At 46.8% G+C, this 576,716-nt stretch overlaps 1 protein-coding gene and 1 pseudogene across 3 annotated transcripts; both read right to left on the reverse strand.

Moving 5' to 3' along the window:
* Positions 1-1,845: 1,845 nt before the first annotated feature.
* LOC147706831 (zinc finger protein 318-like) lies at positions 1,846-458,178 on the reverse strand. 3 transcript variants are annotated; one of them, XM_086925966.1, is made up of 7 exons: positions 457,080-458,178; positions 406,220-406,356; positions 393,894-394,173; positions 368,383-370,104; positions 230,193-230,292; positions 150,845-151,125; positions 1,846-2,396 (listed from the first exon to the last, which is right to left on the reverse strand). In XM_086925966.1, exons 1-7 carry the CDS (start codon positions 458,097-458,099, stop codon positions 2,313-2,315), a joined length of 3,624 nt encoding a protein of 1,207 aa, XP_086782092.1. In that variant the 5' UTR covers positions 458,100-458,178; the 3' UTR covers positions 1,846-2,312. The 3 variants fall into 3 exon arrangements, with proteins under 3 accessions (XP_086782092.1, XP_086782094.1, XP_086782093.1); XM_086925968.1 differs by lacking the exon at positions 1,846-2,396 and adding an exon at positions 149,690-150,520; XM_086925967.1 differs by lacking the exon at positions 1,846-2,396 and having other exon boundaries at positions 150,676-151,125.
* Positions 77,387-79,361, reverse strand: LOC147706832 (replication protein A 14 kDa subunit pseudogene; annotated as a pseudogene).
* Positions 458,179-576,716: the final 118,538 nt, after the last annotated feature.

The following is a 576,716-nucleotide window of genomic DNA, read 5'->3' on the forward strand; positions in this document are numbered from 1 at the left end:
GCTGTACCTGCTGTGGGCGATGCGCTTGCGTCTTCATCTTTGTCTTAAATTTGATGCTGCCTCTTTCATTCCAGGTTCGGTGGCTGGTCCCCGGTCAACGGCCCTGACTATTTGGATTGTGGGCCATTCATTCGTAAAGCGGGCACAGATTCAAGCACTGGATAGTTATTTTGGATCATTGCTTGGTTTTAATGAACTTTTTTTCAATGTTGTTTGGAGGGGGAGAGGGGGCATGTGTTGGAAGGAATTTGTTCCTGCTCTTAATTCTTGGTTGGTTGGGGGCTCCTGTCCTGATGTTTTAGTTATTCATCTGGGTGAAAACGATCTGTCTAAGGTGAAGGGTGTTACGGGCAATAAAGAAGGACCTTTCTCTATTGAAGCAACAGTGGGCGGGTTGCCATGTTTTTTGGACGGAGTTGGTTCCGAGGAGATCCTGGAGAGGGGCTCTCAAGCCCAAGACAATTGATAAGGCTCGGAAAAAGATTAATTCAGATGTTGCTAAGTTTTGCAGGGACCTGGATTTTGGTTGTGTGTCGCATGGTGACATACGGTATGATGCAGTGGAATTCTTTCGGGATGATGGTGTGCACCTTTCTCGGTTAGGTATGGACCTTTATCTATTGGAGTTGCGAGAAGTTTTGTCTCGCTGTTTGAAGATTCAGGAGTTTGCTTGGTAATCTCGTCTTTTTTCGTTTCTTGGTCATCTGCAAAGTTTTTTGGGGGGCAGAAAGCGGGGTGTATTTCTCCCCCCCTCCCCCCGCTTTCTGGGTGGCGGGGTTTAGTTGTTTTTTGTCAGGCTTGGTAAGTTTGTGGTTGTTTTTTATTTGGTTGGCACATTCGGCAGGGGGAATTGGGAATGACGACTGTTTGGGATGGTTGCATAGGTTGGGGGACCAAGAGGTGTTTGAGGGCAAACAGTGGAGTTTGTTTTATGCTTTGAGGGTTTGTAAAGTTGAAATGTTTATGCGGGGTTTTGCATTGTTAGATTTGTAATGATGTAATGTTCGGGTGGGGGCGGGCTGGGGGAAATTAAGGAAGTCATTATTTAGTGAGGTTTAGTTTTGTAAGGCATTGGCCGAGGTTTTAAATTTGTTAATGTGCACCTGTTTCAATAAAAGCGGCCTTTTTTACACACATATGTGCTCCGAAGTCAGCTGCCCTGGCCGCTGCACCACACCACTCCACAACGTGTCAGCCCACTTCAGTCTTTGGCCCTGTTACACTGTGACAGTTGTCATTTTGCCTGATCATGTACACATTTGCCTGAAAATGGGTGCGCTTCAGTGCCAGGAGTGTTGCGCCAATCCTTCAGTTTTCCTTTTCTCCTTTTTTTAGGCCCCTTTTCATTTCTTTCCTTCTACTTTAACTTCTTTTTGTATAGCGTCCTGCAGCTCCCCAGACGTCACTTCTGTGCTTCGCATTCTGTGTGGCCACGGTTTCTAAACTGGATGGGCTTCTTGGAATGAACTGTTCACAGTGTATCACTGTTTTAACCTTACAATATGGCCACCATGTTTAAGAAGCACTAGGTCAGCCATCTTCAATCTATACAACAGTTATACAGCATGCACAATACTATTCCAAGATGGCATTCAGTGTGATGTTTACTGAGTGGTCATCTTGGGTTGGTATTGTGCATAGTGTATCATTGTTTTACTACTGCTCAAAAGTAGTCAATACATTATTTGCAGCCATTTTGGTGCTGAAACAAAAATACACTGTATACAATACTGTTGCAAGACAACCTCACACTGCTAATTATTTTTTTTATTTTATATTGCAATTATAGACTTGCCATATTTAGGTGGCGACACGTTTTCTTTTTATCTACTTTTATGCTTTTAATTTTTCTTGGAAATGCTTGTCAAGTCTGCATCTGTTTTATTGTGGGTAAATAGACGAATGCAAGAATTAGTGGGCAGATGAATTGATGCATGAGGGCGAGAATGATTGACAGAGGGCACGTATGAAGATGAATTATTGGGTACCTAAACTCACCTGTCACTGAACATTGTTGCCAACTTTTTACTTATTGTGTTGTCAGTGAAATAAAGGTTATCACTCACCAACAATGCACAGATATGAAGAAAGAGCGACAAGAAAGTGCAAGTCTTTGAACAGAGACAGAGAGACATGGAGGTGGAGATGTTTTTTCAAATAATAAAGAGATATTTACCATACAGGTGTGTGCTACACCCGTGCAAGCACCTCAGATATGTTCCTATGAAGGAAAAAAGAGAGTCTTTTAAAGAACCAAGTCTTATTAACTAACCAGTAACTTAGTATGCACGCTTGCTTAGCTGAGAACACACTTATCTGATGACAATTGTTCGGTGTCTTCCACTATTAGATCCTTCTTTCGTTGAGTCCACAGCATCAGGTTTGCGTAACAAGCCCTAAGAAAAACAGTAAAAACAGAAGTATTAGCAGACTGCAGACCGCCTGGACCTAGTGATACAGATCATGCACTTGGTGGAGTATCTCATCCCAGTTTTTGTTGGTATTTTTGAGAGTCAAAGGCAGTGCCGCTCTTCATTCGCCAGATCAATGCACTCCAGTACCACATACAGTGCCTGAGAGGGTCAGTGGAACAGCTGCCTGGCCAGGTTGATCACCCACAGGCACATGCGTGTGGTGTTCAGCAAGGCAACAAAGGCCTGTGGTGGACAGTAGGTAGCACAAGTCTATGTACTTAGAGCTCCCTACTGGAAGTCTCCATGTCGAGACGTGCTTAATATATCGCTGGCCACCTGCAGGCGTGTCCTCCAAGACTACCCACTCCTACAAGAATTGCAACAATGACCAGCCAACGAATATACACCCTCAGATTCTGTTGAGTAAATAGGTGTGAATAATAAATGTATGCACTATCTGGTTATTGTTAGGTTACTATCTGCCAAACCTACACCTTTCTCGGTTTCCATCAAACATTACGGTGACCTGGGACAGTTTCTTTATGCCATGTACAGTGTTCCTTGTCTAAAGGCTGTTGCTGCTCAACAAATGCATGTGCCCAAGAACCATTTCTTTGCCAGGCCCTGGTACCGAATGGGTACAATTGTAAAAAAAAAAAAAAAAAAAAACGCTGTCTGTACTCCAAGGAAGTAATAAAGGTAATAAAATCCTGGAGTCCTTTCCCCTATTGGTGCCATGGTGCCACACGATCGTGAGTTTGTTCCTTGATAGGCAATGTGATAACAGAACTCCCTTGAAGAGGGACTTAGAACCATTTTTATCTTTTACAGATTCTTCTGACGTCAAAAGTAGGTGGCTTGTAATAACTTATCGACATGGTTTCCCAGTGTGAATCTGTAGTGTGTAAAGAACCTAACCACACCTACTGACTTTAAAGAACATAAATTAATGTCCACAATACAAGTTAATCCAATCACTGACTGCTCAATTGTTCAATATGTGGTACTTTTGTATGAGTGGTTTACTAATTTCAAAGTGGTGACAGCAGTTACCAGGCCCAGAGAATTTATGATATGAGAGGGAACACCACAGACCAATTGTGCTTCACCTGGATAGTTTGGATACTGAAACTACCAAGCTCTCAACTAAAACTCAAAGGCAAACCAAGTAATTATGGAGGAACGGATTCTGAAATGACTAGCTATCCTGGTCGTTTCTCACTTCTAAGGTGACCTTCAGTATAACTTGTAATCTTTGGTAACTCTTCCTTAAATGTTACCATTACCCAGTATTGGCAACTCTGGGGATACGGTGTGACGGAGAGTTCATCTAGAATAAGAACCTTGGCGTTACCCAAAAAACACTCTAAGGTCTTTTCCAGTTACTCCTGGAAGAATAGTTCTGGCAAACATTAGATTCTTACAGGAGGTAAATTCTTTCTGAATCCAAACACATTGGGATACTAAATCCATCTGTTGTAGAAGCCTTTTAAATTAATCCAGTATGGGCTATATAAAGGAATAATCTCAGGCAAGTGTAAACATAATCTTCCCAAACGGCTTTCAAGCAGTTATTGATGAACAATACATGAACAATAAGATTCCTTTCGGACAGTGAATGCTCTGTACCACAGTGGTTTCATTATGTTTCTGTTTGTATGCACATTCAAAATACGCTCCTGTCGGGTTATGCATCTTAATCTAAACATCCTCAATACCATATAAATATAGACATTATAATCTACTTAAACATGTTGTAAAAATCATTAATATTAAAAGTTCGTAAGTTAATGAAGGCACCCCACAGGAAGATTGCCAAGTTTTTTGCAGTCACTTATGTAGTTCGACACAAGCATTCGAGTGGAAGTTGAGGCGTACACCCAAAGAGCCAATAACATTGAATGAGAGATAAATACCTCATTGAGCTGAGCCAAGATGTGATTGACTAAGTCTCAAGCCAATGGTTGCAAGAGGTGGGACCAAGAATGCCATTGGTTGAAAGGGGTGAACCCAAAGACCACTCTATATATTGTTAGCAATAGCTGTATTTGACAAAAGCCAGGCCGAAAAAAGAGTTATTTCTCTGCCTGCTCCTCCTTACATGAAAGTGCAGGGAGGAGGGGTTGGCAGGAGAGAAGGCATGACCAGGGACCTTAGCCCTGTATCTTTAGAATGCAAAGACTACCTATGCAACCTGAACAGGAAAGTGATTTGAGGACTAGTTTCAAACACCAGTCAGTTGTAGATATGCTGTGCATATGACCCCCACAGCAGGTACAGAAGGAGACAGACATACATCCATTTTTGCTCTTCACACACTAAAATATTCAAGAGTGGGTCTTGAACGCCATTTTCTGTTTAGGGGGCCATGAGGGAGAGAGGAGTCAGAGATGTGAGCAGGGCACTGGGGAAGGGATGCAGACACATCCATGTCTATGGCCCTTCTAAGTATGTTACATAGTAACATACAGTTATAGAGCATTGGGCGCACAGCAAGTCTAGTCGATTGGACAACTTTAGCTTTTTGCAAGCAGCTAAACAAAAGACAACCCCTTCACACATGAAGCGGGATAGGATGGTGGGAAGTCGCCACAAGGGTGTATGTGTGACACTCGCTGACCTCTACCCAGAGAAAGCAAGTGCAGGTGCAATTTGGGATAGGAAAAAGACAACTGTTGCAATATGCCAGAATATCTCGCATTGCTAGAGAGATCTCACCTACATTCCCTGAGGCACCAGAGTCTACACAGAGGATTATAGTATTGCTATTAAGTGTGCGGCGGCAACAAACACATGAAAAGGGCTAGGAAGGACCTGGTGCGTTGGACGATGATCAACAGCTCGTTGATCCATTACGAGCAGCTTCCAGGAAAACAAGACTGAATGAAAAGAGACTGTATCCCACATGAATTAGGCATGCTGGATTCTTTCAAAACAGTCAGAGGGGACACGAGGGAGCTCACTGCCACGTGGCACCATAGCATGATCCTGGTAACACTACAACTGAACAGGTAATGCCAGACTGTTGACTCAGGGCACTGAAGCAGAGGGAGCTTAAAGAAGCGCTGCCCTAAGCATGTGAGATGGGCTGAGGCGGAGGGGTGGCAATGCAGTGCTCGCCCACAGAACACATCTTGTCTTTAGCATTAGACTTTCCTTGTTCTTGGTACTTCAAACTGATTGCTATTTAACTGAACATACAATGTATATACTTCCAATCAATAAACCCAACAATCTCAAAAGATTAAATACAATAGATTGGCAGCATACTGAAACAGATCACTAATACCAATATCACTCCAGAGTCAGTAAAGATTCCCAACATCCCACCCTAAAAGGAATCCCTCTGCTACACTTCCTCTAGACCTCCGATGTCTGGCCACAGTTTCAGCAGGTGGGTGGTTACGGAAAGGCAGTTTCTCATTTCCACTAGTGGGTGCAGTGGTGTAGAAACGCTGAACACGAAGGAATAAAATACAGCTCAGAAGTGCTGGATCCTTAAGGAACTGGCTAATCCAGCAAGTCTTACAACGCCTCCCCATACAAGATATCCACTTAGATCAGGGCTGTCCATGTAGGCCCGTGGGGGGCTCGTGTCAGATTTTCAGGATCGCCACGAACTAGAACTTTATATACAAGTAATCTAAAGTGAAGTTCCCTTGCATCATGATGATCATGAAATGCCTGCACGGATACAGCCAATCTGAAACGAAATAGAATGTCTGTCTATACCTATACACTATGCCTCAAAGTTTAAAGTCATATAAACAATATGTTACAGTGTAATCACTGCAAGCACAGAATACTTTCAACACATGAAAAATTCAATGTACAGAACTCAACTCGATATCTAACAAAATATATTACATTTTTGACCATAAATTAGAAAATGTATCTTACAAACGCCCCCAAAAGATTTTTGCACATACAAATTACATGATGAATAATGGCATATGTATTATCACTCTGAAATGTTATCATTTAGGCATATAAATGTTCCTGTTCACCAAAGAAAAGTCCAAGCGTACAAAAAAGGAATTTGCTTGAATATATGCTTCTGATGTTTATTACACAGTGGACAAATAAAATGTGGGACTAAAGCATGTGTTCATATGGGATTTCTATAGTGCAAACCTAGCCAAAAGGCAGCAGAGGGCTGTACAGGATCAAAGACGAGCATTAAGACAATGAGTGATAGGAGAGGTAGCTCGTTTGTGGACAGTTAGGACATTGTGATGTAGTGTTGTGTAAAGAGGTGAACCTCCAACTCTTGCCAAATTGAAGCAGTGTCGGGTTAAGTCTGATGGTTAAGGGGATTTTGTTCCAGAGCCTGGGTGGATAGATGGAAAAGCCTGCTCCACGGTTCTTCTTTTTTACACTTCTTAGTCTGCAGTCTGATGGTGTCCATGCTGTGGCTGTTTTGAGAAGCCCGAGAGATGGTGACCTTGTTTGCAAGGTAAGTGGGGATGTTGATCGTGATGGCTTTGTAAATGATGAAGCTCGTTTCAAAGATGGTGTGGGCCAGCAAGGGGAGCCAATAGAGTTTCATCAGGAGGGGGTGATGCGATCATACTAGGACAGTGTGGAGTCTGGGAGTCCAAGGGGAAGGGTGTTAACCGCAGTTCTGAAGTCACTTTTTGGAAGAAATGGTTTCACATGTGTTAGAAGAGAGAGCTGGTACTAGGCTGGCTTTGTTGTTTTGGGCAGTGTATTGCAAGAGGATGAGGTTGGTGTCCAAGGTGAAACCAAGTGACTTGGCATACTCTGAAAGGTGGGTTCAAAGTCATCAAGATTCATTTTACTGAGCTAGGTATGCACTATTTCTTGCTGGCCGTTCTTGGCAAATAGCAGGAATTCTGTCTTGGGTTGAATTTTAGAATCCAGGTTTGGATGATCTGGCTGCAGTGCTTCAGTTGTTGCCTGTCTGAAGCAGAAGAGACTTTAAAGTAGAGTTGTGTATCATTTATATATTTGCAAATCTGATGCTGTTGTCTGTGAGTGCAGCACCAAGAAGCTTAACATAGATGGTGAAGATGATAGGAGAAGGTATGGAACCCAGGGGGACTCCACAAGTGATAAGGAGCTGTTGTGACCTGGAGGTGCCGATGGGAAGAAGTTAATAAACACAGAAAAGCATTTAGTACCCAATAACATTAAAACACATGAAACAAGAAAGTTGTCAGCTAGAACAAAAAAGGTGTGAATACTGTTTAAATAATGTAAAGAGGCATATGAGCCAGCTTAAACTTAACTACTTGTAAAGAAACCGTTTGGCAGGAAACAATCCATCCCAAGAGTCCTCCAAAACCTTGGATGACTTTGACATACCTTCCGACTCTCCTGCCAACACATCCCCGTTCATACCGCCTAGGTTTTGTGATCTAGCCTCGCATTTCCAGGTATAAAATAATCTTACTGGTGACCTTTTCAAAGGAAACTGATGAACCTCAAGCCTGTTCGTCTGTTTCTCAGAGCAAAATGTTTAAATGTCAGCCTTGACTCCATTGTTGAAATGGATAGGACTTATGCAAATGGTAAGAAAACATAACTTTTGGTTCAGGAAATGTATGCAAATCATAATATATTTTAAGATGCCTTTGGGTTTGGTACTGTTTGAGGGGAAAGGGTACATTACTGAATACTGAGCAGTATTATGTATGGTATTGTAGGCTTGTTTACCTTGTTTCCATGGCAACACTGATGAAGTTCTAAGGAAACATTTACCTTCTACTGAATTCTTTGTATTCAATTTCTTATATTGTACAATCTTTGCTCACTATAGTAATTCAAAGGCCCTGCAAATGTCAATAACAGGATTTGGGACCTTGAAGTACCAATGACAACAAACCTGAGCCAGATGCGAACGAGGATATGCATCCAATGAGCCTAGGTGGAGGCAGGACCTTTAATGGTATCCATCCCCTACAACCTACCCTGAGAGGGGAAGCAAGTGTGCACTCAGGCTTACCCGGACACCTTCACGAAACGCTGTTAACATAGTGTCCTCCTGCAGCCCGCACAAAGTCCTCAGTACGTGAAAAGCTGGTGAGGCCACACCGGTCAAAGCTGTCCAGAGGAAGCTGGTACAAAAGAGGAAGCTGGTACAAAAGAGGAAGAGGAAGCTGGTACAAAAGAGGAAGAGGAAGCTGGTTCCTAACCAGTCTGAGGAGGTGAGAAGGTAGAGTCTCTCTCTCTGCTCTTCTCATGGTGTGGAGTTATGAGGAAAAAGACAAGCGAGCCATGGGTGACGGCAAAGATACACTGGTGCAGCATCTACACCCACACCAATATCACCTGGAGACCGGCTCCTGCAGGTACAACATTGCCTATAAAAAACGGGCCTTTATAATTATGGAGATGAAACAAAAGGCAGAAGGACACGAAAAGGTGATAAAATGAGAGAAGTAAATAAGGTTGGAAGGAGATAAGAATGAGCAAAGTGGGAAAGGGAAGAGAAAAGCAGCTGAAAGGAGATGAGGGTGGGAGAGAAAGAGAAGAGGTGGTCAGAGACTGAAGGGGAAAGATAGAAGAGCATTAAATCCCTGAAGGAGATGGGAGAGATAGGTGGAGCTGGGTGGCGAGAATGAAAGGCGAGAAGAATGAGGAACTTAGAGGCAGAAAATTGGTTGATTCCAGGGTCCGGGGTGCGATGGGTGCACTGCAACTCATTTATAACAGTATTTTAATACCAGCTGGGGCGGGGCTAGTTTAATTGCTATCACTAGGGGCCATGACCCCCAGATTGTGCCACTGACCCCACAGGTGTGATCCTGTGGCTACTAAGAAGTGGCAGCTCGCATAGGGCGTGCTGCAAGGTGGGGCAGGGGAGGGGCCAGGGTGGGGGGGGGGGGGTGGTAGTAAACTCGGACATACGACGGAACGGAGGACCGTAACGTTCCTCCGTATGTCCGAGTTTAGTTTACTACCCTCCACCCTGCCCCTCCCCCGCCCCAAGCCCTATGCGTGCTGCCACTGAAAGAGGCTCATCGTCACCAGGTGTCGAGCCCAGATGGTATGAGTTCCCTCTCACTCAATCCCTAAGTATGTGTGCAGGGCCAGGGGTCAAAGTGCATCCCACTACTCTGCCCAGTCTTCTAGTGATATCCTTTCTTAGAGTTTTAAGCATAATGTAAAGGGTTGAAATTATGTCTTAGGTCGTAGGGAGGGGTTTTAAGTCACGGGTCATGGTGGCAAAAGTGGGTTGGAAGGTATAGGCCATGAATGCTGGTGGAAGTGATAACATTCATCTGAGGGTAGAGGCTTAGACTGCTTTTAGACGTGTGTAAAACTGAAGCTGCCCCAACCATCTTGCTCGGAGAGATAGAGGATCTCAAAGCACGTTCCCTGTAGGAAAGGTCACTAAGGGTGAGGAGGGTCTATATATGCAGCAGAAACTAGAAAGGAGTATCCATGCCAAGGGTATGGAAAGAAAAGGAGGTAGCTAAGACAAGAAACAAGCAAGAGCATCATAGGGGTAATTCCGATGTGACGGGTGGTTGGAGGAGGGGCAGATTCAGAAAATTGGGCCTAACTAAACATCTGTGTTCTTTCCTGCAGAAAAATCTCCATTTGGGTGGGGCGTTTAGGCTGAATCCTCATCTGGGTTTATATATGGAGAGATTTCAGAAGCAAATGTAGTCAATTTCTGGCAAGAGATTTTGGGGCAGTTGCAAGCCCATGGCAAGAAGTATATTCTTAGGGGGTATGGACCTCAGCTATGACCAAACATTAAAGCTCTGCCCTTTAGGTGCATTCTTCCCCAAATACGTGTAGGGAAAAAGGTACAGTGGGCAAGGATTTAACACACACAATGATTTTTGGTGCTTTTCTTTATTATTATTGTGATCGATTGTACCAATAAATATCAACCCTTAAAATATCGTGGTATAAGAATATTGAAGACAGAATATCAGAAATAAGTGCATACAGGAAAGTATAGATTTACTAATCCGAACTCCAAATCTACCTACCTTGAAGATATATATACATATTGCGTAGGTATATGTATGTGGAGTAATGTATAGAAAATATATACATCCCAGTCAATATTTTGGATTCAAAGTTCTGTGCAATCGATATTCTAGTTTCGACATTCAGGGTACCCATTGTGCGACTGTATGTGATGGAATATGTGAATTTTTGTAGGTACATATTATAGCACATTTAATCAAACTTTCCACAATTCCAATTAAAATCCTATAAGCTTAATGGAATTTACACTAGAGCTGTGTAAAGTTGCAGTCACTTTGTGCATTTTCTAAACCATTCAAGCTCTGTGAAATTCAAAGCGTATGAAGTTCTTTCTTTAAAAAATATAAGCTGGCCTGAGCTCACAGTCTTGCTCGGACACCTCTTAACTGAGGTGGTGAATGCACAGCCTTCACACTCAACATTTTTTTCTGGAGGATGTCCTCCTTGGGAGATTCTGCACCAATAAATGATCAAACTAGGAAGACACTAAGGGATAAATCTTACCTCAGGTAAAGTTAGGAAACTTAATCTGCTTTTTAAAGTGTGGTGTTTCTAATTCCACGCAACTTCGTAAGTGACGTTTTAATTTAACTTGCCCCTAATTTAAAAAAATACTTTACAGAGAGGTTGGAGCATATCCACCAAGGACAAGTTGGGAAATATTTTTAATATTTTAGAGTTTCAATAATTGTGAAAACAAAATAGAATTTATATATTTTACAGGGGAAGTTGGGAAGGTCACACAATGAATTTCACTATAAGACTGTGGAAAAGATGGATAGTTCAATTACATTTGATCAAAAGCATCAGTCAAAACTACATGGACCTGAAGCAGGCTTCGACATTGGCATACACCCCTCATTGTTACAAGCATGTTGTGCAAACGGTGTTGTACAAAAAGAGACCTTCGTCAGACATTGATCAGCAAAACAGACAGGCAAAGCTAAAGTGAGTGTGTGAGCCTTTGATGGGTCCATGTGAGGCATGTGGAAGGGTTGAAGACACTAAGTGCATCTCTAGTTAGAAGAGCCGTGGATGGGAAAGCAGGAGCACCGCCTTTAAGGTTCTGAGGGGTGGTTTCACAGTTTGCATCTAGAATCCTTTTCTGTGATGTCCTCTTTTTGATGCTGCTTGCATGGTACCTCCCATTTTGCTGCTACAGAATCCTCCAGTTCCAGACTTCTCCTCTCTTTCACATAAAGTAGGCTCCTTGCATAGAATCCTCAAGGCGGCACCATCAATGTGACTAACATTGCTTGGACAAGCATGCACTTTTATGCATGGTGCATCTACAAAGGATAGAAGCCTGCCATGTGTACTAGAAATGGAAAACAAATACTTGCAGAGGGATTGTTCAACATTACTACAGTTGCAGATCAACATGTCAAGATTCATGTGTATGCAACAGTTAAGAGACTGCAATTTTTTCACAAGTGCTAGAAAGCCAAATGTCAGCAAGGAGGTTGCACTTTCCAGCGGCTATACCAGGAAATATAGACATGGCTGGTATGCATTAAAAGGAAAGGCCTCATCACATCTCACCAAGAGCATGTAGTAACAAATAAGCAGTTGCCATTGTTAATCAATTTGTAAGAAGCAAAGTGGATCAAGTAACAATGGTTAGGCCTTAATAGGACTTCAAAGATCACTATGCAAGGTGATTTTTCGATCTTAAAATAAGATTATTTTTTTATTTTTAGAAAATACGTGTAAAATGATGCATTGAAATTACATTAGGACAGCTATAGTGGGAAAATCATGATAAGATAAATTCCATTCTCTATTATCAGATGTAGCTCTCATTGTGCTCCTTGAGGCTCTATTTTATGTTCCCTCTTCTATCCTCCTCTCCTAATCTCTATCCTTACTGACACTCTCACTCTATGCCCTAGCACCCCTTTGTTTGCTGCTGAATCTATCTTCCCCTTCTCGTCTCTTATGCCCTCTTGCTTTTAATATTTACTCTCCTTCTTCTTTACCTTCTCCTCTTTCGTTTTCGTCTCCTCTCTTTCTAGAACCTCTTCTTGCTATCTTCCCTGTACTTATCAATATTTTTTATTCTCTCCCTAGCCCTCTTTCCCACAAACCATAGAACGCAACAGAAACTTCCTGCAACTTTCTCTTGGCTGTGCATGGCCATGAGCAGCAGCTGAAACCTTTCTTTGGCCACAGTGCTTTTCGCTGTTCTATAGTCCCAGAAACCTACCATCCTGGGGGCATTCTGAAGACGTCCTCTACGACCATGGAACAAATAAGTTAGTGTAATACCGCCATCATATCCCTGCAGCTTGTTGTCCATTCTTGTTGGACAGGACATCAGGCTGCATAGATGTGGGGGATTTTAACAGTAGAGTGGACTTAAGTGGGTCCTACACAGTACAATAAAAGAAAAGCTTTCTGGTAAAAATGCCAGAAACATTTTCTGTTTCGAAATCAAAGTTTGGTTGCAAGGGAAATGCTTCCCTAGAGACCAATTTGTTTTTGCTACTGTGAGTAGCATGCTGTGCGTGCAGATGCCACAGAAAAATTAAACTGAAAGCAGACATCGCTAATGGAATCTGGGGGTATCCACAAATGTTCTACCACACTTTGTTCCTACACTTCTCCCACTAACAATAGTACTCTCCCGAGTGACTGGGCTATCACCCGTGAAAGGAAAGGCCTCAAACACAACAAGGTAACATCACAATTTGTAAATTGACCCATTCAAGCGATATGGATGATTGCAGTATTTAGACCACAGCTCAACTGGCACCCAGGGAAACCTGGCAGGCCCAGACATTTCTGAAAACAAAAGCACCTAGAGTTGTCAAGGATTGTTTGGCTTGAGTGGATTCCAATATCTTTTCCTACCCTGAATGCCCTGCAACCACCAAACTTTGGCTACATTATGGATTGTCATCAGATTTTTGTGATGGAAAGTTTCAGAACCAGTGAGGATCCATAAAGTTCCTACCACTCCTCATTCCCACACTGCTCCCAAATAAAAACAGTTGTCAAAATATTCATCAACTATATTTACTACAATAATACAATACATAGGGCCGCATAACAGCTGTTTAATTGCAATGTACATAAAATAAATGAACATAAAGCAGAATTTCAAAGCAGTCAATATATTTTAAAAAGCAGATTCATACTACACAGGTCTGAGATTACAATATATAAAAATCTGAAAATGTTTGTTGAGTATGTACAGAAACTTTTGGAAAGGTCATTTATGATACAAATGCTTTCAGCCCCAGATGCCCGGATTATAGTTGCCACAATATTTGGTTCAAGGAGATGAATCCTCAGCATGTTGATTCCGGCAGGATTATTTAGATATGAAACCCATTTTGAAAGATAGTCTGTTATTTTATTTTATTTGTATTTATTTTATTTGAAGAGTTTTATATTGCGCTGGCTAGACCCGGAGGTATCAGATAGCTTTACATGAGGATTAGCGTTAGAAAAAAAGAGTGTTACTTCATTTATTGCAGCATAGCATTACTTAGACAAAAAAACAGTCTTACATAGTTCCATCAGTTATTAGAGCATAGCTTAACAAGTCCTATGGAGCATAGAAGTAAGTGGGGGAATAGTAAGGGGTTGGAATGTTGATGGGGTCAGGCAGACCAGCCATGGAGATAGTACTTCCTTCAGGGGAACATCAACAAAGTCAGAGTAAACAAGTCAACAAACTCGGAGCTGCTTTGTCAGGGGAGCAAGTCTTTGTGCGTTCCAGCCGCCATTCCGGAAAGGGGTAGCGGGAAACCAGGCAACTGTTGTCAAGTCCGGAAGGCAGGTGACGGCCAGAGGGATGATCCCCAGCCCATCTCCTCAGCAGCTACCTGGGCAGCTCAACCGGGCATCAGCCATGTTGGAAATGGATCTGCAATCAGCAGATTTCCGTTGAATCATCGGAAGGTGAGGGAGGAAGGAGACGAAGCGGGGTGGGCGGGGGTATTGGGGGGTTGAGAAACAGTGCCCATCTCCAGAGGGTAGGTGACAGCCGAGGGGGTGATCCACAGTCAATCTCCTCTACAGCTACTTCGGTAGCTCCACCGGGTATCGGCCATGTTGCTAGGACTTCGTCCGCAGTCGATATGGCATCTCTTTGTGGAATTACAGGCTATATTGGGTAATTTTAGATTCATTGCAAGTTAGGGTATTTGGATCCTGCAAACAAAATAATGATCTCTAGAGCAGATACATTATCTTACCAGGCTATATTTCACAACACGCGTGTAGTTTGGGAAAATATATAATAGACCTATTTAAATTTCTCTCACTTTCTTTTTGTGGTATACAGCGTATACGTGAAGTATCACACCAAAACCTAACCACAAACCAATGGAAAAGAGGATTATTCAGCTCGATGAAGAGATGAGAGGAAACTAGAAATAAGACCGGTAGAGTCAGGCCAGGGGGAACTGGAACTGGGAAGGAAGCGGAGAATGATGTATTTAGAAGTTGAGTTCTTACAATCAAGGCTGGTAGGTGCCACATAATTATCCACACCTATTGGAGTAACACAAAATAATGCCCACTCCCCTGCAGAATGAGATGAGGGCCCACTAAATATGCCCCATCTCATACCTCACATGTATCAACATGCCTTTAGCTGAATGTGGGCCCCTCAGGGGTATGGGGCTCCTTAAGGGGCTTGCTCCCCTGTCCACACCGCTGGAGAACCACCCTTGCAGCAAACACAAAGTCCATGTTACACAGGCCATATCCCGTGTCGGTTTCTACTATGTTCAGGAGCTGCGAGCATTGCTGAGGTATGTCACGCTGCTTTCATTTATGTCACGCACATGCGAACACCGTCTAGCTAATATTTCTCTATCCAGGAGTGCTCTGAATTATGTATATTACAAAGGAACTCAGACATTCGAGGAAATATTAACTGAAAGAATTGCTCTTTCTTTGTTCACGCCATAATGAAAGTTTTTTTACTACACTTTTTTATTAAAGGACAGATTTTATAGTACCTAAAGGAGGAAAACCACATAGGGGCAAGATATTGTTTAAAAACCCTTATTTTCAAAGTAACTTACACAGAGAATTTTCATCAATCTTCACAGTTTTTAGACGCAATGGCTGGATGTTCTGATATCTTTAAACCTTTATTCTGACTCATTTAAGGCCAGTGTTTGTTGACATTTTTTCTGGCTTCTCGACAGCTCGCGTTATACCATAGTATCAAAGGTTTTTTCTGGGGCTCAATTTTATTTTTTTAACGTAAATCAGTGCGATGTAACCCTCATTAGACTTGCTTTTAAATTCTGCCAAGAGTATTGCTATTTGCCGTAGTTTCTTCTGGAAAATCAGTTTCAAGATTGCAAACTCTCCTGGCCCTTCGATCTTCACCATGGGGGATGTTTTCATTTAGTCTATTAGGGTGTGAAGAGAATGTATACAATATTGAATTTGAGGCAGCATCTTTTCGATGAGTAGGAGTAGTCATTTTCCCATTAATGATTTTAACTTCAGTGTCTAAGAACACAAATCTCTTGCTACATTTAGTTAGGATCAGTCTGATGTTGCTGGTACTATTGTTTTAACAACTCAAAATAGTCATCAGGTGCTGACTCCGCTCTATTTCAAATGAGGAACATATCAACAGCATTAGGTCCAGATATCACTCACATAATTGGGATTATCTTCTCGCAGGCGTGAATGTCTTCACACCATTCCATTGTTAAGATTTGCCCGGGACAGCATGGATTGCAGCTAATTGCAACTCCATGAATTTGGTGGAACATTCTTTAGAGAAGGCTAAGTAGTTGTAAGTAAGAACATTTATCATCATCAAAATGATCTTCAAATGTTGTGAATAACTCAGACGTCATGGCCTGGTGCCACAATTGTGAAATGCCTTGCCGGTCTCTCTGAGGAAGAACGTCAACCTGTTAGCCTTTAGGAAAGAGCTTTTGTCCTGGCTTTTTGTTCAGTAGAGTCGGTTATCCTCCACCTGCCTGGTACCGCCTAGGGTTTGTTGTGCCGGGACACTCTTCGGAGTAGCTGAGCGCTAAATAAAGCACACAATAACATAACATAACAAACCAGTGACATCCATGATTACCAGGCACATGTATGACTCCCATTCACTTCCTGTAGTTCCTTTAGGAAGTCAGCTATGTCTTTAAGGAAAGAAGGTAAGTGAATAAAATGTGGTATGAGAAATTGGTCAATGAAGATCATTAGATTCTCAGTTAGGTTCTCAATGCCTGCTAGAATTGGTCTCTCAGAAGGGAGCCTCATTTCTTTTGGTATTTTTGGCAACAAATAAAAAGCTGAATGTCTGTTTTTAATTTACTAAGTACCCAAATTCATTTTTTTAAGAGAATATGTGCTTCAAGCCATGGCTCTAAAAATTCTATTACCAATATTAGAAAATGAATTGTGGGATCCTCTGATATTTATGATTCCCCATCACTTAGGTGTTTATATACCTCACTCAAATAGTCTGCAGTATCCGCAAATACCAAGGTACCCTCTTTGTCAGTGTCGTCTGCATTGCTGGGTTTACCACCGGCCAACCGCTGACCGCCATCTTGCAGTGACCTTTGGCGGCAACAACCTTCGGCGGAGGATCTTTCGGTGAGCGGGGAGAGCGTGTAGCAGGGGAAAAAACGGGAGAGAACAGCTGCCTCACGGTCCCTGCTCTCTGCTCCCGGCTTCCGCCCCAACGCTTGGTACTTGGCAACACATCTCGTGGCTCTCAGTCCACAGCCCCTTACCTTGCCCAGAGTATCTGGAGCGCCCAGAGGAGTTTAGAGTTTTCAGAAGAAGCTGCAGCGATGGCAGTGGGGGCCGTACAAGCCGAGGGAACAGAGGGGGAGTCTGTGATCTGCAGCCAGCAGTCTGACAGCCCAGCGGACCCACCTGCCTCCATTCTCCTCTTCCTCCTCCCACCTCTTGGATGGTGTTGAGCTGAGCCAGGCAGCAAGAGGTGAGCGTGAGCGCGCCCCCTCAGCACCCACAAACCTCACAGCCCTCCTGCTGTCAGGCACTGACACTGTGTGCACTTAAGGCGGCAAAGGGAAGGGTAACAAAGGGGGCATCAAAGGTGCAAAGGAAATTCAACCTGAAAACCTCCTCACCTTAAGCTCCCACCTCAAGCTTCCGCCTTACTTCAAGTCCCTTAATCTACCTACCCTTACGCTTCAGCATCAGCAAAATAGAGCCAGAGCAAGAGAAGCTAGAGGGGTTTGAGGACTAGAGGTTCAAGAGGCTTAGAGTTTGAGTCAGAAGCTGGCCGGAACTTTGTAGAGGCAGCAGCAGCCTGCAAAGAGCCAGCAGCCTCCAAAGAGGCATACAAAGATATAAGGAGACATAAGGAGACCCCAGGACAGAAAGGGCAGAAGGGATAAAGGGAAACACCAGAAATACTAGAAATGAGGTCTGGGACGCAAAGGGACAACACTGCAACCACAAACCCCCCGAAAAGGTTAAGGAAAACAAAAAAGAAGCTCAAGAAGGACTTAATTGACGTGAGTGATGAAGGCAATGGAGGCTCCAAAGCTTATGAACACCCACGCAGTTCCACCAGCAATAAATATTGTTTTCAACCAAAGATTTACACAAAATTCACATTCATTAAAGACCCTAGCACAGCCCTCTATTTAAATAACGCCAACACAGTTGACCTACCATCACCACTTAACCCAACCAAAGTACACGGAATAACCTCAGCAGAGCAGGAGTCAGAACGAGTGGGGATGGAGGAAAGGAACCAAGCTAATTCCCAAAAGGGGGACCTTATTTCTGAGCACAAGGCCCAATCTTCAATCAGCGACGAAGCGAGCATAGGACCCCCGGGGGAGCAATCAGTACTATTTGACGGACAAAGACAAGAGGGGGCGACTCAAATACAGGATTAACAGCGAAGGGCATCGCGTAAGATCACTCAAATGAAATAACGGCGGATCAAGGGCGATTCCAACCACAAACTACGTATCAGAAGCGATTACGGGGAGGCATCACACAACCCCCACAAGCCCAATAAGACAAAACAAACTATACAATGGCAAAGAAGAGGACAGCCATGAATACCGAGCACCCCAGAAGAGAAACCAAGGTCCACCAGGAGCCACTGAAGGTCACGGTGGACCAGATATGGCAACAAAATGGGGGCTCCAGGACCTGCCCCCTCAGTCGACCCGAGTAAACTTTCTCCCAATACATACCAAACAACCCAAAAGGAAACAACACCCTGCAAACACACAAGGAAAACAACAGTGGTTAGACAAGTAACGTTTGCCTCCAGGGACATGAACAAACCTTCCGCTTGGGCGGATTTTGATGAGGCTGGGCAATCAACTAATACAACAGAACAGGAGACAAGGGAACACGGCCAGCGCCCACTTCAAACTAACGACCAAGCACACGTGAAACGTGATAAAACTGAGCCACAAAAGGACGGAGTAGATCGAAGTCTCGAAACGATCTTGAAACCTCGTACCTTACTCCGGAAGAGTGTGAAGAACTGGTTGCATGCTACCCAGCAGAATCGGAGCGAGAACTGCCAGGAGAGGGTAGCTGCGATAATCCAGGAAAAGAAAGACCGAATCCCAAGGTAGACATTTGGGCGTCCCTCCTGCAGACATTGCAACTATCAGTAAATGCCATTCAATACCAATCTGACAAGATGGACTTGCAGCTCTCTGTCCTCAACTCCCTGGCAATATTTGTTTCTAACATTGACGGCAAGCTAGCCGAGATGAATGGCATGATAAAAAGAGCACAAGCCAAGACTCAATTATTAGCATCAAACTGCTCTTGTATTACCATAGTGGACAAACTGGTAACGCTTCCAACAGCACTGGACAACCTCCTTCATGATATAAGGACGGCAGTCAAAAACAACCATCCATGCAATCACACGGAGAGAAGGCAAGAAATTACATCATCTGTGCAAGAAGAAATACAGATTATAAAGCAGGAGAACTCAAAGACATCCATAGATCCACTCACGCTCAGGGAACAATCAAACAACAAGTTTACACCGGCCACTAACAAAAAACAACTTGAAAAAATTCAAACTCCCGCCACAGAGAGTACAGCGCTCCCTGTCAAAAAGACGGAGCACTAACCCCTCCTCAAAAAGGAAAAGTGGGAAGAAAACAGAAAAGAAAGGGAAGAAACCAAAGGAAACTGACAGGGCTCAATGCATGGTGCAAGGACCGGAGCAGCGATCAACCAGCAGCAAACTCACTACAAGCCAGGCAGACGGAGAAGGGCGACGTATCAGTGCACGAGCACACCACCACGGAAAAAAAGAGAAGTTCCATCAACAGCACCTCGACTGAAAGCAAGAAAGACACCTCGAGCCCGCCACAATCAGCCAAGAAGACTGGCAAAGACAAGACCGAAAAGAGGCACAACTCACAAACAGTCACAGACTCACCTGACAGAGAAAATCAAGAAAAAAAACACACCAAACATACCAAAAAGAAAAGGGACGAAAAACAACCTCAAGCAACTCCAGAGCAGACTGCAACAATGAGGGAAAACACTCCTAAACAAGAACTGCAGGAAACCAACAAAACTAACGCCCAACACAATGTAGCAGGACCCGAGGAACCTTCCAACCAAAGCGAAACCCTAATCAACACCACTGAAAACACCCAGCCACACGATAGAGGAATCAGTAGAATTTATGGAAACCTTGAGGCATCCCGGAGTAGAATCAACAAAAACAGTTTGGGTCACAGGAGAACTCCCTAAGAGAATACTAAAAGAAAAAGAAAAGTTTGACTCTTGGGGAATAAAACTAGAACTTTCTTCTCAAACAAGATAACCAGACCCCTTACTATATAACAGTCAACAAAACAAAAGAAAACAAAAGAGCTATCTATCAACAAAACTGTCCTAAGAGGAGCACGCAGCAAAACGCCAGAGAATCTAGTGTATTTAGACCAGTCCGACATCAGAACACTGGCCAATGGCAGCTGGCCCTTACCTAACTGGAGCTGGCTCGCAAGGACCATAAACGAGAAAGAGACAAATCAATGTCAAAACAACACAAAATTAACAAATTCCATCAGTACCCTAAGCTTATGTTCATGGAATATCAACGGCCTAAGCGACAAGCTCTCGGACACGGACTTAAATTCCTACCTGAAAAAATTTGCTATCATCTGTCGGCAAGAAACTTGGTCCGACTTCCCACCAGCGCTGTCAGGATACAATCTGATCTCTCAACCGCCTACTCAGAGCGCACTGTTCGGCCACAAGAAAGGCAGTCCTGCCACATACAGCGCGCTTTCAGTGATAACGAAGGCAGTCCCATTAGACTACAACATAGCTGCCCCAAACGCACTGCAAGGCAATACGACTGTCATTCCGCGCGCAAGATACAAATGAGGACATAATTTTAGTAAACCTCTACTTGCACCCCAGGGAGAAAAAGAAGGGAGCAAAACAAATGAAGGACGAACTCGTAAAACTAGTGAAAACCGAGAACACGAATAGCCTAATTATCACAGGGGACTTCAATCTAAATATGCTTAGCACCTTGGACCCTGAAACCAAAGACGACGAGGACCCGTTCGCCTGGGAACACAACCATCAAGATTGTACCTCGGGAGGCAGGAGCACAAAAACATCAAGGAGCCTGCTGGCCAAACTAAAAGAGCTGGGCCTTAGGGCACTCAACGGCAGATATTCAGGTGAACGACCGCAGTCTGCAACATTTCACAGTCCACAGGCAAGCTCTACAATTGACTTTACATTCTTCTCCCGCAGCCTGTACTACAGGGTAAGAGATTTCACATCTGCCCAATGGACTACAGCGACCACCTGCCCCAGGAAACAACAAACATACCGACAATACCAAACCTGCCAGGCGCCAACAACCTGGGTACGGACTTTACAACAAACGAAAGACGGGTAAAATGTAAAGTTACCAACCCACAAAATCTGTTAGAGCAAGCGAAGCACGCTCTCGACGAAGCGCAGTCCGAATCATCAAACCTGATAATACGTTGGGAGCTATTCACAAAAAAATGAAAGACATAGCTGAAAGAAAAGTGCACATAAAGCGAGTAAGAAAGCCCAGCAATGCAATACACAAGAGCCACCACAATTTCTGAAATGACACCAGTCTAAAAAGACTGAAGTCGCAGATAAACCACACTCTGCGAAGAGTAAAAATAGACCCCTCCGCCTACCAGGCGCTGAGACAGTTAAAAGGCGATCAAAGGAAATTAATATGGCAACTAAAAAAGGACGCAGATGAGTCATTGTGGGGAAAACTCCTATACAATGCCAAGACAAACAACAGCGCACAGTTCTGGCAAAAGATCAATGGACTGATCAGCCAGCAAAGCCAGGCGATGGAATCCCATGTGACGGAAGATGCCTGGACAACCCATATTAGCACACACTTCAGCGACACCAACGAAACATGGAACGAACCTGGCAAAGCCAACACCAGGAGCAAAGAATACTTGTCTCCACTCACAGAATCCTCTACAACCAACGAAGCACTATCAATCACGACTCTACAAATAACTAATAGGATTTCGAAAGCGAGAACAGAGGGAGCTCCTGGCCCTAACGGCATACCCCCAATAATATTCAAGCAGGCACCAGAATACTGGGCAACTACCCTAAAACCAATGTTTGAAAAAATATGGCAGACTGCGACAATTCCACGATCATGGAGGGGGGCAATAATCTCACGATACACAAAAAAGGCGATAGACAAGATCCACGAAGCTATCGGTTAATTGCCTTATTAGATAACGAAGCAAAATCTACGAGGGCCTCTTACTTCAGGAATTAACATTATGGGCGGAAGAAACATCAGCAGTTCCACTTAAACAGGCTTTAGGAAAAACATGGGGACGATCACAAACATCCTTGCCTTGTCACTCCTGATCGACTCAGCTCTAGAAGGAAAACAACCTTTGTACCTATGTTTTATTGACTACAGCTCCGCCTTTGACCGCGTAAACAGAAATCTGCTGTGGCAAAAACTGCAGAGAATGAAAATTCCAGCAACACTACTGAACCAACTAATCCTCCTGCACAGTGATACATGGGTCCAGGTTAAACTAGGTACCGGTGACTTTTTAAATAAGAAAATTCCAACTAACACAGGAGTAAAGCAAGGATGTGTGCTAGCGCCAACTTCATTTAATCTTTTTATGGCCGACCTATCTACCACACTCAACGAAAACAACTCACATGTGCCAAAACTAGGGGGCATTCAATTGTCTAACCTTTTTATGCTGAGGACTTGGTGCTAATCAGCCGGACTCCGATCGGCCTACAGCGGCTCCTCAACATCACCGCGCAATACTCCAAAACAAACAAGCTCAGTATTAATTATAGTAAAACAAAAGTCATGCGCCTCAACTATCGCAAGAAGAAACCAACATTCAGTTGGAACTTGGACAAAAATAAATTGGAAGTCACAAATAAATATCATTACTTGGGAGTGACTATTGACCACAGGGGGAGCTTCAAACCGCAATGTGAGGAGATAAAAAAGAGAAGCTTAATGACCTAAGGAACCTGAAAATTAAGATCGGCCCAAGCTTCACCCCACTCCTAAAACTGATCAAAGCCAAACTGATACCATCCATTACATACGGTAGCGAAGCACTCAGAGGCAGGGACACAGGAACCTTAGAAGGAGTAATTACAAGAGCAATGCGGATGATGTTTGGCCTCCCGAGATACACTTCTCTGGCGCAGATCCGACTCGAATTTAGGCAGGTTAAGGAAGAGCTTGCTCGCAAGGGAGTATACCTTAAGACCTGGTACAAAATAAGCAGAGGGGAAGCAAACACCCTTAACGCACTCCTCTGGAAAGATCTACAAAGCAAAGACAACTGCCCAGCAAGACTCTTTCTGGAGGATGCAATAAAACAACTGGGGGTGAGTCAACTATGGGATCTGCAAGGGAGCCTGGCAGGTTTCAAAAAAGCTGTAAACCATACTGTTAGGAAAGAATCCCTCCTACAAGACAAAGCCTCACTAACTGAGCGATCACATGGCTGACTGACAGTACAAACTTACAACAAACTCACACCACAGGCATATCTTCTGACCAGCTTCACCAAAAAAAACAAAAGAATCATTCCTAAAATTACGATTAGGAGTATTACCTTCAGCGGACCATATGGCCCCTTGGCTGCGACCCCCAAAACCAGCAAACTGTCGCCTGTGTGGAACCCATGAGGAAAACATTGTACATCTCATTACAATCTGTAAAGAGCTGCAGCAAGAACGCAGGAATCTACTGAGACCCCTATTCATAAAAAAAGGAATCAGGACGTGCAGACAAGCAACCCCGGCTTGCTTTAGAGGCAACGAAGTTCAAATGGCTTGCCGACTGGTAAAATACCTCAGAGCTGTAGAAAGTAGAATCAACACAAAGAAAGAACAAATGGACACGGACAGCACACCCTTAATACTGTGAGTGCCAAAACATCAAGACTGCTCAGGGACTTAAATTGAATTAAAACACTGACATACTATCACTAAAAGCTATGAACATTTAGGGTAAAGGTCAGCCAGCCTTCCAAAAATGAATAGGCACTGTAACATCTAACTTTGTATAGGAAAGAGGGCCAGGATTGACAAAAGATACCCTCTCCGTAGAAAGACACGAGCACCTAACGGTAGACGGGCACTCCGTTCTTTTTAACATTTTTTAACTGCACTTTGTAACATAGTTTAAATCGAATAACTCCATCATCTATGCTGCTATAAATATTTATGATCTTTTCCTTTTTTATTGCTGATGGTTTTTGTAATGGTTTTTATTAACTGCACAATAAAGTATTACTTACTCTTTGTCAGTGTCTGTTGTCAGTGCTAATTTCTCAACATGAATCTCTGAAAGAATTTGCTGCTCCATTCCATTTAGCGACTCCTTAATATTATGTTTCTTATCAAATCCGAATCTCTTCTCCATATACATATCAAGCTCTTCTCAAGTGACTCCATTAAGCCAAAATCATCTTTCTGGGGAATAAATCTTGTTTTCTCTAATTGTGCTCCCATTTGTCAGTGTTACATCTATGTCTAATTCTCTTGATACATTTGTTCTTAGAGTCTCAGATTTATCTGTAATCAATAACATAGTTACCATCTACTCAAATATATGTCGCAACATATCACTTGGAATTTTTGTTTCTGTGCATTTAAATTCCGAGATGATCTGGTTTCTATTCCTCGTTTTGGTTCTCCGCCCGTCTGTGCTTTATGTTTGAGCTCCCCTCTTGACATTTCTCGGGTTTTGCTGACCAGAGCTCTCCCCCCTATGTTTCTTCATCTCCTCATGTGACGCTCTCCTAAAAAATATATGTTTTAGATCAAAAGACCCCTTTGATGGGTTCACCACCCACTTCACAATAGTCTGCCTGAATTGAATCTGTTGCAGAGTTCTCATCCCAAAATGCACTACTAACTTTGCTTTTGCAATTGTGTATGTTGTTGCCAAAACTATTATCATTAAACCTTGTAAAGGTATAGACACGGTTGTTCTCATAGTCCCTTTGGTGTTGTAAGAATTTTGTTTGTGTTAATTTTCTTTTGAAGCTCATTTGGATTCTGCTTTCAGTCTCTTAACCCCTTCGCTGCGGCCGCGATTTTACCGCTGTGCGGTTAACAAAAGAACAGGGCGGGCCGTGACGAACCCCAGCCGTCATCAGCACACGCCCACCGCGGGGCGTGACGGCTGGGGTTCGTCACCAGCATGGGAGGGGTTAAAGATTGTGTTAAGTCTTTATCCACATCACTGAACAACCATAATTTCAGCAACAGAGCCTATGCCGTACTGGAGTATACCACAACTAGATGGTTCCGTACCAAGACACTTGAAATAAACATTCTTTTTCAACAGTATCCCAAAAATATGTATGCTAAATTTACATTTTTCTCATATAAAAACAGTCCAGCATTACAGCAGTGTTGTGGATAATGATTTCCAATGGTTGTTGGTAGACGTTGTTCTATGTCTGCACCACAGACTGGACTTGTCTGTGTTTCATAAAATAAATTGGGCTGTGCAAAGTATTATCAGTGATGGTTTTTAGGTGCTTAAGCTGCTTAGAAAACTCCTGTATGTGTACACGAGCCCCATCTACTGATCAGCACAAGTTCCGTAGTAGGCTCATTATTCAGCCGGTTGTTAGCTTTTCTTGAGCAAGAAATGCTGCCAAATTTAGTCAATAAAACAGGGAAAGATTCATAATCTCAAGGAACAATTCAGAAGATTTAAAGGATGGTCAGTAGGATAACAAATATGGGCATACACATCCATTACTAATCTACATGTACTCTTCTTTGTTAGCTTATGTTGATGGCTAGGTATGCTAAAGGCGAGGATTTACGCAGTGGTAACTTCAAACTGTGTCTGGACGGATCCTGAGCTAGATCAGGAGCAGAAGCTTCAGATACCAGTCAGTCTGTAACAGGCTTGCAAATCGCTGAGAGTTAAGGATCTCTAAAAAAAACTACATATTGGGCAAATGATTTACATTTGAACGTCCACTGCACCACTAGGTCAGATTCTGAGAACACAAATAGTTCCAACTTAGATTAAATTGTCTTTGCCCAAAGAAGGACAAGTACATGGGATCTGGAAGCTACGCTGCTACACGCTGGATAATCCAGTGGCATTTGGAAATTAGGAAATAAATTGCAGAGCATTTATAACTCAGAAGAAATACAGATTGCATTGCGGAGCATTTAACTGGGCTGCCTTAATGGCAGAGGTCGCACCACTTACATCAAACCCGGAGAGACTCACAGCCAAAGTAAACAAATATTTAACTGAGCCTCCCTGCCTTAGGAAATGGCCATCAGGGGCAAGGAAACATTGGGTCTGCGCCAGGAGCCCATAGCAACACATTGGGTTGCTCTTTTAATCGAGCTGCAGCAGAATGAGAGGGGGGGCCTGGGAGACCTTCCGGCTGAGTGACACGGGGCCAGGTGGCATAAAACAGGCATGTTACTTGAGTGTAAACCGAGGTATTCCATGGGCAAATACGTGTCAATCATGAGACTGCGCAGGCGCGTACGCCACAGACAGGAGAGACCGAGGCAACACTACACAAGCATATGCAGGGAAGCGGGGAAAGGCATTACAGGCGAGGTCAATGTTGTTTTTTGTTGTATCTTGTTTTCCTATGTTAAATGTGTTAGAACTAAACGAACTCTTGCAAAACTTCACATCTACCTTACTTGCACTGAATTGTACCCAACTGTAAGCCATACACAATGTGAAACGAGGACTAAAAGATAAATAATGTAGTTGCTCCTACATTCGAAAATGCTGTTAAGATACACCAGATATCATTGTTAAGCACTGCGCCGTCAGTATTATACTCTGAACCTTATCGACAGTATGCTAATGAGTACACATTGTAGCAAATGCACCTGTTATAGAAAAAGCGTCATATATGTATGTAAATTCACGTAAGAATGCATACATTCAATACAAGAGATTTAAACAAAAAAAACACTGCCTTTGGAAGTCCCCAAAAGCAAAGCTTAACCTCCTATTGTTGGACACAGCTACAAAAGCACAGCTCTGTGATGTCAAGACCAAGGCCAGAGAAGGCCACAAAACACATCTGTATGCCATTAAAGCATCTGGAGGTTGAAGCATGCAGAGCGAGCAATAGGGGCGTAGCCTACAGTGACCCATCAGCAGAAGTAGTTCACAGTAACTAGCCTGAGCAGAACTTCTCAAACTCTTCAACTTAAATTTAACAAGGATACACTAGTGGGTGGTTTCCTGTAGACTCTTATATATGCTCTCTACTAAGCTCATGAAATCAGACGCCCTTGTTTCCACTATCACAGGATTTCGTAAATGTAATATCGAATTGAAAGGTTCTCCGATACGGAACTGTGCGCATCATGCAAGTCAATCGTCCCGATTGTCATTACCGTCTTTACAGTGAAGATGTCTACGTTTCATCCTTCAACTTACTGACTCTGGACCAGTCTGGTATATTAGGTGAAAAGATGGACCTCATGAGCTTTGACACTGAAAAGTCTAATTTGTTCAGCTGAAGATGGACGAGACTTGATCATCATTAATATTATTTGCGTTTATTATGTTAGGTCAGTGGTTAAAGCAAATTGTTACTTGTTCCCAAAAGAATTTAAGTCTGTTTGGAAGTTCTGCTACTACGCTCTCCGATCCCCGTCGCAGGAAACCATTTGCGCAAGTCAGGGATGAAGAAAGTGTCATGGCTCAAGGTGTGAAGACATCATGTAAACACTGTTCAAGGGAATTTGTGTGAACTCTCCGACATGTTCACTATCTCCCGGCCTGAGCTCCAGAGCTCACCCAGTGTAAGTAGACCTCTAGCTTTAAGAATGAAGTTAGATATGGGTGGGAAGGGTGTAGTGGGACTGTTTAAGGTGTGGAAGACTCAAGACAGTGGTATGGGTAAGAAGCACAAGGCCTGCAATTGGCAATCACCAGGAACGTTTCCCCATCAATTCAAAGGGCAACATCTAAAAATAATACAACAAAGGAAAAAAGTATCGACTGGGCTCAAAAGGAAAGAATGTTCAAACAAGGCTTCTGAAACACACACAAGTACTGCAGCAGGGACACCCCATGTGTACCAACAGGGATACTTCTTTCTGGCATGGCTCCTCTTGCGAGTCCTCCTCAAGCAAAGGACAATCCCAGATCAACGATATTGGTTAGCTTCTAGCAGGATTCTCCAGGGTTTAATCACATCCAGTGATACAAAAGCATGCACCGGTGTTTGCATGGGCTGAATACAGCCTAGGTGGAGACTGAATCCTTCCAGAATGAAACGGTTTCTACAACTGACCGCAGCAACTCTCCTGCCCTTCAGTGGACAAAGATTAAGACCGGTGCACCCTCATCTCAACTTCTTCCCGGCCCACCTGATCATACAAGGTTATTTGAACGGGACAGGACAGCGCTGTTATGTGCCTCGATTCTGATGTAGGTTTATGTACATCTTAAAAAAGGATTACTTTGTGAAGCAAAAGAATTTGGTTAAGGTCAGCAACAGGCCAAATCCCACTTAAGGCTACGTAGGAGTTTAGTAAGAATTACTAACTGTACGTGGATGCAGTCCTAATTGGCCACTTTATGAAAGAGACATCTATGGGTTTGTAATAAAACACTTTTTTTTATAGCAATTGAATCATTTGGAATGGCTGCTTAAGACCCAAATGGATCAACTTAAACCTACCCATATGTATGTATATGGTATTACTCAAACCAAGCGAAAAGACAGGGGAGCTCTGTGTGGAAGAGACGGCTTCACCTACTTTAGTAAAGAGAGCTGGTCCCAGGCCATCTTTGTTTTTTTGGCAACGTGTTCCTTGAGTGTGAGGTTGTGTCCAGGGGAGTTTGAAGCTGTCAATTCAAAAAGATGCTGGACATTGATGTCTGGATGATGTGCAGTCCGTGTTTGAGGCGTTGGCTGTCTAAAGATGAGGAGGCTTTAAAATAGAATTGTGTATCACTGGCACTCTCTATGGCTGTACAACATTACCCTTGACAAAATCATACATCTGTCTCTATGCATTGACATATTGGGAATGGGCCCCTTTAAAATGATTACCTCCTGCAAAATTCATAAATACCCTTGTGTACCATTTTGGATACTGATGTATATGCATGCAGTCTTGCTAAGCTATGGGACGTGGTGAGTGGCTCAATTACTAATCTATTATGCGTCTTCGGTTTGAGGTGGTTTCTATTGCTCTCAAGGATGAGGCCATCATCCTGGTGTCTACAAAGCATGGCTAAAGGGATGCTGGTTATAACGGAGGCCGTATGCTTCTGGTTCTGGCAGTGAACGAGAAATCTTAGCAAAATGGTAATCAAGAAACACATTTATTCGAGAGGAATTTTGTCAAGTATTTTAACCCTACCTGCAATGGTCTTCAAATATGAAAGCAGTCAAAATGATACCCAGCTTCAAACTATATAGCTGTAAAGAAGACAGACTTTGAGTCACCCCTCCACCATCACTAATTATATCTGACCATGTGATGTTTAAAAGATTTATAGCACGCAAGGCTGCCTCAAAGGGGTTTTCTGCGTGCCTCATTCAAAGCTGTCAGATACTGCAGGCAGACCCTAGCACATAAAAAAAAATGACACGTCTTAAGGTGTTTAAAAAGAGTCAGTCGATCGGAGATAGAACATCAAGAGCGACAACCCTGTCTCGTCAGATTGATAAGCGGAGTCATAGCCAGATTGCGGGCAGATGATCTATCAGAAGTGGTAAGGAGGTAGGTTGGTTTGAGAATATGAGGGCCGGTGTTATTTTGGGCTCAAGGAGTCATCGAAAGTGCCTTACAGGAACACGTCTGTCAATGGGAAGCCAGTGGAGGCAACACAGCTGAGTAGAGGTTAAGTGAAATTTTGGGAGGTGTGCAAGCAATCTGGTTGTGGCATTCCTGATAAAATGAAGTCTCTGCCTTGAGGCTTTAGTAATGCGGAAATATAAGATTCTCCTTATATCAGGTGTGACCTGAATAATTGTCCTTTGGATGAAGGAGAATTTCTAAAGAATATTCTCAAGTCTTCTTAGCATAGGAAAGTAACAGGCCATCACTGGTATGACTTGCTGGTTGGAACATAATTTAGTATCTATCCTAACGCCTAGGCTTTTCACCACTCGTTTGGGGGTCGGAGGATTCCTTAGTATATAAGGGCCACCAGTGAGAGTCCCAGAAATGCAGTTGTGTTCCTACTATTAGCTCAGTTTGGCTTACATTTGGCTTCAGGCAGTTTAGGATCATACACTCTCCTACCACCATGGCCATCCCGTTCCTACACGGGCAGGGGCTCCTCTCATTCGCGTGAGTCAAGATATAATCAAGTGTGTTATCAGCATAAGAGATGAATTAACAACTCGAAAGGTTCGACAATATCCGCTAACATTTTCAAATGTTGGAAATTGTGGAGCTCAAGGAGGACCCAAGGCCCCCTGTGAACTAGCAGACGTTTTATAGATGATCATTAAGGACCTTATTTAGAATGTGGCCGATAGGATGTTCCATCATAATTTGCCACTGATTATGTAATACAACATTTTTGACAGAGTACCCTGACTGCTAAACTCTAAATAAGGACCGAAGAAAGGATGTTCTTGCCGCCAAGGCCTTGAGATGCTCACAAAGACCCAATGCAGCAGGGTGGGTCATAGCTTGAATGTACCAGAGGCCACTGAAACAGGAAATGGACACAATGAAGGTAAGGTACATGCTGCTCTTAAAGAAATAGAGTGGAAAGCTGTGAATTGGGAGCCACTTTATTTGTATGAACTATGAAAACATGGTGAAAGGATGTTCTGATGTCAATGAAAACAGGTGCTGAAGAGAAGTCTGATAACGAGGAGAGGGAACCTTCACATCACACCGTCTCCAGAATACCCTTGTGAGATTCCCATTGCACGAGCAAGCAATCCACCCTATTGTTAAGCTATCTTATTTACTTTGCGAAGCAAGAGAAAACCTATTCTACCTGCTTCAGCAGAACTGGGGGAAAGCTTTGAGGACATTCTAATTTTCAGTTAGGAACCACCCACCCAACACGGAGATGGAATGAGACCAAACTCAATTTACATATGAGCAGAGGAGAGAGGCTCATGACCGCTTCACTTCGTGGTGACCAACTGTTTGTTGCGCAATGTACCTTCTGGGCAAGTGTTTCTAAGCAAAGAGAGCTCGTTATCAATCCTCTAGCTGAGACAGACATTTGTTAAACAGAGATTACAGTGTAAAAATACAATGCCTGCCCAAACAGTATCATCTAATCAGTGCAGTTGGACATTTCCGTACATACAAGCAATTGAAGACCTTTAGCCCACTGTCCATACATTAAATCCAGTCTGCACGGCTTACTTACCCATCTGCAGTCACAAATGCACTATAAGATTTGCATAAAGGTGAGGAATTCTTGCTCTTAAAAACTAAAAGTTAAAGGGAGAAATCCTTATACCCCAGAACGTTACACTGGCACACTGGGTGCTGAAGGAACAACACCGCCTTAGAATATGAATGCCACCACTATGTCCAGGTCTTTCAGTTCCCAAACATTTCAGCTGTAGAGGAGCAATACAGTACTCTAAGGAACATTGGAAGCAGGATCTGTGAAGAAAACCTCACTTACAGAACCAACAATACAAAGCTTTGTACATTTTCTTATAATGGATTCTACGTCTAGTATCTTTTTAAAGAGACGTCCCATCAAAACCTACTGAACTTGGATAAATGAATATTAGAAACTACAAACAAACCACTACAAACGAGAAAATACAACAAGATATGCAAGGCCACACATTTTCCAAACAAAGCATTTGCATCACAGCAAACACAATCTTTCACAAAGACATGTAGAAAAAAAAAACAAGTACCCGCCTTTCAAGTCTCCTGCAAAGGCACCCACTGAGAAAAGTTATTGTAGCTGTCTTACTAGAGCAATGCTCAAAGACGCCTTCAGTAACAATTTTGCTGGCTGACCGGTAACGCTTCCTGGTACAAGTAAATATCCAATGTGACACTATCTACTCTGAAAGTGCTACATCTTCAGAATATCACCCACAGACCAAGTCCATGTGATACTTGTTTGGCCCCGAATTCGAATGCCCAGAATCTGTTAGGATCCAGACCTTTTAGGTGCGAGGCAAGATGGTGTCCGTGGCGTGGGCTGTGTGAGCAGCTCTTTCCTCCCCTCCCGTCCTCGGACCAAACGCTGGATGAACAGCGGCGCAGAACGATTAGCGTTAGGCGACACACCGGAGGTGAATTGTCGGGGTGGCGAATGCTGACTGACGGAGCCTGAGGAAAGCCGCTGGCAGTGCAAAGCGGAGCTGATCGAGGCGGTTAGAGGAGGCGGATTGACGGATCGACGTGGCTGACCCAGAGGTCGCGTTCAGAGCCCGGGGAGAATTGGAAAGCTCGATTCAGGTGCAGTGCAGAGCGGAGCGAGCTATGCGTGCTGAACGGCGCTCTGATGCAGTTTGAGGAGGTGAATTGTTTTGGAGAAATCTGCGGTCGTGTTTGGAGGTCCGGTGGGCTAGAGACTTGAGCCGGATACTGGGAGAGTTACCCCCTGCTCCAGAAATACAAAAGTGGATACAAAGTGGATACAAGCGGATAAAGTGAGTAGACTCTGTATCAATTGTATCAAGTGGGTAATTCACGAATGCCGAGTGACTTAATTACGTTTCGGCGCAGGGCGCCACTTTGGAGGTCTCCCCTTTTGCTTCTGTTTGGTGGACTTCAAAGCCGGGTAGTCCGCGACCAAGGAGGCAGGGCCATAAAAAATAAGAAAATGCTGGCAAAGGGAGCAGGGAAAAGTGAGCCCGCGAAAGCAACAACACGTGGAGATAAAAATAAGGAGCCAGGCACAGGGGCTAATATGGAAAATTCAAACAGTGCTGTTGAAAGGACTGTGAAGGTGACCACACAGAGTGATAAAACTAAAGACTCATGTACAATGTGAAATAGTGAACGGGAAAACAAGGGGGGTGCAAGAGAATCTGAGGATATCTTAGAGCCATTTACTGGTTTAGTCAATTGCAGCACTGTTAATGCGGCGGGAGCGCGGGGAAAAAAATAGGGGAAAAAGGAAAGGGCTCTGTGGCTCCACGCTCTTTGAAGAAAGGGACTCAAAACCTGACTCTCCCTGCCATGTTTGAGCGGCAAAGTGCTCGGAATAATGATTGTTTAATGGAAAGAACAGCAATAGTAGAAAGTGGGGCAGCAGTTATAAACTTAATAACAATACCAGGCTCCCTGGTGCAGCAGGAGGAGATGCCCTTGGAGAGTTTAGACATTTCTGATACAATACAAATCAAGTGTGGCTCAATGGTTAGAGTGGCAGACCCTGATGCAGAGGTCTAGCTCGGGACCAGGGTTCAATTCCCCGCCTCGGCGGGTCTTGGGCTCAAAATTCCACGGACCTGATAATTCTCGCCTCGGTGCCTATTCTAATCATAGAGTCCCACTCTGCAACTCTGGGCAATAGCTAGCTTAATCTCCACAACGGCCCCCACAACGCTAAGGATGCCTGGCCTTCACCCTGGGGGTGCCCAGGAGTGAACGCCTCACAGGGAAAGCCAGGACGGGTTCCACAGCGGTATTCGTACAAGCGCCTTGAGACCCTTGCGGGTGAGTAGTGCGCTATACAAGTATCAATTTACAATGTACAATCTCAAGAGCCTCAGGAATAGGAGCAGGGACAGGATATTGTTGAAGGTAATGCCTTGGGAAACATTGATGTTGTAGTGACTCACTTTAATCCATTGGAAAATGAGCTTGGCTCACAAGGAACCCTGTAAGTACCAGAATCCGGCGAAAACCTCTACTCACTCTCTGAAAAATCTTCTGATGAGGATTGGGTGGATGACGTGAGCGAAGCTAGTAGCGGCTATGAGTCAACGGGGGAAAGCAGGATATCGCCTAATTGTAGCGCCTCTACTATAAAGAAGAGAACTAAGAGGAAAAAAGAAAAACAACAACATAAACCAGATCACCTTCAAGCATCTGGCTCGATAGTAGGGGAAACGCTAGAGGAGAGGCAACCGTCGAGTGAAGTGAGAAGGGTAGATCCAAGCGCTTCTGAGACATCACCTTCGCAGGAAATTACCCTTGTGACGATATATGAAACTATGATGGGCCATAGAGCCGAGAGTAAAGTAGAAATCACACGCGTACAGGCCACATGTAGTAAAGTGAAAAATGCAGTAAGGCGGGCGATACAACTGGGAGCAGAAACTGCAGACAGAGTTACAGAAACAGAAGCGCGTATATCTATACCCGAAGACTATGCCGCAGCGCAGAAAGAAGAGTAGGAGAGTATTAAGGCACACCGCGATGATTTGACTAATAAGCTGAGTGAACTTGAAAATCATGCCCGCAGACATAACCTACGCTTTCTTGGGATACCGGAGGGATTGGAAGGTACAAATCTGCGTAAGTTTATTGCAGAACTGTTGAAAGAAGCCTTCCCGGAATTGACTACGTGGGAATGGACACGAGAAGTACAGAGGGCACATAGGTTTCCTTTCAATGTGAGGAAACCTCGTCAAGGACAAGAGAATTTTCCAAGGGCGATACTAGTATCCTTCAATAACTTTTTAGCGCGTGAAGACATTTATGACCTGGCTAGACCAGATAAGAAAGCAAAAGCTAAGGGAAGTAATTTCTTCGTTAGGCCGGATTTCTGCCAGGCAACAGTCTCTAAGAGGTGGCATTTAAGGCAGCTAATTCCGGATTTTCAGAAGAGAGGGGCTGTTGTATACCAGCAGAATCCGGTGAAACTCAAGGTTATGTTCAAAGGTCAATCCAGGTTTTTTCAGTCAGAAATTCAGGCGAAAGAGTTTTTGGAAACCTTGTAGAACGTAGAGATAGAATAATAATGATGATATAATTTACATATTCATGTAGCTAACCCTAGAGATTGGCTGCTGATTATATGGTCCTTCTGTATTTTCTTCTTGTTTGTTTGCGATTCTATTTTTTTCTTTAGGCAAGATAAAGTTCTGGTCTTTGGGGTATGTGGGGGGGGGACACGGTACTCCATCACTGCAGGGACTTATGGTCCTTGGGCCTCATGTGATGAGAATGTTGGGAGGGGGGAGGGAAGGGCAGGATAGAAGGGGCGGGGGAAAAGGGGAGGACACGGGGTTTAGGTGATGGGGGGTGAAAATGGCACCAGCAGAGGACTTATTTTTGTCTTTGTTAATATGCAAAACACATGCTGAGAGATTTTTTTCTGAAAGTAAGAGGTATAAGAATGACAAGAGAAATTAAACTTTGATGGCCAGAAAGATTAAGATTTGCACACTAAATGTATGTGGTTTAAATGATACCCGAAAACGACAAGTGTTAGCCAAGATCATACAGATATTGGGTATAGATATACTTTGCTTACAGGAAATCCACATAGCGTGGGCTAATAGAGAATATTTAAAGAACATGGCTGCAGATAAATGGGGAAGATGGGTAATGGCGGAATTCAAGGGGGGACGGCAAGGATTCACACTTTGCAACATATACGGTTCAAATCTACATGATCCAGAAGTATTTAACTTTATTAATTTAGAACTGGCACAATGGATTACCCCAGTTTTATTGTGTGGAGATTGTAATGTTAATGTGGGGGCAGAGGCTGATATAAGATCTAACTCAGTATACCTTGGCAAGAAAAAATCTGTATACACTGCTCTACGGGGGTTACTTCTGGATCATGGCCTCTATGATGTTTGGCATGAGAAGAACCCGAATGACCCAGGGTTTACGTACTTTTCGGCTCCCCAACTAAAATTTGTTAGATTGGATTATTTTTTTATTTCACGTGTCTTTCTGATACAAGCCAAAATCCAGATCCATCCTAAACTAATCTCTGATCACAACCCGGTAGTATTGGAATTAAAAGTTGAAATGGAGGGTAAAAAAGAATCCCCACGATGGTCTTGAGCGCAAATTATTATTGCATGTCCAGTATTGTCAATATAGGTCTAAAGTAATAGAGGAATTTTTCACTTTTAATAAAGGCACGGCAACCCAGGAAATAGTTTGGGATACATTTAAAGCTGTGGTCCGTGGGGAGACTCTTAGCTACTCTGGGTTTAAACGTAAGCAACTTCTAATTGAGCAACAGAAGGACTTTGAGAAAATCACAAGAGCCGAGGAGAAGCTGGCAGAGGTGTTAAGGCAAGGAGTGTAATCTGATTTGAGTAAATTGGCAAAAAAGGATCTTTCGATTAAAAGAGCTAATGCTTACTCTAAAATAGCCGATCTAATAGCCATTAATTATACCCAATACAAGGAAAGAGCATATGAGTTTGGGGAATCCACATTGAATTGACTGTTTGGAAGTTCTGCTACTACGCTCTCCGATCCCCGTCGCAGGAAACCATTTGCGCAAGTCAGGGATGAAGAAAGTGTCATGGCTCAAGGTGTGAAGACATCATGTAAACACTGTTCAAGGGAATTTGTGTGAACTCTCCGACATGTTCACTATCTCCCGGCCTGAGCTCCAGAGCTCACCCAGTGTAAGTAGACCTCTAGCTTTAAGAATGAAGTTAGATATGGGTGGGAAGGGTGTAGTGGGACTGTTTAAGGTGTGGAAGACTCAAGACAGTGGTATGGGTAAGAAGCACAAGGCCTGCAATTGGCAATCACCAGGAACGTTTCCCCATCAATTCAAAGGGCAACATCTAAAAATAATACAACAAAGGAAAAAAGTATCGACTGGGCTCAAAAGGAAAGAATGTTCAAACAAGGCTTCTGAAACACACACAAGTACTGCAGCAGGGACACCCCATGTGTACCAACAGGGATACTTCTTTCTGGCATGGCTCCTCTTGCGAGTCCTCCTCAAGCAAAGGACAATCCCAGATCAACGATATTGGTTAGCTTCTAGCAGGATTCTCCAGGGTTTAATCACATCCAGTGATACAAAAGCATGCACCGGTGTTTGCATGGGCTGAATACAGCCTAGGTGGAGACTGAATCCTTCCAGAATGAAACGGTTTCTACAACTGACCGCAGCAACTCTCCTGCCCTTCAGTGGACAAAGATTAAGACCGGTGCACCCTCATCTCAACTTCTTCCCGGCCCACCTGATCATACAAGGTTATTTGAACGGGACAGGACAGCGCTGTTATGTGCCTCGATTCTGATGTAGGTTTATGTACATCTTAAAAAAGGATTACTTTGTGAAGCAAAAGAATTTGGTTAAGGTCAGCAACAGGCCAAATCCCACTTAAGGCTACGTAGGAGTTTAGTAAGAATTACTAACTGTACGTGGATGCAGTCCTAATTGGCCACTTTATGAAAGAGACATCTATGGGTTTGTAATAAAACACTTTTTTTTATAGCAATTGAATCATTTGGAATGGCTGCTTAAGACCCAAATGGATCAACTTAAACCTACCCATATGTATGTATATGGTATTACTCAAACCAAGCGAAAAGACAGGGGAGCTCTGTGTGGAAGAGACGGCTTCACCTACTTTAGTAAAGAGAGCTGGTCCCAGGCCATCTTTGTTTTTTTGGCAACGTGTTCCTTGAGTGTGAGGTTGTGTCCAGGGGAGTTTGAAGCTGTCAATTCAAAAAGATGCTGGACATTGATGTCTGGATGATGTGCAGTCCGTGTTTGAGGCGTTGGCTGTCTAAAGATGAGGAGGCTTTAAAATAGAATTGTGTATCACTGGCACTCTCTATGGCTGTACAACATTACCCTTGACAAAATCATACATCTGTCTCTATGCATTGACATATTGGGAATGGGCCCCTTTAAAATGATTACCTCCTGCAAAATTCATAAATACCCTTGTGTACCATTTTGGATACTGATGTATATGCATGCAGTCTTGCTAAGCTATGGGACGTGGTGAGTGACTCAATTACTAATCTATTATGCGTCTTCGGTTTGAGGTGGTTTCTATTGCTCTCAAGGATGAGGCCATCATCCTGGTGTCTACAAAGCATGGCTAAAGGGATGCTGGTTATAACGGAGGCCGTATGCTTCTGGTTCTGGCAGTGAACGAGAAATCTTAGCAAAATGGTAATCAAGAAACACATTTATTCGAGAGGAATTTTGTCAAGTATTTTAACCCTACCTGCAATGGTCTTCAAATATGAAAGCAGTCAAAATGATACCCAGCTTCAAACTATATAGCTGTAAAGAAGACAGACTTTGAGTCACCCCTCCACCATCACTAATTATATCTGACCATGTGATGTTTAAAAGATTTATAGCACGCAAGGCTGCCTCAAAGGGGTTTTCTGCGTGCCTCATTCAAAGCTGTCAGATACTGCAGGCAGACCCTAGCACATAAAAAAAAATGACACGTCTTAAGGTGTTTAAAAAGAGTCAGTCGATCGGAGATAGAACATCAAGAGCGACAACCCTGTCTCGTCAGATTGATAAGCGGAGTCATAGCCAGATTGCGGGCAGATGATCTATCAGAAGTGGTAAGGAGGTAGGTTGGTTTGAGAATATGAGGGCCGGTGTTATTTTGGGCTCAAGGAGTCATCGAAAGTGCCTTACAGGAACACGTCTGTCAATGGGAAGCCAGTGGAGGCAACACAGCTGAGTAGAGGTTAAGTGAAATTTTGGGAGGTGTGCAAGCAATCTGGTTGTGGCATTCCTGATAAAATGAAGTCTCTGCCTTGAGGCTTTAGTAATGCGGAAATATAAGATTCTCCTTATATCAGGTGTGACCTGAATAATTGTCCTTTGGATGAAGGAGAATTTCTAAAGAATATTCTCAAGTCTTCTTAGCATAGGAAAGTAACAGGCCATCACTGGTATGACTTGCTGGTTGGAACATAATTTAGTATCTATCCTAACGCCTAGGCTTTTCACCACTCGTTTGGGGGTCGGAGGATTCCTTAGTATATAAGGGCCACCAGTGAGAGTCCCAGAAATGCAGTTGTGTTCCTACTATTAGCTCAGTTTGGCTTACATTTGGCTTCAGGCAGTTTAGGATCATACACTCTCCTACCACCATGGCCATCCCGTTCCTACACGGGCAGGGGCTCCTCTCATTCGCGTGAGTCAAGATATAATCAAGTGTGTTATCAGCATAAGAGATGAATTAACAACTCGAAAGGTTCGACAATATCCGCTAACATTTTCAAATGTTGGAAATTGTGGAGCTCAAGGAGGACCCAAGGCCCCCTGTGAACTAGCAGACGTTTTATAGATGATCATTAAGGACCTTATTTAGAATGTGGCCGATAGGATGTTCCATCATAATTTGCCACTGATTATGTAATACAACATTTTTGACAGAGTACCCTGACTGCTAAACTCTAAATAAGGACCGAAGAAAGGATGTTCTTGCCGCCAAGGCCTTGAGATGCTCACAAAGACCCAATGCAGCAGGGTGGGTCATAGCTTGAATGTACCAGAGGCCACTGAAACAGGAAATGGACACAATGAAGGTAAGGTACATGCTGCTCTTAAAGAAATAGAGTGGAAAGCTGTGAATTGGGAGCCACTTTATTTGTATGAACTATGAAAACATGGTGAAAGGATGTTCTGATGTCAATGAAAACAGGTGCTGAAGAGAAGTCTGATAACGAGGAGAGGGAACCTTCACATCACACCGTCTCCAGAATACCCTTGTGAGATTCCCATTGCACGAGCAAGCAATCCACCCTATTGTTAAGCTATCTTATTTACTTTGCGAAGCAAGAGAAAACCTATTCTACCTGCTTCAGCAGAACTGGGGGAAAGCTTTGAGGACATTCTAATTTTCAGTTAGGAACCACCCACCCAACACGGAGATGGAATGAGACCAAACTCAATTTACATATGAGCAGAGGAGAGAGGCTCATGACCGCTTCACTTCGTGGTGACCAACTGTTTGTTGCGCAATGTACCTTCTGGGCAAGTGTTTCTAAGCAAAGAGAGCTCGTTATCAATCCTCTAGCTGAGACAGACATTTGTTAAACAGAGATTACAGTGTAAAAATACAATGCCTGCCCAAACAGTATCATCTAATCAGTGCAGTTGGACATTTCCGTACATACAAGCAATTGAAGACCTTTAGCCCACTGTCCATACATTAAATCCAGTCTGCACGGCTTACTTACCCATCTGCAGTCACAAATGCACTATAAGATTTGCATAAAGGTGAGGAATTCTTGCTCTTAAAAACTAAAAGTTAAAGGGAGAAATCCTTATACCCCAGAACGTTACACTGGCACACTGGGTGCTGAAGGAACAACACCGCCTTAGAATATGAATGCCACCACTATGTCCAGGTCTTTCAGTTCCCAAACATTTCAGCTGTAGAGGAGCAATACAGTACTCTAAGGAACATTGGAAGCAGGATCTGTGAAGAAAACCTCACTTACAGAACCAACAATACAAAGCTTTGTACATTTTCTTATAATGGATTCTACGTCTAGTATCTTTTTAAAGAGACGTCCCATCAAAACCTACTGAACTTGGATAAATGAATATTAGAAACTACAAACAAACCACTACAAACGAGAAAATACAACAAGATATGCAAGGCCACACATTTTCCAAACAAAGCATTTGCATCACAGCAAACACAATCTTTCACAAAGACATGTAGAAAAAAAAAACAAGTACCCGCCTTTCAAGTCTCCTGCAAAGGCACCCACTGAGAAAAGTTATTGTAGCTGTCTTACTAGAGCAATGCTCAAAGACGCCTTCAGTAACAATTTTGCTGGCTGACCGGTAACGCTTCCTGGTACAAGTAAATATCCAATGTGACACTATCTACTCTGAAAGTGCTACATCTTCAGAATATCACCCACAGACCAAGTCCATGTGATACTTGTTTGGCCCCGAATTCGAATGCCCAGAATCTGTTAGGATCCAGACCTTTTAGGTGCGAGGCAAGATGGTGTCCGTGGCGTGGGCTGTGTGAGCAGCTCTTTCCTCCCCTCCCGTCCTCGGACCAAACGCTGGATGAACAGCGGCGCAGAACGATTAGCGTTAGGCGACACACCGGAGGTGAATTGTCGGGGTGGCGAATGCTGACTGACGGAGCCTGAGGAAAGCCGCTGGCAGTGCAAAGCGGAGCTGATCGAGGCGGTTAGAGGAGGCGGATTGACGGATCGACGTGGCTGACCCAGAGGTCGCGTTCAGAGCCCGGGGAGAATTGGAAAGCTCGATTCAGGTGCAGTGCAGAGCGGAGCGAGCTATGCGTGCTGAACGGCGCTCTGATGCAGTTTGAGGAGGTGAATTGTTTTGGAGAAATCTGCGGTCGTGTTTGGAGGTCCGGTGGGCTAGAGACTTGAGCCGGATACTGGGAGAGTTACCCCCTGCTCCAGAAATACAAAAGTGGATACAAAGTGGATACAAGCGGATAAAGTGAGTAGACTCTGTATCAATTGTATCAAGTGGGTAATTCACGAATGCCGAGTGACTTAATTACGTTTCGGCGCAGGGCGCCACTTTGGAGGTCTCCCCTTTTGCTTCTGTTTGGTGGACTTCAAAGCCGGGTAGTCCGCGACCAAGGAGGCAGGGCCATAAAAAATAAGAAAATGCTGGCAAAGGGAGCAGGGAAAAGTGAGCCCGCGAAAGCAACAACACGTGGAGATAAAAATAAGGAGCCAGGCACAGGGGCTAATATGGAAAATTCAAACAGTGCTGTTGAAAGGACTGTGAAGGTGACCACACAGAGTGATAAAACTAAAGACTCATGTACAATGTGAAATAGTGAACGGGAAAACAAGGGGGGTGCAAGAGAATCTGAGGATATCTTAGAGCCATTTACTGGTTTAGTCAATTGCAGCACTGTTAATGCGGCGGGAGCGCGGGGAAAAAAATAGGGGAAAAAGGAAAGGGCTCTGTGGCTCCACGCTCTTTGAAGAAAGGGACTCAAAACCTGACTCTCCCTGCCATGTTTGAGCGGCAAAGTGCTCGGAATAATGATTGTTTAATGGAAAGAACAGCAATAGTAGAAAGTGGGGCAGCAGTTATAAACTTAATAACAATACCAGGCTCCCTGGTGCAGCAGGAGGAGATGCCCTTGGAGAGTTTAGACATTTCTGATACAATACAAATCAAGTGTGGCTCAATGGTTAGAGTGGCAGACCCTGATGCAGAGGTCTAGCTCGGGACCAGGGTTCAATTCCCCGCCTCGGCGGGTCTTGGGCTCAAAATTCCACGGACCTGATAATTCTCGCCTCGGTGCCTATTCTAATCATAGAGTCCCACTCTGCAACTCTGGGCAATAGCTAGCTTAATCTCCACAACGGCCCCCACAACGCTAAGGATGCCTGGCCTTCACCCTGGGGGTGCCCAGGAGTGAACGCCTCACAGGGAAAGCCAGGACGGGTTCCACAGCGGTATTCGTACAAGCGCCTTGAGACCCTTGCGGGTGAGTAGTGCGCTATACAAGTATCAATTTACAATGTACAATCTCAAGAGCCTCAGGAATAGGAGCAGGGACAGGATATTGTTGAAGGTAATGCCTTGGGAAACATTGATGTTGTAGTGACTCACTTTAATCCATTGGAAAATGAGCTTGGCTCACAAGGAACCCTGTAAGTACCAGAATCCGGCGAAAACCTCTACTCACTCTCTGAAAAATCTTCTGATGAGGATTGGGTGGATGACGTGAGCGAAGCTAGTAGCGGCTATGAGTCAACGGGGGAAAGCAGGATATCGCCTAATTGTAGCGCCTCTACTATAAAGAAGAGAACTAAGAGGAAAAAAGAAAAACAACAACATAAACCAGATCACCTTCAAGCATCTGGCTCGATAGTAGGGGAAACGCTAGAGGAGAGGCAACCGTCGAGTGAAGTGAGAAGGGTAGATCCAAGCGCTTCTGAGACATCACCTTCGCAGGAAATTACCCTTGTGACGATATATGAAACTATGATGGGCCATAGAGCCGAGAGTAAAGTAGAAATCACACGCGTACAGGCCACATGTAGTAAAGTGAAAAATGCAGTAAGGCGGGCGATACAACTGGGAGCAGAAACTGCAGACAGAGTTACAGAAACAGAAGCGCGTATATCTATACCCGAAGACTATGCCGCAGCGCAGAAAGAAGAGTAGGAGAGTATTAAGGCACACCGCGATGATTTGACTAATAAGCTGAGTGAACTTGAAAATCATGCCCGCAGACATAACCTACGCTTTCTTGGGATACCGGAGGGATTGGAAGGTACAAATCTGCGTAAGTTTATTGCAGAACTGTTGAAAGAAGCCTTCCCGGAATTGACTACGTGGGAATGGACACGAGAAGTACAGAGGGCACATAGGTTTCCTTTCAATGTGAGGAAACCTCGTCAAGGACAAGAGAATTTTCCAAGGGCGATACTAGTATCCTTCAATAACTTTTTAGCGCGTGAAGACATTTATGACCTGGCTAGACCAGATAAGAAAGCAAAAGCTAAGGGAAGTAATTTCTTCGTTAGGCCGGATTTCTGCCAGGCAACAGTCTCTAAGAGGTGGCATTTAAGGCAGCTAATTCCGGATTTTCAGAAGAGAGGGGCTGTTGTATACCAGCAGAATCCGGTGAAACTCAAGGTTATGTTCAAAGGTCAATCCAGGTTTTTTCAGTCAGAAATTCAGGCGAAAGAGTTTTTGGAAACCTTGTAGAACGTAGAGATAGAATAATAATGATGATATAATTTACATATTCATGTAGCTAACCCTAGAGATTGGCTGCTGATTATATGGTCCTTCTGTATTTTCTTCTTGTTTGTTTGCGATTCTATTTTTTTCTTTAGGCAAGATAAAGTTCTGGTCTTTGGGGTATGTGGGGGGGGGACACGGTACTCCATCACTGCAGGGACTTATGGTCCTTGGGCCTCATGTGATGAGAATGTTGGGAGGGGGGAGGGAAGGGCAGGATAGAAGGGGCGGGGGAAAAGGGGAGGACACGGGGTTTAGGTGATGGGGGGTGAAAATGGCACCAGCAGAGGACTTATTTTTGTCTTTGTTAATATGCAAAACACATGCTGAGAGATTTTTTTCTGAAAGTAAGAGGTATAAGAATGACAAGAGAAATTAAACTTTGATGGCCAGAAAGATTAAGATTTGCACACTAAATGTATGTGGTTTAAATGATACCCGAAAACGACAAGTGTTAGCCAAGATCATACAGATATTGGGTATAGATATACTTTGCTTACAGGAAATCCACATAGCGTGGGCTAATAGAGAATATTTAAAGAACATGGCTGCAGATAAATGGGGAAGATGGGTAATGGCGGAATTCAAGGGGGGACGGCAAGGATTCACACTTTGCAACATATACGGTTCAAATCTACATGATCCAGAAGTATTTAACTTTATTAATTTAGAACTGGCACAATGGATTACCCCAGTTTTATTGTGTGGAGATTGTAATGTTAATGTGGGGGCAGAGGCTGATATAAGATCTAACTCAGTATACCTTGGCAAGAAAAAATCTGTATACACTGCTCTACGGGGGTTACTTCTGGATCATGGCCTCTATGATGTTTGGCATGAGAAGAACCCGAATGACCCAGGGTTTACGTACTTTTCGGCTCCCCAACTAAAATTTGTTAGATTGGATTATTTTTTTATTTCACGTGTCTTTCTGATACAAGCCAAAATCCAGATCCATCCTAAACTAATCTCTGATCACAACCCGGTAGTATTGGAATTAAAAGTTGAAATGGAGGGTAAAAAAGAATCCCCACGATGGTCTTGAGCGCAAATTATTATTGCATGTCCAGTATTGTCAATATAGGTCTAAAGTAATAGAGGAATTTTTCACTTTTAATAAAGGCACGGCAACCCAGGAAATAGTTTGGGATACATTTAAAGCTGTGGTCCGTGGGGAGACTCTTAGCTACTCTGGGTTTAAACGTAAGCAACTTCTAATTGAGCAACAGAAGGACTTTGAGAAAATCACAAGAGCCGAGGAGAAGCTGGCAGAGGTGTTAAGGCAAGGAGTGTAATCTGATTTGAGTAAATTGGCAAAAAAGGATCTTTCGATTAAAAGAGCTAATGCTTACTCTAAAATAGCCGATCTAATAGCCATTAATTATACCCAATACAAGGAAAGAGCATATGAGTTTGGGGAAAAAACTGGCAGACTGCTAGCAAAGAGAGCAAGGGAGAAACAGGTATATAATGACATTCTGAAAATTAGGGATTTAAAGGGGGTTATACAGGAGACTAAAGGAGGGGTTTTGGCTGCCTATCAAGAGTTTTATCAACGACTCTATAGTGAGGAGGGGGACCCGCTGAACCGAGTGAATATTTAAAGGAAACGAGTTCACTAACTTTATCGGAGGCTCAGCTATTGAATCTCTTGGCACCTCCTGAATGGGAAGAGATAGAGACAGCGATTTTAGGGCTAGCCCTGGGTAAGGCCACAGGGCCAGACAATATTCCACTGGAATTTTATAGAACATTTAGAATCCAACTTAAAAAAGAATTGGTAGAAGTATGTCATCAAGCTTTTGAGGGGAGAGCTCCACGGTCATGGGCGGAAGCAATAATTGTCATCTTTAAGAAGAAAGGAAAAAATCCAGAAGAGGCCAATCTCTTTACTGAATACCGATAGTAAAATCTATTCGAAGCTTATAGCGAACCAATTAAACGATCTAATGACAGGGATCGTCTCGATAAGACAGGGCATACAGGGCAGAGGTACCACAGACCATATCAGGCGAATAATATATTTCCTGGATTGGGCGCAGGGAACCAGCGCTTCGGTCGGGGTGGCCCTGTTGGACGCCGAAAAATCGTTCAACAGGGTCACCTGGGCTTTTTTGTGGGCGGCGGTGGAGAAGATGGGGATTCCCGGGGAGTTTATTAAGGCAATAAGAACACTTTATTCTCAACCGACTGCGGTTGTTCGGATTTCAGGTTCTCTGTCTGGGTTGGTGCGGATAGTAAGGGGGACGAGACAGGGTTGCCCCATCTCCCCCTTGCTGTTCGCTTTATATATTGATCATTTTATCAGAAATCTGGAAAGGAATCCCGCAATTAAACCAGTACAGCTAAATGGCTGGGAATTAAAAGTCTGCGCTTACGCCGACGATATTGCCGTGGTAACAGCGGAACTTAATACGGCAATACCTAATATTGTAAAATTAGCTGAGGAATTTGGTCGCTTTTCTGGTTATAAGTTGAATATTGATAAAACTCAGCTTATACACTCTGTGGTAGGACGTCCAGAGAATATGAAGATAGATAAAGAGGCCATATACCTTGGGATTAAAATCACCGCCAACATGGAGGATGTTATTCCTGTTCATTTAGATCCTATAATAGCATCCTCCAATAGAATCTTAGAAAGGGTTAATAATTTGAAGCTTTCGCTACTAGGTCGAAGCAATTTGATAAAAATGCTCATCTTCCCAAAATTTTTATATATATTTCGAGCTATACCGCTGTTAATATTTTGCCCGTTTGGAGAGAATGTGCTCTAGATTTTTATGGGGTACCGCCAGGCCAGGAGAGCGCCGAAAAGCTGTGAGTTCTCGAGATAGAGGGGGATGGGGTTATCCAAGATTTCAATGGTATCATTGGATGGCAATAATGCAATACATGGGTGTACTTTTATTGCAGGAAAATTATATAGAGGATTTTTTGACCCCATCGATCTATGAAATGCTCCTGGGTACGGAGGCGGAGCAGTGCTTAAACCGGATTATAGAGCCGAGCTATTATAAAAAGACTAAATTTAAGATATTTGATACAGCCTTTTTTATTTGGCGATCTATTAAAAGAAAATTTCGGCTTAGCATTAACTTAACGAAGTATACACCTTTGCAGAATTGCTCTTTTTTCTTTCTGGGGAATATTGAAATTTTAGAAGCGATTAAGCAGCGGCAAAGAATCAGGCCTCTGTATCAGCTAATCTTGGAAAAGAGGGAAGATGATCTAGAGGCTGTAGCGATCAAATGGCAGAATAAATTGAACATTCAATGTGTAAATATAGAGAGAAGTTTAACAATAGCTAGAAATGTTTTGATGAATGGATCACTCATTAGTCAGCATTTTATGTCTGTCTTCGGGCTTTACTATACACCAGGGAAGATAGCTAAATGGAGTGCAGGGCGTGGGACAAGTTGTAGCCGTTGTAATCTATATGGGGCCGATATTTTTGACTGTCCGAAACTGGCAAGATTTATTGTTGATGTAGAGCATTTTCTTATAACTGAGCTGTCCATCTCAGTCTAATTAACAGCATCTTTGCTTGCGAAGAAAATGCGGCTAACTTGACCTCGGATACAGACATTGGATTTGTGTTTCATATGCATGTCTGCTTTTCGCTTTTGTATAACATCAGGCTAGCTTGATGAAGAACCACCGAATTTCATTTTGTGGCGAAATAAGCTTTTATCTATGTACTATCTTGAAACCGCATTATAGAAACTGAAGGGTATAAGTAAGAAGACATTTGGGCGCAACTTATGGTCTCCAATTGCTAATTGGATAGGAAATTGAGATGTATTTTGCTTTTAGCTTTCATTTGTGTTGTGCTCTTTTCTTCGCTTTTTTTTTCTTTTTCATGATTTACAGCAATTGATCTACTGTTTTGTCAACTTTGTGATATTATGGATCTGAAATGTATTACTGCTTTTTTTTGTCTCTTAATGCTGTTCTGTTTTTTTTCTCATCTCTGCTGATGCCCAAAAAAAAAAAACCGTAATAAAAATAATTTTAAAAAAAGGGATCCAGACCTTGTAGCCGCTCTCGGTCAAACAAATGACGTGGTAGAAAGAAGCGCGGAACTGCAGACAATGGTGTACGAGAAAATGTACAACAATCATTGGCAAGAAAGGGCTTCTCCCGTCACGTATTCACACTAAAAGGTAAGTCAATTTACCGAACCGAGCTAACTCATTCTTATAGGTAAGGTCTCAAGAACATCTGCATTAAGGATGAAATATTATAGCCATTGTTAATTGAAAAACTGGAGGAATCATTTGTAGCACTAAATAGGAATACCAGTGAAATTGCATGTGTAAAGTTGGAGGATGTTTATTTACTCAGCAAATGTTTGAAGAAACTATTAATGACTCAAGGTCTCCAGGTTTCTTAAGAATGCATAAGGACTTGACATTGCCAAGTGACCTGGAAATGCACGCAGTCAGATGTAAAGCAAAACCTATCACTTCCTACCAACAAGAAGCTGGAGGGTCCCCATGATTAATCTACTTTATATACTTTATAGTATCCACTCATTATAAACACTTACAAGCTCTTTAGAGATCATGTTTCTGAAATCGCAGTCTTTTCCGAAGGAAGCATACAAATATAACTTGCTCAGACCTGAATGGAAAAGAGAGAAACAAGGGAATTCTTCAAAACTGCCTTCAATTGAGATGCTTGTCTGTGTACCATAGTCTCCTTGTTCAATTTGGTTGCAGCCTGAATCTTCAACATTTGAAGAAAACCTTGGTAAAAATGACTGACCTCTTTATAAACTGAGATTTAGCTGGAGGTTCAAATGAAAGAGTAGCTGCAAAAGGCTTCACAGCAATGTCAGCATCTGTGACATCCACATCAGTTCAATATCCAGGACTGGTACCATAGTAAGCGGGATATTAAGGGTTCTGGCCTCCATAGGGAAAACCTTTTTGTTCAACGCAGTTGCAGAGTGCAACATGCAAAATGTCCAAACCCGATGGCGGTAAAAAACAATCTATCAATTGAGTCGATGACCATGCGCACTAACACCGAAAGGAGTCGTCGCCTTACCTCATGACTAGCAAAGATTTCTTCGAAGAAAAATAACTTGCAAACATCCAGACCCAACACTAGATGGCAGGAGTATGCAAAGTATGTGTATCTACAGCACACATGCCTCAAACTAACTAATGTGACTATTCCTATAGCCACTCTTGAATGCAACTGTTCTATTCAGCTCTCAATATGTGAAAAAATGAATTTAGATAACAAGCAGCTAACCATTCACATCTGAAAGAAACACGTTAGTGTTAGATTCCTTACCTTAGAATATCCCCAGGCGTCAGTCTGGATCCGGAAACTTTTGCGTAGCAGTACCCTTGCGCGTCGGTAGGCGTCGTCTGCAGGCGTCTCCTGCGGCTCCGCGTCCGTCGTTGGCGTCGTGCGCCGTGATGACGTCGCTGGAGTATATAGACGCCGCCTCCGCGCGCTGACGTCAGTTCTTCTTTTTTCCGCGCCAGTGGACGCAGATCTGAAGAGCAGTACCCGGTCTTTTGACCAAGTTATTACTAGTTATTTCTATCTTTGTGCCTGGTAAGGATGCCCGGTTTCAAAAATTGTGACGGTTGTGACCGCACGATGTCGGTCACGGACCATCACCGACTCTGTCTCCGGTGCCTGGGCCCCGACCACGACGTCGACGCCTGCGTCGATTGCCGGGCTCTGACTAACAAAGCTAGGCGGGAGCGGTCCCGCAAGCTACTCGAGCTCCGGGTGTCGGCCCCGCGTCGAGAGCGGTCTCGGTCCGGCCGGAGGTCCAGGGAGCGTTCGAGGGAGCGGTCGCGGAGCCGCGCCGGGCGCTCCGGAAGTCGACATCACTCGTCGAGTTCGTCAGGTAAGAGACACAAGAAGTCGGGGCGTCGTCATCGTACCCCCGACTCCCCCGACGCTCGCGCGATGGGTTCGGGTGATCCCGGCTCCGCGAGAGTCGCCGGCGCGGCCTGCCCCATACCCTCAGGTCCCTGGGCAAGGTGCGACGCCTGAGGAGATAGAGGCGTTCCTCATGGCCAGGAGGGCCCTATCTTCTCCGGCGGGTTCCACGGCACCTACGGGCCCAGTGAACCCGTCCGGGGGCCCTAGCGGTTCAGCTGACCCTACCTCGACGCCGTCGGATGCTCCGACACCGGCGCCGCCGAACCCGGCGCCGCTAGGGCCTTCGGGGTCGACGCCGGATGGACGTCCATCCAATCCGGCGCCGATTCCATCGGGGTTACCCCCGACGCCGCCTCCGCGCGACGCCGGTTCCTCGGTGCCGGCTTCGGGCGGCACCGGGGCTCCGGCGCCGGCTCCGGGCGGCGCCGTCCCCATACCCTCATCGAATCCGGACGCGGAGTCGGACCGGCGTCGCTCGACGCCGATGGGGCCTGTCGACCCCGTGGAGCCGGTCTACATGGTTGACACCGACTATGGTGATGATGTGGAGTACGGTGAGGGCTGGGAGGGGTCTGAGGACCCTCTGTCACGCGAGTGTCAGTATGACATGGACTGGACAGGTGATTTGGGGGACGCCAGTGGTTTGGATGACTCTCCTAACCCTGGTTTTGTCTCTCCTCCTTCCGTGGCATCGGAGGAGGGAGCTGCCTATTCAGTGGTGTTGATGAGGGCTGCCAAGGCCTTAAACCTTGAGCTCCCCGTCGCGGCCGTGAGGCCTAACATCCTCACTGAGGTCTTCAAACCGCGGTCATGCCCACAGGAGCCTCTGCTGCCGTTTAACAAAGCCTTATCAGACGTTCTGTTGGGCACGTGGTCCAGGCCCTCTTCAGGTGCGCCTGTTGATCGGAACGTGGCCAGACGCCACCGTCCTTGTCCGGACGACCCAAAGTTCCTATCCACCCACCCCACCCCTGAGAGTCTGGTGATCCAGGCCTCTACCTCCCAGTCCGCATTCCCGTCGGCCCCGCCCGATCGGGAATCCAAGAGGTATGACCAATACGGCAAGAAGGTCTTCTCGTCCCTGAGTTTAGGACTGCGGTCTTGCAACACCGCTTGCCTCTTGGGCCGCTACACCCACTCTGTGTGGGATACGGTCGCGGAGCTGCTGCCAGAATGCCCCATGGAGGTGCGGGCAAAACTCGGCAAAGCTGTAGCTGAGGGCCGAGATGCAGCTAGATATTCTATTCGATGTGGTCTTGATACGACCGACTCGCTGGGCAGAGCGATGTCCACGACGGTGGCGATTCGTCGCCACGCCTGGTTGAGATCCGCCAACTTCTCGGCAGATGTCCAGAATACTTTGATGGACATGCCGTTCGATGGCTGTCATCTGTTTGGTGACAAGGCGGACCACGCGCTGGAACGCTTCAAGGACTCCAGGGTCACGGCGAAGTCCTTGGGTCTCTCGACCCAGCGCCAGCAAACGGGTTCGTTTCGCTCCTTTCGTGGCCACGGAAGGGGCGCCCCCACACGTGCTGCCAGCCACGCACCGCAACAATCACTTCAACGCGGTGGCGGCCGTGGAAACCGCCGTGGAGGCTGTCGGGGTCAACGGCGGGGTCAGGCCACATCTCCCCCCGCAGCATCTGCCTCAAAATCCTCCTAGTCCGTGCTTTCAGGCCCACGTGACGCCAGTGGGTGGCAGGGTTCGCCATCACCACGCCCGCTGGCGCACGATCACATCGGACAGGTGGGTGCTGCAAATCGTCCGAAGGGGCTACTCCCTCCCCTTCGAGACCACTCCTCCAGCCATGCCACCGCAGAACCACCGTGTGTCGGGGGACCACTTGCAACTTCTGCAGGAGGAAGTTACGGCCCTCTTGGCCAAGGGGGCCATCGAGCACGTTCCTGGGCCAGAAGTAGGACGTGGTTGCTATTCCCACTACTTTCTGGTACCCAAGAAGGACAAAGGGGGCCTACGTCCTATCTTGGATCTAAGGAACGTCAACGGCTTCCCCCGGAAGGAGAAGTTCAAGATGTTGACTTTGGCTCAGGTCTTGGCTGCCCTAGACCCGCAAGACTGGATGGTAGCGTTGGACTTGCAGGATGCGTATTTTCACATCCCCGTCCTGCCGGCCCACCGGCGTTACCTGCGGTTCACGGTAGGCCAGGAGCACTTTCAGTTTATCGTGCTCCCCTTCGGCCTTACCAGCGCCCCACGGGTGTTCACAAAGGTGTTGGCGGTGGTCGCAGCCCATCTGCGCAGGTTAGGGGTTTCAGTCTTCCCCTACCTAGACGACTGGTTGTTGAAGGCGGGCTCGCCCCAGACAGTCGTCCACCACCTCCAGATGACGGCAGACCTCTTGCACGGCCTGGGGTTCTCCATCAATGTGCCGAAATCACACCCGTGTCCCTCTCAAAAGCTCCTTTTCATCGGAGCGGTTCTGGACTCGGCGCAGTTTCGGGTTTATCCTCCGGAACGGCGGATCCGGGATATTCAGGCGTTGATTCCCATCTTTCAGCCGCTATCCCGGGTTTCGGTCAGGTTGACGCTGCGGCTGCTGGGGCTGATGGCTTCCTGCATCCTTCTGGTGCATCACGCCCGGTGGCGGATGCGGGCTCTGCAGTGGGACCTGAAGTTTCAGTGGGCCCAGCATCAGGGCAACTTGTCCGACCACGTCTTGATCTCGGAGGGCACTGCGAGACAACTGCAGTGGTGGCTTACGGACCGCGATTGGGTCAGGGGCAAGTCCCTCTCCCTTCCCCAACCGGAGCACGTTGTCGTGACGGACGCGTCCCTCCAGGGCTGGGGAGGCCACTTGGGAGAGGCGGAGATCAGAGGCATCTGGTCTCCGGCGGAGTCCCGGCTCCATATAAACCTGTTGGAGCTGCGGGCGATTCGTCTAGCACTGAAGGCATTCCTCCCCTTTGTCAACGGGAGTGTAGTGCAGGTGTTCACGGACAACACCACCGCCATGTGGTACTGCAACAAACAAGGCGGGGTGGGGTCGTGGACCCTTTGCCAGGAGGCTCTGCGCCTCTGGCAGTGGCTGGAACGTCAGGGCGTGACTCTGACGGTTCAACACCTGGCAGGTTCTCTGAACGCTAGGGCGGACGAACTCAGCCGTCGGTGCTCGATGGATCACGAATGGCGTCTGAACTCGGACGTGGCGCAAGGCCTCTTTCGGCAATGGGGAGAGCCTTGGTTAGATCTATTCGCCACAGAAGAGAACGCGCAATGTCATCAGTTCTGCGCGTTGGAGTTTCCAAGACGGCACTCGCACGGCGACGCCTTTCTGCGCGAGTGGAGTTGCGGTCTGTTATACGCCTTTCCGCCTATACCACTTCTGCCCAGAGTGCTGAAGAAGATCAGGCGCGACCGGGCCCAAGTTATTCTTGTGGCTCCGGACTGGGCTCGAAGGTACTGGTATCCCGAGCTACTCCGCATGTCAGTCGGTCCCCCGATCCGCCTGCCCCTTCAGGAGGACCTTCTGTCGCAGCAACAGGGGACGGTCCTCCACCCGAACCTGTCCAGTCTCCACCTCCATGCTTGGAGATTGAGCGGCGGCAGTTGAGGCCATTTGACTTGCCTCCTGAAGTCTGTAATGTAATTCTGGCAGCCAGGCGTCCCTCCACGAAATCGGTATACGCCTGTCGGTGGAACAAGTTTGTGGCATGGTGCACAGCAAAGGCTGTGGATCCTCTTTCTGCCCCTCTCTCCGAGGTTCTTCTGTTCCTTCTCTCTCTTGCCCAGCAGGGCTCTGCTCTGGGCACTATCAAGGGCTACCTTTCTGCCCTTTCAGCCTTTCTTAGGCTTCCTGATCAGCCTTCTTTGTTCAAGTCCCCAATTGTAACGAGATTCTTGAAGGGCATCACATACATGTATCCACCTGTTCCGTTTGTGATGCCTCAGTGGGACTTGAACCTGGTTCTAACCTTTTTAATGTGTGCTCCCTTTGAGCCCCTTCATTCTTGCCCTCTCCGTCTCCTGACTTTAAAGACGGCTTTCCTGGTTGCCATCACCTCTGCCAGGAGGGTGAGTGAGCTCCAGGCTCTTTCTGTCAAACCTCCTTTCTTGTCCATCCATCCTGACAAGGTGGTTCTGAGGACTAGACCTTCTTTCCTGCCCAAAGTAGTTTCTGCTTTCCATATCGGGCAGTCCATCACCCTCCCTTCCTTCTTCCCGCCTCCGCATCCTTCAAAGGATGAAGAGCGGCTCCATCGTCTGGACCCAAAACGTGCGCTTTCATTTTACATGGATCGCACACGCCAGTTCCGGGTGGATGACCAACTGTTTGTTGGCTACGTGGGTGCGAAGAAGGGACGGGCGGTACACAAACGGACCATCTCACGGTGGGTCGTTCTCTGCATCAAAGCGTGCTACTCTTTGGCTCGGAAGGAGCCTCCTGTTGGGCCGAGGGCCCATTCCACTCGGGCCACGGCGGCTACTACTGCCCTGGGCCGGGGAGTCCCCTTGCAGGACATTTGCCAAGCGGCTACGTGGGCCTCGCTGCACACCTTTGCGAGGCACTACTGCCTGGACAGTCAAGTCCGGAGGGATGGCTTCTTTGGCCGTTCTGTCCTCCAGGACTTTCTGGTGTAGGAATGTATTGGTTCGCAGACCCACCACCGGGGTTGGTATTGCTGGGGTATCTATTCTAAGGTAAGGAATCTAACACTAACGTGTTTCTTTCAGATGAACAAGTTACTTACCTTCGGTAACGATATATCTGTAAGAAACATTAGTTAGTGTTAGATTCCTTACCGAACCCACCCATCCTCCCCGTTCTGCGAACTGATACCTAGGGTTAAGGACATCCCTTTTAGGGCCCTAGTTTCAAATGGCACCAGTGTTGGTTCTCTCATGGCTCTGCGTCTTCTGGCGCGGAAAAGCTGTGTACAAAGAACTGACGTCAGCGCGCGGAGGCGGCGTCTATATACTCCAGCGACGTCATCATGGCGCACGACGCCAACGACGGACGCGGAGCCGCAGGGGACGCCTGCAGACGACGCCTACCGACGCGCAAGGGTACTGCTACGCAAAAGTTTCCGGATCCAGACTGACGCCTGGGGATAATCTAAGGTAAGGAATCTAACACTAACTAATGTTTCTTACAGATATATCGTTACCGAAGGTAAGTAACTTGTTCTTCATGCGAACTAAAAACATGTGTTGATTTCCCTTGTTTCCCAGCCATAACACACGACTAGCTGAGATAGGTTTAATCGCGAATGTAAACATATTGGCTAGACTCCGGGCACCTAAACAAAGACTCTTTTATCACTCAAGATATTGAGGGAGAGAAAGCGAACTGCAGTCAGAATTCCAGGACATTTCAAGTTTTAAAAAATATATATTTTTTAAAAACTTTGAATGTAAATTCAAAAATAATGATAGCAGCAAAAAGAAAACATGATTACGAAGGGCACTCAAACAGCACTCTGCAGTAGACAACTAGATGGCTTGAAGTCTGTTTGCTCACTGAGCTAAAGTGCAAAACGAGGCTCGGGCTGAGTACCATTCTGCCGAGTCAGTCTTCCAGGTTGCGGCGCGATGGATTCTCCATGAATCGGTATAGTCACCCGCCCTTGAGGAAAGCCTGCAGGAACTGAACACCACAGCTTATGAGAAGGTGAAGGCAGTTATGCAGCAGCTGCCCAGGGCTGCAATTAGTTTGCACGTGGAAGAGGAGTTCAAAAGTAATAAGCACAAGCCATGGAAAGGCAAGATTTTATTGTAGGGTATTCACTCCAACAAACAAAAACAGGGAAATGGTACACGCAGAAGTAGAGACTACTTATCCCCTAGATATAAGGAATAAACAAGCGCTGGCAAAGCCAATTGTACTCAGCAGTGAAACCTAGTAACCTTGGTGATCCTTTCTTGTGTTTGGCAGCCACCGCAGATGCGTCCATCTCTGTGGTGGCCATCTTTGAATTAGTGTGTTAAAACAGGACAAATACATTCAAAAATAGCTGCCATGGATACATGCACGTCCATGGCAGCCATCTCTCCATGCATTAGTAATGTTTTAACAAACTCACTCAAAGATGGCCGCCATGGATGCTCACATCTTTGAAAGCAGTTTCACTATTTAACCGTCATATTCATAAATGGCCTTGCATAGTTCATCTGTGTTGACATCATTGAATGGGTTTGTTAAAATCATACAAACCAATTTCTTATTGCCCACTAAAATGGGTAAAAAGCATTTAAAGGCAGATGCCCACTGATAGTGCAGTGGCCACAGGGAAGTTTAAAAATAGAAAAATCAAGTCTGGGACTGGCAGAAGATGGGGCCAACAACTGGGGAGGAACAAGAAATCAGGGGTGGACATCATTTTTTTTCTTTCTAATTCTAATTTAAAATGCTTGTAAAGCGCAGCATACACCTTGCGGTTTCTTGGCGCTGAGGTTCAGTGGCTGAGGGGAAGGAAGACCGGGGAGAAAATTTAGGCGGGGAAAGCCTGGCTAAATAGGAAAGTTTTCAAGTCTCCACGGAAAGAAAGGTACTGAGTTGCGGAGCGGAGGTTATCAGGGAGAGAGTTCCAAAAGGAAGGGGCCAGAGTAGAGAAATTGGATCCACCCCATTTTTTGCGCGAGAAACGGGGGATCAGGAGAAGGGACTTGGAGGAGGACCGGAGATTTCTTGCGGGGACGTAGGGTTTGATAAGTGAAGTGATGAAAGCAGGGGCAGTGCCCTGACGGGCCTGGAAAACCATGCACCCGATTTTGAAGAGGGAACGTTGTTTCACGGGGAGCCAGTGGAGTTTCTTTAGGAGGGGGGTGGAGTGGTGATAACGTGGGAGGCCAAATATTAGTCTGGCCGCCTGGTTCTGGATGGCTTGGAGTCTACGCAAACTATAGGCAGGGATGCCATGGAAAAGAGCGTTGGCGTAGTCCAAACGCGAGATTACCAGGGCGGCCATGATGGTCTTGAGGGCCTGAGGGGTGAAGAAGCGGGAGACAGAGCGGATAGTTCGAAGAGTGAGGAAACAGGAGGAGACCACGGAGCTGATGTGAGAGTGAAGAGTGAGCTGATTGTTCATTTTTACACCCAGTGTTTTGACAGTGGTGGAGGGGGAGGGTGCAGGGCCAAGAGAGGGGGGCCAGAAAAGAGAGTTCCAGGGACTGGACGAACCACCAGTGAGAACCAGCTCAGTTTTATCAGGGTTCAGTTTAAGGTGGTTGTGATTCATCCAGTCCCTGATGAATGTCATAGTAGACTGGAAATTGGAGACCGAGAGAGAAGAGGGGGACAGATCAAAGATGAGCTGGAGGTCATCCGCGTAATTAAAGACGGTGACCTCCAACTGCTGGAGAGCAAAGATGAGAGGAAAGATATAAAGGTTGAAGAGAAGGGGGGAGAGAGAGGAACCCTGGGGAACACCACAAGTGACAGGGAGGGGAGTGGAGGTGAAGTCGCCTAGACGGACCGCCTGGGTGCGGTCCCTCAGAAAGGAGGAGAGCCAGACAAGGGCTGATCCCCCGATGCCAGCCGCCTTGACACGGGTGAGTAGGATGGTATGGTCCACCGTGTCAAAGGCGGCGGAAAGATCGAGGAGGACCAGTGCCTGGTGGTTGTTGTCATCCATGCCCTTTCTGAGGTTGTCTAGGACGGCGACTACGACCGATTCTGTTGAGTGCCTGGGGCGGAATCCTGCCTGACGAGAAGCCAGCCCCCCATTCGCCTCAATGTGGGTGCTCAGAGCCGCGGTAACATGGCGTTCCATCACCTTGCCCAGAAAGGGCAGCAGGGAGATGGGGCGAAAGTTGGACGAGATAGAAGGGTCCGAGCCGGGTTTCTTCAGCAGGGGTACTATGGTGGCTGCTTTTAGTACCGGGGGCACCACACCCTGTGCCAAGGCGCTGTTGAGGAAGGCAATCGGGGGATCAGGGCAGCTAGAATAGATTTGCTGTAGGATGCGGGCAGGGCAGACATCCGCCGGTGACCCAGATTTAACTTTGGGAAGAATCGACAGAAAGGATTCCTGAGTGAGGGGAGGGATGACAGTGAGATGATTTTGTACTGGGGGGGGGGAGGGATCGACGAAGGAAGGCGAGGGTAAAGGGATATTGGCCTTGATATTGGTGATCTTATCCACGAAGTAGTTGTTTAATTGGTCGCAGAGAAGCTGGGAAGGCGGGATTTGGGGCGAGGCTCGATCTGAGAACGCCAGGTCGTTTACGATGTCAAAAATAGCCCTGGGTTTGTTGGCGGCCGACATTATTCTCGTAGAGAAGTAGTCGGTCTTAGCAGCTAGAATTGCTGATTTGTAATCAGCCAACAGTGTCAGAAAGTGGGTTTTTAATAACGGGCAGTTTCTTTCTTCTTTTTAACTGTGGTGGGGAAAGGAGGGTGAAGCAATGGACGAGCTGGTAAGAAGGAAAGCAACATGTAGACCTAGGGGAGTATAGGCAAAGTGAAGGGAAAGACAGGACAAGGGGAGCAAAGGCAAGAGAATACATGTACTCACATGTACTGCTTTCACAAAAAGAAAAGAGAATGTAAGCAGCATCAGCAGTGAAAGGATAAAAGACAACCAAGGAAAAGGCATCAAATCAAGAGGAGACAACTCAGATAGAAAACAGGCCTCCAATCCAGCAAGCGTCTGACCCAAAGCCCACTCTATGTATACAAGAAACAATACGTCTAAAATGGGACACAGGGGACGGGATCTACATCTGGATAAGAAATACAAAAATGAAATAGGCAGTATTGCTAAATTTTTGCCAGCAAACTTTATATTAGTGTTTCAAATAATAAGACAACCAAAAAACAATGGGTTTGCAAATTTTCTAGTCTACATTTAAATTCCGAAATCTTTATTCGAAACATAATTCCAATGTAGTAGGTGAAAGCGGAGTTCCAGCGGTCGAAGGCCTTGGACTCGTTTTGTGCCTGCTAGCCTAATAATCTAGTTTGGAGATTGAGCTGGAGAATCCTTCAGAGGCCTGCATGGATGATGGTCCAGCCAGAGTAAAATGACGGAGACAAAGATTGGGTCTTACTTAGAGGTTTCATCAGAATGGTTGAACACTGTCTTGATCTAGCAGTGGTTAACGTCCTCATCTTGATGGGGAGAAGAGCACGCGCTTCCTCCTGTGACTACTGTGCAAGGAAGGAGTAGGAACTGACCTCTGCATACCAGCTTCTAATCCCCAGGACCACATGTTTGGCTGCAGTGTCTTTGCGGTAACCGATAACACTCAGAATACAGGTCTTCTTACACACAGATGAAGAAATCACGGGCAACAGGCAATAGTACGCCAGGTTGGTGGATAACATAGCATGAATTCATAACTGTTCTGGCTAAACGTTTTGTCTTAGCCTGTTGGAAGAAGGGAAGACTTTTCGTAAAAATATTCCCTGTCCGGCACAGGTCCACACCGCTGACAGCTATTTCTTCATAAGCTGCCTGTCTGTGTGATGGTTTAGATTCCTTCAGTAATCCGGTTCTACATAGAAAGATGAAAAATGTATGCTATGCAACAACTCATCAGTCTTGACCTGGGAAGATGCAAAAAGACTGGGTGTGGATATTGAGTGGCCTCTGCCTCAATCATGCACCTCATGCTTATCCTTGCTAGCAAGAGATTGATTTCCATGAAAGCAGCGTCACGTCCCAGGATACCATCAGTTAAAAAAGGTTATGCATTAGCTGAGAAAAACATTGGTCAGGAGTACACCCATAACTTATAATGCTCAATTCTGCACTTTCGCGGCTTCTAAACAGTATCAAGCACATATGTCCTATTACCAAATATAATAGTAATCAATTGAAGAAGTGTGAAGGAAGGCTAAATCTACCTTTACAGAATTTGAACTCCTGATCTTCAGATTGCCTCAGATATCTGCACTGGGTCACCTAGAAGTAAGCAAGGCAGTCAGTCGAAAGCAAACCAGTTCTTATTTTGTGAAAGAACAAGTGCAGAGGCCCAGAATGTTTGTTATGAATTCCCTGCTAGCACGGCGGAATGTCTTGGTTGTTGAATACCAAGACTATCTTGTCTTGATTGAATCTTATAGCTTTTCTTCCACCACACTGCACTTCCTGCCACTTTTTGTCACTCCTGGAGGTTCTTTTTTATCCCTGCTTTCTCCCTTTGTCAATGTGTTTCTACCTTTCTATTCCTTCTTCTGTCTCCCTTTCCTGTTTTGCTCTTTCTTTCTCTGGGTCATAGTCTGATGATGAAAAAAGTCCTAGTCCCCAAAAACGAGAGCTGATGCCCTACCACCAAACTAAGCACCGTGAGTAACACTTCATGACCCACTTGAGGATGGTCCAATCCTGAAGGTTCAATGACTGACAAATAGGTTTGGTATTGCCCATGTGCATCCAGAATCGACCAGGTAATTAGAGAAGGAAATGGCACCCAGAGAGTCAGTGAGATGGCTGATGCCTTAGGGGACGGACCAGTCATAAAAGTGCAGCCAGTTGCCCCTGCAAAGTGACCCGATTGTGAAAGCCATAGCAGCTGCCAGAGCAGCCAACGAGATTGAGAGAGCAAACGCTGCCTTCTCAGGAATGAGTCGCTGACGCACAGTGTTTGCAGGGAACTGAGATGTTGCCTTAGGAGGAGACAAAGATCACAACCTTGAAGATTGGGAAAGGTTTTTTGGGAACTGGACCTGCAGCCAGGCTGTAGCCATCTAGATAAGCATATATTGCAACCTCTCTTATTAAGGTTCCTGTCTGAGTGCTAAGAGCTGCATTGTTGAATTAAGAATTGATAAAGCCGACATCATTATACCTTGTCTTTAGATTATTTATGACACTACCCTATTTTCTGCTCACCCATCTAAATTATGCGAAGCATCAATGTCTCATGCCACTTGCTTTTGTTTTCTTCTGCTTACTTATGGAAAACGCTCTATCACCAATCAAATCTAATCTGAGCTACAGAAAAGTGCTAATAGATATCCGTGATCTTAAAAAGGCCACTCTGGAAAAGGTTAACTAGGACAGAGATGACAGGAATTTCCATGATCAATGCAGCATGAGGCCATTTCCCAGAGATCCTAACCTAGTCAACATCAAGTCTCAAGCCCTTGCTGATTCAACTTTCCATTCACTGGTCGATTGTAGCTGCCTGAAGAAGCTTTTCTGTTCTAAGAATGAACACCCTGGGATAGGAAAAGGAACAGTCCTGGGGAAGTGGCCACTCGTACAGATCCAATGGCAGTAGCCGAGTGGTTGGGGAAGGAGGACATGGCAAACTAAACTTGAGGGTGCTCATTCACAAAGTGGTGTCATCCTTCGGGGCCTGTTGCATATTATCCAGACTTTGAAATGGAGGGCTCAGAAATTGGTGCCTCCAGAAATTCCTCCAGTGCTTTAAGATGATTTCTCCTTCAAGAGCAATGGCTGTGGTGGTGGACCTGAAGACGGTAAAAAAGCCTGTATGCCCTCATTCTTCGGAAGGAGAGCCAGCAGCTCTATAGGAAGTGCCTAAAACAATTTGGTCAGACAAACATGTTTCTTAACTTCAGTAACGCTCTTTATGGTAGATACTCTATTTAGTATTAGATCACTCACCTTTATAACACTCCTCCAGTAATAAGACAATGCGAACATTTTCATGCTGTACCTTTGCACGCCAGTAGGTGATGTCCTTCTGCTCCACAACTACGTCATTCTGCTCTGGCAGTGATGTGTGCAGCCAGAAATAAGTGCCACCAAAAGTTTGTTGTTTTGGAAGCGGTCCACGCCCCCAGGCGCAGAGCTCAAAAGCAGATTGCTGTTGATCAATGTACTGATATGTAGACCTTGAATTAGACCTTTTAGATTAAAAAGAGCCCAGTTAACAGATTGTTGAGGAAGGAGGGTCAGTGAGGAACCTGCAGTTAGATAGAATATCCATCAGAAAGAGCGGTACTGAAGGTAAGTAACTTATTTATATACATACTTCAAACTGTAGATTTCTCACACTTGAATAGACACCAGAGCAGTACCACCCAGGAGGTGGTTCAGTCAACTGGCTCACGTCAAGTCTTACAGGACCAAGTGGGCAAAATGCCCTTTTTGTCAATCCTGGCTGTCCAGACAGTAGCGCTTTTTGAACATGTAGAGAGGCGCACATGTAGCAGCCTGGCAAATGGAGTGAACAGACTCTCTGCATGTTAACACAATGCTAGCAGGATGTCCTCTGGTGGAATGTGCCAGTAGGCCTTCTGATGTTGTGTCATAGCTAGTGGGTACCAGATTTTGATGCAAAGAATGATTTAACATGAAATGGTCTTTTTCTGCACTGCTCTACCCTTCTTCGCTCCTACAAATTCAATAGACAATCAGCCATACAATGTTCTCTGGTAAGATCAATAGAAGCAGAGAGATCTTTTGGGATCTAGCTGATGTAATCTCTCCTCCCTCTTCGAGGTGTGAGATGGAGCAAACAAAGCTAGGAGGGGGATGTTTTCAGGAGGAGGAGGCCCACGTCCTTGGCACCAACTTGCCAAGAAAGAATGTGGAGTACTGCAGGTTGAGAGAGAGGTCTGGGAACTCACTCAACCACTGATGTTATGGAAGTGAGGAAAACAGCCTTCAAGGTGAGCTGCGGCAGTGGAAAGCTCTGCAAAGTCAAAGGGAGTACACATTCAGAATGTGAGGACATAGGCAGGGCTTGGCCCAAAGGAAGTTGGCTGCCTCTTAAAAAAGGCCTGGCCAACCTGCCATGTGAAGTTAATTTTCAGATACCCTACCCTGCTTTAGATTGTTTAGTTAGGGTGCATACCCTCATAACTCACCCATGGGTCAGATGATGTGATAACCACCCTGAAATTAGAACTTGGAGAGAATACTGGAAAGAAGCACACTGTAGGGATGGCTCAAGCACTACTAGAGCAGCCCAAGTCTGCCGTGCGCGCAGCTTCTAATAGCACCCAGACAGTGCCCCCAAAGGTAAAAGGACCAACATAGAGCCTAATATAGGACGTGCTGGTGGCACCAGTGCAAAATGGTAGGCCACTGCCAAAGAAGTGATCGAGCAACACAATCTATTCTGAACCTGCCTCTATAAAAAGAGAGAGAACAACCATCCGTAACGGACCAACTAAAGTTGCAAGCGCAAATGGCGGCCATGCAATGCATCAAGAGGTCTGTTATTTTTTTATAATTTGATCCAGATCTTTTATCAAGCAGTGCCAATAACTGACAACTTGGATCTGTCTGCAAGTAAGTGCCAGTGCCTAATGTTAATGCCCCCTGAAAAAACCTGCCATCTTATAGCAGGGGAGATGTATTTACAACAGGCAAGAGAAGCACTATACACAATCCTGTAACATTATTACATTTCCCCATGCATCTGTATCCCCCCTAGAGTAAGAGAACATTGGGAGCCGTAAAAGACGACGGACATATGAACAAGCAATGAATTTACAATTTATTTGCAACCGGTCATAATAGCTTGCAATGCGGTTTAATAGTAGGAATCAAGTTGCCATTTAGGGGCTGGGCTCCTATCATCTCTCTGGACTAAACAGTGTTTTCCAAGCCCCGGTAAATGCTTGTTACCCACTAGCAGAGAACCACACAGGACAACTGAAGTGCTCCCATTGCCCTTGCTACACAAGTGTCTCACATGCAATCAGAACCTTTTATGTTAATATTGGGCTTATAAATGACAAGTTGGGGCATCTTAGCCTGCCTCAAACTAACTCTGAATTCCTACCTGCATCGTTCTCGAGTTCAATATCCAAAAAGGAGGCCTCTCTGCAATTTGCGTGTTCAGAAGACGCTGAATAGTCGCCCCCAATGGAGCCATTCTCCTTTGACCCCCCTATTGAAACAGCTGAAAGAGATGAAGCTTACAATAGGTTCATTAGAACGGTTTTCTACAGAAACCGCTATCATGCTTAAATCACTGCGCTTGGACATGGTTGTGATTCACTCCTATTGAGCCAATTTGGAACAGAGGCTCAAAGCTGTAGAGCCAAAATCAATGTAGACTCCAGATTGGGGTGCATAATTATGGACACTGCACAATAAAATCACAGATCTAAAAGACAGCAGTAGACTTAATATTCGCATCCATGGCATATCGGAATCTAAGGAAGGAAAGGACGCGAGTCACTGCTTAGTGTATTTTAAATCTGTGCCTTCAAATCCTATCCTTTAGTCCAAAACTAGGATTTGATAGAACCCAGGCACTTAGAATAGCTAACTTTCTCCAAATTTGGCATCTAGGCCTATACTTGCATGCCTCCAGTGTTATCAACATGTACAGCTCATACTACAAGAAGCCCGGCCCACATGAATACAAAGAAACACAAATTGTGTCTTCAAAAGAAGTTTCACATGACATAAATATACTGTGATAGCAGTGCCTGGACTTAAGACCAATGTCTAAACAAAATAGCATTTGCTATGGTCCATTCCATACAGATGTAATAATCTTCAGCATTAATGGAAAGACAGAAGAATTTCTTCACCCTCGAGATGCTGAAGATTACATTCACACAACCTGCACTACAGACATGGAAACAAATACATTAAACACAGGTGTATCCCCTAAGTAAGGACCATTGCAGCACTGCTGCAGAAAAAGCCATGGTTGACGCTACTGGTAAACATCCGAAGGTCTTGAAAACTGGGAGAAACAAAGAAAAATATACTTTCCCAGGGATAGAGATAAATCCCACTCACCCATCGAACCATTAAAAAAAGAGCTCCCAGCCACACCCCTGCTATTCTACCTTTGAATGGCATTTTACGGGAACATTTCAGTTTGCAGAGCATGTGGCTTACGGAGAAACCCACCAGTATAAAGCACTTTCTACAGATCATGGTCATATCCATATGGTTGGTATGTCTTCGTCAAGCTATCAATATATGCTCAGTTACAGTGGGCTCGATGTATTAAACCGAATATGATGAAAACTCCTTTCTTTGCTCAGCTGAAGAGAACACAAGTGAACTTCCAATCATCAGCAGCAATAATAAGAGGAGCTTGAAATCTCATGATCGATTCCATTCCAGAGGACTCCAATAGACCAGACTTTGAGAATAATAATGAAAGGGGCCTCTTAAAAGACAATTTCAGATCACCTCAGTGGTCAATCCTTGGCGTTCACAGCATCCAACGAAGAGACTATATATACATTTTTGTCATGCCTGCAGGGTGCAGAGACCTGGATGGACTGTATCCTGCCTAAAATTGTAAACTGTAGCACTGGAGAAGGCTCATTTCCAGATCACACTCAGATTCCATTAACAATGAGTTGCAGATCTACCACACGATGATCATGTAGAATTAATAGCGAGTACTATCAGCAGCTGGATAAAAAAGAAGGAATTGAAGGCCACACTATTAATCCTTGAACGAAGATTCTGTCATGTCATGTCAAAACAAACTTCATGGGCAACAAGGAAGGTGTACATATGAGGCCTCAAGATACACAAAGCTGGCTGACATGATCTGAAAAAATTAAAACAGAGAGACAATTGGAAAGAGATATAAACAGCGCACAACCGCTTTACAGCTCACCCAAAAGCCTCCCTTTAAAACATTTGGCTCACAAGAAATATGAACTTAATGTCCTCCTCTCACAGAAAACCAAGAAAGCCCTCAACCGAAACAAAACTAATAACTATGAGCAAATCAAAAAAGCAGGGAGGCTTTTCGCCTGGCATCAATACAGGTGCTGTTCAACCAAGTGGGCAATATAATTAGGAAGCCTCATGAAAACACATGCCTACCTGTAAAGCCCCTGATGAAGTCGGCTTCCCACTACAATTATAAAAACTTTTGGTGGAACAATCAGTTCCTTCAAAGTCAGAAGGAGTTCTAAAAGCAGAGAGGTGATTCCAAAACCTGGAAAAGACCAAACACACAACACCAACTATTGACCAATGTCACTGATCAACTGAAACATAAAAATCTTCTCTAAAGTGTTCGCAAATAGGCTTAAAAAAGCGATACCTCACATAGTGCATTAAAACCAGGTGGGTGTCATCCCCGGTTAGTCTTCACAAAACCACCTACAAACCCTCCTGCACCAACTATGGATTTCCAGGACAGACTATAACAAGAGAGTGGCCCTCTCCGTTGATGAAGAGAAAGACTTGGATTGCGTGCAGTGGGGCTACTTATTTAGGACTAAGGAAAGAAAGGATATTGGACAACAGCCCAACAACTAAAATGATTAGTGATGGAGTTCACTTCAAAAACATGCCGATTGGCCGCAGAACCAGCCATTGGTGTTCTTTGTTCCCTCTCTTCTTTTTGCTTGTGCTGGAACTGCTGGCAACTGCAATATTCAACTCTGAACATATAAAAGGCATAACAGCTGCAGGAACCCTGAAATTAATGTTGTATAAAGATGACATTCTATTGATCCTTTCCTTTCCAGAATCTTCTGCACCGACTCTAAATTGGGATCATCAACATTTTCTCATCTTTTTCTGGCTATAAAGTTAATTGGGCTGAAAGTGAGACTACGTCCACAATGAAAAGTACTACAGTGGTATCCTTAAGAAGTCTACCCTTTTAGTGTAACCAAACCAAATGAAATACTTAGGAGTCTTGCAAAGCTCTTCGATTCAAACAGTGGTTACGGTCAATATATCGGCCTTGATTGAACAAATGCAATGAGACTTTGCAAAATAGATCACAATGCAACGGTCATTCTAGGACATGTACAGACAAAATAGTGTGGTACCGTTACATCTAGGTACTAGGTATGCTACCTCCAACAATCCTGAGTCAGCAAATGTGTCATATAGACCTAATGGTCAAATTGTATTTTTGGCTTGTAGAAAAAGCCAGACAATCAATGCTAAAGTTGTACAATGACAACTTCGGAAAGCCTCCAATTACCAAATATACCACATACTACTAGGACCAACACCTGCTGCACATGGCCTATTACCTTAGCACAGAGCTGGAAACGCCAGACTTTGTGATATTTGAAAAGGACATTTGGAATTGCATAGAGGAGTGCAAATGCTTCATCTTAGGAACAGAAGCCAAGAAAAACTTTCTCTTTTTGAATACGCTCCAGATAAGGAAGAAAACAAATACACTTCTTTGACAAGATAACCTCTTCCACTTTCAAGCACCCATGTAGAATGAAGATGATCTGTAGGTAGGAGGCTGACCTCTCCTTTGGCTGAGATGAAAACTGCAAGGCACATGGGGCCTTCCATGTCACATGGAAGGCTGAGGCCTTTTCGGGAACCAAGAGCTGAATACCACCTAGATAATAGCTTAGTCTTACTATATCACCAATTACAGATGTGCTTAAATGCTGTTTTCATCAGGAGTGAGATGAGAGTCTGTAATATATATGCACCTCCCGAAATTGGGGGCTCATTAGAAGCTGATTTTGCAACTCAATGGTTTGCTGATTAAAAAACTGTACTCTAAACTGACATACACAAAACTCTTTCTGTGCGGGGCGCACACATGCAAACAGCCCTAACACACAAAGCGTGGCCATGCACCATAAACGCCTCCAGTAGGAGAGAAAGAAATTCAACTATTACAACATTCTGCCAGATTGGCATTGGTCACCCCACAAATAGTTTCAAGCCCACTTCGCAGCAACCAATGCCCACTGGAGATGGAAAGTGCCTGGAGAAGACATGGTGCATGTCCTAAGGTCTTAAGGGAATTCTGGGCAATGATCTGGGAAAAACTGACCCACGCCAGTGAACTCACCTACCAACGTTTGATGGAGTTGGCTATACTCCATTACACTCAAATGATTGTTGGATTCTGCCCTGGGAACAGTAAAAATGTGCATGCCCTGCTGAAGCAAGATTTCTGCGCCCCCTGCACTGAAAGAGTATTGTGATGATAATGGCCTCCAACGAAACACTAATTTTTAAACAAAATGACTCACTTGATGAAATTTGGGGACGAAACCCAGCTTGTTACTTTCTTGACATTAAACATGTACGACATTTGATGCCCAGCTTTCTTTTCTATCGTGAGTGGAGAGACTGTTCTAGACTTAGTGTCGCAAAACCCTACTCTAACTCAGCAGGAACCCACTTTTTTGGGAATAACAGAGCCAGGATCTGTATACTATATGTTTTTCAAATGAGCTTTAACATCTGGCTTCTATTGTCGGTCAGTTTCTTTAGGGGTGATGCCTTCACTCAATTTAGGTTTCATACTACTATAGTCATTCCAACAATGCTGCACACCAGTATTATAGATTTATTAGGAAAATGAGTTTCAATAAGATCAGATGGTCTTTTGCAGGTGCATAGCGATTATCTGAACTGTACCAAGGAGGACAACCAGCCATGATGTATGAGGGGTCCAGCTAAAGAAGGACGAACGCACAAGTTACTACTTGTATAACAATATTTCTAGAAGAGACATTAGTTTTGATAGATTCCTTACCTTAGAATATCCCCAGGCGTCCGACTGGATCCAGAAAGTTTTGCTTCGCTTTACCCCTGTGCGCCAGTAGGTGGCGTCCTGCGGCTCCGCGTCAGTCACTGGTGTCGTAAGCGCAGAGAGGACGTCACGGAGAATACTTAGACGCCACCATGCGCGCTGACGTCAGTTCTGTACACGACTTTCCGCACCAGGAACATAGAGCCATGCAAGATACTGACAATGGTGCAAAAAACAAGGGCCCTGAAAGGGATGACCTTAACCCTAGTAATCAGTCCGCAGAACGGGGAGGATTGGTGGGGCGGTAAGGCATCTATCACTAATGTCTCTTACAGTTATGTCGTTACACAAGTAGTAACTTGTGCATCTGAAAGAGACACGTTACCTCAGATACCCCAGCAATACCAACCCCAGTGGTGGGTCTGCGAACAAAATGACACCAGAAAGTCACAGAGCACAGAGCGGCCAAAGAAGCTGCCCATCCGGACTTGACTGTCAAGGCTGTAGTGCTTGGTAAACTTGTGCAGCGAGGCCCACATAGCTGCCCGACAAATGTCCTGCAAGGGAATGCCGCGTCCCAAGGCAGTAGTGGCTGCCGTTGCCCTGATGGAATGGGCACGCAACCCCACAGGAGGCTCCTTCTTAACCAACAAATAACAGGCCTTTGACCAGAGAATAACCCACCGAGAGATGGTCCGTTTGTGCACAGCCCAACCTTTTTTGGCACCTACGTAGCCAACAAAGAGCTGGTCATCCACCTGGAACTGTTGTGTGCGGCTCAGGTAGAAGGAAAGCGCATGTTTTGGATCCAGACGGTGGAGCCTCTCTTCCTCTCTGGAAGGAGGCGGAATGAAGGTGGGCAAAGTGATGGTCTTCCCGATGTGGAAGGGTGTGACAAACTTGGCAAGAAAGAAGGTTGGGTCCTCAGAACCACTTTGTCCGGATGACTAGAAAGGAAAGTAGGTTTAAAAGAAAGAGCCTGGAGCTCACTCACTCTTCTGGCATAGGTGATAGCTACCAGGAAAGCAGCCTTAAGAGTGAGAAGATGTAAAGGACAGTTATGAAGGGGCTCGAAGGGAGCGCACATCAGAACCGTCAAGACAAGGTTTAAGTCCCACTGAGGCATGATAAACGGCACCGGAGGGAACGTGTGACTAATGCCTTTTAGAAAACGGTTCACAAACGAGGACTTAAAAAGAGAAGGCTGATCAGGAAGCCGTAGAAAAGCGGAAATGGCCGAAAGATAACCTTTGATAGTGCCCAGAGCAGAGCCCAGCTGGGCTAAAGAAAGAAGGAACAAAAGAACCTTGGAAAGAGGGGCAGAAAGGGGATCCACAGCCTTCGCTGTGCCCCATGCCACAAACTTGTTCCACCTGCAGGCGTAAACCATTTTAGTGGAGGGACGCCTGGCTGCCAGAATGACATCACAGACTTCGAGAGGAAGATTGAAAGGTGTCAACTGTCGCTGCTCAATCTCCACGCATGGAGGTGGAGGCTGGACAGGTTCGGGTGGAGAACCGTCCCCTGCTGCTGCGACAGAAGATCCTCCCGGAGAGGCAGTCGGATTGGGGGATTGATCGCCATGCTGAGTAGCTTGGGATACCAGTATCTTCATGCCCAATCCGGAGCCACAAGGATGATTTGGGCCCAGTCGCGCCTGATCTTCTTCAGCACTCTGGGCAGAAGTTGTGTAGGCGGAAAGGCGTACAACAGCCGCAACTCCACTCATGACAAAAAGCGTCGCCGAGCGAGTGCGGCCTTGGAAATTCCAACGCGCAGAATTTATGACATTGCGCGTTCTCTTCGGTGGTGAATAGATCTAACCAAGGCTCTTCCCACTGCTGAAAGGGACCTTGCGCCATGTCCGAGTTCAGATGCCATTCGTGATCCATCAAGCACCAGCGGCTGAGTTAGTCTGCCCTGGCATTCAGAGAACCTGCCAGGTGTTGAACCACCAAGGTAATGCCTTGATGTTCCAGCCATGTCTAGAGGCGCTGAGCCTCCTGACATAGGGTCCAGGACCCCACCCACCCGGTTTGTTGCAATACCACATGGTGGTGGTGTTGTCCGTGAACACCTGCACTACACTTCCCCGGACAGAGGGAAGGAATGCCTTCAATGCAAGCCTGATTGCCCGCAGCTCCAAAAGGTTGATATGGAGCTGGGACTCTGCCAGGGACCAGAGGCCTCTGATCCGCCTCTCCCAAGTGGCCACCCCATCCCAGAAGGGACCAGGGCTAGACAAATCCACTTGACCGAAAGCATTTGCGAGGTAAATTTTCAGAGGTTGAGCTATTTTTAGGTCCTACTCGCCCTTTCTGGCGAGTAGGAAAATATACTAACTTTTGTCCTCTGTTTTTGAAAACGGAGCAAATGTGACAAGATAACAAGATTTAAAGGCCTTTTTATTGCTCACAAAGCAAATGAGCAATAAATATGCCTTTAAATCTTGTTATCTTGTCACATTTGCTTCACTTTCGGAGACGGAGGTCAAGTTAGTTACTGTTAGGTCGAGGAGATTTTTCAAGGTACTAGAACTGCAGGACTAATACCATTTTTCAGATTTGTGGAGCCCTGAGGAAGCACCCGTCACCACTTGTGCTCCGGCTGAGGAAGGGAGAGGGATCTGCCCTTGACCCAATCTCGATTTGTGAGCCACCACTGCAATTGTTGAGCAGTGCCCTGCGAGATCTGGACATGATTGGACAGTTTGCCCTGATGCTGCGCCCACTGGAACTTCAGGTCCCACTGCAGAGCCTGCATATGCCATCTGCCATGTGTCACCAGCAGGATGCAGGAGGCCATCAGGCCCAGGAGCCTTAAGGTCATCCTTAAGGTCATCCTGACTGAGACACAGGATAAGAGGCCGAAAGATCGGAGTCATAGTCTGTATATTTTGGACTCGCTGCTCGGGAGGATAAACCCGAAACAGCGTTGAATCCAGAACCGCTCAGATGAAGGGGAGCTTCTGAGAGGGACTCAGATGCGACTTCGGCATGTTGATGGAGAACCCCAGCAACTGTAGGAGGTCGGCCGTAGTCTGAAGGTGGTTGACGACTGCATGGGGCAAGCCCACCTTCAACAACCAGTCGTCGAGGCAGGGGAAGACTGACACCCCGACCTGCGCAGGTGAGCCGTGACCACCATCACCTTCGTGAACACCCAAGGGGCGCTGGAAAGGCTGAAGGGGAGCACAGCAAACTGAAAATACTCCTGGCCTACCGAGAACCGCATGTATCGCCGGTGGGCCGGCAGAACGGGGATGTTAAAATAAGCGTTCTGCAAGTCCAATGCTACCATCCAGTCTCCAGGGCTGAGGGCAGCCAGGACCTGAGCCAGAGTCAGCATTTTGAATTTCTCCTTCCGAAGGAAGCGATTGACGTCCCGGAGATCCAAGATGGGGCGCAGGCCTCCCTTGTCCTTCTTGGGGACCAGAAAGTAGTGGGAATAACAACCACTCCCTGCTTCCTACACAGGAACGCACTCAATGGCCCCCTTGGCCAAAAGGACTGTGACTTCCTGTTGGAGAAGAACCAAATGATCCCCCGACATGCGGTGGCACAGAGGCGGCATGGCTGGAGGAAGAGGACTGAAAAGGAAGGGAATAACCCTTGCAGACTATCTGCAGCACTCACCTGTCCAATGTAATTTTGCGCCAGTGGTGGAGGTGGTGGCGGACCCTGCCACCTACCGGCGTGGGGTGCTCCCTGAAGCTCGGATTAGGAAGGCTTGGAGGTGGAAACAGCGGGGGTATAGAGGTGGACTGACCCGCACGCTGGTTCCCAGACCCGCCCCTGCGGAAGCCAGGGCCACAGCCAAGCTGAGGCTGGCTCTGCGCAGGCTTGTTAGAGGAGTGTGCCTGGGTGCCTCTGCCCTGATCACGTAAGGAACGAAACCCAGCAGTGGTAGGGTTCTTCGTAGAAAGACCCAAGGACTTGGCCGTGGCTCCAATGCACTGTTGACCTTATCGCCAAAGAGGCGGGAACCACCAAAGGGCATGTCCATGAGCGAGCCCTGGACATCGGGCGAGAACCAGTCGAACGCAACCAGGCGCGGCGCTGCAACGCCTCAGTCATGGAAATTGCCCTGCCCAACGAATCAGTGGTGTCCAAACCACACCTGATGGGAAACTTATCCGCATCCTTACCTTCAAGCAATCGCTTGGGAAAGGACAGCATGGACCTCCTCAGAACACTGAAGCAAGACCTGAGCAACGGAATCCCACACTGCGTGGGAGTAACGGCCCAAGAAGCAGGCGGTGTTAACAGACAGCAGCCCTAAGCTGGCCGAGGAGAACAACCTCTTACCAAATTGTTCCAGCCTTTTAGAGTCCTTATCTGGCAGAGCTGTGGGAAAGGCACTCTGCGACGTCGAGGCCTGAATGACCAGGCTCTCAGGCGTAGGGTGAGTGGTCAGGAAGGCAGGATCACCAGGCGCCGGGCGGGGACGCCTAGCAATGTTTTTATCCACCCACGCCCCCATGGCCGGCCACAACAAAGTGCCCAAGAGGACTTCGGTAAGCAGCGGCTCCAACGATGTAGACGCCGTCTAGAGCACCTCTGTAAGGAGGTTGGTTTTGAGGGCCACTGTAGGGAGGTTGAGACAGAGCCTCCGCAGCCCAGCGGAGCACCATGGTGTAGGAAGCACCCTCCTCCATAGTAGGTGGAGGAGAGGCAAACCCCCGGTCAGAAGAAACAGAGTTTGCCCGCGTCTTCCAGGTCGTCCACCCAATCTTGCTCGGAATCACATTGCCGGGCAAGAGGGTCCTCGGACCCGTCCCAGTCGTTGTCCGCCACTGAGGTAGAGGGAGTCGGTCGCGGCGGCAGAGCTGGAGGAGGGACGAATGGCACCGAGAACGGCGCCGGCCGGGGCCAGGCCGGAGCCGCTGCCCAATGCGGATCCTAGGCTGGAACAAAATGGTCCTGGAACCGGGGCAGGGTTGGGATAAACGGCACCCAGTGCGGCGCCGGGGTGGAGCTGAAGGCGGCGCCTGGGTCGGAGCCGGCAGTGCTGCAACTCGTGGTGCCGGAGCTAGCGGTGCAGGATGCTGTGGCGCCAGGGCCGAAACCGGTGGCGGAGCCACCGGGCCAGCAGGATCGTGACTCGTGACCGCGGGCCTAATGGCACGCCGGCGGGAGCCCAGGGACTAAAAAGGCGGTCCATGGCAGCACGAAACTCTTGCACCTGTTCGGGAGTCGCCAACGGATCTGGGTAGGCCGCTGGACTCCCAGGCTCCAGAGGAGCCACAGAGGCGGAGCCCCTGTCCCCCTAGCTCGCCTCTGAGGAGCGACGGGGGGACTTCGGAGAGTGAACAAGCTTCTTCGACTTTTTTATGGTGTCGCTTACCGGAATCCGAAGGCAAAGACTTGGAGCCCGAGGAGCGACGGCTCCGGTCCCACGAGCGGTCACGGGAACGACCTCTGGACCCAGAGCGGCGGTGTGACGAATACCGAACCTCCAGTCCCGGGAGTCGTGATCTGTCTGCAGGCAGTAGAGGCACACATCGTGGGAGTCCGCAACTCACATATTAGGGTGGCATGTCCCACAAGACTTAAAGCCGGGCATCCCTACGTACACCAGGAGAAAAAAGGAGGGAGACAAAAGTCTCAACAGAGTAGTCAAAAAGTGACTAAGGTACCTCCTCAATCCGGATCTGCACTTGCTGGCGCGGAAAGAGAAGGAACTGACGTCAGCGCTCATGTTGGCGCCTAAGTACTCTCCGTGACGTCATCTCGACGCTTAGGACCTCAGTGACGGACGCGGACCCGCAGGACGCTACCTACTGATGCGCAGGGGTACTGCTAAGCAAAGGTTTCCGGATCCAGGCTGACGCCTGGGGATATTCGAAGGTAAGGAATCTATCACCAACGTGTCTTTTTCAGATACAGACGGTCTTTGAATTAATTTAAACTTCAGTACACCTCTAACAGAGGAACCGTTACAACACTTTCAGACGAAAGCATCGGAACATATTATAATTGAAATAGAATCCACCATAACCACCAGATTCATGACAAGTGTATAAAGAGTACCACCTTTCCCTGTGAAAAAGTCTAGGACATCTATGTATAGAAAACTACAGAACTAGGAAACACCTTTACTAGAAGACAATACCACTGGGAAGTCAGTCTCCAGTGAACAGGCACTTTTTCTTCAAAGCCTGTTCTGAAGAGGTGCTGTAATGCACAGTCAGTTCTGAGCTGGATCACCAGTGGTTCAGACTTTGTTACAGAAGTAGAAAAAATGAGCAAGAGTAAAAAGAATTGTTGCTTTGCCGCTTGAGTAGACAAAAGAAAAACATGTCTGGCAAGGCTTTCTAAGTAGCAGTTACAAAAGTCAGCTCATATACCTGTTTCGCCTTGCTAATTAGAGGTGGCACTGGTGTTACTGTACTTAGCAGGCAGTAGATGTTAGCCATTGCTCAGTTTCAAGCTAGATACTGTGAATTTAGCGTAATTAAAGCACAATAACGCACAATTCTGACAAATGGATATATCTCAAAGTTTAAACCACATTAAAACTAAATACTTATCAGGTAAACGTAATATAGGGATAGTCCCCACCAGCAAAAGTTATTTAGGGCATACAACATTCCTGTAAATGGAGCACTCACTCTGGTTCTTTACATGTACCACAATTATTTTTCAAACATAAGGATCGACATTTACAAGTTGGGGATTCTATTGTATCCATGACATTGATCTCGTTCCCTGATGTCCACACCCCAAGATTCTCAACAGCAGCAGAAGTCTGACATGCACCCCGTCTCTCTACTTCCCAACACCATTGATGTCTACCACACTTGTCTACCACACTTGTAGATAGATGCTGGGTTATTCCTGACTAATATCCTTGCTAAGAAAATGAGCTACTTACCTGTAACTTCAGTTATCCAGTATTGGTATCTTTTATAGGTTCACATGCTTAGAATCATCCCCGCCAACGAGGTGGGAGTCTCGCGCTACAATAAAACATACATTATAGTCCTAACAATATTACACAATAGGCTACTATGGACAGCAAAGTCACTACATTAGCCTATCTTAGTCCTTTTGCAAAAATAACCAAATTTGGACCACAGCCAATCAGGCTGCAGCAACCTCTTAGAACCTTCCACAGAGAGGCAAATCCTCAGATTTTCGTAGCACAAGTGACAGTAAGTATGCCATAGAGATAAGGTAAGCCACTCGGGGGCGGAGGGTGGGTATCATGTGAATCTATGAAAGATACCAATACTGGATAACTGAAGTTACAGGTAAGTAACTCGTTTTCTTATCCAGTATTGGGGTATCTTTCATAGATTCACATACTTAGAATCAGAATAGCTAGTAGTAAATAAAAACTAAGTTGTATAGTGGATGGTGGGTATCATAAAAAAACACAATAGGTACCTCATAAAACCAATACAGTAATGCAGTACACATTTGAACCCTAATAAGGGAAAACATCATATACATATGCATAAAACAAACATATCTATATATTAAATATGTCAACCTGTAAGGATATAATCACTTCCTTACAGAGGCTTACCTTATTTAAAAAGGTTTCGCAACACTGCTTGACCCACTGCCGATTAAGCTTCTGTTGCCAGATCAAGACAGTAATGCCGTGTAAATGTGTGCACATTCTTCCAGGTTGCAGCATGGCAAATCTTCTCCAAAGAGCAGTAGATGAGGACACTGCCCTAGTAGAGTAAGCCTTGGGTTTTTACGGATAAAGGATGTCCAGCCTTATCATGCCTGAATTGGATAGTAGATGCAATTCATCTTGCGATAGGGGACTTCGTCACAGCTGTTCCTGGCTTTTGACCACCATAGGAAATAAATAATTGATCGGATTTTCTGATGGACACAATACATAAAATGTAGAATTTTAGGCACCTTTTGACATCCAAGGTATGCAAAGATTTCGCCGCAGAGGAAGATGGATTGGGAAAGAAAGAATACAATATAACAGGCTCATTAAGATAGAATGTAGAGGGAACTTAAGGAATAAACGTAGGATTAGTCCTGAGAAAGACACAGCCGTTGGTGAATTTCAAATAAGCGTGCATGATAGTGAAAGCATGGATTTCACAAACTCTCCGAGCAGATGTGAGTGCCACTAAAAGCGCCGTTTTCCAGGAGAGGTACTTTAACTCAGCTTTGTGAACAGGCTCAAATGGAGGTTTCATGAGCTGCTGCAACACCAAACTAAGCCTCCATTCTGGAGGAGGAGGTCTGATGGGTGGAAATGTCCTGAAAAGTCCCTTTATTAATTGTTTAATCAAGCGATTAGAGCAAAGGGATGCCACTCTTGTAGAACGCCTGTAGGTAGAGATGGCGGCTAGATGTAACTTAACCGATTTAAACAAAAGACCAGACTTAGATAACGATAGAAGATAAGGCAGAATCTTGTCTGGAGAACATCTTAAAGGATGTATATTATTGTTACTGCACCAAGAACAGAATTGCTTCCATTTTAGAGCATACGTTTTTAAGGTAGACTGAGCCCTTGCTTTAGCAAAAATGTCTCTGCAATCTTTAGGTAAATTTATCTCCTTAAATTCCGTGAATTCAGAAGCCATGCATGAAAATGCAATTGGACTGGACGAGGATGAAGAATCTGGGCCTTGCTCATTGATAATAGGGTCGGAACTGCAGGAAGACGGTAAGGTCTGCGTTTGGACAGTAGGAGAAGCTCTGTGAACCAATGTTGACGCGGCCATCTCGGTGCGATGCGAATCATGCCGCATGGTTCCATCTTGAGCTTGCACAGAAGCCCTGGGATCAACGGAAAAGGGGGAAATGCGTAAGCAAAGATCCCAGTCCATCTCATCATGAAGGCGTTCCCCCACAAGCCCTTCTCCGGTTCCCAACTTGCAAAGAATGGGCACTGTCGATTGTTCCTGGAGGCAAAGAGATCCAGATTTGGATTGACCCACCTCTGAAATATAGTCTCCACAGCGGTTTGATTCAGTTCCCATTCGTGATAGGACTTTGAGGTCCTGCTCAGAGTGTCTGCTAAAGTGTTGTGGATCCCTGGTAAATGCTTCACCTTGATTTTGATATTGTGAGAAAGCAGCCATTCCCAAACGCTTTTTATTTAAAAAACAAAAACACACACGCAATATGCTGATCCACATTTCTTTATATGAACAAAAGTAACAAAATCTACTTCTTAATAAGGTGTAGCTTAAACTCTAAAACACAAGGACTGAAGTAAGGAAAAGACAATCCCTATTCAGCTTGCACTTCCAATAACCTAACTGATAATGTCCTTGATGAAAACGAAGTTCCTGAAGTGCATGAAATGAGAGTAAAGATGTTAGGTGGGGATATTTGCAAAACACCATTATGCCAGAGCCTCTCACGCAAGCAAGCACTGAACATCGTAAAGTACTTTAACAGAGGTCTACTTTTGCAGCAGCTGGAGCAAAAAACTGGGGGTATGTATAAATTCCTACAAAACAGTTCACCAATCTGGTGAGCGGTATTATTGAAATAGGCAATTGTACACAAGGAATGCGTGAATGCAATCCACTAAACAAACCTAATATTTCTGCCACTTTGGAATGGCATGCAAAGGCTCTCTTTGTGAAAAACGTAATTAGATCAGAATCTTCTCAGGACAAAAAGAAAGACAGACGCAATCCCATTATTCGGCAGCCTCTACAGTTTAAGATATTTTTAGGACTACTGCTGCAACACACAAATCATTCACTTCACACGACCCCAAATGGAAAGTACTGAGGAAACTTGTGGGTCATTTTTAGTGCTTCATCGTAAAGTGCAAGATCAAAAGCTGCTGTTTCTTCCCGGAAAGGAATATAAGACATGCCCATGACGGTTGCTTTGGGGGTAACTCTTCCGACTACTTCAATGACCCGAGAGAGCTCTTCATCTAGCGGTTCTGCCAGCTCAACTGTTTTATTTTTTCCTTGTCCATCTGATAGGACAAATGAAGATCCACTGGGGTGAACCTTCTGCACACGTCCCACGAAACAGACTGGCTTGCCGATGTACTGAACTAACATACTAGCGTTGATGCACGTTCTCTGTACCTCGTGGATGTCACCTATTGTCGATGGCACTCCTCAAACCTCCGGGCCAGAAGAGCTACAAACTCTCGATGTTTAGTGAGCTTCTTGAGACGGAATGTGAAAAAGGGTACCTCCTTGCTTGTTTAGATAATGCATGCAAGTGGTGTTTTCGGTTCTGATCAGAACCCTCCACCCTTGAAGCCTTGGGAGAAAAGACTGCAACGCTAGGAAAATGGCTCGAAGCTCCAGAAAGTTGATATGCATCTTCGCCATCTCCCACTTATGCAAAAATCTTGAAGGTGTGCACCCCACCCTTCTAGGGAGGCATCTGTTGTGAGGAAGAAGTCTGGCACGGAAGGCTGAAAAGTGAGCCCGACTGAGGCATTCTTGGAGTGCATCCACCAGGTCAGTGCTTCCCGCATAACTGGAGTTATTTGTACCAGGTCATCGAATGACCCCGAAATTTGTAGCCACTGACTGTCCAGTTCCTCTTGAATCTGCTGAATCCTTAGACGGGTATGAGGTACTAATAGAATTGCTGATAGTATTCCCAGGAAAGATTTGATAATCCTCACAGAAGCGACCTTTCTTTTTAGGAGGTCTGATGCCAGAGAAATGAGGCATGAATGTCTTTCTTTGGATAAGAATGCTTTGTTTCGGATAGTATCCAACATTGCTCCCAGGAACTGAATTCTTTGAGAAGGACAAAACTGATTTTTGAGTGTTCAGTGAGAGTCCTAGGGATTGAAAAACTTGTAGGCATGTGGACGTTGCGTGAGAAGCCTGTCGAAAGGAAGAAGCCTTTATTAGCCAATCGTCCAGATACAGCAATAATTGTATGCCCTGAAGTCTGAGATGAGCCGCCACCGGAGCTAGGAATTTTGTGAATACTCTTGGGGCTGAGCGTAAACTCAATGGGAGGACTTTGAACTGAAAATGTGCACCTGCCACAGTGAAATGAAGGAATTTCAGATGCTTTGGGTGAATTGGAATGTGGAAGTAAGCATCCTGGAGAGCCAATGTTGTCATAAAATCTGCATGGTCCAGAAGTTGAAAGATGTCCTGAAGTGTGACCATGCGAAAAGATTTCTTTTGAAGATATTTGTTCAGCTTTCATAAATCTAGGATAGGCCTCCATTCCCCTGACTTTTTCTTTATTAGATAAAAGCGGGAATAAAATCCTTTCTCCACCTGAGAGCAAGGCACTTTTTTTATCGCTCCTTTTGAAAGCATGGTTTTTACTTCCTTTCTGAGAAGGGCAAGATGCGGAGGCTGCTTCTTCAAAGGTGGATGAGGAGGTGGGGGATTGACAAATTCTAGGATCTGCCCAAATTTGAGAATATCCAAAACCCACTTGTCTGTAGTTATTCTTTTCCAATTTTTGAGATGTCAGGATACCTTTGGAATCTTGTGAACCAGGTGTGGCAGATCTGGTGCAGGTGCTAAAAGATTGTCACTGTTTCCTAGCAGAGTCTCTGCCTTGAGGTTGGCGTCTTCTGTTCTGTTGTCTATAAGTTGCAGCAGGGGGATTTCTATAGGACTGCTGCTGTTGCTGCTGTTGATAACCATATCGTCCTTGATTTCCTTGGTTTTGGTATCTTTAATATCCACCTGCCTCTAGCTCCTCGAAAAGGAGTCTTTCTATATTGTAAAGTGCCAAGAGCTCTGGCAATGTCAGTATCCTTCTTGATTTCTTGGACCCCGAAGATGAAGCATGACACCAACCAGATTGGTGTGTGAGGGGTCTTTTAATAACACAGAATGGGTCCAGTATCTAAGCCACAACTTATAGTGACTAAAGAAAAACGCATACACATAGTGGGCTAGTCCACATTGTTCCTTCATAATATTCCTCATCATCATCATCATCATCCTCCTCCTGAAATTGAATTCAGAGTTGAGAAGGATTACGAGCTGGGCTAAAAAGTCCATCATCATCTGATTCCTCCAGATAATGGCTAGGAGGTAAAGGTGAGATATGAGAAACATCCTGGTAATAGTATCTTGAAGATGGGAATGAAGATGATAATTTCGAAGACAAAACTGGCATAATCTGCAAAGATGCAGGTCTTTTCCACTTCAGTGCCGACGAGATGTACATGGATGGTGAGCCAGAATCAGTGGAAATAGCCATAATAGAAGATACTGTCGACGTTGTAATCATAGAGGCCATTGACGGAAAACAATAGTCAACGATGTTGTCGTCGACATCGAAGTCGCTGCAGTCGTCGACGGAAGTAAAATCGCTGTCGACGGAGGACTCATCGACGAGACATGTGTCGTCGGCGACGGTGGGCCCGTCGACGGAAGCTATATTGTCGCCGACGTCGAAAGGGTTGAGGGCATGGGCCCAATCCACGACGAAGTAGGCGTCAACGAGATTGGCATCATCGACAGCGATGACATAATCGTCAACGGTGCCGTCGTCGACTATGAGATTTTCTTTGTCGACGAATCACTCACCCTCTGAGGAGATTTCATCGTCGACTGAGCTTTTTTCTATGTCGACGAGATCTTGACAGGCTCAGAAAAAGATTTGTTGTTTTGAGGCAGTTTTCAGTGGAATCTTCGATTTTTCTCCAGTTTTGACCTCTGAAGAGAATGAAAGCTTTTCTTTTTTAGAGGAAGATTGACCAGTCTAAGAATGAGATTTCTTCAGGGTCTTACTCTGTCTCTCGGGGGGATCATCAGATCGAACTCTCTTCTTGGCCTGAGAGGTGGACGCCTGAGGACTTACACTGCCATCATCTCCAGAAACAACATCCGATGTAGCTTTCAATTTTTATAGCCAAACCAACAGTCTTCCTTCTCTGTCCTTCAAAGTCTTGGCAGGAAAGGTTCTACAAATCCTGCAGTCTTTAACCTTGTGTGCTGGATAAAGACAATAAATACATTCTTTATGTGGACCCTCAAAATATAATCTTTTCTTCCCACATGAAGAGCAAGGCAAAAATAAGCTTTTCTTTGAAGTCAGACATATCTACTCACAAAGGTCAGCCAAAGGTAAAGAAAACTGAGGAGAGCTCAGGTAGACTCCATGTCACATGACGTGCGGTACAAAATCTGAGGGGTTGCCTCTTTGTGGAAGGTTCTAAGAGGGTGCTGCAGCCTCATTGGCTGTGTTCCAAATGTGGTTCTTTTTGCAAAAGGAGTAAGATAGCCTAATGTAGTGACTTTGCTGTCCATAGTAGCCTATTGTGTAATATTTTTAGGACTATAATGTATACGTTTTATTGTACCGTGAGACTCCCACCTCGTCAACGGGGATGATTCTACGCATGTGAATCTATGAAAGATACCCCATTACTGGATACGTTTCTATAATCCTTTCCTGCATTCCCAGCTCCTCTCGTCCTTCCCATGTCAATGTTCTCTGAAGGCTGAGGCGACTCCTAAATCTTCCTGCTTTTGTGAGTCTAGAAAAGACTGGTGTTTTGCTGAAGGCTGTGCAATCAAATGCACAAAACACCAATAACTCACAAGGGGCCAAGCTAGGCAGATGCCATGTGTAGGATATCTGACTATATGGTTACCCCAACTTTTTGCCTAGTGTTTAGCTGTTTTTTCACTTAGTTGGTCTGGTATCCTGCTATGCAAGGCCCCAGGCTATCTGCTCTCTCTGTAAAATGGACTGCATGTACTTTAGGTATATATCTAATTGGATATTGGGTTACCTTGTGAGCCCCTGTATAGTGTACCATAGGTACCTAGGGCATAGGTGTATCCATGGCCTACCAGGGGCTGCAGCATGAATTATGCCACCCTTGGCTGGCCATCCAAACTGACACCACAGGCTGATCACTCAGCTTGGGCAAGGTGGTGTAACCACCCCTTGCTTAGATATAGTATTCCTATATCTACCCTTATATATAGACACATATATGCCTATAAGTCACTCCTATGGCAGGCCTTGACAATCCTGAAGGCAGAGTGCTTGGTTTTATGTGAGATGGTGCTCTAGCATGAGCTGAGCCCGTCTGTAGCTTTCAGAACCATGTCCTTATAGCTGGTCTATGATACCACTATACCATATACTCTTAAGTGCATTATAATCCTCGTGGTTAATAACTTTGGTTTGGCTTTATCAAAACATGTTGTGTAAGGTGTCAAACACTTTGGAATACTACCCCCTCTCCCGAGCCAGTTCTGGCGGCGGGGGTAGCATTCCACCCTTCTAGAGGGAGAAGACATGAAGTTACTGCTTTACCCAGTTAAAGTTAAACAGAGCCTCAGCATCACAAAATGGATGCTGCTGCCACAGACACGAGTCTGACCTCCTGCTGCTGGACGTAACTCCGGCAGGGGAGGCCTGGACAATAGGTTTCCTGTCCAGGAAGGTGCTAGCACCTCCCCAGACAGCCTGTAGTGGATTGGGGCAGGGTGGGTTCAATGGAAAGATGCTTTTCCAGACACTGCCTGGGGCACACAAGGTGCTCCATGCATAGCCCGGTTCAAACCAGTTGCTGGGGCACTCCAGCCCCAGCGCGAAACTGGACAAAGAGAAAGGGGTGTAACCATGCCCTTCTCAGGTGCCATAGGAGGGACCTAGCAGGTAATTCAGCCCCTTAGTTTAGTATAAAGATCGGAACTGTGTCTAGAGACATTAGATTATCCTAGAAAAACTCTGAAACTAAACTCTTGGACCTTCGACGTTCCATATCGACTGGAAGACTGAAGACATCTCCCTTGTGGTCAAGGAGTGACCACCCTGTGCAAACAGGCACCACCAGTAACTTGCCGGTTTGCTTTGTCGACGCTCCCGCCGGAACACGAAGACTTCTCCGACTCCGAACCACATCCACAGCAAAGTTGAGACCCGTGGTGGACACGAGAGACGTGGGACCAGAAATCTTGGACTACTTGCTTTTTGCTACCTGGGCAGCTTCTGAGATACCCTCGAAGTTGTGCATTGGGGTTTGAGAAGCCCAAGACCCGAGCAGCATTTGCACTGAAGCTCAGCCCTCCACACTCCACGAGTGACGCGTGGGGCCCGCTCCTGCATTTCAGCTTGACGCGTCTTCCCGGTTGCTAGCCTGTGGCTAGTAAGCCCTATGAAGACGAACCTTTGAATGAACAACACTTGCCTGGTTGCTCCAGTCTTGCTCCACCTTCCCTGTAAAGGAGAAGCGCCCCAGACCTTGCTGGTCTGAACAGAAACCCGTTTTCACTTCCTGCGTGGGTTGCGGTTACCAAGGCTTGTTGGGTCCAATCCGGATACCGACACCGCAGTCACCTAGATCCTTCATGGGACAGCTCGTATCCAGCGCCTGGTCGTCGTCGACGCCTCCTGGTCCACGTGGTTGCAGAGACAAGCTTCACCACTTCACCTGATTGCATCTCGACATCGCCTGGTTCCTTCCTGGTCACTGGCTAGTGACCCTACACTTTGCTTTCAGGCTCTTCTCGACTCCGATCCACCCGGACACTTTCCTCCTGGTCGCCTGCAGCACTTTCTTGCAGCTCTCCATAGGATTCAGCGACGAAACCCGACACGAAAGAACACCTATGCACCCGGCTTCCATGGGTGAGGTAACTCGAGTACTCCGGTGCTCCCGTGGGTATTGACTAACCAAGTGTCCTAGTTTAACAAGGTTTTCCCGTAGTCCATCTATAGTGTTAAAGCCACCCTGCATGCAGCAGGCCATCTAATCTTGGGGATCGCCCGCTATTGAACACATCACTAGTGTAACTAGTCGACTACAGTCCCTACTCAAGGGAAATGTGCAACTGAACTGGCATACATAAGACAAACTTATTCACAGATCACTAACTATTTAGCCAAGAAATTGATGATTTCAGGAGGTCCTCACCAGCTACGCAGCTCTGATACACTTTCTTGAAAGCCTGTTTTACCCCAAAAAATAAAACCTGTCTGGGGACCCGTGGTGTTTCGCAAAGCTTACTAAGGGGGTCTGCAACTGCTTGGAAAAGTACATAATGTTAAGAGATTATTAAAGAGGTTATAAATAAAGAAGAAATGTGTACCTGTAAATGTTAAAAACATTCTGTAAATGTGAAGTAATTTGAAATTCGAGATTGAAAATTAAATTAGTATCTTCAGATTGATTTGTGGGAGCAGTACGAGTGTATCAAACAGAATACAGTATAGATAACGAGTAGTCCCTGTATATTGTTTTGCAGTTAAAATCATAAAAAATGTTTAGACCGGGCCCTGTGCTTCCAGAAATAACCTACCCCCACATGCATCATTGTTTCATTTTGCACTTCCTAATTTGCGATTTTTAGGGAATCGCAAATTAGGAAATGCAAAATGGGATGCATGTACATTTGTGCAAAATATTTGAGAATCGGTAAAAATCGCAATTTTTACCGATTCTCAAATATTATGCGAATTCCAAAGTGCGAATTCGCACTTCCCATTGTTTCCTATGGGCCAAAAGGCCCATAGGGATCAATGGGAAGGCTTTAACAAATTGCGATTTTCATTTTAAAAATCGCAATTTGTTAATGCATTTCATGGGTGCAGGGGGGGGTCCAAAGGACCCCCCCCTGCACCCCTGAAATGTATTTTTCGCATCATGTTACACACACACATGTCCTAAGGACATGTGTGTCCGTAACATGACTGCTTAAAAAAAGCATTTTTAAGCATTTTTACACCTTTTCCCAAATTTACCGAGTGGTTCAACCACTCGGTAAATTTAACCCCCTAATTGCGAATTCGCAATTTGAAAAATATTCATGCATTGCTTTTAAGAAATCGCATATTTGCGATTTCTTAAAAGCAAATGCAATTTTAGAAATCGCAAAAATGATGCAAATTCTAAAATTTAATGATGCATTCCAAAAAGCTATTTTGGAGTTGCAAACGGCCGATTTTAAGGAATCGCACCGTTTGCGATTCCAAAATACTTTGATGCATGTGGGGGTAAGTGAGGTGTCCCTGGATTCCAATAACGATTTAGTGGGGGTCTCCGGGTTCCTGTAATGATTAAGTGGGAGTCCACAGAAGTCAAAAGATTAAGAACCATTGGAGTAGTAGATTGTGCTGCTTAACTTGAAACCTGAGGACCTATGTTCGAATATGGTCCTCAACTTATACCATGTGATTCTGCGCAAATTCATTAGCATCAGTGTCCCTAAAAGAAAGTGAAATGTAATTTTGTAAATCCCACTCGATATACGTGAACTGTCAGTGTCTTATCATACCCTATAAATAACAGTGATCTACCACTCTCCAGCTAGGAGCAACGCATAATGCCCGGTTACTCACCCATAATCTTCATTACTCCGAGTCCTGGTCTTACTTTTCCATTCTTTAACAAAGAGCAGCTGGTCTGCTCTGCAGAAGCCGATTACCTAGCAGAGGTCAAACACTTCCCCCAGTATACGGTTGCCTACCGGACATGCATAAAGGGGGAAGTGCATCACCACCACGACCTGAGAATACCAAAGAATCCCAAGAAAAGGAAAAACACAAAACAATCACCAGAAACAGGGAGTGAGGGACCGTCTCAGGAATGGAATGGGAAGACCAGGCCTCATAGTAATGAAAATGACCAGTCAGTAACTGGGCATTACCTCCTTGTCCGTCCACCCGTTCCGTTCCTTAACAATGAGCCCAAACCCAAGCTCATGGTGATTGAAACACAATGACCATAAGGATGCAGCAAAATTCAACAGGTCAGCTTAATGACAAAACCCAGAACAAATCACAAATCATGTACAGCAGAGAACACATGAGCGCAAAAGCAGCAGAAGCTGCCAACCTCAACTGAAGACGGTGATGGGAAACAAAAGTGTGGGGAGAGGCCCATGTAGCAGCATTACAAATATCACGTAAGGAGGCACCGTAAACATGGCCCAAGAAGAGGAAAAAACAACCCATCGAGTTAGAAGGGACAAAGAAAGCAGAAGACCCCACCCAGAGACCATAGGCAACACACAAGGATGCCACTCCCCAAATGCACCCGATTGGTCCAGGCAGATGCGAAAGGGCCACAACACATTCGAAAATGGAGAACCTCTACCTATGGAGAAGACTTCTTCGCAGGAGAAAACACCGGAAGGACAAAACCCTCAAAACCAACAGAAACCAGGGGTGCAAAGTACGACCAGGCAATGCCAGTAGCTCCAAAGGAAGACCCCGGGCGGGGACCACAGAGCAGGGGACAGGACTCCAAAGCAAGAAAACTCAGTAAAAAGCAAGCCAATTAATGGAGAGAAAGAAGACAAAACCAGCCCCTGAAGGCGACAATGGAGGCCCACTGGGCAGAGAGAGAGGAGATCGGCAAACCCAAAAGAAAAACATCCTTCCCCCCCCAAAAGCAACGCCCTGACTGAAAGACCAGGAAATAGACCAGTGCCCCTACACTAAGAGCCAAAGCTCCAAGCTCCACCAATGACGACTGCCAGACGCCAGGGTCGAAGGTCACTGAGAGACCCGAATGGCCTAAATCGTTGCAAGCAAACAACCCCAAGCCAACAGGGACAACGTCACAAGTGCCAAACTCCCAGCCGGGGGCACAGGAGAGAGGCCGGGCTGAAAGGATGAGCAAGCAGCGGAGATGGGTGTACGGGAACCCACTAATGCAGACAAGCAGTCAAACCCTCAAGAAGTGGAAACCGCTGTCTCAAGACTAGTACGGAACAATTAGAAGAACTGTCGTCGGAGACTCTCCAAGGACCACAAATCTGCCAATCCCCCAGAGAAAAGAGAAACCGGCTCATTCTCCCCTCCTCCCCGGCCGGTCGACCGAGGCATGAACGACCTGGTCGGCTGTCTGACCACAAACCGCATGGGACCTGGGACCGAAGGAGAGGTGCAAAACAAAGACAGTGCCAGCGAGAATGCCATTAACACCTACCAGTACGAAGACTAGAGAGTCCAGAAATGGGACCATCAGCCCAGGGTGCAGGAATACTCCAACTGCGCCTTGCCCCCTGGCGCACGCATCACTAAACAAAATCACTGGCCGCCGGAGGCCCAGGAATGAAAGCCACTGATACATGTGAAGCTCGAAAGCAGGGAACAAATGGAGACAGGCCCCAGAGAGCACAGGCAGTGCGAGGACAGGCAGACACCCAAGGTTGGGAAAGAACCCAGGACATATGGTGGGATGGAAGAGAGCCCAATGAACATCAGAGCCAGTGGTGCCAAGAGGGTCGGAAAAACCCATGACGTCGATGAAAAGCCGGAAAAGAAGCACCTGGATACGGCTGGAATCGTTAGCCCACAGAAAAATGAAGGAGACCATCCAGATGGATGGGAACACGCAGGCAGGCGTCCATCAATACGAGGAATGTGAGGAAGAACTCCTCAGGAGCGAGTACAGTGTCCTTTAAGACTGAGCTGAACCGCAGGCCAATGCTCCGTATCCAGGATCGAACAAAAAGGAAGGAAACCAACATCCCCCACCCTTTACGACAAACACAAAGAACCATGTCACTTGGGCTGTTGCCTGAATACACACCTCTTGACCCTTGACAGACGGGAGGAAACTTAAGCTGGAACTGGAGCCAATGCCCACCAGACGGAAAAAGGAGAGACTCCCTCCTGTGTCAAACCCCTTGCAGGAGGAGCAGACCCAACTGAGGACCCTTGGGGAGGACGTCTGGGTACAGCCACCACTACACAGCATGCCAAACCTGGCGAGTGAGTGGAACCCATGTCCCGAAACCGGAGCCACAGGACGCCACCGATGGAAAAGCATCTACAGACACGTCCATAGGAGAGTGAAAAATGATTTGTACCCCACCTGCCATAAATACGACAGCACCCATACAACATAACGTGTAATTGCAAATCGCACAGACAGCCAGAAGTGTACCATGGCTTGAAATAAAAGAAGAATAAAAAGATGAGGGAACCCCCGGGACATGAACCTGTGACCCTAAGGCCAAACACAAGCCCCAACACAGGTCGTATAAGATCACTAAGCCACCAGATTCGACCAGAATAGCAGAATGGAAGGGTACACACTCGGGCCCAATCTGGTAGAAATGAGGCAACAAACAACCACAGCAGACTGAGAGGGGCCCAGGAAGGACTACCAGTGGGGAGAAGAAACTAAACAGTCTAGAAGATGACAGTACCCACACACCACCTCTGTATAGAAACAGAAGGAGAGAAACAGCCAGGCAACAAGGCAAGGGCCAAGGCGCAAGATGAGAGGAGACCAGAGGTCACCAAGACGCCTCAGTAGGTCTGCCAGAGCAGAACCCTGAACATAAAGAACCATCCGGCCCCAGACCCCTATCAGGCCAAACACACCCACCTGGGAACCTAAAGAGACCAAGAGAGGTGGATACACGGGCCTAAAAAGCGGTTACCTCCGCTCAAATAAAATGCACATACATCCCTCAGGGCAAGTGGGCACTGAATGACAAGAGTTCATAGTAACACAGCACAAAGGAACTTGTTTCATCAAACCCCTAAAGGATGACACGCTAAGTGGGCTTGAAGATATTCGAACATGTGGCCATAAGGAGAAATGATAGGAACAGGAGTGGATGTATTAGTCCACAGAACCACCAGAACCAGCCTCCAATGGCTCCATCATAGCAACAGCCACAAACCCCATGACACCAAGGTACCCGTATGCCAAAAATACGAGGTAGCAAAGGCTACCTCCGCTGCTATACCATATGATAGCAACCATTATCGGGGGGGAAGCAAATCAGGCCACAGCATGCCCAGTCCTCTCGCCCTAAAGACCGCTGTGCGAGTCCTGGGAAACAACTAACATGCGCACAACAGCAGGGCAAACAGTATGTGGCTTTCCCCAAGCCCCGCCCACTAATGCCTAGCGCATCCGGCAAGGGACTCGAACCAGGTTGCCTTGTGCAGGAGTGATTAGGCAGAAGCATCGCGCAAAAAACACGTGCCCACAGAGAACTCCACCAAGCAAGCCGGCCTGCTACAGCAGGGTGAAGGGGATAACAGTGCTAATGCTCCTGCAGAGAGGCAAGCAGCTTCTGTGGAGCTAAAAAACGCCCAGCAAACCAGGAGCCTTAGCAGGAAAGGAGCCACAAACCCCCATCAGCGGCAGCACCATAAGGAAAATGGAACTGCCCTCCTGTGGGGGCGAGAGAGAGCATTAGGACGCTCAGTGCAATGCCCGCTGAGCAGGGTGGGCAGGCCATAGAAAACAGCGTGACCGCTGAAGCAAGTCACAATGGAAAACAAGTATTTACAATGCAATGGTCTCGGCATTATTAAAGGTAGAGCTATTGGCATTGCTCATGACATTTTTTTTCATTTTATTTAAAACATAAATAAATGGTATTGTCATTTACAATGGCAATAGGTGAGCATTAGAGAGTAGTAGAGCGTATTCGCGGACACAGAGCCACACACACACAGAGCCGCGCACACACACACACAGACAGAGCCACGCACACATACAGACAGAGCCGCGCACACACACACACACAGAGCCCCACACACACACACACACACACACAGAGCCACGCACACACACACACACACACACAGACAGAGCCACGCACACACACAGACAGCCACGCGCGCACACAGAGACAGAGCCACACACAGAGCCACACACACACACACACACGGACAGAGCCACGCACACACACACAGACAGAGCCACGTACACACACAGACAGAGCCACGTACACACACAGACAAAGCCACGTACACACACAGACAAAGCCACGCACACACACAGACAAAGCCACGTACACACACACAGACAGAGCCACGCACACACACACACACACACACACACAGAGCCACACACACACACACACACAGAGCCACGCACACACACACACAGACAGAGCCACGCACACACACACACACACACACACACAGCCACGTACACACACACAGACAGAGCCACGCACACACACACACACACACACACACACAGAGCCACACACACACACACACAGAGCCACGCACACACACACAGACAGAGCCACGCACACACACACAGACAGAGCCGCACACACACACACACACACACACAGAGCCACACACACACACACACAGAGCCACGCACACACACACACAGACAGAGCCACGCACACACACACACACACACACACACACACACACACACACACACACACACACACACACACACACACACACACACACACACACACACACACACACACACACACACAGACAGAGCCACGCACACACACAGACAGAGCTATACACACAGAGGCACAGAAAACCTGGGATGACAAGTAGGGAACAGAGGCACAGAAAAACCAGGGGAACAGAGGCACAGAAAAACCGGGATGACAAGCAGGGAAAAGGAGAAAGAAGCAGACTAGAGAACTTCATGGAAGGAGTAAGACAAAGGCAGTGGGCACAACAGGAGTAAGATGCAGACTAGAGAGCTTTGAGAGCTCCTCCTGTCACTGTTACTTAAGAGTTCAGGAGGCTTCAGGAAGAACAGCGCTACAGGATGATTAAATATCTGTGGGCTTCTCTTTGCTGGGGCTTTGTGTTGCTGACCTGACTGGGCGCTCTCATCAGCGGAACTTTGGAAGGACTCTGCCTTGCTGTTTCCCGGTCGCGGCTCCCGCTCCACGGCAGCTGCTTGACCCCGGACCCCGCCCACACCGCTGCGGGACTGCGAGGCGAACCAACACACCTGCAGCGGCAACGCCCCCCCCCGCCTGGCTCCAGAATTTAATCTCGCAGCACACGCTGCGCTAGTGCTTCTCTTTGCTGGGGCTTTGTGTTGCTGACCTGACTGGGCGCTCTCATCAGTGGAACTTTGGAAGGACTCTGCCTTGCTGTTTCCCGGTCACGGCTCCCGTTCCACGGCAGCTGCTTGACCCCGGACCCCGCCCACACCGCTGCGGGACTGCGAGGCAAACAACACACCTGCAGCCTCTTCCCGCAGCGGCAACGGCCACCCGTCTGGGAGGATAAAAATAGTGCAATCGTCACGCGCAGCGGGACGAAGCTCGAGGCGAAGCCCGGGCAAAGGGCGGGCCCTCTGAGGCCCTCAGAGGCTTAAGAAGGCTGGAGCTTGGCTTACTTACTAACTGGACTTATAGTTTCCTATAATAATATAGGATTTGTTAATAGTTGTATCAGGTCTGCACTATATTCTATAGCACTTAGATAATTGTACCAGGATGACTGCTAAAAAGTTGAGGTCTGGGAGAGTCCTGGTGGGTAGAGCATGCTCTAAAACTAAATCTAACCCACTTAGAAATAAGGTAGGTCCTACTACACAGTTAAAGGGGAATTGTCAACTGTTTAGCCTCTGGGAACGTGGTTCGAACAAAATTACAATGGCGTCACCCAAATCCAAAGATAAGGTAGACATTAGTAAAGGTACGCCAGCCCAATTTGCTCCAAAGGACTTTGCTTCTCCTGAAAAAACCCTGGGGGAAAATAAAAAAGAAGAGGTTACTGGTCGGACTAAGGTCGCAACAGTGAGCGATTCTTGTCCATCAAATCTCAATTACATCCGAGAGAATAATTTCAAAAGTGAGAATGTGTTAATCCATAATTTACCCTCTAATTCTAAGGAGCATCCTTCTAAAGATTGCTCTAAAATGTCTTGTCGTAAATCCTCCTTAAGATCTTCTACTCCTGAAAGAGAGGGCAGTAATAAATCATTATCTTTTGAAATAGATATGGAGCTTTGTGAGCGGTATGTTGCCGATGAGTCCTGTAGAAATTCTAATTTGGTAAAAACTCTGGCGGCTTTTGTCCCCTCTGGACTCCAATTGTATAGCAGCATGCCCTCCAATAAATCTATTTCCAATAGTGTATCAATGAGCCCTGATCTTAACATAATAGACCCAGATATGTTGAACCTTGCAAATTCTGTTAAACCAGTTTCTGATTCCCTGATCTCATTGGATCGCCTACTCTCTTCTATATTGTCTTTACTTGAAAAGTTTGTTGGGGGGTCGGATTGTGTTTTAGAAACGGTTACGAAAATCCTAAAAGTATTGTTGGATAATTGCGCAGAGAAGGTTTCTCCCCTTAATATAGTAACAAGCTCTATGGAGGGGGAAGGGCTGAATGATTAAATTCTATCCGAATGTACAGATGCTGTTACTGATGTTCACCCGATGTCTACAGTGGTGGAAAAGATAACTTCCTGCACAACTAATTTTACTTCCAACTGTGCGGTGGTGCTCGATAGTCCTATAGTTGTACTGTCCCCCGACATGAATGTGGTGGAGCCTGATAGTCCCATTGTTGTACTGTCCCCTGATAGGAATGTGAAACCAGTGAAAGAGTGTTTTGCAATCTTCCACCAACAGAGTGGTAAGGAAGATAAGGCGGGCTTGAAAGTAGCTGCTAGATCAAAAGTTGAGAAATTAAATAAGAAGGGAAGAAATAAAAGGAAGTTAATCCGCAGGATTGAAAAAAATAGGCGGAGGAAATTCCTTTTTGAATCCCAACAAGATATATCGCCCACAGAAGAGGCCCATATGGAGCCTTCAATCAGCCCAACAAATACATTAAGGGATATAAAAGTAGTTGATGTTCCCTCCCCTCTTCCCCCTCTGGTCTCAATGACAATACCACCAATATTTGACTCTTCTTTACCAGTATCTAAGTTAGCCTCTGTTGTTTGTAATGGCATAACAGGAGAATTACAAGTCGAAAAGGGGGAATGTAAGTCGAGACATCTGGGGGTATTGTCTAATAACCTCCCAGTCTCAAGTTTGGCTGTCCTCAACCCTTTGGCCAAATCCTTTCCAGGTAAGGCGGTAGGTGTAGAGGTTATAAACAATTCTTCTGATTCTAGAAAAGAGGAAAATGTAAATACATTTATACTCAATTTCCTTCCACTGTTTGAAGCAGATTGTATCTTGAATAGAACCGCCCTTCTTAAATGTTTTCAGGATTCCGGAAAATTGGAATTAATTCAATCATCAGACATGGATCTAATTTTCATATTGGAAATAAAGGGAGGTTTCTTAACGAGGGCTAAGTTCCATTCTAAACTCATTGTTAATTTAATCCTCCAGCATTCTGAGATTTTTCAGGGTAGGATGTTACACCATTTTGGGGAAATTTTTTGTCAGATAGACCTTCTAAATCCCCTAAGGGAGCATGCCATTCTGCTCCGCTCTTTCCATCTGCCTTGGGTAGGAAAGAACGATTTGAGGCCTACAATGACTTAAAAATATTCTTTTCAAAAAATATACGCTGCGTATCTGAAATTACTTCCCTTCCTTCCACAACACGCAGCAAGAATGATGATGAGTGCTCCCGTTGGAATTGGCTTCCAGGCGTTCTCACGAGGAAACACACAGTTAGTCAGGAAATGCAACCTGACGTTTAGCAGTAATTTTAAAATTCTGTCTTGGAACGCTGCAGGACTAAAGAATAATTCTGATAAAATCGCGTTCCTCTTGTCCTCTGAAGCTGCTTTGATTTGTCTACAAGAGACATGGAGCACCGAGAATCTTGTTGTGGGTAGTGATTACATTATCCTGGAGGGGAAAGCCTCTCCCTCCCCTAGAGGACACGCAAGAGGGAGTATTGCTTGCTGTCTCTTAAATCGGATTAAATGGTCCTTTTCTCATTTTCTGGATCCTAGCAATTTATTTCAGGCTGTAACATTATTCAGCCTGGGTAATACGGAATTTCCCAGCCCGATTGTTCTGATTAATGTGTATATACCTCCTGATGTATGTTTTAATCCTATTCTAAAGAAAGTTTTCTCCTATGCCAAAAAAGCTAGAGAGGAAATGCCGTCTTCAAATATAATCTTGGTAGGGGATTTTAATTGCAAAATTTCCAACTTAAGTTTATCCCTATTTAGGAATAAATATAGGGAAGAATCTCTGCACATCCCCCAAGCCGTGTTTCCTGCGAACATTAAAACCAACAAAAGAGGGAAAATAATTTTGGAAGAGTTATTTGAGATGGATGGAATCGTGGCGAATGGAAGGCTTCCTTCCGATTCGCCGGCGAAATATACACACGACTCATACCAGGGAGAATCTATTTTGGATTATGTATTGGTGGATAATTCCGCCTTTATGTTACTAAATGACCTTGAGATCTCGAAAACTCCATTATGTGACCATTCCCTTCTGGCTATTGCACTAAAGATTTGCCCCCCTATGTCTGACCGATGGTCGCTAAGCAGGGATTTGGTAAGCTTTGGTGGTTCATTGGGGAGATGTTTTTGGGATAAAAAGTCTCTTAGTGGGCTGGATAGTATCCTTGATGCGACAATAGCTGATCTTCCGAATTGGGATGGTTCTGAAATTGATCATTTCTTAGATTTATTGCTGAATGTGACCTCTACAGCAAGACACCCTAAAAGAACTAGGCTCCCAGCCCCCCTTCCCAGTTCCATCCGTTTATTAAATAAAGATATAAATAAATTGGTAAGGGACCAATATTTAAAAATCATACCTGAAAGATCTCGCAGAATAGCTGTATTAAAAAGGAGAAGGAAAAGGCTAAAGCTTAGAATGTGTAAGGAGAAGGAAGACCAAATCTGGATGCAATTGAGAGAGGCAGCCTTTCATGGCCGAGTAAGAACATTTTGGTCTTTAATTGGTAAGGGCTGTGGGGCAAGGTTGAGTCCCTCTCCAATTCCAATAGAGGAACGAATCTGGGTTGAGCATATTAAACATCTGTATGCAAGCAATGGGGATTATTCACTTCAGGGAAGTTACAACGTGGTGCATTTAGCTCATGTGGAACCTCCTTCGGGAAAAATCCATTGAGTTGGCCATCCGTGAAATGCGTACATCTGGGTCCATGGGCCCAGATGAGTTGCCTATTTCTGTCTTAAAGCAGAGTAGCACAAAGTGGAGTAAAATCTTATTCCCTGTATTTGCTCGTTGCTTTTTGAATAGGGCTGTTCTCCCATCTTGGAAGGGGAGTATTTTGGTTCCCCTCTTCAAGAAGGGTTATCGACTTCTGCCTCAAAATTACCGCCAGATTGCCCTCCTGGATGCCGTCGGCAAGGTCTTTGCCAAATGCCTTTTGAAATTATTATCTGAATGGGTAGACCAGAACAATATTCTCCCCTTTGAGCAAACGGGTTTCCGTAAAGGACATGGAACTATGGATAATTCAACAGCTTTACAAGTGATTATGGACAAATACATCAGAGTACGGGGTGGAAAGGTATATGCTGCCTTTATAGATTTTTCCACAGCCTTTGATAAGGTTGACCGGCATCTGCTGTGGAGGAAACTATTATTTTTAGGTATCCCCCCCTTACTGTTAGATTTAATTCGGGATCTCCATACGGATACCTGGTGCAGAATATTGTTGGGAGGAGAAAGACGTTTGTCAGATCCTATTCCCTCGGCCAATGGACTTAAACAGGGCTGTTTGCTGGCACCATTATTGTTCTCTCTTTATGTTCATGATCTTCCTCAAGCTGTAACTTTGAGTGGCGGAATTGCTCCTGTATTGGGGGATAATGCTATTGTGTGTTTAATGTATGCCGATGACATATTATTGTTAGATTTGACACCCAAAGGATTGAACAAGCGTCTACAGGCATTACATACTTTCGCAGAGGCGCACTTTCTTCAGATAAACATCTCTAAAAGTAAAGTTATGTGCATGTCGGGGAAGAGAAAACCTGCTCATGGGAGTTTCATATGGACATTAGGTGGCCAAAAGCTGGAAATCGTAAATTCTTACCTATTTTTGGGGAAAATAATTTGCGGTAATATGAGTGATAAGGCCCATATTGAGAACAATATGCGTAAAGCTCTGATACAGGGCAAGGGTCTAAACGCTCTTTATAAAGCCACAGGAAAACGTCATTTTCCCTTCCTGTTAGAAGCTTTCCGAGCAAAAATCCCCGCCTCATTATTGTACGGAACTGAACTCATTGATGTGAGTAACTGGGGTTTTCTCCATATTATTGAAGGTAGACTCTGGCGACAATTATCCTCTGTTAATTCCGCTTGTTCTGTGGCCTCTCTTAGGCTTGAGTTTGGCTTAAGAAGTAGCTGGGTCCAAAGACTAGCTGGGATAGTCAGATGGGTCTTCTACCTAGCTAAATGCGAACCCTCCACGCTAAGACATTTCATTCAAAAAGAATTATTGGGCCCTTTAAAAGAACTTTCTCCAATCGTAAAAAACTTTAGAAAGGCGGTCCCTTTGTTGCGACTGGAAGAATCTTCTTTGTTTTCACTCTCTTCATGCCAATTAAAGGCATTATTAAAAACAGCATCATGGAGGTTAAGTTTAATGCTGGATAGAGACTCTATTGTATCAAGGAAAAGTAGTCTGCCGGTGATTAATTCCTATGTTTTTAAATCTATGCAATGTTATGCATCTTGGAATCTTCCACACGGCATTCGGCGCTTTTGGTACTTGTTAAGACAAGATATGTTACCCTTGAATAATTTTCTATCCAAATGGTATGGTTCTTCCAACATATGTACCTTGTGTAACCATTCGATTCAAGACCTCTCTCATGTTCTGTTTATTTGCCCAGCTCTGTTATATTTGCGGCGTAAGTGGATAAGACCAATTTGTTTGAAACTAGGTATCTTATCTGTTAATGCATTTTCTGAAGCGATTCAAAGCCCCCCTAATGAAATGTTTTGTTCTAGAATATTTAACTTTTTTAAATGTTTTTTGAATTTATATTAATTTCAGGTCTGTTATTTTTTACCTTGTCACAACTGCATGATTTTATATACTTGTACTGTTTTGTAGCTGTACTTTTTATGTGGACCTTTCACGAGTTCCAAATCATAAAATAAAAACTTGAACTTGAACTAGAGAGCTTTGCGCAGCCACACACACAGACAGCCACACACAGTGAACAGAGGCCAGAAAAACCTTTCAGAACGAGGGAACAGGGGGCAGGAAAGCAAGCACAGCGAGGGGGCAGGGGAGCAAGCACAGCCAGGGGGCAGGGGAGCAAGCACAGCCAGGGGGCAGGGGAGCAAGCACATGGAAGGTTAGTTTAGCAGAGCTTCACTTTGCAAATCGGATCACAGCCAAATACCTCTTTCCAACTCAAGTTGATGAGAAAGGAAGAATCCTTTACTCTGGCAGAAGAACCACTTTATTAAACTCACTGTGACTTTAACCTTTCCAGACTAGATTACTACAGTTTCTAAGTCAGGGCACCTCTGGGATAACAGGCTCAAGAGGTTACAGATTCAAGCAGCTAAACTGTATGATTTAAAGAAACCAGCCACACCACCAGCACTTTAAATGTGATCCACTCACTTTGGAGAAGAAAATTCAAAAAGCTTTAGTCTGTGCAGAGATTCACCATTGGCGATAAAGCACCCTACTTATCGCGAGTTGGTAGTTGACTTTTTTACACCTCCATGCTCCAAATGTTATAGCTGCCAAAAATCCCAATTAGCACAATCAATAGCATCAGCCCTGTTAAATACCCGTAGAGACAAATAACATCAAAGTAAGTGTAGCCTCACAAAATACAATAACGTACATTAAATGGAAAAGGAGTGTCCAAATGAAGGGTAAACTATCAAACATTAACAACGGTTACATTGCAATAAATCACACTGGGTCGATAACCAAGTCAAAATAAATATCCTAACGATCACCTCAATGCCATGGGCAAGAATTCTACATTAGTTAATATAAAATGACTGCTGGAGCTAATGGTTAACATGTATATAGCTGTATATGTGTGTATGTAATTTTTATATAGTACAAACTTATCCAAAAGACAGTGAACACTGTAGAGAGGCCAAGGTAAAGATGCAGTCAACATGTGATTTTAGTGTAGCTGGTTTTTGAACTCTTAGTGCAGCATTATGTCGTGATCTTTAAAAGAAATATATTGACAACTTTTTCCTAAATTACGTCAGGATTTGGGCATCTTGGATGGCTACAGAGATGTAGTTCAAGATTCTTTACGAATAGATACAGAAGGCCGGTAACATTTTTTGCTTTTCTTCATAAACAGTCTGATGGTGTCCTGGCTTCGGTATGCCGAGAGTCACCAGAGATGAAGCTGGTTTTAGAGCTGGTTCAGGGTGGCACGGGCATACAAGGTGGTGTGCTGCTGCATGTGTGGAGTCTACAAGGATGCAGAGTCGTGCACTACCCCCATCCAAATACATACATATCAAACATACCTGTGGCTTAATAAAAAGCGCTTAAAATGCTGCTCCACAACGGTGATACTTAAACACCAAAGTATTAATGTTCTATTACCGTTATCGCTACACTAAAATGTTTATTTTGCCAATACAACAAGGATGAGGCAAGTGCATCTGCCTGTTTAATGGGTGCTCTTGATACTATATCTGCCTTCACTGGGATCAGGCGTGTTGCGTTACCCATAACTTCAGGAAGCCCTGCTTAATAAGAACTATAGAAACATTACGACGCCACTCAATAGAGTCCTCCAGAAACATTAGGTGTTGTTCAATGTGTGTTTTTAGAAATATAAAGGCTAAGTAGGTTTACCGGGAAACATCGGGGTGCTGTCAAAAACATTAGATGGTTGGGGCTGCCTGATAAGGGCTCCCAGAACCATTTCGGGGCTGCAGTATTATGGTGTTTCTGCTCAGTGAGTAGAGTTATCAAGCCAATGTTGCTCGATGAGTGCTACCACGGACAGTGGATGCTATAAGTACAACTACACCAAGATGGGGAATTTGATCTATCACTTTACAAAGTGCAGCTGCCGTCTGGGTAATGTCCCAAAAATTAGCTGCTAGCAATGAGTGATGCGCTTCTGTGGTGTTGCGACTAAAACAGACAACCTCCCAACGTCAGCGCATTGCTCTATGGGTGCTAGTAATATGTTCTAGGAGCATTTTTTTCGGGTCAGGTCAGCGCTGTAAAAAAAACGCATAAAAACGTCCCACGCCCACAGCACTGCATATGCCTCCCAGTGTGTACTTCATATCACCCGCCCCCGATGGCCCTCTGCATAGCGCAAAGGCTTTGCTCCCTGTATAGCGCCTCTTCCTCCTCCTCCCCCACAGACAGCTCTTCACTCCCAGTCACCCGGGGCCCACCCGTGGGTGCAGCGCTCACCAGTGCCTGGGACTGCAACCCTTCACGCTCCTCCACATTCTCTCGCAAGCACAACTTGTAACTTTCTCCTCCTGTATCATTACGGTTCCTATTGCAAAGCGCTACCTTTGGCTAAAGTCCTCGCTATATAAAAACGCCCAGGCCCCCCCCGCGGAACCTTCCACCGTAAGGCCCCTTTCCTCACTGCGCTCTTCCGCCCCCCGAATTCCTTTACTACCCTTTAACCCCCAATCCCCACCCACCCTCCCCCGCCGCCCGGGACACAATCCCCCCCACTTTTGCCTCTTGTAACTTTTCCCTCCTGTATTGTATCGTTTGCTACTTCTTGTATTTGCTGACAATTGTCCCTCTTGCCACGTGTAACTGAACGTTGTCCTTTTGTAACCTGTTCATTTGTAATTTTATCCTCCTGTATCCTTACTGCTCCTATTGCTAAGCACTCCGACACTTTCCGGTAAAGTCCGCGCCACACAAATATGCATAAATAAATAAATAATTGCAGCGCGTCTAGTAGGGTGCCGTGCAACACCTAACCGTCCATCCCTCGCACTGAAGCTGGGCGCCCGTGGAATCCCCCCTGCTGACCCGCTCATCGGCCAGGCCGTCCTAGAGCTAGACATGCTGCGCAGCTGCCGCCCATCGCTTCCAGCCCCGGCCTGTCTCACCCAAAGGAGGCCCCCAACTCGAAACCGGCCCCCACCTCCTGAGCGCCCTTCCCTCGTCAAAACGTTCACGTGTACGCCCACCTCCAAAGCTTCGCGCCCACCCTTCCTTTGATCCCCTCTGCCGCTCTTTATGCTGGCAGTTGGCACATCATCGACACTTGCAACCCGTAAGCGTAGGTCCTTGCACTAATCACGCTGAAGCGGCCCAAAGAAGTCTTCCCTGCTTTTTCTCAGACGCCCAAACCTAATGATATGTTCCCCTCTAAACCCCTTGTTGCGCGCCTAACAGGACTAAATTTACGATCCATGTTTCTTGTGAAACTCTTATCGATCCCGCTTCCCAACAGAATTCTCCATCTGGAATGTAATAGGCTCATGTCAGCGTATATTCCTTCCTTAATTATCCCTCCTCCTGACTCCAACCGGTATATTCTATATCTGTGTAGGGATCCCAGGCTTTAATATGTGCATTTGTATCCCCCCGCTCGCTTTGCTGTCGCCTCAGCCTACCGGTGCTGAGCCCGTAATCTTGTATTTTTGTACCCATTCCCCTTTGTAACGTCCCTTGTTCTATGGTACAGCGTTCTAACCCCTTTAATTAGTCCTTACGCTCCCTAAAATGCATCACTAAATAAATACATGAAATTACCCCGGGGCAATTCGTACTATTCTCTGTGACGCTCCGCCATGTGCAGAAGCATTCCTATGGCAGGCCTTGATACTGTCGGCTCATAAAGGCTGTACCGTAACACTTTTTTTTTATTTTATACACCTGGCATTACCGAATCGCAAAACCCAACTTTGGGTGGGTGTAGGGGGGGGGGGGGCAGTACATTATGTGACGCCCCCATTATTAGCCAGCATTGGACGGCCCACCCTGTAATGTCTTATCCCCGTAGCTGGCGTTCCCCTACAACCCCATTCTCGCTACTTTACCATCTCCTGCCCCTTATGAAATGAAGGCATTATAGGGGGCTCTTACGGGATGAAAAGAGAGAACTACAAAGACCCGTCTAGTGTGAAGAAGCGTTGCGGCCGCCGTGGCCATGCAAAACTTGTCTCCCCCTTTCCCTACCCCTATTGCGCTACGTGACATTGCCTCCCAGTACCTCTATACCCCCATGAGCAAACCACTCCCGCCATTGTAAGCAATGCCGCCCTCGCCACTCCAGCCTTCCTGAATCCCACGCGTCCGACTAAACTTTGTTCTTATGCTCCTGCTGCCTATACACACCGTCGAGAGGCAGAGGCCGGTCGAGAAATACTCACCAACTGAACTCTGCTACTCCCATCCCGCCCCTCCTGTCTAACTGAAACACCCCTCCTCTTTGCCCGTATCCCCCCATCCCACGCAGTTATTCGGCTCTACCTGCCATGCCTGGTGGGTCTGCCCCGCACGCACCCACTTCACCAGCCCGCCCCCCTGGGCCATAGTCTGACAACCTTGATCCCCTATCTCCTACATTCCTTTCCTCGAACGGCCCCCTGTCCTGAAACTAACCCCCCCTGCTCGATGTCTTCCCTGGCTGCCCTGTGTTGGTGCACCCTGCCCTGCCCCACCAATAGCCCTGCGCCCCCCCTGCAGCAGCCCTATGACTCTCCTAGAGTCGCCCCGTCCGTCTCCTCTCTTAATTCCGATATCCGCCCCACCCCATCCCAGCACAGCATGTAACCCGCCTGTCCCGCCATACGGAAGAAACTTTATTTAATTATTTTTTTTTTCACTCCCCCACGGATGCCTGCAGCCACCCCCCACGTCCTGCACAAGAGGGCACTCTGAGCCAAACGCCATCGCCCTCCCTCTGCTATTGCTAGCGCCCAAACCGCAATCGGTCAGCATTCGTTCCTTGCCCCTACTTACCTGCCTACACCATCAACGCACCATATTCTGCACCCGCAGTGACCCTGCCCGCACCCGATCCCCTAGCCTCCAGTCTGCCACCTACCCCAGGGGCGCGCTAACCCTCTCTGGACCAAGGAACTCCCTCCCGTCAGCTAATCAACCCCTCTACCCTCCACTTTGCACTTAGCCCCCTTGCGGCCTTTATCCTACTTGTTCCCTACTGCTGCCAAAACCACTTGCGCGGGTGTAACCTGGGCTAGACCACGGGTGCAGGACGGGCACTTCCCCACACATCTCCTGTCTAGGGGGGGAGCAGGCACACTGTCCTGCACCGCCTCACTTCTGCAGCCCTCTAAGCCCCGAGAGAATCCTGCTCCCTCCAGCGCCATACAACCCCCACAAAGCACTACATCCCCAGTACTCAGAGTATAGTCGGGAGGGGGACGCTGCGTTCACCATCCAGCACAACCTGGAGCATTTGCACACCTGTCTTCCCCGGAGCCCGGCCACCGCTAATAGGCAGTGCCTCACTTCACCACCATCATCATCCCTGGGAACGAGGACAGCGGGAGCAGCGAACAGCGGGAAGGGGCGGGAACGATGACAGTGGGAGCAGCAAGCAGCAGGAGGGGGCAGGAACGAGGACAGCGGGAGCCACGAACAGCGGGAGGGGGCGGGAACGAGGACAGCGGGAGCAGGTAACAGCGGGAGGGGGCGGGAACGAGGACAGCGGGAGCAGGCGACCTACCTCATCTTTAACGAACAGCAAAATGGCGGCCTCAAGCTTCCGAAATTGTTCGGATTCGGGGCGTGTTTCGCTGTCCTGAGTGACGGACAACGAACAGCCAAACTTAGGCCCCCGAATCCGAAAGACACAGGGCTTGTTTAGAGTGACTCCCTTCTCTTCCAATGGCTGGCCTCCGTTTAGGAAGCCAGCTAATGGAAGCGAACGGAGCATAGAGGCGGGTTTAAACTGCCCTCCTCCAAAACATAAGATCTCCGGACCGGAAGCTGCGCTTTGCGCAGCTTATAGGTCCCTCGACCTAAAAAACAAGTAAGAAAGATGCCAACTTAGCCGACCTCGTTAGGTAATCCGGACAGCACTGCAGTAAAAATTAAAAGAATAGACTGGTGTGGTGACACATTTACCCCTTTATGGATGCCGTGTAGGTAGCGCCATATTGAGGAAAGTGTTTAACCCCTGCTAGGTAATAGGTTTCTGCAGAGCAGAAGAGCTGCTCATTGTTGAGGAATGAGACTGGAAGACGGACAAGAAGGTAATTAATGGTGCCATTTATTGAATTACTTTCCTTCATCCCTCTAGGCACTTTCTTTTTTTCTCTAAAGTCTGAAGATGAATTCTACTAGGATTGTGAGGTTTTTGCTTGTAATTTCATGCATTTCACTCTTTACTTGTGTACAACGTTTGTGCTATGTATTATGTTAGATGAAACCTTTATCATGGAGTAAAATGACATCCTGCATCCCAACCAGGCGGGGTTCAGGGCCAAACACTCCACGGAGTCAGCACTACTACACATGTTGGAGACCCTGAAGACAGCTATGGACCAAGGAAAAAAGGCTGTTCTGGTGCTGCTCGATCTATCGGCGGCCTTTGATTCGGTCTCACACTCCGTATTAATTGGTCGCCTAGCGGAATCAGGAATAGCAGGAGTTGCTCTTGAATGGCTAAAAAAACTTTCTCAGCCACAGGAAGCAAGTCACGGTACTAGGGAAATACTGCTCAGAGGAGAAAGCATTAAAAACAGGAGTACCACAGGGCTCCAGTTTAAGCCCAGTACTATTTAACCTGTACATGACCCCCCTGATAGAGCTTATCACTTCGTTTCACATCAGCACTATATCTTATGCTGATGATACTCAGCTCATCCTCGTATTAGACAGCAATACAACTAAGGCAGAGGAAAATCTGAGAGATTGTCTTACCGCCACATTCGACTGGATGAGAAAACACCATCTCAAATGCAATTCGGGCAAGACCGAAATTCTACCTTTCGGACAACAAAACCTTTTCTCACCCAAATCATGGTGGCCACAAGATGCAGAAGTCCCCCCAAACACCATTACTACGGCCCGCAACATTGGGATTAGGTTTGACGAGGCCCTGTCATTTAGGCAACAAGCAGGTGCTGGGGTAGGGTCCTGCTTTAGCATAATCAAAGGCCTCAGAAGATTCTTCGACCTTCTCCCGCTGACAGGCGGTGGCGGTGGCTCTTATTACATCCCGCCTGGACTACTGCAACAGTCTATATGCAGGCTCCAGCAAAGCAGTACTGAATAGACTGCAGATGGTCCAGAATGCCACCGCCCGCCTTGTGCTGAGATAGCCCAGGAAGTCGTCTGCATCAGCAGCACTCAAGACCCTGCACCGGCTGCCCATCCACAAAAGGGTACTATTCAAAATCTTAGTAATCACCTTTAGGTCCTATTACCAGCTGGGTCCTACCTACCTGTCAAAAAGGTTTGGAAGATATGTGCCTTCTCGCTCACTCAGATCTTCCAACCTGAACCTGCTGGTTACTCCCAAATTTAGACTAGCTACGAAAGGAGGAAAATCTCTTACAGTGCTGGGTGCTAGGGCCTGGAATAAACTACCACTCCAACTACACCAGATCCCGTCAGAGAACCTTTTCCGAAAGGCTCTAAAGACATGGATTTTTAAACTTACAGACACAGCATGTTTAGCCCTAGTCTAAACCCATTCCCCAGAAACACCAGATGCTGGCCTACCGGTGTCTCACTAGCTCCCTGGCCAAACACCTCCTAGACACGAATGGTCAGCGCCAAGATGCTCCGTGGAGTGTAAGCCGCGCTTTACAAAAATAAAATTACATAACATTACATCATCTATGTAATTGGTCTGTGTCTAGTTCTAAAGATTGCATGGTTGCTCCTTGCTTGCACTTGAACGTGTTCCGGTGTTTCTGCTGTTTGATGCAACCTGATTCTTTTATGTAATTGGTGTAACTCAATCAGATTGTGGGTATGTTTTGCACCATGATTTAAATAAAGCGCCCTATTTGTCTTCAGCCTTGTACGCATGTGTATGTGTGTGTATATATATATATATATATATATATATATATATATTCCTCCAATCTCGCCCAAATTGTGAACGAGCCGACACATGCTAGGTTTGCCCAACTCAAATTTATTTAACACCAGGTCACAGCATTTCAATAGCGCGCAGCTCACACTTTCACAGCCCTTGGCAGACACGTTTCGGCGGTTGCCTCATCAGTGCCGGCTGTCTGCTGTGTGATCAGTTACCAGTTTTCGCGGGGCTTTACTTCATAAGTCCTGCCAGCGAACCCCATTGGCTGGATGTTTGTGGCCATAGAAAGCAGACAAGCGAGGTGTTTACCGGCTGTTGCTTGCCGCTTTCACAGTATGGGGTGCCTGGATGCCGTTGTCAAATCCCAATGTATGAAAGCAGCCTGTTCAGAGTTCAACACAAGGTAAAGTTTCCCATAGTTGGCATTGAAATAATGCTCTCCTTCCTGCCACTCCCATTACGTTGCGGGTCTCTGGCGAAATCACTTCTTTGCTGGGCAAACCTGTTAGCAGAAAATCTGCTCCCTCTCCCCGATACCTATACCGATATATATATATTCACTGAAAAAACCATAGGTTATAGACCATATATAGTTAGGAATTAGCATTTACAAAACCTTATTTTACTCACACAAAACCATTGAAATTCGCATATATAGTTAGTTGCACTACCTATATATCGCGCACCCGCAATCCACTGCTGATCATGTCACATATTACATCATTCATGACATGGTCAGTGACATCACTGATGACATCACTGATGACATCTGAAATGACATCACTGATGACATCTGAAATGACATCATTCATGTGATAATACGATGAACCTCTTCAGACTCTAATATGACCTTAGATACACTCAGTGTAAACAGACACTCACAGACGGTCACTCATCCATGGAGTTACTCACACACCTAGTCAGTCATGCAAAGAATCAATCACACCTCCATTTCCTCAACTATACAGTTATACACACCTTACTTATTCAAACATATACTAACACATATTTACTCTCTTCTACAATCCCTGATACAAGTTCACAGTGATCCATACAGCCACTCACACATTCACTGGCTCTTATGCACAATTATTCATATATGTCAACTCTCACATGTACTGTGTTTTACATATGTACTTACTTTGACATGTAGCACTGAGATATCCATTCACTCACCAATACACTCATGCACACAGTCAACCGCCCATACAGCTGTTTCCACATGCACTTTTGAACCCATACATCTAGTGAATCAACTGCTCACACATCTATGCACAGAGTCATACACCTCCCAGCCACCCACACACAGACTCAGTCTCCCATACAAATACTTGGGCAACCAATCAATAACCCATATAGTTACTCATATAGCTACTGATCAACACATGCAGCAGTTTACAGAACAACAGACATAATGATGCACAAATTAAGACAGTTTAGTCACTAACCCATGCACTCAGTGAGACACATTTAATCACTCACTCATACAGTCAGTCATGCACCTACTAAATCCTTCATCCAGACACTTATTTATCCACTCATTCTTCAATATGTAAGACATATTTTAACTTTACAGAAACATACAGTCACTGGATGTTGTCATCAGTGATGTCATCAGTGATGTCATTTGAGATGTCATCAGTGATGTCACTGACCATGTCATGAATGATGTAATATGTGACATGATCAGCAGTGGATTGCGGGTGCGCGATATATAGTTAGTGCAACTAACTATATATGTGAATTTCAATGGTTTTGTGTGAGTAAAATAAGGTTTTGTAAATGCTAATTCCTAACTATATATGGTCTATAACCTATGGTTTTTTCAGTGAATTTTCAAGGTTTTGTAAATGCTAATTCCTAACTATGTATGGTCTATAACCTATGGTTTTTTTCAGTGAATTTCAAAGGTTTTTTAATAGCAAATATCAAAAGCTGTAAAATGTATTCTTCTTTTAAAGGAAAAATATATTTTATGAATATTTAATATAATTTCTTTATGTATATAAATTTTTGGAGGGAACAAATTTATCAACTATCATCCTGAAGAAGAGTGTTGGGGGAAAAAAACAAAGAGGAAGACTAAGAGGAAAGAAAAATCAGTTCAAAAATACAATTGCTTTAAAGCACGAAGTGCTTTTACACACATTTACATTTAAATAACCCATATTAGAACATACAAAATATCTACAGAGGAGACGGTGTACATTGAATTTTAGACTCTTCATTGGTACCTACATGTTGGTACTTACATCACCCACACAACACAACAGCTCTATTCAGAGCTACCCTACCTCAAAGCACTCTAAAATATTATTTTACTATTTCCCTTGGTTTTCCCCTTGTTACGCTTTCCGGAACGCTACCCGGTGCGCGGACCGGGCGCTAACCGTGCCATTTTCCTGAAAATTTCAGCCAATTCCGTCCATCAACGCCAAAGTTATTCAACATAGAATTTTCAGAAATCCCTATTCAAAAAAATCCTAACTATATATACCTACTGGCGACCGCCAGTAGGTTTATATATATATATATATATATATATATATATATATATATATATATATATATATATATATATATATATATATATATATATATATATATATATATATAAAAGCTTCCACTTCCCAACGATTCACAGGGAAAAGAACAGCACTCAACTGGGAGTAGCTTATTCCACCAGAATCGGTAAAAGCATCTATGCGTTTCGGCACAGAGCCTTTGTCACATACATATACACACACATTCAATAAATATTAGCATTGTGCACGTTCCGTTGCAAGACATCTTAGACGTGTTCTCCAAGAGGGCATCCGCCATGCCGACAGCTGGGACTGGCAATTATACATCTTATTCGAACCAAGGCAATGAAACACTTCAAGGGCGTTTTTTTAATGTTAATTACTAATCTAACATGAATAATAAACACAATGACCCACTTATAATAACCTAATAAATGGTTAAGTAATTGATATGAGTGAATTAATTGGAAAAGATACATTGACAGATAGGAATGCAAACATCTGGAGGTGAGCAGAAGTAATCTGTAAATATATTTTATTATGCCCCCGGCACATACTGGAGAGTAAGCTGCATGCAGAAACATAAAGTGCGCACGGGGAGAGTGGCCGGAATCACTAACTGCGAACCAAGAGTCTCCTGACCAGGTACGGCCAGCTCAAAGGCTCCTTTGAGTACTGCACTGCTGTGAAATTTACTTTTTGTTTCAACTTCCACAAGGTGTGCCTCTTCTCAATATTTTGTAAGAATCCTAGGATTCTCTTACACCTCTATGCCGGCAACACCCAAATATACATGAAATCTCATCCCCAGAAGATGTTGCCCTACTTTCAATCACGCTCTTAAAGATTCCAAAGAACAAGTTAGTTACCTTCGGTATTGCCTTATCTGGCAGAGACCTGATCTAGCCGCAGATTCCTTACCTTTGATTTTCCCAGGCATCAGACTGGATCAGAAAGTTTTTTCTCCAAGCAATATCCCTACGCACGGTGGATGGCACCGGAAGTGACATCTGTGTTACCTATACACGCTGACGTCAGTTACTTTTTCACGGCTTTCCACGCCAAGAGCACGGGGCCAGGAAGTTTAATGACATTGGTGTGTTTGAAAACTACAGCCCTGAAAGGGATAACCTCTTACCCTAGAAAGCTGTCTGCAGTGCAGGAAGGATGGGTGGGTCGGTAAGGAATTTGCTCATCTGATAGAGACATCCAGTCACAAATTCCTTTCCTTTGAATACCAAGCAATAACATACCCGGAGGAGGAACTGCGGGCAAGTTTGCAGTAGAAATCCTGCAGGACTGAGCACCTAAAATGACCGTCCCTGCGGACTTGACTGTCTAGGCAGTAATGCCCACGTTTCTACCTGACAGATGTCCAGGACTGGGACTCCATGTTGCAACGCCATGGTAGCAGCCTTAGCTCTGGTGAAATGAGGCTGTAAGCCTACATGAGGCTACTTCTTTGCCAGAGCGTAGCAAATCTTGATGCAGAGGACAACCCACTGTGAGAAGGTCCTCTTCTGCACCGCTGGACCTTTATTTCGCTCCAACATACCCCATGAAGAGTTGGTCGTTCACCCGGAACTCTTTGGTGAGGTCAAGGATGAACGACAAAGCTCTTTTTGTGTCCAGATGGTGGAGTCGCTCCTCTTCTTTAGAGGGATGCAGAGGAACGTAGAATGTAGGCATGGTGACTAATGTCCCACATTGAATGGGGTTACCATTTTTGGATGGCAAGAGGACTTGGGGCGAAGCACCAACTTGTCAGGGCATATTGTCAAGAAGGGAAGCTTAGATGATAAAACCTGCAGCTCACTGACCCTTCTGGCATAATTAATTGCCACAAAAAAGGCTGTTTTGATGGTGAGCAAATGGAGGGGACAATTATTTAAGGGTTCAAAAGGAGCGCACGAGGAAGGTGAGAACCAAATTATGGTCCACTGAGGCATAATGAAGGGGGGAGGTGGAAACATATGTACAAGGCCTTTCAGGAACAGAATCTATGTACAATGGGTGACTTAAATAAAGAGGTTTGGTCTGGCAGCCTCAGAAAAGCAGACAGATACCCCTTTAGGTTGCCCAAACTAGAGCTGTGCTCGGTTAGAGCCAAAATACAAAGCAAAACATCAGATGGGCAAGCAGAAAGAGGGTTAATAGACTTCTCTGTACAATATATTACAAATTTGTTCCATCGGCAGGGGTATACAGTCTTGGTAGAGGGACACCCGGCTGTCAAAATAACACTGAAAATTTCGGGAGGGAGATTTAATGTTATCTAATGCCACCACTCAATCTCCACACAAGACGTAGAGTTGACAGGTTCAGGTGGAAGACCCACCCCTACTGCTGCGACAAGAGATCTTCCCAAATGGGCAGCCTGATCGGAGGATCGATACTCATTTGCAGAAGGTTGAGATACCAGACTCTCCATGCGCAATATGGAGCCACAAGGATGATTGGGCCCAGTCACCTTCCTCTTCTTGAGAACCCTGGGCAGGAGTGATATCGGTGTACAAGAGGCCTGAGCTTCACACAAAATGAAAAGCATCTCAGAGCGAGAGTCACCTTGGAAACTCCAGCAAGCAAACCTGCTGACATTGCGCATTCTTGGCAGACGCTAACAGATATTACCAATGCTCTTGCCACTGCTGAAAGAGACCTTGGGCCATCTCCAGATGGAGACACCACTAGTGATCTGCTAGGCATCGACGGCTGAGTTTGTCCGCCCTGGCGTTCAGGGAGCCTGCCAGTTGCAGAACCACCAGACAAATGCCCTTCTGCTCCAGCCATGTCCAAAGACACAGGGCTTCTTGACAAAGGGTCAACGACCCTACTCCACCCTGTTTGTTCCGGTACCACATGAAGGTGGTGTTGTCTGCGAATACTAGCCTTTACTTGATGGATGGTAGAAAGGCTTTTAATGTCAATCAGATTGCTCAGAGATACAGCATGTTTGCATTCCGCCAGAGACCAAAATCTTCTGCTATCCACCTCTCCCAGAGATGGTCGTCCCATTCCGGAAGTGGTGAATCTGTCACTACTGTGAGATCTGGTTGGGTAAGGGAGAGGTGTCTGCCTCCGACCCAATTGCGGTTCGTTAGCCATCACTGCAGGTCTCGTGCAGTTCCCTCTGAAATCTGGATCATGTCTGAGGGATTTCCCTGATGCTGTGCTCACTGGTACTTCAGGTCCCACTCCAGAACCCGCATATGCCATCTGGTATGTGCCACTAGCAGGATGCAAGAGGCCAAGAGTCCTAGCAGCTTCAGAGTCATTTTCACTGAAATCCAGAACATCAATATCATAGACTGAATATCCTGAACTCACCGCTCCGGTCGATAGGCCCAAAACTGCACTGTGTTCCGATGAAAAGGAGCATCTGAGAGGGAGTCTAGTGTGACTTCAGCACGTTGATAGTTAACCCCAACGAATGCAGAAGATTTGCCATAGTTTAGAGGTGGGTGATAGTCTGGGGCAAGCCCCCCATCAGTATCCTTTTGTCGAGATAGGGGAAGACTGACGCCCCTGATCTGCACAGATGAGCTGCGACCACTGCCATCTCCTTGGCGAACAACCGAGGCCAAAGGAGAGCATGATGGATTGAAAGTGCTCGTAAACTACCGTTAACCACAGATAGCGTCCATAGGAAGGCAGAACGGATATGTGAAAATAGGTGTCCTGCAAGTCCAACGCTGACACCCAGTCTCCCAGGTTCAGGGAAGAAAGTTCGTCAGCTTATGTGAGCAACCTGGATTTTTCCTTTTTGAGGAAGTAGTTGAGTGCTCGTAGGACTAGGATAGAATAAAGGCCCTTATTCTTTTTCGGAAACAGAAAGTAGCAGGAATAATAATCACAGGCTACTTATGCCATCAGGACCCTTTATATAGCTCGCTTTGGAAAGATGAAAAGAGAGTCATGACTTCCACCTGGAGGAAAAGTAAATGATCCTCCGTCAGCTGGTTGTATGATGGAGGCATAGAGGGAGGGTTGGTCTCGAAGGGAAGGGAGTAGTCCCTTCGGACTGTCTGGAGGTCCCACCTGTCCGATGTAATGGTTTGCCAGTGGTGGAGTTGATGGCTGATCCTGCCACTGGAAGGGCAGGACTAGGAGAGTTTGGAGGCTGAATCTGCTGGCGCTTAGGAGGGGGAGTGCAGGGGGACGGGGGAGCTGGATGTTTGTACCAGACCTCTGGCCACCCGATCTGCTTGGTCCGGATGGACAACACCCTCGCAGGGGCTGTGCCACTTGCACGGCTTGATGGCTGAGATAAGCCTAGCACGGCTGAAAGCCCCTTCCGTAGCCATGAAAGGTGCGAAAGGCAGACTTTGGACATGTTGCCACTGAGCGGCCCAAGAACTTGGTCGTAGCCCGTTGGTCATTAAATCGCTCCAGCTCCATGCCTGCCTTGTCTTCGAAGAGATAGGTGCCATTAAAGGGCATGTCCATGAGCGAGGCCTGGACATTCCCCAAAATACAATGTTCTCAGCAAGGCCTGTCGTCTTAGTCACCGTCGAGGAAATCGCTGTGCCCAGCCAGTCGGTCGTGTTTAAACCACACCTAATCTAGAACTTTGCTGCATCTCTCTCATCGGATATTGCTTGGGAAAGGACAGCCAAGACCTCCTCCGTGACCTGTGGCAAAATTTGTGCAACCATTTGCTCCAGAGAGTGGGAATACCAGCCCAATAAACATGCAATGCTTATGGACCGCAATGCAAGGCTGGCGGAAGAAAATATTTTCTTGCCCCAACTGTCCAGCTTCTTGGATTCTCTGTCCTGGGGAGCAGAAAGGAATGCACCATAGGAATTAGAAGTTTAGACCAGCAAGCTCTCTGGGGTAGGGTGGGTAGCGAGGCTGTTTCGGGTGCATGAAACAGGGGGTAGTGGTGGGCAATCGTCCTGTTCACAGGAGCCCCTGTGCTGTGCTTGGACCAGGTTCCCAGTATGATGTCCATGAGGGCCTCATTAAATGGGAGCAAGAGTTCCAAGGAGGAAGCTCCTGGCTGCAGTACCTCTATCAAGATGTTCGACTTGATGGCCACTAAAGAAAGCTGAGGGTCAAGGTTCTCAGCCGCCCTTAGCACCCCCACAGCATAAGACGCTCCCTCCTCTGTAGCCAATGTAGGGGGAGAAAGCATGCCGGTATCTGGAGAAGTATCCAGTCCGCTGGTTGCACCCAATTCCTCATACCAGTGCATAAGGCTGGTCTTCTAAATGGTCCAGCGAACCCCCAATCTTCTACCACTCACAGTCTCTCAGAATAAGGCTTAGTAGGTGACCTAGGACCAGTAGGCCCCGTTGGGGCCAGCCCAGCTCAGGGTCATCTGGAATCAGAATGGGGCTGATGATGCCGGTGGGCACCGGCGACGCTAGGAGCATTGGTGTCGTGCCCGGCGCCAGAGAAGGTCGCATTGGCATGACAGGCACCAGTCCGGACCTATATCCTGATCGGTGGGGGGGCCTTCGGGCCGGAGTTGCTGGTGCGGAACCAGATGGGACCCCTTCTGACCACGCGGGCCCAAATGCATGCTGGAGGGGTTGGGCTGCTAAACAATTAGGCAGAGGGTTTCATAATTTTTTCTTAATTTGACCTGGGGTTACTCTAGCTCCCAAAAAAGCAGGCGCAGGTTCTGGAGAACGAGGATTTGAGCGCCGATGTTCCTCTGTTGCATCAGCCGACAGATGGGGAGAAGTTGCAGCATGCATAAGGAATCTGCGGCTAGATGTCTCTAGCTGATCTGGATGTCTAACTACCATTTAAAACCCAACCAAATTAAAACCGAATTTCTTTTAATTTTGCCTTTGAAAGCAATCACTCTAGTATAGCAATGGAGGGGCTAATTTTTGCCCCCTGGAGGGTTGCCCTGACATTGTCCAGATTGCCGGATCACTTGGTGTCACCCTTGACAATTATCTCGATTGTCACTGCCACATCGCAGCCATGGCCAAAAGTGCACAACAGAAACTTTGGCAGCTTTGGGGCGTCAGACAATTGATCACGGAACAAGACTTCAAAACAGTGGTGTAGGCTCTCCAGACTAGATTATGGAATTGCCCTTCTATAAGACATTCCCAAAGTTCACCTAGTTCCTTAGAGAGCAACACTACATGCAGCAGCGTGCTTCGTGTTAGGGCTCATGATATTTGACATTTTCTGTGCCCTGCTAACCCTCCAATGGCTTTCAATTGAAGCGTGGGCCCAATTCAAAACTGCCTTCATTACCCACAGGGTGCTGCAATCCTCTCCACCCTCCTATCTAAAGAAGAAACTGAAAATTTCTGGATCAAATTGGGGGTCCAGAAATGGCCAGTCCCTGCTTCTGGCCCCCCCACACCCTCACCTTCAGTTGAGAATGATATAAGAGCCATTCTCTGGTAGTGGCACAAGAATGTGAAACTCTCTTCCTACCTCTGCTTAACCTGCCTAGTCACCTTCAAAAAAGGACCTCAAGCTCCTCCTATTTGACGGACACCTTGGTTAATCACCCTTGACCATACTTAAGTACTGACCCCACCAGGATCTGGATTACCTTAGTTATATGACCCCCATCATCTAAAATCGATGTTTTACCTGTGTAGGATCTTTGACCAACTATTGTAATTGTCTCATGTGGTAACTCCTGCACACATCTTCCGATATAATAGTCTAAATCTAATAACTGGAACTCACCGTAACTCAAGCATCCTGCCACTGTTGTAAAGCGATCTGATGTCTTCGGGCCATGTACACGCTATATAAAAATTGTAAAAATAAATAAGGAGCAGAGATCATCACAGGATGACCCTTGAGTGTCAGTCCTTGCTTTTCTCATAGTCCACAATCACAAGTGTATGGACACACATGCCAGGATCATGGTCTCCTACCAGTTCTTGGGAACTAGGCTTTCTAGCTAAGCATTTCTAGACAACTCTAAGACGTCTCTGCCATTCAATTATTATTATTTTTATTATTATTAAAGGGGCTTGTAAAGCGCCTGGTGACGCCTCCCGGCGTGTCCCCGCGCTGTGGAGAGAGAGCCTTAGGAGGGCGGAGATCGAAAAAAACAAAAAACAGGCAGCTAGAGAGTGAAAAGATATGTTTTCAACAATTTTCTGAATGAAGCCTCATTTTTATCAAGTCTGATGTTCATGGGGAGGGTATTCCACTTCTTAGCAGCAGGAGTGCGAAAGGACCTACCTCCCATTCTAGCTTTTTTTGGGAGCGATGTTTTAAGCAGACCCATTCCCTTGGAGCGAAGGGATCTGTTAGGCTCGTACGGTAAAGCTAGATCGGACATGTAGGAGGGGGCTTTTTGGTGGGTAATCCTGTGGCACCAGAGGAGTGCTTTGAATAGTATCCTCTTACTGATAGGCAACCAGTGGAGGGAAGCCAGGGAAGGTCTGGAAGGAGCTCTGCGGGGGAGTCTTAGCACTAGGCGTGCGGCTGAGTTTTGCAGAACTTGTAATCTTCTGATGTTTTTTTCAGACGTGCCCAGCAGCAGCACGTTGCCATAGTCTATTCGGGAGGTAATAAGTGCCTGAGTCATGGTGCACCTGGAGTTCAAAGGGAGCAAGTCCAGGGTACGATTAAGAGTTTTCATGACTCCAAAGCACTTACCTACTGTTTTTTTGACATGGCTGTCATAGGGGAGCTTGTTGTCTATCCAGACACCCAAGTTCTTGGCTTCCTGACTGGGAGTTGGTAAGGGTCCTAGACAGGTAGGTCACCAGTCTTTAGTCCATTTTGTGTCTTTTCCTCCTATTATGAGTACCTCAGTTTTTGTGCCATTTAATTTGAGGCAGTGTTCGGTCATCCAAGCTGCAAGCTTGCTCATGCAGCCCTGAAAACCAACCTTTTCAGAACAGCATACAACTCAGCGTAATTCCTGTCCTTTCCTCTACCCTCTCAGTCCCTTGGTTGTTATGACATGTGGTATAAGCGCCCTGAGACCTGCAGGTGACTTGGCGCTATATAAACCCGCAATAACAAATAACAAACAAATTTAAAGTTGTCGGCCTCAGAGGAGGGAGCTTGAGATAGGGAGATCAGAAGTTGAGTATCGTCGGCGTAAGAGACAAGCTCTACGCCGAACGATTGGACCACCTCTGCCAACGGAGCCATGTACAGGTTGAACAGAGTGGGACTCAGGGCAGAGCCCTGAGGTACCCCCTGTTCCAATGTCATGCTATCCGAGAGGAAAGTCCCTCTCTGGACCTGAAAACTCCTGTTGGTAAGGAAGGCCTTCAACCATCCCAGAGCCTCTTTGGTGACCCCCGCTCGGTTTAGACACTGTAGCAAGATGGAGTGTGCTACAGTGTCAAACGCGGCGCTGAGGTCCAGCATGATGAGAGCCATGGTCTTGCCCTCGTCGGCTCCTTCCCGCAGAGTTTCAGTTGCTCTCAGGAGTGCTGTCTCTGTGGAGAAGCTCGATCTGAAGCCTGACTGCGATGTGTGAAAGGCATTTTGGGCTTCAAGATGGGCCATAAGTTGGACATTGGCTACTTTCTCTGCTAGTTTTGCTAAATAGGGTAGCAGGGAGATTGGACGTAGGTTCTCCAATATGTCCTGACTCATGTTGTTTTTTTTTTTGATGGGGAGCACTATGGCTTTCTTCCATTCTGCAGGTAAACAGGCAGTGGAAAAAGATATTTGAAGCATATGTCTGAAGTGGGGCTCTAAGACCGAAAGGCTGGCTGCTAAAATTTTAGGTGGAGCGGGATCTCGTGGAGAGCCGGATTTGATGCTTTTGCAAGTTGTCACTAGGATATCAGCGGGAGGAACGGAAAAAGTACAAAGACAGGATTGTGTGCGTATATGGTCTTCACTCTCTGCAAAGTCAGAACCAGGTTTTATGTTGCTAGAAAAATTAGCATATATATTCGTGATTTTGCCAGAGAAATACTTAGCAATTTTATTACAGGTTTCCACTGAGTCATTATGGAAAGTAGGATTGGAGTCGATTATTGAGATTTCCTTGAAAATCTGGAAGAGCTCCTTCGAGGAGTTTTCAGCTTCCAAGATCCGGTTATTATAGTGAGATGCTTTGGACGCGCGTATCTTTTTATTATATTCTTTTTGCGCTACTTTATACCGGGCTTTGATTTCAGGGCAGAAGTTGTGACGCCATTCTCTTTCAAGCTTTTTACAAGCAGTTTTGGCAAGCTGGAGCTCCTGACTGAACCACGGGACCGTTTTTTTTCTCCTCGTGGCGTTAGTTACAGTGCGATTAGGGGCAGTAATGTCCAGAGCTTTCGTGATGCATTCTTGTAGGTGTTCATATGCTGTCTCACAGTCGGATCCTCTAGGATGCCCTGCGTCTTGGAGAATTTTAGTGAAAGAGTCTATAGAGAAGTTTTTCCATTTCCTGCGTTTATATCGCTGTGAACTTTGTTTGTGATGCTCAGTTCCATCTAGTTGGAGTTGTATAGGGATAATGAAGTGGTCAGACCAGGGTACTGGCTGGGGAGATAGGGTCTGGACTCCCTTCCAGTTTCCAAATATAGGGTCCAATAAATGTCCTTGTTGGTGTGACGGATCGTTATTTTTTAACTCTAGTTGTAGGGAGAGTAACTCGGATTTAATGTATACCGCCTCCTTATCGAGGGGGTCGTCAAAATGGACATTTAAATCACCTAGTACTAATATTCGTGTTTTTCTAAGTGCTAGATGGGTTAAGGCTTCCATAAGAGTAGGAGTAAAATCATAGAGCCTTCCAGGGAGACGGTACACGAGGATACCGGAGAGAGAGTGGTTAGGTCCAGTAGTGATGGTAAAAGAGCCAGCTTCACTATCGTCAACCGAAATAGGAGCGAGGGTGCATTCTAGAGGAGCTTTAGTAGCAATGGCAATACCCCCGCCTCTGCCATCCTTCCTATCTAGTCTGGAGAGGGAGTAGCTGGGAGGTAGGGCCTGAAGGATGTCGGGGTCTGAGTACTCGTCCAGCCATGTTTCCGTGAGAAACAGGATATTAATATTGTCATCTTCAAGTAGATGAAAGATTTCTGTACGGTGTTTTCGCAGGGATCTGCAGTTAAGCAGGGCTGCTTTTACTGTGTTTATCGCACTATTAGTTATTATATTATTATCTGGGGCAAATGTGCATATGGTACAGTTCTTTATCGATAGAGCATTCATAGAGTGTTTGCAGCATGAGGGAGTATTGGGCTGGATATCTAACAGTTCTTGTCTGCCATACCTTATGGTGGTGGGTTTAGGAGAGCCAGGGTTTAAGGCCCCGCGCCCCGTCCGGCCGCGGACGGGCGCAGACGAGCTTGACTTTGGCTCGACTTCGGCGCGCTTCCTGCGCACCCGCTGCACGGTCGCTGACCAAAGCACATTTATAGCGTAGGGAGGGGTCGCTAGAGCGCTGACCTGTGATCCCTGAGCCCGGAAGTGCAAGGCTCCTCCTCACCCTCCGCATCAAACGCCCATGATTGGACGCGGCGGACCGGGGCGGGAGTGGGCGGAATACAAACAGCCTGAAAGTGTGGTGCAGTGATACAAGCGTAATCAGGTAAACATACACTGAGCGTTTTTAAAAATAGCCTTAGTCGCTAAATAAAAACAAACCGCTATGAGAACAGCGCGAGCAGTGTAGCTGACAGCAGTTAAGCGCTAAGTGGATAGAGCCCGCCTCTGCCACCGGCAACACCCTTCTCCACAGCGCGAGATAACACAGCTGACCTTAAGTAGACTTTCCACTCACAGCGTCGCTAGAGCGCTGACCTGTAATCCCTGAGCCCGGAAGTGCAAGGCTCCTCCTCACCCTCCGCATCAAACGCCCACGATTGGACGCGGCGGACCGGGGCGGGAGTGGGAGGAATTCAAACAGCCTGAAAGTGTGGTGCAGTGATACAAGCGTAATCAGGTAAACATACACTGAACGTTTTTAAAAATAGCCTTAGTCGCTAAATAAAAACAAACCGCTATCAGAACAGCGCGAGCAGTGTAGCTGACAGCAGTTAAGCGCTAAGTGGATAGAGCCCGCCTCTGCCACCGGCAACACCCTTCTCCACAGCGCGAGATAACACAGCTGACCTTAAGTAGACTTTCCACTCACAGCGTCGCTAGAGCGCTGACCTGTGATCCCTGAGCCCGGAAGTGCAAGGCTCTTCCTCACCCTCCGCATCAAACGCCCATGATTGGACGCGGCGGACCGGAGCGGGAGTGGGCGGAATACAAACAGCCTGAAAGTGTGGTGCAGTGATACAAGCGTAATCAGGTAAACATACACTGAACGTTTTTAAAAATAGCCTTAGTCGCTAAATAAAAACAAACCGCTATGAGAACAGCGCGAGCAGTGTAGCTGACAGCAGTTAAGCGCTAAGTGGATAGAGCCCGCCTCTGCCACCGGCAACACCCTTCTCCACTATTCTTAATGTGACACTCTGCCAGACGCAGTAAGTCGAACAACCAAGTCAGGGCTAGATCGGTACTAGTGATGCTGGAAATTTACTCCTGAAAGTCTGTAGTGCTTCGTGAACCACAGAAATGAAATATTTAAAGATGTCCTTGACGTAGGGAGGTACACTGACATGCCATCTGGCTGTGGATAATAAAGAGATTGATAAAGGAGAATGAAAAAGGTTTGTCGTACAATTTGAGCCACAGATGAAGCATTGTGTCCCTAAACGTAAGATACCGTCAGGAGGCAAGTGGATGTTGCTATCAAGAAGGATGGGACGTAATAGCCGCAAAGGTGGATACAAGAAGCTCAACATCCTGTAAAGGAGGAGCAGTTTTCCATAATCCTTCTATAAATCCACAGGAAGCCAGCTACACTTCGCCTACTGTCAGCCTCGTGAAGTGGTAGCAAGCCAACATTCTGTACTCCACAACCATTACAAAGAGAAAAGCAATGATGCCCTCAACAAGTAAATAGTGCTTTCAAAACATTTAGAGATGCAATGGAAATGCCACTAAAATGAAAATGACCAGTAAATTGCACACCTATGTGCACATAAAGTATTCCCATCAATCTACTTCAGGTAGGCTCCCCAAAACTAGGATTACCATTAACTCTGAAACGACTGCTGGCAATAATGGGTATTGCCCAACCACTCAGCATTGGTATCAGCAGTGATGCTTTACTCATTCCCCCCTCACACAGCCTCGTTCCTAAGCATTCCTCTCATTTCTCAGACATCTCCCTCAAGTACCAATCAAAAAGGGCTTCAATTGTCGCGAACTTCAGGCCACTTATTTCATGTCTCTTAGCTGTGTTTTGACTCACGACACTGAAGCTGGTTCTGCTGCTGTTACACCGGTTACCCTTCTCAAAACCCCGTTTTTTATATCCACTGGCCCAAGCATCATAATCCTGCCATGTGCCCCTGAAAACCATTGAATGTCTTGGCTCTGTCCCTAACTCACATCCCATCCCTTTGGCATTCACTTGAGTCCCTTGCTCCAGGTCTCATGGTACTTATTCAGAAATGTGTTGTCTGCCCCGCTTCACCATGCACTAATCCAGTCACAGGAGACTTTGGATACATGAACCTGGCCTCATTGCATAAGCTCTCAGTATATAATATGTGCTGATCTACCTTCTTCTGAAATATATGCTGTCCTGTATAGAACAATGTCCAAACCTTTCCCTCGCCCACTTTGTGTAAATGGTCTACAAAACTGAACTGAGCAGCATTAAAGAGGCTGCTTTGGTCTAAAGGCCGCAGGCCACATCACAATGAGCTTGGATGACCTCGAACAGAATGGGAGCAAGTAGACCCTCTATTGTTTAGGAGAAAAGCGCCCCGGATTCAAAGCTTACAAGGAACATTTCAATTTTCCAGACTGTGATAAAGGATTTAGAAGCAAGCGATTTACCTTCTGCTTAGGAATTGCCGGTGCGCATCATATAACTAAGCCTCCTCTCTAGGGAACCATAACTAACCATCAAAGAAGACTAAGGAGTTTGTGGCACTAATGGTTTAAGGAGGCGGCTCCGAAATGAGCATCATTTCAAAGGGTTCACCAATATACATTTGACTCTCATATCCTAGGACTGTACTCCGACCCCACCGAGTCCGACAGAACATCCTCAGAGCATGAACGGGATTGGTAAAATACTGAGATTTCTCTGGAATCACCAAGACACCTGCTTGGCTGAAAATGACAATACTATTTTAAAGCAAATGCCTTCCTAAAGAGAGATAATAACATCCTACGGGAATATATATCACAGCACAGTGAAACACTACTCGTGATGGGCAAGTATTTCACTTGAGCTCAATTCCACAAATTAAAACGGAGTGATAATTAGAAATATTACAAGTTGTGAGACTGGCAAGGGCCAATTGTGACCAGTGGGTTTGAGGAGCTAGCCATTCAAGTAAGGGCACTAATAAATGTGCTGGTGATGCAGTCGTGATTCCTATATGGACCCTATTGACTCTCCAATTGATATATCTCTGAGGAAGCCCCTGCACGTAGCTCAGGCCAAAGTTGGAGATTAAATGACAATCAAGAATTAACACACCCAACTTGAAATTCAAGGTTTGATCCAATGCTTCCTGCAAGACAATGATAATATACTAGCACAATTAGCCTTCCCATGCGACACCCTTCATGCCATATTATGGTGCGAGTTTATCGTCCTAGCCACAAAAAGTAATAAAGTAGGGAAAGAAAAAGGGTGGAACTTGAAGGGAAAGGGAGAGATATAGAGGTTGGTCATAAACAAACAGGGGCAGTGAAGGTCTGGTGACAATGTCGATTGAGGTTCTACACACAGACAGGCCAGAGTACACTCTACTCCACACGCATCAGTTCTATTATAAAGATGGAAACAAGGTAGCTAAAGTGCTCACCTGCAAATTAAGGGCTAAAATACACAATCACATAAATCACCAAATCAAAGGGAGAGCAATTAAGAGCAGACAAAGAAATGTCTCAGACCTTCAGACACCTCTATGAGGAACTATACACAGCAGACACATAGGTGCCGTATGCAGGGGTATGGGAGGTGCTGTAGTGCCCCCAAAACAACCATGCTGGAGTTCCGAATGTGAATGAGCAAAAAGCGGCTGTTAAATTTAGCTTTTACCTAGTTATATTTGCTGTGGGTTCAAAGACAGGTCAAATGCGAGGCTATGTTTTGAGACAAATTACTGCTGCCTTTCGCATGGAGATTTGTGTTTATTTTTCTTTCACTTACTGCAAACTGAGAGGATTTTGTAAAGTGAACTGTATGACAAGTGACAATGTTGCTGGTACAGGAGTGAGCAATTTAAGGTTCTAGGATGTCTTTTTGTTTTTCTAACAAAGACCCGTTTATTGCCCAGCCCACTTCTGAACTCTTGATTGTTGCTTTGGGGGATGCTTCAGCTTCTCCAACATCCAGGGGCTATGCCTTGGGCATGAAACTGAGGAAGAGAATCGTTTTAGTTATGCTACTTGAAAAGAGCACATACTAAAATAAACAAGCTCGTAGACACAGCGCTTGGGGAACTTGTAGTGCCAGAGAGAAGTAGTCAGTCGTGCAGAAAGATAGGAGGCAGGAAACCGTTTCACCAAAATACAGCATGTTTCTTTTGTGCAGCAGCTTCTTTGTGAACTTGCATGTAAGGGAGATAGCTGACAACTGCATGCATTCTCAATGAGGACAACACAAAAAGGGGGGGGGGGCATCAATTGTTGAAGACTCCAAGGACCCATATGAGAAGTATTAAAACAAGCTATGTCCACAGGAGGGACAAAGAAATACTGGACCATCTAAAATAACTAAAGCCAGCGAATAAAAAGTATGCAAATGTGTGTTACAAAGCACAAAGCCATAGGTGAAAGGCATTCCTAAGTCAGCTTTCAGTATGTCTGTCTTTGCAACGAGACAGCTCTCCTGTCTGGAAGGCTTGTACCAAAAATAAGGGAGTCAAGAGTCTCACCATGACACAAAGGGACACTGGACATTTTCAAAAGTGTGCCACTGAATCCATAATACATATGCAGAACAGGTTTGATATTATGGAGAATACTCAAAGGGAGTCAATGTCGCTTGGTTGGCATGGTACAAAGTGGAGAATGAGACTCATTTATGCTCTTCTATTGACACGTTTGTGTGGGGCCATGGGATTTAAAGATGATTTAGAACCTATAAAACTGCATAAGTCCACACGATTCTCACGAGGACGTAGCAGCTGTAGATGACAACAAAACTGGTAAAACATCGAATTGCAGGAATCGTTGGGACGACATCTGCTGCTTAGAAACATCCTGCCGAGGAATGCGGCTCTGCATAATATATAGTATCGGCCAAATGGTGTAACCTGACATGTTCAATCGAAATGAAGTGATTCTCCTTCCGACCAGGCAGTAGAGGTAAAATCACAGTACAAGCACCCTTCAAGCCAAGAACTGGGACCGGTGCACAATTGAAGGGACCAAATTCTGTTTTGTTCTCCAACTTCTCCCAGACCAAATTTACAACTTTAGGAAGACAGCCTATTACCAGAATCAGCACCTCTGCATCTGTGGACGAGGGCAAATGATCCTTTGCAAGGGCATCTCGGGTGTTCTGTAGACCTTGTAACATAGCACAATGGTTATCTACGACAAATGTTGCGGCAGCCACCGCAGCATCTAGACCATCAAGGTCTGGCACAAACATTTTAATGCCAAAGAGCATTTCGTATCGGGTACTCCCACCTATAGATCTTCTAAGGAGATTATTTAGTGCACGTTAGACATCATACAAATGAGTCAGCCAACTCTGACCAGTACCTGAAACCCTAGCTGTCAAAGACTGCTTTTAGTCATGGTTCATTCGCTCCACTATGGAACTGCCCTCAGGCCTGTATGGAGACAAAAATTGCAGCAGCACCACCAATGGCCTCATTGCATCTTTGTACGCCTTAGAGGCAAATGCTGGACCTTGCCGCAAGCAAATGTTCTGACAAAGACACGCAAGTCTCTAGTGACATTTCGAGCATCAGCAGAATGTAGCGGACAAACCCAAAGGGATCTCGTGCTTGAATCCACTGCAACCAAAATATACTTATAGGCAGTGTCTGACGACAAAGGACTGCAGTGATCAAGGTAAATGCACCAAATGGATGATTCAAAATGTATAGGTGTGTATGTGGTGGACGTGCAACTGTGGACGGCTTAATCTGTTGACAAATGTCACAAGATAGCAAATAATTACAAGTCTGTCTATACAAGCCACGCCACTAATATCGCTCCTGCAAGAGGGACACTGTCGCTGAAACTCCAGCATGAGCAGATGCAATGCCCTCATGAGCGGCTATGATCAAAGGAAGCATGCAGTCCGCTTTGGGAATCAGCCTATCTCCAACGGGCGGTATTGTTGCAAACGGGACTTGCTCCTGCGACAGATGATAAGAATATTTGGGAGGAAAATCTTGCTGGAATGTCGTCCCATCTTTCGTTACAGCTATAGCAGCAAGTATATCATTGTATTTTAGTCATGGACCTTGATACGGCTGCTACTGAACAAATGGCTCTTGCAGATTTGGCTGCCTCATCTGCCATAGAATTACCAAGAGCATGTGCTACCACACGCTAATGGCCAAGAATATGGATAACGTGTGAGCGGCAGACTCTCCTAAAGAGCTGCCACTCGAACCCTAAGTGTTTTATGCTTTAGTGTGCTGCCTTTAGAATCGCTATAATCATTTTAAGACCAAAAGAACAAATTGTCATTAAATGACTGCACACAGTAAAATGAATCGCACACAATAAGAGTGGGCACTGCGGGATCAGCTAATTCTACAGCCAACAACAAAGCATGCAGTTCAGCCAATTGAGCTGTACAGTCTCCTAAAGTTTGCGTATGCACCAAGGAAGACTTAAAATTACAGTCAACCATGCAGCACTTCACTGTAGTGCAGGCAGCTGAATAGGCATGTTTAGAGCCCACGGCCGGTTGAGCAGATCGGTCGGTATAAATGATACATTTGTACCGATCCAGAGGAAGGGAGACAGCAGAGGAGGATGAACCGGTTCGTATTATAAAAATTCCTGCATCTGTAATGATGGGTCAAAGATAAAAGTGACATCAGCCTACGTCAACAAACTTGCCCATTGAATCCAACTAGGATGCAAAGCCTTAGAATTCGGAACACTCGCTTACTGACCGCCTCAAGAGCTGGCACAGGCGAGCCCATAAGAATGCGTTTACCTTGAACAAGAGAGTGTTCTTTAAGAATCCCCATCTGAACTGCAGTAGGAATTTTTTCTATCGAAGAGAAATGCATCTCTGCTTAAGTGTACAAGTGCGATTTGTAAGCTATGGGTACTGCATCACCTTCATTAAATGTCAAGTATGTGAAACCCACTGAACCCGGTACACACCTTATGTCCAAATTCGTAGTATTGTCTCTTGTTTAGAGGAAGTTGGTCGCAAGCATATCAGAGTGCAAAGACAGTAGAATTGCAGTGTGTTCTGGAAGCCAGCTGGAAGACAAAAAAAAGGAGGGTTGTATCAACACTTAAAGCGGCTTGATAAATTGGGCATGTTCGCCCGATATTTAAAAATCCCAGCAAAGATTGTAACTTCTTTAAAGTGGAAGGAGGTTGCAATTGAGCACATTTCTCCAAGACATTAGGGGCTTGACCCCTACCTTCATTAAGTTCGTAACCCAAAAAACAAGCCCAGCCAAATAGGTGATGTGTGAATAAGCAAAAATGTGTACCCTAGGTCGGCAAAAGCCATAATGATGCGGTCAATGTGGACAAGATGCGGTATCAACTCGCCATCTGTCAAATAAATGTCATCAACATATGAAAAAGCATCTTGGTCTATGATATGAAGAAGAGAGACTACTTGTTCTGTAAGAACTCCATGACTATTCTTATAGTCCATAGACAAACGCAAAAATCTTTTTTTATTGCCGCCCACGGTAAATACTGTCAAGTCACGGCTGTCAGGAGCCGGATTGTGATGGTAAAGCCATTGGAGATATCCAGAGTTGTCTTATACTTCTTACGTACTGTTATTGATCAACGCAGAGCTGGTGTGTGTTTTGTATGAAAAAAATGTGAACACGACTATTCAAATTTCTATAATTCAAAACAATGAGATAGGAACCATCAGGATTCCCAATCGGCAAAAGAGGATTATTCATTGATCAAGCACAGGCTTCAATTACACCCTGATATTCCAATTGAGTCAGGATTTTACTTGTGGAAGCTTTGACATCTCATTTGATGGGGTATTGGGCCTGTGGCTGCGGCATCGAACGCAAAGGTATCTCATGTGCTGGTGAAAGTTTGTCTTAGCCCACTTGGTTATGATACACAGCCAGTGCTAAGACCAAGGCGCATTATGACAGTAAGCTTGTTTAGCCTCCTCCAAGACGTAACAGTAAAAACTAGGCAGTATTAAGTCTTACCCTCGTGAAGAAGCAAAGAGCCAATCCGCCTCCACCAACAAGAGGTCATAAAAGGAAGAAAGGTTTTCCCAAACACTGCCCTTAATTGTCCGTCTGATATCACCCTTAATTTGGAGGATTATCTCATAAAGTCTATCCAGGAATGCAACCTGTGTATCTGCTGTTTCCACTGGTATAAAAGTATCTGATGCTTTCGCCTCCAGACAAGGACGGAGTGCCTCCCACACCATGGTAACTTCCGCCGTGTTGTGGAGCCCATCTCCTATCGAGGAGCAGGGTTCTCACAGTCTGAGGCATATTTCGCTGATAAAAGCAGCAACTTTTTTATTTTGTAACGGGGCACAGTATGGAAGTTGTTCCTTCGGCTTTGTTTTTCCATAAAAATTGTCTCTGCGGCTCGAGTTTTGTTGAGTGGACTCGCCTAGTTAGCGATCCTGCCACTCCCTCCCTATTGAACTGTGGGTCCAATGATTCCTGAAAGGAACGAGGAGAGCGTAGATCAGTAACCTTAAATCTTTCAGGTGTCTTTAGTTTACGGCGGTCACACAAATCAGATCTACTTTTAGAAGCAACAGGTGTTGGCGAACCTTGCTTCTGTTGTTGCTGTCACTTTTATTCCAGGTCTTTTTTGGAAAGACTGGACGCCATGTATCTTTGGCGGGGGTTAATTTTCCAAAATTATTGCGCCCCAAGGATTTATATACTTTAGCTATAATCTTTGCCAACTCAAGTTGTTAATCAACGTCAGCCACTGCCTCAAGGCGTCGACTCACCTGCAAGTTGACTGTCTCCCACTTGATTGGCCTCTGTCCCATGCTCATCCCAAACTTTCCTAAGAACCGTCAGAAGCAAAGTCATGGAGGGGGTGCAAAAGCAGAGGGAATAAACCGCTGCAAACTCCTTCCCCCAAGTGGTACAATCTGCTAAATTGGGAATAAGACCAATTGGTAAGCTCCTAGTCAGTATGCTGTGTTTATCCACAGGAGAAGTGTGTGGAAATTCAGCTTCGAGTTGCTCAAACTTTTCTGCCAACCAAAAAGGAAATTCATCCCTATTCTGAGGTTGCTTCCTCATTACAGAATTAATCAGGATAGAACTTATAACCATGCCACCATGTCCTGGTGGCTGAGTGGCACCTGCCAGAGCCACTGGTACATTACGGGACAGATACTGTATGACACCTCTATGTATATGAATCAAGGACGTATGTAATAGTTGCAGCTCTGCGTGCGTAATAGTCTGAAAATTTGGATGTGGAGTAAAGCCCGCCAAATCGGGCCAGGTGGCCCAATGGATCGAGATTGACCACCGAAACAGGGTGAGGGAGGGAGCCATTAAACCATACGGTGTGCGCTCCCAAGCTGACAACGAAACTTCAAGTAAACAATACGGACGGTAAATTTGTGGCACTGACCAACATTCATATTCATGAAAGAAATTATTGTTTCTATCAACAGGAAACTTAACCCAGGAGTAAAAAAACCTCGAAACAGTAAGCAGCATTTGCCTCTATGACAAATATAAAATCTGCTACCACAGGTTGGACTCCATGTAGGGTAAGGTGCGCAGTAACCGCATTCTAAAGAAATTTGCATTTTATCCTGTTGTGTTGAATAGTCACACTTTAGACATTATTGTGGTTGTAAACTGCTACTGATTTCTCCTCCTTTTATGAATAATGCACTCTGATTGGTCGAGGGAACCAGCAATATTGATCACCCTTTCTGTGGATGCAGCTCCCCCGTTAAATGAGAAGCTTAAATTATATGTCGTATTAGTCCGATTGGAGTATCAAATATAGTCTGTTGTTTTCCCGTCAAAAAAAATGTATGCTTGTTTTTATATTAGGATCGATTTTTCCATTATGTGTTTTTATAAGTTTTATGTTTGCTTTTCCAGTTTTATTGCTCTTTTATGGCAGTATGCCGAAATAATGGTAATTGACAAGGAGTAAAATTAGTGATGATCAGTCTAGACACCTTCGTATAAGTGACTACACATGTACAAGGCTATTCAATGTTGTCATTCAGAGGCTATGACATGGTGATCTTCCCAGGCCGAGGAATCTTAAAAACTTCCTAACTAACAATGAGGGCTACGTTTTTTCATACACCTCACCCACCATGTACTCTCCTCCAAACACTTTACCCCTAGCTTTCCCACCACCATTTGTCTCCTCTATGCTCAGTGGAGAAATCTGTGTTTCTATTATGAATATGGCAAGAAATATCACATGTGCAATATAAGGGAATAACTAAAATGTATTTTCTTTTTTTTATTTTTTTTTTATTTTTGGGAAACCTTTATTGTGCAGTATAAAAGAACAAATACGGGCCTACAACCATCAGGCCGGCCACGATACCATTTTAAGCACGAATGCAAACAATACGGCGACACAGTAGCTCATTAATACAACTCAGCAAGCAATTAAAGTTACAACGGATAGCGCTGTGTTACCGTGTCCAGGAGCAGTGAAGGTTAATTTTAAGATTTTATCCCAAAAATGAAGTTTACTTTTTTATATAAATAGTAAGCCAAGGAAAGCAGAGTCCGTGCGATCACTTCAGTACATAATCAGGCAACATCATCACGCGAAATTCAGCAACAACAGAAGCCGAAACCCCCCAGGCAGTATGGCGGCACAGGAGTATACGTATCAGGATAATGAAGCCAATCAAAAAGCACTGCATCCCCCGTCGCCCACCCATCACCAATCCCATTCACGGACTCAAGATAGAAAAAAGGAAAAGGAAAGAACAGAAGAATGAGAAGAAAAACCAGGCCCATAGTAACTAAAAACGGTAAATAAAATCCCAACCCCCAAACCCTACACGCATGCAGAGGCTACGGCCTATCCCCCCCCAGCAGTGTGCCTGTCGCCCAATAAGGAACCCGAAATATAGTAAAAAGAAAAGGAAGAAAAGAAAAAGGAAACCTATTGTTACCGGAGGAGGGCCAAATCCAAGGTCTCCCGAACTCCCAGCCAGAATTGTACACTTCCACCCACAGCAAAAACAGAATGAGATGTGAAGAGTCATCACTGCAATACGCGCCGAGGAAGCGCCCCAGTCCGAGACCCCACCAGACAGACCAGCATAAGTTATCACCCGGAAGCCCCTAGCCCTGATCAGATCGCAAGCGTCCACCCAACCATGACACCCGGCAAGAGCTCGCCTCAGATGGAACAAAGAAACAAGATGGCCACCCTCGGTAGAATCGAGACATACAAGAGCAAAATGGACGCCGCCAAGCACAAACAGTTCCACTGTCCCAATGGGATAACGTTGTCAGAGCAGACAGGCATCGCAGAACACGGTTCATTAATAGCGGAGCCTGTAGGTCACAAATCAACAGGAAAGCCAGTTGCAGCGCCAACTGCGCCGTAAACAAAGGTTGCAATGCCACGAAGGAGGTCTTGGATGCAGGCAGGGAGGGAAACACTGTAGCGTTGCCAAAAGAACTATCCTCCATGCGTTTAGACGGCACCAATGTATCACAGTCGGAGCTCAGCGGAGGCGGATCAGCACAGCGAGGGGAACAAGTTGGTGGTATAAGCGCCGCTGAAAGACCCGCATCATCAAGCTTCCTGCACAGTACTTGAAAGTTCTCACACAACGCAGCCCTCAGGTCGGCAAGCGGTACCAAAACAGTGTTGTAGGTCACATCAGGGGAATGTACAACCCTGTCCGTAGTTTGAGGAGCGGCTCGCCACCCAGCATATCGATCAGGTGCCCATTCGGCGTCACAATCCTGGGCCGTAGTGTAGCTCATCATCGCCTCTATGGCGCCAGCCATCATTGCCACCCACCCGGGAAAGCACGGGAATGTGTAGGCGAGGTCCGCGAGGTAAACAGGGTCCCAGGCCACCGGGATAGTCCAGGGCAGCTGGCGGCGAGCGAACAAAAAGATGAGCCCCCCCTAGCAAACTCAGGGCGGGGGCACAACCAGAGGCAGGCTCCGCTAGTCGGCAGTACTCCAGTACGGGGAAGGCACAGCGCGTCTCACCTGAGCTCCCCTCAGAGCGAAGCGGCAGGGAAATTCCAGCCAGCCAGGAGGAGACTTCGCAGAGGGGGCCAGGAAGTATCGTCGCGTCGTACGTAGTGAGGCAGATCGCCGGCCTCCCCCCAGCTCGATCGGGTCACGGTGCTCCAGCAAGCGCCATCTTAGCGGGGCAGCCCGGGTCTCAGCTCCAGGTTCAGGGGCGGCCGCCAGCGCAGCTCGGCTAGTTCTCCGGCTGGGAGGCTGGCAGGATTCCCGGAGAAACAGCAACAGCCTCAGCGCACTTTCGCCGTCCTCCCGCAGTCACGCAAAAACAGGATAGAAGGCAGGATATATCAGCGGGAGACAAAGGCTCGGAGAGCCAGGAGACTACACGTCCGTCTCCGCCGCCATCTTGGCTCCTCCCCCACTAAAATGTATTTTCATTTCCATTATGTGATGAGTAAAAAACAGAAATACCTAATTATGAGAAATTCCAGTCCCAACTGACTAAGAACGTCGAAGAACCTCACAGCCCTACATGACCTGAACCTGGTTACCCACGCGGAGAGCATCTTAGAACAAGCATTGAAAATGCAATAGGTCTTGCCTTTGATCAGGTTAAAGCCATTTGCTTTGCTAATGGCTTTAACCTGTAAAATTGAAATTGAACTAACTGTGCAGGATTTATTCTCAGAAAATTGGCTCTCTCAGAAAAAGGGTATTTGTTAGATGCAATATTTATTGTCCTGAAGATGGTCTGAGGGATTCACGTCACCGAAGATCGAAACGTCGACTGAATCATCCACTTCCTTAATATTTAATGTATTTAAGTGATTGTTTTGTGTATCAGGAGATATGTCACCTCTTTGACTATTTGGGAATGGATGTTTTTATTCATGAATTGTAGGGTAAGTTGCAATATACCTCCATGTTTTTTTGATGAATAATTTTCGTTCTAATTGTACCCTTCTTAATGTGATCTACATATGAAAATACATTTATATATTTACAAAAAGATATCCCTGTGTTTGTTCTGTTTCTCTCTGCGCATTTATTGAATGTGTAAATTGTTGAATTGTTGGTTCAAGATCTGGCCAGACTGAACTACCTAATTATTTCAATACAATTAATTAGAAATCATATTTCTCAAATAAAATCCCTTGTTGGCACTTTGACCTGACACAACGTACAGGAAGCAACATTTTCGTTGCTATGACAACGAAAGCATCGCAAGATGGAGTCGGACTGTCCACAGACCCCGGGACAGGCGCATGCTGTTTGCTTTGGACAAATGGCGAGAGCAGCCATCTTTGTCCATAGAAACGCGTGCATTAAAGCACTTGGCAGAATTGATTCCAAAAGGTACTTGCAATGGCGAGAGACGCACATGCGCTATGCGCTGCTCTCGCCAGGCGAGATCTAAAAGAGGTCAAGAGAAGGAAACCTTTGCACTGCCCCAACTAGAAAAGAATAAACACAATGAGTCTGTTACCCAACGATGTGGTTATCACACTGCTTCTGGTTGCAGTTCAAAAATAACGGCTGTAATTAACTCTGAAATTCAAATGGGGTCAGAAGAGTGATCTGAAAAGTCCTTGTATCCAAAAAAGTAGAGTAAAATACATAAATACATAACAGCAGTGCTGTGGAATTCCTATATGTTTCAAACAGACAAGGGAACCCTTAAGGTATAGCATAGGGACCTTGGGCATTAATTATTACAAAGAACAGTGGTCCCTATAACAAGTATTTTGTAAGCAATGATCATACACTTAATAGATTGTATGTCTTCTGTCCATCCGGACAGGAATTTATTTTTGATCAAAAGAGTAGTTTTGGTTGTTAAAAATGTCAAGCGGGCACAGCCGTGACCTTCAACATACACAGGACAACAACAAAAAGAACCAAATGGAAAAAGCACAAAATATGTCTGTACACTTGTGTTTCAGTGGGACAGACGTTAAATGTTAGACCGCACCATTGCAATTATCCATGTTACATACACATTTTGCATATGGGGTTTATGTGTCGACGTTTCGATGCCTTTCCTAGAATGTGGGCATCCTCATCAGGACATTGGATGACATTATTGTTGTCTTAATCATTAAAAACGTAATAATTGGCCTTTCCATCACATTTATATTATAAACATTTTTACATTGGGAGGAAAAGGGAAAAAACAAAGAAAAAATGACGTAAATAGCAGGCATATAGCATAGGTCCTCTATGGTTATATTTCGAGTCTAATCAAGTGCATTTTTTTTCAGGACTGGGTGGCTTTGCTGTAAAAAGTGGGAAATGGCATGCACAACAATAAAAATACAGTGGCCAATTGTTTGTGCCTGAATTGGCGGTGACGTGAGTTTGATCAGTATTTTATTTGCTAACAGTGTGTAAGACTGTGAGCCGGTCCGGAATTGTTTAAAAGTGATCTAGGTGCAACAAGGGCGCCGAGCGCGGGAGAAATTGTTTAAAAATGATCGTGGGAGATCACTTTTAAATAATCTCTCCACGCTCGGCGCTCTTGTTGCACCTAGATCATTTTTAAACAATTTCTCCCGCGCTCGGCGCCCTTGTTGCACCTAGATCACTTTTAAACAATTCCGGACCGGCTCACAGTCTTACACACTGTTAGCAAATAAAACAATGATCAAACTCACGTCACCGCCAATTCAGGCACAAACAATTGGCCACTGTATTTTTATTGTTGTGCATTTGAGGTAGTATTTGTGTTCCTCTGTTAAGGTATTTCGAACTTGTATTTATAGTTCATAAATGCAAAGGCTTTGTTATTAGCAGGGCCACTGGAATTAGTAATTCTGCGGCTGCAGTAATTTTCGCATAATTATAGATTTGAGCATTGGCCACATAATCCATCAGCTGCCACATATTCTGCTGATATAAAAAAAAAATTAAGTTTTGTTTCTAGCTCAAACAGTTAAAAAGTTACAAAAAATCCTTGTGATACTGGTTGATGCACAGTTGAAGGCCCTTTGCAAAGCTGGAAGAGTCCCCTTTCTGTTGTTTATTGCTGTACTCGGCTGTTAAACTGGTACTAACAAGGTGCAACCAATGCCCATACAGTGTAACCAAGTTTAAAAATGACAAAATAATGAGGTATATTATGACAGAATTTGCAGAATTAGGTCAAATAATTTGCCTTTCTTTGCACATACTCAGCCCTGAAGCATAATTTGGCTCCCTCTTGCTGCAATATATCAGTGGCCCTGATTATTAGGGTGAGTGCTCTAAGAAAATGTTGTAAGATAGGACTGCACTACTGCCAGTGGCTCTAGTATAAAAATGTGTACACATATTTGCAGAGTTTGACAATATGAGGCTGCGTATAATGATGCCAGAATACTCTCCGATTAGATGCAACTATTTGCAGAAATTTAAAAGCAAAAATGATGATTCTTTGCTTTCAAAGTAAAAAGTTTACAAAAAAATGCACTAGGACAAAAAGTTGCGCTAAACGATTGTGACATTTTAAATACTATTTCCTTGAAGCATCATTTAGCAAACTGTGTTTAAGCATGTTAGTATTCCCAAGATATATTCACAATGGAAAATTATCGTTATCAGTTTTAACAAGATCACGGGAAACATGAAAATGAACAAGCACGTACCAAGCCCACAGGGCTGACATTGGCCTTTTGGTTTTGTCAATGCCGGTCTTTTTTTGACATTGGTTTTTATAAATCGTTATTGTTGTATGAGCTGCGGTGGGCTCACAATTATAACAGCAAAACACACAAGATGATGGACGGAATGTTGCACAATGGCAAAACATTCAACCCCAGACACAGATCTGGGTTTAATCCAATATTTTGCTCACCTAGTCACCCCAGTTCAGACATGGCAATATGCAAATCAGTCTTGAACCTGTGCCTCATGGGAACAGTCCAGCCCGAAATGCCAAGCCATGTCTTACCTGGACCGGAATCAAGCATCCTAGGACCGGTTTCTGGCTGTCAGCCTTCATCAGCCAGGCTAGCTTGACTCCAGAGGCCTAGTGAGCATGGGACCCACGTCTGGGCATACCCTTCCCACATAGGTTGAACAGCAAAACACACAAGATGATGGACGGAATGTTGCTCAATGGCAAAACATTCACCCCCCAGTCACTGATCTGGGTTTAATCCATCGTTATTTTGCTCACCAAGCCACCCCAGTTCAGACATGGCCATATGCAAATCAGTCTTGACCCTGTGCCTCATGGGAACAGTCCAGCCCGAACTGGGCTCCTCGCTAGGGAATTACCACTAGCACAGATGCTCCTACATACCAAAAAAAGAATCGAACCTTCCTCAACATAACAATTTAATATGTGGCGCACATAATTTAGAAGTCTCCATCCCACTGGCTTCACTAAAGCATAAGATAGTAGATGTCCAATCATAATTTGGAGCTGGGAGGATTAGAGTGATGAAAAAGCGGTGTGCCTTGGCCCATCCCTCAGGTTTCAGATTTCTACATAAGTTGGCAGTAGCCCTTGAAGATTTAAGGTCAGCAGTCAGAAAACTGTAAGCGGAAGTGAGAAAGCCCCATCTTCATCAGAAAAGACAGTTACAGATACTACAACAAAGCAAAGCAGTATTTGAGTGAAAGCAGGACTCGTACAAACGCAGGATTTACGTAGGCAAGTGCTTGTGAAAGGTCACCATGAAGGACCCAATATTTAGAAAGGATATTAAGACCTGTAGAGCCCTCTAACCTGTATCCTTTTGTTTTCCTTTGTTATCCACTTGTCTTTTGTTTATTATCTGGACAATGCTTACAGCTTGTGGTAACTACTACCTCTGAATTTTGTTGGTCAGTTGCTCACTGATCACTAAACCGCAGGCTAGGACTGCAGTGTAATCTATCATCGTCAAACGGTCAATGTGCCTGAATCTTCATGTTGGCGGGCTCATTCTCCAATGAAACCATAGGGCAAAGCTGAACGGAAAAAATCTAGATGACGCATTTGGAAGCAGATCCATATACTTATGAAATATAATGCATTCCAATGTACTTTACTCTTAAAACAGTTTTGCATTATACAAATAAAACTTAATAGTCTCAAAGAAATGTATTCTGACAGAAGTAATTTACATGAATCACAGAACATAAGGCTAAATAGTGAAAACGAAATGTAGTTTATTAATAATGTGACATTTTCAGGAACAATAACACGGTTAACGTTATTAGATCATAAAACTGCTACTCAATGTATGCTTGAAATATGCATTTTTCACAAAAGGGGAAGATAATAGCTATTTGCCTTAAAACAAATAAAGACCAGCACTCCAGTCTGACTTGCCCACGAGCTATTGTAAACTCAGTTGTGACAGGATTTAACCAAAGTGATTGTTTACTAATTAGGACAATAAATTCCTAAATTTAGCTAGAATTATGACCTTCCAAGGTTAAATTAGCACACAAATCAAAATACAATTTTAATGACAAGAAATTTAATGTTGAATCTGCTTTACATTGAATATTAAACATTTAATTGATAATTATCAGCTAACATTTTGAATATTGTGCAGAAAATGTGCAAAACAACAATATGTTTGGACAGCCAGTATTATATAATTACATACTTAAAATGTCCCAGAAAATGAAAGCTAGCTTGCATGGGACAGCTGTTATTTGTTACATTTGTGACCTCTATATCGACAGTGGTGTTTTACTGTGTTCCATCTGCGAACTTGAAATCGTTTACACCTGCAGTACACCATAATCACCAAATGTATCCTGCACTCTTGGCAGTGCCTACTAATGCGGTCATTATATTTCGGTTAGGGACAAAACAACAAGAAAATGATTTAAATGTCATCTATGTTCTTGGATTGAAAGCCTTCAAAAGAATGGCTGAGAAGAAATATCTCTACAAAGTCAAAATACACAAAATTGCAAAGACCAGATGAGTATAAAAAATTCGAGATAACATTTTTTATTAATTCATGGGAAACCCATACATTTTAGATCAAATCACACAAAGATACAGGGTACAAAATGACACAGAAAATATCCAGGCATGCAAGAAATAAAAATGGAAGTTACAGGAAACAAACGTTACTTCAGAAACTGCAGCTATATAGACATACGTTTTAAGGGGCCACCAAACTATGGACGCCCACAATAGCGCTAACTAAAGCAAGCTGATAAAGTGAATCTTTCATTTTAGTTTTCTTAAAAGTGCTACTATAGGAACTAAGAAAGGAAGTGAATATTTTTTTAAAGAAACTTTTGATTCATACCAAAAAGCCATACCCCCTGTGTGTGAGAAGATACCAAAAAGTAACCACAGGAAAAAACCAGCAAAAGCGCACAATATAATTTTTTCCCAGTTTTAATATTTTGCGATCTGTATTCAAAACTTGCAAAAGAAAAATGCAAGGTAAATCATATAAAGCTACTGCACACTGTAGTAACTCCAGCGTACGTGGTCCTTAAAACCCAATACCTTACATCACACAAAATGTCTACCTTTCTGAAAAAAGAGAACAAAAGCACATGCCACCGAGCATAAATTAGACCGGCATTCCACCAGGCAGATATCATTAGAAGACCACCCTGCCTCCATCTGCTCGGTGTTGCACGTTCCTTTTCATTTAGTGAGGAAAGAATAAATGCTTTTGTATAACTCTGCAGGAATGCAGTGCTAATTAGGAAGAGAATGGTGCTCAAAGGCAAAATATTGGTGTTACTAAAATTAGTAATATTCTCAAACGCCATTAATCATTTCTTCTCACACGGTACACCAAGGGACCATGACAGTGTGAAGAAAAAGAATGAACTTAAGGAAATTGTAGTTCCGCAACGCTATGACTACTTAAAAAACTTCCAAAAAGCATTTTCAGAGAGCGTGGAGATTGCCCATGGCAAACCTTTAAATGTAACACTGCTAGGGCAATGTTTCTTAACAGTCACAAATGCTGCCTTAACACTAAATGTCCAGCAATAGCTATCAAAATACGGAGGCAAAACAATACTAAACATACTAGGTCTGAGCCCATTCAATGCAAACTGCAGAAAGAGAAAGGAAGCCCATCTCAATGGCCCCAAATCACATTTCACCAGTCAAATACAAACTGTTGGAATCAATATGTGTTAAGAAGCAGGAGTATTACATTTAGAAAAGAATAATATCATACAATAAATGCTACAATTATCTTTGCCAATACACGATATAGCATAGTAAAACTCATTAGTCTTGCAATGTGTCATTAGCATCATTTGCTTTGAACCCATGTCACTGAATGGCAAAGAGCTCTGCCTCGTGAAGGTGGTGCCTGCTTTCATAGGTATGATTTGTTCTGTTTGCTTAGATAGCTCAGTAGCATAGTCTCCATAAGTCTTTCTTGCTTTGTGCTTTAGTCCTGATCTTCTTGATAGAATTAAAGTCAAGTATCAATCGTGTTCATGCTGATGAAATCCTTCCTTTGAATGGTTGATTCGACAGATCCAGTTAGTGATTAACCCACGACTTGAGGCCCAAGATGTTTACCCAGAGGAACCAATCTACAGGTGAGCCACGACTGTGATAGACTCCTTTTAAATTCCATTGAACAGCAGTCAGAGGAATATCCTGATGTGAGCACATAATTACTTTATACGATTAATAAGATTTCTTCCTTTTCGGGTGAGCCCGATGACTGTTCTAAAGCTTTACTTTTTGATCCAAGAGGAGGAAGAGATGCAGATGAGTTTCACGCAGGGAGCATGAGCTGAGCACAAACCAGGATGTGGAACCAATATGCTGCTCCATGTTAAAAAATTAACACCATTTTTCTAAAGGGTAGTGCCCAGGTCAACAGGATTTAAAATTCATCATATACGGACATACAAGATTATTCTTGGCGAAAAGACCGTCTGAAAACAGTGACAACATCAAAGCAGGTCTCTAAAGTCAGTCAATAGCTTAACAGCTTAGTTAGGCTATAAGCATGGTCAATGAAGTTCAAGAATAGCGGTCACTAAATATGCTTGAACTGGGGAGAACTTGGGAGGAAAAAAATATACTGGATACTAAATATACTAATATGAGGACGCCAAGAGGGCATCTGGTTGTGCACCCTTCAAACCTCATTAATTTATTCTGACACACACCAGACTGACATTCCATACATTTATAAAAGAGAAAAGTAATTTTAAGTGCAATATCTGATCCCTCTCTCTCTCTGAAGAATGCTGAAATGGAGCCCAATGAAGATAAGTATGGTACTCACTAAAATTATGTTAAAACCGTGAGAGAGCTTGGGAACTGAAAGTATCCTTTAAAAAAAAATTTGCTTTTGGTTTATACGAAATGTCAGCCGTCGAAAGATTGACGTTAACAGCATTTCAGTAGTTGATACCTAGCTTGGACACATCTGATTTCAGGTTTTCCACAAGTTGTTAAGAAAGTGTTAATCATATTCAAATCTTCCAGTTCCTCAGACAACCCAATAATGAACAAGCCTGAATTAAATAAATGTAAACATATCAAAATTATCACGCAATAGCAAAACATAAATGGAAATAATTAAAGAAAAGAGACAAAGCATTAAACAAAGAACCAAAAAAAGCTTCCATGTCTTGAAAGGGATATGTAAGGAAATGTGCTACTCAATGATATTGAAACAATTTTTCTGAGCCACTTTCAACCATTTATCTGTTAAGGCAGGTTAGAAGTTTAGAAGCGGTATGGTTCCAGAAACCAGGAGCACCCTTGGAGGATAATTAATGTAGTTGCTAGGTAGTGTGTAATATATGGTAGATCGCATCTAGATCTGGATTTCGAAGGGCATCGCTGGTGATTCAAAATGTGTCCATTATCAACAAATATTTTTCATACAGGACAAAACCACATATAACCTGCTCCTGAAACAGCAGGCATGTTTATAAAATAAATTCACATGGAAGCCAGTTTTGAACTCATATCAACTTAGAGATAATAACTTAATTACTGCTCCAAATTCTATATATTTAATACATGGTTAAAACATGTAAACAACCAAGAAAAAAACATACAAAAAAGTAATCATAACAATGTATCTCTAAAGACATACAAAATCAGAATCACAATGGTTGGAACAAAATATGTAAAGAAACAACTATTAGGCAAATAAAATACACAATTCCAAGAGTATCCAACTTTAAACCCACACTGATGTAACAAAGGAATTATAATGAAATATAATAATTGGTACATAATGCAGCAGTCCATCATATTTGTTTTAACAGTTTTTTCTACAGAACCAACGGTTTATCCACTTTTCACAGACAGATCCAACAGACAATTCAACAACCACCCCACTAAAAAAAGGACAATGCATTTGTTTAACTTTAACAAAGTCTATATGCAAGTATGGTTGGAAAGTCTTGGGTTGCCAGCATACAAGGAGACGATTTTGTAAAGCTGTGTAACATCAAAATTAGGTCTGAATTCCTAGGGCAGCTTTCTATACAACATCAAACTAACAGTATAGACTGGATAGTTATAGCTCCTGGCTGTACAAATGATATGAGACTGCATACATTTTATCACAGTGATTGTTGATTACAAAGATGGTGCGTGAATTGCTGATGCTGGCAAACTGCCTCTTGACCGCACATGTTATCTACGAGCATGTTACCAGTGAATTCTTGTTGTAATACTATTGACACTGCTCTACCAGCAGACAATTAGATCGGAGCTTTCAATCTTCCAAGATGAGCTCTTACCCACATGTTTGAAAAACTGTACCTTACAGCTATGTGGTGGGCTGCAGGAGAAACTCCTTCCATGGAAGGGGAAGAGTTGCTATGATGTTGTGTTGTCAGTTTCTTGGTTGAATGGTGTGCCTCTTGTATCTTTATTACTACTTAGGGACACGAGTTATTCAAGAACATTTCTAAAATACATTTGCTTCTCACTAGTGTTCAGAGTATTCTCTTCATCTCTTAGTGGGATCTCACTTTGGAAATGAATTTTAAATTGCACTCCTTTTTCTTGACAGTTTCTTTTTCTTTGAAGTTAACATTGGAATGGTCTGCAGTGAATCATCAACTTAGAAAAGTTAATCTTTCTTATTTATGCTCACACAAAACATCAAGTACAATATAGATTTATACAAATGATTATAATAAAGCGGCAGAGCGGTCAACACTCTAAAATAATGAACTCGTAAAGGTTCATCTCAGGATGACAACTAGGTTATAATTTGTTTGTAGTTGTAATAAAATTCATATTTTTATTATTACATAAAATACACCAGTTCAATAAAAAAAGAGTTGTGGTTTCATCAGCAAGTTTACTTTGATATAAAAGAAAAAGAATAATGTATCTTTGAAGGTTACTTTCTCTTAATGCTGACTTAAGGCTCGATAACCTGAAAAAGTGACATCACTTAATAAGAATAATGCTGCAGTCCCTTATAGCTACTCACAATGGCAAGTTCTAGTAAACTAACCCTACAAGTTATTCCGAATTGCCGCCTGAATATGCAGCATGAAGCACTACACTACTAGTCATACCAATTTTCATATCTTAGTAAGGGGAAAGTGCTCCTTTCCGTCCTCATCAACACAGGATTAAATTAATAAACTGAGATTATCAGCTTGGATACAGGTGACAAACATATGATCTTTAAAATGCAGAGGCAATTTCAACCTCGTGTCCAGCCTACCACTTTTAAATCACTGCAAAGGCTGCAGAGAGGTTCTTTTTACAGACATGAAAATGAACAGGCTGTACAGATGCGTAAAGCAACTGTGTTAACTAAACATCAAGAGTGAAGGATGGGAACAGCATCCTTGCATGACTTTGAAACTCTTGCAGAGTGGAAGATGTCCTTTACGTAGATATGTATTGGTGGACGTGGCATAAGAAAAACACTTTAAAATGTATTTTTGAGCTCTACATATCCGATATATATGCAATGGGGCTAGAAAGCCCAAAACATTTGGAAAGTGCTACTGCTTTGGATTTGACTCACTATCATAGTATACAACAATGATTTTCTGAGGCAAACTGTTTATACAAGCAAGGGCACGTTTACAAACTCTTGCTAGAAAATTATATTTTCATGATTCCATGATGTTCTATGATAAAATGACAGGAACCACATAACAAGAAGCTTGTGATGTGTAATTATGATTGCTTGGTTGTGGAAGTATATGAAAGATTCAAGATATGGAGGAAACTTCCTTTCGAGTAGGGGGTGTGCATCTAAACAAAGGTTAATATTAACCATGTTATTAACAATTCTTGGAAAGCAGTACTGGTTCTCTCCTAGCACATGGTGAAAGGAAAACAACTTGACAGCTGGCTTTCTTACCTTGTTTTAGATTCACTTCTGTCCTCCACAGTCCTAGGTAGGCAACCAGAGGGAACTCAGAGAGAACTCAACACACAGTAATCCTATTGACTGTGCGCAGGCACACATGAACAAATCATCAGGGAAGCCAATATAAGTCTATCAAAGTCCAATTATGACGCACGTAGATAATGAAATGTCAGTTCTGTCACTCCTGATTTGAAAAAGTATCTCTGTGGCAGCTGACAACATTCCAGTTTGTCATGCCCGTTGTGCTGCCTTGCTTGTATAATTTAGTTTTTATCATGAAAAAAGAACTAACAAATGGCCCACAACCATCTGTACCGTGAAGTATCAACACCAGACTCTAAAACATTTTCTAAGCACACACACACTTACACCGCCCCATATTCCCTGCACAAGTGTGAACACTTTCATAATAATGCTGTTTACACGCCTTGCTTGCTGTAGTGAATCTTAAACTACCCTTTCTTTTAAGTTACTGATCCATAAAAACATGCTCTTTGCTTTAAAATTATACTGAACAGCTAAAGCTTCAGAGTTACTGGGAAGGAATGGATTCTTACCTGTAATCCGAATCCTCCTTCAGAGGAATCAACAGTGAAATCATCAACACTTAATAGTGCTTCACCAACGCGCGGAATCCCGGAGCACTTCTTTCAAGAATATGAATCCTATAGTTTATCGTGGCGCAGAAAGACCAGATCTTATTTGACCATAACAAATTTTGCAGCCACTAGGAAAGCATCTTTTCATGGAATTGTATTGTAAGGAAGCTTAGTGAATGAATTTAAATGGTGAATCCATGATCCTTGATAAGATAATGCTCGACTCCTATGGAGGAGACGGTCACCATAATGGGGGAAAAGGTTTACAAATGTTATATAAGGAGTTCTTAACCACTGGGATCTTGAAAAAGAGGTTTATGTAGGACATTTCATATATGTAGTAATCGCTGCCAAGTGGACTTTGCTGCGAGAGAATTGTATGCCTTACCTAACCAAATAAAACGGGTGGTAGGGTCACAAGAGTTTGAAAACTCCAGATGCATAATTTCTTCCATTTGAAAGAGTATGAAGTTCTCACGGCTGGACATACAGCTTCTTTCAGAATACCCATAGAACACTGTAGGAGGTTTGAATGTCCATACTGAATGTGTTCAGGAGCTAGGTTGCCAAATTCAAAGATGGCAGATTGAGATGAAGTATCTGCCCTTTGAACGTGTGCAGAAGATCCAGCCTGCATGGCAACCTTATATGTGGTCCCTTTGATAGGTGAAGGAAGTCTGTGAAACAACATAATAGGAGTCAATCCGGATGTGGTAGAATCTTTCTGGCTTTTAGCAGATCAGTATCAGGATGTCTGCTGGTATCAGGGGAATCAGTGGAATGGCAAAAAGATATTTTCCAGGTCCGTCGATGAATAGAGACCTTCGTTCCTGGCTAGCAAAACCTAAGGCAAAGTCCTAGTTTTTGCAAACAGATCTCATTGAGGGGAATTGGAGTCATAGAAATTGTTTTAATGACTGAGCATTTTAAGAACCACTCATGGTTATCCTGGCATGTCCTGCTCAAATAGTCTGTTTGAGCATTTTGGATCCCCTGAAAGTGGACTGCAGGGATCCTAAGGTTCGTGGGTATCAGCAACTTCCAAATAGTTTGACAGCCTCCTAAGACAGGGCTCTGTCATGAAAGCTAGAAATAAAGTTTTCAGGGCTAGGTGTGCATCACCTAGCTTCAGTATGTTGATATGATTTGACATTTCTTTCAGAGTCCAAGTCCCTTAAATCTGCCGTAATCCATATGGACACATCTACAGAGGAGAGTCATGGATCAAAATTGTCTAAGACGGATTGTCTTGATGGAAGTTAATCCTGATCAGAATATTTTTCATGTTGGCACCCAAAATGAGAGATGGGCTAAATGAGGAGACAGAGTAATTGTCTGCACAAAAGTGTGACAGCGGACACCACTAGTCTTCTGAAGACGGTGGTCTTAGAGATCTCATGTTAAGACAAGCATTTGGTACAAGGAAAATACATGATTTAATCAAACTCCTGAGGGATGAGATTTGTCTTATTGTCAGGTTGTACTCGGAAGACTGCAATACCATTTGGAGACACAGTGGATACTGCTCAGGAGCCTTGTATTTCATTTACTGCCTGCAGAAATAGGTCCATTACAGGCTTCAAGAGACCTAGAACTAAGGAAGTAGATGTCTGATGAATCACTTCTGATACATTCTTAAATACTGCCAAAGTGGAAGTAGTCGCAGCTGGCATGGGGTAAACTTAGTTTATTAACTCTCAGATGAAAATCTCCTAAAAGTGTTCATATCATAATAAACGAGAGGGATTGACTGAAGTGTGATCATCACCCGTGACAGATATGCATCCAGTTACAGACTATTAAGAAGACCATGTAGAAGGGGAGCGTGTTCTAGAGTGATTTTGCAGCTAGAAGAATTCCTGGAGCAGGAGGAATGTCTGAACAATCTAGAATGAAGTGAATGATTTTGCAACCTTTTTCCTGTCTGGATCTATAATAAGGTCTAGAACAAGGTTACTGTGTACTAGATCTCCAAGGTGGAATGGTAACACGTGCATAGGGTGGTCTTGGAGGTGGGCTAAGCCCCTGAGGTCGCTGGTTGTAGACATCTAGATGGATGGCTCCACAGGTGCGACTAGATGCGGAGTCAAAAAAGGAGGAAGCTAAGGTCATGGCTGAGGAGCCGGAGCTGAAGAATCCAGTGCGACTGCTGGAAATGTAGGTCTGGATTGTGAATAGGCATGCAAGCACTCTGAGTCAGAGGTTGCAGGTAACCTCCGAGCCCTCATCTTCTTGAGCCACTCAGCGGATTTCCCATTGTAAAATTGAAGAAAATGATGCTTCAATATTGTGAACTCCCTTGACATTGCATGTATTTTTCTCTCTGACAACAAATGCCTCTTTGACGACAACCTACTCCACGGCGATGATTAGCTTGGAGATGTACTTTGCCTCAATATCAACCGTGAAAGTCGCCATTTCTCATGATAGTACCTCCTTTTGGATCTCTCTCTCTGGAGGAGTCCTCAGAAATTGGAACTGGAGTATTGGTAGGGGGTTGAACCTCTCCTCCTTACACTGAGGTCCCAGTTCTTCTTGACAGGGACTCCTGGCTACCTACACTCTTCTTACATTCCATAAGAGAGATTTTTACCTCCGTCCTTCAAGGTGCACTTAGAAAAGGTCCTGAAGTGAATGAATGCATTTGTCAGGGCATGGTTTTCTAGATGACACTTTTTTCTGTCAGGAAAATACTTAAGCAGTCAAGACATTAAGTAACAGTGTTTCAAAAGAGGTTTGGAACGCTTTCCTAATGTAATAAGAAAAAATACACTAGCTCAGGTGCTGGAAGAAAAGAATTGAATGAGCGGACACCTACAAAGCACAATGGAATATTCTTGGAGTTCTTAAAGCCACAGTCTGGAATGGTTGAAGTTTAATTTCCTTAAAAAAAGATTTGTGAAAGAGGTTTACTAGTGGAATTTATATATTTTAGGCGTGTTTTCAGTTTTTCAAAGTAAATAAGTGGAATTGACAAATTACGCCTGTTTGAAAGGCTGCTAAATGTTTAATATTAAATAAGATGATATGGCCCTTCCTGAAGAAAGGTGAAGATGGAATACAGAGATTCATATTCTTTGAAGAAGCGCCTCGGAATTCAGCACATGTGCAGGACTTATCAGTATTAATGAGCATCAATGTAGATCCCCAGAAGGGATCTACAAGTATGATTTTTCAAATTCATATCCCCTTTTCGAATTGATAGGCGATTTTTATCTGGTATGGGACCTTTCAACTGTAAATGACCAACAGATAATAATGCTAATTTCCGCACACAAGAGAATTTCAGCAATAAAATATTGTGGTATCTAAGTAGGGTTATGTGAACCCGTGGCTACATGGTTTCATCCCTAGTAGAGGAACAACAGATTATATTAGCCGAGTAATTACTCTCTTTAATATGGCTAGAATAATCTAAGATCCATTGGCTTTGATTCTCCACGATGCCGAAAAGTCCTTCAATCGGTTTGCTTGGGAGTATTTGTGGGCGGTGCTCAAGAAGGAAAGGTTAGGCTCTGGCTTTATCACTGCTGTGTACCTCTGTGTTGCAGGAGGCCAAAACTGATCTCAGGCAGATGAATAACCTGCATCTAGAACTAACTGGGCTATGTAATGCAACTAAAATGTTGCTAGAACCAAAGATTCTTTACTTTTATAAGGCTATCCCTTTAGAATTCAAACAACATTGGTTTAAGTGAATAGAAGAGATCTCCAGTAGCTTTATCTGGGAGTATAAGCGAGCAGGACGACCATGAAATGCTTGATGTTTCCTAGGGGTGGGGGTGGCTGAGCAGTTCCAAACTTCAAGAATTATTATTTACCAGCAATGTTACAGCACATAGGGATCTTGATTACAGGCAGGCAGGCAGGCAGGGCAGGGATCGGGGACTTGAGGAAGTGCCCTCTATTTTCGATTTGATATTGGGAGCGGTAGCCAGAGCTTGTTTCTTAAGGAAGATTGAACCCAGTTATTTTAAGAAAGTTAAGTTTAAGGCACTGCAGACTACATATAAGATCTGGAAACAGGTTAGAATGAATCTGGGAATAGGGCGTTACAGTTAGCATACTCCTCTCTGGCGTTTCTCAATATACCCAGTCATCTTTCATGATAAATACTGTCCAAGGTTAGAAGCTGCCGGAGCAGAGAGGAGATTTTTTTATGCAAAGCCAGATAATATAAGTTGGGGAACTACAATTTGAGTTTGGGTTGGAAAGGAGGGACTTCTTTTGTGTTGAAAATGGATATGGGGCTTAGATATGGGAGGGGGTATCAGTACAGGAGCAGCTTCATCGGGTTGGGCAGGCGGGTGGGGACGGGAAGTGCAAGATAAGACAAATATAAAGGATTAATTGAGCAAATGCCAGATGATCTGAATAAGCAAGTAGAAAACGGGAAGAGCAGGCTGGTGTACAAGAAGGCAGGCTTGCTGGAAGCATTGGACGGGGGCACAAGTTACTGTTATCAGCTGGTTTAAAGGCCCAGAACTGTAAGACCCTGTTTAATCTCTATTGAACCCTGGTTAAAATAGCTAGCTGAGGGCGATGACTTGGGGCAAATTGGCCGCGCCGTGGTAACTGTGCTGCTGATTTAGTACATATGTTTCATACCTGTAAAAAGCTGGAATCTTTTAAGGACGGGATCACTGGGTTTTTTAAGTCATGTCTTTGAATTTGGATTCCGCTGACGCCACAGCTTAAACTTTTGGGTATTGACAAAAGATCTGTGAAGGGCAATGAAAATTACCACTTTTTTAATATTTACTAATGCAGTCGCACGCATCTGTCTTCCTAACTAGCTGAGTCTAGGCACCGGGAAACCCTTTTTGGGTAGCTGTTGCGCCCTACAAATTGAAAAAATAAAAATAATATAAAATAAATGTACTGTCACTGCGTGGCTCAATCCAGACCCTCCCACACATCAATGGCTAGCTAGGTTGCTCTCTGGGTTTCATCTGGAGAGTAACCTGCATCAGTTCACGGGGTGGTAGACAAGGAAGAGAGGAATCTAGGTATGGGAACCAGTCCTGGAGTGAATGGCGAGAATGGGTGTTAGGGACAGTAATTCATTTTAGGGCTGTAAGTAAATCAGTAGATAACACCATTTACTTTTGAAAGTAATGTCTTGTTGGGAATATTTATTTGAAATGTATTAGCGATTGAGATTGAGACAGGTCAATGATACATAAGCAGTAATTGAGGGGGATTGAGTAATGAACTTGGCGATTGATTTGAGTAAGATGTAATTAAATAATTTTATGCATATTATCTGTAGTTGAAATAAAACAATGGAAAAATAGAAATTGGGCTATTATGTGGATTCATAAAAGCCAAAAAAAGTGCCCTGTCAATCCTGCTTTTAAAAGGAATTCAGTGATACAAACTTTGCCACTGGATTCAAGCAAGCCGGGCTGAAGACAGCTGAAATGCCAGAAAACGGTCCTCGGAAGCATGTTTCCGGTCCAGGGAAGGCATGGCTTGGCAGTTCGGGCTGGACTGTTCCCATGAGGCACAGGGTCAGACTGATTTGCATATGGCCATGTCTGAACTGGGGTGGCAGAGTGGGCTAAAGAACGGTGATGGATTAAACCCAGATCTGTTGACTGGGTGTGAGTGTTTGATCGGTTCAGATGCTCCGTCCATCACCACCCCCTTTTGTACCGCTTTGTTCGCCATAAGTTGGCAGGGTATGCTCAGACGTGAGTCCCTTGCTCACTTTGCCACCGGATTCAAGCAAGCCGGGCTGAAGACGGCTGAAATGCCAGAAACCGGTCCTCGGAAGCTTGTTTCCGGTCCAGGGAAGGCATGGCTTGGCAGTTCGGGCTGGACTGTTCCCATGAGGCACAGGGTCAGACTGATTTGCATATGGCCATGTCTGAATTGGGGTGGCAGAGTGGGCTAAAGAACGGTGATGGATTAAACCCAGATCTGTTGACTGGGTGTGAGTGTTTGATTGGTTCAGATGCTCCGTCCATCACCACCACCCCATTTTGTACCGCTTTAAAAGGAATTCAGCAGAGTGGGAGCAAGGATTATCGGTATGTGCCAACTGTAGACTGTTTTGGTTACCCTACAAATGAGACAACTGAATGTTTGAAGATACCTTGGAGATAAGAGTAGTATGCAAGTTGAGGAACATCTTTCAGGTCCAGGAACAGCATGTTACAACAGTTAAATTATCCTTCCTATGCTTGCATTATAGAGCAGCCCGACTCCTACCTAATCACCAGAATCTAGTCCGATCTTCAATGAATGGGATGGGCCATCTGCTGAAAATTTCAAGCATCTGGTAGACTTGTGCAGTAGTCTGGTAGCTATGTTTTTGCTTTAGTGATTGTTACAATCAGATAATAAAAACCACACGGAAAAAATAAATAAAGTTGTTTTAGCCAAACCATATGATCTATGGTCAGATGCCAAATCTGGGACAGAATTCCAGCCCTCCATATTCCATCCTCACTAGTCTATAACCATAAACAGATATGTTACTCATAAGTGATACCCTGACTAGTGAAATCACCTAGAAAGTTTTGATAGAGGATTGCCTAAAGCCCAGGGACACAATCTCAAGGTGCTGAAAATGTGGAATAGGGAGAGAACCATAAGGATCAGTTTCAGGAGATTAGGTCTTGCCCATTCTTTGCGATTAAAGTTTTTTTCAGTCATTCTCATCAATTGTTGTGATATACTTCACACACGATCAATGCTCCGGTCGCACAGGAACTTTCCTAGCCTACCTAAACCCTCTATTGTCAATCTCTTCCGAAAACACAGTCAGTTGATCCCGAAATACTATACAACTCCTGGCCATTTCCGACATCCCTTTCTCAGCATTTTGTTTATTATTGAAAGTAAGGTGCTAAGAACGCAAAGACTATTTGGAACTAAACCGACTTTACCACGACCATCAGTCTAGACTCTGAAATCCGAGCTGCACTAAAATAACAGATACTGGGTTATGTTCCACCGGGAAATCTCGTCTTTAAGTCTGCTCAATAACGTAATCAACAATCCTTCACAAGGATGAAACATGGAGACTGATCCTTATGGGTCGTAGACCCTGGAATACTCAATCACAATTTGGGGTGCAAACACAACTATTTAGCTCACTGTCTGAAAATTGACCTATGCATTTTAAATTAGGAGAAAGGAGCTCAAGGGTTGTGACTGAAAAATATGAAATACAGTAACTTACCCAATCCGATTACACTCAATCTTCTCCTTTTTTCTACACTTTATTTCTGCCCTTCTGTCACTGCTCTAAAAAGAGAAGACAACTTGCTCTATACAAAACCCATTAATACAACTAAATACATTGTGAGTCATTTTGGAGCCTTTTGTAAGTTCAGTCATATCAAAGGGACCTGTACTGGATGAGTCAGGCTTTATTCTGGCAACATCAACTCAGCATGCAATAAAGGAACTGTGAAATGCCGGCTGTTAGACAGGACTTTGCTATCAGAGTCTCATTCATCTGGTCTAGATACTCCCTTCCACTGCCTTTAGACAAAGTTGGGTGGTTGCCAACTAAAAAACATAGCCTTTACAAGCGGTTGAAAACTGATCTCAAGGTTATCGTTGACAGTTTCACGGGCTACTTTTCCGATATGCTGACCTGCTACACACCCACCAAGAAAGTACGCTCCATTCACTTGAACCTGCTGGTCAGGCCAAAACCATCAAATGTGGCATTGAGATTCTGAGTTCACCATTACTAGGTCCCAGACAAAGGAAAGCATAACCATGTCTTATCTAAACCTGCCCCACAATCAGCTAGATTTAAACCAGCCAAAATACAATATTATGAGATAGAAGAGACCGAGTCAGGACACTCATGCTAGTTAGACTGTAAACAGGTCAAATGTGAAAAAAACACCATGAAAGTAACAACTTGTTTGTGCTTCCCAATCGCCAGACAAACAACATGCTGGCAACAATGCCTCACTCACTCATTCACTGTGATTTGTTTTACTAATCTCAAAGTTCACACATTGAGTAACCCTGGACTGCTTGACTTCACTACCTATAACCAGTCAAGTGACTAAAGGGAGTAATTGCTTTTAGAATTCAACTTCAATATTACCAGTGACCTTGGGTGACTCCGTACACACAATATTGCCCAGTAACCAAGTAAGCTCCAAGAAAACACATCTCAATATTAATTTGCCTAAAGTGGTCTGTGCAGCAAGTGAATGGCTGCATCTATTTAAAGGCCAAACCCAATAAGCACATCACAAATTGCAATTTGAGATCACACTTGAATACACAATCTCCAACAGGATGAGCTAAGCATACACCACAAATTATTTTGGCAGGAGGTGAAATTATAAAGATGCGATCCTAGAAGGAAAGCAATAACACTTGCTACACAGACATAGTTTTCTCATGACAGAGGTCTGAAACCCTTAAGCAAAGTACACAAATGTCCTCTTTTAGCATGATCAGATGCACACATTCAATGAGTACATTCACAGTACAAGTATACACGCAGTATACACAAACAACATCTGCCATCTTCACACATAACAAACAAATCCCATGTGGTACCAACATAGACACTTTGGGACACATAGGCACATACTAAATTAACAAATACTCTCAAATGCCACAGTAGTCACAAAAGCATACACCCTGGCAATTTTTAAGTACTTTATTTTCAAGGTGTTTATACAGTTTTGCGTTTTTCCCTCTAAAACTGCAGGTCAAAATAAAGACTACAATAGCATGGCGAGTACAAATATGTAATTCACAACAGGGCAGTTATGATCAAGACTAATATAAATCAACTTACTTCAGTTGCAGTGTACAGCTTTCCCCTTTCTGACCCTCCATAAACTACTGTTTTTGTCACACATATACAAAGGAGACAGACATTGGTGCATAGAATGCATTCCTAAATAGAACAAAGATCAGAAAATGGAGAAGAATATCAACCGAGTCCTCTGGAAGACTGTAGTCGTGTCCAGTGAAGGCCGCTGATGTAACGGAGAGTTGGCTTGTTCCAGGAGTCGAAATTGCCAGTGAGGTGAATATTCCACTGTAAATGAATAGACCATCAGGCAACGAACACCACATCTAAGCCTCATCATCATTAATATGCTAAGTAGCCCGAGGACTGTAGCAGATCTAATGGTATTTTTAGCTTTTCTGGGAGAAATCCTGAGGTGGTGATCCAAAGGACTGTTGTATGATTTGAATACATCCTTTAAGAGAGATTCTTGCAGTGAAGTGTAAGAATACTTCTCATCCAAACGATGGGTGCTTCTGATCAGATCATTGGTTTGTGGCAGTATGACTGGGAACTCAATGCTTCACTCCCAATTACGTTTTACGCGGTTATCCATGGTTACTTCCACACAAAATGTGAGATTACAAATTCAGAAACTCGTGCAGCTATCAACACTTAAATATCAATAGCTGTTTGTAATACGCAGAGGTCAAAAGTGGTTTAATTTTCAAACCTACCCTGTATGAACGCAAAAAAAAAAAAAAAAGGTGGGTAAAGGAGGTTGGAGTAAGAAGAAATTATGAGGCACTGCGAATACCACTGGTGGGTAAATGGGTTTGCGTTTAAAAGGGGGAACTCAATGGGCCAGGATGTGTGGTGGAATTTAGGTAACTACTTTCTGCCATGCTTTATTTACTGGTTAAATCACCTTAGAAGTCTTAAAAGTGTAGGGAATAAAAATGAACAGAATCTTTGATAGGTCTTTACTAAGCTCTTTGAAAATGTGTGGGCAGTTCATTGATAAATGCCCTTCTAACCTCACGATGAGGTAGCAGTACCAACCTGAGTCTGTGCCTTCGGCTCCACAGGGACACTTGATTTTGCTGTGTTGCTGCCCATGCCTCGTTTCTCCTCAGTCTTCTGGGATTGTGCAGATGGGTTTGATTTTTCTGAAATATTAAGGCCCAGGATCTTTGCAACTTTTTCCAGCGAAGACTGCTGCTCATCTGCTTCTGCTGCTGCCTTGCACAATGCCACCAACTCATCCTCAATTCTTTTTGCCTGCGCCAGGAGAGGATTGGTGTGGAATTTGTTTTGCTGGGCTTTATTCTGAAGAATGTCACCTGAATAAAGAAGGAAGATGAAATAAAACAAAAATACCACATCTGAATGACTGCTTAGATTTTGTATAACTGATGACAAGTAAATTCAAATTTGCAAATTCTTACATTAAATATTTTATATGGATAAAATGTATATTTCTTATTGAGTATAAGCAGCAGTCTGCGGCCTGAAATCTTAGCCAATTTCAAAGAGAAACTGTCTGAAAAATTTTTTGCAACTGGTTTGGCCAGACTACCAATGTAACTGCTGCACAGCTTCTCAAATGTGACAAGCCCTATCCCACTAGGGAGCCACAGAGTAAAGGGAATTAAGTAATAAAACCCCTGCACATTGCAACAGCTACACGCCCTAGTCAGATCCAACAATACCACCACAGATTAGAGTACAGGAAGCATGCACTGCACTGCACTTTTTCATTCCAAATCTGTGTGTAAGAAATTGCAGAATAAAACAACCTTTCACACAAAGCACATCAGCAGGAAGCTGTACTAGGAAAAAAAGAAAGTGGGAAATGGTTTAGGGGTGACCAGCTTCAAAGTTGGAGTAGTTTTTGGGTGCAGAGTTGTGATCAGTTTATTGCTAGACAAGTAATTTTCTTTATATGCTGTGTTTTTCATTTTTGTATATAACATTTCAAAAGTAAAAGTGATGTTGATCTTGTGGTGCGATGTCTAGTGTGATTGCAGAATCTTAGATCTGCTATGAGTTTTGCAGCAGCATAGAAGACTAACTACAGAGCCTGAACGTTACTATCCTAAATAGATATCAATAGTGAACAACACTCTAAAGCTAGCACCGGGTCAGGGTTTGGATACGGTCTTCAGGTGGTGATCACGCAGTTGGAGAAGTGGAAAGAAGTGAAAAGTAATGGGTTTAAATTTTTCAAAAATGTGAAGCTTCCATAACCTGGACATAGCCTCTTTAGGTGTGTTCTGAAACAAGAGTTCCAGTGAGTTTGCACAGAGTCTGTGAGTAATCTTTGGAAGCTAGTAGTTGAAGATGGTGTTTCTGGACGCTTTCCCCTCTTACCACAGCAAATAGATGACTAATCATACATAGTCATAAATCCTCTAGGTAACTAATTTGCTCTGGTCACATCAAGCCAGTTCCTTCTTTGAGCAGCTGGAGAAGTGTGTAGAGGTTGCCTGAAGCAAGTGAGGTGTTGGACCAATACATGTACTGCTGCTTTGTGTGGGCAATGTCTTATTTTAGCATGATTAGACATATCAAAATCGACATCATGCAGCAATATGAGTGCAAGCCAAGAGTCTGCTGTAGGAGAAAAAACACGGACATCCCTGTTTCCCTAACAAATATTTTATTTTTCCATATATTGGTGTTCTAGAATTACTTAGCAAATTAAATATAAACAACATTTATATTTACTCCTCTCTGTGACAAGGTGCTTCCAGAGTATTGCCATATGTGGGAGTAGAGTACTGCCACGACGTAAGCGTTCTGCCAGTTTTATAAAAATGTCATCTATCATGATAATTGTAATGTCTGACTGCCTCACTCCAAAACCAGAATGGAAAACGATGTAACCAATCGCACTTTACATTTTTTTTTTTAAAAAAGATCCACAACAATCCTTAAAAGAGAGGTGGGAGGTTAAAGAGAAAACTCATTTACAGGAACTAGAAAAAGCATTACTAAAGGCAAACAAATGCTACTTCTCACAGATAACCGCACTATAATCCTTACAGTACTTAATATAAAATCTTACAGCTCTTCAGGTAAAAATTCCTTAGGTCTTTTTGCATTAGACAAACAAGTTATTTACCTTCAGTAACTATCTTACTGTCGCAGATTACTCGCATTCCCATGAGACACAGGGTCAAGACAGATTTGTATATGTCTGGGTCTGCAAAGATCTCATCCTCCACATTTTTTTTTTTTTGCAGAATTCTATATAGCGCAAACTTGACCCAAATCGGGTATCAGAGCGCTTTACATAGCACCAGTTACATTATATGAGGACCCATTCATTTTTGTTAGGCACAGGGGATTAAGTGATTTGCCCAGAATAACAGGATGTTCAGCGTCTTTGCTGAGAATCGAATCTAGTTCCCCAGATTCGAGGTCGACCGCCCTAGCCGTTAGGCCAATTCCTCGCTTCAAATAAATTCAATAAGTGGTCGATAAGAGGCACATTTACTAATATTGGGGCATGGTTCCTGCAGGGCCACAGTCATCGCCTCAATCGAGTAAGGGGGTAAACTACCACTGTGTATAAACCCCATTACAGACTGCTAATAATTTAGGAGCTGGTTTGTTAGAATACACTTTATGAAACTCCAAGGGAAGCTGTCACTTCCAGTGGACCTTCCATTTACAAGTGCAGGGATTGCCAATTACACATCTTGCTCAGTTATTGAGGAGTTCAACAGTTCCCACAAAGTCCCCTCTAAGCCATCGCTTTAACATCCAAATAACCCCATATATCCTGGTCACCATAGAGTAACCTGGAGGTATATAACCAAAGTATTGTTAAAAAACGGCGAAGATATATTCAGTTTTCATTTTACTTTTACCATCATCTCCTATTATAGGGGTCATGTGTGAGTGCTCAGCACCCAGGTGAGTGTCTTGCCCAGTAAACCCTGGTGCGACTAGGTTTCCCTAAATCAAGTACTTCCTTTTGTGCGGTCTCCTGTAAATCCTCTGTGGTCTCTTGAAACTTGGATAACAGATGCAGCATCTTTACTGCTCTCAATCTTTTTGGAGCTGCTTTATTTACCGCTCTAAAGTACTTCATCTTGTGCGTAATAATTTCAACATATAAGCCCTTTAAATATGCAAATGCTTCTCATGTAAGCTTTAAAGGAGTCTTATAGCATTGCCACATCGGCCATAGATCATCATTCTGTGGAAAATATTCCAGTATATTGGCTCTTATTCCTGAGCGGAACACTGAATCTCGCAGTTTGTCCTATTCGGTGTGTCTGCTATAGTCAGGACTAATACTACCAGGGAGTGATCTGATCGTGTTCGGGGTAAAATCTGCACCTCGCTAAATGACCCCATGAGGGGTTGTGTTGCAGCCAGAAATCTATAGCAAGCAAGTGTTGTCTACTAAGGAAAAAAAGGATTCATTTACCCAAGTGCGATTCCAAATCTCGTGAAGACGTGGGAGAGGGGGACCCCTGGGCGGAATAGTAGGTGGCCGTTTAATAAATTCCAGGGTGTGGCCGTTGGTTACTAGGTCTAGAACCCATTGGTCTGATTTAATTTCCTGCCACTTGTGAACAAAAGCTGAAATCTTTGTGCCCACGGGTAAGGAGGATAACATGGTTGGCGCCCTGTGGAGATCACTGCTTTCTGTTAGTGTCTCAGGCTTGATTATGTGATCTTTCGACCAACCCGACGGGAGAAACTGGTCGTAGACTATTGTCAGTATGATGTCGAGCTGTAAGGCTGTCTATAATGGGATTGATACTGCCTATTCTGTTGGTTTTGGATATCCTCCTCTTGATGAAAAACCACGTCCTCTCGCTCCTCTGAAAGATCCGCGCCTGTATTTTAAAGTAGTGTCCTTAAGCCACCCCTGGCGTCTAAGCACTGCAGCCCCTGTTAGCTAACGGAAGTTGGTGTTCACGATGTCCAAGGCGCAATCTATAGTTTCCGATGCGGCACGTTCTCCTTCCAACAGAATCTTTCTTGCTTCCTGCCTCCGGTCCACAGAAATGAGGTCAATGCGACTCGCCATGTGTGACACATTTGACGGTCATAACGGCCGATTATGGCTAGAGAATTGGCAGCTCTAATAGGGGCCGCTGCCATGGTAGAGAATCTTTTGCCTATAAGGTCCAGACGACGTCCTTCCTTGTCAGGCGGTGTGGTGATAGGCGCTGCAGGATTTTTAGATCGCTGTTGGGAGGCCTGTGAAATTACTGAATCTGGCCGAGGGTGTCCAATCAGACAGGATGGGCTGTTAGCAGGTGCACGGTATTTCTTTTCTATGCGCGGAATCACTGCTGGAATAGATGCAGGCGTCTTCATGATCTTAAACCCTGCTGGAATAGATGCAGGCGTCTTCATGATCTTAAACCCTTCAGATGTAGTTTATTATAGGTACCGCACTCGTGATCTTCCTGGACTCATCCTTGAAATCATGAAGGAAACATTCTGTCTGTTCAACTGCAACTGGCAGTTGAAATCTAGCTGCTGCCCGCTGCATTAAATTATGTACTGGATGCAGTCATAGATGAGGCCATCACAGATGATCTCATCGTAGACTAGGCCGCATGGCTATTCGTGGGTGGGGCCATGGGTAGATGGGGCCATGGGTAGATGGGGCCATGGGTAGACGGGGCCATGGGTAGACGGGGCCATGGGTAGACGGGGCCATGGGTAGACGGGGCCATGGGTAGACGGGGCCATGGGTAGACGGGGCCATGGGTAGACGGGGTCATACGTAGACGGGGCCATTCGAAGACGGGGCCATACGTAGATGGGGCCATACGTAGATGAGGCCATACGTAGATGAGGCCATACGTAGATGAAGCCATACGTAGATGAGGCCATACGTAGATGAAGCCATACATAGATGATGAGGCTTTCTATGCGGCTGTCATAGGCGACAGTCATAGACAATACCATCATAGATGAGGCAATCATAGGTGAGGCCATCCGTACATGAGGCAATCATAGGTGAGGCAATACTATGATGGCCATATGTGGATGAGCAGTCTTGAAAATACAGGAAAGAGCAACCTGGATGCACTCAAATATATCAATGGTTCAATGTTAATACGGATGAAGGTACCGTCATCAATGTTATCCGTTGCGTGCCACAAGGAAAAGGGTCCTGCAAACCCTTTGTCGTTGAATACAAGGAAATACTAGACGTGAGTCGAAGTAGCCTTGTGCACAGCGTGATCACTCGAAGGAGTGTAAATCAAAATACTTCTGAAGTCTTGGTCAGTTCATTAAATTGTACACAAGAAAAATGTTCAGAGTGTTATACGATGAAAGAAAATGACCAAATGAGACATTGGTTGTAGTGCATTATCAGCGTTATATTGAAATCATGATGAAAAAAAGTTTATATCCAAGGACAATGTTGAAATTCACAGAATCCAGGACATGTAACAATCTTCAAATTCCATGAAATTACAAATCCCAATGCATTTCGGGCTTATGGAAAAAGCCCTTCGTCAGGGGATCTAGAAAGATGACATAAACCATGATTTAAACCTCAATTTACTAACACAACAACAGGCATGTATTTACTCAGACAAGGTTGTGAGGAGAATCATGCGAAAATGATGGCGGAAAAAACACTCAATGCAAGGCGAGACCAAGTTGTGAATACAGAAATGAAAACGTTGGTGCCGAGTTAAAACATGTGGTGTGTGAAAAAACGAAACCGTGACAGATGGGAATAGAGTGTAAAGTTAAAACAGCAGTGATGAAAAAGGCGTGATAGAAACTAGCCCAAATACACAGCAAACTGATCCTGCATGTTAACAACCCAAAGTGTAAACATGCTTGTGCGAAAAATTTGAAGGACATGCAAGTGAATATGAAAACAAAACTAGAATGTCCAAAAAACGAAAACATGCTCGGGGAAGCTTACTATGTAGATCGAGTGCTCAGGTTTGAACGAACTAGGACTGTCGCGGGACGCTGCGGAAAATGCGGAAAGAGGCTTAGGATCTCGAAGCGTGAGAATAGGGCTCAACTCCAAGGAAAAACATGCGCGTATCTTACTGATATTGCCTTTTACCATGTTGCTGCAGTTGGCATGATTGATTTAATTCCATCGTAATGTAGATATCTCGCGCAGCTATTTCACCACCACTGTGTTATGTTGCTTTTACGGACCTTATGGTCACTCATTGCAATAATGGCCTCGCTGTTTATTTACTTTTCCCACACTTACATATGGCCGACCATGAGCACACACACATATGTCCTCTCTTTATTTCTATTTCCCATTTCTCTACTTTTCAGGGACGTATATTTCGGGCGCCTTTCAGACGCAAACACTCACTCTCTTCAGTGCACCGGGTATCGACACACTGCGTCCTCGCAGCTCCTTTCGGTAAGATACGCGCATGTTTTAACTCGGCACCAACGTTTTCATTTCTGTATTCACAACTTGGTCTCGCCTTGCATTGAGTGTTTTTTCCGCCATCATTTTCGCATGATTCTCCTCACAACCTTGTCTGAGTAAATACATGCCTGTTGTTGTGTGAATAATTGAGGTTTAAATCATGGTTTATGTCATCTTTCTAGATCCCCTGACGAAGGGCTTTTTCCATAAGCCCGAAATGCATTGGGATTTGTAATTTCATGGAATTTGAAGATTGTTACAACATGTCCTGGATTCTGTGAATTTCAACATTGTCCTTGGATATAAACTTTTTTTCATCATGATTTCAATATAACGCTGATAATGCACTACAACCAATGTCTCATTTGGTCATTTTCTTTCATCGTAAAACACTCTGAACATTTTTCTTGTGTACAATTTAATGAACTGACCAAGACTTCAGAAGTATTTTGATTTACACTCCTTCGAGTGATCACGCTGTGCACAAGGCTACTTCGACTCACGTCTAGTATTTCCTTGTATACATATGTGGATGAGGCCATTCGTAGATGAGGCCTCATTGATAAGGCTGTCATAAACGACCGTCGTAGATGACTATTGTAGATGAGGTTATCGTCAAGATGAGGCTGTCCTAGGCAATGCCACTGTAGATGAGGCCATCGTAGAGGAGGCTGTCGCCGACGACCGTCGTAGATGAGGCAGTCGACGACGACCGTCGTAGATGAGGCAGTCGCTGACGATCGTCGTAGATGAAGCAGTCGCCGACGACCGTCGTAGACGAGGCCGTCGCCGACGACCGTCGTAGATGAGGCAGTCGCCGACGACCGTCGTAGATGAGGCCATCAACGACGACCGTCGTAGAGGAGGCCATCGTCGACGACCGACCGTCGTAGATGAGGCCGTCTTCAACGACAGTCATAGATGAGGCTGCCATAGACTACCATCGTAGACGACCGGCATAGGAGGCCATCGTAGACGAGGCCATCATAGATGAGGTCCATATTGGTGAGGCAGTAATAGTAGGCATGGAGTTTTGTTATAGACTCCTTATTGTCAGGTTATGAGGATTTCCCTGATGTAGTGTCAGGGATGAAAAAGGAGTTGTAGGATCTGCCTCTGAGGAAGTTTTTTTTTCCCAATTGCCTCTCTCTGTGAAGAGTGCCTTATCAAGACTCAAGGTAAGTCTTTTTTATGGCTTTTATGTGCGCCCTCTGGAGACTGCTGGTGCGACCTCTCCCTTTGACCGCTCCTATGAGGTGAAGGAATCCTCGTTTTCCTCATCAGAAGTGACTGATTTAAGTCTCTGTATTCCCAATAATAGCCTCATCTCTCAGAACGTGAGAGTTTTTGAGGAAAAGGTTAGACATATTTTGTAGTCTATTATCTTGTTTTCTGCCACTCTGCCATATTACTGGCTAATTAGTGCCAGGGTCAGAGAAATGAAGTATAATCTTGGATGATTCAAAAAGAAGTAATAGCTGAAGAAACTGAGCAGGAAGCCTCCCTTACACATGATGTGCGGTGAAAATCTGAGGAGAACTGCCTCTGCTGAGTGTGTTCTAGAGGGTGCTGGTAGTTGATTGGTTGGAGCTAACTTTTGGTTCTTTTTACTATAATGATGTAGATAGGCTACTAAGATTTAGGCCTTAGGCTTTTTTTCTTTTAGCCTACTACTATTTTTTACTTATGGCACTACTTTTGTAATTTACCGTGGGACTCCCGACTTGGCAGCGGGGAATGATTGAGCAGTCTGAGCACGTAGTCGTGGTCGCGCTCCAGGCACCAGAGACAAACCAAATGGGATCCATGACCGACATGGCACAGTACGTTTCCGCAGGTAAGTCACCTTGCGTTGAATGTTTGCGAGACGTCTTGCCTAGTGTTCTACAAGAGCCACTTTAATATTTTTCATAGGATGTTGAAGTAAGTGGAACTAACTGCGCTGACCTGTGCCATTATGTTGGGTCTGTCGTCCAAGATGATCACCAGATTTCTGGCGTGGTTGGTAGGTGCTGGAGTGGGTCACAGTTCTGCTGGCCATTAGGTGGCGTTGCACAGGGAGTACTTGTTTGCAAAGACCAGTACTTCAGTGTTGTCACAGTTCAGTTTCAAGCTGTTTTTTCTTATCCATTCTGCCCAGTTGATAAAATTGGTTCTCGCGGTGGGCGATTTGTCTGTCAGAGGATCGGGGAGTGGAGTGAGGTCTGAGTAGGAGTTGGTGGTGATGTCTTGAGTCCTAATGAGGTTGGCGAGTAGAGCCATGTAGACGTTGTACAGGGTAGGACTAAGGGAAGAACCTTGGAGGACATTGCAAAACAGTTTTTTGGCTTTGGCTGTGAAAGGTGCCAGTCTGACTCTTTGGGTTCTTCAGTGATGAAGGAGCAGATTCAGTTGAGCGCTGGTACTTGGATACAGTGTTCTTGGAGCCTTCTGATGAGGGAGACTGTGTTAAACACTGCAGAGAGATAGAGTAAAATCAGGGCAGTGATTTCTCCTCTGTCGGGGAAGGTCCCGATATCGTCGGAGGCTGATGAGAACAGTTTCTGAGCTGTTCTTTCTGAATCTGAATTGGGTGTTGTCCAGTAGGTAGTGGAGCTCGAGGTGGCTAGCGAGCGGATTGTTGAGGCCCTTTTTGATAACTTTCACAGGATAGGAAAGCGACGAGATAAGCCAGTAGTCGGCTTGGGTCAGCTGAAGGTTTCTTGAGGAGGGAGTTTGCGTGCTTCAAAGCTTCTGGGAGAGTGGCTTCAAGACCACTTTGCAAAGTGATTCTTTGGTCTTACATTATGATAATTTTTTGAAAATAAGTGCAAAACAGTGCATTGAATCGTATTGTGCCAGGTGTATTGACTATAAATATCACTTCAAATCTCCAATCACCCTTTCTTGTATCTAGCTCTTATTTTATTGAGGCTCTTTTTTACTTTCTCTCTTTCCTCCTACTCAGTTAACTGGTCCCCAATGTTTCTCTCCCAGTTTTACACACTACCCCTTTCTGTTTGTCGCTGCAACTGTCTACCTTCCCCGTCCTGCCTCTCCTGCTTTTTTCTATTTACACTGCGTTCTTTCTCCTCTACTTTTCAGGAACCTCTTCTATATTCTCTGTACTTCACAATACTGTTGAGTCTCTCATTTTAGTAATCTTTTCCATAGATAATGTATGGCATGTACCTGGCAACGAGCAGCCACTGACAACTTTCTTATGCCAATAGGCATTTCGCTGTTCCTCTGTCCTGGAAGCCTACAATACGAGGGGACTTCCGAAAGTAGGAGTCTCCTACGATCATGGAACAAAGAAGCTAGAGCAATGTGGCCATGATATCCCTGCAGCTTGATATCCATTTTTGTTGGACAGGACATAAGGCTGCATAGATTTGGTGGGTTTTAATCACTTCTGAGGCGAAGGATGACTTATTGACATCCACAGCACTACCTTCACAATGAGGTGGACTTCAATAGGTTACCCAGAGTACTGGAAAAGAAAATATCAGAAACATTTTATTTTCCCAAATTAATGTTGGAACACAAGGGAAATGCTTCTCTCAAGTCCAGAGTTTGATTTTGGTTTTACTTTGCTGTATTACACAGTACACGATGTGTGCACTGATGTCACAGCAACAAACAAAAAAACAAGCATTTGCAATGCAATAGGTCTCACATTTCACAAGTTTGAGCTATTGGCCTTGTAAATGACAATGTCTTATTTATGTTTTGTACAATGCCAATAGCTTCAACTTGTGTAAATGAGAGACCAACTGCATTGCAATGTTTGTTTCTTCCCAGCTACTTGGCGCTGTCCTGCATGGGAATTCCTGCCTGGAGAATGACAATGCTGTCTAGAACTGCCCATTTCTTTCTGACTTCAGTGAACTTGCATGGCCTCCACTTTTACCATTACTTTAGCATTACCACAAAATCAGTACTTCAAGGTTATTTTTTGCCCAAATATTCTACTGGGAACAGTTCCATGGAACTACAACACAGTCAGTAAATCAAGGCCATTACACTGCAAGTCAGTCAGTCAGTCAGTCAAATTAACTTTATTCGATTTGATAAAATCATACAAAGTACATAAAAACAGTATTATTTACAGTTAAAAAAGAATTAAACAATTTCATTTGTCAGCAAGTTAATTTGATTAAATAAATGCATTTAAAATATTTAAAAGACCAGTTATGTACATAAATTTTCCAAATACATGCTCCTTCTAGCTCTGGTTGCTGCCACCAGGAAATTGGCCATGGCAAAAGTAATACAAATGTTGCCCAATGATTGTAAATATAGCATTGCTGGTCTCACCTGGGAGAAGCCAGCTTCTCTTAGGACTGGTAGCAGGTATTTTTTTCTTTGGGTGGAGAAGAAGTCACAAAACATAACAAAATGTAAACTGTCTTGAACAGAAAAATTGTCACAGGTGCAAGGTGGTGCTAACTCAGGTTTCGTCCATTTGTTAAAATTGCCCAAATAAAAATGAATGATGTTGAATCTGAATCTTGTTAACACAAATCTGTGGAAGGGGTTTGTGACAAAACATAAATAAGGCTCAATTGCAAGTGACTGGAGTGTTAAGTAGTGTGTTCGGACGGAGGGTTTAGATAATTCGACTTCTTCTCGCAACATGTATGCCCTAGACATAAACTGTTTTTTTATGAAACACACATCCTGCTTTGTGATACACGAGGGAGAGGTGAATAAATCTGGGCGTCCTAGTTCATTAAAACATTTGTGCAAATACGCCAGCCATGGTATCGTGTGGCTGTATTCCAAACTCATCACATCCCTCATGATCATGTGGTTTAATGATAGTTCAGGGTTTAGCCAGGTCTTAAGCCAGTATGTTAGTGGAGCCAGTCTCAGTTTGTCCTGGATATAATCCATACCAAGTTCTGAATGAATGGAAAAAACCGGGGAGGATTGGGGGAGGGACAGGACTGAACATAGAAAACTATTCTCCGCTACCTGGATTTTGTCTAGGCGTACGTAGCCCCATAAGGAGGCACCATACAAGGCCACGGGAAGGGTTTTGCTGTTATAAACCTGGATAATGGCCTTCATAGGTCTATGGCCCAGCCTTTTAGCGAAGCTTAAGATGGCCATGGATGTTCTAGTGACCGCTAGGCTTTTTGCCCGTATCTGTGGGCCCCAGGTACCCCTGCTGTCAAAAAGGACTCCCAGATAGGGAAACACGGGGACTCCTGAGACTATCTCCCCTTTACAAAAAAAGGTTTTTATTCCTCTCTTGGCCCTTTTCCCTTGTCTACCTACGACCATAGTGTGCGATTTGGAGGCATTAACCCTCAGGTCCAACCGGTCCATAAAGGACCCAAATGCATCTAGCAGTTTTTGAAGGCATACCCCTGTGCGTGCTATTAGTACAGCGTCGTCCGCGTATAGGAGAGCAGGGATCTTAACTTCTCCTACACGCGGAACGTCGCTTGCTGCCCCAATTAAGTGTTTGCCTAGGTCATTTATATAGATGGTGAACAGCAGGGGGGCCAGTATGCATCCTTGCCTAACGCCACGTAGAGATCTAAAACGGGACATGCATCTTCCCTCCTTGGTTACTCTTACAGCAGCAAATAAGTCCTGATGCATAGAGGCTATAAACGCCACCAGGTCTACATCAATTCCCATGTTAATTAGAATTTCCCATAGCTTAGACCTGTTGACCAAGTCGAAGGCCGAGGAGAGGTCCATAAATGCTAGATACAAGGACCCCTCCTTGGCCACCGTGTACTTGGCAATCAAGAGGTGGAGATTTGAGCACTGTTCTATCGTGCCCCTTTTTTCCCTGAAGCCATACTGTATATCAGCCAGGCCCCCACAGTCCTCCAGGCTATCTCTTAGTCTGACTAAAAGGACTCTGCCCAGGATCTTGATAGCAGAGTCCAGCAGGGAGATAGGTCGGTAGCACCCTGGATCGTCCCTTCGGCCCTTTTTAAATATAGGCACTATGGTGGAAGTAGCCCACGTGTTTGGGGGAGGCGAGGTATTCGCGGCTGTGAACACGTTGGCCAGGATGCCAGCCCAGAGTTTCGGGGAATGTAAATAAAAGTCAGCTGGCACCCCGTCTGGGCCAGGAGCTTTATTCCTAGTTGTGGCGCAGATTGCTTTTTCCACTTCCCCGCTGTTAAACTGTAGAGGTGTGGCCACCAAACTTGCACAGTTTTGTGAATGCGGCCGGTCCCCCGACTCACCATAAACAGAACTGAAATGGGCTAGCCACTTCTCATCTGGTATTACGCAGTCAGTGTCTGCATTGGGGGAGTCTGAGAAATAAGGGTGATTTACTACAGCCCAGAATTGCCTGCTGTCCCGCAAGATGTTAATGTCGGTTAATTGTTCCCAAGCCTCCTGCTTGATGCTATCCCTTCTAGATTTAGTGGCACTCCTGTATACTTTTCTCGACATTGAGACCAGAGCCCTGTCCCTAGGTTGAACTTTAAGGGCAGCTTTTAGCGCTCTAAGGGCCTTGCTGCATGCAGAGTCAAACCATTTGTGTGGCTTTGGTTCTCCCCTACCCCTTGGCGCCGTAAGGTTCTCAGCCACGGTGTGGCATATTGATTGAAATGCGGCCATGGTATCATTGCCTGGGACGGTCGGATCTTGGCAGATTTTAATCTGCTCTTCAATCTCTTGACCGATGTTTCGATAGAAGTCGTCTGCCACCACATTCCCCCACTTCAAACGCCTGCCTTGATCTGTTGGGCGGAGAATATATCCCTGTTTAGACTGCCCTGGCGTGGGTCCCAAAGCTCCCCCCCATCGGATCGACAGAAAAACAGGGTTATGGTCGCTAAAAGGGGAAAACACAGTGCAATAGGAAATGATGGAATCAAGAATGGCAGGGGTCACAAAAATATAATCAATAACAGAACCCATGGGAGAGCCCTTGAACGTCGGTGCTCTAGATACCCCCTCTCCTGCTGTAAATTCAAGGAGGTTATAGGTGGCCAGGAAGTCCTCCAGTTCCTCTCCAGACCTGGTGTGTTCGAAATGTGGGCCCTCCTGGTCCCAAGACTCCACAGCTCCCGGCCTGGGACAACCAAAGTTACAGGGGTGAATGTTAAAATCTCCCATTAACACTATTTCATAACTAGTAGGGGAATTTTGGGTGAGTATGTTTAGAAATGTGTCCAGTTGGGTGATGTTATTGCCCCCGAATTCCTTGTTGACAGAGTTGTAGAAGTTGATAAACAGAATACTTTTAGATGAGCAGATTTGCCTTTCCACAATTAAACAGTTTTGGGAGTCATAGTCAATTTGTTTTAGTGGACCAGTGAGGTCAAGGGAAAAAAGGGTCAAGAGGCCTCCCCTCGCTCTGCCTGCGGTGCTGGGACAGGCCGCGACTGAGAAGCCTACAAAACCGTCCAACCACAGACTAGATGACAAGTCCCATGTTTCTTGCAGAGCGATGACGTCGTGTTCTGATACAAATGTGACCCATTCGATGTCGCTCATTTTTTAGCTAATTCCGGCGATGTTCCAGCTAATAATTTTGCAACCATTTTCACTGCAAGTCTCTGCTCATAGGCAGAACCACTTGAATAACACAATATGGTGGCCGCCGCGTTCTTGGAGTATTTACATATTTTCCACACTTGCTGCATGATTCAGATCTTCTGTATCAGTTGCAAACATTGATTCTAGCTCAGATGGATCAAAAGAGGCTTTAAAAAGCATCAGCCGTGGTTCCACGGGGGGACAGAGGCTTTGCAAAGATTAATTGTCACCATATCATTGCGGACTGCTGTATTCGGCTGATAGAGTGCTGCTAATGAGGAGAAATGTTTGCCCAGACAGTACTAATGTGTTGTAAAATGACAAAATAGCAAAATATTGCGACAGATTGTGCCATATTACGCTGCATCATTGCACCTCTTCTGTGTCTGATCACATTTGTACCTCTCCAGTCCCTGCAGCACCTGTTCTGACCTGGGTCTTTGGCTCTACAGCAGCTCTGCTGACCTGGTTCTCTGGGTCTAGAGCGCCTCTGCTGACCTGGTTCTCTGGCTCTAGAGCAGCTCTGCTGACCGGATTCTCTGGCTCAAGAGCAGCTCTGCTGACCTGGTTCTCTGGCTTTACAGCAGCTCTGCTGGCCTGGTTCTCTGGCTCTACAACAGCTCTACTGACCCAGTTCTCTGGCTCTAGAGCAGCTCTGCTGACTTGGTTCTCAGGCTCTACAGCAGCTCTGCTGACCTGGTTCTCAGGCTCTACAGCAGTTCTGTTGATCTGGTTCATAGGCTCTACAGCAGCTCTGCTGATCTGGTTCATAGGCTCTGGAGCGGCTCTGCTGACCTGGTTTTCTGGCTCCACAGCAGCTACGCTGACCTGGTTTGCTACTACTGCTCGTAGAGCCAGGTCTTGAGGAGCCTTCTGAAGTTGAGCAGGTCTTGGGTCTGACGGGTCACAGAAGACAAAAAGGGGGGGCAGGGGCGGCGCAGATGGGCTACAACAGTGAAAATAACAGTGCAGTAGGATACAGAAAATGAAAGCAGGCAGGAGGGCAAATAACAGTTAAGGACAAACCACAGTTAGATCGGCGATCCTGGGCACCTGAGGATCAAACACCCGCTAGGAGTGGTAGCAGCGGGGTGAACGTGCACAGGTGGTGCTGTTCGGCGGAAGGTGAGCGACCCGGCCCGTAAGCAGGGTCAGAGGTCCCAGCAAATGAGGGGCCAGCAAATGAAAAATATGGGCGGGGCTTCCACACCACTTCTAAAACATACCCTAATACCGCATGCCTTGCAAAGCGAGCAGCGCATACGCTGCAACGCTAGGCTCGGCCTAAAAGAATCAAGCAGACTGTGCTAATGGAATCTACGGGGGATCCAAAAATGTTCTACCAACCAGCGTTCCTACACTTCTCCTAATAACAATAGTCCTCCGCTTGTAAGTCTGGGCTATCACCCATGAAAAGAAGGCCACAATATGTTAAGATTTTGCCTTGTAAATTTACCCATTCTGGCAATGTGGGTAGCTGTAGTATTTAGGCCATGGCTTAGTCCGCCGCCGCGGAGACCTACCAGGCCCAGGCATTTCTAAAAAAAAAAAAAAGCACCTAGTGTAGTCTGGGGTAGTGTGGCTTGCATGAATCCCAATAACATTTCTTATCCACCAAACTTTTGCTAAATCACAGATCTTCCTCATACTTCTGCGAAGGAAAATTCTGGAATATGTGAAGATCCATACATTTCCTACCACCCAACATTCTAACACTTTTTCCAATAAACATGGTACCCCAAATGTTCACCAAATATTATGCATTTTGTCCATTAATTGCATAGGACCTGATAATAATAGCAGTTTATTTGCTATGACCATAAATGAGATAAAGGAGTCAGTACATTTCAAAAAGCAGATTACTACTATACAAATCTTAGATTACAGTGTATAAAAATCCGAAAATGTTAGTTGTTGTGCGGAGCTGTCAAGAGAAGTCAATTATAATGCAAATTCTTTCAGTCTCAAATGCCCTGATTATGGTTTCCACAATATTTGGCTCGGCAGGGTTATCTAGATAAACAATTGTTGAAAGAAAGTTAGTACATTATTGCAATACTTAGTGACATGGCAGGCTATAATGGGACATTTCAGATTCACTTTGCTGCTAGTTAAGGTATGTGCAGCACTCTGCAGAAAGCACATTTACCCAACGAACTATCTAGCTCCTGTAAACAAAATAAAGATCTCTAGAGGAAATACATTTTCACCAGGCTATATTTCACAACACGCCAGTGCCCCTAGAAAGACTGTAGGCTGGAGCAATGTTAGTTAGATATTAGCTGTTCCTGATTTGTGATGACTCCTCCCCATCTCAATAGGTTAATAAAAGCACTATGCCATACAGAAATCTGGATAGTTCCTGATTGGACATTAACTCTGAATGGCCATTGGATGTGGCTCATTGCCCTGCACAGTTGTGCAAACTTTTCACACAAAAAGAGCTAGCTGTACGACTACTTTTAGCGGTTGCATACAGAAAATTGGGCCATTTGCGACCACTAAAAAGGGCTGCAGCATGTACAAACCTTATTTTATGAGTCGGTAACCCTCAACTCACTTGCAAAATTGGGTTTGCGAGTCACTATTAGGAATGAGCATGCCAAGGGCATCCCTTCCTAATAGCGAGTCGCAAGGGGGTTGATGTACGATTGTTTTACGACCTCAAATGCGATTGCAAAACAATTGCAGTTACTAACAATTTCAAATTGGCAGTAAGTGTCGCAAACCGGAAGGGATCCCTAAGGGACTCGTTCCCCTTTGCGTTTGGTAGCGAAACTTTTTTTAAGCGCAGTAGTGCCTGCCCTTAGGAAATTAAAATGTAACTTTTCATTGTTTACTTTTAAACACATCCGGTTTTCCTTTAAGGAAAACTGGCAGCTTTTTAAAAACAAATTACTTTATTTAAAAAGCAAACAGAGACCTGGTGGTCTGCTGTCTCCCTGCGATTGTAGTCCATTCCCAATGGGTCGCACACTGTGACATGCCTCATGAATATAGACCCCACTAGGAATCGCTAAATGTTTCTGAGACACATTAGTACATTATGTTTTGTAAGTTGGAAAAAAAATAAAAAATATGCAATTTGTGACTCATAAAACGTAATGGCCGTACATGTACACTTCTTTTTTCGTTCAAGAAGCTTTATTAATTTTTAAATAATGAGCAGCAATACAGAGGAAATTTGCAAATTTTTGTTTGCTATGTGAAATGTGAGAAGGGAGTTCAGCTAATATTCTTGGAATTCCTGGCATCTCGGCTGTGACTGTAGACTAGGGTTGGTAGAAGCTTTCACATCAGCTCCTCCTTTGGTGATGCGTCCCACTAGTGGAAAAAAAACAGACACCCACGATCACACCAGTCCCCACTAGCCACAGCTTCCACTGACATTGTTCTTGGTGGCTTGGTGACCACTGGAGGGAGCTCACGAGTGGTATCAGAATCGCCATCCATCAAAGCGAGACGGATGCTCCCACTCCCATCATCGTACCCGCCAAGGGGGTTGCAGGGGAGCAATACGGAGCAAGGATTCATCGGGCTCACTGGACCGCGGGCCGGTCGCTCGCTTTTCACTCCTGTCTGTTGGTCTGCCTGTGGCTCTGTTTGCGGCAGACAGCTCGACCGCGCCAGGCCCGACACCTGCTGCACCGGCAGTGAGTGAGGGAGGAGTGGGTGCGGCGACGCAGCGTGCAGGCGTGAGTAGGTGCGAGCGCTGCCTGAGCTGGGCTGAGCGCTGAGACAACAGCACCCCACTGCCTTCGCCTACGCCACTGCGAGCCTGCTCCTCTGTAAGCCGCAAGACAGGAAAGGGGCTAGGTCCGAGGCCCAAGGTGCCGTAGAGTGCTGCTGGCAGGTGTGAACGCTGCCTAAGCGCTGTGAAACAACACCGCCAAGCAGGGGAGGGGAGCCTGTCATTTTGGCCTCTTGGCGACCTCCAGGATCAGACTGCGGACTGCGAAACCAAACCACACCTGAAGACGTAGGGGTTTCGTTTGTTCACATATAGTTTCCTGCTTTCTGGGTTATTGAGTCAATGGTCGGTGGGACAAGGCAGAAAACTACCACACCAATAGCCCATAACCGTCAGGAGAGTTCAGGAGAGATCAAGATTAAACTGGGATTAGACTGGGACTTTGGACAACACACTCCTCAGGTTCTGTGGGTTCGTATATACTTCAATCCGCCCTCACTGCAGTGCTGCCCCCTGACGGCAGCTGCTCCTTGCTCTGCTTAACCTGTTGTGTGGATTATCACGCGGTAGGGCACCAGAGCCTTAGAGGGAGTAGACAGGCTTGGGAGCGCACATGGTGTGCGGACAGAGAAGCTTGGCATCTTCAGGCTCGAGACACGTGTGTGTAAGAGGGGAGTCGCAGGACTGTGCTGGGGTGCTCTAACGAACCAACTAGCAGACACAAGGAACAAATTAAAACTACAATTAAAAGCACAGTCAGCGACATGAGATCAGGAAAAGTAAGGACTGTGGGAACAGCAACTAAACACACTAAAAGATTGCAGCAATCGATTGCAGCAAAAAAAGTAAAAACAAGCGCACCTGGTCAGACCCAATCTCTTATATCCCCGATTGCGCGGATGTTCGAGAAGTCTGGTAAAATACCAGACAAATTTCAATTTTTGAAGGATCCTGCGGGCGGTATGATGTCAATGAGAATGGAAACAAATAAGGATAAATTACAAACTCCCATGAAACCTATTAATTCTAATACTGAAACCCTAAATCGGTCACAAAACAACAAACAAATTAAAGATTTGGACCAAATAGAACAAAACTGGAATGAAAACAAATCTGTAGACTTATAAACTGGAGACCAACAGCCATGGATAACTCAGGAAGAACCCTCAAAAGATATGAGAAATTGCTATTTAGCAACGACGAAATATATTAATACGTCTGTAACGACTAACTTGTATGTCACTACCACAAACAAGTTGTTGTCGCAATCTATGGAATCTATTCAACAAGATTGCCAAGATAGGACTGAGCAAGCAGCGCAAACAGCTCAAAGGATCCCTTTTGAAGTGAAAGTTGAGATAAATAAAACGTTGGGCACAACTACTGAGGGAACTGAAATATACCCTGATCATCATCGGGAGCCCCAAAGGAGCGCTCAGACGAACAACACTCAAGGAAACGGCTGACAATGCTGGCAATACTGTCAATACTGTCAATACCAGGGAGGGAATTATAGACTCCGGGGGAGCTGAGCAACCCAAGCATGAAACTGCCCAAACAACAGAAATAGGAGTTAAACAACAGGATGTAGTCAAACCCTGGGATATCTTCTACCAAACATCAACCCTTATGTTAGAAGCCCTTCATTATCAATCTAATAAAATGGACATACAAATTGACCTTTTAAAAATGATGGCAAACAATGTGGCAGGAATTGACAACAAACTTGGCCAATTAAATGATCTGATAATCAGAGCACAAAGAGAAAATGAAAAAACAACCTCTGACTGCATTTATGTGCCTATCATGGATAAGCTATCATCCCTACCTAAAGTATTAACAAGCATAATAGATGACGCTAAAAGAAACATCCATCACAGTAAGGATAATTCTAAAACGAACATGGCCAGTATGAAGGGAATGGAAAAAAATACATCTGGGGTTGATACGGACAACCCTAAACCCATAGAACCACAACAGCTAATAAGACAACCTGGCGATATAGTTAGCCTACCAATTTCCCAGGCAAAGGATACTTTGGAAAATTAAATTATGCGTGAAACTATGTGCAAAGTCTCCAAAAATGTCCAAAATCATAGCGACACTGAGTCAGATGGTTTCTCTACGATGACAAAACGCCAAAAGAAAAAACTCTGCAAAGCAAGAAAAAATGAGAAACTGAAGCTGAATATCGCAAGTAACCCAGCCGAGGATCTCAAATTACCTAGCTCAGGATCTTAACAACTTCTTCCCTATTTTCGGAAAAAAAAAACACTAAACGACCCAATTTCAATAAAATCTGATAAAATAAATGAATCACAAATTCCGGTATGGGAAGAAAATAGAGTAGGGGGAAGTACAAGTAATAAATAGTACGCCAGAGAGTCCGCATATAGTACCTAACCGAGATGAAAACCAAAATAAAGAAGATAGAGAGCTAATTACTTATAATTCTGACAAAACGAATGGAATCATCTCTATCAAAGTGACGGAAACAATGATTCCCCACCTCAAGGCGGGTACAAAGGAAGATACAAAAAAAGACAGCGTCCTGATAGTGAGGAGGGCAGAAAGTAGCCTTGAAATAACACCTGAACAAGACTATTTGCATATTAAAAGTATGGATGGGAATAAAACAATAAGCTACACAATGAAACAAATTGAGAAAAATGAGGTCGCAAATCGACAGTTCTAAAATTAGTGAGAAACTTACATTTACACCAGAATTCCCCTCTAGAGGTAGACACGACATTCTTAATCGAGGGAATTTACTGCGACTTTTTAAATTCATACCCTCACTGAATAACATTGTAAGTAAGGACATTATATCTGTTCAATTTATGGAGGATGACCAGAGTAGCCAGACCCCAACCTTAATCTCACTATCATTATCCACAGCTGAACAGATAATGAAGGAGCAAAAGATATTTAAAACCTGGGGCATAATACCAAACAAATCCCAGAGGTTTACCCAACCCCTTTTATAGAAGCTGATACTTCACTGAAACAAAAAAAGGTAGGGACAAAGACTATCAGTCTTAAAAAATGCACTTGGCAGATCACCAGAAAACAATGAATGTCCCACTTTGCAAAAAGCGGTAGAAAGAAATCTAGAAATAAATGAAAAATGGATCAACATGGCACTCCATAGTAACCAGACACAATGATACGGTAGTCCATTACAAATAGGAGCTAATAGCAAAAACAAAGAAACAATAAGACTATGTTCAAGGAACATTAATGGTTTGAGGGGGAAAATTCACAATGCACATATAGACTCTATAGTGGGAAACCCAGACATCGTAGTGTTGCAGGAAACATGGGAACTTAACCCATTTATGCTACACGGCTACTATGAAAACGCAAAAAAAGAGCAAAGGTTCGGGCGAGCCAGTGGGGGGTAGGCAATATTCATTTCTAATGCGTTGCAGATTGACCATGAGCAAGTGGAGATAGATGATTCGAACATTCTGATGGTTAAACTTAGCTACAAAATAAACAATCAAAACCCTAGAACACTATATTTGATTACTGTTTATATACTGCCCATTAACAAGAGTAGGGAGACAACATGTGGAACCCTGAACAATGTTCTAATTGATAAAATGCTCGAGGATCCGATAGCAGATTTTCTGATTACCGGGGATTTCAACCTCAATCTAATGTCATCACACTTAAGAGATGAAGACAGTCAACTTCAAAACCATCAATGGCTAATACCTGAGCAGGATCTAGGGTTTGATAATAACTGCAAAAAAAATAAAACGGGTCAGAAATTCGTAAAGGATATGAAAGCTATGGGTCTTCGAATACTTAATGGTAGAGTAAAAACGGATGTTCCACCAAGATACAGTTACTTTGGGCACAAGGCAAAATCCAGGATTGATTACACCATGACAACCTTATATATGTTCCATAACATCACCTCATACCAACTAATGAAAGTAAACGAGAGTGATCATGCCCAGCAGTCAATACTAATGGATATTCGAATAACTATGAAAAAGACCTACCAGACGGTCCAAGGGCGTTTTGATACTATTAACTATAAAAAACTGATCTGGAACATTGGTAATAAAGATGTAATGAATGATCGAGTGGAAAAGATCTTGGAAAAATGCCTGAAAGACACTGCAACAAAAACAGCAATTGAACAATGGGAAAATCTGACTGGTATGTTGACTACAACACAAGGGCAAACAAAAACAAAATAGTTTAAATACGGGAATGACCCTAAGAAGGAAAACGAAGCAAATTTAAACCTGCTGCATACAAGAAGGTCACTGAAGAAAGAAGGAAATAGGATTATCAGACTAAGGAAAAAACCGGATGTAAAAACAGAAAATCTTGGAAACCTAAAGTTATTAAATCAGAATTTGAAAAAATTATTATGGGGCGAGAAAAACAAAGCAAAACAAGCTATCTGGGCAAAAATATTCCATGCCAGTAAACAGAAGAACTCAAGAGACTTTTGGTACATTATCAATGGCCTTGCTAGACCCAACAAGCAAGCAGTCTCATCACCTTTAACTGAGCAGGAATGGGACAAGTTCCTGAGGAGACATTTGAATCAAGACTCTATACACACATCTTCACTGGAAACGCAACAGGGGCGTAAATCTGACAATGAGAATGACTTTACTTATCGAGATAGTGATACGGATATGCAATTCCCCATAGAAAAAGAAGAGCTAAAACATCAGAAGAACGGCGCTCCAGGACCAAATGGGATTCCGTTTGCGCTCTTGAAAGAAAATCCAGAACTATGGGCTACAATCCTAGAGAAGTTTTATTTAGAAGTTGTGCTGACAGGAAGGGTACCCAAGTCATGGCGTGGATCCCTAATAACCCCAATCTTTAAAAAAGGAAATTGGGCACTGCCAGAAAATTATAGGTTGATCACACTGCAAGACTCTGATGCCAAGCTATTTGCCAGAATAATATTAACTAAACTAACTGACTGGGTGACGGAAGAAAAAAAGAATGCCTTTAAACCAAACAGGCTTTATTCAAGGATTAGGAACTACTACTAATATACTGATTCTCGGCTTACTTATGAACAAATCGCTTAAATTAAAGCAACCCTTGTATCTTTGTTTTATAGATTCTAAAACGCATTCGACTGAGTCAACCGAAAATTACTTTGGGAAAAATTTGAAAAAATTAGAATTCCGGTTCCACTACTTAAGCTAATTCGCCTCCTATACTCAGAGACATGGGTGAGGGTGAGGATGGGTGACGGGCACACACTATCTAGTGAGATTCCAGCAAATGGAAGGTTTGAAGCAGGGCTGCGTTTTAGCCCCCCTTCTTTTAAATTTGTTTCTTGCTGACCTACCAGGAATATTGGACAAAGAAAACGCACATCCGCCAAAACTAGCGGACAGATGGCTCACAAGTTTGATGTATGCGGACGACGTCATACTTATGAGCCACACAAAAGTGGGCCTTCAGCGCTTAATGAGAAGGACCTATACCTACTCAACAGAGAATGGAATGGTTATAAACGAGACCAAAACTAAGATTATGGTAGTTGCCAAAAACGCTAAGATCAAACATAAAAGCCAATGGTTCATGAATAAAATTGAGCTTGAACAAATAGAGGTCTATAAATACCTAGGCGTATTATTCAATGCAAAGGGCAATTACCATCCACAAAAAGCTGACGCTCAAAGAAAAGCGAACACATTAACTGCTGCATTTAGAACTGTGCAGAAGTCTCTTCCCAGCCTGACCTATGTTCCTCTCCTGAGCATTGTTGGTGCAAAACTCTTACCCACTATTACATATGGTAGTGAAGCTTTAATGGGTAAAGATAGTGATACTTTGAACAAAATCATATAGTATGGTTGGAGTTTGGCCTAACAAATCAACATTTTGCAAGGCAAGGCCACTTTATTAAAGTCTGGAACCAAATAAAAAGTGAGCACCAAAATTAGATATTGTTACTCCTATGGAGAGAAATAAAGAAGGACACTAACTCTAGTGCAGCTCTTTACCTTAGAGATGAGATTAATGAGTTTGGGGTTATGTCTATATGGGAAACGAACATAACCAAGTCATCATTTAAGAAAATCATTAATAAAACTGCAGACCACCTATCCATTCTAAAGGATAAGGCTACCCTTACCAAGAGAAAACATGCCTGGACGGTGCTAAATGGCTATACAAAGAGGGAGATACAACAATATCTGAAAACTCAGTGGACGGAAAAAACAAGCAGGTGCTCATTAAAGCGAGATTTGGATCCATGCCAGGGCTATGTCATCTTCCCCCATGGGAATTTCAAGAAACCCAAACGAAATGTAGACTATGTAACAGGGGCGAAGAAGACATTCAACATCTTCTGTGTATCTGCCCTGTACTCCTGCAAGAGAGAAAAACATTGCTTAAGGTTCCTCTCAAGTCACGCGGCATACAGACATGCAGGCAGGCAGTGATTAAGTGTATGGACTCAAACGATATTGTTCTAAACGCATCCTTTGTAAAGTTTCTACTGCTGGTTAAAAGGAAACTCAGAGACGTAATTACTGCAAATACTTAATTGTTTGGAAAGGTCTCGCAATGACAATTTTATGTGATTTTATGCTGTAACATATATTTTAAAAATTTCTTTTAGATGTGTAATGTTGTAAGATTTTAAATAATCATCACAATAAAATACTTTGTACATCAGCTTCTCACACACAACAATGGCATCCCTTACGGGTGTATCATATCCCTTTGATTATTCAACGTCAACCTAACCCACTTACTAAACATTTTTAAATCATTCAACCTCACCTGTTACAACAATGCAGATAACACCCAAATCAGTTAAAAAAATGGATGGCCTGGAAGACCTTTACAATTGAAAACTTGATGACTACCTTCGAGCCATAAACATATGGATGACGAACAACTATTTAAACCTCAATACTGCGGAGACCGGGATTATGACCTGCGGACAATGAGAACAAGCATTGGCAGAGCTAATAGGTCTCGGCAATGTCTGAGCTATTGGTGTGGTCAACGTGACAGTATTTTAGCCATGTTGTATAGCAGCACCTATGCGGTTTTGCATTGCTGAAAGTCACGGAAATAAAACGATATGATGCGGCCAGTGCCGGCCACATCCTATCGCTTTTTTGCGGGTCATGAGGGGCAGGACAATGAACTCAACACTGGGGGCAACGAGACAGGTCATGTACTGTCTAGCCGAGACCTGAACCTGAATGCGTCCAAGTGTAATGTCTTTTTTATATTGCAGTTTTATAAAGTGCAAACTTGACCTGAAGGTATTGGAGCACTTTACTTGAGCACCAGTTACATTACATAAGGCCACAATAATTTTGGTAGGCAAGGTGAGAATAGGTGATTTGCCCAGAATCACAAGATGTTGACCCGGCGCGAAGATTTGAACCTGATTCCCCAGCTCCAAAGTATGGTAGCTTTGGCCATTAAGCCATACCCTTTCTGCATGAATGCTATCGGGCTGGACAGGGAAACAAAGCAACATGGATAGGAGTGGGTGGAAGGGGGAAAGAAGCAACGATTAGAACGAACTCTTCACAATCGCATTCAATAAACAGGTGTACAATTATATGGGAAATGTTTCTGTTGCTTCGCATCAGAACAATAGTAGTACAACTTCAACAAACCCTCCACATCCAGCCAGCAGCAAACAATACAGGAAGGTGTCCAGAGTTCTTTAACAAATTACAACAGTGCTTTACTACCAAAATTGAAATTTGTTCTATGCTTAACGCAGCCTCGTTTGCAGAGCAGTGTATTCACAGAGAACACAATTTTGCAATAGATCTGCGCAAGTTCATGGGCCCTTTGTATAAGCGATTGGCAGTCCTTTTAACATAGCGATCAAAACATTAACAGCAGTTACATACTGTATGCAAAAAGCATAATAGAAATTAAAGACAGATATCACAGAACTAAGGAGAGGATGGTTGATATTAATAAATAATCCCAAGGGTTGCTGCCCACGTAGTTTACGACAAATTTAGACTAGACAGAAAAAGGATCTCCAAGCGTATGGCCGAAAGAAAGGCTTGCAATGGATGAGGTTGCAGCAGAGTATGCATCGCTTGCACATAGCTTCTCTTTGGCAATCTAATTAACTGATGTAATCTGGGAGTTTCAGAAATGGCTAGTCAAAGCTGTCCAGACTCTTTGATGAGAATCTTTAATCCAAGAGCAGACAACAAGAAAGTCATACAGATCATTGCCCACATTAACTGCACAGCCCCTTCAGCAGTTAGTCGGTGCTGTAACGGAGCAGGCTTCAAACGGATAATGTGTTTCCGGCAAGCAACCTTGTCTAAAATGCATTGATGTGTCAAGTGAACATGGATGGAGGATAAGGGAACAACTGGATATGGAAGGCATGAAAACTAAGATAGTGGTTGGTTTCACGTTTGCATACTGCATTCAAATATCAGTCAAGAGGAATCCAATCCTGTCATGGTCAAGCAGTTATTAACATACTGAATGCACTAGATTCATTCAGTACACATACCCTCATTTTGTGGGTGTCACTGTCTTATCGATCTAGAATATACACTGTACAAAAGCAACATGCATCAATAGACTGTCATTAGATTGGAGACACCGCGCGAACAAGCCTGCTCTACTCGCAACCTTGCTGCCTAATACCTAAATTGTTTTAGAAACAGTCACTTTTTAACTGCGCCGCTCACTAAGCACTGTAAATTGAATTTGAAATTGCTCACTATCTGCTTTCTCTCTGCTCCTTCGCCTCGCCGGCCAGTGTGACAGTCCCAACGGTGATTGGCTAGCAGGTTCTTAGCCAATCAAGAAGGGAGGAGGGCGGAGTCAGTTGTACTCCGAAAGGGTGAAATGTATGCCCGCAGCGCAGACGCGCCGCTGGCGAGCCAAAGGCAAGCCCATCTGCGCCCGTCCGCGGCTGACCAGGGGCCAACCACTATGCCCAAATTTCCACGTACACACAGGCAGAGCTCAAAGACAGGGTCCGATAGCCAGCCAGCTTGGGCTCTTTCATCCAGGTCAGGAACTAAAAATTCTATAAGAACAGAGGTGCCTGTCAAGCCCTTTGTCAAAACACCAAACCCACATCAAGTAAAAAAACACTTTGTAAAAGATCTAAACCTAATGTACCTAAACACTCGCTCTGCAGTAAAACACCAACTGGAATTGCTTAACCTTTTAGCAACCGATTCGCCGGACGTGCTGTTCTGACAGAAATGTGGATGACAGAGGAATCCACTCCAGATATTTTAGTGGTACTCCCAGACAACTACTAACTCTTATGGTCTAATAGATCGACAGGGAAAAGGGAGGGCGAGGTGGCAGTTGTCATAAAAAATGGACTATCATACACTGTCATCTCCTGGCTAGAGATAGCACTAGTTGAAAGTCTTATAGTCAAACTAGCCGCTTAATGCGGTGCGTCGGTTTGAAAGAGGGGGCGGGCCGCGTTGGTCAACAGACGTGCGCAGCGCTAGCCAGGTAGTGCTTGTGACGGCCGTTGGCCGACGGGAGCATGGAATGGGTTAAAGTCCCAGCAGAGCACAATGTGTACTCTTGTACAGACCACTGTCCGAAATGCCGGCTTTCCCGGAAGCATTGGCAAATTGTATTGTGTCCCTGACCGTGGATTATAAAAAAATTCTGGTAATTGGTGACATGAACTACTGGGTAAATGAGGTAGAAGGGGGTAAGCAGCTAAAGATTCGACTGAGTCCCTACAAAGTCTAAATCTTGTGCAACATGTCCGTTCCCTTGGACTGGTGTCGGTGCCCCGGGAGGATCTGCCGGAGCTAGGGCTGCGATGGGAAAGAGATAGCTTTAGATATTTGGGTATTCATGTGGCCTCCACAGTGGCGCAATGACTGGCCTGCAATATCGATAGAGTAATTAAGTCCCTGCAGCGCTCGGTGTCTTTATGGAACACCCTGCTGTTATCAATCATGGGGCGGATGGCCGTCGCTAAGATGGTGATGTTGCCTAGGACACTTTACATATTTCAGAACACGCTGTGTCCTCTTCCCCCGGATGAGTGGGGTTGCATGGGTGAGTGGGGTTGCATGGGTGAGTGGTGTTGCTTGGGTGAGTGGCGTTGCTTGGGTGAGTGTGGCATTGCGTGGGTGATAGTGGGCTTGCGTGGTGTGTGAGTGGCGTTGCGTGTCTGAAAGTGGTACTGTGTGGGTGAAAGTGGCTTTGCGTGAGTGAGTGAGTGGCTTTGCGTGAGTGAGTGAGTGGTGTTGCGTGAGTGAGTGAGTGGTGTTGCGTGGGTGAGTGGTGTTGCGTGGATGAGTGGCGTTGCGTGGATGAGTGGCGTTGCGTGGATGAGTGGCGTTGCGTGGATGAGTGGCGTTGCGTGGATGAGTGGCGTTGCGTGGATGAGTGGCGTTGCGTGGATGAGTGGCGTTGCGTGGATGAGTGGCGTTGCGTGGATGAGTGGCGTTGCGTGGGTGAGTGGCGTTGCGTGGGTGAGTGGCGTTGCGTGGGTGAGTGGCGTTGCGTGGGTGAGTGGCGTTGCGTGGGTGAGTGGCGTTGCGTGGGTGAGTGGCGTTGCGTGGATGAGTGGGGTTGCGTGGATGAGTGGGGTTGCGTGGATGAGTGGGGTTGCGTGGATGAGTGGGGTTGCGTGGATGAGTGGGGTTGCGTGGATGAGTGGGGTTGCGTGGATGAGTGGGGTTGCGTGGATGAGTGGCGTTGCGTGGATGAGTGGCGTTGCGTGGATGAGTGGCGTTGCGTGGATGAGTGGCGTTGCGTGGATGAGTGGCGTTGCGTGGATGAGTGGCGTTGCGTGGATGAGTGGCGTTGCGTGGATGAGTGGCGTTGCGTGGATGAGTGGCGTTGCGTGGATGAGTGGGGTTGCGTGGATGAGTGGGGTTGCGTGGATGAGTGGGGTTGCGTGGATGAGTGGGGTTGCGTGGATGAGTGGGGTTGCGTGGATGAGTGGGGTTGCGTGGATGAGTGGGGTTGCGTGGATGAGTGGGGTTGCGTGGATGAGTGGGGTTGCGTGGATGAGTGGGGTTGCGTGGATGAGTGGGGTTGCGTGGATGAGTGGGGTTGCGTGGATGAGTGGGGTTGCGTGGATGAGTGGGGTTGCGTGGATGAGTGGGGTTGCGTGGATGAGTGGGGTTGCGTGGATGAGTGGGGTTGCGTGGATGAGTGGGGTTGCGTGGATGAGTGGGGTTGCGTGGATGAGTGGGGTTGCGTGGATGAGTGGGGTTGCGTGGATGAGTGGGGTTGCGTGGATGAGTGGGGTTGCGTGGATGAGTGGGGTTGCGTGGATGAGTGGGGTTGCGTGGATGAGTGGGGTTGCGTGTGTGAGTGGGGTTGCGTGTGTGAGTGGGGTTGCGTGTGTGAGTGGTGTTGCGTGGGTGAGTGGCGTTGCGTGGGTGAGTGTGGTGTTGCGTGGATGATAGTGGTGTTGCGTGGATGATAGTGGGCTTGCGTGGGTGTGAGTGGCGTTGCGTGTCTGTAAGTGTTGCTGTGTGGGTGAAAGTGGCACAGAGCCTTTGATGTGGCCTGGTGCAGGAGAAATGCTGCTGCTGCTAATTAAATATAAAAAGTGTTTAGGGACTCACGGCTGCCGAGAGTAACAAGGCAGTTCTGGGAGGGGGGCTGCGCACCAACTGAAGTGCTCCGGTTGCACGGCCTGCGGCCGGCCGTGTGAAGTGATAAGCCTTTGAAGTACACAGGCATGCTGTGACGGAGGTGTGAGAGGTCTGGAAGGGAACAGATGGCCTGGCTGTGAAGCAGGGGGCGGGGCAGCACTGGGGAAGCCTGTGGGAGGGTGATTGATGCCTTTGATGTGGGGAGGGAGGAGAGCCTTTTGCGAGCCTGCAGGAGAAATGCTGCCGATATGCGCGTGCATGTTTAATCACGTGATTCACCTGAACTTAAAGAAAACCGCGGCTGAAAGCCCGTGGTTTGAAGAGGATTTTGGCCACTTGAATTCTCATTCCCTCAATGCGCTTGCGCGCATTGTAGGTCACGAGACCTAAAAAAAAAAAGGGTTGGACCTGCAAAGGCTGGAAAATTACAAGCCTATATCCCTTCTCCCCTTTCTGGCCAAACTATTAGAGCTACATGGAGCTAAACTATGTAGTGCATTCATAGAAAGCACTAGGCAGATTTTTGCTAATCCTTCTCCATTGAATCCATCATCCTATCCACCCGCTCACCGCGTGAGAACACTACATCCATCATGTACTCCATCCACTGAGGAGCATTGACGGACCCATGCCCCAACCGCCTTATGAACCTCAAAAGCATGGAAATCTGCTTCCAACAGAACTCCCCAATATTCTCAATGCATCCATCACCACAGCTGCCTTTCGCGACGTATGGAAACATGCAGAGGTCAGATCTCTCCTCAAGAAACCCTCAACCAACCCGAGGGAACTCCAGAATTACCGCCCCATCTCGCTGCACCCATTCCCTGCCAAAGTTATAGAGAAGGCCATCAACTGTCAGCTCACCGAATACCTAGAAAATCAACCTGCTCAACGCCTCTCAATCCTGTTTCCGGGCCAACCACAGCTCTGAGACCTCACTGATCACAGCCACTGACTACATCAGAACAGTCCTCTGTCGAGGTGAAACACCAGCCCCGATCCTCCTCGACCTCTCTGCAGCTTTCAATACCATATCCCACCAAACACTCATCAAGAAACTCCACCACAACGGGATCGAGGGAGATGCCCTCAAATGGATCGCATCCGTCCTTCAGGACATACCAAGAAAATACGCCTCTCACCCTTGAACTCAAAACCAAATAGCAACATCTGTGGAATCCCTCAAGGTTCATTACTCAGCCTCTACAGCACGTACAGGATGCCTCTGGCCGTCATTGTCAAAATCCATTACCTCAACATCATATCCAACGCTGACGGGATCCTGCTCATCCTCTTGCTGTCAGCAGACTACTCCACCACTAGGACCAACTTCTCCAACTGCATGACAAGTGTTGCAGACTGGATGAAGACCAACTGCCTGAAGCTCAACAAGGACAGAAGTGCTGATCTTTGGAAACACCTCTTCCCCGTGTAACGACACCTGGTGGCCTGCCAAACTCAGGCCAACACAGACAGAGTATGCCTGCAACCTTAGCATCATCCTGAACAGAAAACTCACCATGAAATGCCAGATAAACGCAGTCTCCTCCACCTGCTTCCACACTCACCGCATGCTCCAAAGGATCTTCAGATGACTCCCCATCAGCACCAGGAAAACCGTCACTCAAGCCCTAGTCACCAGTCAGCTACACTACAGCAATGCGCTATATGTAGGTATCACTACTCAACGCATGGAGAGTCCAGTAGATACGGAACTCAGTTGCCAGACATCATCAACCAACGGAAATGGATCCACATCACCCCTACCTTAGGAACTTCCACTGGCTCCCAGTCCAGAAAGATGCCAGTTCAAGATGCTGATACACAGCTACAAAGCACTCCACAACCAAGGACCAGCATACATCAACCACCCCCTGAACTTCCACCAACACTCCAGCCACCTTTGCTATGCCCACCACACACACACTCCCCACATCCGCCGAAGCTACAGTGGAGGCCGTTCCTTTTCCTACCTAGCCACCAAGTCCTGGACAGCCTTCTACTCCACCTCGGAACATCGTCCTCTCTCGCCGAATTCAGAAAGGGACTGAAGACCTGGCTTCTTCATTCACCCCAGCAAATTTAGCACCTGGATACCTTGCGGGTGAACAGCAGCACTTTAGAAATCGGAGTTGATTGATTGATTGGGACAGGGAACAATGGGTGGGGTTGGAGGGGGAAAGAAGCAGGAGGAATGTGTGGGTGGGAGGGGGAACAAAGCAGGATGAATGGTGTGGGTGGGAGGGGGAACGAAGTAGCAGGAATGGTGTGGGTGGGAGGAGGAACGAAGCAGCAGGAATGGTGTGGGTGGGAGGAGGAACGAAGCAGCAGGAACGGGGTGGGAGGGGGAACGAAGCAGCAGGAACGGGGTGGGTGGGTGAAGCAGCAGGAACGGGGTGGGTGGGTGAAGCAGCAGGAACGGGGTGGGTGGGTGGGTGAAGCAGCAGGCACGGGGTGGGTGGGAGGGGAAATGAAGCAGCAGGCACAGGGTGGGTGGGAGGGGAAATGAAGCAGCAGGAACGGGGTGGGTGGGAGGGGAAATGAAGCAGCAGAACGGGGTGGGTGGGAGGGGAAATGAAGCAGCAGGAACGGGGTGGGTGGGAGGGGAAATGAAGCAGCAGGAACGGGGTGGGTGGGAGGGGATATGAAGCAGCAGGAACGGGGTGGGTGGGAGGGGATATGAAGCAGCAGGAACGGGGTGGGTGGGAGGGGATATGAAGCAGCAGGAACGGGGTGGGTGGGAGGGGATATGAAGCAGCAGGAACGGGGTGGGTGGGAGGGGATATGAAGCAGCAGGAACGGGGTGGGTGGGAGGGGATATGAAGCAGCAGGAACGGGGTGGGTGGGAGGGGATATGAAGCAGCAGGAACGGGGTGGGTGGGAGGGGATATGAAGCAGCAGGAACGGGGTGGGTGGGAGGGGATATGAAGCAGCAGGAACGGGGTGGGTGGGAGGGGAAATGAAGCAGCAGGAACGGGGTGGGTGGGAGGGGAAATGAAGCAGCAGGAACGGGGTGGGTGGGAGGGGAAATGAAGCAGCAGGAACGGGGTGGGTGGGAGGGGGACCGAAGCAGCAGGAACGGGGTGGGTGGGAGGGGGACCGAAGTAGCAGGAACGGGGTGGGTGGGAGGGAGGGGGACCGAAGTAGCAGGAACGGGGTGGGTGGGAGGGGGACCGAAGTAGCAGGAACGGGGTGGGTGGGAGGGGGACCGAAGCAGCAGAAATGGGGCAGAGGGAGGGGGGCCCAAGCAACAGGTGCAGCAGGAATGAGGCAGGCAGGAGAGGGACTGAAGCAGCAGGAACGGGGCAGCGGGAGGGGGAACGAAGTAACAGGGGCTGATCAGTTGGTTAGATGTACCAACAACCCCAAGATTCAGGAGAGACTGCTGGTAGCCAATCCAGATCTGAAAGAAGCCAATGACATAGCCTTGGGGATCGAGCACACCACTGACTGCATGGTTGTCATGAAAGTGGAGGGAGACAAAGCCAATGAGGTCAATGCCATAAACAAACATGAGATGGGAAAAGATACTAAGAGTAAAACTTCAAATACGTTCTCTTCAGGTGCAAAACTCAAGTTTTATAGGTGTGGGAGCCCAAGCCATCTAGCCAACAATCCTGTCTGCAAGCCTGTTCAGTCATGCGCTATAAATGCAGAAAAAGGGAACACTTGACCAGGGTTTTCAGGGAACAGCGTTCCAGATCAATGTGGTCAATTGGGCACAAATCCACAGCTGGCGGGGAGGAGCTTCGCGCGGATCCAAGATGGACACGTGAGCACAGGGCTCCTGAGACCCTCTTCGCCTCCCGCATCTATCCTGCCACAAATCCTGATTTGATCGACGGGTACTTGTTGACTATGCCCTGCTGATTCTGAGGACTTTTTCGGAACTTAAATCGGTTGCCGCAAACCGGACCTGCTACATCCTGAAGTTTGTGGCCTACATCGTAGTCTGTCCCCGGCCTTGAGTCTCCGAGGTACCCAGGTGGCAAGTCAACAACAACGGCCAGTTGGGCACGCCCACAGCCCCAGGGGCACTTTCGGTTTCGATTTGGGCCATTGTTGAGGACGCTCTACGGCTGCCCCATTCGTCTTCTCGTCCAAGCTACGGATCCTGAATCTGCTCTGGTTCTTAGCCCTCCTGCCCTTGAGGTCCATCGAGAGCGTGATCATTTTGACCAGATCACAACGACTCCGTGGGAGTTCAAAGCCCACTATGGCGGGCAAGGCGGATGCCGAGAAGCGGAACACCAAGGGCACGCATCGTGGGGGTTTCATCAAAACCCAGACTATAGAGCGCTACACTCGCCCGAAAGGGTCCCCAGGTGGAGCGAGCAAGGCTCTTGAAGGGACCGTGGATGGTACTCATCATCGGAGGAGCCGACACTAAAGGACATCATGGGCGCCATTACTAGTGTTCGGACGGACATGGGCCATCAATACTAGACTCTTGCCGCCAAGATCGATACGGTGGCGATCGAGGTTAATCTTATCAGGGCTGATCTGGGTAAGACGAATGAACGGGTCAAGTCTCTGGATATTAAAACTGCGAGCTTGATCACTGATGTCTCGGACCTTCAGGCTGAGGTTCGCACTCTCCATACTTCCAACGACCAGTTTGCCTGCCGGCTGGAGGATTTCGAGAGCCGGGCCAGGCGCAACAACGTTCGCATCGTGGGGGTTTTGGAGACCTCACCGGACGTCTCCACGGACCTTCTGGTGGAGGATCTGGTCCTTAAACATCTTGCGCCTAAGGGCCTCAGTAAATTTTTCACTGTGGAACGAGCACATAGAGTTCCGAAGCTGGGGGCCGTACCGAGACCCATCATTGCCAGGATTTTTAATTTCTGGGACCGAGATGCTATCCAGCAGGCTTCAAGAACCACGGGTCCTACCAAATTTGACAATGCCTCGGTCAGTTTTTACCCAGACTTCACACTGGCGGTGCAGAAACAGCGCATGGGTTTCACCGGGGTGAAGAGACAACTTAGGGATATTGGTCTGAATTATGCCATGCTCTTTCCTGCCCGGCTGAGGATCGAGTATGAGGAGCGGGAGTTTTTCTTCGATCGCCCCGACGTGGCCAGTAACTGGTTGGACACTTTGCCATCGCATCGTATGGGCGGCGAGAACCCGGAAGTGCCGAGGGTGGCCCGGCCGAACAGGAGTAGTGAGTCTGCAGCGGCGAACTGGTTACTTTGGACTCCTAGCAGTGGCCTTTTTAACAGACTTGCTACTCCTAAGGTTACCCGGGTGTGGGGGGAATCGGGCTTCCTCTTCCTCCTCTGGGGGCTTTCTCTCTCTTCTTGTAGGTTAGTTTCATGGGGCGACAGGCACACTGCAAGTTGGGGTGGCTTTTTGGGCTAATGCAGGGGTGCAGGGTGGGGGGGGGGGGTGTGTTTTTCAGGGTTCCTTGGGGGTGGTGGGGGGGGGTCTTTTTCTTTTTGTTTTGTTCGAGGCTGCTACATTTCCTGTTGTCAATTCTGTGTGCTTCTTCCCAGGCGAGGGGGGCTGGGTGCTCAATGCCGGGATGGGGGGGGGGGGGAGCTTAGGATGCTGAGTTGGAATGTTAACGGTCTTGGAGATAGAATAAAGCGGGGTATTGTATTGCAATATTTGAAACGTTGTACTCCAGATGTGATTTTGCTTCAGGAGACACACTTGGTGGGCAATGCATGCCGTGCACTAAACAGACGCGGCTACCGTATGGTAGCGCACTCGGGGTTCACCTCTGGCTCGAGAGGGGTGGGGGTCATGGTACGTACTTCCCTCCCCTTGGAGATCGATGATGTAGTGCTGGACGACAGGGGCCGCTATCCGGCTATTACTGGGCGGTGGGAAGGGAAAACGGTCTCTTTCTTGTCTTTTATGTTCCCCATGGCCTGCAGTCTACCACGTTTGCTGATCTGGGTGAGGTGATCCTGGGGCTCCCTGGCGACATGTTGGTGGTGGGCGGCGATTTTAACTCTGTGGTTAGTGGGGATGAAGATCGCTGTCCCCCCAGGACTTTGCCTGCGGCACAGCTCTGGCTCGGGAGGCTACTGGACATGCTGGGATTGGCTGACTGTTGGAGGCAGCTACACCCTGGTCAGCTCCAATACACGTTTTACTCAGGTGCACACAGGAGCCTCTCGAGATTAGATTATATTCTTATGCCAGCAGCACAGATGGTCTCGGTGCGGGAGGTTCGGCATTTGGCCAGGGGGATCTCTGATCACTCTCCGCTTTGGCTTACAATTGATGTGCAACTGGGTGCCGAGGGCCGGGTCGCTCCGATCAACCCCTGGCACCTTCGTAATCCTAAAATCAGGTCGGAGATAGTGAAATGTATGGATTACTATTTCGCTGAGAATGAGGGATCGGTTTCCTCCCCGGTTACACTGTTAGAGGCCTACAAACCGGTGATTCGTGGTCAGGCCTTGTCTCTCATTGCCAGCGAAAGGAGGCGTAGAAATGCCGCGGTGGTGGAACTGGAAAATGAGATCACTGACTTGGAGGGACAGGTTGGGACTGGGGGCACTCCGGAGGTGTTGCATTCCCTGGCTCTGAAACAATTTGACTATAAGACGCTGGTCACTGATGTCGCTAAGGCAATGCACCGTGAGCAACAGGGGCGCTTGTATGATGTGGGTGATAAAGCGGGAAAGTTGATTGCATGGCTGGACAAAAGAGATAGATTGAACCGAGTGGTGCCTGTTGTTGAGCGCGTGGATGGTGTTCGAGTCGTGGACCCGATTGACATAGTTCAAACATTTGCCCGTCACTTTCAGGCGGTTTATGCGCCGGTCTCTGATAGGCCGGAAGAGGATTCGCATCTTTTGCTTCGAGATATCACCCTGCCTGGTCTGTCGGAATCTGACAAGGAGCTTATGGAGGCGGATTTTTCCACCGATGACGTAGCGCTCGCCATCCGTTCACTTCGGTCCGGGAAGGTCTCAGGCCCCAACGGTATTCCAGTGGAATTGTATAAACTCTGCCCAGACAAACTGGCACCGAATCTCCGTAAGATGTTTTTGTCATCGCGAGATCTCGGCTCTCTTCCTCGGGATCAGAGGCTGGCGTCCATTGTCGTCATTCATAAAGATGCAAGCCCCGTGATCATCGCTCATCGTATCGGCCGATTTCGCTTTTGAATGTCGAGCCCAAAATTCTCGCCAAACTTCTGGTGAATCGTTTGGTTACGGTGATAGCGGACTTGATCCATCCGGACCAGTCTGCATTTATACCCCACCGAAACACCGCGCTCAATCTACGTCGCCTCCATGGCGTCTTAGCGAGGGCGGGGTCTCTTCGAGAACCGGCCATTTTGGTTTCCCTTGATGCCTCAATGGCCTTCGACACGGTTGAGTGGCCGTATTTGTGGGCTGTTCTCGCTAAGTTTGGGTTCGGCCCTAAATTCATTGGGTGGGTTAGACTCTTGTATGAGCAACCGCTGGCACAGGTGGTGGTTAACGGTAGGGCTTCGGAGCCCTTTACCCTTGGGCGGGGAACGAGACAGGGATGCCCCTTGTCGCCGCTCCTCTTCGCGCTTGCCCTTGAGCCCCTGGCTGCATGGTTGCGGTGGGAACCATTGCTTAAGGGCATCCGCTGGTCGCTTGATTTCGAGGACCGTATATCACTCTACGCCGATGATATATTGTTGTACCTTACCTCTCCTCGTAAGTCGTTGGGCGTCCTGTTTGACGTACTACGCTCCTTTGGGAGGAATTCCGGTCTGGTTATTAATTCGGCCAAATCCTGTATTTATCCACTCAGGGACGATGAGCTTCTTCTTCCCCGCCATTGTCCGATACCGGTTTCTAGAGAGGGTTTCAAATACTTGGGGATCTACATTTCACTGGACCCCAAAGCCTGCTATGAGCGGAATTTGTTGCCTCCGCTTTCCTGGCTTCGTTCGGATGTTGCAGCGTGGTGCGGCCACTATCCCCTTTGGGAAGGGCGGCCCTGTTCAAAATGATGTCTCTCCCCCGCTTTTTATATGCCATTCAAAACACACTTGATTTGGTACCTGCCAGCTACTTCCGAGAGATCGAGGGCTTGCAGAGGCGGTTGGTATGGGGTGGGCGATCACGCATCGCACTGGCAAAATTGACTTTGCCTTGGTACGATGGAGGTATTGCGTTGCCCGACATCAGGCGCTACTATTGGGCCTCCCAGTTGAGTGCTGTGAACCACGCTATGTATGGCCCTGTCCCTAACCCCGCGTTTGAGATGGATAGATGGCAACTCCCTGGGGGGGGATTACAATCGGGCGCTCTATTCCAGAGCCGACCGGAAGCACCTCACGGGCCCTACGGCAGTGGCGGTGCGAGGTTGGGGAAGCGCGACTGCCGCCATGGGCTGGACGGATAGATTGACAAAATCTACCCCATTGCATGCTGCGGAAGCGCTAGGTGGCCTGTGGACGTCGAGGGGTTTTGACAGATGGGATCTCATTTGTATCAGCAGGGTGGGCGACCTCTGGGCCAAGGGTACAGTCAAGACTTTCGAGGCACTTCAGCGAAATTATAAATTGAGTGACAGGGAATATTTCCAGTACCTCCAGGTCCGTCATGCGATTCACTCGGTTTTCCCGGCTGACACTTCTATCCCGGAGGCCTCCCCTCTTGAGGATAGAGTGCTTGATGGATACGTCACCGATAGCACTATATCTCTCATTTACAAGAAACTTATCAACAACCGCTCGGATCTCCTTCTGCAATTGCGGACTGTTTGGACCAGTGACGGATTAGAACTGGACGATGAAGACTGGCAGGCGGCGATATCCTCCCCTAAGAAGGTTGCGATTCCGGCACGTCTTAAGCTGGTGCAACTTAAAATACTGCATCGGGTGTATGTCACGGGCCCACGACTGATACATATGGGTTTTTCTGTGGATGGATTGTGTAGGCGCGGTTGTGGTATGCTGGCTACTTTTTTGCATATCCTCTGGGAATGTCCGGAGGTGGCGGCGTTTTGGCGCCGAGTGCATGCGGTTATGGGTGAAGTGACGGGGGTAGTGTTGTTGCCTGAGGCAAGGCGTTGTCTGTTGAATGTCTGGGAGCCGAATGACTGCACTGTTGCTCTGACTCAGTGGGTTACACTGGGTAATATAGTTGCTAAACGGGACATAGCCCAGTTATGGGGTTCCCCAAGGCCACCGACGCTCCTGCGGTGGACAGAAAATATGGACTGGTCCATGTTCAGAGAGAAAGTTGTATATGTTTCCCGCAGCAGACCCAAGAAATGGGGTAGAATATGGGGTCAATGGAACGCATACCGTGGTGAGATTTGTACCCCCCCATTCACTGACCTTTCGGATCCGCTTCTTCTCCCTTGATCGTGCGTTCCTTATACTCAGTTCTTGTTGATCACACTGTATTGGTTTGCTACCAGGTTTCCCCCCCCCGTACCCTCCCCGATATCTCTCCTCATTCCTATTGAAATACGTTTTTCACCCGTCTCCAACTGCCATAAGGGACAGCCAGTTTATACATAGCCGTGCCTCGATCTTTCCTTTTTTTAGTTTCTGTTTGTGGGTTTTATTTAAATAAAAGATCAAATGTGAAACCTTTCATGGATCCTAGCCATACCACCTGCTTGTACATAATCATGAAACATCGCTGTCGTACCCCCGGGTTGTCGGCTGATGAGCTGTGTATTTTGATGTTGATGTTATTGTGTTTGACTGATCAGCCTCCGTGGTTGTGGGTCTGTAACTGTCTTTTTCTTTACATAATAAAGGTTTTAAAAAAACAAAACAAAAAATCCACAGCTGACACCAAGTTATTCTTTCAACCTAAGACAAAGAAGACTCAGCTAAATTTCACTCTTGAAATATCACCTTGGACAATAAACCTGTAACTGTTTTCGCAGACTCCTGTTCTCCATTCACCTTAGTTGACGCCAAGGTATTCTCCCAACTTTTTCCATCCTGGCAAGAAGAAATATTTCCCCCTGACATCCAACTGGGGGATTACAATGGGGATCCTATACTCTTATTGGGCATGACCACCATGGAGATAGGTTTTAAAGGAAGGAATACGGTGGGTAAGACATACATCACCCAGAAGAGATCCAACTTGCTAGGGTGGAAACACCGAAGGGAACTTGGAATTAAGTTCGATCCAAATCGACCAGATAAGGTTTATGGGTGGATCTCTCAGTTGGGGGGATGGAGGTGTGCAACAAACTCCCTAAAGTATTTTCCGATAAGCTAGGTTCACTTCGGGATTACCAACACTCCATTAAGTTAAAATCGAACGCAAAGCCTGTGGCACACAAGGCCAGGCCCATACCTTACTTGATGCATGTTTCCCTTCGCACGGAGCTTGACAGATTATTGTCCTCTGGTGTAATTGAACCTATTGAATGCTCACAGTGGCTGGCCCCCATTGTTCTTACCACCAAAGGTTCCAGTAAAGACATCAGGCTATGTGTTGACCTCAGGGACCTAAATGAGAACGTCAGGGTGGGCAGGCACCCCCTTCAATGCATTCACCGATTCCTTACCCTTATCAAAGGGGCAAGTTGTTTCAGCGTCCTCCAGGTAAAGCTCCACCCTGACTCAACTCACCTCCTTTGTGACTCCTCTGGGGGCATTCCAATTTCATTCGTATGCTGTTTGGGTTGGCATCTGCAGCTCTCGCCTTCCAGAGGATCATGCAGCATGTTCTGCAAGACCTTCCCAGAACCCTCTGCTTTCAGGATGGTATACTCATCTATGGGAAGGATTTGGAGGAACATAATACCATCCTCAAAATGGGGTTAACTAACTTGGGAAAAGCTGGTCTCATTCTCAAAAAGGAAAAATGTCATATTGGCGTAGGATTGGTTGAGTACCTTGGGTACACCATTTCTCAAGATGGAATTAAGCCCAAACTGGACCTGGTGGAGGCTATTCACAACACTGTGGCTTCTAAGTGCGTTCAAGATCTCAAATCCTTTTTGGGCCTGTCCGATTATTATTCCAAGTTTGTCAGAAATGACGCCTCCATAGTTGAACCCTTACAGAATTTGCTCAAATCCAGAACTCCCTTTGTGTGGTCTAATGACTGTCAGAATGGGTTTGTAACTGTTAAAGAAAGTATCATTGCTGCCCTATTCCTTGGTAGGTTCGACCCCAGCAAACCTACGGTTCTTTGCACCAATGCCAGCAATAAAGGTGTGGGAGCTAGTCTCACCCAAATTGTAGATGGTAAAGAATAAATCGTCACATTTGCCTCCTGTGCCCTCCAGGGTGCAGAATTTAACTACTTTGTAGTGTAGAAAGAGGCACTTGCTTACTTTTTGGCGATCAAACACTTCCGGTTCTTTCTGTGGGGTATTCCATTCACAGTAAAGACTGACCACAAACCTCTAATGTTTGCATTTACCACAAAAGGGGCAAATAAAACCACTCCCAGGATCGCCAGGTGGATCCTAGGACATGAAGGGTACAATTTCAGTGTCAGTTTCCCAAAACACTGTTGCAAATTTGTTATTGCGTTCCCCACTTGTGGTGGAAAGCAATACTGTCTCTTGTGATTGTGACAACATCATACTGCAAGTTACCTGCTTGAACAAAGAGGAATGGGACAATGGTATTCAAGCTGATGCTGAAATGGGTTATATCAAAGAACTTATCAAAAATTGTTGGCCTGCTACTGAAAGTGACGTTCCAACAACTCGGTCTACGTACTGGGATGTAAGATTAGAGTTAAATATACAAGAAGGTATTGTTTGCCGTGGGGAGAAGGTGATCCCACTGGAGAATTTAAGAGGCAAAATCGTTGAACTGGCCAACATGGGACATTTAGGGAGCAGTCTGACCAAGAACAAAATCTGCTTGGACTACTGGTGGCCAGGCATGGATGCTATGACTGAATTGTTTGGACTGTAGCTAAAGTGACAAAATTCACCAAGCCCGCAAGACTCCTCCCTCTCCCGTTGAGGTTCCTGACCGGCCATGGTCCAAGTTGGCTCTTGACATAATAGGTCCCCTCAACCTAAAAACATTGAATGAACATTTCATCTTAGTACTAGTGGACTATCGCACTCGCAGTGAAATTTCAAGAAGGGTTGACAAACACCAGATCCAATACAAGGACAGATATGACCAGACCAAACACGTCAAATCCCAAATCTTCAAAGAGGGGAAATGGGTCCGTGTGTACTTGCCGAACCACGCAGAAGAGAAGCATCCAGGTTTTCTGAGCCTTGCAGAATATCCGGGATGGGGGAAAATGTGGTCCACCTAGAAAACGTACAAACCTTAAGCATGAACAGAATCATCCCTCACAAGCAAGGAGGTGATGTCGAAAACAGTGGGAATCTAGAGAGAGTTAGAGGTACTCAGTCTCAGGAGACCTCTGAGAACCAGAAGCACACCAGTGTGGATTAGAGACTATTGTGTTAAGTGATGGTTCATTGCAATTGTGTTGCTCATATTTATTCTTCTTGTGTAAAGTGATGGTTTCTTGCATGTTGTGCTCATGCTTTCTTTTTTAGAATATTCCTTGTTCACCCTTCACCTGGCTCTTTTCCGCTCTCTTTCCTACTCCTCTTTTCTCACACCCTTCTCTTTTCAGCTAGTTACTTTTTCCACCCTATGCAGGGAGGTGTGTTGCAATCTCCTCTTTTTGTACATTCCGTCCCCCCCTGAACCTTCCCAGTTGGTTACATCCATGTCACTGTTGCCAACATTCCACAGTGCCCTCCAGCTGACAGGAACCTGTGGTGGAGTGAAGACGAATAAAGAAGATTCTCTTACCTTACTCAGCATGTTTTCTTTGTAACACTATGCCAATGCTTGTTTTTTTGGCCAAAGATAGCAATGACATTACGCTATGCCACACTGCACACTCAAATCACAGAGATGGCAGGAAATAGCTCCCCCCTGCCCTTCCTCCTGAACCGCGACAGTGTACTCACAGAGTAAAAGGCGTTGGAGCGCTTTGTTAGTGTTTATAGCTTGGATCATATGCTGATTGATTTGATTTGATTTTGGGTTTTATAGAGCGCATAGCTACCCTAGGGCATCCCAGCGCTAGTGACCACGGTCCTGTAGGGAGAGGAAACATGGGAGGAGTGCTCAGGGGAAGAGTAGGGTCTTTAGTCGTTTCCTAAACCTGAGGTGGTTGTGTTCTTGCCTCAGGGAGAGTGGGAGGGCATTCCATAGTCTGGGGGCGTTGTACGAGAACAGGCGACCGCCTGTTCTGGACTTCCTAATTCTGGGAACGTTTGCAAGGGAGAGGGAGTTAGATCTTAATTGTCTACTAGACTGTTGTTTTGTCACAAGTGGCCTGAGGATGGGAGGGCCTTCATTGTGCATTATTCTATGGGCAATGCACAAGGTCTTGAAATTGACCCGTTCCTTTACTGGTAACCAGTGCAGGCTTCTAAGGGCTGGCTTGGCCGAGTTCCTCGCTGCGGTACTTGTGAGGATTCTTGCAGCCGCATTTTGTGCACATTGAAGTCTGTGGACTACAGAGACTGGGACCCCCAGATATAGGACATTTCCATAGTCTAATCTGGAGTTCACCAGCCCCTGCATCAGGAGCTTCCTGGATTGGAGGGGGAGTAGATGGAGAATCTTTCGTGCCATCTTTATAAGGCCGAAGCAGGTTCCCGCAGTTTTCCTAGCTTGAGTTTTAAAACTGAGATCCTGGTCCAGCCATATCCCTAGGCTCTTTACTTCAGATTTGGGGGATGGTGGAGTTCCCATGCATGGTGGCCAGGGAAGGGGTGTGGGGATTTTCTTTGGGTTTCCCAGGAGGAGTATTTCTGATTTCTCCCCGTTCAGTTTTAACCGGGAATCGCACATCCACTGGTGCACCTTTTCCAGACAACTGAATAGATTAGAGAGGGCGTTGTCTGATTGGTTGAGGGAAACGACGAGCTGAGTGTCGTCAGCATACATTATTGATTTAATGCCAAAAGGCTTGACAACATCCTCAAGGGGTGCCATGTACACGTTAAAAAGTGTGGGGCTCAGGGAGGATCCCTGAGGCACCCCACACTTGAGTGCCTGAGCCTTGGAGATGGAGTACCCATCTGCTACTTGAAAAGACCTGTCTTCAAGGAAGGATGAGATCCAATCTAATGCGGAATCCGCCACTCCTATCAGCCCAAGACGGTGAACAAGGGTTGCGTGGTCCACCGTGTCGAAGGCGGCACTCAGGTCGAGGAGGATCACTGCCACTGATCCTCCTGCGTCCAATATGCCCCTAGCTTCTTCGACCACGGCTAACAGTGCGGTATCGGTCCCTTGTCCTGGTCTGAAGCCTGTCTGGGACTGGCGGAGGAGGTGGTTGGTTTCTAGGAACTCAGAAAGATGTTGGTTTGCTACTCGCTCGGCAATTTTGCTAATAGCCGGTAGCAGTGAGATCGGTCTGAAATTAGATGGGTCTGTGGGGTCTAGATGCGTTTTTTTTATGAGAGCCTTGACTGTGGCTTTTTTCCAGTTTGCCGGAACTGTGCCATTTTTGAAAGAGGGGTTGATTAGGTTGGTGAGAGGGGGGCTATGGTGGAAGCAACTAGCTTCAGTTTACTGATCGGGGCTGGATCTGATGGAGCGCCACTTTTGACTTTATGTAGGACGTTAAGAAACGTTTCGGTGGTGATTTGGGGGAAGGAAGATAGCCTCGGGGTGTCTTGGAGGGGAGGGTGATTAGGGCGTCCTAGTACGATCGGAGCAGCCGGGAGGGAGATCAGGATTTTTTCGATTTTTTTCGAGAAAAATTCGGCCATCTGGTTACATTTTGCGCCATCCAAGTCTGGTGGTGACGGTGGGTCCTGTATTTTGGTGAGGAGCTTAACTATCCGATAGGTCTCCTTTGCGGAATTGGCCGCTGAGGCTATTTGCTCCTCGAAGTGGGAGGCCTGTGCTGTTTTTAGTGCGTTTTTGTAGAGCCTAATATGGATTTTGTATTCACTTCTGTCTTCTGGGTTCCAGTTCTTTCTCCATTGGCGTTCAAGCCTTTTGCCTTTCTTTCTTAATTCGCGTAATTCCTCAGTGAACCACGGTAGTTTGGAGGATTTCCTGCTGGAAGGGAGAGTTTTGAGTGGCAGGACTGTATTGAGGGAGTCGCTAATCCATTTATGTAATTGGATTTCAGCTTTAGACGGATCTGGGTCTACTGTAGGTAGAGTGGAGGACAGAGAGCGTTCCCATAGGATTGTGTCTAGTTTTTTCCATGGGCGTGAAGGGGCCCGGGGGCGAGGAATATCCGCCATCTTCCCTGGAAGTTGGAATTTAAAAGGAACCAAGAAGTGGTCTGACCAGGGAAGGGGCAGAGGAGTTTGAGCAGATAGTTTGGGGAGGTTAGAAAAAATGGGATCCAGTAGATGTCCTTTCGTATGGGTGGGATCATTGCTGAGTAGTTGTAGATTAAGGGAAATTAGATCGGTTTTTAAGTCTGCGGCAAGTTTGTTGCCTTGATCATCAAAGTGGAGATTTAAGTCTCTGAGGATTGTAAAATTTGAAGTCACGCAAGCCAGAGAGGAGATGGCATCCATAAGTGAGTTTATGAAACACCCTACCTGTCCTGGGGGGCGGTAGATTAGGACCCCAGATAATGTGGAAGATGGCGGCAGGTGTAAAGAAAAAAGAACATTTTCACTATCTAGAATGGGGCTGTCTTTAAACTGACATGCAAGGTTGTCTCGATAGATAATCGCTATACCCCCTCCGGTACCCGTCGGTCTGTTGAGGGTTTTAATGAGGTACCCAGGAGGTAGTGTTTGGACAATGTCCGGGTCGGAGCTCGTGGATAGCCAAGTTTCTGTTAAGAACAGAACGTCAATGTCCGACTCTGTTAATAGTAGGTTAATTTCTGTCTGGTGCTTTGGGAGTGACCTGCAGTTCAGCAAGGCCATCTCCAGGCAAGCTGGTTCGGGAAGGGGGGAGGGCGTAAACCTGTAGGCGCAGTTCGGGCACCTAGGAAGCTCGTCTTCCGGGGTAATGGGTCCGATGCATCTAGTGTGCAACGGTTCTCTGAGTTGGTGCAGAGTTTCTTGTGAGTATTTGATTCGAGGAGTTTCGGGACCGGCCGGGAGTATAGGCTCTGGGCTCGGTCTGGCGCGGACGGGCACAGACGGGCTTGCCTTAGGCGCTCCCGCTGCGCTCGTCCGCTGCGTTTCCGCCATAGGCACATTTTATAGTGGTTGATTGAGGGAGGGGATAGGGGTGTGTGGCCAAACAAGTGGGCGTGGCCTGAGTCCTCGCGCTGCGAGCGTCAGAGGAGTGGATCAATTAGGAGTCAGCCGGCAGCGTTAGAGTCCGCTACCTGAGCTGGGTGAAGTGCTCGATTGTTAGCAGTTGCAGAATGCTGTGGTGAGTTTTTAAAAGCTAGCACAAGTAAATCAGTGACAGTTTTCAATTTTTAAAAAGCAAATGCAATGCGCTGCGCGCTCTCCCGGCTTCCGCCTCAGGAGTGTGATCAATGGGCTACCTGGCGCTTTTACTCAGCCTTAAGTAGTCGTCTCGGGGGGCGTGGCCAAACAAGTGGGCGTGGCCTGAGTCCTCGCGCTGCGAGCGTCAGAGGAGTGGATCAATTAGGAGTCAGCCGGCAGCGTTAGAGTCCGCTACCTGAGCTGGGTGAAGTGCTCGATTGTTAGCAGTTGCAGAATGCTGTGGTGAGTTTTTAAAAGCTAGCACAAGTAAATCAGTGACAGTTTTCAATTTTTAAAAAGCAAATGCTCTCGCCGCTCCTGTTCGCCATAGCGGTGGAGCCACTGGCGGAGCTGATTAGGCGCACTCCTGACATTCATGGAATCCCCCATGGGGGACGCACCAACAAAGTAGCGCTGTTTGCGGATGATTTGATTCTTACTCTTACGCGCCCTCGGGACTCCCTCCCGGCAGTGCATGAAGCCCTCTCACTGTTTGAACAAGCATCCGGCCTTAAGATTAATCACGCCAAATCTTGGGCGCTTAACCTCACCATCCCCGAGGAGGCGGTCCACTTCCTGAAAGGGGTTACACCCTACCGTTGGGCGGAGGACCACATTAAATACTTGGGTCTGGACCTAACGCCCCACCTGGATTCGTGGTCCACGCGGAACTGGGCATCTTGCCGCAAGGGAGTCCTGGCGGACCTGCGGAAATGGAAGCCCTTGATGATTTCCTGGCTAGGGCGGCTCAACGCGGTCAAGATTTCGGTCCTCCCCCGTATTCTATATGTTTTCCAGTGCCTACCCACCCCGATCCCGCTCCACTGCATTAGGAGTCTCCAACGTGACCTCACGTCCTTCATCTGGGGTGGTAAGCGACCCCGGTTTTCGCAGAAAGTCCTAATGGAACCGAGAGACAGGGGCGGCCTCGCCTGCCCGAATCTCCTCCACTACTACTGGGCGGCGCATCTTCTGTTCGTAATAGAATGGGGTGCACGCGAAAGCGACAAGCACTGGTTCCACATGGACCGGGTGGTCACGGGACGCACCATATGGGACCTGCCTTGGCTACCGCGTGTGGCGCGCTCCAGAAGTGCTTACATGGCGGTCCCAACGAGAACAGTTCTTGACGTATGGGACAGAGTGGCAGTGTCCAAGGGCCTAACCACGTTCCCCTCTCCGCACACCCCCATCGCAGGTAACCCGCACTTTCCCCCTGCGGCCCGGACCCGAGCTTTTGAGAGCTGGACACAAGGGGACTGCAGAGTTGTAGGAGACCTCTTTCTTGGAGGGGCACCTAAATCATGGCCAGACTGCAGGGAAGAATTTGGCCTCCCCTCGACCGCCAGCCTACAGTATGCCCAACTGCGCCATTGGACTATGGGAGACGATATGTACCGGGCTGCCACCAGGGCATACACACCATTCGAGAAATTGGCGCGCTCCCTCGGGGGGCTGAAACGACTTATCTCCCAGATCTATAACATCCTGCGACACCACCGCTCCGCCTGCGCATCCCTACCAGAGGCAATGGCAGTCGGTGACCGGCGCCGATATCACACCTTCTCAGTGGGCCCGGCTATGGACTGACATCCCTAAAACCTATCGCAGCATCCCGCAGAGGGAAAACGCATACAAGATGCTAACGCAATGGTACTATACCCCCCTGAGACTCAGCAAAATGTTCCCTACTTCCTCGCCGCTGTGCTGGAGGTGTGGCACTGCGACTGGCGACTTCGTACACATCTGGTGGTCATGCCCTACTCTAGCTGTCTTTTGGAAGGAGGTCCTCAGTCACATTAAGAAGGTGTTGGGTTTTCCCCTACCTGAAGAGGTTTGCACGCTCCTGCTGGGCATTCGACCCCCTACACTTAGGGCCCTCACGCGCAGCGACTGGATCCTCACCCTTCACATGTTAGGCGCTGCTAAGCAACTCATTGCTCTGTACTGGAAGCGGGCTGAGGCACCGCCGATAGCCTCCTGGTTTGTGCGCCTCTGGCAGGTCCTGACTATGGAGCTGCTCACGGCGCGGATACAATCGAGGGGGGTGCGCTTCAAGGCAGTGTGGGAACCCCTTGTGCGCCATCTGTGCTCCATCAGCTATGCCCGCCACATGCCCCCCAGGCTTCGCGCTCTGCAGTTATTTGAGGACGCCCTCATCCCTGCTGACCCGAGCAGACTAGGCCCTTAGCTGCTTCCCCCAGCGCAGGAGCTGTTGCGCTCTAACACTCCGCTCACCAGTTTGCGTCTTCTAGCCCCCAACCGGCGACTGCAGTCTTCCCCCCCAGGCCTCTCTTCATCTCGCTACTGCTCACTCTTCTTCCGACTTTTTCTCCCTTCCTACTTGCCACTCTGGCTTCCGCCCCTCTACGGGGCAGTTGGGCCCCGTTGGGCCTTTGGAAAACGTGCCACTACTGCTCTTACTCCCATACGCGCCTCCCCCGCACAGCGATACAACACCAGCACATGATCACCTCTTGCTATCACTGCCCCTAAGCCACGCGGCCGGCCCCTTCTGAGGGTTGTAGGCAGGGCGCTGTGTTAATGCTTCAACCTCCCCTGGTTACTTACGCCCTCCAGTTCTTTTCTGCGCGGCCGGCCCCAACACGGGGTTGTAGGCTTATCGCTGTGTTCACAATAAAAACAGATTTGAACAAAAAAGCAAATGCAATGCGCTGCGCGCTCTCCCGGCTTCCGCCTCAGGAGTGTGATCAATGGCAATATGCAACTCTCACTTCACTCTTTGTGTACGTGTAATTTACAACACTTACAGATCTTATTCACTGCACTACTTTGAAGACATCGCAGGCTGGTCTCTTCCTCTGATATTTACAATCTAACGAGCGGTCGAGAAGGCCATTTATTGCAATGCAATAGGTTTCGCATTTGAGAGAGTTTAACCTATTAGTATTGTAAATGGCACTGCCTTTTATTTATGTTTTAAAATCCAAAACATAAATATAAGGCATTGTCATTTACAATGCCAACAGCTCGAACTCGCTTGTATGCGAGACCTATTGCATTGCAAATGCTTGCTCCAATTATAGCCGCCCAGTAAGCAGTTGCGCTGCAACGTCATGAACGTGATGTCATTAATCATGCTGCAGGAGTGTCAGGTGAATTTCTGTTACACTGTAGCAGCTTATAGCTGCAGGCTCGCCCTCAAGACTGCTGGAAGCAGTGTGCACAGCGGGCTATCACTCCGGAGAGACCAGCTTTAGTGTAGGTAGTTAGTAAGATGGATGGTTACTTAGTGCCGCTGACAAGGCGCTAGTAAACGTGACTTCGCATTTCAGTGCGGTGATGCGGACCACCACACTGAAATGCGTTAGTCTAACGTCTGCTGCGTGGTACTTGGAAGGACTATAATTAACATAATAGTGTTTGTTAAAACGTTCTGCCCTTTGAGTAGTCCCTCCTATTATTTACTTATTTTTGTCCCCTTTATGCCCCTCAATCCTTTTATTTTTACGTCCATTGGAATTGTGTAGGTGTTGTCCTAGAGGTTAGGTACTCCTTGTTTCTATGGTTTTCTGTCCCATGTGCCTCCCTGACTAAAACCACAGGATCCACAAAATGGTGGCTTCCAACCGCCATAACTGTCACCCCAGGGTTTAAGGCCATAGGACAGAATGAGGGTTTCCAGAACCTTCTGGACTCCTCTGGACACTCTGGGGTCAGCCTATAAAAGGCGGAATGTTGGTCAGCCATTGTGTGTGGTTGTAGGTGTTGGTGTGAGAAGAACTGAGGAAGGTGACTTGAGAACAAGAGCGAGCTGGAGTCCAGGCTGAAGAGTGAGGAGGAGGGCACGCAATAGAAGAAGATCTGATAGCCTTTGTGGGCTGCTTTCTCTTCATTGGCTGATACCCCCCGCATCCTCAGATCTAACCCGGCGGAGCTGAGTTCTCGTGTTATCTTTGAGGTACATGAGAGGAGTGTCCTTCCTTTCCTCCAGCAAGGAACACTGATCGGGACTCAAGTGAAGGTAACGAATAAGTGTGGCTGGGACTACCTTGTTATTGGGGCAATTGCGGGAGAACGCCCGTGGAAACGATCCCCTTCCTAGTGGCTCCGAGTGGCAGGGCATTGAGACTTATGTAATAACCGACTTTTTCGACCCTGTTTAGAAGGAGGATGATGGATGGTGACTCCAGCCTATTATCCCCTATGGTATGGGGATTAGGACTATAAGTAGGACCTATCCATAAGGCACAGTAGTGCATTTTCGTACCCTTTTCCTTAGATCAGGGCTTATAAGCTAAAGCTAGGGGATAGATATATAAGTATTAGGGATGATCCGTCCTTTTGTAAGAGTATTAGTGCATTTTCTATGGAGTCACACATATTTTGGGCCTTGCAGGCCTTAAACGGGATAGACTCCATCTTGCCCTCTGCCCAGTAGCTGGAAAGGCTTTCTAGGTTAAATGTAATGTTTTAGTTTCAAGGTGTTGTTCGCTTGGAGAGAACCGGTTCAGGCTGGCCCTTATCGAAAGACTGTATTTTTCTCCACTCCGAAGACACAACTTCAGGCCGGCCGGCTGGGAACGTGTCCTTGGTACGGGGAGGTACAAGAATTTGGTGGGCGGCAGGTTACTGGCCGTAACTTTCCATGAAGGGACAGCTTTGATATTAGTGAAAGTGTTAGGCACTGAGTCAGTCAGTCCGTAGGCGGCAGCTAGCCGTTAGCATCTCTATCATTAATTATCTCTGCGGCAGACAATCGCCATTTTGAAGTCTGAGAAAAACCGAGACTCTCTGAGAGCTAGAGAGAGAGAGAGAGACGGTAGTTAATAAAGAACCAGGTTCCAGTACCTTGGAGGGGAGCAGAGGAGGTTGAGCCTAGCGGTGCAGACGTGTACTTGTGACGGCTGAGGTGGACCCCCAAGACGAGCCAAGACAAAGAGAGAGAGAGAGACGAGACGAGAACCTAGATGACTGCCGAGTCCAAACTTCATATTAACCAGGTGATCTCTGCCCCTTCCCTTGCGAAGCGCGCACCTTAACCTCTATCTTTTCTTTGCAGCCTATATATGTATGGATACATAAATATATATATCATGTAGTATTGTGTTTATTCTTTATATTGTAATAAATGCCCCCATTTATTGGTGACCCGACATGTGCCTTGTATTCTTGTTTAATCGTTGTGGTCTGATACTTCTAGTCGGATGTTGTTTGCGTGAACGGATGTGGATCCCAGTCAGGTAAGGAATGACTGAACAAGTAGGGAGGCAGAAAACAGTTGATGTCAAGAGCAGAAGGCACACTTAATTTGAACACTACACTGATTTCCATTGCCGTAGTTTTACCCTGAATAGATAATTGCAGATTTCATCCCTGAGGATTCATAGGAAAGTGATCGTCGTTGGTATGCGGCGTTAATGAGAGCACCTACGAGTAGGTGTGCAAGTCTGCCGGATTGTAGACTGTGTATAAATGAGAGCACCGGGGGGATACGGTGCCGAGACCTGCCAGATTGTAGGTCGTGTGTAAATGAGAGCACCCAAGATTGAGGGGTGTGTAGATCTGCTGGATTGCAGATCGGGTATAAAGGAGAGCACTGGGACTGCAGGCCCACGTGTGTAGACGCGCCGGATTGCGTGTCAAGTGGATAAATGGTATATATTCAGATCTGCCCCAGGGTAGATTAGTCTGGGCTTATGTGGCCGCGAGACTAATAGGTGTGAATAGGATGTTATAAAACCAATGCTTGTTTATTGCTATTTTTCCCATCCTTAGGTACTAGATGTCCTACATATGTCTATATTCATTGTAAATACGTTCTAGGGAGGGAGTTGTTTACGTGCCGGCTGGAGTAGAGGGGCTCCTAGGAGCGGATTCCATCTGGTCCAAAAATCTGGTCGGTACAACTTCCCTACGGCAAGCCTAGCCGGAGTCTGCCCTGTTTTTCCCCCCTCCCCATCTTCATCTCACCGCGGCAGTAACTTACCAGAACTGGCCTGTGTTTCCAGCGGTGGCCGTTTAGCTGCAGTCCAGTCGAGCTGCCAGGGCTCCTGTGAGGTGGGGGGTGCGGCGCTGAAGAGCCGCGAACGGCAGCGCCATCTCGCCATAGCCACAGCCCAGGGTAATAGAGAGCAGGCTGAGAGGTGGAGCAGGCGCGACCTGTTATCTGTCGATGCAACGCCTGGCGGCAGGGGAGAAGCGAGTTGTGGAGGCTGACCCGGCACCATAAGGGAATTAAACCCGGAAGGGGTGGGCAGGAGTGAGGAAGATCAGGAAGGGAGGAGTCGAACCTACAAGGGGCGGGAAGCGAGCAGAGACGACGGAGCGCTTCAGTGCCTCTGGGTCTAGTGACGAAGGAGGGTCCAACTGCCCAACCCAGCTCAGGGTTAACCCTCAACTTGCCCAGATCGACGCAGAGTTTACTCCGATTGCTGGCCTCGGCTGATTGAGATCCGGCCGCACTCGGGGAGACAAGTAAGCAAGGATTTTGGCTGCAGGGACAGGGAGGGAAATATTGGTTTACAACCTCCTTCGGCTGAGTCAGGTGTTACAAGTCCTCTTGCCCAGATTTAACAAAGAGAAGGGTGTGACTCTACAGGAAGACTGTAATTGGCAGGACAGACAGTAGAGATCTCATTAGTCTGCACAGAGAGTTATTGAACTCGAGGTTTACTACAGAACTGCTTTTATTGAAGATTAACCCGACTCTAAGGAGCTTATACAGTGTGGTAAAGTTTGTAAACCTGGAGTGTCAATGCATGCCCAGTGATCAATCTCTATTTGGATTTGTGATTAAGCTACTAAGTTGTAAGAACTGTACAAATGAAATCAAAGTGTATTCTGTAAAAGGAAATGAGCTTCTAACTTGAATTTTGGTATTAGCATACTGAAGGATTTAGGAACTGCTTGGTTATTGCTAAAAGTGCCTTACTGTTAGATAACTCAAGTCTAAACTTTCATCCAAGTTGTATGTGAATGAGGTAATACTGGAATAGCAACTATTCAGCCACCCATTCATGGGGTGTTAATATGACAACTAAGACTCGTTAGTACAACATACTTTGAGGCTGCGTTCTTCCACAGGAAATGCAGAAGTAATGCAAATGCTACTTACCAGTATGCATCTGTTCTTGGCATGTAGGGCTGCTGACATTCATATCTGTGCATAGATCGCCACCTAGTGTTGGGTCCGGATGATTGCACATTGTTGTCCTGGAAGAGTCTTCGAAGTATCACGAGATAGGTGGCTCCTCCCCTGGACTACAGTGCGCATGGGCATCGCCTCCATCCCCAGATTGTTTTTAGCCATTGGCAGAGATGGAGTGAAGAATGTGAGTGATGACCATGCTATGAGCATATGTATGTATATGAATGAATTCTGCAGCTGCTACAGGCGCCGGGGAGGAGGGTGGGCGATATGAATGTCAGCAGCCCTACATGCCAAGAACAGATGCATACTGGTAAGTAGCATTTGAAGTTCGAGGCATGTGGGCTGCTGAATTCATATCTGTGCATAGAATACATAGCAGTCCTTCCATTAACGGCGGCCGCCCGTGCCAGCTGCAGCAGTCTGAAAAAGCGTTTTTAGAACAGCCTGACCAACAGCTGCCTGCTGTTTGGAATGTACGTCTACACAGTAGTGTTTAGTGAAAGTATGTGTGGTAGACCATGTGGCTGCTCTACAGATATCTTCTAAGGGAATGTTACCTAGGAAAGCCATAGAGGCCCCCAACTTCCTGGTGGAGTGGGCCCTTGGTGGGATAGTGAGAGTGCGCTTAGCTTTAGCGTAACAGATCTGAATGCACTTTACTATCCACCTAGCAATCCCCGCTTTGGAGATTGCGTTTCCCTTGTGGTGAGTGGCAAAAGCAACAAAAAGTTGTTTGGTTTTGCGGAAATCTTTTGTCCTGTCTACATAGTACATCAAGGCCCTCTTAACATCCAGGGTGTGGAGCATGCGCTCCGCCAGTGTCTCTGGGTTTTGGAAAAACACCGGCAATTCGATTGTCTGGTTAGTGTGGAATTGTGATACCACCTTGGGTAGGAATTTAGGGTTAGTGCGGAGCACCACCCTGTTAGCATGTACCTGGAAGAAAGGTTCTTGGATGGTGAGCGCCTGCAGCTCGCTAACCCTCCTAAGCGATGTAATCGCCACTAAGAACGCAACCTTCCAAGTCAGAAACTGAAGCTCACAAGAGTGCAGTGGCTCAAAGGGAGGACCCATCAGCCTCGTAAGAACCACATTGAGGTTCCATTCTGGAGCTGGTGGGGTCCTTGGTGGAATGACCCTTTTGAGTCCTTCCAGAAAGGCCTTGATAGCAGGGACCTTAAAGAGTGACAGGTGCTGCCTATTCTGGAGGTATGCTGCCATAGCAGACAGGTGAATGCGGATGGAAGAGTACGCTAGATTGCATTGATACAGGTGGAAAAGATAACAGATGATATTCTGAATGGAAGCATCTAGCGGGTCAATATTGTGGTTAGCACAGTAGATGACAAATCTCTTCCATTTAGCCGCATAACAAGCTCTAGTAGTGGGCTTCCTTGCCTCCCGATTGATGTCCATGCAATCGGGAGGAAGATTGAGGTAGCCAAACTCTAGGACTTCAGGAGCCAGATCGCCAGGTTGAGCTGTTGCGGATCTGGGTGCTGAATGTCGCCATGGCTCTGCGTCAGAAGGCTGGGGGTGAGGTGAAGCCTTTGATGCGGTACCACGGAGAGTTCCAGAAACGTGGTGTACCATGGTTGGCGAGCCCACGTTGGAGCAACCAGGATGAGCGTCATCGAGTGCTGCCTGAGCTTGCGTGCCACCAGCGGTATCAGAGGTGCTGGGGGAAAAGCGTACGCAAATCTGCCTGACCAGTTCATCCACATCGCATTGCCCTGTGATTGCGGGTGTGGGAACCTGGCGGCGAAGCTTTGGCATTTTGCGTTCTCCTTTGTGGCAAATAGGTCTATCTCTGGATGACCCCACCTTTGGAAGTACGGTTGGAGTACTGATGGATGTATCTCCCACTCGTGCATCTGATGGCTGTGCCTGCTGAGCAGATCCGCCATTTGATTGTCCTTGCCCGGGAGATGCTCTGCCATGAGGAAGATGTTCCTCTGAATGGCCCACTTCCACATGCTCTGAGCCAGATGAGACAGCTGTGGAGAGTGTGTGCCTCCCTGCTTCTGAATGTAGTACATGGCCGTCATGTTGTCCGTCCGGATCAACACGACTTTGTTGCACAGATGTACTTTGAACGCCTTTAAGGCCATGAAGATTGCCATCAGTTCCAACACATTGATGTGCATCTTCCTTTGCTGTAGTGTCCAGAGTCCCTGCACTGTGTACTGGAGTACATGCGCTCCCCATCCCTGGAGAGAGGCGTCCGTTGTCAGGATGATCTGTGGCACAGGCTCTTGGAATGGTCGGCCCTTGCAAAGGTTTTGTGGATTCCACCAATGCAGAGAGTTGTATGCCCGACCGCTCACCAACACTAGGTCTGTCAGTTGCCCATGAGCCTGAGTCCACTGACGTGCAAGGCACTCCTGAAGCGGACGCATATGTAGTCTCCCGTGCGGGACAATGGAGATGCAGGAGGCCATCATGCCTATCAACTGCATGAACACCTTCGCTGGAAGCGAGTGCTGGGGTCTGAATCGTTGGATCAGCGCCTGGATACTGGCGATTCTCACTGAATTCGGCTGCGCAGTGGCCGCCAGAGTGTTGATTGTCGCACCCAGATACTGTCGCACGTGGGCGGGCTGGAGATGGGACTTGGGGTAGTTCAGAGAGAATCCCAGATCGTGCAGGAGATGAATGGTGCGTGACACGTGGTCTACGCACTGTCGTTCCGTCCTTGCCTGAATGAGCCAGTCGTCCAGGTAAGGAAAGATGTGGACGTGCTGGCGACGGAGATGCGCCGCCACAGTCGCTAGGCACTTTGTAAATACCCTTGGTGCCGTGGTGACCCCGAACGGCAGGACCTTGAACTGGTAATGTTGGTCTAAGATTGTGAATCTGAGATACTTCCTGTGTGAAGGATGTAGGGGGATATGAAAATCGGCATCTTTCAGATCCAGCGTAGCCAGGAAATCCCCCTGCTGAAGCAGGGGAAGCACTTGCTGCAACGTGAGCATATGGAAGTGCTCCGAGAGTATGTACCAGTTTGGGGGCCTGAGGTCCAGGATTGGCCTGAGGGATCCGTCCTTCTTGGGAATCAGAAAATACAGGGAGTAAACCCCTGTTCCCCGCTCTCGCAATGGAACGAGCTCTATTGCCCCTTTTTGCAGCATGACTAGAACTTCCTGCTGCAACAAGGTCAAATGCTCGTCTGACATAGGACGGCCTCTTGGGGGTATGTCCGGTGGAATGGAAGTAAGCTCTAGACAGTACCCGTACTGGATAAGAGACCTCACCCACCTGTCCGTGGTGATGGTCTTCCACGCCGGCAGGAACTGCTGGAGTCTCCCCCCAACCGGTGTTGTATGGTCGGGGGGCAGTGACAAGACGTCACTGTTTGTTGGTGGTGGTGGACCTGGAGCTATTGTTTCCACGTCCCCTGCCCTTGACATTATTGCCTCTGTAACCACCTCTATTCTTGTTGTTGTACGAGGTCTGGGTGTTACTCTTGTAATATTGTGTGGACTGGGATGCCTGCCCCCTTGAGGTGCCTCTGGAGTTTGAGCGGCGAAAGGAACCACTCCGAAACTGCTGACTTTGTAAAGCCCCCATTGATTTGGCAGTTTCCGTATCTTTTTTAATTTTTTCCAGGGTGGCATCCACCTCAGGTCCAAACAGGTGGTCAGGATTCACTGTTTGATTCAGTATTGTAGTTTGGATGTCGGGTTTGAACCCTGAAATTCGAAGCCAGGCATGGTGTCTAAGCAACACACTGGTATTGATAGCCCTGGAGGCTGTTTCAGCCACATCCAGGGCACATTTGATGGATGCATTCGTAATGAGCTTTCCTTCCTGAATCAGCATCTCTCCTGCCTCTTTGTATTGGTCAGGCAAGTGTTGTAGTATGGCTTCTAAGGTGTCATAATGGGCCCTATCATAACGTGCAAGCAGGGCTTGGGTGTTAGAGATTCTCCAGATATTAGCTGCCTGTGCAGCAATCTGCTTGCCTGAGGCCTCGAAGACTTTGGACTCTTTGTCCGGGGGAGGAGCGTCACCAGTAGTTTGAGAGTTCGCCCTCTTCCGAGCTTTGGAAACCACCAAGGAGTCCAATGGCAAGTGTCCCCTGATATATGTAGGATCCGTGGGCGCTGCCTTATATTTCCTGTCGATGCGAGGGTTGACCACACGCGCCCGTGTGGGCTCCTTGAAGACCTCCGTTGCATGTTTAAGCACCCCTTTGAGCATCGGCAGCGTTTTGACTGACTTTTCAGCTACAGAGAAGGTGTCGAATAAGAAGTCCACATCCACGGGGTCTGAGTGCAGCTCGACGTCGTGATTAGCCGCAGCTCGCTCGATCAGAGCATTAAAGGCCGCCGAGTCCTCCGTCGGGGACGTTTTGGCCGCAAAAAGTTGCGTGTCCTGACCCGATTGCGGGTCCTCCGTGTCGCCTCCGGCGGACCAAGGTTCGCGCTCCTCCTCCGGATCCGAGTACGCCGGATAGGTGTACTCGGCATCTTCTTCGTCCGCATCGCCTGCGGGGGAATGCGCCGGCGAGTGTCCCAGGGCTTGTGGGGACACAGGTTCCACCAGAGCCGAAGAGTCCGCAGAGTCCCTTTTGTTTTTGAGAGGGATCTTGAAATGTTCCAACGCCGGCTCCGTCGTGATCTTCCTCTTGAGGAGAGACAGCTTCCCGGTGTTGGCGTCGATGATTACCTCATGACGTTCCTCTTCAGCAAGCGGCTGGAGCCGAAGCTTCGACACCACCAAGGCAGCTTTCGGTGTCAATACCTCCTTCGAGGGTCCGCCCTGTTTCGAGGCGAAGGCCTTCGGCGCCGACTTGGGTGGTAGGGTGAAACGGATAGGCGTTTGCCCCTTCGCAGGCTTAGGCGTGATCTTAGGCGTTACAGCGTCCTGAGCGGGAACCACACTGTCCTTTCGTATCCGCTGCAGGGATTCCGCTACCTTCATCATCAAGGCCGGAGAGGGCTTGACCGGTCCGAGCGACCCCTCGTTGTCGAGAGCCTGATCGCCGGCAGCCACTTTCTTCGGAGCCGACGCCCCATGCCTATGAGCTTCGTCGCTCTGACGCTTCTTTGGAGCCTTCTTCGGGTCCACGACCCCTTTCGGATCCGACGCAGCCGCGTCGGACGATTTCGCCTTCGGCACCGACCCCGAGGGCTTCGGGTCGGCCATTTTGGCGTGGCTCTTCGAGTCGGCCATTTTGACTTTCTTGGAAGTTGACGCCTCCAGAACCTTCTTGACCAGCTCAACTTTCGCTTTCGGTTTCGCATCCGAGGGTGCGTGACCAGTTGGCTTCACTTTCGTTTTCTTCGACGTAAGTGATGGTTCACAAATGTCCGTGACCGGGCCCGAAGGCGGGGACGTAGGACTCACAGTTAGATCTTGGGTAAGGCCCGAAGGCGATCCCTCGACCTGGGCCGTATGAAGGGGAATAGCCCCCGAGTCTGGGTGGGGATGCTCCTCCTCCGAGCTATCTCCCATCGTGGCAAAAGCCTGATCGTCGTCCCCTACCTCGTCGGTGACTTCGTCAAAGTTCTCCTCACCCGCGTCGTAGGTCTCCCCCTCGGATGCGGGATTAGAGTCCGAACCTTGCACGTCTTCTTCTTCCTCAACAGATTCTTGGAAAATGTCATCTGGTGGGGGCGCCGTAGCCGATAACTTAGCCTGGAGCCTATGGGCTCGACGAATCTTCAGTCTTCTTGCTCCGGAACTTCGAACACGCCATGCAGGTGTCTTCGCGGTGATCCGGTGACAAGCAGGTATTGCACACAGGGTGCACATCGAGGTGTGAATATTTGGAGTTACACACCGGGCACTTCTTAAACGGAGTTCGCTCCATAGCAAGAGTGTAGTGTAGGCCCGTCCGCGCCGAAGCACGTGGAAGGGCAGCAAGAGATCAGGGCTGAGAGTCAGAAAGAAACCCGTACGCAACTATACCGACGCCCAGCCTAAAGACCTTTTGGTCTCGAGTAGAAGTTAAACAACTATCGGTTCCGACAGAGGGAACCGAAACACATCCGAACCCAATGGCGGAAAAAAACAATCTGGGGATGGAGGCGATGCCCATGCGCACTGTAGTCCAGGGGAGGAGCCACCTATCTCGTGATACTTCGAAGACTCTTCCAGGACAACAATGTGCAATCATCCGGACCCAACACTAGGTGGCGATCTATGCACAGATATGAATTCAGCAGCCCACATGCCTCGAACCTTAGAATAAAAGGAGTAGGAAAGTTTACAGAAACAAGAAACGTAAATGCACTGAATTCACTGTAAATGTGGTACTGATTTAGCATCTGAGCACAATACAAGAAACTAGCAACAAGAGAGAATATAAAGCTTTTCTACTTTTATAAAATCACAGTGTAGTGTCCTTTTTGAGTGGATGGATGCTGCGTTACTGTGAGGGTGCGACGCAAGCTTAACATTGTTTTGCCCTTGAGTTTGACCTTCCTACTTGTGCCAAGCTACCCTATGTGACTTGGAGACCCCAGGTCCAACAGTGTTATTAATTTGTTGACTATAGTTGCAATACACTCTGAACATACTATTTTTAAAATTCCAAAGTTTACATTTCATTAAAAAATGAATGTCTTATTGCAAGGGATAAACAATTAGGCTCACAAATACAACTTATAGAAATGCTAACTGAGGAAGAACACAATACAAATTTCACAAGCCAATGAAAGACCTACAGCTGGCTGAGTACATGGACGGGAGGCAAGATGGCCGCTAGTGGTTTGCAGTGAGCAGTCGCATCTCACTCCTCCTCCCGACCACAGTGGATAGATGGTTTGATAGTGACCTCCGCACGGCGATGAAAACGGATTTCTGGGGCCCAGCAGAGGAGATTCCTAAGTTCAGCAAGCAGGCTGATAGATTCTGGCAGGAACACCCCAGTGGGAGTATCAGAAGAGCAGTTCTCCGTGTCCAAGGGAAAGTCACAGACATATTTTCGTTGATCCTCAGAAGTCTTTTCAAGATGCCTCCTCGAGGGGTGAAAGGCAGTGAGGCCAAGGACGGTAAAGGACCAGCTAAGGTAACAGAAGGACAGAAAGAGACCCTCAGCAAGGAGAAAAGCAAGGCGGACCCTAGGACATTAGCCGGAGCAAGTACGCAGAAGGGAGCAGCATGGAAAAAATCAGCTGGGAAGAAATTAGGATCTGACGCTATGCTTACCCCAGGGGCCATCCGGGACAGCCTCCCCCAACATGGTATACCGGCGAAAGTAAAACTTAAGGAGAATAATTTGCGGCAGCCTACGATGGTAGAGAGCTTTGCAGGCATACCTGTGGGGAAAGGTGAGGTCGTTGCTAGGAATCCGAAGAACAGAGGCTCTGGTAGCTTGAACGTCCTCGTGGACGCTTGCGTAACTATTGCTAGGCAACCAGCGCAGGGGGGAGCAGAGAAAGGAGCAGAAGTCGTCGCCGACGCGAGCACCGGAGAGCAGGGTGGAGGCAATCCCGGCAAACTTTGGCTCCAAGGACGATGCAGCCAAAATGGCAAGTGAAAGAAGCGGTAGGGGTACAAAGGCCCAGAGCGCTGGGGAGGATCTCAGTGAAAGAGTAGACGGGGACGTATGTGCATGCAAGGCAGGGGTGTTTGGGGCCGAAGGGGAACAGAAGAGAACTGAGGCATCGGCCGGATGGGGGGGGAACTGCCCGAGCACAGCAGATTGGTCGGAGATAACTGATATAACTGCTGGATTGTCTAAACTGGGGCATGGCACGCTGAGTGAAGTTGGAGTTGGCAGTGGCGCTTCCTCGCCTGACAGATTCTTCTCTGTTAATGAGGACTCCCAGTCCCAGTCTCTGGATACTAATGAGGGTAGCTCTGATGAGTACATGGACACAGGGAGTAGTTCCCCGGCCCACAAGTGCACGCAAAAAAAGAAACGCTTGTCTAGAAGGAACCCCTCCCCCGCAGGCAGCCCCATGGATCCCATGAAAAAATTAGCTTGGGATTATTCTGCCACCTCACTAACCTATGTTTAGCAAGAGGGCGCTACTTTTCTTTCCGGTGGCCAGGAATCTCCCCATGTTTCACCTCAGCCAGTCTCAATGGATTTATTATTTAGTACACTAAAAACTATGCAAAGTGAGGCTAGGACTGAGAGTCTCAGAGCACAGCAAGAATCAAGGAGAATACAGAATACATTAAGGAAAATGAACAAACTGTACGATGAGGTGGTAGAGAGGGTCACCCATGTGGAGGTGAGAACTGGGAAATTGGAGGACGACCTCAACAGTCTCAAGTCTTTTAAACAAGATCATCAGAAAGTGGCCGATGATGTAAATTGGAAGATGGAGGATTATGAAAACGGCAGCGCCGCAATAACAAAAGACTGCTGGGGGTGGTGGAGGGGTTGGAAGGGGAGGACCCCAGACTTTTTGTGGTAAATCTATTAAAGGGGGCCCTCCCAGAGTTATCATCTTGGCAGTGAGAGACAGAGATCCAGAGGGCACACAGATTCCCATTCTCAATTAGAACCGAACTCTAAGATCGGCCAATCAAGACCTGATCTGCGTGCCTAGAATCCGGAAAGTGCGTTGGGGTGGAAAATCATTTTCTAATCAGGCATCCAAACTCTGGAACTCATTGCCTGTCGAACTTCGCTCACAAGCCTCCAAACTGAGATTCAGAAAATCTCTGAAAACATGGCTGTTCTCCCTGCCCTGATCTGTCTCACATCACCTTCTATTCTACAGCGCCAAGACGCCGCGGCATTCGAGCGCTTAATAAAAACTTCAGTCAGTCAGTCAGTCAGTCAAGAGGGCAGGCAGGAGTTCAAGAGGGGAGACCCAGAGCGATTCTGATTTTTGTGGGCAACTTTTTGCTCAGACAGTTAATCATGGAAAAAGCAAAGCCAGAGGCAAAGCGGGTATTTAATAATGTTACATTCTTTGCCAGGCCCGACTTCTGCCACGTTACGGTTGAGCGCAGGTGGAGACTTGGGCAACTTATCGCTCCCATACAGGCTCTGGGATCAGAGGCTTATCTATTGTATCCAGCCAAGCTGAAAGTCATTACTAAGAGCCAGATCAGAATGTTTCTCTCAGAGATTAAGGCTAAGGAATACATGGTGGAGGTTTTGGGGCATAGGGAAAGGTGAAGCTCATTGGGCTTATGCAGAAGAACATAAGGTTCAATAAATTATGGCAGGTGTTTGAATCTGTAGGGAGGTCTACTTTCTCTAATTTTCTTTGGGGGATTAGCACTGAGGGGAGAGAGGGGGAGGCGACAGCTGCATTCCAAGCGCCCACACCTAGGTCATGTGTGACCTATTTTCCTGTAGGGGTGGTGAGGGGGTGGACAAGAGAGTGGGGGGGCAGGGTAGGGGGGGTGGGAGAGGGTGGAGAAATGGGGCAAACACAGCACAAGCACACTCGTAAGAATCAGCAAAAAAGCATCTTCTATTTTGCACAGTCGGCTAGAGAAGTTGAACAACCTTTCGACGTATTTTAATGTCTTGCAGAATTGTGTCAGTGAATGTCTGTGGGCTAAACGATATGCAGAAAAGGCTGCGGGTGTCGGCTCTGTTGAAATCAATGAATCCTGATGTGGTTTGCTTGCAGGAAACGCATGTTGAGGGATGGAAGGGGTATTTGCTTGGGCCGTTAGGATTCTCGGTTTTAGCCCATACAAAACAAGGGTCAAAGACACGAGGAGTATAGATACTGGGGAGAGGAAGGGAGTGTATAGTGCACAGGAAGCCAGAGGATGTATGGGGGAGGTGGGTTAAAATTGAAGTAGGATTTAAAGGAGAAAGATTTACGTTGGTCTCAGTAGACGGTTCTACAGGGGACGACCCGGATATATTTGAATTCCTGGATTTAGAATTAGCAAGGTGGCCGGAGCCGTTGATATGTTGTGGGGATTTCAATATCAACAGTCTTTTTGGGGTGGAGATTCAGAATAGGCAGGGGTACATTGGGAGGAAAAGGAGAACGCACAGAGCCATGTCTGACATGGCACGGCATAATGCACTGATAGACCAGGGCCGGCTCTAGGCTCATGGTGGCCCCGGGCAGGGAGCGTAGGTAGGGGGCCCGGAAGAGGGGGTCCGGGCGGGGCGGAGCGTGCAGGCCAGTAAAGAGGGGATGGGGTCAGGGAGTTTAGAAGTGGAACAGAGCCGGAGGCCGCCAAATCCCTGCCAGGGGCCACCACGCAAATATGTATCCATCCTCAGAGGATTAATATATTAAGGATATATATTGGCGTGGTGGCCCCTGGGGTTTGGTGGCCCTGTGCAGGTGCACAGCTTGCACATGCCTAGAGCCGGCCCTGGATAGACCTCTGGGCTAACCTTTATCCCCAGCTGGATGGCACTACCTTTTTTTCAGCTCCACATAGAGTTACGGTAAGGTTGGATTATTTCTTGATAACCAACTCTCTACTCTCACGATCAGAAATTAAGAAACTACCCCGTATAATCTCGGACCATAATTCTTTAATTCTGTCAATTAATCTAGATGGGGCAACCGTTAAACCATACTGTTGGACGTTTGAGAGGGTCCTCCTTAAGGATATTGGGTATTGTAGGTATATGGACAATTGGATTAGGGAATTTTGGAGTAATAACAGGGGGAGCACGTCCTCAGGCAATGCCTGCGACGCGTTCAAAGCAGGAATTCGTGGAGAGACACTTAGTTATTCACTCCACAAGCAGAAAGTAGAGAGGGCAAGAGTGGAGGAATTAGTTAGCACCCTATTGGAGGCGGAGGAAGAATTGGGCCGGTTAATCCAACTTGGTAGCCCTCTGGAACAGCAGTTGCTGGAAATTGTGGTGCTAAAGGCAGAAGCAATAGAAAATATAGCCGGTAAGACGGCAGCCAATTACCTGGCCAAGAAGGAGCAAGCTTTTGAGCGGAGTGAAAGGGTTGGGCATATTTTGGCAGTGCGGACAAGACAGAAGGCAGCGGCTGGCGATATTAAGAGCATTATGGATGGGCAAGGCGGCTTGATATTGGATCCCGATGGAGTCAGGGAGGTATTTAGTAAGTTCTACTTGGAATTGTACCATGCAGAGGGGGGAGGCGGGAACAAGGACATTAGGGAATATCTAGAACATTTGGAACCCGCAGATCTAACTGAGGAGGAGAAAGTTAGACTAGAAACCACAATTACTCTAGAAGAAGTGGCCGCAGCTCTGGCGGACCTCCCAGCAGCAAAAGCCGCAGGACCAGATCAGATCCCTGTTGAATTTTATAAGAAATTCCAGGAAGCTCTCGGGGTAGAGTTGCTTGATACAGTTATCCAAGCACAGCAGGGACTTTTAATTCCTGACTCTTGGGAGGGGCGGAAGTGATAGTGATACTGAAGAAGGGCAAGCCACCTACAGTCCCCGGGTCTTATAGGCCTATTACGTTAATGAACTCAGATGCCAAACTGTTCTCTAAAATTCTAGCAATGAGATTAGCCAAGATAATTGAGAATATGGTCAGTCCGGTGCAGCACGGGTTTATCCCAGGGAAGGGTACTATTGAGCACATCAGGCAGGTTATCACCTCGTTTGATGCCAGGGAGCTCCCAGGAGACCGTATTGCAGCCCTGTTTCTCGACGCAGAGAAGGCGTTTGATAGGGTCGCCTGGGAGTATCTTTGCGAGGTGATGAGGTGGTTTGGCATTGGGGATGGCTATATCAAAGCAGTTCAGGCATTGTACAAAGCTCCAACCGCTAGGATTAGGATCAACAGGGGGCTTACCGCTTTGGTGCAGATAAAAAGGGGAACAAGACAAGGCTGCCCATCATCTCCCCTTCTGTTTGCGTTATACATGGACCCTTTCTTAAGCAATCTGATTAATAACCCCAGAATTCCCGTTCTTAGCTTGAATGGCTTGCAGCTCAACGTTTTGGCATATGCAGACGATCTCGCTATACTCACCCCCAACCCTTCCTTGGCAATTGGCGAAGTAGAGCGGGAGGCCCTCAGGTTTGGCAGGATATCAGGTTATAGGCTTAATAGCATTAAAACTCAAATAGTTGAGAATTCCCATGTCATTTGTAATGATCCATGGGTGGTCCCAGTAGCAGTTTATTTGGGGGTGGAGATGGATTAGTTACTTACCTGTAATCCTAGTTCTCTTCCAGGGGTATCCTCATCAAAGTCATAAGCATTAGAATATTCCCGCCCATGCGCGGGACCCCGGAAATACTATATTATATGTGCCCCACATATATATACACATATACATATATAAATAATATATATATAAAAACAAGCAATAGCAGCCAAATCGCATTAGAGCTGAAATATGCTGTGAAGAATTTCCACCATACATATATAGTAAGCATTAGAAACATGAGAAACAACACCAAAGATTGCTTAGAAATTGTTTTAATGCTCAGAAAGCAGTAGCAATTCTCATAACTCACTGGAAGCATAAGAAGCTCCCAGGCTGCATTGCAAACACACAGTCTAAAAAGACTGAAAAGCTAACCTGTAGCTGAATAGCAAAAAACTGACACTGTGCCTTTAAGGCACTCATGACCTCCTGTATCCCATCATGCCCCAGGGGTAACAGTTAGGTCAGTTTTTCTTTTCGGAGACTGAAAAACAAACCCAATAACAAATAGGTTAACAATATCTCCTTATTAAAGAGTATACTTTGCCCGGGGAGGCGGGAGGGTTGCTTATGACTTTGATGAGGATACCCCTGGAAGAGAACTAGGATTACAGGTAAGTAACTAATCCTTCTCTTCCAGGGGATCCTCATCAATAGTCATAAGCATTAGAATAGAATAGCGAGCCTCTCCTCATCCCTGCGGGCAAAGGAATGATAAGACAGAAATCTCATCAATAAGCCTGAGTAGACTATAGATTACCCAAACAGATTCCTCAAGGAGGCTTGCCCTACTTCAGTATCGGACCTGGAATCAGATTCGAGGCAGTAATGCCTCGTAAAGGTATGCACTGATTTCCAGGTTGCAGCCTTGCATATTTCCGACATGGGAACGTCATGCAAGAAAGCCACTGTAGCCGCCTTCCCTCTAGTGGAATGCGCTTTTGGAGACATCAACAAAGGTTTGCCTGCTAGTTGATAGGCCAACTTAATGCAAGAGACAATCCATCTGGAAATGGACCTCTTTGCTGCTGGAAAGCCAGTTCTCATTGAGCCATAGTTCACAAAGAGTTGGTCCGTTTTTCTAATCCCTTTAGTCTTTTCCAAATAAAACTTAAGCACTCTTTTAAGATCTAAGGAGTGAAGTGACCGCTCGGCCGGGGTCGTAGGATTTGGAAAAAAGGAAGGGAGGGAAATAGACTGATTTATATGAAAATCAGAGATGACCTTAGGCAAGAAAGATGGGTGAGCCCTTAGGACTACTCTGTTATGGTGGAATACAGTATAAGGTTCCTTCGCACAGAGCGCTTGTATCTCACTTACTCTGCGTGCAGAGGTAATCGCCACCAAAAAAGCTGCCTTCCAAGAGAGATGTTGTAAGGAAGCCTTGTGGATGGGCTCGAAAGGAGGAGACATTAACCTTGATAGAACTAGGTTTAATTCCCACGGAGGAGAAGGATTTCGCACAGGGGGATACACTTTCTTCAATCCCTGGAGGAAATCCTTGACCACTGGAACCTGAAAGAAAGACACCTGATCAGGTGACTTTCTGTAAGCCACAATAGCTGACAAATGCACTCTAATTGAAGCATACTTTAAACCAGCAGTTGCGAGGGAAAGGAGGTATGGTAAGATGATGTCCTCCTGCCCCTTAGTCGGATCCAAATGGTGATCTCTACACCACAGGTAAAACCTTTTCCACTAGAAGGCATAGGATGCTCTCGTGGACGGTCTCTTAGCCTCCTTTAAAATGTTCATGCATTCTGGAGGCAGGTTCAAATGTCCTTATTGTAGGACCTCAGGAGCCATGCTGTTAGGTTCAATGATGGGAGGTTGGGATGCATTATCCTCCCGTTCATTTTGCTCAACAGGTCCGGCCTGCAAGGGAGTCGTTTGTGTGGACACACAGACAGATGTAGAAGGTCCGGATACCACCACTGCTGAGGCCAGTCTGGAGCAATCAGGATCATTACCATGTTCCTCCTGAGGAGCTTGGAAACCACTCTCGGAATCAGTGCCAGGGGAGGAAACGCGTATGCTAACATCCCTGCCCAATCCAACAGCAGAGCGTTCCCCTGCGTCCCTGGCCTGCAGAACCTGGACGCGAAGGCGTGGCATTTGGTGTTTTCGTCGTCTGCAAACAAGTCTATGGATGGACGCCCCCAGCAACGAAAAAGCTCTTCTACTACTTCGTCGCTTAGCACCCAGTCTGGCTGATCTTCGAAGTGCCTGCTGAGTGCGTCTGCCTTGACGTTCAACTCGCCCGGAAGGTGCACTGCCACTACTGTGAGACCTCGAGCGAGAAGCCAATGCCATATTGCCTGAGCCTCTCGAGACAGTGGGCGAGATTTTGTGCCTCCTTGTTTGTTCAGATAGAACATGGTTGTCGTATTGTCCGTCTGAACCAGGACTGAGCTGGATTTGATCGCTGGCAGGAAAGCTTTGAGAGCCAGGAATACCGCTCTGAGTTCCAGCATGTTGATGTGGTATGTCTGCTCCTGCGCAGACCACTGGCCTTGAATCTGAAGCGGACCCATGTGTGCTCCCCAGCCTTGCAGGGAGGCATCTGTCACTATAGATTGGGACGGAATGGGTTGGTGAAACGGCACTCCCACCATCACATTGTTTCTCCGAGTCCACCATCTGATGGACTCTTTTGTCGCCTGGGAAAGATTGATTCGATCCTCCCAACGTCCTGTCGCGTGGTCCCACTGATCCTCCAGAGCCTGTTGTAGAGGACGCATTCTCAGCCTGGCATTTGGGATGAGAAAGATGCAGGACGCCATGGAACCCAGTAGAGACGCACCTTGTCGTGCTGTTGGAGGCCGAGACTCTAGCAGAATCTCACATTTCTGTTTCATGGAAGAAAGTCTCTCCTCCGAAGGAAACGCTTTTCCCACACTTGTGTCCAGAACGGAGCCTAGGTAGTGGATGGATTGCGTAGGCCGCTGGACTGACTTCTCCAGGTTCACATGGAGGCCGAGCCTGTGAAGTTGGTGCAGGCACAGTTGCAGATCTTGCGTTACCCGTACCGGAGATGGACCCTTTAGGAGCCAGTCGTCCAGGTATGGGTAAATGAAGAGACCCTTCTTGTGAAGAAAAGCCGCCGCCACTGCCATGCATTTGGTGAAGACTCGTGGTGCGGACTTGAGACCAAAGGGTAAGACCTTGTACTGGTAGTGTTTGTTTCCCACAACAAACCTTAGGTACTTGCGATGTTGTTGCGCAATCGGGATGTGAAAGTACGCATCTTGCAGATCCACCGAACACATCCAATCTCCGGCTTGTAGATGAGGACATATCTGGTGAAGCGCTAACATGCGGAACTTTTCCTTGACGATAACCTTGTTTAGGAGTCGTAGGTCGAGTATTGGTCTGAACTTGTCCTCCTGATCTTTTTTGGGGACAAGGAAATATCTGGAGTAAACTCCTTTTCCTCTTAGAGCGAGAGGAACTTCTTCTATCGCTCTTTTTTGCAGCAGGATTTTTACCTCTCGTCGGAGCAAGCTTAGTTGGTGAGGGCAAGAGCTCTTCGGAGGGACGCTCTTTGGAAGAGCACGGAAACGTATCCTGTATCCATTGCGCAGTATATTCAGCACCCACTGTGATGCTGACCCACTCTGCCAGGTGTTGTGAAGCACTTCCTCCCACTGGAGTGGACAACGGCGTCAGAGGAAGCCACTGTTCAGGCCTTTCCTCCTCTCGTGGTGTTGGAGGACTGTTGGTGACCTCCTCTACCTCTGCTGGGCTTGCCACGAAACTGGGGTTTTCCTTGAGTTTTGGTTTGGGACCACTGAGGGGTTTGGACCCTCTGTTGAGCCCCTCTCCCCCTGTTGGTCTTGAAGCGGCGCTTGAATTCCTTTTTCTTCTCCAAGCCCACCGCCTTCACCGTGTCCAGCTCAGTCTTCATTCTGGTCATCTCTTCGTCCGCATGTTCGCCGAAGAGAGCGGACCCCGAAAAGGGAAGATTCAGAATCCGATGCTGAGCATCCGGTTTCAGACCTGTAAGGCGCAACCAGGCCGATCTTCTGGCACAAACTCCATGGGAATAGGAGTGAGCCGAAAGCACCGCCCCATCCGCGGCCGTGCTTATCATCTGGTTCGCGACCAGACACCCCTCCGTAACAGTTTCTTCAAAGTCCTGCTGGTCCTCTTTTGGTAGCTTGGCTTTGAATCTTTCCATCGAGTCCCATAAGGCTCTGTCATACCGACCCAGAAGCGCAGCTGCACTAGCGACCATAAGAGTGGAAGCAGCAGAGTTGCAAACCTTTCGACCCCAGGAGTCTTGAGTTTTGCTGTCCTTATCCGGCGGGACTGAAGAGGAACCAGCAACCGCATGTGTCTTCCTCGCCGCCGCCACAATGACAGAGTCTGCTGGAGGGTCAGATTTCACAAACACCGGGTCAGAAGCCGCCGGTTTGCACTTCTTCTGAATGCGTGCCGGGACTGCTCTGATTGCTGCTGGGGTTAGGAAAACCTCCTTGACAGGGTCCATAATCCCCGGAACTAAAGGCAGCAGAGGTCTGGAGATGGCCTTCTTGTGTAAGGTTTCAAAAATGACTGTCGTCGTTACTTGAGGGACAGACATCTCGATGTTCAGTTTAAGCGCACCCCTTTGCAGTACATCCAGATACGTGCCAATATCATCCACTGGGGAGGACCTGGACGTTGGACTGTCTGTCAAAGTCGGGGAGTAGTCCCTCTTGGACGATCTGGTAGAAGAGGTTGAAGAAGTAGACGGAGTACGTCTATGTCTACGGTGAGCACTGAGTCTCCGCTCCCGTGACCTCCTTGAATGCTCCTCCCGTCTAGGGGAGCGAGATCTGATCCGATCTCTTGTCCGATGTTCCTTTCTAGGAGATCGGGATGTCCTGGGAGATCTGGCTGGCGATCTCACGGGAGATCTGCCCCGAGGAGATCGAGACCTTTTCCGACCTTCCGTTCTAGGTTCCCCTCTAGGAGAACGGGATCTTCTTGGCGCTTTGGTGGGTAGTTTGACAGGGGATGTGCGCCTGGGAGGGCTACGCTTGTCCATCTCCTCCACCAGGTCTTGGAGAGGAGACCTGTGGTCTGGGCTGGCATATTCCTGCATACGCTTGGTAGGCCCGGCATCTCGCCAATGGTCCAAGGATCTGTACCATCTAGGTGACAGCCTGATGCGCCCTGTCGATGGATCTGGACAACGCTCAGGAGTTCTGTGTATAGGGCTTCTGGACCTTGAATGCTCAGTTAAGGAGCCAGAGGACCGATAAGATGAATGGTGAGAAGCAGATTCCGTCACCATGATCGTTTTTGAATGTCTCGACGTCGAGCGTTCTTTTCTCGCCGTCGAACGCCTTTGGGGAGTCGGAGGATCAAACAATCTCGACCCCGGATGTCCATGAGAGGTTCTGTAGTCTCTCGACGTCGAGCGGCGATGAGTAGCCGTCGACGGAGCCCTCTGCTTCGACGTCGAACGGCGGTGTCCGGCCACCGACGAAGACCTCTGCCTTGACGTCGACCGACGATGTCCTGTCGCCGACGGAAGCTTTTCTCTCGACGTCGAACGACCTCGTCCTGTCGTCGACGGAGCTTTCTGCCTCGACGTCGAACGGCGATGGTCGGCCGTCGACGGAGATCGCTGCCTCGACGTCGAATGCCTGTGCGACGACGGCGGAGGGGTATTGGGCACCCTCGACGCCGAGCGCTGATGCTGCACTGACTGAGACTGCGTCCTCGACGCCGATCGACGAGCTACTGTCGACGGCGGAGGGGTCTTGGTCCTCGACGCCGATCGCCGCTTCTTGGACGACGGCGGAGGGGTCACACTTCTCGACGCCGGTCGTCGCCTGGTTGACGACAGCGAAGTGACCTCCCTCGACGCCGGTCGTCGCCTGGTTGACGACGGCGGAGGGGTAATGGATCTCGACGCCGACCGTCGCCCGGTTGACGGCGGCGGAGTAGCCTTCCTCGACGCCGATCGTCGCCCGGTTGACGACGGCGGAGGGGATTTCGACGACGGAGCTGGTTCTTTCGACGTCGTCGACGTACCTGGTCTTCTTCTCGACGGCGAGCCCGCCGTCGACGGTAGTTTCGAAGAGGAAAACTCCACCTGTGGTTCTTTTCTCAGCGCCGAGCTCGACGCTGAAGTTGAAGGGTATGAAGACTTCTTTCTTGAAGATGTATGAGTCTTCTTGGAGCCCTTCTTCACTGGAGATCTCCCTCTTGAAGCTCTGTGAGCCAGGCCATAAATTCGAATTCTTTCCCTGTCCTTGAGAGTTCTTCCTGACAGGTTCTCACAATGTGGACAGGTGCCTGGATCATGATCTTCAGGCAGGCAAAGGATACAGACGTCGTGGCTGTCTGATTTTGCCTTCTTGTTGCCACAAGAAGGGCATTTATCAAAGAGTGAAGACATTCTCAGAGGAGAATGCTCACCAAACTGCTGAAAACAAGCAGTATCTTACTTGACTAGATGTAAGACGTCGAAGTAAGAGCAAAAGTTGACAAAAAAGAAGTATTTTTCTGTCAAAAACCAGAAAAATAGTGGAGCTGTGTAACCAGGGTCCTTCACTGAAGGAGCCGGAAAGAACAACTGACCTAACTGTCACCCCTGGGGCATGATGGGATACAGGGGGTCATGAGTGCCTTAAAGGCACAGTGTCAGTTTTTTGCTATTCAGCTACAGGTTAGCTTTTCAGTCTTTTTAGACTGTGTGTTTGCAATGCAGCCTGGGAGCTTCTTATGCTTCCAGTGAGTTATGAGAATTTCTACTGCTTTCTGAGCATTAAAACAATTTCTAAGCAATCTTTGGTGTTGTTTCTCATGTTTCTAATGCTTACTATATATGTATGGTGGAAATTCTTCACAGCATATTTCAGCTCTAATGTGATTTGGCTGCTATTGCTTGTTTTTATATATATATTATTTATATATATATATGTGTATATATATGTGGGGCACATATAATATAGTGTTTCCGGGGTCCCGCGCATGGGCGGGAATATTCTAATGCTTATGACTATTGATGAGGATCCCCTGGAAGAGAATGCTGCTGAATTAAGTACGGTAGTAGACCGAAATATGTCCCCGCTTTTGTCGAAAGTGAGCCTGAACCTTGTTAGGATGAATAACCTTCGGCTTTCACTGGTAGGACGCACTAATGTTATTAAGATGTTACTACTCCCTAAGTTTCTTTATTTTTTTAGGGCAATCCCCTTGTTATTTGAGGCTTACTGGTTTAATAAGATAGAGGCAATCTTGAACAAATTCATTTGGGCTCACGGGAAAACCAGGAGGGCATATAAGTTTATGTCACTACCCAGGGCAAGGGGAGGGTGGGGCGTTCCTGATTTTAGATATTATTATTGGGCTTCTGCTCTGCAGTATATGCAGGGACTGATTGGAGGCGGGGTTTAGACCCTAAAATCACTGCATCCTCGACTAGGGTTTATGCAACTATTCTTGGCCCTGGGACTGAGAATGCATTTCTTAGCTGCACTGACTCCTCCTATTTCAAACGGACAAGGTTCAAGACTGTTATGGCAGCCCACAACATCTGGTCGGCTTTTCTTAAGAAATTCGGGCTGGGGAGGTTTAATAGATATACCCGGTTGTACAAAAATAGTACCCTACCCCCCCTCGATATTTGCTGATGCAACCATGGCAGACTGGGCAAGAAAGGGGATAGTCAAGATAGGGGATCTGTTGGGCCTGGATGGAGGAATAGCGCAATTTTCCTCGCTGGAGACAAGATTTCATATTAGCAGAAGGAGTTTTTTAAATATCTGCAGGTGCGGAGTTTCCTAGGTAACAAGAAATGGGGAGCTACAGGATTTGCCAAAAACATCATCCTGGAAGCCATAGAAGGGGGCGGGGAGTGTTCTATTCGCAGCTTTTATGCCGCCCTGGCAGGGTCAAAGCCGGATGATATGGGTAAGCATGCAAACAAATGGGCTACGAAGCTAGAAATTGACGAGAGCTATTTTCTTGAGTCGTTAGAGCTAGAGTGCTCAGTTCTGTGCTCTCCCTCTCTACAATCCCAGCACTATAAAACACTCTACTCGCTTTATTATACTCCGGCGCGAATTGCGCAGTGGGGGGGGGGGGGGACCGCCGGGATCACCTGTCCCCTTTGTAGTGTACTAGAGGCAGACAGTATACATTTTTTCGCTACCTGCCCTCAACGCCATACTCTTCTCTAAGGCATAGAGGACTTTCTGAATCGATCACTTGGGATGAATGTTACCTTAACGCCCCCCTTGGTATTACTGGGGGTCGGGGGGGGGTTAAGTGATCAGTGAGCATGGGGAATTTTTGTTTGTGGCAATGGCTGTTTACAGACTGGTGATTGCTAGGGTTTGGCTGGATAAAGCACCCCCGGCCATGCAGCAGTGGTTGGCTACTCTTTTGGGTGTCTTCAATCTAGAAAAAGGCATCTATGCCAGGAAGGGCAGAAGAGCAAGGGGGCTAGGGAGGAACATTTGGGAGCCAATTCATTGCTGGAAGGAGAGGATGGGGAAAGATGATACTGAATTTCCTTCTGACAGAGAATAGTCCGGGCTCCTATACTCCCCCGCCTGCGCTCTGATGTTTTGTTTTCTTTTTCTCATTTGTAATTTTCTCTGACCCGTAAAGTATTATGAGTATTGTTTGTTACTTTTTGTTCTTTATTCTCTTATGTGGTGCTTCTGTGTCATGCTGTGTGTGCACAAAAACTCAATAAAAATATTTAAAAAAAACAAAAACAAAGACATACAGCTACATAACAGAAGCCAAAAGAAAAGTCTTATACCATTTAAGACAGCATACATGCACAGCGCCTTGCCTTAATGTTTAAGATCGAACAGTTACAACACTGCATTCCCCCAAACTGCCTCCAACATTTACATTGGTCAGAACCACATCTGCCTGAAGATGCTTTACCTTGGGCTACTGGGCAAATCGAGCTAGGCAGAAGCCCATACCAGACGGAGTGTGCGATTCCAGTGCTTGCCGGGGGCTTTGCAACCATTGCTGAACCTCTTTCCACAGACTAACCCAAGCACACAGAAGGGATGGAGGCGCATCTGTACATTCATTGGTTGAGGTTGAGTATTTCAATGAGTGGCGCTTGCTGGTATATAGGACTCTATCACGGATCTGCTAGAGTGCAGCAGTCTCTCAATGAGCTGCTGCAAAGGTTCTGAAGTCCCGGTTCGAAGCGGAGCGAAATTACATGTCAGCAAATTCAAATTCATCATCCAGAACTTCCCTTTCAAAAAATCAACCTGAAAGAGTGTAGCCCTCAAATGAAAACTAGAGTGTCGTTGAGGCTTCAGTGCGCTCACCGTGGCTGTCATTTATTGATCTGCATAGCGCTCTGCTGCCTCTTGATCAGCCTCGCACCGCTGCGTGCATGGCAAGCAAGGCTTGCTTGCATGGTTCACCAGGGGGCACGCAGAACCTAGTACAGGTTTGCTACAAAACAGACCCTGAGGTAAATGTCCCCCGCGCCCTCCAAGGAGTCCGAAGGAACTCGTTGCCGCGGTATTTGTTGACGGTCTGGGTTAGGGTACACCAGGGGTTCAAATTAAACGAGGACCTTGGTTAATTAGGAGGCAAGAAAAGGACATTACATGGCAGGGGAAGGGAAATAAAGCAGCAATGTATATTAAAGACAATTTATGCAGCAGATCTATGTACTTCAGAGATAGGAATTGCACTCCTTTAACACACACTGACTATCATTCAAGATACTGAACTCTAAAGACACCACGCTTGCTATTTGTAGGTTGAGTGGCTTCTTGAACACGTTCAGTTTCGAGAACCGAATCTGAGAAGGAAAGATTTCCACAATGTTTGGATTACATCTGAATACTTACGTTTCTTTGTCATTTCTCCAGTGAATCAGTTGGTTGAGTTTACAATACCCGGGTGTTTGTACAGCGTCCTTATTTAAATGTCCTAAGGGAGCGGCTCTAGTTTACATCATGTTAGAGAACATCAGGAAAGAGTACTGCACCCACTGGTGGTGCCTTGTTCTGTACTGAGAGCTCTACATTGGTGTCTGTCTACTAAGGCATCTTTTACACCTCCTACAACATATGATGTAAAAAGTTGAAAACCGATCAGTGATTACGCATCGGCAAAAGGCCAGCCGTAACAGCAATCATCCCCAAACATTTTTCTTTATTTTGTTTTTAGGTCTTGCCTAGGCAATGCATGTGCTGTCTCTTCTAGACATGCTGTAGCTACCTGTAGAGTTTCACCACACCCACCACTTTTCATTTGTTGTTTCATGTGCATTTCGAAATTCCTTTCTTTTCATTGGTGAACTGTGTGTTGTTCCATCCCATGGAGACTGCCCCTGTGACCCCCCCCCCCCCCTATTCCTTTGTTTATTTATGGTTTTATCGAGGCACTCTTTTTCTTTAGGCTTGGCTCGAATGCAGGCTGCCCTGGTGCAGCTGCTAGAGGTGCGGCGCTCGGGGATGTTAAGTTTCCTGGAGAAGCTCTTCGGGGGCCGGAGTCACTGAGCACTGATTGGGTGCTGTGGTACCTGCGGCAGGTGCCTTACAAGCAGAGGTGAAGGGGCAGAGGAGCATGGGGAGCCCTTGTGTAACAGCGCCAGAGCATGCATTAGTTCTAGAAGCCTCCTAGGGGTGCAATGGGACATGCAACACCAACGCATATACTGTAATACGTGTGTGCGGCGGACAGCTGGCATTAAACGTGTCAACTTGTCAGAAAACTAACGTTTTGTAATGTTTTCATAAATTAGACCTTTGATTGCAAATCACAGTCTCAGTCTAGATACTTTAAGTTGGTATCCACCTAGTTAAATCATGCCACCCCACCTTCCAGTCCATTAATGATAACAAGATTTTCCCTTTGTCTAAGATACACTTTACTCATATTTTTTAAACAGTGAAAGATACTTGCCCTCTCTTTAGCAACCTGCAGGTTTGTTGTATGCTATCTCTTCTGCATGATGCAGGCGCTTTATGCATTACACAGTCTGCATGTTTGTAAAAGCACAGCTCGGATGTTTAGCATGTTCTTGTGGTATACAGGTGAACCGTCAGGGGTGGTGAGAGCTATATAAATGCAAAACACATACTACCCAAATGAAAGGACATGAAGGCGGGCTTGGTGTTTAACACTATTACCTTATTTTATTCCAGAGGATGCCCTTTGAATCTCGATGCAAGCAGGGTTTCTTCCCCAGCATTGATGCCTAGAGTTTATTAGTGTGTATGCGTTCTGCAATCCCATTTTGTTTTGTCTGTTATCGTGGTTTGTTGCTTTAGTAGTGTGGCTTTTCATTTAATTTGTTTTACTGACAAAAAGGAGTTTGTTAGGATATTGTTTGAAGTAGCTTTGAGTTAAGGTTCCCATACAGAGTACATACATTTACATGCCAACAATATACACATATGCCGGTCTCATCAACCATCGTTCTGTTTAGAGCTATGCGAATTTTCTCTTACTGGAGCCTAGCGGTCTCCTTTCTCAACACAGCTCCAAAGTATTCAACATTTTCACTTTACTCCAGACTCTTTGTCGTTAAATTGGTGCTGCTTAGGGGTAAAAAAAAGTTGCTGTAGACGCGTCAAAGGTTATCTTAGTACTTTTAATCATTTTGGTTATGTTCATCATGGAAGTCGATTGGAATGCGCTTGCACCTTTAAAAAAAAAGAAAAAGTGAGAAGCTGGCGTAGTGGAAAAAGATTGAATACTTTGTAGTTGTGTTTAAAAAGGCAAAAGCTACCCTCTTTGAAAGAGAAAATTGGCATAGCTGTAAAGATCTATATTCGTGCTGAAACCAGCATAGGTGCCTTTTGTTGGCAGTAAACGTTGCTTGAATTGTCCCAAATTACCGGTTGTGAAGCTTCCTAATGACACATTTGCTGTTCATATTGGTAATTTATGTTAAAACATACAGTTTGATCCAGAAAGAATTACTAAATTATTGATGGCAACAGTAAAACAACAAAGGATCTGGGTGAGCCGGGTCTGGTAGTTTAGCAGACTAAAGCAGCCACTGCTGGGGCTTGTGCTCAACCTCATGGTCACGGGTTCAAATCCAGCGGGAAACCTTAGCCTTTCATCCTTCTGAGGTCAGTAAAATGAGTACCACTGAGTTGGGTAACAATAAACATCTGTTATTCAGCACCAAGATACACTTAGGTGAACGCGGGCTTTAAAAATGCATGTTATAACGGTTTCCTTGAACAATAAAAAAAATACATTTCAAACACATCCAATGCAATATTTCCGATGCTAAGTATAGTTGTATGAAGATTTTGCGTCACATGATGCGCTAAGACACTCTTTAATGAAATATACTTATAAATTCCTAAACTTCAACCATGAACTACTTTTTATTTTCATATATGAAATGACCCAATATATCACACATATTTCATAATATCTCCGTCGTATAACTAATTAAAGGTATGTAATAGTCTTGTTGCTAGATTTCAAGCTTATCGTTTTTATACTACAAGGTAATAAGCAGCGTAACTGTGATGCCATATAACACAAGGTCCAAAAATGCCCTTTTCAGTGCCTTTTGTGAGGATATATTGTACAAGAGAAGCACTTTTAGCCTTTTTTTGTTAGCTTAACTTGGATGCCTTATTTTAGGACGTTTTTCTCCTGAAGCCACTCATGTAACCAACACGGTATTATGTTGAATCATTTTCAGTTTCCTGCCAGGACAGAGGAAATGTTTGAAACCGACTGTTATATTGATTAGACGTCAGTTACCGCAAATGAGACAGGTTGGATGCAAATAGTGTTACTTCTTTTTCTGCATCATATTTATTTTATTATGTTTTTGGGCAATAATTTGTGAACATTTGAAAACTACTTTATATTTATGTGCCAACAGAGGAGAGGTGACATAATGGCTACAGCTGCCGACCTTGGAGCAATGGAACCCATTTCAAGTCTCCGCGTCGGATTACCATCCTGTGATTCGGGGCAAATCACTTATTTTCTAACTGCCTCTTCTTTCCCAGTTTTCCTTTCTAAACTTTCCTTCCTCTTTGTAGTCTTATTTCCAATATGTTTCTTTGTTTCCATCATTCATATCTTCTCTCCTTTCTTCTTTTCCTCCTTTCTCAATTTCGTTTTCATTCTCTCCTGCCGTTACTTTTCATTCTTTTCTTCTTCTCGTCAGCCACATAATTCCCCACCATATAATACTACTCCACACCATGCTACATAATACCACTACAAACCATGCCACCTAATTCCACAAAACACCACACAAATCAATACCACACATCATTACACTCCACATAATACCACTATGCACCAAATAATTACACTACCATAATTACTCTACTCAGTGCAACATAAATACACCTCACATAAATGCACTCCATGCCATATACCAGCAATACACATAAATGCACTACACACCATGACAATTCAAATAAGCACAATTTCAATAAATGCCATACAATTCCACACCACACAATTAAAGTCCTTGCATTTCAAATACATACCACATAATTCCACACCAAACCACATAGTTCAAATACACAACACAATTCTACAACACACCACATACTTACACTTCATGCCATAAAATTTAACACACTACATAAATCAACTCCACAACATGCTACTGCACAACACACAACACCATTCTACAAAAATACACATAATTAACTCCTTAACACATTCTCACTGTACATAATTCCAAAACACGATGTAATTGCTATCCACAACAAACAATTCCAATACAACACATCTCTCCCTTGCACTTTTACCAACAGAGTCATCACTCCCCCCACATACCCACTTCTCCTCATCTTTCTCACACTCCCCCTACCTACTATTATCTCACAACAACACAGCCCTCTCTCATCCCTCCCTCTCACAACCTGTCCCCTCTCTATACTGCCTACTCACACATGCTACCTTTAGGTACCTTTTCACACTGTGCACTAGTCCACCTCTTGCGTCCCCTACTCTAGGTGCCCCTTCGATTTGTCCCTCTATCTTGTACTCTTTCTCACTTATCTCTCCCACTCTCTCGCACTATTCCCTTCTCTCTCATGTGGTTAACATCAAGTCTCAAAGAACAGTTTTGATAACGTAACTTTTCAAAGTTTCAGTCCCTTAAACCCACACTCTGCTCCTCCTCTTAGGGTGTCTTCTGCATCCACAAAACATCCCCCTTTATGCATCTATGGCCTGCTCTCTCCTTTTTATCTTTCGCACACAGTATTTTTGCTCCTCTGTCTAAAGGTTAATAACCGCTTCCTACACAAACGACCTATTTCTCTCATTCTTCTTTTCTATCTATTCTCTGCAGCACTATTCACCATGCCCCATTATTCCACTCCACAACACACAATGCCACAACACTCCGAAACAAAACACATAGGTAAAAACATTATCATTTACGTCAATAGCTCTAATTCTCACAAATGCGAGACCTATTGCAATGCAAATGCTTATTTCAAACTTGGATTCACGCAAGAAAAGACTAATAGTACTGGGTAAACACCTCCGAGATGACTTTTTTCTCTTGATCTGAACTGATTTTAATTAGAATTTAATGTGAGCGCATTCAATATCTTATTTAAAATTTTCCGATGCAGACGTTTAGCGTAAGGAGCAATGAGCAAAAGCTTATGATTGATCATTTTACATAGTACCAATTAGTTGCCATACCCACCCGTAGGAACAGACACAGAAAGTAGTAACATTCTTACCATGTTTTTTAATCAGGGACTCCAATTTTTTCTGTAAAAATGCAAGCTTCTTCCCCCGCACAAACCGATCTGATTTTATTTTCTCTAAATCCCGAAGAACCTAAAAAACATAAGCAAATTATGTAGCACAGCCCAGTGTATGCTTAAATGTTGATTACAATTTCAGAAGTAGGTTTAGCAAAGTGACCGCCAGGCACTGACCCACATCCACCTCCCACCTTTCCCTTCAGATTCAAAGGGTTTAGACTTGGGATGGAATTCTGCCCCACTAATTTTAAGGGGCGCTACAATCACCGGCAGCTCCAATAGAACTGTTCTGCAAGGACTCCAAGGATGGCGGCTCGCCAAGCACAATTTTCATTCGTTCTGAGTGAACCTGGCATTATTGTGGAAGCCTTGTAAGGCCACCAGGGGGATAAAGATGCAGTAGTGACTTGTAAAAATGTATTAGCAATGGCACAGAATCATATTCCCCCCATCAAAGCCTGGCTGTTCCTTTTTACAAGCTTCTTGAGCTTAACCTCACGACCCTTGGGTTAAGCGTCACAGGGTTTTGGGAGCAGTTTCGTTTGATGAATAGTTAGGCATTCAATCTGTGACAAATGAACGTCCATTGTGCTTGCAATAGGAGACTGATTAGAATATAACCACAGAAAGAAAAGTTCACTGCAGAATTATGTAAACCTTAGTTTCAACTGGCAGGCATGCATGCTGCATAAAAACATTCAGGTGTTTCGAAGAGTGATCACACAGTTCAAGCAAACGTGACCTGAGATGTGTTATGAAAGAACAAATGACTCTGGGCTCAGGGAGATACACAAGGGGGCATTTCGACCTCTGTGATGAATGGGAGGTGCACCAAATCGGTGTCTTCAGCGTTTAGTTGTACCGTGGATATCAATGGTACCGTCTATATTCACTAATATGGACGGCTAACCTAAATCTGGGAGAAAGCACAGCCTTACCTGGTGTCTTTCTACAAATCAATTTGGCAGTAGTTCAAAGAATCTTTATTCGGCCAATCATGGACATAAAAGACAATACACTCCAAAACGATCATACAATAAGTAAAAAAACAGCAGCAGCATCTCCTGCAATGTAACGTAGCGTTAAAATAATACGCTTACCCTGATTTCATGCAGGCAAAATACTCAGCAGGGTATAGCAACAGCTTATGAACCATACTGACAGCAGCAGCCATAAAAAGTACAAAGTGCTTATCAGATATAAATACAGCATGATTAAAAACAATAAATATTTAACACTAAGGTGCTATTACATGAATAAAACCGATATTGTTAGCAGCGCTTTTTAAAATGCTGGCGCTACCTCGTTTTCTATATGCACTGCAAAATACCCCATTTAAAGTCCCAGACATCTACTTCTTAGATATCGACAACGCGGTTCACACTCTACTATGGGACAAGCGACAACCACAAATTTCTTTACAGAAGTGAACAGCGGAATGGTAAGATGGTGGGATCGCACAGTCCGACCTCAGGATGTACTATTGGGTATCACAACTAACAGTGATCAACTGATGGTTATATGGCGCACAAGATGAGCCAAGTACCCTTACTGATTTATGGCTGATGGGAAAGGGGGGTTATCAAAGAGCCCTATACACAAACCCTAAAAAAATAGTAGTAACAGGCAATACAGCCTTAACCATAGAAATTCGGCATGTAGTCAACAAAAAATTAGGTTGGGATAAAAAAATTACGTTAGCAACCCCACTCTGGGAGACCAAATGGCTGGGCTGTTTGAGCTCCTGCCCCGGATTTGACATATGGCACCCGATTGGTATCTCGACTTTTGGGGACATGTGAAAGAAAAAAAAGACTGGCCACATTGGCAGACCTGCAGAAATAATACCAACTAGCACAGTCTGAAACTTTGCGACATTTGCAGATCTGCCCTAAAGGCGGTGTTACCTGCTGAAGGCCAAATCCCTGAATCATCTCCGCTCAAACTAGATTACTATTGGATCCAATGCCCAAGAAAGCCATTTCTTCAACATACAAAAAACTGAACAACCAACCAGACCCTCTGACAAAACTTAGGCAACAGTGGGAAATATAGGTGGGTGTATTAGACGACGACGACTGGCGACAGGCTTTTGCCTCGCCAAGGAAGTCGCTAGCCCTATGAGGCTGAGGCTGATCCAACTCAAGACTTTACACCGAACCTACTTAGTCGCAAATATCCTGGCAAAGATAGGAAGGCGATCCGATTCGCTATGCCACTGTAGATGTACTGGCTGGCCTGTACACGGGCCACACGCGACTGAGAAGATGCGACTCAGATACGAGGTGATGGAATCAATTGCTATAAGCTAGGATGATATTTTCTGATTTGTGGAATCTGTGTACAACCTGAGTTGGGACTGAGTAGAGAGGAGCAATAATTTTTGGAATTAAGCAGACCCTGGCTCCTTACTAAGGCGAGATTGTGTTAATATTTTGACTACCACGGAACAACAATCTTTAAATCCATGAACATTTTTGATTACTATATCAAGAGATATTGAGGACGGAGCTGACCAAATACCTAATAACTACAGCGAGGCATTGTACCTAAGAGAAGATAAAGCCCGATGAAGCCGTAGGTCAACCCAACCACGGCCAAACGCGTTGGCACAAAGAGATTGGAGTGTGACGAAAATAAAGAAAAGAACTGCAAGAGCCCCACTGACAATCTGTGTTGATATTTTATGTTATATTTAAAACGAAGACATTTATATATGCATGCGTGCACCAAAAAACTATTGTATAAAGTTTTCAGCCACGGTAGATGTACCCTAGAGGGGACCTTTTTCACACAATGTGGGCATGCCCAATTATTCAAAAATACTGGGGAGCTGTAACATCTAAGATAAAGGACGTAGGAGGAAAAAAACGAAATCCCACCCTGAAACTTTGCTTATTAAACATCTGGGAGGAAACGGACTTCACCCAAACTTAACAATCATGGGTCTCACTGGGGTAGGTTTTTGCAAAACGTAATATCGTGCAAAAATGGGGAGTCGGGGAACCACCACTACTGAAAGGGTAGGTAGGAGACATAGATAAGGCCATCATTGCAGAGAAAGAGGTTTTTAAAAATAGAGGGTGCCACAAGAAATGGGATCGAAAATGGGTTGCATGGAACGCATAGGGGCTAGATATGTCTGTCCCCTAAATTAGAACTTAGTGGACGGATGGATGGGATACAAGACCTACCAGGTGAAGAAAGCTAGCGGAAAGTCAATGTGCAAACACCAGAATATATTTCTGTGATTGAATGTACCCATACTGTGCTTAACCCCTTCGATGCTTATGATGAGCTCAGCTCGTCATGCAGTACTCTGCTCGTGGGCTCATGGCGAGCTGAGTTCGTCATGAACCATGAATCAAAGCCTCTCAGCACAGAGGGGGAATTGATGCAGCACGGATGGTGTTAATTGTGGTCAACTGACTATCTGTATTACTGTGCCTTTATTTTTTTGTTTAATAAAAAGAGTTATAAAAAAACAAACAACGATATTGTTACCCTTCCACTGCATTCCTGGTATAAATTGCAGTTTTAAGAAAAGCACTCACCCTAAAACAAAATATTGGTGTATTAAGTGATTGCAACTTGTGCAAGGCCTGCACATATCTACTGTACCCAAAGGTTTTTAAAAAGGGTTGAAATATTATTGGCAAATAACTAAAATATTTGCAGAAGAACATATAGTGCAGTAGTGATTGTGTAAAAATACTGTCACAGGGCCAAGCCCGGGTAATTCCTCCCAATATATCGGTAAGCTTTCTGAAGCTCATGAGTTGCCACACAGCTGGATCTAAATCGAAAAAGGAGAGACCTTTCCCATTGTGTTACTAAGGTATGAAACAGGCTCCGGGTCAGATAGAGTATCATAAGAACTAATCACAGTACTTTTCACCAATTCCTTTTGCAGCCTTATTTCAGCATACATTTATTTATTTATATATAAGCTTTCTTTAGCTTTATAGGGGACCAGAACAGAGAGGACAACCCAAACTCCTAGAATGGAAATAGAGAGCCAATTATCCAGACTAAGACAATCCGAGATGAAATCCCTACTGAGCTTTGCTTGAGGGTTCGTCCATATGTTGACCCACAGTAGCAAAGGGGTCAGATGGACACTACCTTCAATATAGCGCTGGTTTAACTCAGTGTGTAAAAATAAAACTGGACTATGAAGCTGTAAAAGCCTTCTAATGCTCAGTGCGACGAACTTGCAGGTTTCTTTGTGCGTAAGGTGGAGACTATTGGAAAGGCGGGAAACTTAATTTAAAATTTGCAATAGATCTCTAGAATTCCGTCACAGGTCGATTAGACCTTTGTACCTGTCATAGAGTGTAGAAGGCAATCTTTTTCAACAAGTCAATTCGGATCACTTCCATCTCCTTCCCCAAAGAACCACTGACAAAAAGTCAAGTTTGAAAATGTATTAAAAAGCCAAAAGCAATTGTGTATATAAACACCTCAGTAAAAGGTTCAGCAAATACACAGGTACTAATACAAACATAATCCTACGGAAAAGTCTCAAACGACTGAGAAACAGCACTAATATAATTTCCAAGACCACTAAGCTTGCAAGGATTGCTACGATCTGGGTCCTGGTAGGCATGGAAGAAAAGAAGAAATACATCAGGATAAGTCTATCCCTACACTATACTAAGTGTCATCCCTACAACCGGATCTTCCCTAACAAAAAGGTGTCAGCCGTGGTGACTTCCAAAGAAGTTCACTCACTCAGTTCAGACGTAGCCTCTTGAGTTCATCTCGCAAGCAGCTCTCTGCCTACCCAGCATCTTTCTTCGCCCCTGTTTGCTTCTACTCTGCTCTCCTCCCGGGGTGCTGTCCCTAATACGAAACCCACAGTTCAGTTGACACGCCCCAAGGGACGCCTCCCTCCGAGTGTTAGTTTTCAAAGGGTCTTCTCCTTGATGTCTTCATCCTTGTTCGTTGATAAACGGCCTTGGGTCCCACAGTCGTCTCCGCTTGAAGTTGCTTCCCTAAAATTCCACAACCACTCCTCCGGGTCTGTAACTATCATTCTAACTCTTATATACAATCGGCCCTTCTTTACTATTTTTGGCTAACCTTGCACCTGCAAAGGAACGCACATAAATTGGTTCACGACAACATGCTACTTGCAATGAATTCTTCGAGGCAACCTTCTAGGAAAAAGGCAGTTCCATGATTTAAAGTTAGCAGACACATTCCTAACTCGGCCTACACAAACCGTTATCCCCACCTGGGCCTCTGCACGTTTCGAGATGTCACCCCCTAACTTTTGACAAACAGTTTTACTCGTTAGGCCTACATCATTATAGCAAAAAGTAAAGAATACATTTCCCAACTAAACACTTCTATGCCGTTACATGAATACAATAATGAATTGCTAAACATATATTGGAATACATGATGCTTCTTTAGACACTCTTTAACTGCACAAATACATTTCTAGATTATATGGCATTAATATTACAAAAACACGTTACATTGCAGCTATGGAAAATTCTGGTACATGAGTTCATAGCTTTGTGTCACACTTAAACATGATTATAAGCCTCTATATATGCGGGTGCGGATTACTTGTGAATATGATGCACCCCTACAAATTCTAACACAGTTTTGCGCTCTCTCAGTCCCCCCTTTGATGACCTGTGTCATCACCACCATCCCACATTCCTTAGGTTAGGGACCAATTTTAAACAGCACTCGTTGCGACATTTCCTCGCCTGAGCATTTCCAAAGCTCTTAAACTTCGATATTGATTGTCCTGTAACTCCTCCATTCTCTGTGCCTGTCCCCTCACTGCTCTATCCAACCTATTGGACCTATAGCATTTGTACAATCTCAAAAGACCCCATATTCCAATTACACAGGCTACTATGATGAGGAGGGGCTCCAAAATGTATTCAAGAAAACTCCTACCCAAGTTTGCAAACCAATTTCCAACACCTCCAAGACCCTTGCCAACCTTTTCCCATGTGTTTTCTTGTGTCAAATCATTAATCTCATAGTGGATAGCAGTAATGTTGCGTATATATTTCTTCAGATCTTTAGAATTGTCCGGAATATACGTGCAACATTCCTGGACCTTCAAAAGTTTACAGACTCCGCCCTCTTTTGCTAAAAGGACGTCTAAGGCAAGGCGGTTTTGTAAAACCATCGCCCGTATCGACAACATCTCGCCATGAATCAGCACTAGTGACTTAGCTGTATTCATTGACAATTCATCCACCACTGTTGCCAGTCTTCGTATCTTCACATCGTTTAAAATCACTCCCAACATTGGTATCGCAGCTCCAAATAGATCTCCTACTATTGCCCCTGCACTTTCTCCTCTCTTTACCCTTGTTAGTCTTCCACCCTCCACCTGATCAAAATCCTCAGTGTGATATATCTTAGGAAAGACAATCGCCAGGTAAAATGTCCCATACCATTTATCCGGCAATCTCACGTATGCATTTCTTCCACAAACAAAATACACCGTAGGGATCACTTGCACCACACCCTTCAGAAAGTCTTTGGTATAATACTCTAAATTTGAAAGTGTGTTCACAAGTTGTCTCACCTACATAGACATTCTCATAGTATGTTTTTGGTCTATGTAGACATATCTTTCCTTTTTGTACAGCGTCCAAGGCTATCGGACCATAACTTCCCTTTGACTTGTGTCCAAGCTCCTCATCTGTCCAATCTACCTTACCCTGCCCTGACGTCTATAACTGCTTCTGTTTTTGATATCTATCCTCGACCTGCTCTACGAACTTCTTCTCTACCTCTGTCAATGAGCAGGTCAAGTTGTGTCGGTGTGCATATGAGGTATCTATGGTTTTCGTTGGAATGAAAAAGTATCTAAGTCTATCCTCAGACTTATAATAATCCCACTTGTTCAAATGCTTATAGTTTGGGACTTCTGGTAACACAGCATCATAATTCGAAAAGAAATATTCAAAATGTGATCTCCCATAAAATATGCTAAGCAGCAAACTACATGAAATTCCATACGTCAATGGCAGATGATGGTATCTAATACCCTCGTCTACGGAAGCTGGCAATTGCATACACACATAACAATCTTTTGCATCCATCGCGTCAATATACTCATACAACAATTTAGCATAAGCGTTCTTCCCAAAGTTTCCTTTGGACAAATCAGCATGTAATCTACGGCTTTCTTCAGCTAGCAAAGCTTTCTCGGCTCCTATGTTTACCTCTTTGTGGCTAGGAGTGGTAGGTGTAGGTGTTCCCTGGACCTCAGCTTCCTGCTCTTGTGGTGCTAAATAAGAAACTAAAACTACTACAAATATAAAGAAAATCACTAACCCTAATAGTGTACCTATAATACATTTTGCCCTACGAGTCGGGTTCCCAGCCTCCATGGTCTCAGACAGTATGATTCGATTCTAGCAGCAACACAAAGTCCCAGCAATGCAAAAGTCTCTTGCTTGGCTTTATGAATTTCTCGAACCACACTTAGAAGCAGAGATCCCCTTTCAAATTTTCATTGTCCATTTTTTGTTCAGGTGACCCTACCCTTCTCCGTCCAGGGATGTCCCTGAATTTTTTCTTCTTCCACTCGGCTCTAGGTATCTTTTATAACTATTTACAAAGTCTTTACTGTGCATCAATGATCAGGTTCTCTCCAAGTGCACAGAGTATGTAGTCTAAAAGTTCCATATGAAGGACTATTGCATCATAGGCAGGTATTTCAGGGCCAAATGTAGGAAAAGTCAATCTGTTTAGGATCAAATCACTTATCTTGCTTAGGAAAGGGGGATTAGGAACAGTGATTGTCAGTAAGCCTTCGATTTCCAGTCCGGGCACCAACAGTATCCCTTCCAATTTATAGTTCGGGGCCGTATCGGTCACCAGCACTGACCTCACTCTCCCGGATCTCAGTACACCTGGCATTTGTCAAAGGATAGGTCCACTCCGGGGTGGCGTATCTCCTGCAAGGTACTCTCATCCTCCTTGATCTCCTCGGACCCTTTTCCTCTGACTCTTGGTCTCCTGTTTCCGGGTCTGATTCTTCGGATACAGGCGCAAGATCCTTTTCGGATGTCAGCCTCACATTCAACTTCTTCCGCCTTTCAGGCCAACTTGCCTCGATGCCCTTTACTCCTCTGTTCCTTACCGGCACAACTTGCTCATCCCGGCCTTCAGCTTCTCCAGAGTTGGGATCACCCTCACAGCAGCTTTCCCATTCAGTGGCAGTTTCAGTGTCACTGTGATCTCCCTCAGCTCGGTCGGATGAGTTACAAGCTTCTTCAGACACCCCCACAGCTCGACTTGTCCCCTCTTGTGGATCTTCCTCCACAGCTGGATTTTCTTCTACGAGAGGAGCGGTTTCTTCCAGGGGCGCTGGAACTCTTCGGGTATGAGAAGCGTGGATCCAGTTTGGCAGTCCACCACACTTCACAGCAGTGTTCGTCACCAGGATGACTTGGAATGGTCCTCGCCAGCGGACGTCCAAGCAGCTCTTCCTCACGTGCTTCCGTACTAGCACCCAGTCTCCGGGACACAGGTTGTGACAGAGGTCTCTAGAAGTTGGGATTTCTGCCGTCTGCACCTGAAGGGACACAGAATGGATGACGTCAGACAGTCCTTTGCAGTAATCAAGGATCAGATCATCTGTGATATTCAGCAAGGCAGTTGAGGGGACTGATGGTAATCTCATAGCTCTTCCCATCAGCACCTCGTGAGGCGAAAGTCCTGTTCTCCTGTCTGGTGTGCTACGCATGCTCATCAACACCAACGGCAAAGCATCTGGCCATTTCAGAGACGTGGATGAACACACCTTTGCCATTCGCGCTTTAAATGTCCCATTTATCTGCTCCACTATGCCAGAGGCCTCCGGACGATAACTACAATGCAATCTCTGATCAATGTTCAATGTAGAACAGAGCATCTTCACAACTTCACTGTTGAAATGTGTTCCTCTGTCCGATTCCAAAGAGGTCGGGACCCCGAATCTAGGCACTAACTCCCTCAACAATAATTTAGCTACTGTGAGTGTATCGCACCTACGAGTGGGATATGCCTCGACCCACCTGGAAAACACACATACGATTACCAAGACATATCTGAGGCTGTTACACTTTGGCATCTCAATGAAATCCAATTGCATTCTGTTGAAAGGCCCTCCAGACCTTCCCGCATGACTCAATGTAACTGGTGTCCTCTTCCCAACATTCATCTGTTGACACGTAACACACCTCTGACACACCGCTTCCGCAGCCGTTCGGAACTTTGGGTTGTACCAAGTCTGCCTGAACACTCGTATCATAGCATCTCTTCCCAAGTGTACAGAACCATGTATCTGGCGGGCCATCGGGCTCAACAGTTCATTCGGCAACACCGCTCTCCCATCTGCCGAAATCCACAAATCCAGTTCCCCTTTGGTACAGCCAGAAGTCACCCACACTCTTTTCTCAAAATCTGACGCTTGTTCCTGCATCTTTCTCAATTCGTCCCAAGTGTCTGCCACTTCAAGTACCATGTTTAGCTCGGTTCCTCTGTGTATTCCCTCAACCACCTGGTCAGTAAAGAAGTAAGCCTGCTCGGCACAGTAACGTGCTACCTCATCTGCATATCTGTTACCCAGGGACACAAAATCAGCACCCTTACTATGTGCTGTGCATTTTACCACTGCAATTTCTGCTGGTCCTTGCAGAGCTTCCAGCAGTAACCTGACAAATTCTCCATTTCTGATAGGGGAACCTGATGATGTCATGTAACCCCTCTGAGACCATAACTGACCGAAGTCATGAACCATGCCGAACCCATATCTACTGTCGGTGTATATGGTGACTCGAATCTTGTTGGCTGCCAAACAGGCACGCGTCAAAGCAACTATCTCGGCGGAAGTCTTATGGGGCCGATTTAAAAGCCGCATATGTTGCTTCCGTCAAGACTTACCATCGGGCTATTTGTAGAGCTCGAGCGGCATTCTATGCCTCTGAATTCCGCAACGATTCAGAAAAGGGGGTGGTGATGAACAGAGTGTCTGAATTAAGCAGACCACTCTTACCCAGTCAAAAGATCAGGGCTTGATCCATCACCGTTTTTTAGCTCACCGCACCATCCCAGCTCAGAACTTGGCTATATGTAAATTAGTCTGACCCTGGCCCAGTGCATCATGGGAACAGGGCAGACCAAACTACCAAGCCAATTCTTATACTGGGAAGGAAACAAGCTACCGGGGACCGGTTTCTGGCATTTCAGCCGTCTTCGGCCCGGCTTGCTTGAATCCTGATGGTGCAATGAGCAAGGGACTCACATCTGAGTATACCCTTCCACCATTATGGTGGACAAAAATGATTCAGAAAAGGGGGTGGTGATTAACAGAGTGTCTGAATTAAGCAGACCACTCTTACCCAGTCCAAAGATCAGGGCTTGATCCATCACCGTTTTTTAGCTCACTGCACCATCCCAGCTCAGAACTTGGCTATATGCAAATTAGTCTGACCCTGGCCCAGTGCATCATGGGAACAGGGCAGACCAAACTACCAAGCCAATTCTTATACTGGGAAGGAAACAAGCTACCGGGGACCGGTTTCTGGCATTTCAGCCGTCTTCGGCCCGGCTTGCTTGAATCCTGATGGTGCAATGAGCAAGGGACTCACATCTGAGTATACCCTTCCACGCTTATGGTGGACAAAAATGATTCAGAAAAGGGGGTGGTGATGAACAGAGTGTCTGAATTAAGCAGACCACTCTTACCCAGTCCAAAGATCAGGGCTTGATCCATCACCGGTAGCTTGTCTCCTTTCTGGTGAAGAATTGGCTTGGTAGTTTAGTCTGCCCTGTTCCCATGATGCACTGGGCCAGGGACAGACTGATTTGCATATAGCCAGGTTCTGAGCTGGGATGGTGCAGTGAGATAAATAACGGCGATGGATCAAGCCCTGATCTTTGGACTGGGTAAGAGTGGTCTGCTTAATTCAGACACTCTGTTCATCACCACCCCCTTTTCTGAATTGTTTTTGGCCACTATAGGTGTGGCAGGGTATACTCAGACATGAGTCCCTTTCTCACTGCACCATCAGGATTCAAGCAAGCCGGGCCGAAGAAGGCTGAAATGCTAGAAACCGGTCCCCGGTAGCTTGTCTCCTTTCTGGTGAATTGGCTTGGTAGTTTAGTCTGCCCTGTTCCCATGATGCACTGGGCCAGGGACAGACTGATTTGCATATAGCCAGGTTCTGAGCTGGGATGGTGCAGTGAGATAAATAACGGTGATGGATCAAGCCCTGATCTTTGGACTGGGTAAGAGTGGTCTGCTTAATTCAGACACTCTGTTCATCACCACCCCCTTTTCTGATCTGAATTCCGCAACAGCTCTAACCCGTCCAAGACAATATTCAAGGCCATTAAAGATCTTTTGGCGAAAAGGACTTCCTCTGTGGCTGTGGGGTCCATTTCCCACTGTGAGTCCTTGGCCTCTTTTTTCTTGGAGAAGGTCCAGGCTATCTACCGGGCCTTCCCCAGTACGGGGACTGTCTTGGGAGTCCTAGATGGGGTTCAAGGCTATGCTACCCTGCACTCTTTTCCCCCACTACATTTGGAGGGGTTTAATAAACTTGCCTCGCAGATCAAATCTGGCTCTCCGTTGCATCCAGTAAGACCCGCTCTTTTTAGAGAACAGTCCTTTCTGGGGCGCTCGGCAGTGTGTTCCCTAGTCAATCTTTCACTGGACTCAGGAGCGGTTCCAACTAAATGGAAGCAGGCCGTGGTCTCTCCAATCATCAAGAAGCCTTCGTTGGACCCCTCGAAACCCGAAAGCTACCGCCCCATTTCATTGTTACCCTGGCCGGCAAAAATTGCGGAGGCTCACGTCAACCTGGCCTTGTCAGAACATCTTGCCCGGACCAATGCCTTGGACCATACGCAGAACGGCTTTCGTGCTGGGCACAGCATGGAAACAGCCCTTCTTGCCATGGTAGAGCATCTACGTGCAGTGTTGGATGCTGGTCAGACGGCGGCGCTGGTATTATTAGACCTCAGCGCCGCCTTTGACACTGTTTCCCACAGCATTCTGTTGCACCGGCTAGAGGAGATCGGCGTAGGGGGACAGGCCTTGCAATGGTTCCGCTCCTTCCTCGACAATCGTTCTTTCTGTGTGGCTATCCCTCCAGTCCAAATCCCAGCCTCTGGCCATGGGGATTCCGCAGGGATCCTCGCTGAGCCCCACGTTATTCAATCTGTACGTGAGACCGCTGGCTGAGGTCGCTAGGCAGTGGGGCCTAACTTTGGTCTCATATGCTGATGACACTCAGCTGGCGGTTACTCTCAGCGGGGATGCGTAACAAGACGCCCCTAGGTTTCAGAATGGACTGAAGGCGGTGGCCAGCTGGTTGACGGCGAACTGTCTCCAGCTTAATGCCACCAAGACAGAGATTATGATTGTCGGCAAGAGAGTGGAGCTGTGGGGTGACAGATGGTGGCCCTCAGAACTGGGACCGACTCCGACTCCGGTCTCGGTACTAAGAAACCTGGGAGTCTGGCTTGATACTGGTCTCACCTTTGTTGGCCATACCAAGAAAACAGCAGCTTGCTGTTTTGGCGTTCTTCGGGGTTTAAGACCCGTTCTTACATTTTTTGATGCCCCAACTAGGCAGCTGGTGATTCAGGCCACAATCATGTCTCGCCTGGATTACGCCAGCTCCCTCCTGGTGGGTGCCAATCAGGCAGAAATTACCCGCCTACAGCGGGTACAAAATGCCGCTGCCAGAGCGATAGTCGGCCTGTCCAGATACTGTCCTGTGTCCAATGTTCTTCGTTCCTTGCATTGGTTACCAGTGAGGAAGAGAATCCATTTTAAGGTCCTTTGTTTGAAATTTTGAAGGGCATAGGCCCCCAGATTTTGTCTAATTTCCTGTTTTTCTATGTTCCAACACGTGCTCTGCGTTCCTTGGGCCAGGCTCTCGCCGTGGTCCCTCGATTTCAGGCTTTGTCGTGCCGGTGGACGCTCTTTCGGTGTCAAAGCAGCAACCATCTGGAACTCCCTCCCGGTGGAAATTCGTCTGCTGGAAGATCTCATGCTTTTTCGGAAAGCCATTAAAACATTCTTATTTTAGTCTCTCCTTTTGACTGTCCCTATTCTGTTTCGACCTTCTGCTGTGTTATGTTCTACGTTGTTAGTGTCGCCAGGACGCTACTTTGCTGGAGCAGCTGTGCGCACAATAAATACCAATAACATAACATAACATAACACCTGAGCGGAGTGTACTCCTTCTAAGCAGGCAGCTTCGATTATTCCATGAATTGTGCAAACGGCAAAAGCCGCTCTCAACTGTCCAGCATTGTCCCTTATACATGAGCCATCTACAAAGAGGATTTCATCTGGGTATTCCAAAGGCTCATCAACAATGTCTGGTCTTGGTTTGGTGCATAGTTCAGTCACTTTAAGGCAGTCATGGTCTTCACAATCATCATCTAAAACATTTGGCAATGGCATCAATGTAGCAGGGTTCAAAACTGAGCACCTCTTTAGGGTCACATTCTCTGCGGCAAGTATAACCTGCTCGTAACGTGTGAGCCTGTGGTTAGTCAGGTGCTGCGTTTTGGTCCGTGTCATTAACAATTCTACTGAATGCGGAACGTGTACCACCAATGGATGCCCCATCACAATGCTCTCACAACGCTCAATGCTGACACCTGTTGCAGCAACGGATTTGAGACATCCGGGCAACGCTGCGGCTACTGGATCTAAGGTAGCCGAGAAATATGCAACTGGCCTACGGGCACCTCCGTGATCTTGGGTCAACACTGCTAACGCGCAGCCCTCTCGCTCGCAGCAAAAAAATGAAAACAATTTTTTGTAATCAGGCATTCCCAGGGCCGGAGCCTGACATAAGTCTTCTCTCAACGTTAGGAAAGCCATCATGCAGTCTGTGTCCCATGGTACCGGATCACTCATGTCCTTGAGCGGTAGTTTCTGTAAAGGCTTTGCTTTTAGGGAGAAGTTTGCAATCCACTGGCGACAGTAGCCAACCATTCCCAGGAACATTCTAACCTCTCTTTGTGTGGTAGGCACCATCATTTTCATTATTGCCTCTAGTGTCCTCTTGAGTCCTAATATGTCCATGGACTCGACAATTCTCGCTCCGGTGCCTACTCGATTAATGGGTTCACACTATGCGACTCTGGGCAATAGCTTGCTTAATCTCCACAACGGCCCCTCGCGGCGGGATGCCTGGCTTTCACCTTGCGGATACCCTGCTGGGGTTATCTCACAGGGGAATACCAGGACGGGTTCCCTAAGCAAGCGCTTAGAAACCAGTGGTGATTTGCGCTATATAAATTCATGTACATTTACATTTACATTCTGTCTGGGGATTACTTTTCTTATTCCCTTCTCTATTCTGTGTCCCAAATACTGTACTTCTGGAAGACAGTATTGTAGCTTGCTGGGAGATACCTTATGACCATTTTCTGCCAGATGGTTCAATAAAGCGATGGTGTCTATTCTACAGGCATCTTCTGTCTCTGACGCAACAAGGAGGTCGTCTATGTACTGTACAAGAACCGAGTTCTGGGGCAGTACTAGACCTTCAAGGTTCTTCTTCAATAATTGTTTGAAGATCAATGGACTTTCTGTATACCCCTGTGGGATACGACACCATGTTAATACACGGTTTTCCAGCTTAAAAGCGAAAAGAAATTGACTCTCCTCATGTAACGGTATAGAGAAAAAGGCCTGACACAAATCAATCACGGTGAACCACTCAGCCTGTGCCGGAATCTGAAACAGTATCACTGATGGATTCGGTACCACTGGACAGCATGGAACAACAACGTCGTTTATCTTTCGTAAATCCTGCACAATCCTGAACTTCCCACTAGGCTTTTGCAAGCCCATAATCGGAGAGTTACACGGACTGCCCATAATTTCTTTTAGGATTCCCTGCTTTATCATGGACTCAATCACAGGTTTTATTCCCGCAATTGTTTCTGGGGTCAACTTGTACTGGGGTGTTCTTGGAAATTCTGCATCTCGCCTTACTTGTATTTGGACTGGTTCTACGCCTTTGATCAGACCAATCTCCTCTCCTGTAAAATCCCAAACCTCTTGTCTGACAGTCTCCCTTAAGTCCCAGGGGAGTTCCTCCACTGTGAGTGCAGGATACAATTCTATACACAGACGTGTGTTTGCAACCTTAAAGGCAGCATCGTCGTCATTTGTCTCCAACTCTACTCCCTTTGGTGTACAATAGATGGTGCAGTTGAGTTTGCACAACAGGTCCCTTCCTAGCAGACACACAGGACTAGAGTCGCATACCACAAATTGATGGTTGTCCTTGAAGTTTCCTATTTTCACTGGAACTGGCTCGGTCAGTGGATTCGTTATTTTCCTGTTTGCTACACCCACAACTTGGATGGTCTGTCCCGACAGTGGCAGGTTAGGGACCACTGCGGACCGTACAGTAGAACGAGTTGCACCCGTGTCCACCAAAAAGGTAGTGGGGTGTCCAGCTACTTCCGCATCTACAAAGGGTCCTCTCTGGTCTATCTCTAATGCTGTTCCTAAGGTGCATTCTTCTTCCCCGTCCAGACACCTTCCCGTCACTGGGTTAAAAGCATAGTATTCGTCTCCGTCTATCAGGAGAGGCATCTGCTGATATATCTTATTCCCTGCTCCGATCTTCGGTGGCTGGGGAACAGGGGCTCTAGGAGCGGAAGTCACCCCTTTTGCCACTTTGAGCTTGACTACTGTTGATCTCGGAGTTTGGGGAGTCTGATTCTCCTCCTCCTCCTCCTGCACCTGATTCTCTGGGTTATGGGGACACTCACGTCGCCAGTGCCTGATCTCGTGACACTGATGACACCTTGTTGTCTTCTTCAGAGTCGCCAGATCCACCCTCGGCCTGGAGCCCTCCCCACTGTCCCTTTTCTGGCTGTTCGATCTTCTCCCCAACGTTCCACTTCCTGACTGACCCTGTCCTCCCGATTGCATTTGGACTAGCATCAGTTTATCCTTAAGTTTCTTAGTCTTTGAGTCGATCTCATCACTACAGTATCTCGCGTACCTCAGGATGTCGTCTAGAGGCTTGTTTTGCCAACAAATCAGATGTTGCTGTATCATTAAACGGATCTCAGGTCTTAAGCCCAAAACAAATTTGGACACAAACTGTCCCATATCCTTTGGATCCATCACATCCAGACCACTGCACTGTTTGAATATCTGTAGCAGTCTCTCATAATACTCATGCACTGTCTCCTTTGGTTCTTGTCTAGTCTGATCTATTTTTACCCTGGCACCTTGGTTTTCAACCATGTAATCACTTGCTCATATTTTACCATCACTCTTGGTGAAGGTCCATTTGTGTGTTCATCCCGTTCGGGCTCCTCTGTGGGCCACTCGACACTGACCTTGCACGGTACCCACAGATCTCCCGGCACCACAATGTCGAACAGTGTGTTCAGATCTACCCACAGTACTTTAGAGATTTTGACGAACATCTCTACCTGCTTGTACCATTCCACTGGGTTTTCTCTCAATTTTGGAAATGTGTTCGTAAAGGCAGCCAAATCTCCCCTACTCCAGGGTACGTGCACATATCCTCCATGGGCTACTTCTCTCAAGGGGTATGCCGCTGCATGCGTTAGCCCCGTTCCTGGAGGAGTCTCTATGGTGCTCCGTCTAACACTTTTTTTCTTTGACCACTTTTCCTCCCATTTGTCCAATTGAACCCATACTCGGATTCCCACTACTAGTTCTCTGATGTGGGTTTTTAATCTAATCACCCTCTTTTCGTCAAGGTCTTGATCTGTATACTGCAACCTACTGCAACCTACGGCAACCTACGGCCTCCTTGGAACGCCTTGGTCCTGGTCAAGTCCACTGAATATTTGTTTGCTGATTCCGTTAGTTTCTCATGAGCTGCCCTAGCTCGACGAGTAACATCTTTCGCTACGAACACCAGTTCATCTGGTTCGTAAAGTTCTATTCTCTCCAGGGGTATTGAACCTTCCACTATCTCTTCTACTTCTGACTTCAGTCTTAACACATCTATTCTCCTTGCCTTTATCACTGCTCTCAATGTGCCTTGGCTAGAAGTCTCACTTGGATCTTTCCCTTTACATTCCTGACTCACCCTTCTATCTTCCTCAGGGGTGTTATGGGGAACACTCCCTCTCTCCCATCTTTCACAGTGCCACTCTTGTCGTCTTTCTACAGTTCCAGGGGTGAACCTCTATTTTCCTCTATTTTCCTCACTCCCCCGGTCCCCATTCTGTCTACTTCCATTAGACCTGCAATGGGATATTTCCCTGCTCTCTGAACCCCACTGTCTGCAATTGTCTCTTGACCTGTCATTCTTGTTATCCGCAACTGTCTGCCAGGTCCTCAAATCTGGCCTTAATTCTCTAATAGGCCGGGGCCGTGGTCCTCTCAGATCCATCGGTCCTCTAAAGCCCCCCTGTTCTCTTGAGGAGTCTGCTGATGCTGCCAGAGGAGTGCTCCTTTCTATCGGTCTGGACCATTGGTTCCACTCATCTGCCACATTAGTCCTACCTTCGCTGGCATTTCTTTCCCTGTCCATCTGTGGCAGACTCTCGGTTTGAGTTTGTTCTGGATTGTATACTGACACTATTGGACCTATGGTAACAGGTACCGTAAGGGCATCTGGTAATCTCTGAGCATTGACCCCCTCTTCACAGTGTACCTTCTGTACAGTGAATCTTCCCACTACTCTTGCTTCCGGGGCCAGTTGAGGTACTTCACCTTCCACTGAGACGGCCCTGTTCCCTACCGGACCTAAGTCACTCTCTCTAAGGATACCACCGTCCACTGCCGATGTTCCCCTTTCTGTGGGTGGCGGTGAGATCCCTTCTATTTCTGGATTATATGGAGGTGGTCTGTCTGACAATAGCCTCTCTATCAGACTATTTTCCGTTTCACTGTCATCGTCTTCTGCATTCCTTTTCTGTGCTTCCTTCTCACTAACCAACAATGGGTACAACCTATCCCCTTCTATGGTCTGTACTCTCCATCTCTTGGCTAGTGCGTCCCACATCGCATCCTGCACTGCCCTAACTGATCTGTTAATTCTTTCTTGTCTCCTGTCCCTGTTATTTTCGTGGGCCGCCCTAATCCATGCATTCAATGCTTCGAACTGTGTTGGCCTAGACAAAGGTCGCAAAGAAGACATAATCGCTTTGAGCTGGTACAACACCTCTAATCTGAATGTCCCGTACTTGGGAAACGTCAGTTCCTCATTCCCCTCAGTCATCATACACCAGTTCTCAAGCCACAATATAGTATGTAATCCAACGTTCGTAGCCATGTAATGAGCTGACGTATCCTCTAGTGGAGCCTCTTCCCCACCCCGAGGTTCTAAACTCTTTTCTCCAGAAAAACAACTTCGCAATCCTTTTAAACATTTCATGATGAAATCCACAACAATTCCTTGTTTACTACTTTAGTTCGTTTCCCAATAACAATCCACCAATCCCAGCGCGGCTTCACTCTGGCCGTCCTATCCTAGCGCGGCTCTTCGCTGACGTCACTCACTTCCCGCTAACCGCCCTATCTCAGCGTGGCTTCACACTAACCGTCCTATCCCAGCGCGGCGCTTCCCGACGTCACTCTCCTCCGTTTTGCAGCAGTTCCCCTCCTTTCTCCGCTCGTCTCTCGGCCATGCATGCGTCCAAATCATACGTTTTGAAATGATCACTTCCGACCAAGCAATCACTTCTCTGACTGTACGTCCACAGTCTGACTGTAATTGTCGCCGACTGGCAAATGTCTATCCAGTTAAGGAACAACAATCGCCTCTCTGATAGGTTTCATACACACTGTAACTTCCGACCAGCGTCCGTTACCCACGCATTCACACATTCGTTCCCCCTATCTCGGTCCTGCGGGCAATCAATGGTACCTCATGATCCCCTTTTAATGGTCGACAATTACTGTGAGTGTTCGATACACCCGAACCACTTAAACTCTCCTTGAGCTTAAGTTTTTCACCGGTTGCGCGCGCTCACAACCTGATCTCCTTTCACACTACAGGCATTCAATCTCCGCTAGACAATACAATACAACAACACAATACACACCGCAATCTAACACGCATGACCCTTTTTATACTCACACTCTTATGACATGCTGCTTTCTGCCGCACCGTCACTCTCCGTCATCTTCCGTTGATCGCCATTCTCCGTCCGCTGCTCTATGGACGCACATCTTCGGATCTCTATGGGCCTTGGGGAAATCTTAACCTATGTGGATTACCTTCACTCTAGAAGATAAACCATCCTCTGCTACCAACTGGAAAGGCGGGAAACTTAATTTAAAATTTGCAATAGATCTCTAGAATCCCGTCACAGGTCGATTAGACCTTTGTACCTGTCATAGAGTGTAGAAGGCAATCTTTTTCAACAAGTCAATTCGGATCACTTCCATCTCCTTCCCCAAAGAACCACTGACAAAAAGTCAAGTTTGAAAATGTATTAAAAAGCCAAAAGCAATTGTGTATATAAACACCTCAGTAAAAGGTTCAGCAAATACACAGGTACTAATACAAACATAATCCTACGGAAAAGTCTCAAACGACTGAGAAACAGCACTAATATAATTTCCAAGACCACTAAGCTTGCAAGGATTGCTACGATCTGGGTCCTGGTAGGCATGGAAGAAAAGAAGAAATACATCAGGATAAGTCTATCCCTACACTATACTAAGTGTCATCCCTACAACCGGATCTTCCCTAACAAAAAGGTGTCAGCCGTGGTGACTTCCAAAGAAGTTCACTCACTCGGTTCAGACTTAGCCTCTTGAGTTCATCTCGCAAGCAGCTCTCTGCCTACCTAGCATCTTTCTTCGCCCTTGTGCGCTTCTACTCTGCTCTCCTCCCGGGGTGCTGTCCCTAATACGAAACCCACAGTTCGGTTGACACGCCCCAAGGGACGCCCCCCCTCCGAGTGTTAGTTTTCAAAGGGTCTTCTCCTTGATGTCTTCATCCTTGTTCGTTGATAAACGGCCTTGGGTCCCACAGTCGTCTCCGCTTGAAGTTGCTTCCCTAAAATTCCACAACCACTCCTCCGGGTCTGTAACTATCATTCTAACTCTCATATACAATGGGCCCTTCTTTACTATCTTTGGCTAACCTTGCACCTGCAAAGGAACGCACATAAATTGGTTCACGACAACATGCTACTTGCAATTAATTCTTCGAGGCAACCTTCTAGGAAAAAGGCAGTTCCATGATTTAAAGTTAGCAGACACATTCCTAACTCGGCCTACACAAACCGTTATCCCCACCTAGGCCTCTGTACGTTTCGAGATGTCACCCCCTAACTTTTGGCAAACAGTATTACTCGTTAGGCCTACATCATTATAGCAAAAAGAAAAGAATACATTTCCCAACTAAACACTTCTATGCCGTTACATGAATACAATAATGAATTGCTAAACATATATTGGAATACATGATGCTTCTTTAGACACTCTTTAACTGCACAAATACACTTCTAGATTATATGGCATTAGTATTACAAAAACACGTTACATTGCAGCTATGGAAAATTCTGGTACATGAGTTCATAGCTTTGTGTCACACTTAAACATGATTATAAGCCTCTATATATGCGGGTGCGGATTACTTGTGAATATGATGCACCCCTACAAATTCTAACACAGTTTTGCGCTCTCTCACTATTTATAACAACCTTTCAACTGCCAGCTTCCATTTAGTTAGGGCCAACACTGATCGAATAGTCGAGGTCAGGTCAGTCATTCCTGTGTGTTCTTTCCCCCCGTCTCTCGCTCTCGGAGACTGAATTTCTGTCTTAAAATCAAATACGGTTCCCCAGCCGATCCTATGAGACCAGACCAACTTCGTCTAGTTTACAAGTCAATTTTACCAGCAGTCAGGGAATTGATTAATTTATCACTGTCCTCTGCATCATTGCCCGCAACATGGTAGTACGCAAAAGTTGTTCCTCTTCTAAAGAAACCGTCCTTAGAGCCTTCCGGCCTGGGTAATTTTCGTCCGATCTACCAACTTCCTTTTTTAGCCAAAGCTACAGAATCCTATGTAAATAAAGTCTTGGCAGGGGGCTTGCCTTGGCCTGGTTCTGGTCTTTTTTGGAATGCAGAGCTTTCCAAGTTGCTGTACCACCGCACCATTCGCAGGTGTATGCCATCAAGCATGGGGTCCCACAGGGTTCGATATTGAGCCCTGGGCTTTTCAACATCTATGTTCAACCCCTAGCAATGGTAGCAAAAAGTAGAGGTATGTCATTGGTATCTTATGCCGATGACACCCATCTGGTCATTGCCTTTTAAAAAAAAAGTGTAAAAACAACCTCTTCAAATTTAAAGAGGACTTGTTAGCGATTGCAGATTGGATGACAGCCAACTGCCTGCAGCTTAATGCTGCCAAGTCGGAAATTCTTATGCTGGGCAGAGAAAGTGGTCTTTGGTCAGAACAGTGGTGGCCGGATAAACTCAAACCAGCGCCACCGCCTAAAGAGGCAGTTAAGAATTTAGGCTTCTGGATAGATAGTGGTCTTTCATTTGACACCCATTATGAAGAAAATAGGCACACACAATACCTTATTCCAGTAGAAAAGACAGTAGAAGTAAAAGGTCAATAGTTCACCCAGGAACAGCAAAACTGAGCAGAGCTCAGGGAGACTCCTTTCTCACACGAAGGCTGTTGGAAATCTGAGGCAGGAAGCTTCTGCTGGGGAGTGTGACGGCAGGGCAGCAATGCTGATTGGCTGACTTTTGGACCAAACAATGAGGAGGTCTGGTTACCAAATACTACAGTCCCTATGGGTTTTTCAATGCAGTTTTCTTCTCTATGATACTGCTTTGGTCATTCTGTTACAGTGAGACTCCCACCATGACGACGGGGAAGATACAAGCATGTGAATCTATGACAGATGTAATACTGGAGAATTTAGTCTTCTGGATAGATAGTGGTCTTTCTTTTGACACCCAATCTAAAGTTCTGGCAGGGCCGGTTTTGGACTCCTGAGGGGGTTGAAACCTCTGCTTGGATATTTTGAACCAAAAATCAGCCAAGCCATTCTTCAGGCTACAATCTTAGCCAAGTTGGATTATGGCAACTCCCTTTATCTAAGCGCTAATAAATCGTGCATTTTACGCCTCCAAAGAATTCAGAATGCCGCAGCACGTGCTTTGCTGGCACTGCCCGAGTTTTGCTCGATTTCTAATCTTTAATCTAAGCTTCATCGGCTGCAAATAGCCAAAAGAATACAGTTTAAGTCCCTGTGTGTAGCCCACAAACTTCTGACTCAACAAGGCCCTCTGATCCTAGTTGACCTGCTAGTCCAATACATCCTGAATCGCCCCCTTCGCTCTGCCAACTCGGGATTGATGTGTACCCCCCCCCACGCCCCCCGATTTCAAAGAGCCAGAGCTGGAGGTCGATCTTTTAAGGTCCAGGCGGCCCACCTTTGGAACTTCCTCCCGATCTCCATCAGTGGACTCCAGAACCATTTGAGTTTTCGAAAGGTTTTAAAGACCTGGCTATTTCCGGCGTAACTGTCTGTGTTTGTTGGAACGGCTATTGGCACCTGTTCTTTGGGTAGCGCTGGGACGCCCCGGTGCTGGGAAAGCTATGCGCTGTATAAATCCGTAAATAAAATACATATAGGATTTTCCTCAAGCTGATGAGGGGACCATATATAGAATCCCCATATCTCCGCCCCGTATGTAGCAGCCGGGATGCATTGGGCGTTATACATTTTTAAAGTGGTGTGATGGTCCCCTTCCCTCTAGATTTTGCTAAATTGAGATTGATTCAGTCTGCCCTGGTAAGTTTGAGGCATGAACTTGAGAGTAGGGATTGCCAAGAACCAGAAGAATTAAAAGTCATGCTCACATAACTAAAATCTTTTATCCTTTGAAATGGCTGCCCCTTTATGCTAATTCTACAGGTATCAATTCTACCTGGTCCACAGGCCATGATATGGGATTTGCAATAGCTGGTAGCAGGGTTGAGGCAATCCATGAACTGGACGAATCGGTCCATTAGTACATGCAGTGGTATTGAGGTCCGAGCCAATAGGAACGATTTGTCTGATTATAAAAGTGCAGCACCTGGGTGTCAGCCACAATAGGGGTGTCGACCTAAACAGTGATCAAGTGTGGACAAAGGTCATTAATATATAAAATAAAAAGTATAAGGGTCAAAATACATATTTGGCGCACACAGCGCATGAGAATGAATACCGGGGACATTTCATGTTCTGGGCTTACATTCACTTTTGTCATTAGGGCAGCATGCAGATTATGCAAACATTCACCAGAGATGCTTCAACGCTCATATTCAGAAGCCTCACCCACAACTTGGACCTGTTAACAGAGTCAAACGTTGTTGAAAGGTCCATGAAGGCCATATCGTTTGACTGACATATGCTTAATTATTAGGCTCATATTGATGCACCGTTCAATCATCCTCAATCCTGCGCTGAACCCAAATTGGAATGCGGACAGAATATGCTGCTACTGGACCCATGTAGCCAGGTGGTTGTAAATAACCCTACCAATAAATTTGATAGTACTGTATAGTAAAGAGACAGGCCTATAGCACTTTAGCACCGATCGTCTTTCTTGGAAATAGGTACAATTGTTGCCAGTTTCCATGATTGTGGGATTTGAGTATTTAACAAACCATTAAAAATATTAGTGATCGGGGAGGAGCCGCGCCAGCGACCAAGATGGCCGCTTCAGTCTCGGCTCCGCCGGCCGCCACATCCTGACTAGCCATCCGGCATATTATCCTGCTACCCGTCCCTACCATCGGGTAGGGGACCAGCACCTGAGTCACTAGGTGAAATTCTGGCTCAATTGGACGTTTTGGGGACATAATACCGTCGTCTGAAATTTTGAGGCCTACGGACGTGGAAGCCGGGACCCCGAGTTTGGTGGGGTCCGCAGCGGAGTGCGGCAACATCGGCTTCCAGGACCGGAAGTGGTCGGTCGGATCCTGGCTCATCGTGAGAGGTCTTGGTGTGAGTGCCCCGAGTCCACCTACATTGGACTGGAGTCACGCTGCTGGGGAAGTAGCCAAGACCCCATCGAGGGTGACAATGGCTTCGAAAGGAGACCCCGAGAAATCCCAGCAGAGATCGATGAAAAATAATGTGCATGTCTAGACGAACAAAATCGATAAGTATGTCCTCTCTAAGGGGTCCCCAACTGATGCCAAGCGTACCCCGCCTGGGAGTCTGGAAGCCGATTTGGTCGTCGAGGACCCTACAATGAAGGACTTCATGGCGGCGATCACCGGGGTCCGCTCATCCTTGGACAAGATGGACACTAAATTGGACACTGTGTCGATCGAGGTGGGTCTTATCAGGGCTGACCCGACCAAAACGGCCAAAAAGGGCTTGGAAATCAAGACGACGAGCCTCATCGAGGATGTATCGGAGCTTCAGAAGGAGGTGAGGGATCTTAAGGTGGCCCGGACCCAATTTGATCGTAAACTGGACGAATGCACAAGTGACTACTTGTGTAACGATATATCTGTAAGAGACATTAGTTAGTGATAGATTCCTTACCTTAGAATATCCCCAGGCGTCAGACTGGATCAGAAAATTTTTGCGTAGCAAGACCCCTGCGCGTCGGTAGGCGTCGTCTGCGGCTTCACGTCAGTCGTCGGCGTTGTTAGCACCGAAATGACGTCGTCGGAGTACTTAGACGCCGCCCATGAGCGCTGACGTCAGTTCTGATACACAGCTTTTCCGCGCCAGATACGCAGAGCCATGATAGAACCAACACTGGTGCCATGAAACTAGGGCCCTGAAAGGGGATGACCGTAACCCTAGATATCGGTTCGCAGAACAGGGAGGATGTGTGGGTCGGTAAGGAATCTATCACTAACTAATGTCTCTTACAGATATATCGTTACACAAGCAGTGACTTGTGCATCTGAAAGAGACACGTTAGTGATAGATTCCTTACCTTAGAAAAGATACCCCAGCAATACCAACCCCGGTGGTGGGTCTGCGAACCAATATCACACCAGAAAGTCCTGGAGGACGGAACGGCCAAAGAAGCCATCCCTCCGGACTTGACTGTCCAGGCAGTAGTGTCTTGCGAACGTGTGCAGCTCGGCCCACGTAGCTGCCTGGCAAATGTCCTGTAAGGGGACTCCTCGGCCCAAGGCAGTTGTTGTTGCAGTGGCTCGAGTGGAATGAGCCCGCAATCCAGCAGGGGGCTCCTTTTTGGCCATGGAGTAACAAGCCTCAATACACAAGATGATCCACTGCGAAATGGTCCTCTTGTGTACCGCCTTTCCCTTCTTAGCGTCCACGTAACCAACAAACAGTTGGCCATCCACCCGGAACTGGCGTGGGCGATCTAGGTAATAAGAGAGCAAACGTTTTGGGTCCAGACGGTGGAGCCTCTCTTCCTCTTTCGAGGGATGCGGAGGCGGAAAGAAGGTGGGCAAGGTAATGTCGCCGGCCGGATTCCTGCTCCTCTGATGGCTGGTGGCACCTCACGAAAATGGAGTACATATGACTCCCAGGGCTTCCTCACAACCCTGACCGACACCCGTCCAGTCTTTAACCCCTCTGATAACATCGACGGAATAGAACACGACATCGGATCCTGGCTGAGGTCGACCAGCGACCACTTTGCTCCCCTGATCAAATTCCCCCGCACTAGGCATCATAACTCCCACAGGTGGTTCTCTGATGACCTCAAGCAACACAAATTAAAAACGTGCCAGCTAGAACGCATCTGGAGATGCGATTATTCCAACTCAGCCAGACAGTCTTATTCGGCCGCGCGTAAAGAATACAAACCTGCCATCAGCCTATCCAAAATGGAACACTTCTCCAACAGGATCTCGTCGGCGGTTGACAAATCTAAGGAGGTGTTCAAAGTCATGAACGAACTTACCACAGATGACAGAACCCTCCCAGCCCAGACCCCCACTCAAGAGGCATGCGACACTCCACTCCTTCTTTGTGGAAAAGATCACAAAAATTAAAAACTCTATCCCTCCCCCTCCCCAGCCATACCCATCGGACCCTTCCTCTAACAACCCCTCGACCCTCACCACATTCCCTGCCCTAAACCCCATCTCATTAGCGGAACTGGCCACTCGCGTGAAATCTGGCTCCCCTAACGACTGCTGTCCGCCATCTGTTCTGCGGAGTATCTGCCTCAACCTACCTGACTGTATTCTACCCCTACTGAACCGGTCACTCAGCAGTGGCATTGTCCCTAGCTCTTTCAAGGAGGCCATCCTAGTGCCCCTCCTCAAGAAACCCGGCGCCGACCCCGTGGAGCCTTCGAATTATCGCCCCATCTCCCTCCTCCCGTACTTCTCATAATTAATGGATGCCCACGTCACCCGATGTCTGTCAAATTTTATCGAATCCTCCGGTCACCTCGAGCCCAATCAAGCCGGCTTCAGACCTGCCCACTCTACTGAGGCCGTCATTCTGGCAGTTCTGGACACACTCAGGAGCAATGCGGGTGCGGGGTCCCCCTAAGACCTCGTACTCCTGGACCTGTCGGCCGCGTTCGACACAGTGGACCATAACATCCTTCTCCACCGTGTCGGACAGGCAGGCATCCAGGGTACCGCTCTTAAGTGGGTCGAGTCCTTCCTGACTGGAAGAACACAGGCGGTCCGCCTGGGCCCCTACACTGCAACAAAAACTCCCACGTCCTGCGGAGTCCCCCAGGGCTCCTCCCTCTCGCCGCTCCTGTTCAACCTATACCTCCGGCCCCTGATCCACTCTCTTCAGAAATGGGACATCATTGTCTACAACTACACTGACGACTTACAGATTGTCCTCCCGCTCAATTCACCTCATGCCATAAATAAGTTTCACGCAGTCATGATCCACATCCAACTTTGGATGAACCAGAACCAATTGAAGCTAAACCCCGGGAAAACTGAACTCCTCCTCCCTGGACTCAGCCATGCTCACTGGGGCCCGCAGTTCTGGCCCTCGGAGCTAGGCTCCCCCCCAGTCCCGGCCAAATCAGTAAAGAGTCTGGGAGTGATTATTGACACTGAACTGTCCCTCAAAGCCCAAGTGGGTGCGGTAATTTCATCCTGTATGTACCAGCTCCAGAAGATCCGCAAATTTCGCCACTTACTTCCTCCCGCCGCACTTACCCAAGTTGTCATCTCACTTGTACTCTCCCGCATGGACTTTTTTAACTCCATCTACTATGGTCTCCCACAATCCCTGCTACACCGCCTCCAGGTTGTCCAGAACCAAGCGGCCCGCCTAATTCATAAAACCCCCAGATGGCAATCGGCCAAACCTCTTCTCCACAGTCTGCACTGGCTCCCAATAGGCCAAAGGGCAGCTTTCAAGGTGGCCTGCCTCACATTCAAAGCCCTCCGCTGCTCAGGCCCCGCGTTTCTCAAATCTCTTATCTCTCCTCACCGTCCAACGCGCAATCTCCGATCAGCCCACCGTCATCTGCTAGTCACCCCCAAAACTAAAACCAAGAAATTCAGTGGTCGCCGCTTTTCCCACCTGGCTCCCGGGCTTTGGAATCTCCTTCCCCTCTCCATCAAATCCACCCCTTCCCTCCTGAACTTCAGAAAATCGCTTAAAACCCACCTCTTCCTTACCATCATTAAAAATAGACCGCAACTCCACTCGCGAAGAAAAGCGTCGCCGAGCGAGTGCCGCCTTGGAAATTCCAACGCGCAGAACTGATGACATTGCGCGTTCTCTTCTGTGGCGAAAAGATCTAACCAAGGCTCTCCCCATTGCTGAAAGAGGCCTTGCGCCACGTCCGAGTTCAGACGCCATTCGTGATCCATCATGCACCGACGGCTGAGTTCGTCCGCCCTGGCATTCAGAGAGCCTACCAGGTGTTGAACCACCAGGGTCACGCCCTGATGTTCCAGCCACTGCCAGAGGCGCAGAGCCTCCTGGCATAGGGTCCACGACCCCACCCCGCCTTGTTTGTTGCAGTACCACATGGCGGTGGTGTTGTCCGTGAACACCTGCACTACACTCCCCCGGACAGAGGGGAGGAATGCCTTCAGTGCTAGACGAATCGCCCGCAGCTCCAAAAGGTTGATATGGAGCCGGGACTCCGCCGGAAACCAGAGGCCTCTGATCTCCGCCTCTCCCATGTGGCCTCCCCAGCCCTGGACGGACGCGTCCGTCACAACCACGTGCTCCGGGTGGGGTAGGGAGAGGGATCTGCCACTGACCCAGTCGCGGTCCGTGAGCCACCACTGCAGTTGTCTTGCAATGCCCTCCGAGATCAAGACATGAGCGGACAGGTTGCCCTGATGCTGGGCCCACTGAAACTTCAGGTCCCACTGCAGAGCCCGCATCCGCCACCTGCCGTGATGCACCAGAAGGATGCAGGAGGCCATCAGCCCCAGAAGCCGCAGTGTCAACCTAACCGAGACTCGGGATAACGGCTGAAAGATGGGAATCAGAGCCTGTATATCCCGAACCCGCTATAAACCCGAAACTGCGCCGAGTTGAGAACCGCACCAATGAAGAGGAGCTTCTGAGAGGGACACAGGTGCGACTTCGGCACATTGATGGAGAACCCCAGCAAATGCAGAAGGTCGGCCGTAGTCTGGAGGTGGCTGACGACTGTCTGGGGCGAGCCCGCCTTCAGCAACCAGTCGTCTAGGTAGGGGAAGACTGACACCCCTAACCTGCGCAGATGAGCTGCGACCACCGCCATCACCTTCGTGAACACCCGTGGGGCGCTGGTAAGGCCGAAGGGGAGCACGGTAAACAAAGTGCTCTTGGCCTACCGTGAACCGCAGGTAACGCCGGTGGGCCGGCAGGACGGGGATGTGGAAATAAGCGTCCTGCAAGTCCAATGCTACCAGCCAGTCTTCCGGGTCCAGAGCAGCTAGGACCTGAGCTAAAGTCAGCATCTTGAACTTCTCCTCCCGGAGGAAGCCGTTGACGTTCCGCAGGTCCAAGATAGGGCGTAGGGCCCCTTTGCCCTTCTTGGGTACCAGAAAGTAGTGGGAGTAACATCCACACCCTACTTCTGGCCCAGGAACGCGCTCGATGGCCCCCCTGGCCAAGAGGGCCGTGACTTCCTCTTGCAGAAGTTGCAAGTGATCCCCCGACAAGCGGGGGCATTGCGGTGGCATGGATGGAGTGGTCGCCTCGAAGGGGAGGAAGCAGCCCCTTCGGACGAACTGCAGCATCCACCTGTCCGATGTGATAGTGCGCCAGTGGGAGAGGTGATGGCGAACCCTGCCTCCCACAGGCGTCACATGGGCCTGAAAACTCGGACTAGGAAGGTTTTGAGGCGGGTGCTGTGGAGGGAGGTGTGGACTGGCCTCGCCGTCGTCCCCGACCGCCGCCACGGCGGTTTCCACGGCCGCCACTGCGCTGTTGAACATTTTGCGGCGCGTGGCTGGCAGCACGTGTGGGGCGCCCCTTCCATGGCCACGAAAGGAGCGAAAGGCACCCGTTTGCTGGCGTGGGGCCGCGAGGCCCAAGGACTTCTTCGTAGCCCTGGAGTCCTTAAAACGTTCCAGCGCATGGTCTGCCTTGTCGCCGAAGAGGCAACGGCCATCAAACGGCATGTCCAGAAGTGTGGCCTGGACATCGGCCGAGAAGTTGGCGGACCTCAACCAGGCGTGGCGTCGAACCGCCACCGTCGTTGCCATTGCCCTGCCCAGTGAGTCCTTTGTATCCAGTCCACACCGGATGAAATAACGCGCTGCATCTCGGCCATCCGCAAGGGTTTGGGCGAGTTTAGCCCGGACGTCCTCCGGGCATTGTGGCAGCACCTCCGCAACCGTGTCCCACAGAGTGTGGGTGTAGCGGCCCAAGAGACAGGCGGTATTTACAGACCGCAGCCCTAAGCTTACAGATGAGAACACCTTCTTCCCGAACTGTTCGTATCTCATGGATTCCCAGTCGGGCGGGGCAGACGGGAATGCGGTCTGGGATCTGGAGGCCTGGATGACCAGGCTCTCGGGGGTGGGATGGGTGGACAAAAAGCATGGGTCGCCCGGGGCCGGGAGGTAGCGTCTGGCCACGATCCTATCCACAGGCGGGCCTGTGGCAGGCTTGGACCAAGTGCCCATAAGAACGTCACATAAGGCCTCATTGAACAGCAGCAGAGGCTCGCTGGAGCTTGACTGCGGTTTGAGGACCTCAGTGAGGATGTTAGTCCTCACGGCCGCGACGGGGAGCTCAAGGTGTAAGGCCTTGGCTGCCTTCGTCAACACTACACTATATTTAGACCCCTCCTCCGAAGCCACAGTCGGAGGGGAGGCAAATCCAGTGTCTGGCGATGTCTCAACACCACTGGCATCCCCAAGCTCATATGTCCAGTCCTGTTGAGACCCCTCTCAATCCTCCTCATCACCCGTTACCTGTAAAACAGGATTAGTAGACGGGGCCTCCTCATGGAAATAAAAATCTCCAAAGGCCATCGGAAGCGGCGCCCAGCGGCGCCAGAGTCGGACCGTAGGGAACATTGGGGACAGCGTCCACAGCGGGCGCCGGGGGCGACACCCGTGGGGCCGGCACCGGTGAGGTCGACTGGAGATGACCCGGATCCAGAAGCGGATCCAGTGAGGTCCTGCGGCGCCGGGACCAAAGTCGCCGGCGGCGCCGGGGCCGAAGCACCCGGCGGCGTCTGGGCTGAAGCACCCGACCCGCTAGGGCATCCAGTCGGGACCGTTGGGCCCAATGGCACAACGGTACCCGACTGAGGAGGGAGGGACCTCATGGCCATGAGGTACCGCTCGATCTCCTCCGGCGTCGCGCCGTGCCCAGGGACCCGAAGGTGTGGGGCAGGCGGCGACGCTTGCGACTCCCGCGGAGCCGCGTGGGCGGTGTCGCCCGAGCCCCCGGCCGCACCGTGCGAGCGCTGGGGTGGGTCGGAGGAACGATGACGTCTCTCCGACCTCCCATGCCTCTTACCTGAGGACTTGGAGCCTGACGACCGGTGTCCACTCCCGGAGCTGCGATGACTCCGACCTTGCAACCTGTCCCTCGACCTCCTGTGGGCCCGGGACCGGGACCTGGAGTGGCGCGGGGCCGCTACCGCCTAGCCTTCGACGTCAGGGCCCAGCAGTCGGAGCAGGTGCGGTCGTCGTGATCGAGGCCTAGGCACCGGCAATTGGGGTCCGTGACCGACATCAGTCGGTCGCACTTCGAGCAGGGTTTTAACCCGGGCATTCCTACCGGCACCGATAGAGTCGAAGACTCGAAGAAAAAGAATGATCAAAAAGATCAAAAGTTTAGTCAAAAAATGACTAGGAGTAGAGCTTCTCCGGATCTGCGCTAGCTGGCACAGGAAAAAGAAGAACTGACGTCAGCGACGCATGGGCGGCGTCTAAGTACTCCGACGACGTCATTCAGACGCCGACGACGGACGCGGAGCCGCAGACGACGCCTACCGATGCGCAAGGGTATTGCTACGCAAAAATTTCCGGATCGGACGCCTGGGGATATTCTAAGGTAAGGAATCTATCACTAACTAATGTCTCTTACAGATATATCGTTACACAAGTAGTAACTTGTGCATTCGTCTGACGCCTGGGGATATTCTAAGGTAAGGAATCTATCACTAACGTGTCTCTTTCAGATATGAAGGACGGGCGCGTCGCAATAACAATCGTATTTTGGGGCTGCCGGAGAGGTCGGAGGGGATGACCGCGGACCTCTTTGTCGAGGAACTCGTCCTGGAACATCTCAAGCCTAAGGGCCTCAGCAAATTCTTTACGGTCGAGAGGGCCCATAGAGTTCCTGGTGGTCGCCCGAAGACGGGGGCATCTCCTCGTCCCATAGTAGCCCGGGTCCTGAACTTTAGGGACCGAGACGCTATCCTGCAAACGGCAAGGTCCACGGGCCCGTTGGCCTATGAGAACGCTTCGCTACCATTTTGGGACGTTTGAGGGACCGGGAGATGAAATACTCGATGTTTCCTGCCGGTCTGCGGATCGAATGTGATGGGAAAACATTGTTCTTTGACAATCCTGAGGTGGCCGCGGACTAGCTGGACAGGATTGTGGGCTCGGACACTGGGGGTCAAGCCTGGACGGACGACGGAGAATAGTGTCTTCCCGCTGTGACTATACCGTATAAACGTCCCTAGTGATGTAATGGAACTGTTCTAGGGGTTTTTTTTCCCCTGGACTATTTTTGGGGTTTTCCTTTTATATGTATGTCAGAATGGGGGGGTCAATGGTTGGTTGGGGTGGTGGGGACGGGCGGCCTGTTGTAAGGTCCTCCTCCGTTTTCTACTTTTAGATACCTGTAGTTAGTTGGGGGCGGCAGGCACACTGCGAGTTGGGGATGTGCATTTGCTACATGCAGGGGTGCAGGGAGGGGGGTTGGGGGATTGTTCTTGGGGGGATTTATTTGTTGAGTTGTGTGTTTTCTGTGACCAGAGTTCGCTATGGATGTTTTCGGAGACTAAAATGGCTTCCGCTAGATCGGGCTTGGGGTTTTCCGACCTTAGTTGGAATGTGAACGGCCTGGGTGATAAGATCAAGCGCACCATGGTGAGTCAGCTGATTAGGAGGCACATGCCCAACATGGTGTTACTGCAGGAGACTCATCTCATGGGCAAGCGCTGCATGGCACTACACAGAGGAGGCTAAAAACTAGTGGCCCACACTGGTTTTACATTTGGCTCTAGAGGAGTGGGGATTTTGGTTAAAAACTCTTTTCCCCTTACTATCCAGTCGACATAGTCGGACAAAAGAGGTCGATATGTTGGTATTTCTGGGTTATGGGAGGGTAGGATTGTCACTTTGTTGTCTATCTACGTCCCCCCAGCGCTACAGGTGGATACTTTCCGTGACCTGGGCGTTTCTGACTTTGCCCATGGGTACTGTGGTGTTGGGCGGGGACTTCAATGCTGTCCTGGACGGTGAACTGGACAGGCACCCCCTCCAGTGTGCTCTTGCCTTCTCGTAGATGGTTGGCGGATTTTACCGCCGCATCGGGTTTGGTGGATGGTTGGCGCCTCAGGCATCCTGGTGCTATTAGCTATACACACGCCTCTGCGGCGCATGGCTCATTCTCCAGGATAGATTATGTTTTGTTAACAGCATCTCAGGCGACTTTTGTTCAAAAGGGGACCCATTTGGCACGGGGGGGTGTCTGATCATTCTCCGGTATGGCTTAGATTGCGGATGGGACAGGGTGATGTGGTTAGGGTGGCGCCGATTAATGTGTGGCGTCTAAAAGACCCTGTTGTTAAGGAACTTGTGCGTGTTACGGATCATTACTTTCAGGAGAACGTTGGCTCGGTCACATCGAAGTGTTCCCTGTGGGAGGCGTACAAAACTGTTGTTAGGGGGGAGGTTCTCTCCCTGGTATCTGGGCAGAAGAAGAAGAGCAGGGCCGAAATGGATAGGGTGGAGGCGGAGCTATTGGTCTTGGAAGCCTCTGTCTCCTCGGGGAGCGACCCTGGGGCGGGGCACCGCCTCTGGTTGCTTCAGGACGAGTACAAGACTCTAACACGTGACAGAGCAAAGACGCAACATGCTACTACGCAGAGTAGAATCTATGAACACGGCGACAAAGCCGGGAAGTTAATAGCCTGGCTGGAGAAGGGTGATTGGGGATCTCGGTTGGTGCCAGAGCTGCGCATCGCGGGTGAAGCGGTCACGTCAGACCCACAGTTAATTGTTGACAAATTTGCCCGTTATTTTGAGGAGGTGTATACCTCGGTAGGGGACTTTATGGAGGTAGAAAACGCGGATATGATTCGGGATATACCAACATAGGGAATTTCTGGACTCTGCCCTCACGAACGAGGAGGTGGCGATGGCTATCAGGGGGGTCCACTCTGGTAAGACTTCCGGCCCAAACGGTCTACCCATTGAACTGTTTAAGATCCACGCTAACCGTTTGGCCCCTCACCTGAAAGATATGTATCTTGAGAGTAGAGACCGCGGCGAGTTGCCTTACGATCAACGTATAGCCAATATTGTGCTTATTCATAAAGATGGTAAACCGCGTCTGGCTTGTTCGTCGTACCGCCCGATCTGCCTGTTAAACGTAGAGCCCAAAGTGTTAGCTAAACTGCTCGCTGCTCGACTGGTGAAGGTCATCACGACGTTGGTGCATCCGGACCAGTCCGGTTTTATGCCGCGTCGGAACACAGCCCTTAATCTCAGACGGCTCCACGGGGTGGTGGCGGGTGTGTCTCGCATACATGAACCAGCGGTGTTGTTGCCCCTGGAGGCCACTATGGCCTTTGATCGGGTGGAGTGGCCGTATCTCTTTGCGGTTTTGGAGAAGCTGGGGTTCGGCTTAGAATTTATTGGTTGGGTTCGCCTCCTCAATTCGGCACCCCTTTCTCGTGTGGTCGTCAACAACCACAAATCCAGCGACTTTTCACTTGGGAGGGGCACTCGTCAGGGTTGCCCTCTCTCACCACTCTTGTTCGCCCTTGCACTGGAGCCGCTTGCGGCCTGGGTGCGGTGGGACCGCTCGATTAGGGGACTGTGTTGGACATCGGAGTGGGAGGACAAGATCTCGCTCTATGCTGATGACATCCTTTTGTATCTGACCCCCCCTCGCAGTTCCCTGGTGGTTTTTATGGATATTCTTTGTATTTTTGGGAGGTATTCCGGCTTCGCTATCAACTGGGCGAAGTCGGTCCTTTTTGTATTAAGTGGAGATCCGCCTAGGGTACCGGCGAACTGCCCTGTGAAACTTGAATTGACCAGTTTTCGTTACCTGGGGATCCAGATATCAAAAGACCCTAAGGTGCGGTTTAGTCTGAATCTTGGCCAGATTGCGAGGTGATGTTGCTAGATGGAAAGGCTTGCCGATCTCTTTGTTGGGTCGTGCGGCCCTCTTTAAGATGATGGCCCTCCCCCGCTTTTTGTACGTCCTGCAGAACTCCTTTGACCCGGTGCCCCCGTCGTATTTTAATGAGATTGAATCGTTGCAGCGCGGCCTGCTGTGGGAGGGGAGGCCGCGTATTGCATTGTCAAAACTGATGCTGCCTTGGTACGACGGGTTATCGGTCTGCCTAATATCAGGAAATATTATTGGGCATCTCAACTGGCTCCTATCAACCACGCATTTTACGGCTCACCGGTTGACCCGGGCTTTGCGATGGACCGTGGCCAGGTGCCCGGGGGAGAGTACACCAAAATGTTGTATGCGTAGTGCGGTCGTTTTCCTTTGGTGGGTCCTCTATCCACGGCGACGAGGGTAAGGCACGAGGCCAACAAGGCCCTCAAATAGGGAGGTCGGATAACACTAACTACACCCCTATGGAGCTCGGAGATGTTGGGCTCTCTCTGGAAATCGAAAGGGTTTGACCGTTGGAATTTGATAGGAATTACACAAGCGCGTGATGTGTGGGGTAAAGATAGGGTGTTGACGTTTGAGGAGCTACAGGCCAAGTACCAATTGCATGATAACGAAAGGTTTAGATACCTTCAGGTTAGTCACGCTTTACATTCTGTGATCCCCAGTGGAGAGACACCCCCAGTAGCTCCCCCACTTGAAGACTGACTGTTGGATGGCTATCTGCCCACCAAAGCAATTTCACTGACTTACAGGAAACTCATTAATCACACTGAGGATCCCCTGGTCCGACTCAGGGAACAGTGGGTGGCAGATGGCTTGGTTCTGGATGAGGAGGACTGGAGGGAGGCGGTGTCATCCCCTAGGGTAAGGGCGGTTCCGATGAGGCTCCGATTGGTCCAATTGTGGATTCTGCACCGCTCCTACACTACGGGTCCTGGCTTATTGAAAATGGGGTTGGCCGCATCAGGGGATTGTCGTCGAGGGTGTGGGGCCCCTGGTACATTCCTTCATATCCTATGGGAGTGCCAGAAGGTCCGTGAGTTTTGGAACAGAATACACCGGAAGATGAGTGAAGTTTGGGGACTGCGGATTGAGTTGGAGGCGCGCCGCTGTCTGTTGAATGTCTGGGAGCAGACTGATCTCTCGATTCATGGCAGGGTTTGGGTCACACTGGCTTGTGCGATAGCCAAACGTAATATTGCACAGCTCTGGGGTGCCTCTCGCGCGCCTCGGGTGGGGAAGTGGATGGAAGACCTCTACTGGTGTATGTTTCGGGAGAAGGCTGTGTATGTGTCGAGGAAGCGACCCCGTAAGTGGGGTAGGGTATGGGGCGCCTGGAACGTCTACCGGGGTGATATCTGCACGCCACCTGATGTAGATCCCGACAGTGAGGAACCGGAGAACACCTAAGTCCGTTCTTCATAATTTTGTTTCTACTTATGTTTTTTTATGGAGGTCTATGTTCTCGATGTATACATTCACTCAATGCGCTCTGGTCAGTTTCGAATTGTGTAATGTAATGTTTTTTACTATTCGTTTTATAAAAAGATTTAAAAATATATATATATATATATATATATATATATATATATATATATATATATATATATATATATATATATATATATATATATATTAGTGATCGGGAGGAGGAGCCTAGCACGGATCAAGATGGCCGCGTGATCGTGTAGCTCCGTAAGACCTGTTCCGTTCCCGTTTGTCTATCCTGCCAGATATCCTGTGACCTGAGGACCGCATTCGATGGGGGAAAAGCACTGCTGCCCTCTGGTGAAATTGCGGCTCGAAAGGTGCAATTCTACCCTCCTGGATCGTCGTCTGAAGTTTTGGGCCTTTCCGTCGCCAGAGCCGCGGACCGTGGTGGCAGTTGCGGCAGTGTCGACCGGAAGTGGTGCCTCCTCTGGGAACCGCTACCAGGAATTATCCCTGACGACTGGGCGTTTTGAGGGGGCCCTCTCTGCACTAATTGACTGTTTTTGGTTCGGCTCTTGGAGCGCTGAGGAGGTGTGAAGTGTTGTCGGAGGTGTGAATTTGTGCGACATTGGTCGGTTGATTGAGGACCCTCGATCACCCGCCTTGGCGGCGAGGTCGGAGATCGAGAAACCTCTCCCCAAAGGTGGGAGAGGACAGAGAGCGGTCCAGTCCAATAAACTGGACAGATATACGCTTCCTAAGGGTTCTCAGAGCGACCAGAGGCAAGACCCCCCAACCAGACCAGCCTCCCCAAGTGGCGGCTTCGAGCCTTCTCCGAAAGACATAATGGATGTCGTCACTAGGATTGAGGAGTCTATGGGGACCAGGATGGATGCGCTGGATACTAAACTGTACCTTTTGTGCATGGATCACGCTAAGACTAGCGAAAAAGTGAAGTCCCTGTACATCAAAACGACCAGCCTGGTGGACGACGTCGCTGAAGTGCAGAGAGATCCGGGCATTGCAAGCGGCAAAGGAGGAGACCCGACGGCTGCTTCATGACTAGGAGGGCCGTAATCGGCGCAACAACGTTCGCATCCTAGGTGTACCGGAAAAGGCAGAAGATCGTACCCCTGATCTCTTTGTGGAAGACCTGATCCTTAAACATTTGAAGCCTAAGGGACTCAGCAAGCTTTTTACGGTGGAGAGGGCACATAGAGTTCTGGGCAGGCCGCCGAAAGTTGGGGCGCCACCTAGACCCATGATCGCGAGGGTCCTGAATTTTTGGGACCGTGATGTCATACTTCAGGCCTCATGGGCGGATGGCCCGCTACACTATGAAAATTCTACTGTGTCCTTCTTTCCAGACTTCACACAAGCTGTACAGAGGATGCACAGGGGTTCCTCCAAGTCAAGCGGGGGATGAGAGACAAAGAGATGAAATACTCGATGCTATATCCTGCCAAGCTACGAGTCAAAGCGAATGGGAAGACATGGTTTTTTGACAATGCAGAGGTGGCATCGGATTGGTTTGACACTGTGATGGCTGATGGTGCTTAAGACCGGCGACAATAGGCGGAAGATGAGCGGCAGGGCCCGGGATGAGAGACTTCTGTACTACACGATTCAATTGATCTTTGGACACGGGGGGTGGATATAACCTTTTCTTAATGTGTAACAGTAATGCTTTGGGCTAATACGTTTGTTCCTCCGGCATAATTCCTGGGGGAAGGGGTTTGGGGCTATGCGGCAGGTGCCTCCTCTTCCTACTTTTAGTTACCATTGTTGGGAGGGGCGACAGGCACACTGCGAGTTGGGGTTGGGGCGTTGTCCTAATGCAGGGATGCAGGGGGGGGGTGGAGTTTTGAGGGAGGGGGGGAGGAGTTCTTTGTTTCTTTTTGGTTTCAGTTTCGTTTTGAATTGCATTGGGTGTTGGCTGATGTGAATGTGCGCGTGTGGAGTGGGGTGAATGTCTTGCTCTAATCATGGATCGGGGATCCGGGTGTTGAGTTGGAACGTGAATGGTTTGGGTGACAAAATTAAGAGAGGGATGGTTGGCCAGCTTATCAGGCGTCATTCACCTGAGGTGGTAGTTCTGCAGGAGACACATCTTGTGGGTAACCGTTATATGGCCCTTCATAGAGGGGGATATAAACTGATCGTGCATGCGGGGTTCTCAACAGGCTCCAAGGGAGTTGGAATCTTGGTGAAGAAGTCCTTTCCATTTGAGGTTCAAGCTACGTGGTCTGATCAGCGGGGCAGATATGTGGGTGTCTCTGGGAGGGTCGGGGGTAAAGTTGTCACTTTTCTTTCTATCTATGTTCCTCCGGGCCTCCTATCTGATACCTTTAAGGATCTTGCTAAGGTTTTTCTTTCACTCCCACTTGGTCTTCTAGTTCTTGGTGGCGACTTTAATACTGTCGTTGATGGCAGTTTAGACCGTACCCCGCCGAGATCGCTCCCCCCATCGGGTCAATGGCTCCCCGAATTTTTGGATTCTTTGGGTCTGATTGATGTGTGGCGTCTCTTGAATCCTGCACTACGGAGCAATACACATCTCTCGGCGGCGCATGGCTCTATGTCGCGACTTGACTATATTCTATTGCCTGCGGCCATGGCAGACACTATCAGGGAGGCGCGTCATTTGGGTAGGGGTGTCTCCGATCACTCGCCAGTTTGGGTTCGAGTTGTGATGGGACAGCCTACAGTGGGTAGAGTGGCGCCTATCAACGCCTGGCATCTTCGAGACCCAGTCATTAGGACAGAAATATGTAGGGCCTCGGAACAGTATTTTCAACATAATCAGGGTACGGTGGATTCTGCGCGGACGCTATGGGAGGCCTATAAAGTTGTTCTACGCGGAGAGGCCTTGCCTCTCATCGCGGGTAAGAAAAAGAGACGCTTGGCGGAGATTAATACTGTTGAAGCGGAGGTTGTTGATTTGGAGAAGCAAGTTGCTAGTGGTGCATCTTTTGAGAATCCGCATCAGCTGCACCTCAAGCAGGACGAGTACCACAGGCTGTCTAGGGAATCGGCGGTGACGCAACATAATGATGTCCAGAGTAGGATTTATGAGCACGGCGATAGAGCTGGCAAGCTTATAGCGTGGCGAACGCGTCTCTAGGTTGGTACCGGAGCTTGAGAGTGACGGTCCTGAGGCTCTCACGGATCCTCAGAGGATCGCGGATTCCTTTGGCTGCCACTATCAGAGTGTCTATGCTTCCTCGGACGCATATACTGGAGCTGAACATGCCGAGATGATTAGAGACAATATTATGCCTAGTTTGTCTGAAGATCGTAAATATACGGATTCTGCTATTACGGATGACGAAATAGCGGGTGCCATCAAGAGCATTAACTCGGGGAAGGCGACAGGTCTCAATGGTATTCCGATTGAACTCTATAAATTGAATGCTTACAAAATTGAGCCGCATATTAAAGCCATGTTTCTTGAGAGTAAAGAGTCTGGTAGCCTCCCCTATGATCAGCGGATCGCGAATATCGTCGTTATCCACAAGCCAGGTAAGCCCCGAACCTCCCCCTCTTCCTATAGACCCATTTCTTTGCTTAACGCGGAACCCAAGATCTTGGCCAAGGTACTGGCGATCAGGTTGGTAAAGGTGATCTCCACCTTAGTACACCCGGACCAGTCGGGCTTTATGCCACACCGCAACACTGCGTTGAATCTTTGGCGTTTACACAGAGTGCTGGGTAGGGCCCAAGATTTGTCGCAACCAGCCGTGTTGGTGTCCCTGGACGCCACCATGGCTTTTGATCATGTCGAATGGTCGTACCTATTCGCGGTGTTGGAGAAGCTGGGTTTCGTGCCTGAGTTTATTGGATGGGTGCGCCTGCTATACACTGCCCCTTTGGCTCGTGTTGTTCACAACAACTGTCAATCCAGTGATTTTGCTTTGGAGAAAGGGACGCGGCAGGGATGTCCTCTGTCACCCCTTCTCTTTGCGTTGGCGCTGGAGCCATTGGCGGCTTGGGTCAGATGGGATAGGTCTGTGCGTGGGCTACGGTGGTCCCCGGATTGGGAAGACGAGATTTCGCTTTATGCTGATGATGTGCTTCTCTATCTCACTTCGCCTAGATCCTCTTTTCTTGTCTTTCTCGACATTCTCAGAGTGTTTGGTGAGTTCTCGGGCTTTGCTATTAATTGGGCGAAGTCTGTAATGTTAGTATTGTCGGGAGACCCGCCGGTGATTCCACAGACATGCCCCCTTCAAATTACTACCACAGGCTTTGTGTATTTGGGAATTTATATTTCCTTGGACGCCAGGACGAGATATGTAGAGAACTTGTTGCCTCCGCTGGCAAGACTACGTACTGATATTCAGCGCTGGAGGGCGTTGCCTCTGTCTCTTCTGGGCAGAGGGGTATTGTTTAAAATATTGGCGCTTCCTCGGTTCTTATATGCTCTCCAAAACGCTATGGACCCTGTTCCCGCTAAATATTTCAAGGAGATAGAGGCGCTTCAGAGGCAGCTTATAGGGGATGGTAGACCCCGTATCGCTTATCCTAAACTCACCCTGGCCTGGTATGATGGTGGTATCGGGCTTCCTGATCTGAAGAAATATTATTGCGCCTCCCAGTTGGCGGCTATTAATCATATAGTTTATGGCTTGCCTGGAGACCCTGGATACTCTATGGATCGTAGTCAATCGCCCGGGGGAGATTTCCTTCGGGCCTTATATAATCGTCCCAGACGGTTTTCGCTCGCGGGCCCCACCTTGCATGCGGTGAAGGTCTGGCATGTGGCTAACAGGAGTCTGGGATGGGAAGGGAGATTGTTTCTCGCGACCCCTCTCTTTAGCTCCGCCAAAATGGGCAATCTGTGGACCACCAAAGGATTTGACAAGTGGGAGTTGATTGGTATTGGTCAGATTAAAGATGTCTGGGGGAAAGGGGAGATACTGTCCTTCGAAGCACTCCAGCAGAGACATCACCTTCATACCAATGAGCGGTTTCGTTACCTACAGGTCAGGCATGCCCTCCTCTCCCATGTGCTACCGGGAGAAGCCCTCCCCGAGGCCTCCCCTCTTGAGGACCGTGTATTGGATGGGCATATACCAGAGAAAACTATTTCAGTGATTTATCGAAGGTTGATGAATCACATGGAAGACCCGTTGGGGTCTCTCAGGGTTGCGTGGGTTGCTGATGGTTTGGAGATAGATGATGAGGATTGGGTTGAAGCTTTTTTACATAGATCGTATGTCACGGGTCCGGGTCTGGTGAAGATGGGATGGAGTACGAATGGCGAATGCAAGAGAGGCTGTGGAGAGGTTGCGACGTTTTATACTGTGGCACTGCGATAGTGTTCAGAATTATTGGCGCGCCACTCACAACACATTGAACGAGGTCCTGGGCTGTGAGGTGCAATTGGAAGCGCGCAGATTTCTTTTGAATATCTGGGAACCCACGGATCTTAATCAATACTTAAAGCAATGGGTTACACTGGCCTGCATGATTGCGAAGCGCAATACAGCACAGCTTTGGGGAGCAACTCAATCACCGCAGCACACTAAATGGGCCCAGGATCTGGACTGGTGTATGTTCCGGGAGCGTGCCGTGTATGTTGCAAGGGGCTGCCCTGAAAAGTGGATAAAGGCTTGGGGGCCGTGGAATGCTTACCGTGGCGACATTTGTGCTCCCCCAGCCGGGCGGTCTTATTCGGACACTCAGGGATGACCCTTGATTCTAAGTTTTATACCATTCTGTGTATCATATTCTGTTTGCAAGACTTCCTCTGCTCCGAGCACTGCAGAAATAACGTCGATGTACCCCAATGCATTTGTTAATTTTGTTTCAATGTTTGTTATATATTAATAAAAAGAATTTAAAAAAAAAAGAAGATTATATATATATATATATATATATATATATATATATATATATATATATATATATATATATAGCAAAGTTACATCTTATTAAATCAACTGGGGTCCCATCTGGGCCAGGGGTGTTACCACCTACACTCTCAAGTATAGCCAATTCAACTTCTGCAGTGTAAATGATCAACTCCCTCTTCATTATCATCTTTTTTTTTCTTCGTCCTCGTAACACCATTATATGCAAATAGTAGCCTGTCAGCCAACCTGTACCTCCCCAGGCTTTCACAGTTCCTGCGCTCGTGCCCTTCCAGTATCCTGGCTGCACTGACCACGCAGGTGTAATCATTGGACATAAAGGGGTTGTATACTCATATCGCATCCCAATTTTTAAAGGCCACCATATTCACCCATATCTACCAATTCAATATCTATTTTTGCTGTTTTTCTTACTTCTCGTATCCAGTCCATTCCTTGTGGTGGAGAAGGTTCAGTCCATTTGTTACAAATCTCCCGCCTAGCGAGTAGGATTAAATGAAATAGCAAGGCTTGTTTATCCCTAGTAATGTCACTGCATACTTGACCTGCCACTCCGAGCATCACTAGTAAAAGGCTTACTTTGATATTTGTCTCAAGAATTTCATTGATTATCTTTTCCACCTCAGACCAAAACTTCTCCAACTGGGGGCATACAAAAAAAATATGCTCATCATTGGCACCAACTTCACCACACCTGTGACATTTGGGTTGGACTCCTGTTGCGAATTTTGCCCGTTTTTGTGGAGTCCAATATAATCTATTTGTTGTTGTGAAAAAAATGGTTTCTTCTTCAAGTTCGATGGTTTGACTACTTTATACAATAACTTAAACGAAAGCGGCCATACTTTTAGTGGGTCAGGAATCACCTCATCCCACATTTCGTAAGGGGCTTTAATTTTTTCCTCCTCGGAAGTCAATAGTGTATGATACCAACCACTTATTTCTTTCTTTACCACGGTTTCGTTTAACTTTTTTTTCAAATTCCCCGAGACTTTATCTCACATCTATTTCCTTCCCCCCAAGATTTTAACTGGAGAAATTTGAATCGGGACAGAGATCCCCCTGTCCTGCTCCATAATACTTCCCATGGGACCACTTCATCCATCACTATTAAGTCCCCCCAGACCGCTATACCTGCCCTTCTGAGTGGAACGCTCAATTGGTCCTGCAGGCATTCAGGGGTGCTAGGTGAATCCTATATTGGGGCCTCTCCCGAAAAATATCCGATTCCTAGCATTTTCCTGATCTTTACCCACAGAATCAAAGCTGCCTTCAATATCTTTAGTTTTACTTTTTTTAAATTTCTTGGCGCCAAACAAACAGAAAACCTTTCCCTCCCCACTCTTATCATCTCCTCACACAATCCTCCCCACACCCTGTGCCCGGTTGTGTAAAATAACATCCTACAGTTTTGGAACTGGAATGCCATGTAATATAATCTCACATCTGGTAGAGCAAGCCCTCCTTCTGCCAATCTTCGCCTGAGTTTCTTCCAAGACATACGTGCTCCCCTATTTGCCCAAACAAAACTACCCAATTTACCCTGTACTTTATCTATTAGTTACTTGGAAACGTTAAAGGTATACAATTAAAAAGGAATGTGAGTTTCGGCAAAATTACCATTTTAATCAGGTTAACCCAGCCGTATATTGTCAATGGGAGATTCTTCCACCTATCTAAAGTTTTCTCGATTTCCTTTGTGACTCTCTCCAAATTATGCTGTGGAACATCCTGTATAGCTTTGAGAATATTAATACCCAAATATCTAATCTCTCTCTGCGAGTTCCCCCTCCAATCCGAAATATTCCAGCACATAATCCCGTTTTTTTCACTATTTAATCAAATATCCTGACAGGGGCCCATAATCACCCGCCAATTGCTCGACCCGTGGGATCGTAATAGACGGGTCTGTTGTAAAAATGATTAAGTCATCGGCATAGAGTGAGATTCTTTTTTCAAACATTCCTATACTGAAAGCCTTCACCTGATTATCTTGACGGATTGCTTGTGCGAATGGCTCTAAGTATAAGTTGAATAACAGTGGTGAGAGTGGACATCCCTGTCGTGTCCCTCTCATGATAATGAAACTTTTAGTAAGGGCTCCATTTAAAAGTATACTACTGTAGAACTATTATATAATGTTTTTAGTGTAGTTATAAAATAAGACCCAAACCCCATATGTTCTAGGACTATCCTTAAGTACGCCCAACAAACTTGATCAAACGCCTTAGCAGCGTCCAAGGTGACCACCACCAGGGGGACCGATCTTTCTATCGCTATATCAATAAACCCTATTAGTTGTTGGGTTAACTCACACATTTGCCTTCCGGGGATAAACCCCTTTTGATCCTCATGTATCAATTTAGGTATTATTCTGGACAATCTCCCTGCAAAAATGCGGACAAAGATCTTATAAATCAGCATTTAGCAGGGAGATTGGTCTGTATGATTCTGCTTTAGCGGGGTCCTTCGCAGGTTTCAAAATTAGTACAACAGAAGCTTCATGCCACGATTCTGGGGCCTGCACTTCCCCTCTATATATCAAGTTGAACATAGTCTCCCAGACAGGTAGTATTTCATCTGCCGTATGTTTATATAGTTCTGCTGGGAGGCCATCAAGCCCTGCCGCCTTCCCATTTTTAGATTTTTTTATTGCTCCTTTTTATTTCTTCTTTTGTGATTGGGGCTTCTAAGACATCTTTTTCTTCTTCACTTAATGCAGGAAGATCAAGTGTACCAAGCCAGCATCTGGTCTTTATAATGTCAGCAGTAATATTTTCCGTATAGAGCTGTGAGAATATTGTGACTATATGCTCTTGTACAGAATCCCAGCTATCCAGCTTTTCCCCTGTTTTCCCTTTTAGCTCTTTTATGTCATTCCTTGATCTTTCCACTCTCGCTTTCCAGGCACGTAGGGCACCAGCTTTTTCGCCATATTCAAATTCCTTTACATTCGCTGCTTGCCATCTGGCTTTACACTTTTGGTCTATTTTCATTTTAAATTCTAGTTTTGCCTCATGTAAGCTCTCTTCCAACCTCACTTTTTCTTCTCCTGTACTCTCTGTATGTAGGGCCTTCTCTAGGATCCCAATCTCTTTTTCACTATTCTCCAGTTCTATACGTACTTTCTGATTTTCTAAGGAGTTTAAACTTTAGGATTCCTCGAATATACGCCTTAAAGGCGTCCCAAACAATACCCATGGGGGCGGTACCTTGGTTAATATAAAAGTATTCAGTTGTTGCTTCCTTCAATTCCAAATCCACCCCTTCTTCTAGAAGTAGTGCACGTCTTAAAAGTCCATCTCCTAGGTGCTTGTGGCATCGAGGCTTGTATGGTTACCACTACAGGTGAGTGGTCTGAAATATGGGCAGGGAGGTGCTTAATCTTCTTAATATTTATCATAAAAGATTTTTCAACCAAAAAATAATCGAGTCTTGAATAATTATGATGTTTTTTGCTATGATACGTGTATCCCCTTGTCTAACTATTCAGATATCTCCATACCTCTACTAAATTAAAATCATGTATCATACTTTTCAAAGCCTTCCTCATCTTTGGGACATAGGTGTATTCTCTTTTTGAAGATCGATCTAACACAGGGTCTAACAAAACATTAACATCACCACCTATTATTACAGGGACTGATAATGCTGCCATCCTCAACTCTAAATCTATAATATATTGATGTTATCCTCATTGGGACTGTAGTATCCAATACATAGAAAATCCATGTCAGCCCACCTTACCCAAGCTGCCACCCACCTGCCTGAGTTATCTGTACTTGACTCTTTCATTTCTAGACCACGGCCACTCCTGATCAGAATCGCCACTCCCTTGCAGCACAATAGTTGATCTGACACAATAAAATTTTGCACCCAACCACATCTCCTGAACAACTCCTTGCTCTCACTTGCCATGAGGTGCGTCTCCTGTAATAGCATTACCTGTGCCTGACTATTTTTTAAGTACTCAAGTATTCTCCTCTGTCTGAGTTTAGACCCCATACCATTCACATTCCAAGTCAAAATTGTAATACATGGAATATTAATCAAAGTCATCTTTCTTATTTCTCTTTTAATTCTGATCCTGCACTGGGAAAGTCTTCCTTCAATAATGGTGTTAGGGACTTTTTATTTTTTATTTTTCTCCCACTGCTCCCCACCCGTGCTCCCCCACCAACCCCCGTCCCCTCCACTACAGTGTCCCCCCTGAGGAACCCTCCCTACGTTGTTAGGCATAATAATGCCTATAGGCATGTAGTCCATGGGGGAAGATTGCTAACACACAACTTATTTATACATTACTACAATGCTGGAGAGCTTTACTACTTTGACTGACTTTCGTTACTCATTCTACTTATAAGTGCCTCAACATCCTCCATTGAGCGGTAGTTATACATTTTATTGTTCCACATAATACGGAGCATAGCGGGGAATTTCAACTGTACTTTCGCTCCTAATCTTCGGAGCTCCTCCATCTTTCCACCTAGTTCGCACTGCTTTTGCTCTGTAACCTTGCACACATCAGACCTGACCAGAAAAGAAAAGCCATTGATCACATATGGGCCATTTTTTAAAGCACTACTTATTATTTCCTCCTTGATGTTATAAGAGAGGAAATTTATTAAAATCTTTCTGGGCTTAGTTCTCTGTGGATTACGTCTAAACGGTTCTCTATGCGCCCTCTGTATTTCACTCTCGATGTTTATCTCCCCCTTATCCTTCAAAATGGTTTTCCGTAGGAGAGAGATTATAAAAGCCTTCATATCCGGCCCTTCTTCGTTTTCAGGAATATTTAAGAATCTTATATTGTTCCTGCGAGAATGGTTCTCAATCCTCTCTATGCCATCTCTTAGCATCTGATTTTGTTTCCCCAATTTTGAAATTTCAATTGTATTTTTCTCCACATCCTGTTTTACAGCACCAACTTATTCCTCCAACGTTTTTGTACGAGCAGTGACCTCGTTCAACTTCTGGGCTAGTTCCGAACAGGATGCTTGTATACCAGTTTGGTTTGCTTCTGATACCTCAAAGCGCTCTTTAATATCCTTTTTCAGCTCCAATAGGATACTGGCCAGTGAAAGCTCTGTCTCTGCTATTCTTCCTTCCGGGGCTGAAAGGGGTATTTGTACTGCTCGGGCTGCCCCGTTCGCTTCCGATACTGATACTAACGACTGTACTAGCGGGAATGCTTCTAGCTCCTCAACTACTGTTAGGGGAGAATATCTGTTGCTGGTAGGGACTGTTATCATATCTTGCGGCGGGGGGGCCCCAATGCATTCATATTTTATTCAGAGTGCTCGCAGGATCCTTTAAAACAGGACCTTCAGTATCGTTGACTCTCCCCAGCTTACTGGCGCTCTCCATTGCGCTTTCACAGCTATGCTCTTTAGGGCAAGAAATTATGCTGACTGCGTTATCTTTTTGCATACTTGGCAATACACGAACAAAAGATTTAAGTGAAGGGGTCACTTTGACTCTCGTAGCTTGGAGGGAGGATTTCCTTATGTTCTTCCTCTCACTAGTTTCCTTTAAGACCCTCTCAGCCCCTCCGCTCTGTGAAGCCACCCTTTGTCGCCCCCTTTTCACCTTAATTGTAGTTTTTGCCCCTCGTGGAAAATCAGGCGGGGCGTCTGGGGAGACAGATAGAAGATTGGCCTTACCTCCAGTGTTCCTGATCCTCAGCGTGTACCTAGAGGGCCTCACCTTCCCTTTGGGTCTTTGTCTCCATATGCAGGGGGCTTCCTCCCCTCTCCCTTATTTCACGTATCTGCCGCTTCTGAACTCTGCAGCAGTCACTTCTCTCAGCCTGCTGAAAACAAGATCTGCTTGTTCTGCCTCTGCCCCCGATTCCAGCCCGCCAGATCCGCTGGAGGCTCCCCGCTGCCTTGCTCCAACGCGTCGGCTGCTCACCACGCTGTTTTCGCCAGACACACACAGGCCCCTCAAACATCGCCTAATACCGGTAAGTTCACTCTACTTTTCGCTGCCGCTATAGCCTCCGCTTTCACCCGCTCCTACAACGAGCTTCCGCTCGAATGCACGTCTCGCTCACTCTCCAACAGAGAGATAAACCCCCGGACTGCCGCCCACGACTGCTGGAGTCTAGCTAGCAGCCGCCATGTTCCTCTGCCTTCATACCTGCTATTTGTCCTGTTCATCTTCTTCTAGATGGTCAATAGAAGAGAAGGGAAGGGAGCCACCCACTCAGAACCAAGAATATTACATTGTAACAGAGAGTTATCAGGGACATTTGTTGACAAGATTTTACTAGCGAAAAACACACACAGGGTATTAGGGGTCTGTGAGGCTGAAAAAGAGGGGTCTATTTATTAGACAGCAAAATGACTATCACTTAGTGTGTATAGACAAAAGTATGAGGAGAGAGATAGAGAGATGGAGCAAGAAAAAGACCCATCAGGCCACCCGTTGGTGGAGCTTCATCATTTGGGATTGTATTGCGATTCCTCACTTAACAATTATGAGGACGAGCTGGCACCCAAATGACCAGTGTGTGCCGCCACAGGAAAGTGGTAGAGGGCTTGTGGGAAAAGAAAAAGTTGCAGTGCAAAGTAAATGTGGTGCAAGAATGGTGAATTATAAAATTGCCTATGAGGATGCCAAAAAGAACAATTTTATTGAAGGGGCCACCCAAATGGCAAGATTAAAACGCAGAGTGAGGGTAGTATTTAACAAATACAACTACCAGATGGTCTAATGGGAACTGTAGTCATGTAGGTGGTCCATGTAAAGTCATTGGGTCAAAGTGAAGGGCGGAGTTTAGTGCACGACTTTTGAAATGGGAGCAATAGCTTGATACCGGTGGGCGTTAGAAAGCAGACACGCCTTTGAAAGAGAACACGATAACGTTGCACAAAGGGACGATTCATTGAGGTGGACTGGGTGAACTACGGGGACAAATTACTTTCGAACCATTAATATCTGGGGAGATGGAGTTAAGGAATTAGCAAGGAGGGTTTCTCTGGGTACATCGTGTAAAGTATGGAATTGTGAGTTTAGAGGGAGAACGTCAGAATACATATTTACGGCTATTGGTTTTGAAATTTGCTGTTTTTAAGTGGTCTGAAAATACCAAAATAATGTTGTGCTTCAATGTTTTAATGTTTACAGTGAACCTCTGAGGAAGAGCAATTCAAAGCTCGAAATGCATTGGGTTTATGCATTCCACTTTTAAGAATGTTTGATGTCTATCGTCATGTCCCAGAAAAAGGCCCGGATAGGCATATCTGTGACATTAGAAACTCTGTTATACATATACTGCCCTGCAAGTGACAGAATTAAAGAATTAAGGAAGAAGTTAAAAGTGTACTACGGCAAATCATTTAATAAAATTGTGAAAAAACTGACAAACTTGTGGAGTACTTGAGTGGGGACACTGGAATGAGCTGTGCGTCCCGATGGAGTGGAATGTCACTCTAGCTTTCTGAAATTTATTTACAAACGAGGTACTTGGGCAGGCCACGTTTCCGAGGCTGCACGCTAAAAAAAGTGAGAAAAAAGGAAACAAACAAAAATGATTATCCAAGTGGAAAGAAACAGGTGTGCACGTGGCAACCCCCTGTAAATTCCGTCCTCTGCAGTTACGAATTACACTGTACAATCTACACATATGGCATTGTGTTGCCTTGTCCAGTACAATCTTAATCTGGCCAGTCTTATCAGAAATGCTGTTTATTTAGCAGCTGTAAACTTGCCCAGTATCTTATTATCGGCTGGGCAGTGTCTGAATTCTTATCTCGGCCACACCTGAGTTTCTCCAAGGTCTTTAAAAGACCATTTACATGCCTTTTTAGTGAACTAGTTAATGGGCTTTTTTTTGTTCAGTGGTTCCAGTACAGCCAGGGTCACCAATCTGCCTATTCCTTACATTTGTATTTCATTGTTACTGCCACAGTGGGAGAATTCATTTCTTGAAAAGGCATATCAAGAGTTGGGAAGCCACATTTCCGAAATGAAAAATACTGGCCATTTCTTGTTGTTTGCAAAGGCCTGGCCTTGACACTAAAAAAGGGCTGTAAATAAAAATGTAGGTATTCATTTGTAGCATGACTTATGTCTTTGTTTTCTTTCATTTATTTTATAAGTTTTATATAGCGCTAGCTAGACCCGGGGGTATCAGAGCGCTTTACATACATAGGTGCATAACATAGCATGACAGAGGGATGCATACAGATAAAAGCCAAACATTATAAGTAGTCGTACATTGCATAGCAGGACATACCGGTGCATGAGGATATAAGCAACACATTATAATTAGGTATTAGTCTTGGATCACTAATGCAGTCCTAGAACACATTTAAAAGTGCTTTCTATTTAAATTTGCTGTTTGAAGTATGCATATATAAGTGCTTTAAAAAAAACTGGCTTTAGGTGATTTTGCTTCTTTTTGTACTGGACGTGACATCAAAATGCCAGTGGTGCAGGCAGAAATCCAGTCAGCTGGCAACCCTCATCACGAGACAAAGATTTTTGCAGGATCAGCGCCTTTATTTCCTCCGCCCTCCATCCCCGATTGATGCCATATTAGCAATAGTTGAGCTTACATTTAAAGCCCTACTCGCTAACCGTCAATAACATACTGAGTTACTCCAAGTGTCTGGGAATACATGCTGCATTCAGACTACTCACTCCTCATTCTTGCCACTCACCCTTCACTTGCACACTTACCTTGCACTTACAGCATCACACTGCACTCGCACCGCTCACCATTCACCTTCCTCCTACCCTGTTCTCCCACAAGTACACAGCTCACCCTGCATGCACGACACTCCATTCACCCGTCACTTTCACCACTCACAGCGATCACACTGCACTCGTACTGCTCATATCCACTCATGCTGTTACCCTGCACTCCCACCGTTCATCCTTCTCTTTACGATGCTCTTACACAAGCTCTTACACAAGCACAGGGCTCACCCGGCCCTCACAGTGACCGCACTGCACTCATGCCACACGCTGTTCTCCATTCACTGATCCTCTGGTCAACTGAGCACACCGCTCACCCTGCACTCACAGTGATCACAATGAATGGACACCATTCACTCCCACTGTCCAACTGGCACCTACCCTGCAGTCACACAAGCACAATATTCTCCCTGCACTCATTTGACACTTCACTCACCTGTCACTCTCACTGCTAACTCTGCAATCTCACTCAAACAAGCACATCACTCACAATGCATTAATTTCCCCCTCTCTGCACTTCCACCCGCACCCAAACTCATATGGCCACATCACTCACATGGCAGTCAATCCTCTCACCCTACTCGCACACTGTCACATCGCTCTTGTTTTTTTTTGTTTTTTTTTTAACCATTTTTATTGCAGGAAATATAGTTCACTTCACATATGTTCAATATGTCTCCTCCTCTGACGCCAGTGCGCTTCCCTCTTACCTCTCGTGTTATATACACAGCTATTTAGCCCACAACCCGGAGGTCGGGTGGCGTCATTCAGTGGGCTCCTCCTCTTGAGCAAACAAAACAGGTGATGGACCGAATGTGGATCAATGTCACACATTCAACCCAGTCCAAAGATCTGGGCCATAATACATCGTTTTTTTGCACTCCACACCACCCTGGGTTAGACAATTGCGATATGCAAATCAGCTCTGACCCTGTGCCCCATGGGAACAGTCCAGTCCGAACTACAAAAGCCATGTCCTTCCCAGAACGGAATCAAGCATCCGAGGACCGGACCGGTTTCGAGGTAACACCTCTCATCAGCCCGGCTAGCTTGACTCCAGTGGTGTGGAGTGCCTGGGACCCACGTCTGAGCATCCCCAGCGCACTTAGGGCGAATTTGCAAACAAAACAGGTGATGGACCGAATGTGGATCAATGTCACACATTCAACCCAGTCCAAAGATCTGGGCCATAATCCATCGTTTTTTTGCACTCCACACCACCCTGGGTTAGACAATGGCGATATGCAAATCAGCTCTGGCCCTGTGCCCCATGGGAACAGTCCAGTCCCCATGGGGCCATCCAGTTAAAAAATAAAGAGAAGTATCCACAGCAAAATTCTGCCACGGTCTTATTGTATGTACTCCTTGGCATAAGGGGCTGACCCATGAAACAATGCTGACCTTGGTATAGTGGAAGTAATTTTTGAGTTTTAACAATTGAACAAAAACTTGATCTACTAGTAAGAACGGCTAGGCTTCCCTGGCACCATAAAGTAGTGGAATCATGAATGCCCTTTAAGAGTCTTCAGTGTAGAAATGTGTACTTACTGGAATGGGGGGGGGGGGGTTTAAACAACCCACAACATACATATATCTTTAGCCTGTACTAGTGAGCAGAATTTGTCGGGAGGATAGTGTATGAGTTCAGTGCACACCGTCTGAAGAAAGAATTGGAGCAGAGATTTTGCAATGAAATAAAAGCATTGTCTAATTGTAATATGGATATAATTGCTGTAATTGTTCACAATTGATAATCAAAATTGAGCCATGTGGTTTGGGCTATCCCAATAACTGAATCTGGCTCCGCTGGCTTCAGGAAGCTGCACACATGTGGGCGTCTGCTGTAGGGAGGGCAAACTGAGACAGTGCATTGATGCAGCAGGAAGGATCAGCATGAGGCATGGTGGGCTGCAGCAACATGCAGGTCCAGAGTACTGGAATGGAAGGGCAGAACCAATTGCATATTCTTCGCAGCACAAATGTAAAAAGGGGGAAAAAACCTGCACAGACGCCTTTGCAGCATTAATGTGGATGACATGGCCATTTTGAATGAGGAAACATCCATATTAAAAACCCCTATTCGCCAATAGGATTAGCCTATCAATAAAAACATGGTCCAACATGCAGTTAATGCGCATAGTAAGCATGCCATCATGATGTAGGAATAATATTAGCCAATACTATTACCACATTGTAAAGAAGGCTTCCCATTGCAAACTGTTGCATCATTATGTTTTTTGTTAGGTTACTGAACTACCCTCCAGAGCGAACAGGATTACGACAAGCAATGTTTCTCAATGGCAGCGTACACCTTCTACCCAATCAACTATTGTACTCAAGGTAACAAACATATGGGCAGAGACAAAGCCCCTCAAGTGTGCTTCTTAAAGCTCTTCTGTTGATCACATTACGTTGGATGACTGCTGCGGTGTGCATCCAAACCTAAACAGTAAAACTAAGAATGTCAGAAAAACAACCGCTAACTACGATGTTTTAAAAAAAAAAGTGCATCACAAAACTATACAAGTATCTTAACTTTCCAGACTGATGCATTGAGTTATGTCAGTGGTTGACAGTTTTAGTCATTATCCAGAAGCAGTGCAGTGATTTTATAACACTCTGCATTATTCAAAATCACATTGTTTTAATGTATTGCCAATTATCTTGCACAGTTCCTATCTTCACCCATTGTGCCTCTGACTTATTGAAATCTTAGTAAGTGAATGACAGTAACTACAAGGATCTAGGTAGTGCACAGCTTTCCTGTCGGAACATGTATCCTTTCTAGTAGAGCATATTCACGTAACATTATAATTTTCCTAAATTATTGTGGGCTCTCTTATGGTTTGTTCAATCCGTACATGTTTAGTGAACTCTAGTAACCATGCAGTGACACGTTTAACAAACAGATTCATATTTGTGAATGAGGGTGTAATCATTTAACTAAATATATATTCTTTCCAATAATTGCCCATGTCTATACAGCATACACCTACAATAAAAAGCCACTGTTCAACCTATGTATAGTATGCAACATGGATGTTTAATTTTCTTTTCTTCTGACGTTCAACCCAGGAGTAGGTATCACGAGAGTTCCACTGGAGCCAGGAACACCGTGAAATCAGTGACCAAGAGACCTTAGCACGAGACAGGGGAGGATTTGAACAGGGAGAACTGATGGCCCTCAAGGTCACCAAAATAGGCCTGCTAGAAGAATTCACAGGAAAAAGTGTCCTCTAACCCCAGTACCTGAAGTGGCAGTAACTTTGGACATCTTGATGCTTTGGCTGCATAGTCAAAGGCCTCACCAATTGCCTTTGCTGTGTGCCTGGTACATCTGCATTCCTTCCAGACCCTAATTGTAGACGCCCCTGCTCCCCTCTTCATTGCTCAATCCTTGCTAAATCACAATTCCAGCAGTCTTGAGCAGGTTACTATAAAACAAATCCAGATAACAACCACTGTTACTCAACTTTAGCCTCAGGACCACACAGGACTTCATCAATGCTGCAAAAGCTTGTAGGCCAGCACAATTATCAGCGGACCAATGTATCGTTTATAGATACAAACATATCCTCATTAATAGTCCTGCAGCCATTCCAGCCAGACATATCAACTCCTCTTTGGCTTGAGGTCTGTTCCCAAAAGAACTCCACAAACAAAGAGGCCTTCAAACAAAGGCTCCATTTAACTTCTGGTCAATAAGCAATTGTTTTTAGGCAAAATGAAAGAACGATCTACTTCAAGACAAATATCTACATTCATCTAAGAAAGTAACCTTCTCTCAGATTACCAAAGCAGATTCTGGTATGACTGTGACAGAAAGACAGCACTGACTTCCCCATGGGACGATTTAAACATTGCAATGGATTCAAATGGAGAACCAGAACGCCTATCCTTGACCTCTCCTTTGCTTTTAAGTCTTTTCATTTTTAAAGGGAATTGGGCTAATCTTCATAAACAAATAACTTTGTAGCTGTATTCTGCTAGACCCCTACCATCGAGACTGCCACCTCTGACCATAATACTCTCTACTTGGAACCCGTTTTGCCAGCTCGTCAGTATCAGCCTGGTGCATTCCTGCATAGATGTGGCTCAATATGCTACATATATGGCAACTGCTCAATGTGGCATGGTAACAACAATTATTAGATTTTTATTTAGTGTAGTGCAGGTGTGTGAGAGTGCATTTACAGGCAGCAATATTACTGACACAATTAACTCAGAAAGAAGGAATGGTATTAAGGGAATTTAATCCGTGACATTCCAGTCTCACACCCCAACGAAACACGTGGTACTTAATTTGAAAAACTAATAAATGCCAGGGCCCAGACTCTTGCTCAGGAGTCTGTATTCAGCAATTTCAAATATTGTTAGAGCCGAATACAAAGTCTGGCTAAACGTCATTCTACTGTGTGCCACTTGTATCCACCACCACCAGGTGCTCCCTGTGCTTTTTCCTCCATCTAATACGCTATTTTTCATCTCTGCTTTCTTCCTTGGCCACAATTTTGCCAACTTTCTCTTCCTACAATTTCACTTTTGGGTTTTGCTCTCTATTTATTTCTAACTAAGTCTGATGAGCAAATATATGTGGGGGACCCTGAAAATGAGTGCCAGAGGGCTCCACCTGCAACTGACTCTAATTAAGCACTGCTACGAAGCCTAACATGTTGTACCTGTACATAAGGGCAAACTTGCCCATGAATATTTTACATCTCATTGGGTAAACTAAAACAATTATCAATGGGTCAGGGGCATTTTTCTAGACTTGCAATGAGTTGAAGCCTAAGAATAGAGTAAACTCTAAAAAAATGTTTGTTATACTATCAGGTTTGTCCAATATGTTTAAACTGCACAATTAGTCACCTCTTTTTCCTTATTTAATTGCTATGAGGTTAGCTCTAACCCCATTCCTGGAAATGCTTGCTCTGGCCCATTGCTGGAAGTGTTAGCCCCCCAGCCTCTCTACCCTGAAGTTTGGGTCTAGTTATGCCCCTGAGTGACAAAGGTTCAGTTTCAGTAAAAAATGTGTATAAAAAGCTCATGCAAAGGGGAGGTGGGAGCATTAGCTGCTCAATTGACATGAGGGGGTATCTTTGATGCTTCAGCATAACAATACAGCACCTTGTTTAATAACTATGTGCAGATTTAAAGTAGTTTTGACAACTGCCTTGGTTTGACACCATCTTACTATTCATTATGACAGACAATAAAGGAGTGTGGCTTGGAGGCCGATGAGGGAAGCCGCTTGCTGAGGAACGGAGCGCCCCTGTCTGGGTGCGCTTTGGGAGCAGGACAGAGCGGATTCCTGAAGTTCTTAGCTGATCCTCTGGCTGGCGGCGGAGACAGGAGGCAGCTGCAAAATGGCGGCCGAGTTGTAACGGGAGCCCCAGGGACGGATTTCGCGGCGACTGCCGCTTCCCGGAAGAGGACCGCTGGCGAAGCGGGACTGGAACTAGCAGCGGCCGAGGGCTCCCAACTTGGAGGAGGAAACGGTGGTGGTGTGCGAAGCGGGTCCCCGGCCCTGGCTGACTGCGGCCTCGTTGAACATCGCCTGTGGTGCAGCCACGAGAAGGACGGCGCTGTGGAGGCAGGGATCGCCGTGCCACCCATGATTGTGGAACTAGTCTGGCTGAGGTGGCGGACGCAGACGGATCGGGGCATAAAGGAGGCCCGACTTCACACTGGTGAGTGGGGCGTAGGGGGACCCGGGCCCGCGGACTATGGAGGTGGGCGCGAGATCCCGAGGCCGCTGCGCTCTGCGAACCAAGGCGCGGGAGGGAACAGGCGCCTGCGGCGGTCCATTGATCCCTGGGGAGAGTTCTGGCAGTGATTGTGACTGAGGGTGAGGAGCCGGTGCCTGGAACACAGACGGTCGAAGAGAGGCACAGAAAGGACCCCGAACTCAGAAGCAAAGGGAGCAGTAGCGGGCCCAGAGTTGTGGCGACACTGATTGCGTAGGCCCCCACATAGAGAAGCACTACCCGGAGCTGTGGGTCAGAACGATTGGCGGAACCCGGGAACGGCTGAGAACTGCTATGGCCGGCACCTTGGGATTGGTGTGAGGCAGTGGGGGCTTGATTGGACGGTGCCGGGGGTGCGAGCTGATTCCGTTTGGGCCCTTGGAGCTTGATACCTTGTTGCTTGCGCGGACGTTGAGAGCCGTGATGGGCCTTTGCAGCTGGCACAGAATGTGAGAATGGCGGAGCCCAACTGTGCACTCGGCTGAGGTGCAATACTAGTAACCCCGAGATTGGATAGTTCTTGTGACCATCATGTGATTATAGTGGGCTTCTAACCTCCTACGCTGGGACCCGACACCACTGCTGCAGGAGAGCAATCACACGGCTGATCTCCTCAATAGGGTGCGATAGCAACTTACTGCTATCACAACAGATCATATAACTTTGACCAGACCACAGGGAGTTGGTAAGATCGCCACCAACGGTCATTAACATGTGGAAATTGAAGGGGAAGAAGGAGGGTGCTCAACCGCTGTCAGATAGCGAACCCCCTAGCCAGGCGGAACAAGACGCGCTAGAAATACCTCAGGACCTTAACCTGCAGCAGCAGTTTGATAAAATCCTGACAGCGATTGCGGACTCCCGCCCTGCTCTTTAGCAAGACATAGCACAGGTGGCCACGGGACGGGGACTCCTACGGGCAGACCACTCTAAGTTGGTAGACAGAGTGAAAATAGTAGAGGGGGTGATTCAAGTCGTAGAACCGGCGCAGAATGCGCTGAAGGCCACGGTAACGAATGCCCTGGATCGTATTGCTGCGTTGGAAAAGCGAGCCGAGGATGCCGAAAGTAGGAATCTGCGGAACAACATACGCATAGTGGGTCTGCCCAAGAAAGCGGAGGGGTCAGACATGATGCAGTATCTTGAGAACTGGCTGAAATCGGTAGTGGAGCCGGAAGGACTGTCTTCCTTCTATACTCTAGAACGAGCGAACAGAGTGCCGGCCAGACCTCCGCAACAGGGACGACCCCCGCGACCAGTAGTAGCCTGCCTGTTGCACTTCCGAGACAGGGATCTGTTGCTTCAGAAGGCGCGCACGGATGGCCCATATCACGTTGGGAACAGCAGGGTCAACCTGTTCCCGGACTATACATTTGAAACCCAGCGACGCAGATAATCCTTCTTATCAATCAAAAGAGAACTGAGGGAAGAGGGGCTCCAGTACTCCTTGCTGTTTCCAGCCAGATTAAGAAAAATTGTGGATGGCAAGACATGCTTCCATGAAGCTCCAGATAACGCATGTGCATGGCTGGAATCCTAAAGAGTTGGAAAAGATGGCCAAGGACGGAGGGCTCATGACACCTCGGAAGGGTTACCACAGCGTAAATCGCAAAGGCTCTGACCGAGAGGGTGAGGCTTCAGTAGGCCCTCTGGGTCTCAGACCGAGGCGGAGAGGCAGGGGGGCGCAGGAGGCGGTATCTGCTCTATCGGGAGAACAGAGGATGCACTGATTCGGAGAAGGACAAGGAACACTCAGATACTGAGAACTCAGAAGTGGATCGCATACGGATACCACCGATCACACCGGCGACGGCGGATGGGATATTGGATGAATGACAAATTGCAGCTGGGAAGGCTAACACGATGTCGCCGGGGATGATGAGAGGCATTGGGGACACGGATGATGAGGGGGAGTATGATAATGCTGAATGCTGCGCGGGGAGGCGAGATACATCTGATCCAGCAGATTCGGGACATGCTTGAACTATTGTTGCTGCTCACTGAGTCTTAAGGTGGCGATTGGGGGGTGGGTATGTATGATGCATTTGTTTATTTGGGGTTTTCGGGGCGGGATAAGTACGGAGTATAGGCGGCGACCCGTCGGCACTAAGCTCCCCTCGTTGCCCATAAGGCATGCCCTCAGAGACTGCTGGTGGGCTTAGATGTGTGCTATTTGTTGCAGTGGTTTGGATGGGACTGTTTGGTTCTAGTTCCTGTTCTTGGGGGGGTGGGGATGTTGGGTTGTTGGGAGGGAAGTTGGGTCCAGGGGATCACCGGTGTGGTTTCTGTAACATGACTTGAGATACGGACATTACACGTTAGCGATGGGGGCTGTAGCTGATCTACGTTGTATAACCTGGAATGTGAGGGAGCTCCACACAATGACACGGAGCCACAAGATCCATGCATACTTAGTCAGAAGAGGGGTCCACATAGAGCTGCTTCAAGAGACTCAAGAGACTCACCGTACTAAGGCGGAGGGTATAGCTTTGCAAAGGAGATGGAGAGGACAGGTATTTAACACCACATATTCAGCGTTTGCACGGGGTGCATTGATATGGATCAGAGCTGGAGTTCCTTTCCAGGTGACGAAGCAGACAATAGACCCAGAGGGCAGGTTTGTGGCAATACAAGGTAGGCTCTGGGGTAGGGATATAGCGGTCTGTAGCATTTATGCACCAAACATTGACCAACCGCGCTTCTTGGAAGGCCTATCTGGCACATTAGCACATCATTTTACAGGCCCTGTAGTGCTAGGAGGGGATTTCAATTCTATAGCGGATGTAACTCTGTAGGAACCTGCTGATCAGTTTGCTAACTTCGCTCTGTCTTCTGAGTCTGACATCATTGCTGTCTTTGCGGCCTTGAAATCGGGGTCCCTTTCTGACCCCTGCCCTGCTAGGGTTCTCGGGGGACTAGCGGAAATAGTCGGGAATGAGGTCACCCAGATCATTAATCTTTCTTTTCTCTCTGCAACTGTCCCGGTTTGCTGGAAGCAAGCTAAATTGCTGCCACTTTTGAAAAAGACCGGGCTGGTTCCTGCCGTACCTTCCAACTATCGGCCCATATCATTACTGCCAGCCTTAGCCAAAGTTTGCGAGAAGATCGCTTTTAAACAGCTGGACAATTTTGTCGAAACATCTCAGGCACTACATCCAGCGCAGTCAGGATTCAGGGCTGCTTACAGTACCGAAACAGCCCTAGTTGAAATGTCTGAAGCTATCCGGGAGTGTTTGGATGGAGGTGGCAGAGCGGTTCTGATTTTATTAGACCTCTCTGCCGCCTTCGACACGGTACCCCACTCCCTTCTACTCACTAGATTAGCCACCATTGGCATCACCGGCCCTGCACTTGACTGGCTGACGTCTTTTTTAGATAATAGGACACAACAAGTCTGGATGCCTCCTTTCGCTTCCTCTCCAAAGAAACTCTCTACTGGGGTTCCACAAGGCTCCACTCTGAGCCCCTTGCTTTTTAATGTTTATCTTACCCCTCTAATCTATCTAGCAGAACAGCTAGGGGCAAAAATGATGGCCTACGCCGACGACACCCAACTTCTGTTCACCTGGCCCAAGAACAATTTGGATACGTCGGCGGTCCAACTTTGCCTCTCATCAGTTTTCCGATGGCTAGCACTTGCCCAGCTAAAATGTAACGAAGACAAGTCCGAGGTTCTTTTCTATGGCTCTTTCCCCGACAATTTTAGCGACCTTCTATGGCCCAATGATCTGCCCTGTCCAAAATCTATTGGCGGCCCAGCAAAAAACCTGGGAGTCTGGTTTGGGAATGACCTCAAGTTTGAGGACCATATAAAAAAAACTTACGGGGGTCTATTTCTCTACTCAGAAAACCCTACGTAGGTTTTTTCCCCTCCTCCCAAGAAAGGCTAAAGAGACTGTTACACGTGCTCTAATACTCTCCCGGTTAGATTACGCGAACGGCTTGTTCTGCGGACTACCGGCCTATCTGATTCATCGTCTTCAGGTCATACAAAATGCGGCCGCAAGACTCTTGTTTAATATACCCAAGAGATCCAGTGTCCGCCCCCTCCTTCGCAGCCTCCATTGGCTCCCAGTTGCCCATAGGATCATGTTTAAAACTCTTGTCCTCTCTTATCGCGCTGTTCATCAAATTGGCCCTGCCAACTTGAGAAAAAGGTTCACCCTCTACATCCCTAATCGTTCTCTTCGGTCAGCCAATCAGTGCCAACTGACCGTGCCTAAATTTAAGTACTCTCGATTAGGCGGTCAGTCCATCGCGGTCTGAGCAGCGAGGGCCTGAAATGCCCTCCCCTCCACATCAAGACCGCTCCAACCATCATGGCTTTTAAGAAAGGACTGAAAACCCACTTGTTTAACATCACTTTGTAAACCACTTTTCTTCTGCCCTCCTTTTAACCCTGTGAATCGCTCTCACCTTCTCGTACCAGAATACTATTTTTAGTAATAGAGCGCGCTACAAAATCCTTTATATCATATCAAACTCCCCCGTGCACAGATTAACTAAATGCAGGCTGGATTGGCAGGACAGATGGGGCTTTGTGGACGTGTGGCGCACGCACCATCCACATGATCTGCATGTCCAACTAGATACTATATTATGCTCACCTTCAATGGTGCCCTCCGTGGTGCATACTGAATATCTCACCAGGACGCTGTCCGATCACAACCCATTGCTGTCTACTATGCATTGGATGATGGCGGTGTCTGCCATCCCCACCTGGCGCCTGTGACCTGAAACACTAGAAGACCCGATTTTTCAGAGAGAAGTGAGCGAAGGGATAACACATTACTTTACCGAGAATACTGGCACGGCCTCCACAAGAGCGATGGAATGGGACACCTTCAAGGTAGTAATACGGGGGCTCTGTATAGGTAAACATGTAGGGGTGTGAAAGGTATTACTACAAGATGTGGATCGGGCCGAGAGTAGAGTAGACTGAGGAAGGCGGAACTAGCAAGGCCTGGGCACCCCGAGGAAGTAATGGCAGCGAAAGAAGAGGTGGCAGTGGAGATGGAGAGATTGCGTTGCTTTGACCATAAAACCTATATTACGAAATCACGTGCAGAAGGAGACAAGGCGGGAACACTGCTGGCTTGGCTGGCCAATCCGATAAAAAGGGGCTCACCTATATTGGCACTAGAGGATGGTGAGAGGGAGGTGGTTTTCACCCAGAGTGAGATTTTACACCGATTTTTGCAGTATTATGAGGCACTATATGAAAGTTCGTTGGTGGCGGGGACCTCGAGATCGACTCCTTTCTGGATGAGATAATACTCCCAGAATTGGAGGAGGAGCAAGCGAAATGCTTAGGCCAAGACATTAGATTGGAGGAAATTAGGAGTGCTATCAAGCACATGGCCCGAAATAAAACACCCTGGGTTGACGGTTTACCGATTGAGTTCTACCGGAAATATGTGGACTTACTGGCCCCGAGGCTATTGGAGGTCTACAAAGAGGCAAAGAGGCGAAGGAGTTGGGTCGACTCCCTAACTCCATGCGGGAAGCACTTGTGATCCTGCTTTTGAAAACTGGCCGAGTGGGGACAGACACGGCCTCTTATCGCCCGTTATCTATGCTAACTACCGACTACAAAATTTTGAGCAGGATTTTGGCGACTCGCCTCTTGCAGCATATGACCACGTTGACCCAGGAGGATCAAGCTGGGTTCATCCCGACTAGGAATACATCCTTTAATGTTCGGAGATTAATACGGATATTGGAAGAGGGACAGCCGGGAGCACGACAACCTGTGGTGCTGTCAGTGGACATCGAGAAAGCCTTTGACAGCTTAGAGAGGCTGTATCTATATAAGACATTAGGACGCTTTGGAGTGGGAACTGACTTCGTGGCTTGGACAAAAGTGCTCTACACGTCCGCAGTGGCTAGGGTTGGGTCATTGATATCATATCAATACCCAGTGGCCCGAGGGACGAGACAGGGGTGTTCGCTCTCCCCTTAACTGTTTGCCCTAGCCATAGAACCGCTGGCGGCGAGGGCCAGATTGGGAGAGAAATATGGCGGCCTGTGGTGCGGGGGAGATCGGCAGTATATTTCGCTATATGCCGACGACCTGTTGATGTTTCTGGAGGATGCTGGGAGGGCACTGGAGGGAGCAGCGAACTTGCTCTCGGAATTTGGAGATATATCAGGCTTGCGGGTGAATTGGTCAAAAACATGCCTGTTTCCGACGAGGCCTGGAGAGCCTCCACCCATTATGTCTAGGGAAGTGCGATGGGAAATGACTTGCCTGGCATACTTGGGGGTACATGTTTATCATAGTGCCACTGATATGCTGGAGGGGAATGTGGGGAGATGCGTGAGGGCACTGAAAGGTAGTTTGGCCTTTTGGGTTGCGCTCCCGCTGTCTGTGACAGGTCGAATAGCCCTATTAAAAATGGTAGCACTACCTAGGCTGCAATATTTTTTTTTAAACGTTGCCTGTATGGGTGCCGGGCTCAGTATTTAAATTGTTGAAATTACTGATAGTGGGATTCCTGTGGGGAGCAGGCAGACGAAGAGTAGCGCAAGCGACGCTGATTAGACCAAAGGCGGAGGGCGGACTAGCGGTCCCTGATTTCGAACTGTATTGTTTGGCGGTCCAATTACGCAAGCAGTAGCAAAGGAATTTAGGGGCTCCGAGCACCTAAGAGGTAGGGGGATCCCACGCCATGTCCTCTCCTTCATAGTCATGCAACAAAAGCTAGACCTCAGATCTTTCTATGGAGGAAAAAACGCTGAGACTGTGCTGGAATCGCTCCCAGCGCAGGGCGCGAGTTTGGCATTCCTATGCACCTGAAATACCGTTAGGGATGGTTACTGCACTACCCCACGGAGGCGATTGGACACCCTTACAGGTTTGGGAACGGGAAGGGATCCAAGTGTTTGGAGATCTCTATGAGGACGGGGAAATGCTACCCTATCAAGCATTACAGGAGCGGTGCGATCTCCCTAGAGGAGGGTTTCTAATACACGTCGCACTGGCGGGTGCGCTGGAGGCGCATTGGAGAGAAGGGCTCGTAGAACCCAAGACGACAATGGCGTGTCAATACACAATGATGGCAGCTGGGACTTTTAAGGCGGTCACCTGCCTTTACTCCAGAATGTTGAATGAAGGGCTAGCACCCTTGGACACCTTGAGGGCAAAATGGGTAGCAGGCATAGAAAAACCCATACCGGAGACGACCTGGGCACAATTAATGCCTAGGGCTTGGAAAAGCACGAGAAACGCAAGATTCCAGCTGGTGCATTTCTATATACTTCATAGGGCATATCTGACACCAGGGAAAATGAGGAAATATTTTAAAATAGAAGAGGCAGCGAGCCCCCAGTGTGCGAGTGAAGGGGTAGAGCTTCAGCATGTGCTGTGGTCATGCCCTAAATTAGGAGACTATTGGGAAGAAGTGGGAGACATTCTGAACACAGTTACGGAGCGACCGCTGACTTTTGATATAGCCACATGCATACTGCACTGGTTTCCTCACACATCTAAAACCAAGGTAACAAGCAAATTTGTAGACATGGGGCTATTACTAGCAAAAAGGGAAATAACGAGGCATTGGAAGGCAAAAGAAGGTCCTAAGGGTGGGAGATGGAAGGCTGAGTTTTTAAAATGGGCAGGAAGTGAGAGTATACTTAGATATCGTTACAACAAAAGAGTAGCAGGGAGTCAAAGTGAACTAAGTATCAACCTAACGAATGCCTCAAAAGAACAACAAACATAAATTGCTAGTGTATGAAAAGACAACAATGGGACCACTCAACTCTTCAGGAGAAAAATTCCCATCAGTCACCATCCGATTCCGCCCTTCATCATCTGGGAACTGTCACCCTCAGAGACAAGGAGTACTCACAGTGGACTGGTCAGTTGTTAAAAACCTAATCACACCTGCATAGTACTACGATGAGGGGGGAAAAATCTCATAGAGAGTTGTATGGTGACTAAAAGCAGTGCTAGAACTAGTGAAGTGCAATGTGCAAAAGTGAAGTGTGAAATGTAAAATTAGGTAGGGAAGTGAAAAAGAATTATTTATTAAAGAATCACTTCACTCCTAAAATAAAAACATGAGTGCGTTAGTGGTTTAAACAAATAACCACTGATGGAAAGAGGTCGACATGTTTCTGCAGACTCACAAGACCAAAAACGTATCCAGCTGCTTCTTCAGGACCAAGAACGCTACTGCTTTAAACATACAACAACATATATCAAAAGGAAGAAAACAGATATCACCTGCAATCCAGTGATTCTATCCTTCTCCTGGCTTTGATGTTAAATGCCAAGAAGGGTTGAACAAGAGGCACACAGCAAGGGAGAAACAAAGTACAAAGAAAGAAATTATTAAAGACACAGTGCTGTGTTGAAAAACATTTATGTCTAACACAATTCACTGTCAAAAGTCAGGGAAGAACCAAAATTGTTCCTACTAGACCTGACACAACATGGTCATATACTCATAGTTACTCACTCACCAATTAGGCAGGAGAGAAAATCCCACCTCACCTGGCATGCAGCGCAGGTAAAACAGGGCACCGCTCTGAAAAGTAGCGAAAAAAACATGAATGAGAAAGGGAACTGAGCGTACCCAGAGTGTCACAGTCTTCCAGCAACAACTCCAGACCACAAAACATTATTAGGAGTATGGTGGGCAAAGTAATCGGCATTGATTGTCATGCCGAAAATGCAACAGAGCGCTGACCCAATCTCCAGACTACTACCCATCTCACTATTGTAATGGCATTACACATAGAGGCGAAGTATGTCTACCAACGAGACAAGCAACAGGGCGTAAGGAACTTAAACTCGCCCCTGTTTGTGCAGAGAATTTGCATTGGCGGTCCAAGCGATAGTGCACCCGGCAAAGAGAGAAAGAGAAAGGATCGGAACGCCTACCTCTCCGTCAGTACCCCGGGCGTCCCTCTGGGCTGTCGTGGGAGGTACCGACGAGGCGCCCGATCCTTCCTTTTGTTTCCGCATTCTCCCTCCGTCGCGGGGCGCAACCGTGTGACGTCACGATGGCGCGCCCTAGCGCACGGCTGCATGGGAGTTGGACTTTCTGGTCAGAATAGAGGCAGAATATGCGCGATACGTGTGTGCGTAGTCCGACAATGGCACAAACATGTATTATAAAGGTGCATTAATGCTCACAAACAGGGAAAGGGCTCCTGAGGACTTGTGGGCAAAGAGAGATAACGGGCAAAGAAAGATGACGAGAAACGAGTCACCTCATATACAGTGTTGTAGCTATACTTAGACACCAGTAATCTATATTATTTGAGTGACATCCAAGGAATGTCCTCATTGAGGCCCTCCTTATCATAGTCGTGCCACGACACGCAAGATTAAGATTAGAATATCCGAACATAGGAGTTCTATTAGATGTAACAAACTAACTACAAGGCTGACTGCTCACTACATAGAAGCTGGCCATTCATCTACAGAACTGAAATGGACACTAATAGAACAACCAGCAATTCCACCTCACATCACTGACATCAGTGGGTTCCTATTTAAAAAAGAACAAAGATGAGTTTTTAAACTCAAATCTGATAAGGAGGGCCTCAATGAGGACATTCCTTGGATGTCACTAGTTCTAGCACTGCTTTTAGTCACCATACAACTCTCTTGAGTTTTTTTTTCCCCCTCATCGTAGTACTATGCAGGTGTGATTAGGTTTTTAACAACTGACCAGTCCACTGTGAGTACTCCTTGTCTCTGAGAGTGACAGTTCCCAGATGATGAAGGGCGGAATCGGATGGTGACTGATGGGAATTTTTCTCCTGAAGAGTTGAGTGGTCCCATTGTTGTCTTTTCATACACTAGCAATTTATGTTTGTTGTTCTTTTGAGGCATTCGTTAGGTTGATACTTAGTTCACTTTGACTCCCTGCTACTCTTTTGTTGTAACTGTTCTTAGGGACTGTAGCATCTTGGGGTTATTAAAGTGTCCCTGCAGACCCTCCCCCCCGAGTTTTTTGACTGTTCTTGTGCAGCTGCTGAGCTGTGGGTCTTTTTACCTTCAAGGTCAGACATAGATCTTGTGTTTATGAGAAGGGCGCTGTAGGACTGTGGGTGTTTCCCTTCCAGTGTAGCTCGTGGCCCACGAAACCACATATATAATGGCTACCATCCCTGGACTGGCATTTGATGAAACGGAAATCCAGTCTATTCTAACTGACAATCCTAGTGTACTGGACATGTTACCACCTACCCCCGCTACAAGCGAAGATTGGTGGGCTAAGATTTTGATCTTGAAAAAAAGCCAGTCACGAATCTGTACCCATGGTATTTGTATGGCAGAATATCTGCGAGGTAATGGTGCCCCGAGTGGTCTTATTGTCACTAACACTCCACGTTTGTTTCTTGATGACAAGGATTTCCTGCGCGACTGGTCCCTCATTGCCTGGAAGTGCACGAGGGACTGGCTGGTGCTTATAATTAAAACAGCTAAGAAGGCGGCTGATAAAATTCTAATAGAGATTCAGCTCCTAGAAGGTCAAATCAAAACAACCCTCACAACAAAGGCCTTTGCAAAACACTAAGAAGAGAGCAATAAAGCCAACAAAGAGTTTAAAGACTCCATTCTGTTCACTAAACTCGAGAAATGTAAGAAAGACCTCGAAAAATTTGCTATGGATAAAGTTTATCCATATACTCATGAAAACTATACACCTGCGGTTTTCAATAAGAAGGGCAGGAAGGAATATGCTACTTACCAGTATGCATCTGTTCTTGGCATAGAGGGCTGCAGAGTGGTACATTATGAATAGATCGCCATCTGGTGTTGGGCTCGGATGATTGCACTTTGTTTTTCTCTTGGAGAGTCTTTTGTATCTTGGTGACTCCTCCCTTGGTTGGTAGTGCGCATGGGCATCGGCTCCATCCTTAGATTGTTTTGCCATAGTAGGGTTAGATGGAGTAGTATGATAGAATACAGATAAGAATGCCCATGTAAGTGTATCTAAATAAGATAATGTTGGAACAGACACAGGTTTCCGGGGAGGCTGGGAGGGCATGTACCACTCTGCAGCCCTCTATGCCAAGAACAGATGCATACTGGTAAGTAGCATATTCCGTTCGAGGCATATGGGCTGCAGATGGTACATTATGAATAGACTATACAGCAGTTCTCTCCCTAGCGGTGGTTGCCCGTGTCTTTTGCAACTGTCTGAAATAAAGTCTTTAATACAGCTTGTCCCACTCTAGCTTGTTGTGTTGTGTGCACATCTACACAATAGTGTTTTGTGAAGGTGTGCGGTGTAACCCAGGTAGCTGCTTTGCATATGTCATCTAGTGGAATGTTTCCCAAAAATGCCATAGATGCTCCTAGTTTACGTGTAGAGTGAGCTCTAGGAGGAACAGTTAATGTTCTCTTTGCTTTTAAGTAGCATATTTGAATGCATTTTACAATCCATCTGGCAATGCCCGCTTTAGAGATGGGATTGCCCTTATGTGTAGGAGAAAACGCAACAAATAGCTGTTTTGTCTTTCTGAAAGTTAGTGTTCTTTCTATATAGTACAATATTGCCCTTCTAACATCCAATGTATGTAGGGCTCTTTCCGCTACTGTTTGTGGTTTTGGAAAGAAAACCAGTAATTCCACTGACTGATTGATGTGGAATGCCGAAATTACCTTTGGTAAGAACTTTGGGTTTGTTCTAAGAACCACTTTATTTTGGTGTAACTGCATGAATGGTTCTTGAATCGTAAAAGCCTGCAACTCACTTACTCTTCTAAGTGACGTGATAGCTATGAGGAAGGCCACCTTCCATGTGAGGAATTGTATTTCACACCTATGCATAGGTTCAAAGGGTGGCCCCATTAGTCTGGTAAGTACTATGTTGAGATTCCAGACTGGGGAAGGTGGTCGTCTTGGTGGAATGACTCTTCTGAGTCCCTCCATGAAAGCTTTAATTGCTGGTACTTTAAACAGGGAAAGATGTTGCCTGTTTTGTAGGTACGCCGCTATAGCTGCGAGATGAACTCTGATAGAGGTATATGCTAAGTTACATTGCTGCAAGTGTAGTAAATAGCAAATGATTTGTTTAGTGGATGCGTCCAGAGGGTTGATGTGCTTACTGTTACAGTGTATAGCAAACCTCTTCCATTTTGCTGCATAGCATGCTCTGGTGGTAGGACGTCTTGCTTGTTTAATGATTTCCATACATTCTGGTGGTAAATCTAAATATCCAAACTCTATGACCTCAGGAGCCAGATCGCTAGGTTCAGTTGTTTGGGATCTGGGTGCATTATTTCTCCATGGTTCTGTGTAAGATGCATGGGTAATAATCTAAGCTTTTGATGTGGCACCTGTGAGAGTTGCAGTAGCGTGGTGAACCACAGCTGTCTTGCCCACGTGGGTGCCACTAGTATCATTGTCATTGAGTGTTGCTGCAGTTTCCGAACCACTAACGGAATTAGTGGGAGAGGAGGGAAAGCGTAAGCAAATTTGTTGGACCAATTTATCCATAGTGCATTGCCCTGGGACCGTTGGTGTGGGTACCTGGATGCGAAGTTTTTGCATTTTGCGTTCTGATGATTGGCAAACAGATCTATCTCTGGTTGCCCCCATCTCTGGAAGAATGGCTGCAGTATTTGGTCGTGCAGCTCCCATTCGTGTACTTGTTCTGACTGTCTGCTTAGGATGTCTGCTATCTGATTTTGAACTCCTGGTAGGTGTTCTGCTAACAGATAAATCTTTTGAGGAATGGCCCATCTCCAAATGTCCTGTGCTAGTTTGGATAGTTGGAGAGAGTGTGTCCCCCCCTGTTTTTGAATATAATACATTGCAGTCATGTTGTCTGTTCTGATCAGGACTGCCTTGCTTGTTATTTGCATTTGGAAAGCCTTTAGTGCTAGAAATACTGCTAATAGTTCCAGGTAGTTGATGTGCAGTTTCTTTTGCTGCACACTCCACTTCCCCTGCACTGTGTATTTGTCCATATGCGCTCCCCATCCGGAGAGCGATGCGCCCACTCTTATTATCACTTGTGGAATTGGTTCTAGGAACGACCGTCCTTTGGAAATGTTTTTTGTGTTCCACCACTTCAGAGAGCGATACGTCCGGTCGTTTACCAACACCAGATCTGTAATCTGACCTTGAGCCTGATTCCACTGTGTCGCTAGACACTCCTGTAGTGGACGCATTTGTAGCCTGGCATGTGGTATTAGCAGTATGCAGGAGGACATCATGCCTAACAGTTGCATAAACACTCGTGCTGGTAGTGAGTGTTGTGGTTGAAATCTTTGTATTAACCCGACCATTGTTTGTATCCTGATCGGATTGGGGTATGCTATTGCCTTTTATGTGTCTATAGTAGCCCCCAGGTATTGCTGAATCTTGTTTGGTTGCAGGTGTGATTTTTTGTAGTTCACCATAAACCCTAGGTGGTGCAGCAATTGAATTGTCTTCTGTGTGTTGTGAAGACATTCTTCTTGTGACTTGGCCTTTATTAGCCAATCGTCCAAGTAGGGGAAGACATGTATTAGTTGTCTTCTTAGGTGTGCTGCCACCACAGCTAGGCATTTTGTGAACACTCTTGGTGCCGTTGTGACCCCGAACGGAAGGACTTTGAACTGATAGTGTTGTCCTTCCACTACAAACCTTAGGTATTTTCTGTGGGCTTTGTGAATTGGGATATGAAAGTAAGCGTCTTTTAGATCCAGTGTAGAAAGAAAGTCCCCTTTCTTCAGTAAAAGGAGTACCTGTTGGAGCGTGACCATGTGGAAATGTTCCGAATTTATGTAAGCATTGAGAGGTCTGAGGTCCAAGATTGGTCTTAGGGACCCGTCTTTTTTGGGGATTAGGAAGTATAGAGAGTATACTCCTGTCCCTTGTTGATTTTTTGGGACCTTCTCTATTGCATGCTTTTGTAGAAGTGCTAGTACTTCTTCTTTTAACAATGTCAGATGATCTTGACTCATTGAACGCTGTTTGGGGGGGATGTTTGGTGGGGTAGCTGTGAGTTCCAGGCAATAACCATGTTGGATAATCTGTCTCACCCACTTGTCTGATGTGATGTTTTCCCAGACAGGTAGGAACTGTGATAGACGTCCCCCGACCGGTGTTATGTGGTCTGGGCGGAGTTCTATGAAGTCACTGTTTTGGGGTTGAGGCGTTGCTGTTGTTATTATTTCCGCGGCCTCTACCTTTGTTGTTGTTACCCCTGTAATTACCTCTTGAATTGCCTTTGGGTGATGTAGGTGTGAAAGAGGTGGATTGCTGATTTGTTCCTGTATTTTTTGAGCCCCCTCTATAGGTGGATCTACGAAAGGAACCTCTTTGTGTTGGCTGTTGCAATGCTCCCATTGACTTCGCCGTTTCTGTATCTTTTTTCATTTTTTCTAAGGTCTCATCTGTGCTTGAACCAAAAAGTGTCTTTTGATCAAATGGTTGGTTCAATAAGGACGTTTGTACTTCCTGTTTGAATCCTGAGATTCTAAGCCATGCATGTCTCCTTAACATGACACTGGTGTTGATGGATCTTGCTGCAGTGTCTGCTGCGTCTAGGGCGCACTTAATGGAAGTATTAGTTATTATTTTACCTTCCTGTATTAACTGATCTGCCTTTTTCGGATGTTCTTTGGGGAGATGTGTGATGAGTTTTTCTAATTCATCATAATGTGCCCTGTCATAACGTGCAAGTAGTGCCTGTGTATTGGCTATACGCCAGCTATTTGCCGCTTGTGATGCTACTCTCTTGCCTGATGCATCTATTAATTTTGACTCTTTATCAGGTGGAGGAGCCTCTCCTGTAGATAATGAGTTTGCTCTTTTACGAGCGTTTGAAACTACAAGCGAGTCCAGAGGTACATGCCCTTTGATAAATATTGGATCCTTTGGAGCCGCCTTATATTTTTTATCAATTCTTGGGTTTAACACCCTAGCCCTCACTGGGTCTTTGAATATTTCTTCTGTGTGACTGAGAAGACCCTTCAGCATAGGAAGAGTACCTGATGTTCTTTGTGCATTAGGTAGCGTCTCTAACAGGAAATCCTCTATTTGAGGTTCTGTATGTATATCTACTTTATGATATTTTGCTGCCCTATTAATGAGCTGTACAAACCCTGTGTTATCATCAGGTGGTGAAGGCTTTGAGGGATATAACTCTGGGTCGTTGTCCTCATCTGACCCTACGTCATAATTTTCCCATGGATCATCCTCATCTGGGATGGTTTCATCATCCTCTTGAGGTTCTCCCTCCCCTGGATCACTGTCTACATCAGACTGAGGTGTAGATGGTCTTGGTGTGGAAGGTGTAGGAATATTTGGCATAGTGTGAGAAATAGGAGAAGAGGGTGTGACTTTAGGTCGAGGAGAAGCAGGAGGAGTTGTATTTGTCCCCAGTGTTCTCTTTTTTGAAGGAAGAGATTTATCTTCTGTCTGTTCATTCTTTCTCTTCTTCGTCACTACTTTGCCAGTTTGCGGATCGATAAACAAAATCTTTTGTTTGGGATCTGTCTGTTGCTCCTGAATCGGTACCGAAGGCCTTGGTTCCGAAAGGTGCTTATGTTTTCGATCGTCAATGTTCGGTGTTTTCGGCACCGAGTGTCTACTCGATTCCGACTTCCTGGGTATCGAGTGAGTCTTGGACGTCGAATCATGTTTCTGTTTCGACATGGAATGTTTCGATGCCGAGCTTTCCCTTGTATGAAGCTTCAGTGTCGAAGTCGATGTCGACCGTTTCTCGGATCCGACATGGTGGGAGGCCGAGTTTTTCGGTTTCAGTTTCGATTTCGTTGCCGGGCCCGAGGGCGGGGCGTCGGAAACTTTTTTCTGCGGTTTGACCGGGCTCGAAGGCGGGGTCGTTACCACACGGGGTCGGTTTTTTGGTAAGGGGACGTCGTCACTCACGGTTTGTTGCACGTCGAGTTCTTCGACATCCGACTGGTCCCCTTCCGACCCGGACTGATCCTCATGATCCTCTTCTTCCTCAAGTTGCTCGTCTCCGAACAGCTCCGGGATCGCCTCCGACTGCATTCTGGAAACCTCGTGTCTTCTAGCCCGACGATTTCTAATCGTTAGCTTGGAGGAGAATGCTGCGCAGGCTTCGCAGTCCCTGGATTCGTGTTCAGGCGATAGACAGAGGTTGCACACCTCGTGTAGGTCCTTGTGTGGGAACTTAGCACCACACGTTGGACATTTTTTGAATGGAGTCCTTTCCATGGACTCCGGGCTTGACTGCGTCGAGAAAGGCCTCCTGTTCGTCGACGTAGATCAAAGTTTTTTCCTCGATGTTGAATTCGCAACGCGCCGGAATGGAAATGAAACGCGTTCGATAACAATACCGTCGAATTGGAAAGGGAATACGTGCCGATAAATCACTTTTTTCTGAAGTTGATCTGGAGCGTCTCAATCCTCATCCGAACCCAATGGCGGAAAAAAACAATCTAAGGATGGAGCCGATGCCCATGCGCACTACCAACCAAGGGAGGAGTCACCAAGATACAAAAGACTCTCCAAGAGAAAAACAAAGTGCAATCATCCGAGCCCAACACCAGATGGCGATCTATTCATAATGTACCATCTGCAGCCCATATGCCTCGAACAGTAGGTTCCACCTACGGTACATCCAGTTCCGACTCAGAATCTGTTGACTCTGACACCTCTAACCCCACCAATAATAATACCAACAAGAGAGGGAGAGGATACAATAGAAGGAACTGGAGAGGGCAAAACTCAAACTATGGCCCACCAGTTCCACCTCCATGGTGGCAACCCTCACCATGGGGCACCCCTATCTACCCACCCCCGGGAGGTCCCTTTGGCCCACAGAATTTCTATTCAGAGTATCCACAGCAGCCTTTTTTAGGCTATGGCCACGGGAGACCGAGGGGCCGACGCAGAGCCCAACAACAGGGTCAGGTGCAATGGAACTTGCCTCCCCAGACAATGGACCTGAGGAGTGGGAAGAGGATCCCTCAGGAAACACCAGGGACGTCAGCGGGACCTCCCTCGTAATGAATCTGAGTTCCCACATCCTAAATGAAACTGAAGAACAGGTTCTCAACAGGGGTCTCGGATTTGTGTCTACAAATACTACTGATCCATTCTTGACTAATATCGAAATGAACAGTTTTTTTTAGAAAAATCAGACTGCACTTTCTCTATGCGAACAAAGAGACACTCGAGAACAATGGAGAAATTCCTGATGACAACACTGGCCTGAGAAATCCATCGAAATTCAATCCTACTACTATAGGCCTACCAGCAAAGGTTATGGCTTTTGAAGAGGCTGTCACGCATGATCTACAGGGGCTTTTACAACAGCATCACAAACCTTTTATCAACCTGAGCAAAAAAGAACAAGCAGCTCTCAACGGCTTAGCAAATAATCCATCTATACAATCAAGCCGGCAGATAAAGGGGGTGCTACGGTCATCTTAGACACTGAGACCTACCGCCAAGAATGCCTCCGCCAACTGAGCGATAAAAAATTCTTTCGCAAGTTGGCTATAGACCCTACTCCCAGATTGACGACCATTATTGGGACCGTTGTTGAAGAAGCTCTCGCCGAGGGCTGGATTACAACAAGAGGCGCAATTCCTACGTGCAGAGAATCCAGTGACGCCTTACTTCTATGTGCTGCCCAAGGTACATAAACCCCAGAGACCCCCACCGGGGCGCCCTATAATATCAGGTATTGGCTCTTTGTTGGAACCTCTCTCCACCTTTGTGGACTGTTTCCTACAACCACTGGTACACAAAATGCCAACTTATCTAAAAGATACCAAAGCAGTACTTAGAATGCTTCCAGATGTAACCTTTGACACAGCACAGGACCTGTTGGTCTCATTTGATGTAGAGAGCCTCTACACCTCAATTCCACAAACCGAAACTTTGGAGGTTATAGAGGCCCTACTTGCTACTCAAGATCTCAACTCCATAACACCTGTGAGATTGATCATGACTTTAGCCACAATAGCCATGACCGAAAATTTCTTCATGTATGAGGATACTGTGTACCTACAGATTAGCGGGACTAGCATGGGCAGCGTTTTTGCTCCTAGTCTCACTAATCTGTACGTACACAGTTTTGAGCAACACCACATGCTCAATGTGATCAATCCTTACTTTGAAAACGTACGTCTTTGGAAACGATACATTGACGACGTTTTGGTGGTGTGGCATGGCTCAGTGGATGACCTCAACAAATTTCATGAGTGGCTCAACGCGAGGAATCCTTTTCTCAAGTTTACCATGGAATATAACAGGGAACAGTTATCTTTTCTTGATTTGCTGATTACGGCTACACCCATGGGCTTGCACACAGAAATAGATCGCAAACCTATAGCCAAAAATTCACTGTTGAGATACGAGAGTTTTCACCCTAGGGCACTTGTTAACAACTTGCCTTACGGACAATTTCTCCGTATTCAACGCAACTGCTCAAATAAAACTTCTTTTGAAGAGCACTCCCAGTCTTTAGAGAAACAGCTTCTTGAGAAGGGATATCCAACCAAATTGGTGAGAGCCTCCAAAAAACGTGCTGCAAACAACAATAGAGAGGGTCTACTTGAACTACTACCCCCTAAGCCGACATCCAACAGGATAACTTGTGTGAACACTTTTAGCACAAAGTCCAACCAAATTCAAAAGATTGTGAAAAAACACTGGGCAATATTAAACACCGGTAGAGTTACAACCACCTTGCCTCCCCCTCTGTTTGCATTTAAACGTGGACGCAATATAAAAGATCAGTTGGTTCACACCAGACCCAAACAGGCCTGTCCACGAGCAGTCGGAACCCTATGGGATATGCCAGCAGTCACAGGCCACCATCCCTGTGAGAATTGTGTAGCGTGCCCCCTGACAAATAAATCAACACACATAGACATCGGCACAGGTCGCCCCTGGGAACAGCAACGTTTTACAAATTGTAATAGCCAGAATGTCATTTATTTAATCACTTGCCCGTGCAACAAGCGTTATGTGGGCATGACGACACGCAAGATTAAGATTAGAATATCCGAACATAGGAGTTCTATTAGATGTAACAAACAAACTACAAGGCTGACTGCTCACTACATAGAAGCTGGCCATTCATCTACAGAACTGAAATGGACAGTAATAGAACAACCAGCAATTCCACCTCACATCACTGACATCAGTGGGTTCCTATTTAAAAAAGAACAAAGATGGGTTTTTAAACTCAAATCTGATAAGGAGGGCCTCAATGAGGACATTCCTTGGATGTCACTCAAATAATATAGATTACTGGTGCCTAAGTATAGCTACAACACTGTATATGAGGTGACTCGTTTCTCGTCATCTTTCTTTGCCCGTTATCTCTTTGCCCACAAGTCCTCAGGAGCCCTTTCCCTGTTTGTGAGCATTAATGCACCTTTATAATACATGTTTGTGCCATTGTCGGACTACGCACACACGTATCGCGCATATTCTGCCTCTATTCTGACCAGAAAGTCCAACTCCCATGCAGCCGTGCGCTAGGGCGCGCCATCGTGACGTCACACGGTCGCGCCCCGCAACGGAGGGAGAATGCGGAAACAAAAGGAAGGATCGGGCGCCTCGTCGGTACCTCCCACGACAGCCCAAAGGGACGCCCGGGGTACCGACGGAGAGGTAGGCGTTCCGATCCTTTCTCTTTCTCTCTTTGCCGGGTGCACTATCGCTTGGACCGCCAATGCAAATTCTCCGCACAAACAGGGGCGAGTTTAAGTTCCTTACGCCCTGTTGCTTGTCTCGTTGGTAGACATACTTCGTCTCTATGTGTAATGCCATTACAATAGTGAGATGGGTAGTAGTCTGGAGATTGGGTCAGCGCTCTGTTGCATTTTCGGCATGACAATCAATGCCGATTACTCTGCCCACCATACTCCTAATAATGTTTTGTGGTCTGTAGTTGTTGCTGGAAGATCGTGACACTCTGGGTACGCTCAGTTCCCTTTCTCATTCATGTTTTTTTCGCTACTTTTCAGAGCGGTGCCCTGTTTTACCTGCGCTACATGCCAGGTGAGGTGGGATTTTCTCTCCTGCCTAATTGGTGAGTGAGTAACTATGAGAATATGACCATGTTGTGTCAGGTCTAGTAGGAACAATTTTGGTTCTTCCCTGACTTTTGACAGTGAATTGTGTTAGACATAAATGTTTTTCAACACAGCACTGTGTCTTTAATAATTTCTTTCTTTGTACTTTGTTTCTCCCTTGCTGTGTGCCTCTTGTTCAACCTGTCTTGGCATTTAACATCAAAGCCAGGAGAAGGATAGAATCACTGGATTGCAGGTGATATCTGTTTTCTTCCTTTTGATATATGTTGTTGTATGTTTAAAGCAGTAGCGTTCTTGGTCCTGAAGAAGCAGCTGGATACGTTTTTGGTCTTGTGAGTCTGCAGAAACATGTCAACCTCTTTCCATCAGTGGTTATTTGTTTAAACCACTAACGCACTCATGTTTTTATTTTAGGAGTGAAGTGATTCTTTAATAAATAATTCTTTTTCACTTCCCTACCTAATTTTACATTTCACACTTCACTTTTGCACATTGCACTTCACTAGTTCTAGCACTGCTTTTAGTCACCATACAACTCTCTGAGGTTTTTTTTTCCCCCTCATCGTAGTACTATGCAGGTGTGATTAGGTTTTTAACAGCTGACCAGTCCACTGTGAGTACTCCTTGTCTCTGAGGGTGACAGTTCCCAGATGATGAAGGGCGCAATCGGATGGTGACTGATGGGAATTTTTCTCCTGAAGAGTTGAGTGGTCCCATTGTTGTCTTTTCATACACTAGCAATTTATGTTTGTTGTTCTTTTGAGGCATTCGTTAGGTTGATACTTAGTTCACTTTGACTCCCTGCTACTCTTTTGTTGTAACTGTTCTTAAGGACTGTAGCATCTTGGGGTCATTAAACTGTCCCTGCAGACCCTCCCCCCCGAGTTTTTTGACTATACTTAGATATCAACAGGCGAGACGGCTTAATACTGAACAGGCATTGGATTCAGCAAACGCATGGGAAACATTGGTACAAGCGTTACTGGAGCACCGGATAGAGGAAGAGTAAGCGGAGGGTACTGGGCTGGATGGGGGTCCCCTGGCAACTAAAGGTACATTGAGGAATGTTGTCAGTTGCGGCTACTACACGACATGAGACGGAATGTAATGGGTGCAGTTACACACACCGGTGAGGAGGGAGGGGTGTTTACTGAAGGTTGGAGGCATTCTAATTGGCTATTAGGTTTGGCAGCTCAAGGGTTATAGTATGACCATGTATAAATCCTCACTATAAGATGTTACGGCATCAATACTAAATGGCTCACAGGATGCAAGGAGGGGGAAGGCTATTGAAGGGTTGATTCATGCTGATGACCTGTGTTTATGTAAAAGTGTATGATAAACATATAAAGCCAATCAAATACGTTTTCAAAAAATAAATAAAATGACAGAATATATTCAGCTTTTAATGGGGAATTAACCTCAGCTATAGTATCGACATCAAGCGTGACCAGCTTTAGATCCACAATGAATGCCAAGGTGGGCTCGCCATTAACAGATTCGCTAGTCAAACCCAAAATGGACATAGCCACGAATATGGATATCATCTTATAGCGACTGGGTGCACTTTGTGGTCTGGCACAAGAGACAATAGCCAATACTGACGCTATGCAAAAGATGGCAAAATAACTGTCGGAGCTTGAAGATCACAACTGTAGGGGCAATCTGCAAATGTTTTACCTCTCTGAGAATATGGAGTATGTGGCAAAATACTATGCTGAAGTTTCAAAATCTTGGATACCACTTTCCCCTGGGCTCACTTTTTGAATTAGAAAGAGCGCACAAGATCCAACAGGGCAAACCTCTGACCAACTCTGCCTACCCGTCGGTACGCTCGAGAACAATGATCTACAGACCATTACTTTCTCACCATACTGAAGCAATTCTATCTCATATGAGGAGCATCCAACAATAGAATGGTATTAAGATAATTATTGCCCAAGGTTACTTTAAGAAAACAGTTTGTACCAGAAAAGGTTTACTGGCACTCTGTCAACCACTGAGAGACCTCTCCATTCCCTGATCACTTGTTGGTCTTCCAAGGTTCTGTCTGCATTGTGTTTATAGGAAAAGCGATTATTTTCATATACCCCCGCAGATCTACAGTCTTTCCTAACTGCATTAACCCATTCGGACTTGGTAATCTGAGGATATGTATAACGAGGACCCCCGGATCATATTGGAAAGGCCTTTCTACCTACTGCGTTTGTGTTGGCAATATGTACTCTATATGCTGTAACTGTTCTCTACACGTTGAGTGAAGGAGTTGGCTAAATGCCCATACCATTACTCAGGACCCCTTTATTTCACGTTGTACATGTTTTGCATTTTCTTCTACTGCTGGCAAATGCAGGTTAGACCTGTCTGAGTCTTGCCTGAATTGTTGCTTGCTTATTGCACACTCTGTAGTACCCCTATTCCAGTATGCCTCGGCACTGAACAACATTAAAAGCCATTATGGTTTGATAAATATACCAGATGGGGCGAAACAAATATAACATACCGTAAATAGGCAGTGGAGAGGCTGACTTTATTGGACAACTAAGGTTTATATGTTTGGAGGAGTGGGGTCATGAGACAAAAAAATAATGATGATGAAAGAAAAAACATACTTGCAGCCCGCCGCGTCACACTCTTCTGCTCCTCTCCTCGAGGCACAAGCTCCCAGACTCCGCTGCGGCCAATCCAGACGCTGCTCTAATTCTGCTGGTGGTGGCATGAAAGCAGCATCCGGATTGGCCCTAGCACTGCGAATTTGGGCACCCATTGAGACTGCTCCGTCCAACCCAGTAACAAAGCTGGTTTGGAGAGAGCTTCAGTGCGCATGTCAGATTGGCCAGCATGGGACGGCCGGATAAACAGTCAAGCGCACTGACAACAGTGCCTACCATTCCCCTGTACCAGTCATCCCCCTGACTCCGCCCCCAGGACTGGGCAGGAAAGGAAAAAGAAAACTAATAAAACGTGTTTATTATCATTTTATTTTTCCTTTGCTGTCGTTTTGAGACGGGGCGACACTCCTCCACTTTAGTGGAGAAGGCAACCCTGTCAACTCATATTCTAATGCTTTATAGGATCATGATGGGACCTACGGTGCTTGGTTTGGCCTGCTTGTGGTCTACCTCATCCCTACATGACGAAGGTCGGGGAAATGCGTTTTTTTCACATTTCATGGGTGGGATGGTAAGAGGGTTAGGGTTTTGGGCTTAGTCTTACCTTTCTGATGACTTTCTATGTTGGTATGATTTCCCCCTTTTGAACTCTGCCTCCACATGTCCTCTCCCCTTTCTCTCCTACTTTTAGGAGCATGGCAGGTCCGCCTTACTGCACACACTTAATGGGATGCTTATTGCCACCTATGGACGCAATCTAGCTGCATCGCGCTCACTGGTCTCTCCATGCGATTTTTAGATCCCATCTCAACTCGCACTTATTTAAACATGGAAGGATACGATTTGTATCCAACTATTCCGCACATTAAATCCACTATACCGTCAATATAATGATCATGCAAATTAAAATTCTTTCACTAAACACCAAGAGTCTGAATTACCCCTTCAAATGTAAAACGGTAACAGATACTGTAATAGGTATAAAGGGGGATATTATATTACTGCAAGAAACACATCTCGACTATTAGAGATGCTAAATTCTATTGCTCATGGATAGCAAAGGCTGTACTTTCCCCAGCAATACATTAGAAAAAAATGGGCGTTGACCTATAATATATAGGCAATTTGAAACCACTGTGCTATCTCGCTTGGAGGACTATCATAACTGTAGAAACCCAGAGTTAAGAAAAAAAGACAGGGAATTCTTTATTGCGAATGTGTTAAGCCCCAAATAACAATTCGAATAAATTCTGGGAACATGTTAACAAATGACTATCAGATCTGCCTAATAACAGAAAGAGCAATTCTGGATGGAGATTTCAACTTACCGATGGATTGGACCCTAGACAGAATATCAGCACAAATTTCTGAGTAGCAGATCACACAACCAACTGAAATCATGCGACATGAATAACAATCTAGTAGATGTAAGGAGGTTATACATTCCGCCAGGTAGCAACTAAGCATTTTATTTTCCACCACACCATTCCTTCTCCAGGACCAATTATGTTATGGTCAGTACAACTACTCCCTATGGCCATCAACCCCAAAATAGAACCAACAGGGATATCGGACTATGCCTGTGTTTCTCTAGACCGAGTTTGGCAACACCCTCTCCCCCACAAACAATGGCGCCTCAATGATTATCTCCTCGAAGATGACGCCACTACGGAAAAAATGGCTGTAGTGGTTCTACAGTTCCTGAACGAAAATGCTGCTGAGGATCCCCTTATCTTTACTAGAAGGGACGCACTAAAAGTCACCTTCAAAGGGCTCCTGACAAACCTAATGTCTTATCAAAAATACGACCCTATCCTAACAATTATCAAATCTAGATACTGAAATAATAAAATCAGACACATCAGGGGGATCGCCAGACCTAACGAAATTACGTAATTTACAATATGAATAGAACAAAATACTGGCAAAAGAGCCCAGAAGTGGGTAGAGATAACTGTATCTGGGAAAATGTTTACCATAAACAGAGCTGGGAAAACGCTGACCAACTACTAGAAATAAACTAAAAAAAAAGCCCTTACATTGACTCTTCTACTCCAACTTTTATGCCTCTAACAAACCAGTTTCCTTAAATATGTACACTGAATATTTGTACTAGTGTGATCTCCTACACGTATCACAAGAGGATAGACTATCTCTCAATGCACCCATAGAGGGAGAGGAGGTTTTGAAAGCCATTCATAGCTCAAGTAAATTCTATAAAGCCTTTGCAGAACTGGTAATTCATCCCTGGAGGACCATCTTCCGCTAATACGCTGATTCTGGGTATATTTCAGGCTCTGCAACTGATGACACAATAATGGGTATCCTGAAGGAGGGGGGAGGACAACTTGGATGTTAGGAACTCTGGACCCATATCATTAATCAACCTTGATTGCAAAGTATATGCTACAATCATCAAGCGCAGACTAGAGAGAGCCCTACCAAAATGTATCGTGCCATCTCAGCTTAGTTTCCTTAAAGGTAGATTGCCCATCGATAACAGATTATTCTGCCATGCACTTGCTAAGGCAAACCAAATTAGGTCCACTACAGATGCATTGGCCCTCTATGCAGAAAAGGCCTTTGATAAGGTCATGTGGACCTTTATACACAACCTTTCACAAATATTAATTGGGGGAGGATTTTATTTGCACGGTGATGGCACTTTACTGTAGTCCAAATAGTTAAAGCTAGGGTTAATGGTCACCTCTCTCAGCCTTTTTCTTTGTCTCAGGGCACTCAGCCGAGCTTCCCTCCCTCCCTCCCCCCTCCTATTATTACTAATCAGTGAGCCCCTGTTATCGACATTCAGATGCAATTTTTCAACTCTGGTAGGCAATTGGTAGCTGCCTATGCCGATGATGTTCTGTTATTGATTGAAGATGCTGATCAGGCCATTCCTCGCATTGCAGGACAGAGAAATACTCTTCAGTCTCAGGATACTCTCTTAACAGACACAAGACCAATGTTTTTTCACTAAATGTTCACTGCACTGCATCGGTGATTGCAATTTGGGCCTGAAGTGGCAACCAGAAACGAATAGTTTCTTACCTGTCGGTGTAGTTTTGTAGCTTGAAGATCTTTCTGGATTCACTATGCTGTGCATTATTCCGCGGTCTTGTGGTTGGGTCCGGAATCGTAGTCTTTTCTTTTTCTTTTTGTAGCCCAGGTGGGCGTCGACGTACCACCTTTTGGTGTATTTCCGGTGACGTCAGCATGCATCCTGCGGAAGCTCCCAATCTTGGGCGCCATCTTCATATTCTTGTGTTCATTTTGTTGCCGAAGTTATGGCAATGTTCAACTAAATCATTCACCGCTTTAACCTCTAAAGTTTGTCTTTCCAAGTATTGTCTTTGTTTAAACCCCCTTTTCTCTCCAGCCTCATCTTTCTGGCGGAGGTGGGTGGGTTCGCTAGTGAATCCAGAAAGATCTTCAAGCTGCAAAACTACACCGACAGGTAAGAAACTATTCGTTTTTCTGCGTGAATCTTTCTGGATTCACTTTGCTGTGCACGGACTTTGTAGCGGTTTCTCATGTTTGTGGCGGCTGGGTGAAAGAGGAGCGTTGGTTATTGAATATGAGCTGAAGCACCTTTTGTCCGACTTGTGCTCCTTGTTCATCTGTATATCCACACAGTAGTGCTTCGTGAAAGAGTGCACCGAAGCCCAGGTTTCCGCCAGGCATATGTCCTGAATGGGTATGTTAGCTAGGAAGGCTATTGTAGCCCCCTTTTTCCTGGTAGAGTGGGCACGTGTCCCTCCTTCCAGTTCCTGTCCTGCCTGCCTGTTGCAGAACTGTATTGTTTGTGCGATCCATCTCGCAATTGTTCCTTTAGTTACTGATTTCGAAACTCTTTGCGAAGGACACAAAGAATTGGTTTGTCTTCCTGTGTTTCTTTGTTCTCTCAATGTAGTGCATGACACCCCTTCTGGCGTCTAGGGTGTGCAGAGCTCGTTCAGCTCTTGTGGCCGGTTTCTGGAAGAAACGAGGTATTTGTATGGTCTGGTTCATGTGGAACCTTGACACCACCTTTGGCATGACGTGTGGACCCGTCCTCATTACCACCCTATCATTGTGGATCTGTATGTAGGGTTCCTGTAGCGTTAGTGCCTGTAGCTCGCTTACTCTGCGCAGTGTGGTGATTGCTACCAGGAAAGCGGTTTTCTTGGTCAGCATCTCTAGGGATGCCCTGTGGATTGGCTCGAAGGGGTGTTTCATGAGCTCCGTTAGGACTAGGTTAAGGTTCCATGCAGGCGGCGGCACCCGCTTTGGTGGTGCGATCCTCTTTGCCCCTTCCAGGAATCTCTTAATCACTTGTGATGTGAAGAAACTCGTACAAGTTTCTCCTCTTGTGTAAGCGACTATTGCTGCCAAGTGAACTCTCAATGAGGATGAACTTAGGTTCTTGTCGAGCAGGTGTGTGGGGTATCTTAGCACTGTTGAGTCCTTTTGCATTTTGTTGTGAAGTTTTTCTCTCCTGCACCACAATGTAAATCTCTTCCATTTTGATACATAGCACCTTCGTGTGCTGGGCCTTCGTGCCTCCCGAAGTACCCTTAGGGTGCTCTCTGGTAGTTTCAGATGCGCAAACTCTATGTCCTCAGGAGCCATGCTACGAATCTCAGGCTCTCTGGCTCTGGGTGCAGCACCTCCCCGTATTGCATGGAGAGTAGGTCTTTCCTTCTCCCGAATCTGTGGGGTGCACTCTGTCATCTCCATGATCTGCAAGTACCATATCTGCCTGGCCCACTGCGGTGCGACCAGTATCAGTGTCATGTTGCTCTCTCTGCACTTGCTGAATACTCTGTGCATCAGTGGTATCGGGGGAAAAGCGTAAGCAAATGTCCTCGACCAGTCTATCCAGAGGGCATTCCCCAGGGACCCCTACCCTGGCAGCCTGGATGCGAAGTTTTGGTATTTTGCATTCTGGCATGTTGCAAATCGGTCCACCGATGGTGATCCCCACCTGTCGAACAGCCTCCTTGTTTCCTGTGCATTGAGCTCCCACTTGTGGGATGCCGATGTCTGTCTGCTGAGCCAATCTGCCTCTACGTTGTCCTTCCCTGGTAGATGTATGGCTAGCAGGTCTATGTTGAGAGGGATGGCCCATGCCCATATTTCCTGCGCTAGCTTTGAAAGCGGGGCTGATTGTGTTCCCCCTTTCTTGTTGTTGTAGAACATCGCTGTTGTGTTGTCTGTCTGGATCAACACTCTCTGGTTGTACAGTTTTGTCTGGAAAGCCTTTATAGCGAGGAAGATTGTCTTCAACTTAAGGTAATTGATGTGTTTGCCCGCATCCACTGGTTTCCACAGGCCCCTCACTCGGAGTTTCTTCATGTGAGCTCCCCATCCCTTCAGGGATGCATCTGTGGTGATGATCACTGTTGGCGTTGGTAGAGGTTTTCCCCTTGTTATGTTCCACCATGCCATTTCTTTCTGCACTGCGTGCATTACAACCACTAGACCCTCCCAACGACCTGTAGCTTGTGACCATTGTTCCTGTAGCCATTCCTGTAAGGGTCTCATGTGCAGCCGCACATTTGGCACTAGGTGTATGCATGATGCCATCATGCCCATAATTTTGCCCGCTGTTCTCACTGTCCGAGCTTGTCCCTTCTGGTAGAGCCGTGTCTCCTTCACCAGTGCTAGCGATCTCTTGTTGCTCGGGAACACCTTGCTCTGTAAGGTGTATCTGTGCTCCCAGGAAGATCTTTATTTGTTCTGGCTCCATTGAGGATTTGCCCCAGTGGATGGAGAATCCCAGGTTCATCAGAATGTTTGTTACTCTTTGTGCGTGCTCCTTGCACGTCCTGTATGATATTGCGTTTATTAGCCAGTCGTCCAGGTAAGGGTACACGTGTATTCCCTCCATTCGTAGGTGTGCCGCAACCTTTGCTAGGCACTTTGTGAAGACCCTTGGTGCTGATTTGAGTCCGAATGCCAGTGTTGTGAACTGGTAGTGGTCTTCTCCTATGGTGAATCTGAGCAGATGCTTGTGAGCCCTCTTTATTGGGATGTGCAGGTAGGCATCTTTGAGGTCTATGGTGACCATGAAGTCCCCGCCTTGTAATTGAGGAAGTACCTCTTGTAGGGAGGTCATTTTGAACTTTTGCGTTTTTATGAATTTGTTTAAGAATCGGAGGTCCAGGATGGGTCTCATTGTTTTGTCTACCTTTGGTACCAGGAAGTATGTTGAGTACACGCCCCTGTTCCTTTCTCTGTAAGGCACCGGTTCTATGGCCTGTTTTTGCAGGGGCTCTTTTGCTTCTGCTTGCAGCAGCTGTAGCTCTGTCCTTGCTAGCTGTCTTCTTCTTGGTTTTTTGGCTGTTGGTTTCCCTTCCAGCTCTATGCAGTACCCGAACTGTATGATGTTGAGAACCCATTTGTCTGAAGTTATTGACTTCCATTCCTGGAGGAATGAAATGCCTTAGTCTTCCTCCCTCTGGGCTTACATGTTCTCGGGTTTTCAATTCGTGTGACCCCTGTGTGTTGTTCTTGTGCTTCATCCCAGGTGAGCACATGTTTGGCAAGTCACTTGGAGAGGGGTTGCTAGCCCCCTCTCCTGTTCTGACCACGTCTGTTCCCTTTCCCGCGAAAGGACTGGCCTCTCTGCTGGTACTGCCGGGATGGTTTCTGTTGCCCTTGTTGCGCCTGGTTGTCTGCCTGATGGGCTTGTTGAAACGCCTGGTGTGATGTGCCTGGTGTGATGTTCCTGGTTGGTTCCCACCTCTCCCATTAGGTCTCCGAGATGGGTTGCCTCTTTTAGTACCTCTGAACTGCAAAGCTCCCATGGACCTTGCCGTTTCGTTATCCTTCTTTAGTTGGCTGAGCTTCTCGTCTACTGGGGCCCAGAACAAAGTTTCTCCGTTGAACGGGGTGTTAAGGATGCTGTGCTGCACTTCTGGCTTGAAGCCTGAAATTCTTAGCCAGGCTGGTCTCCTTTCTGTAACGCCCATCATCAGAGCCTGCTGGAGGTGTCTGCTCCGTCCAGGGCTGTTTTGATGCAAGAATTTGCCACGTTATTCCCCTCTTCTACTAAGCTTTCAGCTTTCTCCTTGAACTCTTAAGGCAAGTTTTTTTATTAGCTTGTCCAGTTCCTCCAGGATTTGGTACTGGTGTCTGTTCAGAAGAGCATTGGAATTTGCCATGCTCCAGTGCATAGCGGCATTCCGTTCAATTCTCCTCCCTACTAAGTCCATCCTCTTGCTTTCTTTGTCTGGAGGTGGTCCTGAAGTAGTAGGTACATTGGCCCTCTTGCTTGCTGTGGTTGTGATGATGGAGTCTGCAGAGACCATGCCCTGGATGTAGGGTGGGTCTTTGGAGGAATGTTTATATTTCTTCTCCGTCCTAGGAGTGACAGATTTGCAGGTCGCAGGCTCCTTGAAAGCCTCTTTCCCCTGTGCCATGACACTTTCTAGCATGGAAAACAATGGGGTAGATCCAAAAAATCAATAGGACCTGGGTAACTGTATATATATAAAGAAAGTGGTCCTAGATACAACTTTTAAACACAACTAATGATGTGAATATTGTTTCTTCACAGTCAACACATAGTCAGACTAAATCTGAACATACAAACACATGGAGATGTATTATTAGCTTAATTCAGCTCAAGAATACAGGAGACCCAACACAACAGTGTATACAACAATTTCTACTGCAGTTTATTTACAAGTTCATAAAATTTCAGCAAAAAGAGAAAAAGAAAGGAAAAAGAGTTGGTGCTCAAGTGAAGGAAGGTGTAAGTATAGATTTTGAAGTAATTTAGTGCAACAGAGAAATTATTTGTACATTGCACATGTAAGGCCTACCCATTCACAATCTAAATAAATAAACTGCAGTAGAAATTGTTGTATACACTGTTGTGTTGGGTCTCCTGTATTCTTGAGCTGAATTAAGCTAATAATACATCTCCATGTGTTTGTATGTTCAGATTTAGTCTGACTATGTGTTGACTGTGAAGAAACAATATTCACATCATTAGTTGTGTTTAAAAGTTGTATCTAGGACCACTTTCTTTATATATATATACTTTCTAGCATGGGCAGGTACTGGCTCCTGGTCTGTGTGGGGAGCAGTGTCTCTAGAAGGAAGTCTGCCTTCTGCTTCTCTTCCTCGAGTTTCACCCTGAAAACTGCAGCTGCATTCCTGATGACTGTATTATAGACCCCAATGTCATCTGGCGGCGAGGGCCTTGAAGGATACGTGTCGATGCTTTGTTCTGGGCTCTCGGCGTCGACGAGCTGCCAATCTATCTCCTGAGTTTCCGAGGATGCCTAGCCGAGGAGCGTCCTGCGGTCATTTTCCCGTCGGTCATAGTAGGAGGCCTCTTCCTCCTGTGGATCGTCAAAAGTTTCGTCGTTCTCCGATTGTTCCTCGACTTCTTCCACCTCTTCCTCCACTATCTCGACCACCTGTGTCTTAGGTTTCGTCGGGATTATGTATTCCTTCACCTGGCGTCGAACTCTTTCTTCCGCTGCAGGATGTTTTCCATCTCGGCCCAGAGGCGTCTCCTTTTTTTTTCATTTCGGCAGCATGCTCTGCGTCGAATGGTTCTGCTGGTTTTTTCGGCGGAAAGTTCGGCGCAGTGCCGACTTTCGGCGTTGAAGGTTTCAGCGTCGAGCTGACCTTCGGGTCCTTCGTCGGCGCCAACATTTTCTTCGGGTCTTTTTCCTTTGGTGTCGAACGTTCCTTTTCAGGGACGTTTCTCAACGACTTTGGCTGTTCTTCAGCTCTCGGCGCCGGGGACTCCTTCTCAGAGGATCCGCTGGGCCTGGGTTTTGCTGCGGACGCCAAGGTTTTCGGCGTCGGCGCTTTTGAGGCTTTCCCCTTGATCTTTCGAGACTCTGGGTCTCTCGGGGCTCTAGGGGCCGTAGAGTCTCCTACCTCTACAGTAGTATTCGTAATATCGGTCTCTACGACCGTGTAGCCGTTACCTTCGGCGGCGTTGTGGTCCTCTTCGTCTGTTGATAACCCCAGGTCTCGAAGGGACGGTGGCTGGCCCTTGCCCTGCATGCTGGCGTTGGCTACCCTCTGTTTCGCTCGAACTCGCAGAGTCTTCGGCATGAAGGCGGAGCAGACGGTGCAATCCTCGCTCTTGTGTTCGACTGGTAGGCAAAGGTTGCAAACCGGGTGCTGGTCCTTCTGCGCGTACTTGTGGTGGCAGTTACGGCAGAATTTGAAGGGAGTGTTGTCCATATCCTGCGTTCAGGGAGCCTCCTGAGCGCGCATTCCCAGATGGACGTCGAAGTTCTTGAAGTTCCTTCCTTCCTTCGTCTTTGTCGATGGTGTAGTCTCCTCTAGTCTCTCCCAATCTTTTCTTGCAAAAATTGCTTCTTTTCCTTCTTCTTTCTCCAAAAATGTCTGGAGGCCTTTAGGGAACGATCCAGACCCAACCGCGGAAAAAAGAATATGAAGATGGCGCCAAGAGTGGGAGCTTCCGCAGGAAGCATGCCGAAGTCACCGAAAACACACCAAAAGGTGGGACGTTGACGCCCACCTGGGCTACAAAAAGAAGAAGAAAAAAAAAACAAAGAAAAGACTACGATTCCGGACCCAACCACAAGACTGCGGAATAATGCACAGCATAGTGAATCCAGAAAGATTCAAGCTGCAAAACTCTCTCGTACCTAGGTATTTAGATAGGTAAAGATCTGAAAGCCTCCCAGCCAATTCATAAAAACAAAATGCTGTCCAAAATTAAAGATTTATTGAATGCATCGTCTCCCAAACATGTTACCTGGTGGGGTCAGACAGAAACTGTCTAAATGACGATAGAACCATTGGTTAACTTTCTCTCCGTCATGTTACCAATCTCTCTCTCATCATTATTTTTTTTAAAACAGTGGACAAACAGATCTCCAAGTATATATGGAAAGGGAAGAGAGAGTCCTGTAATATTTTTAAAACGAATAAGACCTAGGGGTGCCTTATCCTCCCTGACTTTCTGAGATACCAGCAGGCTTTTCTGGCATCTCAGGACCCCTGATGGTGCAGGATACAGGATGATAGTGATCCACCATGGTTACAGATTGAGCCTCAATTAATATACCCCTTTGCCCATTCGGTCTACCTTCTCTATGTGTGATGTTGCAAAACTACCATTGGAACAATTGAAGCCCATAATCTTAGATAGGATACCTGCCTTCTTACTGGTAAACTACTGGGTAAGAGAATGCCCGACTCGGTGCAAGCCTCCTTATGTCACAACAAAAAGATTAAGAGGAACAGAAAAATAATATAATGGGAGCTACGGACAAACAGGGGCATAAACGCTATAGGGGAATCGAGGAACATTTCTCAACCCCCATTACATTCTCTAATCTGCATACAACGTATGATCTCCCCGACATTGAATTCTAGAAATTTCAGAAATTAAAGAGTAGAATTGGGAAGACTGATCTTCCCCACACTCCTAACCTTCCAAGGTTGCTTGGTAACTTTAGACAGATGGGACACTCTGCGTCACGTATTTACAAATTGCTTGAGCCCATCAAGAATGACCTATTAAGAGGTCTGAAAAAGAAATGGTCCACATACATTCAATCAACACATATTGCTTCCTTTACAGAAGCCATATGGAAAGAAATAAGGATATACTTTTTTGGCAACAATTACCCTGTTGTAGCTAAATACCGGGTTTGGTCTACACAAAGCCCATAGGGCACCTGACAAACTTTAAAAATGATGTCTATCCAAGACTGACACTTGCTGGAAGTGCTGGGAGGGTATGGCCCCCCTAGAACACATTCTTTACCTGTGATTCAGTTGCTTTAGGGCAGAATGCAATCCCCGATTGAGGCTTTCTTTAAAAAACCATTCAAGATCGACTTATCACTTGCTTATGGAATCTCAGCTAATCCATCCCCACTGCTTTTCCCTGAGCAAGACTTGCTACTACCAGACCTATTGCTAGCGGTGGGGGCCAGGGTGATCTTAACCGAGTGGAAATAAACGACCACCATCTACTTCGAAAAGTGGTGGTGCATGTTAGGTTCCATTAGAAGTGCAGACATATAATTTACAAGAGGCTACACGCTGCATCCAACTCTTTTGATGTATACTTACAGATATTCAAACCACCATAGGTGATACCTAGTCACTTAGGTTGTGCAGTGCGTACAAAGCTCATTTGGTGAACTCCCGAAAACGTTGGTACCGCCCGACTGGAGGACGAATGGTCTCATTAACATCCCACAATTTATTCCCCCTTCCTTCCTCTCCTTTTCTCTCATCGCACCCATCCCTTTCCTCTCTAGCTAGGTCCTTGTTTATTGACTTTCAACAACATGTAATCATTACAACAGAATCAAGTTCAGAGAGACATTTCATTTTGTACTATCAATTATAAGTTGAGACAGTCGAATCCATTTACATAAAGAAAAAGAAATATGATCATATTCATCCAGATGCTTGTTTAGGCTCCCTCAGTTTCATCCAACACCACAATCATACAAATCTCAGTATTTACATTCCTGGGGTGCTCGAAGGTGAAGCACGTTGTGCATACATAAGACTGCTCGATACCACATTGAATTTATAGCCACTACCATATATGCACTCATATCCGTATAGTAGGCGATGATGCCATGTCGTCACCACACACCACAAAGAGCCACCACACATGGAGATCACTCCTCCTCAGGTGTGTCAGTAAGCTGGGCAGAAAGGTAAGCCTTCAATGGATCCCAAATGTCTCTGGGGCGAAAAGACGAAGGCATAAGTGCACAGTTTTTCTTGACATTACGTTAATCGGAAAGCCAGTCAGTCAGTCAAGATACTTTTATTCGATTAATCAAAATAAAAGAAAGAGACATAAAAATAAATACATCACAGGGAGTAAACAACAGTAATTCATTGGGTATACAGTATATATATATATATATATATATATATATATATATATATATATATATATATATATATATATATATATATATAAATAAATTACACATAAATAAAACACAATTAAAATATTTCTCAATAAAACAATTAAGAACAGCCAATATGTGATTAATTCATACACTGGAAGGGAATACATTGTGACCTATGGAGACCTTTGTTAATCCGGACGCACGCTACCAGGTAACTTGCTACATGGAAAGTGACTCGTGCACTAGATAAAAGTTGCAAAAACAGGAGAGCGGGCCTCACATGGAAGAAACCCGCCTCCCTCAGAATCGGGAACAAAAATGTTTTCCTCATTTCTGCGTAATGGTCACAAAACATCATAAAATGTAGTGTGTCCTGTATTGAGAAATTGTCACAGTCGCAGGGTTGGCCTTTTCTGGTGTATCCCAGGTAGGGAAATAACCAAGCATAAAATGTATTAAATTAAAACGGAATCCGATTAAAACAAACCGATGAAACGGTCTCGTTACCACAAAAAGATATGGTTCAAGACCAGGGGCAGTTATCAATCCATAATTCCTTCTGACAAATGGTTTCTCCCTCTCCTTTGCCTCCCGCTCGACAGTAAAAAAGTTTAACAGGGCAACTTTAATCTCCCTCACATCTTCTCTTTTAATACAACCGGGAGAATGGAAAAGCTCAGGTCTGCCTAGTTTCGTAAACATGGCTTTAATATAGACCAACCATGGAATCTTGAGGGCTTTATCCAGAGCCAGGCAATCCTTGAGAATCAAATGGTTCAAGGAGATTTCCTGGTTAAGCCAGGTTTTGATCCAACTAATTACAGGGGCGGATTTCAATAGGTCTGTAACAAATCCCAACCCCAACTCCGAATGAGTTGAAAAGGTTGGGGTTGACTGTGGTACAGAGCGAACGGATCTAATAAATTTATTCTCCACCTTCTGGATGTCATCCGGATTAGTATATCCCCAAATGGAGGAGCCATAGGTGGCTATTACCAAGTATTTAGCTTTGTATACTTTAAGTATAGCCTCCATTGGTCTGGTTCCCAACCGTTTGGCGAATCCCAACACAGCTGCGGCCGATCTGGCAACTGCATTACATTTAAACTTCTGTTGGGGGCCCCAAGTTCCTTTCTCATCAAAGATGACACCCAAGTAAGAAAAGATGGGAACCCTTTTAACCTCTTCCCCTGTGCAAAAGAAAGAATTACATTTAATTTTCATTTTCCTACCACAGGCTGCCACCACCATAACCTGGGATTTAGAGGTGTTAATTTTCAAATCTAATGATAACAAAGTCACCAAAAGATGCTATTTAGGGCAACGCCTGATCGAGCTAGAAGAACCGCATCGTCTGCGTATAGGAGAACCGGAATGTTGGTGTCTCCTACACGCGGTACGTCTAAAGTTGCCTCTGCTAGTGCAGGCTCTAAGGCATTTATATACAGTGTGAAGAGGAGGGGCGCCAGGATGCAACCTTGCCTGACCCCCCTCTCCGACTTAAAGTGGCTTGTGCACCTCCCCGCTTGAGTGACTCTGACTGAGGCTAGAAGACCGCAGTGGAGGTCAGCTAAAAATCCAACTAAAGGGGGATCGATACCTATTCCTAAAAGGGCCTTCCACAGCTTCGACCTACTGACTAGGTCGAAGGCTGAGGAGAGGTCCATAAAAGCCATGTATAGAGACCCCTCCTTAGCAACCGTATATTTACTGATTAGGAGTTGAAGATTAGGACACTGATCCAGAGTGCTTCTCCTGGCTCTAAAGCCATACTGGGCATTCGACATAATTCCACTGTCCTCTAGCCAGTCAGTAAGCCTACCTAGTAAGACTGCCTAAGATTTTAGCGGCAGAGTCAATTAGGGAGATGGGCCTGTAGCAGGCCGGGTCTCCACGTTGTCCCTTTTAGAAGATAGGTATAATAATAGACTTAGCCCAGGACTCCGGGAAATTGTTTCCTCTAGTAGCATTAAAAACATTTGTGAGGATCTTGGCACAAAATTTCAGGACACTCTTGTACAGGTCCGCTGGGACCCCGTCTGGACCTGGTGCCTTGTTAATTTGAGTTTTGTTTATTGCTTTTTCAACATCTGCCTCCACAAAGGCCATTATGGACCCTAGATGGCTCGAAACTTGGGGCTCTCGAGGGGACTCGTGGCTCGCCTGGGAATAAATACTACCCAAAATGGGCGAGCCATGACTAGTCTGGGATGGAACATTCCAAAGTATGGTTCTCCCCCCCCTCCCCGAAAAGAAAGGCTCATAAAAAATGGCCCAGAATTTAGCACTATCCCTTAAAGCCTCTTCTGATAGCAAATCATTCCAGGCTTCACTTTTTATCTGAGATTTGCGATCATTAATGGCTTGTTTATATAGTTTCCGTAATATAACTATTTGTGTTCTATTTCTTGGGGATTCCTTCAGTGCTTTATAAAGGGCGGAGTGTGATAGTGTGATAGATGTGACCTTGTTAGTCAGTAGGTCGAAGCTGTGGAAGGCCCTTTTAGGAATAGGTATCGATCCCCCTTTAGTTGGATTTTTAGCTGACTTCCACTGCAATTGTGATCGAACTATCTGTTACCTCTTTGAGTGCCATGTTAATTTTTGACCCTCAGGGCATTATTTACTTGTTGGCATTTTACATTAAATGATTCGACAATCTCAGTGTTAGAGGCTAATTGGTCCAAGCATATTCCCACCTCCATTTCAACCTTCTTCAAGAAATCATCTAAGAAATTTTCTGGGATCAGATTAGCCCATTTAAATCTTCTGCCCTGATCTTTAGGTAACAGGTCTGCGACGGTAAGGGAATGTGTATCTTTAAAACTCAAAAACCTCCCTGCAACCACATCAAGTGTCACAGGGTTGTGATTGCTAAAAACTGATTCTACTACCCTGTAGTTTAAAATGTCTGACAAAACTAAGGATGACACAAAAACATAATCAATAACTGTTCCTATGTGACCACCCTTAAAAGTAATTGGTCTTGGTCCACCCGCACTGCGTCCTGATTCATATAAATTCAAGGAGGCCAAGAGGTTCTCCAGAGCTTTACCTTGCTTCGTGTGTTGGAAGTGAATTGATAAAGAATTTGGGGGGCCCTCGCTGTCTTCCAAAATACACTCTAGGCTGCAAGGATGAATATTAAAATTTCCCATCAGCAAAACCTCAAAGATGTTGTGATTGCTTGTATAGTTATCAATAAATTCCTCAAGGGACGCTTTGGACCAACACTGTCAGGAGAATTATAAAAATTAATAAATAATACAGTGGGGGAATTATTGACTGACAATTCAACAATTAAACAATTTTGGGACCCTGAGTTCAACTGTTTTAACACTCAATTCAAATTCAATGATACTAGCAGAGCCAAACCTCCCTTCGCTCTGCTTGTCAATCCTGGAGTGGCTGGGATACTAAAATGGACATAGCCATCCACAATAAAGGTATGTGATGTGTCCCAAGTTTCTTGAAATGCTATAATATCGTACAGTTTGATGAAGGCCAACCAGTTCTCATCTTTCACTTTAGCTCCGATTCCAGCAATATTCCAACTGAGGAATCTACAGAAGTTATCTTTGGGTGGGATGCTAGCACTCTCAACTTGAGCATCATTCAGGTTGTCAAGTCGATCGATCCCCTCCAAGGAACTCAGAGGGGAAGAACGACTAAACAAGTTTAAGCCCCCACTCTTTGGGTTCACTAATCCCTGCCCCTGCCCGACACCAAGATGTAAAGGGGAATTGAGAAAAGCGATTGGATCAGACGGGTAATGCCCCGGGAATCCACCTCGCCCCTGGGTAAGATGTAGTTTCCTTGCATAATCCCATCACGCTGGGGGGACAGTAGATGCCTAGTTATGATTTCGCGAGGGATAAAAATAACCCAGGGGTATCGGTCTGATACCTGTATTGCTAAGGTCAGACCCGTCCCAAGACAATCTATCAGCTAGGTCCAGTCAGTCGACTCCTTCCAGTCCCGCTAGCCTAGAATAACGATTGAATGTGGGGATATTAAAGCACGGGTAATTGATGTTATAGGGACACATGGGGGGTGGACGGGATGATCTCTCCAATAGGGACTGAGGGTAAAAATAAGTTAAACCCAGTGTTGTAATTCCTTCCCCACCTCTAACATCAAACCATTCCCCAATGTGTTTTAATCGGATAGCCAGTCCTTAAACTTTGGCGCCCTGCCCCATCTGCAGGCGACACAACACTTAGCCATCAGCAGCGCAAGTGATATGAAGCGACGGTGGGTCTTCGCCTCCAGTGCAGTTTGGCTCAATAGTGCTGTCAGTAGAGCGACCTCCAGAGGAAGGGCTGTCATCTGTGTTAAGGCCTCAAAAACCTGTCCCCAATACTCATGTACCACTGAAAATTCCCAGGCCAGATGAAAAAAGTCTGCTCCTGGGCACCTGCATCCGTCACAACAATCTGACTCCTTCAATTTGAATGTATACATTTTAACTGGGCTGTAATAGAGTCTGTGTAAAAATGTATAATGTGTTATACGGGGCCTGCTACTGGCCGAGACTTGCTTTGCCTGTAAACAACAATATTCCCACTAGTCATCCGTGAGCTCTAATCCTAGTTCGGAGTTCCAATGTGTACGGGAGGGGCAAGGGGCTATGTCACGCAGAGCATGGATGGTATGATAGAGTCTGCAGACAACATGTCTCGGTGATGTAGCTTGCAGAACCATGTGCAGCGGGGTAAGTGTGGGGAGCTCCAGAGGGAAATCTGGGGAGATGTCTTACCCCCTGCTTGAGCCGTAAATAAAGGAATAGGTCCAGAGGGGATGGCTGAGCATCAAGAAACGGTTGCTCCTGTGATTTAAACATCTCATTAGTGTACAGGTCCCTCCACGTTGTAATATTTAGTTGTGTGAGCAATTTGCGAAATCCCAGCTTCTGCAATAATAGTAAGATAGGGTGGTATACCAGGTGGAGTAAGGGTGAATATAGCACCGCTCCCTCGTGCAACTCAAGAATGCGATGCCAGGCCGATATCGTACCTGTAAGTGTTGTGGGCGTTTTGGCTCTGGGTTGCATGCAGAATAGGTCATGCCTTCGAGAGGGACAGGGGCAGCTAACCAATGCTACTCCGCAACCGGTGGCATGTATGCAGGGAATGAAACCAAAAAAAGGCATAGTGTGCTTGTGCGCAGGTGTGGTATAATTCGAAATCCAGTACATCAAAGCCCCTTGCTGCAAACGGCTTGATGAGAACATTCAATTGCAAGCGCGGCTGTTGGCCCACCCAGACCAGTCTAATCCTTTCTGACCTCAGTACTTTAAAAAAGTGCCTGCTAGAGTGGTATGTAACATTAAGAAGTAGGTATAGCAATTGTGGGAGTACAACCAGCTTTATCAGAGACACCCAACCTGCCATAGAGAGGGTCAATGCGATCCATCTAGTCACGCTGTCAGCAATACGATTAAGGGCAATGCCATAGTTGAGCCGCATTAACTCCTCGCGATCCCTATCGCACCACTGCAATGGGAAGTCCAAAGGGAATTGCCCAGCAGCCAGTGTAAAAGGGAAGACTTCCGACTTACCCCAGTTTATTTGCATCACTGCAAGCTTCCCAAATACGATAAATTCCTGCACTAGTGGGTTTAGTATTAAATCGGTTTATTGAAAAGTTTGCATAAACAAGAAAAATACATTCATGTCTAGCCATTGTGTCTTTGACATTGCTAAATCCAAGACTCAAAAAGGACAAACAAAGTCCATCAGCATTCAAATGGGTCTGTGACAATGTAAAGAAGCCTTGTATATACTACAAATGACAAGACAAAAAAACAGAACAGTACGAAAACCCCTAAACCCTTCCCTTACCCCTTCCCTTACCCCTTCCCGCCCACCACCCGTGTTACAAGTCCACCACCTGAGCTATCTAGGTTATTCATGACCTCCAGCCCTATGTCATCTGTGCCGTATCAGAGAGGCAGAAGTAAACAGAGGTATCGAAGGCAAGTAATTTCCCGGAATTCAGAGGCCAACAGGGACAAAAAGGGATGCCACTGTTCGACATATTTGGAACCTTTCCCTGCCATGGTCAGTGTCAGCTTCTCCATACCAAGTACCTGCCACAAACGATGCAGCCAGCCCGTGAAGGATGGGATATGGGCAGTACGCCAGTGTGTGAGTATATTTTGCATCGCTGTGCCCAGCGCAATTGCTATCGGTCGACCTCTGCGAGAGCGCAATGGATTTGGGAGGCCAAGAAGGACATATGAGGGACGCTGCTAATCTGTTCACCTGCTGGGGAGAACTGCCCGCTGTGCCGCTTAGGGGAGGGCGTGGAAAACTAGGAAGACCATTGCCTGCCCGGTTGAGGTGGTGCTTTTGCCTGCCACGGTCCCGCTCGCACTGCCATCAGCGTAGCGGGACTACAGTTCCCAGGAGTCCCGGAGGCGACGCCTGATTGAGTCATCAATTTGCGCCAGGAGGGGCTCAAATTTGCGGGCGGACACACGCAGCGCGGGACGCGCGCGGGCGTGCCTGGGCCAAGGGCGGGCCCGTCCGCGCCTGTCACAGCCTGAAGGAGGTTGGGCCGGGCCCTGTCTCTTGGCTTCTCGGGACAGAAAGCTGTAAGTGTTTGATAGTGAGATTTTGTTCCGTTGAAAACTCTTTTATAATATAAGCTATTGGTACACAGACCCTGTCACTAGAACACAAGAAGATGGGAAAGAGGAAACTGAATAAAGTGACTGTGGGACAGCCAACCATCAAACAGAAATCAGATAATATGACACTAATGAGATACTTTACTGGGGCGGTGGGAGCCTAAGAAAAACAAATATCTAGTGTGGAAGATGCTCTGGTTAATGAGAAGGAGGCCCTAAATTCGGTGGAGGGTAGTAGGGTCTCTAGCCTGTCAGGGGAATCGTTACATGATCTGCATGGTACTCCAAAATTACCTGTGGATTCAACCAATGGTTGTATACTCCTAGGTGGGGATGAGATCTCATCCGATGATCCAGATGTATTGGCCCTCCCAAAAGAGCCTGCACTAAAATAAAGAATACTCCCCTTATAAGTCTCCCACCCTTAGTGCATGACCCGATAGCGCCGTTAACAAACGACGCCCCTGCACAAACAACAGAGTCTAGGAAACTAGTCACAGGGATTACAAAAGCAAGGAAGAGGCTGAACCCGGGAAAAAATAGTAACACCTGTAATAATAAAAAGAAAGGGCAAGGAGATAATACTGTAAACATACTAGAGTTCCCCCATGGTCAAATCTTATTATCTTATATGGCAAGGCTCATCAGATTGATCAGTTAACCTTCTTAGTAAAACAGGTACAACAAAGTAAGTACTTTCATTTTATATATTTCATTTATTTTTTTCTTTTTCAGTGATATATCAAAAATATTTTTCTTTTTTTTTTAGAACATTTCTTCTGTGTACATCAAGTTCATTGATTATGATTCAATCATTTAAAAATACAATGAAAAATACCATGATCTTTACAATATATTAAAAGAAACCCAATTATTTTCACAATACAAAACAGTAAGGCCCCGTCTCTCACACACCAACCAACAAACACACTTACTCATTCATACATCTTCACATTTATTCCAATCCCAACAAAAACTATTCCTAAGGTTGAGGTAACACAGATGTTGTTTGTGTATTTTCCACGCCAGGAGATAATACTGCCACGGAGATTGAGAGCCTACTTTCTGATCTAATGTCTACTATAAAGACACTTATTAGTCCAATATAGATCAGACTAAGCAAGATCGAGGCAAGTCAAACCACCATTATAGATAAATTAAGCAATCTAACATATGGCACTACCAAGATGGTGGCAATGGAGCGTGGAGAAAGAATCCTAGAGAAGACAACCCCTATCTGGACTTGAGGAGAAAGGGACTGTAGTAATGTACTACAACACGTTAGGGACGGCCTAGCACCAAAGAGCATGGGGCCTACGAATCATGAATTATATCAGGAAGGATTGAGGAGATTAGGGAGCAGGGATAAAGCAGAGAATGGGTTGTTGATCAGAAATGAACCATATCCAGATCAGAGGTGCGTAGGATCAACTATTCGATTGGCCATGCCAGAACTCATTACTTTAAACCTCCCACCTGCTGCGGCCCCCTACACTATTGTTCTTGCAAATGTCCCATCAATTAACAAGCTCGATAAAGAATCATGGGACATTTCGCGGAATAAAACTATCTACCATCTAGGCACCAAGAGTGGTCTAACGAGCGAAATGTTTAAGGCATTTAAGATGGTGAGACGGGTTTTTTGGGTGGGCAAGGACAGAAAGGCCTTAAATGGGGACTGCATAGTCTTAACCCTGGGATCTCCATCATTGGTCCGAGAAATCCTAAACCGTACTAGGTCTATTGGGTTAAGTAAGGATGGAATAAATGTCCTCCCATTAGGCTTTTTTTATCGTCCACGATTGGCCGGGAGGCAAGACCAACACCTAGACAACCTCCAACAAGTAAATAAGCAGATTTACAATGTAGCGGTACAAAATAGGTTTGAAGGATTACAATACTTAGAAGATGTAGATTGACATGATGGCAATAATCAAGATTTGGGTAGACCGGAGCTAAATACACAGTGTATAATGAGTTCCCAATTAGAACATAAGAGTGGGGTTGCTGTTTCCTGTATACAGAAGGTAACTTCCTTTAGACAAAGGGCTTATAAAAAGTATAAAGAAACCTATATGGAAAATGAACTTATGCCACTTGTAAATACTATAAATACAATAACCACTTCGGTCGAAATAAATTCAAATGGTTTAAGGCCTTCCTGTGATTCTACCGCCTTAGACATAGCTTATATTAATAGCCCCCCTCAAGAAAATGTTATGGTGGCAGACGCAGGAAATGAATGCGATTTGGATACTAGTGATGTACACACGCCAGGGACTGTTAAGATTTTATCGTGGAATGTTTGTGGCCTTGAGTCAAAAGTCAATGATGGTGTGTGGAGCGATTTTATTCGAAACATGAAGTACTATGTGTTGTTACGTCACCGTGGCTCAGCTCCGCGAGCCACGGTGGAATGTTGGAATGAGAACGTTCTATGTGAAGCGCCACTCGCTGACGAGCGAGTGATGATCTGCTGGCTGAATGCGGCGGGCGCGCTGATGTCATGTTGCTGTAGCGAATAAAAGCTTTAACGTAAACCATGTCTCCGCTTCATGTGACGACCACAACATTCTTGGCGACGAGGTGGTCTTCGGTCAGCGAGTGACATGACATACAGCGATAAAGAAATCAGGCGAGTGAACCCCTCCGGTGCTGAAAGAGACAGGAAAAGTAAATATTGTGATTGAGCCGTCACGTGTTATGTGAAGAAGGTATTTAAACGCAATAGGAGTTAAAGGAGCGTGGAGAGAACGCGTGAAACTCTGCTTGGAGCGAAAGAAGCGATAGCCGATTTGAGCTGGGCTGAAGAGCGGAACGACGAGGAGTATGCCGAGGAGAGGATGCGTCACTTCGGAACTCTATTAAAGAAGGTGTTAAGAGATTAGAACACCTAATGGATGTGACAGGAATGCCAGCGGCGTGAGGCAGAGAGCGCATACCAGTGAGGCACACCAGCTGTCAAGTGATGAGATAAAATTACCGGGGTGAGAGGTGTTGCGTCAAGTAGTGGTTCTTGGTGGCAGTTTGAAGTATGCGCTCCGTGACAAAAAAAATTATGGGCGGACAGGCGGAATGCTGAGCATATAAGAAGCAACATCGTAGATTATTCTAGTATGGATGTGAGAGGGGCATTGCATAAATAAAGGCAATGTCAAAATGGATCGAAAGGGAGAGCAATCCATTTCCAGGACGTGCATTGTCGGAATAAGTGGTTCATGGTGACAATTTGAAGTCTGGGCTTCGTGACAGGAAAAGTAGTGAGAGCGCGAACAAAGCGATATATAGATTGAGTACTTGAAGAGGAAGAGAGCGACATCTCCTTCAGAATTTATGGTGTCAAGAGGTGAAATTGTGTGTTTAACAGTGGTGGAAGTGGACGGGATCGGGAGGGCACGGCGTGCCCCTACTTCTTGAATTTTATGGATTCCGTTCTCATACTTTCTTCTTTTAAACATGCGTCCCGGACTGCAGCAATGCCAAGGCCGATAGTTAACGCTCGGCTTTTGGGGAAGGGTAGAACAGGCAGAGAAGGAAATGGCACTGTCTTTTCCTCCGTGCTCGTAGAAGACCAGGACAGTGTCAAGTTCTCATGTGGCTGGTAGTTGCCCCCACCCACTCTCTTTGTTCCCCCACATGTTAAAAAAGTGAATGAAAATACAACAAAAGCCTAATTTACAAGTACATGGTCTTTTAACCCTTTCCATGCTCATGACGAGCTCAGCTCGTCATGATGCACGGTTGAGCTGTGCTGATGACGAGCTGAGCTCGTCATGAAACACTGGCATCCTGCATTCTTCAGCACAGGAAGGGAAAACACCTAGCAGCAAAGGTGTTAAAGACCTGTGAAGTACTTGGCTGCGGCGCCAGCCAGCCCCGAAGCTGTCTCAGCCCGGGCTGACACACAGGATGGGTGGGGGAGGGGTAGGGGACAAATGTGCTTACTTTAACCAACTGCTCCGAGAAGCTGAGGTGGGGATGGTGTAAGGACACAACAGGGCATGTATGCTGGCAGTGGTGAGCGTTCCTTGGTGCCCTGTGATATGAAAAGAGAGTGCGGGAGGGTCAGGCGAGCGGGGGGGCCAGGAGCCAAGGCCAGATTGTGCTTGCAGCCTAACCCTGGTGTGATTTTACCGGCAAGTAAAATCAGTTCCGTTGTTCTCACACCTGGGAAACCCGGGTGAAGGTTATAATTGGGTGGAAGTTACCAATATCCCACCCAGGCATACTGCCCCTTCCAATTTATCATTTGGGCACAAGAGTGTGTTTCCTAACATTAGTCCTGATTTCAGTAGACACCCTGGGTGCTTGTCTTGCTTTTTGAAACGTTGGTGGTTTTATCCCATATGTCCTACATTCAGTTTGAATGTGGGGGGCTTGAAATCTGACTGTAGCTATTGAGTGAAAATGACTCCTCAGTGTCAGTTATTGCAATGATGCCGTCCGAGTGTATTTTCGCATATGGCCACTATGGATTCACCAATCTTAATGTCAATAGATGCCCTTGTATGTGAAGAGCATTGCACATCTGTGTGTTGGATGCTCATATCCACATTGGTGGCAACTGATGTGCGTTGCTGTGTACAAGTTGGAGTGAAGGACTGCGAGGTCTCCTTCGGCAGCCATAGACTGTGACCCTAATCGTTAGCGCGGTGAGGAACCATGCCACGACCCCAAGACACCACATCCTCTCCGGATTCAACACTCTCCTCTCCATCTTTCAGGAAGTTCCTGTACCCCAGCCGTCACTATCTGCTGAACTGTGAAGCCTACCCTCTCTGTCCCTATTTTTAACCATCTCAGTTATTTCAATGGATTATGCAACCCCCAACCCCGTTCCTTCACCCACTCCACTACCCATGCATACCTATCCCTGCCCCTGTCTTCAAATCACTCTCTCCACTCCCTTTACCTTCCTCCTTTCTCCATCTATCTGTCACCCCGTCACTCTACCTCATTTCCTTACCATATTACCCTTTTCATTTCCACCCGTCATCTAACCACTCTCTCTATTAGCGCAACAATCTCTCACGCTTTCCTCCATTTCTCCTTCCCCTACCTGTCTCATCTTTTTCTGTTCATCCCGTGCTGTTCTCTCTATCCCTCCTGCCAACCCACCCTTCCTACTCTAGTCCATCCCTAGCCTGCTTATGCCTGCCTCCCTCACCCCCATCTCCCCTCACAATTTCTCAGAGTACCCCCAAATGGAAGTCTGGACAAGCTAGAAATAGGGCCAGTCACAGAGCCTAACTGGAACATAAGCAATTGGAGAGCCATTGAGGGAACCATGGACGGGTCGAGGGCTCGAGGCGCAATCTTAGATTCTGTCAAGGACTGGAACATAGCACCGGTGACACAAGAAGAGACAGAATCTCAGACAGAACCAAAAACGAGGCCAGAGAAAGGACCAGCGATAGGTTCAAGGCTAGGGAATGTGTCAGGACAGACGCCAAACAAGCATTGGCATAGCCAATAGGTTTTGCTTGTGGGACCTTAAAAGTTTTTTAGCCATGCAACACATTATCCTGGGTGCTAAGCCAACCTAACGAAAGACTAATGTAGTTAAAATGTGGGACATTCTGTGATTGGAAACTAATCCCATTTTGTGAATATATTTAATATCAATAACTCATATTACACCTTAAATAAACATGTGTAACCATTGGTTAAATTAAATAACGTAATAAGCTGTAACCGGTTAGTGAAATGGGTAACAAATACTAAAAATTGGGATATTTTGCTCTTTTTTCCACACCTCTGACTCCGCCCACTGACCCAACACACAGGTTAGTCCCGCCCTCTGATTTTCCGCCCACAGTTCCCCTACTTTTTTTCCCCCACTTCGACCACTGGTGTTTAACAAAATACACTCTGCCTGAAATAAACATTCACGGGAAGTAATGCGTGTTTAGCGCATTTACCAGAGAACTATAGCACTTCTTAGGAAACAGTGCCACCTAATGGTTTAAAGTGGTACATGTATGCCATTTAATTTTGAGTAAAAGCACATTTAAATAGAAAAGTAGCCTTGTGCATGACATTGCATACTAATACAAGGTTGGTAAAAGCAGATATTACCTGGATTTCTACCCATTGAATTGACTTGAGGTGAACTTTAAAACTAAAATGGATGTAAGTGCCCTTGATGTGTCCGCTGTATCTACTCCTCCTCCTCACTTTCTCAACCAGCCAGGGAATCCAAGTATAGAATGGGATGAGTGGATTGAAATGTTTGATAATTATTTGGAGGCCCTGGATGCGCAAGATTTCAGTACTAATAGGAAGAAAGCAATCTTACTTACTAATTTAGGTAATGAGGGACAATATATTTTTAAATACTTGCCTGTTGCTAACAACAAGCGTGGTCAACCCATTCAGGATGTTTTTGAGGAGGCACATAAAAAGGTTGGAATTGAGATTTGCAAAGGAAACAAATCTAGCGTTGAGAAGGTACAAGTTTTATACCCAGCCACAGAAAGTTGGAGAGTCTATTGATGACTTTGTCACAAGACTTCGAGAACTCTCTTTAAAGTGTAAATTGGCCCAATGACTGAAGAAATGATCAGAGACCAACTCATCGTTCAATGTAGAAGTAGGAAAACCCAGGAATGCTTATGGGCTGCAAAAGACCCCTCTCTTAAAGATGCAATTGACATTGCAAAAATAATAGAGTCGTCGGATTCTTGCATGAAAGAAATGGATCGTAGGGACTCACAGTTAACATGTCTAGTGAGAGCGAGACTTCTGTTGTAGAGGGTTGTGAAGGAGAGGTAGCTGCTTCTACTAAATTTAAAGGTGTTAAAAATATTCCTGGGGGTAGAACATATACCAGTAGATTTGGTAACAAGAATTGTGGAAAGTGTGGCATCGCTTACCACACGTCTGACTCAAGGCAGTGTTAGGCCATTGGGAAAGAATGTAGAAAGTGTGGCCGCAAGGGTCATTTTGCTAGAATGTGTAGGGATGCAAACAAAGGAAAGGTGGCAATGTTATCAGAAGAATCTGTTGTCTATGAATGCTCTTGCAGACCAGACAGGATCTTGAGTGTTGAACCTTCATCATATGATGGTGGTGAAAAGGGAGAAATTCTTCTCACGGAACCCCACAGTTTAGATGAAAGGAGGAAACACAGGCCAAAAGCAGGGTTTGTTATTGGTGACAAAAGTGTAGATTTGATGGTTGACTCAGGGTCACTATATACCATCATACCAAAAAAAAATTTCAAACAGGAGTGGCCTAACAAAATACTGATGCCCAAAGATATAAACCCTGGGGGGTATCAAGGTGAGCAAATAGATATACTAGGTTACATGGCAACTGATATTAAGTTTTTTTTTTCCAAAACGTTTTATTGAGAGATCGCATAGAAAAACACACAGCACTCCGGAGAAGCTGTAGCCAGTATAGTACAGTATAAATAGCGATGCCTTCATTTATATAAAATTCCCCCCCTGCATCCCCCGCCCCTCTCCCCAACTTCCCAAACAACCGGTTTCTCCAGTCCCATGCAAAAGTCAAGACCTTTTTTCCACACAACCACTTTGGGAGCCCTGGGATCCTTCCAGGCCTGCGCAATATCTCTTTTTGCTAGGGTAAGGCCTAGTAATAGCAGGTGCCTTTTGTAGATGTTGCCCCCACTCCTAACACATGCAATAGTCCCAACTTCGAGGTACGCGGGAGGTCCCAGCCCAGCACCTCTGACAGACAGTCCCACACACCCATCCAAATCTCACCAGACCACCACAGTCCCATACCGTGTGCAGGAGGCCACTTATTTCATAACCACATCGCAAGCATGAGGGAGATTCAATTAGACCAGCCTTCCACAGCCTCTCCCTTGTATAATAAGCACGGTGCAAGTATTTGAATTGTATGGGGCGCAGGTGTATGGCTATAGCTGCTCCCCTAGGGGATTCAAGAGCCTCCCGCCAATCTTCCTCCCCAAGTTCTCCTACGTCTCTCACCCAACGATCTCTGAGGGGCTGCAGGTCTGAGGAGCAATGTGTAACTAGTGTCTGGTATATGCAGGATATTTTCTTGTCTTCTAGGTCCCCCATGAATACCTTTGCCTCTATGGAGCTAAATTCAGGCAGGGTGTCCAAGGCTGCGAGTGTAGGTGTAAGGGCGTGCCGCAACTGCAGGTAGCGGAAGAATTGTGTGTGGGGCATGGCAAATTCGGTACTAAGGTCTTGAAAGGACTTGAGGGTCGTGCCCTTTACAACATGTCCCAATGCTGAAATACCTATTGAATCCCAGCCCTCAAAACCTCGCAATGACATCAGGGACGGCAGCCTCCCATTGCGCCAAAGTGGGGTCTCCCTTGTGAGTTTCCCCCACCATCCCATTCGACGCAGCGATTGTCGTCAGACCAGTTAGACCACTTGTGTTGCATTAGGCAGTCCTTTTCGCAGGCGTGCGAGTAAAGGACAGTATGAAGGGTATCTGGGTCCATGAAATATCTTTCGAGGGCATACGCAGGGTCCCCCCTGTCACCATACCACCAGTCATTAAGGACCAATAGATGTGAGGCTTGATAGTAGGCTAGCATATCAGACGTCGCCAATCCCCCACAGTATGTGGACAAAAAGCAGGTGCGTAGAGCTACCCGTGACGCTCCTCCGGCCCAAAGAAACTGACTCAGGGCAGAGTTAATTTGCCGAAACCACTGTGTTGGGACTGGGTACATATGGTTTTGCAGCTGGTACAGCATACGGGGAAGAGCAACCATCTTAAATATTGCGGATCTACCGTATATATTAAGGGGCATACGGGACCAGCATTTTATTTCTTGTTGCACCCTATCCCTCACCGGAATTATGTTACGTTCCCAAGCAATAGCTGGCGAGGTCGTCAAAAAGACCCCCAGGTACTTAAGGCCTCCTGCCGCCCTCTGCAACATCGCAGCCCATGGCCCAACCTCAAAGCAATTACCCAGTGTCCAAAGTGTGGATTTCCGCGGGTTAAGGAACAAGCCTGAAACTTCCCCAAAGATTTTCATTATTTCCATGACCCGCGGGCCGGACCTATTCACGTTTGTCAGAAAGAAAAGGACATCATCTGCATACAGTGAGATTCTGTCCGATGGTCCTGCCTCCCATTCGAACCCTCTCAGCTGCGCGTCCATCCGGACTCAAGCCGCCAATGGTTCCATTGCCAGGGCGAATAGATATGGCAAGAGGGGGCACCCCTGCCTGGTACCGCGCCCTATGGGGAAGATCGCCGAAGACTCCCCGGCCACCCTCACTGAGACCGTCAGGTCAGTGTACAGCAGCCGAATGTGGGACATGAAACGCGGTCCTATGTTGAGAAGTGGAAGGAGTGCGAACAAGTATGTCCAGCTCAGGGTGTCAAAGGCACGGTCAATATCCGCCAGTAATAGAGCTGCCTGGTCTCCGGTCCTACTCCTTGCCTCTACTGCTACATGGGTCGCCCTGTGGGGCATAAACCCAGCCTGGTCCGGGTGAATGAGGTCCGTGATATGTGGAAGTAGTCGGTTTTGCAAGCGCCTTAGCTAGTTTTTTGGCTTCAATATTTAGGAGGGAAATTGGTCGGTAGGGCTCATGTCGGTCCGGGGGGCGACCCGGTTTGCAAAACACCACTATTTCTGCATGCCGCCAGTCAGCTGGCCCTCTTTCTCGCTGCTTCCAGGGCAGCCTTGTAGTGGGGCCCCAATTGAAGGTGGTATCGCTTGAAGAACTCACTTGGAAAGCCATTGGGCCCTGGAGCCTTGCCTGCATTAAGTTCCCCCAGTGCCGTGCCCAATTCCTCAGCTGAAAGCGGAGCCTCGAGGCGTTCTCGCACATCATCTGGGAGCGCACTGGGTGGAAGGTCCGCTATAAATTTAACGACATCTAGCGCCGGGAGTATATCTTGCGGAGCGTATTGGGCCGCCAGGTAACCAGCAAAGCTATTCGCTAGCTCTTTGGGGGCTGAAATTGAGTTGCCAGCATCATCCTTGAGGCCCGGCAACTCCTGTGCCTGAAATACCCTCTGACAGAGCCTATGGAGCATTGTGCCAGATTTGTCCCCCCATTGATATATTCTGCTTCTCGTCGCCAGCCAAACTTGCCGGGCTTCGTCCAGAAGCAGGGACGTATATGCTTGCTGTGCTAAGAGCAGCTGCCCAACCTCCTCATGACAGCCCGCGACTGCACATTGAATCTCTAGGTGTTCTACTATCTCCGCCGCTTGCGCCAAGTCCTCCTTCCGTTTACGGCGCGCCGCCGTACACCAGGCTATATCTATGCCACGAAGCGTGGGCTTCAGGGCCTCCCAGGCCGTCCGTGCATCCGACACTGTACCTAAGTTTTCCTCCCAGTATCGGGCGATCGCAACCTCCATATGGTGTTGGTAAGCCTCTTGCTGCAGGTTCCAGGTGGAGAGGCGCCATCGAAATGGTTGTCTCCCCCTATCAAGGGTGAGCACTATCTCTACCGGGGAGTTGTCTGACAATCCAAGCGGCAGAATGGACGCTGAGACAACCCTGGTCGCAACCGCGGATGGGACAAATATGTAGTCTAACCTCGAGAACGAGTGGTGGACCACCGAGACATAAGTGTATTCGCGCTCATGTGTGTGGCGGTAACGCCAAGTGTCCACCCAGCCCATGCCTCGGACCATGTCATGCAGTTTAGTGGGGGTATCTGCAATAGGGCCATCTCCAGGTCGAAGACGGTCAAGCCGACATTGCATGACATTGTTCCAATCCCCCCGATCACAGCCAGACTCTCAGGGATTTCAGCCCACACAGTGAATAATTTTTCGATCAGTGCCCACTGTAGTGGGGGTGGGGCGTACACGCTCCCTATTATTACCGGTTCAGTACCTAACGTCCCTTGTATAAAGACATAGCGGCCCTGAGGGTCGGTCCACTGCTTTGCGTGAGTGTAGGCTAGTCTGCGATGCACTAGGACCGCTACTCCCCGAGACCCCCTGACAAAGCCGGCATGGTAAACCTGATCAAATCCGTATCTCTGTAGGCTCAACATTTTGTTACCCATTAAGTGTGTTTCTTGTAGTAGTGGGACATCCACTTTTTCCCTTTTTCCCCAGCTTCAACACCGCACCCCTCTTAATCTTGTGAGGCATGCCCCGCACATTCCAACTCCGCACTTTCATTTGAGCTCCGGTCCGATTCAGCTCAGCATTGTCAGCCCCATCTAAGCGTAGTTGCAATTGTGCCCGTAGCGATGGGTACATTTGGGAAAAACACCTCAACAGTATCATGTGAGACAATCGTGTGCAAAACAACTCCCTGCCCGCAACCCACATCCCCGGATCCCTCCCCTGGTCCCTTCCCCACCCTCCCTCCATGTCCCCACTCAACTGACATCCCCGCAAAACTTTCCCCAACTTCCCCCTCCCCATACCTCAGCAACGTTGAAGTACCTGTCGCGGTATAAGGTATTCCCAGTCTCCAACGAGAGACTCGAGACTGTCTACACCAATGGATCCCTACCAACAGCCCCAGAACGTTACAACTGCCTCGTTAGAGGCTCAAACTTCCCCAAAGTGAGGCACGTGTCCGCCTTTTAAGTCCGTCCCACCCCACCCAACCTACATCTCCTGCAAGAAGTTTATGCTTGTCTGCTCATGTATGTGTCGTTATGCGTCAATATCTTCTCCAGGTTGTCCTTCAGCGACCACCGCTCCAACCAGAGCATACCACCGTCGTGCGACAAATCCCCTGCGTTCCACGTTTCTCAAGGATCTACTTTCGGCGAGTCCGGAGGATCCGTTTCTTCTGTGTTCTTTCTTTTAGTAGGGGAGCGTTTCAATGAGCGAGACCTCCAGTTACTTCTGCTTCGGGAACGCCGGGGCGTCAGAGGCGGCAATGCCGAAGAGGATGAGTCCGAGTCTCGAGCTGGTGGAGTATGCGGTCTGATACGCACTGTCTCATCCGTCCAGGTGAACACCTCCTCAGGAGAGTTGAAAAACATCGTGCGGGACTGATAGACCACCCGTAGACGTGCTGGATAAAGCAGGGCATATTGAATTTTGAGGCCCCGCAGACAAGATAATAGCAGCGGAGCCACCCTGGCCCATAAGTCTTCGAGCCTCTTCAGTCACGGCCAGGAGAGCCGTTTCGGTCTCTTGACGGGGCCGGAAACCTGTCTGAGATGTATGAAGTAGGTTGTTAATTTCAAGATATTGGACTAGGACAGAGTTGATGTGATTCTCAGATATCTTGCTGAGCCAGGGAAGGAGGGATATGGGTCGATAGTTAGACAGGATGGTGGAATCCAGGGTAGGTTTTTTCATCAGCAGGGCCTTCACTGAGGCCAGTTTCCATTCAAGGGGGACCGTAGCCGCCGAGATGGATGCGTTTATAGTGGTCAGGATGACAGGGCTTATTGTATTAGTGACCAAGGAGAGAAATCGGGGAGGAGCAGATCCAATGGAGAGCCCGAGATTACTTTAGGTATAATTGCTTTCAGGGAGTCCTCATCTAATAAAGGGAACTCAGCGAGGGAGCAGCACGCAGGGCTCCTGGTGTCAGTCTTACCAGTGACGTCCTGGGAGAGATGGAAGGGGCGGGTAATGAGTTCAATTTTATGATGGAAGAATTCAGCGAGGCCGTTTCATCTAGGGAGGGCATCTTCCTGATTGGGGATTTTTTGGAGGTATGGTGATCAAAGATTTGGCTATCCGGAAAATCTCCTTAGGGAAGTTCTTTGCGGCACAGATCTTTCCTTCATAGAAGGCGGCTTGTGTAGTTTTTATTTCTTCCTTATATTTCCTTATTGCCTCACAATGGCTAGCTTTACTTTTTCTGTTGCATTCAGTCTCCAGTTCCTTTCTAGCTTCCTACAATTTTGTTTAAGCTCTAAGTTTTATGGAAATCCATGGTGGTGCGGGCCTGCAATTTGATCTCTTATGGGTGGTTCTTATGGGAGCTAGAGTATCTAAGGAGTTTAGAATCCAGCGGTTAAAGTTGAGATTCGCTCTCTCTGGGTCAGAACTAGATGGTAGAGTGTTCTCTAGGAAGTTGGTTCACTGGCCAGCAGAGAGGTTCAGCCATTTCCTGTTATGTGTCTTCGAGATGTTCAGAGGGAAAGTGCTGACTGAGGAGGGCCAGGTAAGTGGGATTAGCGAGTGGTCGGTCCAAGGGAGAGGTACCGGGGATTACTCTGGAGAAGCCGGGAATTGCTAAACACGGCGTCCAGAAGATTACCTTTAATATGAGTAGGAGCGGTACCCTGCAGGGTGATTTGTAGGGCTGATAAATTAGATACGAGTTCATTGGCCGGGTTGTCAGCAGGATCATCAAAGTGAATGTTAAGATCACCTAAAATCGTGTAGTTGGACTGGGAGAGGGCAAAATTGGCGACGATGGTAGGGAGCGCGTTCATAAATTGGCCCGGGGGGCCTTGAGGGCGGTAGAGCAGAAGGCCAGAGAACGTATTGGTAGGAGTGAATTTTAAAGAAAAATTCATGCTTTCACAGTTCGGAAGGTCCTCTGTAGAGAATCGGCATTGAAACAGGTCCTTGTAGATTATGGCTAATCCTCCTCCTCTACCAATCTTGCGATCCGCTCTTAAGATTAGGTAACCTGGGGGTAGAACTTGAATAACAATTGGGTCTGATTCAGCCTGGAGCCAAGTCTCAGTAAGGAACAAGGCATCTGGGTCGAGGTCTTCTAATAGGAGTTGAAGTTCAGTTGAATGTTTAGCCATCGAGCGGCAATTCAGTAGATAGATTTTCGGTGGTGGGTCTGGGGGCTGGACAATTACCCTTTCTGTGTGGAATTTGAACTGGCATTGGGAGCACCCGGTTGATCCAGATGCGACGTCTATAGAGTGCCTACATTTTAGATCTGTGGGGCCTGCCAGGCTCTGTAGTGTCAAGGCACTATAAATGAGGATATCTTTCAGCAGTTTACCAGGGGTTGTGGCCCCTGGGCCCGGTCGGGCGCAGACGGGCTTGTTTTCGGTGCGCCAGCGGCGCACCCACTGCGCGTCCGTATAGATGGTAACATTTTATACTTACGAGGGCATGAGGGCAGGGCAGCTAGACCGCTAACCCCAAACCTCTCTCAAAATGGCGGCCACAGATCGTCAGTTCCACACCAAAGCCAGCACCTCCTCGGCTATGCGTGGGGGAGCGTGATAGTGCAAAGAGCTAAGAATGAGGCAAGTCAATTTTAAAAATAGCTTAAAACAGAGACAATTTAAAAATGTATTAAACAATTAGCTCTTGCTAATTGTTTAATCCGCGAGCATGAGCAGAAGCGCGACTTTTGTACTTGCGAGGGCGTGAGGGCAGGGCAGCTAAACCGCTAACCCCAAACCTCTCTCAAAATGGCAGCCACAGATCGTCCGTTCCACACCAACGCCAGCACCTCCTTGGCTATGCGTGGGGGAGCGTGATAGTGCAAAGAGCAAAGAGCTAAGAATGAGGCAAGTCAATTTTAAAAATAGCGTAAAACAGAGAATTTAAAAATGGATTAAACTAAACAATTAGCTCTTCCCGGCTTTCCGCCTCAGGAAGTGAAGTGTGTCCCGTATCCCTGGACCGACGTGAAGCCGTCCCTGTGGCCGCTCGCCCCGTGTGAACCGCTCTAACTGCGAGCCGTATCTACACCGTCCCGCTGGGCAGCTCACACCCGCTTCACCCTCCTCTGAAGGACCGCACCGCTCGCCGCATCCCCGCTGGACGAAGAACCTAAAAAGGAGCGCATCGCACGTTCGGTCCGAACAAAGCGTACCGGGCTCCCCTGAACAGCAGCCCTTCAAGACAGGGGGCGTCTCGTACGCCGAAGCGTACCAACCTCCGAACGTCGCGCTGTTGAAGGAAAGGCCTTCCCCGCCCAGAGAGGCATGCCACGAACCAACGCTGCGTACGCGGAGGACTTTACTCCTGGATTTCGCCCGCTTCACCCCCGGGGGCACCCCGCTCGTACGCTTCAGACGGAGACGCCTGCACGAGCCCCATCGGGAGGGAGGCCGCCAGATTGCCCCTAGAAGCCTCGCCTACGCTTGCCTCATCACGTCTACCAGCCACACACACACAAAGGTACTGTAACTCTGAATTCTGACTTGTGCGCATCGGACCCGAGAGTCCGCCCATGGTTTAACCCTTGCTTTGGTGCGATCAATCCCGCCATGTCCTGCACAACCAGCACGACGCGCATGACTGCAAAAGAGCCCCTCTTGAAACGCATATCCTCGCATAAGTATTGGGGGCATCAGAAGTAAAAACGTGACTTATGGCCTAGAGACACTTTTTAGAGAAAACGCATATCCTCGCATAAAAAGTATTGTGTGTATTTTAAAAACATGATTCATGGTCTAGAGGCACTTTTAAGAGAAAGCACATATCCTCACAAAGTACTGTGTGCATCAGAAGCAAAACGTTATTTATGGTCTTGTATTATGCCTATGACGCCCAGAGATTAGCCTTGTCTGCTTGCGCCACACTAAGTAGAGGGTGAGCAGGGGTTATTTTAAAGAGTGATCCCCTTATCCTGACTAGAGGAGAGGGTCCCTGCTTGTCACAAGTACATACCTGTGCCAACCAGAGACCCCCAAATCTAACACTCTCCCATTCTTCCTTGAAGCCTAGCCCCTCAGAATAGGGCTCAGGCACCAACCTAAGATGCATGGGTCCTGCTGGTGCTGGATTCGGTGTTGATAGATGTCGTTCCGGCTCAGTGTCAGATTTGCAGATGTAAATGGGGCTGGAGCCACCAATGGTGTCAGGAGCATCGGGAGAGGTTGCTGTGGCACAATCATTGCCAGTCCAGATCGGTTATCAGATCCACGAGGACCCTTCAGAGCAGAGGTCAGAGCCGCTGGCGCAGAACCTGATGGAGCCCCCTTCTAACCCCGTGGGGACTGAAGGCTCGCCGGAGGGGTTGGGCTGCTCAAAAACACGGCACATGGCCTCGTAAAATTCCTTTACTTGAGCAGGGTCACTCTGTTTATCTGAAACGGTGGAAGGCTCTGAGTCGGCCCAGGCAATGATTCCGAAGAACAGTGCCTCGAACGCCCATGCTCCATCATGTCAGCCGACGGACGAGGATAACTCAAAGCACCTTTTGACTTCTTGTGCTTCTTATGCTTCTTCACCGAATATCCTAAGAACCTGGAATGAGAGGAAGAAGACTTAAAGATCTTGGGGCATCTGCGACCTTCCAATCGATCAGGACCGAGACCTCAGAGGAGGTGCATGACGCAGCGTCTCCTGCCAGGCCGCTAACAGCTTCAGAGACCACTCTCTCCAAGCCTTCAGTGCCATGGCCTGGCAGTCCGAGCACGACTTCAGGTCGTGATCATGCTCAAGACACCACAGACACACGAGGTGTGGGTCCGTAATCGACATGGTGCGATTGCTGTCACCAAATAGTTTAAAACCTGTCTTTCGCTAAGACATGCCTCAACCCAAAAGGAGGAAAATGTCCTTAAAAAAAGAATTTGACAAAACATCAAAACAATTCTGTCAAAAAGTGACAGAGGGGTACTTCTTTCTCTGGACCAGGGCTAACTGGTGCTGAAGAACAAGCTACTTACCTTCGGTAAGAATGTATCCGTAAGAGACATCCATTACTTATAGATTCCTTACCTTAGAATTACCCTCAGGCATCAGAATGGATCCTGAGAAATTTTTTAATAGCAGTACCCCTGCTCGTCGGTAGGTGGCGTTGGTCGACTCAGTGTTAGTCGTCGGCGTCAGTCAAATCTGGGTTTGGCATCGGCGTCATGGTCGCCAGGATGACGTCACGGTGTCTACTTAGGCAACGCCCCTGTGCGCTGATGTCAGTTCTGACACGACTTACCATGCCAGAAGCGCAGACCCATGGAAAACACTGACACCTGGTGCACAAAACTAGGGCCCTGGAAGGTAGTCCCTCTCCCTATAAGTCAGTTCGAGGAACGTGGAGGATGGGTGTGGTGGTAAGGAATCTATAACTAATGTATGTCTCTTACAGATACATTGTTACCGAAGGTAAGTAACTTGTTCATCTGAAAGAGACAATTAGTTATAGATTCCTTACCTTAGAATAGATCCCTCTGCAATACCAATCTCGGAGGAAGGTCTGCGAACTAAGTTCACACCAGGAAGTCCTGGACAGCAGAATAGCTGGAAAAGCCACCTCTCCGGACTTGGCTGTCCAGGCAGTAATGCTTAGTAAACATGTGCAGGGATGCCCATGTAGCAGCCTGGCAGATGTCAACCAATGGAACTCCACCTTCAAAGCAGTAGTGGCTGCCGTCACCCTGGCAGAGTGTGCGCGCAGTCCTACTGGAGGTTTCGTTTTAGCCAAAGAATAACAGATCTTAATGCATAGGATGACTCATCGAGAGATGGTACGTTGTGCACTGCCCAACCTTTCTTGGCACCCACATAACCCACGAAGAGTTGATCGTCCACCCAGAAGTCTGAAGTGCGGTCAAGGTAGAAAGACAGCGCACATTTTGGGTCCAAACGGTGTAGTCTCTCCTCTTCTTTGGAAGGGTGCGGAGGGGTGCGGACCGTCAGAGACTAGTCTGTTGCACTAAGCGATCTTTAACCCTAAGCGCAGATATGAAGTAGCGATATCCTCTGCGTGTTTAAGATTGTTTTAAAGCACGCAGTGAAATGTATTTCCATTTTATAAGTATTCGCGCCGTATTCAGGGAGTGAGCCTGATGGTATCCTGCTGCAAAACCCGGTGTTGAGGGATAAAGACTGGACCTCGGGCCACACTAGCAGAGGGACCTGGGATCTACCGACAACCTCATCAAGACTGGGTAGGTTTCCACCCATGACCTTGATCCTTAGTGATCCCTACACAGTTTTTATAGGGTGTTTCTTCATTTTACAAAAAATATAGTTTTACTTGACAGAAATCTTCCTACCTCAACGACAGTGATGGGCTGTTTCTCTTCCTATTGAGACCTCTGAAGACCCTGCTGACATAGGACTTGGAATGTTGATTGATTCTCATCCCTCTCTGTGGATGAAGGGTAGGCTTGTGCTCTCATAGTATCTTCAGTGGGGACTGAAATGAATTGTTCCCCACCTTTTGCTTAGAAAGGTTGTCTATATTGCAGATCCTCTGCCGTTTTTTTCCCCTATGAATTCGGTTTAGGGTATCCCGGCCTTTATCATTACCTGGTAGGTATAGGTCTAGCTCAATGCAAGTCATTTAATGCATGGTATTGTATTCGATGATGGGTCTCGTTGTTCTTTTCACAATGGGGTATTGTGGATAGGTTCTAATTCACAGGTATTCCCTCCCTGATGAGCACGAGCACGGGTGTGTCTGGCTTCTTACTTTACTTCTCTTCCTCATTCGAGTTCTCCTCTGATGCGCTTGTTTCAGGCCTTAATATTGGCCTTGTCTATCGTTAAATATCTATATCCTTGGCTTTGCTGAAGCTGATGGTCTGCATACCTAAAATATGTAATATATTGAATATCAAAAAGATATTGAAATGTATGTTGATTCGATGTTTTTTAAAATTTTAGGTGTCTGTTGTCCCTCACACTTCCACATTCCGCCCTGATGAATGTGTGGCTCCATTTGGGGCTATACACCAAAACGGGTGTTGGCGTTTGAAGTTGTCCCGTGCTCACAGGATTGTGTTCTCTTACCATCGGGAGTACCCAAGGGATATTTGTCATTCTAACATCAGTTGGCAGTCTTACCACCCAAGTGAAGTGTGATGTTTTAGGATGGATGAATGTTTGTACGAATTAGATTGGTAGTATAAATGAAGTGATGTGTGGGACAATATTAATTATTAATGATATACAATTATGATATATCTGCAGATCTTTTAACTTGTTCTGATATCATGAGAATAATAAAAAAATTGCTATTTTTGCTAATTTTGTTTGTGGCTTTATGGCATAATTATTATGTCAGGGTCAGCTTCAGCGAACGATGTATAATATTGGGACTCTATTCTAGGGCCCTTGATATTTTGAAATCTAGGCAGTAGCTCTCTTCGCTTAGTCTGCAGGATGCCAAGGTTAGCCAATGGGGCTAGGGGCACCTCGGTTGGGGCTGCTCGCAGGCAGGCCACTTGGTCTCGGAAGTCAAGCTCCTAGGGTCAAGGTCAGGGCAAATGGGGTCCACAGTCAGAACAAAGTCCACACCACCAGCGGCAGTTGTGCGTCCGAGTGCAGGGTGCTTAGGAAGGGTCGGGAGCCCAATGCAATTCCGGCGCAGGAATGCCTCCTAAAAGTGGCTGAGTGAAATCTACAATATTTCACTCAGTCATTTTTAAGGCCATGCAGCGTCAAAACCCTGCCCCTGCTTGTAGCAGGCGTACGGATTGGCGCAGCATGTTAGGGATAGTGCACCTCCGAGCCATGCTGGAGCTGCGTCGCACTTGCGACGCAACTCCAGCAATGCCCCGCCTTTCCGACGGGGGATGAGACATGCATCTGCCCATCCGTGCGCCACGGTGCGCCGCATTGTAAATGTGGCGCATCAGTGGTGGTGCACAGGTGGGCAGATGCATCGCAACTCTTCTGGCGCATACCTGCTGATTAGCAGAGATGCGCCAGAAGTAGTAAGTCTGCCCCATAGTTTTCTCAGAGAAGTGTACTGTAAATGCACGTCAGTGTGCATGCCTGAAACACATTGGCGTGTGCACTGCAGACTGTTTGACACACTGTGATCTTCATCAGATGAAACCCCACAAGGTTTATTCACCTCAAATCCATTTACGAATTCTGAAAAAGACAACAGGTGAGGGATTCACAAACGAATTCCCAACACGTTGTGATAAACAAAATATGCCATAGCTTGGGGAACTAAATATTCACGTTTACAAACAAATATATATTGGATGATACTATTAATAGTGACCACTGTTCTCTGGCGGTTTATTCCAGTTTCCTTTTAAATATAATGTGTAAAAAGAGGACAATGGAAAAAAAAAAACAAACATGATCTAGACACATTCAAGCACAATCAAGGTTTGGAGTGAGTCTGCAGCAATTTTTTGGTAAAGAAAAAAGGCAAACAAAAAATATTAGATTGGGCACTGGCAAAGCACGTTGTTATCCTGCAATTTCAATATTATCTCATTTGATTTGATGGTCACAGGTGATTCTGTTTGCTAGGCTCCTGGGTTCTAGATTCAGGAAAGAGAATAAGAAAGGCACAATAGGGAGCTAAAGCGAAGGGGTAATAACAAATTGTTTACTTACAATAATATGTCAGTCTGTAAAGGCGTATTACCTGAAACTTATTTTCTAAATTGAATAAGCAGATTGTTTCACCTAAAAATTAATAAATCCTAAAGCAGCCTTGAAATTTTTCTATCAGGTTAAAAATCATGCAATTGTGGACAAACTTCTGTGTTTTTATGCTCCTTAAATTGCAAATATTTGTGATAAAAAAGCAGTGTAAAACCAAATATTATATTGTGTTGTTCGCTACTGCCCCGTTAACACAAAAGGCTTTTGCACTCGTGACCTGCAGGTCTGTTGCTCACATATGACTGCACTAGACTCAACCCTCTGAATTATCTTACTGAGATCGGAGCATGTTTTTTGTATACTGTAATTCGCAATGTTTCATATCCCCGCTCCCCACCCCTCACCCCACCTTTTTCCGAATAAGTGTACAAATAATACATGTCCCTCCTTGCAAAGAGATACTATCTCTTACTACCTATCTCTGGCTAAGGCCTCAGCAGCAGCTTTAAAATTTTGAAAGACCTCAGGAGAGTCTGGGTTGAGCTATACTGCAATTCCGGGGGGAAAATCCTCTCGAGTAGATCAGAAAAAGGAGACAAACAGCATGCCATTATGTAAAAGGGAGGGGCACTCAGCCGCCTTTGCTGCCTGCTGCAAACACAGCAGGAAACCAGTGCAAGACCGAATATGTGGGCAATTTGACTCGTTGGAACTCTTGGAATGCGGACAACCACTTCCGTTTTTACCACTGCCATTTTGGTAAAGGAAGTGTGAACTACTTGTTTAACCTGTCGACTGCAGCTCAATGAAGACAGCTAACGCCCACGGTATGTATATGCATTACTGAGTGCAAACAGACCCACAGGCTGTCTGATGTGGTCTCTGCTGGTCAGGTCAGACAGCGGACTTCACCTGACCGGACAGCATGAAAGCAAAGACATTGAAACATCCTCGCCTGCCTCCTGTTCTGATAGTAGACGCCTTGAAAGTGAGGTTACACTGGCCTCTCATGGCCCAGGGCAACCACTGCAGGCCTAACCACACGGAGCAGTATTGAATTTAGATGCACGTAAGTGAAAAACATACTATTTATTAGTGATTCCCAAACTGCGTGAGCATCTGTCGTTGGCGCCCTTGGCTAGTTTTCATGGCGCACCAGGGCGGCGCGGCGCACAGATTGGGAACCACTGCTACAGGGGTTGCTGGTTTTGGATTTTGGCTGCAGACTCGTTCCAGAAAGTCTTCCCGAAGATACCAACAGCAAGGCAGGTAAGTTGGATGGCTCGGGAATGTAAGTGCACCTCAGGTCTTCTTCCCCGGGGAGCAGGGCGGTCAGATGCACGGGTGCCTTTTCAGGTCAGATTTCACCTTACTGGGCCACTAGTGGTTGGGAGGTGTCAATGTGCAGAGGCTGCATATCATGTTGGAGAGTCCTAGATGGGTCAACCCACGGCGAACTGAGACTCTGGAGCACTGGGGGACCTCGCTGAGACCGGTGGACCACTGGAAATCGGGCCGTAGGCAACGGGTGCAGTGGTGGTTCCAGGCGTCTAGTTTCTTCGTCCTCAGTGGGCTCAGAGTCTGTCTTTGGAGTTATTTTTTAACAGAACTGCTGTTCGCAGGAGATCCAGTCTTTGTTGAAGGCATTCAGTCCTTCTATGGGTTTTAGAGTTCGCGGATTGCAAAACGAGTCGACTATTGGAGCAGGATCTCCAGAAACTGCAGACAAGCTGGTAGGGCTTTGGCTAGGTCTGCTGTTCTCTGCAGTCTCCTCTGCTGTGAGACTTCTGCTGTCCTTCGTAGGTTGAGAATTTTGCCTTCTGGGTTCAGGGCTGCCCCCTAAATACTGTATTTAAGTGGTGTTTTAGGGGTCTCGAGGTGGTAGTCAATGAGCTACTGACCTCAGGGTGATTACAGTCTTGGTGTGCTCACCCCACATTTGGGGAGTGGGCACAATACCCGATCCTGATTGGATGGTGCCTGCCAACTGCAAGATGATGGACACTGAAGAGTGGGCATCACCTCGCCTTCCCCACCTGAGAGGTGGGGTTGGCAAAGAAAGGGCACGCCTTCTGGGCTGCTCTAATTTTTCATGCCGGTCTTCCCGCTGAAAAGGGGGTGAGACAGGAAGGGGGACTGGCCTGCTCCTGATAGCAGGAGAGGCTGGGGGTAGCAATGCAAAGGCGGCAAGGCCTTTGAAGCTCCCCTGCCAAGGCTCTTCCTGACTGGGTGAGGTGTGAACACCTCTGCCCAGGAAAGGCTTTGTTTCTGGGCCCAGGGAGCGAAGGCTCCCACCCCAGGGATCCAAAAACTTGTCTCGTGGTGGCAGGATGGTAGTTACCAGTTAGGGAACCCACCAGAGTCTGTTTGTTTTTCAGGGGGCATCTTTAAGATGCCCTCTGAGTGCATCGTTTGATAAATCCCATACTGGCATCAGTGTAGGTTTATCAAGCTGAGAAGGGGGCTACCAAACTTCCAAGAAATCAGTAAAGCCGTTATGGTTCTATGGAGTTCGTAATGACAAATTTCCAGACCATATACTCCTCATGGCTTTACTAGGTCTAAGAATGGACTCATACACTGTAGGGATGCAGTGCTCATGCAGCTCTACCCTCACCAGTGGTATAGTGCACCCAGCTAGAGGGGTGATATACCTATACCATAGGCAGTGTGTTGCAGGCATGGCACAAAGGTATGTGTGCCATGTCGACCCTTCACTTTTCTCTTCACCAAAACATGCAGTCTGCAATATGTGTTATGGTACAGGTCCTCTAAGCACAATATGTGCTGCAGCCCTTAGAGGCCTTACCTGGTCACAGTGCCCTTGGTACCCATGGTACCTTTTACAAGTGAGTTTCATGTGGACAGAGGGGTGCCAATTGTGGGTACAGATGTCCACTTTTGGGAAAGAACACAGACCCTGGGAACCAGATTGGCAGGGACCCGGGGCACATCAATTCAAAGTGCATCAGAAATCTGGCAAAAAGTAAGGGGTTACTGCAATAGAAAACCACTTTCCTACAAAAGTGCAGACAGAATTACCCCTGTAGTTTAAAGTGTCTCAAATTCCTTTAGCTGGTAGATCCTAATGTGTGGATTGAGTCCTCTGACGCTCCTGGTTTCACCACACTGATCAGCCTCCTAGGCACTCTTGGCCTCATTTGGAGGATTAAAGAATCCACATATGTAAAAGTGTTCATTGTTGATCCAACATTTTCTTTTGTCTATTTATTAGAACCTGGCTTCCCCATGTCTGCGGTTTCGTCAGATCAATTTGCGGTGCCCTACACCGAAGTCATACGATCCCTCTCTCCTCCTGCCATCAGGAGTACAGCTTTTACTTGGGACAGCTTCAAACCGAGATGCTTTGCGTGACTGGATTGCTACCTCATCTGCCTTCCTGTCTGATATTACAGCAGGAAAAGAGATTACATATACTCTACGATACTTGTCTCTCTACGACGGCCAAAATTCTTGCTCCTTTAAATAAATTACTTTAAAAGAGCTTACAAAACTGGCGATCTCTCCCTCCCACTCTCCTGGGACGTGCGTCCCTGTTTAAGATGCTCACACTTCCGAGCTTCCTTTATGCTTAGCAAAACACTCCCAACCCTATCCCAGATTCCTATTTCTCACAAATTGATGGTATGTTGCGGGCCTATTGTGGGAAGACCGTACGCCACGGATTGCAATGAACAAGCTCACTATCGGATGGTACGACGGGGACATGGGATTACCAGATTTACGACTCTATTATCAGGCTTCCCAGCTGACTGCAGTCAATAGATTGGTGTTTGGCCCCAATGAAGAACCCAATTTCCGAACAGACAATTGGCTCATGGGACGGCGCCGCTATAATAGGGCACTTTACACCAATACCCGCAAACTTAATTTAACCGGCCCCAAGGCCCGTACTTTTGAGACTTGGCACGGTGTCACAAGAAAATTGGGTTGGCATAAGTGTCTGACTAAAGCGACTCCACTTTGGGAGCCTGATATTCTGGGGCGACTCAGTCAATGCCCAGGGTTGACAAATGGGAGGCAATTAGGATATCCACGGTTGGGGACATGTGGGTGAAAGGGAAACTGGCATCATTCGCTGACCTCCAGACAAAATACCAATTGGCACAATCCAAGAACTTTAGATACTTGCAGATTAGCCATGTTATTTCGTCTGCCCTGCCAAAGGATATAGCCCTCTCCCTGACTCTTCCCCACTAGAAGACCAGTTGCTATTGGATCCTATGGATCACAAGGCCATACCACTTACTTATAAGAAATTGATAAATAATTGTGAAGATCCTGATGCAGAAATTGAGGGTGGGCTGGGAAACAGACATGGGAATTATAGAGGACTATGAATGGCGAGACGCACTGGCCTTTCCTAGGGAGGTAGCCATTCCCATGCGCCGATGGCTCCTCCAGCTGAAAATCCTCCATTGTGTCTACTTTGATGCTAAGCTCCTGTTTAGCTGGGTAGACGCCCTGACCCGCTCAGTCTCCGGCGCTGTAATCAAGTGATTACCTTTGGCCACATATTATGGGAATGCCCACAATTTCAGTGCTATTGGGAAAAGGTTACCTGTCAACTTGAGAGGACATGTGACAAGCCCCTAAAGCTATCTCCACAGCTCTGCCTCCTTAATATTTAGGGGGCGACTGACCTCTCCCAGGCTGAACCGGCTTGGGCCTCGATGGGCTTTACCATCGCGAAGCGCAACATTGCACAGAAATGGGGGGTGGACACGCTCCCACTTTTGGGTGATTGGCCAAAGGACATGGATACTGCAATTATTGCAGAGAATACGGTGTTTATCAGACGAGGGTGCCCCAGAAAATGGGACCATAAATGGGGAAAGTCGAATAAGTCCAGAGGGGACATCTGCATCTCCCCTACGGTAGAGCTGCGGAGCGAAAGGCCAACATTGATGGACCAGTTGACGGCAGCGGTGATATCCTCTCCTCTTCCCAACTACCAAGTATACAGCCGCTAGGCCTCCCTCTCTTATTGTACCAGGATATGTAGCTTTTCTGGCAGCAATGTATCTTGTGGTTGGTTGTACATTGAACGGAGGCAGTGAACTGCAACAAACCTTGCTTAACCTATATGTGGATTTAAAAGTTGAAAAACCATGTGTGGGGGCGCTATTATGGTAAAGATGCATGGCATATACCGATACACTGTTGTTGAAAATAAAAAAAGTTTATTAAAAAAAAAGAGCTTACAAAACAGCTCACTGATGTTACTTTTAATCCACTTCTCCTAACAGCGGCCAACTCTTAAGCTGGCAAAGTTATGAAGGACCTGTTCCATCCCAAACACATTATAATTCAACCTTCGTCCATCTCAAGCAGGGACAATTGACAGGAATGCTTTGGCAATAGCTCTCCCTTGGCCCTCGTTAGCCACATATATCACACTGGATCATTTCTGGCTTTTCTCAAACAACAAAACTCTCAACACCTTGCACACCATTAAATGTGGCTCCCCTATGAATCCCCCCTACTCTCAAAAGTGTGAATACACTTATAGCAACCATTATTATTATTTAAAAAAATAAATAAAATAACATATTACAGACCCTGCAGACTGAAACAATGTTTAAGTTGATCCTCTGGGTAAGAAAACTCAGCTAATCTATCAGGTCTGTCTTGGCCTATCTGTTTACTGCATGCTCTTGCTAAAATCATTGCAAAGTAGAGAAACGTTGATTAATCTAAAGGAATTGGTATTTGGAAGGGATGCCCTTGACATGCACTTTCCAAACAGGGATTCCTTAATGTTTACTTAACTCATTGTACAATTCAGAAAACCTTTTCTGAACTGTTAATTTAGTAGCCCCAAGATTAGAAAGTGTGAGGCTGCCAGTTCTAAAGTATGCTGACGACACAGTTATAATGGACCATATGAAGGTGGGCCTACAAAGAGCCCTGAACACCCTAAACAGTTTTAACATCACAAACAACTTGATTGTTAATCAAGGAAAAACCAAGGTCATAATTTTTGGGTCCTACCACCGGAAAAAGAATGAACTGTGGCAACTGGGAAACGCGCAAATCAACACAGTGGCCTCATACAACTGCCTAGGGGTCTGGTTGATGGAAAGGGGCAAGGCGAACGTACCACTCTAAGGCCAGCAAGGTTACACATCTATTAAAACAACTAAGCCAGCACTTGATCAGGCCGTCCGCCAGCCCAATCCTGACAGTTCTAAGATCGAAGCTCCTTCCAGCAATTAGCTATGGCCACCTTGCCTACCCCGGGAAAATGGATTACCTCCTCAATTCAGCCCAAGAGAAGGCATACAAGTCAGGGCTAAACATACCGAGAACAGCAAGAAAAGCAAGGCTAAGACTGGAGCTATGCCTGGTGAGGCCAGACCTGATCTGCCAGGGGGAGATCGAAAAGCTGTATCTAAGGATATTAAGGGCACCCGCCAACTCCCTAAAAAATTATCTGAGACCTATTTTTGAGGGGCCAGGCTCGACATAGCACACTAGGCTAGAAAACGCAAATCAAATTAATGAAGATCGAAGAAGAAAGCATACCGCAGCTGGGGATCCCCCTGAATGCCTGGAAGAGAGCGGTTAACAAACAAGTGCGCAAAATCTCCTTCAACCTTGATCTAAAAACACTCCATTGAAGCCCTTATCTAGATCCGTTGAACAATTCCTAGACGGCAGGAAACTCACAACCCTACCCAAGCGAGGCTCTCACTTCACAGGCCCGAAGTAAAATCTATTTCATGAGGCTGACCGCACTTGGGATTGCAGATTTCAATCCTGCATGGGCCCAAAGAGGGGAATACAACACTTGTAGACTGTGCCCCTACAAGAGGGAATCCTGGCTGCATCTCTTGTGCTGCTGTCCCAACCTCAATAAAGAACGCCGGCGACTTCTGCGCCTGATCTGCATCAACAAGGGTATAAAGTCGTGCAGCGAAGCTTCAGCCTCGTGTTTTTCAACCACTAACACAATGGCTCTAGTGGGACTGGCAAAATGTATCCATCAAATCAGGATAGCTTTAAAAGCTGCCAACGAAAGCAGCACAACCTAGGGAAAATGCATGGCAAACTCTGAGGTCGAACGCTGATGGGACCAAGGACTGTGCCCCCCTTGCACGTCCCCCAAGAGAGCATTTGTATCAGAGAGACACTTAAGAGCGCCACAGAGGGCAGTTTAAGAGCTCTGCAAGGTAGATCAACTGCTGGGCACAAAACGGGGACTTGAAGATCATGTCCACATATGCCGGGGAAAATCGGACTACACTAGACTCGGAGAGGGGGGCCAAATTTTACACAGAATAGAAGTTTGAAATCACTGTTTTTAGCTTTTATATCCCGATTGTTTTTACTGTAAAGATTTTATTTAATTATACAGTCCATAAAGTTTGCAAGAATTGTTAATTGGGATTATTAAATTACAAAAGGTGTTCTAGCGGTCAAAAACTCAGGTTTACCAAATCTGGGGGGGTGGGGAGATATTGGGGATGTTACAAACGTAAAAAGATTTTGAATATCAGGTCCCAATTTCTCTAAAGACCATAACAGCGAATTGAACTCCAGCGAAGTGTCCAACCCACTAGTGTTTTGTAACACAAGACAGAAGCTAGCTCAGTGTAATGAGGGTAGGGACAATTGTCTGCGTCCTCATCTTACTTGGTGAAATATTCTTAGGAACCTTAAAAGCATAAGAAACATTCGTCCTCCGGAAAAAAAGCCTTGGATGCAAGGGGATATTAGGAGATTCTTCCTCATACGGAGGATGAGCTTTGTTTAAGGAATAGTGCATCATGGAGTATGCCTTTGCCTAAGTCAGTTCCAAATATGCAATCTGACTGAGCATAATCAGGCACCAGTGAATCTGGAGCTAAGGGAGATGAAGATAAAGGAACAAGCGGTGAGGCCTACTGCAAAGTAGTTGAAGTGCAACCCAGTGTTGAAAGCGGTGTACGCTGAGGTAGTACGGGGTCTATTAACAGGAGGGTGACTTGACCCATTTTAAGGCAGTCAGAAACCACTCCGTTTTTCAGGGAGCTCTTTATGATCGTGCTCCAAAGCGGAGTTAAGGTGTACTTCAGTTGTTTGGTCAGTAGGGGAGGAATGGGGTCTAGGACATGAGCTGAGTGCTTGGAGGTGGAGATCAATGTGACTATCCCAGATTCTTGAATGGGACAGGAGCAAAGCCAGGAATTGGGAGAGGAACCAGGAGAGAGATCAAGCGACCCAGCTGCAATGCTCTTTGTGGGGTGCGTGTTGCTGACACCTAGTGAGAGTTAGATTTTAGTGATCTTCTCATCTTTGGACGCCTGTACGGAGGACACTGGCTTGGAGGTATGTTGTCTGATGATGCTATAGAGCTCCTTGGGTCTGTTTTTGGCACTGTCCAGCGCCGAGCGGAAAAAGCTGGATTTCTTGTTTTTGATGTGGTTGTTGTACTTCATACGGGCTGATTTGAGTTGATCGCGGAGGATGGGGCTAGGGTTATTTCTCCACTTTCTTTCTTTGGCTCTTAGTTTTCTCCTTTCAGAGTTGAGGTTGGGGTTGAACCAAGATCTGGATGGGATGGGATGGCTCTACTCTTTTTGTGCTTTAATGGAAGAATCACTTGCTCCTGACCTTGAGTCGGATCAAGAGCGTTGTCCTTACACCATAGGTAAAATCTCTTCCACTTGAAAGCATAAGACTTTCTAGTGGAGGGTCTCTTTGCTTCTCTAGGGATATTCATACAGTCAGCTGATAGGTCTAGATGTCCGTACTGGATGACTTCAGGAGCCATGCAGTCAATAGGAGAGAGGGAAGGTTGGGATGAAATACTCTCGCCTCGTTCTTGGTCAGCAAGTCCGGGTGGCAGGGCAGCCTCCGGTGTGGATCCTCTGACAGTTGAAGGAGAGCAGAGTACCACCACTGGCGTGGCCACTCTGGCGCTATCAGGATCCTTCTGGTGTTGGTCCTATAGAACTTCCGTATGACCGCCGGGATCAGAGGGAGTGGAGGAGAAGCGTACAGCAATGTCTGCGACCAGCTGATCAAAAGTGCATTCCCCGTGATCCCGGCTAGAGGAATCTGGACGCGAAGACGGGGCATTTCGTGTTTGCCGCGTCTGCGAACAGATCAATATCCGGCACTCCCCATTGCCGAAAACCTCCTGAACAATGTCGTCGTTGAGCACCCAGTCGTGCGCTTCCGCCTGCACGTTCAGGGTTCCTGGAAGATGGACTGGGACGATTGAGAGACCCCTCACCAGCAGCCACTGCCATATGGATTGGGCTTCCAAAGACAGGACTTGTGATCTGGTGCCTCCTTCCTTGTTCAGATAGAACATTGTTGTGTTGTCCGTCTGAATCTGAATGTGGCTGGATTGGAGGGACGTATACAGGGACTTTAGCGCAAGATGGACAGCCCGTAGCTCTAAGAAGTTGATGTGATAACTTCTTTCTGTCACTGACCAGAAACCTGGTACCTAAAGCTGGCCCATATGAGCTCCCCAGCCTTGCATTGAGGCATCTGTGACCACTGTGTTGGAGGCGTCTGATGAAAAGGTACCCTTTGTAGAAGGTGAGAACGTTTCATCCACAATCTGATGGAGTCCCTGGCAGCTTGATGGAGAGAGACACGATCTTCCCAGCAACCTGATCTCAGACACCATTGATCTTCGAGGGACTGTTGTAGAGGCCGCATGTGACGCCGTGCATTGAGCACAATGTAGATGCACGAGGCCATCGATTCCAGCAGTGAAGACACTTGGCTGGCTGTGGGACTTGCAGCGTCAAGAAGAGTGTGGCACTTGAGAAGCATGGATGACAACCTCTCCTCCGAAGGACACACGCTTGCCTTTGCGGAGTCCAGGGAGGTGCCCAGATAGTGTATCCGTTGCGTGGGGTTGAGGACAGACTTCTTGTAGTTGACTTGCAACCACAAGGAATGCCGCAGGTTGAGGCAGTACGAGAGATGGCTCTGGAGTAGCGCAGGTGTGGAACTTTTCAGGAGCCAGTCGTCTAGGTATGGATAGACTAAGATCTTCCGCCTGCGGAGGAAGGCGGCCACCACCGCCATGCACTTGGAGAATGTCCCAGGAGCGGATTTGAGTCCGAACGAAAGCACTCGATACTGATAGTGGTGGCGATAGACCTTAAACCTGAGAAATTTGCGATGTTTCACTAAGACAGGAATGTGAAAGTAGGCATCCTGCAGGTCGATGGCACACATCCAGTCTCCCTGGTGAAGGTGCAGAAAGATTTGATGCAGGGCTATCATTTGGAATTTCTCCTTTCTTATAAACCTGTTCAGCAGGCGCAGGTCGAGGATAGGTCTGTACTCTTTGGCTACTCCTCACATTTGGACTAGGAAGTACCGAGAGTATACCCCCTGGTTTCTTTGAAGAGGTGGGACCTCCTCTATGGCCCTTGGAGAGGAGGATAGATACTTCGTCCTGTAACAGCCGACTTTGAAGTTGAGGAAGGAGCTTCAATTGCGGGGGCACTTGCGGAGGGGGAGACTTGAACCTTAGCAAGTAAACATGCTGCACAATATTCAGCACCCATTTGTGTCTGGTTATGGTTTCCCACTCAGGTGAAAAACAATACTTCCTCCTACCAGAGTGGCGAACGGGTGCGGAGGAAACAATGCCTCACTGTTTGGGAGGCTGCTTAGACGTGGACTGTTGCTGCTTGTTGTTCCCCCTTCCTCAGCGCTTTTGGTGGAATTGGGACCTCTGCTGGCTCTGGGAGGACCATTAAGGGGTTTGACCCTTCTGCTCGAAGGGAAGTTTGTCGCCCTGACGAAAGCGTTTTTGGAATTCCTTTAGTTTCTCCAGACCAACAGCCTTGACAGTATCCAGCTCTGTCTTCATCTTGTTCATCTCTTCATCCGCATGAGCCCCGAACAAGGATGAGCCATTAAACGGAAGGTTTAGAATCTTTTTCTGTGCATCAGGCTTGAGGCCTGTGAGGCACAGCCAGGCTGAGCGCCGTGAACAGACCCCATGGGAGTAGCCATGCGCGGTGAGATCTGAAGCGTCCGCTGCTGCACTTATAACTTGATTGGCTACTAGCCCACCTTCTTGCAGAATTTCGCTGAAGTCGTGCCGATCTTCTTTGGGGAGCTTTTCGGTAAACCTTGCCAGGGAGTCCCAAAGAGACCTGTAATATCGCCCGAGAAGGGCGGAGGCCCTCGCATTCTTCATGGATGAAGCTGAAGTATAGTACATTTTTCTGCCATAGGAGTTTATCTGCTTACTGTCCTTCTCCGGGGGGGACAGAAGATGACGCAGACGCTGAACGAGACCTCATGGCTGCTGCCACAATGACGGAGTCCACTGGTGGATCAGCTCTGAGAAATAAGGGATCCTCGGCTGGGGCCTTATACTTTTTAGAAATCCTGGATGGGACGGAACCAACCGTAGCAGGAGTGAGGAATGTGGCCATAGCTGGTTCCAGGAATCCTGGCACCAAAGGAAGCAGCGGTCTAGGAGCTGTACGATGGTGTAGGGTATCAAAGATGATGGATGTGGGAACTACAGGGGTATGCAAAGTGATGATTAATTTCTTTGCACCCCTACCCAGGACGTCTGAGAAAGTCGCGATGATATTGATGGGAGACAACTGCGATGGAGGAGTTGATAAGAAGGTCGGAGAGTAGTCCCGGACCGAGGACCTTGTGGAGGAAGCCCATGTGGGCTATCTCCTGCGTCTTCTCTTATGGGGATGTTCGTGAGGAGAGCTGTGATGACCCCTGGACCGTGATTGGTGCGTGGAAGGTGATCTTGGTCTTCTGGGGGGAAACTTGGAGGGTCTAGCACAAACACTTGTATCAGGAGACGTCCTGGAAGGCGAGTATGTGCGACAGTAGTCCGAGCCCGGACTTCTGCGGTCAGCTGTCCAGACACCTTGCAGCCAGCGAGGCAACAGACCGTAGGCCCTCTGCTTTCCAGCTCTGGAAGATTTCTCCGGTGAAATCTGCACAATATGCAGTCCTGGGGATGATGACTGGGCCCCAGATGACGATCTGGAACTGGATATCGACTTACGCCGAGTCTCCTCTGTGGCCGCTGCAATTTTGTCCCTCGACGTCGATGAAGTCTGCCTCACCATCGGTGTCGATCGAGGTGATCTGCTATGGGAATCCGTCCCGCTCTCGACGGTGGTCTCAACGTCGATTGCCTACGCCGATGTGGAGACTTTGGCGTCGACCTACGACGTCTGTTTGGGGACCTCTACCTCCCAAGATGTCGTGTTGGCATCGATCTTCTCAACATCAAGTGATGGGACCTCGATGACACTCTCGACGTCGACAAGCCCACTTGCGGCGAGATGTTCGCCGACGTGATTCTCGACGCCGACCCCCTCGAGGGTGGCAGAGAATGTCTCGACGTCGATGGAAGCCTCGACGTCGACAGTTTTTTCAAGTCTCTCAGGACCCACAGCCTTCGAGCCTGAAGTGCTGTGCCTCGACGCCGACTTACTTGCATGCGGTGGAGAATCAACATTGAGATGACGATTTGTCCCTTGACGCTGTCTGGGTCTTTTCGACGGCGACTTCCGACATCGACAGCGAATCTCCTGTCACCTTCTTCTTTCTAGACTCAGGAGAGGTAGTATGCTGCCGTTTTCGGTGTTTGCTTGAAGGTGGTCTGAAGACTCCATGGTCCACTCCATGATGGCTTCTGTTCTTCTCCAGCTTAGCATGAACTTTAATGCGTTCCCTGTCGCGCAGAGTCTGCCTGGAATACTTCTGGCAGTGGTAACACTGGTCAGGATTGTGTGAGGATGGAAGACACACAATACATACAGAGTGTGGATCTGCCAGTGCCATCTTCTTGCCACAGGAAGGACATTTTCTGAATAAGGCTGGCATTCTAACTGGAAAAATGTATGGTAAAACCAAAATGCCAGTAGAATAAGCTTTTAGAAGTCAGAAAATGTCGAGTTTTCTGAGAAAAATCTCAAAGAAATCACTTTGAGTCAAAAAACTGAAGAGCTCAAGCTCCAGGATCCTCATAGAAGGAGCCGGAAAAAAGAACTGACCTAACTGTCACCTGTGATGCATCAGGGGAGCAAGGGGTCTCCTGCAGGTCTGAAAGGCACGGTACCACTACACTAATGCCTTAAAGGCAAGGTGTCAGTTTTTCTTTGTTTCTTAGTACTCTGCTGCAGCCTACAGGCAAATGCCTGCAAATACAAGCTTTCTTTAAGGCAATAAAGCTTTATTGTATGGCAATTGTTTACTGTTTCCTCTTTACCTTTTGGGTTGGGAAGGTATAGGTACTACAATGCAAAACTATGTAATTTCAGCATTTTTGCCATGTTGGAAACATTTTAGGCTGCATGTATATGTTTTTACATATGCATATCTATCATGATCATGATGTAAATGTATGCTTTTGTGCACATGAGAGAAAAATATATATTTTTTTCTTGTTGGCTAATTCTGCACTTTGGAAATCTGTAAATACTGATTTTAGTGCGATATTAACGATGTTTTTAGCCAACTATCTTGACCTGCTTCTATATGGATATTATTTTTAATATCTCTCTCTCTCTCTCTCTCTCTCTCTCTCTCTCTCTCTCTCTCTCTCTCTCTCTCTCTCTCTCTCTCTCTCTCTCTCTCTCTCTATATATATATATATTGTTAACATATATTGCACTTTATTGCTGATCAGTACTTACGCTGTCTTCAGTGTCTATGCCATGTGACCTATGATTGTGTATGCACGAGCACTTTAAATATGGGTGTTTTATGTTCACACGTTGTCATGTGATCAAGGCTCCTCGGAGCCGAAACGTTACGGAGACAGGAATTGCACAAATAAAATAATTGCATTTTGAAACTTTGGTTCGTGTCCGTACCTTTTGTGCGGAGGACGACGATCGAAGCACAGGACTGACGGAGTTATCCATATTTATTGGTCACTTGGTTTAGTTTTGCCAAAACACGGAACCCTCCCCGTTGCAAAACGGAGGTCGACGCCATCGACGAAACCAATCCTAGGTGTGTCTGCTTGAAGTTCTTTCCGGAAGGAAGAGAGGAGTTTGACCCCCCCCTGACCCTGCAAGTGAACTCCGTACGAACAGGAGGAGACTCTGAGTGCCGCACTACATTCCGCGAAACACCGGAGCCGACTCTGAAATTCACGGCGTAATCATACAACCAGGTACTCCAGAGAGGAGAGACTGATTAAATGCGCGGGCGCTACTACGATTTGTATTGTACTTAACGGGTATAAGACGCCTGCAATTATATCATATAAACAGATAGTGCTTTCCGATAATGTCAGCCGACAACGTGAGGGAGCGGGAGGCAGCAGCCAGTACAATGTTCTCAGACAGCATTCCGATACCCGCAAATATTCGAGGCAGAACTAACGTGGAAAATTGTTCTGGTCACAATACTCTGCATGAAAAATTTTAATTGCTTGAAAAGAAGTGAAGAAACAAGCAGTCCAAATGGTGGGAATCTAAATCGTTACAAAATTACATTGATGTAAACCAGTGGTCGAAGTGGGGGAAAAAAAGTAGGGGAACTGTGGGCGGAGACTCAGGGGGCGGGAATAAGCAGAGGATTGGATTAGTGGGCGCAGTCGGAGGTGTGGCTAGAAATAGCAAAACATACCAATTTTTAGTGCGTTTGGCATTTCACTGACCAGTTACAGCTTATAACGCTATTTAATTCAAACAATCGATCAACATGTTTATTTGAGGTTTAATATATAAGTTGGTTAATGGAGCAAAAGTTACTAGACAACGTGAATTGTGTTGCTGTGAAATGGAAGGCCGTGTGCAAAGGTTGACTGGTCACCTTTCTCACCGCTGCATTTGCATGTTACACGGGGATTAATGAGGCGAAAGGTTTCCAGAGACTGTTAGTATGTGTAAAAATGTCACTGGGAGCAATGTCTGGATTAACAGGATGCTGAGTCAGACCAGGATTCGAAGGAGGGAGTTTATTTTCCGCAGACAACCGCAGAGCAGAGGCACACGGATCTAAGACAATACCTCATAGTACCACAATTTTCAGTCAGAGGAAGCAGCTGGCGGAGACATCACCACGGTATGCACCAGTGTGTGACGAGGGTTGGGCTGGTTGTTGTTAAAATGATCGTGGGAAGGATATGAGCATGCAGTCTTTTCGGAGGCGTGCCCACGAGAGACGTCCCAGCGGACCTTACTGAAGAGGGAAAGGGTGGGGCTTCCTGCAGAGCAGCTGCACCCCTCGACGCTGTGGGGCTGTGCCCGGAAGGAGGCATGCATAGTGGGAGGTGGGCAACGTATAGGCATTGTGCCCTCACATGAAGCATGTGCCGTAATGTTGAAACGGTTGCAAACTGTGAAGGTAACACAGTTAATTTCATATCTTCATGTACCACTGAGTCACATGTAGCTTGTCTGTCTGACAAAACAACATAAGGCCATTGCCAAGAGCACACCCACTAGGAGAGCACCAAATTACATTAAACGTTTCAAATGAGGTCACAATTTTGAAGGGGTGGTGGGCAGGTCGGCAGAATATAAAGGCACGCGTACACACACGCACGCGTACACACACGCGCGCACACACATTCTCGCCACCACCCCATTCGCCCACAAACCCCCCCCGCCCCTCCAACACTGCCATGCAAGGCTGATCTGGAGTATACCACATTAGTTGTATTGGGGAGTCTGTAATACACACGCATTTATGACACCTCAATCTAATGATACATGCTATACAGTACGTTGCAAATATTATTTTGAGCTACGAAGCCCTTGGTAGCCTTTGATGATACATTTTCACTTGGTGATCTTGCAAAAATGGGATATCGGTGTTGATGCTATTGGGTGCCTACGAGCCCCTCACCCCAGTGTAGGCGTTAGAGAGGTACAACTGACTGGCCTGGTCCGTGCAAGTGATTGCAGGCACTCTCAACGTGACCCCATTAAGGTCGCAGCCACAGAACTATGAAACACTGGAGTAGATGACCATTTCTGGATCGTCACTGCCGGACAACAAATATAGGTGGACTGTAAGATAATTAGGGTGTGTGGAAAAATAGAGCTTTGTAAAAGATACTCTTATTTTCTGCATTAATTATTATCTGGTCATTGCATACACCAGGCCCTGATTGCATTGCAGCTTACAGCACGAGTCTGTTCAGAACATTACCAAACCCACGAAAGAGAATTAGTAATGAGTGAAGGAAAGCCAGAGACTCCAGAGAAACACATTTGGATTAATAAGAAAGAATGGTCTAAGGCAGCGGTTCGTAACCTTTTGACTTCTCTGGAACCCACCGAATCGACCCAGGCCTAAGCAATATCCACGCTGTGAACCGCCATGACATACACAAAAATACAGAAATAGATATAAATTATTTATTTATTTTTATTTTTAAAGTTTTATATAGCGCGAACAAGATCTTTGCAGATATCAGAGCGCTTTACAGAAACAGTAGGTAGGATAAACAAGACTCTTAAATCAATATGAAATTCCGTAGACAGTGAGTTGCAAAAATAGGGTATCAATCATACAAAAGTATACAGAGTAATAACAATCAAGAAACAATAGTATGGAAGCAGTACAATGTCTAAACGGATAAGATTATAGCACCCCAGAGGGTGAGTGAGCACAGTGTTGAAAGCAAAGTAGTAGTCAGTAGTGGGTGCGTTGCAGGTTATTGAGGCACTCAAGTCCTAGTGTAAAACCCAATAAACAAGTTGGAAATCAATAGTATAGCATCCGTGCAATGAATTAGATCCAGAAGCAGACAAAAAATGGACTGACATAGATAAGTATTCAGACAGCCGATAATGTGGGAGCCAAATACTGTCATTGTTCCAGTATCAATAGTGTTCAGGTGTATTTAGCCATAAGGATGGCCTTCACCTCTTTCTTGAAGAGTATAGTGGACGGGATAAGCCTGGTTTCTGGCGGGAGTGCATTCCAGATCCTAGGTGCCATTCCAGAGAAGGAGCGTTTGTATGTTTTTCCTTCCGGAATCTCTGTGGTTTCAGGAGGAGAGTGTTTGTGCTTCTGTTGGATCTTGAGCCTCCTGATATGGTCAGCTTTTGAGAGAGGTAGTTGGGTGCCTTGTGGTGTACGGCCGAGTGTGTCATACAGGCAATTTTCAACTGAATTCTGGCTTCAATAGGCAGCCAGTTCAGGGCTTTTAAGTCAGGAGATATATGCGAGTGTTTTCTTGAGCCAGTGATGAGTCTCGCGGCCGCGTTCAGGGAGGCTCTTAGGGAAGCCGTTGTTGTCAGGGGGAGCCCGCTGAGAGCCACAATTCCGTAGTCTATGCGAGGAATGACTAAGGTTTGTACCACAGTTTGGAAGTCCTTGGGTGGTAGGAAGGGTTTGAGTTTTCTCAGCGTGTTGATTTGGAAGTTGGCTCCTTTAGTTGCTATGCTAATATGCTGCTGCATGTCGAGATTGCAGTCCAGTGTGATGCCAAGGGATTTCGCTGAGTCCACGAGTTGAGTGCGGTTAGATGATTGAGCCAGGTTTGGGTGATGGCCTTTTTCGCAGGAGGAGAGATCAGAAGGAACTCAGTTTTCAGAGCATTTAGTTTGAGGTGATTGTCGGCCAGCCAAGCTTGGGTGTTTCTTACTGTGGCATTCAACAGTTTGATGTCTTCAGGGGATTGAAGCTTGAGGTAGAGCTGAGTGCCACAATTCCGTAGTCTATGCGAGGAATGACTAAGGTTTGTACCACAGTTTGGAAGTCCTTGGGTGGTAGGAAGGGTTTGAGTTTTCTCAGCGTGTTGATTTGGAAATCAAACAACAGAAATTATTACCTACGTATTTCTTTCACGTCATCCTTTTGTGATCAGTGTCTATCACATGTTCATGCGTGTTAAAGCACCAGTATAAATGAACTCATATATTTAAGGCATATAATCACTGCATGTTCAGTGATGCTGCATTCCTAGTGCTAGTTTCCTTTACATTGTCCTGCGAGAGTTAGAAGTAAATAGACCAATAGTGCATATGCAGTACACACCTTATCACTATGTGCTCATAAGAGCACATAGTGAAAAATGAAAAATGACGAGGCGAACCCAGGAATTGGTGCTGGTTATTTTATTCTGCTCTCCACCACTACACCACCATACGCGTTTCGGCCGACCACGGCCTTGATCACATGACAGCGTATAGGGGCGTATGTGCTCAATTTAAAGTGCTAGTGCCAATGAAAAAAACATTGCTAGTAGTAGACATAAACAACATACTGTCTTGACTTGTTAATGCTTGAATGCAATTAACCGCCAGCCTGTCAATTCTGAAAATAGCTCATGAAAACCCGAAAGGCATTGCTGTATGAATACAGTAGTAAGCAATGGCGGTCACTCATATATACATTTATAAATATAAATATTAAACATATGAATTTTGAGCATAAATATAAATAGTTATAAATATAGCAGCAAAGATAAGAATAACAACATTCCTATATTGATTCGTAATAAAATCAATGTTGTTCCACCATTACTGTGTCTCTAATTCATGTCCCCTGAGGCGGAAAGCCGGTTGTTAGCTGCATAAAAATCTGCTGATAATTGCCATAATCCTTAGTGATTTTTTTACTGTGTATGTAATTTGTTTTTACTACTGAGGATTTCTACTGGCACTCACTGAGCTCAAACCCTGGTACCCGCCCAGAACGATTTAGGTCTGGGGCGGCGAAAAAAACAGAGTGACGCCATCTTAGGTGAGGGAATTCTGATCCCCGCACCAGCTGTCAGGCCGCCTTCCTGCCCGGGGTATTTAAGCCTCACTAGCGCGCCAGCACAGACCTGTGTCTCTAATTCATGTCCCCTGAGGCGGAAAGCCGGGGGTTAGCTGCATAAAAATCTGCTGATAATTGCCATAATCCTTAGTGATTTTTTTACTGTGTATGTAATTTGTTTTTACTACTGAGGATTTCTACTGGCACTCACTGGGCTCGAACCCTGGTACCCGCCCAGAACGATTTAGGTTCTGGGGCGGGCAGACAATGATAGACAATCGCCTCAGTGGCCTGGCCTGGCGGAGACTTGAGATCAGTTTCTGGAGAGGTATCTGACCCACTTGCATTTTTTAGGTCTAGGTACAGTTCAGCATTAGTGTAATGAGAGGCAAGTAGGTTGTCTACCACCTAGACATCTTGATTCTGAAGCCCTTCAACTGCATCTGAATCTCAGTCAAACACAGACTCCAGCCTCCAATAGTACCAACGCTGTGAAAGGGGCATGGGTTTACAACTTGAAGTTGTTGGCCACGGCTTTGGGTTGTCTGACGCAAGCTGGCTTTGGCTCAGAGATCAGCACCTGGACCACTTCCATTATGGGCACTGCTGGAACCTAGATCAGCAACAGGATCAATGTGTACCATGAGGCCCAAAGTTAAGCTATAAACAAGCATCGGCAAGGAACTAAATGGAGGTCCAGCGGAGTCAGTCGATGCGAGGAAATGGCTCACTAGTGGATATGTGAATGGTGGTCCATGCGGCTTCATGGGGTCCAAAGGAACTCCGCTCCACAGTGCGCTGGCACAACCGTAAAGATCTGAAGCATGGACTTTTTGAAGGCCTCAATATTCTGCAGGGTGAAGAAAGATGTGATGTCTTGGGATGTGCAGTACCAGCCTCAGGACGGGTTTGAAGACTAAGGACAGTCAGAGGAAGGGCTCTTTGATTGCCGACTATATGGCCTTTTGCTTGCTTTCAAGTAGCGCAGGAGAGAGGAATCCCCAAGTCCTCTTTGTGCCGTTGGCATGCTTTTGGACTTCAACTTACCCAAGAACTTTGATCAGAGCCATGATTTGACACAATAGTGGCCCTGTTGATCTACAACGGGAATAGCCACATCACCTCTTCTTGTATTGCGTGACATATTACTTAACTTCCACTCTAGATTGCCTTTGAGTGCATCTCAGTGTATTTGTCACACTACTGACTGTCTCTTCTTGGGCACCGAAAGCTTGCCTGACAGTTACACCTGGCAGCACGCGGGATCAACTGCGTCAAAGATTTCCAATATTCCAATATGTTACAGTTGCATACAATCAACTAATACAAAATATGGCTGGTTGCAACCCATGGAGGTTTTAATACAATTGCAAATCATTATATGTTTTTTAATAACGGATATTTCAGTACAATGCATGGTGGTAAGAGTTTATACAGACAAACAATGACGATAATTTATTTAAAACTAAACTATTTGTACATTTGTTCTACTCTCATGAAAAGGGAAAGCCTTAAAGTATGCACTTTCTGTACGCCTTAGGCTAATGCTATTTCTGGTGTTATTGAACATTCTTGCTATAAGGAACATTTTATAGTTTGGGCATCGCACTTTGCATTTAATAAAGACAGACATTTTAAGATCTAGCCTAAAACTTTAAGACACATATATTGCCAATTAATATGTGCCACTTACCTTAACTTTCTGAGCCACCCGGTTCTTATCATCTGATGGAGGGGTACTTTTGGTCGAAGTGTTCAAAGTATCAATATAGACTAAGTGAGAAGAATCTTGCTTCTGTATCTTTGCAGGTTTCACCTCCTTTTCATCACTTTCAGTAATGGTTTGAATCACCTTCAAATTTCTGTACTTCGATGAGGTACGCAAAAATGGGGCAGGTGGGCCAGAGGGGATTGGTCCTTTGGGAGGCATGCCACGCCCAAGGCCACCGTAGACAAAAGGGGTTTGCATAGAAGGAGGTGGGATCTGTGTATTAGGCCTATCTGTGAAGTTTGGCATTGGAGGTGGTGGGAAAAATACAGGGGGAGGTATACTTGTATTTGGAACAAAGTTAGGAGTAAGAAAAGGAGAACTTGGAGGGGCACTAGTCATAAGGGCTGGTAGCATTTGTGCTGTGGTGTGCTGAGCAAACGTTGTCATTTGATAGAGATGGGGGGCAGATAACATCATTGGACTTTGATGTGGAGCTATGTTAAGTGGCTGACCCAGCAGGGGTGTTGACTGCTGCTGCTGTCTCAGCATGTAGATGGCCTGCTGCTGCTCCAGACTGGAGATGGCTGGTCGCTGCCCCAGACTGGAGATGGCCTGCTGCTGCCCCAGACTGGAGATGGCCTGCTGCTGCCCCAGACTGGAGATGGCCTGCTGCTGCCCCAGACTGGAGATGGCCTGCTGCTGCCCCAGACTGGAGATGGCCTGCTGCTGCCCCAGACTAGAGATGGCCTGCTGCTGCCCCAGACTGAAGATGGCCTGCTGCTGCCCCAGACTGGAGATGGCCTGCTGCTGCCCCAGACTGGAGATGGCCTGCTGCTGCCCCAGACTGGAGATGGGCAGTTCTTGCCCACTATCTTCATCTTTCTCCGAGATCTCAGATTTGGTGTAAGATAATCTGTTTTTAGAAGTCTGCATAAACCAAGTTGGAGACCGAGAATGTTTGTGATTGGATTCTGGAGAACGAGTTTCACTCCTGTTCCTTATTTGGTACAGTTCTTGCAATTGTGCTTCTGAGGAATGACCCTCTCTAGAATTAGAAGGCAAATTCTTTCCGTAAAGCCTCTCTTGGGTGCGAACAGACAGTTTGCCAATTTCTGCATCTCCAATATCAACCCCAATGGTTTTTAATAGGTCTTGGATCTTTTGAAGTTCTGGATGATTCTGATGTGCAATGGTCGCCTCCTGAGTTGAAGTGAGGTTTGGGTCTGTATGCTTATCTTCCATGACACCGGCTACTTGCTCTCTTACAGAGGTACGTAGGCTCTGAGTAGAAGGCTGTGGTTCACGCCCATAACGGTCTGAGTTACCATAAAGAAATACTTCCTCTTCTACATCAGGCAAGAACATTTTCTCTCGCACACCTAGCTCATTCTCTGCAATACTCAAATTATTTGACACTCTACGGTCATCATGAATGGATGTCCTATTGTGAGGCAAAAATCTCGAAAAAGAGTCTGAATCACCCTTTTTATCCAAGATACTACAATGCTCTCCATCACTGGGAAAACATTTCCCTGACATAATAGGAATTGGAGTCTGCTTAAACTGTTCAAGTGTTTTGTATTTCTTTTCTGTAAAATTCTCAATACGAAATGAAAATTGTATGTTGCTGTGTTGAAGGACATCAGAATTAGTCAATGGAGAACTCTTACTACCAAATCCAGAGTTGCTCGCGAAGCCTTCATGCTGCAATAAAAAATAATGAAAAACGTTTTGGTAAAGTCGGCGCAAACTTGAATAAAAAATGCTTAAATTCATCAAATGCTTTTTTTTTCAATTACTTCCATAAAACACATTTGCATTGATATCTATTTATAGCAAAATATGTAATTTGTCTACTTATTTCACATACCTGAAGAGAAATACAAAATGTTCTTCATATTTCTTAAAATACATTTTCTTATACAAACCGGACAGTTTTTCTTTGCCAGTCAAAGCCAAAACATGTTGTGCTTGAGTGTATGCACATCATTTGTAGGTCTCGCCTGTCGATGCGCATGCGCATCGAGCTTGCGAGACTATGGGGGCTTAACCACTCTTTAACTGACTTGCAAGGAATCGTGGCGATTCCTTGCAGTGCCCGTGACTTTTAAGCTCAATGCGCATGCGCATTGAGCTTAAAAGCGCGTGCACATCAGTTCCCTCAGCCGCACTCCAGGCGCCCGCTCCGCCCCCTCCCCTGCCCGCCGTGTCGCATTTCTCCTCCCCCCTCCCCTTATCTGCCTTCCCTCCGTCTGTTCCCTCTCCCCGCTCCGCCCCCTCCCCTGCCCGCCGTGTCGCATTTCTCCTCCCCCCTCCCCTTCTCTCTCTTCCCTCCGTCTGTTCCCTCTCCCCGCTCCGCCCCCTCCCCTGCCCGCCGTGTCGCATTTCTCCTCCCCCCTCCCCTTCTCTCTCTTCCCTCCGTCTTGTTTTTTTAGTAGTTAAATTGAACCAGAATTCAGACAGTTACAACTCTATGCTGACACCAGTGAAAGCGCTGCGCAAGTTCGCCATGTTCAACTGTACGGCGCTTTCAAACGAAGACACATTTGCATGTTAAAACTAGGTGGGCACTGTACACTTTTGACACACGTAAGATGGCGTCTTTGCCCACCCCGCTGCTGTGCAGCATTTTAATGTTCCGACGTGGTCCCGTCGCCGAGCGCTTCATGATTCCGGAGCTGGCTTTGACGTGGCAGCCTGGATGGAAGAGCTCAGCTGAGCCTCAAGCTATCGTATGGACAGAAGGGGGCAGCAGAGCCGACTGTACCTGTGAGTACCTAGTTTCATGCCAAGTATAAATCACCCCATGCCACTTCTTTTCAACAGGACAAGAGGCGCTATAGCCTAAGGACAAGACGATCCTCTCAGTCCCGGCCCCACCTTGACACCAAGTGTACTCCTTTGCCACTTTTCTAGCTTTCATGATGCTTTACTCCTGGATGGACCCTTGTAGAGCAGAATCTTAACTTTGCACTTTAAAAAGAAAGCGTTTATAGTGTTTAATACTAATTGCTCTGAGAAATCTATCCCCAAATTGGAAAGGTTCTTTTTTCTAACGTTATTTTAATTTGCGTCCCCGTCCAAATTTTAAATGTTTCAATTTTGAGTCCGATAAAAAAAATTGTTGCCACTCCCATTCAAAATGTACCAATTATAGATTTTGACTATGCTCATTATTTTCTCAATATTATGACGGTCGTAAAAGGGGATCGAATTGCTGGGTCGTAATTTCATCTTTTGACCCGTAATTCTGGTATACGCAAACCAGTTAGAGAACTCTCTTCTTTGTCTCCACTATAATTGGCCTGTCATATGTTCTATCCAGTTTCAACATTTTTGCACAAGTCATGATTTTTAACACCACGATCATGACTATTGCAAAAAAATCACAATGGGATAACTAGATGCTGCTTGATCATTGAACATAATTAAAAAAAAAAAAAATACTTACTTTTTGTAACGCTTCATACTATACTTTTGCTGTTTCCGAGCACTGCAAATAACTGGCTTTACAACAACTCAGTTTAATGGTACTAAAATTACCCACACTTGTAGGCTAAGTTGGCTTTTCCTGTATTCTAACTCATGACTACACTAATAGTGCTCGCCTTCAAAACACATGCACGCTCGAAAATTCTGAAAGTCATATTTCACTGACGCATACTTCGAACCGTACATGCTACCTATGGCTTGTAACCAGTCATGGGCAAGAAATACATATCCTCCATGCAGCTAATTAGTACAGGCATGCTCAGCACCGAGAACTAGAGGCACCTATAACCTCATCCGAAATCAAAGATGCGAAATGCTAACTTGCCAAGGCAAAAATCAGACTCCCGCTGGAACTTTACCAAGCATATGCTGACTTCCTAGTCCCAAAACTGGATAAACTGTACAGTCAGCAGCAACTGAAGTCACCCGACTGCCCACCCTTAGGGAGGCCCTTTTGGTCTCGATCCCCAAGCTTGGCAAAGACACTACTGATCCCTCGTTTTACAGACCATTAGCAATCTTACTCTCGGATTACAAAATTATGAGCTGAATTCTCGCAGATCTCATGCTACCATTGATTTCTCACTTCTGCAAACTAATTTGGTGCAATGGTTGCCACAGAGCGACACTAGCTAAACTTGAATGCCCCACTGATGGAGGCAGCCTGGTAATAACAAACTTTGAGCACTACTACCTTGCATAGCAGCTACAATGGGTTTGCCGCTGGTGTCACTCATCTCAACAATAAGGACACAGCACCAGCGGCATAGTAAGTGGAAATAGTATTGCACCACTTCTGTCAGTTTGTGCATTCTGTCCCTCCTTGCTACGGCTTAATAGGAGTGCTACACATGTTTTCATAGACGTTTACATATCACTGCACAGACCCCCTTCCTATGCACGACCATCCTACTTCAGAGCAAATTAAACCCTGAAACTGTCTAAACCGCAGCTAACCTGAAGCAGTGGCACTGTGCAGGATTAGTGACTGTGGTTGGCGTGTTTCACTATGAACATCTTTTGTTCTTTCATTCGATTATGGACCAATCCAACATCCACAGAGGTGAATTCTTAACCTACAACACTTTGACTCGCAATCTTCAATCTAAATGGAATACTGTACTTGATGAACAGCAAACACATGTGGTCATACAAAAGTGTTCATACTATGGGCTCTGGCTGACGTCTCCGCTAGGTGACCAAGGCGCTTGGTGCTCACATAGATCACCTTGGAATGGCTCCAAGACAAATGAAAAACAGAGTTGGGGAGGGCTTTAAATAACACAGAATGAGAGAACACTGGCGTACCCAGCAACAGTTTCCAGAAACACAACATTCAAACGTGTCCAGTTCTTTGTAATGCACAGAGCCCATTTTGCTGCTGGGAAAATACATATTTTTTTCCCTTTGAATAAATGCCCACTGCCGATTTCAGACATGTTGGACATGCTATGGTCATGTCCCTCTCAATCAAATTTCTGACTGAAAGTCACCTCTGACCTAGAACAGATAACAGGACATACCACTTAGCATACCTGGGAAGTTTGCGTTCTAGGCATATTAATCAATTGAATTGGGCATTTGCTTAGTATTTTCTTTAGTCTTCAACATGACTGGAGCAAATCTTCCATCCAAGCCCTAACAAATATAGATTTTTGTAATGTATTAAAATGTATGACATTTTGCTTGTTTCTGAACAGTAAGAGATTTTTCATTCTTTGCCTACAAAACAATAACGTTGGCATTTTCCCTGCTTACCTCCCTGCCCGTATTATATCCATTGGTGCATAACCATCCATTTAACCACTTTTCTTAGGTTATAGCTCCTCTGCCTGAAAACTGGAAGGCAGTTTTCTGTGTTTTTAGCAGCAAGGAAGGTATTTAGACAACAGTCCATCAGTAAAGTCAGTCAAAGACTAGGGGGCACCACCACCACATCCACCACATCCACCGCATCCACCACCACATCCACCACCGCATCCACATCCACCACTTCCACCGCATCCACCACTTCCACCGCATCCACCACCTCCACATCCACCACTTACACCGCATCCACCACCACCACATCCACAACCACCACCACCACATCCACCACCACTTTCACCACATCCACCACCACCACATCACCACATCACATTTGTATTTGTTAGATGAATACATCCAAGTCACGTACATACAAAACATGTTGCATTACAAATGGTATAGGTGTCACATTTGAAAAAGTTTAAAGTATTGGCATTGTAAATGACAAAGCTATTAATTTGGCTATTTTCAAGACCAACACATAAAAAAAAAAATTATTTACAAAAACAATAGCTCCAACTTTTCTAATGCGAGACCTATTGCATTTCCAATGCTTGTTAATTTTAGATGTACTTTTATGCCACCCAGGAGTCCATTGTCTATCTGGAAGTGGATTAGAGAGAATACCTGATCTGTAACCACTTGCACTGAAATACAAACCATTACATTCCTTATAATTCCGTGCTCAATGAACAATAGTTACTTACTGTAGGAGAGTAGGGTTTGCTTCCAATGGTCACCCCCACGTTTTGCTCCGATATACTGGTTTCTCGACTTTAGTGTGGCTGTGGGCCTGCTAATCAGACCCACAGCCCAGCTGTTCTCTCTCTAAATTCGTACCATGTACTTTAGGTACATACCTAATTGGGTATTGGGTCACCTTTGTGAGCCCCTGTATAGTGTACCATAGGTACCCAGGGCATAGGTGCATCCAAGGTCTACCAGGGGCTGCAGCATGTATTATGCCACCCCTGGCTGGCCATCCAAATTGACACAACTGGCTGATCACTCAGCTGGGGCAAGGTCATGTAATCACCCCTTGCTTAGGTATAGTATCCCTATACCTACCATTACATATAGACACATATATACCTATAAGTCACTCCTATGGAAGGCCTTGACAATCCTGAAGGCAGAGTGCTTGGTTTTATGTGAGATGGTGCTCTAGCATGAGCTGAGCCTGTCTGCAGGTTTCGGAACCATGTCCTTATAGCTGTTCTATGATATAGCCATAACATATACTCTTAAGTGCATTAGAATCCTCCCGGTTAATGCTAACTTTGGTTTGGCTTTATCAAAACATGTTGTGTAAGGTGTCATACACTTTGGAATACTAACCCCCTCCCACCCCCCGCCAGTCCTGGCGGCGGGGGTAGCATTCCACCCTTCTAGAGGGAGAAGACATGTAGTTGCAGCTTTACCCGGTTAAAGTTAAACAGAGCCTCAGCATCACAAAATGGATGCTGCTGCCACAGACACAAGTCTGACCTCCTGCAGCTGGGAGCCCTTCCAGAGGCCTGGACAATAGGTTTCCTGCCTTGGGAGGTGCTAGCACCTCCTCAAACAGGCTATAGTGTATTGGGGCAGGGTGCGTTGAATGAAATGAGACACTGCCTGGGGCACACAAGGTGCTCCATGCATAGCCCGGTTCAAACCAGTTGCTGGGACACTCCAGCCCCAGCTCCGGCGCGAAACTGGACAAAGGGAAAGGGGTGTAACCACCCCCTTCCCAGGTTCCATCCATAGGAGGGATCTAGCAGGTAATCCAGCCCCTTATATTAGTATAAAGCTAGGAGTTGAGTCTAGAGACTTTAGATTTTCCTGAACTGAAACTCTGAAACGAGACTCTGGACCTTCGACATTCTACTGCAACTAGAAGACAGAAGAATCTCCCTTGTGGTCAAGGAGTGACCACCCTGTGCAAACAGGCACCATCAGAGACTTGCCGGTTTGCTTTGTCGATGCTCCCACCGGAGCCCGAAGACTTAGAGATGCAGCCTCTGGACTTCCAGACTTCTCTGACCCCGACCCACATCCACAGCAAAGCTGGGACCCGTGGCGGACACGAGAGACGTGGGACCGGACTACCTGCAGTACCTGCTTTTTGTTAACTGTGCAGCTTCTGAGGCGTCTTCGAAGTTGTGCATTGGGACTTGAGAAGCCCCAACCCCGAGCCGTAAGTGCACCGAAGCTCAGCCCTCCACACTCCACGAGTGCCGCTTGGGGCCTGCTCCTGCATTTCTCCTAGACGCGTCTTCGCGGTTGCTAGCCCGCTGGCTAGCGGCCCTCCTGAAGACATCTTTACGAATCAACACCGCTTGCCTGGTTGCTCCGGGCTTTCTCCTGCTTTCCTGTAAAGGGGAAGCTCCCCAGACCTTGCTGGTCTGAACAGAAGCCGATCTTCCCTTCCTGTGTAGGTTGCCTTTGCCAAGGCTTGTTGACTCCAATCCGGAAGCAGACACCGCCAACAACGAGATCCTTCGTGGGACAGTCCGTATCCAGCTCCTGGTCGTCGTCCACGCCTCCTGGTCCACGTGGCTGCAGAGACAAGCTTCACTTTTTTACCTGTTCGCAGCTCGACATTGCCTGGTTCCTTCCTGGTCACTGGCTAGTGACCCAGACTCTGTCCCCTCCGCTTTCAGGTTCTTCACTGCTCCGATCCACCCTTGGATCCAACCGAACATCTTCCTGCTGGTCGCCTGCAGCATCTTTGTGCAGCTCTCCATATGATTAGACGACGAAACCCGACACGAAAGAACACCTATGCACCCGGCTTCCCTGGGTGAGGTAACTGGAGTACTCTGGTGCTCCCGTGGGTAATAACTATCCAAGTGTCCTACTTTAACTGGGTTTTCCCGTAGTCCACCCGGTAGTGTCCGAAATCAACTACTTTGTTAACTTTATGTTCCCATTATAAGTCTATGAGAACCTGCATGTGTGTTTAGACACTGCACATGCATCCTGTAGGACTCCTGCTTCCTAACCTTTGGTTACTCAGTGTAATCCCAGCGATTAAATAGGCCCTAGGCCTATTCACATGTCCTGAAGTGGTTCCTATACCACTTATTTATTATGGTTCGTGAGGTCCCAAGGGCAGAATTGTATTTGTGCAACTTATAGTATGCTTATTGAGAAACCTGTGCTGTATCTCGAACTCTGAACTCATAGAGAGTGCAGAGGGGTTGTGTTCGTAATAAATACATATATATATATATATATATATATATATATATATATATATATATATATATATATATATATATATATATATATATATATATATTTGATATATACCTTGTGTGGTGTCTTATCATTTGGTATTCAAGGGGTTATTATTGGTAAAATAATTGGCTTCACATGCTCTCTGAAGTATTAACCTAAGACTGCTTTGTCCATGCTACCACTAGGATAGCTGGTCTATAAGGTTGACTTTACAACCATCACCATAAGGGTTGCTTGGACTGATACAGGGTGCCCACTAGAATAGTGGACATCACATATCAGGCCAACTTCTCACACTTACCTGTAATCTGTGCTTCTCCAGTATTGGTGTCTTTCATAGATTCACATGCCAAAATCATTCCCCGTCATCGGAGTAGGAGTCCCACGGTACATAAAAAGCAATAATATGCATAGAATAACAAAAAAAACCTTGGTAATAACCAACCAGGAAGTAAAGTAGCCCTAAGCTACAAAGACAAACTTCCACACTCATGACTATCCTAGTCATTTTGTATGGACCAAATTGCGGCCAATCAGGAGACAGCACCCACCAGAATGTTCTCCCCAGAGGCTCAGGCTCTCAGATTTTCTCGCACAGAAGTGAAGCCAACATAATCGCCTGATGAGCCTCTGAGGGGAGGTGGGCGGGTGCATGTGAATCTATGAAAGACACCAATACTGGAGAACCACAGATTACAGGTAAGTAACGAATATGCTACTTACCAGTATGCATCTGTTCTTGGCATGTAGGCTGCTGACATTCATATCTGTGCATAGATCGCCGCCTAGTGTTGGGTCCGGATGATTGCACATTGTTGTCCTGGAAGAGTTTTCGAAGTATCACGAGATAGGTGGCTCCTCCCCTGGACTACAGTGCGCATGGGCATCCTCTCCATCCTCAGATTGTTTTTCGCCATTGTGGCAGAGATGGAGTGTAGTACAGTAAGTGATGACCATGCTAAGAGTAATTCTGAGTGCTGCAGCCGCTACAGGCGCCAGGGAAGAGGGCGGGCGATATGAATGTCAGCAGCCCTACATGCCAAGAACAGATGCATACTGGTAAGTAGCATATTCGGTTCGAGGCATGTGGGCTGCTGAATTCATATCTGTGCATAGAATATATAGCAGTCCCTCTCTTAGCGGCGGCTGCCCGTGCCAGCTGCAGCAGTCTGAAAAAGTGTTTTTAGAACAGCCTGTCCTACAGCTGCCTGCTGTTTGGAGTGCACATCTACGAAGTAGTATTTGGAAAATGTGTGTATGGTAGACCATGTGGCTGCTCTACAGATCTCCTCTAAAGGAATGTTTCCAAGGAAAGCCATGGATGCCCCCAACTTTCGTGTTGAGTGGGCTCTTGGGGAAATCGTTAATTTGCGCTTAGCCTTTTGATAGCAAATCTGTATGCACTTAACGATCCACCTGGCTATACCTGCTTTTGAAATGGGGTGGCCTTTGTGTTGTGGGGAAAAGGCAACAAACAGTTGTTTTGTCTTCCTGAAATCTTTTGTCCTATCTATGTAGTACATGAGAGCTCTTTTGACGTCTAGTGTGTGGAGCATTCTCTCTGCCACTGAATCTGGAAGAACACTGGCAGTTCTATAGTTTGATTCATATGGAAATGTGAAACTACTTTAGGCAGAAACTTAGGGTTAGTGCGTAGCACCACCCTGTTGGAGTGAATCTTGGATAGTTAGCGCTTGAAGTTCACTAACTTGTCGTAGCGATGTGATTGCTATCAGGAAAGCCACTTTCCACGTTAAGAATTGTATCTCGCATGAGTGTAGAGGCTCAAAAGGTGGTCCCATCAGTCTGGTAAGGACCACATTCAGGTTCCATACAGGTGCCGGTGGGTGTCGTGGAGGAATAACTAGTTTGAGTCCCTCCAGAAAAGCTTTGATGGCAGGCACTCTGAAAAGTGAGAGATGCTGCCTGTTTTGGAGATAAGCGGATATTGCGGATAAATGTATACGAATGGAAGCATAGGCCAGATTGCATTTCTATAGATGTAACAGATAACAGATGATGTTGTGAGTAGATGCATCTAGCGGATTAATGTCGTTGTTGGGCAATAAATGACAAACCGCTTCCATTTCGCCGCATAACATGCTCTAGTGGTGGGCTCTCTTGCCTCCCTTATAATATCCATACAGTCAGGAGGCAGGTTGAGGTAGCCAAATTCTAAGACCTCAAGAGCCAGATCGCCAGGTTGAGCTGTTGCGGATCTGGATGCTGAATGTCGCCATGGCTCTGCGTCAAAAGCCTGGGCGTGAGGTGCAGCCTTTGATGCGGTACCACGGAGAGTTCTAGAAACGTGGTGTACCATGGTTGGCGTGCCCACGTCGGAGCAACCAGGATGAGAGTCATCGAGTGTTGCTTCAGTTTGCGTGCCACTAGCGGTATTAGCGGTGCTGGGGGAAAAGCGTACGCAAATATGCCTGACCAGTTCATCCATATCGCATTTCCCTGCGACTGTGGGTGTGGGAACCTGGCGGCAAACCTTTGGCATTTTGCGTTTTCCCTTGTAGCGAATAGGTCTATCTCTGGATGACCCCACTGCTGGAAGTACGGTCGGAGTACTGATGGATGTATCTCCCACTCGTGCATCTGGTGGCTGTGCCTGCTGAGCAGGTCCGCCATCTGATTGTCCGTGCCTGGGAGGTGTTCTGCCATGAGAAAGATGTTTCTCGGAATGGCCCACTTCCACATGCTGTGAGCCAGATGAGACAACTGTGGAGAGTGTGTACCTCCCTGCTTCTGTATGTAGTACATGGCCGTCATGTTGTCCGTCCGGATCAACACTACCTTGTTGCACAAATGTACTTTGAATGCTTTCATTGCCATGAAGATAGCCATCAGTTCCAGAAGGTTGATGTGCATCTTCTTCTGCTGTGCTGTCCATAGTCCCTGCACCGTGTAGTGGAGTACATGAGCTCCCCATCCCTGGAGAGATGCGTCCGTCGTCAGTATAATCTGTGGCACAGGCTCTTGGAACAGTCGGCCCTTGCAAAGGTTTGTGGGTTCCACCAATGCAGAGAGTTGTATGCGCGACCGGTCACCAACACTAGGTCTTTCAATTGTCCGTGAGCCTGATTCCACTGACGTGCCAAGCACTCCTGAAGCGGACGCATGTGTAGTCTCGCGTGCGGGACTATGAAGATGCAGGAGGCCATCATGCCTATCAACTGCATGAACACTCGTGCTGGAAGCGAGTGTTGTGGTTTGAATTTCCGTATCAGCAATTGCATGCTGTTGATCCTCACTGAATTTGGCTGTGCTTTGGCTCCCAGAGTGTCTATTATTGCGCCCAAGTACTGCCGTACGTGGGCGGGCTGAAGGTGGGACTTTGGATAATTCAGTGAAAACCCCAGATCGTGAAGAAGGTGAATGGTGTGGGACATGTGGGTGGCACATTGCTGGGCCGACTTTGCCTAGATGAGCCTGTCGTCCAGATAAGGGTAGACGTGAACGTTCGGTCTCCGTAGGTGTGCAGCCACTGTCGCTAGGCACTTTGTAAACACCCTGGGTGCTGTTGTCACTCCGAACGGGAGGACCTTGAACTGATAATGCTGATCCTGAATGGTAAATCTGAGATATTTTCTGTGTGACGGGTGTAGCGGTATATGGAAATATGCATCCTTCAGATCTAGTGTTGCGAGGAAATCTCCCTTACTGAGTAACGGTAGAACCTGCTGTAATGTGAGCATGTGAAAGTGTTCTGACTGGATGTATCGGTTTAGGGGCCTGATGTCCAGTATGGGTCTGAGGGACCCGTCCTTTTTGGGATCAAGAAGTACAGCGAGTACACCCCTGAACCTCTTTGTTCCACAGGCACGAGCTCTATGGCTCCCTTTTGCAGCATGCTGAATACCTACTGTTGCAATAACTGTATATGCTCTGCGGACATAGGACGTTGTCTTGGGGGTATGTTGGGTGGAGTGGATGTTAACTCCAGACAAGAACCGTACTGGATAAGCTGCCTCACCCACCTGTCTGTAGTGATGGATTTCCAGACCGGCAGGAACTGTTGTAGTCTCCCCCGACCGGTGTTATATGGTTAGTGGCGGAGGATCAGGAGTTGTTGTTTCAACGACCTCTGGCTTTGGTGCTGTTTCCATGATAGCCACCCCTATTGTTCTTCTTTTAGGTGGTCTGAGTGCCTCCTTTACTGTATTGTGTCTGCTGGGACACTTGGCCTCTGGAAGCTCCTCTATTGTTGGAGCGACGAAAAGAGCCACCCCTGAACTGCTGCGACTGTAGAGCCCCCATAGACTTTGCAGTCTCTGTGTCCTTTTTAATTTTTTCTAAGGTGGTGTCCACTTCTGGGCCAAACAAGTAATCAGGGTTAACTGGCTGATTGAGTATGGTGGTCTGTATCTCAGGCTTGAAGCCGGAGATTCTCAGCCAGGCGTGTCTTCGTAACATAACGCTTGTATTAATAGCCCTGGCTGCAGTGTCTGCTGCGTCTAGCGCACACTTAATAGAAGCGTTGGATAGAAGTTTCCCTTCTTGTATTAGCATTTCTGCTGCCTCCTTGTACTCATCTGGCAAATGTTGTAACAGGGTCTCAAGTGTAGCATAATGAGCCCTGTCATATCTGGCTAAGAGTGCCTGTGTGTTGGAGATTCGCCAGACCCTGGCCACTTGAGCTGCCACCCTTTTCCCTGATGCTTCTAGCACCTTAGATTCCTTGTCAGGGGGAGGAGCATCACCCGTGGTCTGCGAGTTCGCTCTTTTACGAGCATTTGAAACATGAGAGTCCAATGGCAACTGTCGCCTGATATACATAGGGTCCACAGGTGCTGTTTTTTTTTTTTTTTTTTTTTTTTTTTAACTCTGGGGTTTACCACTCTCGCCCGTGTGGTCTCCTTAAAGATGTCTCCAGCGTGTTTCAGGACACCTTTAAGCATGGGCAGAGTCTTGACAGTTCTCTCTGAGGTTGAGAAGGTGTCAAATAAAAAATCCTCTTCAATAGGGTCAGCATGGAGTTGGACATTGTGATTTTTTTGCCGCCCTCTCAATAAGTGCGTTAAACGCAACCGTGTCTTCTGTAGGTGAGGTTTTAACAGCATAGGTATGACTGTCAGGGGCATTTTGTGGCTCCCCTGGGTCAACAGTGTCTGCCCAGGGTTCAGTGTGGTCTTCTGGATCAGTGTCTACAGGATAACTGTAATCCTCATTGTCACCATCTCCTACATCCACATCTGAATGTGTGGGTGAAAAAGGAGCAGATTCTTGTCCATATTGTTGTAGAGGTTCAAAAAAAAAAAAAAAAAAAAAAGAAGAGGTGATGTTGCAGAATCCCTCTTTCTTTAATGGAATTTTATACGACTCCATAGGCTGTTCTGGGGCGATCTTTCGCTTGAAAATGGAAAGTCTACCCGTCTCAGCGTCGATGAATTGCCTAGACTGATCTTCCTGCAGAGGCTGTCGATGCTTGGTGGCCCCTTCCGTAGTTGTAGGCTTTGGCCCCATGGACACCTTCTTGGCCGCTTCGATGCCCGCCTTAGGTGTCACTGGCACAGCGGCAGTGTAAACTTAATCGGTGCCGACGACTTCGGAGGTTTACTGACTGTCTTCGGGGGTTGAGTGGCCTTCGGTCCGGCAGCACTAGCCTTCTTCTTAATGCGTTGCAGCGAGTCCGACACCTGCTTCGAACAGGAGGCGGATGGTTGTGTTGACTCGACGGGGTCCTTAGAGCCACTGCTAGTTTTGGACTCGAGGTCTTTACTGACCTTTGCTTTGTCGAGTCGACGTTTAGGATCGAGAACGTTCTGTGTTTCGAGTCCTTTGTTTGTGTCTACGGTCTTCGGCGCCGACTTCTTTGGGTCGATGTCCTGGACCTTTTTCTTCGGTGCCCCGGCTTTCGGCTCGACACCCTTTAGCGACCTCTCCGGGTCGATAACACTCTTCTTTTTCGTCGGAGCCGATGGTTCAGAAGCCTTCGATCCGACCAAAGTAACGTGTACTTTCGGTTTCTATTTCGTCTCCGGTGCTTTTGGTTTCGTAGTCACCGATGTTTTTGGTTTCGATTTTGATCGATCAACCGATGGCTCTTTGGAAGTGTCCGTAGCGGGGCCTTGAGGCGAGGCTGTAGAACGATGCGTTTGATCTTGGGTAAAGCCATGTGGCGATCCCTCGACCTGAGCCTTATAGAGTGTTCTAGTCTCGGCCCCCATATCAACGGCTGGGCCTAGCTCCTCGCTCGAGCTATCTTCTATGGCCCCAAGGGCCTCATCGTCGTCTCCTAGCTCGACGACGATGTCTTCATTGTCGACAATTTCCACATCTGCGTCGTAACTGGAGTCAATCTCTGATGCAGGATCAGACAGGTTCTCTTTTACTTCCTGCTCGACTCCCTCATCATCCTCGGCATCGAAGATGTTCACTGGGTCAGGTGCCGTCTGCTGGGCTTCCTTCCGCGCGCGCGTCCAAGGCGAATCGTTTTCTTGGATCGGAACCGAGAACAAGCCATACAGCTGGCTTCATCGTGATCCGGAGACAGGCACTTGTTGCACACCGGGTGGACATCGATGTGAGGATACTTGGAGTTGCAAACGGGACATCCCTTGAACGGGCTCCGTTCCATAATGGATTGTCGATAAGGCCTCTGGCGTCGACCGGGCCTTCAGTGCTGAATAGCCACGCGGCTCTTCTTGACGTCCGGCTCGAGGACAGAGCTGGAACAAGTACTGGGCACTGATAGCAAAGACAATACCGATGATAACTAGAGGCCTTTTGGCCAAATATAAAGTTTTTTATCGATTCCGAACTGGAGTTAACAAATATACATCCGAACCCAATGGCGGAAAAAAACAATCTGAGGATGGAGAGGATGCCCATGCGCACTGTAGTCCATGGGAGGAGCCACCTATCTCGTGATACTTCGAAGACTCTTCCAGGACAACAATGTGCAATCATCCGTACCCAACACTAGGCGGTGATCTATGTACAGATATGAATTCAGCAGCCCACATGCCTCGAACCTATTGTTCTTCTCCAGTATTGGGGTGTTTTTTATAGATTCACATGCCTGAATCAGAGTAGATAGCAGTACAAATCATAATGCTCATAGGCGCTTCTTGTATTATACTACATACGCATGCTTTGCAAAGAGAATAACATGTCAAATAAGCGTCTAAAAGAGCATAGAGGAAGAGGGAGAACAGAGGCTCCCCTTATTTGAAAAGATTGCGAAGAACTACTCGTCCCACTGAAATATCTGCATCACTTGAAGCATCAAAACCGTAATGCCTGGTGAACGGATGCCTGCTGGATCAAGTTGCCGCTCTACAGATCTGATGGAGGCACACCAGCGAACAGAGCTGTGAAAGAAGAGATTGCTCTTGTAGAATGTGCCCTTGGCAAAGACTGTAGAGGTCTTCCCGCTTGTTGATGACACAGACTGGTTGCTGAGGACACCCAGCGGGCTATGGTCTGCTTGGATACAGAGTATCCTTGACTTAGCATTCCGTATGCTACAAATAACTGATCTGTCTTTCGTAATGTTGCAGTCCGTTGAAGATAGAATTTAAGACATCTCCTGATGTCTAGGGAATGCAAAGCTTTTTCTGCCGCTGTTTGCGGATTAGGAAAAAATGTCTTTAGAATCACTGGCTCATTAAGATGACAGTCAGAGGGAACTTTAGGCATGTAACTTAGATTGGTACGAAGCACAACTGAATTTGAAGTGAATTGTAAAAAAGGAGACTAGATGGTAAATGCCTGAATGTCGCTGACCCTACGAGCAGACATCAGTGCCAGAAGTAGCAAAACCTTCCATGAAAGGAACTTGAGATGCACTTTGTGAATAGGTTCAAAGGGGTGCCGCATGAGCTGGGCAAGCACCACATTTAAGTACCAAGATGGAGGTGGACGTCGAACAGGAGGAAACATTGGGAATAGCCCTTTAAGGAATTGTTGGATTATTCTAGCAGCATAAAGAGAATTAGAGCCATCTTGACGGAATCTGGAAATGGCTGCCAAAAACACCTTCAGTGTGGAATGAGATAAACCTGATCTAGCCAAATGAAGAAAGAACAGCAAGATCTGTTCTAGTTTAGCATAAATTGGGCGTAGATTGGCAGAGTGACACCAAGAACAGAACCTTTTCCATTTAAGTTTGTATGTCTTAATAGTGGCAGGCGCTCCAGCATTGGCCAAAACCTCTGGGCAATCCTCAGGGATATCTAGATGGGCAAATTCAACGTGTTGAGGAGCCAAGCTGCTAACTGCAAGGAAGCTGGTTCCGGGTGACAAATTTGGCCTCCTTGCATTGTCAGAAGATTCGGTATTGATGGAAGCTGAATGGGATCGCACTTAGAGAGGAGTAGAATCTCGATGAACCAATATTGGCGAGGCCACCTGGGCGCAATGAGAATGAGGCGACACGGCTGCCTCTTCATTTTCCGGATGACTCTGGGAATCAAAGGAATCAGAGGAAAGGCGTATGCATATATCTGAGACCAGTTCATCGAAAGCACATCCCCGCATGAGTCCCTGTGGGGAATCCAGCTTGCAAAGTGTGGGCATTTCCGGTTCAGGATTGTTGCAAACAAGTCCAGGTCGCGTTGACCCCACTCTCGGAAGACTCGGTCCAGAGTCGGTTGATGGATCTCCAATTCGTGATTGGATATTGCAGATCTGCCGAGAGAACCCGCTAGCACATTGGATATCCCTGGGACGTGAACAGCTGAAAGGTTTATCTTGTGATCCAAAGCCCAATCCCAAATCTCCTGGGCTTGCTGAGAAACAAGGACCGATTTTGTACCCCCTTGCTTGTTTAAGTAATGCATACTTGTATTGTTCAAATACCTCCACCGCACATACTTCACCAGGGAGCGCCTGTGGAAGGCGGGTATGATAGGGTCCCCTGAATGCCTGCGATGTGGCTCTGAGGTAGGCACACTTCTGCACACAACATGGGACTGCCCGGCGCTACACAGGTTCTGGACGGGGGTCTTTCGATGTCTATCAGAAGTACTGGCGTGGGAACTGTCTAGAGAACCGAAACTGGCATTGTTGCATGTTATGGAAGGGGTGGGGGGCAATCGATACAAACGTCACCTATTGTTGCATGGTTTGACCTTGGCCAAACGTGACATAGCTAAAGCTTGGAAAGTGTATCTGGCCCCGCCCCTGGCCGCATGGCGGAACGGCATGGACTTCTGCATGGGGCTGGAGCAGCCTATCTTTCTAGCCAGGGGATACCTGCTTGTGTTAATAGCCCTGGCTGCAGTGTCTGCTGCGTCTAGCGCACACTTAATAGAAGCGTTGGATAGAAGTTTCCCTTCTTGTATTAGCATTTCTGCTGCCTCCTTATACTCATCTGGCAAGTGTTGTAACAGGGTCTCAAGTGTATCATAATGAGCCCTGTCATATCTGGCTAAGAGTGCCTGTGTGTTTGAGATTCGCCAGACATTGGCCGCTTGAGCTGCCACCCTTTTCCCTGATGCTTCTGGCACTTTAGATTCCTTGTCAGGGGGAGGAGCATCACCCGTGGTCTGCGAGTTCGCTCTCTTACGAGCATTTGAAACAACCAGAGAGTCCAATGGCAACTGTCCCCTGATATACATAGGGTCCACAGATGCTGGTTTGTATTTCTTTTCAATTCTGGGGTTTACCACTCTTGCCCTTGTGGTCTCCTTAAAGATGTCTCCAGCGTGCTTCAGGACACCTTTAAGCATGGGTAGAGTCTCGACAGTTCTCTCTTTTGTGGCTCCCCTGGGTCAACAGTGTCTGCCCAGGGTTCAGTGTGGTCTTCTGGATCAGTGTCCACAGGATAACTGTAATCCTCATTGTCACCCTCCCCCACATCCACATCTGAATGTGTGGGTAAAAAAGGAGCAGGTTCTTGTCCATATTGTTGTAGAGGTTCAAAAAGAAAAGGTGATGTTGCAGAATCCCTCTTTTTCTTTAATGGAATTTTATACGACTCCATAGGCTGTTCTGGGACGATCTTTCGCTTGAAAATGGAAAGTCTACCAGTCTCAGCGTCGATGAATTGCCTCGACTGATCTTCCTGCAGAGGCTGTCGATGCTTGGTGGCCCCTTCCGTAGTTGTAGGGTTCGGCCCCATGGACACCTTCTTGGCCGCTTCGATGCCCTTCTTAGGGGCGAACGCCTAAGGTGCCACTGGCGGCGGCAGCGTTAACTTAATCGGTGCCGACGACTTTGGAGGTTTACTGACTGTCTTTGAGGGTTGAGTGGCCTTCGGTCCGACAGCAGTAGCCTTCTCCTTAATGCGTTGCAGCGAGTCAGACACCTGCTTCGAAAAAGAGCGGATGGTTGTGTTGACTCGACGGGGTCCTTAGAGCCACTGCCAGTCGTGGACTCGAGGTCTTTACTGCCCTTTGCTTTGTCGAGTCGACGTTTAGGATCGAGAAAGTTCTGAGTTTCGAGTCCCTTGTTTGTGTCTGCGGTCTTCGGCGCCGACTTCTTTGGGTCGATGTCCTTGACCTTTTTCTTTGGTTCCCCGGCTTTCGGCTCGACACCCTTTAGAGACTTCCCTGCGTCGATAACACTCTTTTGTTTCGTCGGTGCCGACGGGTCTGAAGCCTTCGATCCAACCCCTAGGTACCCAGGGCATGGTGACCAGAGAAGACCCCTGAGGACCGCAGCACTTATTGTGCAACCCTCACGGGCCCTGTACCCTGGTACCCACAAACTGCCTTTGCAGGCTGAGTGCCTAAGTACAGAACTAAACCAAGAGTCGACATGGCACACATCCCTGTGCCATGCCCACAGAAACCACTACCCTGGCATCCTTCAGTCACCCCTCTAGCTGGGTGCCCTATGCCAGAGGTGTGGGCACAGGTGCATGAGCCCTGTGCCCCTACAGTACCCAGGGCCATTCCTGGGCACTGTAAGTGCAGTGATGCCATTAAGAGTATATGGTGCTGGGAGGTTGTCATTACGAACTCCACAGCACCATAATGGCTACACTGAAGACTGACAAGTTTGGTACCAAACTTCTCAGCAACCGCACTGATGCCAGTGTGAGATTTAATGTAAAATGCACCAGAGCCCTCTGAAAACCTAACCTACAATTCACGTCTGGGTTGAGTGGCTGCAGAGGCTGCCAAACAGCAGACATGTTGCTGGACCCTGGGTGGAGAGCTCCCCGCTCTCCTGGGCCGGCAACAATGCACATCCTGGGCGGGGTGCTTGGTCTCCTCCCCCAGGATGGGCAGGGGGAAGCTTCAAAAGGCAAGCTTCTTCAGACAATTTGCTGTACCCAGCAACTGGCCCCCACCAGTTCTAGCCCCCACTCTGGCGGGAAGACTGGCGGGAAAAACTATGTCAGGAAGGGAGGTGTGCCAGCCTATGCCAACCCCACCCCTCTGGTGGGGGAGACTAGGTGAAGCACGACACCGGGCTCCAGTCATCTTGTAGATGGGGAGCCCTGCCCAATCCCAGCTAGGCGCCTGCCCCCTCCCACAGGAGAGGAGCAGGCTAGGGGGTGTACTCACCCCAGGACAGGGACCCATTGGTCCCTGTCCTTGCCCTACCTGTAACGGCCCTGGATTCAGTATTTTGGGGCTCTCTGAACCTTCCTTCCTCAGATCCCGAAAGAAAAAAAGAAAGAAGATCAAGAAGACGACCGGCCGTGCAGCAGCTAACAGGACGACAACAACTGACGTGGCCCCAGCCCTACCGGCCTGTCGATCCTGGAACCTGCTCCTGCCTAAATGCCCAGCGACTCCTGCGGACAACAACCTTGGGACACCCAGAGGACCTGCCTGCCTTGACCCTCCTAAAGACTGGGACTCCATCAGCAGAGGCTCTGCTGCAACAACCCTCCTGGTGCCAGCCAGAAAGTTACAGACCAGCCCACTCTGTACCCGCCGAGCCCGGGCCATGCCCAACCGAACCAAGACCACGAGGACAACCCCTCGGCGACTGGGACCCGAAGTCCAGTGCCCAAAGACCCTCCTCGATGAACCAGACGACGCCTGCAGACTCTGAACCAGGGGCCACCCTAACCGCGACCAGCTGGGGTAAGCTTTTCCGACACCCAAAGACACCTCTGCAACCGGCGCCCTACAGCCCCCTGTGCCTCCCTTTGGGGTACCTACCTTTGCTCCAAGATCCCAACTTACCTCTCGAAGTGCTGGTCGCCCCTGGAGAGTCTCCGACCCAAGCCTGCAGCCTTTGTTCCTTGTTGACCTTTCCCATTGGATAACATTGAGCGCCCGACGGCTCAAGAGCACCCTGCACCCAGCCGCCCGAGTACCGCTGGCTGCGCCACCCTTGTCCTATCCTCCTTGCCCTGAGCAGGAGCCCAGTTCCCGCAGCCGCGTGGCCTGCTAGCCAGCAGCCACCAACTGAAGGCCCCCTTTCCCTCATTGGATATCATTGGGCCTAACTACCTCTGCACCCGGCCGCCCCTGTGCTGCTGGGGCTGAACCAACTGTACTTACCTGACCCTGGGGGATCCCCGAGTCTATACCCAAAAGCTTAACTTCACCAGCCAAGTACTCACCTGGAAACCGGAACTCACTTACCTGCCATTGGATAACATTGACCAATTTTGACTAAAAAAAATTCAAAGTGTGACGTTTTGGAAACTGAAAATATTCATATAAAATCAGCCGAATACCGAAGTACTCACCTGTGAGCAGGGGAGAATCCAGTGCTGTACCTTGCAGCGCAGTACTGAACCGCAAAAGTAATCCTTACCGGGTTTACTAGTAATCTGTATTTTCTTCATAGGAACCCAGTGTCTACTTTTGAAAACTTGAAATATTCTTTAAAAATCATACGAAATACTGAAACGCAATTACCTACTTGTTTTAAGTTAAGACCCCAGTGCTGGCCCTAGGAGCCCAGTACTGGATTTCAAAAGTAATGTGATAATACTTTACCTGCAACCTGAATTTTCTCCCATTGAATAACATTGCCAGATTTTCATTGAAAAGTTTCTAAGTGTGAACTTTTAAAACAGCTTTATATTCATGAAAATTCACTACAGTAACGAAAACTTTTTTGCTAACCTGGTTTCAGCTTAGACCCCAGGACTGAATCCAGGATCTAGCCCTGGAACTACTAAAGTAATCTGTACTGTAATCAACTGTACTTTTAGGATAACAATCCATGGAGCTCAATGCTAAAGTGTGTCTAGACTTGAGTTGCCTTCAGCAACCCCTGTACATATTGTGTTTACAAACTTTATTGCTTCCTTGCAAAGTAATTACATGAGGTTACTCATATCTAGCAAAGTATATTTTTATGCCTGTTGGTTCTAAAAATAAAACAACTATATATTTTGATATGAAATGAATGAAATGAAAAGATCACTTATAAAGCGTGATGGCTACCCTGGGGCGTCCCAGCGCTGCAGAGGTTCGGCTAGGCGGAGTACGCTAGACTTAAACGAATTATTAAGATGATTTATTAAACAGATGATTTATTAAAAAGCCAGGTTTTAAGGAGCTTTCGGAAGGTAAGTAGTTTAGGCTCTGATCTGATTGAGAGGGGGAGAGTGTTCCAGATCTTGGCTAGGTTGTAGGAGAGCGACCGGCCTCCACACCTGGCTCTCTTGATTCGGGGCACTGTGGTGAGATAAGATGTCCCGGATTGGAGGAGACGATTAGGATGATAGGCATTTACCAGGGGGCGGTTGATAGCAGGGCATGTTCCCCAGTAGGAAAGATGGGCAATACACATGGCCTTGAATTCAATCCTCGATTTCACAGGAAGCCAGTGGAGCTCTGGAGTTCAGTCTTTGAGTGTGTGAAATCCTTTGCTGACTGAGTGTGTACAACAAATGCTTTGCACTGCCCTCTGGTACTGTTTTACTGCTCGACCAAGCTACCACTTCTGAGAGTAAGGTAATTCCTGACTTTAACCTCTGTTATACCGTTGGGGTTTGTGGACTCTATACACACTGTATTTCATTGTAGTTCAGTATATATAGAGTCACTTTCTCAAAGTTTGCATTCCACTTTGTTAGTATATGGTTTGGTCTCCCCCTGGAGACCACTGTGTATAGGTGATACTTACCGGTTCTATTGTTGAAATATTGTGTGTATTGTGATTATATCTCCAGGTACGAGATATCTCAATGTGTTAGTAAGTGTTTATAATAAATATGTATTTTTATAGCCACACTGGAGTGGAGTGGCTCACTGGTTAGAGGCGGTAGACCCGGAAGCAGAGGACAGCCCGGGACCAGGGTTCAATTCCCGACGCAGCAGGGTCGTGAACCAGGGTCAGCGGACTCGATAATTCTCCCCTCGGTGCCTACTCTAACCAGGGATCACACTCGGCAACTCTGGGCATTAGCTTGCCTCATCTCCACAACGGCCCCCCACAAACGCCGGGGATGCCTGGTTTCACCTTGGAGATACCCAGGAGGAAACATCTCACAGGGAAAGCCAGGACGGGTTCCCCAGCGGTCTATAGCGCCAGGACGCCTCCTGGTAGCAGTGCGCTTTACAAGACACACACATTTACATTTATATTTACTGTGTGGTTCTTTTTCACTTAACGTATACCATATGATTAGCAACTGGTAAAACAAGCTGCTTTACACTCCTTCTGGATTAAGCCTGAAGGCTGCTCTCCACAGCTACCACTTGGATATCTTTCTATGGTTGTCTAAGACCACTAAAATCACCATAAGGGTTACCTGGATTAGTGCAGGTTGCTTTACTTAAATAAGTTTGCACTATATCTTAAGCCAGCCTCCTACACGCATGCTCTTCCTCTTCTTCCTCAGAGAAGGTGGAGGTTGATTTTGCACCACCGGAGGTGGAAGAGGTGCTTGTGAAGGAGACGGTAAGGTTGGCAGAAATTCAATCAGCTAACATGGATTGTAAGTCTGTAACAAGAGTGGAGGTAAGGCATACCATATCTTATTGAAGTTGTTGTCAGTGGCGTTTGTCAGTGTAATAATATGCTGGGCATAATACTCTTGTTCATCTGAGTCTTCGTAGTATTTCACATTAAGCTCGGATGGGCTTTGTGCTGCCCCAAAGAGGCTGTTGCTGTCATCATCCGAATGATCATCATCCAACAGATGTGTTGGTGATGTCAAAGAAGGAGTTAGTGTTTTCTGCTTTAATTTTTGGTGAAAAATCAATTTGTTGTTGGGTTGTCAAAAGGTTGTCAATGCAGTTGTCGTCGCTTGTGTATCTGACTGGATTCTGGTAGTGACTGTCATCAACGATGAGTCATCGACGAGGGTAAGCTGCGTTGAATGAGGACAATGGGGCTACCGTAGACAAAGCTGTGGCCGTTTCGATATAGCCATCGTTGACTAAGCTGTCGACAGGATGATGGGTGAGACTGTTGACAGTAGCTTTGTGTGGCATACCTTACAATCCTTAGGTCTGGGGTCTGGGTGGAGACAATAAAGGCAGTCCTTATGGGGATCGTCAATATGTAGTCTCTTCTTCCTTTTTGCCACAGGGCCTTAGGAGGCCTTTTTTTTTTTAGGTGTTTGACATGCAAGCGTCAGTTAACTCCACCCAAAAACAGATACAGAATAAACTTTATTATATATATATATATATATATATATATATATATATATATATATAATTATTATTATTATAGCTCTTAAGAAGGTTCTGTAGGGTGTCATCTGATTAGTTGTTTTTCAAGTTTGTTACTAAATAATGAGGCCTTAAAGTCCTATGTCTATTGAGACATTACTTTTTTATTGTAACGTGGACTCCTATCTCGACGATGGGGAATGATTCAAGCATTTGAATCTATGAAAGTTCCAATACTGGAGTAAGTGAACCTTAGGTGCAGGAAGGGCTTTTAGGCATGGAAGTGTTTAGGTGTGATAGGAATTTTTAGGTATCTGGTATGGGTTTTGTTTAGGGGTAGTGATGGGATTTTAGTGCATCAGCGATGGATGGTGTTTAAGGTTTCAGTACTGGGTAAAGTTTGGGTAGAGGTGCGAGGTGTGTTAAGGGTTCAGAGATGTGTGAGGTTTAGACATAGAAAGGGATTTTCAGGGGTCAGGAATGCGTGGAGTTCATGAGAGTGATGGGTGGAGTTTAGGGATAGACAGGGATGCTGGGGTTTAGCAATGAGTGGAGTTTAGTGGTCAGGGATGGGTATAGAATAGGCATTGTGAGTTTTTAGGCTTAGGTCTTGTTGTGTGTAGGGGTGGAAAGTGCTTTTGGGGTTCAGGGATGGAGGACTCAGGCGGTCAGGGATGGAAAAAATTTAGGCATTGTGACGAGTTTTTAGGGGGGAGGGGTGGCTAGTGCTTTTAACGCTGAGAGAGGGTAGAGATCAATGGTGTTTAGAGGTGGTGAGGGATCCACAAATTAAAAGGATCCGAAGTAACTGTTTGACAGCACAAATGATATAAATCCAAAGTTGGACAGCGCTTAGAGACCTCTTGGGTGATAATGCGCTATATAAATACACAATAACAAAGTAATGTTCCCTGAAGTAAAGCAATTAAATAAATATATCTGACAAAAATGTTTCGAAAAGTAAGATCTGTAACCATTGCATTTACGCCTTAAAAATAGGTGTGCAAAACCCAATTAAAGAAATACATATATATTCTATTGATTGATTCCTATGAAATAGTAAATGATATTCATCCTGCATATTTCTATTAGGCAGTTTAGATTAAATAGTTACTCAGTATTGGTATTCCATGAAATCGTTTTTCTATAAAATCCTTTAAACCATTGCCCTGGCAAGAAGATCTGTTGAGCTACAGTCTGGTAAACCAACACAAAGACTTGGAAACTAAAATACAATGAAGCATCAGGACCCTAAGCACAAGTTACATTCCTAGAAATCAGAACTGGGCCACAGATGTTCCTGACCTTAAATGGATAACCACTCTCAATCACTGGGCAGCTGTTGTATTATAAGCAGATAACTCGAGAACTGTAAAAGCTTTAATCGTATTATGATAATAATAAAGTACACTAAGAGTGCTCAATTCAGAGAGAAACAATCAAGAAAGAAGTCAAGTAGAGAAATAAAAATGTTCAGACCTGAAAAGGAAGGTCATGTTCTTGTTCATTTTGATTCTTTCTTCTAGACTTTATGGGCTTGATTTCAAGGTCTTCTGGATGACGAGCGCGGTAATCATCAAGACTACATCTATTATTGAGAGGGCTTAGAGAAGTGGGCCGGTGGGTAGCATTCCTTCGACGATAGTCTATATCGTTCCGTACAGTTAAAGGGCTGAGGCACTGTTCCACTTCTGAAGTACTTTGTTGATGGCTAAGGAGATGCTCTCTTGTCAAAATACATTCCTCAACCAATTCATCTCTGCAAAAACAAAAGAAGGGTCTTTTTTTTAATCAAGGTATAATGCAGTGCACACAAGAATTGCAAGTCTAGTATCATTCAGAAACAAATACCTCAAGTAAAAGTATAGGTTACAGAAAGTACACTTCTAAAAGAGTAAACCCTATGATTGTGTTTCTTAACCTGTGGTCCAGGGACCCCTGGGGGTACACAAAACCTACTCAGGGGGTCAGGTCAGCAAGGGTTTAGAAAATTAAATAATATTAATCGATTAATAAATTGTACATAATTAAAAAAGCAAAATGTAAGATTCAAAAATGTAAAACCTTTGGTAAATATTGAAGGAATTTGAAATTGGAGGTTAAAAATTCAATGAATACCCTTATCGTAGGAGAAGTGAAAGTGCATCAAATTGATTATAGTATGGATGATTAGTGTGGTTAATTGAATTTAGAAAAGCTCCATCATTTTTTTTTTCATAATAATTTGTGAATTAAATGGAATATTTAATCATTTGTGTGTTTGATGAGCGCTTGCTTCTGTATTTTTTGTATATTGTTTTTTGGCAGAAAATGCTTAGACTTGTTTTCATGGCTTCTAGTAATGACTCAATGGGGGGCCCCAAGATTCCAATAAAAATTTTGTGAAAGTCCTCAGATTCCAGTAATGATTAAGGGGGGCGTTCCTGAAAGCCAAAACATTAAGAACTGTTGTACTATGAAAATAATTTGCAATTTCAACAGCGGGCTAAATAAAATAGTGTTTCATTTTTTTCCACAATCAAATTACATAAAGGAGAAAGTAGATCTGCCCCGTATTTGATCAGATATCGGCTCAATTAGAGTCCAGAATTTTCAATAGTCACCCATTTAGTATATATCACTATAAAATGTTGTTTGGAATGGGGGCGAAACACTATACTAAAAGATGTGTTTTTTCTACAGAGTGCCTGGATATCAGAAGTATTAATCCTATTGTTGAGTACAACCCCTCCTTCCTTTTCCCTGCCCTGACGAAGGTGCGGCCTATCTTGGGGCCTGGCACCGAAACGCGCGTCGGCGTTGAAACCATCTACCCTGAACACTTACCATCTATCCCCGGCCTATGGCTGAAAGGAATATTCAGGATGTTCTCAGAGCAAATTGTCTCTAATCTTATCTGAGTAGAATGTATGAATGAGTCTTGTATGAGTATGATTGGTTGCGATGTATGAACTTGTTGAAGTCTGAATGCTGGAAGGTTGATGGGTTGTATATATATATATATATGTTTTTATCTTATAATCATGAAAATTGTCTAAAAAATGTCCTTGTATAATTGTGCTATATATAAAAATTTATAAAGTAAATAAGAATAAAAATGATACATTTTTTATAAAAATGCTTCTGTCTAAACTGTATCTGGCCTTGACTAATTGGTGAGCAACTAAATGGGTGACTATTGAAAATTCTGGACTCTAATTGAGCCGATATCTGATCAAATACGGGGCAGATCTACTTTCTCCTTTATGTAATTTGATTGTTTTTTCCCCCGCAGATCTGCCTCTTATCCTACCTCGGGGGGCCCCCCACTTTGTGACTTATTTGATCATTTTTTTCCACAGCCCAAGTAAAACAGATTATGTAGAAGATCTGACAAGTTTGAAGAATATGGGAGAAAAAGTCAGAGAAGAACTAGACTAAAGAAAAATGACTTGCTCTCGGTCATGCTCTTTCTGGTGGATATTCAAGCTACCTGCAAATTCCTCACTTTCTGAATATCCCAGCCGTCAGTCTGGATCTGGAAACTCTTCAATAGACCACCTACCCCTTTAGGGTGCCTAGTTTCATTTTGGCTCCATATGTGGAGGGCATATAATGTCACTGGAGCCAAAATGTGCCCTCGTTGGCGTGCTGAAGTCCGTTTGGATATATTTTTTACACTCCTTCTAGGCATACAGAGGAGTCTAACATCTCGAAGACAGGTACAATATTTTTAATACCTTGAGACCACATTACCAGGACATATGAAATTAACACCTATGCAACAGGGAGGAGGCTCTGTTAAGAAAGATATGAGTATCCATCATAAAGAGTGTTACTGAAGTGTATAGAAGTAGGCATCATGCAGGTTGACCGACACCATCCAGTTTTCCGCTTCCAGCGCTAGCAGAACCTGAGCTAGGGAAAGCATTTTTAAATTTTCCTTTGTGGGGAACTAGTTCAGAACCCTGAGGTCTAGGAACTGACGGAAACTGTCCTCCTTTTTGGTGCCTAGGATGTACCGTGAGTAGCATCCCTGTGCCTGTTAAGAAACCAACTTCACTGCACCCTTTAGGAGTAAGGTCTGCACTACTTGCTGTAGGGCACATAGGTAGACTGGTGGGAGTGCATGTGATTGGGGAGAAATTGGTCGTAGAGGAGAGGTTCTGTTGGTAGGGTAGTGTATAACCCCATTCCACAATCTGTAAGACCCAAAGGTCTGAACTGATGGCCCTCCAGACTTGTGGAGAGCAGGACACCTATCCTTCAGAGGGCTGTGTGTTTTTTCAGATAAGGGGCAACTAGTAATGCTTACTTGTGCTGGCTAAAAAGTGTAGAAAGCATGTGTTTTTCCTTTTTTTCGACCAATATATCACTGCTTGCTTGTTGCTGCTGATGAGCCTATTGTTGAAGATTCGGGAAGGAAAAGCCTTGGAAACTTCCTAATCTGCCGATAACTCTGTGCTTGGGTCTGAAGTCCAAGTGACCCTACAGCGGCTTTGCTTTCCAGTGATGCGTCAGCATTTTGCTTTGAAGAGGAGGAAGCCTTCGAAGGGAAGGTCCATTAATGCTTGAACATCCTGAGAAAACCCAGAACCACAGAGCTATGCATGGCAACACAAGTAGACTGATGTCCCTGGCAACTGAGTCTGTTTTGTCCAGGCCAGATTGTATAACCGGCGTGGATGCAGCCTGACCGTCTCCCGCTAGTTCTGTAAAGTGGCCCAGAGAACATCCAGCAGATTGGGAATTGCTACTTGCACTGTGTCAAAAGGTGTTTGCACGTATCTGCAGCGGATACAGGTGGCGTTCAGAGATCTGAAAGCCATGCTCCCCTTCGGAAACACCTTCATAAATTTCTCGTTTTTTTGATTGCCTCTCCGGTGGCATTGTGTCAATTTGTCATTGAGACAAAATTTTACAACATGGAAACAATGTGGATTAGTATGGAAAATTCAACATTATGCAATACAGTACTGGGGGGGAAGGTGGAGTGGGGGGGGCAGGAGTATCAGTGAAGGGATACATATGGTCTGTAGAGTCATTATAACTAGCAAATCATCCGTGCGCTGGGCACTTGACAATGGGCACTGTCAACTGAACACCTAGGAGTATCCCTGGCAGTAGCGGGGGGGGGGACAAATCGGTGGTGCAAGGGGGTTCTGCAGGTCATGCCGGGGAGGGCCATGAGCGGGATGAGTGAAGTCCCCGGGGATTGAGGGGGTGTTGCGTGTGGGGGTGTGGTAGTGGCTGCCCATGCAAAGGAGGGGTCCGGATGCTTGTGTGTCCGGTGGGAAGGAGGGGGAGCGGGGAGTTGGGGGATAAAGGGAGGAGGAAAGAGGGCTATGGCCTGGGTGGTGGGGGGGGCACTACAAGAAGTAGTGAATGGGGATAATAATAACATTTATAAAGTGCATGAATACACCACGACAGTGTGTCTCTGCACTGAACCCTATAATTCTCATAGGAGAAGAAAAGTGGGGTATCTAGATATTAGAGGAATACAGTTGACGGTAGTAGACTAGAATTGAAACTTATTTCTAAAAAGCCATGTTTTCAGTTTCTTCCTAAAATATGTTTCTGATGGAGTTTCCGAGGACCTTGGGAAGGGAGTTCCATAATTTGGGCACTATGTGGGCAAAAGATGTAGCTCCCAATCTAGCCCTCCTGATCTAGGCACAGTTGCCAAATTGACGTTAGAGGATCTGAGGTTGCGGTAGGAGCATATAAGATGCGGTGGCCTACAGATAAAGCTTTAAAGCAAATTCTTTCCATAACTGGAAGCCAGTGTAACAAGTTTAAGGCGCTGGAAGCGGACGATCTTTCCGGGAAATTTAAAATAAGACTAGCTGCTGCATTCTAAACTTGTTGCAACTGTCTGAGATTCCCTTTGGAAGCACCCAAGTAAGGAAAATGCTACTTACCAGTTTGCATCTGTTCTTGGCATGTAATGCTGCAGATTCATATACTTGTGCATAGATCGCCATCTGGCGTTGAGCTCGGATGTTTGCACTTTGTTTTTGTCTTTGGAAGAAGACTTTGTAGTCACGAGATAGGTGACTCCTCCCTAAGGTGATAGTGCGCATGGGCATGGACTCCATCTTCAGATTGTTTTCGCCATAAAGGCGTCATGTGAAGCGCTCTGATACCCAAGGGTCTTGTTCGCGCTATAGAAAACTTTAAATAAATAAATAAATAAATAAATAAATAATGGAGTTAGTAAGAAATAGAACAAGCATTTACAATGCAATAGGTCTAGCATTATTAAAGTTTGAGCTATTGGCATTGCTAAATAATTCAACACCAATAGCTCAAACTTCAATAATGCGAGACCTATTCTCAAACAAGCATTTGCAATGCAATGTGTGTTATATAACTTGGATTCTCAAAGTATGGCCCGGGGGTCACTTTTAGCCCTACTGACCTTAATATGCGGCCCCACTTTGAACAGCAGCACTGGGCTGCTGTTTACTGGACAGAGTGCCAAAATTACCTAGCAGCACTAAGATGTTCATCCTTCCAAGGTCGATAAAATGAGCACTATTCTTCATCTATAAAAAAAACAAGCGGTCGTAAACACGCACTTTTCTACTTATTGTCGTTGCTTACGAGAGCCAAGGCTGGCAGTAACTGCCCCTCGTCTACTGTCAGACTTGCTTGTCGTAAGCAAGGACAACAAGTACAAAGTGCTTATTTACGCACCACTTCCAGGTTTTCAAAACACATAAATACAAGCATTTGCAATGCAATAGGTCTTGCATTACTAAAAGTTTGCGTTATTTGTGTTGCATTATTATTTGCAAGCCAATAGCTCAAACTTTCAGTAATGTGACTTACTGCATTGTAAATGCTTGTTTATTTTGAGAGCATACCTGCACCTTTCAAGAGTGTCGTAATACGTTTAATCGGAGAGTATCGCACTTCTCAGAAACAAGCAGGGGCTCTGGTATGGGGTACCAGCACTTCTATTTTTCCATTTCAAGCACTGACTATAGACACACACCAGGCATGTGCAAATCAGCCTATATTCTGCTCCAAAAGGAAAAATCTCCACGACCGTCCAGGCAAGTACCTCCTCTGAAGGGAAACACAAGCAAACGAAAAGGGTTAGGTTCTAGGCCTCGTCAGGGATATGGCTTAAGGACACTATCGGGGCATACCACTGCACTTCAAGCATCACACTCGGGAAAACACAAGGCTTATATGTGGGATGCTTCGATAAATCTAAGCCACCGGAAATCACTTCTGGCTACATCCAGTGCATTGTTTTTCCCCAGATTGTCTCTTCCAAGAGAGATCCATGAAATTACTCATGATATTCTTTGAGAAACTAGTGACGTAGTGGTGTTTTACAAAGACAGTAACCCTAAGGTTCTCGACCAATCAGAAGCTGTAAATAGCTGTTCTGCTCTACAATACTGTTTTATATATGCAGCGTGCGTGGGCTAGAAAAAGAGAAAACCTAGGCCTGCACTACCTGAAACTCTGACTCACTTGTCGACCTTGAGTAAACCACTTCGAGCCACAGCTTCCCGCTGGGAGAAAATGGGACGCGCCAAACTGCAGGGATGAAACACTATAATCTCGCAAAATGGAGTGCACGGCAGCTGGCGAGAGGCACAGCACACAAGAACTTGCTGCAGAAGCAGGACAACTCGAAGCAGCCGGCTATTTTAAGACTCGTCGTCTTATTTCAATTTCCACAGTGCAGCCCTGCAGACTCCCAGTTGTGTCGAAGAGATGATGACCATGCCAGTATTTGCATACCCACACGAAAGCACAATAGCTCTCACAGTTTGCATCCATTTCACCCACGGTTTGTATACCCAGGGCATTTTCTTCCAAGGATTCCCATTAAAACCCACAACAGGGTTCTGTTTCCAATTAATATTAATGTATTTTACGTTCTTTTGATTCTGAACAATCTAATTGGCGACCACAGTCTACGTTGGAAAAAGGCATGAAAAGTAATATTTGTGAGAATGCATTTTTTTTGGCACACTTCTATAGCACGAACTCGAGGATCGAACCCGGGTTTCCAACACCAAAGTCGGCAGTTTAGCAGACGACCACATCCTGTCCCCTTCCATTTGCATTAGAAAGAAAACAAATAATATATCCGAACTTCAGTGATATATTGTGCTGACTTAAATAATTTACTTTACACAGCGGCTCAGCGCAACTGGAATAGTAAAGATCACGCTTCTCCAGATCTTAATATGTTTTCCCCTTCACCCCAAACCTATCCCCACCAATGTCCAGTTTTGTGCATGAATTCCCCTGGGGAAAGACAAGTCTGCAACATGCTTTTCCCCTGGGGGACATCAGTGACTTGCATCAGAGTAAAGCTCATTGCTGTCAAAGTGTCTCCCCAAAGCCGAGAGTTAAAAGTATAAACAGGAAACTGCAGTCGACTTTTCACGTGCCCATTAATACTTTGGCATAAAAAAGCGTACATTTTAAACACTTTAAAAACTCTTAAATACGAGTGCCTGATCATTCTACACCCAGTACTATTTTAATGTGTTCGGAACTAAACTGACCAACCACGTTTTAAAATAAAGACTAACCAGAACCGAATATAGAAAGCTAACGCACGTTCATTCACATCAAAATTACCAGTTGGGAGGCATTTTAAGCGGGACATTTGAGGAAGTATATAACAAAACGTATTTAGCTTTTTTAACGTTGTCTCTACATAAGAAAAATGCTACTTACCAGTATGCATCTGTTCTTGGCATGTAGAGCTGCAGATTACTGCACTTAGCATTAGATCGCCACCTGGTGTTGGGCTCGGATGATTGCATGTTGTCGTCCACTTGGAAGAAGTCTTTTGTAGTCACTAGATAGGTGACTCCTCCCTTGGATGATAGTGCGCATGGGCATCGGCTCCATCCTTAGATTATTTTTCGCCATGATGGGAAATGATGGAGTTAGTAGAAGTAAAGAAAAAGATGTCCATGCGTGTGCATCTAAGTAAGATAAAAACTGGAACAGATACAGGTCCCGGGGAGGCAGGAGGGCGTGTAGTAATCTGCAGCTCTACATGCCAAGAACAGATGCATACTGGTAAGTAGCATTTTCCGTTCGAGGCATATGAGCTGCAGATACTACACTTAGGATAGATTGTGCAGCAGTGTCTCCCGTAGTGGTGGTCACCCGTATCTGTTGCAGTAGTTTGAAAGAGTTTTAAAGACAGATTGGCCTACTGCAGCTTGCTACTTGGCTTGCACATCAACACAGTAGTGTTTAGTGAGGGTGTGTGTTGTAGACCATGTTGCTGCCCTGCATATGTCCTCTAGGGGGATGTTCCCTAAGAAAGCTATAGAGGCTCCTAGTTTGCGTGTGGAGTGCGCCCTAGGAGGAACTGTTTATGTACGTTTTGCTTTTTGATAGCATATTTGTATACATTTTACAATCCACCTTGCAATTCCACCCTTAGAGATGGGGTTGCCTTTATGAAGTGGAGAGAAAGACACAAACAATTGTTTTGTTTTTCGAAAAGATTTAGTTCTATCTATATAGTAGAGAAGAGCGCTTTTAACATCTAGTGTTATTTAAAAGATACATAAAAAATAAACTACATAGCAAAATCTGTATAGAGGAATTAATAGTCTTAGAGATAACAAGGATACACGGTTAGGAAATTGTAACATTAAAAACTTAATTTAAATAGACTAAAAAGGCATCAAGTTGTAAAAAGCACATAGGAATCATATTTAAATTCATCTTATCATTTCCCATTGATAGTAATACTTTAAAAATCTAAAACTATGTGTACAAAATTTGGTCTAACCAACATAGCAGCAGCATTTTATAACCAATTACATTAAAATTATAGTACAGTTATCTTTATAGCTTCAGACCTACTTTGTTACGTACAAAACTTATTGCTAGTAGAAATCTACTAACCCCAAAAACTATCACCTGCCTAGTGTCGGCCTTGAGGATCCTTTCCACTTCTTTATATGAACGTACTCCTAGATTTCGACAAAGAGGTTTAATCCATCTTTTCCTAGCTGCCTCATAAGTTAGATAAAAAAAGAGAATGTGAGACTCATCTTCTCTTGCATTACTTCGACACATAGTACATAGATCACTAGTCTTTTCTTTATATGAGCTTGTCCACCTGGCTATAGTCTTATTTGTTTTCAAGGTTCCATACCTGAATTTCATATATAATGTTTTAGACAAGGGTGGTTGAACCTCATCTAAAAACTGTTCAAAATAAGGACTATCTTTAAATACGAGAACATTGCTTATCAAGGTTCCACCTATTTGATCATTTGGCAAGCTGTGATCAATATATACCCAAAATGCAGTTTACAATAATTTTTTCGAATTTTGAGTCAATGTTAAAGGCTCTTCCAAAAATGGTGCCAAACAAATTCTTTTTAGCCATGTACGCATGTGTTTTAGCCAAACATTTGTGGTATAACAATCTAATCTCATTATTTCTTGGAGGCTATTTTTATAATCAACTAGCTCTGGTGTACACCAGTCTCACCCACAACAATAATGGTCTCAAAATGGCGTAATAGTCCGTGCATTTCATATTTAAAGCAAGTATTACATGTATTAAAGGTGTACTTTTCGGCAGTCTCAGGAGTGCCCTATAAAATTTGTTTTCACTATTCGCAAAAGCATTCCTAAACATTGGCCCCCATATTTCCGCCCCATATAATGCAGTGGACTGGGCCTTAAACTTAAAGACCTCAAGTGCCGGGGAAACAGCCTTGCTAAGACTCCCCTCATGTTTTTTCACGATTGGCAGTGTGTTCTGTGTTAGTATCATTCTACTTTTTTTTCTACTTGGGTTTTCCCAGATAGTTTCGAATCCAGTGAAACGCCCAAGTATGTAAAGTTCTGTACAGATTCTAGTTTTTGGTCATTTACAAACAGATTCCCCCTAAAAGATTTATGAGGATTAATGGCCATATATTTAGTCTTGTTAACATTAATTTCAAGGCCCTTCTCGTTGCAATATGCTTGGAATAAGTTTAAAAGAGATTGCAGACCGCTAGGTGTGTGAGATATCAATATAGTGTTGTTTGCAAATAAGAGGGCTGGAACCCTTTCTTCATTCAATTTCGGTGCATCATCATTACAGCCCTCCAGGTATGATGGGATATCATTAACAAACATTGAAAATAATGTGGGAGCCAGCACACATCCTTGGCGGACTCGCCTCTTGATTGGAATAGCGTTTGTTAGTTCACCATTTGTACCCCATCTTACTTTGGCAAAGTTGTTTCCATGCAACCTTAAAATCTGTTGCAGAAGACTATCAGGAAGCCCTTGAGAATGTAATGATTCCCATAACAATTCACGTGGAATGAGATCAAAAGCAGCCCTAAGATCTACAAATGCGACATACAGATGTCCTTTTCTTATGCGAACATATTTCCAGCATAGGCAACAGAATCTAAAAACCTGATCTACAGTACTTATTCTGGGTCTGAAACCTGCTTGAAACTTCGTAAGGACAGAATTTTCCTCCATCCATATATTCATGCGAGTTCAAATATGCCTTGCGTACATTTTTTGTAAAATGTCCATTAAACTAATAGAGCGATAGTTTCCTGGTTCATTCCTATTGCCCTTTTTAAAAATTAATAAGATTTCCGCCCCTCTCCAGCTATCCGGGAAGTCTATGGCATTACATAAGCAATTAATGTAGGGTGCCCAAACATTAATTTCATGCTTATATAAATCACCCAGGACTTTATCTAGTCCGGGTGCCTTTCCACTTTTAACTGCATTAATAGCTAACACAGTTTCCTCCAATTCGAACTCCCGTTTTGCTACACTGGGGTTAAACAATAATATGTCCTTGTCCAGAGCACCAATATTTTCTGGTGCCCTATATAACTGGGCAAAGTGGTCGACCCAAGTCATTTCATCGAGAAAAATGTCCCTAACCACTCCTCCCGTATGGTTCCCCTTCGCCACCAATCTCCAGAACCCTACTTGATCCTTATTCTTAACTGCCATGAGCAGATCTAACCAACTTTCCTCATCCCAATTTGTCCTCGCCTTCTCTTGTATTTTCTTATATTTTCTTCTAGCCTCCTTGATCTGTGGAGTTCTTATTTTTTATTGCTTGTAGTAGTCTAGCCTTGCAATTACGGCAATCCTTATCATAGCAGGGTTTCCTATTTGAAATATTTTTTACGTTTGGGGTAACTTTTTTCGGCATGTTAGTTACCAATGGTATTAGTGAATTAAAGAAAACATTGTGTAGGTCTACAAAAGCACTCCCTTCAAGTGGTATGGTTAGGTGGCTAGCAAATGTATCAGCTAGTAAACTATAACTTTCTCCTAGCCCTTCACCATGCTCCAATATATGGGCCCATTTTAGTGAACGGCTAATGTTTCTAGCTAATATGACACCATTGATTTCATCAGCTGTACTGACTACTTCATTATTCATAGTTATACTGGACAATAAGCTGCTAGAAACTAACAGCTGGAGCGAGCGATGATCGCTCTCAATCCTAAACATAACCTCTAGGTCGAATACATAAGACCAAATGTCAAGGGAGACCATGACAAAATCAATTTTGCTTAGGCAATTATTCCTGAAGAAAGTGGAGGCCTTTAGCAAATCTGATGGTAATCTTCCATTACATGCTTTCAGTCCATGATTAACGGTCAGCCTCATAATTTGAACTGCCAATACAGTACAAGGGACCGGATTATTATTATATAGCATAGGGATATTATTGGCACTGTACTCATCTTTAAAAATGTCTCCAAGCCCTATAATTGGCTTATAATTACAATTCAGATTGCCACCTAGTATTATACTTGGTGTCTCATCCAAACAATTTAAGAATGAGTCCAACTTTTCTAATATCGGTGACTCTTTTGATGAAGGGCCTGGTCTATTATACACATTAAATAAGTATAGCACCCTTCCTTCCTTTGTAATCATTCTTAAACCCAGTATATCCAATGAGTTGATATTTAACATTGTTATTCTAATCTCAAGGGTTACTTTTACCCATATTACAAGCCCCCCGAAGGCCTACCTCTTACACAGATGGTCCCTGCGCGCCGCTGCTCACTCCCACAAGGAGGATGGCAACCATGCACGAGTGTGAGGAAAAGTGCAGACCGATTTCCAACTGTCTTCTCCTAGAGCAGCGCATGCTCGCTGCGCTAGGCTCAAACTACTAAAACCAAGCTCCCTGGAAGACACAGCATGACATTTGACCCCTGCATTTGAATGCACAATAAATGTGACAAGATAAGAACAAGATTTAAAGGCCTGTTTACAGAAAGCGAGTTTGTGGCAGAATACTGTAAACAAGGTTTGGGCAATGGGACGGACAGCCTAAAGCAAATAAAGCCATCAATTAGAAAGCCAGAAAAAATTAGTTACAAACCCAATGGTAAGCAACGGGGGTAATGCATTTCTATGTCAACTTCATGAATGTCCCCAAGATGTCTTTAACAAACGAATCAGTGCTGCGACCTAAAAACAAATGTGTGCTGTAACGGAACCTCAAGGACAACATTTTCCTGCAGCAGTTTTATTACCTGATCCCTATAATAAACCGGGCAAAATTCACAGTTATACAATCATACTTCTAATAATTTTTTTACAATTTCATGTCGAAAACGTGCCTTACTGTCTGAATAGCAAACCTAAAGCAGTATCCTGCCACCTTCTACAGTATTATATTTAATGGATTACAGTTCTGCGCAACAGCAGGTTAAAAAAAGAGCTCTGAAGATATTTACACTTACTACAGTGTCACTTATGCAAGCATTGTACATTGCTGCAGCACATCAGTCAGCAGCCATGGGTCTCCCCCTACCTGCTGGTGCAGCTCACATCATCCAGATAGCCCGATAGCCTCGTCCGATCCGGTGAACTACGGTTAAAAAAGTCATTTCCAACTGTTATCCGTAAGCTCTCGTCCACCGCTGCGCGATCACCGAGAGGTGACCATCTCTGCAAAGAATACAGACATTGTAAACGACGAAAGAAGCAAGGCATAACACTGAATTCAATTCGCAAAACAAGACTGAAATAATGCACGAAAATGCAAAACCCCAAAAAAATGTATCAATACAAGATGAGACACAGGCCCCCCTTTCCCTTTCACCATTTTCTTCCACAGCACACATTTGCAGGTGAACAAATGAAGCCAGTTCACTGGTTGTGGAAAATCTGTGTTCTAGGCCGTGAGGATGCCTACATTCAATGTGGGGGTACACAGCCAGCATATGCACGGTCGAAGGAAATGGGGCAAACCAGATGTACAGGCAGTGGTGGCTCATCCATAAAACGGTGCCAGGGCAACAAGCAACCATCTCGCTTTGCCACTAATTGATTGACCAGTTAACTTACATGGAAACAAATCTCATGGATTGGTTTGTTTTTATGTAAAAGCTATAATGTCACATTGGCAGCAGTAGAGGGCTCCAGTGGCTGTATTGCGCATGTGTCGGGGTGGACTGTCCAAACCCAGCCTTCCAGTAACAATACATGTATAACATGTTGCACTAACTTCAGGCAGTGCAGCATATCAGAAAATTGATCTTCAGGGCTGGTCAGCCATATACCCTTTCGCTATATATCAGAAGTTGAATACAGAACAAGCATTGGCAAAGCCAATAGGTCTCGCCTCTGCGAGAGCTATTGGCATTGGCAATGTGTTTTAGCCATTATATACACCAGTGTGGCTGCTGTTCAGCAAGGCAAAAAGTTAATAGGGTAGATTGGGTTTAAGTGGAATGAGGGACATTGGCGTGGAGTGTAAGCAGAATGGAGTGTGGTGGATATAGGTAGATTGGAGTAAATTGGAGTGTGGTAGATTGGGGTGGGAGTTCGGGAGATTAGCGTGGTACATTAAAGTAGGGTAAATTGAATTGGGTTGGGGTATGGTAGATTGGAGTGGGGTAGATTGGAGTGGGGTAGACAGAAGTATGGTTGATCGGGGTATATGGAGGTAGATTGGAGTGGGGTAGATTGGGAAAGTGTGGAGTGCAGAGGATTGGGGTAGAGTGGAGTGGGGCAGACTGGAGTGGAGTAGAATGAAGTTGAATGGGGTAGACAGGAGTGGACTAAATTGGGTGGATTACAGTAGGGTAGAATATGGAAGATGGGTAGTTTGGAGTGGGGTAGACTGGGGTGGAGTGGGGTACGGCGGAGTGGGGTAGATTGAGTGAGTGGGGTAGACTGAGTGGGATAGATCTGGATAGCATAGGGGAGGGTGGAGTGACTGGAGTGGGGTAGATTGGAGTAGGGTGGGGTAGATTGGGGCAGGGTGGAGTGCAGTGGATTGGGGTATATTGGAGTGGGGTAGATTAGAGTGTAGAGGAGTAGATAGGAGTGGAGTGGGGTGGGGTGAATCAGGGTAGATTGGAGCGAAGCTGAATAGTGTGATGGTGGGGTAGATTGAGACGGAGTGGGGTAGATTGGGATGGGGTGGGGTAGATTGGGACGGGGTGGGGTAGATTGGGACAGGGTGGGGTAGATTGGGACGGGGTGGGGTAGATTGGGACGGGGTGGGGTAGATTGGGACGGGGTGGGGTAGATTGGGACGGGGTGGGGTAGATTGGGATGGGGTGGAGTAGGTAGATTGGAGTGGGGTAGATTGGGATTGAGCAGAGTTGGCTAGACTGGAGAGGAGTTGAGAGTGGAGTGAGATAGACCAGGGTGGAGTGGGGGGTACACTGAAGTGTAGTGGAGTTGATTCAGTGTATTAGAGTAGGGTATATTGGATTTGCGTGAGGTAAATTGGAGTGGGATAGTTTAGAGTGGGGTAGATTGTAGTTGGGTGTAGTACACAGCGGGATAGGATGGGGTAGGGTAGTTTAGGGAGGGACAGATTGGAGTAGGGTGGAATGGGTTAGATTGGAGAGGAGTAGAGTGGGGTAGAGTATGGGCCTATAAGAATTCATATTTTCACGATCTCTATCTTTTTTTAAAAATACTGACCACCACTGCAGTACGAAAAGATGCTGGCGGGTCCCCTCGTAGTAGAAAATTTGCAAGTCTTAAAAATTCAGGGCAAAGTGTTGTGGAAAATGCTTGAAAAAATTCTGCGGGAATACCATCCTCCCCAGTAGCTTTACAGTTAGGCAGGGAACTGATAACCACAACTAGTTCTTCCTTCGTAAATTCGGCTAACAGTTGCTCTTTAAAATTATTTCCTAACGTTGGGATTGGCAATTCCTGTAAAAATTATTTGATTGTTTCTTTTTTTTTTTTTTTTCTAAATTTTATTTGAATCAGGAAACAGCAAGAGACATTGTAAAAACACAGAATAGCAACACGCAAACAAGACAAAAACCATGGAGCAATGATTATGAGTACAGTATAAACACTTGAGAGATACATAACTAGATGAAAGAAAACACAGGGAAAAATGGCAAAAACAGCAGGGCGAAAAAAGGAGTATGAGAGAGTGTTATCTGGGGAAAAATGTAAAAAAAATTCCATCCAACAAAATCATTAACGCACTACTGATCGTGGTTACAGTATAAAAATGTATACTCAAGGTTTCAAAGTTTAGCAATATGAAGCTATGCATAATGCTCCCAGATTGCCGTAGGTGGATGGGGCAGGTGTTCCAGATCTTGGCGGCGAAGTGGGAGAATGATCTGCCACCGGAGGTCGTTCTTCGGATGCGGGGGACTGTCGCGATGGCAAGGTCGGCGGAGCGAAGCTGGCGGGTGGGGCTGAAGAAGCGGAGTCGGCTGATGTGGTACGCTGGTCCGGTATTGTGGAGTGCCTTGTGTGCATGGGTGAGGAGCGGTCAACATCGCATAACCTGCGATCACTGTTTGCAGTATGGCATCAACTAGACCCAGAGATGAAGGCTGTGGCAGTGTTGCTAGACATCCACAAAGATTTTGACTCTATCCAGTGGGCATATATGTTCACAGTATTGCATCGCAGGCATTTCTGAGGTGGATACGATTATTGTATACTGACCCAGTAGCAGAGATACGCATCAATAAGTTCATCTCGGATTCAGTCCGAATTTGTAGGGGCAATAGGCAAGGCTGTCCATTATCGGCCAGGCTGTCCATTATCACCAATGCTATTCTCTCCCGCTTTGGAGCCAATGGTGGGTGTAATTCGGCAGAGACATGCGTCAACTGAACTGAGTTTCAGGCAACGCCCACTGGCCATCTCTTTGTATGCGGATGAAATTCTGCTATATGTACACGGCCCAGAGACATATCTAGTGCCATTTATGAAGGAGTATGTGCGATTTGAAAGATATTCAGGCCTCAGCATAAACTGGGATAAGTCCAGCATATTCCCCCTTACGCAAAGTACTGCTCTACATGACATGGAATTCCCCCTTGCGTGAGATACTGAACCCATCAAATATGTGGGCATATGGATACACAGGGACCCGGAGGTAGTAGTCCGCATTAAATACTGATGTGCACTTGTGTAACTGACAGACCAAGTTGCTAGGTGGATACGGCTACCGCTGTCACTGGCTGACCATATAGCGTTAATGACAATGTCCGTCTTGCCCCAGTTTTTTATATGTTTGTGAATAAACCTATGGTATTGACCAGTGCGATTTTAAGACCCTCAAAACATGCATGATAACACTGGCATGGGCTGGCAAGCAGTCCAGCTGCAGTTGGGATGCACGGACGCAACCATATGAGAGGGGAGGTTTGGCGCCCCGGATATGCAGTTATATTACCTTTGTGCACAAGCACAATTTCCACATTACCACATTACGAGTACTTCCCAAAGCACTACTTGCCGCACCTAGCAATGGAGACTGATGATACACACCCCATTACCCTCACAGCCAGTTTACTACATACACGGTCTGAGATCACACTATCAAAGATCAAAACTATTCATAGTACCTCAAAGGCCTGGCATGAGTTGAGTGCTAGAGCCTGTAGACCCTCTATCTATGCACCGGCTATTCCCCTGGCTGATCACCCAAATATCTGTCACACACGAATCCAGGGCAATGGAAATATTGAAGACTGCAGAGGTAACCACATTAGGAGACCTATGCACTGATGGACAGTTCTTGACGTTAGACACTCACCTCTAATGTTCATATACACCAGAATCAGAGTGGCTCTATGGTCACTATACCCCATGTTTCCGGAAGAACCAGATATGCTGAAAGGTGCTATTAACATGTAGCTCACGCAAAGGCCGAACAACCCAATTGTACAACACATCCCTCAGGGAAAACTCAGAATCAAAACAATGGTGCTAGACAGATGGAATGCAACACTGGATACGACAGTAACACAGGAGAACACGGGGACATGCTGTGCACTTACAGGGTGCCTCACAGCTAACTGTAACCTTTGGATAATCCACTTCAAGTATCTACAACAAATATATAAAACTCCTCTCCAACTGCACAGTTTTTAGCTCAGACACAGCTCCCGGTTAGGGGGATGCGGAGGGGCAGACGTGGACTTTATACACCTGGCCTAGAGTTACAGTCTTGTTTATAAATTCTGGACCCAGGTGACATATTTTGTTAAAAATGGTAATGAGACGGTGGAGTGCACTCCGCAGTTATGTTTACTGGGTCTGATCACATCGCTACAGCCATGCAACCGTAAATTGGTGGCAATCACCACGTTGCTAGCCAAGAGACTTGAAGAGAAACACTAGGGAAGGAAAATAGTTCCTAAGGTGGATCATTGGCTAAAAGACGTCCGCTATTGCAGAGGCCAATTCGATATGCGGAAGAACTATCAGTTGCATCTAGATCCATGGATTCCTGGGTACCGGTGACAGCTGGTCTATTAGAATACCCTAATCTGGCACAATTGATGTAGTAAGGCAGATTGTCCAGTAAAGCTGTATGGGGTTGATAACGCATTAAATTGAGGGGAGTCTGTGGGCAGCATTATTTGCTGTATGGATAATTATGCTATTATCTGAGATATGTACTGTAATAAACTGCACAGTTTGTTTTTCTTTACTGTATTTTCTACATCCATGTTGTAAGTGAATGAAAATAATGCAATAAAATGTAATTTTTAAAAATGTGATCTTTAAAAAAAAAATGTGATCTTGGGGGAGAAACATGGCGGCCGTAGGCTAGAGCGGTCCGCATGCTCCGAGCAGCCTCCTGAGACTCTACACCGCTGCACCGTAGACCACGGAGCTACACCGAAGGACATGACCCACGGAAATCTAGTATAACGGAGCTTACCTGCTTCGAGGGTTTTTTTTTGTTTACTTGCACGAACCGTCGGGATTCAGTGGAGGTGTTTGCCCGCGAGGCCGCCTTCCCCTGCCTCCGCCATTCTCCCGTGTTGGAGGCGGGCAGCCGTAGAGATTAGGCGCGGCCGTGCTGTCGATGCTCGGGGGATCCGCGGCGTGATCTCTGGTCGCAGAAAGGGAAGGGGAACAACGCCGAAGGACACCGCCCTGCAGGAATCTCCCCTTGCTGGTAAGGCGTCAGAGCTGGATACAATCGGTGAGGTGGCTGACTCGGCTGAGTCAGAGTATCGGGGAGAACTCTTTTCACCACAGAGTAAGGTGTTTGATTTGACCAGGGATGGGTTTGGTGCAAGTAGTGGTAAAAGCAAAGATTTGCAAGTAAGGATTACAAGGAGTAAGACCAGGAATCAAGGCAAGGGGTCTAGGTTGCACGAGAGGAACCACAGGTCCCAGATTGCACCTTCGGGTTGGCTTCAACGACAGGTCAGGAGTCAAAACAAGGCTAGTCGAAACCAAGGGAGCAACTGAAAAGGAGGGAAATAAAAATTCTAGGAAAAAAAAGTCTAAAAATAAAAATACGAAAGTACCCGGAGGTATAACTCCATCACTGCGCTCTTTCTTCAAAGTTCTACCCCAAGTGTTAGAGATCACTCAAGGTATGGCAGCAACTAGGGGAGAGGGTCTGCAGCAGGAAAAGCAGGGTATATCTACTGCCGATCCTGATTTGGCTTCCTCTTCTATTCCGTCTCCTGATGTGGCAGCACCCGAGGCTCCTTTAGATGCCATCTCGTTTGGCCCTTTAACAGACTCAGAGACTACTAATGTTAGTGAGGCACCTATTTTACTAGACGAGTTGGTAGACGAGGTGAGACGATCTGCGACAACATCAGGAAAGGAGACGAAGCAGAATGGAGTAGTTAGAGGAAAAGAAGACCTGGGAGTAGGCGACACACTCGAGGCCCTGGTCAGTTCCATAGCCGCAATGAGGGAGGAGATAAGACACGACTTTGCGGTCTCCAAAATTAATCAGAATGAAATAAGAGCATCATGTGAAGTATTAGATCAAAAGGTGGATGGCCTATGCGAAAGAACTGAAATATTGGAAAGCTCAGTGGGTCTTTTGACCTCAAACTTAGAGACTGCCAGATCTAAAATACACACCCTCCAAAGAGACGGAGAGAATAGGCAAGAACGGATCGAAGTGTTGGAAAATTACTCCAGACGTAATAACATTAGACTTTTGAAGATTCCGGAGGGAAAGGAAGGTGCTAACCTTAAAAGCTTTATAACCAAGCTACTAAAAGAATCCCTCAACCTTGATGAAACAATCGAAGATCTAGACAAGGATATTCAGCGAGTGCATAGAGATCCTTTCCGCCTGAACCCGCAAAAAAACAAACCTAGAAAGGTGCTAATTAACTTTTTGACATACGCACTCAAAGAAAAGATCCTAAATCTTGCCCTGAAATCTAGAACGATGCAGGGTCCAGACTTCTCCTTTGAGATACGGTCAGACCTTTCCAAAACCACTCTTGACAGACAGTGGGAGTTGGGGCAGCGCATGGACAAATTTAGGTCATTAGGCGCAACAGTACAAATGAGGTTCCCAGCATTCCTACAAATTATGTACAATAATAAGATGCACAATATCCGTACTATACAGGATGCTAATGATTTATTAGAATCCATTTGAGATCATGCCCAGGCCCAGAGCGCAAAATAACACAGGCTTGGCCAGATTAGTATAGAGGCGCCTTTATGTAAGTTTTCCCAGCTTCCTACGCCAATCAGAGTGGAAAAAATATACTACAACTAAAAAAAATTTATAAACGAATCTAACATACTAAAAATAATACTTGTAAAAAAAAAAATAAAAAAAAGGGGGGGTTACATAACCTACACCAGTTTTCGAATGGGGAAAAAGGGGAAGAAAAAGAAAAAAAAAGAAAAAATAACTTTAAAAAATCTAGAAACTGCCTAATGTATAAAAATAAAATAATTATCTGGGACACGATAAAGGGTTCCTATTTTTTGTCTTTTAGGAAGGAGTTGAAGACGTGGTTGTTCTGCAATTAATCTCCCCTCAGCCGCGATGGTTGTGTTGTTGTTAGGTCTGACAGCGCCGGGACACTCGGTCCGAGTAGCTGAGCGCTTAACAAAACTCTACAATAACATAACATAACATAGCAAAAGCAGCTCCTTGCCTCAAATACAGCAGCCGCGGGGGGCCTAGGGGTAAGGCTGTAGGAGGGCATAAATCTGGCTAGACACCAGGCCAGAGTAAGTAGGGGTGGGTTTCCCGGGGGGGAGGAGGGGAGGAGGGGAAGAAAGGTTATTATAGTAAAACGTCCTCAAGAGTCTGCCCCTTTTAGACTTTCAGCTTGTCCTTTTTTTCCGAATTGTGATTTTTATCATGCCAATATCAAGAATCTGTCAAAGGGGGCATAGAAGAGCGATGGATCTAGAGATAGGTACTATAATATGACATCAGTTCAGTACATGTCCTGGAATGTCAATGGTCTGCGAGTGAGAGGTAGACGAGATCGTATTCTACAATACTTGAAAGACTCAAGCGCAGATCATAGTTCTCCAGGAAACACATCTCTTAAGAGCAGAGGCCACCACTATATTAAAAACACAGAGATGGATCGATAAATTCTGTTCGGCAGACCATAACACTAACATCAGGGGGTAATATTAATTTTTTTTAAATTCTGCAAAAGCGCAAATTCTAGACTATAAAGAGGACCGCACAGGGAGATGGCCGTTACTGAGAGTTTCGCTGGATGGTCAGATCCGCATCTTGGTGGACTATACGGTCCCAACTCAGATGATCCATCACACCTGGATGCCGTTAGGAATCAGTTGATATCAGTCCAGGATCCGGTGATCTGGATGGGGGATTTTAATATCGTGCTCAACCCCAGACTAGATAAATCAACAAACTCAAAAGCCTGCAGCTCATTTAAATCTAGGCAAACCCTTATTACAATCATGACACAACTTGGGTTGGCAGATTTGTGGAGAGAAAGAGTCGGTAATAAGATGGGGGTGTCATTTGGGAATAACCGCTTCAAACATAAATCTAGAATCGACTATGCCTTTTTTAGCTACTGTTTGAAGGACACTTCGACAATGATAGATTACCTCCCATCACATCAGTCAGATCATTCCGCCTTAACATTCATTATGAGATCTGGAAGCATGATCAAACAACCATCTTGGTCGTTTGACTGAACACTCTTGCTCGAGGAAGAAGAGGTTAAATTTCTGGTAGCAGAGTCCTCAGTGTTTTTTATATAAATCTGGATTCTTCAGCCTTGGCTGTAGTCTGGGAGGCATTTAAGGCCTTTTTAAGAGGTCAGATTACTAACAGAGCCTCCTATAGGCGGAAATTATATAGAGAAAAGATAGCCAGCCTGGAGCAGGACATAAAGCAACTAGAGTTAAAAATTGGCCCGTCCTTAGCAATATCAGAGAAGCAGACAAAAAAGGCCGAACTTAAATCACAACTGGAAAATATTTTACAAGAGAGAGTAAACAAAAGATGGGAAGCGAGTAAGATCTCCCAATTCGAATTTGGAGAAGCTGCAGAGAAAGTCTTGGCTTGGAAGATAAAATCTGACCAAGCCCTCAAATATATTAGAGAAATCAGAGTAGAGGGGGAGGCCATGACAAGATCCTCTAACTTAGACATTGGTAAAGCCTTTTTTGAGTTCTTTGAGGAGATCTATAGAGAAGAACTTACAAATGACCAGCAGGCAAGGGATAGATGGTTGGAAGCAATCAGACTTCCAGCACTCTCAACAACACAGAGTAAGTCCCTAGAAACCGAGATAACAGAGGCCGAGGTGAGGAAAGCAATCCGTCAAACAAAACAAGGGAAAGCGGCAGGCCCAGATGGTCTCCTGAGAAAGATTTACAGATCTTTGGAAGAGGTCATCGCCCCCGTGTTGACGAATTTATTTAATGGCATTTTAATACAAGGAGATCTACCGCCAAAATCATGGGGGGAAGCAACAATTTTACTTATCCCGAAACCAGGGAAATCTCCCCTGGAATGCGGGTCATATCGACCAATATTGCTGCTCAACAAGGACTATAAAATCTTTACAACGATTATATCAGCAAGATTGGCCAGTGTAATTGGTTCTATAATCCACCAAGATCAAAAAGGATTCATCAAAGGGCGACAACTATCAGATCTAACACACGACTTGATAGGGGCTATAGACATCGCCTCAGCTTTTTCCCTACCTTTGGCTACCCTTACCTTAGATGCAACTAAGGCTTTTGATAGGGTCAATTGGCCCTATCTGAATGATGTACTTAAAAAATGTAACTTTAGGAAAGGCATTTGTAGAACTATAGTCCAACTTTACGGCGCCCCGTCGGCTAGGTTACTAGTCAATGGGGTTCTGACGGATGCCTTTAAAATTACCAGAGGTACAAGGCAGGGCTGCCTGCTTTCCCCCCTCCTCTTCAACTTCTATATCAAACCGTTTGCCCAGGTTTTGCGGGAGGAGGTTAATATTCCATCTTTTGATTTTGGTGAGTGGGAAAGGCGGGTAGACCTCTATGCAGATGACATCCTGGTTTTTACATCTGATCCAGCAAAGGCATTTCCAGTTGTCATCAAGCGGGCTGAAGAGTTTGGACAAATCTCGAGCTATGATATTAACTCGAGTAAAAGTGAAATAATGACATGGAATATATCAGATATACAGTTGGGGGTAACCATCTCAACCTCCATGCGTTACCTCGGGATACGAGTTACCCAAGATATGGTCTGCATGAGTCAAACAAACTTGGACAGAATATATAGTGAGAGTAAAAGGCTCCTGAAATCTTGGACTCACTTGCCACTTTCTATAATGGGCAGAGAGGCAATCTGGTCAAAATGTGTATTCTTACAAAGTTTACGTTTCTCTTTAATGCTATTCCCCTGGCTTTCAATCTTAAAAGGATTGAAAAATGCCAACGAGAAATAACTCCTTCATTTGGAACTATAAATCCACTAGACTTGCTTGGAAGAAACTGAGGAGGAGGAGGGAGAAGGGAGGTCTTGCTCTGCCGGACCTACTATACTATGCATGGGCCTTCCAGATTGTCACACTCTAGGATGCTTTTAAAAACACCATCCAATATTCCTAATGGGTCAATGTATAGAGCTATGCTAATTGGGGAAAATTTAACAGTAGATGGGTTCATGTTCAAATTTGAGAGTCAGAAATTTTTCAAAAAAATCCAATTCAAAATTTTAGTCATGGACGAAGGCCTGGTTTACCATCGGAAAGAGATTGGGGCTGTCCTACTATCCTAACTTTGCCCCAATTTGGGACTCACTTGGTCTACCACTATGTTTGAGAGACAGTCTGTTTCCACAATAGAACAAGCCGGGATCACAAGATGGGGTCAACTATTGAACGAAGGATCATTAATAGCATGGGATGAGTTATATGACCGCACTGGCCCCGGGCTTTCAAGATTTAAGTACATTCAATTGGACAACTCGGTGGGATCCAAGTGCTGCAAAGATGCGCATTTTGGGATGGCTAGCATATTGGAGCAGCAGCTAGTACAAAGACCAGGGGGAGGAAAAGAGGTAGCCCTATGGTATTGGCAGTTGTTGGAAGAAATTGACGGGGAGTTTACCCTTCCTGATGAACTGTGGGGGAGGCAACTGGCCTTCATTGCGAGGAGATGTGGTTAAACTCCTTCATTCTTCTTCACAAAATCGTAAAACCATCATGGCTAAAAAGAAATCACTTTTTTTCAGCCCATCGTGCATATATAACACGGTTGAAACTTTCCAAATTTCTCCCGGATAAAAAAATGCAATAAATGTAACCTTATGGGAGCATCTGACATCCACATGTTCATGGAAAGCCCTGACATCGGCCGGTTCTGGGAGGAAGTGAAGCTTAGAAGCTTACCTTAAACTCTATTCTAAATTCATCACTGTCACTAACTCTTTCACTTATCATCATCATAATTTTTCCTTTATTTCGATCAAATAGATCATAAAAGGTGACATTCGAAAAGTTAAACAGTACAAAAAGTTATTACAAATCTGTCAGCAATAATTAAAAAGGCTTTACAGTTTCCTGGTGAACAAATCAGACAGATCAGGATTTTACCAACATACATCACACCTTAGTTTTTTTAAATGACAGAAATGTTGTGCATTGTACTTCAGTTAAAAATACAAATACATTAAAAAAAGATTTTAAAACTGTGCCAAGTCTATATCAGTGCATACAACGAGTACGAATGTGCCACATCGCAGTTAAAAATGTGGCTACCGCAAACACAATTGGGGGCAATACATCCGTTTTTAATATTCTGTGGGCAGGCAAGTAGTGCCTGAACCTCAAGTTTTTAAGTAGGGGAACAAGCCAATACTTCCTTGGTTTCTGATAGGTCTTACAGAAGAAGATGACATGCAGATCGGTTTCCTGTTGATGCAAGCATGCTGGACATAGCTCTGGGGAGGAGGAATGGGACCAGGTACTACTAAATGCTTTAAGGGGGAGTGTGCCATACCTCCACTGTAAAAATAGTTTTCTTGTCAGAGCAGGGCTGATTTTATCAATGACAAGTTCCCGTTGATAGGAGTCTTTGAATTTAATGAAAGAATGTGTTAAGGACCCCATACGTGAATTCTGTAATGATGCTGTTGTTGTGAATTCATAGTAGTCTTTTGATAAAGATTTACGGGATAGCCTGTTGCAAGAGTTGGCTGGATCCAGCCACAGTTCCGGCCTTCCCAGACTCTCACATATCTTTTTTTATATATTTCAGCCAGGGAATGTTCATTGGATTTGATAGAGATAAAATCTCTTGCAACTCCTTCCTGTAGCTCAGGAGTTCTGGGGTACTCCAAATTCGCCGCCAGAAAGTTAGGGGTTTTAATCCCAGTTCTTCCTCGATGGTTCTTAAGCCCAGGTCTAATCTGAGCGGAAGAAGTGGGGTACTTGGCGGTAAGGCCACCATCTGCCTAATGAATTTATTCTCCGTAAATGTTAGACTTTGGGCGGGTATGTGGCCCCATAGCTCCCCCCGTGTATAACTGCCCCCCGGGCCTGCATTTTATAGATTTGTAGCACTGGGCCGAGTGGTTTGTGGGTTGATTTATTTACCAACCTTGCAATACCACCCGTTAGCTGAGCTAGTTTGGTGTTGGCCTTTGACCGATGTGTGTCCCAGGTCTTGATTGATGGTCCCCCCTAGGTATTCAAATGTGTTGACCCTCTCTAATCTCAATGTACCTACGGTGGGATTGGGGCGTGTTGAGTGAGGAGGACTAATAATCATATATTTAGTTTTCAACGCATTGATCTCCAGTCCCCTATCGACACAAAAGGCTACAAACCCATCCAAAACCAGTTGGATTCCCATCGGGGATTTAGACAGCAGCAGGGTGTTGTCCGCAAACATAATGCCGGGCACCCTGCTGCCGCTGAGCTTTGGTGCATCAATGTCGGCTATCCTAGTCAGGTGGTCAACTACCCCATTGACAAAGAGGCAGAACAGGGTGGGTGCAAGCACGCAATCCTGCCTCACCCCCCTGTCAACAGGGAATCTCCCTGAGAGCATCCCATTTTTACCACACCTGACCCGGGCGTAGTTGTCTTGGTGTAGTCTTACCCATCTCCAACAGCACTGTCCATAGTCTGGATCTTGGGACTAAATCGAAGGCGGCACGCACGTCTACAAAGACCGTGTAAAGGCTGCCTCCTTCAATTATAGCAGTTTTCAAAAACAAAAGATTGAGTCGGAAAATCTGATCAGTTGTTGAGATCTTCCTTCGAAATCCAGCTTGGTAGGGGGTGAGAATGGAGAACTCCTCCGTCCAGTTTTGGAGGCGATCAAGTATCAGCCTACCAAAAAGTTTTTGGGACACATCAATGAGGCTGATGGGTCTGTAGTTGGCTGGAAGCAGAGGCGATCCCTTCTTGAATATAGGGACAATCTCTGCTCCCAGCCAAGTACAGAGCACCTCCATGCCCCTCAGGACGGCGTTAAAGATTGTCAACAGGTAGGGGGCCCAAATGTCTGGTTCCTGTTTAAAGATGTCGCCGGGGAGCCCGTCCAAGCCAGGCGCCTTACCAGAGGCCAGCCTTGAAATTGCTACCCGTACCTCGGCTTCTGTAAATAGATCCACCTCCAGCTGTGTTCCAGTGGTTGAGAATACCGCAGTTGCAGCTCCATCACCATCTGTGTATAAGGCCTGGAAATGATCTTGCCAGACCTTGGCTGAAATGTTAGGCTCAATGGCAGGAGGGAGGTCCTCAGACCCGGCATTCACTAGGCGCCAGAACTTCCGAGAGTCCCTGACGGCTAGTGTGATGGACAGATTCTTCCATTTGTCATAGTCCCATTCAGCCTTTGCATGGGTGATCAACCGCTTATAATCTAATCTCTTTTCCCGTATGAGTGTTCTGCTTTTACCCTCCTTAATGCTAGTCAGTAGGTCAGTTGTACCAGGTGGGTCGTTGTGGCCTTCCTCCCCCTGTCCTTCCCACAGAGAAAAGAACTTCTGCCAAGGATTTAATAAGGTCCTCGTGTACCAGGTAAAGTTTTGTTGTGCGCTTCACCAATGTTGGGGTGTTCCATTAATGCGCACACCCTTTCAAATATCGGAATGATGCGGGCATACAGCCCTGCGGCCTTCTCTGGATTTACTGCTAGCTTTTCCCACCTCACTCTCCGTCTGTTGCAACCCCATATCGGGCACGTCTAGGGTAACCCCATTAGCTGCGTCTATGCCGTGGAGGAAATATTCAAGTTCTAGCGCGTTGTGGTCGCTATCCTCCCTGGGTATTACCCTAAAATCCTCAATGTACTTCCAGGAAGACAATTGAAGAAGATGTAGTCCAGTCTTGACTCCCTGCCCACTTTATTAAATGTACATTTTGGGGGATGTCGGACTTTGAACATCCATTACAGGCCCTTATGCCATGATTAAGGGTTAAAGTGGTGATCTGGACGGCAAGGGGTGTCCAAGTTCTAGAGGGGGGGCCGCCGTGGAGGGAACTCGCCACAACGCATCCTCCTCCAGTTATATTCCGTCTACTAATCCTGGCAGAGGCTCGAAATGGGAGTTTAAATCGCCTCCAACCAGGAAAGGAGTTCCATGTGGGATATCACCGAGGAGGATGGAAAGTTCCTCAATGGTGCTCGATTCCCTAGATACGTTCACCGGCCTGGAATAGACATTTACCAGTGCCAATTTACTGGAATTTGTCCACTCCAGAATGACACATTGAATGTCATCCGAAGCTGTGGGATGGGATGCTGCTTTGCAACCTAGGTGTGTAGCCACCCAGATTGCAAGGCCACCAGATGGCCTCCCCTTGCCCCCCCATCTCGCAAGTGTGGAAAAGACCGCAAAACCTGGGCGAGTGTGTTCCTCTCAAGCCCATGTTTCTTGGAACAGGCAAATGTCTTTACTACCCACAAATAAACTCCAGTCCGGGCAATCAAGTTTGTTTCCGACACCGGCCACATTCCAAGAAAGTATCTTTAAGGTATGCGATCTTGGATTTAGTGCGGGACGTGCGGGGATACTCTTGTCTTGGGGGCTAGGCGGGGATATTAGAATTTCAGCCTGAACCCCTCTAGTGCCTGAGAGTTCTCGTTGAGTGGGCGAGAGCCCCATTTGCGGGCGAAGGCCTTCCTGATCTTTGTGCTGTTCAGCACATATAGGAATCCCTGCAGTTAGTTCGGTGGGCGCTTGTAACATCTCGCCTGGACTATGGCAACATTCTCTACTTGGGCGCAGATAAAGCCACCTTACATGTGCTGCAGGTAGTGCAAAATGCGGCGGCGCGCCTGCTAAAAAACATCCCTAGACGCACTTCAGCCAATGCCGCCTTACGTGACCTTCACTGGCTGAGCATCCCTGAACGTGTTAAATTTAAGGCACTATGCTACATGTTAAAGGTTAAGCAGGGCAGCGCCCCAGCCTATATCCAAGGGCTGATAACACCTTACAGACCCCTACGCCCACTAAGGTCTTCGGACACGGGCAACTTCACAGTGCCAAGATGGAAGCTGACAAAAATGGGAGGCCGCTCCTTTTCTACTTTAGGCCCTAAATATTGGAACTCCCTCCCACTGGCACTAAAATCAGAGACCAACCTACTCCGCTTCCGTAAGGCTCTGAAGACTTTGCTTTTTATTCAGCGTGGCCAATAGTCGGCTGTGGCTTCAAGTCAGGGGACATACCCTCCTTTCTTCTACAGTCTATCCCTGGCGCCGGGAAACCCATTGTGGGTAGCTGTGCGCGATACAAGCTTAAATAAATAAAATAAATAAAATAAAATTTAATAGACTAATATTATTGTCCTGGTCACCCCTGGTTCGCTCATATCGCACCCACCGCTTCGAGGTGTGTCAATCAATCATATCCAGGCAGCTGAACCAGTTATATGTGTGAATCTGGGCAGGCTGTCTGTCAGTGTGTCCGTAAGAATCTCCTCTCTCCCAGCCTCCCCGACCACCTCGCCTAGGCACTGTCTCCCATACCTCCTCATTGAACAAATTCATCCTAGATGGATAAAAGAAGGAAAGAGGTAAGGATTGGAGGTAAGTCCCCTGGTCATGATGTGGCCAGCCACAGATGTAGGATACAGTCCTGGGATCCCTAAAGTTAATCACGGCACAGTCCAATTGCCAACCCAGGGGACTCTTCTTGCCATGAGGACCTCACTCACTATTCCTTGGGAGAGAGGTCGATTTAAAGAGAACCAATTGGCCACCTTGTTCTTTAAAGAGGTGGCCGATTCAATGGTTTCTGATTTTAACTCCGGTATGCCAGCCAATATGACTACATAGGGTCCGGCCTGTGGAGGAAGACTCAAGAGCCTAGGTCTTTGTGTCATGACTGGGGCTCTTTGAATGGCTGGGATGTTAGATCCCGAGTGGATCGGTGTAGGCACTCCCTCAGTTGGGTGAGGAGTTGTAGAGTGGGCAGTGGGCCGTTCAGGCTGAGTGGTTTTTGACGACTGTCTAATATCCTTCACTGGTGCAACTGGTGTACCCTTCATATTCTTAGGTTCGGGCCCACCCCTAACAGCCTTATTCCCAACTTTAAGGGCATCTGCTAATTGGACCGTTGATTTTTCTATGGTCGAAAGCCTAGCCTTGATCTTTATTAGTCGAGCTTCTAAAGGGCTGAGGAGAGACTTTAGAAGCACAGCAATCTTAGCAATGGAGATATTGCCTCCTTCGGTCAAGCTAGAATTAAGGTTCACGTGCTCCATTTGCTGTAGCAATGCATCCGCTTTCGGAATCGATAGCGCATTCTCGGGTAGTATGGGTGTAGCTTTACTAGTTTCTACTGGGTCTGCTTCCAATAAGGGATTGGGCTTAGGAGCTTTAGCCTTGCAGCTGCATGGATTTTGAGACGCTCTTTTCCTTTTCGGGATCTTCTTCCCTAACTCCCTGTTTTAAGGAAGTGACTCTAGTTTTGGGACTTACAGTGTTAACAGTGAGGGGGGGGGGAGAGCTAGATAGTGGGGGGGGGGGGGTCTGAGTTTGACTAGATGGGTGTGGTAGGTCGTAAAAGAAATCGAAATGTCTACATCTGAGATAGCCACTACCCCGCTACTCCCTGTGACCCCTGAGCCAAGTGGTACAAGATCAAGTTCTTTGACAGGAGTCTTTGCTTGAGCTATAGTTCCCATGGATGATCTTCTTACCCACTCAATTTCCTTGGAAATGCGGTGTTCCAAAACTGTTATTTCATCAATCAGGAGGGCGCCTGCTTTAACAAAGTAGTTGTCCAAGGTGCCAGTGAGAGCTCCTCCGGCGAGGGCGCTCCTAGTTTCTCTGGATGACATGGTCCTTAGTCTTATTTAGGGATGCAGGAGGAGAACCAAGAGGGGAGGCCTGAAGTGGTAGCACACTCATTTGTAATCAGCAGATTTTATTCCGGATGGGGCTGAGGATTCACAGGGCTCCTGCATTCCGTTTCTGGAATCATGGTTCGCGCAGGCCACTAATCTGACCTTCCATCAGCCGTTAGAATTTGACAGGGCGCATAGAGTCCCAGGCAGGATCTCCAAAACACAAAAAGGTCCTAGGCCCATTGTTTGCAAACCACTTCGCTACCAGCATGTGGAACAGATCCTTTCTCTTGTTCGGAAAAACAATCACATTTTATGGAAAAATGCCAAAGTATATATTTCACAGGACTACAGCAAGGAAACAGTGGATGTGAGAAAGGCATTTCTGGCACTCCGCCTGCAGCTCAAATCAATGGGATATCAGTACGGTTTCATAGGACCAGCGAAGTACAGAGTGATCATACAAGGATCCCCACATATCTTTTCAGATCCGATGAAACTCAAACGAATGCTGGAGGGCCCTACAGACCAAGACATGGACACGAACAACTCGGGAGGCATGGCTGCCTCAGCTTCCGGCTACAAATGAGTATCCTTTGTTCATAAAGTTGGCTGAATAAATCTTTTCTTTGCTGTTTGGTTGTGCTGCGGCCATAGTTGGATCTCTCCACGGCCATAGATTGTTCAGTAACACTGATATTGGTAAGACAATTGGGTGCTGTTGGTATTCAACCAAACTTGGGTGGGCTCATGGAACACTCTTCTTGCCACTCACCATAGTGTATCGACCGTCAGGCTCTTTCCATGCTGTTGACTCTTCTCGTCATGTGCCAAGATGGTTCCAAGGCAATCAAGGTCCAGCCAGGCCAGTGTGCAATGTGCTGCATACAATTGCGCTTGACAACCGCTTGTGTGAATAGAGATAGTGGAACGAACAATTTTTTCAGAAGTTCAATGCAGGTTCAGTGTAACTCATATTGGAAATGCAATTTATACTTGGAATGTTATTTTCATATGGAACAGTTATATATGTCAGTTGCCTTGTTTTATGCCTGAAGCTTTCTTGCTTTACAGCTATACTGACCTTTGGTGGTCTTTGGTGTGCAGTTTGGTATTGGATAGTTGTTTGCCCTCGGTTTAACTCAGGGGAGCAATGATGAGTTCATATTTGTTACATGATGGGGCCCTGTCCTCAAATGTCATGTGTTAGGAATTTTACTCTCTAGCTAAATTGGCTATGATATTCTTGTTTGAAGAAGTAGTTCCAAAGTTTCTAATAGTTTGATATCCACGGGAGGGAATTGCTGCGATTTCTCTTAAGTCACCATGCTTACTGTTTACTGTTGGGGAGGGGGGGGGTGGGGGGAGAGAGGGCTGGAGAGGGGTATGTGTAGTGTATGTAGTATGTGTAGTATTTTTCTTTCCTTTTATGTACTTATTGTCCTGGATTTATCTGACAATTGCATGACATATTCACTGGCTTTTACGACCACACACAGTCGGATTTGGTCGGTCACAGTAGTTGGTAAAACCTTCAGATACGTCACTGTTTTCACACGGGATGACTCGCAGATAATAGGACCACCTGTGAGAAGTTGGCCCGATATGCAGTGTTCACTATTCTAGCGACCACTATGCATCGGTCCAAACGACCCTTATGGAGATTGGTTGTAAGTCAACCTTAGACCAGCTATCCTAGTAGCGTGGATACGAGCAGTCTTTGGGCTAAACTCTAGAGGGCGTGTTAAGCCAGCTGTTATACCATCACATACCCCTTGAACACCAAGTGAAAGGACACCACACAAGTGTTATGAAAATAAACAGTGTATTTATTAGAATCACAACAGCCCTGTACTCTTTATGAGGACAGGGTACTAAGCACACAACGAAACTCTTAGGAAAATACTTCAAGTGCACAATCAATACAAGTGCCCGAGGGCACGGAAAGTTTAGTGGTCTCGGGCGGACCCGATAAGGCAAGTCGGAAGCGATAGGGACTCGGACCCTTAAATAAGGAGGCTATGCGGGCACCGAAATGCCGAAGTTACCTAGCCCCAAGGGCTGCGGCTGCACAAGTCTTTTCAGACGTCGGGAGTCTTCGCTGACGAGCCAGGAGCCGGAAGGAAGGAGTTGCTGGCCGGCGACCAGTGGAAATAGTTTGTAGGGATCCAAGCCTGGATCAGAGATAGATGACACCTGAAAGCAGAGGGGACCAAGTTCGTACTACTAGCCAGTAGTCAGAGGGTACCAGGAGGGCACCGGATGATCGTCACCTCGACTAGGTGAGTGGGCGACGCTAGGCTCTGCAGTCTCACGGACTAGGAGGCGTTGTCGGCGACCGGGATGGAGGTGCGAGCTGTCCCACGAAGGTTGATGCTGTCGGCGTCGCTGGGCCCAGGATTGGGGCAACAAGCCTTGGCAAATTTCAGGGCCACGTGGTGGACCTAAAATGGCGTCTTGAGTGGACCAGGAGGGTCCGGGGTGCTCCTCTCGCAGAAGGGAGCAAAGGCCAGTCTGGAGCAACCAGACCAGCAGCGTTGGTTGTCGGGTGTCGTCAAGAAGGTCACAAGCCAGCGGCTACTGACCAGAAAACGTGCTGAACAGCAAAGAGCAGAAGGGCCACACGCAGATCGTGGAGATGCTGGGAGGCTGCACTTCGGTGCTGGAGCTGCTCAGGGTCGGGGCTTCTCGGACCCCAGAGCACTCACCAGAGGATCCCTCAGTGGTCGTGCTGGTTTAAGAAAACGTGCAGGTTTTGATGATGGCCGGTCCCCTGAGGTCTCGTCGCACCCACGGATCTCAGCTGAGCTGACGATGTGGGTAGAGGTCAGAGGTGCCAGGGAAGCCGGTTCTCGTCGAGCTGGGCAGTCGGATTCCTGAGGAAGGACTTGCAGCAAACCGCAGAGTTCTTAGATGGTGCCTGCGGATGCAGGGTGACTACTCCTTAGCCACAAGGGAGAAATCTTGAGAAGAGTCGAGAGTTCCTTTCGTAGAAAGTATTCTTGATTCAAAGATGATCTAATTTGGAAGGGTCCCCGCTCCTGCCTTTATCCTAAAGAAAGGGGTGGGTACATGACTAGGTCCTGCCCTAGGGGTGGGACCAGGAAGGGGGGCAGTTACACCCCTCTCCCCTGCCGGACTTTCCCCAGGTCAGGGGCTGCGCGCCCCTGGAACTGGTTCTAACCGGCAGATGCGTAGTGAGCACCGGGGTGCCACTCCGCAGTCACCTTCTTGTAAAGCCCTGCCTACCCAGGATACACAAAACCCTGTCTGGGACGGTGCAAACACCGCCCCGGACAGGAAACCCTTTGTCCAAGCTCTCCTCGCTGGAAGGACTCCCAGCAGCAGGAGGTCAGACTCGTGTCTGTGGTGGCAGCATCCATTTTGTGGAGCTGAGGCTTCAGTTAACTTTAACCGGGGTTCACAGTTACGTACATGTCGTGTCCCTCTGGAAGGGCGGAATGCCAACCTCGTCGCCAGTATTGGTGAGGGGTCATCATCCCGATTCGTATGACACCTTACTCGACATGTCTTGATAACGCGATACCGAAGTTACTAATGTGGTACGTGTTATCATGGAACAGCCATTGGGTCTTGGTTCCGCAAGCTGCAACCGGGCTCGGCTCGTGCCAGAGCCCAATTCACACGATTCCATGCACTCTGCCCTCAGGATTGTCAAGGCCTGCCATAGGAGTGACTGATAGGAACTCGGGTGTCCATTTTAGGGTTAGATATAGGGATACTATACCTACAGCAACGGGCGAGTACGCCACGTTGCCCCAGCTGTCGCGCAGCCAGTTGTGTCAGATTTAGATGGCCACCCAGGGGTGGCATAATACATGCTTCAGCCCCTGGTAGGCCCTGGGTACACCGATGCCCTGAGTTACAGGGTCTGACAAGGTGGCCAAGTTCCAATTGGGTAATGCACCTAAGGTACACACATCAATTTAGCGAGAGAACAGCTAGGCTGTGGGTCTGATTGGCAGGCCCACAGCCCGAGAAAGTCGTAAACCAGTGAAACAAAAGCAAAAAATCTGGGTGATCATAGGATTGCAGACCCTACTCTCCTACATGACCCCCCCCCACCCCCCCCAAACGTTGGGACAATAAACTAACCTTGACCAGGTGAGTCTTCTTGTTCTAAGTGGAAATACCTGGAGAGCCCATCTGCATTGCCATGATCAGAGCCAGGTCTATGCTCCACTGTGAAGTCCATCCCCTGTAGGGAAATGGACCACCTAAGCAGTTTGGGGTTGTCACCCTTCATCTGATTTAGCCATAAGAGGGGCTTATGGTCGGTCTGAATCTTGAAATGAGTGCCAAACAAGTATGGCCTCAGTTTCTTCAGGGCCCAAACCACAGCAAAGGCCTTCCTCTCAATAGCTGACCAATTTTTCTCTCTGGGGGTCAGCCGTCTGCTTATAAAAGCAATGGGCTGGTCATTACCATCAAAATTCAGTTGAGATAGAACAGCTCCCACACCCAACTCAGAAGCATCTGTTTGGACAATGAATGGTTTGGAGTAGTCTGGACTCTTGAGGATAGGTGCCGTGCACATGGCCTGTTTTAGGTCATCGAATGCTTTTTGACAGCTCGCTGTCCACTGAACCTTTTTTGGCATTTTCTTACTTGTCAGTTCATTAAGCGGAGTCACAATCGATCCGTAATTTCTGACAAACTTTCGGTAGTAACCAGTCAGGCCCAAGAAAGCTCGAACCTGAGTCTGGGTGGTTGGAGGTGCCCAATCCCTGATCGACTGTATTTTGCTCTCCAGTGGTTGAACTTGGCCTCCACCGACAAGGTGGCCCAAGTATACAACCTGTGTCTGCCCTATCTGGCACTTGGTAGCCTTGATAGTGAGACCTGCTGCTTGCAGAGCCTTTAACACTTTCCGCAGGTGGACCAGGTGATCCTCCCAGGTGGAGCTAAAGACATCAATATCGTCAAGATACGCCGCACAGAAGTCATCCAGCGGAGTGAGAACATGATTCACCAACCGTTGGAAGGTGGCAGGTGCATTTTTCAAACCAAAGGGCATCACCACGAACTGATAATGCCCACCAGGGGTAGAAAATGCGGTCTTGGGCTTGGCGTCCTCAGCTAACCTGATTTGCCAATACCCAGCTGTCAGGTCAAATGTACTTAAGTAGTTGGCAGAAGCCAATAAGTTCATCTGCCCTTGGTATTGGGTGGGCGTCAGTCTTAGTGGCTGCATTGAGACCCCTGTAGTCTACGCAGAACCTCATCTCTTTCTTACCACCCGGGGTGTGAGGTTTCGGCACTAGAACTACGGGACTAGCCCAAGGGCTATCCGAGGGTTCAATGACTCCCAACTCCAACATTTTCTGCACTTCAGTTTTTATGCAGTCTCTAACGTGATCGGGCTGCCTGTAGATTTTACTCTTGACGGGCAAGCTGTCACCAGTGTCAACCTCATGGGTACACCAATTGGTCTGACTGGGTGTTAGAGAGAACATATGCCGGAAGGATTGAAGAACCGGTTTACAATCCTCCTGTTGATTTTCGAAGAGGCTGCCACAAAAGACAACACCGTCTACCGATCCATTGTCAGGATTCTGAGTGAGCAGGTCTGGGAGAGGGTCACTCTCTTCCTCCTGTCCCTCATCTACGGCCATGAGCAAGCTCATGTCCTTCCTGTCGACATATGCCTTGAGCCTGTTGACATGGAGCACCCTGTGGGGGCTCCGGGGAGTTCCAAGGTCCACCAGGTAGGTGACCTCTCCATTTTTCTCCAGGATGGTGTAGGGCCCAGACCATTTGTCTTTGAGTGCTGCTGGGGCCACTGGCTCCAACACCCACACCTTCTGTCCAGGCTGGTAAACAGTCAGGACAGCCTTTTGGTCATGCCAAGCTTTTTGGAGTTCTTGGCTGGCCTTAAGGTTTTCAGATGCCTTCTCCATGTACTCAGCCATCCGCGTGCGGAGACCAAGGACATAGTCCACTATGCTGGTTGCAGGCTTTTTGAGAGGTCTCTCCCATCCTTCCTTCACCAAACACAGGGGTCCTCTTACAGGATGCCCGTACAAAAGTTCAAAAGGGCTGTAGCCAACCCCCTTCTGTGGGACTTCTCTGTAAGCGAATAAAAGGCAGGGAATCAGGACGTCCCATCTACGCCGGAGCTTTTCAGGTAGTCCATGAATCATCCCTTTTAGGGTCCTGTTGAACCGCTCAACAAGCCCATTAAATTGTGGATGATAGGGTGTAGTGAACTTGTAGTTGACACCACATTCCTTTCACATAGCAGTCAAGTAGCTCGACATGAAGTTTGCACCTCTGTCAGAGACAACCTCCTTAGGGAAGCCCACTCTGGAGAACACTCCAACTAAGGCTCTTGCCACAACAGGTGCTGTAGTGGTCCTAAGGGGAATAGCTTCAGGATACCTGGTGGCATGATCCACTACCACCAGTATAAACTTGTGCTCTGATGCTGTTGGGGGTTCCATTGGACCGACAATGTCAATCCCCACACGTTCAAAGGGCACCCCCACCACAGGCATTGGTATAAGGGGGGCCTTTGTCGTGCCACCTGACTTACCACTGGCTTGGCAAGTGACACAGGAGCGGCCAAACTCCTTGGTATCTTCGTTCATGTGAGGCCAGTGAAAGTGCGAGACAAGCCTGTCCCACGTCTTCGTCTGGCCTAAGTGTCCTGCTAAGGGAATCTCGTGGGCCAAGGTAAGAAGGAAACCACGCTGAGACAAGGGGATAACCAGCCTCCTGGTCATGCCAGGCTTGGGGTCTCTTGCCTCAGTGTACAGGAGTCCATCCTCCCAGTATACCTTGTGGGTACCTGTGGCGTTCCCAGCAGCCTCAGCAGCAGCCTGCTGTCTGAGGGGTTCAAGGGAAGGGCAGTCTAACTGGTCCTTCCCCAGGTTTTCACGTATGGGTCCCCCTGAGCCCAGAAACTCAACTTGATCAAGTTCGAGTTCTTTAGGTTCAGTTTCCCGCAATTCCTGGAGGTCAGCCTCCTCTGAGACCTGATCCTCGACCTGGGGCAAGGGGGAAGGCACTGCCTTAACCCGACTGCCCTTCTTCTTGGGAGGTGTCTGGTCCGTTGTTCCAGGATCCAGCACCTGTTCAGTGGGGAATCGTCTGACCTGGTCACAGCAAGCACATGTGCTGGCAAGCCTAACATCTCCATGTGAGTCCGGTGCTCCACTTCTGACCATTGCGATGACTCCAAATCATTGCCCAACAAACAATCCACTGGGAGGTCTGAACTAACAACAACCTTTTTCTGGCCATTTACCCCTCCCCAGGAGAAAGCAACAATCGCCATACTATGACTGGTAGTGATGTTGCTGGCATTGGTCACCAGGAAATCTATACCTGGCATGATCTGTCCAGGGTCCACAAAGTTAGACGTCACCATGGTGACACTGGCACAAGTGTCCCTATAGGCCTGAGCCATTCTTAAATTGATCAAAGGCGTCTGTCGGTATTTGCCCGAAGTATTGGGACTGACATCAGGGGATATATCCACATCCCCCGTACAGACAAGAACAGCCTGAGTGAGTGTGCCAACTAAGTTGTCACACCCCTCAGAACCCAAGGTTAACCCAACTAGTCCCTTGGGAGGCGCACTACTACTGCTGGCTGTACTAGGGGGCACAGGTGCCTATGGGGCTGCAGTAGCAGGAGTCTGCCCTCCTTTCTTGGTGCACTCACTAAACCAGTGAGTTTTACTTTTACAGTATTGGCACCACCTTTTCGATTGGCCTTCTTGATTCCTCTTTTTCTGGGAAGCCTGACCCCCCCCCCCCCCCCCCCCCCCCCCCTCTTTGGGTTGTTGGGGACCTGTCGAAGACTTCTGGTCATTTTGTTCCCCTTTCGAATCTTTACCCTTCTGGTCTGCTTTCTTCTGACCACCCTGGTTCTGGCCCTGGTTTTGCTTAACCCTTGTTCTGACCCATCTGTCTGCCTTCTTTCCCAATTCTTGGGGAGAGGTCAGATCCGAGTCGACAAGGTGCTGATGCAACAACTGGTTTTGACAATTGTTTAAAATCTGTTCTCGCATGATCAAATTATACAATCCTGTGTAATCAGTAACCTTACTGCCCAGCAACCAGCCCTCCAAAGCCTTAGTGGCACAATCAACGAAATCAGACCAGTCCTGAGACTGAGTTTTCTGGGTATCCCTGAACAGCAACCTGTACTGCTCAGTGGTTAGGCCGAACCCATCAATCAGTGTGTTCTTCAGGACCTGGTAATTGTTAGCATCCTCGACTCTAGTAGTGAGGAGCTTATCTCTCCCTTTACCCTCAAAGGAGAGCCACAAGATAGCTGCCCACTGACTCTGGGGGACGCACTGTACAGTGCAGGCCCGTTCCAAAGCAGTAATCCATTTGTGGATGTCGTCCCCTTGCTTAAAGGGGGGCACTATCTTACTCAGGTGCCTAGTGTCTAAACTCCTGTTTTCCCGTGGGGGAATGCTGCCACCAGTGGGATTTGTCCCACTCAATTCTTGCTCTCTAGCGAAGGCGAGTCTTTCTTTGGCTAGGACAAGTTCTTCCCTTTCGATCCGCAGATTGACTTCCCGCTCCTTAGCTTCGTACACTCTCCTCTGAGGGGATGTCATCCCTCTTCGAGCAGAGCCTCGAGAGCCATTGGTTCGAACGGATCTGTTAGAGCCTCTCGACAGAGACATAACTCGTCCATTCCCAAGGTTAAGCTGGCCTGAGAGGGGCCCCAGGGGTCTCCTAGTACCATCCTCGTGCCGGCTTAAGTTGTCCCTAGTTAGCTGGCTAACCACTACTGGACCTTTGTCTGCCTCGTCCTCAGATGTCTCTGGCTCCTCATCCTCCTCTTCACCTTCTGCGGAGAGATGGATAAGGTCAGGGTCACCTGCGGATCCCTCGAGGGGGGGCATATTCCCTTCTGGATGAGAAGGGTCGGTGTTACCCGCCCTCCTAGCATCATAAGTCTCCAAGAGACCAATCAGAAACGGAGTGGTAGGGTTTGCACCCTGTTTTAACTTCTGAGATGTACAGAGTTGTCGCATCTCTTGGAAGCTAAGTGCAGCATATCTGGAGGTGACCTGTGGAAGGTCGACTGACACAAGGGGAGACTCAGAGTTTCCTCCTTTGTCTGACATGCTGCTTCTAGTGTGGTGTAAGTGATGCACCTACCTACACTATGGGTTTACCTACTGATCCCTTGCTAAGAGTTGCAGCCAAGGTGTGCTAAGCCTTGACGAGCTACAACAGCTGGTTCAGTAGAACTCAGAGTTTTCTAAGCTAAGTTATATGTACCTGGAGTACTTATGCGATCTTTCACAAGATATTCTTAGGATACGCGTGGTAAAACAACAGCAAGCTCAAATCCCAACCGCTGCTCACCAATGTGAGAAGTTGGCCCGATATGCAGTGTTCACTATTCTAGCGACCACTATGCATCGGTCCAAACGACCCTTATGGTGATTGGTTGTAAGTCAACCTTAGACCACCTATCCTAGTAGCGTGGATACGAGCAGTCTTTGGGCTAAACTCTAGAGGGCGTGTTAAGCCAGCTGTTATACCATCACATACCCCTTGAACACCAAGTGAAAGGACACCACACAAGTGTTATGAAAATAAACAGTGTATTTATTAGAATCACAACAGCCCTGTACTCTTTATGAGGACAGGGTACTAAGCACACAACGAAACTCTTAGGAAAATACTTCAAGTGCACAATCAATACAAGTGCCCGAGGGCACGGAAAGTTTAGAGGTCTCGGGCGGACCCAATAAGGCAAGTCGGAAGCGATAGGGACTCAGGACCCTTAAATAAGGAGGCTATGCGGGCACCGAAATGCCGAAGTTACCTAGCCCCAAGGGCTGCGGCTGCACAAGTCTTTACAGACGTCGGGAGTCTTCGCTGACGACCCAGGAGCCGGAAGGAAGGAGTTGCTGGCCGGCGACCAGTGGAAATAGTTTGTAGGGATCCAAGCCTGGATCAGAGATAGATGACACCTGAAAGCAGAGGGGACCAAGTTCGTACTACTAGCCAGTAGTCAGAGGGTACCAGGAGGGCACCGGATGATCGTCACCTCGACTAGGTGAGTGGGCGACGCTAGGCTCTGCAGTCTCACGGACCAGGAGGCGTTGTCGGCGACCGGGATGGAGGTGCGAGCTGTCCCACGAAGGTTGATGCTGTCGGCGTCGCTGGGCCCAGGATTGGGGCAACAAGCCTTGGCAAATTTCAGGGCCACGTGGTGGACCTAAAATGGCGTCTTGAGTGGACCAGGAGGGTCCGGGGTGCTCCTCTCGCAGAAGGGAGCAAAGGCCAGTCTGGAGCAACCAGACCAGCAGCGTTGGTTGTCGGGTGTCGTCAAGAAGGTCACAAGCCAGCGGCTAGTGACCAGACAACGTGCTGAACAGCAAAGAGCAGAAGGGCCACACGCAGATCGTGGAGATGCTGGGAGGCTGCACTTCGGTGCTGGAGCTGCTCAGGGTCGGGGCTTCTCGGACCCCAGAGTTCTCACCAGAGGATCCCTCAGTGGTCGTGCTGGTTTAAGAAAACGTGCAGGTTTTGATGATGGCCGGTCCCTCGAGGTCTCGTCGCACCCACGGATCTCAGCTGAGCTGACGATGTGGGTAGAGGTCAGAGGTGCCAGGGAAGCCGGTTCTCGTCGAGCTGGGCAGTCGGATTCCTGAGGAAGGACTTGCAGCAAACCGCAGAGTTCTTAGATGGTGCCTGCGGATGCAGGGTGACTACTCCTTAGCCACAAGGGAGAAATCTTGAGAAGAGTCGAGAGTTCCTTTCGTAGAAAGTATTCTTGATTCAAAGATGATCTAATTTGGAAGGGTCCCCGCTCCTGCCTTTATCCTAAAGAAAGGGGTGGGTACATGACTAGGTCCTGCCCTAGGGGTGGGACCAGGAAGGGGAGCAGTTACACCCCTCTCCCCTGCCGGACTTTCCCCAGGTCAGGGGCTGCGCGCCCCTGGAACTGGTTCTAACCGGCAGATGCGTAGTGAGCACCGGGGTGCCACTCCGCAGTCACCTTCTTATAAAGCCCTGCCTACCCAGGATACACAAAACCCTGTCTGGGACGGTGCGAACACCGCCCCGGACAGGAAACCCTTTGTCCAAGCTCTCCTCGCTGGAAGGACTCCCAGCAGCAGGAGGTCAGACTCGTGTCTGTGGTGGCAGCATCCATTTTGTGGAGCTGAGGCTTCAGTTAACTTTAACCGGGGTTCACAGTTACGTACATGTCGCGTCCCTCTAGAAGGGCGGAATGCCAACCTCGTCGCCAGTATTGCAGGGCTCGACAAATCCACTCGCCCGCTCGCATTTGCGAGGGAGAATGGATGAGGACGAGCTATTTTTTGGTCCTACTCGCCCTTTCTGGCGAGTAGGAAGTCAAACTAACTTTTGTCCTCTGTCTTTGAAAACAGAGCAAAAGTGACAAGATAACATGATTTAAAGGCATTTTTATTGCTCATAAAGGGAATGAGCAATAAAGATGCATTTAAATCTTGTTATCTTGTCACTTTTGCTCCGTTTTCAGAGACGGAGGTCAAGTGGGTTGCAGTCAGGTCGAGGGGATTTTCCATGGTACTAGACCAGCAGGACTAGTACCATTTTTCGGATTTGTCGAGCCCTGTATTGGTGAGGGGTCATCATCCCGATTCGTATGACACCTTACTCGACATGTCTTGATAACGCGATACCGAAGTTACTAATGTGGTACGCGTTATCATGGAACAGCCATTGGGTCTTGGTTCCGCAAGCTGCAACCGGGCTCGGCTTGTGCCAGAGCCCAATTCACACGATTCCATGCACTCTGCCCTCAGGATTGTCAAGGCCTGCCATAGGAGTGACTGATAGGAACTCGGGTGTCCATTTTAGGGTTAGATATAGGGATACTATACCTACAGCAACGGGCGAGTACGCCACGTTGCCCCAGCTGTCGCGCAGCCAGTTGTGTCAGATTTAGATGGCCACCCAGGGGTGGCATAATACATGCTTCAGCCCCTGGTAGGCCCTGGGTACACCGATGCCCTGAGTTACAGGGTCTGACAAGGTGGCCCAGTTCCAATTGGGTAATGCACCTAAGGTACACACATCAATTTAGCGAGAGAACAGCTAGGCTGTGGGTCTGATTGGCAGGCCCACAGCCCGAGAAAGTCGTAAACCAGTGAAACAAAAGCAAAAAATCTGGGTGATCATAGGATTGCAGACCCTACTCTCCTACACCACCTAGGTGTCATGAGGCTTGGATCTTGATCGTATTGTTTACAGATGGTGGATCCTACAATTGATACACCGCTTGGTGTGGCCGCTAAAGACGAATTGAAAATACTGTCCCTGAATGTGAACGGTCTGAACCAGCCCATCAAGAGGCAAAAGATACTAGACTACCTGCGTAGACAGCGAGGGGACATTGCCCTGCTGCAGGAGACTAAAATTGATGTTAAACAATTTTATACATTGAGGAATAAATATTATTCTGAGGTTGTAGGGTCAGACGCAGTGGGTAAGAAGAATGGGGTATTAATACTACTAGCGAAAAAGTCAAAAATTGAACTCCTCTCGTCCACCACAGATGATAAAGGGAGGTGGGTCACAGCTAAACTTAGTAGGATAACACAGAATTCTATATAACAAATGTTTACGGCCTCAACACTAACGATTTAAAATTTTGGGAGGACTTGGCTAAACAAATTGAGACCATACTAGACTCGGCCGTACATATATTAGCTGCAGACTTCAACTTTCCCATGGACCCTATCCTAGATAGGGACTCCCGATGTCCATTCAGACCGAGCAAATCACAAAGCTTTTATTAACCTATGCAAACGCTTCCATCTCATTGATGCGTGGAAATTGCAGAATCCCACAGACAGAGATTATACATTCTATTCCGCTCCTCACGACTCGTATTCACGAATAGACTATATTCTTATAACACAGAATGGGGTCCCTAGGATAGAGATACCTCAATAGAACCAAGAGTAATATCCGATCACTCCTGCATTTCCCTATCCATTTCCAACGTAAAGACCTTACCCCGTCAAACGTCGTGGCGCCTGAACGACGAAATATTAGACAAAGAGCAACACCGAATTACCATTCAATCTGCTATTAACTCATATCTGGAAATCAATAAGAGGGGAGATACCTCCGATCTCATCCGCTGGGAAGCCCTGTTAGGGGTGTATGTATCAAAATTAGATCAGCAATGAATAAAGATCATAACATGAAGTTAGAAATTTTGGAACGGGAAATCTCGGACCTGGAACATAAACACCGGATAATCAGGGGTGACATGATATTAAATACATTGGCTAACAAAAAATATGAATATAATAAAATAGTGAGCCAAAGGGCTGGGGTTTGGCTAGATAGAAGAAGAAGGTTTAAACTGTGCGACTCCAAATAAGGCTGGTAAGAGCTTGGCCGCATATTTGAAATTCAAGGTTAAAAAAAACACAATTAATATCGTCAAGGACACGTCAGGGGTCGCCCATTCAGAGCCAGACAAGATAGCGGAGGTATTTAAAGATTTCTATGAAACTCTATATGCCAAAAACGCCTCTGTAGAAGAAGATAAAATTCAGGACTATTTAAACAAATGTGACCTCCCCAAGCTTTCCTCTGAGGAGCAATTGCGACTTAGCTCAGCGATCACAGTTACTGAAATAGAGCAAGCGATTAAATCTTTGAAATGCGGCAGGGCCCCCGGCCCTGATGGGTTCACTGGACGTTATTTTAAGACATTTCCCTCCCTGTTAGTAGATCCCCTTCTACATCTGTTTCGAGAAAAAAATAAACGTCACTGGTGAAGTTAAAGGAACCCTGTCCGAAGCTATAATAGCTGTTCTCCCAAAAGATGGTAAAGATCCTTCTCTCCCAAAGAACTACAGGCCCATTTCCCTCATTAACCTTGATTGTAAACTTTTGGCAATGATCCTTTCCACTCCTCTCCAACGAGTTCTCACAAAATTGATCCACCCTTCCCAAGCAGGGTTTCTGAAGAATAGACTATCAAGTGACAATACTAGGGTTCTGGCACATGTTTTGGAAAAAGCTAAACTCCTTGACACACCCACTGCGGCAATAACTTTAGCCGCCGAGAAGGCCTTCGACAAAGTGGACTGGTCTTTCTGACGGAGGACCCCTTCCCGTTTCCCGCGGTTTAGGATGTCAACTTTCAAGAAGCAAACACATAGCGAACAGAGTTTTGACAAGCCTCAAAACTAGAAGCAGTCGGCAACGATTGTTATATCGATACGGCACTTGTGACAGCCAAGCACATACCGCTAACTCAGACCAGCTTCGACATTTCTAAACTTGAAAGCCTCATAAACAGAAGTTGTTGGTAACAGTTGTTACACCCAAATGGCACCCGTACTAGCCAAGAATATACCGTCATCAAAGATTATTGCCGACATTTTTCTAATCTGAAAACTTAATTAACATCAGTTAGCAGCAACGGTTGTAAAATCTAAACGGCTTTCGTGTCAACCAATAACATATCGTCATTAGAGTCCAGCTCCTACATACACCAAGCTTGAAATCGATCTGCGAAAAGCAACACAGCAAAAAGGAACCCCAGCTTTCTGATAGTCTTTTCAACATCCAGTTGTCAGCTTCGAGGAAAAGGGACGTACAGCTATATAGTGTCCAGTAGACAAGCTACCGCGTGACGAGTGTATTGGAGAGATACATCGCACGAGCTTTTTTATCGATCCAAGCACAATTAGGAGGACGCTATCATCTAAAATCGTATAAGATTCTTCACGAATTTCAAGATTTTGCAACAGTTGAAATTACAGGAGCGGTTTCTTCACGAAGAACTTTGGACATCCACAATATGTGCCCCTGACGAAGGGATACCATCCCGAAATGCATTGGGAGTGAAAAAATATTATTTCATATGATTTATGAACGTGTTATGTGAATCAGATCAATGATTTGAAGTTCAACAAGAATTGCACGAAAAAGTATCATTTTGAAAAAACTGAAATTAATGAGTTTTGAGAAAATCTGGAAAACCAAAAGAATAAACTTGATTTGGAAAATACAAACAAAGCTTACTTATTGGATTATAAAGGCAGATGGATTTCAGCCATAGGTAGTGCGGACAGGGTCTAATGACGACAGTCACTAGTACTATTCCACTTTGTTTTTGCGGAGATTGGCCTCTCCTCCCCTTCCAGCACACCAATTAAAACAAAGATAATTATATCAAAAAGTTATAACCACGAAAAACAGGAGTGCACCCCACAACCCCACTTCATATAATACTAGGGTTCTGGCACATGTTTTGGAAAAAGCTAAACTCCTTGACACACCCACTGCGGCAATAACTTTAGCCGCCGAGAAGGCCTTCGACAAAGTGGACTGGTCTTTCGTGGAGGCGGTACTACGCAAATTCAACCTGGGGACGACCTTTACGAAATTAGTAGTGTCCCTCTACTCTTGTCCAACGGCTAAAGTTAGGGCGGGTGGCTCTTTCTCATTCCCTTTGCAGTTGAAGCAAGGTACAAGGCAAGGGTGTCCTCTATCGCCTTCTTTATTTTTACTGGCGATCGAGCCATTTCTCTACCACATTAGACATAATGACGCAATTGCTGGTATTCCATTCCAAGGGTGTAATGTAAAACTCACGGCATATGCAGATGATGTACTAATCATGTCGGAGAGAGCTGGTGAAGCAATACCCGCCCTGATGACAACTATTGATGAGTTTTCCCGGGTCTCAGGTTACAAACTGAATAAGGACAAAACGGAAGTCAAACTCCTTAACAATATAGGCAATAAAGATATCCTTGGAGACTCTGGCCTAACCTGGCAACCAAAATGTTTTAAATATCGGAGTCTCGACTTTGACAAAGACCTGATCTCCACATTAAAAATTAATGAGGAGCTTACCCTAAAAAAGATCTCTTCCCTTCTAGAAGGATGGTCACCTAAATTCCTTTCATGGTGGGGCAGAGCAGAGACCCTTAAGATGATGTGCACCCCGTTGGTGAATTATTTGGCCAGCATGCTTCCTATGACATTTACTGATGAATTCATTAACAAGGTGAACAAGCTGTTTGGCGGATTCCTGTGGCAAGGTAAAAGAGCCAGGGTATCACTGAAGAAGCTACAGTTAGCAAAAGAAAAGGGCGGCCTGGGTCTTCCCGCGTTCAGGCCTTACCAGACAGCTTTTCTCTGCAAACAGGGAGCACAATGGCTGATAAACTCACCATCCTATACGCCAATGTGGTTGGATATTGAAAAATCTATCATCGCCCATGCGCCTCTCCCGGCCCTGCTAACCATGGATCTATCACACTTACCCCACTTTAAATATATTATGTTGAACACAAGGAGGGCCCTGTTAAGGTTAGATCAGTCCCACAAAACCAACTTAACAATTAAAAAGTCAACGTTTGTGGCTCTCTGGAGAAACCCTTATTTTAAACTAAATGGCAAAACCCTCTACTGGGAATCCTGGGCCACAAAAGGTATTAACATGGTAACCGATCTATACGACGGGACTCAGTCCCTTCCCTTTTCAAATTTACAGACAACATATGACCTAACACCCATGGATTTCTACGATTTCCTGAAACTGAAAACCATCATATCTACCCGGGGCCTTGTCACACATACACCATGGCTCGTGTCCAACCTTCCACACCTCGTGTCTGCTGGACACTTAGTCTCCAGAGTATATAAGCTACTACTCCCTCTGCCCAAGAACTCCCACAGGCAGACTGAACTAAAATGGGAATCAGAGCCCAATTCCACTGGGATAGGCTTTGACTGGGATATGATCCACCGAACCGCTTTAACCAATAAGGTGTCGCCAATCTTGTCCTAGACAAAATATATGCTATTAAACAGGGCGTTCTGGACTCCCAATTGTCTTTTTAAGTGCCAATTGAGAGATCCCCCCACATGCTGAAATTGTGAATTAGGGGAAGGTGATCTCGCCCATATGCTCTTTTACGGTCCCTCTCTACAGGCTTATTGGGATAAGATTTTCGACTGCATTCAATGCGTATTCCACCTGAAGCCAGTGAGGGAATTTATTTATGTTGTATTAGGGGCCCTCGAACCACAATTACCTAGCCCACAAGATCGCCAACTTTTGGACTTGATGTTAACACTGGCATGTAAGGTGATTTTGTGCAAATGGAAGAATGCATCAGAAATTAGTTTTAAGATATGGCAGGTGTGGCTCTCCTTCCAGAGAGGAGCAGATAACCCAGCGCTACAATCGGCTACCTGGCGACCTTCCAATAGTAGACTCTGGAAATTACTCGACGAATCCTCCTTCCGCTTTGATCCCCCGTGAGGTACCGATTGGTATTATATCCCTTCGAAATGCGAAACTCTGTGACTGACCTGATTATCGTATGCTGGAATTGTCATGTAACTGTACTTCTTTTGTTTTTAGTCAATTAATTAATCATTGTCATTATTCCCATGCAACTCCATTTACAGACATTACCGGACAAGCTTATAATTTAATTTCAGTTGGATTTGTGTATTGTTTTCGAACACTGTTTTTGTCTTGATCTATGCACTGGAAGCTTTATTGTATTTTCTTTCTTTGTTTCCCTTTTCATTAATAAAAATGATTTGAAATAAAAAAAAATGGCCACAAACTTTCCCATGGACATGCAGCTTTACTGATGAAACTATATACTGTACAAACAATGTTTAGAAATAGAGTTTCTTCAAATATCTGCAAGTGTTCTGGTTTGTTTTGCTACTATTAAACTCTGTTTGCATCACACTTTTTAATTACAAAAAAATGGGCTTTTGTAAGACCTGAAAAATGTGAAACATTTGTAATATTAATTTACAGGCTATTTAAATACTGTGTGTTAGAGGTTTTTGTCAAGTGAGCTGTCTGAAGATGTCAGTTATTTTCTCTAACTATTGTAAGAGAATGAAAAATAAAACTTTTTCCAAGCAGCAATTTGTTAAAAGACAAAATGACATGACCGAGTTCAGTGAACAGACAGCAAATGTATCAAGATAAAAACAAGATTTAATGGCATCTTTATTGCTCATTCACTTTCTGAATGAATAGAACACCTGTTATTTCCAGCCTAAGTTTCCTTGATGAGACTAGTAGGTGCTAAAAATAGCTCAACCTGAAAAAAGTTTAATCGCAACTGCGAGTTGGCGAGTAGATTTTGACAGGCCTGCTTTGTGTGCTAAGGACGGCTTGGAACCATCCTCAGCAACGGTGGGCATCTGCTGAAAACAGGTCCAAGCCGTCCGTCCAAGCATCCACACACTGGGGATGCCCTAGAACTCCAACATGGGAAGTCTCTCAACATGCTACCCGCAGGGATAGCAGCTGAAGCGCTTCCACTGCCATCCACAACCCCTACCCTGGTAACCTGATGGCATTTCCGGGGATGTGATGGAAGCCATTTGCTCAGCATGTCCGAGAAAACCAGAATTTCCCCTCCTGGGAGAGATAGGGACAGCAAAGATGCGCAGGGAAGGAGTTTTTCCCTTTCCGCCGTTCTCTCTTTGCAGTGCATTCCAGCAGTGCAATCGCGGAAGGGAGCCACGATCAGACAGCAGAAATGCAGCCACTAGCACTAGGTATTTATATAAGTGTAGATTTGGTGTAGAGGAGTGGCCTCAATGCAAAGGTCACTTCCCAATAATTTGGGGATTGTTTTGCCAGTTTTACGTCTCCTACCAGAGGACAGACCGGCCTTGCTTTTAGGCAACAAAGTTTTAATTGTATATATGTTGGAGAGCAGTGGCTTGGGCGAGGGTCATCCTCTATTATAGGGACAATAGTTTGGCTGCTGGCCATATTTTCAGGCCTATCTGCCACCAAGGAGGGGGGGGGGGGGGGGGGGGGGGGAAGCCACTAGACACCAAGAATTTTCTTATTTATATGTTGGGAGCGGCCCCTTGGGCAAGGGTCGTTTCCTATTATGGGGAGAATATGTTGGACGTTTTCTGCCCCACCCCCCTTCCCTTGGGGGTGATGAGCCATATTTTTTAAACCACTAAACACCAGGGAAAGTTTCTGTGTGTGTGTGTGTGAGAACTGGAGTTTGACTGACAGTCTGTGTGTACCGGCGTTTGGCTGGCTGTGTGCATACTGGCATTTGGCTGGCAGTGTGTGAGGACTGGCGTTTGTCGATATTGGGTTTGGACTGGGGATTTAGCTAGCGGTGTGTGTAGACTCGCTTCTGGTTGGTGTGTGGTTGGCATTTGGATGGTGGTGTGTGTTAAGTGTTGTTTGGTTGAGGTGAGGGTGACTCCCTACAGTGTGGCAATTTCTTGTCTGTTTTTTTGAAGCCCCATTGGGAGCAGCTTGGACTTTGAGATGCTGATCTGCTCCAAAGGTCAAACTTGATAGTGTTTTATGTTAACTGTTTTATTTCTTGTCATTATTTGCATTAGTGAGCGTAATGTTTTATTTCTCATTTTTATACTAGGGCAAAGCTTTTAATTTCCTAGGTGGCTACTCCTGCTTTCAGTTTGTGTAGTTGCATGTGCTTGGTAAGAAAACGTTTTTTGTACAGTTTACTTCATATGAGTAGCACTGCCCTGCATGAATGTGTTTTTTTATGATGCAATAATAGCAGCATATTTAGCTTCTGTTTTATTGTGTGTCAAATAGTCCTCTGACTGAGCAAGATGTGTAGTGCGTTGTCTTGTGTGCAATTTTCTTTTGTTTTTCCTTTCTACTGGGATATTGTTGTTGCCTGCTGTGTCTGTGCAGAGTCTAGCGGTCTCTGGCAAGTGAGTGGTATCATTTTTGAGCTACAGGTCATGATGTGCTTTGTATTGATTGACTTTTCCTTCCAGATTACTATACACCAGTAGTTTTACTGTCTGTTTGATAAAGCCACACTTTGTCTATCACTTATTTTATACAGTGTTGTTTATTATTGGCTTATTTGTTGCGTTACTTTTATTAATAGGGTGTATGGTTAACTGCAAGCTGACCGCTCAGCAGGTTGGTTGGTTGCTTTTTGAATCTTCCTACGACAAGGTTCTGAGACTGACTCTGCATCTGACGTAGAGGAGGAGATCCAAGACTCTGGCAGTGAATTTTCTGTCCGAGAGGAATCATCGGATGATGTAGCTGCTATAAGTGCAGAGAAAGCGACCCTTTTAAAGGAGGACTCAAATGTCAATAGTGTAGCAAAAGGCATCTGGATCGTAGCCTGGAGATGAAAGGTTTCCCAATGGAAGTGCTCAACTCTGGGTTGCCTCAAACATGGTGCACCTGAGTTGCCAGCCTTTAGTAGTGTTGCATGGGGTAGAGAAAATACTGAAAACTTTTTAACTTTAATGATGCGAAGATTCAAAAATGGTCTTCTTTAGTTGCCCGTTTAGCAGAGCAGGAGCTTTAGTTAAAATTAGAATGTTTGTGATTAGATGGATGACAAAACAGAACATGTTTAAGATTGCGTTGTCTGTCATGTTGTGAAAACTCTGTACTGCACTTATATCCCAGATAATAGTTGGAGTATTGAAACATATATTGATAACCTTAACATTGAGACTGAGGTTCCGTTCACCCATTAGGAGAACCTGGAATCTCAGAAAAGAAAGGTTCATTGATTAATGGATTAAGTAAAGATATACTAAGAAATATTAGTTTCAATGCTATTAATAGTAATAGTAGTATGTAGTGCTGCCCTACTGTTCAAGTTTTGTGAAATAGTTTAGTAGGTGTTTAGATGTGATTGCACTAACAAGAAGCAGACAAAGACGAATCACAATAAAACATTGCTTTTGAGGAACAAAAACAAGAACATTGATATGAGAGCGTTTCAGAGGGAAAATCCTTCAATGAATGATGACAGAATTTAAATAGTGGGGTTGAATCTGATAATGTCATTACAGAGGCTACAATATAAAAGAATGCATGTTCATTATGGTGTTAAAGAGTTATGCACGAACAGGTTTCATTTTGCTTGAAGAAAATCATTTTTGATTCACCTACAAATCTTACTCTAAATATGCATCTAACAAAATAACATTTCACTAGTTTCCCCAGAAAGGATGTAACGGTGTTAGAACACTGCAAGGCCGCTTAGCGGTGACATCATTAACATGTCGATGTTATTTATCTGCAAAAGAAGTTAATTGTTTTTCTTGTGTTTTGTATCAATATAATGTATGATTTCTTCTGTGCAGCAAATTATATGCACTGCTGCTAGGCCATGAAAATAATGTACATGATAGAGTCGTCTTTACATTAATAGCCGACAGGTTCACTGCAAAAGTATCATTTCGGTTCTGCTTTTACTTAATGTAGGAAAGTGCTAGATATTTGTGGTCCTTTGGGTATTTAGGCCTATATATTGTTTACTATTACTAATATGACTGATTGTTACAGCAAATCTGTGTCTGTCTTGTATCACTTCTTAAAGGCACATTGTATTTATTATTGTTTTGGTTTATGCTAATTCCTTTTAATATTTAACTTTTCCTTTCTTTAATGATGCTCTTATTTCAATAAATCTACAAATATGGAGAACTAGAAAGCCTTTTTGTGCAAGTTTTCTTTATAGTTTTAAATTATCGTTAAAGTTCAGAATTCTCCCTTTCCAGCTAATCGGCACTCCTTAATTAACCCCTTTAGTGCTGTCGTCGGCCAACGGTCATCACGAGCACTACCTTGCCAGTGCTGTGCACGTCCGTTGGCCGACGCGGCCGCACCCGTTTCTTTGAACGTTCAGCACTGGCGCAGAACGTTGAAAGCAACAAACGGGTTAATAATGGGTGAAGCGTCAACAGGAACATTAAAAAAGTTTACTTAATATGAATTACAGGCTCTAGGGCAATAAATGGCAAAACTTTAAAAGTTGTTGACCCTTCCTGTGATTATTTTATGTATCTATAAAGTTATAGATCATAAAACACTTCTTCCCCATTGGAAAGATTCAGCCATTGCTCAACTTAGTAAAAAAAAAAAAATCAATGTTGCAGATTTCCTGATTGATGCTACAACCGACACCTAAATAAAAAGTGTCTGCCAAATTTGGTCAGTCAGTGCTTGCATAGACTCTTTCCAGCGTGTAGATAATCCTCGCCTTACCTGCCTGGGAGCCCTTGTTGAGCCGCCGGCACTGCTGCCTTCACCGCGGCTCCATCGCTGCCTGCCACCTCCCCCCGCCGCAGCCTCTCTCTACCTGTGCTGCCGCAGTGTGGGGGAGTGTGTCACTACATCTACCAGAGGCCTCCGCGACCGGAAGTAGCGGTGAGGCGGAGCGCGCCAGGAGGTGCTTAAAAACGGCCTTCACCAGCTGAGGAGCGGGTGCTCGCATAGACTCTTTCCAGCGTGTAGATAATCCTCGCCTTACCTGCCTGGGAGCCCTTGTTGAGCCGCCGGCACTGCTGCCTTCACCGCTGCTCCATCGCTGCCTGCCACAACCCCCCGCCGCAGCCTCTCTCTACCTGTGCTGCCACAGTGTGGGGGAGTGTGTCACTACATCTATCAGAGGCCTCCGCGACCGGAAGTCGCATTGAGGCGGAGCGCGCCAGGAGGTGCCTAAAAACGGCCTTCACCTCCCTAGTCGCGGGAGCGCGCGGGGCCGCGCCGGGCTAAGCCCGGGCAAAGGGCGGGCCCTCTGTGGCCCTCAGGGGACCGAAGAGGACGGGACGGGCCACCCCCCTGACATCTTCTGCCGCATACAACATCCAAGGTGAACTCTGTTTATTTTGCAGTATAGTTGATAATCAAGGCGTAACCTAGTACATACTACACACTATTCCAAGTAAAAGGATGTCTAAAGCTAGGAAAACCCCTGTGGCCACGAGATCTACGACAAGAACTAAAAATGTCTCCAACACGCCACTACCATCTTTAACTGCTATTGATCTCATGATCCAGAAAACGATTGGCGTAGTGGCGGATGCCATACAAGATACAGAGAGACGCCTTTCATTAACTCCAGATTTGTGCTTTCCTGATCTTTCATTGCATACCACCGATAACATTAACATCATGGACAACACAATGAATTCCCAAGAGTCCATACTAATGCAATCGTTTATGGGGCTCCCAAGCTCTCAAACTAGAGACAACATACCATCAGATCTGTTTACACCTTCTATAGGTAACAGCAGGGATAGTAGTTCTATGCTGACCTGCAATCACGGGGATAATATACGTTTTCCGCCCACAGCCTCTCCAGTCCCAGGGGATGTACCCTTGGGGGGTTTATCGCCTATAACACAACCTGCCCCTGGAGAAAGTCATGTTACATCAAATGTAAATCGGCGCTGTGGGAAAAAATGCAAAACAAAATCTTTAACGAGGAAAATGTATCGCCCAATAGCCAAACAGAAACACTCAGTCAAGGATATCTGGTCAAACTTTAGACTGGCTAAACTTGCCACAAAAATAGCAATCCCGGGCCTACCACCATCTAGCCAAGGTCTAGAACCACTTTTAAACGAAAAGCGGGCTGTGCACACAAATATGGTAATACACCAGACAAGCCAGACAGACCAGTTACCGACAACGAATAAATCCCTCCTGAGTAAAATAGAAACCCTAGTTAGGTCTCTTTTGTTGCCTATCAGCGAGAGAGTCATCAACATTGAGAAGGCATTAGGGAAATTTGAGAGGGCCCAAAACGATGAATCTACCAGCTTGTTAAAAATATTGAAAGCACCAAACTCGGCTACCACTTTCATACCGGCAAGTAACTCTCTTAATTCAACTAGCACCAAAAATGCGAGGGCCAAGAAAGTTACACAAAATGCTGCCATCAAACAGCCTCTCCTCCATTGTCAGGGTGATACAGCCCCTACTAAATTAGTAACAAATCCACACGCAGATGACAATACACCATTGATAGTGGCTACAATCCCGAGCAGTGTCCCAATCTTGCCTGTAATTGAAAATGATTAAAGCGAATGGGCCGCTGAGGGTTCCCCTGCCGAGCTAGTTAAAGCTGATACAGAGCCCCTGCGCCATACCAAAACCCCAAACCTGATCACAACTACAAATACAGTAGGGGATGAACTGTTAAAATCTGCGGCAGCTAAAAGACCCCTTCATATAAACCTCCCTCCTGAATCCAACCCATACACCATTGTTATGATTGTTGTACCCAAACTAGTCGGGGAGAGGTCAGAGACCCAAGAGGAATTAAAAAATAAGGTGAGCCATTGGCTGTCCACACACAGACCGATTCCCCATGATATAAACGGTCAAATTTCCCACGCGAGGAGTGTAGACTGGGTGGGCACTAGATTTAAATCGACCGAGGGCGACTGTATTGTGGTTAATTTTAGGGATAGTCGCGTGGCTAGTTTTATTAGCAGCTGGAGGGGTGGCTTGACAAATAGCCTGATCCGTACGATGGATCTAAGCTATTTCTACCCTTCTAATGTTTCTGGCCCAAATAAAGTACAACCCCAGTCGTTCCACGGACAGGGGGGGATGCTTGAGCCATCAGTCCACTATCAACCAAGGGTAACTCCATGGCACCATGGCCAGGTCATCACAACGGATCTTACACACCAAAAGGCAGGAACCACTATGGGAGAGTAGGCCTAAAAACTATCTCTCAACATTTCACGAGAGAAGGGAGTTTTTACCCCATATACATCAACGAGATTACTCATACCCATATCATTTAAACATGCAATATGGGGTTCCCATCTCAAATAGATTTGATGCCTTTTATGCTCAAGATTACCTGGATGAGATTGACTGACTAACAGCACTCTCGCCCCTACCTGCCCATTCTGACTCTTCGCAATGGGTAGCGCCACCTAATATAATAAAAAGCGTTAATCCAGCGAGTGCACCAGTCTCCACACTAGAGTTAGACATAACCTGCAGAGCCTCTAGCACACTGTCTTGAGAGCCCGCTCTTACAAAACGAGTTTATTTCATCACATCCCATCACTAAAGTTTACAGCCCTGCCCTCACTGAGGTCAATCACCCGCTTCCCATCAGCGAAGCGCATGCAGTTGTAGTGACAGGCCGAGGCAATCAAGTTCCATCTTCGCCCTCAAACTTGGCCCAGGAAATAGGATCAGGCTATGAGGCACCTAGCATCATAAAATGTCTATCTTGGAACATAGCTGGACTGGCTGCTAAGGTAAAGGATCCAACCTGGGTGGCATATATAAGGAACTATACTGTACTGTGTTTTCAAGAAACGTGGCTGGAAGAAAAAAATGTTCATATTGAGGGCTACCAGAGCTTTTTTTCACCAGCAGCCCCGTCGAACAGTGGCAGATCAAAGGGGGGCCTGGTAACATACATTAGCCCTGCTCTTATTTGCCAGGTCACCAATAGACAACCTGAAAATAGAAACATTCAAGTTTTGGAGCTTAGGAGGGGTAAAAGGGCACTTACCCTGGTCAACTTCTACAATGCAGTAACTCTACAAGGGGAGTGCAATATCCTTCAGTTACACAACTTTCTGAAAGTCAAAGTGGCGAGTTTGCCCCGAAATATATTAATTGCTGGTGACTTTAATGCGCATCCCTGTGGTAATCCAGAAGTGACATACATGGGCTCCCTAGGTTGTAATAACAGGTCAGGTTTCCACTTTGATCACTCCATGCGTGGCACGCATGTCAATAACCTAATTGATGATATGAACCTAACTGTTGCTATGTCCATGACGGCGGATTCTCACGTCTTTGATGTTCCCACTTATAAAGGCTCTGGTCTTGGTTCCTACATAGATCACATTTTACTTTCCATTGACCTTGCAAATCTAGCCTCTGACTTTACAATTCAAACAAGTATTCACAGCGACCACAATCCTATCTCCATTTTAGTGGGAGCAGGTATTTTTGAGCAGCGGAAGACGCGCAAAGGCTGTGGGTCTCTAAAGTTGATAAATGGAAATCGCCGACTGAAATGGTCAATGGTGAACAGTGACATTCTGTATAGCTCAATTAACACCAGTTGCAGCCACGAACTTGGACTTTGTGTTTCTCCAACCACATCGCCTGAAACGACCCTAACTGCTTTTGCTGTTGTGGTACAAAGAGTTGGTCAAATGTTAACTGTACCAGTGAAGGGTCAGTCTGATTGCCATCCAAGATGGTTCGACCAAGCTTGCTCCAAGGCCAGACGAAATCTTACAAAGGCTTTAAAGACTAAACCAAGGGACTCTGCCTGCATTAAAACCTTGCGAGCTGAATATAAGGCAACTCTGGCATCTCGGAAAAGAGAAGTAAAAGCACGCACCTGGGAGTCTCTGCTCGACCCTACAACCTTGGGTAACAGCTCAAAGTTTTGGAACATTATTAACAAACCACTGTTTGATGATCCTAGTGACTCAGTGCTTGGCACTAATATACCCGAGGAAGAGTGGGTCTCCCATTTTAGTTTAATTTTTAAAAGTGATGAGCCACAAGTGGAATATGACATTAAAACTCCTGAGGAAGTTTCTTTGTGCTTTACAGTTGGGGAGGTAGAGAAGGGGATTCGGGGTTTAACCTGTAATAAGGCTCCTGGCCCTGACGGCCTTCCCCCTGACCTATTTTAATCCAACATCCACCTATGGGCTCCGGTCCTTACTGCAGTAGTTAATGCAGGAGTATTAACTGGGTGCCCAAAGTCTTGGGGGTCTTTAACTATAGTACCTGTATTTAAGAAGGGTGACCGAAACAGTGCAGTATGCTATAGGCCTATCTCCCTGATTAACTCAGTTGCTAAGGTAGTGGGGGGTATAATTTTAAATAGGCTGGTAGCATGGGCAAATGATAATAATGTAATGTCGCCAACTCAATACGGGTTCAGACCAGGTCACTCAACGGTCTCCCAGTGTCTGAATTTGTATTTAATCAATGGCAAATATACTATGGCCAGAAAAGGTACTGTCCACATGGCCTTTATGGACTTATCGTCCGCCTTTGATTGTGTTGACAGAGGCAGGCTTTGGGATGTCCTGTCAAAAATGGGGGTCGAGCAAAACCTGATCAATTTTCTGGCCGACCCTCATTCGGATACAAGAGCAAATGTCCGCTACACCCAGGACATGAAAGTAACTAGGGATATTAGGATAAATCGTGGGTTAGGCAGGGGTGCATTTTAGCCCCGTTTCTTTTTAATCTTTATATTAATGAATTAGAGGAGCATCTTTTAAAAACAGGCACAGACTACCCATATATAGGAAGGAAGGGCGTGCCCGTCCTGCTATACGCGGACGATGCCGTCCTAATTTCTAGAACCGCAATTGGCCTCCAAACCTTGTTAGACTCCTTCTTTGTATTTATGAACTCCCGAGGCCTGAGTATCAATAACTCAAAATCATTTGTTATGAAGACAGGATTAGGCTCTAGAAAGTTATACTCCTTTTCAGCAAATGGTGAAAAAATACCGACAAAGACCTTTTCGTACCTTGGTGTTCTTTTGGACCACCAACTAACGTGGGCACCTGCGGTACCAAAGAAGAAGGGTGAGGTAGTGCAGGCAAATGCAGCGATAATAGATTTCGCAAGAAAAATGGGAAATAGCCCGGTGGCTGCTCTGTTGAACTATACCAAGCTAAAAGCACTGCCGTTGCGTGTTACAGGAGTGAAATATGGGGTTTTGTTCCCCTAGGCGATCTTGAGGTTATCGAAAATAACTTCCTAAAACAAGTATTAAGGGTGCCAAGGGGAACGGCTAATTTCTCCGTTCATGAAGAATTAGGTATGCCCTATTTAAGCGACAGAATAGCTGCTAATCCCTTGCTGTGCTGGCTAAATTGCTGGCTGAATGCAGACATACCCCTCACCCAAAACATCTTACATGAAGCACTATCGTGGGAAGGGAGGTATAAGATACCCTGGATAAAATATGTCAGAAAATGTCTTCTTGAAATGGGACGGCTGGATCTCTTCCTAGCCACGGAGTCAATAACTAAACTAGATGTAGCCTATGTGAAGAACACCTTTATGTCATCTAGGTACTTAGCTAGGGAGGAGACAGAGCTTAAGAAAGACAGTGTGAGGAAGCATGTTTTGACAAAAAACGGTCTACAAATGGAACCCTATTTATCTTGGCCCATGTCTGGTTATGAACGCTTCTTGTTGTCAAGGTTTCGTTTTGATTTGTTTCACCTACTGCTAGCTGTACCAAGTGGGGCCCACAGAGGTCAAGTGTTGCCAGCTAGCGGCCGCCACAGTAAGTCTCCGCAAGACCTGGCCCACTTTTTATTCATTTGCTCTTATTATACAGTACCTTGTAAATTGTTTTTAAAACCTCTTCTTAAACAGCTGAATTTTGCACAAATCAGACCAGCACTTTATTACCTTCACATGCTAAACTGTGACTGTACCATGTTTGTATGTAGCTTTTTAAAATTAGCACTTAAGTTTAGAAAAAGTATGGAAGGTTAATTAATTATGCTACTGATAGTTATATCATTTTATCTAATTGCATATTTTTAACTACATATTCCGCTTGTGTCCCCCTTTTTGGTAATGTCTTTTTATTACAATTTTATCTGTGTCAAATGTATACGTTTTGAAATGTACTTTTATGATTGTTAAATGCAAACAATTGAATAAAGATATTTGACTTGACTTGGTCAGTCAGTTCTTTTTTATTAGCTTCAGTTGCCTATAGAAACTATTATTGTTAAAACTGAAAGACTCTTACGACCCCCACTTGCAAATGTGGTCAAAACTCGTATTTGTTCTGTTTTTCTAATGCTTGGATAGAATTACTGTCAGGGGCGGCTGGTAACATTTGAAAGTGGTGAGCGTAAACTAATTTGCATACTGCACCGTAGCGAGTGAGCGAGCCTGAACCTCATAAGGAGGGTTTGGGGGGGGGGGGGTTCTCTCCCCCCCCCCCCCCGAGAAAATTTTGAAAAAAGAGAAGAAAATGGTGCATTTCCAAGCAAATTTGAGAAAGCAGGAAGGTTAATAAAGCAATTGTGAAAGTGCAGTTATTACATTAATAGATGCATAACATAGGTAGCTGCTTATTCAGTATAACCACAGAGCTTCATACATTCCGTCCTATTACGCTGCTGAATTCAGACTATAAGACTTTCATGAAAATCTCAGCTCTAAGAGTAGAAGAAGTTGCACAGCAGTTGGGAAACAGCCTTGATAAAGCATTGGGAACCACGCATTACCTTTACCACGTTTCCATTAGAACGTATATGACTTTATCACGCATGACTTTCCACACAGTTTATAGTGTTTAGGTGAAACAAAATGTACTTAATATGCCATTTGATCAGTAAAATCTGTTTAGTCCCCAAATAGAACAAACACTAGAAAACAACATAACGCTCCAATTCTTTCCTTGCAGTTTGCATGCAGCTCTTAGATGACAGTGAATAGCTCGCTGTTGTATGTTAGGATTTTAACTTAGAAACTGCAAGTAACAAAAAGGATCTCTCTGACAAAAGCAGTGACTCACAGACCTATTACATCATATGCATTTTGTGATCTGCAACAGGTATATGTTATTTGCAGCAGGCACATTAACCTTCTGCACTGCCGCCTGCTGGTATTTCACTACTGGGACCACAAACATAGTCTGGCAGACTGCCAACGCACCTACTATAGGCCAACAACTGATGTTTCTATTTTTTGTTTTACATAGCGAAGTAGACCCGAGACATCGGGTATCGGAGCGCTTTACATGAGCACCAGTTTCGTTACATCACCATTATTGCCTAAATAAACATTAGAATAAACATTAGAATAAAGCTTAAAATCCATGGCGGGGTAATGTGGCCCAACATTGTCAGGAACGTGAAAAACAGAAATCAGATGAAACCAGGCAAGACATTCAATGGCACAGTTATGAAAACCACTATGCTTGATGAAAACATTCACCATCGTCAGCCAGAAGTAAATATTTGCGCTGTAATTATATGTTTTCCGGCATCACGCAAAACTTCATCTAGCTGAATGGACTATTATCCGGGAATAAACAATCTGCATGCCTTGCATGTTCACATGTGAAAACATTCTCGACGTTCACATCTCTGCATCGCAAAGCAGTTCTGCTAAGCCATAATAAAGGGCACCCAGTTTGAGCTTGGGAAAATCCAATTTACAGCGATCCATCTAGGCTACTATCAGGCACTCTGATACTCAGCCCAATCCCAACAACTCCCTCCTCACCCCAAAGGTAGACACAATTGTATTTTACGATGCTGCTTTTCCTGGCAGCCTCTTAACTTACGTGCCTGACTTTTGAGTGATTGTCCTATGCAAGAGGCACAGGGAGCTATAATCATAACTGTGCCAGGACATAACTGTGCCTCTCTCGGCCACACTACATCTGCATCCCCACCCATTCCGCCATGTAGAAACACAGACCGCAGTTTATCCAGCCTTCCGTTTTACATTTGCTTTCTGGTGGTGGTTACCATGTTTGAGCTTCATACATACATGACTATGGGTCCCAGAATGCAAAGGGAAAGGATGAGTCAGACACGATGAGGTCTGAGTTCTCTTTCCTCTTCACAAAAGTGTTTTTGGGGGTTTATCCACTGCGCAGACCTGGCCGGCTGGCCTCACAAGACTGGGACTCAGTTTAAGCACAATGCGATACCACGCGTGCCACCCCCTGCTGGTTACCCATGAACCACATGCATTTACGAAAGTGAGCACATACAAAAATGACACTTTGGTAATTAGCTTAGCAGGGGAGTTAATTAGTTAAACATCATGAAACCCTCTGGAAATACTTCAGTGGATTCTCGCATACGCTGTGGTCATCTGGCAGCAGGAACTGGGAGGTGTCATGGTGGAGGGGTGCGGGATTTGGTTTCAAGGAGGTGCGGCGTCATACGGCTCCTCAAACAGCTTAGGCCTCTGGCTGCACAAGGCCCAGCGTCGTCGTTCTAGATTAGATTGCACTCTTTTCCCCAATCGGCGCCTTGAATCGATTGCCTTTTCTCTGGCCGCTCCTTCGCCCTTCACCTGCGGCTCTGGGCATCAAAGCCGAGCACAAATAGGATCTCCTGAATGCAATATCTAGGGATAGCGAACGCTATAATTATTGTTCGATTGGCTTGAGCACTCTGTCAGGGCAGATCCGTAAAGCTGCCTTCACACAGTGTCAGAAGTGGAATCTACAGTGAGGGTGTTGGTAGTAAGAAAATGAAGCACATTTTGTGTTAAGAAGCCTGTGTGTGCGTGCCCGGGCAGCATTTATATCCTTGAACACTGTTCATGTGTGCGAATGTGCACTGACTTTTGTGGTGTGTGCCTGTGTGTTTGATATGTGTGCACAAGTTTAGAACCTGCAAGGCACCCGTTTCTGAAAGTAAAAACAGTTCAAGAGCCCAACATGAGTCAGGTGGTGGTGAGGTGGACCCCACAGTTTTTGTACAAGGTAGGAGCATGAAGCGAGAGGTCGTGAGGGACCGGCACTGGAAGATGCAGATAGCGAGGTGTGAGGGCCCTGAGGGGTGGACTGAAGACAGGCTCAAAGCGGTCATGTGTCCGGATACATTCCCCAGTGCACACAGAAATAATGCATTACATACTATAAAATACTGTTTTGCGTCATGTGTTGAGCGAACATTTCCCTGGCCACCGCCTGGAAATAGAGGCCACATTTCTGGAAGAGGCTGAGAGAGGATCGACGTATGCAAAAGTAATCAATGAGGATTTATATTGGTTATGTAAAGTCGGGAAAACCATATTCAGGCTTTGGAATCCGCAATGGATTTATTTTGATTAAGTACAAAGAGTCATACGCACGTAATAGAGTTTCCGTCTCCTAAGCATGTAGGCCCATAAGTGTATTTTCCTCACATAATGTCTGTCCTACCATCCATTATTTTATGACTCTTTTTTGACTCCCTATTTTTTCACACTTCCGTAAAGCGCTCAAAACTTTCTTGTTTGCCCTGGCCTACCCCCGCTAAACCTCCTGGCCCTGTCTGTTCTGTTCTTTAGAGCTCTCAGCGCCAGGAAGCCGTTTGGCCATTGTGCGCTCTACAAATAATTTCATTCATTCATTCATTCATTCATTCATTCATTCTGCACTTTACAATCCGCCTCAACAATAAATTACTTATAACTATATCAAGTACTGAGGAGGTACACTATGTAAGAACTAACTGATACTCACTAAAAAAAGAGACTAGTGCTGAACTGAAGTGGTCTGGTGATGACGACGGGTCGAGAGCACAGGCTGGCTGATGCGCACACACCACGAGGCGAGTCCCAGTCCCAGGGCCCCAAAGAGAGAGTATAGAACCGGATCCACAACGTCAGCAGCGCCGCGCGCCGCGAAATGGCCAATCACTGCATGAAGTCAGAGACAGTGATTGGCCATTATGCAGTGGGGCTGAGCCACCCACGTGCGGCAATCCAAATTGGTTAAGGGTGCTCGCCCTTTCTAACGCCAGGGGCTGCCAGCCGCTTAAACCAGCACCCCCCTGGTCACTCGCTATCAGGGAAACTCCAATGCGCATGCTCGGGCTAGTTTCAGCCCCAAGCTTCACTTGCGCGCTACTCGGTACCTGTCTCTGCTGCTGCAGCTGAGTGAGTGCGTGGACTGTCACTTAACTCAAGCTGCGCAGCAGTCCAGCCCCCTACGTGCAGCGCACTCCCCGACTCCCGGATAAGTCGGTGCTGCCCAGATTCCGGGACGGCGCTCAGGTGATCATGATAAATATTTTTAAAGACAGTGTGCGACAAATTATTTTCCTTGCAGCCGCGGGACAATGGGCTAGTGGGGCTACGACCCTACACCCCAATGGACGCACCGCGGCTGATTACTGTTCAATACCCGATCGCCATATCAACGCTCTCTCCTCCACATGCTTCAACACCCTCTGCATACTTCGTAAAACATTCAAGTGGATCCCCTCCGATGCAAGAACCCCGTCACTCACGTCCTCATCACCAGGAGACTGGACTACGGCATCACCCTCTACGCCGGATTCAACAAAAAACTCTGCCGCAAACTCCAGACCGTTCAGAACGCCGCAGCCAGACTAATCCTGAATATCCCACGGCACAACCATATCACCCAACACCTACATGACCTCCACTGGCTCCCCATCGAAAGAAGAACTTTTAAGCTGGTCACACAAGCCTACAAGGCCCTCAACAACAAAGGACCTCAATACCTCAACGACCGCCTCTACTTTCATGCCCCAAAGAGAAACCTCCACTCAGCTGACCGCTACCTAGCCACCGTCCCACGCTTCTAAAGGACCAGATGAGGTGGTAGGTCCTTCTCCTACCTTGCAGCCAAGACCTCTCCCTCTCCACTTCCAGCTAAGCCCAACACTGCACCAATTAAGGAAAGACCTGGCTCTTCAAATTACCCCAACGGAGCTGCCCACACCCTCCCCATTGCACCTTAAGACCCTAACGGGTGAGTAGTGCGCTCTACAAAACCCAGATTAATTGATTGAATACCGGAGGGATTAAAGTAATAAAAATGAGTTTCCCAATACAGCGTCTTGCCAGCCATAACTAGAGAGACTCAAATGTTGCCTCTGCAAAACATACTTGCATGAACATGGCAGCATCGCCTATATACAATTGATCAATCAGGATTTGTAAACAAAACTGTTTGACTCATGATGGTCTCCAGGCACTGTAGGATCGATCTTGCCTGTAGATATTGATTGAACATCCAGGTCTTGAGGTTGACTATGTAAAACGGAGGCTGCTAGTTAAAACCACTATGCTTCTGATACCAAGTTCACCTGTTGACATGAGCCCTACCTGTCCGTCGCTGCTCTGACTGGGCCGGGTCAGGCGGTACCGCAGGTCCTCGGGGTCACGTGGCCGCGCTCCGCAGGTGAGAGGCCACCGAGAGGAGTCCACTTCGGGCGGCCCCCTTGAGGGGGAGGGCAGGTAGCCATGAGGGGATCGGTGCCCGGGGGAGAAGGAGCGGCGTCGGGGGCTCCGTGGGGGATGGCGGGAACGGAGAGGAGAGAGGGGCCCTGGGCTGTGGGGGCGATAGGGATACAGGCCACTGGGAGAGCGGGGTCGGTCTCCAAGAGGGGAGCGCATCCCTAGACCAAGGGGCGAGAGCTCCCGGGGGCCTTGGGGAATGTAAGGGCGCAGCGGAAGGGGGGGGAGAGGGGAGCTTGAGCGCAAGCCACGGTAACCTTGAGGTGAGCGGGACCGGAGGCTACGGGAGGAGCGGAGCCTGGGGCTACGGGAGGAGCGGAGCCGGGGGCTACGGGAGGAGCGGGGCATGGGGCTACGAGAGGAGCGGGGCATGGGGCTACGAGAGGAGCGGGGCATGGGGCTACGAGACCTGAGCCTGTGGCCATGGGGGCCGTAAGGGGACCGTGACCGGAGGACGTGGGAGTAGCGAGCCCGGGAGCCAGGTGGACTATGGAGGGAGCGGGGCCGGGAGCCGTGGGAACGGGGCGGCGAGCGACGGAAATCATGTGGGGAGTGAGGGCGATAACCATGAGGGGATCGAGGCCGGGAACCATATGGGGATCGAGGCCGGGAACCATAGTGACTACGAGGGGATCGAGGCCGGGAACCAAAGTGACTATGAGGCGATCGAGGCCGGGTACCATAGTGACTATGAGGGGATCGAGGCCGGGAACCATGAGGGGAGCGAGGCCGCGAGCGGTGAGCGACATAAGGGGAGCGGGGCCGGGAAATACGGGGCGCATCGGGGGACAGGGAGCGGGGCCGTGAGCCGTTAACTGAGCGGTGGCTGTGCCGGGAGCCAAGGTGACCATGAGGCGAGCGTGACAGCTTATCCTGCGGCCTCTCCATGGCCGGGCTCTGTTGACACAAACCTCCGGGAGGAGGAGTGCGACCAGGCCGATGTGTCAACAACCAACATGAACCCCGACCGAGCTGTCGCCGTGCGCACTTCTCTCACCTCCGGGATCCAGACACCCCGAGTCCACTACGGCACCGGCCATCTTGAAAGGACTTTCTCCCACTACCACCCATGCATCGGTGTATCTAACGAAGCAAAGCGCGTGCCATATTTCTTATAAATAGAATTATGATTTCGTTTTTGATCAATTTTTTTACATTTGTTGTTTTTTAAGCATAAAAATACTGTATGAACTGGCAGTCGGTCTTACCCTTGGCACCACATCGTTAAAAAATACTCATCAATTTACTATTTTTTTGTACATTCTATAATTTTAAATAAGAAACATCAACATTTGTTTTCGTTTTCGTGTTGAAGTTTCTCTCAAAATCCATTAGTTCAAGATGGCCGTCTTATTATTGTGATACCTGCAGTCATCTATTTTAGCAAACTGACGTAAAAGACGGACAAGGCAGAGCTAGCTTACCGTTATGCGCTCCCTTCCTGTCACAGCAACCGACCAGTCCCCGGAGTTTCTCCTCCTAGTGGTTTTTTTATTTTATTTTATTTAATGCGATTTTCTATAGCGCGAACATTACCCGAAGGTGTCTGAGAGCTTTACAAAAGAACAAGTTGCGATACATAAGGATTTAGGATTACATGAGTTACATAAAAGATACAAACAGGAAAAACAAGCATTTACAATGCTATGGTCTCGGCATTGTTAAAGTTAGAGCTATTGGCATTGCTCATGAATTTTTTTTTAATTTTTGTTTTTGTTTTTAAAATATATACAGATTAGCTTTAATCGATTTGTTACATAAAATCATAAAAGCAACATTTCATATATATATATATATATACATACAATTCATATACAATAAAAACCTTTTGTTAAAACAGTATTAAATCGGTTTAAGGTACTTCGCTAATCACTAAGTTCTGTTTTCTTAAAACATTTTTTTTAAAACCAGTCATCACCATGGTACAAGTTGCGTTTCCCAGTTGCTGCAGGCTAAGAAACGCAGGGCGGCATTGCCGACAAGCACCTTGTTTCAAATACTGTTTAATCCACCTTTTACGCTCACACAATTTACAAAACAATACTACGTGAAAGGTGGATTGCACCGATGTACAATCATATGGGCAAGGAACTAAGGTTCTTGACCAGTCGTTTTTGCTTGGGAATGTAACTAGCCGGTGGAATAAGTTAAACCTAAATCTTGTTAAAATAAATCGGTCAAAGCCCAAGTTACATAAGGTCAAATATGGCTGAATTGTGTAGGTAGTCAGCGATAGTTGATGCTCACTAACTGTTTTCTTCTTCATCTCTCCTACACACCTAAGAAGTTCAAAATGAGCCATACATAGCCTCTTCAATTCAGATTTCGAAATGTTCATGATTGAGACTGGATTACTAAAATACTCAGGACGTTGTATGTCAGTAAATATTTTCCTGATCTACTCAAGGCAGGCTATGCGCTTTGCGTTATCAAGGCCCATAACATCCTTTATTATTTAGGACAAGAGCCTCTGAGACCCATACTCTGCGCCAGAGTAGAACCGGTTGCAGTTTAATCAAATCAGATATATAGTCCAACCCCACTTCCTGATGACAATTAAAGACTGAGGTACCTTTCGGGAGAGCTAATGGGTATCTAAGGAAGTTATTTTCTTCAACTTGGATCGCCGATGTATCCTGATACCCCCAGATCCCTGCCCCATACAATGCAACACTTCTGCATTTAGATATATAAATCTCTAACATGATTTCAGGGGGTCTTTTGCCCAGCTTGGCGGCAAACATTTTTAGTGCTCCAATAGTGCGATTAAAAGATAGGGTCCTATTCTTGACCTCGGGTTCCCAGGAGCCAGAGCCCTCAATTATGACCCCTAGGTATGGGAAAGTTTTAGTGTGCTCAATTACAAGTCCCGACGCCTTGAGGTTTTTACAACTTGCACGTCCCTTCCCACACCGCATCACATATGATTTTTTAGCATTTATCATAAGACCCCTTTCTTTCATGAATTCAAGATATTTTGTTAGGGTTTTCTGCACTCCCACCTTAGTTCTCGCCATTATTACCGCATCTTCTGCGTACAGAAGTGATACAATTGGGTTATTTCCATACCTTGGGGAGTCTATTTTGCAAGCACCCACTTCTTCCTCAAGTTTGTTCGTATAAAGGGTAAAGAGAAAGGGGGCCAATACGCACCCTTGTCTTACCCCTTTTTCTATACTGAAAGACCCTGTGCACTCTCCCCTCACCCCATATCTAACTTTGGCAGTTGCCCCCGAATACAGCTGCCTTAGGAAGAGTACAATGGCAGGCTCAACTTCCATTTCCTCAAGAGTTTGCCACATCTTGGAATGTATCACGCAGTCAAAGGCTGCGGATAGGTCAACAAAGATGGCATATAGTTGACCTTCTTTAGCCTTAGTGTATTTGGCTTGTAACAAAACGAAGTTTAGAACCTGCTCTACTGTACCCATCCCTTCACGAAAGCCATACTGTACAGGGCTCAAAATATCGTGTTCCTCAGCCCATAGTTGTAATTTATTTAAGACCATCCTCCCCGCCATTTTCATGAGGGAATCTAGTAAAGAGATCGGTCTATAATTTGACGGGCACTCCCTGTCCCCCTTTTTGTATATCGGTATAATAACCGATTCTGACCAGGTACCAATAAAACCTATGGCACAACAAGCCTGAAGAACCCGGGTACAGAGTGGGGCCCATAGATCTGTATTTAATTAAAAAATGTCATTAGGGATCCCATCTGGTCCCGGGGCTTTATTATTTTTACTAGCTTGTATAGCCAACTGTACTTTCTGTAGGGTAATCCTCATAGTAATAGGATGAGAGTTGCCCCCTCTCAGTGGGCACCCTATAAGTTTTTCATCTGTCGTGGAGGCCCCCTGTTTATTTTCATAAACCTTTGAAAATAAATCAATCCAGGTTTTTTCATCTATGGCGATTTCCAGCCTTTCTACCTCCTTTTTACTGAAGAATGGTGCGTTGACTGCCTCCCAAAAGGCCCTGGCATCTCTACACTGTGAGGCAGTCAACCGGCTCTGCCACGCTAGGTCCTTGATTTCCTTTTTCCGCTGACACCTTGCCTGAGTGTACACCTTCCTGCAATGTCTTATTGCCTCGTGATCCCTTGGCTTTCAGCTCAAGGCGTCCTAAAGAGCGGTATACGCCTTGGTACACCTAGAGTCAAACCAGCCCACCCCTTTATTGGGCTTGTCTCTCTGCACCCTGGTTAGGTTATCTTGAATGATCCTTGTAATTTTGCCAAAGGCCTCCAAGGTTCGTTCTTCTCGAGATTTCTCATCCAGGCACACCAATATATCTGTAAGGGCCAAAGTTATTATTTCTTTAAATTTATTGAACAAGTCTACAGTGCTCCATTTAAGTGTTAGCCCATTGTAGCAAGCTATGGCGATGTTTTGAGTCCAGGAAAGTGACTCTATAGTAGTGGTACTAATCAGCTCTCCTGTGGTTATAGTCATACTGAGAGAAAGGTGGTCACTTAGTCCAATAGTTGGAATCTCAAAGTTTTCTACACAATGTGTGAAACTATTTGGCACAATTATAAAATCAATAACGGAGTGACAACCTCTTGCTAAAAACGTAGTACTAAATTCTACCTTGGGTGTACACATTAAATTTGCAAAGCCGAGGTCAAGATTTGCCATAATATTATTTAGTACCTCTCCTTTATCGGAGTGCATAAAGTGGCACCTGCTCACATATTCCCCCCCTTCCATATTCCTGAAATCCACAACTTTCTTGGTTGCAGATATTCAAATTAAAATACCCTACCCAAACCAGCATTTTGTTGCCCCCCCTCGACAAATTCTGGACATTTAATTCCCCTAACAAGCTACTTAAAACCCCTGCAAACTCCTTATTTTTTATATTATTATAGAAATTAACTATTAGTAGCTCAACCCGATTGTTAAAGGTGACTGAGACCATCTGATAGTAATGTGTGTAATTATTTCTCGTAATTTTTACAATTTTTAGTAAGTTGGAGCTATAAATACAGCTTCCTCCTTTATGTCTCCCAAACAGGGAACGAACAGCAGGGATGTGAAAAGTTTTAAAACCTAAAAGATGTTTCTCATTAATAAGCCATGTTTCTTGTACACATAAGATGTCAATGTTTTCGATGAAGTCTCCCCAGATTGTGTTGGGCACTTTGCTCTCTAGCCCACATACATTCCAGGAGACAATCCTCACCAAGCCAACCCGCTCCCTGTGTACTTTCTGCTTTAACAACAACTTCTCCTTGTTAGTGGTCACCCCCTGTAAGTACGGCATGAGATCTAGTCCAGCATGTTCTTGCTCATAATTTGACTCTTTATTCCCAGTTGACATTAACTCTAAGCCCCTACAGTCCCTGATATTGATTACTGTCACAGGTGGGATGTTGTGTAAAACTTCTTTAGTGAGTACAGTTTCCTGTATGTTGGAGTCTAATTGATCATACATTATCCCTGTTATTCTATCTCCCTTGGTTACATTATCATGTTGGTTTTGTGTTGTAGGAGACTTCCTCCCTTGCAAAGCATCTATGTGTATCAGTGTGACTTTATCTTTTCCACCACCCAGTCAGTCACAGTCATTTAGACCAGAAAGAGGTATAAACCGGTTCGGTCCTATCAAGACAGGAGCATATCCCGGATTTCCCCTTTGTGGCCGGAATGGGTGGCATAGATGTCTCTTTCTAGGATATTCCCAGGGCTGGCTTATTTGTGAGTACGGTATCCTATCATCCTGATTTTGATATGGGGGCCGAAAGTGCCTATACTGGTGTTGAAATATCGGCCTAGTGTAATTAGCCTGACATTGGGATGAGTACCTAGAGTGATCTAGCTGCTGTTGAAATGGGGGCCTAAAAAAATCATCCTGATAATGAGATGAATGAAATGATTCCCCAGAGCAATAATTCTGTTGTTGGAATAAGGGCCTAATGTGATCGTCCTGATGTTGAAATAATGGCCTAAGATTAGTTACAGGGACCGATGAAGCTCTGGGGTAAAAATAGGGCAGTTCACATGGTGTAATTACATTGCTACCATCTTGGGGGTTACAATTTAAGATGCATCTAACTGCTCTATCATCTCTGAAATTAATTATAATGATTTCCCCCGTTATATCTTTTACTCTGTGTCCCAGCCAGGGAAGACGCCTCACATGTAGAATTTCACCATTTATATTTGGAGGGAGTGGTCTGTTCTGTTTTAGCCAAAATATAACTTTGTTTTTTAACTGGTATTGATCTTCTCTCTTAGTATCCTCCAAAACAGGCACTCCAGTGAGAACTACCACCAGCAGAGCTGCTTCCGGAGGCAGTTCTATATTACACCTCTTGAGAGGAATTACCCCATCAGGGATTTCACAGCTGTTTGTTTTTTGCTTATTCCCTGGGTTTTTAAGTTTAACACATGTCAAAGCCTCTTTATCACTGGTTTTAACATGTTGTTGTGTTATTTTAGGAGGTAATGTCAAGGATTTCAAATTAACTTGTTTAGAGGTTTTTGCTCCCATTTGGATAGTGCTATTTGACCAGTGGTCATAGACACTAGAGGGGGCTTTGGTAAATCCTTAATAACCCCTTTAATTTCCCCAATTGACTGCTCTAAATTTCCCAACTGCTGAGCTAATCTTTTTAATCTCTCCGTTAGTGGCAATATGAAAGACCTAATTAGGTGTTCCATACTTCCCATAAGATCAGTAGATGATGTTACGTTTTCTGGGAAGAGTAATGGGGTAGATATGGCAGGTGTTATGGGTGCATTGGGTGAAGAGCTCTTAGAATTATGATAGTTAGTTTGAATGATCTTATTTCTCTGAAATCCACTCCCCCTCTTTCTCCTTCTTTTCGGGTGTGGACCTTGGGCTCGGGGATTTTTAGAAGATTTATCGGGTTTTTGGACAGACTATACAGTTGTCTGCAGTGAGTCTGTCAGAACTTCTACCTCTGGTGTCAGTTTACAGGGAGATGCAGAAACACTTTGTAAGGCGGAGTCCCGGAGCCCCCTATCCTACGAACACTCCCACACACCTGTATCAGCTTCCTTCCCGCCAGGACTGCGCCGCCGTGACCATTTCCCCATGTCAGTAACGAACAGAGGCGCTACAACCATGTCCAACGGAACTCCGCCTTCCTCTCTCTTGCAGGAGCCAATCAGTGACTTTCGACCACAGGAAGGATAACCCTCTAACCCCGGAAGTTCCAACCCCGAGGCAGCGTCGGAACAGGTAAAAGCCGAGAGCTGGCAGACGACCGACGTTGGAGTATCGTGGCAGGACACTCGAACCGGAGCTGGAGACGGAGACGAGGCAACCGAAGAAGACGTGTGGACGGAGGATTGGTGGAGACCCGAGGAGGTGGCTGAAGAGCGGCCGTGACTCAGCAGAGAGTCACGGCGGACCGTGTGAGTACCGTAATTCCACCTGAGAGCTCGCTAGGTGCTCGTTGTATATACTGTATGTATAGACTATCCCATAGCCACTTCGTCTCACTGTATATTAGTTGTATAGCACCTCACTGCGTGAAACCCCTGCCCGTCACAACTTCACTTGACTCGCTCTTACCCTACCTCCCTTCTGGATACCGCCCCCCCTCCTTCCTCACAGTCATTCCTTTCTCTCCCTCACTGCCCGGTTGACGGTGGAAGCATTGTATAGAGTTACCGACCAGACTAACATGTCCTTTCTTTGTCACTTATTGCCCTCCGAGGTACCTCCCCGACGAAGGATCCAAGAGACGAACCTGAAGAAAGGAACCGGACACAAGCCCTCTACCCGACCTCGGATCCCTTACCTGGACTATATGTCATGTGGCCCGTACTTTGTTGGTTGCCTTGTTTTTGAATAAATACCAACATCGCCCACTATATTCGGCCTCCTCGCTTGCTTTTCCAGCCTGCAGTCCGCCCACCATCACATCTGGTGTCAGAAGTGGGATCCGCTGGAAGCATGGAGGCCGTGGTGAAACAAATGGCCGAGTCCCAGGAACAATTCGGCAAACTGATGGAACAGTTCTTGAAAACCGCAGAAGATGATAGGGGTCAGCTGTACGACGTCCTCAAAGGTCAGGGTGCGGTCCACGAGCAAGCTATGGGCAAACTGACTGATGCCCTGGGACAACAACGACCCCTGACCTCATTACCCTCAGTAGTCCTCCAGAAATATGTGCCAGGAGAAGATGCCGACTACTTCTTCACCAACTTCGAGAGGTTGGCCCAAGCAGCCAATTGGCCGGTTGACCGATGGGGCCAATATTTAGGACCCCTCCTAACCGGGGACCTACAAGCTGCCTATCAACAGGCCAACGTACAGGGGACCACCCTGTTAGAACTGGCTATTTCTGGTAGGCTAAGGCTGATGCCAAAGCCAGGCAGAAACCACCAATCTAGTCAGGGCAAGGAAGTCACACGCCAAGATAACCCCTGCTCACCCCCTTGGTAGCTTGGCACGAGCAGTCTAGGCTAAACTCGGAGGCAATGTGTAAAGCATTTGCGTCAGCGCACAACAGCAACAACATACTCGGTACACCACAAAAGAGACTCCACACAAGGTTATTATAAAAATACCTTTTGTATTGTAAAAGCACATCAGATAAAATCACACATATACATGGTGCCAATTGGCACGGGCAATATTCACATGGGATTATTCACAAGACAGGGCCACAAGGGCCACTGTCATAATCAGCACTTAGTAGAAACGAAATACTGTCAGAACTTAGAATAAGCATATAAAATCACTGTAGCACAAAGTAACAGTTATGAATCACATCCAGTAACTACTGGGAACAGGTAAGTACACACTACGCAACCCTAAACACCTTAGGAGCATGTCACGCAGGTACCCAGGACCTCACTAGGACCACCTGTACTAGAAAGAACAACCACCTAAGGATGAAATCCACTTAGGGGTATAACTCAGAACACACTACCCATGATGCATGAATATACATTCAGAGGAGCAGTAAAGAAAGAAAACACATGATGTATAGACCTACACATTCAGCGGTGTTAAGGACAGAGCACATGATGTAATCACAATACATTCAGGGGTGCAGCGCAAGAAGACACATGATGACTAAACATTCAGAGGTGCAGCGCATGAAAAGAAAGACACATAATGCAGAAAACATTCAGAGGTGTCAAGAGTTATACCATAGCGCAAATATCACATGAGGCCTAAAAACCTTCAGAGGTGCAGGAATAACACATGATGCAAAACATTCAGAGGTGCAATAACCATACCATTGCGCAAACTCACATAAGCCACCACCTGTGGCAGTCCCTAGGCCAACGGCCTCGTTGGGGCTCAGACGCCCTGAGTCTCAGTGTCAGGGTTGCGCTGCCATGCAGCGCCAGTCTCAAAGTTCAAAAAGCCTAAACGTGGCAGGTGCCCACTAAGTGCTGGGCACCTGGAGAACAATAAAACTGCGACAGGGTCCTCACTGACCCTTGGGCGCAAACTGCGCCATGCTGGAGCCACACAGGCTCTAGAACAGACACTGTGGCCAAACGTTGGAGCCCTCAGGCTCTGCAGACAATGCCCCCTCGAGCCTTCTCATGGCTCTGGACAACGTTGGGGCGACCCACTGCCAGCCGGGGCCGCCCTTGAAGCCCTCGTGGCTTCGGACACAACTGGGCCCCTTTGGGGACGGGCAACGACAATATGCCCCGATATGCCCCGAGCCCTCTTGCTCTCCCACCACAATGTGCTCGACTCGGGAGCCTCTCAATCAATAATGGCCCCCCACGAGCCTCAACAGGCTCTGCACATCGTTGGGGCGGCCCGCTGCCATCCGGGGCCGCCCTGAAGCAGTGTCTCTCATCCGGCACCCACACGAAGCAAGGCGGGCCCTCATGAGCCCCTCGCGGGCTCCGTGCTCATGGTGGGGCGACCCACTGCCATTCGGGGCCGCCCTTTCTTGGTGCCTCACCGGCACCACTAGAACCCATCTGCTCCCTCACGGAGCAGCAACCGCACTGCCCCCGTCTCACCCGGTCCACACGGAGCCCCCCAGCCCTTCGACTCACCGGGCCTCAGGGGCGGCTCCTCCGGGCGGCGGCTCTCTCTCTCCGGGGCCCCCTCGACACCCGGGGGCCCCCAGCAGCGGCAACACGACCTCTCCTCTTCCCGGGCCCGGCGGTGATCACCCGGCCTTCACAAAACACGCCCGGGAGCCAGCCAATGACAGCGCGGCTCCCGGGACAACCCCTGGAGGATACGGAGCCGTCAGCCAATCAGGGCGCGGCCTCGGCGATGACGCGGCGGCGCTGGGCCAATCCCCGCGCGGCGTCACTGGAGGGGCTCGTCTCGCTGGGCCAATAGGAGCGCGGCGGCTTCGTCCTTTGCTACCGCAGCTCCTCGTCGCGAACAGCAACTCCTGGGCATCTTCCTGGCCCCCGGGCCGCAGCGGTGACAACACCGGGCAATGCCGGGTGGGCACCGGCCTCTATGAAATGCAGAATAAAGCGCTACTAAGCGCTTGGGCCAGATAAAGCGCTCCAAAGCGCTAAAGTCCAGAGAAGGCGCTCACAAGCGCTTGGGGGAAATGAAGCGCTCCAGAGCGCTAGACAGCAGGCAGAGCGCTCCCAGGTGCTCCAGGCGAAGCACAGCGCCTCCAGGCGCTAGGAACCAACTCCAGCGCTTTCCCCAGGAAAAGGCAGCTTCTCCATGCTGCCAAGGTCCCAGAGCTTCCCCAGGGGCACAGCCAAGTCCCCCCTTCAGCCCAGGCAGGGCAGAAGGGTCCCCCAGGAGTCCAGGAATCCAGGCACCCAGGGGCTGGGCAGCGCCCACCCCTGGTAGATCCAAGTCAGCCACAAGAGCTAGAACAAGAACAAGTTGGAGGGAGACACAACTCCTTCTTATAGCCAGGAATGTCTTTGAAGTACTTCGTGCAAGGGACCCTGAGTGCTGGAATGTTTCTGGTTTACGTCTTTCCTGACAGCTTCAGGGCCAGAGGTGACAGTGAGCCGTCAGGAAGGAGAGCTAGCAGGGTGGCCGACAGGCACGGCCCGGCACCACCAGACGCTCTTTCCTCCCATCCCTGACAGCAGAGGGGCCTTTCATCCACGGCTGACTCAGACCCCCTCCTCTGGGGCCTTGCAGACCCTGCAGACCCTGTCCTACTCAAACCGGACGGTCCATCCACCAGCAGGTCCAGGCACTCCTGGGCAGACTCACCAGCCAATCACACGCAAGCACCAACTTACACAAATATACCAACTTCCAAAAGTAGTACTTCCAGACTAGGCACAAACAAGCTGCATACATCATTTTGCAGCATTCAATCTCACGAGTTCACACATATCAAACTCGACCCCTGCACTCCCCACACAACAGGAACTACCATGGGCATACATATTCCCCATTCATTCCTATGGGAGGGCAGGTCACTCACTCTTCATACAGAGAGCTCAAGCACTTTACACTGTACCACAGTGAAAAAAGTGCGCAGAGGCCTAGAATCACCAACACCAGGTTCCAGAAACAGGCTAGGAAAAAGCAAAAAGTCTAGGGGTAAACCTGCCCAAAGGGCCGGGTCCAACACAGCCCCCTTCCAGCCAAAACGCAGGGTAGACCAATCACTCCACTGATGGGCTTCACTGCTTTGGGCGACAAAAACCACGGACACGGACCTGCCCGGCAGGGACAACCCCCTGGTTTTTCGCCACTCTGAACCTACCTGGTTACCTCTAAACAATAACTCTCTGACACAACTAGGACACCCCACTGGGACTCCCTAGTCATCCACAGCCAAGACCATCCAAATCACAGGTCCTAACCAATCCACAGAGCGGTGGGCAATAACCCCTGGCACACAATAGCCATTCTCCACTCTCTCTCTCAGTGTAGCTACAACTACCACTGATCCAACAACCTAGGGCCCACACCCCCAAGCTGACCAGAGGTCTCGGGCAAGAATGCCCCAACCTACCTCTACTTCTGGGTTTCCGCACCCTCACAGAGAAGCACTCACCAGAACACAATTCTCCTACCAGATCAGGACCTCACTCCATCACTGGTCTACCACCTGGAAACTATTTCACTTCTGAGGTACAAAGCACACAGCACAGTTCCTCTTCAAGCAGGTGAGGGGGACACAGTCCACAGCAAAGCCCCCTTTCCTCTACCTTAGTGAAAACAACAAACTGCAGGTGAGCCCCAGAACACACAGCAAGGGCAGCCCCCTCAGTCTCTTCAGCTGATCCACTTTGGCAGAGATTCCTCTTGACCTAGAAGTTTCCTAATCTCCCAACCTAAGATCTAAACCCTCAGGTTGCACCGGGGTCAGAAGTAAGGACACCGTCCCTCTGCACCCCCTTCCAGTTCCATTACTACAGGCCCAGTATGTCTCAGGCTAGACAGAGCACACGCCAGTGGCGTATCAGCGACACACCCTCCTCCAGTACTCCCTATCACAGGGTAATTCTCAGTATGTCCCAGGCTAGACAGAGCACACGCCAGCGGCGTATCAGTGACACACTCTCCTTCAGTACTCCCTATCACAGGGTGATTCTCAGTATGTCCAAGGCTAGACAGAGCACACGCCAGCGGCGTATCAGTGACACACTCTCCTTCAGTACTCCCTATCACAGGGTGATTCTCAGTATGTCCAAGGCTAGACAGAGCACACGCCAGCGGCGTATCAGTGACACACTTTCCTCCAGTACTCCTCCCAGGTCAGGCCACAACCCCAACCCGGCTTTCCCCCCTCCTCGGGGAACAACCTCCAGAGGCCCCACAAAGGGTCAAGCACTCTAGACGGTCAAATGCTCAGCGAGCCAGGACTTCTGCACCCTCCACTTAGGAGCGGTACTGCCCAACACTAGGACCGCCGGAGTTCTGGTTACAGACACTCCCCGTCCTCTAGACACAGGAAGATCCTCCTCAACTGACCTGTATGTACAGCCTAGGCCCCTGACCTGGCGCTCCCTTAGGGAACCCTCCGGGCCCTGAGATAAGGTTTCAGGCCAACGTGGGACACACTGTCCCACACTCACTCCGCCTCCACTGAGACAGGACGTGAGCCCCTACACCCCTACCATCCTAATGGGATCTAGCTGGGCTACACATGAACCTCTTCACCTACACAGGATCATCAGATACACAAGCCACTGCTTTTAGAATCACTCCCTAATGCCACTGCAAGACATCTAGCACACCGCCAGACATCCACCTTCTTGTCCAGTTCCTCTGCAGGACCTCCTGCACACCACCAGAGGTACACCTCACGTGCAAGCTCTTTAGCAAAAAGAAAACTCACACCAACTCCTCCAGTTCAGCACATAGCTCATGCGCACACTCCCCCCCCTCGGACTGGTAAGGCAGTTTTTACCACCCCTGATCACTCAACCTGACCACACGTGACACAGGTACCAAACTCTGGGAGCGGGGAATGGGAATTAACACACTGGACACATTTAAAGCTGCCACCACTGGATCCTACCACACTGGGGAATCCAGACACACACACTACACCCAGGGAACAACTACCCCCCTGAGCTAGTCTTTTCTCCTCACACTCCCTCTCTCTCCTATCTACCCACACAGGTACAGGATTTGGGATTGGACACTGGACCCAGGAAGGGATTCCTAATCTATGGGAACCTCCCCCTCTACTGGCGTCCCGCCCTGTCACTTTCTCTCATCTGCCGCTAAACATAAAGCGCAGAAACACATTTGAAAATGACACTCTTGAGGAAAAAAAAAATCAAAAACAATAATCCCAAACATGTGACTATCTGAAAAAACAATTGCAGAGTTTTGTAATGTAGCCAGTTGTCGCTATGGCACTGAGCAAACGCAAGTCCCAAATCCGCACCGCTGACCCACCAATGTTAGAACTGGCTATTTCTGGTAGGCTAAGGCTGATGCCAAAGCCAGGCAGAAACCACCAATCTAGTCAGGGCAAGGAAGTCACACGCCAAGATAACCCCTGCTCACCCCCTTGGTAGCTTGGCACGAGCAGTCTAGGCTAAACTCGGAGGCAATGTGTAAAGCATTTGCGTCAGCGCACAACAGCAACAACATACTCGGTACACCACAAAAGAGACTCCACACAAGGTTATTATAAAAATACCTTTTGTATTGTAAAAGCACATCAGATAAAATCACACATATACATGGTGCCAATTGGCACGGGCAATATTCACATGGGATTATTCACAAGACAGGGCCACAAGGGCCACTGTCATAATCAGCACTTAGTAGAAACGAAATACTGTCAGAACTTAGAATAAGCATATAAAATCACTGTAGCACAAAGTAACAGTTATGAATCACATCCAGTAACTACTGGGAACAGGTAAGTACACACTACGCAACCCTAAACACCTTAGGAGCATGTCACGCAGGTACCCAGGACCTCACTAGGACCACCTGTACTAGAAAGAACAACCACCTAAGGATGAAATCCACTTAGGGGTATAACTCAGAACACACTACCCATGATGCATGAATATACATTCAGAGGAGCAGTAAAGAAAGAAAACACATGATGTATAGACCTACACATTCAGCGGTGTTAAGGACAGAGCACATGATGTAATCACAATACATTCAGGGGTGCAGCGCAAGAAGACACATGATGACTAAACATTCAGAGGTGCAGCGCATGAAAAGAAAGACACATAATGCAGAAAACATTCAGAGGTGTCAAGAGTTATACCATAGCGCAAATATCACATGAGGCCTAAAAACCTTCAGAGGTGCAGGAATAACACATGATGCAAAACATTCAGAGGTGCAATAACCATACCATTGCGCAAACTCACATAAGCCACCACCTGTGGCAGTCCCTAGGCCAACGGCCTCGTTGGGGCTCAGACGCCCTGAGTCTCAGTGTCAGGGTTGCGCTGCCATGCAGCGCCAGTCTCAAAGTTCAAAAAGCCTAAACGTGGCAGGTGCCCACTAAGTGCTGGGCACCTGGAGAACAATAAAACTGCGACAGGGTCCTCACTGACCCTTGGGCGCAAACTGCGCCATGCTGGAGCCACACAGGCTCTAGAACAGACACTGTGGCCAAACGTTGGAGCCCTCAGGCTCTGCAGACAATGCCCCCTCGAGCCTTCTCATGGCTCTGGACAACGTTGGGGCGACCCACTGCCAGCCGGGGCCGCCCTTGAAGCCCTCGTGGCTTCGGACACAACTGGGCCCCTTTGGGGACGGGCAACGACAATATGCCCCGATATGCCCCGAGCCCTCTTGCTCTCCCACCACAATGTGCTCGACTCGGGAGCCTCTCAATCAATAATGGCCCCCCACGAGCCTCAACAGGCTCTGCACATCGTTGGGGCGGCCCGCTGCCATCCGGGGCCGCCCTGAAGCAGTGTCTCTCATCCGGCACCCACACGAAGCAAGGCGGGCCCTCATGAGCCCCTCGCGGGCTCCGTGCTCATGGTGGGGCGACCCACTGCCATTCGGGGCCGCCCTTTCTTGGTGCCTCACCGGCACCACTAGAACCCATCTGCTCCCTCACGGAGCAGCAACCGCACTGCCCCCGTCTCACCCGGTCCACACGGAGCCCCCCAGCCCTTCGACTCACCGGGCCTCAGGGGCGGCTCCTCCGGGCGGCGGCTCTCTCTCTCCGGGGCCCCCTCGACACCCGGGGGCCCCCAGCAGCGGCAACACGACCTCTCCTCTTCCCGGGCCCGGCGGTGATCACCCGGCCTTCACAAAACACGCCCGGGAGCCAGCCAATGACAGCGCGGCTCCCGGGACAACCCCTGGAGGATACGGAGCCGTCAGCCAATCAGGGCGCGGCCTCGGCGATGACGCGGCGGCGCTGGGCCAATCCCCGCGCGGCGTCACTGGAGGGGCTCGTCTCGCTGGGCCAATAGGAGCGCGGCGGCTTCGTCCTTTGCTACCGCAGCTCCTCGTCGCGAACAGCAACTCCTGGGCATCTTCCTGGCCCCCGGGCCGCAGCGGTGACAACACCGGGCAATGCCGGTTCGGCACCGGCCTCTATGAAATGCAGAATAAAGCGCTACTAAGCGCTTGGGCCAGATAAAGCGCTCCAAAGCGCTAAAGTCCAGAGAAGGCGCTCACAAGCGCTTGGGGGAAATGAAGCGCTCCAGAGCGCTAGACAGCAGGCAGAGCGCTCCCAGGTGCTCCAGGCGAAGCACAGCGCCTCCAGGCGCTAGGAACCAACTCCAGCGCTTTCCCCAGGAAAAGGCAGCTTCTCCATGCTGCCAAGGTCCCAGAGCTTCCCCAGGGGCACAGCCAAGTCCCCCCTTCAGCCCAGGCAGGGCAGAAGGGTCCCCCAGGAGTCCAGGAATCCAGGCACCCAGGGGCTGGGCAGCGCCCACCCCTGGTAGATCCAAGTCAGCCACAAGAGCTAGAACAAGAACAAGTTGGAGGGAGACACAACTCCTTCTTATAGCCAGGAATGTCTTTGAAGTACTTCGTGCAAGGGACCCTGAGTGCTGGAATGTTTCTGGTTTACGTCTTTCCTGACAGCTTCAGGGCCAGAGGTGACAGTGAGCCGTCAGGAAGGAGAGCTAGCAGGGTGGCCGACAGGCACGGCCCGGCACCACCAGACGCTCTTTCCTCCCATCCCTGACAGCAGAGGGGCCTTTCATCCACGGCTGACTCAGACCCCCTCCTCTGGGGCCTTGCAGACCCTGCAGACCCTGTCCTACTCAAACCGGACGGTCCATCCACCAGCAGGTCCAGGCACTCCTGGGCAGACTCACCAGCCAATCACACGCAAGCACCAACTTACACAAATATACCAACTTCCAAAAGTAGTACTTCCAGACTAGGCACAAACAAGCTGCATACATCATTTTGCAGCATTCAATCTCACGAGTTCACACATATCAAACTCGACCCCTGCACTCCCCACACAACAGGAACTACCATGGGCATACATATTCCCCATTCATTCCTATGGGAGGGCAGGTCACTCACTCTTCATACAGAGAGCTCAAGCACTTTACACTGTACCACAGTGAAAAAAGTGCGCAGAGGCCTAGAATCACCAACACCAGGTTCCAGAAACAGGCTAGGAAAAAGCAAAAAGTCTAGGGGTAAACCTGCCCAAAGGGCCGGGTCCAACACAGCCCCCTTCCAGCCAAAACGCAGGGTAGACCAATCACTCCACTGATGGGCTTCACTGCTTTGGGCGACAAAAACCACGGACACGGACCTGCCCGGCAGGGACAACCCCCTGGTTTTTCGCCACTCTGAACCTACCTGGTTACCTCTAAACAATAACTCTCTGACACAACTAGGACACCCCACTGGGACTCCCTAGTCATCCACAGCCAAGACCATCCAAATCACAGGTCCTAACCAATCCACAGAGCGGGGGGCAATAACCCCTGGCACACAATAGCCATTCTCCACTCTCTCTCTCAGTGTAGCTACAACTACCACTGATCCAACAACCTAGGGCCCACACCCCCAAGCTGACCAGAGGTCTCGGGCAAGAATGCCCCAACCTACCTCTACTTCTGGGTTTCCGCACCCTCACAGAGAAGCACTCACCAGAACACAATTCTCCTACCAGATCAGGACCTCACTCCATCACTGGTCTACCACCTGGAAACTATTTCACTTCTGAGTCATCTGACTCCCATGTCTTGAGAGCCAGCCACTTAGCAGCACAATACATTGGCTTTACATCACAGAGCGGGACCTCGGCGGAGCGCTGTGTGACTGGATTCGTGAGCGATGCCATACACAGGGCACAAGCACTCAGCTGGGTCGGAGGACTCGGCGACTTCTTGCGGCGGCGGTCAGGGGGAAATGGCAGAACAAAAGCGCCGCCATTTTTGCGATTCGGGGGTGTGTATTTAGCAGTTGAATGACGGATGACGTCACAGCTTAAAAACACGCTGCCGAATCGTAAAAAGACGGGGCTTGAACAGAGTGACTGCCCCTCTCCTCCAATGGCTGGCCAGCATTTACGGGGCCAGCCAATGGAGAAGAGGGGCGGGTTCAAGCCCCCATACTGCCAAAACATGAAATCTCGGACTCCGCCCACTGCGTGGAACGCTAGTCCGAGACCTAAAAATTGCACATGTACAAGTTGTAAAGTAACACAGGGAAGAGATACAAATCGAAAAAATTGCAAATGGATAAGTTGTAAAGTCACTCAAGGAAGAGATACAAATGGATAAACTCTAAGAATAACATAGGAATGGTAGTGAGCACAAAGGTCTACTACATATACTAGTTGTTAGAATTATCTCCCTCTCTCTCTCTATCTATATATATATGCTGGACGCTGAATAAAGTCTTGTCTCCATTATTGGGCCCCAATAGTAATTTGATGGGCTGCTCCATGCCCATTGTCTTAAGGCCGCCCTGAAGGGACGGGGGCTCCGTAGTTCGGAGGACTTTGTTTGTGCATATATATATATTGTCCGGATTCGGACTGTCCGGTAAGCGCTGACTCAAATTGCGCTACACCCGAAGTATGAGGCAAAAAACTGCGTTTCCCAGCATGCTCGGGACGCACGTTGTATGTGCGCCAAGAGATATGCAGCAGAAGAAACAAAACTCTTTCCGGGGATTGCACCGCTGCAGATAATTCTCTTGGAAGTTTCCTGATCGGTATGTAGCAACATTTGAGGAGGGGGTAAGAGCTCTTTTTATATGCTATCCCGCATTTCTTTGTACCTGGAAGGGGTACGCTGTACTCCCATTATCGTTGGGTGCACTTCTGTTATTTGGTGAGAGGCAAGCCCTACATGAAACCGTTGTTGCCGGAACTAGTTATTCAGTTCTGTGAACTCTCTCGGCTGAGCGAGTTCACGCTTCCCCGTTGGAGGAGACAGGCATTCCGCCGTCTTGTTGCGGGGAAAAGTTGTTGTGCTATTGATTTTCCCCGTTGGAGGAGACATTGGTTCTTAGTCTCTTGCGGGGAAACTATTACCTTGTACAGTTCTGCACGGGGCGTTCTGGGCTCAGAACAGTTCCCTGTATTTACCACGGAGCACACTATATCTTGGCCATCCTAGCAGTGTTGCTGGGAACATCACGGATATCTGTGACAATATTGTGGTACAGACATAGTTAAGAAGCATTAACCTTGTCTGTTGTTGAAATTTGATTTCTATCTGCAATCCTTTATATTTATCCTATCACAGGAGAGAGGAGCATAAGGGTATCATATCGGTGGGACTTTGCAAACTACGGATTATCGCACAGACTGTCTTGGGTATGTTGTAGAACAAAGACAATTGTATATGTTGTTAGAAATAGAGCCTGTAGTTCCAATGTGTTCTTTTGTTTCGCATTACAGTTTGTAAAAACCTGGTATCACCGTACTCTCTCCTTGCATTGAAAGACAACAGTATTTTCCTTTACAGGTAGGAGAGTAGAATAGTGAAAGTTCCTATCAGGAGGGAGGGACTAAGGGAACAAGGTAGCGTTGTGATCCACAGATACTTATAGTATGTTCCTTGTGTCTTTTGTTGTCTTTCACAGGTCTCCCTCCCTGCTGTTCCCATCCTTTCCTTCCCTCGCTTGACTATCCCGGCAGTCTATGTATTTATACTTCAGTCTCTGGGGCCGTCGAGAGGTGGACCCCTTATAGCATCGGCACAATCCCGAAGATTCTGGAAGGAGGAGCCTGACATATCTATGCTATGTAGCGAAGCACCTTATTTCTTCCATTGGCCTCACTAATGACATTTCCCAGCTGTCACCTTTGCATACATTTGCATGCATGACAATGTTGGATTCGTGAAGGGGCGAGGCATGGAGCCGATTTGATCGGACACGAGCTGCGGAGCTCCTGCGGCCCTATCCCCCTATTATAATCATCTTGAGGCCCAGGCGCTGATATTTACCTAAAACTGAAAAACGGAGGGTCACAGGACTAAGAGGAACAAAATAGCAGGATTCAGCTTCAATGGGAGTGAAATTGGAAAGTTCCTGGCCGGCGGCCCGGGCGCAGTGAAACCAAGATGGCGCCCACGGAGTAACGGACCAAATATCGATGAAACAAGACACTGAAAGTTGCAAGTAAACATCCCCCAGAACATACCTGAGACACCGGGTCATTCTGGGCGGGCCCGCTGCAAAGGAGCCTAAGAGCGACTCTCTTGGGAGCCGTAGCTGCGTGCTGAAGGGCGCCGAGGATCGTCTGAGCGAGAGCCGGCGAGACGTACCTGGAAAGTGTCGACAGACTTGGCCAGCAGGATTTTTCTCCTCCAAATAGGAGACATGCAGTGTGAGAGCTCGAATTAAAGTCTGATCCATTCTGACATGCCTGGCGATCAGCTACTAGTGCTGAGATACGAAAACGAATCACACAGAGGAGAGGGGGGCTGAGTGCTCTCCTTGCTGCGTGATTGAAGAGGCGGAGAAGTCCGCTGGGATCTGATCAGGGCAATAAAAGCTGCCCAATGGGCTATTGGTGCTGGGTGAGTGACTCATACCCCAGGGTTATGGTGGGGAGCATGATTGAAAGGGCAGACAGTTGAACCGCATCCAGGCAAAGGGCTACGCAGGGCTGCACTGACATAGCACCCTGGGCTCAGGGCCTGGATTTCACCCTCGAACCAAAGCACAGAGAGAGAGACCTACACAAGTACAGATAAAAACGCTGCCCTCTCAACAAGATTCGACCTACAAACTCCAAGGGGGTGGAGATGATGAGCTAAATTGGCTGGGAGACTGTGGTAAATTCTAATTACCGATGCTTAATTTCTATGCAGTGAAATCAATAAGAATAACTCATAATAAATAAGAGGCAAAATCCGTGATATTTGAGGTTTCTCAAAAGGGTTTTATTCCTATAAAAGGAATTGGGTGATTAGCATATTGGCTCGAGCCAAGGTGGCATACCGTTCCGTCACCACGCAGGTTCGGGAAGGGACAGACTGACAGAGTCAATGGTAATATGCGAATATGCAAGTATGCGACAATACATTATTGACAGGCATTCATATATATAGTCAATGCATTACAGTAAAGGCATATACAGGAGGCGTAACAGCTGAAAAGAGAGATAAGAGTGCATGTACGTAATACAAAAAGGCGTTACAATAGGCGTGTAGGAAGGCGTGAACAAGAACGTCATTGAACATGATGTCATAAGTAGGCGGATCCAGAAGTGAATCCGGCAGTGTCAGCAAAAACACATGGCAGAGATGCGCGCGCAGCAGCATGACGTGTGATTGACGTGCAACTGGAGGGTGAAGGGGGCTTGACACTTAGCCCTACAAGTGGAGACATAAGTCTAGGATGTCAGATCAACCTAATCCCAAATCATATCTGGTATCTTATGTTTAAGGAACTGTATTATCTGGAAGGGAAAGGTCTCTCGGACAAGAGGCTATTCTATACTGGCTATGAGTGCGTGTATGTGCGTCTACGTGTCTGCATGAGACGCGAGGGGTGCGAGGGAGGGCATGGGCCTACCATGGAAACAGGGCCATAAATTACTTGCATAGAGACAGTGAGGCCTAACCCTTTGCTCTGCAGCTGGAAGGATGTTGACGTGAATCTACCAGACAGGAATGTATTTTCGAGGAGTGGAGCAGATAATTCGAAGGTTGAATACAGTCTTGGCAGGCAACGGGCAGAGCCGAGCACCGTTCGCCGCGCAAGAAGTAAGGCAAGGGTCACTTGTACAGAGGCAGCCTGGGCTGAGGCTTGCAAGGTCAGAAGGCAGGAAAAAGAGGCTCGATGGCAGAACCCAGGCCTACTTCGCCAGAGCTGAAAAACGTGTAAAGTGCACGACATAAAGACGTTGGCATGGCATATTTAGGAACGGGCTATTTGACCCATTCATGGTGGATCTGAAAGAGGACATGTTAACGTTGGACGCAAATGTATTTGCGTCTTCATAGCTGGTACAGGAGGGAAGTTACATGCACTTCAAGCTAGTACATGGAGTCGGTGGGGTCTAAGTTAGGGGACACAATCGATCATAAAATTTATATTACCTCATTCCCTCCTTGTCCCCTACGGACCCTTCATGATATATCGATCTGCATGAATCGATCAATTTGTTCATGTAACATCATCTGCTCTTCTTTCTTCTTTTGACGTTTTGAATTTGGATGCGGGATACATGATGTGGCACACAAGCCGCAAATCGCCGGCCCACATTGTAAACACAGGCAGCAACTGAATACTATGAGAAGGCCAATGCCTAGGAAGGATAGGATCTTCCATCCCCAAGCGGTTAACGTTGTCCAGAACCAACCGGACCAAGTCCAGGTGCCTGGATTCTGATGTATCAGACTTGCAATTTTATGGAGACGTGTTATAGCTTTATATACCGTTGGCGCGTTTTCTGGAATGAAAACACAGCAACTTGACCCGATGACCTTACAAGCTCCACCCCTATCAGCTAGGATGACGTCAATAACAAGACGATTTTGAAGAACAACAACCCGCATGGCGGACTGCTCCTCTGTTAAGTTGCCCAAAGCGGAGGTAGTTTCATTCACTACTGCTTCAAGGGTTCTAGTTAATTTGCGTATCAGTTTACTATTGAAAACAGCACCTAAGTAGGGGAAGAAACCTTTATTGAAGTCTGTGTATTGCTCCCATGCCGTTTCAGTGTAGTCGACAATCGGGAGATCTCTTCGTAGTCTATTGTTTACTAGATTGGTATTTCTGTGATAATCAGGAGGAGCTAAGAAAACAGGTGGCAGAAGGAATGCAATGTAACAGGTACCATCCCAATCTGGAGGCAAACGTATGTATGCGATATGGCCACAAACAAAGTAGGAATGACGTGTAGCTCTAAACGTGGATTTGCCTTGATCACTGAATCCGATCACAGTAGTACATTTACTATGACCTAAGTGTATGGAACCATTTTTTCTGATACATAATTCACCTTTGACTGGTAATACTGACATAGCAGGCAATACTGGTGCAGTTTCGGATTCAACAGTAAGAATCATGAGGTTAATTGTGTAATTACCTAATCCGTATACTTCATTTTCTAGATCAGTTCCTGTTCTAGTAGGGAGTCCCTTCTTGTCAGGATAACAGACCTTAAGTAGAACTGAGTTCAGGTTTCCCCAAACCCAATTTCCATTGTAAACAGCAATGTCAGAATCTAAGGAATTAATCAATCTAAACCATGCCCCACAGGAGCCATTGTGAGTGAACGGGTACGGAAAGAGGGGCAGAACTCCCTTGTATTTCTGGTAGGGAGGGAGTCGGCCACATATCCAACAGTTTGTAGCATTGTTAGTCTGATGGGAGTGATGTAACATACTAATGAATGTGTTGTTGCGCAGCGCAAGTCTGTAAGAAAGTTCGTGTGGAGGTAACTCGCTAAAGGAGTGTTCGGCAGTGACGTTATAAGCAGATTGTACATGCTTGAAAATAGGGTAGTAAATGTGCAGCAAGATACTAGCAGCAATAATCAGAAGACTTAGAAAAAACATAATTATTAATGTCACTATACAGTGACTACGGAGTGATTTACAATATGCACGTTTCTTTAGTATTCTCTGTCTATCTCTCTCTCTGTCTCGATCTAGGGGATACATGTCAGAAACTAATTTAACCGATTCACCTAGGGGAGGACTTAAACAATTAAACTGTCTGACTTGCTAGATCGTAATTTTAGTCTATATTCTTCAGAGGCTGTTTTCTCAACCAAAGGGAGCTTTGAGTCAGTTTGTGTAGGAGGGCAGGGCTTAGAGTCCAAGTCCGAAGGGAGTCCGTGGAATTTTTTGACGTGGCTGGAATGCAGCCACCCTTTCCTGCCCTCAACCTTGATAGCTGTCCTCGTTGTTAGAAGAACCAATTTCGGCGTTTGCCAGCGGGGCTCCAACGGACTTCTCCGATCGAAGTTGCGCACGAAGACATAATCCCCCGGGACCACCTCGTGGGGCTTCACATCGGCGTTGTCGGGAAAGGCTGCAGCCACCTGTGAACGACAAGATTGTAGTGCAGACATCAAGGAGGCAAGGTAATCTGTCAGCATAATACAGTCAACATCTGTAATTTTTCGCGGAATAGGCGTCCCCCACATATTCGGAGGCCTACCAAAGACCACCTCATACGGGGATAGCCCGGTTCGGGAATGTGCAACCATCCTCATATAGAAGAGGGCTACCGGTAAAGCAACTATCCAGTCAACGCCCTTTTCTCTACAAATTTTGGAAAGTCGGATTTTTAGGGTCTGATTATGGCGCTCCACGAGACCTGCTGCCTCGGGATGCCGAACACAGTGGAACTTCCACTGATAGCCTAACAGGAGTGTAATGTGTTTCACAAGCTCAGATGAGAATGGCTGACCGTTATCTGAGTACACGATACGAGGCAAACCGTACCGCGGGAAAAACTCGCGAACCAGTTGCTTGGCTGTTGTCGGAGCAGTATAATCTGGGACTGGGTATGCTTCTGTCCATCGGGAAAGTGCACATACGACTACGAGGACATACTTGAATCCTCGGCAGCGGTCCATCTGGATATAATCCATCTGGAGGACTTCAAAAGGGTGATCGGGAGGCTGAAATCCACCTTTCTCTACAGGGATGCTTTTACCTGGATTGAACTGACAACAAATCATGCAAGTACGCACTTTTTGTTTGGCTGCTGCTCGTAAGTTCTTGTTGTACCATATGTGCTGAATGCTATCTAGCATTGCCTTTTCTCCTAGGTGTGCTGGACTATGTATAGTATTAATGATGACTTGAACCATAGAATCGGGGAGAAACCATGTAGATTTTCCCTTCGTCATCCATCCCTGATCTGTTTGGATCCCTCCTAGTTCAGTCCACTTCTTGATTTCGTCTGGTGTGGCATGTGTCTGTATATCAATTACATCATGGGCGGGATCCCTGACTGTCATGCAGTGTGATGGTGTCGGAACTATTGTCTTTGTCAAGTCAGTTGCATGCATTCGATTCTGAGCAGTTTGCTTAGCTGTTCGGTCTGCCAGGTCATTACCCTGGGAGATCGTATCGGTAACCTTTGTATGTGCCTTACATTTCATAATAGAGATTGCAGTAGGTAGATGTATTGCATCTAATAAACCTTGAATAAGGGGACCGTGTTGGATGTTGGCACCGTGAGAAGTTAAGTAACCTCTCTCTCGCCAGAGGACTCCAAAGTCATGAACGACTCCGAATGCATAACGTGAATCAGTATATATGTTAACTTTCTTATTTTTGGCTTGAATACAGGCTTGTGTCAGAGCGATGAGCTCTGCTGCTTGAGCTGACAGGGTGTCAATACAATTTGTTTCTATAACTTCGGTGTCTGTTGTGACTGCGTAAGCTGCCACTAATTCTCCTGTACCTGTTCTCATACATGAACCATCCACATAAAGTGTCAGATCTGGGTCTGGTAATGGAACATCTGTCAAGTCTTGTCTGGGTTTTGTTGTAATAGTAATGACTTCAATACAATCATGTGCCAATGGATCTACTCCATTTAATGGCAACAGTGTGGCGGGATTTAATGTGCTGCAGCGTCTGATTTCTATGTGTTGTTGAAACAATGTCAATTCATAACCTGTCAGTCTTGCTATGGTCAAGTGTTGGGTCTGTGTACGATTTAAAAGAACTTCCACAGAATGTGGAACTTGTACTGTCAATTGATGCCCTAATACTATGGCATCGCTCTGTCTGATTGCTAAAGCTGTCGCTGCGACTGATTTCAAACATGCAGGTAAAGCTTGAGCTACCGGATCTAATGTGCTAGAAAAGTAAGCACACGGTTTGTGTGAACCTGCTTGTTCCTGAGTGAGGACTGACAAAGCAGTGCCTTCACGTTCTGTGACAAAAAGTGTAAAAGGTTTACTGTAACATGGTGTTGCTAAAACTGGTGCTTGGCATAACGCTTTCTTTAAGTTTTCAAAAGCTTGTGTATGTTCCTGAGTCCAAGGGAGGACAGTCGATTTCGCTGCCTCCTGAGTTGTCAACTGGATGAGTGGCTTTGCTAGAAATGCATATTGGGGAATCCATTGTCTACAGTACGAGGTGAGGCCTATGAAAGCCCGCACCTCCTTTTGTGTTCTTGGTGGTGACATGTTTACAATTAACTGAATGCGATCTGGAGTGAGCTGTCTCCCCACTTTGGACAGCAAGTGACCCAAGTACACAACTTGCTGAACACAGAATTGGAGCTTCGAAGGGGACACCTTGTGCCCCTTGTCGGCCAGGAAATTCAGAACTGTCAGTGATGCTTTTTCACATTCGGGTTCGCTCCGTGCGGTGATCAACAGATCATCGACATACTGGAGTAGGGCAGTGTTAACTGGCATGTGAATACTGTCGAGTTGTCTTTTCAATGCTTGACTATAGATGCTGGGGCTTTCTGTGAATCCTTGAGGTGCACGTGCAAATTTGAAAGATCGTCCATTTAAACTGAATCCGAACAAGTATTGGCTTTCTGGATCAATTGGGACACTGAAGAAGGCGTTCTTGAGGTCAATTACAGTAAAGAACGCAGCTTCTGAATCAATAGCTGTCAATAGTGAAGAGATATCTGGGACCACAGGATACTGTGGTACAATACATTTATTCAATTCGCGCAGGTCAATAACTAATCGATAAACAGGAGGTGCATTTGGATCAGTACGTTTAAGAACTGGGATGATAGGAGAATTACATACATTGGAGTCGGTTTCCACAACCACTCCTTGTGCAATGAGCTCGCCAATTATTCTCAGTAAAGCCACTACAGCATCTGGAGGTAACTTGTATTGTCGAATCCGTGGTAATACCACTCCTGCTTTGAGTGTGACTCGATATGGTGTAATGTGCATACAACCTACATCAGTGGGACCTTGTGCCCACAAGTGTGCAGGTACATTCTGTAACCGGGGATCCATGTTTCTTAATACATAATGGCCTTTAAAATCTCGCAAAAATAAGCGTACTCCTTCCGGAGAACAGCATATAATAGCTCCTAGAGCTTTCAGTGTCTTTATTCCTAATAAGTTTTCCGGGCATGATTTTGTGAGCAATAAATCTGTAGTTCGTGTCAGAGGACCGACTGCAAGGGGAAGTGGCTGTGATACTTCATTAATAATAGGTTGTCCTGAAAATCCAAGGGAAATATTCTGTGAGCCTGAGAGGGGTGCCCCTGGAACCTCATTGTGACTGATTGTGGTCCTGCTTGCCCCTGTGTCAATTAAAAACTTTCGGTCTTTTCCTAATACCTGACTGTGTACATAAGGACCCTCTTGATCTACAGGAACTTCGATAAGGGGCAAGCCAAACTCCCTCTCTAGGCTGTTTCATGTGTACCGTTGATAATCGGGATAATCATTTTGTGCATACTGGTACATCTGTTGTGTTGTGTTCTGTGTTGCAGTTATAGGCTGTTGCTGTGGCACTGCTACAGTTTGTGATGAAGCTGGCATAGGCGGAATATGTTGTATATTCTGTGGTACTAGTTGCTGGGCCTGATCCTGTCTAGGTACGCGCGGTCTCTCCTTGGTCTTACCCGTGGAGATATTGTGTTTCAGAACAGCACAATCGTTTACATAATGACCTGGCTGTTTACAATAGTTACATGTCCCTTTGACAGGAGCTGTCGAATTACTGGGCTGGGTCGCCCCCTTCTTATGGCCATCGGCGGGAACTGACTGGGCAACTAACATTTTCATTTTCGTGTCTTTCATACGTCTTTGTTCATGTTCTTGTTCTTCTCTAATTCTATTCTGGTGGTACTGTAACATTTGTAACATTTGTGAGGGGGTGTTAGCTTGCCAGGTGCTCTCGACTTTCAGTACTCTGTTCTTAACCTGCGGCAGTGAATTCTCGACTAATTTTGTTACGAAAAGATGTGGATATGACTCGCTACTTGCTTTCAGACCGCTATTAATGCCAAAACATTTTTCAAATCTGGTATAGAAATCACTGGTGTCTTCATCGGGTTTCTGTTTACAAGCTGTAATGGCACCCCAATCTTCCTTTTTAGTACTTAGTAAACGTGGCAACACTTGTACTAACAATCCTGGTAATGCTTTAACTTTGTCTCCAAGCCCTTGGCCCGGAATTCTAGTATTTTCTTCGTTTTCTAATGCAGCCCAATCAATCTTTGTGTCTCCCACCTCCCACTCTTTTTCTTTAAGTTTCTCGTATATCCCGGGAGGCAGTAATACTTTCAATATTTTCATAATGTCGGGATAAGTATAGTCACCCATAAGTATCATATCTTTTATTTCACGGTGGAAACCTGCGGGATCTTTATCATGACTAGGTACTAATTTTTTCATTTCCAATAATTCTATTTTAGTTATGGGTGTGTACACAAACACACGTCTAAATGTATTGTCTGCGTTCTGTACCGGGTGCACTTCTCGCAACGGATTCTGTCCGTCCATGTAATACATTTTTCTCTCCATGACATGGGCTGAGTCGGTCTGTGGACATAGGAAGGCGCTATATCTGTGTCGGTGTTCTAGAATTACTTTAATTAGATCGGTACCTAGACCTCTCCATTTGTTCATGAGTAGTTCTATTAATATATCAGGCAAGGGGCCTGGATCAGAATGTTGGCTTCTATACAATAAGAGCAGGTGTTGTATCATGTATGTACCAGCTAAACGCTGTTCACTCGGTGTCAGGTTCAAAAACGTATGTGCTAACGCATCATCACCATATTTCTCAGAATTGTCAGCCCATTGCACGGCTGACCTGGCTAATTCTTGTTCATCCATAGAATCGAGTACATGGTACCCCATTCGTTCTCGAAGTCTGTTATCAGTAGCTTGGAATAAGTGTTCAGGAGTTCTTGGATTACACATGGCTTCTTGAAACATTCTTTTACTTTCTGGACGCACTGGGCGCATTGAATTATTGAAGGGTCTTCCCTTACCTACATATGCTATCGTTTCTCTAACTGGTAATTGTGTCTGCTCTGGTGTCTCTTCTTGCTCGTTCTCCTCTTCTGAGGATTCAAGTTTGTCTGAATCTATTTCCGGTGGTGGCTGTCTTTTCTCATGCATCTTCTTTATCGCATTTCTGATTCTTCGGTACATGTTATTTACACAGGCCTCTTTATCGTGATTCCCATCTGCTATATTCTGGCCCCACCGGTGGAGTGCTTTTACGTCTTCCGGGTTCATACCCGGTCTATCCACTTCCCTTATAAAACAGTTTATAAGAAACCGTAATATCTTGGCTTTCGTATCCACTTTCTGATAGGCCATGGCCTCTTTAATACTTTCAGGCCCTACTCCTGTCTGTACGAACTGATATATTCGATCTAGATGATCTACCATTCCAGGTAGGGTTAATAAGAAGTTCGTTACTCGTCGTAAACGTACTGATGCGAGCAACATTCTTTCGTCATTCTTTTTACCGGGTACTGGATCATATCTACAGTCTGCAAGACGATCTCCATATAGCGTAATATCGCCTGTTCTAGGTGTACGTTGCTGTGCTAGGTCTCTATAGGTCATTCTATGTACTTGTGGAGGCGTCTGGAAACCTATCGCTCCTCCGGACGCGCCTCCTGAGGCACTGCCTCCGAAGGGGTTGTTCGGGTGTAAAGTGGGAGGAATGGGTGCGGGAAGAGCTGGAAGAACGGGAGGAAGACCAGGAGGGACATTCGGAACGGGAAGAAGAGGTGGGGGAGTAGCTTGTCGCGGGGGTAGGAGCTGATTGTCTCGGGGTCGGGCGCCGCCAAGAGGGGGTGTACGCGGCGGTGCGGTATTAACATATGCGGGTGCCACATCATCTAGATAGGAAGAAAGGAAAATGTCCTTCGCGGTTTTGGGATGCATTTTGGTCGGGAGCATGGGAGGGGGTAGATCTTTTGGTACTTCCGGAGTGGCCTTAGGTAAACCTTCGGCCAGGAGAGGATACATACCATTCCTAAGGGTGTTCAGTTGTCTGTCTACTTGTTCTATTTTTACTCGGATACCTTCCTCAATTAATACATTTTCCTGGGCCTTGTCTGGATCCTCTTTCCTTTTCTCTTCCTTTCTAAGTGCTTTTTCTGTACGCCTATGTGATTCTTTACGCCATAATTCAATGGCATCTTTCTGTGACTGTCTGGCTTTCTTTTTTCGTAATGCTTCTTCTACTCTTATGATACACTCTGAATCCCATGTCCCTGCAGCGGGCCATCTCTGGTTTTCTGCTAGATCTTTAGTGTAGTCCACCCATAGATCGAGAAATAAAACGGCATCTAGGCCGTGCTTGTGATACATAAAGTACCCTGGAGTGTCCCTAGGTGGGATGGGAACAGCTTCCTCGAGTACCCCTTTTCTAGTCTTTATCTGTCTTAATTTGGAGAACAACGGCATCCTGAAATCTGGCTACTTGATGCTTTACTCAGGTATGAACACAATGAACACAATAATCACAATAATGATGATCGAACAATCACTCATACCACGACATTTTGAGACACATTAAAACATTTTGACATGAATAATGACAATTAGAAGGTAACTTGCTAACTGAATAATACTAGATACACTGCTCAACAGTGCAGACTGGATATACTGCTAAACAGTACAGATACACTGTCTATAACAGTGCAGACCAGGTCTGTGTACCCACACCTGTCTTGACCGGCACAAACTAATGCGCACGTCTAGATGCGTCCCCAGCAACGGTACTCACCGGGAAGCACGGAAACGGAAGGCCTCGGAAACCCCGGACTGGACTCGACTGGATTCGGACTGGATTCGGACTCGACTCGTGACGCAGATACTTCGGAACTTCGGAACCTGGTGGGCCTCCGTATACCTCGGATCTTGCTCTCTCAGCTAGGCTCTGGTCGGGATCCTCCGCACTTCTCACCGCCTCGTCTGGGTGTCGATCACAGCCTCAGTCACCTCCGTTGGCCTGAGGGAGATACAGGAAATCCTGCGGGTACGCGTAGTTGTCCGTCCGGCTGTGGCAGGGGGCCTGGCCTGCAACGCACCACCGGCGCGTGAGATGGGGGAGGGGTCCCTGTTCGGGCGCCAAAATGTGGTAAATTCTAATTACCGATGCTTAATTTCTATGCAGTGAAATCAATAAGAATAACTCATAATAAATAAGAGGCAAAATCCGTGATATTTGAGGTTTCTCAAAAGGGTTTTATTCCTATAAAAGGAATTGGGTGATTAGCATATTGGCTCGAGCCAAGGTGGCATACCGTTCCGTCACCACGCAGGTTCGGGAAGGGACAGACTGACAGAGTCAATGGTAATATGCGAATATGCAAGTATGCGACAATACATTATTGACAGGCATTCATATATATAGTCAATGCATTACAGTAAAGGCATATACAGGAGGCGTAACAGCTGAAAAGAGAGATAAGAGTGCATGTACGTAATACAAAAAGGCGTTACAATAGGCGTGTAGGAAGGCGTGAACAAGAACGTCATTGAACATGATGTCATAAGTAGGCGGATCCAGAAGTGAATCCGGCAGTGTCAGCAAAAACACATGGCAGAGATGCGCGCGCAGCAGCATGATGTGTGATTGACGTGCAACTGGAGGGTGAAGGGGGCTTGACACTTAGCCCTACAAGTGGAGACATAAGTCTAGGATGTCAGATCAACCTAATCCCAAATCATATCTGGTATCTTATGTTTAAGGAACTGTATTATCTGGAAGGGAAAGGTCTCTCGGACAAGAGGCTATTCTATACTGGCTATGAGTGCGTGTATGTGCGTCTACGTGTCTGCATGAGACGCGAGGGGTGCGAGGGAGGGCATGGGCCTACCATGGAAACAGGGCCATAAATTACTTGCATAGAGACAGTGAGGCCTAACCCTTTGCTCTGCAGCTGGAAGGATGTTGACGTGAATCTACCAGACAGGAATGTATTTTCGAGGAGTGGAGCAGATAATTCGAAGGTTGAATACAGTCTTGGCAGGCAACGGGCAGAGCCGAGCACCGTTCGCCGCGCAAGAAGTAAGGCAAGGGTCACTTGTACAGAGGCAGCCTGGGCTGAGGCTTGCAAGGTCAGAAGGCAGGAAAAAGAGGCTCGATGGCAGAACCCAGGCCTACTTCGCCAGAGCTGAAAAACGTGTAAAGTGCACGACATAAAGACGTTGGCATGGCATATTTAGGAACGGGCTATTTGACCCATTCATGGTGGATCTGAAAGAGGACATGTTAACGTTGGACGCAAATGTATTTGCGTCTTCATAGCTGGTACAGGAGGGAAGTTACATGCACTTCAAGCTAGTACATGGAGTCGGTGGGGTCTAAGTTAGGGGACACAATCGATCATAAAATTTATATTACCTCAGTTGGACGCAGATTGCGGATACCGTACCTCAGCGAGCAGTGATACCCCACACAATTATTTCCGTAAACTGCACACAGAGTGTAGTCCCAATGTTGCAAGCCCCCCCCCCCGCCCGAAGTGGGTCACCTGGGCTCAGGGGAGTGAGTAAACAGATAGAAGTGGGGAAAGTCTTGAGGAAAAAGGGATATGCTGCCTAGGGAGCAGGGGGGCTGGGAATCAAACAGACTGTCACGCACACTCTGAGCCCGCCTACCATCATGCGCTGCATCCTCCCGCCGTAGGAACCCTCCCGGTGGGGATTCACTTCTTTGTTGGAGCAGTGTGTTGCGCTGCCAGCCCCTGCTAGCTTCTTGGGTACCGGTAAGGGTGCACTTGCACCACTAAGGTCGAGACAGTTGTGCGAAACGGACCTTGCTATTCAGACCCTGTTGTTGAGACTGTTATCAGGAATATTTAATTACCAATTTTCCAGCTGTGTGATTAGAATGCATTCAACTTCAATAGCAGCTTAAGTTATAACATTGAAGCACGCAGAACTATGAGTACCAGTTGGGTACATTTGGTGTTTAGGAAAACTGCACAGCTTCAACATTGATGGATTGCGCACTGGTCTTATGGCATGATACACAACTAAATTGGCAGTACAACCTAAAGGAATATTTTGGTGATAGTTGTCTGTGCAATCCTAAACAGGGGGTTCAAGAGGCGGCCTTCTTCTCTTCCACTGTGAAGCGGGCTCTGTCATGTATGCTGGTGTGTAAGGTTCAATATTAAATGTTATCTTATATATATGAACTATGTGAAAGGTGCCACCTAACGCTTCTTGCGAAACCAGGCAATTAAAGCTGCTTCTGTTTTGACCTATTTCCTAGCACAGCACCCCACATCCTATGCGGACCTAGTGATAAGGTTGTTTATTCATTCCTCTCCTTGGAACGAGGAAAGTTAATTGCTTCACAGGTATGCAGGGCTCATTAGGTAGCGATATGGACACATGGTGTTAATCTGTACTTACCAGTATTGTTTTGCTTTACAGATATCACTCCCTGCAGTCCCCTTCCTTTCCTTCCCCCGCTTGATCATCCCACTCACCTGTGCTGTTATAGCATTCAGAGTTGGGACTGTCGAGAGGAGGACCCCTTTTTGGTATCAAACCGTTCCCAAGGTGTTGCGGGGATTCTGCTCATATACAGAACTGTGCACAGAGACCCAGGACCTCAGGGAATTGTGGTGTACCAGAAAACTCACCTCAGTACCCAGAACCCCTAACCGACTAGCATCAGTGTCTCATTAGCTCTACGTCCTATAGCGAAGCTACCATTGATTAGACAACCCAGAACATGCGACTTCGGGGACTCTGGTGGGAATCAAGAACACTCTTTCGTTTTATTCTCATACCAGTCCACAAAATGAGTAAGTAGAGACACGGAAAAGTTTAAAATGTTTATTTTAACGACGTGCTCTAAAATGCAGTATTTTTGCTAACATAAGCAGGCATATGATTAAAAATAATACGATCAGAATTGTTACAATTCCATAAAACACAAAGGGAGAAATCATATTATAATGATAGTGGAAACAGGTTCTCTAGCGCCTTGTGAACCACCCTACCCTGCTAGGAACTAGGTTTTATAATAATAGGTCTCTTAGGCTTGAATGGGGAACCCCATACCTCCAAGAACCGCAGAAGTGAATCACATCAGGATCAGCAAAGCTCTTTCTTACTGGAAAAGGATTTTTCTCGAAGTGCTCTAAATCATGCATGCAGTGCAATATTAAAGGCACTAGAATTTTAGTTAGCTGCAGCTGTGTTCGTGTTATGTATAGAGAAAGGGCCGATCAACCTGAATAACAGCATACATTGTTATGGTGACCTGGAAGGCTTCTGCACACAGTGTACAGACTGAGGGTACTATGTAAGTCTAGGGTTGTTAAAAACAAGCCATTCTCATGCGTGGAAAAAACAAGCAGTTTCACTTACAACAACAGTTACATGTAGTGTTGTGTGCAAAGGCTGCAAAGGGGCAAAATGGCGTTTAACTTCTAATAAGCTTATGCTAACATAGCAATGTGTGCGAGCAAGGCCCTGTCTTTACTACAAACGAATCATTGAGCTGACAGAATAATCAGCCCACGTATATTAATTCCTCCTGGGGGGATCAATACAAAGATGGCCATGTTAGAGGATATCATAGGAGTCCTGGCGGAGTGCAAACTGAGCTAGCCGCCTCTTGAGCAGAACCGGAGAGCCTTAAACAGAAGATAGAATAAATGCAGCGAAACCCGTTTGGCATAGGTGTAGGGAGATATACAGGGGGAGGTTTCACCAATCCCTCGGCCCCTTTAGCATAGAGCTGCCCACACCTATTCCACTAGCAGCGCCATAAAGATTCTCAGGAGATCCCAATAAGGTCCAGGTGTTCCTCACACAAGTAATGTTGCACTTTAGTTGTAAGCCCAAGGCCTTTACTGCTAATCAGGCAAGGGTAGCATTCACTATTTCATATCCAGTGGGAGACGCTGCGCAATGGGCTGTCCCATTGGTACGTCGAGACGACCCTTTAATATACGATTGGTCAGCCTTCCGTACTGAATTCGAGAGGGTGTTTGACCGTAGAGCTGCTGCCTTTACAGGGGACTGTGAGTTGCTTGAACTGAAACAAGGAAACCGGGACTTACTGGTATATATCAACCCCTTTTAAAGGTTGATAGCCGAAAACGACTGACCAGAAGCAAAACAAGCAGCCTTGTTCTACCAGGGCCTCAAAGACGATTTAAAAGATGTACTGGCACCTATAGACCCCCAACCCACTACGTGTATGGAACTCATCAACTTAACCTTGAGAATGGACCAAAGACTAGCCGAACGCAAAAATCCAGCTACAGCGTTATCCAAGATACACATGATAGCCACTGCCGAAGAGCAAGAAATCGACTTGCCTTTACAATACCTTGATCTGAAAGACATCTTCAATAAATAACAAGCTAATGTATAACCCCGCATCGACCTAACTAGTTAGATGGCAGCTAACTCCTGAGGCGGAAGCCGGGAGCGACGATTGTTTTTAACATTGTATTTATGCTGTGATTTCAACAGTTACCTTGCTCTCTGTACCTTGACACTCTCACCCTGAGCACTTCTCCCCGCGCAGCCGATCTTGGCACTGCCGCGGGTCGTAGAAGGATTGCCGCCATTCTCGGGGAAGCCCTCAGCCCAGGCCACGCCCACTGACGCTAGGCCACGCCCCTTTCCACTATTTAAACCGCGCTACCCTTATCGCGCGTCTTAGATGGCAGCTAACTCCTGAGGCGGAAGCCGGGAGCGACGATTGTTTTTAAAATTGTATTTTTGCTGTGATTTTAACAGTTACCTTGCTCCCTGTACCTTGACACTCTTACCCTGAGCACTTCTCCCCGTGCAGCCGATCTTGGCGCTGCCGCGGGTCGTAGAAGGATTGCCGCCATTCTCGGGGAAGCCCTCAGCCCAGGCCACGCCCACGGACGCTAGGCCACGCCCCTTTCCACTATTTAAACCGCGCGACCCTTATCGCGCGTCTTAGATGGGAGCTAACTCCTGAGGCGGAAGCCGGGAGCAATGATTGTTTTAAAAATTGTATTTTTGCTGTGATTTTAACAGTTACCTTGCTCTCTGTACCTTGACACTCTCACCCTGAGCACTTCTCCCCGCGCAGCCGATCTTGGCGCTGCCGCTGGTCCTAGAAGGATTGCCGCCATTCTCGGGGAAGCCCTCCGCCCAGGCCACGCCCACTGACGCTAGGCCACACCCCTTTTCTTTCTTTCCTTAACGATGTGTCTTTCCCGGCTGCGCAGTGGGCGCGCCGGCGGCGCGCCAAAGGCAAGCCCGTCTGCGCCCGTCCGCGCCAGGCCGGGACCCTCCACTCTGCCTGTTCCCTCACTTACCTACCTAGCCAACTCCTGGCATGCCACGACGACTGGCCCATCAGCCCTTCTACTTTGACCCGGATTAATTCCCTTGAAATCGCCCGTACTGATTATACTAATTCCGCACACCGTCACCCGAGCCCTCGCAAGGAGCAGTCACGCCCTGCCTCTCCCCATTCCCACTCCAATGTCCCTGTTAGCCTCTCCCATGGCTTCAGTCTCTCTCCTCAACACCCGGTCTGCGGTCAAGCATCAATTGGAGCTCTTTGACCTCCTTGACACTATTAAACTCGAGATCCTGTGCCTCACAGAAACCTGGTACACGGCCGCCTCCCTACCAGATATCCTTACTTCCCTCCCTGATCCTTACTACATCCTCCGCACCGACCGCCCTGAGGGGAAGACCGGCGGCGGCGTAGCAATGATATTACGCTCCAATCTCCAATTCAAACCTCTTACCCATCACCCCATTACTTCTATTGACTTTCTGGTGGCACGCTCCAGGAATCTTGCGATCCCTCTCACTATTGTGCTCCTCTATCGTCCCCCTCAACCCATGTCCCACTTCATCCCAGCCATACAGGACCTACTGGCCACTCTGGTGGTTAACAACTTCGCTGTCCTCCTATTGGGTGACTTTAATTTCTGGCCAGGAGATCCACGTGAGGGCATCATGTCCAAAGATTTTTCCGATACCCTTCATTGCCTTAACTTTATCCCCCATATATCTTCCCCCACCCATACTCATGGGCACATCCTTGACCAAGTCTGGTCTGCCAATTTGTCAATTTCCGTGCCTACTATATCTCCTTGTGCCTGGTCCGACCATTCCCTGATTACCTTTTCCGTTCCCCTGAGGGAGACCACCACCCCCCTCTCCTCAAAAATATATATGCCCGTAACTGGAATAGGGTAGATCTGGCCGCTTTAGACCATTCCCTAGCTTCCTCTGCCCCCACCTTGACAGACTTGCCCTCCGACAGGCAGGTAGCAACTCTTGATAACTGGCTCTCAGAGGCCTGTAATCAAGTTGTGCCTCTTAGACGAGTTAGAAAGCGTCGCCCTCACGACGCCAACAGATGGTTCACTAATACCCTAAAAAAACAGAAACTGGCACTTCGGCAGGCTGAGCGCCATTGTTGTTGCAGATACTGCCCAGACCTTAAAATCCTCTATCTGACTCTCCTTCGGGCCTACAAAAAAGCTATACTCACTGCCAAGCTAGAGTACTTTTCCCAGAAAATTAACCATGCAGCAAACAAACCCAAAGAGATCTTTACGATCGTGCATGAGCTTGCTGCCTCCAACCGAGTTGCGTCTAGACCCATTCCTTCCCAATCCCTCTGTAACACCCTTAACAACTATTTTACTGAGAAGATCATCTGTCAGGCTCCACCTTCTTGCTTCTTCGGGATTGTGTTGACTTGCCTATGGCTTCCCCCTCACGACAACCCCAAGAGTCTGGAGCATATGCACAGACTACTAGGATAGTCAGGCGAGGGAAGGAAAGGAAGGGGATGGCAGCGAGGGAGACCTGAAACGATAAGAGCATACACTTAGTATATATCTCCAGCAAGCACTCAGTTTAACATCAACAAGAACACTCTACTTCTGAACCCTGTACTATCCTCTGCCCTACCTGTAAAGCAAAATACTGAGGGCGTAAATCAGGGATGAGGAATGAGGCGAGATCAGAGGTTCATCAACTGTAATAGAAAAGTATAAGGCAGGTATTGAGACTCTCCTATCTTTAGTGCAAAACAATTCCTGTTAGTGTATCCACAACATACCTATATACACATGAGTTCACGTCTTGTAGATAGATAAATCCCTCTGAGTCTCCCCCAGTTCGTCTCCCCTATATTAGAACATAAAGAGGAACAGCAAATGAAGATAACGAAAGTAAATATATCAAGCCTGGGTTAATCGATTCTTAACCTTGCCAGCTGTAGGAAAACAACCTTGAAAAGTTTGGTGATTTAGAACTCCCTAAACCGCACTCCCAGGTCAGGAAACAAGTAGACAAATGAGTATGGCTGGAGCCCCAACCAATCCTTAATCCACTCACTTGTTCACCATATGAGTTGTATAATACTCGTTTGGCACAGGTCTCCTGATTTTTTTTTTTTTTTTTTTTTTTTTTTTTCAAGACGTTTATTAATGTTCAAAGGTGCAGTACATATAGCAAAGCCTACAACCCTGCGGGCCGGCTGCAAATAAACGGTGGATCGTGAGGCTGCGGGCAGCATTAGAGGGTGTGTCACTGCGCCTCTTGTGTCCCCGGTGTACTAGGACATAGATAAGATAGTCACATTACTGTAAATCAAGGAAGGAAAAGTCCAGAAATGACGTCTTATTTTTCATTTTTTTCTAGAACTGGGCCATGAATTTGGCAAACTAAACAGAACGGTTCGTATCTGTATGTCCCAGTGTTCCTATTGCAACTTCACCACTTGAAGTCCGCCCCACCTGCACGGTGTTAGTAGGAGCCACCTCTAATCGGTGTGGTGTTCGCCGATGTTGTTACAGTACTACAAGAGGGCAGAGGTGTGCATGCGCAAATGTGCTCGTGCGTAGTGTGGGACAGCTCCTTGGGCTATGGCGTTTCGCCGGTCGCCGGCCTTGTTAGTGGAGCATGTAGCAGGCAGTTGAAGTAGCCTCGCTGTCGGTGTGGCAAGCGGCGTGTACGCCTTCGGTTGCCGTCTGGGGCGCCACCGTCGGCGTCTATCCATTGTGGCGTGGGGGGTTGGGGAGGCTACCGTCCGTGAGCGGGGATCCGATACTACAAACATGTAAACATATATATGAAAGTGGGTAGGGGGGGGTGGAGTGTGCTTGCGGGGGTGATGTCAGTAGCTCTGTGCTCGGGGCGCTCTGCTGGGCAATGACTGCTGGTGGGTTCCCGTGCGGGTGTCAGGACGTATCTGCGGTCTACGCGCTGATTAAAGCTTGTCTGTGTCGGGGGGGGGGTGGGGGGGGCGCCGCATGCGGTGGTTCCTGCTATAGAGCGTTATCCTCTGTGGCCCGCCTCTGGTGTTGTTTATTCTACGTGAGCCCTCTGACAGTGCCCTCCCCCTGCAGGGACCCCAGGATGCCATCCCAGAGCTGTGCTATCGGGAACTGCCGTAGGCCCGCTATTTCTTCCCGGTGGAGCGCTGTGCCTTCCGCCCTGGCCCAGTTTGTAAAGGATGCGAACCAGTGTTTCGGGGTGGGCGGTTCCCGCCGCTTCCAGTGTCGTGTAAGCAGCCGTTTGGCCGTGATGAGGCCCAGATCCCAGAATCGTGCCTGTGTTTTGTTCAGCTTGGTTCTTTTATAAAGTCCGAGAATGCACGCCTCCCATGTGTCCGGCAGGCCCGGGCCCGTGCTGTGATTCAGGAGTGAGATCACCTCCCCCCAGTACACGGTCAGGGTTGGGCAGTGCCATAGCATGTGCAGGATATCTGCGCCCAACAGGTCACATCTGGGACAAACGGCAGTGTCGATCACGAAGTGTCTGTTTATTCTGTCTGGCGTTAGGTATGCCTGGTGCAGTATGTACAGTTGAATGATGCGGAAGCGGGAATTGCGGGGGACGTTCACTGGGCTGGCTAGTACTAGGTTCCACTCCGTCCAATCTCTCCCTCGGTGCGCCGCCCATTTGGCCCTAATCTGCTGTGTGGGTTTTTGCGTGTGGATGAGTAGCGCCTGCGCTAACCAATGCGTGATGTGCGAGCCTCTGCCCATTACATGTAGATATTGGATCAGGTGGTGCATCGGCGGCCCATCCTGGATGTCGCCCCAGGAGTCGGTGTATGCCCGCAGTATCGACGCATGGAGTAGGAACTGCCCGGCCGGGAGTCCCGTGGTTGCAGACAGTTCCGCAAACGGGAGCAGGGCCCCATCAGCATACAGGTCGCCCATGGTCTCCACTCCAGCCGCGATCCAGTGGTCCAGGTTGCGCGGCGTAACCATCCCGCTCCTCCTGGGGGTGCCCAGCAGGGGGAGGGCAGGAGCATATGGTCTAGTAGTTCGTGTCAGCCTCAGGCTGCGGAGAAAGCACTTGCGGGCCACGGCCATATGCAAAGGCAGGGGACGGGGTCCCTTGGTTAATGGGTGAAACAGGGCACAGATCTGGGGGTGGGTCCATTGGTAGTCCGCAGTGGCCGTATCATCTAGATGTGTATCGCTGAGCCAGTACGTCACCCATTGGAGCTGTGCGGCCAGATAATACAGCTCCATGTTGGGGACAGCCAATCCTCCCTCCGCGGTCGGGGAGTACAATTTGGCCAGCGCCACTCGGGGCCGCCCCGCGTTCCAGATCAAGCCGCGAATCATTGATTCCAGGTCGCGGAATATCCGCGTGGGGACATACGTGGGGATGTTCGCGAAGTAATAAAGTAGCCTAGGGAGCGCTATCATTTTAGAAAGAGCTATTCGGCTGGGCACGTTCAGCGGCAGGGTTTTCCAGAAGGACATCTGGGCTCGCAGAGAGGAGATGGCGCGCACCAGGTTGCCCTCCAGTAAGTCCTGTGGATCTCTATAGACGTGCAGTCCTAGGTATTTAAACGTGGTCGGGTACCAAGCAAGCCTGGCCCCTCCAAGTTGCACATCGCATTCTTCCTGATCGCGGCTGAACGAGTATACCCCGGACTTGGCCCAGTTGACCCTGAGGCCCGAGACCTCCGCGAAGGTCCGGAAGATGCCCGACAGCTCGGCTGGCACCGCTGCGAGGTCCCGTACATAAAGCAGCAGGTCGTCTGCATAGAGGCACAGGTCTCCTGATTACAAGGAGTGCGGATGGTGCCTTGTTGCTCCCCGTAACAAAACAGCAGAATGTCTGATTTCGCCAACGGGAAACCGTAGCTCTATCTCTCTCTCTTTCTCTGCCGAGAGAGCAACCCAAGGTTACGTGATTTGCACGAGGCGGACACCAGCTCGCCTCCCAAAAGGACTTGAACCCAATCCGGAACGGGGTTCACAAGAGTCTAATTTACGTACGCAGATGTAGCGCTTACCAGCAGTTCAGTGACGTACAAACCACAGCCTCTGACTTCAGCAGAATTATCGACCCGCCATCATCTCAGATGCCTTGTTTTACTTCCGGTATTGCTTGCTTAACGTCAAGCACGCGACGTAAACACAGACAAAAAATGCCTCTCTTCATTCAATGTTTAACACCTTGGCTGCTGTGACTTTTCCCCTCCTGTGCTGAAATTGCTTGAATACTATAGTTTCATGACGAGCTCAGCTCGTCATAAGCACAGCTCAACTGTGCCTCATGACGAGCTGAGCTCGTCATGAGCATCGAAAGGGTTACGGCACCAGTACTGATATAAAACCTACAGACAAGCAAGGGGCTGTTCAGTATTTTTGCTGGCCTGCTTGCTTGATTATGCTGGAACCTACTGACTACTAGGGTCAAAACTCAGGTAGACTTTATCTACAATTAAAGTCCTGATGTGCCCTTCCTGAATCTTGTTCCAGCATAGAGTCAACTCGTTTCGAACCCACGTGTTATTGAGGGGTTCTCCTCAGGACCTGGACTGGAAACTGTCCTGTACTGTGAAATGTAAATACAATATTCGTGTAAGAACAAATGATCCCTTCTATGGTTTACATAGGATTTTCCCTCTATCTCGACTAGGAATACCTGAAATGTAGCCTTTACGGAGCAACAGTATTCTCTCTCTCAGGGGCACTGTGGTTCTGTATTTCTGCAAATATACAAAGAATGTGTCAACAATGCCTAGCTTTGCTACACTGTTCTCTTTTGAGAGGCTCGGTCAATAACATACCACTGTGCGTGGTAGACTTTCCTACCTTGTGGTAGAAATGTTCTTTGATGTTTCAAACTTCTAGAGGTGATACCTGATACTGTATGCTGTGAATGAAAATGGAACGTAGATTGAAATGCCTGTGTTCGATATACAACTTGCACGCGGCTTGTCTGAGGCACGACTTGCACATACCTCATGGACGGAGGAGGCGCGAATGAATCATGATGGACGCGGGAGTATTACTTCATGATCCTGCCGGGTCTGTGGGTGTAATGTGAGACGCACATTTAGACCATAACGCCGCCAGCCAAGTTCATGCGTAAAATGCATCCACACGCTTGTCACTTACGTCCGCTCATGTTCGGCATTCCTTGTGTCTCTCCGCTCGCGGCTTCCGCGTACGTCGTCAGCCCGTCGGACCAGGCTTGTTGGTTTTTTGAGCAACAACGCGAGAGGCTGTTGCAGCGGCTTTACTCCCCGGGGCACTTGGTCTTTGTAGTGCAGACGATATGTTCGTCCCGTTCAATTGCTGTATAGAGGCATTATGGACTTCACAGTTTTAGAATCTGATGAAATGACCATGGGCACCACTCTTATCTTAAATTGCTCAACTCGGACAGTTCGTTCAAACCAACATTGGTTGTGTTAAATTTCAAAATTAGAAAGGCCTCCCTGCGTGATAATTGCAGATCAGGGTCACCTCCAGATCCTGGGGCAATTTTGATGGCTGACAGAATAGTCCATTTGAATTCATTTGGGCCATGTTTGTGTTCCAGAAAATGAGACACAAGTGGGGCAGACATTACCCTGTTCTTTATCCTGGATCGGTGTTGGATAATCCTTTGTCGCACTTCCTGCATCCTTTTCCCAATATATATTAGCTGGCACGGGCACTTAATGGCTTATACAACGTATTTGCAGTTTGTGAACACGTTGTGTCTCCAAAATGTTTTGCCATCTCTGAACAATGTGCCCTCTTCAGTGGTGTCACATACCGAGCAGGTTCCACAATTGTGGTGTCCTTTGACTGGACCTAACCCTAAGTTTGTACTCTGGACAGTCTTTTTCACCAGTGGACGTGTTGACATTATTTGTTGCCCAATGCTGCGATTTTTCTTTAGTGCAAAGAGAGGTTTTCCCACCTGGGGGATAGCATCTTCCACCAAGTGCCAATGATTTCGAATGATTTTCTGGACAGATTGTGTGTAGGGACCGAATGTGGAAACACAAACCATCCATTCCGTAGGCGATTTGTTTTTCTTTTGAAGCAGATGTTCCCTAGGTGTCCAACGGGCCCTCTTAATCTAGTGTTTGACCGTGGGTACCCTCTTTCTTGTAGCTTTTGGCACAGAGCTTCGCCATGTAGTTCAAACTCTTCGACCCTTGAACAATTCCATCTCACCCTCAGGAATTGTCCATAGGGGAGATTGTTTTTCAAATTTCTTGGGTGGTAGCCGCGAAAGTGCAAAGCATTGTTCTTATCCGTTTCCTTCAGATAGAGAGAGGACATCAGTCCCTCCGGGGTGTACTTGATTTCGACGTCCAAAAAAGGAAGAGATTTACAATGATACGTGAGGCTGAATTTGATGTCGGGTCTGCGATTATTCCGCCACTGATGGGAGTTTTCCAACGACGTGGATTTCTCGGCAGGAGGATGACAGCTTCTTGGTCAGTGCATCAGCTGGAGAGTTGGCTTCCTTCAAGTCTTGCTGTAGCGAGCTGTGTCGTGCAAGTAGGTAATCGAACTGCACCGAACCACACTGTGCTTTGTCAGAGCAAGTGAAGGTATATTTATACCTTGAAGGTGTTTAGGAATGCCAGCTTTGACGTAAAGTCGGGCATATGAACGTCATGAATGAACCCCTAAGGAATAGATGTTCATGCATAATAATGAGTTCTTGGAGAAATCAATATTCAAGCAAGGGGAAGTCCCTAACGGCTTAAGAGTCTAGTTTTCCAAGAAATCGTTGTTACGTAGATGAACAGATGGAAGTAGCCATGCCTGTATTTGGGTAGCATGGGCTATGCCTAAATAAGGACTGGATATTTATGCCTATATAAGGGCAATGTGAAATATACCTATATAAGGGCATGTATCGGGAAATGCATACGGAATCTAAAATCGAACACAACACATCCACAAACATTACACTATCTGACTCTTTTAGTGGTGTGTCTTTTATGTCAGGCACAATTCTGTCACATTCAAACAATCATGTTCTGCTTCATCCTTCACTTCTTCACAATTTGAACTCAGCAATAAAGTTGCTGGGTTCAATGTTGTGTTTCTTGTTACTGTCAAATTTTCAGCACCCAAAATCACTCTTTCATATCTAGTCAGCTGATTATACGTCATATGCTGAGTTTGAGTGTGGCACATATACTTTCACTGGATATCCCATAACAATTGCTTCACTCTGCTCAAGACTCACACAAGTAGTAGCCACTGCTTTCAAACAGCCTGGTAATGCTGCAGCCACTGAATCCAAAGTCAGAAAAATATGCCACTGGACGACGTGCCATACCATGATTTTGTGTTAATACTGAAAGTGCACACCCATCTCTTTCACAACAGAATAATGCAAAATCTTTTGTGTAATCTGGCATTCCCAATACAGGTGCTCGACAAAGACTATCCCGCAATTCAATAAAAGCTTTCAAACACTCTTCATCCAATTCAATCGGATCAACCACATCCTTATGTGTCAACCTCTGTAATGGTTTTGCAATCAGTGAAAATCCTCTGATCCACTGTCTACAGTATCAAACCATTCCCAAAAACATTTGAACCATTTTTTGAGTCTTAGGAGGACCCATCTGTAAATTCACATTAATTCGGTCTTGCGTTACTTTTTTAACTCTTTTCTCAATTTTGTGTCCCAAATATTCAACTTCTTTTTGACAAAACTGTAAATTTGCTGGTGCCCACCTTCTGCCAAATGATTCAGTAAGGCCATTGTTTCTGTCACACAAGTCTATCTCGTTTTTGATTCCACCTGTAGGTCATCAATGTACTGCACTAACACTGAATTTTCTGGCATGATCAATGACTCCCAACATTTTTTCAAAATCTGATTAAAAATCGAAGGGCTCTCTGTATACTCTTGAGGAACTCAGCACCATGCCAAAACACGGTCTCCGAACCGGAAAGCAAAAAGATATTGGCTATCTGAATGCTATCCTTGCGTAACCATTTGATCAATTACAGGAATTACTCCTGCTGTGATCTGCTGTGATCTCATGACTCATCCTGTACTCAGGTGTGTTTGGATGTATTGCACCTGGTTTAACTGTACCCTTTTTGTTTTTAATTTTTAATTATTTTTTTTCTTCCAGAAACCTTTATTGACAAGTGCATAGACAGGTTACATACTTGCACCGAATCAGAGCACCATAAACATGAATACTATCGAATATAACAAGGTTGACTAATAGTATAAATCATCAGAAAACAACAACATGACAGATATAATGTAGGCACACCAGGACAGTGAACAAGAATTGATCAGAGGCACCCAAGCTGCGGGAGAAGGGACAGGTCAAGCTGAAGGAAGTAGGGGAAGGGGGGAAGCCAATTACTGGCCTACACCGGTGACCGCCACTGGCGGAGCGCGGGAGAGGCTGCTGGGCTTTGGGAAGTACGACCCAGTAGGTAAGATACAAGAGGGCCCCATATGTCGAGTGGGCGAGATCTAGCTCGCATACGATCCCAGAATTCGGACAGTAGAGTCTGGCAGCGCAATGCATCTCCAAGCCAATGAGCGAACTTAGGTGCAGTTTTCGGCCCCAGCACATGGAAACCCTAAGCCGCGCAAGGACAAGCAGCATGGCAAGCGGCAGGAGGCGGCTGGGCAGAATGTAACAAAGCCTAGGAGGCAGAGCGGGGTATCGGGCTGGACCTCACGCCAGTAAGCGGAGACCTTGGGGCACAGCCAAGCAAGGTGGGAGAAGTCCGCCGCAGTAGCAGCGCAGCACAGGCATCTATCACTGGGGATGAGTCCCAACTTGTGCAGCTGATCAGGAGTACGGTAGAGCCTATGCAAATATTTAAAATGAATGAGGCGCAGGCAGTAGTTTGGGGACAATCGCTTAGTCAGTAAAGCCAATCAGCTTGGGAGATTTCCACACCAAGGTCCTCGCCTCATGCCACGTGTGCAAGGTCAGTGGAGATGGAGGTAGCTGCCAGTGTAAAGGCGTAAAGTTTGGTCACCAACTTCTGAGGGGAGGAAGACTAATATAGGAAATCCAGAGCGGCCATCGAGGGGGGGGCTGGGGGAACGCGGGACGTAGCTCCCTGCAGATCCCCCTGAGTTGATAATGTAGGAGAGTATCAATAGGACCAGAATCTTCAGCAAGAGAGAAGAATGTGTTCCCCGGGTAGAGATCTGCTACTGTAGTCAACCCTAGGCGAGTGGCGAGTTTAACCATTCCGGACGGCTGGAGAGGAGGGAAAGCCGGATGTTGAGTGATCAGCATTCTGTTTGCCGAAAGCATCGGAGCACCGGAAAAGCGGTCCCTCCCAGGCCCAGCGTAGGGTCTCGACTGCGTCAATCTCAGTGAGTGGAAGTTTGGCTGGGGCAAACAAGGCGATGGTAAGCGGCCATGGGGCAGCAAGATCAGCCTCTACCGCCACATGTGGCTGGAAAGGAGTGGGGTGAAGCCACAAAATGCAGAAAACTGGCCTGAGCGCACAGAGCGTAGAGCTTAAAGTCGGGAGCGCAGAGGCCTCCACGGGACATCAGAAGGGTGAGTGTCATACGCGATCCTGGGCTGCCTGCCAGCCCAGACCAGAGAAATAAGCAACAGGTGGACCTTGCGAAAAAAGTGGGTAGTGAGGGGAATAGGTACGTTCAGGAATAAATATGAAAATTTCAGAAGCACAACCATCTTGGCAATTGCTATTCGCCCGGCTAATGACAGGGGCAGCCGGCTCCATAGGGGAATCTTGGACTCGAACCAGTCCACGGCGCGACATAGTTAGCCCTCCAGAGTTCGTCCACGTCCCTGCTCAGCCAGACCAACTAGCGAGTAGGGCCTGATTCCCACACAAAAAGGTAGTCCAGGGTGAAAGGCGTGGTAGCGTCAGTAAGAGGGAAGAGGACGGACTTGTTCCAGTTCACCTGTATACCAGAATAGCCACCAAACCGTATAATCTCGCGCACCAGAGGGCTAAGATTTTCCTAGGGGTTGCCGACATATAAAGTGACGTCGTCCGTGTACAAGGAGACAAAGAGGGCGCGGGCAGCGAATCTGATGCCCCTCTGGGTGTGATGTTGTTGGAGTCTAGCCGCCAGTGGTTCCATTGCGATGGCGAAGAGCCTAGGTGATAGCTGGCATCCCTGACAGGTGCCTTGTCTGATGGGGATGGGATCAGATATTAGGCCAGAGACGGGCAGTGGGAAGGGTATAAAGGAGTAAGATTTTGCTTAAAAAGACCGGGCTGAAGCCCAGACATGGGAGGAGAGAAAAGAGGAAGGGCCATTCTAGGGTATCAAAGGCTTTGGTGGCGTCAAGCAGGGCAGCCACTGCAGGGAGCGCTGGGTTAATTTGGTGGAGAATGGAGCAGGTGGTCCGAAGATTGTGGGCAGTCGCACGGCCGGGAATAAAACCGGACTGGTCTGGGCGAGCAATGTGCGGCATGAGAAGGAGAAAGCGAGAAGCAAGCAATCTGGTGAAGATTTTGTTATCCGTATTAATAAGGGACAGGGGGCGGTAGGAATCTCGCAACTCGGGAGGTTTGTCCGGCTTGAGAAGGAGAGTAAGCATAGCCTCACGGAGCGAAGGGGGGAACTGACCACTCTCAAAGGACTCATTGTACATGGCGGCCAGGTGCAGTACTAAGAGCGGGGCGAAGGTCTTGTAGAAGGAGACAGGCAAGTCGTCCAGACCGGGGGCCTTGTCACCAGGCATACCATTGATGGTGGCTAGGATTTCTTTTTTAGGGCTCTTCAAGGAATTTCTGGTGATAATTTTCAAGCCAAAGGAGTACAAGGGTATCAAAATATTGGTTGAGGACCTCACGCGGGGGGCGGATCCGGCCGTGTACAATTGCATGTAGAAAGCTGTAAATCATGCCTTGATTTCTTCAGGGGAGGTGGTCTGGGCTGGGCCACCATCTTGGAGGGCTATTATATAGGATGCAGCGCAAGGCGGACGGAGGAGGTTGGCCAGGGTTTTACTGGGCCGATCACCCTCGTCGAAGCGGCGCGCTCAGGCCTCCCTACCAAGGAACGAGAGCTCTCTATTGGCATCGTCAGCAAATTCAGTGTTTTTCTCTCGGAGTCGGCAAGCGTGTCGGCGAAAGGGTCAGAGCGTGGGAGAAGTCCAAAGCTTTAATTTCTATTTCCAGTTCATCAAGTGTGCTGCAAATGGAGCATAGGACGCCAGACTATTTAGAAATACATTCCCCGAGACTGACACCTTTGAAACCCTCCCAGAGTGTAGAGGGGGAGTCCACTGTACCATTGTTGAGATCAAAGTAGTTAGTGATCGCGGTCTGGGTCTCGTTGCAAAAGACAGAGTCCCAAAAGACAGAGTCCCGTAACGCATTTGAAGGGAGCCACTAGGAGAAAGTGCGCCGGGGGGACTGGGGGAGACGGAGACTACGCTGAACAGGCGCGTGATCTGAGACGGTGCGTGCCATGTGGTCAACCTGAGGTGAACCAGGACAGCGCGTCTGGAATGGTGATCCAGAGATCCAGCTGGGACCAATAACCGCGGGTGCCAGTAACCCAAGTGCCCTCGCAAGCCTTAGGGTGCATAATACGCCAAGCGTCAAACAGGGAGTTCGCAGCAAGAATAGAGCTAAGGTTTGCAGCAGCGTGCGGGTGGGAGGTGCGGGGGCTAGACCGATCTAAGACAGTGGACAGTGTTACATTAAAGTCCCCTCCCCAGAGGAGCACAGCAGGGCCAAGGGATGATATGTGGTGCCACACTTTCGCAAAGAAATCTGGGTCGTCGCAGTTGGGACCATACAGTGCAGCGTTCGTCAATGGTTGGGCTTGGAGGGAACCGTGTAGGATTACAAAACGCCCGCTGGGTCAGCAATTACCTGGGAAGTTTTCCAGTGAAGCCCTCTGCATATAATAATTGGAGTAAAAAGAAGAATCTGATTCTCCCCAGTGCTGGGAGAGGAGTCTGGAGGCGGATGTAGGGAGCAGGTGGGTTTCCTGAAGGAGACAAATGTCCACTTTGTACCGGAGGAGGTGAGCATATACCAGTCGCGCCTTGCGGTGGTCATTAAGACCACGGACATTCCAGGTCCAGAAGATTGTTTCTGTCATGGTGCCATATATCGAAAACCAATGACGCAGGAATTGGTGAATAGGGCATGAACCTCGTGCAGGTGCGTGTGACGGTACAACATAAAAAAAAGAAAAATTAGCAGTGCAGTAACAAAGGGGATGCAGGAAAACAACCCGGGATGTGCCATAATAAAAGATTTGGCCTCGAAGGGAGACCACAAACCCCACATGTCAAGGGAGAAAAGGTCGAAGTGTGTAGTAGATGAGGACAGTACCTCAAGTGAGTGCGGGGAGCAAAGCGATATAACACAGAGAAGTATGTCACAGCATCATAGGAAGTGCATGAGAATAACAGAATGCATGCAAACAAAATCGAAAGCTCCTCAGAAGGAGGCCACAAACACCCAAATTCCCCCTCCTACCACCCACAACACTCCCTAAACAGGCTGAGATACCACCCACAACCACCCCAGGGAACCACAACTGGGAAGGGGAAAGTTTATAGACAAAGTGGGATTCATCCCGCGGAGGCATGTATGTATAGGCATGTATGTATGTATAGGCATTTATATAGCGCACTACTTACCCGTAGGGTCCCAAGGCGCTTCGACCGCTGCGAAACCCTTCCTGGCTTCCCTGAGAGATGGTCCCTTAATGGGTATCTCCAGGGTGGGACCAGGCATCCCCGGCGGTCTGGTGGGGCCGTTAGTGAAGATGAGGCAAGCTAATGCCCAGAGTTGCCGAGTGTGATCGCTGATCAGAGTGGGCACCGAGGCGAGAGAATTATCGAGTCCGCTGACCCTGGTCCAGAAACCTGCCGCGCCGGGAATCGAACCCTGGTCCCGGGCCGTCCTCTGCTCTCGGGTCTGCCGCCTCTAACCAGTGAGCCACACTACTTCACATGGCATGGCGTCGCTCGGCATACATCCCTGCTGACAAGGCAGGGTGGCCAAGCAGGATGTAGTAGTAGACAACGGGGTAAAGAGCATACAGAAATCAGAAGTGCAAAGCCCCGAAGCATTTGCAATGGGGGGCAGGCCATCATGGAGCCAGGAGGTGTGAATAAGGCCCAGACTGAATCGGTGAACAGGCAGCTGGGGGAAAAACAAACAGGTAAAGTCCTGAGAGGCTGCAAAGTCAGTCATTGTCATTTAGGTTGCCGGTTGCAGAATATTGAGAATTGGCAGGAGTGGAGCAATGTGTGCGATCAAGCTTCTTGGCAAAGACAAGGGCTCCTTTGGGGTCCGGGAAGATGAGTGTCTTAGAGCCCTGCCTGACTCGTAGCTTGGCCGGGTATGCCAGAGAGTATGGGATCTTGTGTTTCTGGAGAATATGCTTCACAGACAGCAACTTGCGGCGGGCAGCCTATACCGCCTGGGTGTAATCTGGGTAGAACAACAGGTAGTTGCCCTGGTGGCAGATCTCACCTTTCTCCCTGGCCGCTCAAAGGATTGCGTTGCGATCCCTGAAATTGAGGATTTTAGCAATAATAGGGCGAGCGAGCAGTCCGGGTCCTGGGCTAGGGCTGAGGGAGCAGTGGGCTCCCTCCACAATGAAAACCGGAGAAAGCACGTCCCCAGGTTTAACTGTATCCTTAACAGGATCCACACCCTTCATCAAATCAATGTCCTTTACTGTAAAATCCCATATATAAGGTCTTCCTGTAAGCAGTGAATACAAATCATTCACTTCTGTCTCTTGCTTCGCTAGCATCAATTTAAAAGCAACATCCTCATCTGGTGTTTGAAAAGCAATACCATCTGGCGTACAATAGATGGTGCAGTTCATTTTACAAAGCAAGTCCCTTCCCAAAAGGTTCACTGGACTTGAATCACATACCACAAACCAATGCATGTCTCTGAATTTTTCAGTATGGACTCCTAGTGGTCTTGTTATCGCAGTCTTAATATATTTATTTGAGACTCCCACAACTTGGATAGTTTCTCCCGAGAGGGGTAGGTTTGGAATTTCTACTGCTCTCACAGTAGAACGGGTAGCACAAGTGTCCACTGTTTTTCTCGATAGCACTTTTAAAATTGTAATTTCCTTTCTTATGAGCAATTTGCACACGCTCTTTTAAAAATTGTATTTTGTTCTTTTATTAATTGTGTTTTAAGGAAAACACCTACCTGGACTGAAACACACTGCCTGACCCGCCCTCACTCCCTGTACAGCCGATTTGGACGCTGTTGGGACCGTGGGTGGACGACATTTTGGGTGAGGAAGGGCTAACGCGCTAGTCGCCGCTGCCTCCCGCCCTCCTTCACTATTTAAATTGCTCACTCGCAGAGTCTCACAGATTACTTGTGGAGCTACCCCTGAGGCGGAAGCCGGGGGCGGTATTTGACTCGTGGCACTGTTTTTCTCGATAGCACTTTTAAAATTGTAATTTCCTTTCTTATGAGCAATTTGCACACGCTCTTTTAAAAATTGTATTTTGTGTGTTTATTAATTGTGTTTTAAGGAAAACACCTACCTGGACTGAAACACACTGCCTGACCTGCACTCACTCCCTGTACAGCTGATTTGGACGCTGTTGGGACCGTGGGTGGAAGCCATTTTGGGTGAGGAAGGGCTAATGCGCTAGTCGCCGCTGCCTCCCACCCTCCCTCCCTCCCTACTATAAAATGTGCACTAATCCCCGAAGGCGCGCCAAAGGCAAGCCCGTCTGCGCCCATCCGCGGCTGGCAGGGGCTAGGGGCACCCCACTCTGTTCGTTTGATCACATACTCCTCCTCTCAACTCTGCTCATATTGGACCCCTGGCACAACTTCCCCTTAGGTAGCCACTCATGTGTCTGCCCTTGGCTTATCCACTCCCCCTCCCTGTTCCCCTCCAGTGACTGTGTCCCAGATGATACCCTCGCTTGCCTTCCCATCCCCGACTCTCCCTTATCCCTTCACTCCCCAAACACTGGCATTCAACATCTCGGCCACACTACTTAATACCAGGTCAGCTGTCAATCATCAGTACGAGCTATTTGACTATATTGACACGCACGCGCCCGATCTCCTGTTTTTAACCGAGACCTGGTTCAAGGCTGACTCCCTGCCTAACATTCTAGCCACATTGCCCCCCTCATACTCTGCCATCCGAGCTGATCGGCCGGAGGGCAAGAGGGGTGGAGGAGTGGCCTTGATAGCTCGCACTGATCTCCACTTTCAGATTCTTCCCCCCCCCCCCCATTCCGGAAGTGGACTACCTGGTAGCACGTTCGACCTCATACCAGGCACCTTTGACCTGTGTTCTTATTTACCGCCCGCCCCCCCCCCCCCCAACTCACCCCGAACTTCAACTCCAGCTTTCAAGACCTCCTGGCTACACTGGCGATAAATAATTCATCAGTTCTAGTCCTAGGGGACCTCAACTTCTGGCCCAATGACCCCGCTGAGAACTCCCACTCCAAGGACTTTACTGACCTTATGACCAGCCTCAATTTTACACCCCATATCCACAGTCCCACTCACATTCATGGTCACATGTTGGACCCGATTTGGGCTTTAAATGTCCCCACATCACTTCCCATTATTTCCCCTTGCCCCTGGTCCGATCATTCAGTCATTTCCTTCTCCCTTGCCCTAGCCCCTGAGGCCAAACCCCCACTTCGCAAGAACATCTGGATCAGGAAATGGGGTAAAGCTGACATGCCGTCCTTTTGCTCGTCCTTGGCCGAGACCAGCCCTGACCTCTCAGGTCTCACAGCTCCAGTTCAGCTGGCAACCATTAACAACTGGCTGACCCAATCAGGCGACGAATTCGCCCCCCTGAGACGGATCACGGTCAAAAGGGCCCATGCAGCTAATAGATGGTTTAACCCAGACCTCAAGGCGAAAAAGCTAACGGCACGGAGAGCTGAGCGAACTTGGAGGAGAACCTACTGCCCTGCACTGAAAACTGCATACCTCTCTGCCCTCCAGGCCTATAAAAAAGCCATTCTTGAGGCCAAGACTAATTTTTATTCCAACAGGATATTAGCGGCAGAGTCCCAGTCCAAGGACATTTTCGCCACTGTTCATGAATTAGCCTCATTGGATAGAGCCACGGCAACGATCCCCCCTTCCCAGCATCTATGCAACTCGCTCAATGAATTCTTCATTGAGAAGGTTGCAAAGATTAAAATCAACATACCTCTCCCTTCATCAACATTCGTTAACCCCTCTTCCCCCACCCACCGCTTCTAAACTGACCAGTATTCCTCTGTTGACTATGGATTCACTTCCTCCGTTGCTTCAACGGGTAAGGTCGGGCTCTCCCTTGGACTTCGGTCCCGCCCACGTCCTCAGAGAAATTTTCCTGGCTTGCCCTACCCCTCCCCTCACACTCCTTAACGACTCGCTCAGCAACGGTGGTGTCCCCAACTTTCACAGAACAGCGGTTGTTATTCCAATCTTAAAAAAACCTGGCGCTGATCCCTCATCCCCTTCCAATTATCGTCCTATCTCCTTGTTGCCCTACTTGGGAAAGGTTTTGGAAACCCACGTCACCAGCACCCTGAGCACTTATGTGGAGGCAAATCATTGCCTCTCTCCCCGCCAGGCGGGCTTTCGACCTCTACACTCCACGGAGAAGGTAGTGATTTCGGTAATGGATGGACTTCGCGAGGGCATTGACACCAATCTCCCGCAGGCCCTTGTCCTCCTGAACTTGTCCGCCGCCTTTGACACGGTGGACCATTCCATCCTCCTCACCCGTGTCAGGGCGGTCGCATAGAGGGCTTAGCCCTCTCATGGCTTGAGTCCTTCCTGTGTGGCAGGGCTCAAGCGGTCCACCTTGCTGGCTTCGCTGCCGCCTCCCGTAAGGTGGAGTGTGGCGTCCCTCAGGGCTCCTCACTTTCCCCCCTTTTGTTTAATCTTTACATTTACCCCCTCATCTTTATGTTACAGCAGCTCGAGGTCACGGTGTTTAATTACGCCGATGACCTCCAGCTAATTTTCAACCTTTCCTACTCCCCCTCGTCCGCTCTGAACGTCCAAACTGTTATGTTATTCATTCAGGATTGGATGAACTGCAACCACCTCAAGCTTAATCCAGACAAGACTGAGCTGGTCTTGACTGGAGGTGGTTGCAGTCCATGGTCCCCATCTTTTTGGCCCTCATCACTTGGTGTCCCCCCACTCCCGGTCCCTAACGTTAAAACCCTTGGGATTTTGCTTAACTCTCAACTTTCTGTGCACTCCCAAGTTAGCTCGGTGGTATCCTCCTGCTTTTTCTCTCTCAGGATAATCCGGAAAATATCCCGTTTTTTTTCCCTTCCGGCGCTAAAGGTTATTGTAATGGCTATGGTGCTCTCGCGCCTTGATTATGGAAACATAATCTATAACGGCGCGCTGGCCTACGCCATACACCACTTGCAGCTAGTGCAGAATCAGGCTCCACCGAGCCACTCCATTGCTGAAGGCACTGCACTGGCTGCCCGTGAGAGAGCGGTCCTTATTCAAACTAGGCTGCCTCACCTTCCAGGCCAGGATGGGCACTGCTCCCGAGTTCATCTGCTCAGCAGTCAGGTCCTACTTACCAGGCAGAGAACTCCGCTCTTCCTACATGGCACTCCTGGCCACACCCCGCTATAAGAAAAAGAAAGCTGGCGGGGCGAAATTCGCGGCCCTCGCGCCGGTGTTCTGGAACTCCCTCCCCCTGGCACTCCGGAAAAGCCTGAAAACTTTTCTCTTTTCCAGTGCTTTTGCCATCTAGTACGTCCCCTCCTGCTGGTTGTAATCCTCAAAGCGCCAAGAAACCGCTGGGTATAAGAGCGCTCAATAAATGTTTTTAAATTCAAATTCAAATTCCACAAGGAACGTAATAGCATTACCTTCCACTTTTCCATCAACAAAAGGACCTGACTGATCTACCTCTAGAGATGCGCCAAGCACGCTCTCCCCCTCAGGCACCATCACTGAGATGAGTCTGAGTCACTCTGGAACATTGCAACAAATATTGTGAAACCATTTATACATTTTGATTTTTACCAACTTGTTCACCTGCGTGAAATCCAGTATTCGCACTGAATCTCTGTACCTGAGCATTCACATTATTTGGCATAGGAGTCGTACTGTATCTTTGTACCTGAGCATTCACATTATTTGGCATAGGTGCTTGAGGCACCTGTACTAGTTCTGCCTGTGGTGTAACTACCTGCTGCTGTTGTTGATTCACAACCACCTCATTCTGCATCTGCGGATTGAAATTTTGATTCATTCCATTATTTTTCAGAAAAGATTTACACTCATTCATCCAAAGTCCACACTTTCTGCACGCATGACAAGGATATTTCTTTTTCAATTCTTCTCTATTCATTTTACCTCTACCTCCATTTAGTACTTGACCATTATAATTATGTCCTTTCATCTGGAAATCTGTTTGAGAACCATCATTTCCATCTTTCTGTTCTGCCACTTTCACCTGTGCCGACATCATTTTCTCTTTCAACTTTCTATGCCTTGATTCAATATCATCACTACAATATTTGGCATATCTCAGAATCTCATCAACTGTATTACTCTGCCAACAAATTAAATGTTGCTGAATCGTGTTAATAATTTCAAGTTTCAATCCAAAAACATACGAAATGTCCCATATCTTTGTCCCCTATACTCTCAAAACCACTATACTGTTTAAACACCTGTAACAACCTTTCATTATAACCATGTACCGATTCCTTGGGCTCCCGTGTTTTACTGTCAATTTTAAGCCAATCTGTTTCCTTTGAAGAAATTTTACTTTTCAGAAAAGTGATTACTTGATTATATTTTTTCATCACCTCTTCTAAAGGTGCTCCTGTTTTCAAGTCTCTAGGATGTTCTTCCGTAAAACAATCCACAGTAATTTTGCACTCAGTCCATAAATCAGCTGGAACTACAATCTCATAAAAGCCATCCAAATCAAATCAAATCAAATCAAATCGAGCTTTATTCAGTTGTAGAGAAAAACATCCATAAAAGCACAGTATATTTACATATAGATAAAAGGAATTGCAATTGAAAAAGAGGTAACAAAAGTCATAAAATATCATAATAATGACAGAATTAAATTAGTAGCATTGAGTTTTCTCAATATTCCGTTCCTCCAATCAAAAAGCAGTTTTTAACTCCTAACATGAAAGCTACGACAAATGGAGGAAAAAATGCGGTATACCTACACAGATAATCAATACAATAAACTTAAACTACCGACAAATTAAAACAGCAAATATAAGAATTTCATCGACCAACATTTGTGCAAAAACGCAGCGAATTAGGGGCATTAAACTGGCATTTTTAGTCGGGAGAGGCGAGACCCAATTTTACTCCAAGTTCTGCCTGTGCTTAATCGCCAGTTTCAAAAAATTTGCTATGGATTTGGCAAAAGGTTCAGTATCTAGAAATTGAAGGGCGAGAAATGATGGGCGACACCTACGTAGGCCCATGACTTTTAAAATGGGAATAAGCCACTGCTTCCTCGGATCCTCATAGAATTTACAAAACATTATTGTATGGATCGTTGTTTGGGGAGAAATGTCATCGCAAGGGCAAGGTTGAGGAGATTTTTCCCAGGTGTTCGTTTTGTGACCAGATGGTGGAAAATGTTTAGTCTGAGCCTAGTTAACAATAATCTTCCGTAACCCGAAAGATTAAACGTTAAATAGGGCTGGACCGTCATTGATGTTTGAATTTGTAGTGAGTGTTGCACAGTGACTTTAGAGACCTCACTAGACAGTCGTAGTGATTCTAGGTGAGCCAAGCAAGCCTTTTTAAATTGCCACCTGGGGATTGCAGCAATTAAAATAGGGGAAGAGTAATACTGAAGCATTCCCAGGTCGCTAAGGAATTTCCTGATATAGGCAATCCAGGGGATCTTATGTGCCTTATCGAGAGAGATACATTCTTCTATGAATCCCCGGCAGAGAGTGGTTTCACTAGACGACCATATGCGATGCCACAAAAGTAGGGGTTCAATCCTTATCAGGTCTGTTATGTAGGACAAGCCCAATTCCAAGTGACATGCATAGGTCGACGTACCCTGCGGGAGAGCCAGAAGAGATCTTAGGAAACCGTTCTCTACCGTCTGCACCTCCTCGACCTTGGCGAATCCCCACACACCCGCCACGTATCTTGCACTTGAAATGCATTTTGCCCTATAGATTTCTAGAAGTTCAAGCGTTGGTTGCCTGCCTAATTTATTTGCGGAATTAACCAGAGCAGCTGTTGTCCTCTTAAAAGTGAGTTTCCTGGACTCAATGGCAAACTTCCAGGAGCATTTATGGTCGAATACAATGCCCAAGTAGGGATACGTGACAGTGCTTTCTAATTTTTGGTTATCAATGTACATGGACTTAGTATTCTTAATCCTCGACCCTGCAGACATAACAAACATCTTTTTAATATTACCATGAAGGTCAAGGTTAGCCATGAAAGTGTGGTATTTTGCGGGGGCACGCTGTAACTCCATGGGGGTGCGGGCTAAGATTACAGCGTCGTCCGCGTAGAGCAGGATCGGTATTGGGCGCTTGTTTATAGTGGGAAGGTCCTGGCTCCCCGTTACCATAGCTTTTTCCAGGCCGTTGGTATAGAGATTAAATGAAAACGGTGCTAGGACGCAGCCCGGCTTACCCTGCGCTCTACTCTGAACGACTTTGTTAGCTCGCCCCCCACGCCGTATCTAACTCTTCCTGTGGCGCCTGAGTATAATTCGCGCAGAAATATTAAGAAGGGCGTCTCTATTCCCATATCAGCTAAGATGGTCCACAGCTTGTTATGGTTGACGTAGTCAAATGCTGCTGACAGGTCAACGTATGCCATATAGAGGGCCCCCCTTTCGCATTTACATATTTACCAATTAGCACCGATAAATTGAGGGCTTGCTCTGTTGTTCCAAGGCCCTCTCGAAACCCAAATTGCAGGTCACACAGAACTTTATTGTCTGTGGCCCACTGCTGGAGACGCTCTAGAATAACACGGCCGGCCACTTTCCCCAAGGAATCCAGCAGGGAAACAGGGTGGTAGCAGGATGGTGATTGACGATCCCCCTTTTAAAATATAGGCACAAGGATTGATTGAGACCACGATTCAATATGGCCCACGGCACATGATGCCTGGAGGACCCTAGTTAAAATTGGTGACCAAAGTTCCATATTAGATTTAAAAAAATCAATTGGAACCCCATCAGGGCCTGGCGCTTTACCGTTTTTACTGGCCATCAGGGCTAGCTCCACCTCCTCGTGTGCTATACTAATAAGCAACGGAAAAGATCTTTAATTTGGCCCAGGTAGAATCGATTGAGTTGCAGAAGGAGGGAGGCTGAATATCCACTCGAAATAATCACTCCACGACTGTTCATCGATCGCAACATCAATGCCGGGGTTGACCGTTGTATTTGTTAAAAAAGGGGACTTCACGACCTTCCAGAAAGCGGCACTGTCCCTCAGGGAACATGATCTGTGTAATTACGTCCACAGGTCTTTTTTCAGATTATTCTTCCTGGATTTTAGTGCTTGTTTGTAGTTTTTCCTGAGTGCTAATTTTAGGCTCTGATAGGCTTTCATGCAGGAGTTATCAAACCAGCCCTTGATTCTAGTTTTGCCAGTTTTTGTCTTAACAAATAAGATTTCCCTAATTGATGTTATCAGTTTCAAAAAGTTAGCCAGGATTCCCTCACTAGTAGTGGCTGGGTCAAGGCATTTATCAAGCACTGGGCTTAAATTTGAAACCAGTCTTGCAGAAATAGCCAGGGGGTCCACCTTTTCCCACCTTAGCAAATAACCATTCAATCTATCTAATATGAGATTGTTTTGGGTTAAAGTCATCTTGATGTTAAAACTCACACGGTTCTTAGTAAGTTTTAGGGTGATGCTAATTGGGTAATGGTCGTGGTCATAATATCATGGGTTTTACAGTCAAGTAAGTCCTTTCCCGCTGTCAGTGAGATAAAGATAAAATCAATTGCACTTGGCCTGCCTCTACCTGTGACAGGAATGGGGGATTCAGCAAATCGTTGGCAAGGGCAAGATCTAAGCTACAGAAGGTGTCGTTCAAGCAGTGCCCAACTGTGGTGTGGGGGAAATGGGTTACCTGATCACTGTTTTCGTCAACAATGCCACAGACTGTATTAATACTCTGCTTGCAGAGGGTCTGGTTAAAGTCCCCACCCCAAATTATAGACAGCTCCTTCCGTACTTTATTTGTTATGTCATACAGACAGGCGTTTATTTCCTTTATAGTTTTTATCAAGTCGTCTATCGGAAGGTTCTTATAGAAATTCACAATTACAAGGGCATTAGTGTTACTTTGGTGTAAAATGAGTATTTGGAAATTTGTGTCCAATTTAATGGGGACTATGCTTATGAAATGGAGGATGTTTGATACAAAGATAGCCAGTCCACCCTTTGCTCTGCCAGAAGAAGAGGGTAGTGCTGGAAAGAAGAATGTTCTATATCCCTCAATGTGTAACTCAGATGGCGCTCAAGTTTCCTGCAGGCATAGAATGCCAAAATTGTGAACGAAGTCTAACCAGATGCCGTTCACAACCTTTGCACGCAAGCCCGCAACGTTCCAGAATAGTATTTTAACTGATGGGTCAACCTTATTGGTTTTAAGATCAGGGACCGCTCCCATAGTTTCTTCTTGGTAGCAAGCCTTACTGATAGTTAGGGGGAGTTCTTCATTTGTAACAACACCCTGGTCTGAATTAACTAGATTTCTGGGAGAAGTGGGTTCAGAGGTCATAATATCTGGAAGGAAACCCTTGCAGTGAAGTCAATCCACCCTTTCCAGGTCAGAGAGTCTATCAAAATAGTTGAAAGTTGGGATGTTATATCTAATACCCGTTTGCAAATTCCCTTCGTCTCATAGTTGTTTGGAGAGGGAAAAGTTGAGGGTAGAAAAAACTCAGATCCCTAGTAAGAATCTTGGACTCACCAAACTAAGAGGGCCAATTGCAAATCCAAAATTGATGACAATGCAGTCCCCTGGGAGATCTTTTCTCCTTTGCCCCGGCCAAGTTAGCCTTCTTGCGAATAATATTTGCCCTGATGTATCAGGAGGGAGTGGCCTGTTCGTGTTCAGCCAATGAGCCGCTTTATTTCTTAATTCAAAGTAAGATTCCGTTTTTCCTTGGGGTAACTCCAGGACACCAACTAACACTACCGTGTATGGCAATGATTGGGGGGGTAGATCGATATGTGTAAATATCCTCTTTGGTTTGGCAGGCGGGGAAGGGACATTGGCTGCACAAGGGGCCGTTTTCCGCCTGGCCCGTATGTTCTGTGGGCTTTCCCAAGCTACCCATCCCTTTAACCTGCTCGTTAGCTTCCGGCCTACTAGAAACCCTCTGTAAAGGCCTGCCCTTAGTTCCCATGGTCTTCGTTGTTTGAGCGGGTATGGACCTAGGGTCACTTGATGACTGGGAAGTACGGCTGGTACCTGTTCTTTGGGTTAAAAGGGGCTGTTGTTGTTCGGTGTGCTTTGTATTTTCCCCATTCGTTGGTTGCTCTGAGGTGGTCACACTGCTTTTCATTATTTGTTCCAGGTTGTCTATTTTGTCTCCCAAGCGCTTTACCCTTTCGAAGAGGGGTGCCATTAAGGATTTCATAAGTAATTCATTTTTATCAAAAAGACCCTCGTTACGTAAAGGGAAAGGCGGGAATGGTGAAAAAATTGCTGGCTTTTCCATATTTGCAACATGAGGACCAAGATCATTGTTGGAGGTGGATGCAGTTACAGGGACAGTGTTTTTAACAGTTTCCCCTTTGTTGCATTGTGTTTAACAGGTGCTTTCTTTTGTTTGCAGGCCCCTGCGACCCCCTTATCTTTTTTAACCTCTGGGCCTTGCGTGTTAGCGTGTTTTGACTTAAGCATGGCCTTCTGCCCTCTAGTAGTTACCCGCGAACTATCGTTGTTTACACTCTGAGGTGAGGCACCAAGATTAAACTTAATGGTATATCAGGGGACTCATTTGCTATGGAAGACTCTAGCTGAAGAAGGGGATCGGGAATGGAGTCATTTAAAAAAGAAGTAGGAGTCATGGATAACCTTGTTGATAGAGGCAGGGACTCAGAATGTACGTTGCCCCTGATAGGGGCATTGTCTTGAGTTGCCAAAAGATGATGATCCCCAGAGAGAGCAGCAAAAGAAGGAGCCATTATCGAATCCTGGGAATTAATAGTAAACGTTGATGTGTTGGTAGGGGGGAGAGGGAGAAGAGCGCCGGCTGGGAGCAAAAGGCGGCATTCTGTGTGTTCTATAGCATTAGCCACCACCCCAATAGTTTTCTGCAGCATGCGGTCAATTGCTGTCAGACTGGGTAGTGGAGGGTTTAGCGGTGCCTTTTGCTTCAGGGCAGGGACAGGTATCGCAAGATTGTTCTTCCCCATTCTTTACTGCTGTTAATACAGGGTGGCTAATAATATCGCACGTACTATAGTTACAAAAAGTTACAAGGTATACAACTCTATCAATTTATCAATATAAGGGGCTGATAGTTAGTACCCAGTACACGCGTTACAAGATCGATAAAAGTCTTTCGCACACTTTTAATCCGTGATATCATCTAATCACAAAAGGCAGATAACACGAAGCAAAGAAAAGACAAACCCAAGGGGGGTTGCCCGACCCGGCCTCTTCCGGCCACGAATGGTCCCGCCCTTGTCCCGGGCTCAGCCCGGCGTTGCCCGCGCGAATCCCGCGACGCGGAGGAAGTTCCGTTCTTTTAAGCGCCTCCGGGCGCAGAAGTGGCCGTTGGTGGGCGGAGCAATGCTGCGCTGGATTCTGGTTGCTATGGTCCCCCCCCCTCGGCGGCCGCGTAAGTGGAGGAAGCGGCGGCGGGCGAGACCGGAACACACAGCCCACAGCACTGGCGGCATCAGCGTCACAGGGAATAGGCAGGGAATGGCAGTGCCTCAAGGAACAAGTAAGACTGGCCCAAAAGTAAAATAAGTCAAGCGGGGCTCCATCTAAATCTTTCAACAAAACTTTTACAGACCTCTCTACGTGTTTGTACCACTCAACAGGTTTCTCCCTCAACTTAGGAAAATCATTCGTAATGGATAATATATCCTGTCTTGACCAAGGAACATGAACATATCCACCACCTGGAACTTCTCTAATTCGGCATACCATTTCAGCCTGTCCTGTTTCCCTCAATGGAAATAAAGACGCATTTTTTACTTGCAAGCATTTCTTCCTTCTTTCTCGCCCATTTACCTTTCCATCAATCTAAATCACCCATTTCTTCAAAGTATTCATTAATTATTCTATTTGCAATCGTTTACCAGACATATTCAAAAACTCCAAATATTTATCAGTAAAATCCAGTCTATAAGTTTTCTGCAAAACCTTAGACTTTTCGATGCAACTCCATATTCTTGTGCAGCCTCTGCCAATTTCTCATGCAAATTCTTTGCTTTCCATGTTACATTCTTACACAAAAACAACAACTCTTCATCTCGGTACTTGCTCAATCTCTCTGGACTAATTGTACCAATAATCATTTCTTCCAGATCCACTCTTAGTCTACCTACATCTATTCTCGTTTGAGACTTATTATTTTCCATTCCTCTTATCTAGTCATCTAACTTCTCTGATGAAGGACCCACCAAACTCCCTAATACTGGAGTTGGTCACCAAGGACCCACCAAACTCAATACTGGAGTCATTCCTCTAACATTTTTTACTATCTTTCTAGGATCTATCTGTACACTCCTCTTGGGTGTTTCAATCTCATTTTCACTAACTGGAAGATCAATCACTGAAGTACTCATCTCAACCTGCTCCGATCCACTAATATTCCTGGCATTATTCACGGGAACTGTCAATGCATGAACTCTCGATATATTCTGACTCTCACCATACAATGGAACTATAGGACCAATTGTTACTGGTACCGATAATGCTTCTGCATTCAAACTCATCTGACTAATTCTTTGAGTTAACTCTACCCTTGATTTATTCAACATGTCAATCTCATTCTCCTGCAGTATTCGACCCCTGATGAAACATGTGAAGTTACCAGAACTTGTGTAACCTGTGAAGCTTGTGAGCTTGCGGAGTTTGTTGAACTTAAGGAACTTGTATTTCAATCAGTGGTGCATTTGGAATTGTTTCCCCTGAACTTTCCTGATATGGTGGAGGTCTCCTTAACAGTATTTCATCCATTAACTCATCATTCGGTTCTATATCCATTAACTCATCATTCGGGTCTATATCTAATTCTGAAGTCTCTACATTATTCTTTTTCTCTTTACATTTGCCTCCAGTCTGATCTTCAGAAACTATTTCTGGATACAATCCATCTGCACTTACATATCTCCTACATCTTTTCTATTGCTCATCCCATCTAGCCACAGAATACCTCGAAAATATATTCCTGTATTTTATTCCGTTCCTGTCTCTCTCCCTTTTATAAGCCTCATGGTCCCATTCCTCTAGCGCTTCATACTGCATAGGTCTAGGATTTGGTTTTAATGAATTCATTTGGACTCTCAAGTTTTCCAAAATCCTTACATTAAATGTACCATGCTCCAGAAAAGCTAAAACTCTATCATCTTCCGTAGAACTCATCCATTTATCCAACCATGGACAGGTATGATACCCCCGTTCCAACATCATGCCTCGAGGTACTTATTCTTTCCACAGCTAACTGCATCTTTTCGTATACCTTGCAAGTGGGCCCTGTTTATATCTTTCAAGGGGGTCCCCCTTCTCGGCTATACTACGTCAGGCAATTCTATCATAGTCTAACCATGTAGAAAGCTTTGCTCAAACATCTATCACATTACGATGTGACTGAGATACATGTATGTATATGCTTGCCCTACAATCATCGTTCTGTAAATGGAGAGTTTAAAATGAAAATAGCTCTTGATTGAGCCCGTAACTATATATCTTTTCATGCGTGGCTACGCTATTTATGGTTCGTAATAGTATGACATTGTGTAATGCTCCAATATTAAATTTTGTATATACCTAGATAAGTGACCTATTCTACCTGGGGTTTCATTTATTCTGTCCTTCCCCCAGATATATTGTATGCCGTTTTAAGGAACTGCTCCATTACCTTTGACGACTAGTGACTGAGTACATCTTAGTATCATCAGATTCGTTTTTTACAGGTAAATTGCCTATAATTCGCAAAACTTGGTGCATGAATATGATTCAATTTATCTCATACCTGCCAATATTATCCCCATATTATTATACTCCTGTGTTTATCCGTTCTTGCATCTCTTATTTTGTTAGGTTTATTTCCCCTGAATTGCACTTATACCTAGTAGATTCTTCCATCATGTTGTGCATTCATGTGACATTGTGTGTTCATTGGACTCTATGAATAACTCTCCTGTTCACGATTAGTAAATATCACTATGACAATTTTTGTCTCTATTGCCCAGGAACATCAATTGCCTGTTGTTGTTTTTTATCTTTAAATGAAGATATCGTCTGCTTGTCATCAGTATCCCAACAGGGGCGGCTCTATGCTCATGGTGGCCCTGTGCAGGGAGCGTTGGTGGGGGCCCCGGGCATCCTCACGGGCCACCTGCGGCTGCGCAGGAAGGTGAGCGGTGTGAGAGGGGAGCACTCCTGGGGAGGGGAGAGAGGGGCTTCCACTGAGGCTAAAAGGGCTTCAATAGCACCTGAAGGGCGTCAAGAAGTTACTAGCATCCAAATGTCCATTCAGAGAAAACCACCATGAGAACCAGTGTATGTAGGCTATGGCTGAGGTGCATTGGCACAGCTGTATGGTGTGTGCGTCTTCAGGGCAAGTACTGAGGTGCATTGGTAAAAGTGTGCATTTTCTGGGCCAGTGTTGAGATGCATTGGCAGAGCTGTCAGCGTCTTCAGGGCAAGTATTGAGGTGCATTGGTAGAGCTGTGCGTCCTCGGGCCAGTACTGAGGTGCATTGGTAGAGCTTTGTAGTGTATGCATCTTTAGGGCCAGTATTGATGTGCATTGGTAGAGCTGTGCGTCCTCGGACCAGTACTGAGGTGCATTGGTAGAGCTTTGTAGTGTGTGCATCTTCAGGGCAAGTATTGAGGTGCATTGCTAGAGCTGTGCGTCCTCGGGCCAGTACTGAGGTGCATTGGTAGAGCTTTGTAGTGTGTGCATCTTCAGGGCAAGTATTGAGGTGCATTGCTAGAGCTGTGCGTCCTCGGGCCAGTACTGAGGTGCATTGGTAGAGCTTTGTAGTGTGTGCATCTTCAGGGCAAGTATTGAGGTGCATTGCTAGAGCTGTGCGTCCTCGGGCCAGTACTGAGGTGCATTGGTAGAGCTTTGTAGTGTGTGCATCTTTAGGGCCAGTATTGATGTGCATTGGTTGAGCTGTGTGGTGTGTGCGTCTTAGGGCCAGTCTTGAGGACCAGTGGTAGAGCTGTGTGGTGTGTGTGTCTTCAGGGGCAGTATAGTGGTGCATTGGTAGAGCTGTGTGGTGTGTGCGAGCTGTGTGGTGTGTGCGTCTTCAGGACCAGGATTGAGGAGCATTGAGAGATGTGTGCATCTTCAGGGCCACTACTGAGGAGCATTGGCAAAGCTGTGTGCGTCTTTAGGACCAGTATTGAGGTGCATTGGTGGAGCTGTGCATGCTCAGGGCCAGTATTGAGGAGCATTGGTAGAGATGTGTGCGTCTTCAGAGCCAGTATTGTGGAGCATTTGTAGAGCTGTGTGGTGTGTGCATCGTCAAGGCATGAACTGAGATTAATTGGTGGAGCTGTGCATGTTCAGGGATCACTATTGAGGAACATTGGTAGAGCTGTGTTGTGTGTGCATCTTCAGGGCCTGAACTGAGGCTAATTGATGGAGCTGTGCATGTTCAGGGTCAGTATTGAGGAGCATTGGTAGAGCTGTGTTGTGTGTCCATCCGTAGGGCCAGTACCTCAGCATTGAGGTACATGTTCAGAGCTGCCTGTCTGCCTACGTGCCCCAGTACTAGAATAGCATACAAACTGTCAGCATTGAGGTACATGTGCAGAGCTGCCTGCGTATCCCATAGCTGCCAAGGTTTCAGATTGCTGTGTGCGACATTTTCATAACTTCAGCGTAATTATGAGTGACATTTCAACAACTCTGAGTGGCACTTTCTCGCAACCAAAATCAAACAATGAAGACGAAGGAAACATATACATATCAGAAATTACACCAGTTTGAGCAATAAGAAACTCTAAGATTTTAAAATATCTACAAAGCACCAGAAATGAAAGGGCACAACCGTACTGTCCTTGTAATGGGTCAGGTAACGTTTTTTCTACTTAAATACTATCTAGCCCTGGTCTGTATTGCTCCGTTTTTTTGTATTTTGGTACGATTATTGACAGCAAACATCAATATGCAAAGAACATTCAAAGCCTGGGTAAAATACTCATACCTCACAACATATAGAAGTGGTCTCTCGTGCACCATTTCTCCCACTAAAGACATCTGATTATTTAAGTATATTTTATTGGAGAGCTGCACCTCATTTCTGGATACCGCTGTTACCTTTATAAACTGAGCTGTTAATTTAAACAGGGATGTCAAATGTCCATTGCAAACGAAAAAAGACCACCGGGTCTGCAAATGTCACGTGTACATACTTATGTAGCACAAACAGAGCCTCATTACTCACCGTCTTTACCCACACTACTCCATCTCATATTATTTTTTAAGATTTTCATGCTTAACGAAATTCCGTTTTTTTTACCCATCACGTTTTACGCTTGTACATTTTGAAACTCATTGCTGGCAGGGTTTGGCGCCGTCTATATGCGCATCAGCATGCATTGTCCTCCCTCCTGCACGCATGGCCTTAACCTCGCATTCCTACCCTTTCACACTTCACCATCCCCGGACTGGAAGTTAGTAAAAGTGGAAACAGGTGTTGGAGGCCGCCAAATCCTGCCAGGGGCCGCAAGTGTCACGAATATGTATGATTCCGATCGTGGTGGATCCGATCCTCCTCGTGGCGGCCCCTGGGGTTTGGCGGCCCTGTGCAGGTGCACACTTTGCACATGCCTAGGGCCGGCCCTGATCCCAATGTAAGTTATCATCAATTTATGTATTATAGCATTTATTCTGGAGTATCCAGTGTACTGTTGTAATGATAATCTTCATGTCTTCGTTGCAACTTCCACTCATTTGCTACATGTTGCTCTGTATATTAGAATTTCTTATAGTTGAGTACGACACAATCTAAGGAAAAGACTTGTCCATCTTGAGACATACAGGAAACAAATTAGTAAATCTGAACCGAATAGCGTAAAGGATATTCTTGTTAGAGGTGTACAATGTTATACTTTGTTGACTCACGTTTTACTGGAGAATGTATTTTTTGACTTGTATGTTTATAATATATAAGAATTGTACCTTATATTTGTTTTTTATATATATACTTGCAGATAACCAACTGTGACTCCTGAGGAAGGCGTTTTCCGCCGAAACGCACGTCGAGTTTTTATTCGCCATTGCACTTTAGGCACCATTTATGATTTAGGGTGTCTTTTTTATTAAATTGTTTAAATTTCTTTTTCTTTTAAATTTTTTTATGTATTAAATGTATATGTTTTGATTAATATATGTATATGTATGATATTTGTAAGATCTCATCATATAGTCTGAATTTTGCTCAGGTCCCTATATGATTTTTACCATGTTAATTAAAAGTATGTTTGTTTCATAAATTTACTTCTTGAATGTTCCTTTTGCTATTGGGTCAGATCAATTGTTTGCCTACTAGTTAGACTGCCTAGGAATTGTTTCACATAATAAATGATACCCCCGTTCCAACATCATGAAAGAAGCAGGCTTTCTCAGAGGAGGTATAGGAAGTCCCTCTTTAGTAACTATCAGCTTGTCTTTCTTAAAGAATTCTTTTATTCTGTTTACCATCTTCATTTTCTCAACTTTTTTTCACACCAAATATCTCAGCAAACAAAATAAAATTATTCCGTAAATCTGCTAATTCTATTTTCTAGTGCTCGTCCATTGCCAGCTCAACTCACAACACCCCACCAATCAGAGCTCAGTACTTATCTACTATGCTGGCCAATAGCAGCACGGCTCACAGCCACCAACCAATCACAGCTCACTACGGGCCCGCTGCCTGTCCAATGCCAGCGCGGCTTTTTGTGACTTCAGTATTACTCCTGCTACTGACCCTCCCTTTACAAAATAATACGGCAATGTATTTCTAGGGTTTTCTCAACTAAATTCTTGTTCGAAACAACACAAAACAATGCTACTTTTCTGCTCCACTAATAAAAGAGATAGTTTCAGCATTCAAAACGAGATTTCTTTCACTTCTAGTAAAATAACGACCAACGCTACTCTACTCTCAATCAAGTTAAAGGAAGACTTTGTACTCCTCTGGGGATACTAGCCAAAGTTTAGGAAGAGCACTTTTCTTTCAGAAAGAGGTATTGGTACTTCTTCGAGGATGTAAGGCTAGAGTTTCGGGAGTGGACCCTTCAATATTTCATGCAATCTTCTTTCGATCGAATAAGTTCTTAAAATAACATCAACAGCCTTTCGTTGTTTGATAGTACAACAACAGACAAAGTACTTCTGCAGTGTGATACTTTTCCACACTATTCCTCTGCCACATAGGCTAAAATAACATCATCCCGGGATCGTAGGTAACTCCGTACCTGTACTTCCAGACAAAATAAAACAAAATCACTAACTTTTCATGTTAATAACCAATAAATCAATGATCAACAATTATTACAAGACTAATCAATATTTAACCATCCTCTGCTACCAAAACTGATCCAGCGATCAGGGATTGATAATTTTTCATAAATATAGGCCCATTTACACCACCCAACTAATCTTTTCATGCTGGGGTTCAGTATGATGTAAGTTTATACCTAAATTACCACAAACACTATTGAACCTGCATATCGCTACATGAAATTGTGGCGACAGACCTAAAGTTGAAGAGTTGATGGTAATAATTATATGCTCATCCATAACTCTAAATAATAACCGACTCAGTATGTATAATTCAATTTGTTTATCGTAAATAATGTAATTGAATGCTCATTAAGTACATTCACACAATGCAAAGAGCCAAATTTATCAAGAGGAGAAAAATATTGGCAATGTATTAAATCAAACTCATGTCAAATAAACAGTGCATTAAAGGAGTGGATAGACGAAGAGAGAAAAGTTTCACAAACAAAATACTTTGTAAATGATTATGCAAATTTAGAATATTATCTATACTAACCCAAAAATCAGGGAAAACTACCCTTTGTCCAAGAAGGGCAGCAAGGCAGCTCAAGAAGAGTCGAGTGGCAAAGAGCAAGTTAGGAATCAGCAGACAGGTAGGCCTATATCTGGAAACAGCAAACCAACGACAGCGACGATCTCCCGCTACTTAACTCCAGCCGATGACCTAAACCACACCCCAAGGGACTTTCAATTATACCCTAAAACCTAAATGTCCAACCCACATATATTTCAATATGGTAACAATCTCCGTCTCTCATTGGCTACGAATGGGGGTGTTCTGTCACACCACTTTCATCATGACCAGTTTATTAAATGTCTTATTGTCTTGAACATTCAGCATTATGACAGATTCTCCCAGGAAACAACTTTTGAACACAATCATAGTAAATATTTCCTGCAGTTCTAAACATGTTACAAATATCTGCACTTTCATTGTTTGCTTCTGCCATCTCGTGAAGGAAGTTGTTCGCTTCCAGCGATAATGCATCTTTCTTTTCCGAAGTTTGGGCAATCAATAAGCACACCATGAAGGTCGTTTTTTCATGCCTTTGCTTTCTCTCTTCTCATTCAAAGCTCATTTTTATTCATTTAATTTCTTCTTGCAAATATTACCCCAAACTTGTATGCAGAAGTTTAGGCCCATGCTTGCTTTTCTACAGAAAATGAACACAAACATTTATTATGTGCACAAAATGTCATTTCATTGCACACCATCCTAGCATTGCACTAAGCCATGCACAACTTGTATTATTCCTAGCAATTTATTAACGTGCACAAAAGCAGAATTAGTCTTTTATTTTAATTTTAGCCAAAAGCGTCTGCAACCTGGTTTTCATGTATTAGTACACGCATGCGCAAAGCATTTCCCCTTATTATAACATTCTTTAATAATATTTCTCACAACACACTGTTAATGAAGTTCAATCAGAGCAGGTTTTATTTTCTCAAAACCCTGCTCCATCACCTATATTTGAAAGGAGTAAGCCTCACAAAGCAAGTATTCAGCCTCGGAGAGCTCACACACTGCTGTTAATAAATGCTTATGCGGGGAATCATGATATGCTACATCCATTCCGAAACACACTCTTCTAGCAAGAAAGCAAAATGCCAAATTGGCAATTCGAAAACTCATAGTGCAGTGCTTTCGACAGGGCTACATTACTGACACTGAGGTTGTAGTCCGAACCAAAGCAGGAACTTCGCACTTCCCTTCCAGTTGTTTTTCCCTGGGAAGGGAACTGTGCAGGCTGAGGTTGACTGACAGCCTACTGCCGTCTACCCATTGGCTCTACTTGTACATGTGAGCAGCTTCAACCCCTCGCATTGCTTCCCTTATTGGACCACCAGGCTGAGCTCTCGCTAATGTGCAGAATGGTTTAAGTTTTTTTATCTATAGTTTAGTTATGTATTGTCTTCTCAGAGTCATAAATAACCCTGTTGTGCTGGGTCATTATGACTAAATAGGAGCTGAGTGAGCCTGCCGTAGAACAGCATGCTGAGAGGAGGAGTGTGTGAGACCTCCTGCAGCTGCTGTCCTCACACCGGAGATAGGAGATCAGCGTGGGTGTAAGCGTGTCTCCTATTGTTTCATCTATAAAATAAAAATTTGATAAAAAAACGTTTCCAGAAAACAGAGAGGAAGAAGTAGGTGGCAGGTGGTAAACACGGACAAGGGGTGGCGGGAGCAAAGACACACGGATAACGGTAATAGGGGCATATCATAAAACTGTGTAAAGGGAACGAGGGCGCCCTCGGGCAACCAAGAAACGGCGCAGTGCCATTCTATGCAGAAAAGAGTGCACCGGACAAATGATAAATTAATTAAAGTGTAAAGGCACTTGTAACATGGGCAGTCGCCACTAAGGAAGAAACACAGCCAAAGGTGGGACAAAGAGTACGTTTCAGAAATAAAAAGAAACCAATTTGGAAAAGGCACAAGAAGCAACAAATGGGAAGCGAGGACGTGGTTTATCTACTCATTTGGATTACAGCATGCCTCGCAGAGCAGCGCATGTGCGCTGCCTCTAGGCTCGACCTAAAAACATGCACAACAGTTGCAAAAAGGTAGGAAAACTGTGAGGCATCAATGATTTTTGCAATGATTACTACGAGCAGTTTGTATTGAAAAATGGATTAGGAAAAAAATATATTACATTAAATGTACTTGTAATCTGGGGGGGCCTGGCTTGGCCGGCTGCAAGATGGCCGCACTTTAGTGGGCTCTGCCGGCCAAGCTCAAACATCTGTCAGAATCCTGCAGTCATCGCTACTCCTGCTGCACAACTACGCCTTTTTTGGACTCCTGGGGATACGGCGCACTTTCCAGTATGGTGCTTCTGAGTGCCCCCCCGGCAAAGATCCGGGTCTCGTGGCCGGCGCTAGGCCCCTTTGCTGTGTGGCTGCCCGCGCCCTCACCCGGGCCTCCATCGACTGTGGGGCCGAGATGCTGTGGTGTTGCCTTTTGAAGCCCGTGGGCACATGACGCGGTGAGCCGCGCTATTGCTGGGGGGGTCCGCCGGTGGGGCTGGAGGCCGCTCGCTGTGCGGCCTGGTCTGGCGGCGCCGCGGCCTAGTTCTCGGCCCCGGCCTCGCGTAGGTGCGACACCGCCGGGGCTGGGCTGTGAGAGTGGCGTGCCCCCCTTGCTCCCCTCGCCAGTGCCTCTCACTCGGCACGCGGACTGCCGCTCCCTGCAAGCCCCCGCTGGTCTGCACTGAGGAGCCAGCTTGCCATCACGCCTGCACCGCCCTTGGAGCCTCCTCCATCAGGCCCTTATGAGGCCCATCTGCTGCTCCCAGCCACGGCTGCATTGTCTGCTCCTGTATAGGAGGCGGAGGGACTGCTTCCTCTCATCACCTTGCGACCTAATCTTCCTTATGACTTGCCCTGCTGCCTGAAAGCTGCCCCAGTGCTCTGCTGCTGTTTTATACTGCCCCCCCCTACCGCTGTGAGGCACCCCAAGGCTAAATCCACTTTGGACGATTCCTCAGCAGCTGCTGGGCCCAGCGGGCTGCAGCGGGAGCCCGTCCTCATCCTACTTTGCCACAGCCCCCCCTGGTGCCTGGAACATTGGCATTTTGCCCGCATGTGAACCCCTGGGCCCCTCTACTGTGGCTGCTTGGGGTGGGCCGGGGCCCCCCCAGACTTCAGCCGGGGCGCGATGCCTTCCACGGTCCTGCTGTCCCTGTCCCAGCCGCCTCTTGCTGCTGCTCGCTGCTCCCTTCGGCCTAGCTGTGCCCCCTGGTTTTGCTGGGTCTGCACTGGACTTGTGTCCACCGCCCACCACACAGGCCTGGGGTCCCCCGCACTGTGGGGTGCTCCAGTCTTCTTCTTTTCCTCCCCTGCTGGTGGCGGCCGGGCATGGGACTGTTCTTCTAGCTTCTTTCATACATACCTGACTTACACCTGCGGGTTCCCCGTTGTGCTGAGGACGAAGGGTCTGCGGGCCTGACGGACCTGCCCCCCTCCGGCCTCCTGGACTGTTCTCCTCAATGGACTCTTTACTCCTAGCCGCTGACTGCCTGTAAATCCTCCTGCATCGATGGTTCTGTCTTCTCCCTGTGTGTCTCGGCACCCATCAGTGTTGTGCTTCGCCATGGGGAAGTCGGACCCAAAGCAGCCTAAGATCGCCTTCGAACTACGGAGATCCTCTCGCCAGGACGGCGCGGACTCGAAGGGTGCCAACTCCGCTGGGATGATGAACTCCCCCCACACCCCTAGCCGAGATGACGACCTCAAGGCGATAATGATCGAGGTCAAGTCGACCGTCACTGGCATTGCCTCTCCGCTATATCAGCTATCCGCTCGCATTGACTCCGTTAAGGCCCGTGTAGACTCCCACGACAACAGACTCCTTCATGTGGAAACCCGTCTGAGTCCACCAACATCTCCAGGATGGAAGACTTTGTCGAGCAACTCATCAAGGAAATCTTCGGGGATGTCCTCTCTCCTTTCTTCGTCGTGGAACGTGTCCATCGGTCCCTTGGTCCGCGCCCCGGCCCTGGTTTGCCCCTCCCGTCCTATAGTGGCAAAGATCTGAACTTCCGAGATTGCGACGCCAAACAACGGGCGGCGTGCGATAAGGGCACCATCACGCACCAGGGCAACATCCTTTCTTTCTATCCGGACTACATCTTGACTGTCCAGGCCGCCAGGAGAGAGTTTTTGCCTGCCAAACGCATCCTCCAAAAGCACGAGGTCTCCTACTCCCTGGTCTATCCAGTGAAGCTGAGGGTCCGCCAAGGCTCCAAGACACTTATTTTTACCAATCCACGGGAGGCGCTTGCTTTTGCCAAGAGACTAGATAAGGAATCCAGATCCTCTCCCTCCGCGTCCTCACTCGAAACTGCCAACCGCTTAAGCGACAACGACTAACTGTGTGGACTATGGTTTTTCTTGCTTCACATGAGAACAGTCGTAGACGTTGCTATTCCCTTCTAGCTCGGCACATTCATTTTTCCCAACCAGAGGAAGGCCCTGGCTTTTGCTACTAAGACTGAGAAGAGAATCTTGTTCCTCCTTTCCTAAGTCCTCACAAGATAGTGCTAGCCGCCTTAGTTACAATGACTGTCTGTGCAGACAATGTTTTTTGACCAGCATGATATCTGTTTTTGATGCCGCTATTTAACCTGAGCTTGGCCACCCTGCTTTACTGCAGGGGTGTCCACCGAGGCCTGCCATGCCCCCACTGGGATGATTCCCACTTTTGATGTTTGGTCACCCCCTCCAAGTTCTGGGTCCCTGGGAAGGGGTGGGTGGTTCTCTCAGCCTGATTGGGGGTTGGAGTGGGTGTGAGGTGGATTGGTTTCCTGGGGTTTTTGGGTCTGTGGTTTTTGTGCGGGAATAGGATGGGGGCGGTGGGGGGGTTGCAGGATGTTTTGCTCCTCTATTGAGGTGGCGGCTTCAGTTTGCCACCGTATTGTTGCTCCATATTGTCCTTGCATGTTTCACCATTGACACTGTACCGTGCTTGCTGCCTTGTTCACTTGCTCTTAACTCCATACACTACGTTTTATTGAGCTCTTTGATTTGCACTGCTCCTGCTCACTAGGCTTGGTTTGTAGGTCAACCTGTGGCTCTCTTGGTCCCTTCCCCCCCCCAATATGCCATTTCCCTTGTGGATCCCCCGGAGTTGGGCCTTCATTTTCCCTTGCAGAGATTTGAGCTTTAGGCCCTACCTGCCCGTTAGTTGCTTGCGAGCCTCTCCTCTACTGTCCCAATTGCCCAACCTCCCGGTGGGACGGTCCCAGGTGTCTTTCCCCCCCCTCGCCCGGGTCGCTGACCACTGCCCTCCTTCCCTCCTGCTCCCTGTGCTCCTCTACGGGGTCTGCCGCCTGCGCCGCCTGCTTTCATTGTCACTCTAGTCTTCTTATGGTTGATTTAGTGTGCTGGTCCTGGAATATTCGGGGCTTGAATGATCACCGCAAAGCCCGCTTGATCCATTCCCATCTGCAACACCACAAAGTACATCTATGTCTCCTACAGGAGATGCACCTGCTGCCGGGGACTATCTCCAAACTCCACTCCAGGTACTAGGGGGAATCCCATTTGCCACTTACTCCTCATATGCCAGGGGCGTCTCTATTCTGTTGCAATGGGCCCTTCCCTGGCAGACTGACAGGGTGATCCTCGACCCGGAGGGCAGATATGTGATTCTACACAGCTTGCTACTGGCACAACCTGTTACTGTTGCCGCGGTCTATGTCCCCAATTGTGACGAAGCGGACTTCTTCACCCATGTCTGGCACCTCATCTCCTCCTGCGGCCCTGCGGCGATCATCCGTGACTCTGGATTGGTCGGGATCCCATTCCTCCCACCCACGCGCTGCTGCATCTCTCACATCTATTCTTACCAATAATGCTCTCTACGACATTTGGCGTAATTCATATCCTGATGCGTGGGAGGGCACTTGCTTCACTGGCGCGCGAGGCTGTTGGTCGCGTATAGATTTTTGGCTGACCTCCCCGGACGTTCTGTCCTGGCTTTCCGATGTGAGGCACATGGCTTGCACCTTTTCTGACCACGCGCCCGTCCAAAGCCATCTTCGCCCTCCTCATCCGGACATTCAGACCGCGATCACCAATTATTTTGATCTCAATGCGGGCTCGGTGGAGTCTGTCTCCATCCTATGGGAAGGGTTTAAGGCCGTCATTCGTGGTGAGTGTATTTCTAAGCAGCCAGGCGTCCTTCGCTCTATTCGTGCCACTTTGGAGAAGCTGGAGGGGGAAATCAGAGACTTGGATGCCGCCCAAGCTGCAAGCCCCAGTCCCGAGACACTGGCGAACCTGCGTCAGAAACACACTGAATTCTCCGACGAGGCTGGTCGCGAACTGTCCTTTCTCGGCAGGGAGGGCCGGGCGTGCCGTTTTGGCGAGGGGGACCGCCCCGGGCGTACTCTGTCCAACCTAGCGACCTATGACCCTGCTCGCAGGCAGGTCGCTCCCCACGCTGCTGCACGGCTCTGCCTGCATTATTTTTGCCTAATCTTGTATTTTTCTTTGCCCAGACTTGTTTTTATTCCCCTGTGCCTGTACTTGCTTTCTTGCCCAGACTTGTTTTTATTCCCCTGTGCCTGTACTTGCTTTCTTGACCAGACTTGTTTTTATTCCCCTGTGCCTAACTTGCTCTCTTGCCCTGACTTGTTTTTATTCCTCTGTGCCTGTACTTGTTTTCTTGCCTAAACTTGTTTTTCCTTCCTGTGCCCAGTTCTCCCCCGGCCCCTGCCCGTTTTTCCCGCCGCTGAATCCCTGCGTCCCGCCCACCTGCAATCCCATTCGCCGCCCCGCTCCCGCCTCCCAACTGCCCCTCCCTCCCACATCCCCTCATATGTAAGCCGCTACACGGCCGCGCTCAGCGGGGGTGCCGCTGGCGCGCCACTGGCACACCTAAGGCAAGCCGTCTGCACCTGGACCACGCCCAGCACCAGAACACCAGGCCCCCGCATCCCCACCACACCCGACCCAGACTCAGCTACGACACCGACTCCCTCCATGCTCTGAATACCGGCCTAGACCAACGCTGCAACCAGGCCGAACGAAACACACCCACAGACCCTTCTCCTGCCGCAGCTGCAGATTCACCTGCGACAGAAACATCAAACCACCAAGAACCAGACCCAACCAACTCCGCTGCATACTCCTCAACACCTGCTCCGCACGCAAAAACGCCATCGAGCTCTGGGACCTGCTCGACACCACAGGCCCGGACGTAGCCTTCCTGACCGAGACGTGGTGGATCGACTCCTCTGCACCAGACATCGCCGTAGCCATTCCAGACGGATACAAGATCACCCACAGGGACTGCTGCATTGGCATTGGAGGAGAAATAGCCATCATCCACAAGTCCACCCTCAAGGTCACCACCCACGCAGATGACTCCCTCAACACTGCTGAACACGCACTTCCGGATCCACACCGACCCCAACACCACCCTCAGAGGAACTCTCATCTACAGACTCCCCGGACCCTGGGTCCGCTTCAGCGACTCCATCGCCGACCTCGCCAGCACCCACGCACTCGCCTCCACGGACTACATCCTCCTCGGGGACCTGAACTTCCACCTCCAGAACAACAACGACGCCAACTCCTCCGCGCTGATCGACAACCTCGGCCTCAGACAACTCGTCACTGCGCCCACCCACGCCGCCACCTGCCATACGCTGGACGCGATCTTCTCCACAAGCACCCACGTCACCTTCGACCACACAACCGAACCCCACTGGACCGACCACAGCTGCATTCACTTCACCTTCAAAAAGCCAACCACGGGGGAGGAGCTTAGCGCGCATCCAAGATGGTCGCGTGAGCTGAGAGATCCTGAAACCCTTGCCGCCTCCTATATCTATCCTGTCACGGATCCTGTTTTTAATAACGGGTTATTGTAGCTGTAACTCTCCTGATCTACATGGCCTTTTTCAAAATTCGAATCGGATGCCGGACACCTGAAATACTCCGTCCTGAAGTCTGAAGGCCTACACCGTGAGACAACCAGGGACTCGAGCTTCCGCAATACCCCGGGGGTAGTTGAACAACAACGGCGGAAGGAAGGAGATCGATACCCCTGGTATACTTTCGGTTTCGGTTTGCCTGCTCATGTCCGCTGAAAGACGACTGTCCTTTGGTCTTGTTGGTCCATGAGCTAACTTGCTCAATTGCTCCTCGCCGGCACCCTGTATTTTGATTTTTCACTGTTTCTCTCCGTGGGGAGCCATTCACACCAGGTCCCAAAAGCCCCTTCGGGGCGCACAGCTCATCATGGCGGGCAAACCTGACAGCGATAAACGGACGACCAAGCACACATCTCGGGGTGGCATCACTCAGTCCACCATTATGGATCGATTTACGCACCCCAAGGGTTCCCCCAGCGGAACTGGTAAGACTCCGGAGGACCTCGGAGGTGGCCCCCCTGAAACAGAAGAGTTGACGCTGCGAGATGTAATGGGCGCCATCGCGAGCATGAAGTCATCCATGGGCCAACAGTATGAAACCTTGGCTGCCAAGATCGACACAGTGGCTGTTGATGTCAGTTTGATAAGGGCGGACTTGGCCAAAACCAACGAGAGAGTCAAGTCGCTGGATATCAAAGCTGCCAGCCTTACCACCAACGTGTCGGACCTCCAGGCCGAGGTCCAGACCTTACGGACCTTGAGTGAACAGTTTGCCCGACGGCTCAAAGATTTTGAAAGCCGCGCACGGCGCAACAACGTTCGCATCGTCGGGGTTCCGGAGACTTCAGCTGATCAATCGACAGATCTCCTTGTGGAAGATCTGATTCTAAACCATCTCGCTCCTAAGGGCCTTAGTAACTTTTTTGCGGTGGAGCGTGCCCATAGAGTTCCGGGTGGAAGACGCAAACAGGGTGCCACACCAAGGCCCATAATTGCTAGGATCTTCAATTTCAGGGACAGGGACGCCATCTTACAGGCCTCAAGGACTAACGGCCCCACTAAATTTGAGAATGCATCCATCAGCTTTTACCCCGACTTCACCCAATCGGTGCAGAAACAGAGACTACGATTTACTGGGGTGAAGCATAGACTGAGATACCTGGGCCTGTATGTCATGCTCTTTCCGGCCCGACTACGGATTGAACATAATGAACGTGTGCTATTTTTTGATATGCCGGAGGTGGTTAGTGACTGGCTGGACACTTTGTCATCGCAACGGGACAGTGTGGAGCAATCCAGAGGCGCGGAGGGAGGCCAGAAGGACCAGGAGGAGTGAGGAGACCGGCGTGAGCGACTACCACACCGCGTTGCGGTGGTTCTCCTTCTCTTTGGGTCAATGACACTTTCATGATGTAAACCCTGAGGCGGCGGGGGGATTGGGACTTTTCCTCCTCCTGGGGTGTTCCTTTTCTTCTTGTAGATTAGTTTTCTAGGGTTGGGCGACCGGCACACTGCAAGTTGGGGTGGTTTTTTGTACTATCGCAGGGGTGCAGGGAGGTGGGATGTGTGTTTGGGGCTTTTTGGTGGAGGGGGGGTTTTCTTCTGTTTGAATCGTTCTAGAGGCTACGCATTATTGTACATTTTGATCTGTGTTTCCTTTTCGGGTTTCTGGGACCCCGCCAGTGTTTATGGGATGGGGATAGGGGGTTGAGAGTCTTAAGTTGCAATGTTAATGGCTTGGGGGACAGGATAAAGTGGGGGATAGTACTTCAATACTTGAAACGCCACTCCCCCATTGTATTATTGAAAGAAACACACTTGGTGGGGAACACGTTTCACGCTATGAATCCGAGGGGCTATCGGTTGGTTGCACATTCGGGGTTCACCTCTGGACTGGTGTTCTGGTTCGAAATTCCCTCCCCTTGGAGGTTGATGATACTGTCCTGGACGATAGGGGACGGTGTGCGGCCATTATTGTTAGGTGGGAGGGGAAGGCGCTCTCCATCCTCTCAGTCTACGTTCCCCCGGGTTTACAGACCACCACGTTTGCAGACCTGGGGAAACTGGTGTTGGAACTCCCCGAAGGGATCTTGGTGGTGGGAGGAGATTTTAACTCAGTTGTTAGTGGCATGGAAGATGGTCATCCTCCCAGAGCTCTCACGCGATCACAATCCTATCTTGGTGGCTTCTTGGACACATTTGGTCTGATCGATTGTTGGCGGATGTTTCACCCTGGGCAAACTCAATACACCTTCCACTCTGGGGCACATGGGAGCCTTGCCAGGCTTGATTACATCCTCATGCCTGCGGCACAGGCCGTATCGGTGAGAGAGATCCGACATTTGCAGAGAGGCATCTCGGATCACTCCCCGCTATGGCTACTCATAGTTCTCCATCTGGGGGCCGGGGGTCGGGTCGCCCCGATCAATCCTTGGCATCTCCGTCTCCCGGAAACCAGGGCTGGTGTGGTCAAGGCTATCGACAATTATTTTGCCGAAAATGTGGGATCGGTGTCCTCATCTGTGTTCTTGTGGGAAGCTTTCAAAACTGTTATTCGGGGCCAGACGCTGTCGCTGATTGCCGGTTCTAGAAAACCATAGGTTGTATGAGGTGGGCGACAAGGCAGGGAAATTGATTGCATGGTTGGACAAGAGAGAAAGACTGAATCGAGTGGTGCCGGTTATCGAACGTGTGGATGGTGTGCGTGTGGTAGATCCACTGGAGATCGTGGAGGAGTTCGCCTGTCATTTCCAAATGGTTTATGCGCCGGTCTCCGATAGGCCGGAGGAGGACTCGCATCTTTTGCTCAGAGATATCGCACAGCCTAGCTTGTCTGACTCTGATAGAGAGCTTATGGAGGCGGAATTTTCCACCGATGAATTAGCGCTCGCTATTCGCTCCATTCGCTCGGGGAAAGCTACAGGCCCGAATGGTATACCCATCGAGTTGTACAAGTTGTGTCCGAACAAAATGGCGCCGTATCTTCGATCGATGTTCTTGGAGTCCAGGGAGAGTGGCTCATTTCCCCGAGACCAGAGATTGGCGTCTATCGCCGTAATTCATAAAGAGGGGAAACTCCGTGAGTTGTGTACCTCATATAGACCCATCTCGCTTCTTAATGCCGAACCTAAAATCCTGGTGAAATTGTTAGCGAATCGATTGATTAAAGTGATTGGGGACCTGATACATCCAGATCAATCTGGCTTTATTCCAACCCGCAACACTGCGCTGAACCTACGCCGTTTGCACGGCGTTCTTGCGAGGGCGGAGACGTTGCGTGAGCCGGCCATTTTGGTTTCTCTAGACGCCACTATGGCCTTTGATACAGTGGAATGTCCGTACTTGTGGGCGGCCCTGGCGAAGTTTGGCTTCGGGCCGGTGTTCATTAGCTGGGTCAGGCTACTTTACGAGGAGCCTCTGGCTCAGGTTGTCGTTAACGGTAGGGTCTCTGCTCCCTTTGTTCTTGGGAGAGGTACGCGACAAGGATGCCCCCTGTCCCCGCTGCTTTTTGCTTTGGCTTTGGAACCTCTGGCCGCATGATTGCGGTGGGAACCATCGCTCAAGGGTATCAGGTGGGCCCCCAACTTTGAAGACCGCATATCATTACATGCGGACGACATTCTCCTTTATCTTACTTCCCCTCGGAAATCACTGGGGGTGCTGTTTGATGTCCTCAGCTCTTTTGGTAAGAACTCTGGTCTGGTGATCAACTGGAGTAAATCCTGTGTCTATTCGCTCACTGATGCCGCGTAACTGCCCGATACAGATTTCGCACTCCGGCTTCAAGGATCTGGGTATATTTATCTCGCGTGACCCTGTCATTGGGTACCAGCGTAATTTGCTCCCCCCGCTTCTCCGGTTGAAAGCCGATGTGAACGCTAGGTGTAGGCTGCCGCTGTCACTTGTGGGCAGGGCAGCTCTCTTCAAAATGATGTCACTTCCTAGATTTTTGTACGCACTTCAAAACACTCTTGACCTTGTGCCCTCCAGCTATTTCCGTGAGATCGAAAGCCTTCAGAGAAAATTACTGTGGACCGGACGACCCCGTATCGCCCTGGCTCGGCTCACACTGCCTTGGTACGATGGAGGTATAGCCCTGCCTGACATCAGGCGTTACTATTGGGCCTCCCAACTAAGCGCGGTCAATCACGCACTGTATGGCTCGGTGTCCAACCCGGCCTTCGCAATGGATAAATGGTTGCTCCCGGGTGGGAACTATTACAGGACACTCTATTCCAGGAGGTCCGATAGGACGTTAACTGGACCCACCAAGGTGGCGGTGCGGATCTGGTATAGTGCTAACGCAGCTATGGGCTGATCGGACACTGTCACTTGAGCGGCTCCACTATATGTCTCTGAGAGGTTAGGCAATTTATGGACCACTAAAGGCTTTGAGAAATGGGACCTCATCGGTATAAGCAAGGTGGGGGACCTTTGGATTAAGGACAGGGTAAAGACCTTCGAAGAGTTGAAGATTGAATATGCACTCAGCGATAGGGAATACCTACGGAACTTACAAGTCCGGCACGCTATTGGTTTGGTCTTCCCGACCGGCACCCTCATTCCGGAGTCCTCACCCCTGGAAGACAGGGTGCTTGACGGTCACGTCCCTGATAGTACCATCTCTCTTATATACAAGAAACTGATAAACGACCGTACAGACCTGCTTCTACAACTGCGGGAGGCCTGGACCAGCGATGGACTGGAACTAGATGATGAGGATTGGCAGGCAGCGATATCCTCTCTGAAGGAGGTGGCAATCCCGGCCCGTCTGCGACTGGTGCTGTGGAAAATTAATATAGTTTAGTGAACATTATCTACGCCATCTTGCCTTTTTCCGATGCCACACTTTTCGTCATGCACATCCGCCATATTTTAGCCGTTACGATCAGAATCACCCTCACGAAAGACCCCCACGCACCGGTCATTCCCACTCTCACATGCCTTGCGCGTAAGCAGCAGCCATTTTAAGCACCATGGCCTCCCTGCCCCTCGCTGATAGCCAGCGCGTCTCTCTCTCTCTCTCTCTCGCTCTCTCTCTCTCTCCTAACCTCGCAAGCATCCCCCCGCACGCTGACAACCCCCCCGCTCTCTCATGCCTTGGGTCATAAACCCCTCTTCAGCGCAGCTCCGCCACAGAATCCCATCCTGTTCCCAGCGCGACACCTCCCTTCATTCCTTTCATTGTCTCAGATCCTTTTGATGCAAACCCCTTTTCCTGCGTCCCCGTTTGTCTTCCTTATTCCCAGGCCACCACCTGGCCCTGCGGATACTGTTTATTACCCCGTACAGTAGGAAGCTTCCCCTCCCCATCAAAAGACCCTCGAGCCGATCAAAGCCCCCACCCTATGAGATCCGATCAACCCCATGCATTCCGTGAATCGGCGGAATGCCCTGCTGCGTGGCAATCATCACCTGTTGTGACCGGGGTGGGGAATTCAACTGTAAATGTATGTGGGAACGGGCCTGTAGGGGAGATTCTGAGGATGTTCTTTCAAATATCAAAATGTGGCGAGAATGTGTTACGTGCAATAAAGGTCATAAACCCTAGTATAAGAGGCCAGGCCTCAGAAATGTGGTTAGAGCACCTCGTGATGATACTTGCTGTCTGAATTGACGTGTTCTCCTCCGGAGAGAATAAAATCCTCGTTTCCTGCCTTCCAGTCTCCAGCGCCTGCTTCTTCATTGATTAATATTGGTGGGTCATAGAGGCGACACCGCCGGGCAACATAAAAGGGTCTTTGGTTACTGGTTGTCTTTGAACCCCTTTTTACAATTGGCGTCCCAAACGTGGGGCCCATCAGCGACTCGTGGATCCAGTGGGAGAGGTCCTGACGACAGAGTGAACGACTGCAACGATCGGAAGGTACCCTGTCCGATAGACCCTCGTCTGACAGCCGATCATCCGAACTTCACTGGTTCCGAACAGACCTCTCCCGAGTGATCTGCGGTCCTGACTGGGAACCATCAGGAGTGCCACGTGGATTACGAAGAGAAGAGGACGATCGGGCGCTGGATTCGGAAGACAAGAAACTATCCATGCGGTCCGGGTAAGGTCGTGTAAACACGACGAATTGCGAAAGTGATTGATAATTGAAAGTGATTGATAATTGATGAGAAAATACTAGTATTACTTTTTGTTAATTTATTTGGAGATTCGCTGTCTGCAAACGGAGAAACAACAGGCTCTCCCTTTATAAACCGCGAAGGATAGGTACGCATCCGTCGGACCTATCTTTCTCCCCCTCTGAACAATTGCCCCTCCCCCATTGATTAACTGTTATAGATTGTTTTCTGGAGACTCTCTGTCTGCAAACAGGGAAGATTAGGTCCCCTCTTTGCAGATAGTGAAAGGGTAGGTGACGCGGACCTTTGCGAGCCTACTTATTCTCCCCATTGACCATATTGATTTTTTATTTTTGACCTAACATTGATTGCTCAAGATTGGTTCATGAGGTATTCACTACCTGCAAACAACGTAGAATAGAAATATTCTGTCTAGTCTTTGCAAGCAGTGATAAGATAGGTAGTGCTGACTATTATCCCATTGTGATCCGTCATGCCTGTCTTCTCCCCCCTGGTTAGTAGCCTGTTTAGCCCGGACCGCTTATTAGAGGTGAACCATCCGGCTCCGCTGGAAGGCACCCCTAATAAGGACATGTTCATGAAGCATGGATTGATCGCTATAGCCTATAGTGAGCTGTGGCATAAATATACGAAAAGGGATCGAGAAAGTCAGTGGCCACTGAGAGGATCCTTCGATCTTGACAAAATAGAAACGGTAGAAATAGCCCTTCGTAAGAATGAAACAACACCTATTATGCTCGATAGTCTCGGTATGTGGCGCAAAGAAGCCACACGACGAAGGGAAAGCGACGAATTCAGAAAAGGTGAAGGGACACGGCGGACGACCCTCCAAACGTCTAGTAAGCAAAGGGAAGGGCCAGCGATGGCACAACTCCGAGGAGTAGACATGAAAAGGGAACGATATAAAGGGATGTGTCGACAGGACAACCCCGGGACGCGACGACCCGAAAGTAATCCCCCGACACTATGTACAGGACGAACAGATTTAAACCAAAACCAATGTGCTTTCTGTAGACGTCTCGGGCACTGGAAAGCCCAATGCAGAGCATAGGTAAGAACGAAGGGTCGACAGAAAGAACAGGCCGGCAGAAAGGGAAAAGGCGCGAGATAAAAACCAATCAGACTAGTGCAGACGGAACAGATAGAACCACCCCGTTTGATTATGCTCGATGGCATAGGTTTCGTCAGACCAATTTTAACGACATGTTAGAGTTCTGGGACTGATTGCTCTCTGTTGCTCCCCCCCACTCTGAAAAACAAACACAATTACAGGCCAGTGTAAACAACCCCCGTTAGAGAAAGGACTCAAGGAAGCCAAAAACGTCTATTATATAACTTAGGATTTAATTACGGTAAAGAAAACACACAACCAACAGTAAATAGAATAACTAGTAGAACTCTCTCTAAAACAAACTGTACTAATAGGAAAAATACAAAACATATTATGCTCACTCCGGAAGTCCTTGAAATGTAACAGTTCGATGGTCCCGCCCACCTGAAACACACAGCACGTGTGGGGCGGGGCCTGCCAGCAGCCATGGACCAAAGGAGATCACCGGCGGGAAGGTACCGGAGGCTCCACAAAGCAGGCAATGAAATGGTCTTCCCATACTGCCCTTCCAGGGATGGCGTCCCCCGGGCCGCGAGTAGGGAGGGGGCGGATGCAAATGACCCCCTCCCTCGTATCTCCTGGTCCGGCCATCACGAATTCCTCCATCGAACGGATGCAGGGTGGGCGGGGAGGGAGAGGCGACACGGACGAGCCCTCTCCCGCCTCCGCAGGTAGGAGGCCTCCCTGCCCTGGTCCGGCGCCGATGTCCTCCAGCCGGGCGACGGCCATATACCTGCGCTGCACAGAACATTACAATGTCCGGTTGGTATATTTTCGCAGCACCGGACATACAATGTCCGGCGGGCATACCTGAATAGCACCGGACGTACAATGATCCCCCCAAGAGTCGGAATCAGGGGTGTAGGGTGGTCATCATGTGCACCCCTGATTCAAAGGGACGGCGTAGGATGCGCCGGGAGAGGGAGGCGGCACGGACGAGCCTCCCTCACCTCCCCAGATGAAGGCTCCACTGCTGCATCCTGGCGCCCCGAACCAAAATGTCCTGCTCCAGCAGCATGATGCTCTGTCATTTTCGCCACAAGAAGTTTCTTCCACTCCTGAAAGATACGACGGAGGGCGGCTGCCGCAGGATCTCAAAATGGCGTCTGGGCCCTCGGAAGGCGGGTCTAGGCCTCTGGAGTAACTTTGTCCGAAATTGCAACTCGGGCGCTTGCCCACCTGGGCGTAAGCCCCCACCATCGACAACCATCCCCTCGACTTTGAAGATTCTACCAAAGTCCCAAGAGCCCTCAGCCCCTTCAGGCTTCCAGTGGGGAACAGCTGCATTGATCACTAATGAAATAACCGCGGCACAGCAACAAGATGGCGGTGCTCTCGTGTCTGCATCAGCTTCCGTCTGAACCACCCAGGAACATTATGGGCTAACGAACTCGAGTAAGTTCCGGCTGAACATCAACATGACCCGGTAAGAAAGACTCTATCCCCCTCCCTCTCTTGATTGACGGCCCACACCACCAGCCCCTCTGTTAGCACAGTTTTTTTGAACTGCCGAAAGGGACCCTGGTCCAACCGCCAAATCGTCGGAGACATTTTTTGCCCCTGATGCTACTTCCGGACTAAACCGGCCTCGCCCAAAATGGCGCCGGTATCAATAGGAACTAACGGATGCCTCGTGGTGTTCCTTAGCTAATGAAACTTGATGTACTAAGACTTATATACGAACCTTTGCGCACTTGATGAAAAAGGGAGGAGGGTTCGCTTGACGAACATTTGAAAGGGGTCCCGTAAAAATGTTGATTTCAATGAACGACTTATTTTGATATTTATTGTAACTGGTACATAACGTCGCTTATGATGCACACCCATGGTATACATCTAGGAAATGTGATTACAATGAGCTTGACTGTGTTTCCATTTATGGACTGAAATGCCCCTGATCCCTCATCACGCAATGAAACGTTTTTAGTTACTTGCAAATAATTAATTGGGCCTTTTTAACATGTTCTTGTGCCGCGAAATAACCCCCCTACTGTATGTGCTTCCATCGTCGACATGTCCGACCAGAATATGATTACACTCTCACATTTTACGTACTGAACGATTATGCAAATAAAGGTTTTCCAAACTATGAATAGGCATCACATGCTTTTGTGAATGTGGGAATTGGTGGGAGGGTTTTCTCTGTGCGCAACCGTTCTGCTCTTTTTTTAAGGTTATCTGGAAAATGGTTGGTCGGCCCTGAATTGATGATCGAATCAAAAGGTATGATACGCTGCCTCCAAAATATGCAACTAAGATGTGTGAACTAACGTATGAAGAAGGACCTCGACTTCTGAGAATGGGTAAAGTAATGCGGTGTGATCGTTAAAATGTTATAAAGGTATGGTGGTCGAAGATACTAAGGGACAGGGTTGACTGAAGAACTGATATACCTTAGAACATCACAGCTTTGGGAATGATTTAAGGATCCCGATGGCCAGATATATCTACAAAACCAGGTACCTCGCGCTAGGCACCTCTGATCCCTCTTTTTAGCGTTTTCCTACACACAATCCATAGTGCCACCCTCGAACCCCCCATGAACCACCTATCACACTGCCCGCCCCCTTGACTTCAGAAACCAAGACCCTAAGGATTATATCCCGAGGAGATAAGTACGAGTATGTGGTAAGTAAAGGACTTTCTTGCCCGTACATTTGATGTGCTCGAATGTTGTTCCCCCTTCCTTTTCCTCCTTTTTTCCTCTGCAGGTTACATTGGAGTCCCGATTAGGGCATCATAAGGGATCTGGAGCCGCGTCACGTCCGATGCATGAAAACGGACTAACGCTGCAAGACGACACAAAAAGACGCCCTACCCAATGCGCGACCTTTTTGTACCTGACCTAATGCTCTTCCGTCCCAAAACTGCATGCTTTCTACATCCTAACACAGACCCGAAACGACTAACGTTGGGTAACGCACTGAATAGCCCAAACAATACACGGTCATTCTCCATGTCACACGTGTACTGTCTGGCCTATTGTTACTCTCTCTCTCTTTCTCTCTCTCTCTTTCCCTCTCTCTCTCTCTCTCTCTCTCTCTCTCTCTTTCACCCCTCCACACTTTCCCTCTTCCTAGCGACTGGCACCTAATTGGCGAACCTGGTGCACCTCCTGATTGGCCCCAAATACCACAAGTATTTGCACAAATTCGTCCTAAATAAAACTGTATCGATGCCACGTTACTACCTCTCCTTTTCTGCTAAATATGGATGAAATTTAAATTGGCCAAAAGAAAAAGGGACAGGTAAGACGACTAAGGTTCCCTGAATTTGACCCACAGTCAGGGAGCTATTTGTCAGTGGCTTCTATGATAAAAATGTGTCTGTAGTAATGCGACCTTCCCATTCCAAATTGTCTCCATACCCCAAGCAGTAAGAAATAATCGAGACACCCCCGTCTTCCCAAAATGCCCCCAGTTTGGTATCAGCTGCCCTGAACGAGAATCTGAAAAACGCCCCTTGCTCCAATTCGCTGTGTTCCTGGTTATTTCCCATAAGATCCCACCCGCCCCAAGGATAAGTTTAATAATGATCGCAAGCCCCCCCCCCCGAGTTTCTTTGTAGTGACCAAGTTGCGAGAATCTATATAGAAAGTTAGAAAGATGTGTGCAAAGTTAAAATTAGATCGAAAACTGAAAGAACTTGTTGCAGTAAACCTTGTTGAAAATAGGATGTTTAGCTAAAGGATAGGACGCATTTATGTAATGGAGAGTCGTTTAGCCTATGTTCATCCCTCAGAAGGATGCCTATCAGACTATGGTGAATAGCACGTTGCACTTTTTCGTGAGGTAACAAAGCCCTGAAGACCGGCCTAGCCTTGCAAGACTCGTACTAGGGAAATGGGTCTCTACCAGAAGAACTGACATCTACTGTAATAGACGAATGCAATGAATGGGTACCAGACCTCGTACCACGACAAATGAATGTAATAACCAACAAAAACACCAAAGAATTAGCCACAAAGGGAAGTTGTAGAAAATCCAGCTAATCCATCATCAATTGTTTATATGTTGGCTGCAAATCTCAATGTAGCGGATGTTTACCCCAGTTGCTTGGTGTTGGGAGAGAAATAGGTTTACGTAATTACCTTCTTCTGCAAAATCTCTAAAGACTGTCTTTTCGAACTCATTTAAGGGTACCACTGTCGGAGGAGAAAGAGACCGGATGTGGGAGCACGCGGCCTGACTGCGGATCGTGGAACCTCAGCGACGGAGGCCAAGGCGAGACCACAGCAGTAAGGAGTCGCAGGATGAGGCACTGTGTCAGACAAAGCTAAGGAAAGGGCTGGCCTGAAGCCCCTGCTCTATGATCAACGTGTGCCAAAAAGTCCCCGCTCTCTGAACCTGGTTATGGACCCGCCTGTCTCAAATTCTCCGTCCCCCTGATCTGTTCCCAACTTGGCCCTGCTCCATCCCCTCCTCCTCCGACCTACCATAAGGACTGTTCACACACACACCTTTCCACCTGAACTTCCAAGTTCCACCAAATCCTACTGAGCTATCCAGAGAAGGGTATTCCCTGCGTCAAAAGGGAGGGAGCTCCGACTAAGTAGACCACGAACTATGTTAATCTCAGAACGGTGACCTAGAACTCCACCAAGGGTCGCCCCTAAAGAGAAGATGAACGAAGTATGTGGTTCTACCCGCTGCTGAACGCCTCGATGATGATGGAAGCAACAGAAAATACCCACCACAGAGACTCAAGAAACAAACAGACCCCACAACTCAAAGACTGTCGCACTTTTCATCACAATCCTTCCTCTGCCTCCTAATAACTATGCTCTGGGTCACGGAAGAAAATGCACCTGCTCCAAAACCGTAACGCATTTCTCCTATGAGGTCTGGCGAAACAAAACAAAATGTACCCCTGCCCGCAGACCTCCAACGGCTCAATCCACATGAACATTCCTGTTGACAGAACGAATTGTAATCCGGGTGCTTAACAGTGCCAACAGAAGACGACAAAGACACTGTGAACTCTGATTTTTATTTTTATTATATCTCATTTCTCTCCCAACCACCATTGGACTGACTATGCTCTCGTCGAGTACAAAAAGGACTTACTTATATGATAACTTACCAGTTCCTATCCCAAATGACTATAAGTATCTATGATCTGTACCCAACGCCCTCGCTACATAATTCTAGTCTGATATTGCAATACTATGACTTTTTCTGCAACCAATTTAACGATGAACCCGCCTACTAGATGATGAGATTTTTCAATGTGATGTTTATAATGTGATGTTTATGTACAGTTCATTTGCCTAAGTCCCCTCTCCTTTACTTATGACCGCTGCAATAGGTATAGATAGGAAATAGGCCAGCAAGATGTCTTGGAAATGTTAAAGGGAGGACTGTGGAAAATTAATATAGTTTAGTGAACATTATCTACGCCATCTTGCCTTTTTCCGATGCCACACTTTTCGTCATGCACATCCGCCATATTTTAGCCGTTACGATCAGAATCACCCTCACGAAAGACCCCCACGCACCGGTCATTCCCACTCTCACATGCCTTGCGCGTAAGCAGCAGCCATTTTAAGCACCATGGCCTCCCTGCCCCTCGCTGATAGCCAGCGCGACTCTCTCTCTCTCTCTCTCACTCTCTCTCTCTCCTAACCTCGCAAGCATCCCCCCGCACGCTGACAACCCCCCCGCTCTCTCATGCCTTGGGTCATAAACCCCTCTTCAGCGCAGCTCCGCCACAGAATCCCATCCTGTTCCCAGCGCGACACCTCCCTTCATTCCTTTCATGGTCTCAGATCCTTTTGATGCAAACCCCTTTTCCTGCGTCCCCGTTTGTCTTCCTTATTCCCAGGCCACCACCTGGCCCTGCGGATACTGTTTATTACCCCGTACAGTAGGAAGCTTCCCCTCCCCATCAAAAGACCCTCGAGCCGATCAAAGCCCCCACCCTATGAGATCCGATCAACCCCATGCATTCCGTGAATCGGCGGAATGCCCTGCTGCGTGGCAATCATCACCTGTTGTGACCGGGGTGGGGAATTCAACTGTAAATGTATGTGGGAACGGGCCTGTAGGGGAGATTCCGAGGATGTTCTTTCAAATATCAAAATGTGGCGAGAATGTGTTACGTGCAATAAAGGTCATAAACCCTAGTATAAGAGGCCAGGTCTCAGAAATGTGGTTAGAGCACCTCGTGATGATACTTGCTGTCTGAATTGACGTGTTCTCCTCCGGAGAGAATAAAATCCTCGTTTCCTGCCTTCCAGTCTCCAGCGCCTGCTTCTTCATTGATTAATATTGGTGGGTCATAGAGGCGACACCGCCGGGCAACATAAAAGGGTCTTTGGTTACTGGTTGTCTTTGAACCCCTTTTTACAGTGCAACTAAAAATTCTACACCGCGTGTATGTGACAGGCCCCTGATTGTTACGTATGGGATACCCTGTGGATGAACTGTGTAAGCGTGGGTGTGGAATGGTGGGTACCTTCCTCCATATTCTGTGGGAATGCCCGAGGTAGTATCCTTTTGGAGCCGTGTGCATGACGTCATGGAAGAGGTAACGGGAGTTTCGATTTTGCCTGAGGCCCGTAGGTGCCTGCTGAATGTATGGGAACCCACCGACTACAACGTGGCTCAGACACAATGGGCCACTTTAGGGAATATGGTCGCCAAACGTGACATTGCACAACTGTGGGGATTCCCGAGGGCACCCAGTCTATCCGCTTGGTCAAAGAACATGGATTGGTGCATGTTTCGAGAAAAAACGGTATACGTTGCACGGGGGAGACCCAAGAAGTGGGGGAGGATATGGAGCCAGTGGAATCAGTATCGAGGAGAGAGCTGTACTCCCCCCTTTGTGAATCCATCGGAGGTGCTGCAATCCCCTTAGCCAGATATTCCTTCTAATCGAGATTTTCGCTACTGCACTGATTGCTTGCTCTCTTCCTCCTTCCCCCTCCCCCATCTTTCTAGCTTTCAAGCTTCATCTGCTGATACATAAGATCCTTTTAGTTGCGGTTCTCCCACTCCCGGAGAAATCACTAGTGTGTATAATTCCTGTTTTGCCTCGACAGTTAATTGCATTTTTCTTTCCTTTTTACTTTGTTTGGTTCATTTTATAAAACCTAAAATTTAAAAAAACCTTCTTTCTCCTGTGACCGAAATGCATAGGTGTGACATGTTTGCTTAATCGCCGCCGGACCCTCGGGTTGCCGGCTGAAGCGCTGTGTAACTGTATTATCCTCTGCACTTGTTAATATTAGTGGCAGCCAGCCCTGGCGGTTGTACGCTTGTTACTGTATAATCATAACTGTCAATAAAGGTTTCTTCGCCCCACTGAAGAAACACTCCAACAACCATGCCAGCAAGAGAGCCACCTGGTTCACCGACAAGCTCATGGCCTCCAAGCGCACACACCGGAAACTGGAGAAGAAATGGCTCCACGACCGCACACCGGACAACCACGCAGCCCTCAAGGACGCATCCTGCAGACACCACCACCTAATCAGATCAGCCAAGAGATCCTCCTTCAAAGACCGCCTGGATAACAACGCACACGACAGCAAAGAGCTCTTCCGCATTGTAAAAGCACTCTCCAACCCCAGCGCCAACACCAACGACATCCCGCCCTCACAGGAACTGTGCGACTCACTAGCCATCTTCTTCCACCGCAAGATCGGCGACATCCACGAAAGCTTCAACACTACGATCGACCCGACCACGCCAGACTCCACCCCTCTCCCGAACACCAACAGCACCAACCTCCTGACCTCCTGGTCCAACGTCAGTGACGTCGAGACACGCAAGGTCATGAACTCCATCCACTCAGGATCACCGACAGACCCGTGCCCACACCACATATTTAACAAGGCAGACGCAGCCATCGCACCCCAACTACGGAAGATCATCAACATCTCCTTCGAAAAAGCGACATTCCCGGATAGCTGGAAGCACGCCGAAATCAACGCCCTCCTCAAAAAGCCCAAGGCGGACCCCAAGGGCCTCACAAACTTCTGACCCATCTCCCTGCTCCCGTTCCCAGTGAAGGTCATTGAGAAAATCGTCAACATGCAACTGACCCGCCACCTCGAAGACAACAACATCCTGGAGCCGTCCCAATCCGGTTTCAGACGAAACCACAGCGCCGAGACAGCCCTCATCGCCACCACAGACGACATCAGGCGCCAATTAGACAATGGCAAAACATCTGCCCTCATCCTCCTGGACCTCTCGGCCGCCTTCGACACGGTCAGCCATCGCACTCTAAAAACACTCCTCCAAGAAGCCGGTATCCAAGAGAAGGCCCTCGAATGGACCACATCCTTCCTCTCGGACAGATCCCAGAGCGTCCGCCTCCCACCTTTCCGATACGAAGCCACCGACATCATCTGCGGCGTCCCCCAGGGCTCCTCCCTCAGCCTGACGCTGTTAAACATCTACATGGCCCCCCTCGCACAAGTGGCCCACCACCACAACCTCAACATCATCTCCTACGCTGATGACACTCAGCTCATCCTCTCCCTCACCAAGGACCCACGCACCGCCAAAACCAACATCCACGACGGAATGAAGGCCATCGCCGACTGGATGAGGAGCAGCCGTCTGAAACTAAACTCGGACAAGACGGAGGTCCTCATCCTCGGACCCAACCCCTCAGCCTGGGACGATTCCTGCTGGCCAATCACTCTGGGGACAGCACCGACACCCACCGACCACGCACGCAATCTTGGATTTATCCTCAACTCCTCTCTCTCCATGTCTAAACAGGTCAACGCCGTCTCCTCCTCCTGCTACAACACCCTCCGCATGCTCCTCAGGATCTACAAGTGGATCCCGACCGAAACAAGAAGAACGGTGACACAAGCCCTCGGCGGCAGCAGGCTGGACTATGGCAACGCACTCTATGCCGGAATCCCAGCCAAAAACCTATGACGACTACAGCGCATCCAAAATGCCTCCGCTCGACTGATCATCAACGTACCCTGCCGCAGCCACATCACCCCATACCTGAGAAACCTACACTGGCTACCCGTCGACAAGAGGATCACCTTCAAACTCCTAACCCACGCACACAAAGCACTCCACAACGCCGGACCAGCCTACCTGAACAGCAGACTCAGCTTCCACACCTCTCGCCGCCAGCTCCGCTCCACCAGCCTCGCCCTCGCCGCCGTCCCCCGCATCCAACAAACAACCACAGGCGACAGATCCTTCTCCTACCTCGCTGCCAAGGCCTGGAACACCCTTCCTACCCACCTACGGCAGACCGAAGACCTACTCGCCTTCAGAAGACTCCTCAAGACCTGGCTCTTCAAACAGTAACGATCATGAAATGAAATGAATGAAGCTTATATAGCGCACGACTTACCCTGGGGCATCTTCGCGCTTGCTTAGGGAACCCGTCCTGGTATTCCCCTGTGAGATAACCCTGGCAGGGTATCCACAAGGTGAAAGCCAGGCATCCCGCCGCGAGGAGCTGTTGTGGAGATTAAGCAAGCTATTGCCCAGAGTCGCAGAGTGTGAACCCATGAGTCGAGAAGGCACCGGAGCGAGAATTATCGAGTCCGTGGAATTTTGAGCCCAAGACCCGCCGAGGCGGGGAATTGAACCCTGGTCCCGGGCCGAACTCAAGTTCCAGGTCTGCCGCCTCTAACCCCTGAGCCACACTTCTCCACATCAAATTAACTCTAACCTACTGGCCGTGGCTGCCTTGCTTGACACCACTAAGGCGTTTGACACGCTGGAGTGGCCATTCTTATTTTACATCTTGCCACGTATGGGCTTCAGCGACCACTTCCTGGGTAACGTCAGATTCCTTTATACCAACCCCTCGGCGAATCTCTGCATCAACGGCCAAGCCTCAGACCCTCTTACCATCGCCCATGGCACGCAGCAGGGGTGTCTGCTATCGTCCATGCTTTTTGCTATAGTGACGTAGCCCCTGGCCGCCAGGCTGCGGCAGCACCATACTCACAGGGGTATTGGTTTCTTGCCTCGTTCCCTCCTCGTCTCAATGTATGCGGACGACATTATGCTCTACGTCCGTCATCCCCAAGTGAACCTTAGCCCTCTCGTCCGCGAGATCATTCAGTTTGGTGGTCTGTCGGGCATCCAGGTAAACTGGAGCAAGTCCTTTTCCCACTGATTGACACTACTGCGCCATTCTCACTCGACTTTCCATTTGTATGGGCTTCTGGCCCCACATGCTATCTGGGCATTTGGCTCAGTGGGGATCTGGACAAATTGTGGAGATTGAACTTTGGTTGTGCGGTAGACTGACTGGAATCCAAGATCCCATCGTGGAGTCGGCTCCCACTGTCTTTGGCCGGTCGCATCACAATCGCCAAAATGGTGGTCCTTCCAAAATTCCTCCACTTGTTTTTAAATATTCCCATCCCCCTCACCGCTCATTTTTTCCGCATATTACGCTCCCTAATTATTTCATTGGTCTGGGCGGGTAAACAACCAAGAGTAGCTTACGATATTCTTTTTTTTATAAATATTTTTATTTGCATTTTATCATATAACAACAAAACAGTCATGTCATCACTGGTCAACATATCCCGCCTTCCCCCCCAGCCTTACCATTAAAAACAATACTTCAGTGTTCATCCCGCACCATTTCACTAGCACAGTCTGTGTCCAAAGCTGCCGTGTCTTGCCAGAATGCCCTCGGCTCCCACTCAGTTGTGTATGGACCTTCTTCCCGCAACCCTGATCACAGACCCCCATCAAGGCTATGATATTTCCTCCATTTCCTCCAAACCCTGCCAAATGTTTTAAGGCAGCCCGCGCCTTGTATGTGACCCTTTCAGCAGCCATAAAAAGGTCTAGGCCTCTCCTCCATTCCTCCAACCGTGGTGTTGTAGCTGCCCCCCAGTACTTTGCCACATCTCTCTTAGCTACCACCAAGGCCAGGACCAAGAAGATCAGCAGCGGGCGGGTGAGATCTATATCGTTGGTCATACCTAGTAGAACCAGTTTTGGATCTGCTGGCAAGGGAGCTTCCAATACCTCACTCAATTCTCTCATGATCTCCCCGCAATAAACCTGAATCTGCGGACATGACCAGAGTGTGTGGAAGAAGTCCCCCCCTTCTCGGCCGCATCTTAGGCAATTCGTATCTCCTATTTTATGTAAGCGCACCCTATCAAAATAGGTCCTATGGAGGACATTAAATTGTATTAGCCTCAGCTGGGATTTAATTGCTACTTACCTTGGATGCATGAGAACAGTGTCCCAGTCTACCTCATCCATTTCGCCCACATCATTCTCCCATTTACGTCCAAGTGCACCTAGGTCATCGGGCATGTTGTTCATAAGAGTACTATATGTAAGTGACACCGCTCTCTCTAGTATTTGTTCTTGCAATAGGCGGCCCTCTAGAGGTCCATATTCAGGGAGTGTAGCCACCTGGATCTCCTCTGCCCGCCACGCAAGTCTCAGCTGAGCATATTTAAAGTATTGTGTGGGGAGGACGCCAAATTCTGCCTTTAGGGCTGGGAATGACTTCAGGTCCCCCTTTGCAATCACATCTCCTAGCGTTGAGATCCCTATATCATCCCACCTCTTGAACCCCTTCAGTTTATTCAGGTCTTTTAGCCATGAGCAGTGCCACAAGGGTGTCTGTCTGGTGGGCCTCTTTTCTCAGCCTATGGTCCTGTTTGCCTACACTATATCACCAATGTGAGCCTAGTAGCAGGCAGCAGTCTCCCTTTCCCTTTGCCCCCGTATAGGTAATAGTTGTAGGATCGGGTATCATTAGCGTGTCTCTCTAGTGTGCACGTGGGGTGCGTAGCCGGGGCGTGAAACCAGTCATTATTGGCTACCAAGTGTTCTGCCCAATAATAGGCTTCAACGTTGGGAAGTGAGATCCCCCCTATATATTGGTGTCTCTGTAAGGTCGACATAGCTACTCTAGGTTGCTTACCGAGCCAGAGATAGGTGCGGACTTCGAATTTATTTCCTGGTACACCCTTCGGGGAAGAGGGTAATATTAGTTTTGAAACGCATTTAGGATCTTGGGTAGCGTCATCATCTTGAACATCGCCGCGCGACCTATGAGCGTGAGGGGTAGGAGCCGCCATCTAGTCGCGTCCTCTACAAAATTTCGTAATATCCGTCCGACATTCTTATCGTACGAGGCGGTCTTATCGAGTGTCATGAACACTCCAAGGTAGGTAAAGCCTTCCGTTGTCGTCTGTAACCTTTCTGGAAGGTTCGTCCACTGCTCTTGGCCCCTAGGGTCATATAGGACCGACTTATGCCAGTTAATCCTATATCCGCGTGTGCTCCATACCGTTCCAGCACCGAGAAGAGCACCGGTATCGTCGTTTCGGGGCGTGTCATATAAAGGAGGATATCGTCCTCGTAGAGGGATATTTTTTCCTCTGTGGCGTCTAGTGGGCCCAGCTGAAATCCTCTGATGTCTGGATGTTGCCGGACTGTCGCTGCCAGCACCTCAATCGTCAACGTGAAGAGCAAGGGGGACAGAGGGCATCCCTGCCTGGTTCCCCGTCGCACTGGGAAGTCCCCCAACATTATCCCGTTTACCTTGACCCTTGCTCACAGTCTGTATAAAGTAGATGTACCCATTGCCGGAAATTGGGACCAAAGCCCAGCCGTACTAGGACTCCCTCTAGGAAGGGCCAGTGGACCGCGTCAAACGCTTTCTCTGCTTCAAGCGAGAGGAACCAATGGGGGGCTAGCCTCTTACTCACCTCCTGCAGCCAATTATGGGATCGCCGAAGGTTGAATCCCGTAGCCCTACTCGGGAGAATTCCCGTTTGGTCCAAATGGACCAAGTCTGGGATTACCCTCCGCAATCTAAGCGCTAGTACCGTCGCCAGTAGTTTCACCTCAAAATTCAGGAGGGAAATAGGATGGTAGGAGGTGCATTCCTCTGGCGATTTACCTTCCTTGAGAATCGGGATGATCGTGGTCATGCAGAGGTCTGGAGGAAGTTCCCCTTCCTGACATGCCCCCTCAAAGACTCCCAGCAAATGGCGAGCCAGAAGGTCTGCAGTTTTTTTAAAGAACTCTGCCGGGAACCCATTCGGGCCAGGGGCTTTCCCTGCCCGCAGTTTAGCCAGGGCCTTTTTAACTTCTTCCAGCCTGATGGAAGCCTCCAGGTCTTTAAGGTCTGTGTCGGTCAGCACTGGGAGGTCAAGGTGATCCATATATTTCAGAGCATCCTCCTGGGTGCCCAGATCTCTCGCCTCATAGAATGTCTGATAATGCATTGCAAACGCCTCTGCGATCTGGACGTCGGATCCCGTCAGGTTCCCTTGGGTGTCTCGCACTTGCTCTATCCATCGGGCATCCCTCTCCCTTCTGCTCAACCGTGCCAGTAGTTTGCCAGATTTGACTCCTATGTCATATAGACAGTGTAACGTCGCCATCGCCTGCGTTTTTGGCCTCTCACGTTACTAGGTCCCTATACTGACTTTGAGTGTCCGTCAGTTGACAGAGAATCCCTGTAGCTTTACTATCTTGATATTCCCTTTCTAGCTTTAATATTCGGGTTTCCAGTGTCTCCAGCTCTCTCTGAACCTCCCGGGTCACCTCTGCTAGCCTATTCTGGGCCCTGTCTCTCATGACTGCCTTAAAGGCCTCCCATAAGACCACTTTGGATGATACTGAGCCCTCGTTTTCTGCTATGCAGACTTTTACATAAGCCCTAGGGCCCTTCAATACGCTCGGGTTCTGCAAGTCTCAGGCTATAGCGTTGATCATGTTAGAGAGGGTGGTCGGGGTCTGGTCTCTGACCCTATCTCCTGTTCTATCAAGGGTCGGGATCATTACGTCATTGAAATCTCCCCCCAGCACCTGTATAGTATCAGATGTATGAAGTACAACCTCTGTGACACCTTTCAGTGTGGCTGCCTGCTATTTAGGTGGTGCATAGGCCGACACTATTGTGTATTCTTTCCTCTTCCAGGTGCCCCTTACCCCAACATATGTTCCCTGTGGGTCTGCCCAGATCCGCACTACCCGGAACGGTTGGTTCTTCCTTATCAGTGTTGCCACCCCTCTCGAGCCTTTGGTGAATCCCGCATGTGCTAGGACTTTGTATTGCCCTCTCGCTAGGAAACCGCAATTGCTACCCATAAGGTGTGTTTCTTGTAGCAACACACCTTTTGATGTACGCGTTCACCAGGCCTCGCTTGATCCTACTGCCTAGCCCATTCACATTCCATGTTAGTATCGAGAGCCCTATCCAGGTCTTGCCTCTGCTCTATGTTTCTACCCGGCATCCCGCCACGACCCGCTGTGAGTGGTGTTCTGGCTTCTTGCTAGTGGAGTGTCCTGTATTTCGGCATATGTGACCTTTCTGACATGTCCCGTTCCCTCCCCCTCCCTGCCTTCCTCCCCCCCCTCCCGCCCTCCTCCCCATTCAGTCCCTTAACTCCCCCAAACTGGAAACACACATAACTCCCCCCACCTCCTCCCCCCCTTCAGTCCCAACTTCCACAGAAACAGGCCCGTCGGTGGAGAGGGTCTGTCGCCCTCCCGTGGAACCCCCCTCTTTAACCTACAATTGCGATCCGTGTAGCGGGTATGTAGTACATTCCCGCCCGATCAACCTGGAAAGTCAAGAGAACAGTACATAAAAATAAAAAGCAAAACAATAGGTAAAGGGGTGTATCAACTTGCGTGCCCCCTTAGCAATGAGCTGCAATCTCTACTGCCTGGTCTGCCACCGTTCAGGAATGTGAGTCCTGGGTATCAGTTCTTGGGTCGTCCGTCTGTCCAGATATATCCTGATCCCTTTCTCGGATTGCCGCCACTAAAGGATGCATGGAGCGTATCTCCTCCTCTTCCCCTCTGGAGGACCGACCCCCAATGTCATCTTCTTCAGAGCGGGCATTCCTTTCTAGGCAGCTGAATCTAGATCCCGACACATCTCCCCCTCCGGGTTGAAGCCGAGTTTCTTTTCCGTCATCCAGACGAGTCGCGTCCTGGATAAGGCGTTGTCTGTATCCGTCTCCTGCTCCTCGGTTTCTTCGGTCTCTGGGTCTTTGGCTATCCCCGCTGGAGTCCACTGCCTGCCATCCCGTCTACCGCCCTATTTCCTTTGGCCTCCGCTCTACGGAATGTAGGACGTTACTCCAGCCATTGCCACGCATCTTCCGGATGGTTGAAGAAGTGCATTCTGTCTTCATGTATCACCTTCAATTTCGCCGGGAAGAGCAACATATATGTGATATGAAAGTCCCTCAAAGAAGTGCCGTTGTTTTTGCACCTCCTGGCTGTAGTCTGGGAATATCATAATGGTCGTATTCTCTAGTCGGATCTCCCCCAGCTTTCTGGCCTCTCGCAGTATCAGATCTCGGTCTGCAAAATTGAGGAAGCGTGCAATGACCGGTCTCGGTCTCGCACCCTCCGGTGGCTTTACCATCAGTGCCCTGTGTGCCCGTTCAATAACAAAGCAATTCGAGAACTGTGCCTTCGGGAAGGTTTTCCTCAACCAGGTATGCAGGTAGGTCGCCATGTCCGTCCCTTCGATGCCTTCTCTAAAGCCCACACAGCGCAGGTTGTTACGTCTCGCCCTATTTTCCGCATCGTCCACCTTCCAGAGCAGTTGGCGATGCGAGGCCTGGAGTTCCGCCATGTCTTTCCAGAGGGTAGTGAGTGAGTCCTCTGCCTCGCTTATCCGCGTCTCCGCTGTCGTCACCCTCTGTGTTAAATTTCGGAAGTCCGGTCTCAGTAGTGTCACTTCCGAGCCCACCTCACCGATCTTGACCTCCAGGGCTGCCAGTGACTCTTGAATGTCTGTCCTGGGCGCTTGAATCGCCCCCATCAGTAGCTCGGTGTCCGAGCGTGAGCCGGATGTGGAAGGTGTAGCCTCTGTCAGTGGCCGGGTCGTGGCATAGTTGTCCATGGTCCCCTGCCTGGAGGTTTTAGCGGCAAAGTTCTTTTTCCCCATCTCCGTGGGCTCCCACGCTCGCATGGCTCCCTCACCACCCTTTGCCGCTTCTTCTCCAGGCGGTGGGGAAGGTTCGTCTTCCTTCTACCCCTGTCGCAGAGGCGCCACTCGTCCACCTCCTTCCTCTGTTCCCGGAGTTTCTTATTTCCCTCAGGCCTCTTTCACGTCTGCACCCCGTCCGATGGCGTCAACGGGTCTCCCCTATCTCTCCCTGGTCTTCCCAGGAGCTAGTGGCGTACAGGGCCTAATCCGTGGGCAGCAGGTGGCACATAGCTATTTCCGCTCTTCAGCTTGCAGGTTGCCCGTCTTCAGTGCTAGGGCCTCCCCTGGACCCGGGCAGTGGTGAGCGACTGGTCTCTCCAAGGCTCCGGGCATCCCTTACTCCATCTCGGGGCTGGGCTCCGGGCCGTACTGCAGGCCTCACCGTTGTTTTGGCCTCTTAGTAGCGCCGGGTTTATATGGTCCTTCTCCGGGGCCCTGCTCTGGTTGGATCTCTGCCTCGGGTCGGGTAGTGCTGGGGGGCAGGCCCTGAACGACGCCCGTGACTCTGGCCTGGTCTCTCTGCACGGCACCCCCCTCTGTTCTGGGGCCTACTTCCATCGCCAGGAGCCACGCTGTCCTACTAGGTCTAGCGTCTTGGTTCCCGTGCCGTCTGACACCGATGTTGGGGTCTCCATCCTGGCCCCCAGGTATACGGGTCTGTTTGGCTGCGATTGGGGGGTTGCAGAGCCCTCCGTTGGCTGCCGCCTTACTGGCTTTCTTCTGAGGGCCCTGGATCTGGGGCTCCCGGCCTCCAGCCTTATGTCTCTGCGGCCCCGTGAGTGGCTCCCATTATCGGCCTCAGTCTTATGCTGGGTGGTGCCAGGCGCCGCAAGCCCCAGTCTGCGCTGTCGTGCTCTGTTGTAGTGCGTCTTCCCTCCGCTGCCCCGGAGACCCGGGGTGTTCTGTATTCCTTCTTGGGACCAGGTCTCGGATCGTACCACTTGTCTCTGTGCCTCAGATTCACCTTGCTGCTGCGGGAGCGGTTTCACCGGTTCCGATGCCTTCCCCGTCCGCACTTCCGCCTCTAGCTTCTTTCGGCTGTGGTCTGGCTGCCTCCTGGGGCTCTCGCGTGGGCCTCGCCTTGCTACTTGGCCTACCTCCGGCTCTTAGGGTCCGGCCGCCATCTTGGGATTCGCGTCTTGGCTCGCGGCAGCTCCGTCGCTAGATTATTCCGTTTGCAGTGACAATGGTGTCAGATTCCTGACCCCAGGGCGCGTCTGGTCTTCTACGGTCCCGTCTGCGCAGACACAGGGCTTCAGGACAGGTATTGATAGTCGGATTCGGAGCAGCTCATCAGGAGGTACAGCGGAGCAAGTCCTAGCCGGCCATGCTGTTGGCCATGCCCCCAGTTTAAGATATTCTTACTTTACCATGTCTGCTGGCGGAATGGGCGCGCCTGACTTCAAACTGTGTGCCCTGTGCGCTCAGGCCAGTTTCCTTCTTTTTTGGATCCACCCCTCCCCTTATCAGCCTCACGTCGGAGTTGAGACGGATATAGCTTCTCCCTGGCCTCTGTCCACAGCTTTGTTTGCGCCCGCGGTGCGCCCCCGGGCTGAGGTCGACACGGTCGGGACGCTTCGATGGGCCTGGTCTGGCCTGCGTCGGCTGTCCGACCTCCCCTTGCTCTCTGCTAACTCTGTGCCCATAGTTAACCACCCGGATTTTCCTTCCCTTCAGGCCTCCAGCATGTCCAGGAGTGCGGCGCGCTTGGGTCTGAAGACCATGGCAGACCTCTATCCGGAGAATGTCTTTTTTACGCTCCCCGACGCATCGGGCCACAGGACACGCTCCTGTTCTACCAGCTGCGTGCCACGTGCCGGAAGCTGCACTCCACTTTCCCTCAACCCCCAGCCAATATGCCTGCTCTGGATCTCATTTATACCTCCTCGTCCCCACACAAATTAGTCACTAAACTATATGCCCTCACTCTAGTGTCCGTCCCCATCTCCTCTGATCGTGCTCGGGAGGCGTGGGGTGCTGATCTTGGCACCGAAATCTCGCCAGCTGACTGGCTCTGTTGTCGTAATCAAACGAAGAAGTTTTCACCAAACTACCGGCTTCGTTTGATCCATTTCAAGTACCTCTATATGCTTTACCATACCCCAGTGCAACTTCATAGGCTCGGGCTCGCTCCCGGAGATAATTGTGTGCGTTGTGCCGCTCCTGTGGCAGATTTCGCTCATCTGGCTTGGCTTTGCCCTAAGGTCTCGGAGTTTTGGAGGACAGTGTGTTCTGCCATTTCTGACATTACCGGCGCGACAGTGCAACCCAAACCACCTCTGTGCCTCCTAGGGTTTGTTAAGTTCTGTCCTGATCCCTCCCACCACCTGATCGCGATGCTGTTGGTCCTTGCTAGGCGTGGGGTGGCCATGTGTTGGGGTCGTAAGCCTGTCCCAAGGTTGATAGTTGGCTGGAGGATGCCTCTCGGTGCCAGACTCTCCTTTCGGAGTTTTGGGATTTGATGCCTGCTAGGTCCCGACCTGTTGACATTTGGGGCCCCCTGATTGCCTATTTCCTTTCCCGCTCTCACCCTAGTTGCGCTGCCTCTCCCGCGCTCCCCACCGGCCCTGAGTCCGCGGCGGCCGCCGGTGCTGGTCAGTGACTGCTTTCCCCCCTTGCAGTGTGCGCCTCCGCCACTTTCTCCCTAGCCCTTTATTGCCGATGATGCTTGATCTGTGTTTTCCAATGAGGGAGGGACCTTGTTGTGATGGAGCTGTGACATTCTCTTTATGTTTATTCACTGTGTTGACATTTGACACCAATGTATAATTTAGCGCCTGCCCTGCTTTTTATTTTGTGTATTGCACTGCGCTATTGGACAATCTACTGAGTCTGCCGTGATCTTTTCCAATAAAGGTTTTTTGAAAACAAAAAATAAATAAAAATGTACCTGTAATCTGAACATCTTGTGCACAATTGTGTTTGTGAAAGAGGTGAACGGCTCGAGTGACAAGTGAAACCAGCGAGAGGCGGTGCAAGAAAACATTGATGTCAATATTTACAGAAGAACGTTTATGGTGGTACAAATTAATTTAATAAACTTAAAGAGAGTCAATTAGTTAATGAACCAAAAGAAAATTCGCCAACTGATTGCACTAGGTGGTGGACAGTGTTTTGACCTGAAATCAGCAGCATCATCAGTACAGAATTTTTTGAAGTGCTGCGTAGTATTGGGATAACAATTTCTGATGGGAACAGCAACACTCCGGTGGTACCCTTGAATCTTGATTGACACCCATTTGTCTCGATAGGCCAAACCAACCATCTCTTCCAATTGGGGTCTGAAGATTTGTATGAACCCTTGTGTATAATGTAATCTAGTGTATCCTCACTATGTTGTGTATAGTTTTGCCATCCCTCAAAGTCCTTGATCTTGGCTAATCCATGACAGGAGGTCTGTTGCACTTATTTTATTAGGTTTTTACGTGGATTTCAACAATTGATATTTGACAGAAGTGTACCTCTATCCCTCGCTTGAGTACAACAGTACCAGAATATGAAAGTCTTTATATCATATGCAAGTGGTGTATGTGCTACTAGATACATCAGCGTGTCATTCTGTCGGAGTCTGTTGCACTCTGTTGTTCAGAAAGATAATCTGCTGTTGTATGAGACATGCTCTAAATGTGCCTCAGGTCCCTGAATTTGCCAATCTTTAGCCTCCCAGGCAGATATTGTATCTATGGAGTCCCCCTAAAAGTCGATACCTTGTAAAGACCAGTGAGAAATAAATGAAGCAGAGTATATCTATTTCGTATTAATGAACATGTCTTTCTTTGCAGGCGTAGGTGCAACCTTGTAAAAGGGGTCGTAGACAACCAGTAACCAAAGACCCTTTTTGTGTTGCCCGGCGGTATCGCCTCTATGACCCACCAATATTTACTCAATGAAGAAGCAGGCGCTGGAGACTGAAAGGCAGGAAACGAGGGTTTATTCACATCAATTCAGACAGCATGTATCGTCACGAGGTGCTCTACCTGCATCTCTGAGGCCTGGCCTCTTATACTCAGTTTTATGATCTTTATTGCACGTAACACATTCTTGCAACACTTTGATATATGAAAGAACATCCTCGTAATCTCCCCCTCAGGCCCGTTCCCACATACATTTACAGTTGAATTCCCCACCCCGGTCACAACAGGTGATGATTATCGCGCAGCAGGACATTCCGCCGATTCACGGAATGTGTGAAGTTTGATCGGATCTCGTAGGGTGGGGGCTTTGATCGGCTCGAGGGTCTTTTGATGGGGAGGGGAGGCTTCCTACTGTACGGGGTAATAAACAGTATCCGCAGGGCCAGGTGGTGGCTTGGGAACAAGGAAGACAGACGGGCACACAGGAAAGGGAGGTTTGCGTCAAAGGGCCTGAAACGATGAAAGGAATGAAGGGAGGTGTCGCGCTGGGAACAGGATGGGATTCTGAGGCAGATCTGCGCTGAAGAGGGGTTTATGACCCAAGGAGAGCGAGGCGGGTTGCCAGCGTGCGGGGGATGTCTGTGAGGTTAAGAGAGAGAGAGAGAGAGAGAGAGAGAGAGAGAGAGAGAGAGAGAGAGAGAGAGAGAGACGCGCTGGCTATCAGCGAGGGGCAGAGGGGCCATGGTGCTCAAAATGACTGCCGCTTACGCGCAAGGCATGTGAAAGCGGGAGTGATCAGTGTGTGGGGGTGCTTGTGTAGGTGGAGAGCCGTGCTGGGGGTCAGGGGTGTGCAGAGGGTGGTTCTGGTCAAGGCAGCTAATGTGGTGGGCGTGTGCGGCGAAGAGTGTGGCATCGGGGCAAAAGGGAAGATGGCGCAGATAATGTTCACCAAACCGTATTAAGTTTCCACAGTCCTCCCTTTAACATTTCTAAGACATCTTGCTGGCCTATTTCCTATCTATGTCTACTGTTGTGGTCATAAGTAAGGAAGTGACAACCCAGGTGAAGGAACTGTACATAAACATCACATTTTTAAAATCTTTTCATCCAGTGGGCGGGCTCATCGTTAAGCTTTGTTGCAGGAAAGTCATAGTAATGCAATATCAGACAAAAATTATGCAGTGAGAGCGTTGGGTACAGATCATAGAAGCTGGTAGTCATTCGGAATAGGAGCCGATAGGTTACCAAGTAAGTAGGTTCTTTTTGTGCTCGGTTGGAGCATAGTCAATTCAATGGTGGTTGGGAGAGAAATGAGACATAGTAAAAACAATAATCAGTGTTCCCAGTGTCTTATGGTCGTGGACCATTGTTAGTCAGTTCTCGGCATTCTTTGTCGTCTTCTGTTGGCACTGTTGAACACCTGTATTACAATTCGTTCGTTAGCAGGAATGTTCATGTGGGTTGAGCCGTTGGAGGTCTGCGGGCAGGAGAGTGCCTTTGTACTGTTTCGCCAGGCCTCATGAGAGAAATGCGTTACGGTTTTGGAGCAGATGCATTTTCTTCCATAATCCAGAGAGTGGTCATTAGAAGGAGACAGAAAAGGATTGTGGTGAAGGGTGCAATTGTCTTTGAGTTGTGGAGTCTGTCTGTTCTTGGGTTTCTGTGGTGGGTATTTCCTGTTGCTTCCATCATCTTCAAGGTGCTCGGTACCGGGCCGAACCACATACTTCGTTTAGCTCCTCTTTGGGGTGACCCTTGGTGGTGTTTTAGGTCACCGTTCTGAGATTCAACACAGTTCGTGGTCTACTTAGTCAGGGCTCCCTCCTCTTTGACGCAGGAAATGCCCTTCTCCGGATGGCACAGTAGGATTTAGAGGATTTTGGAAGTTCAGGTGGAGGGAGGGTGTGTGGGTGAATAGTCTTTATGGCAGGTCGGAGGAGGAGGGGATGGAGCAGGGCCAGGTCGGGAACAGGCCAGAGAGACGGAAAATTTTAGACAGGCGGGTCCATAATCACGTTCAGAGAGCAGGGACCTTTCGGCACGCGTCGATCATAGAGCAGGGGCCTCAGGTCAGCCCCTTCCTTTAGGTTTGTCGGAAACAGTGCCTTGTCCTGCGACTCCTTACTGTTGTGGTCTCGCCTTGGCCTCCGTCGCTGAGGTTCCACGGTCTGCAGTCAGGCCGCGTGCTCCCACATCCGGTCTCTTTCTCCTCCGACAGTGGTACCCTTAAATGAGTTTGAAAAAACAGTCTTTAGAGATTTTGCAGAGGAAGGTAATTACGTAAATCTATTTCTCTCCCAACACCAAGCAACTGGGGAAAACATCCGCTACATTGAGGTTTGCAGCCAACGTATAAACAATTGATGATGGGTTTGCTGGATTCCCAACAACTTCCCTTTGTGGTTATTTCTTTGGCGTTTTGTCGGTTTATTACATTCATTTTGTCGTGGTACGAGGTCTGATACCCATTCATTGCATTCGTTTATTACAGTCATGTCAGTTCTTCTGGTAGAGACCCATTTCCCTAGTACGAGTCTTGCAAGGCTAGGCCGGTCTTCAGGGCTTTGTATTTTACGGAAAAGTGCAACGTGTTATTCACCATAGTCTGATAGGCATCCTTCTGAGGAATGAACATAGGCTAAACGATTCTCCATTACATCAATGCGTCCTATCTTTTAGCTAAACATCTTATTTTCAACAAGGTTTACTGCAACAAGTTCTTTCATTTTTCGATCTGATTTTAACTTTGTAAACATCATTCTAATTTCTACATCGTTTCTTACAACCTGGCTACTTCATCAAAAACTCGGGGGGCTTGCGATAACCATTAAACTCATCTTTGGGGTGAGTGGGGTCTTATGGAAAACAACTAGGAACACAGTGAATTGGAGCAAGGGACATTTTTCAAATTCTCGTCTGGGGCAGCCGATACAAAACTGATGGTGTCCTGGGAAGGCAGGTATGTCTCGATCGCTTTTACTGATTTGGGCATTGAGACAATTTGGGACGGGGAAGGTCGCGTTACCAGAGATATTTTATCATAGAAGCCACTGACAAGTAGCTCCCTCATTACGGGTCAGATTAGGGAACCGTAGTCGTCTTACCTATCCCTTTCTTTTCGGCCAATCTAGTTTTCATCAATATTTAGCAGAAAAGGAGAGGTATTAACATGGCATCAAATGCAATTTTATTAAAAACGAATTTTGTGCAAATACTTGTGGTATTTGGAGCCAATTGGGTGGTACACCAGGTTCGCCAATTAGGTGCCAGTCGTTAGGGAGAGACAGAGAGAGAGTGAGAGAGAGAAAGATAGAGAGATAGAAAGAGAGAGAGAGAGAGAGAGAGAGATGTGCAACGATAGGCTAAATGATACACATGTGTCCTGGAGAGTGACTGTGTACCATTTAGGCTATTCAGTGCATTACCCAATATGAGACGTTTCGGGTCTGTGTTAGGATGTAGAAAGCATGCAGTTTTGGGACGGAAGAGCATTTGGTCAGGTACAAGAAGGACGTGCATTGAGTTGGGCGCCTTTTGGTGTCATCTTGCAGCGTCAGTCCGTTTCATGTATCGGACGTGACGTGGCTCCAGATCTATTACGATACCCTAATCGCGATTCCATTGTAACCTGCAGAGGGAGAAAAAGAGGGAAAGGGAGGGGGTACAACATTCGAGCATATCAAATGTACGGGCACGAAAGTCCTTTACTTACCACATACTCGTCTTATCCCCTCAGGATATAATCCCTGGGGTCTCGGTTTTCGAAAAGGGGTGGGCAGTGTGGTAAGGGTGGCGAGCGATAGGTTGTTCATGGGGGGGAGACGGTCCGAGCGTGGTATTTTAGATCGTGTGTAGGGAAACGCTAAGAAGAAACCAGGGGCGCCTGGCGCAAGGTATTTGGTTTTTGGGGGTGTATCTAGCTATCGGGACCCTTAAATCATCCTCAATGCTGTGATGTTTTAAGGCATATCAGTTCTTCGGCTAACCCTGTCCCTTAGTACCTTCGATCATCATACCCTTATGACATTCTAACATTCATACCGTTTTGCTTTTACCCATTCTCCGAAGTCGGGGTCCTTCTTCATGCGTTAGTTCCTGAGCTTAGTCGCATATTTTGGAGGCAGCGTATCATACCTTAGATTCGATCATAAATCCGGGGCCGAACAGCCATTTTTCTAATAACCTTAAAAAGAGAGCAAAATGGTTGTGCACAAAATAGCCCTCCCGCCGATTCCCACATTTACAGAAGTATGTGATACCCATTCATAGTTTGGAAAACCTTTATTTGCATAATCGTTCAGTACGTAAAATGTGAGAGTGCAATCATATTTTGGCTGGACGTGGCGATGGTGGAAGCACACACAGTAGGGGGTTTGTCGCATAAGAACATGTTAAAAAGGCCTAATTAATTATTTGCAAGTAACTAAAAACGTCTCGTTAAGTGATGAGGGATCAGGGGTATTTTAGTTCATGAATGGGAACACAGTCAAGCTCATTGTAATCACATTTCCTAGATGTATACCGTGGGGGTGCATCATAAGCGACATTATGTACCAGTTACAATAAATATCAAAATAAATCGTTCATTGAAATCAACATTTTGACAGGACCCCTTTCAAATGTTCGCCAAGCGAACCCTCCTCTCCTTTTCGTCAAGTGTGCAAAGGTTCACATATATCTTAGTACTTCAAGTCTCATTAGCTAAAGAACACCACGAGGTGTCCGTTAGTTCCTATTTGATACCGGCGCCATTTTGGACGAGGCCGGTTTAGTCCGGAAGTAGCATCAGGGGTAAAATGTCTCCGACGATTGGCGGTTGGACCAGAGTCCCTTTCGGCAGTTCAAAAACCTGTGCTAACAGAGGGGCTGGTGGTGTGGACCGTCAATCAAAAAGGGGGAGGGTAAAATCTTTCTTACCGGGTCACGTTGGTGCTCAGCCGAAACTTACTCCAGTTCGTTAGCCCATAATGTTCCGGGGTGGTTCAGACTGAAGCTGGTGCAGACACGAGAGCACCACCATCTTGTTGCTATGTCGTGGTCGTTCCAGTTGTTCCCTACCGGAAGCCTGTAGGGGCCGAGGGCTTCTGGGACTCTGGTAGAATCTTCAAAGCTGTGGGGATGTTGTCGAAGGTGGGGGCTTGTGCCCAGGTGGGCAAGTGCCCGAGTTGCAATTCCGGACAAAGTTACTCCAGCGGCCTAGACCCGCCTTCCAGAGGGCCCAGACGCCATTTTGAGATCCTGCAGCCGCCGCCCTTCGTCGTGTCTTTCAGGAGTGGAAGAAACTTCTTGTGGCGACAAAGACAGAACACCATGCTGTTGGAGCAGGACATTTGGTTCGGGGCGCCAGGGTGCAGCTGTGGAGCCTTCACCTGGGGAGGTGAGGGAGGCTCGTCCGTGCCGCCTTCCTCTCCCGGCGCATCCCACGCTGTCCCTTTGAATCAGGGGTGCACATGATGACCACCCTACACCCCTGACTCCGACTCTTGGGTGACCATTGTCTGTCCGGTGCTACGCAAATATGCCCGTCGGACATTGTATGTCCTGTGCTGCGGAAGTATGCCCGTCGGACATTGTATGTTCTATGCTGAGAAAATAGGTCCGTCAGACATTGTATGTTCGGTGCTGCGCAGGTATATCCGTGGCCCAGCTGGAGGATTTCGGCGCCGGGCCGGGGCTGGGAAGCCTCCTATCTGTGGAGGTGGGAGAGGCTCGTCCGCGTCGCCTCTCCCTCCCAGTCCCCCTGCACCAGTTCGATGGAGGAATTCGTGATGGCCGGACCAGGAGATACGAGGGAGGGGGTCACCTGCATCCGCCCCCTCCCTACTCGTGGCCCGGGGGACGTCACCCCAGGAAGGAGAGTATGGGAAGACCATTTCATGTCGGCCCATGGAGTCTCCTGTACCTTCTCGTCGGCGATTTCTTTTGGTCCATGGCTGATGGCTGGCCCCGCCCCACACGTGCTGTGTGTTTCACCTTCCGGATGGGCGGGACCGTTGACTTGTTACATTTTGAGAACTTCCGGAGTGAGCGTAATATGTTTTGTATTGTTCCTATTAGTACAGTTTACTTTAAAGAATGTTTTACTAGTTTTTCTATTTATCGTTGGTTGTGTGTTATCTTTATCGTAATTAAATCCTAAATTATACAACAGACGCTTGGTTTCCTTGAGTCCTTTTTCTAACGGGGGATTGCCTACGCAGGCCTGTAATTGCTTTTGTTTTTCAGAGTGGGGGGGCAACAGGGGGGCGATCAGTCCCAGAACTCTAACATGTCGCTAAAATTGGTCTTACGAAATTTGTGCCATCGAGCATAATCGAACGTGGTGGTTCTATCCGTCCTGTCCGTGTTAGTCTGATTTGTTTTTGTCTCGCGCCTTTTCCCTTTCTGCCGGCCTGTTATTTCTGTCGACCCTCCGCTCTTACTTATGTTCTGTAGAGTCGGGCATTGGGCTTTCCAGTGCCCGAGACATTTACAGAAAGCACATTGGTTTTGCCTTAAATCTGTTCGTCCTGTGCATAGTGTCGGGATATTACTTTTGGGTCGTTGTGTCTCGGGGTTGTCCCATCGGCACATCCCTTTGCACCGTTCTCTTTTTGTGTCTAATCCTCGGAACTGTGTCGTCCTTGGCCCTTCCTTTTGCCTACCAGACGTTTGGAGGATTGCCTGTCGAGTTTCTTTAACTATTTTGACTTCGTCTCTTTCTTTTCGTTGCGTAGCCTCTTTGCGCCACATACCGAGACTATCGAGCATAATAGGCGTTGTCTTGTTATTCCGAAGGGCTATTTCCACCGTTTCTATTTTGTCTAAATCGAAGGATCCTATCAGTGGCCACTGTTTCTCTTGGTTTGTTTTGGTATACTTGTGCCATAGCTTACTATAGGCTATGGTAATTAATCCATACTTTGTGAACATTTCTTTATTAGGGGTGCCTTCCAGCGGAGCTAGATGGTCCACCTCTAATAAACGGTCCGGGCTGAACCAGCTATCCATCAGTGGGGAGAAGACAGGCATGACGGATCACAATGGGGATAATAGTCAGCACTACCTATCTTATCACTGCGTGCAAAGACTAGACAGAATATTTCTATTCTACGTTGTTTGCAGGCAGTGAATACCTCAAGAACCAATATCGGGCAATCAGTGTTTGGTCAATAAAATAAAAATAAAAAATGGTCAATGGGGAGAATAAGTAGGCCCGCAAAGGTTTGCGTCACCTACCCTTTCACTATCTGCAAAGAGGGGACCTATTCTTTCCTGTTTGCAGACAGAGAGTCTCCAGAAAACAATCCGTAACAGTTAATCAATGGGGAGGGGCAATTGATCAGTGGGGGAGAAAGATAGGCACGACGGGTGCGTTACCTATCCTTCACTGCTTGCAAAGAGAGAGCCGGTTGTTTCTCCGTTTGCCGACAGCGAAACTCCAAATAAATTAACAAAGAACAAATACTAGTATTTTCCATCAATCATCAATCATTCCGCAATTCGTCGTGTTTACACGACCTTACCCGGACCGTATGGACAGTTTCTTGTCTTCCGAATCCAGCGCCCGATCGTCCTCTTTCCTTCGTACTCCTCGTGGCACTCCTGATGGTTCCCAGTCAGGACCGTAGATCACTCGAGAGAGGTCTGTTCGGAACCAGTGAAGTTCGGATGATCGGCTGTCAGACGAGGGTCTATCGGACAGGGTACCTTCCGATCGTTGCAGTCGTTCACTCTGTCGTCAGGACCTCTCCCACTGGATCCACGAGTCGCTGATGGGCCCCACGCTTGGGACGCCAATTGTAAAAGGGGTCGTAGACAACCAGTAACCAAAGACCCTTTTTGTGTTGCCCGGCGGTATCGCCTCTATGACCCACCAATATTTACTCAATGAAGAAGCAGGCGCTGGAGACTGAAAGGCGGAAACGAGGGTTTATTCTCTCCGGAGGAGAACACATCAATTCAGACAGCAAGTATCGTCACGAGGTGCTCTACCTGCATCTCTGAGGCCTGGCCTCTTATACTCAGTTTTATGATCTTTATTGCACGTAACACATTCTTGCAACACTTTGATATATGAAAGAACATCCTCGTAATCTCCCCCTCAGGCCCGTTCCCACATACATTTACAGTTGAATTCCCCACCCCGGTCACAACAGGTGATGATTATCGCGCAGCAGGACATTCCGCCGATTCACGGAATGTGTGAAGTTTGATCGGATCTCGTAGGGTGGGGGCTTTGATCGGCTCGAGGGTCTTTTGATGGGGAGGGGAGGCTTCCTACTGTACGGGGTAATAAACAGTATCCGCAGGGCCAGGTGGTGGCTTGGGAACAAGGAAGACAGACGGGCACACAGGAAAGGGAGGTTTGCGTCAAAGGGCCTGAAACTATGAAAGGAATGAAGGGAGGTGTCGCGCTGGGAACAGGATGGGATTCTGAGGCAGATCTGCGCTGAAGAGGGGTTTATGACCCAAGGAGAGCGAGGGGGGTTGCCAGCGTGCGGGGGATGTCTGTGAGGTTAAGAGAGAGAGAGAGAGAGAGAGAGAGAGAGAGAGAGAGAGAGAGAGAGAGAGAGAGAGACGCGCTGGCTATCAGCGAGGGGCAGAGGGGCCATGGTGCTCAAAATGACTGCCGCTTACGCGCAAGGCATGTGAAAGCGGGAGTGATCAGTGTGTGGGGGTGCTTGTGTAGGTGGAGAGCCGTGCTGGGGGTCAGGGGTGTGCAGAGGGTGGTTCTGGTCAAGGCAGCTAATGTGGTGGGCGTGTGCGGCGAAGAGTGTGGCATCGGGGCAAAAGGGAAGATGGCGCAGATAATGTTCACCAAACCGTATTAAGTTTCCACAACCTTATATTATTATGAGGTCGGGTCTGAAGTGTTAAAACCAGAAAAATAAGCAAACTTTTGTGGAAATGGTGAACTACCTTTCAGTGGTCTTGGCAATGTTCTCATTGATGGTAAGTAAAACATATGTGGGGTATTTGCATTGTGCAAGAAACGATGACCATAATGTTGGTAACAATACACAGTATTAAAATCAGATGTATCATCATATAGTTCATCTTCAGAGAATGCAACACATTGTTCTAAATCATACAGCATACTATTCACAGTTTCCAAGTCCCAATGATCAGAGAATGTACTGCAAGTGATGATATAATTCGAAAACATTTTAAATACATGTGATATGAACCATTTTCATTCTGTGGTGGTCCAGTAGAGAGCAGTGGTGAGCAGTTGTAGACGCGAGCAGAACGCCAGTCGACATTCTCAGCGGCGAGCAGCATCTTGGCCCGGAGTTACATTGGGATCTCTCCCGCCGAAACAGACCCCCCCCCCGAAGTCCGTAATTTGGCAAAAGGGAATTTCGACGCTCAGCAAGGACGGGACGGGACGAGACAGTGGAGAAGCCAGCATTGCAACGTTGTGTTGCCTTTATACGGCTCCCACTTCCCGATTCCTGGCTTTCGGCTGCCGGCTCCTGGCTGACAGCTCTGGCTACCAGCTCCCGTGAGAGAGAGTGAGTTACCTTGGCGATTTGGTGATCTGCTACCCTAGTGATTGGAATTGGCGGCGGGTGGCAGCAGCTGTCTAGCGGCCTACGGACTAGCATCAACCGGTGAGTGGTGACAACAGGTAATTGGTTTTAGCGGGCCTCGACAGGCTGCTATTTGCACAAAAGCACCAATACATCAAACAGCGGAGTCCCCGGTAAGCTGATTGACAGTGGAGCTAAAAGCAGTGATTGACAGCGGGACCCACGTTGTTACCTCACGCCTCATGTCCGAGAGTGCATATAAGAGATAGCCACGCCTTGCCTAGCCTTGCCGAGCCAGATCGTCGTTGGAGGAGAGAGGAGAGACATACGCAGCTGTACACAGTCCTGTTAATCGAAAGCAGCGTGTGGAAGGCCAAACTGCACAAAACACCGCGGACGGAGCAAACTAGGAAAGAGGAGCGTTGAGAGGCAAATGCGGCGGAAACGCCACGGACGGTGTGTGCCGCTAAGGAGCGCGGAGAGACAGTAGTACACCGTGGACCGTTTAAGCCGCGAAGCAGGAGCGGCACGGGGGAGCGGCGGGTGAGTGGATTCAACTCCCACCCTCATCCCCCGCGTCCCCGGCGTCTCCCATTCGAGCTAAGTCCGGATAGCCAGCAAAAGCCCCTCAAGAGCTCCAGGTCGTAGCTGAGGAGACCTAGGGTCTCGGTGACGAGTGGGGTGTGGCGAAACGGCCTGACGAGACCCCAGGTGGACGACGAGAAGCTGGAGACAAAGTGCCCCTGTTTAGGGGTAGAAAGATGGAATAAGTTGCCAGTGGAGGAAGGAGATTTCCACTCAACCCTCGGTAAGGCAGGCTGGCGACAGTGGCACATCAGAGGTAAGTGAGCAGGAGTGTGCAGGATTGTTTGTTTAAAAGCTGGAGCAGACTAGCAACATCTGTTTATCTTATTCGATTTTATTGGAAAGTTAAATGAAAATAGGAAACCTAGCAGGGATAATTCAAGAACCCCCCCAGTATAAATTCAAAGGAAGGACATGGTCCCTAAACTCAGGCAGAAATCACGGAAGGAAGAGCAAGATAATAGCCTGGAGAAGAGTGAGGTATTGGCAGTATCCAGGTCATGGGAAGAGAGCCAAGAAAGTCAGTTTTCCCACGAAGGAATTATCGAGGGGCGACGTAAGAAAGGGAAATGTAAAAAAGGATCTAAAAGGGCCCGCAAGCAAAAAAGGGATGCACCTCAATATCTACTAAAAAAAAGATCACCGCGCCCTCTATTTCCGTAAAGGACTTTGTAGGCAAACATTACAAAGCCCAAAATCCAACTGTAACAAACGTGGATTCTGAAGAGGAGCCTCGCCCAGAGAGTACAATAAATACAGAAATAGAAGAATTGCCCCATGCAGACCAAAGTAAAAGGGGGGCGCCAGAAAACGAATTGGAGGATGAGTAGAGGACCCCTTGTTAATAAACTTATCACCCCACAGTCAAAGCTCAAAATTGATGGCACGCGGCTTTCTTCATCTCCAAAATTGTTTTCCCTTCAAACGCCGGGGAATGAAGGGCAATTGAGAAGGGAAAGCCTTGAATCTAGCTTCATGTGGGGGGCACCCTCAAACCAAGTGATACAGAGCCATGAGGGCAGAAACAACTCAAAACAGCAGGACCCCGGAAGGAGTGAAAGTCAAGCAAACCCAGAGAGAAACAGCCCACAAGACCCCGATTTTTCAGCAGCACCTACCTCTTCAATAATGAACTTATTACTAATGTTACAGAAAACTCTTCAGGGAATCCTAGAAGTATCATTGCTGAACAATGGGGTATTAAATGCCCAAAAGCAATTTCTAAAAAAGATAGTAGACGAGCTGTCCGGAATCAAAGGACAAATGACTACCCTGCTAAGACCAGCAGGGACCACTCAAACCATTGATCAAAGTATAGGAAATGAATTGGAAGAGCTTTTAGACGATGTGTATATATCTAGGCGCCCAATGCTGGTAAGAAAGAGGTGTGAACATATAAGAGCCCGCATCAAAGGCAGGGTAGGAAAAAAGCAGGTTCCACAGGTAGCGACACAGGGAAAAAAAAAGAAAAAGGAAGCTGGAAGGACTCTAAATGTCTCAGCCCGGTCCTTTGTACCTACCGGACCCTCTGCAACAGAAACCATAAGAAAGGTACAAAATAAACAAAAGAAGAGTCAGAGTAGCAAGGACCCAAAAGAGAGAGTAGCAAAAGCCAAACGTATAAAGCAAAGAATAATCCCATCACTAATAAGCCAAACTCAGATCCCCCTGAGGCATTGTAACCTGGAGGTAACTCCACAGCCACATGAGCTAGAAGTGAAGCCTACAGGGAGGGGAGAGTTTAGACAGACAAACATAGCGTCCCCAGAGAAAGGATATGAGTGGGGGAATAATAAATGGGTCTATCTAGAACCAGCTGAAGAAGGCCAAAGGGGCAAAAAATCAAGGAAAATAAAGCCCTTAAACAGAACTCAAGTTCTGTCAATCTTGCCCAAATGTATTAGCCTGAGTGGGATCGGCACAAAAGATTGAGACAGGTGGGTTTCATAGAAAGTAGGACAGGTAGGGAAGTAACAAAAGTACTATTATACTCGGACCTGGTAAAAAGGGCAATCACGAGAGCAGCTAGTGAGATACTCCAAGGGGGAGTAATATTGATCACTGAAAAGATCTAAGGGGCGAAGTACCTCCAGGAAGGAATTTCCTAAAGTGCCATGCAGGTCTGAGGAAGAGACAGGTGAGACTACATAAGGTTAACAAAGAACTGGGTAGCCGCCTGAAGGTAGTGATAAATAACACTGTAAAAGAGGATTCATGGGGTAACTGGAGTCAAGGCAGTTATCTAGGGGATTCCTCTGAGAGTGATTTGGATGAAATTGGAGAAGCTGGTGGTTTAAGCGAGATAGAATAGGAGAGACGGGTGCCGCATACTCTAAAGCTCTTATCGTGGAACGTAAATGGGTTAGGCAATGACCTAAAAAAAGAACACATAAAGAACAAAGTACATGAAGTAGCAATTGCCTGCCTACAAGAGACTTGGGCATGCGGTGAAACCCCTAACTTCGAGGGCTACCACCAGTTAAATCGTTTGGCCACGAGACAAAGACTTGGCCGCCCCTCGGTGGGAATTATGACACTTATCTCGACGAGAATACTAAGCAAAGTAGAATTGTTAAAAGTAAAGTGTAAATGGCTACTGGCTTGCAGGATAAATCATCTTTCCCTGGACAAGACATGTGAAAACATAATTGTCATAAATGTTTATATGCAGTGGGACAATGTGGGTGAATATGCAATTGAGATGGGGAATTTCAAACAGAATATAGATGATATTCTTGAAATGTTTGCCTCAGACATATTGTTAATTTTAGGAGATTTTAACCATAAGTTACATCCAATGAAGGCAGATCGCTGGTACACAGAATTACTGGACACCTATGGAATTAATTATGCTAGTTTCCCAGCATGTGCTCCCTCGAAACTGGATTGGGATTTGGTCAATTATTTAGGGGAAAATTGCCTTTTTTGCCTAAATGGCAGGTTTAAAACAGACTGCCCGGCAAAGAAGACCTTTAAAAAAGGTTTACAAAATTACCCAATTGACTACGTCTTTATGCTAGCTTGGAACTTCCCCTTAGTGCAAGAATTTAAGGTACATCATAGCGAGGGTAGTGACCATAACCAGCTCGCACTGAGATTAAATGGGGGAAGGGTGGAACCAAGAGAAAAGGTGATCCCACAAGAGATCGAATACCCAAAACGGGCGACAACAAGATTAACAGACGAGTACCAGGAAAAGTTAAAATCATTTCAACAAAAGATAGAATTAGTAAACCACGAGAGGGAAAACTTGGAATGGTATGAGGAGAAAATAGCCCAAGTAGTCCAGTGCCTTAGGATAGAATTAAAAAAGGACAAAAGAAAAGGTACAATAAACCGGATCAGTCGCCAGAAATGGTTTTCAATGGACTGCCAAAGTAAAAAAAGGGAGATAAGGGCAGAAGCTAGAAAGCAAAGGAAAGAATTTAACCAAGAGAGAAAAAGACACATTATTAATCTGAAAGCTGAGCTTAAAAAGATGGTCTTCAACGCAAAAAGGGACTATAAAGAGAAATGCTGGGGTAATTTGCTAGAATCCATTGAGGATAAGAACTTAAAACAATTTTGGAAATTGATAAAATCAGCATCGTCCCCCCCAGCCGGAGCAATGATCTGCGTCGTAAGTGAGGCAGCCTGGGATAAATACCCAAGGGAACTGTATGGGGCTAGATTAGTATCGGGAGATGCAGTACCCACTGGCTGGCAGGAAATCTCAGAAGAATTTAAATTAGACTTTACAGAAGACCATGTAGAAGAAACAATCAAAAAGCTGAACCTAACTAGGGCCGCAGGGCCGGATAATCTCCCAGCGATAATACTAAAGTCCCAGACAAAATGGTGGGCAAGATTCCTCTCTCACCTTTTCCAAGTAATTTAACAGAAGGAAAAATGCCATTTAGATTGGAAGGGCGCAATAATTAGACCCATCCACAACAAGCATTGGAAATGCAATAGGTCTCGCAGCATTAGAGTTAGTGCTTTTAGAATTGTTTATGGGTTTTTTTGTAAATCTTTAGCATTTTTGTTTCCTGTAGCCAATGCTAAAGAATTTAAAAAAAAAAGCCATAAACATTTCTAAAAGCTCTAACTCAAATGCTCCGAGACCTATTGCACTGTGTGAGGGTGAGGGGTTGGGGGTGAGTGAGGGTGAGTGAGGGTGAGGGTGGGTGAGGGTGAGTGAGGGTGAGTGAGGGGTTGAGGGTGAGTGAGGGTGAGGGGTTGAGGGTGAGTGAGAGTGAGGGTGAGTGAGGGTGAGTGAGGGTGAGTGAGGGTGAGGGTGAGTGAGGGTGAGGGTGAGTGAGGGTGAGTGAGGGTGAGGGTGAGTGAGGGTGAGTGAGGGTGAGGGTGAGTGAGGGTGAGTGAGGGTGAGTGTGAGTGAGGGTGAGTGAGGGTGAGGGTGAGTGAGGGTGAGGGGTTGATGTTGAGGGTGAGGGGTTGAGGGTGAGTGAGGGTGAGTGAGGGGTTGAGGGTGAGTGAGGGTGAGGGGTTGAGGGTGAGTGAGGGTGAGGGTGAGTGAGGGTGAGGGGTTGAGGGTGAGTGAGAGTGAGGGTGAGTGAGGGGTTGAGGGTGAGTGAGGGTGAGGGTGAGGGGTTGAGGGTGAGTGAGGGTGAGGGGTTGAGGGTGAGTGAGGGTGAGGGTGAGTGAGGGTGAGTGAGGGTGATGGGTTGAGGGTGAGTGAGGGTGAGTGAGGGTGAGGGTGAGTGAGGGTGAGTGAGGGTGAGGGTGAGTGAGGGTGAGGGGTTGAGGGTGAGTGAGGGTGAGGGTGAGTGAGGGTGAGTGAGGGTGAGGGGTTGAGGGTGAGTGAGGGGTTGAGGGTGAGTGAGGGTGAGGGTGAGTGAGGGTGAGGGGTTGAGGGTGAGGGGTTGAGGGTGAGTGAGGGACCGCAAAGCTATGGGGGGCAGAAATACCACAGGAGGGGGCTATAGCATAAATACCACTGGGAGTTGATAGAGCGGGAAAACGGCCAGAGATTTGCAGGGCAGAGAGAGCACCACAGCGAGACAGCAAGGTGCGAACTCTGTGAGATATTGTGACCGGCGCACGGTGGGGCATTCCCAGGGTAGAAACGCACTGGGACAGTGGCAGGACAGAGAACCCGCGCGAAGCTGGAATGGCAAGAAGATCTCTGGGGTTGGTATGGGTTGAGTACCACTAAGGCTGGTAGGAGGGGTGTACCACGTGAGACTGGGGAGTGTGAAATAGGAGCAGCTTTGTGAAAAACGCCGGAGGGTGGTCCGTGGAGAATTTGGAGATTATTGAAAGCATGGCGGCGCCCCCAGATGTTCTTGTTCTGCGTACAGTGTTGTGGACGCGCAAATAGCCGG

Source organism: Lissotriton vulgaris, chromosome 6 (assembly GCF_964263255.1).
Source record: "Lissotriton vulgaris chromosome 6, aLisVul1.2, whole genome shotgun sequence".
Taxonomy (NCBI): Eukaryota; Metazoa; Chordata; class Amphibia; order Caudata; family Salamandridae; genus Lissotriton; species Lissotriton vulgaris.

Excerpts from the sequence above, each read along its gene's own strand:
- LOC147706831 (XM_086925966.1), bottom strand. The coding sequence starts at position 458,099 with ATGGAGAGGCCGCAGGATAAGCTGTCACGCTCGCCTCATGGTCACCTT. Across the intron at positions 151,126-230,192 it reads GTCCCTGATTAAAAAACATG|GTGACATTCTTCAGAATAAA; the intron begins GTAAGAATGTTA and ends TTCTTTATTCAG. Across the intron at positions 2,397-150,844 it reads AGCCGAAGGCACAGACTCAG|GGCTTGTTACGCAAACCTGA; the intron begins GTTGGTACTGCT and ends TGTTTTTCTTAG.